This window comes from Delphinus delphis, chromosome 19, assembly GCF_949987515.2.
Source record: "Delphinus delphis chromosome 19, mDelDel1.2, whole genome shotgun sequence".
Taxonomy (NCBI): domain Eukaryota; kingdom Metazoa; phylum Chordata; class Mammalia; order Artiodactyla; family Delphinidae; genus Delphinus; species Delphinus delphis.
In genome coordinates this window covers 15,315,115-15,834,328 of record NC_082701.1, presented here as the reverse complement: position 1 = coordinate 15,834,328, position 519,214 = coordinate 15,315,115, and the positions used below count along the sequence as shown (strand labels likewise).

At 39.4% G+C, this 519,214-nt stretch overlaps 3 protein-coding genes and 1 long non-coding RNA gene across 10 annotated transcripts; 3 read left to right on the top strand and 1 right to left on the bottom strand.

Annotated features, from left to right (window-relative positions):
- Positions 1–140,063: 140,063 nt before the first annotated feature.
- On the top strand, positions 140,064–492,670 carry TANC2 (tetratricopeptide repeat, ankyrin repeat and coiled-coil containing 2). The gene is made up of 27 exons (XM_059997849.1): positions 140,064–140,561; positions 172,943–173,036; positions 228,455–228,526; positions 255,191–255,373; positions 312,014–312,124; positions 341,627–341,775; positions 350,167–350,353; positions 360,654–360,917; positions 374,554–374,679; positions 401,126–401,407; positions 406,157–406,290; positions 418,350–418,581; positions 427,232–427,398; positions 430,854–431,461; positions 455,004–455,112; positions 462,055–462,177; positions 462,733–462,969; positions 467,333–467,518; positions 469,578–469,671; positions 476,019–476,152; positions 477,867–477,990; positions 481,924–482,099; positions 482,396–482,528; positions 483,939–484,030; positions 485,921–486,067; positions 488,480–488,580; positions 490,165–492,670. The coding sequence occupies exons 2-27, from the start codon at positions 172,970–172,972 to the stop codon at positions 492,116–492,118; spliced, it is 6,192 nt and encodes a 2,063-aa protein (XP_059853832.1). The 5' UTR covers positions 140,064–140,561; positions 172,943–172,969; the 3' UTR covers positions 492,119–492,670.
- LOC132414320 (large ribosomal subunit protein P1-like) lies at positions 338,565–338,973 on the top strand. Of its 2 annotated transcripts, XM_059996720.1 has the most exons (2): positions 338,601–338,671; positions 338,747–338,973. In XM_059996720.1, exons 1-2 carry the CDS (start codon positions 338,601–338,603, stop codon positions 338,943–338,945), a joined length of 270 nt encoding a protein of 89 aa, XP_059852703.1. In that variant the 3' UTR covers positions 338,946–338,973. The 2 variants fall into 2 exon arrangements, with proteins under 2 accessions (XP_059852702.1, XP_059852703.1); XM_059996719.1 differs by having other exon boundaries at positions 338,565–338,973.
- An 8,552-nt stretch (positions 492,671–501,222) lies between the features above and the next one.
- On the bottom strand, positions 501,223–514,758 carry CYB561 (cytochrome b561). Of its 6 annotated transcripts, none has more exons than XM_059997740.1 (7): positions 514,021–514,145; positions 509,636–509,738; positions 507,794–507,912; positions 505,326–505,559; positions 504,269–504,367; positions 503,925–504,028; positions 501,223–503,192 (listed from the first exon to the last, which is right to left on the bottom strand). In XM_059997740.1, the coding sequence occupies exons 4-7, from the start codon at positions 505,528–505,530 to the stop codon at positions 502,683–502,685; spliced, it is 918 nt and encodes a 305-aa protein (XP_059853723.1). In that variant the 5' UTR covers positions 505,531–505,559; positions 507,794–507,912; positions 509,636–509,738; positions 514,021–514,145; the 3' UTR covers positions 501,223–502,682. The 6 variants fall into 6 exon arrangements, with proteins under 6 accessions (XP_059853723.1, XP_059853724.1, XP_059853721.1 ...); XM_059997741.1 differs by having other exon boundaries at positions 505,326–505,556; XM_059997743.1 differs by lacking the exon at positions 507,794–507,912 and adding an exon at positions 503,377–503,534 and having other exon boundaries at positions 502,873–503,192.
- On the top strand, positions 505,845–506,720 carry LOC132414819 (uncharacterized). The gene is made up of 3 exons (XR_009517030.1): positions 505,845–505,899; positions 505,987–506,201; positions 506,445–506,720. It is a non-coding gene; the product is annotated as an uncharacterized lncRNA (long non-coding RNA).
- Positions 514,759–519,214: the final 4,456 nt, after the last annotated feature.

Sequence of the window (519,214 nt, the reverse complement as noted above, 5' to 3'; positions counted from 1 at the left end):
GTGACATATGTCTTCCTCTCTAGTGTACACTTCCCATGAATTCAAACTGAATTTCCCTAAGGAGAACAAAATCTGATTGCAGAGTATATTTCTTTCAGTTCTCTAAAAAGCAATCATATGCGCTGTCTTTCTGTTCTATGGCTACGTTTGTCAAACGAATTGATTGGAAGGGAGTTCATTTTGTTAACAATCAAGCGATTTCACTGTTTTCTTACCGTGTTCTCATATTAGAAATGTCGTTAAAGTGAATATTTTGTTGGTTCAGTTATAAAGAAAAATGTAAATGTAAGCCCCTCTTTCGGCTGAGGGTTCCTTTGAACCAAAATCTAAATGGCTATATTTATACCTGACCATCAGGTTTATAAATTACCCCCCCCTTTCCATAACTGGGTGCTGGGAAGAAGCATTGCAGGAGACCTTATTCATCCTTTTACACAATTAATATTAATTAATATGTAATGACAAAGATTACAGAATTTGTTTAGCTTTCAAAAATCTTAGAACTTTGAAAATCTGAACAAAAAATAAAGTCTGAAGAGTTTTTAAATCTTAACTTATAAAAATATTTTGAGTTATAAGCCACAAAGATGAGTGATCTGGGCTCCATCTTCCTAACACCGCACTCCCGAGAGAATACTGTGACCAAAGAAAAAGACGGGGTAGATGGTAGATTGGTTCCATGCAATTTGCTTAGGAAATCAGGGGGCGGGGTGGGAGGTGCTGTGCTATAAAGGGCTTATGAGAAAAGCTCTTTGGCGGTGACTCTTCATTTTATTGTGTAACCGTGAAAGAGCTGGGCGGGCATACACTGACCATCAAGTCCATTGGAGAGACTCAACGTGTAATTCGTTAACTTTGGGACTGGGCCGGGATGTCACAGGCTGGACAAGCAATTCGATGCTCTCAACAATATCAATAATTTCGCACTCAGGAGCTGGAAAGGCCGTGATCCGTATACCTTTCCTGGACCTGCAGAAAAGGGTAGTCTGCGGGGAAGTTATGTACGTGAGGGGCCGCTGCCAGGGTGCAAATAAATGATCATAGAGCCCCCCCAAACCTGTCTCTTTGAGGCAGAAAAATACGGAGGCTCTGGTCAGCCGGAAGGAGGGAGCGGCCAGGCTCCCAGGCTTCAGGCCCGATTTCCCTCCAGAATCGTAGAAGTCGCAAGGAGAGGTGGTCCCCCCGCTACTGCCCCGACTTTCTCGGAGGATCAGGCGGGGACAGGGTTGGGGAGGGCCGGGCCGAGCCGGGCCATTACCTTTTGGGTCAGTCTTTTCCCCCTGCGAGGGGCTAAAGGGGCCGAGGGGCGGGGCAGGCGGACTGGTCCAGGGCGGAGGAGCAGCCCATCAATCGTGCGGGGGCCGTCCCTGTGCTCCTTTTCCTTCTCCTCGCTCTTCTCCCTTCCCTCTACCGGCCCCTCTTCCTCCTCCTCCCCGGAGGCAGCTTTTAGCGGCAGCGGCCGGGCTTTCTAGGGGCGGAGGCGGTGGGGGCGGCTGCCTGGCGTCCTCCCGTTTCCTTGGCAACCCGGTCCTCCTCCCTCGCGCGGGAGCTGGGCGCGGCGAGAGCGCGGCCGTGGGGGCGGGGTTGGGCTGCAGCCAGGCGGTCCCGAAACCGGACGTGGGCGCTGCGCCGGTTGCCTTGGGAACTAGTCGGGATGCGGTCGGGAAGGCAAAGCGGTGATGGCGGCGAGCAGGAGGAGGCGGAATGGCTTTGTCTTGAAGTCCAAAGCCCAGTCGAAAGCCCAGATATCGAGGCCTTCACTCCTGCCTCGACTCAGTGCTGTGCTCTACAAAAAATGAGATTAGAAAACGTGAGGGGAAAGTATTTTTAACTGAATAAAATAATATTAAAGGCAATACACGGATAGAGGAGGGAAAGAGTGCAGCCCTGCAGTTTGAGCTGTGCAGGGGATCTCTGAACTATCTGATCCAACATTAAAAGGAAGAAATAAATAATTAAGGGAGGCACCCCATCAGTGGCAGAAACGAGACAGGAACCCAGTTATATCTTGGTTATCAGTAATCTTGGCTGCTTTTCCCAAGGTAGGAGGTTCTTAGAGGCTTAGACTAGTGCCCACAGGTTTAGAAAGCAGGCACTGGAACCTGTGCTAGACACACCCTCTGCCAGGTTTATTTCTGTCTGTGGTTTTCACAGGCAAAGATGACTCTCTTTCATTTATTGTGCACATTTAGGTACTTGATAACTTGCCAACTGGTGTCAAGTTAGGGCATTTTTGACTGGGTAGAGAATAGGGAAAAAGGAGAATAGAAATTCTTGGACCTTTCATCAGTGCCCAGAATCCCCAGGTGTCTGTGGTTTGGGTGTCTTCTCAGCAACCCACAAACCCAGTTGACGTCCATGTCTCCTGCAGCATCACACCCTTCTTTCTATTCTTATCACCACCGCTCTAGTTTTGGGCTGCATGACCTTTTAACTGGATTATTAGAAGGGCCTCCTATCCACACCCTGGGCCCCGGTCTTCCACACCCTATCGCCACCATTTTCCCTGTTCCATAATGGGCATAGATCCAATGTCCTTGGCCCCATGTTATGAAGCTCTCAAAATTCCTTGCTCCCTGGGGAGTGAAATCCCTTCCCCAGGGCTCACATTCTTGGTTTTCCTCATTCAGCACTTCTTCAATCGTACTTCAGCCAGATGAGACTCTATTACACACTGAATATTACTCCCTGACTTTATATCAACTTCTAAGGCATATCCTGAGCCAAGCAGAGCCCAGATCAAATGTACTTAGGTGAAGTCTTTGTTTTGGGCACTTTGTCGTCCAAACTTTATTAGTCCTTCCGTAACCCCTAGTACCTTTCCGTCTCCAGTAGCCCAACCCACATTCTGTTCTTGTTCTCAGCTAGCTATCGAGTAATCCTTATTAAAGCATCAACTGATAATTGAAGCATTAACTGGTAAGTACTAACCTAAGACCTCTCCCCATGGTTTGTGCTTTTCAAAAGGAAATGCTTAAAAACGCAAAATCTTTAAGGCACACTGCATTGAAACTATAATAGTGAAATGGTAGGTAGAGAGTTTGTTCTGTTGGAGCTAGGCCCCCCTCAAATAAAAATAATTATAATGATTAATGATTAACAGAGAAGGAAGTTGAAACGCAGGTGAGATAGTCGAAGAGAAGTGACCTGCCCTAGGACACATGGTAAGTGGCAGACCAGGGCTCAAAAGCAGGGCTTCTAGACTTCCCTGGTGGTGCAGTGGTTAAGAATCCACCTGCCAGTGCAGGGGACATGGGTTCGAGCCCTGGTCCGGGAAGATCCCACATGCTACAGAGCAACTAAGACCATGCACCACAACTACTGAGCCTGCGCTCTAGAGCCTGTGAGCCACAACTACTGAGCCCACGTGCCACAACTACTGAAGCCCGTGCGCCTAGAGCCCATGCTCCGCAACAAGAGAAGCCATCGCAATGAGAAGCCCGCGCACCGCAACAAAGAGTAGCCCCTGCTCGCCGCAACTAGAGAACGCCCGCACGCAGCAATGAAGACCCAACACAGCCAAAAATAAATAAATTTATATATATATAAAAAAGCAGGGCTTCCCATTCCCAAATCCCTGATGTTACCTACCTAGTAAGAAAAACATCTTGGTACATATTGGACCCAGATTTTTCTCCTTCTACTTCAACATCTATATAAAATAATAGTTTCTACCTCAAAAGGTTGCCGTGGGGATTCAATGAGACAGGACAAGTGAAGCACTTACCATCATACTTGGTGTACAGGAAGCACTCAGTAATCAGTAGCTCTACTTTCTGAGGCATATTTTAAGATTTTATTTAATGCGCATTGTGTCAATCATACATTTTTTAAGATTTTTAAATAACAAAGTTTGGAGACATCACTTCATGTCTCAGTTTTAAACTCTTCTACATTTCAAGTGTTTCTGAAAATTAAGTTCTATGAAAAGCACCATGGTGCCCTTGAAAGAGGGTGAGAGTGCCAGAGGTCAGCCTGTAAAAAGTTACTGAGCAACTCCTGGTTCAGTGTTTAGTGAGTGAACTTGAGCTTGGCATGTAAATTGCCAATAAGATTCGTTCTAGCTTTAAAGAGCAAAATGCCAAGAAAGTGAAATATTAAAGTGAGGAAGAAACACAATTCCTGGTTGGGGAAAGGATCCTACTCTTCATTGGTCTTTGCACGGTGTCCCTAATAGGTGATAAATAAATTAAGGAAAAAACCCAACTTAAGTAGATAATAGATTCTAATGACTGAGGTATTTGGTGTTTGCAAATAAGTGTCAAGAAATTTTTCAGTTTAATCTAAGAGTTCTGCAAAGGGCAACTTCAAGTATATAATTTCAGAAGTAGACTCTGTATTGGGTTTTGGAAATCACATTTTTTTTAAATTTATATTTTTGGCTGCGTTGGGTCTTCGTTGCTGCACGCACGCTTTCTCTAGTTGCAGTGAGCTGGGGTTACTCTTTGTTGCGGTGCGCGGGCTTCTCGTTGCTGTGGCTTCTCTTGTTGCAGAGCATGGGCTCTAGGTGCATGGGCTCAGTAGTTGTAGCTTGCAGGCTCTAGGGCGCAGGCTCAGTAGTTGTGGCGCACAGGCTTAGTTGCTCCACAGCATGTGGGATCTTCCTGGACCAGGGCTCGAACCCGTGTCCCCTGCATTGGCAGGAGGATTCTTAACCACTGTGCCACCAGGGAAGCCCTGGAAATCACATTTTTGAGGGCAATGTTGAACTCATTGCAAAGAGGAAGCTGTGCAGAGGGGTAGCTATGCTTTCTAAGCCTCCCAAGTGTTAGGCACCTCATGAGACCTGGCCCAGCTACTCACTTGATCTGGAACAACCCATGCTCTCTTTGTCCACTGAGTATTTCCTCTTCCTAAGAGAGAGTCTAACTAGGTCGCTTTGTCATTATCCAGTCAGGAGCTCCCCTGATGGGCATAGAGCTTCAGGCCAAGTGGCCCCAGAAGGAGATGGGCTCCGTCATAAACAACGTGGTGGTTTTTTTACCTGGGCCTCATTGTGACTAACAGGCTTCTGTTCTCATCAGCTGAGGCCAACGAGGTGACGTTGCCTTCATTCAATGCACAAGCTATGTGCCATGGCAGATTGTTTACAGATAGAATCGCTAGGAGTGGCTTTCCTGAGAAGGGGACTGTGGGCATGTCGTTCTTGAAAGCTTCATGGATTCTCCTCCAGAACCCCTCTGGGTAGGGGATTCATCTGATTAATTTAAAAAAAATTTTTTATGAATGTTTAGTAAATTTACAATGTTGTGTTAGTTTCAAGGGTACAACAAAGTGATTCCGTTTTTTATATATATATATATATATAAATATAAAATATATTCATATATAATATATATATTCTTTTTCAGGTTCTTTTCCATTATAGGTTCTTACAAGATACTGAGTATAGTTCCCTGTGCTATATAGTAGGTCCTTGTTGTTTACCTATTTTATATTCAGTAGTGTGTATATGTTAACCCCAAACTCCTAATATCTCTCTCCCCCACGGCCCTCCTATCCCCTTTGGTAACCGTAAGTCTGTTTCATCTGATTAATTTTTAAAACTAGCTAACGGCTTATTGAATATGGCATGGGCTGTGGTGACATTCTGCATTCATCCCATAGAGATAATTTGGCCAGACTGTGGGTATGCAATGTGATCATCTCAACGTCACTCATTAAAAGTGCTCCTTTATTGATGTCATTAAGGTGGCTAGAGAGCCTAGTAGGCTGTTTCAAGGTGAACCCTCTAGGCTATGTATACATTTTGATGGAAGTCACTGAAGACCCAGGATTGGGTCCTTGGTCTTTTAAGATCAGAAATGCCATTTTAGTTAATTCAGCGCTGATCTTTATAGGAACTGATTCCCAGTAATTCCACTCAGCAGAGACTAAATGTCCTCCACCTGACTAAGCTGATGCTTTATCCCAGAGACTAAAGCTGGCAGCTGACCAGCCCTGGTCATATGCACAAGGTACTTCCTCCTGGTGGAAAGGCATCCCCGGGAGATCAAATTAAAGATCTGAAGGTTCGGTGAATATTGAATTAAATCAAAGGGGATTGAGTGTTCTTGAGTGATATATCTAGCAGGCCGAGGAGGCTTTAAGGAATAACCTTCCTTCCCTCCAGAGCTGTTTCAGTCCGGATAACTGATTTGGACTATTCACCTCAAAGCTTTAGATTTTTTTTTTTTTTTTTTACCCCATCTTTGTTTCAGTTAACTGCCTTTTTACTCAACTTTACGGGACCATTTCTCTTCCACTTACGCCATTGACGGCATAGTTTGGAGTCGAGAAGCCCTGGGTTTGAATCTCATCGATGGCCCTTGCTGTATGCTAGTGAACAACTTTTATCCCTCTTCACACCTTGAGGTCCTCATTGTTACAATGGGAATAGTCAGAGCCTCCTCACCAGCTTGGTGTGAGGATTAATGAAACAGCAAGTGCAAAGTTTCTGGCCTTGAACCTGCCACCTGATAGTTTCTTCAGCAAGTGGTAGCTGTCATGGTTATTTGTATTATGTAGACTTAATTCTCCTTGTTGAAGTCTGAGGATACATCAAGGTACATCACCCCATGAATTTATAAAACATCTCCAAAAGCTTGTTATTTTTTAAAAATGTTAATCTTATGTTGCTAATATCATGGTGGTTAATTTTAGATTGATATTTTTTTTATCCTGAATTTCAGAGAGTGACATTTTGTGACCTCATACCTAATCGTGAGGGTGTGTCCAATTTGGGGCTTGCAGCCATCCGTGAACTATTTGAAATTTAGTAATGCCTGCTGGGCTTTCATAGGTCAAATATTTGAGATATGATTCTCTTGTAGAATAAAGTAGACTCTACTAGAGATTGGCAAACTCTCTACAATTAAGTTTAAAACAGCATGTCCTTTGGGGGATCCCTTAGAATTTTCCTCATTTGGAATTGTAGCCAGTCTGTTGTGCTGTTTTACAAAGAGAGAGCAAACTCATTAAAGTTTGCTGGGATATTTCTCAAGAGTTCAAACAGGCTGTGATTTCTTTATCCATTTTGGAAGCTTCAGACTTTTTGAAACCCTTCATTATGGCAACTGATGCAGCTGATACAGGATTGGATGTGATTATAAGAACTTTGAGAACATAAAACATACTGCTTTTCTGAATTTCTGAGAAATTATTACCAAAGGAAAGAACTTGACTTTTGTCCAGAAGGGGTATCTGATTTGTTTGGACTTTGGATAAACTCAAGCCATATATGTTTGGCCAAGAGTTTAATCTGTGGACCGATCACCAAGCTCTGAACAAGACTCGGGCTTCAGACAAGCTACATCAGGGATCTCATGTGATTATTAAACATGCTTCTGGACAGATGAATATTCAGGCCAAATACAACAACAACAAAAATCCTTCTCATCAACAGGGCGCTGAGCAACTTGTGGACCTTCATGAAATGGATGTTACTTGGTGATGTTTTGTTTGGATAAAAATGCTGAGCAAGTGAGAGAGAGCGCAGAGCAACGACCCGAAGGCAGCTTGCTGGAGGAGCAGGGGCAGCGAGGGGCGGGGGGAGCTCCTTTCTAATCATCTGTTTCCTGATCCTGGCAGCCATGGAGGTTTTTCTCTGTGAAGTGTCCTCAGTAATCACAGGGATGGAGGAGTGATCCATCAGATGACCATGCCACACAGAGGAGCATTCATCCCTGACACAGAATATTTCTTTTTTTTTTTTTAATATTTATTTATTTATTTATTTTGGCTGTGCCGGGTCTTAGTTGTGGCAGGTGGCATGCAGGCTCTTTAGTTGCGGCATTTGGGCTCTTAGTTGTGTCATGCGGGATCTAGTTCCCTGACCAGGGATCGAACCCGGGCCCCCTGCATTGGGAGCGCGGAGTCTTAATTTACTGGACCACCAGGGAAGTCCCTGACATAGAATATTTCTAATGCCTGCACACTCTTCTCTTCAGGACTACTTTTTTTAAATTAATTAATTTATTTATTTATGGCCATGCTGCGGGGCTTGCAGGATCTTAGTTCCCCAACCAGGGATTTGAACCTGGGGCCACAGCAATGAAAGCGCCGAGTCCTAACAACTGGACCACCAGGGAGTCCCAGGACTCTTTCTTTTATGATTCACTTTCTGTTTTTCTAATTATATGGAAGTAGCATCAGATTAGTGGCTAACTAATTTATTTCTTTAACCCTTTGTGGCCTCTCATTGCCTCTCCCACCAAGGACAGATGCTTCCCTTCCCTCTAGCGAGGGCTGGGTGGGGGGAAGCCCTCTCAGAGTTTCCGCAGGCAGTGGGAATGGCTTCAAGACTTAGGTGGGTACTAGGTGAGGTGCAGCGGGGAGGAGGAGGGGACACTGAAGGTGGATTACTTGGGACTGCTGCCAGTGTTCCAAGCTGTGCACCCCAAACAAATAAATCTAGAACATTCTGTCTGTTCACTTAACAAATCTTTGAGTGGTAGGTGTCAAGCACAATTTACATGTAGACAAATCAGTAAATACATGCTGACAATGGTAATTAGCACCAGGACACGAATAGGGTGCAGTGAGAGAGAATATTGGGGGTGGCAAAGGGGAGGGTGGGAACCTATTTAGAGAAAGTGGTCAAAGATGGCCTCTCTGGTGAGACCCAAAGGATGGAGAGGAGCCAGCTCTCGGAGGGTGGAGAAGGGGCACAGGTGGGGCAAACAACGTTGGGAAAGTCTTGAGGTGAGAGAGAGCTCAGGGGATTCGAGGAGCTGAAAAGAAGCCAGTATGGCTGGAAAACTGTTGAGAGGGAAGGCTGGTGAGGTTGCAAGATCTAGGGTTGGATTTTATTCTAAGTACAGTGGAAAGCCATGGGGTGGTTTTTAAAGCACGTGTGCCTGTGTACACGGGTGTGTGCAAGTGTGTGCATGTGTTTGTGTGTGTGTGTGCATGTGCGTGTGTGTGTGTGCATGTGCGTGTCTGCCATATCATGTGGACACCTGTGAGGAGGTTCCCTCGCCAGAACTGGTAAATGTGACCACTTGATGCCTATTCCAGCCGTTGAGGAAACTTCAAAATGTCATTCAAGCATGTGCTTGGCCAGTGGCACACGATGATTAAAGATGAATTATTAGAGCTATTTCTCCTATTTCCAGGACACTGACAAGACCAGAGTTCCCATATTGGGTAGTATATCCTGATTTTCAGCTTCCAATCTCATTTCAGTGCATTTCTTCACGATGTCCCTTAGAGATGCATTTCTGTCCCACACTGAGTCATGCTCCTTTTCCTCCTGCCTCTTTCTTCCTGTCTTGCTTTCCTCCTCCTCTCCTTCCTCATCTTCCCCCTGCCCACCTCATCCCATTTTCCCTCTCTTCTCCCTCTGCCTTTCTCATTAAGAGTCAGAGTACCTTGCCAAACTGCAGCTCTTAGATTTCTATTTTCCCAAACAAATTTCTTGGCTGGTCATTTTGGTCCCTGGTTCTCTCCTCTCCTTCCAGGCTAGAGACTTCTCTGGTTCCCCTCACCTCTCCCCTCCCTCAGCCAGCCCAACCCGAGGTCACTCAGTTTTAGACACATCAACAGGAAAAAGCTCTCTTGCTCGAGCCCTGTGAAAAGAACATGTGAAGGAATGAACCTCGGTGACATCAGTCCATGGGCATCAGGACCACGGAAGGCAGTTCTTGAAAACCAGATGGAACAGAAGGTATCACTGGGCGGCCTCCCTTCTTGGCTCGCTGCACCCTCTGAGTCAGGATAATGAGAGAACATTCTTAAAACATGACTAAACCACGCTCAGTCCTCAAACAAATTCCTGGATGTGTGTGGAATATGCTCCACCAGCAAGCCCGAGCACAAACGTGCAGGGCGGGCTTGTCAGCACTCTTCTCAAAGTTGCTACCTTTACAAAACCACCTTCCGAGCCAGTTAGTGTGTGTTCGGTTTTTAAAACGTGAAAAAAAAAAAAAAGCCAGAGACACAGTGGGGTCTCTTACGGCTGCATTTTCATAGTTTTGTATTATGCTGACTGGGTCTCTATCTTGGGGGATTGGGGGCCCTTGACGTCACACATTAGCAGGAAGAAGTTATGGAAAATTCTTTCAGATAGAGAAAAAAGGAACAGGATATTGTCCATTACCAAAATCAAGCAGAGGGAGAGAGTCACAACTAGGGTGCGGTTTGTCCTTTATTTCACCTACACCTGGAGGGGTGTGTGTGTGTGTTTAACACAGGCAGCTTATCTGAGTGGATTTTAAGAAATTAATTTAACTGAAAATGATTAAATTACAAAGAGAGGAAAAAGCGTTTGGTTGGCCTCATATGGGGTCAGAGGCTGCTGCTAATGCAGTATTTCAGCAATTGGCTCATTGCTATTCTTGAATTGATGTGATTTAGCTTCTCAAATAGCTCTTATCGTGGCAGGCTTGCATTTTGGATACACTGTACAGATGCCTTATAATCATTTCAGTGTGTTTACTTTAAAACTTTAAAAGCAATTAAGCAATTTTAAATATATTCGTGTGTGTGTGTGTGTGTGTACACATCCACAGAGAGATTTTATAAATGTTCGGACAAGGGTTCTAAGTGAACACTATAGGGCAAGTGTTATATTTATACACTGTAGGGCCCTTCATGCATTTCAAAGAGTTTCGTGCAGACGAATGTTAAGCTTTTTTCATACCCATTGAATATACCATTATCTCCTTTAATACACTGAAGAAACCAGAGGACAAAGAGTCTCCCTGTGTCCCTTATCCAAGGCCACACAACTGTTACTGGAACCGTGGGCTTTCTGAGTGCCAGGCGCTCACATGCTGCACATCACAAGTGCTGGAAAACGGTGATGAGTCAGCTTGTTAAAAAGTAGAATAATCTACTATGGGGGGGTAGGGTTTTGAGATACTCTGCTTTTTATTTACTTTGATACAGGATAGAGCAAAACAAGTCATAATAATGCTTTTTTCTCATTAAAAAAACCTACTGAGGTCAGGGATAAAACAGTAACACAAGTGTCCACGGGAAAAGGCCAAGCAACGTTCTGGCAGCATCTCAATAGGTATGTGAGCACATAGTCGGCGGTATCTTCATGCCCCGACCTGTCTCAGGCCTCTTCCCCTTTGTCTTTGTTTCAGAATGTTGTGTCCAGAGTTGAGAAACACAGGCAGAGTTTGATGCAGGGGTTTGGAACCGAGTGCCACCAGCAGGATGATAGATTCTCCTGGTACCCCGGCCCCCGCCCCTCCCCCCACCATGAGGCAGGGCGGTGCCGTTACGGATTCATTCATCAAACATTTATTAAGCACTTAAGTGCCAAGTGCCGTGCTAGGTTCCACGGACTTAGAGGAATAAGACGCAGTCTTTGTGCTTGCGCGGGAGGAAGGAAAGTAAGACGATGGAGCAAGCCCCACAGCAGAGGAGTGTGTGGGCCTGGGAGACTGGGAGGGGGAGATGGAAAGACGGAAGGCTCTCACTGCGAGGAACGAAGTACCTCCAAGTGTTGCTAGAGGTCCCACTCAGTGCTGCCTGCCGGTGCGCCAGTCCTTTCTGGCGGAAGAATTTCTCACAGCGCCGGCAGAGCTAGAGGACGTCCGTCAGCTCTCCCTGCCTTCCGTCTCTGCCCTTTTCCTCCCTCCCCCACGTTCCTTTCCCTCCCTGTCTTACCAAATTCTGCTTAGGGCAGCTGCACGTGGTGGTCCATCAATATTTATCAAATCGAGCTCACCTAAAAGGTATTCACGTTAAGGTAGGAATGAATAATATGGGGGACACCTGGGAGCACGTGCATTTACCAGGCTTCAAAGCCTTAAGGGTAAAGAGCTTCGGCCAGCTACGGAACAAAATTTTCCTGAGTGTGCTGGAGCGCTCCTGGCACCTCTGAATTCCCAGATTCTGGATAGTTGCCTGCTCTTTCTGCACTTAAAGCTGGCCTTGTTTTTCCATTCAGTCTTACATGTTTTTCCCTCCCTGCCCTCTATTGTGGCTGCATGATAAGGCAAGGGTGGGAGCCAGATTACTGCTAATCTGAGACCTTTTGGCTGGAAATCCCACAAGGCTGCAGAAACAACTGCTTTGAAGCGTTTGAGACACCAGTGATGAAAAACAAAGTTGCTGTGAGTGGGACCTACAGATGCTGTCCCCTCCAAATGCACTCACTTGTTTAATTCATTCTTTATGGTTTGCATTTTTCCGGCTTCAGGACAGAACTCACGTGAGTGCATGAACGGGGAAAGCATCGTGGACCGGTACATATAGTGAAATTATATTCCTAATGTTGGGTGGAAGGAAGGAGGAAGTGACCACTAACCTCCACATCATTCTCCCTTGAAGTTTTCCACTAGGATTCTCCCAAGGGCCCTGTTTGTACAAGAGTGTCCTGTTGCCAGAGCACTGCTTTTGAGTTTATTTGTGTATCCCCATCCAGATGAAGTTGTGTAGGTTCTATTAAGAATCGTCCCCTTGTAGGAGCCTGGGCAGTAAAGACTGGAAATAAAATGTTTTTCAGACCCCAACTTAGTTCATTCTGAGGAGTTCATTCTTCTTTTAAACACTATAAGCTTCAATGGAAGTTTCAGAAAGTGGACACCTCTTAATCGGCACTGTCCAGTAGAAATATAATGGGAGCAGCCTAAGTAATTTAAAATCTTCTAGTAATCATATTTAGAAAGGTAAAAGCAAACAGGGGAATTTAATTTTAATAATATATTTTATTAAACTCACTATATTAAAACATTGTCATTTCAACATGTGATGGACATAAAAATTATTAATGAGATATTTTACTTTTTTGGTACTAAATACACAAAGTTCAATGTATATTTTTCAATTCCAGTGCAACTCAATCGGGACTCGTCACATTCCAGGTGTTCATGCAGAGGGTGTGGCTGGCAGTTACCTTATTATACTGTGAAGCTCTTGGTATCTTTTTTTTATTGAATATAGTTTTACAATGTTGTGTTAGTTTCAGGTGTACAGAAAAGTGATCCATATATAAATACAGATTCTTTTCCATTATAGATACTACAAGGCATTGAATAAAGTTCCCTGTTCTATACAGTAGGTCCTTGTTGGTTATCTATTTTATATATAGTAGTGTGTATCTGTTAATTCCAAACTCCTAATTTATCCCCCCCCCCCGCTTTCCCCTTTGGTAACCATAAATTTGTTCTCTATGTCTGTGAGTCTGTTTCTGTTTTGGAAATAAGTTCATTTGTATCATTTTTTTAGATTGCACATATAAGTGACATCATATACTTGTCTTTCTCTGGCTTACTTAGTGTGAGAATCTCTAGGTCCATCCATGTTGCTGCAAATGGCATTATTGCATTCTTTTTTATGGCTGAGTAATATTTCACTGTATATATGTACCACATCTTCTTTATCCATTCATCTGTCGATGGACATTTAGGTTGCTTCCGTGTCTTGGCTATTGTAAGTAGTACTGTTATGAACACTGGGGCACATGTGTCTTTTTGAATTAGAGTTTTCATCTTTTCTGGATATATGCCCAGGAGGGGGACTGCTGGATCATATAGTAGTTCTATTTTTAGTTTTTTAAGGAACCTCCATACTGTTCTCCATAGTGGCTGCATCTTGGTATCTTTAAATGGCAACAATTTCAATACCTTCTCCAGGATAAAAATATTTACAATATGAGAATCAGTGCCCCTTGAACAAGTGATCCCTGAATAGGTTGTGGAGAGTGAATTTAAGGGAGTGGGTGTTAGAATTGGGGCTTCTAGTCCGGGCTTCTTTTAGTGATTTAATGAAAAAAAAAATTTTTTTAAGGGTGGAATGGATAGCCTTTGCCAGCAATCCGACATAAAGGAGAAATTAACAGAACAAAGGCTATTCTCCTAGCACCCACACCCAATGCCTGAGACCACAAAATTGGAGAATGGGAAGGAAAATTGGAGATCCGGTGGAATCATGTCTCCCCTTGGAGACAATGTTGCACCGTTTCCCTATCTGTACCTCAGAATCACAGAGGGGAGTGTCAGGAAAATACTGATTCCTGGACCCCCATCGCAGAGAATCAGACTCAGGTGATCTGGACCATCAGTATTAAAAAAAAAACCTCCAGGTGATTCTAATGTATGGCCTGGGCTCTGAACCGCAGAAACATCCCCTTCATTTTTTAGGTGAAGAAACAGAGGCTAAGGATGAAGTGACTCACCTCAGGTCACACAGGTTGTTAGAGGCAGCGTGGGGTCCAGAATCCAGGAATTCTTCTCTTCCCCACCTCGTATACAGAGAGACGTTTCAATGATACCTCCATCACCAGTCTTTTTCCTGTTTGGTCCCAGAATTACTCTTGCTCTGAATCGAGATACATTACCCAGCTCAACCTAGATTAGACAAACACTTCCAGTAAAGGCTCTGAGTCCTTATTTCCCAGAAAATCTCCAGATCAGTGATAACTTGGAAGTGATTCTGATCTGGAGCAATGGCCCTAAATGCCTCTCCTTTTAGATTCAATCAGGATCTGAAACTCTACAGTGAATACTGGATTTTATTGGAAAGGATAGGGAGGAACCCAGGAGAAGCTAACACCGGAGTCTGATCAGGCGTCTTCACTGACTCACAGGTGGAGCAAGTTTCATCCAAAGGGGCCTCACATGCAAATATAGCCAAACGCCAAGCAGGAAGTGCACGTGCACATGCGCAAAGTGGGCTGGGGGAACTCTTGAGCCCCTGGGAGGAGAACCGCCAAGGCCCAGCTCCTGTCCCTCTGCCAGGGTGCAGCAACGTTGGTGCTGTGTTGCCAGAACTGCTGATTGCTCAGTTGCTCCGAAGACAGAAATGTAGGTCTTTGTTTATTTCTGTTTTTGTGAAATATCCTGATTTGTGAATGTCGGCAACCAATTCAGTTTTTGGAAAAACACTGTAAAGGTCAGATAAAGTCCATTCATGAGGTCTCTTCTACCTGTAAGCGTTCCGAGTGCAAACTTGTAGTTAAATCTAGGACTTCTTAATACTCAATATTGAGTCTTATTGGTTTACAAAGTGTTGGTCTCATGCCATCATGCTTACTTTTGCCCTGACCCTGTGAAGCTGTTGAAAGCAAGCATCAGCACCAGAACGAAAACTAGTAGAAAAGTAGTACCGTTACCAAAAGTGGGGTCCGGCTGCTCACGGCTCTGAAGACAGTAAAGAGTCAAGCTTGGTGGAAACGAAAGTTTGCTTTATTTCAGAGGCCGGCAAGGGGCTGGGGTGCTCGGACTCCTGTCCAAAGGCCGACTCCCCGTGCCCTCTTCCCCCCCACCCCCGACAACCAGTGGGCAAGAGCCTTTGGAGGAGGGAGGGGGCTACATGCAGAGACAGCACAGCCAGCTCTGACAGTCATTTTGAAATTGGTCACGTGTTGGTCTGATCAACATCACCTTGATTGTTTTAAGGACAGTTCGTCTTCAGTTCCACAGTCGGTTTGTTCCTGTTTCCTTGAGGCCAGTTCTCGGAATGGTGGCAGCTCCTGTCATGGCTGCAGTCTGGTCATCATGTAGTTAACTTCTTCCACCTGGTGGGAGTTTCAGTAGCTACAAAACAGCTCAAAGGGTATGGCTCCGAATATTATCTATAGCCCTTGAGGAGGAACTAAAGGTCCTTGACTTTGCTTAATGACTAAACTATTATTTTGTCCAGTTTGCTTTCCTTTGCTTCTGTATTTTCTCATTTCTCTGATTAAACTTATTCTTTGGCTAAAGTTCTTCTACAGACAAAAGGCAGGAGGAAGACGGGGGTTGCGGGGTGGGTGTGGGGAAGGACAATAGGGTCTTGCGCCGTTTCAGTACCTCAGTTTCTTTTTAAATTTTATTCATTTTCTCACCGTCCACATTACTTCTTTTGGGTTTGGCACCTGTGACATGTCATACATTTTCATAAGAAATTGAAAGTAGAGATCATTACGGTTCCTAAGATCTAGCATTATTTATTTTTAAATTCTTTTTGAACATATAACAAGTCAGGCTATTATTAGCATTGCCATGGGATAAGCTAGTTCTGCTATGCAGGGCTGTGTAAGGAAAAATGTTTTCATTCACTGTGAAATGAAATGGAAGTTTCCATTGAAGTCCTGGGGCAACCTCTTAGCCAATGAAATGATAATCCAAATAAAAATTAGAATGACTCTTACCCTTATTCTTTATTTCAAGAAGAAAACATCCCGGCTAAAAACACAGTGTGACTTCAAGAGCTCTTGATTTCAAATAATCGAAGATATTAATAACACCTGAAGGCTTTCTCGTTAACAACTTAAGAATTGATGCTAAATTACCCTTTAATCCAAAGTATATAGCAAAGATAAATGTAAGTTATTTGTGAAGCACATTGGAGATTAACGTAGAATATGCATGGCATTTGTATCTTGGCTATCCTCCTTACACATAACCTTGAATTTTGCCATGGTTCTTTTTTTAAATGTAAAAGGCTTAAAATTAGAATTTCTACTTGTGAGACTGTGTTTCAGGTATATTTCTGTGAACAGTTCCCCTGTCCTCAAATAACCAGAGGTGGGTAAGAGTTTCTGACAAAATCTGAAGGCAACAAGATTAAACAAGAATTAGAGCGATGGTATTTTCTTTATCTAAAACCTTCGAGTCTTTGGAAAGCTGCTTCGTTTCTATTTTGAGCCAGGCTGCCCACAAATCTTAACGACAGAATTTTCGCATAATTTTGCTCTTCCTCTTTTTATCTCTGTTTGGGTGTATTTATTATTTCATATGTGATGATGCAAAGCTCGTTAAAAGGTCCATTTATATTCTTGTTATCTGTATGGGGATCTAGCTGTTTTTCTCTTACTGTTTATAGAACCGTCACTGTAATATTCAGATTTGCTGGTAACAAGCCCTTTCTAACACCATATACATTCCATTCCCCTCTGTGACTCTATTTATGGGAGCCTCTGTGATTTACTCAAGACTAATAAAGACAGTGCAAAAGGATGGGCCATGGATTTATCCATCCGTGGAATTTTAGCACTTTCAGAGGGAGGTTTATCTTATGTTCTTTTTTTCCAATTTAATTAAAACAACCACCAAAAAAAGCATTAGTCCAAGTGAGTGACAGTTGGCAGATCTACATTATTCAGCTGGAGGGACTCCAGAGCTTCTGATGCTTGGAGATGGACAAGTAATTACCTCCTGTCTGTGACTATTTTCTACCAGGCTAAGCCCAATGTTTATTGTAAACTATCTGCCATTAAAAGCTGTAATAGCAAAGCCTTATGTTCCCACACCATAAATTTGACTTGCACTGTTTTTTTATTTATCTTCATGTTTTATTATATTCTTTGCAATGTTTCATTATAAAGGAAGATAACAGAAGAATGAAAATTGAACAAATTCCAAATTCACACTTGAAAAAAGATACGCTTAGCATACATATCTTTTTTGCATATGCCCGGACAGCCCTGATGGCCACTTTCTGGAGATTGGCAGCTTCCGCTTAACTAACTATTAGATGCAGTTGCTATTAGTACATCACTTGTTAAATGGTCCAGAAAATAGCCTAAAAATTAAAGTTTAGTCAGACCACATAGGCCCGAAGCCTCAGTTCCCAAACTTTTTGTTCTCAGGACCACCCCTCCCTTTTTTTTCACATCTTTATTGGAGTATAATTGCTTTACAATGTTGTGTTAGTTTCTGCTGTACAACAAAGTGAAGCAGCTACATGTATACATATATCCCCATATCCCCTTCCTCTTGCATCTCCCTCCCACCCTCCCTATCCCACCCCTCTCGGTGGACACAAAGCACCGAGCTGATCTCCCTGTGCGATGCGGCTGCTTCCCACTAGTTATCTGTTTTACATTTAGTAGTGTATATAGGTCAATGCTACTCTCTCACTTCATCAGGACCCCTTTATACTCTCAAAATGTTTTTGAAGACCCCAAAGAGCTTTCATTTGTGTGGACTATATCTATCAGTATTTACTGTATAAGAAATGCAAACTGAGACCATTTAAAAATATATATAAAAATATTTATTTGTTTTAAAATAACTTAAACATTGCATGTAACATTCATAACATTTCAAGAGAAAAATTACTATTTTCTTAAAAAAATTTAGTGAGAAGAGGGATTATTTTTAGATTTTGTGTGATTTAATAGAAAGAAGATTCTCATATCTGCTTCTTCATTCAATCTGTTGTGATATGTTGCTTTGGTTAAAGCAGATGAAGAAAATCTGGCCCAACACAGATATGTAATTGGAAAAGAGTATTTTAACAGCCTTTTCAAATAATTATGAATATTCTTCTTTGAACACCAAAACCAGACTCAACAAGTGGTAGCTTCTTAAAGGTTAGTTTAATGAGGAATCTGAAATCCTATCAGTGGACGTTTATTATTTTTTAGACGAACAGACATTTTTAGAGAAGTTCTAGGTTTACAAAACATTGAGCAAGTAGTAGAGAGTTCCCGTAAACCCTTTTCCCTCTCAGTTTCTTCTGTTATAACGTCTTGCATTAGTGTGGTATATTTGTTACAATTGATGAGCCAGTAATGGTATGTTATAATTAGCTAAAGTCCATGGTTTACAATAGAGTTTACTCTTTGTGGCATATAGGTCTATGGGTTTTGACAAATTCATGTCATGTATCCACCATGACAGTATCATACAGAATAGTTTCCCTGACCTAAAAATCGTGTGCTCTACCTACTCATCCCTTCTCTTCTCCCCCCGAACCTCTGGTAACTATTAATCTTTTTATGATCTCTATGGTATTGCCTTTTCCAGAACATCTTACAGTTGGAATCATACAGTATACACCCCTTTCAGATTGTCTTCTTTCACTAAGCAATATGCATTTGATATTCCTTTATGTCTTTTCATGCCTTGAGAGTTCAATTCTTTTTATAGCTGGGTAATATTCCATTGATGAATGTATTACAGTTTGTTATCTATTCACCTTTTGAGGACATCTTGGTTGCTTTCAGCTTGGGGAAATTATGAACAGAGCTGCTATAAACATTTGTGTGCAGGTTTTTGTGTGGACATAAGTTTTCAGCTCATTTGGGTAGATACCAAGGAGTTTGATCGCTAGGTGCTCTGGTAAGACTATGTTCATTTTAGGCTTGTAAGAAACTGCCAGGCTCTCTTCCAAAGTGGCTGTACCATTACACATTCCTACCGGCAATGAACGAGATTTCCTGTTGTTCCACATCCCTGCCACCATTAGGTATTATCAGTTTTGTTTTTTTCAAAAAAGTTTAGCCATCTAATAGGTATATCGTAGTATCTCATTGTTTTCATTTGCAATTACCTAATGACATGTGATGTTGAGCATCTTTCCACGTACTCATTTGCTATCTGTATTTTCTTTGGTGAGGTGTCTGAGATCTTTTACTCATTTTTTAATTGGGTTATTGTTGTTGAGTTTTAAGAGTTCTTTGTATATTTTGGATACTAGTCTCTAATCAGATATGCATTTTGTAAATATTTTCTCCCAGTCTGTGGCTTGTCTTTCCATTCTCTAAAATCAATGAACCTTTCATACTGGTACAGTCTGGTGCCACTGCCTTGATTTATGCTAAGACACCAGAAGTTTCACCCACCGTTGTTTAATATCAGTGCAAATTTCAACACAGAGGAAAGGCAAATAGCATCTTGGTATTATTATAAAGAGTTTTAATTTTGTGGGCGTCCCTGGAAGGGTCTCAGAGATCCCCGAGGCCCATGGATGACACTTTGAGAGCCACTGGCTAGAGCAAACAAATACAACCCCATACTGTTTAGCTCAGGCCTTGGAAACACCAGATAGAAATAGAAATCTCTGCTTCCCAAATGTGAAATATGAACTTAGTTTTCTGCAAAAATGATTTAGAAGGCACAGAAGAAATATTACGCACTGAAGTCAGTGTTCTAATTCATTGGGCAGAGTCAATTTTGTTTAGATTTTTTCCCGCAGTGGTTCTTGGCAGGATATCATTCTTATTTTTCAAGAAATATATATATAGTGTGTGTGTGTGTGTGTGTGTATAAATATATCACCTAAAGTTTGTGAGCCACTGAATGTCTCTTAATGGCCAAAAAACTGGTAGATGATGCCCAGTAATGGGCTTGCAGTATATTTGTATATATAGACAGTACATGGAGTCCTCAACTTTTTACTTCCTTTTCCCAATCCTCCACCCCCGTGTACAAGCACAGAAATGGGGGAAGAACTCTAGTTTTGCAAACCAGACAGACCTGGATTTGAGTCTCGCCTATATAATCTTATTTAACTTCTCTGAGCCTTTTGTTCTCCATCTGTAAAAGGGAACTATCATTGCCAAGGCTGTGAAGATTATAGAAGACAATACATGTGAAGGGTCTAGAACCTCACAGGTATCACTCAAGTAACCAACATCATCATCAAAATCATCCCTTCCATTTTTAACAGATTCATAGCCTCTTATTTTCTGGCCCAGGTAATTATGCCTTAGCGTGAGTTTACTGGAGAAAATACTAATGAGACTTGGTGCATCTCGCTAGGAATACTATGTTTTCACAGGGACCAAAACCAGAGAAATAAATCCAATATTGTCAACCCCTAGCAGAGGGACTAAATATGTGAATGAATATGAGAAGCAGCTAGACCAGAACCTAAGGATGGGACCCGAGGAGGTGTGATGTGCAGCTGATGAGGTGGCCGGGACCCATTCCAAAGGCAAAGGTCTAGTAATGGTCAAAAGCTAAGAGTGAAGGCAAATCATGGGGTGTGTTCCAGAAACAGTGGGAGTGGCAAGTCGGTAGTGAGCCAGCAGGGAAATGCCATGGGGATGTGCGTGCCCACACAGAACTCCCATGGACAAGATTCGTCGCATCTACCCTTCTTTCAGAAGCACTTTAATGCTGCTTTTGGCAAGTGTGACAAATCAAGAAACAGCTGGAGGAGGAGATATTTTTAGAGCAGAGGAGATCTTGACACCCTTGAAATTCAGAGTTTGGGTTCTGAAGCCATGCTTCCTGTGCTTTGAATCCTAGCTCCTCTGCTTGCATTGTGTGACTTAGGGCAATCACATAAGGCAGTTCTGCCTCCACCTTCTCATCTCAGAATAGGTGTTGTTTTGAGGCCATCGCTTCATGTACAGCACCCAGGACAGTACCTGGCATGAGGTAAGGGCTCAACAAATCTCAGCTTTTATCATTCATCTGCCACCCAAGTTGCTCACTCATCTGACCGACACCGGGTACAGCTGTGTGAACCTTCTGTGCGTTTACCTGTAGGCCTGTCTCCCTTACATGCCATGATGCTTTTGGTGAAGTGATACATTTCACTTATGCTCCCATATCTATTTCCAAGTTAATGCAGGGCCAGGATGACCAGTAAATATACCCACAGCATGATGTTATTTATGGAGACTCCAGACCCTCCACCGATGACCACAGCTTCAGGCCATTGGGTTTTAAAAGCTTTTCACTCTAAGAATAACTTACTGTTTTACTCTTTTCAGATATAAAGTGTGATCATTGTAGAAAACTTAGAAGGTAAGGAAACGTAAATCACCCGTAATCCCAGAGTTCACATTGGGATTTTGTTTTGATGAATTTCCTTCTAATCATATTTGCTCCCATACCTAGAAAGCTAAGTTCTTTCAGTCATAAAGTGCAACAACTGATGGAGAAGGCATAGATCAAGTCTTTATCAATTAATAAGCTAATTTTTAGTCAGCTCAGTTCGAATTGTTGAGGTTTTTAAGTGGTAAGAATCTTCGATGCATTTAAGGGCACACGAGGTAAAGAATGAAGCCGTTCAGTCAATGCAGTTATTCATTCAATAAACATTACTTACCTGCTATGTGGCTTGGCACTACTGAGCCCTGGTGATAGAGGAATGAAAAGCAAGCAAAACTCCAACAGTCGACTCCCTTGTTTATTGCAGCATTGTTTTCAGTAGGAAAAAATGACATTTATTACCAACCCTGAATGGTCATCAGTAAACTGGCACAGCCCTCCAATAGAGCTCTTTCAAAAAAATTATTTATTTAGTTATTTATTTTTGGCTGCATCCGGTCTTCATTGCTGCACACGGGCTTTCTCTAGTTGTGGCGAGTGGGGGGCTACTCTTCATTGTGGTGCACAGGCTTCTCATTGTGGTGGCTTGTTGCAGAGCACGGGCTCTGGGTGCTCAGGCTTCAGTAGTTGCGACACGTGGGCTCAGTAGTTGTAGCTCGCGGGCTTAGTTGCTCTGTGGCATGTGGGATCTTCCCCAACCAGGGCACGAACCTGTGTCCCCTGCATTGGCAGGTGGATTCTTAACCACTGTGCCACCAGGGAAGTCCCTAGTAGAGTTCTTTAAAAGAATAACAGGGAAGGTAGAGTAGATATACTTCTCCTTATTCTTTCCACTAAGTATAACTGAAAACACTGGACACTATAAAGAAAACAAAAGAAGACTCTGAAAGGTGGAGAAAAGGCAGAATGGCTAGGGACTTCGGGACCTGAAAAACAATATGGCGGTGAGTTTCTTGGATTTTCTTTTTTTCCTCATACACCCCAGACTTGGAGCTGAAGAAAGCCTGCAAACTGGAAATGCCAATAGGAGCAGACAAGGAAACCTCAACAAAAGCCTGCTGTCTCTACCCAAAGGATTGGAAAAGGAGCAGCCCAGCAAGACAGAAAAATTTTAGACAATGCTGTGAGCTGTATTCATATGTTGAAACCCTAACCCCCAATGTGTTAATATTTGGAGATGAGGCCTTTGGTAGGGAATTAAGGTTAGATGAAGTCATGAAGGTGGGGCCCTCATGATGGGATTACTGGTTTTATAAGAAGAAGAGTGAATGAGAGATTGCTTGCTCTTTGCCATGTGAGGACATAGCAAGAGATGGCCTTCTGCAACACAGGGAGAGAGCCCTCACCAGACACTGACCCTGTTGTATTTAGACCTTGGACTTCCAGTCTCCAGAACTGTGGGAAAATAAATTTTGGTTAAGTCACGCAGTCTATGTTATAGCAGCCCAATCTGACTAAAGCAGATTTTGGTACGGAGAAGTGGGGTGCTGCTGGAACAAACACCTGTGTGTGTAGAAGCAGCTTTGGAACTGGGTAATGGGTAAAGGCTAGAGTTTTGAGGTGCACGCTAGAAATATGTTACAATTGATTTTGGTGAGATCTGGGACAGAAATGAGAAACAGGTGTTTGGAAACTTGAGGAAAGGTGATCCTTGTTATAATTTGGCAGAGAACTTAGCTGAACTGTGTTCTAGTGTTTTGTGGAAGGTAGGACTTGTGAATGATAAAATTGGATGCTTAGCTGAGATTTCTATGGAAACTATTGAAGGAAGAGCTTGGTTCCTCCTGAATACTTATAGTGAAATGTGGAAGGGGAGAGATGAATTGAATAAGGAATTATTAAGCAAAAAGGAACCAGATGGGGCTTCCCTGGTGGCGCAGTGGTTGAGAATCCGCCTGCCAATGCAGGGGACATGAGTTCGTGCCCCAGTCCGGGAAGATCCCGCATGCCGCGGAGCGGCTGGGTCCGTGAGCCATGGCCGCTGAGCCTGTGCGTCCGGAGCCTGTGCTCCACAATGGGAGAGGCCACAACAGTGAGAGGCCTGTGTACCGCAAAAAAAAAGGAACCAGATGGGACTCCCCTGGTGTCGCAGTGGTTAAGAATCTGCCTGCCAGTGCAGGGGACATGGGTTCGAGCTGTGGTCCAGGAAGATCTCACATGTCGTGGAACAACTAAGCCCATGTGCCACAACTATTGAGCCTGAGCTCTAGAGCCCGTGAGCCACACTACTGAGCCCACGTGCAACAACTACGGAAGCCCGCATGCCTACTGCCTGTGCTCTGCAACAAGAGAAGCCTCCGCAATGAGAAGCCCACATACCACAACGAAGAGTAGCCCCTGCTCGCCGCAACTAGAGAAAGACTGTGTGCAGCAACAAAGACCCAATGCAGCCAAAAATGAAAAATAAATTAAAATATATTAAAAAAAAAAAAAGACTGAGGGTCCCCAGAATTATGGTTTGTGATCTCACAGAGCTCAACAGTGGAGGGTGGGAGAGGAGAATGGAGAGGTTGGCAGGGGCCAACTACACACTGTAATCACCTGGAGGGAAGGGGGGTTAAAAGTACCAACTAGCATCATTCTTAGAGATCCAGAATTCAGCTCATCTATAGCAAGGGCACCCCTGTGCTTCCAGATGGTGGGGGCTGGTACACAGGCTCTGCTTGGGTCTCTGATAGCTCCCACATCCAGCCCTGGCTGAAATTATGGCTACATTAACAACAACAAGAAAGTCATTGCTTAGAGATACATACCGAAGTATTTACAGATGGGACAGGTTACGGAGAGTATTGAATTCCATGCTAACAGGTTTGCTTTATGTTTTGAAGGCAAAGGACATCTATCGAAGGATTTCAAGTAGAAGTGGTTGCAAGATCAGATTTGTAATTTTGGAATGCCATTGAGATTTGTCCCAGTAATGTCCTTTATAGCAAAAGAAAGTCCTGAATCACAGGTTGCATTCTGTTGTTACATCTCTTTAGCTACCCTAAATCTGAAATGCTTCCTTAGTGCTTTCATTGTCTCTCATGAACTTGACATTTTTGAAGGATCTGGCCTGTTATTTTGCAGAATGTCTCTTGAGTTGGTATTCATGATGATATTCAGGTTTTATATTTTGACAGAACTACCCCAGAAGTAATGCTGTGTCCTTCTTAGTGCTTGATATCAGATGATGTGCACATTAATTGTGCTGCTAATTTAGATCACTTGGTTAGGGTGGTGCCTGTCAATATCTTCATTGGAAAGTTCTTATTTTTCCTTTTGTAATTTGTAAATTCATTCTTTCTTGTGGAGAGAGATTTTGAGACAATTGTAAATAAGCTGTTATTCCTCAAATGTTTACCCTTTAGTAAAAATTAATGATTCTTGCTTGAATCAGTTATTACTATGATGGTTGCCAAATGGCAATTTTCTACTTCCAACATTCCTCCCATACTTACTGGTTAGTTTTTTTCTGTAAGGCAGAAATTTCCCTTCTCCTCCATTTATTTATTTAAACACACACACACACACACACACACACACACACACACACACACACAGATTCATGTATTCTTTTATTCAATGAATCTCTCGACTTTTTTTTAAACGGCTCTCTAGAACATTGTTTTGTTTTGTTTCGCCTTTTATTGGTCTTTTTCCCCCCTTTTTTGTGCTTTTTTCTATTGAAGTATAGTTTATTTACAATGTTGTGTTAGTTTCAGTTTTACAGCAAAGCGATTCAGTTATACACACACACATATATATTCTTTTTCAGATTCTTTTTCCTTGTAGGTTATTATGAAATACTGAGTATAGTTCTCTGTACTATACAGTAGGTCCTTGGTGATTATCTATTTCATATATAGTAGTGTGTATATGTTAATCCCAAACTCCTAATTTATCCTTCCCCTCCTTTCCCCTTTGGCAACCATAAGTTTATTTTCTATGTCTCTGTGTATATTTCTGTTTTGTAGACAAGTTAATTTGCATCTTTTTTTTTTAGATTCCACATATAAGCAATATCATATGATATTTGTCTTTCTCTGACTTACTCCTCTTAGCATGATAATCTCTAGGTCCATCCATGTTGCTGCAAATGGCATTATTTCATTCTTTTTTATGGCTGAGTAGTATTCCATTGTGTATATGTATACGACATCTTCTTTGTTGTTTTTTTTACTTTATTTAACTTTTTTTTAACATCTTTATTGGAGTATAATTGCTTTACAACGGTGTGTTAGTTTCTGCTTTATAACAGAGTGAATCAGTTATACATATGTCCCCATATCTCTCCCCTCTTGCATATCCCTCCCTCCCACCCTCCCTATCCCATCCCTCTAGGTGGTCAAAAGCACCAAGCTGATCTCCCTGTGCCATGCAGCTGCTTCCCACTAGCTATCTATTTTACGTTTGGTAGTGTATATATGTCCATGCCACTGTTTCACTTTGTCCCAGATTACCCTTCCCCCTCCCCGTACCCTCAAGTCCATTCTCTAGTAGGTCTGTGTGTTTATTCCTGTCTTGCCCCTAGGTTCTTCTGATAAATTTTTTTTCTTTTTTTTTAAAGATTCCATATATATGTGTTAGCATACGGTATTTGTTTTTCTCTTTCTGACTTACTTCACTCTGTATGACAGTCTCTAGTCCATCCACCTACTACAAATAACTCGCTTTTATTCCTTTTTATGGCTGAGTAATATTCCACTGTATGTATGTGCCACATCTTCTTTATCCATTCATCTGTTGATGGACACTTAGGTTGCTTCCATGTCCTGGCTATTGTAAAAAGAGCTGCAGTGAACATTTTGGTACATGACTCTTTTTGAATTATGGTTTTCTCAGGGTATATGCCCAGTAGTGGGATTGCTGGGTCATACTGTAGTTCTGTTTTTAGTTTTTTAAGGAACCTCCATACTGTTCTCCATAGTGGCTGTATCAATTTACATTCCCACCAACAGTGCAAGAGGGTTCCCTTTTCTCCACACCCTCTCCAGCATTTATTGTTTGTAGATTTTTTGATGATGGCCATTCTGACCGGTGTGAGATGATATCTCATTGTAGTTTTGATTTGCATTTCTCTAATGATTAATGATGTTGAGCATTCTTTCATGTGTTTGTTGGCAATCTGTATATCTTCTTTGGAGAAATGTCTATTTAGGTCTTCTGCCCATTTTTGGATTGGGTTGTTTGTTCTTTTGATGTTGAGCTGCGTGAGTTGCTTGTATGTTTTGGAGATTAATCCTTTGTCAGTTGCTTCATTTGCAAATATTTTCTCCCATTCTGAGGGTTGTCTTTTCATCTTGTTTATGGTTTCCTTTGCTGTGCAAAAGCTTTTAAGTTTCATTAGGTCCTATTTGTTTGTTTTTATTTCCATTTCTCTAGGAGGTGGGTCAAAAAGGATCTTGCTGTGATTTATGTCACAGAGTGTTCTGCCTATGTTTTCCTCTAAGAGTTTGATGGTGTCTGGCCTTACATTTAGGTCTTTAATCCATTTTGAGTTTTTTTTTTATGGTATTAGGGAGTGTTCTAATTTCATTCTTTTACATGTAGTTGTCCAGTTTTCCCAGCACCACTTATTGAAGAGGCTGTCTTTTCTCCACTGTATATTATTGCCTCCTTCATCAAAGATAAGGTGACCATATGTGCGTGGGTTTATCTCTGGGCTTTCTGTCCTGTTCCATGGATCTATATTTCTGTTTTTGTGCCAGGACCATACTGTCTTGCTGACTGTAGCTTTGTAGTATAGTCTGAAGTCAGGGAGCCTGATTCCTCCAGCTCTGTTTTTCTTTCTCAAGATTGCTTTGGCTATTCGGGGTCTTTTGTGTTTCCATACGAATTGTGAAATTTTTTGTTCTAGTTCTGTACCACGTCTTCTTTATCCATTCATCTATCAATGGACATTTAGGTTGCTTCCATGTCTTGGCTATTGTAAATAGTGCTGCAATGAACATTGGGGTGCATGTATCTTTTTGAACTATGGTTTTCTCTGGATATATGCCCAGGAGTGGGATTGCAGGATCATATGGTAGCTCTATTTTTAGTTTTTTACGGAACCTCCTTATTGCTCTCCATAGTGGCTGCACGAATTTACATTCCCACCAACGGTGTAGGAGTGAATCCCTTGACTTTTAATCTTTCTGCCTCATGTTTTAGGTGTTTCTCTTGTAAACAGCACATTGCTAGACTTATTTTTCTTTTCCACACTGACTTTATAACCTTTCAACAGTGAGTTTTATTCCTTTATATGAATTGTGAAAGTAGTATACATGAATTTATTTCTATAAAAAAAGATGTAGATCTACACATACTGATGTAGAAAAATGTCTAAGGTGTAGGTTTAAGGAAAAAAAACAAATTGCAGAGAAGTATATACAGTATGAGCCATCTGTGGGTGGAAAGAGTATTTGTACATATATTTCCATAGTCATGAACATTTCTGGAAGGTTATACAAGAAGGAGGTTAACATTGGTTACTTGTAAGAAGCTGGACTGGGGGTGGGGGGGGTGGGTCTACTCATAGTCTGATATATTAGTTAAATTTTAGCTTCTGTGAACAGGTATTCTTTTCTAATTGAAAGGCCCAACTTCTGCCAACTAGAAGCTCACAACATAGGACTGAGACTCAGGAACACTTGCACTGCATATTACTGAGGCAGTTAGAGGAAAGCCCAGGTGGGGCGCTATAAGAACAGGCCAGATGTGGGGCGGGGGGGGGGGGGGGTGCGGCTGTAGAAGACATCTGAGTGCAGCTCTGAAGTGGGGCATCTTGGCTTCATGGAAAGATTGTATGCAGTGGAATCAAGCAGCCCTGGCTCTGAATCTTTGTTTAGCTACTCATTAGCTGTGTGACTTTCAGCAAATTCTGCAAGTCCCAGGGGATTGTTGGGAGGATTAGAAATGATAAAATGTGCATTCAACAGCAACATAGTGCCAGTGTCAACATTCCATGCATTTTTGAAGAACGCATAGGTGTTAAGCAAGAGGAAAGATGGCCTTTCCCTCTTGATCACCCTTTCCTATTCAGAGGAATAGCACGTGGTTGACTGGGTCCAAGCTTTGGGTGCTGGCCTCGGGGAGTGAAGGGTAGCTTGGGTACAGCCTTGAATTCCATGCTAAAGAGTCTGGTTTGTATTTTGAAGGCAAGGGGAATCTACTGAAGGATTTTAAGTAGAAATGGTTCCAAGATCAGATTTGTAATTTTGAAAGGTCATTGGCAACATCTTGAGGGGAGAGGGGCTAAAAGTCCGATGGGATTGCTGCAGTAATCCAGAAGGAGGATGGAGACCTGAATGAAAGCGCTTGGCTATGGAGGTGGATTCCTTAAGACCTTATCACCTACTGGATGTGAGAGCGGAGAAGAAGGAAGAAGTCCAAGTAACTTTGTCTTAAGCATGGTTTATATGGTGGTAGGTGCAAGTTGACAGGTGGAGAAGTCAATCTGGAGGAAAGAAGAGCCCAGCTTTAAGCATGTTGAGTTTAAGGTGTCTGGGACATATAAGCCACTGGATATGTGAGTCTGGAACTCAGAAGGAAAAGTCTGTGCTGGAATTAAACCCTGCTCTGTTAGTGCAAGAGAGGACGGATGGCCAGAAACGCAGTGATTATTTTGGGTAATGATCAAGCACGATAGGGTAACGACTCGGTGGATTACTTGGTCTTAGGGTTCTAAAGAGAAGGTGGATTAAAAGTTTCAGTAACAACCACCGAGGCCTAAGGATGACACCAGGAGGCTAGTGCCGTTAAAGTAACCAAGTAATAGTAGATGTCTCCAGCAAAAACCTCAATTGTTTATGTTTCTAAGGGGAGCTATTGATATGACGTGTTGAAACACATTTGGCAAGTGGCAGACTTCACCTGAAGCTGACAGGTTATGTTATTTCTTTTGATTAGAGATCTGTAGATATGGATTGGACAGTAGCTGATAAAGCCTATTAAATCAGATGAATCCTGAGCGAAATATTTGAAAGCCCATGTCCACAATTTTGGGTATGGTTCATCCACATGAGGATAATCAGGAAAAATGATCAGAGTGGCATTAAAGAGAATGAAGAATCCAGAATTTTGCCTTCACAGCAGATACACTGTGTAACTGATAGGGTAACTGAAGGTTGTTGCTGTGGGTGAGGCCTCCCATGGAGATTTTCAACCTGGGCCCTAGGTGAGGGACTCCACCGTCCGCAGAACCTGACGGATGGTTTGCAAAGTATTATGTGAATATGTGTAAGGGTGCATTTTCCGGGGAGAAAGGCCCCAAACCACTACTCCAGCAATTAATCCTTTTCTTTCTCTGACTTTCCTCTTCTTTTATTGATTTCCCATGTTTTTTTCTTTCTTGTCCGTGCCTTGGGTTTAACAGACTACAGAAGGAATTTGCTTACCCCATTGTCTAGCCCTGTTCATCCCATATATGGTTGAAATGACTGCTGACTCTTGGTCTAGAATAGCTATTTCAAGCACCCCACCTTTTTTTCTTTAAATATGTATAATAGAAACTCCTCCGAATTTTTTGTTTTATCTAACAAAATCTTGCATGGAGACCAGTTTAAGAAACTGATTTTTTTTTTTTTTTTTTTTTTTTTTTTTGTGGTACGCGGGCCTCTCACTGTTGTGGCCTCTCCCGTTGCGGAGCACAGGCTCCGGACGTGCAGGCTCAGCGGCCACGGCTCACGGGCCCAGCCGCTCCGCGGCATGTGGGATCCTCCTGGACCGGGGCACGAACCCGTGTGCCCTGCATCGGCAGGCGGACTCTCAACCACTGCGCCATCAGGGAAGCCCAAGAAACTGGTTTAAAAAAAAAAAAAAAAAACCAGCTCTAGGGACTTCCCTGGTGGCGCAATCGTTAAGAATCCACCTGCCAATGCGGGCGACACGGGTTCAAGCCCTGGTCCGGGAAGATCACACATGCTGCAGAGCAACTAAGCCCATACACCACAACTACTGAGCCTGAGCTCTAGAGCCCGTGCTCTGCAACAAGAGAAGCCACCGCAATGAGAAGGCAGTGCACTGCAATGAAGAGTAGCCCCCTCTCGCCACTAGAGAAAGCCCGTGCACAGCAACGAAGACCCAACGCAGCCATAAATAAATAAATAAATAAATAGCAGCTCTGTATATACCCAAGTGGGAAAGTCTGGTCCTACCCACCAGGCCATCCCATAGATGTATATTTGAGGTATATTTTATTTTTCCCATAGATGTATATTTGAGGTATATTTTTTTTTTTTTAACATCTTTATTGGAGTATAATTGCTTTACTTGAGGTATACTTTAAAACCACCCGTGTAAAGCAGGGCATTGGGGTGGAGATCAAGAGATCAAGAGATCAACTCCATTAGAGTCCCTACAGGGGAACAGCATCACCCAAGCACACAATAAGTATATTTCTGGCTTAAAACATTATCCCAGTGGGGTGGCTCTTGAGGAGGGAAAGGAAGCCAGCTCTGGCCTGTCCTGGTTAGTTGAGCTGTAGAGGGTAATGTGAGTGAAACTGATGTCGCAGGCCTGATATCTTCAACGGCTCGATTTCATGCCTACGAGGCACACCCCAGGTTGCAGCTGTTCTCTGCAGAGTGGGCTACTCGCGAGAGACTTGGAGCAGGAGAGTTTAGAGGGCTACATGCAAATCCATCTCTAATACCAGAAAATGAAAACCACTTAAACTGCAAAATGGAGCATATGATTTGTCAGTTATAAAGAGAGGATTTTTTCATATGTATGCAACCTCACATAGCTACTGGATATTTAAGAAATCATTAGAAAGTCATGTCAGATAAAGTCATTAGTCCCTGTTCCATCTTCACCTTTTATTGACTGTCCATAATGAGGACATAGTTATCCTTAGGTGGCTTCATCCTCTTCTTGGGACAATGGTGGGGCCAATCGGACAGTCTTGAAGATTTTAAGGTAGTTGTGGCCACTCCTACCAAGAGCAGAAGTGCCTGACACGCCCGTGGCCCCATGAAGCTACTTCCTTCCCCGGCCCTAGGTGAGGCCAGTTCCTGCGCTTCCCCATCTAGTTGTTTTGATGGATTCCATTACACACTTGGCCAAGGTTTTTTAAGCAGCTGGGTTCAGCTCTGAAGCTCCCCTCATTTATTGCTTTTATCCCCCAATGAAAGCTGTACTCCCTCCTCTATCCAGGGATTCTTTACCTGCCTTACTTGCTCCACCTTCCTCCTTGCTGCTGCTTCCTCCCTGCCACCTTGCTGCTGTCCTCAGGCAGATGTCCTCACTCCCTTGTAGGAGCAGAAACAGCAGAGAGAATCACTTGGAGAGGCCATGCCTTTATTCCAGTGATGATGCCACTGCCCAGTGATTTGTTTGTAACTCTTATTTTAAAGCCAATATCATGTTAAACATGATATTGTTTAAACATCTTCAGTGACTGTATTTCAGGGGTTGACTTTTCAAATGGCCAGACGTTATTCAGGGTCACGCACAATAGCAAAGACCATGATCTAACACGGCACCACTGTTTGTGTCAGCGAAGTAATAAGATTTGATTTTCTCTTGTAACTTGTAATCTGGGCCAAAAGAAATTCCACTAGACTATAACCATGATGGCAGGGGCTGTGTTTGTTCTGCTCATCACTTCATGCTCAGCTTGAAGACTGTAGGCACTTAAATAATATTTGTTGGGGGAATTCCCTGGCGGTCCAGTGACTGGGACTCTGAGCTTCCATGGCAGTGGGCATGGGTTCGATCCCTGGTCAGGGAATTAAGATCCTGAAAGCCACACAGTGAGGTCAAAAAAAAAAAAAAGAGGTCATTTAAATAATACTTGTTGAGTGAATGAGTCGGACGTCCAAAAATGTCTGGAGCAGAAGCAGCATCCTTTGAACAAGCAGATGATCTCTCATGACACCCGCCACGTGAGGACCCCACTGGCTGAGCACAGAAATCCTGATTCGTGTGTTCTTCTCCCCCTATTCCTTTCTGCTCTTGTGGAGAGCAGAATGAGTTGCAAGCCCGGAGAGTTAGTAACAATTAAATCAGGAATGTAAACCTTGGGATTATCTACATGTTGAAGCCATGTGTGCAGATGTTGTTCCCAAGGGAACTGCTGCAGAGGCTGCCGGTCAGTACCATGTGTCTAAGCCTTTCCATGATAAATCGTTATTACCAGAAATCTTTACAAAATGTTTTCAAGTACAGCTCAGTGCTTTAGATAGATTCATTTTTCTCTTCATGTGGTAGAACCACATCTGGACATTAGTTAGATATATTTCATCTAAAAATAGCATTTATCCAATTTACTGTCACTTGAGAGAAACCTTCTTTTTTCCCTTTTTTAAGGCAGACTCCACTTATAATTCTCTGCAGTCTAACGTGGCTCGCTGCCATTTAATATATTAAAAAAAAATAAAGGTATCAGGTTGTGTGTGTGTAAGTGTATAAATGGAAGTACAATGAAATCATGGTTTTTATAGACTGAAAAAATATAACTGCCTTCTCATTGCCCTTTTCTTCATTTTTTCTTTAAAGTCATCAGTGATCTTCCTGGTTATGTTGTTAAGCCCTAAACTCAGCATTGGTATGAACTCCATCAGACTCTCCTGAGTACTTATGTCAGGGCCACAGGACGTGACTTGGGGGCTTTTTGCTCGTTTCCTCTTTGACTGTCTTCTTATCAGTGATCGTGTCCTCTCGTCAGTCAACCATTTGGGTTTTAGAAAGAAAGGTGGAGAGAAATGAGAAAGTGCAGAATAAGAGATGAAGGAAAAAGGAGTAGCGGGGTTCAAGCACCAGGCTCGGGGCACCCTTTGGAGCAGTTTGCGCACCTTTGAAGGCAGAAACTGGAATTAAATCTGACTAAAGAAAAATCGGCACACTGCTCCTTCTACCTGAGGCATTGATGTTAAGTAAATCAGAGTTGGCTCTGGAAGGGACTTGTTGTAAATAAGGAAGCACTGTGGTTCTGTAAGTGTTTATCTTCAGGGACAGTTCTTAGACCTTTCTTGCCTTGTGACACTTGTCTTGTCCCCCTAAAGAGAACTCTGGCTTTTGCCCTTTTTCTCTAAAGGCACATCCCCCGCACCCACACCCCTTACCAATGGGATCATTATTGTTGTCAGTGTGATGGGATGATTCCTGTTTTCCTTTTCAGTTCACCTTCCAACCAGAGTTAATGGGTCTGACCCATCACTGTTATGCTGTGTTGTCCCTCGAATGTCAGGGTGGCTTCCTTGGCCCTCGTTAGTAGGACCTGAGCTTGGAAGGGAAGGGTTTGACTGACTCCTTCCACATCCCCTACCCTTCTCATTTGTGACCTCCCACAGGGGTGTGTGAAATGGCAGGGAGGTGTCAGGGCCACAGCCTGAGCTGTGGAATTGAGTGACGTTGGCTGAGCTGAGTGGCGATTTAACCCAGGACCTTGATATTGTTGGTACCATGCAAGTGTGGAAATGACTTGCCCACTGGGATGAGCTTAAATACATCTGCTCAGATTTTCTTCCAGTGCATTAACACAGGGGCCTTCTAATTCCTAAGCATATCCAGGCTGGAAAGCTTCTGCAGCGTCCGCCCTGAGATTGGAACTGCTGAGCCATTTTCATTCTGTGAAGTATTTTTATAGATTTTTTCCTTCGGATACATCTTGGCATAAATGAAACAACAGACTTAACATTTTAAGAGGAGACTCTCATTTGCCTTCAGTTAGTTGCAACCTTCATTTCTCAGCTATAAAAATTGAACAGATATGTGAGTATCATGGGTGGAATGAAATTAATTTTTACCACCCACAATAGTTCGTTAGTGAAATAAGGAATGTATTTAATGGATCTGTGCTTGGTGCGCCTAAAATTATTTCACCATAATGAAAGGTCTTGAAAGACTAAGAAAAAGTATGATGACAATTAAATTGCCTATCTGAACAGTATTACTGTAGAGAAGGAAAACAGAGTCTTAAAATAGCTCATTGTAGAGTTGAAAAAGATGGAGCAATCCACAAAGGAAGCACAGAGATGTTGCAAATAAAATGAGAATCTTTTAAAAAAAAAATACCAACACGGTTCTTGTTCTTTCCTTGCATGGCGTCCCAGATTTTCAGGACCTTTCATGCTTCCATTTCATTTTCATGGGGGGTGTGACTTCAGTTTGATTTCCTAAGCGAGCTCTATTTCTCTGCTTTCAAAGGTAAACCTCCATTCTCCCCAAATGTACAAAAACAAATAAGCAAAAAACCGAAACCAGATGTACAGTAAAGCTTTGTATTCTTCATGGTTGGAAACCTACTAATTAAGAATTTGACACTCCCGAAGAAAAAAGGCCAACGGGGCAGAAAGACAACAGGAGGGAATATTTAACAAACAAACTTTCCCTCAGCCCTTGAATAGCGCCCCTCCTATATAATATCAGAGGTAGAAGGGGATCTTAGCAGCTGGACCAAATAGTCCAACACCTTCTTTTACAGATAAAGAAAATGAAGTATAGAGAGGGCAAGCGATTTGCTCAAGGGCACACAGCCAATTAGTGGTCAAATAAGTAGAGAATACAGTCCAGTGCCTTCCCTCACAATAGCACCCAAACGCCAATTGTCACTTATTTACTTTGATAAAGGCGTGCCAGCACTTCAGCACGTATCCATTTTTATAGCTATTAGTCTTTATTAATGCATCTAATTAAAAGAAATAAAATTCCTCTGGAATGTCCTCTAATGCAGACATTTCACAGATCCTATTGCAATACTAAGTCCTTTGCGCTCCATCCCAAGCCCCGGTGAGTGCGGTTAGAAGGTTTTCCCGCACATCCTACCTCAAGCCAGTGGTTAACAGGCATTCTTTGGTTTGTTAGGTCAAAGAATGGTAACCCTCCTCAGAGTGAGCACGTTCTGGAATCATCTCAGTCCCATGAGGCTTGTTTGTCTAGGTCTTACCTCCCTCTGCTCCTCTTGACTCTGCAAGAAAAAATCGAGGAATAAAACCCAAATTTCTTTCTCGTTATCTGATAACATTGCGCCAACGCCACTGTTTTACGTTTCTGGTTTTCCAGCTGCTTGTGTTTTTATTGTCTGAACTTAAAACTAATTTTAATGACAGATAGTCGTATTCTGGAAGATCAAGAGAAGGGTGGGTGTGAAGTCTAGAATTCAGTGTGTGTCTTGTCATTTTGCTCCAATAATTCAGTGCTTAACTCTGTGCTGGGCATTTGGTATGCAGGGGGCAGGAATAAAAAAAAATAGATATGAGGGTCCCCGTACTCAAAGAATTGTTAGTCTGGGGTAAACAAAATAAACAACTGGAAATTATAGGTGGGTTACCGATCATAAAATAACCCTTACCGCTGGCCCTGGTAACTCCATAGAGCGAGCTGAATTAGTCTCTTCTTTCTGCCTGTCTGTGGCAGTCCCTCTTCCCTCATCACCCAGGGGGAGAGAGGGGCTAACATGGCTGGAACTAGGGTGAAGCAAGTGAGGCCTTGCCTTGGGCACACAATTTAAGGGGGTACCAAAAATCCAACAGCTAAGATTTTATTTTATTTTATTTTATTTATTTTTAAATGATCTGTCATGACCATTAGTTTCCCTATGGTGATGACTTAAAAAAATTTTTTTTTATTATTTTTATTTTTGGCTGCATTGGGTCTTCATTGATGCTCCTGGGCTTTCTCTGGTTGCGGTGAGCAGGGGCTACTCTTCGTTGTGTATGGGCTTCTCATTGCGGTGGCTTCTCTTGTTACGGAGCATGGGCTCTAGGTGTGTGGGCTCCAGTAGTTGCAGTACGGGGGCTCAGCAGATGCAGCACGCGGGCCCTAGAGCATGCAGGCTTCAGTAGTTATGGTGCATGGGCTCAGTAGTTGCGGCCTGCGGGCTCTAGGGAGTGTGGGCTTCAGTAGTTGTGGTACACGGGCTTAGTTCCACGGCATGTGGTATCTTCCTGGACCAGGGATTGAACCCATGTCCCCTGTGTTGGCAGGCGGATTCTTAACCACTGCCTGAAGTCCCAAGCAGTCAAGATTTTAAATTGTGCATTAAAATCCAAATTAATGCAAAAACACCCATGAACAACGTATCAGTATTTAAATAGAGAACAAGTACTACTGATTTTTCCTTTTTACCTCAGGCTCTAATATAGTTTGGCATGGCTTTTGGAGTTAACATCCAGAAATGATGCAGAGTAAGTGTGTGTGTGTGTGTGTGTGTGTGTGTGTGTGTGTGTGTGTGAGAGAGAGAGAGAGAGAGAGAGAGAGAGAGAGAGAGAGAGGTGAATCACAAAGCCGGAAGAAACCTTAGTACCCAAAATTTAGTCCAATTTTATAGGCAAGGAAACTGAGAAGTTCAGTGTCTCACCTTAAGCCAGTCACAGATATCTTTAAAAATACTAAAGCTCGGGGCTCTTAGCCACCAGTCCTGTGAATACTTACACAATAATGGTTTCCAAAGCAGAGGAAAACTCATCTCCCCCTGCAAAGGAGGCAAGCTCAACAAATTGGTCAAATCAGAGCATTTTAATGGGCCACAGACATAGAGATAGAGCTTTAAAAATAGCTAAAGATCCCAGAGCACATGCATAGTCTCTCTTTGGATCCTGTGCCTATAAGGATTCCAGAAAAATAAGGCATGGCCTGGAGACCCAGTCGCTATCTGATTTTGGATGGCAGTGCTTGCAGGGGGTTGAGGGGTCGAAGAGGTCCTGGTGTCAGGCTCAACTGGTTCTCCCCTGGCCCTGGCCATGAGACCCGCCCGGTTTTGGCATTGGGGCAAATACGCTTTTTCTCACGTACCCCTGCCTCCTTCTTTGGCTCTGTTCACAGGTGACTTTGCTGGCACGGCTCTTCCTCACGTTGGCGTGGTTTGACCTGAGGTTTGGGCTTGTGCTTTCGTTCTGATTCAGCCAGAGGAAGCCCTATCAGTGACTCAAGCCAGTTCACTGGAGTTTGACGATAGGGTTTGGGGCCAAAATGCCAGCCAGAGTAAGTGTCCCTTTGCCTCACTTCATCCTCAGTGAGTATAGCTTCCCTTATGACCTTGTAGGAAGGAGTGGATGGTGGAGGGAAGTTTGGTTGTTCCAGACTGGTTCAGACTGGCCCAATTGGACCAGTCATACAGTCCTCAACCTACAAATAACTGTCAAAATCCCACTTTGACAAGACTTAAAATACAGTCCAGGTACATGGTGATCATGAAAATTCCTGGTCCTCCTTGCTCCTTCCCCATCCAAGTCTCGGGGGACAAACTATCCTGTACCTACAAGGGTTCTGAATACAGCAAGAGTTCTGAAGAACTGATCAACTTGTCCCTGGCTGCTTGGGACTTTCCTGGTTTTAGCACTGAATATCCCAAGTCCCAGGAAACCAGCGTAGTTGGTCAGCCTCAGTGACCAGCAGCCAGTGGTCACCAGGCCACACGGTGATCTCAAGAGTCATTAAAGAGGTAGAGCATTTGACCCTTTCTCAAGAACAGGATGGAACCCCAAGTGAGTGGAGTAAGGGGCAGCTGAACTTGCTTTTCAAGTTTGGGCATGGGAACTCTGGTAAAACCTGTCCTTCAGCCTCTGATAAGAATCACCTGCTTTTGGTCAGGGTCTGAGCTGAGGGCTGCACTTCCAAAGCAGTAAGAGTTTATTACTACCCCCATGGAACTTGGGCTGCGGGTCAGAGGTGTCCTGTGAGGATCCTTGAGTGATCGGCAAGCACTGATGCCAGCAATACATTTGATCCCTATCACCATCAGAATCAGGGCAGAGGGAACAAAGGCAGGAGCTACAAGACCCAAATCTCCAAGGACAGGGTTTCCAGCATGATACACCCTCCTGTAAGGTCAATCACAGAGTACCTCCACAGGCACCAGGCTCATCCTGTCCTTGGCCAAGCCTCTCTCCAGGGGCAGGGCTGATGGAGGTGTGTGAGCCCCTCAACACCTGCAGTCCCGCACCTGAATTTTTAAGAGGCAGCTGAGGACAAGAAGGCAAGAGAAGAAATGAAGGCAAACCCATCAGTTATCGTTTCCCCTTTGGTGCACTTGTGTGTGCACATACACACTCTCTCTCCAGCCTGATCAAAGCATGGAGAACTCTTACGGGAGGAATCAGAAATGTGAAGTCCCAAATGAAACCAGAAACGAGAGCAGAGTAAGTGTCTGAGTAGCAAAAGTGGTGTGGGCGCCCAGCAGCTCAGGCAGATTTCCAGTGTTCAGGGTCTCCCTGGGGCATGTTCAGAGTCCGTTGACTCAGCGTATCTTAAAGGCACCACTTAACCTCCAGTGATAACTTCCATCACACTGGAATACACAAAGGCTGCAGAGGTTCCAAAGAGATCACATGCTACGGGAGGATCTCACAAGAGGGTATGGTTATGGAATGAGTAGCAGGAAAGGATGGGTAAGATGTAGATAGAAAGATTGGGAGGTATAACAGATGAGGGGCTGACAAAGGCTCCGATCAGAGAGCTGGAAGAGGTTTAAAGAATGTGGGTTGAAGCAGGTAATAGTCTTGTCTACTCTTTTTTTTTTTTTTTTAATTAGAGTATAGTTGACTCACAATGTTGTATTTCTGCTGTACAGCAAAGTGAATCAGTTACACATATACATATATCCCTTCTTCTTTAGATTCTTTTCCCATATAGGTCATTACAGAGTATTGAGTACAGTTCCCTGTGCTATACAGTAGGTCCTTATTAGTTATCTATTTTATATATAATAGTGTATATATGTCAATCCCAATCTCCCAATTTATCCCTCCATCCTCCCCTTTCCACCCTGGTAATCATAAGATTGTTTTCTACATCTGTGACTCTATTTCTGTTTTGTATATAAGTTCATTTGTACCATTTTTGTAGATTCCACATATAAGTGATATCATATGATATCTTTCTCTTTCTGACTTACTTCACTCAGCATGACAATCTCTAGGTCCATCCATGTTGCTGCAAACAGTATTATTTTGTTCTATTTTATGGCTGAGTAATACTCCATTGTATATATGTACCACATCTTTTTTATTTAATTAAAATTAATTAATTTATTATTTATTTTTAGCTGCGTTGGGTCTTCATTGCAGCGCACGGGCTTTTTCTCTAGTTGCGGGGAGCGGGGGCTACTCTTTGTTGCGGTGCGCGGGCTTCTTATTGCAGCGGCTTCTCTTGCTGTGGCTCGTGGGCTCTAGAACACAGGCTCAGTAGTTGTGGCACATGGGCTTAGTTGCTCCGCGGCATGTGGGATCTTCCCGGACCAGGGCTTGAACCCGTGTCCCCTGCATTGGCAGGTGGATTCTTAACCACTGCACCACCACGGAAGTCCTGTACCACATCTGCTTTATCCGTTCCCCTCTCGATGGACATTTAGGTTGCTTCCATGTCCTGGCTATTGTAAAAAGAGCTGCAATGAACACTGGGGAGCATGTATCCTTTTGAATTATGGTTTTCACTGGATATATGCCCAGGAGTGGAATTGCTAGATCACATGGTAGCTCTATTTCTATTAGTTTTTTAAGGAACCTCCATACTGTTCTCCATAGTGGCTGTACCAATTTACATTCCCACCAACAGTGTAGAAGGGTTCCCTTTTCTCCACACCCTCTCCAGCGTTTATTGTTTGTAGATTTTTTTGATGATGGCCATTCTGACTGGTGTGAGGTGATACCTCGTTGTAGTTTGATTTGCATTTCTCTAATAATTAGTAATGTTGAACATCTTTTCATGTGCTTTTTGGCCATCTGTATGTCTTTTTTGGAGAAATGTCTATTTAGATCTTCTGCCTGTTTTTTTGACTGGGTTGTTTGTTTTTTTGATATTGAGCTGCATGAGCTGTTTGTATATCTTGGAGATTAATTCCTTGTTGGTTGCTTCATTTGCAAATATTTTCTCCCATTCTGTGGGTTGTCTTTTCGTTTTGTTTATGGTTTCCTTTGCTGTGCAAGAGCTTTTGAGTTTAATTAGGTCCCATTTATTTTTGTTTTTATTTTCATTACTCTAGGAGGTGGATCAAAAAAGATCTTGCTGGGCTTCCCTGATGGCGCAGTGGTTGAGAGTCCGCCTGCCGATGCAGGGGACATGGTTCATGCCCCGGTCTGGGAGGATCCCACATGCCGTGGAGCAGCTGGGCCCATGAGCCATGGCCGCTGAGCCTGCGCGTCCGGAGGCTGTGCTCCGCAATGGGAGACGCCACGGCAGTGAGAGGTCCACATACCGCAAAAAAAAAAAAAAAAAAAAAAATCTTGCTGCGATTTATGTCGGAGAGTGTTCTGCCTATGTTTTCCTCCAGGAGTTTTATAGTACCCAGACTTACATTTAACTCTTTAATCCATTTTGAGTTTATTTTTGTGTACGGTGTTAGGGAGTGTTCTAATTTCATTCTTTTACATGTAGCTGTCCAGTTTTCCCAGCACCACTTATTGAAGAGACTGTCTTTTCTCCATTGTATATTCTTGCCTCCTTTGTCATAGATTAGGTGACCACAGGTGCATGGGTTTATCTCTGGACATTCTATCCTGTTCCATTGATCTATATTTCTTTTTTTGTGCCAGTACCATATTGTTTTGAAGACTGTAGCTTTGTAGTATGGTCTGAAGTCAGGGCACCTGATTCCTTCACGTACATTTTTCTTTCTCAAGATTGCTTTGGCTACTTGGGTCTTTTGTGTTTCCGTACAAATTGTAAAAATTTTTGCTCTAATTCTGAGAATAATGCTGTTGGTAATTTGACAGGGATTGCATTGAAGCTGTAGATTGCTTTGGGTAGTATAGTCATTTTGATAGTATTGGTTCTTCCAATCCAAGAACTGGTATATCTCTCCATCTGTTTGTGTCATCTTTGATTTCTTTCATCAGTATCTTATAGTTTTCTAAGTACAGGTCCTTTGCCTCCTTAGGTAGGTTTATTCCTAGGTATTTTATTCTTTTTGATGCAGTGGTAAATGGGATTATTTCCTTAATTTCTCCTTTTGATCTTTCATTGTTAGTGTATAGGAATGCAAGAGATTTCTGTGTATTAATTTTGTATCCTGCAACTTTACCAAATTCATTGATAAGCTCTAGTAGTTTTCTGATGGCATCTTTAGGATTATCTATGTATAGTATCATGTCATCTGCAAACAGTGACAGTTTTACTTCTTCTTTTCTAATTTGGATTCCTTTTATTTCTTTTTCTTCTCTGATAGCTGTGGCCAGGACTTCCAAAATTATGTTGAATAAAAGTGGCAAGAGTGGACATCCGTGTCTTGTTCCTGATCTTAGAGGAAATGCTTTCAGTTTTTCACCATTGAGAATGATGTTTGCTGTGGGTTTGTCGTATATGGCCTTTATGATGTTGAGGTAGTTTCCCTCTATGCCCATTTTCTGGATAGTTTTTATCATAAATGGGTGTTGAACTTTGTCAAAAGGTTTTTTCTGCATCTATTGAGATGATCATATGGTTTTTATTCTTCAATTTGTTAATGTGTTGTATCACATTGATTGATTTGCAAATAATGAAGAATCCTTGCATCCCTGGGATAAATCCCACTTGATCACAGTGTATGCTCCTTCTAATGTGTTGTTGGATTCAGTTTGCTAGTATTTTGTTGAGGATTTTTGTGTCTGTGTTCATCAGTGATATTGGCCTGTAATTTTATTTTTTTGTGGTATCTTTGTCTGGTTTTGGTATCAGGGTGATAGTGGCCTCATAAAATGAACTTGGGAGTGTTCCTTCCTCTGCAATTTTTTTGGAAGAGTTTCAGAAGGATAGGTGTTAACTCTTCTCTAAATGTTTGATAGAATTCACCTGTGAAGTCATCTGGTACTGGACTTTTGTTTGTTGGAAGTTTTTAAATAACAGTTTCAATTTCAGTACTTGTGATTGGTCTGTTTCTATTTTCTATTCCTGGCTCAGTCTTGGAATGTTGTACCTTTCTAAGAATTTGTTCATTTCTTCTAGGTTATCCATTTTATTGGCATATAGTGCTTATACTAGTCTCTTATGATCCTTTGTATTTCTGTGGTGGCCATTGTAACTTCTTTTTCATTTGTAAATGTGTTTTTCTTTTCTTTTTTTTGGCTGCATTGTGTGTTCATTGTTGCGTGCGGGCTTTTACTAGTTGCAGCAAGTGGGGGCTACTCTTCGTTGTAGTGCGTGGGCTTCTCCTTGTGGTGGATTCTCTTGTTGTAGAGCACAGGCCCTAGGCACGCAGGCTTCAGTAGTTGCAGCACACAGGCTCCGTAGTTGTGGCTCATGGGCTTAGTTGCTCCACGGCATGCGAGATCTTCCCGGACCAGGGATTGAACTCCTGTTCCCTGCATGAGCAGGTGGATTTTTAACCACTACACCACCAGGGAAGCCCCTTCATTTCTAATTTTATTGATTTGAGCCATCACCCTCACCCTCTTTTTCTTGATGAGTCTGGCTGAAGGTTTATCAATTTTGTTTATCTTTTCAAAGAAACAGCTTTTAGTTTCATTGATTTTTTCTATTGTTTTCTTTGTCTCTATTTCATTTATTTCTGCTCTGATCTTTATGATTTCTTTCCTTCTACTAACTTTGGGTTTTGTTTGTTCTTCTTTCTCTAGTTGCTTTAGGTGTAAAGTTAAGTTGTTTGAGATTTTTCTTGTTTTCTGAGGTAAGACTGTATTGCTATATACTTCCCTCTTAGAACTGTTTTTGCTGCATCTCATAGGTTTTGGATCATCGTGTTTTTGTTGTCATTTGTCTCTAGGTATTTTTTTGTTTGTTTGTTTTGGGTTTTTTTTGCGATACGCGGGCCCCCCCACCACTGCGGCCTCTCCCGCTACAGAGCAAAGGCTGCGGACGCGCAGGCTCAGTGGCCACGGCCCATGGGCCCAGCTGCCTCACGGCACGTGGGATCCTCCCAGACCAGGGCCCTAACCCGTGTCCCCTGCATTGGCAGGTGGACTCCCAACCACTGTGCCACCAGGGAAGCCCCTGTCTCTAGGTATTTTTTTTTCTCTTTGATTTCTTCAGTGATCCATTGGTTGTTTAGTAACATTGTTTAGCCTCCATGTTTTGTGTTTTTTACAGTTTTCCTATAATTTATTTCTAATCTCATAGCATTGTGGTCAGAACAGAAAGATGCTTGATATGATTTCAAGTTTTAAAATCTACCGAGGCTTGATTTGTGGCCCAAGATGTGATCTGTCCTGTAGAATGTTCCATGTGCACTTGAGAAGAAAGTGTATTCTGCTGCTTTCAGATGGAGTGTCCTATAAATATCAGTTAAGTCTATCTGGTCTCATGTGTCATTTTTTTTTTTTTTTTGCTGTACGCGGGCCTCTCACTGTTGTGGCCTCTCCGGTTGCGGAGCACAGGCTCCAGACGCGCAGGCTCAGCGGCCATGGCTCACGGGCCCAGCCACTCCACAGCATGTGGGATCTTCCCGGACCGGGGCACGAACCTGTGTCCCCTGCATCGGCAGGCGGACTCTCAACCACTGCGCCACCAGGGAAGCCCTCATGTGTCATTTAAGGCTTGTGTTTCCTTAATAGTTTTCTGTCTGGATGATCTGTTCATTGGTGTAAGTGGGGTGTTAAAGTCCCTCACTATTGTGTTACTATTTCCCCTTTTGTGGCTGTTGGCGTTTGGCTTATATATTGAGGTGCTCCTATGTTGGGTGCATGTATATTTACAATTGTTATATCTTCTTGGGTTGATCCCTTGATCATTATGCAGTGTCCTTCCATGTCTCTTGTAACAGTCTTTATTTTAAAGTCTATTTTTTCTGATATAAGTATTGCTACTCCAGCTTTCTTTTGATTTCCATTTGCATGTAATATCTTTTTCCACTTGCAGTCTGTATGTGTCCCTAGGTCTGAAGTGAGTCTCTAGTTGATAGCATATATATGGGTCTTGTTTTTGTATCTATTCAGCCAGTCTGTCTTTTGGTTGGTGCATTTAATCTATTTACATTTAGGTAATTATCAATATATATGTTCCTATTGACATTTTCTTAATTGCTTTAGGTTTTTGTAGCTCTTTTTTCTTCCCTTCCTCTTTTGTTCTCTTGTGGATTGATGACCATCTTTAGCGTTGTGTTTGGGTTGCTTTCTCTGTTTTGTTTGTGTACCTATTGTAGTTTTCTGGTTTGCATTTCCCATGAGGTTTTTGATACAGTAGCCTGTATATATACAATGTTGTTTTAAGTTGCTGGTCTCTTAATTTCAAATGCAATTCCCATTTCCTGCATTTGTACTCTCCTCACAGTTGCTGGTTTTGATATCATATTTGTGTGGGGGTGATTTCCTACTATTACTTTATGTTTGCCTTTACTGGTGAGCTTTCCCATTTGTCATTTTGTTGTTTCTAGTTGTGGCCTCCCCTCCACTGCCCCCCAACCCTGAGAAGTTCCTTTAGCATTTGTTGTAAGGCTGGTTTGGTGGTGCTGAATTCTTTTAGCTTTTGCTTGTCTGTAAAGCTTTTGATTTCTCTGCTGAATCTGAACGTGAGCCTTGCTGGGTAGAGTAGTATAGACATAGTCTTGTCTTACAGTCACTTGTGTATAGGTCTAATTTATAGACATAAATTAGGGGATTTATGTCTATAGGAGATTGTGCCTAATTCCCCTTCCACTCACTTCCTCCACTTTCAAATGACAAGATCCATAAAGACAGGGCTATGTTTTATTCGACTTTGTAACAACATAAGTGCTTAAAACAGTGCTTTTAACATCATAGGTGTTCAGGAAACGTTTCTGATAAAGTTGAAGTGGAATGGAAACAACGATTTATTGAAGTTTAGGGCATACACCTTGGGACAAAGAATTGATGCCATATATGTAAAGATAAACCTAGTGAAGTAAACTGATGTTCACATCAGTTGTAGCAAGAAACATCAGTGTGCCCCCAATACATTATGGATGTTTCTTGTATGTATAAGCCAAGTTTTTAAAACTGAAGCGTGAAAAGTACGTGGACTTCTTCGAGATCATACACATCCTTTCAATGAATACAACTCTCTCTCTACACAGTTAGTCGGTAAAATCAGAATATAAATCATGTAAATCAGAATGACCAACGTGGGTAAATTAGAAGGGCTTTGTATTTGCAGTACTACACAGGCTGGTTCTACATTAGGGACAGCTGATCCCCCCACCCCCGCCCCGGGAGAATGAAGGGTTTATTATTACTTGCAGCAAATAAGAACACTGGGGTTGTTTCCCAAAGAAGTGTCTCTCCAAACAACAAAATTAGGGGACTCTTAAGCTGTGGGTACATGCATGTCCATGAAGGGGCTCGGACAGTAGGCAGAGTCTAAGCTTTAGTTGATTGATTGAAGGGGACGGGCTGACCTTCAGCACCAGGGAGCTGCTGACTGCTGGCTGAAACTTTTGTTGATGACATTTCTTCACTCCTCAGTTAATGCTTATCTTCCTTTTCACTTTGGTTCCTATTATTTTACTTCATCCCCCACCTTCTGTTCTTCTTTCTTTTCCTTTCTGTCTTCCTGTATTAAAGGGACTAATTACCCACATGCCCAGTCCCTTCTAGGGGCCTCTGTCCCTGTACACGGCCCTGCCTGTCCTTTCCCTGCCACTTCACTCCCCCACCAAAATTGCTGCTGGTTCCCGCTCTCCCCGAGGCCCGACTGCTCAGCTTTTCCTCGGGGTCCATGAGAGGATATAACCATCGCCCTCTTACTTGTCTAAGTAGGTTTCTGTTCTTACAACCAAAGGTGTATCTCAAGCCCCTACCCCTTCCTTCCTCTGTTGTAGGTACACCTGCCAGCGGTGCCCGGAGGAGTTGCTCAGCCTCCCTCGTGTCAGCCAGGATGTAAAAGGGAGACCACCTGGCCTGCGTGCTCAGAAGCATCAGAATATTTAGAAATGGGCAGACGGTTGGTTGAATTTTCTACCTTTTGGGGAACGTTTCAGTACCTTGTGGACAAGGCTCTTGGACTCCATTTAAGCACCTTGTTAAGACCACTGAATGAATTTTGTTGTGCAAAACAAGAAGTAGTCACATGGATACTGCCCCTGAGCCCTGCCTAGGTGGTAGGCTTAGCTGGATAGAGGTGGTTAGGGATTTAACTTTTTTTTAAGAATGAAAAGCATTTAAAATTGGGAAAGAAAGTGGACTTTATCTCCTTAAATGGAATGACTGTAGAACAGCAAAACCTTTTTCTGTCTCCAGCAGGGAACTGTGGCAGGAGACTATGAGCTTTATGGGGAATTACTGGTATTGTCAAAGGCTTTTCAAAATAGACTTGAAATGAATAGTTGTGTGCCTGTTTTATTACTGCCTTGTGAGTTTACATTTTGTTTTTTGTACAGTATTTTTCTCCCCCTTATGAGATGGTTGCTAGGGCTTGCGAGCGAATAACGTTTATTGTGTTGAATTTGGGACTGAACATAATTACCTTACAATTGGGGTTCATAGTGCCATTTTTGACAGTCATATTATGAGCTTTTTGAGGAAAATTGAGCCCACATGCTGTAAGCTGCTTCCTATTCAGCTGCCCTTCAAGCTTTGGTGTCTCGGCTCTCCCTGCCCCCACTCCTCTGCCGCGGGGCAGCCTCGGGACCAAATGCTGCTGGAGGAAAACCAGACAATCCAGTGTGGGTACCGCCAAGCTCCAGCACTGTCTCCTCTGAAAAGCCCCTTGTCCCCAGTGTGTTTTTCCGGATGACTCCGTGGACATGCGTCTCTAGGGATGCTGCAGTTGGCTATCACTACAGGCATCCTGCCTTTCTCCTACCGGGAAAGTCGTGAGTAAACAGAAGTTTTGTAAACAGAAGTTTTGTAAATCGAGTCAATACTCCTAGCAACCTCCTTGACCATTTCAGAGATGCTTCATCTTCATTTCTGGCCGGTCTTTCGCTGGTAGCACTTCTTACCTAATCTGTCCCATAGCGTTTCTGTAAAGGAAGGTAATGAGCGGTAAACAAACTCTTAAATGCACCAGGGGAGCACAGTGCTTACAGAAATCCTTCTTAAATAAGTCTTTTTTTTTTTTTTTTTTTTTTTTTTCCTGTTCCTTCCTATTGCCCTAGCAGAAATTTGGGTTCACCTAGAAGCAGACCTTGAGATAAGGGTTTAAGTGCAAATGGTGTATTAGGGAGTTCATGCCAGGGAACACCAGTAGGAGAGGGAATTGATAGTGGGAAGGGAAGGAAAGTCAACACAAGGTATGTCATGGAGCAGGTTACTACTTAGGCAAGGGCTGCTCAGTCCTGCGGGGGGTCTCTAGGAAACAGTGGAAAGACACACCTCAGATCTGTGCCACCTGAGGGCGAAGAACCTGGGGCGTTTATATACTGGCTCCCTCAGTCGCTGTTGGAGGGCTGCTTCTGGGGAGCGGGTGGGTAATAATATCCTAGCGCTCTACCTTCTACTTGGGGAGGGGCTATCGAAATCCAAGAAAGCTCTTGGATGGTAAATGCTGGCAGTTGGAAGCCAAGACAAATGTAAGTGGCTGAAACGTAAACGGCTGTGGGCAGGACACCAGCACATCTGCTACACTTGGATTCTCAGAATGTGTGTGAGGAGGTGGCTTCTCCATTGCTCCTGAGTGTCACTGCAACAACTCTTCTTTATCGGTAAGTGTCTTCTAGATGCATTTTCTGCAAATCAGAAAAGGTTCCGAGAGACTTATTATTAGGAACATGAAGTCTTTCCTTCAAAATATTTTCTTTATACAGAAATACTAGGAAATGGAACCAGTGGCCACGACCAATAGATTAATATCAAGCCTTTTCAAAATGCTCCCATCCGTCATCTTCAGTGGATGGAGGATATAGAAGCAAATATATACAGCCTTTATTCTCGAGATTGTTTTTATTCCACCATCAGTGGATTGCCATGATGAGCAAAGGCTAATCTTAGATGCTTTTTCAAAGTGCCTGTATATCCTTTGTTACCTCATGGACCATGGTGTGGCAGGCAGACCACTTGTAACTTGCCCAAGAGGGCAGGGGTCAAACAGAGGTATGGGGTGCTGTCCTTTATTCATAGGTACCAGCTCCAAACACTGACAACTGAAAAGAGTGATTAAATCCAGGCATCCTAGCTCCCATATCTTGGAGGCCCTGGACCCTCGTGTTCCTGGTGACTCCTGCTACTGTCTTTATTCCTAATGGCACTCCGGCAGCTGAACCAATCATGCCCTGGTTGGTTTCCTACTGTTTTGAGGGTTGATGAGTCTAAGTTCCTAACACAGCATCAGAGGGGGATCTTGGTGCTGAGGAGAATTAAGCTCATGGAGTCTCTATGGCACACAGATGCCACAAAAGAGTGGAGCTGAACTTCCCTTGAGAGGCATATTGATGGCCTACCATCTTGGTAAAATGGAATTCAGCTCAGTGTTGTGTCAGACCTAAGTGGCAGCCTGTATCTGTAACAGATCCATGGACTTTTTCTACTCTGACTCCTAATTCTAGGCCCTGATATGTAATTTGTGAGGTTTCAGAGCTAGAAAAAGCTTTAAAGATCATCCAGCCAACCTGTCTATTTTGCTGATAAGGATCCTACATTCCAGAATGGTTAAGTCACTGACCCAGAGTCAAACAGGGAGTCAAGAGCTGGGCTGAGAGAGAGCCAGTCTTTTCTCACTTTGCATGAAGTTAGTTAAGAAAGCAGCAGAATTTCTCACTGGATTCAGGAGAAGTAAATGTTTGGTGCCACAAAGTTTTCTGAATACCTGCTGAAGATAGTGCAAGGCTCTGTGGGGATCTGAGGAACGAGACCCTGTGCCCTCAGGGCTCTTACACTGTCTGCTTGAGCTCTTTGCTCCTTGCTTCCCAGCTCTCTTCCCCTGTTGCCACTCCCAATTCATCCTCCATCCTATTTTCACTTCTCTTGTTTGTTTTTGGTGCCAAAACCTAGGAACTATTTTCTCTTTTCTTACAGCTTATGTCCCTCATTCCAACTCCCTGATTCCCTTCCTCCACCATTTCTCTGTTCCCATTCTACCAGGTTCTCTTTCTCTTCTCTGCTACTATATATTTCTTTTCCTCGTATTTATCTATCACCTCCCTTGAGCTGCCCCTTCCTAGGCCCCCTTGCTCTCCCCTCTGCCACCTTGGATCCTGGAAGCATACTTGGTTATTGTGGTCAGCGGCCTCTGCAATGGCCAGTGGTCCCCACCTACTGGTCTCCATGCCCTCGTGGAATCCCTTCCCTTTTGGTACAGGATGGACCTTGTAAGTCAATTCTAATGAATAAAATATGACCAAAATGATAGGACATCACTTCTACGCTTAGGTTAAAAAAAGCTTTGGCTTCCACCTTAGGTGCTCTTTGACTATAAGGAAGCTGGCTGCCATGTTGTAAACTGACCTACGGAGAGGCCCATGTAACGAGGAACTGAAATCTCCAGCCAACAGCCAGCAAGTACCTGAGGTCTGCTAACCACCACGTGAGTAATCCTCCCCCCGTGGAGCCTGGAAACAACTGCAGCCCCTCCGATATCTTGACTGTAGCCGGTGAGAGACCCCAAGTCTGAGGCACCCAGCTAAGATGCTCCTGGATTCCTGAACCACAGAAACTGTAAGATAACTTTTATTTTCCAATTGGAGTACAGTTGATTTACAATATTGTGTTAGTTTCAGGTGTACCGCAAAGTGATTCAGTTATACATATATATTTTTTTCAGATTCTTTTCCCTTACAGGTTATTACAAAATATTGAGTGTAGTTCCCTGTGCTATAGAGTAGGTCCTTATTGGTTATTTTATATATAGTAGTGAAATGTTTGTGTTGTTTTCAGCTGCTAAGTTTGGGGGTAATTTTTTATGCAGCAATACTAAAAATGCAGAGTTGTCCTGTACAGACCCCCACTCAGAAATGTGTGTCTTCTATGACCTTGAGCAAATCGCTGCTACTGTTTGGGCTTCAGTCTCCTCATCTGGGAGGCTTTGGGCTTAGAGTCTAGTGTCTCAAGTCTTCTGTCCGTGAAGATGTAGCCTGTGAGGTTACAACAAGGCCCATCTCTTCTACTGTTTAGTGTATGAAGCCCGGTTAAACCCGCACATCTTTGTATGTTAAGCTCCACGTCTTTAAATTTGCCTCACGTTTTTCACTCCTATTATCTGAAGTCTGTTTCTAATTTCTGACAGAATTGCAGCGGCCCATTGTGTGCCTCGCTCTGCATGACATGCCAATTTCATTTTGGAGTCACAGCTATTGTCTTTTTCCCCACTAATCTCGTTTTGCAAAATTCCAATAGAACCTGTGAACAGAGAGAGTTGCCCTTGTGCTTGATCTGGGCGCTGTGTGGCCCCCAAACAGGGGTGGATGATAGACAGCCTGTCTGCCACCCGAGGCATCTTTTCTTGCTTAAAAATTTGTTCTCCAGATTGCAGACTCCCTTCCAACGCTAGCAAAGACTGGAACATATTAAATAAGAGCAGAGCTGAAATTGGATGGAATGTCTCAGCCACTTAGATTCAGACCTCTCTTTAGGGGGAGCACGTGGGGAAGAGGCCGGGAAGTGCCCACGTGGATAATGTGGAGGAAGACAGGTTCCATCCCTTTCTTATACCATTCAAGCCTTAAACAGGGGTAACATTTTTTCTTAAGCAGGGCCTATAACCCAGGATCCATCACTTATATGTGGTGTCCATGGCAACCAGGCAATGGTATGGGATCCCTTCTCACTGGGGAATTCCTTTTATGGCTCATTTCCGAAACCAGCATGGCCAGTACAGGAGCCTGCAGTTTCCCAGTTGCTTAGCAACCAGCTCCTATGCTCTAGTCACTAGGAAAAGCAGACAGTTAAAAAAAAAAAAAAGTGTAGTCAGAATCATATGTTACATTCTTTCTACTTTGTCTCTTTAGAATAAAATAGTGTGCGATAAGGATGCGGGAAAGGGCAACCGCTCCCTGTTAATGCCTTCACTGCTCCTGGCGGGCTTGCAGGCAGAGAGAGGGAGGAAAATATTAGCACGCTTTCGGCTGGAAATTAAGCAGCGCGAGCCATCTGCATGTTGAAAGCTCTACATTTTTCACGTCTTGTGGGGGCATCAAGTAAGTGCAGGGCCAGCAATCTGTGTGCTGCATTCCCTCCCCCAAACCAGAAAAGCCAGGCTCCACCCACAGGTGTCACTGGACCACTTCTCCTTGGCTGACATTCCTGGGAGGAGCGAATTGGTTTGTTGGGTTTTTGGTAGAAAGGCAAGGAGACCATGTAGCCCCCTTGAGTTACAGCTGTGGTTTTCAACCAGGGATGATTTTGCCCCCCAGGTGACATCTGGCAAGGTCTGTAGACATTTTGGGTTGTCATAGTGGTGGGGGAGGGGGATGTTGTTGCTAACCATCCTACGATGTTTAGGCAAAGGACAGCCCCCAACACCAAAGAAGTATCCTGCCCACAGTGCCAGTATGCCGAGCTTGAGAAACCCTGCGTTAGAGAGTCAGAAGAACCATCTGTCTTGTTAAAGACAAGCACTACAGCCATTTGGAAAAAACGGCACAGCCCCTGTCACCCTGGCCTCAAACAGAAGCCTGTCTAGTTTGGACCACTTCAAATGCCTTGTCACCTCCATTCTTTCTTTCTTATAATGCATCAACCGGAGCTATACGTTCCCTATAAAGGTAATATTTTCTGTGTGTTTTTGTTCCTCATTCTTCCTAATAATTTTGCAAAACTGGTAGGACTTTGCTGCACACTCTTGCACTGAACCCCAAGTCCTTTTTCTGGGTCACAACAGCTGGTTTGTAGTGGGCAGCGTCTCACCTTCTATAGTTCGTACTTTTCCTCCCTGTCATGCCCTTATTCTCAGCAAAGTTTATCTGCCAAGGTTTTGCCCACTCACCCAGCCTCATTTGATCTCACCCCCGTTGGCTTCTTGTTCAACACCCAGAAGGGCCGGATGAGCTCTAAACACTTAGAGGTTTCACTGCCCCTTCTAGATTGTCGGGGGATCCCACCTGACTCAAGCCTCTCAGGGTTGCAGCTCTAATGTGTCACTGCTAGAATTTTTCTCTTCCGCAGGGGATAATTAAATGATACACTTAGAGGTTGCTTGCTCATCCCTCCCAAGCAGAATGATGGAATCTCACCTGGAAGCAGTGACAACCAGGAAAGGCGGAAGAAGGATGTTTACCAGACACACATGAACTCAGCTCCCCCAGAAGGTAGCACACAGGTACCTCATTTCTGAACAGGTAGCAGAAGCCAGATCCACAGTCACCCCAGGGCTGTGACTGGCTGGAGACGGGATATCTCGAGGTTTACCAGGAGGACCGGAAGCACTCCAAGTATGTGGACGTCAGAGCAGTGGCTAAGAAAGAGTCCAGGCGGGCTGGGACATCAGGCAGCTGAGGGCAAGGCAGGCAGCACGTCTGGGCTCCAGGATGACAGATAGGCGATTTAAAACAGGGCACCCTCAGAGCCCTGAAACAAGGCAAGGCTTTATCAGGAAGGGGATCTGAGCCTCAGGAGTGAGAGTAGTACAACTGAGCCTGGCTGAAGACAGATCCTTATGACAATAAAGCAGAAGGGATAACAGAGAGGGAGGGAGGGGGTTGATGCCTCCTCCGGGGCAAATAATTTTCTCTGTATCCCTGTAACCCTCGTACAGGTTCCTAGAAGATCAGTCAGTTGGTCAATTAGCAGGTAATGTTGAATATGTACTCCGTGGGTATCATTCCTTGCATAAAGCTCCCGCAGAACCCTAACCTCATGAGGTGCTCCAAGAAAAACATTCTGTGATCACTATGATTTTTGCAAACTGCAAGTCCCTCTTGGAAATTCATAGTGTACATAAGCATTTTAGAAGCTCAAACTCCTGTGATATAGAAACCTGTTTTTAATCCAGTAACAGTTGACAACAGGATCCTTTTATTACGTGAAAACTATGAACATCCTGTGGACACACCTTGAGAGATATTGTTCTAAAGCATTCCTAATCTGGTGTTCCCAGGCCCTTCGCAACCTGGGCCTGCCCTTGTTTCCCGACTTTACCTTCCTTTATTTTCCTACATTCCAGGCACACTGAATTCTTCCCTTGTACATGCCCCTGTTTCACATTTCCTTCTTTTCTCTACAGCAGGTGATTCATCATCTGCCCAAAAAAGGGAAAAAACGCTGAGCCTTCCTCACTTCAGCCCCCGCCCATTGCTACCTATCCTGTAAGGCTCACCCCAAAGGGGGGACACTTGATCCATCTCTGCCCCAGCCTCCCTGTTACTATAAACAATGCATTTTCTCCTCTGATCCCTTGTGTCACACTATCTATTGCTTTTAGAGCACTTAGTACCTTTTAATTTGTGTATGGCCATCTATGCCTTTCTTATTAGGAGACAGTCCATGTCTGGTTCATTTTGATACTCCTAGCCCAGAACACAGCTTACTCGTAGGATTGTCCAAGGGAGCAGGAAGTAAGAAGCTATGACCTCCAAGGCGGAAGTAAGTTTCCCAACACTCAGGCCAGAGATGGCAGATCTCTGGCTCACAGGCTGTGAACTCACACTCACCTGTGGTGAACAGACTCATCTAGCACCACGCAATGCCCCTGGGGCCCAGATGCCGCGCCCCCTCCAAAGCTTCTCAACACAGTGCTCGCAGTAGTCATAATCAACGGGTTAGAGTTGGCATGACAGAGGAAATCTAGTTGTCATCCTTGATTTGGACTTTTCCACGAAGTGAAAGTTAGGAGAATTTAGCAAGCTGAATATTGGAGCTGTTAATACTTCAGATCAAGGACTGTCCATAACAGAAAAGAGCAATTAGCAAAACTGTTCATTATACTTTCATGTTCAAGTCTAGTCTCAAGGCTAATTATCTGTATAATTAACATGTTACCAAATGCAAATAATTGATGAGCCTGATCTCTTGGAATGGAACACAAGTCTTGTGAAATGTAAATAGCTGTGAATTACTAACAGCTTTCCTTTACATGGCCTGTCTAAATAGGGCAGTGCCTGTAAAATTAAACAATTTAAGTATAATCCCAGGTATGCTAAAAGACTGACAAAACAATATGATGTGTGGTTCAATGCACAGAAAATGCACAGGTTTTTAAATTCTCACTCTACTACTTTCTAGCTGTGTGACCTTGGGCAAGTTAATCTCAGTTTACTCATTTATAAATCTATATTTATAATTTATATTAAATTATAACTTACAAATTGTTATTTATACATCTGTTTCCACATTTATAAAATGGGTGTAACAGCAGCCCCTAGTTCACAGGATTGTTGAGAATTAAATGAGGGTTGACTCATTTGGAAAGAGTACACAATAAATGTGAGCCATTGTTTTCATTATTACATTTTGTATTGCTTAGATTTTGTTCAGAAATAAACATTAGAGGGAAAGGGAACGTATACAGATGTCCCTGCTATAACACCACCTATGTGTTCCTGAAAAGCTCCGTGGTCTACAAAATAGCCCACTGAAAAAAACTGGGCTGCTGGAAAAAAAATAGGGCTGGGCAGACCACTCAAAAAAACCTATGCAATTTTGTAACCCAAGCACTAACAAACAAAAACAATGTCAACATTAGCAAAATATTAGCCCCCACTAAACCTTAGCTTGAATATTTGCAGGCTGCATTCTGCCCTTGAGCCCTGGGGCTTCTTGTGAGATATAAGAAGTCCTGGAGGACATTCATTTCTAATAGGGATCAGTTTCATCAAAATTAAACGTGATTTAAGGAGTAGTGTTCTTCACTAATCTCTCCTAGTTTAAAGGGAAATGTCTTCACAGACTCATCATCAGTACCCTCAGCTTCTCCAGAAAGCACAACATGAGGATAATAGTGATTCTGAAAGTCACTGAATCAGTTGCTTTCTGCAGCTAAAAAAGGCAGCTTTTCCTTAAGGCCTTCACAGAGTGCTAAGGTTTTCTCTTATTAAAGAGATAGTTACTGGGACTTCCTTGGTGGCGCAGTGGTTAAGAATCTGCCTGCCAATGCAGGGGACATGGGTTCGAGCCCTGGTCCAGGAAGATCCCACATGCTGTGGAGCAACTAAGCCAATGCACCGTAACTACTAAGCCTGTGCTCTACAGCCCGCGAGCCACAAGTACTGAGCCCACGTGCCACAACTACTGGGGCCTGCGTGCCTAGAGTCCATGCTCTGCAACAAGAGAAGCCACCCCAATGGGAAACCTGCACACTGCAACGAAGAGTAGCCCCCGCTCGCCACAACTAGAGAAAGCCTGCATGCAGCAACAAGACCCAACACAGCCAAAAATTTAAAAAAAAAAAAAAAAGGTAATTATTATGAGAAAGCTTGCCTCTGGTTGCTTCAGAATATTAACATGCTAGAAAAAAAATTGCATAGGAACCAAAATGACTTCCATGTTATACCAATTCCCCATTTACCTACGGCATGTAAGGTCATTCACATTTAAGAAGCACGTGCTGTAGCAATACAGTTTGCATTGACTATATCCTACCAGTTGCTGTGGTGGGAGCTAAATATAACCATATGAATGAATCTGCACATTAATCTAAGTGTGGTGGGTATCCTTATCTCTGATGAGGCTCAGGGACATTAACTTGCCTGAGATCACAAGTTTTTAAGAAGCAAAGCCAGGACTCCTAGCTGGAATTGAACTGACTCCAAAACTCATGCTCTTTGAGACCACATTACCCCCTTAAGAGTGGTTGGAGGCAGGAAAGCAGACAGACATCCCTGGCTGTGGTGATGAGTGAAAGCCTGATTCCTAACCATAAGTCCCTAACGTTTAGTCTCATTTAATCCTCATGACACCTCTGCTACTTAGGTATTCTTACCACCACTTTATGGGTAAGAAAACTGAAGCTCAGAGGAGTTATAATTGGTTGGTAGTGGAGCTGGGATTCAAAATTAGGCCTACCCAGTTCCTAAAACTGAGGTGTTTCTCCCTATGTCCTTATGTCCTATGTATGTCTTTATGTTTAAGGACACGGTTCCTAAATATCTTAGTGTGTCTGTTTACTAGTTTTTTAAAAAGCTGTGTTACACATCCCCATTCTCTCAGGCAGTGGATTTCACTGTGCACCCATGTGCACACATATACAACCGGAAATCCTCACAGGTGCAGTTTATCAAGCATGTTTCATAGCACACACATAAAACACTAGCCTCTTCTTTCAGTGTTTTAGAATTTTTTCTTTGTGCTATTTAAATTTGCCTTTTAAACAGGTCAGAAGAGAGTTTATAACTAGAAAAATATTACCTACTGAGGATCCAAGAAAAGGAATTTGTTAGGTAGAACATCGTTTATTGATTCTGTTAATGTATTTTTCACTTTGTAATTATTAAAAATTAACCAAAAAGGAAATAGTAGTTTATTTTTAAAGAAGTGTATTTGGTCATTAACAAATTATGATTTATTTGCCATAATAATGCTGCTGTTCATATGGAAACGTGATACCAATCTACTGATTAGAAAACTACATAGAAAGAATGAAGTAATGCCATTTGGAGCGACGCAGATTGTCATACTGAGTGAAGAGGGTCAGACAGAGAAAGACAAATATCATATGATATCGCTTATTTGTGAAACCTAAAAAAATGGTACAAATGAATCTGTTAACAAAACAGAAATTGAGTCACAAATGTAGAAAACAAACTTACAGTTACCAAGGGGGAAAAGGGGGGGACAAATTGGGAGACTGGGATTGACATACACACTACTATATATAAAATAGATAACTAATAAGAATCTACTGTATAGCACAGGGAACTCTATTCAATACTCTGTAATGACCTATATGGGAATAGAATCTAAAAAAGAGTGGATATATGTATATGTATAACTGACTCACTTTTTGCTCTACAGCAGAAACTAACACATTATAAATCAACTATGTTCCAATTAAAAAAAAATTAACTAAAAGAATCACCCAGACAGCAAAAAAACCCAAACTTTTGTTTTAACTGATTAGAAAACTAAATGAAATTAGGAAAACAATGCATGAACAAAATCAGAAGTTCAGAGAAATAGAAACCATCAAAAACCAAACAAATCCTAAAGCTGAAAAATACAATGACTGAAGAATTCAATAGAGTTTCAGAAGCAGACTCAACCACACAGAAAAAAGAAACAGTGAAGTAGAAGACAGGACATTTGAAAGGTGCAAAAGGAAAACAAGAACAGTGAAGAAAGCCTACAGGACCTATGGGACACAACAGAAGCAATATTCACATTATAAGAATTCCAGAAAGAGGAGAGAAAAGGGAACAAAGTATATTTAAGACAATAGTGGCTGAAAACTTTCCAAACCTGGGGAAAGAAATGGACATCCAGACCCATGAGGGCCAAAGGACCTCAAATAGGTTGAGCCTGAATAGGGTTACACCGAGACACATTATCATTAAATTGTCAGAAGTGAAAGAAAGAATTTTGAAAGCTGCAAGAGAAAAGAGAGAAGTTACATACAAGGGTACCTCATAAGTTTATCCGTAGGTTTCTCAACAGAAACTTTTTAGGCCAGAAGAGAATGGAATGATATTTTCAAAATATTTTGAATGTGTTTTGATATCAGTATGCTTTGACTTCTTTATCTTATTCTTCTGTGTAATTACTACAGGTTTCCCCCTTGCGGGCACCATGAGGCTTACATAAAATATCTTAAAATTATAACACCCTATTATAAAGTGATAACTTCAATAGAATTCTCAAACTTTACACTTGTTATTCTCCTCCCCCTAACATTTTAAGTTATGTTATTACAGTTTATGTACAATTTACAGAGACAGAAAAAAAAACCCTCTCAACCAAGAATTCTATACTAGGCAAAGCTGTCCTTGAGAAATGAAAGAGAAATAGAGACTTTCTGAAACAAACAAAAGTTGAGGGAGTTCATCATCATTAGACCAGCCTTACTAGAAATGCTAAAGGGAGTGCTCTGAGTGGAAGTAAAAGGATACCACTTAACTTCATAAAAATGTAAGAAGGTAACGTATAACTCACTGGTAATGGTAAATAGTCAAAGTTAGATTCTGTAACATGGTGATGGCAGTGTGTAATTCACTTACAACTCTAGTTTCAAAGTTAAAAAACTGCCACTGCCTCCTCTGCCCCTGCTGCCCCCGCGGGCTTGTGCGCCCTGCCTATCACTGCCTCAGCCTCCACCGACCTGGGCAGGCATGCATGTGTGCTCTGGGGCAGCCTCGGGGAGCAGATGCTGGTGGGAGGCCCACACGCAAAGGTGCGGCTGAAACCATAGCTGAGCCTCGGGGCCGTGCTACTGAGGAAGACGAGCTGAGATCTCTCCACGCAGCTGCAGGGACCACAGATTTCCACCCCGCCCCCCCAGCTTTGTAAACTCAGCACCTGTAGAACATCCAAATGGATGAGTGCTCCTATAGCTGAGATGGGTCTAGCTTTAGCAGGTGTGTGGGCTTTGTGGGCATGTAAATGCAGGGATTGGAGCAGGCCAGAATCTGAGCTGCCTCCATAGCCCCCAGGGCAGGTCCAGGTGCATGACTACTGCAGTTCTGGGACCTGACATTGGTGGATCTGCACAGGTGGCCTGGTGAAAATAATGCCTGAGAGACACCAGAGCCAATTGCCCACATACCCATGGTTAAGGTGGGACTGAGAGCAGTTCCAACAGCAGAGTAATTTGTGAGCCAGTAAAACAGGTGAGACGTGACACAACAGAGTGCACTCACAGGTGAACAGCTCCAGTGGAGGAATACTCAGTGGCTTCTCTCCCAGTGGGAGTGCTCCAATCCTGCTCACCTCACACCGCAGATCAGAAACACAGCTCAGAAACAGATTTGGGGGCCTCTACTCCAAAAACTAGGGAGCAGACCCTGCCCCTGACAGGGCAGTAACAACCACAGAGCAAAGGCGAGGCCCCACTCAATATCCAGTGCAGGCTCAGGTCACCACAACATCAGTCACACCTCCTATCAAGGGGATAATGGCCAGCTTACACTGAGGAAAGAAGTGGCAGACATCCATACTAAAAACAGCCCTCGCACCAAAAATTATTAACCCACACAGGCTATGCAGGGACGTTCCCACATAAAAATAGCCCTCGAAGACAGTCTGAGGGTCAGGCATCAGGAGGAAGAACCCCCAGAGCATTTGGCTTTGATGGGCAGCAGAGCCTGAGTGCATGAGCTCCATAGGGCTGGGATAAGCAGAGACTCCACTCCTGGAGGGTGCACGCAAGACCTCTCACGCACTGGGACCCAGCACAAAGCAATACCTCCATAGGAACCAGGGCTAGGCCTAATTGGGGATCTTGGAGGGTCTCCTGGGGAGGCAGGGGTTGGCTATAGCTCACTGTGGGGGCAAGGACAGTGGTGGCGGAGGCCCCACGGAATACTGATCATCATGACCTCTTCTGGAGGTCCCCATTTTGGCACCAAGACCCAGCCCCACCCAACTGCCTACAGGCTCCAGAGCTGGAACACCTCAGGCCAAATAACCAGCAAGACAGGAACAGAGCCCCATCCATTAACAGACAGGCTGCCCAAAGTTGTACTGAGCTCACAGTTACCTCAAAACACACTCCTTGGCATGGCCCTGCCCACAAGAGGGACAAGCCCCAGCTCCATCCACCAGAGGACAGGCACCAGTCCCTCCCACCAGGGAGCATGCACAAGCCCCTGGACCAACCTCACCCACCAGGGGGCAGACACCAGAAGAGGAACTATGATCCTGCAGCCTGCAGAAAGGAGACCACAAACACAGAAAGTTAGACAAAATGAGATGGCAGAGAAATATGTTGGAAACGAAGGAACAAGATAAAAACCCACAAGAACAACTAAATGAAGAAGAGATAAGCAATCTACCTGAAAAAGAATTCAGAGTAAAGGTAAGTAAAGATGATCCAAAATCTCAGAAAAAGAATGGAGGCACAGGTTGAGAAGACACAAGAAATGTTTAACAAGGAGCGAGAAGATTTAAAGAACAAAGACATGAACAATACAATAACAATGAAAAATACACTAGAAGGCATCAATAGCAGAATAACTGAGGCAGAAGAACAAATAAGTGAGCTGGAAGACAGAGTGGTGGAAATCAGTGCCACAGAACAGAATAAAGAAAAAAGAATGCAAAGAAATGAGGACAGTCTCAGAGATCTCTGAGACAACATTAAATGCACCAACATTAACATTACAGAGGTCACAGGAGAACAGAAAGCGCCTGAGAAAATATTTGAAGATACTATAGCTGAAAACTTCTCTAGCATGAGAAAGGAAGCAATCAAGTCCAAGAAGTGCAGAGAGTCCCATGCAGGATGAACTCAAGGAGTAACATGCCAAGACACATTAATCAAACTGACAAAAATTAAAGACAAGGAAAAAATATTAAAAGCAACAAGGGAAAAGCAACAAATAACATACAAGGGAATCCTCATAAGGTTATCAGCTGATTTTTCAGCAGAAACTGCAGGCCAGAAAGGAGTGGCAGGATATATTTAAAGTGATGAAAGGGAAAAACCTACAACCAAGAATACTCTACCCAGCAAGGCTCTCATTTAGATTTGATGCAGAAATCAAAAGCTTTACATACAAGCAAAAGCTAAGAGAATTCAGCACCACCAAACCAGATTTACAACAAATGCTAAAGGAAACTCTCTAGGCGTGAAAGAAACCATCAACTTAAAACAACCTTGTAAAAACAAACAAACAAAAAAACAACAAAACAACCTTGTGTGTGTGTGTCTATTGCTATATCAAAAACCTCATGGGAACAGCAACCCAAAAACTACAATAAATACACACAAAAAAAGAGGAAAAGCAAACCAAACACAACACTACAGATAGTGGTCAGATCACAAGAGAACAAAAGAGGAAGGGAAGAAAAAAGAACTACAAAAGCAAACCCAAAACAATGAAAAATGTCAGTAGGAATACACATATCAATAATTACCTTAAATGTAAATGGATTAAATGCACCAACCAAAAGACACAGACTGGCTGAATGGATACAAAAATGAGACCCATATATATGCTGTCTACAAGAGACCCATTTCAGATCTATGGACACATACAGACTGAAAGTGAGGGGATGGAAAAAGATATCCCATACAAATGGAAACCTGAAGAAAGCTGGAGTAGCAATACTCATATCAGACAAAATAGACTTTAAAACAAAGACTTTTACAAGAGACAAGGAAGGACACTATATAATGATCAAGGGATCAATCCAAGAAGAAGATATAACAATTGTAAATATATATTCACCCAACATAGGAGGACCTCAATATGTAAGCCAAATGCTAACAGCCATAAAAGGGGAAATCAACAGTAACACAATAATGGTGGGGGACTTTAACACCCAACTTACACCAATGGACAGATCTAGACAGAAAATTAATAAGGAAACACAAACCTTAAATGACACATTGGATGAGATGGACTTAATTGGTATTTATAGAATATTCCATCTGAAAGCAGAATACACTTTCTTCTCAAATGCACATGGAACATTCTCTACAATAGATCACATCTTGGGCCACAAATCAAACCTCAGTAAGTTTAAGAAAATTGAAATCATATCAAGCATCTTTTCTGACCACAATGCTATGAAATAAGAAATAAATTAGAGGAAAAAAACTGTAAAAAACACAAACACATGGAGACTAAACAATATATTATTAAACAACCAATGGATCACCAAAGAAATCAAAGAGGAAATCAAAAAATACCTAGAGACAAATGACAACAAAAACACGATGATTCAAAACCTATGGGATGCAGCAAAAGCAGTTCTAAGAGGGAAGTTTATAGCAGTACAATTTTACCTCAGGAAACCAGAAAAATCTCCAATAAACAGCTTAACCAGGCTTCCCTGGTGGTGCAGTGGTTAAGAATCTGCCTGCCAATGCAGGGGACATGGGTTCAAGCCCTGGTCTGGGAAGATCCCACATGCCGCAGAGCAACTAAGCCTGTGTGTCACAACTACTGAGTCTGCGCTCCGCAACAAGAGAAGCCACCACAATGAGAAGCCCATGCACTGCAACAAAGAGTAGCCCCTGCTCGCTGCAACTAGAGAAAGCCTGTGTGTGGCAATAAAGACCCAACACAGCCATAAATTAATTAATTAAAAAAAACCAAAAACAAAAAACAGCTTAAACTTACACCTAAAGCAACTAGAGAAAGAAGAACAAACAAAACCCAAAGTTAGTAGAAGGAAAGAAATCACAAAGATCAGAGCAGAAATAAATGAAATATAGATGAAGAAAACAGTAGAAAAGATCAATGAAACTAAAAGCTGGTTCTTTGAAAAGATAAACAAAATTGATAAACCTTTAGCCAGACTCATCAAGAAACAAAGGAGAGGACTCAAATCAATAATATTAGAAATGAAAAAGGAGGGAATTCCCTGGCAGTTAGGACTCTGCACTTCCACTGCAGAGGGCACAGGTTCGATCCTGGTCAGGGAACTAAGATTCCCACATGCCGTGCAGTGCGGCCAAATAAATAAATAAATCATAAAAGACTACTACAAGCAACTATATACCAATAAAATGGACAACTTAGAAGAAGTGGACAAATTCTTGGAAAGCTACAACATTCTAAGACTGAACCAAGAGGAAATAGGAAACAGGAACAGAATAATCACAAGTACTGAAATTGAAACTGTGATTTAAAAACTTCCAACAAACAAAAGTCCAGGACCAGATGGTTTCACAGAAGAATTCTATCAAATATTTAGAGAGGAGTTAACACCTATGCTTCTGAAAATCTTCCAAAAAATGGCAGAAGAAAAAACACTCCCAAGCTCATTCTACAAGGCCACCATCACCCTGATACTAAGATACCACATAGAAAAAATTACAGGCCATTATCACTGATGAACATACATGCAAAAATCCTCAACAAAATACTAGCAAACCAAATCCAACAGCACATACACCGTGATCAAGTGGGATTTATCCGAGGGATGCAAGGATTCTTCAATATTCGCAAATCAATCAATGTGATACACCACATTAACAAACTGAAGAAAAAAAGCATATGATCATCTCAATAGATGCAGAAAAAGCTTTTGACAAAATTTACCATTCATTTATGATATAAACTCTCCAGAAAGTGGGCATAGAGGGAATATACCTCAACATAATAAGGGCATATATGACAAACCCACAGCAAACATCATTCTCAATGGTGAAAAATTGAAAGCATTTCCTCTAAGATCAGGAACAAGACAAGGATGTCCAGTCTGGCCACTTTTATTCAACATAGTTTTGGAAGTCCTAGGCATGGCAATCAGAGAAGAAAAAGAAATAAAAGGAATCCAAACTGGAAAAGAAGTAAAACTGTCACTGTTTGCAGATGACATGATACTATACATAGAAAATTCTGAAGATGTTAACAGAAAACTACTAGAGCCCATCAATGAATTTGGTAAAGTTGCAGGATACAAAATTAATACATAGAAATATTTTGCATTCATACACACTAACAACTAAAGATCATAAAGGGAAAGGAAACAATCCCATTTACCATCGCATCAAAAAGAATAAAATACCTAGGAATAAACCTACCTAAGGAGGCAAAAGACCTGTACTCAGAAAACTATAAGATACTGATGAAAGAAATCAAAGACGATATAAACAAATGGCGAGATATACCAGTTCTTGGATTGGAAGAATCAATATTATCAAAATGACTATACTACCTACAGCAAGCTACAGATTCAATGTAATCCCTATTAAATTACCAATAGAATTTTCATAGAATTAAAAGATTTTACAATGTGTATGGAAACACAAAAGACCCTGAATAGCCAAAGCAATCTTGAGAAAGAAAAACACAGCTGGAGGAATCAGGCTCCCTGACTTCAGACTATACTACAAAGCTACAGTTATCAAAACAGTATGGTACTGGCACAAAGAAATATAGATCAATGGAACAGGACAAAATGTCCAGAGATAAACCCACACACCTGTCGTCACCTAATCTATGACAAAGGTGGCAAGAATATACAGTGGAGAAAAGACAGTCTCTTCAATAAGTGGTGCTGCAAAAACTGGACAGCTACATGTAAAAGAATGAATTAGAACACTCCCTAACACCATACACAAAAATAAAGTCAAAGTGGGTTAAAGACCTAAATTTAAGGCTGGATACTGTAAAACTCTTAGAAGAAAACATAAGTAGAACACTCTGACACAAATCGCAGCAAGATCTTTCTTGATCCACCTCCTAGAGTATGAAAATAAAAATAAATGGGACATAATTAAACTCAAAAGCTTTTGCACAGCAAAGGAACCATAGACAAAATGAAAAGACAATCCACAGAATGGGAGAAAATATTTGCAGATGAAGAGACCAAAAAGGGATTAATCTCCAAAATATACAAACAGCTCATGCAGCTCAATATATAAAAAAAAAAAAAAAGATCAAAAAATGAGTGGAAGACCTAAATAGACATTTCTCCAAAGAAGACATACAGATGGCCAAAAAGTACATGAAAAGATGCTCAGCATCACTAGTTATTAGAGAAATGCAAATCAAAACTACAATGAGGTATCACGTCACACCAGTCAGAATGGGCATCACCAAAAAAATCTACCAACAATAAATGCTGGAGAGGGTGTGGAGAAAAGGGAACCCTCCTACACTGTTGTTGGGAATGTAAACTGGTACAGCGACTATGGAGAACAGTATGGAGGTTCCTTAATAACCTAAAAATAGAGCTATCATATGATCCAGCAATCCCACTCTTGGGCATAAATGTGGAGAAAACCATAATTCAAAGAGATACATGCACCCTGATGTTCATTGCAGCACTATTTACAATAGCTAGGACATGGAAGCAACATAAATGTCCATCAAAATAAGAATGGATAAAGAAGATGTGGTACATATATACAATGGAATATTACTAAGCCATAAAAAGAATGAAATCATGCCATTTGTAGCAACATGGATGGACCTAGAGATTGTCATGCTGAGTGAAGTAAGTCAGAAAGCAAAGGACAAATATCATATGATATCACTTATATGTGGAATCTTAAAAAATGGTACAAATGAACTTATTTACAAAACAGAAACAGACTCACAGATTAGAAAACAATCTTATGGTTACCAGGGGGAATGGGGGATAAATTGGGAGATTGGATTGACATATACACAGTATTATATATAAAATAATTAATAAGGATCTATTGTATAGTACAAGGAACTCTACTCAATACTCTATAATGACCTATGTGAGAAAAGAATCTAAAAAAGAGAGAATATATATGTATCTATAACTGATTCACTTTGCTGTACAGCAGAAACACAATATTATAAATCAACTATACTCCAATAAAAATTTAAAAAGTAAAAGTAAAGTAAAAAAACATAGTAGGGCTTCCTTGGTGGCGCAGTGGTTGAGAGTCCGCCTGCTGATGCAGGGCACACGGGTTCGTGCCCCAGTCCAGGAAGATCCCATATGCCGTGGAGCAGCTGGGCCCGTGAGCCATGGCCGCTGAGCCTGTGCGTCCGGAGCCTGTGCCTGGCAACGGGAGAGGCCACAGCAGTGAGAGGCCCGCATACCGCAAAACAAACAAAAAACCATAGTAAAAAAGCATAACTACAATAATCTTATTGGTTACATGATATAAAAGTATGTAAACTATAACATCATAATCTAAAACGTGAGGGGGAAGAGAAGGAAAAGTGTAAAGTTTAGGAATGCTATTGAAGCTGTTATCACTTTAAAATAGGGTGTTATAATTTTAAGATATTTTATGTAAGTGTCAGGGTACCCACAAGGGAGATTTACCTGTAATAATTATGCAAAAGAACATGATAAAGAAGTCGAAGCATACTGAAACCAAAAAACATCAAAACACACACACACACAAAGACAGCAGTATAAGAATAATGGATCTACAAAAGTCAGAAAACAACAAAATGGCAGTTGTAAGTCCTGACCTATCAAAAATTACTTTAATAATTAGATTCTCCTATCAAAAGACACAGAATGGCTGAATAATTATAAAAACAAGATCCAATGATATGCTGCCTACATGAGACTCACTTTAGCCTTAAAGCACACAGACTGAGAGTGAAAGGATGGAGATAGATACTTCAAGCAAATGGTAACAACAACAACAACAAAAGAGGTAGCTATCAGACTTATCAGACAATGGTATAGCAGTAGCTATCAGTTACTTAGACAAAACAGACTTGAAATAAAAAATGGTAAAAAGAGAAAAAGGTCATTAATGATAAAGCGATCAGTACAACAAGAGGACATAACAGTTGTAAATATTTGCACACCCAACACTGAAGCACCTAAATATGTAAAGCAAAAACTAACAGAGCTAACAGGAGAGGTAAACAGCAATACAATAGTAGTTGGGGACTTTAATACCCCACTCTCAACAATGGAGAGATCACCCACACAGAGACTCAATAAGGAAACAGTGGATTTGAACAACACAATAGAGCAAATGGACCTGACAGACATACAGAACACCATAGATAACAGCAGAATTCACATTCTTCTCAAGCACTCATGGAATACTTTCTAGGACAGACCATATTTTAGGCCACAAAAGAAGTCTTGGAAAATTTAAGAAGACTGAAATCATACCAAGTATCTTCTCTGACTACAATGATATGAAAGTAGAAATCAGTAACAGAAGGAAAACTGGAAAACTCACAAACACATGGAAATTAAGCACGCTCCTGAACAACCAATGGATCAAAGCATAAATTAAAAGGGAAGTAAAAAAATGTGTTGAGACAAATGAAATTGGAAACACACATACTAAAACTTACGGGATGCAACAAAAGCCACTGTAAGAGGGAAGTTCATAGCAATAAATGCCTACATTAAGAAACAAGAAAGACTGTAAACAACCTAACTCTATGCCTTAAGCAACTAGAAAAAGCAAATTGAGCCAAAAGTTAGCAGAAGGAAGGAAATAATAAAGATTAGAGCATAAATAAATGAAATAGAGAACAGGAAAATAATAGAAATAATTAACAAAACTAGGAGTTATTTCTTTGAAAAGATAAAATTGATAAACTTTTAGCTAAGTTAACCAAGGAAAGAAGAGGACACAAATCAACAAAATTATAACTGAAAAAGGAGATGTTACAATGGATACCACAGAAATACAAAGGATCATGAGGCTTCTATGTAAAACTATATGCCAACAAACTGGATAACCTAAGAGAAATGGACAAAATCTTAGAAACATACAACTTACCAAGACTGAATCAGAAAGAAACAGAAAATCTGAACAGGCCAGTTACTAGTAAAGAGATTGAATAAATAATGAAGAAAAAATCTCTCAATGAAGAAAAGGTCTGGATCAGATGACTTTACGGGTGAATTTTACCAAACATTTAAAGAAGAATTAACACCAATCCTTCTCAGACTCTTCCAAAAAATTGAAGAGGAGGGAACATTCCCAAACTCATTTTACGAGGCCAGCATTACCTGCTACCAAAGTCAGAAAAGGACACTACGAGAAAAGAAAACTACTGGCCATTATCTTCATGACAATAGATGCAAAAATTCTCAATAAAGTACTAGCAAATGAAATTCAGTAGCATTTTTTTAAAAATAAATTTGTTTGTTTTAATTTTGGCCACATTGGGTCTTTGTTGCTGCACATGGGCTTTCTCTAGTTGCGCCGAGCGGAGGCTACTCTTTGTTGCAGTGCGTGGGTTTCTCATTGTGGTGGCTTCTCTTGTTGCAGAGCACAGGCTCTAGGCACGCAGGCTTCAGTAGTTGTGGTACATGGGCTCAGTAGTTGTGGCTCGCGGGCTCTAGAGCACAAGCTCAGTAGTTGTGGCACATGGGCTTAGTTGCTCCATAGCATGTGGGATCTTCCCGGACCAGGGTTCAAACCCGTGTCCCCTGCATTGGCAGGCAGATTCTTAACCACTGCGCCACAAGGGAAGTCCCTCAGTAGCATTTTTAAAGGGATCATTCACCATGATCAAGTGGGAATCATCCCTGGGATACAGGGATGGCAAATCAATATGATACGTCATATTAATAGAATGAAACAAAAATATGATGCAGGAAATGCAGGAAAACAATTGAAAAAATTCAACATCCATCCATGATTAAAAAAAAACTTTTAACAAATTAGGTTTAGAAGGAATGTAATTTGACATAATAAAGGCCATATATCACAAGCCTATAGCTAACATCATACTCAACAGTGAAAGGTTGAAAGTTTTTCCTCTATGGTCAGGAACAAGACAAGGGTGCCTATTCTCACTCCTATTCAACATAATACTGGAAATCCTAGCTAGGGAAGTTAGCGAGGAGGAAAAAAAAAGTGGAAAAGGCATCTGAATTGGAAAGGATGAAGTAAAGTTGTCTCTATCTGAAAATGACATGATTTTATATATAGAAAATCCTAAGGACTCCACCAAAAAACAGATCTAATCAACAAATTCAGTAAAGTTGCAAGATACAAAATTAACATACAAAAATCAGTAGTGTTTCTATATACTAACAATAAATTATCTGAAAAATAAATTATCCCAATAGCATCAAGAGCAATAAAATACATAGGAATAAATTTAACCAAGGAGGTGAAAGATCTCTACATTGAAAACCACAAGACATTAATGAGAGAAATTGAAGAAGCCAGAAATAAATGGAAAGGTATCCCAAGTTCATGGATTGGAAGAGTATTGTTAAAATGCCCATACTGCCCAAAGCCATCAATAAGTTAAATGTAATCCCTATCAAGAGTCCAACAGCATTTTTTTAAACAAAAGTAGAAAAAAGCATTCCTAAAATTTATGTGGAACCACAAAAGACCCTGAAGAGCCAAAGCAATCCTGAGAAAAGAAGAACAAATTGGGAGGCATCACACTTCCTGATTTCAAGCTATATTATAAAGCTATAGTAATCAAAACAGTGTGGTATTGGTGTAAAAACAGATACATAGACCAATGGCACAGAATCAAGAGCCTAGAAATAAACCCATGCATATATTGGCAAATAATATTTGATGAGAGCCGAGAATACTCAATGGAGAAAATACAGTTTCTTCAATAAATGGTTCTGGGGAAATAGGATATACCCATGTAAAAGAAAGAAACTAGACCCCTATCTTCCCCCACAAAATTAACTTGAAATGGGCTAAAGACTTAAATGTAAGACCAAAGACCATAAAACTAGAAGAAAATATACTGAAAAAACTCCCTGACATGGGTCTTAGTAGTGATTTTTTTGGACATGACATCTAAACTACAAGCAACAAAATTAAAAACAAACAAGTGGGGCTTCATCAAACTGAAAAGCTTCTGCACAGCAAACCATCAACAAAATGAAAAGACAGTTTATGCGTTGGGAAAAAAAAATTTGCAAACCATATATCTGATAAAGGGTTAATATTCAAAATATAAAAAGAATTCATACAACTCAGTAGCAAAATAACCCAAATAATCCAATTAAAAATGGGCAGGAATAGACAATCCAAAGAAGGCCAACAGTTACATGAAAGAGTCTCAACATCACTAATCGTTAGCAGAATGAGTTATCACCTCATGCCTGTTAGAATGGCTATCATCAAAAAGACAAGCAGGGCTTCCCTGGTGGCGCAGTGCTTGAGGGTCCGCCTGCCGGTGCAGGGGACGCGGGTTTGTGCCCCGGTCTGGGAAGATCCCACATGCCGCGGAGTGGCTGGGCCCGTGAGCCATGGCCTCTGAGCCTGCGCATCCCGAGCCTGTGCTCCGCAACGGGAGAGGCCGCGGTGGTGAGAGGCCCGCGTACCACAAAAAAAAAAAAAAAAAAGACAAGCAATAGGGCTTCCCTGGTGGCGCAGTGGTTGAGAGTCTCCCTGTCGATGCAGGGGACATGGGTTCGTGCCCTGGTCCGGGAAGATCCCACATGCCGTGGAGCCATGGCCGCTGAGCCTGCGCGTCCGGAGCCTGTGCTCCGCAGCGGGATAGGCCACAACAGTGAAAGGCCCGCATAGCACAAAAAAAAAAAAAAAAAAAAAAAACAAGCAATAAATGCTGGCTTGGATGGGGAGAAAAATAAATCCCTGTGCATTACTGATGGGATTGTAAACTGGTACAGCCACTATGGAAAAGAGTATGAAGTCTCCTCTAAAAAAGTTAAAAATAGAGTTACCGTAGGATCCAGCAATTCCACTTCTGGGAATATACCCAAAGGGAAAAAACCACTGTCAAAAAGATATCTGCACCTCCATGTTCACAGCATTATTTACAATAACCAAGACATGGAAACAACCTAAGTGTCCACTGATGGATCAATGGACAAAGAAGACGTGATCTCTCTCTCTCTCTCTCACACACACACACACACACACACAGGAATATTATTCAGCCATAAAAAAGAAGAAAATCCTGCCATTTGCAACAACATGGATGGATCTTGAGGGCATAATGCTAAGTAAAATAAATCAGACAGAGAAAGTCAAATACTGTATGATGATGACATCACTTAGAATCTTTTTTAAAATGGGAAGGAGAAAAAAACTTATAGAAAAAGAGATCAGATTTGTGGTTACCAATAGGTGGGGGTTAGGGGGATGCGGAACTGGATAAACGTGGTCAAAAGGTGCATACTTCCAGTTATAAGAGAAGTCAGTCCTGGGGATGTAATGTACAGTATTGTAACTATAGTTAACAAAAGTATATTGTATATTTGAAAGTTGCTAAGAGTGGATTTTAAAAGTTTTCATCTTTTATTTTTTCAAGAAAAAACTTATAACTGTGGTGATGAATGTTAACTAAACTCGTGGTAATCATTTCTCAATATATACATATATCAGGTTATTATGTTGTACCCCTAAAATTAATACAATGTTACATGTTAATTATATCTCAATAAAGAAAAAGAGTTGGTTTGGAATTCGAGATATGAGTATTAACTTATGATTTTGTGTGTGTGTGTGTGTGTGCGTGTGTGTGTGTGAGAGAGAGAGAGAGAGACTGCTTGCTGTGAGAGCCCAGAAACAACATCACATCAGTAGCAATGAGCACATTAAGAGCTAAGATCTTGATTTCAAAATACTGAAAGCAACCACTGGAAAAAAGAGTAATTCCACGTCTGAAATGGGAAAAGTATAAGATGAGCCTAGAAGATCTTGTTGTACTAGAGAGGGCTTGAAGACACCCCTAGTTGCCAAATATGAGACAATTTGAGCATCATAATAAATAATGATAGTGATAGATTATAACCTGTTTAGCAAAATAGGAATCTATGAGCCCAAACAGACATAAATAAATTAAAAAATTAATGCGGGAGAGGAGAAAGCTCTTCTTTATAGTAGCAAGGCAATAAGAATATAGAAGAAATGATGAAGTTTGGTGGTCATCAATGGATGCTAAAACCAGTGGGTAAATTTTTTATGGGGAACAGCATATTTACCTAGTCTCAAAGTATTTCCCAATAAACTACTAATTACAAAGGGAAAAGGAATAACTTTACAGTAGAAGAATTGGGCAGACATTATCTAACCTAAGGATCAAATTTAACATCACCAACATTGGGACAAACCTCCACCCTGTGGCAAGATGTTTTCAACTTATTGTCAAGTTGCTCAGAAAATGCATGTGTGCACTCATGCACACACACAGATTGATAAAGCAAATGTGACAACATGTAATTAGCAAACAGTGGTATAAGGGCTTTCCTTGAACTATTCTTGCTTGCAACTTAAGTTTGAAATTGTATCAAAATAAAAAGTTGCCAAAAAATGTTGGAAAAGATGCTGAGAGAAAATTTTCCATGGGTCTTGCATGTTTCTCTCTATCTTGTGAGCAGAGGCACTGATAGCTTTTGTCCCAGTCTAACTTTTCAAGGATATTTGTAAAGTTAAAGAGCCTTAGAAGATAGAGATTGTATCCCCTTCTGATGCAAAGGACAAGTTTGTTTACTGTCAAGTATAATAATATAATGTCTCCCTCCAGGGCAAAGTTTGGGCAGGATTGCTTGTAGTCCATTTAAAGATTCAGATCCCCTAAACTTAAGGTTCCTCAGCTTTGAGGCACATCCACTGCGTGCACAGCACCCACCTAGACCCCTTTGTGTCACTCTTTGAGACTTTGGGGGCAAGAGGAACCAATGGAATCATGAAGCTCCATGCTGCCAGATGTCCCATGAATAATAAAATCCTTTGTCTCTGACCTTGGAGTGTTACATCTTCTGCCAGCAACCAGGAAACTGTGACAGGCTAACTTCTTGATTTGCAAGTGGGGGGAAATCTCAGAACCATAACAGTTCTTAGCAAAAAGAAATGTAAAAATAAGAACTGTCAACCAATTTGACAAATGTTGATACGTGTTGTTCTATATTAGCAGACACTTAATGGAAGGCATGGGGGAAAAAGATCAATATATGTGGGGGAAGTGTGGCTAGAGAGGAGTCTGGAAGAAGTAGAGAACTGGTGTCAATCAACAGGGAAAGGAGGAGGGAACAAAGGGGGCAGAACAGTCAGCAGGGAGCAATGATTAAGATCAGAATTCTGAGATTCACAGTAATAGAAGTGTCCTGAATCAGTAAGAGTAGTGAAAATTCGTGTCTTGAATCAGTAACATCAGTGAAAATTCGTTTTGGGGGTTATTTTTGGGCACTGTTTGCTTGTTTATTTCTCATCACATATGTACACCTAAAATACACACTGGAGAGAATGTCTCCACTTGGGATTTTAAGATAACTGAGGCCAGAGAAAGTGACTATTTCTTTATTTTGCCCCTAGTAGCATATAACTCAGTGGTTGGTCCAATAAATATCTTTTAATTGATTGATTCTATAAGAAATAGCCCTCTTTTTGCACTGGTAGTAATGGTAAAAAATGAGTTTTCATGAATCCCCTTCTTACTATTTTACTAAAAAGTACTTTTTAAAATCCACATTATCAAAGTAATAAATGTTTATTGTTAAAGAGAAAATAATAAAGAGAAAATTTAGATCACCCTCATTATACTATTCAGAGAAAAATCACCTTTAATATTTTAGCTTATTTTCACTTTGTACAAAATTTAAATTCTATGGTATATAACTTTCTATCTTGCCTTTTTAAACCCAACATTATATTAAGCTATTTTTACATCATTAAATTCTTTGAAAGCATGACTTTGATGGCTGCATAATATTATAGCTAATGAATCTACTATCATGTATCTATAATTATTTTTCTGAGTTTTGTCATTTAAACTGTTTTTAATTTTTTGCTTTTATGGGATAAACTCTGATTATTTGGTTAGGATCTCCATGGGTGGGATTACTGGATGAAGTCATTATCAACTAGCTTTCTAGAAAAGTTCTGCTACTTTGCCATTCCATATAGAAACTTTCTGGTATGTATGTGTTACCTGGCAAAATCTTAACCAAATTTAAATAACCAAATTTAAGTAAAAACATGTGTTTTAATTTGTGTTTATTATTAGTGGTTTATATTTTAGAATATAATTATTAATCAAAACAGTATGGTATTGTCACAAAAACAGACACATAGATCAATGGAGCAGAATAGAGAGCCCAGAAATAAACCCATGCATATATTATCAAGTAATTTATGACAAAGGAGCCAAGAATATACAATGGAAAAAGGACAGTCTCTTCAATAAATGGTGTTGCAAAAACTGGACAGCCACATGCAAAAGAATGAAACTGGACCCCTATCTTACACCATACAAAAGAATTAACTTCAAAATGGATTAAAGACTTGAATGAAAGACCTGAAACCATAAAACTTTTAGAAGAAAACATAGGCGATAAGCTCCTTGACATTGGTCTTGGTGATGAAAAATTTTTGGATTTGACACCAAAAGCAAAGGCAACAAAGGCAAAAATCAAGTGGGACTACATCAGACTAAAAAGTTCCTGGTACAACGAGGGAACCATCAGCAAAATGAAAAGGCAACCTACCAAACGGGAGAAAATATTTGCAAGTCATATATCTGGTAAGAGATTAATATCCAAACTGTATAAAGAACTCATACAACTCAAAAGCAAACAAGCAACCTGATTAAAAAATGGGCAGAAGATCTGCACAGACCTTTTTCCAAAGAAGACATACAGGTGGACAACAGGTACATGAAAAGGTGTTCAGCATCACTAATCATCAAGGAAATGCAAATCAAAACCACAGTGAGATACCACCTCATCATTGTTAGAATGGCTGTTACAAGAAAAAAAAAAAGATAAATGACAAGTGTTGGCGAGGATGTGGAGAAAAGGGAACCCTTGGTGCACTGTTGGTAGAAATGCAAATTGGTGTAGTCCCTGTGGAAAACAGTATAGAGGTTCCTCACAAAATTAAACATAGAACTAGTGTACGATCCAGCAATTTCACTTCTGGGCATTTATCCAAAGAAAAGGAAAACACTGACTTGAAAAGATACATGCACCCCCTCCATATTCACTGCAGCATTACTTACAATAGCCAAGATATGGAAGCAACCTAAGTGTCCATCGATGGATGGATGGATAAAGAAAATGTGATATATATATGGTAGGATATATTCAGCTATAAAAAAAGAAGGAAATTTTGCCATTTGCAACAAAATGGATGGACCTTGAGGGCATTATGCTAAGTGAAATAAACTGGACAGAGAAAGACAAATACTGTATGATCTCACTTATACATGGAATCTAAAACAAAACAAAATAAAACAAAAAGTGAACTCATAGATACAGAGAAGAGATTGGTGGTTGCCAGATGTGGAGGGTGGGAATGGGTGAAATGAGTGAAGGAGGTCAAAAGGTATAAACTTCCCGTTATAAAATAAATTAGTACTGAGGATGTAATGTATAGCATGATGATTATGTTTAATAATACTCTATTGCATATTTGCAAGTTGCTAAGAAAATAGATCTTAACGGTTCTCATCACAAGAAAAAAATTGTAACTATGTATAGTGTTAACAAGACTTATTGTGGTGATTGTTTTACAATATATAAAACTATCAAATCATTGTGTTGCATACCTTAAGTTAATATATATTATATAATGTTATGTCAGTTATATGGCAATGAAAACAAATATTTAAATATGACATAGTAAGGAATACAATTCACATTGAGCATTTTTCTGTGAAAAGAAATTTTTAAGGGAAACATGACATCCTTCTTTCTAATCTTTGTTATCAAAACAGCTTACTCTAACCCTGTTCTTATTTTTAAAAATTACAATTATTGACATTTGTATTCTTTCACAACTTATCTGTTCGTGTCCTTTGCCTCTAACTTTTTTTTACTGAGACATTGATTATGTCATTGATTTGTAAGAATGCTTTAAATATTAAGATTGTTAACCTTTTCTCCATAATTGTCACAAACTGTGTCATTACTGCCTTTTAAATTTTTTGTGGCTTTTTTTTTGATATGCAGAAGTTTGAATTTTTATGTAACCAAATCTATCTTTTATGTTGTGTGTTTTTAAACTATTTTAAAACCTGGAATATATGTGGTACAAATTCTGATGGGAAGCTCTAACTTATTTTTTTCCCCCAATAATTAACCATTTCCCTCAGTATGAATTATTGAATAGACTTTCCCCTGTTAATTTGAGATACACTTTTAATCATATATAAAATTCTTATTATGGAGAAGTGGCTCTTAGTATTTTTTCTGTCTCCACAAAATTCAAACTCACAACATGCAGTGATTTACAAGGAGGGTTGTAAATGGAGGCATACTAGAATTTCCAATGAATGGCATGCATTGTTGGAAAAAGCCCCGCTTTTTGAAAATCACTACATTGGGAGTCACATAAACTATTTCATTGATCTAGTTATAAATTCTTGTGTTTTATTTATTGTAGCCTTATAGCATGCTTTCATTTCTGCTAGAATTAGCCTTTTTCTTCCAAAAATTTATTGGTTATTTTTGCTTGTTTATTCTTTTATATGAAGTTTAAAATTCCTTTGTTAAGCATCTTCTTACTAGGATAGTAATTCTAATTATATTAAATGGGAATGTTAATCTGTAAAGCATTGGCATTTCCTCCATATTTAGACTTAATAACTTTTTATGTTTTCCAGTAATATTTTATGCTTTTCTTCATATAGGTTATTACTTGAAACTTTATCCTACCAGGTCTTAGTTTATTTTTGGATCCTACTCACCATCCAAGTTTCACTCACTTTTGCCTTTTACTCACTCTCCTAACTAGACAGGTTCCGTGATTTTCAGTAATTTAATATGAGGCAGCGTGGTATCAACCGGTGGCTCTCAAACTTTAGTGTGCATCAAATCACCTAAAGAGCTTGTCAAAACACAGATGCTCTGATTTAATAGTTCTAGAATTGGGTCCAAGAATTTGCATCTCTACCAAGTCCTCAGGTGATACTGATGCTGCTGGTCCAGAGATTACACTTTGAGAACCACTGGTAGAGACCAATGCTTCTCAAAGCATTTGTATGCTTCAATGTGCATACAAACTTCCCAAGCACCTTGTCAAATGCAGATTCTGGTTTAGTAGGTCTTCACCAGGACCTGCGATTCACTTCTAACAAGCTCCCAGATAATTCTCCTGCTGCTGGTTCACACCCCATATTTTGAGTATCAAGGGAATAGAATGAAGAGTCTGGACTCTGAATTCTGGCAGAACTGAGTTTGAATCCTGGTCTATGCTTAGTAATTGATGACCTTGAACACAGAAGTTCTTTTTCTTAGCTCAACTTTCTTATTAGTAAAATACTTTATATTAAACCAAGAACAATAAAACTTATTTTATGAAATGATACTGCCTGGCACATAACAAGCACTTAATACAAAGTTGTTCTCTGCCCCATATCTCAGAATTATATCTGCCCTACAGAATACTGATTCAGTACCAGAGTCAAACCAAAGCCCTAAAGCTTTGTTTACAGTCGAATCACAGACACCTTAACTTGAATGTCTAAGGTAGTATTATTCAAACTGTGTTCTATTGTGTTCTTTACAGTTCTGTGATGAAATTTGGGCAACAGTTCCATAGTTCATTTCCCTCATGATGCACATGAACACATTTTTAAAATGTGCATTAAAGAAATCTGTGTCATTTTAAGATATATTTTTCAGTTCTAGAATTTCTATTTTTCTGCTGAGGTTTCATATCTTTTCATTCATTGTGAGCTTACTTTCTTTTATAATCCTTGGACATTGAGAATAATACACTGTAGATACTCTGAATTCTATCATGTTCCTTTAAAGAGTTTTCAGTTTTTGTTTTAGCAGAAAGATAACGTGGCTGAAATCAAATTGCAAACTATCTTCCTTGAGAAGGGCATCAACTAAAATCTCAGTTTATTTATTTTAGTCTTAGCTGGGCTGCTTGGAGTCTGCCCCATGCATGCATGGTACAAATATCAGACAGAGATTTGGGCAGAGTTTATATAAAGAATGTGGGCCTCCCCCTTTCTGGTTCTCTCCTTTCTGAAATGCCTTCCGTTTTCTAGCTGCTGTGGTCACCCAGAACTCTGTCTTCTAGTTCTTCAACTCAGTAATACTGAGTTTCTATTTGAATCTTAGCCACTCTGCTTGGCACAGCTGTCTGTAGGGGCCTGCTGTACACCAAGGCCAACAGCTATAAAAATGGGAAGTTCATCCCATGCCATCCCCTTCTTCATAGTGTTGGCCACGTTCAGTATCTGCTTGCATTCAGTTTTTCCAGTTTTTGTTTATAGTTTTCAAGAATTATATTTTCTCAAGAATTTAGCTTTTCTCTGCAGAAGCGTTGTTCTAACATGAGCTCCTGGGCCATCACTGGAAGTGGAACCTGTATAATTTTCTTTAATCTAGGATTCCCGAAAGAGATTCCTCATTTGGTAGAACCTTATGACTATATCACAGGCCTTAGTATTTCACAGAACTCATTTTGGGAGATGCTATTCTAAGATTTTTATCCTGGGAGACTTAAAAAGTGATGATAAAATTAACAGATTAGATAGTTAAGAAGCAAAATGGGTTTTGAGGGAAAGATGATGGAAATTAACTTGAGAAATGCATTAAAAATGCAATCTTTCTCTTAATATTCTCTGAGGGAAGAGTGGTGGTTTTCCATGATAATGCTCTCAGAAATTAGGGATGTACCCCCAAATTACTTAATTCCTCTTAATCTATTAGGCAGCTGAGATCCACAAATTTTTCTCAACTCTTCTTGAACCTGTTTATATTTTCGACTATTATTTAAGGTCATAGTTAACTCGAAAACAAAACATTTGTTTGGGAGAATTAAGGCCCGTAATATTGTTTTGCTTAAAGTTCTTATGGCCAAATGTTGAGAGCAGGCCATAATGGATCTACACAAAGAGGTATATAATAGCAAATACTATATGGAATCCACACAACCAAAATTCTCAAATAACTACCTTTTTTTCTTTCTGGCCTCTCATTTTATTAGAAAAAGCAATTAATTAAATAATTTGATATTAGAATATGACATAGAATAGTATAGTTGCAGCCTTACCTACTCCTGTTTTATTTTTAACTATGATGTATGTGAAAGTAATAAGATAAAGCTGGGCTTCCCTGGTGGCACAGTGGTTGGGGGTCCGCCTGCCGGTGCAGGGGACATAGGTTCGTGCCCCGGGCCGGGAGGATCCCACATGCCGCGGAGCGGCTGGGCCCGTGAGCAATGGCCGCTGGGCCTGTGCGTCCGGAGCCTGTGCTCCGCAACGGGAGAGGCCACGGCAGTGAGAGGCCCACGTACCGCCAAAAATAAATAAATAAATAAATAAATAAATAAGATAAAGCTAAGCCATGATAGTTGCTGTTTAGAGAAATCAAACTTGAGATAAAGTGCCTTTTTGATCACAATAGAAGATCAAGTTTTTTTCATTATGATTTTACTGTCAAGTAAATTTTGTTATATTCTCTTTCTCTGAAAATTGGCAAACCGTGTGCCATATGGAATACAGAGGGAGGCTCTCAAGCGTAGGAACCAGACACTCTGGGGTTTAATAATTCTTCAGTGTTGTAAAAATTAAATTAGATAACATTTATGAAATATATACTGTATGTAAAGTACCTAAATAATGCCTGACATTCAGTAAATGTTGGTTTTCTTCTCCTATCTGGTTTTCTGGGACTGCAAAAAGGAAATTCTTTGATACCAAACATGGATAGGAACATTTTACTATTATTTATTTTAACTTTGGACATGGAAAGGAATGAAAGAAATGTGCCTTTCTATTGATAGATCGACAGCCCAGATCCTAAACTGAACCAAAAGTTCCAAAAGGTGAACCTGATCTTGTAATATTTTTAATCCAAATTTTAATGTACTTCATGAGAATTGTTTCCCATCATTTATACCTTTATTCCCAAACTGTCAAAATAGCAACTTCCGACTTAAGTTATATTTATACAAACACATAAAGGGCTTCTTATTAAATTTGCTTTTGGTTGAATTAGATGGAATCTTTTAGAGGAAATAAATCATTCTTATAATAGTGAGGAAGTTGACCTTATGGGCACCTTCCTGAGTATAATGTTTCATTAGTCTTGGATCAGCTTTTGGTGACTGCAAGACAAATCTGAGGTCTGGAAACTCTGAGCAGTTTCTCTCACATGCATACTCCACAGGCTCTCTACCTGGGTCCTAATTTACCTTGACAGTAGCTTACTTTTGTCTTCATTCTTTGTCCCTGTAACATAGACTGGCGTATTTGAGACAAAACAATTAAGAAGGCAGGAGCTGGGAGCTGTCTCCAATCTGAGCATCCTACACAGGTTGAACCTTTAAAGATGAAGATGAAAAAGAAGCTGTCCACTATGGTCCACTGTGAAAGAGGTCCTTTGGCTCTCATCTCACAAATGGAGCAGAATAAAAAATGGGAGGAATGGAGTGAGATGGGGGAGGGTAGGCAGAAATTATGAGACAGGAGGTTAGGCCCTTGGTTTCTCAGCCCACAAATCCTGGCTATGATTAGATATGGGTGCATGAACTTTCCAAAGATGGCTGGAGAAGAAATCACCTGCGAACTGCATTCTGCTGGTTGGATTTGGAAGGAGTAGGTTTTACCCAAGACCTCAATTTTTTACTGCAGATACATGTGCCAGCACCAGAGGAGACTGATGGTAACCAATTGTCTATGTGCTGTTGTTAGTGCCTCTTTCCTGCTGTGCTGGGCTATGTAATTACTGGAGCCCTTGAGAATGCTGATTGTCAATGTGAGTAATTTCACATCCCATCCATTTAGTGAAAAGATGTGAAAGTTGATCTTGCTTCTGCGGTAAGACTGGAACCAGAACGCAGGCTACAAATGCCTTGGAAATAAATATGTGCCCATCATTGTTTTCATTAGGTGTTGCTGTAGCCCAGCCTCCAGGGAAATGAACTCTAGTCTGGCTGTCTTTCTGGAGAAGTCCAGATGTATTCTCAATCTTGTGAAGTAGGCCGTCAGTTTCACTTACTGTTAAATTTTTGTAGTGGTTGTCAAGTTAGATGTTGGCAGCCTCCAAGAGCACAGTTCTCCGTTTTATCCTCAGACAGGGGACATTGTAATTTGACACTTACTGCCAAAGAGGAACTCACCCTTCCAATTCAGCTTATTGTTTTGTTTTCCCTTACAGGCTTTTTATGGTTTCAAAATTCTTCTTAAAAGGGCAGCAAAATTAACCTTAAATAGTATTTCTTGGATTGCTTTTTAACAATGGCAAGAAGGCCAAAACTTCTAGTCTTGACGGAAGTGGTTTCTTTACAACTTGTTTTTATCTTGCCAGAATAAGAAACTTAAAAATGTGTTTTCATTATAAAAACATTTTAGCTGTTTCAGCTTATATCTCCTGCAAGGAGAGAACAACCTGCAAACCTCGACGATTATGTCTCTCTTTAGCTTTCTGCTCCTAAGGCAAAAAGTAGGTTTGTTTGTGTTTTATAGAGGACTTCTGCTTCAATTAGCACATTTAACATATCAAAAAGAATTTGTATGGCCATAAGTTCTGCATTTCACTGCAAGGAATCAGACTTTTAAAATGACATCTATTTACCAAGAGCTGTAATCAAGATGAAAATCTTTATCTTAAAATTTAACTTTGGAGGGACTTCCCTGGTGCGCTCTAGAGCCCTTGAGCCACAACTACTGAGCCTGTGCACCTAGAGCCTGAGCTCCACAAGAGAAGCCACCGCAATGAGAAGCCCACTCACCACAACGAAGAGTAGCCCCCCGCTCACCGCAACTAGAGAAAGCCCGCGCACAGCAATGAAGACCCAAAGCGGCCAAAAAAAATAAATTAAATAAAATAATTTAACTTTGGAAACAGAAGGCAAAAAAACAAAACAAAACAAAAAACCCCCACCCATAACAGAAACTATTTTTCAACTCTTTTCCTTGCAGGTGACACTAGCCCGACTTTGACCTACAGACATGATATCATCTACAGGGTGCGCCCAGTGCCAAACTACTGAATTCTTTTGACCAAAACAGTGGTTTTGTGCAGCCTTACAGATGCAGGCTAAATAGCTGCAGAGTTGGCCTGCCTCTTCACAAACAGGTCAGAGCAGATTTGAGTTACACAACCCCTGCAGAAAGAGCCTCTTCCCCTGTGGCCAGCTGGAGAATTTACATTTGTCAATTACTTCCTTCAGGGCCTGGCTCAAGATTCATTTCCTCCAAGACTCCCTCTTTCAGGAACTTCCAGGCCCTCAGCCATTCCCTTATACCACATATGCTGATTACTAGTCTGATGCTCTCTGTTCTGCTCCGCCATGCACTGTGATGTTTTACCTCGTGACCATTCTCTAAATTTTACTTTATCCTTCAGCTAAATTAAAACTGCCTTGAAATTAGGACCTGTCTACTACCTCTTTTGTGTACTTCTATAGCATTTAAGTATAGTGCTATAGGTACCTAGTTTCTTTCTTTCTTTCTTTCTTTTTTTTTTTTTTTTTGCTGTGTGCGGGCCTCTCACTGTTGTGGCCTCTCCCGCTGCGGAGCACAGGCTCTGGACACGTAGGCCCAGCGGCCATGGCTCACGGGCCCAGCCACTCTGCGGCATGTGGGATCTTCCCGGACCGGGCCACGAACCCGCATCCCCTTTATCGGCAGGCGGACTCTCAACCACTGCGCCACCAGGGAAGCCCCTAGTTTCTTAATAAAAGAGGAAGGTTTCATGGTGGTTGTGTTGGAGTTGGGATCCTGCCTTTGCCTTCTGTTCCTGAAAACCAGCCTCACCGCTTCCACTTCATGGGATTTTCCCAGACTGCTCTGGTGACGGCATGCCACTCTGGCATATTCCTCTCTGCTCTGACCCCAGAAATCTGTCACACGTTTCTCTCCTAACATCTCATGAATTTGATTTTTCCAAAGGTTAGACTGTCCGTAATCAAGATGGCAAGGGTAGGGAGGCAGGGAAGAGTGAGATCTGCAAAGAGTGATATTAAGTAGATAGCAGAGGACCCAAGAAGGCATGGGAGCAAACCTGTAAGTGTTGGGAGAATCGTGGGGGGAACAGGTAGTTGGGATATGACACGGCAAAGAGCTTAAACTCTTCACAGGCAGCTCAGGTTGAGGAGGGGCTGGGGGAAATTTAGAGCAAAAGTGTTCCAAATCAATGCCGATTTGAAGAATAGTTAGAGATGCAGTTAAAGCATCTCTGAAATAAAGGTTATAAGGCCTCACACATTCCTAAGGGATACATGACAATGTGCCGGGGGAAATATGAAGCCACAGGATAAACAAGGCACTTTTTCTGGAATGTCTATTTTACTAAACAATTTTGGAATCTTTCAGTTAGTTGCACATGAACTAGCTTAAGCAAACCTACCGCCCTTTTCTTGGAGGGGCTCACTTGTCTGGGAAGCCCATGAAGCTTCAGATATGGCTGGATATACAGGGGCTCCAATGATGTCAGAACTCTAGCTCTCTTTCCATCTTTTTGCTCTGCTTGGCCTCGTTCTATATGCAGGCTCTCTCCAGCTTACACTTAAGCTGATTGCTGGCAACTCGGGATCCTTATTTACCTTACTTAGCCAACCACAAGAAGGAAAAGAACTTCTTTCTCCTTATATCCATACACCTATGAAAAGACACTGCAGTTGTGCCTTGCTTGAGATATGTGCCAGTGGGGTGCCATGACTGGTAGGAAGTTGGTGCCTTCCCTAGTCCATGTCAGCATCTTAGCCCTGTGACAAGGGATCAAAGCCATTATGAATAACAGCCCCCTGGCAATGATGCAATAGGTGGACAGTGATTTCCCCCAAGGAAAGGATGCTGGCACAGAAAGCCATCAGGTCCACTACACTCAGTGTCCAATAATTTAAAACATTTTATATTCAAATAAACCCACTTTGGTCTACCAGCAGGGTTAGGGGTAGGCGGTTTAACGTCTTCTGCTGGTACTGGAACTTTCATGAAAACGTTTGGGGGGCACTGATCAATACACATTGCTTTTTCAAGCCACAGCTACTGTGTTAGTTGTGACTGTCCTTATCACACAGATGTTATACTTTTCAGATGGAAGTCTTGACACTGTAGATGTTGTAAAATTGCAGGGCCTGTGTTTCCAATTTCATAGACAGCACCCATCTCCTTGCCCCCCAGACCGAACAGACCTGACTTGTGGGCAGCTACAATAAAAGCCAGTCATGGGTGTTGCCACCCTCTTCACCCCAGTGGAATGGACACCCTAGAAAATGATAGAAGGGATGAGAAAGGACTGGAAAAGCCACAGGAAAATGTACATAAGTATTAAAAAAAAATACTGGCATGGAGGAGAACATGGGGTCCCTGTGCTCCAATCTGACCAGCACAGGCTTGACCTGCCTAGCACTCAACCTACCATGGTTTCACGCTCCCCAAATTGAGGCAGAACCCGAACGGAGGAGCAGCAGACACATCAGTGCCCCCCACCCTTATCCCTTTGCCTATCACTTCCAGTAGACGATGACCAGACTTCTGATCGCCAGCATCTGCATTTCCTTGTCTGAGGGTGTTCTCTGGCTGCTAGTGTGGCTGGCTGGAAGTACCCAGATATTATTCCCCCAGTGACTGACTGGCCAGAGCTGAAGCAGCACCCCACCTCCCCATCCCTTGGATGGGATTGCTCCGAGGCATGGTCTGCACTGGCTCTCAGCTCTCCCGATGGGATTAAGCTCCAGTTGCTCGTAGTAGCTGGCTTAGTAACACATCCTTTATTGTCAAGTTTTCCTCCCTTGCATTACCCACTCCCACACTTACACCACTTATACTTGCACTTGAGTCCTTATCTCAATGTCAACTTGTGGAGGTCCCCAGGCAAGATGAAGATTTAAGGTAAAGATTCAGGAGTTTTCTTTAGGCTAAGGAAGGCTTTCTGTGGTTCTGGATAGGAATGGTGGGCCTATTATGCAACTATCCTTTACTGTCTCTGTTGATTCATTTGGTTATTAACCCTTATGATATTAGGGCTATTCTGAGGTTATAGAACTACCTGGGGGGCCAATATGACCCCATAACACCTCTATTGGTTAGTTGCTGTTGCACAACAATAGTAACCGACCATAGTAATAATAATCCTTTATTATTACAGTTCATGCATCTAGGGATTGGTTGGGGTTGGCTGATCTAGACTGGGCTTGCTCATTCATGGGCAGTCAGCTAGGGGCTCTCTTGCAGGCTGAGTTTAGCAGGGCAACTCTGCTCCATGTGTCTTTCCATCCCCCCTCCTGGGACCAGCCAGCCAGCCTGGGCACATTCTTCTCTTGGCAATGGCAGAGGTAGAAGAGTAACATGTCCAATGGAGCAAGTGCTTTTTTAAGCCTCTATTTGTACCATCTATGTGACTATTCCTTTGGCCCAAGTAAATTAGATGACAAAACTCAAAGGGTAGGAAAATCTCTTCCTCTCTTGGGGAGGATCTGCAAAATCCCATGGCAAGGGGCATGGAGAGAGTGAGGGATGAGGAACTGAGGCCAAATCTACTCAACACCTATACATTTGTCCTCATATGTCTTTAACCTTTCTACTTGTCTGTCTCCTGGGAGAGTCCTGCAGGAAACACTTGGCTGTCATCAATTTTTGTAACTTTTGTAAATTACATTCTGACTTGCTTAGGAAGGACTTTTATCTTTTCTCTTATACAGTAAACAACCTGTTTTTACACTTTAAAATGGATCCAATAAAGGTGTCCATCTGAACTTGTCTTAGTACTGAACTAATGAATTTGAAGTGAAGTGTCTAGTTCAATAGCTGAAGCATGATAGAAAAACCAATTAGCAACCAGAGACACTGCTTCAAGACAACACACAAATTTCCAGAAGTGTTTAATTGGAGGATTCCTTCTCATGATGATTCAGAGGCATTATTTCTTAACCTTGACATAGATGGTCCTCATGCCTTCCCCAGACATGCTGAAATAGCAGTGAAATGGAAACACACATCATCAGTATTCACTGCTGCCCTTTTTTGTATTCTCTGCCCATCAGAGGAGTTAAAAAAAAAAGAAAAAAAGATTTATGACTCATTGTTTTCAAGGATGCTGCTCCCTCTGCAGTTTTCCAAGTTGTTTCTGGATAAGATTTTCTCCTTGTTTATTTTCTCCTTGTTTAAAAGCCCAGTGTTTTTACACTGTCCACTGAAGTTCTTTTTATATCCTAGGTTTGTATGTTTATGGGCCCATTAGCAAACTTCATAATACTCTTTTCTGCCCCTCAGTTGTGTTTGGTGCTTTGAAAGAGACCATACACAAAAGAGAAAGAAAATGTACCTAGGTTCAGCCAGTGCCATTAAAAACAATCATATTGTTTGACTCTCTGATGATAACCTTTTATAATAGTTCTGTTTCCTCAGATCTGCCTTTTGGGATTGCCTTTGGGCCATTTCTGAAGTGGTAGGCTCCCGGGGGTTCTCTAGGGAATTGTCCCATTATCTGTGGGAGCACAGGAAGGAATTTTACAGTAATTCTGCTACAGTGAAACATTTGCCTTGAGGCCAGAATCGAAAATAGCAGCTGGAAGGACATTTGGAAAAGGCGGGGGAGAAGAGGGTGTGGGAGTGCAAGAGAGGTGGAGAGGCAGAGTTTTTCACATTTGGATAAAAAAACTAGCTCCAAGGCAAAACTGAGACAGGGCTGGCATCTCCCACCCTTGAAACTATCCCAAACTCAATTTCTCCTCGGGCTTGGCTCTCAAAGCCAGTGATTTCAGTGTCGAGTCGAGCGTGCTGGCTGGGGTCAGCACACTGCTCTTGGCGATGAACAGTGAGCACCAAGATTCCTGGATGTCAACCAGCAGCACCGGCCTCTCTTCCACCCGCACCAAGAGGTGCAGAAATACTGTTGCTCCTCCCACAGCAAGTTAGCCTCCAAAACGTACAGCAGTTTCCTGGAGTAACTTGAAATTGAAGAACTAGTGTCAGTCCTCTGAAAACTTGCAGAAGAGATGCTCAACCTTTACCAATAAGTGTCCTTGCAATAAAGGACACAAATTACAGAAGGTGAGGGCAAGGGCCTAAGAGAAATAAACAAAGGAAAGTAAACTAGGAACAGAGGCACCTACATAATCATGATAGAAGAGATCGTAGCAGCTACTCTGCCAAGATGGCCCCCAGTGAACCATACTTCTCAGCACCAGCCCTTTATGCCATTGTAAAATTTCCTCCCTTGAATCTGGGTTGCCTTGGGACTTACTCACCACTACTAGAATACGGCTTAAATGACACTGTGGGTCTTCTGAAGCTAGGTCATAAGCAGCCTTGCAGCTTCTGCTTTGGTCTCCTAGACAAAAGGAGACACTCCCTTGGGACCTTCCTTCTTGAACCCAGCCACCAAGCTGTGAGCAGCCCAAGCCACATGGGGAATCCAGGTGTAGACATTCTAGTTGACAACCCAGCTTTGCTCCTGGGTGACAGCCTGTATTGACTGTCACTTCAGATGACTCCAGCAGCAGCTGCCACTGGACTGCAACCACATGAGATACAAGAAAAACCGCCCAGTTGAGACCACTGAACACACGGAACATGAGATAAGAAGTTGTTGTGTTAAGCCATTAAATTCAGTGGTGTGTAATTCAGCAATAGGTAACCAGAAGTTATACATTTACACGCATGGACAGATACACTTATGGATGGATCCATCCATTGATGGATCAACTGAATGGCTTTTTATTTACTGACATTAATTTCTCCACAAGTATCTATGGAGCATGCATGTGCCAGGCACTGTGCTAGTCTCTGGGAATACAGTGGTGAATAAATTAATTATGGTGCCTGCCTCCAAGGAGCTTACCGTCTACTGGGCGGGAGTGGGGGGCGCGGAGATGACAATAAATAAGCAAACATATAAATCATTGTAAAATTATAAATTATGGCAAGTTTTATGATTTAAAAAAAAAAAGACCATAGTGCAATGCTAGATAGAATAAGAGAGGGAGGCCTGGGTGGTCAGGGAAAGTCCCTCTGAGGTGTGATTTTTCTTCTTTTTTTTTTTTTTTGGCCTTGCCACGCGGCATGCAGGGATCTCAGTTCCCCAACCAGGGATCGAACCCATGCCCCCTGCAGTAGAAGCGTGGAGTCTTAACCACTGGACCACCAGGGAAGGCCTGAGGTGTGATTGTTAAGTGGATATCTGAAATATGAGAAGGAGCCAGCCACATTAGGGGTGGGAGTGGGTGCAAAGAACTTTCTAGAATAAGGGAATATAAGGACCCTAAAGTGGGAAGGACCTTGGGGTATTGGAAGAACCGAGAGAAAGCCAGTGTAGTTGAGTTGGAGGAATTCTAGGGGAGAAACCCTGGAGAGGGAGACCTGGGCCGCACTGGGCAGACTTGCAGGCCATGATGAAGAGTCTGGATTGTCTTCTAAATGCAATGGGAAAGCGTTAAAGGTTTTTAAACAGAGGAGTGACAAGATCCAATTTACATTTTAAAAAGGTCACTCAGGCAGCCTGATTGGAAGAGGGCAAGAGGGGAACCAGGGAGGCCGTCATCCAGGTGAGATGATGGAGGCCTACAACACTCCAGCTGGAGCCCTGAGAGACATCCCACAGCACCTGCTTCCCACTGTGTCATCTGGGTCACCGCTCCTCAAACAGCCCCAGCAGCATTCGTTCTAAGGCAGGTGTTCTATGCATGTGCTTCTGATTGATGACAAATGCCACAGGTCCATCAATTCACATCCAGAGAATCTCTAAATTGTTTCAGTGATGAAAATGCTACCCTTGTTCTGGCCTGATGAGCAAGGCTTACAGCTAGCCCACCCTGGTGAGAGTATGTGTCAGGAGTGCTCAGCAAGCCTGTTTCCCTCACCCACCTCTCCCCATGCACCCTCATTTCACACAGGACACCACCCCAGGCTGGCTGTGCGCCAGGGACTGTAGCAATGCCACCCCCCACACACAAGCCAGCAGCAAATCCTGCATCTTGAGGCACGTGATGTTCCAAGTGCCAATCCATCTGGTTGACCAGATTTACTGCCTGGGTGAAGCTGTCTTTCCTGACCAAGTTGGCTATTGTTACTAGCAGATACTGGGTCCTTGTGCTGTTGTTAAATTAGCTGTGAATAAAGGGAACCAAAGTAACTAAAGCCTACAATCCTCATAGGCTAGAGAAAAACCTGTCAATAGTAATTATTCCCCAGGATTGTCATTACAAAGGTATTTAGCTCTACAGGCTCAGCTTCTCTCCGATTTTCGCAGGATTTATAGATTGTATTTTCATAGAAACTGCCAGCCACATTTCTGACAAAAAAAATTATGCGTGTGTGTGTGTGTGTGTGTATGGCAAGCACTAAACTGAGCCCTCAGGGGAATAGATCCCATCACCTATCCCCAACCCACCCCTCAAATCTGCTTCCCCCAGGTCTCCCACTTCCCCCCAGCATTATCCACCCACTGCCTGTCTGGGAGTTGGCCTTGACCCTCCCTCTCCCTATGACCACTCAATGAATCTCTCCCTAAACCATTCACTTTTCTCCCTCCGCCCACTACTACCCTAGTCCAGGATGCCTAGGCAGCAACCTCTCTGGTCTCTGCATCCAGACTCCACCCATCCACTTTCTGCAGCTTTGTTTTTAACTCCCCAGACTCCTCCCTCCCTGCTTCCCCGTCATCCCCTCTGCAGCAGCCATACTGATTGACTGTCAGTGCCTCAAATAAGCTTTCTCTGAACACTGGGCCTTCCCATATACTAAGGAGATGGCAAACTAGGATCTGCGGGCCTGCTGCCTGTTTTGTAAATAAAGTTCTACTGGAACATATCCACACCCATTCATTTATGTTTTGTCTACAATACACATAACAACGTATTATTACATACAACAGTGGAAGTGAGTCGTTGCAACAGAGACTTTGTGGCTTGCAAAGCCTCAAATATTTACTATCTGGTCCTTTATAGAAAAACTTTGCTGTCCCTGCCATGCACGATTCCTTCCTGCCTGGAACTCTCCTCATCTTATGTCCCTTTTCCACTTCTAATCCTTCCCTCCCTTCACTTGGTTACATCTAATTATCCTTCAGCTCTTAGCCTAGAAATAACTTCCTCCAGGAAGTCCTCCCTGACTACATCCCATCCTCTGTATATGTTTCCCTAGCACTCTATTGTTGTATCACAACAATAATTACAAGGGCCTACTAGTCTCTCCCTTTAGACTGTAAGCTCCTTAAGGACAAAGACTGGGTCTGCCTTGCAGACCTGCTTCTCCATTATAGAGGGCCCTGGGGCAAGGGTATAAAGTCCTGCGTATCATTTGTCTAAATTTTTAAGCATTATAAACTACAAGCTAGCAAACCGTTAAATAAAATAACTTTATACTCTTACCCTGACAAGTATTCCTTCATATATGGTGAAAAATACATATCAAGCTATTATTTTGATATGATTAAAAGCTGGCAAAATATTAAAGACAATTTAATTATTATTGTGAATGTCTGAGTATTCCACTGATAGACCAATGTTTAGATGAGTAACAAAAATGACACAAAATTTAAGAACTACTGTATTATTTATTTTGTAAAATTTATTTTTGTTTTCGTTTTGGCAAAACCACCAATCGTTGTATAATCTAGATTTTCACATAATATGTGTTCAATTGCTTGTAATAATCTAAAGGATTAAAAATAAAATTGTATTAAAAGTAACAAAAAATTTGGATTACTTACATCAAAAAAGTAAATTAACAAATACCGTATGCTAACACATATATATGGAATCTAAGGAAAAAAAAATGTCATGAAGAACCTAGGGGTAAGATGGGAATAAAGACACAGACCTACTAGAGAATGGACTTGAGGATATGGGGAGGGGGAAGGGTAAGCTGTGACAAAGTGAGAGAGTGGCATGGATATATATACACTACCAAATGTAAAATAGATAGCTAGTGGGAAGCAGCTGCATAGCACAGGGAGGTCAGCTCGGTGCTTTGTGACCACCTAGAGGGGTGGGATAGGGAGGGTGGGAGGGTGGGAGATGCAAACGGGAAGAGATACGGGAACATATGTATATGTATAACTGATTCACTTTGTTATAAAGCAGAAACTAACACATCATTGTAAAGCAATTATACTCCAATAAAGATGTTTAAAAAAAGTAAAGTAAAAATAAGGAAAACGTGATTTTATATGTTATTTTTCTTCTAAGTTATTCAAAACCATGCATTAAAAAGGCAAAATCAGGGACTTCCCTGGTGGTCCAGTGGTTAAGACACTGCACTTCCAATGCAGGGGGTGTGGGTTTGATTCCTGGTCGGGGAACTAAGATCCCACGTGCCTCGTGGTACAGCCAAAACATTAAAAAAAAAAAAAAAAAAAAGCTAAATTTAAAATTTAATTTTGTGAAAAATTAACGAAATCTTATTATATACATAAAGGATTTCAATTCTAGTGTGTAATGCCTATTAGTTGACAATGTAAAGAATTGGTATCACTCTTCATATAGTATATCTAGACCTACAAATGCACAAATATAATGTAAATTATTTAACATAGTTAATATCATGCTATTTGATAAGTACCCTGAGAACTGTAAATTGGAAGAATACTAAAAAGAAAATGGACTCTCAGCCCCCCTGGGAAATCATACTTCACTCTGCACCAATCTATTGCATTCATGCTGAAAGGAGGATTTGAGAACATATTTGTCTTGTCTCTTACTTAAGACCTTCCACTGCTCAAATCCTCCTTGCGTGCCAAAGAAGTGTGTTGCTCCAACATTAGCAGTGGCACGACACACAAACCTCTGTGGCCCTGACACAGTCAGCTATAGTTTTGAGGACATACTGCCAGGGATGTAATGAAGCATCTTCCTGGGGCCTGAATGAGCTGCAAAGGGTAGTTGCTTAGAGTTACAGGTCATGCTCTGCCAATGCTGAGCACAAGGGCTCAAGTGACAGAAGCAACATGTATTCTTTAATAAATTTGTGTCTGTGTGTATTTGTAATATGCATAGCCTTCTAAAGTGAGGACTCCCTGGTAGGGCTCCCTCTTGCTGGAGTATAAGGGCAATGGCAATATGGGTCTCTTGTCCACGGTTGTATCCCTACTTCTTACCATAGAGTCTGGCACGTCGTAGGTGCTCAGTAAATGCCAAACTGGGCACATTGTGAAGGATTTTTATTCTTTTGGACCAGTGAGACACTAATATATAAATGACTGGTCTCTGGCCTAACGACCATTAGGGTGTAGTCATCTACTAAAGCAGGGGTTGGTAAACCTTCTCTGTAAAGGGCCAGATAGTAAATAGTTTAGGCTTTGTAGGCTACTATGGTCTTTGTTGCAAATACTCTGTTGTAGTGCAAAAGCAGCCATAGACCATACATAAACAAGTGTGACTGTCCTCCAAAAAGACTTTATGAAAACAGGTGGCTGACCATCACCCTGATACCAAAACCAGACAAAGACACCACCAAAAAAGAAAATTACAGGCCAATATCTTTGATGAATATAGATGCAAATATTCTCAAAATATTAGCAAACCAAATCCAACAACACATAAAAAAGATCATACAACCACAACCAAGTTGGATTCATCCCAGGGTTATAAGGATGGTTCAACATGTGCAAAATCAATATGATACACCACAACAACAAAAGAAAAGACAAAAACCACATGATCATCTCAATAGATGCAGAAAAAGCATTTGATAAATTTTAACATCCATTCATGATAAAAACTCTCATGAAAGTGGGTATAGAGGGAACATATGTCAACATAATAAAAACTATCTACGACAAACCCACAGCCAATATAATATTCAACAGTGAAAAGCTGAAAGACTTCCCACTAAAAACTGGAACAAGACAAGGATGCCCACTCTCACCACTTCTCTTCAACATAGTATTGGAACTCCTAGCCATAGCAATCGGACAAGAATTAAAAGGTATTCAAATTAGTAGGGAAGAGGTAAAATTGCCATTATATGTAGATGACATAGTATACGTAGAAAACCCTAAAGACTTCACACAAAAACTACTAGGAATGATAAACAAATTCAGCAAGGTGGCAGGATACAAGATTAACATACAGAAATGGTTTCATTTCTTTACACTAACAATGAAATATCAGAAAGGCAATGTAAACAAACAATCCCTTTTAAAATCACGTCAAGAAAAATAAAATACTTAGGAATAAACCTCACTGAGGAGGTGAAAGACATACGCTGAAAACTACAAAACATTAATAAAGGAAATTAAAGACGATTCAAAGACATGGAAAGATATCCCATGCTCTTGGATTGGAAGAATATTATTAAAATGGCCATACTACCCAAAGCAATCTACAGGTTTAATGTGATCCCTATCAAAATACCCATGACATTTTTTTTTTTAACAGAACTAGAACAAATAATCCTAAAGTTTATATGGGACCATAAAGGACCCAAAATTGCCAAAGCAGTCCTGAGGAAAAAGTACAAAGCAGAAGGCATAACCTTCCCAGACAATACTACAAAGCTATAGTAATCAAAATATCAATAGCATGGTATTGGCACAAAACAGACATATAGATCAATGGAACAGAATAGACAGACCAGAAATAAACCCACACACCTTTGGACAATTAATCTCCTCAAGGAGGCAAGAATATATACAATGGAGAAAAGACAGTCCTTCAGCAACTGGTGTTGGGACAGTTGGACAGCCACATGTAAATCAATGAAGTTAGAACACACCCTCACACCATACACAAAAATAAACTAAAAATGGCTTAAAGACTTAAATATAAGACACCATAAAACTCCTAGAACATAGGCAAAACATTCTCTGACATAAATCATACCAATGTTTTCTTAGGTCAGTCTCCCAAGGCAATAGACATAAAAGCAAAAATAAACAAATGGGACTTAATCAAGCTTATAAGCTTTTGCACAACAAAGAAAACTGTAAACAAAATGAGAAGACAAACTGTGAACCAGGAGAAAATTTGCAAATGATGTGACTGATAAGGGCTTGATTTTCAAAATATACAAACAGCTCATACAATTCAAAAAAAAACCAAACACACATACACCCCAGTCGAAAACGGGCAGAAGACTGAAATAGACATTTCTCCAAAGAAGACATACAGATGGCAAACAGGCACATGAAAAGATGCTCATCATTGCTAATTATTAGAGAAATGCAAATCAAAACTACAATGAGGTACCACCTCACACCAGTCAGAATGGCAACCATTAAAAAGTCTACAAATAATAAATGCTGGAACAGGTGTGGGGAAAAAGGAACCCTCTTACACTGTTGTTGGGAATGTAAATTGGTACAGCCACTATGGAAGACAGTATGGAGGTTCCTCAAAATACTAAAAATAGAGTTGCCATATGATCCAGCAATTCCACTCTTGGGCACATACCCAGACAAAAACTGTAATTTGAAAAGATACATGCACTCCTATGTTAACAGCAGCACTATTTACAATAGCCAAGACATAGAAACAACCTAAATGTCCATTAACAGATGGATGGATAAAGAAGATATGGTGTGTGGTGTGTGGAATGTGTGTGTGTATATACACACACATACCACACACACACACAATGGAATATTACTCAGCCATGAAAAAGAATGAAATAATGCCATTTGCAGCAACATGGATGGACATAGACATTATCATACTAAGTGAAGTCAGAAAGAGAAAGACAAATACCATATGATATCCCTTATATGTGGAATCTAAAATATGACACAAATGAACATATCTATGAAACAGACTCACAGACATAGGGAACAGACTTGTGGTTGCTGAGGGGGAATGGGGGAGGGAAGTACTGGTAGTTTGGGATTAGCAGATGCAAACTATTATATATAGAATGGATAAACAACAAGGTCCTACTGTATAGCACAGGGAACTATATTCAATATCTTGTGATAAACCATAAGGTAAAGAATATGAAAAAGAATATATACATGTATAACTGAGTAACTGCTGTACAGCAGAAACAACATTGTTAATCAGGTATACTTCAATAAAATTAAAAAAATCTAAAACAGGGCTTTGCTGGTGGCGCAGTGGTTGAGAGTCCACCTGCCGACGCAGGGGACGTGGGTTCATGCCCTGGTCCGGGAAGATCCCACATGCCGCGGAGCAGCTGGGCCCGTGAGCCATGGCCACTGAGCCTGTGTGTCCGGAGCCTGTGCTCCACAACGGGAGAGGCCACAACAGTGAGAGGCCCGCGTACCGCCAAAAAAAAAAAAAAAAATTAAAACAAAACCCAAAAAACAGTTGGCTGGCCAGATTTGGCCCATGGGTCATAGTTTGCCAACCCCCATACTAGAGGATAGAAGGAAAGGGACAGTGCTGATGGAGAGAGGGAGGCAGAATTGGGAAATAGGAGGTGGAATTATCAGGAGCTGATGACTGCTAAGGGCATGGCCACCCTACTTGGATCCCCTTAATTACCGTGAGGTGCCAGTGGAAGCCCGAGCTGAAACTGTGCTGAGATGTTAAAGGCATCCTGGAGGCTGGCTTTCCTTTAACTGGGCTGCTCCTCCTCCTTGGCTTCCCTGGTTAGTCACGGTGTTTGTCTTTTTATAGATATCTCGTTTTCTGTCTGGCTCAATGCTTCTCCAACCTGGCTGTACGTTAGAATCACCCGGGGAGTTTATGAGAAAGATCCCTGTCTGGACTTTCTACCAGGTGTATTAGTTTGCATGGGCTGCCAAACAAAATACCACAGACTGGGTGGCTTAAACAAAAATTTAATTTACTCGGTTCTGGAGGCTCGAAGTCCAAAATCAAGGTGCTGTCAGGGTTAGTTTCTGGTGCAGCCTCTCCCAGGTTTCCAAATGGCCCCCTTCTTGCCGTGTCCTCACTTGGCCTCTCCTCTGCGCATGCACCAGGAGAGAGCTTGAGGGAGTTCTGGCATCTCTTTTTCTCATAAGGACACCAGTCCTATCAGACTGGGGCTCTACTCTTGTGACCTCATTTAACCTTAATCCCTCCTTAAAGGCTTTATCTCCAAATATAGTCACATCGCAGGTTAGGGCTTCAACATATGAATTTGGCAAGGGGGTGGGGGGAGACACAGTTCAGTCCTGTGACACTGTGATTTATAATAAGAAATATATATTAGGTCTTCGTCCTAGCACATAGTTCCTAAAAGCCTCGTGAAGAACCATAGCGGCATCTTTTGTTACAATATTTCATTTTGTCCTCCTCAGTTCTTGAGATAGCTTCAGAGCATAAAGGTGAAATGCGTGTCTTTTGTTATTCATGACAAGCACCCTTCAACCACACTAAGTTTATGCTAACGAGGTAATTTTTGGAAAGCTCCGAAGGACAGGGCAGACTGCCAGGGGAACCAACCACATTTAGAGGGTTGCAACCTATAGTCCCACATCCCAGGCCCCCACCCCCATTTCTGGGGAGGGGAGAGCCGCTGGAGATTGAGTCCAGTTGTTAGAGGAAACACTGACCAACACCGCCTGCCCTGGCCAGGCCTGATAGTAATCACTTGCATGAATTATCTTACAACAGGAGGTCTTGGTAAGGAATGCGGAACTAACAAGCTACTACCAACCAGAAGAACTCGGGAAAGGTCAAAAGGAGAGAGAAGACACCAGTCCATATGTCCTAACCAACCTCCCAAAATCCTTCTCACTGGAATCCATCTTGGCTTAGAGATGTATGCGACACCAGGAAGGACCCTGTGTCAGAATGATTGGCCAGAGACAACCTGGAAAATTAACCCAATTACCATAAAACTTGGGACTGGGAGCCGCGTGGCAGAACAGGTCTTCTGAGTTCCCTTACCCTGCTGCTCTCCACCTGGGCACCCCTTCCCAATAAAGTCTCCTGCTTTGTCAGCACATGTGTCTCCTCAGACAATTCATTTCCGAGTGTTTGACAAGAGCCCACTCTCGGGCCCTGGAAGGGGTCCCCCTTCCTGCAAGATGAGCACCAATGACCTATAATCTAATTATAGCTATGTTATGAGCCTCCTATAAAACCCCAAAAGGACAGGATTTGGAGAGCTTCCAGGCTGATGAATGTTAGAGTTGGGTTAAATTGCAGGACACTCAGCTGGTGTCACAGAATTGCTTGCAGTGTGGAAAACCTACACATCTGGTTTCAGAAGTGATGTACTGGAGTATCAAAAATAGAGGAGACACACAGGAGGTGTGCTTTTCCTTTCTAAGTCCATAACACCAGATTCTTGGATTCATTGGTTTTAGGTGGGTTCCAGGTACCCAGAAAGATCTAATACTCAGCACAGTTGAGAAGCCACTTAGATTGGATATCCTGGCTCTGGTCTTATTTTCCCAGCTCTGTCACCTCTCCAGGACAAATCCAGTTAATAGCTCACCATTTCTGCGCTTGAGCTCTCCTTTGACCAGTCCCCATTTCAAGGGAAAGAGAAGTAGACAGTATGTGGAAGGCAAGGAATTAGAGGAAGATTTCAGGGTAGTGGCAGGGCCATTCACTTGGTGGGAACCATAAGGAAAGGAACAGGTTTATCGGGGAAGTTGATGTGTTTGGCTTTGCTATGCTGACTTTGAGAAGCCAGTGAGACAGTCCCATGTTGCTATCAATAAGTCAGTCTGGAATTGAGATGAGAGGTCTTGGCTAGAAATAAAGAATTTGGTCTTTATCAGCAAAGAGTTGGGAGTTACATGCATGGGAGTGACTGAATGAGGAAAGAGGATCAGAAATGGAAACCTGGAGAATTCTAACACTTAAGAGAGGGGCAGTCTTGTTTCCAGTGAACAAGACTAGCAAGGAGCCATTTGAGTTAGCTGGAAAACTAGAGGAGGGAGTATAAAGGAGGAGAAAAGTCAATTGTAAGTTATAACCAAGAAGCTAAGTTTAAAAACATCCGAAGCATCTCCTGGATTTGACATTTAGCCGGAAGTGGCAAACTTTGTGAGACATGGTGAAGCCTATGGATACTTTCAGTTTGTCCCTGCTCTGAGTCCTGGGAAGCTGACCTGTATGGGCAGCATCAGTGGATTTCTTGGCCCAATGGTTTCGGGCTGGGCTTGGTCAAAGGAGGATATTGACAGGAAATCAGAGGGAGGGAGGACAGGAAAGTGGAGGTACCCATTCTCTCCAGTTCCCTTGAGGAGGGTCACCATAGGCTGGCTGCATTCCTTGATAAAGGCCACTACTCCTGTTGGGTGGTTCTTTCCGCATAGCACTCTCTCAGGCTTTGCTCCTTCCCCTTTTCCTGCAGGCCCCCGGACAGTGACAGCTTCCTGCTGTTACCAGCCCCTGGGGTGCCACACTTTTCTGTTGGCTTCCCTGTATCCTGTCAGTATCTTTGTAAATAGTGCTTATATTAAACTCCCCTAAAGTTAGCCAGTTTGAGAGTGCCCTTTGTTTCCTGCTGGGATCCTGAGTGATGCAGGACACAGTCCAGACTGTAGTGGGTGGGGGAATGAGTGGGAGATTAGGGAATAGAAAGTATTATTTTGAGAAGTACCATAGAAAAGTACAGATAATATAAAACTGTATATCTACTACCGGAATGAAAAAAAGAGGATATTGGATCATTTTGCTTCATATTTTTAAAAAAGAAATAAAATGAAAATGAAGTTTCTTTTGTTTTCCATCCCAACCCCTATCTCTTCTCTTAATGGAGACCATTGCTCTCATGAATTAGGTATGAACCCTTACAGCCCCCCCTTTTTATCCTTTTAGTATGTATTTTAGAATTTACCTAAATGCTGCCATACTCTATATGTCACTCAGCAGTTCCTTTATTTTCTCAAGAATACACTTTTGAGAACTATCCATGTTGACATTTATAGGGCTAGGCCATTTAATTGTTCCATAGCATTTTTTTTTTTAATTGGGGCATAGTTGATTTACAATGTTGTGTTAGTTTCAGGTATACAACAAAGTGAATCCGTTATACATATACATATATCCACTCTTTTTTAGATTCTTTCCCCATATAGGCCATTACAGAGTACTGAGTAGAGTTCCCTGTACTATACAGTAGGTCCCCATTAGCTATCTATTTTATACATAGTAGTGTGTATGTGTCAATCCCAATCTTCCAGTTTATTCCTCCTCCTCCCCCTTAGCCCCCGCAAAGTTTTTTTTTTTTTTAACAACAATTTAATTAGCTTATGATACTGTGTGTAGCCTGGGTGGCCCCTTTGGGGGTTTTTTGGTTTGTTTTTTTAAGTATAGTTGATTTACAATGTTGTGTTAGTTTCTGGTGTACAGCAAAGTGATTCGGTTATACATATATATTCTTTTTCATATTCTTTTCCATTATGGTTTATTACAGGATATTGAATATAGTTCCCTGTGATATATAACAGGACCTTGTTATTCATCTATCCTATATATGATAGTTTGCATCTGCTAATCCCAAACTCCCAATCCTTCCCTTCCTCACCCGCCCTCCGCCTTGGCAACCAAAAGTCTATTCTCTATGTCTGTGAGTCTGTTTCTGTTTCGTAAATAAGTTCATTTGTGTCATATTTTAGATTCCACAAAATGGTATTTTATTTTTTATATCAATTTATTTATTTCCTAATAATGGACATTTTTATGATTCCAGTTCTTCTACTATTATAAACAATACCGTAATGAACATCTTTGTACCTTTCTCCTGATGTATGAGCCTTTCTCCAGGGTAGGTACGTAAAAGAGGAATTGATGATGATCGGGTTTGTGCATTTTTGATCTTACTAGACATTACCGAATTGACATCCTTAGGAAGTAGTTCTATAAACTTCCATAAACAGTGGATACAAGCTCTCGTTTTTTCATTTCATGGTCAACATTTTATGTTGTTAGAGTTTACGATTTTTAAAAAATCTGATGGTTGTAAAATCAGTATATAAAAAACAATATACAACTATTGCTATTAAAGATAAATGTATGTTTTTGGAATAGATAATATATGCACATGGCATAAAATTCAGAAGGTACAAGAGCATATACAGTAGAAAATAAGTCTTCCCCCAACCCCTGTCTCTTAGCCACCTAGCTCTCTGCCCTGTAATCTGTTTCTTGTGTGTTCTTCAGATACATGTAACTGCATAGGATGTATGTAGTAAAACACTAAGACAATTCATTCTATTGCACTTCTTTTGTCTCAGTAGGTTCTATACAGTTTTATAGACTCAGTGTTAATTATTTCATTTTACCATAAACCCTGTTTCTGTAGATCCCACAAGCATAGGTTTGGGTGACAACTTGAAGAACTCCTAATTCCAAAGTCAAGGACCCATCAATTCTAAAGGTCCCATCACTACTGCTCTGAGGGGCTTAGGGAACATCTATATGAAGTTCTACTCTCCTAGACTTTCCAATGGAAGATTGTGGACTAGGTCCTATTATCTGTCATGGTACCATCAGGAAAACAGTCAGCACTGTAGGTATTTCAAATAGGAAGGGATTTAACACAGGGAATTAGAGACTTTCACAACTCTGGGGAACTGGCAGGAAGGATGGCAGTTAAGATCTGTTTCAGGAAATCTGGAAGTGCAGGGATCACAAGGAAGCTACTGCCATTGATCTCAGCTGCCTGTAAAAGCAACGGGAAATTCTCAGACCACCCACCCAAAAGCTGTAGGCAAAAATCCCACGTCAGCCATCCCATCTGCTGCTGCCTATACTTCTGCCCATAACTGCCTCTAGAAGACAATGGCTTCTCTTTCTCTTCCCTACCAGATCTCATGCAAGTGCCTCTCATTAGTGGAGTCTAAGAGGACATGTTCTCCTGTGGAAAAATACAGATATTATACTGAATATCCACATATGGCAACTAGAAGGATTCTCAATAAACCCTCCTTCCCTTATACATAGGTGATTTTATTACTCACATTTGTAGTATTACATTCTGCTCCTATTAGAGACAGACAGCATGAGAATTGGTAGAATACGTAGGATTTATTTCATAAATTTTATATAAGGCAACAGTAATTAAGCACCTATTTTATCCTCCAAAATCACCCAGTAGGTGAGAAAGACTTTGGGAAGAGTAACAGAAAAGGAAGGAAAAGATCCATTTCCTATTCAAGCAAGCAAACATTATTCATTTAACAAACTTTGAGATCCTACTATGTGTTCACATCAGAAACCGGAGGAAAGCAGAACTTGATATGGACTCATACATATTCAATCAAGGGAAAAAAATCTGCATAGGAAACAAGCTTATGGTTACCAAAGGGGAAAGGTGGGGAGCAGGGATAAATTGGGAGTTTGGGATTGACATATACACACTACTATATTTAAAATAGATAACCAACAAGGATCTAGTGTATAGCACAGGAAACTCTGCTCAATATTCTGTAATAACCTAAATGGGAAAAGAATTTGAAAAAGAATAGATATATGTATAACTGAATCACTTTGCTATATACCTGAAACTAACACAACACTGTAAATCAACTACAGTCCAGGCTTCCCTGGTGGTGCAGTGATTAAGAATCTGCCTGCCAGTACAGGGGACACAGGTTTAAGCCCTGGTCCAGGAAAAATCCCACATGCTGCAGAGCAACTAAGCCCATGCGCCACAACTACTGAACCGACGCTCTAGAGCCTGCGAGCCACAACTACTGAGCCCGTGCACCACAACTACTGAAGCCCATGCACCTTAGAGCCCGTGCTCCGCAACAAGGGAAGCCACCACAATGAGAAGCCCGCATACTGCAATGAAGGGTAGCCCCCACTCTCCGTAACTAGAGAAAGCCCGCACGCAGCAACGAAGACCCAATGCAGCCAAAAGTAAAAAAAAAAATTTAAAAAATCAAATTCTTAAAAAAAAAAATCAACTACAGTCCAATATAAAATAAAAATTTTTTAAAAAAGAAAAAACATACTATCTCAAAAAAAAGAAAAACAACGATAAGTACAAACCAATCTTTGTGGAGTTAATCAACTAGATCAAGAAGAGAAATTACGTATGAACTCTGCAACAAAAGATAAATTCAGTGGTGGTATAAAATTTCTTTTTTTTTTTAAACTTTCATTTTTAAATCAAGGTGTTCAACTTAAAATCCTTCTTGTTCTGGGAGGGAACACAGAATAAAGCTAAAGTCCCACCTCATGTTTTCTGTGATTCTACATCCGACAGAACACTCTATAGATCAAAAATGCAAGTGTAAAGAGATACGAGGTAAGGTGGCGAGCAGCACGAGATGGGGTTTCGCACAGCAGAAGGAGAGGGAAAGAAAAGGAGGGGAAAAAAAGGCAAGCATTCAAAATTCACTTATACTTAGGGCTATATGTTAGATGCCATGGAAAATTAAAAGATAAGACATGTTCCCTGGCCTCAAAGAACTTAAGGCAGGATTTGCCCAAAGGCTCTAAGGTGCCTAGAAGAAGGCTGTTTGCCGTGTGCCTTACAAGAATGGTCTCATTTAATTCACATACTAACCCCACGAGGCAAGCACTTCTGAGCCTATGTTTCAGGTAAGGAAACTGAGGCACAAATAAGTTCCATAACTTGCTCCCCTCCAGCAAGAAGTGGAGCCAGGAGTTTATGTCAGCACGATTCCTAACCGCTACCCTCTCCAGGGCAGAAAGACTCTAGTGGACAATGGAACATGTCTCCTAGAAAAAATTGTCTCTAGGAGGTAGAAGCATAACTCATTCATTCCTCAGCCCCCCTCCCCAGGTCCCATAGATATATTTTCTAACTCTGTACTATTTTAAAAATATTTCTTTCTTCTCTTGCCTTCCCCAATTCCCATTTCTCCAATGCTTATCTTCTCTTTCTGTCCCACTTCTCTCCCAAAGTCTGCAACACATACATAACGAATGTAAGCTGTGCTTTTAGTTTTTCCAAATTGTCATCTTTCTTTGGGTCTACACTTGGAGGAGATGGAATAGGTAACCCCTCAGACTAATTTTTCCCTCTGTCCTGCATCATTCCCATCAGCTTACATAGTTTAGTACTCTCATCTTAAAAAAGTATATAGTCACTATTTTAAAGAAAATAGTCCTTGGCCCCTCATGCTCCTGCAACTGTATTTCTCTATGCCCTGTTTGCAGCGTCAGCTTATAAAAAGTTGTTTGTAGCTACTGTCTTCATTTCTTACCTTTTCATTCTCTCTTCAGCCCACTTCACGGGCTTTTGTCCTACTCTCTACGCTGACATCTCCCAAATTTGTATTTCCAGCCCCAACCTTCTTAACCAGCTGTCTCCTTCACTGTGATGTGGATGTTTAATTTCGAAATTAACGTGCTGCCAAGGCAAACCCTTGTTTCCCCAGCCTGATCTATGCCTCTCCCAGCTTTCCTTATCTGGCAAATAGCTCCAACAGGAGCCCAGAGAGTCTGAGGATCATCCATTGCCTCATTCCCCCACCTTGAACCCACCAACAAGAGCTATCTACTCTACCTCAGACACATCCAAAATCTGTCTGCTTCTCTCCATCTTGATCCTCATCCAAGCCACCATTCTCTCTTACTGAGATTGTTATAGACACTTTATGTAACCCATGCTCCATGTGGTAGCCAGAGTAATGTTTTAAAAGGCAGATCAGGTAATATCACTCCTCTGCTCAAAACCCTTCGATGTCGTTCCATCACGTTTAGCATAAATTCTGGCTTTCAAGGCTCTGCATTGTTAGGTTTCTGGTCCTCTCTCTGACTAGATCCCCCCCTCCCCTCCTCTCCAAGCCCCAGCCGTACCTGCTCTCTTTCTGCTCCTCGTGCAGGTTAAGGTTTGGAGCTTCTGCATTATTTACCTCCTCCCTAGATTATCAACTCCTTTGATCTTCATTGCTGGCTTCTTCCCAATATTTGGGTCTCAATTCAAATGTCACCTTCTCAGAATGGCCTTCCTGCATCACCCAATTTAAAACATTCACTCATCTACTCTCTATCACCCTGTCCTGTTTTATTTGATATTAGCACTTATTACTACCTAGTGTTCCATTGCTTTGTGTGAGTCTATCCACATTAGAATGCAAGCTCTGTGAGGACCAGAACCTTGTCTTTCTTGTGTTTTGCCACGTGCCCAGCACCTAGAATGGTGCCTAGCACATAGCAGGGGCTCAAATATTTAATAAATTAGCGAAAGATAAGATCCTTGAAATCTAGGACCATTATGACTCATAAATTGCTACATAATTTTCCCAATTGTCTAATGACATTGCTACATAACTTATGAGCTCTCAAAATGTGATTCATGATGATGAAAGCACAGAAAATAACTTTCCCTTAAAAATTCTGGAGAGACAAAGGAAAAGAGAAGATCTTAATGTATGCTTTCATCTTAATGAATATTTGGTTTTTTTAGTTTTTAGTTTTTTAGTTTTTAGTTTTTTTTTTAAGGGGGGATGAGGCACTTCCAAATTAAGTTTCACATTGCATTAATTATTTCTATCACTCAATGAAAATTTCTGATGAAAATCTGTTATGATATACTAACTGCAATCCCCCAAATATGGGAATCTTTTCTAGGTTTGGGGTTCAAACCTTTGAACCAATAAGTGGTTAACAAGTCCCAAGGGCAAAGCATTCCTCCTGCCGTCTGTCACACTTACCCTCCTTTCCCCTTCTACCCTGTGAACTATAGGAGCAGCGAGTATTTAATTGAGAATTCTTTTCTTCCATCAAGAAACAGTGTCAAGAATTCCATGCCCTGAAGAATTTTCTAAGGTTTTCAAGTCTATATTATGAAACACTTTTAAATAAGTGGGTTATAGGCACTTTTCTATCCACTCTGTATAACTCGAATAGATTGTGTAATGCCTTATGAAGGGCCTGGATACTCACCACCCACATCTCCAGTCTAAAACTAGGTTATGAGTAAAATGAAAACTCTGCAAAAAAAAAAAAAAAAAAAATCCTTCTGCTTCTCATAAAGTCCTCGGCTCAATTCATATCTCACAGGCATGAAAATCCAGATCGTGTAAAGAGGTCAGGAACCTAAATAATGATTCAGCTCATAATGAACAGTAACAGACACTCCCTTTAAAACTGTGGAAATTCTCATTTCCACACTATAGCCAAGGGAACACAGGCATGCCGTCAGCAGGCAAGAAACTGAAAGGGTACTTTCCTTATTTACCTGATAGCTCTTGCCCTACTTCATCCTGAACAAAAGCAAGCCTGCCACACCTAGGGTTCAGGGCATTTTAGGGTGGAGGAGGGGTAGGAGGGAATGGGGAGGCTTTATCTAGTCTGGGAAAGTGCCCAAGTGAAAACAATTGAATACCAAATCATTTTCCCACGAGCCTGACAGAGTTCTCCATAGACTGTTAAGCTTCAACCACTCTGCAAACTCTATGAAGACATCTTTAAGGCCCTACTTTTTTCCCCTCTGGGGAAATGTCTTCACTCCAAGAGGTTAGTCTGGGAAGATAACGTTATCTTCAAACCACAACAACAAAGCCCTTAGTCCCCCCATAGTGAAATTCCTGTGCTCCACCCGAATTGAGTTTAGGAAACTGATAAGACAGCTGTGAAAATAAAGCGGAAAACCATTCCCTCTCATTCAAATCAGCTGGCACAGTTTGCACTTTTTAAGAAGAAACCAGGAGGTTGTTTTTTTCCATTTTTTAAAATGGTTATGGACCAACACACAACTAAGCAACCACACATCTTGCAAAGTGAATCTGTCCACCCATTAGCTCATATGTGTATATTCATTTAAAACTCTGTATCATCAATATTTTGAAACATCCACAAAGGTAGAGAGAATAGTACAATGAACCCCACGTACTCGATACCCAACTTCAACGATTATCCACATAAATCCATTCCATTTTAATGTTCTTGCAATAAAACACACCATTCTGCTGTGAGAAATATGCCCATGTGTCTTATAGGCTATAACATGTGTTATGATACATAATAACTGCTTTAGAGTTTTGGGGCAAAAGAATAAAACTTCACAAATTCTGACTAGCTGGCTACAACTCTGTCAAACTATTGAAAAAGCTGCCCTATGCTATTTTTTAAAGGGCACTTTTATCACTTCCAAGTTAAAGAGTATCATAAAAGCGTTGCCATGGAGAGGTCCTATCTCTCCTCTAATGAACGTACACACAAATGGTAACTGTAAAATGATTATCTTTGCATGCAAATAGGTGCTTCTAAAGTAATGACTGATGTGTTTATCAGCTCAGGCTACCAAAACAAAACACCATAAACTGGGCGGCTTAACCAACAGAAATTAATTTTCTCACGGTTCTGGAGGCTGCAAGTCCAAAATCAGGGAGCCAACATGGTCAGGTTCTCTTCCTGGTTTGCAGACGACCCCGTCTAGCTGGGTGCTCAAGGCAGAGTGAGAGCAGGCAAGTTCTCTGGCGCCCATTAATCCCTTCATGGATCCCACCCTCATGACCTCACCTAAACCTAATTATCTCTTAAAGGCCCTACTTCACAATACGTCACGCTGGGCGTTAGAGCTTCAACATACAAATTTTGGGGAAACACAATACAGTTCATAGCAAAAGACATGTTTATTTCCCTTCAGTTTAAGATCTTTTCTTTACAAGTTACAATTATGTAGACATTATTTATTTGCCTAGCAAATCCTTTCAATTCAGGGTGCAAATACAAACTTTGGACAAGTTCATAACAAACATCACAAATTCCACAATAGATAAATTTTATGGAAGAGGTTTTATAGCATAGGAGATAACTATCTAGTCAGTACCTGCCAGACTGTTACTGTTCTCTTTGGGATACATTTTCCCCTAAATAAACTGATAAGGGGCAAGAAATAATAAGGAGTAGGTAGGCTTTCTGAGTCTGCCCCTAAGCCTGAAGTTGGGGGCAGGGTGGGGGGGAGGGTCTAGCTGATTTTACAACAAACAGGCTAGTTTAGGGTTTATAGAGTTAATTATCAAAGCTTACCTAATAATACTTAAAATAAATACTAAGATCTTCGAAAAGTAACCTGAATTTAAACCTTGTTTGTGTTTTTCTAAAGATCAGTAATTTTTTATTAACTGAAATTAGGTTGCTTACCAAGAACCTGGAAAAAATCCACGCCCTCAAAATTCCCCTTGAATCTTCAAGTAGGCAATTCATTATTCTGCTCCTGTCCCGTGGATGCCCAGCTGTTGGTAGCTGAACTCTCCCGCAAAGGCGACCCCCACTTGGAGAAGTGAAGTCCTGATTGCAGAGCACTGTTGAGAGCTCACCTTAGGATGAAAAGGGGAATCAATTCTCTTCATAAAAGGGCTCTCTGACTACAGATGAAAGTGCTTTGGGGATTTGGGGCCAAACCTCGTGAACCGAGCAGGAAAAAAAAAGGTACTTTGTGAAGGGTATTTGAGTTGCCAATACCCTGAGATACCCTTAAGAATGATCTGCAACTGACTGTAGTGAAACTTATTTTGACATTTTCCCGAAAATGGGAAGTAAATATTGGAAATCAGAATGCTTCGGTTGAGGAGTAACAACAAATTAACTCAAATATGGCTCATTATTACATAAAGCCTTATTATATTGTATTATTGTTTGTGACGCTAAGAGTGTGGGCTTGGCAACACCTCTGAAGCTTCAGAGAGGACCCCAAGTTCCAGATGAGAATCCAACTGCCAACACTTTGATTGTAACCTTGTGAGACTCTGACCAGAAAACCCAGCCACTCCATGCCAGACTTCTAACCCACAGAAAGCTAATAAATGTGTATTGTTTTAAGATAAAAAAAAAAAAAAAGAGTGTGGGCTTGGGATTTCAGGAAGTTCTGAATTCAAATCTTGATGCCAACATTTAGTACCTATGTGACCTCAGACTAATATCTAACTTCCCCGTTTCTTGTTTGGTTTTTTAAATCTATAAAATAGAGGTAATACTACTTACCTTCACTAAGTAAGGAATAAATAAGATAATATATGTAAATAGCTTGGCAGAGTATCTGGTACAGAGTAAGAACCAAATAAATGGTGACGACTATCATTAGCTTAGCATAATTGAACGTCAACAATTATAATTAACTACACTTGCAAAAATCTGAGGACAAGATGGCTTTACTTACTTAACAACCAGAAACACCTTCCCAAGGGGAGGGGAGTGGATTTTTAAAACTCTTCTCAGTGTTAGTTTGCATGTCTTTGGGGTATATTCAAAGGTGGTAAGCAGCGCTTTGAAGTATCCTTCTGGTTCATGGGTTTGGGGAGCTTATTTGCCACTTACATAAGAAGCTGTGTCTTCTTTTCTCACTTTGCAGAAAATAGTGGGAATATTTACCAAGCATTTTTCAGAAATGAGAGGTAAGAAATTCAGTCAAGGTTCTGGGGATACATAAACAGTGCAACAACATAAATAAGGGGTCTCAATGTAATATACAATACTACTAAAAAGAATAGTTTACTTCCCCAGTGATGAAGAAGTTGCCTGAATGGGCTTCTCTGACTATTGCAATCACAGTGAAAAGACCAGCTTGAGCTGACCATAGCCCTGGGGTGCACCCAGTGAGATAGCTCGGCCTAGATAACGCCTGTTTCTCATTTATGGCAAGAAAAGCAGTGTTTGCCTCAGACAGTGTGAAATTCATCTGCAGATTTCAAGGGGAAAGCTGGAGGCCAAGGATTAAGTGAGAAGACACGAAATCTTTCAGTAAAACATTGGGAAGTGGTAATATGAAAATGACGCTCTTGAGTCCTATTTCCCATCAGTGAGATGCCTGAGAATAGTTGGTCTGATTAAGACAGGGAAAAAAATATTCATGAGCCAGAAAATGAGAAGTGGAAGTCTTGCTTTGTGGTCTTCCTCACTACAAACATCTTCTGCATATTAAGAGCTAGGAAGGGGTGGTGGTGGTGGAAATTTTGGTATTTATGAAGAGTGTAAATCAAGTTTTACTAACGGGATTCTAAAACAGGGGAGTGATTAGAAAATCGTGGAGTAAAATGCTTCATCAGTGTGAAGTTTTGCCAGCTGCTGCAGTTATAGCCTAATATATCCCTGGGTAGAATTATGGCATACTGGTGCCAAGAGGGCTCTAGTTCATCTGGATTTGATAGGATACTGACAATTACACAGCTCCGTGGGCCTGGGACTGTGTGTTACAGGTAAAGTGTTCAGGTTCCTTCACCCTAAAGGCTTTCATAGTGTTTCTCAATCTTGGGTAATACAACGAACTCTTCTAAGACGAATGAAAATTCTCCAGGGATCCTTACATTTACTTAAATTATCCTTAGTATAATGTTATCTTAAAATGTACACAAATAAAACTAGGTGCAAACTCCTAATAGTTATAGTTCTTATAAACCAAAGGCTTTTTTTTTCAGACTAAATTTAAATAAAACTATGGAGCCAATGATATTTAAATTGACAATACTAATTTAATGAGATGAATAATGTTATTTTGCTGCAACTACATAACTGATTACAAAGTAAACATGCTACTGATTGCCACAGGGCAGGCTCTTTTGATGTTGGTGCATTTATAAAGTGATCTCTCAATTTTTCTTTATTTGAACTATTAGGTTACCTTCATTAATACAGTGGTAGTGTATCATTCACATACTAAGGCCAGCTCTAGTCTTTTCTTATTTGCCCGGGGCCAATTGGAGAATGCTAGATCGTGTCAATATGATCACAAACACAAAGCAAACAAGAACAAAATCATGAGGCTGTACTCAGTGATAAAGTATTTATCTTATTCTTAGTGAAAATGTTCTATATCTGCTCTGTCCAATATGGTAGCCCCTGGCCACATGTGGCTATTCAGCAAAGGGGACTAGTGTAACCCAGGAACAGAATTTTTAATGAATTTCCATTTAAAAAGCCGTATGTGGCTAGCGGCTACTGTGTTGGACAGTGTAGAATTCTAGTTCATGCATTTATTATAGTTTTTTAGATTATCATTAAAATGAAATCACTAGCTGTTTGAGTAGGGCAATGTATTTAACCTCTCTAAATCTCACTGCCTGCATCTATAAATTGGAGATAATGAGATATAATGCATGTAATCACTTAGCACAGTGTCTGGAACAGAAACAACACTCAATCACTAGGAATGTGAATGGGTGACAGGCCAGGAGGAGGGTTTGCCCCTTTTCATAGTCTCCATCACTGCCCCTTCAAGCCACCCCTGGGTGTGCTTGTTCTTTGAAATATGCAATTGACATTTTCTCCATTTTATGTGAACTGCCAGTGAAGGCATCTTTAGACAACATTGCTATCTTTATTAGTCTCTAACAGGCAAACTAAGTAAAACTAATAAAACTAATGTGTTTATCATGCAAAGGTAGCTTTGATAAGTCACCCACCTTCCAATTAGATTATCTCCCTGTGCCCCTCCTACACTGAAAATTTTTTTTTATATATCTTTACTGTAGTATAATGGCTTTACAATGTTGTGTTAGTTTCTGTTGTACAACAAAGTGTATATTGAAATTTTGAAGCTGCCTGAATAACTGGCACAGGGGCATCACTAGCCAAAGTGTTTAGACCTCATTTTTATTTCTCTGGAAAACAGGAAGCCTAAGCCCCTTCTGAGTTGTAGTGGAACACTGTGAAACTGGTTATGTCACAGTCCTTACTGACTGTTGCTGCTCGGACAGGGGATGCTCTTTCATTCCCCAGGCCCAACTCACACCCCATTTGCACCTGGCAAGCATTCAACATCATTTTCCAAAATCTGCTCAAGCTTCACCTCATCCATTACAACCTTTTTTTTTTTTTTTTTTTGCGGTACGCGGGCCTCTCACTGTCGCGGCCTCTCCCGTTGCGGAGCACAGGCTCTGGAAGCGCAGGCTCAGCGGCCATGGCTCACGGGCCCAGCCGCTCCGCGGCATGTGGGATCTTTCGGGACCGGGGCACGAACCCACGTCTCCTGCATCGGCAGGCGGACTCTCAACCACTGCGCCACCAGGGAAGCCCATACAACCTTTTCTGACTCTCCCAGGTAAAACTCATCCCCTCTCTCCCTGGCCTCACCATGTACTTGACACAGACTTCCATCATAGCAACTGTTAAGTTTTCACATTTATTTCACATTTATTCTTGCCTTGTGTTATGGACTGAATTGTGTCTCCCTTAAAAAGATAGGTTGAAGTCCTAACTCCCGGTACCTCAGAATATGAACTTATTTGGAAATAGGGTTGTTGCAGATATAATTAGTTCAAAGAAGATGAGGTCATACTGGAGTAGGGTGCGCTCTGAATCTATTATGACAGGGGTCCTTAATGGAAGAGGAAGGAGACAGAGACACAGACACACAAGGGGAGAATGCCATGTGATGACAGAGGCAGAAATTGAAGAGCTGTAGTTATAAGGATTGCAGGCAAACCACCAGGTGCTAAGAAGAGGCTAGCAAGGACTGTCCCCAACAGGTTTCAGAGGGAGCGTGGCTCAGCTAACACCTCGATTTCAGACTTCTAGCCTCCAGAACTCTGAGACATTAAATTTCTGTTTTTTTAAAGCCACTTAGTTTGCGGTACTTTGTTATGGCAGTCCTAGCAAACACCTTACTAAACCACAAGCTCCTTGAGGACAAGGACCTTGTTTGATATATTTATTGGCAGTTGTCACAGTGTCTGAACTAATACGTGGGACGGATAAATGAATGAACACACTACCTATTCCTTTGCCTTAATCTGGTCTCAGATTGCAACAGCAGAAAAATCACTTTAAATACATTCAGTGCAGCTGCATTTGGCCACACAGGCTAGGCACTGCATGACTCCAGAGTTGTGTGATGTGGTGACCTTCAATTATTTATTATTGAATAACTTAATCAACGTAAGGAAAGTCAATAGAACAGTGAACCTCCAGGCCATGTGTTAGAAAAACCACTACTATTGGGAGGTTCAGCTCTTACCCAGCCAAACAGAAGAAACCATAAATAATTCTCCTCTAGACTGGGAATTGGTAAACTACAGCTTTGGGCCAAGTCCAGCCTGCTGTCTGCTTTTGTAAATAAAGTTTTACTGGAACACAGCCATACTCATTGATTTACATATTGTCTACAGCTGCTTTAGTCCTACAATGAGAGAGTTGAGTGGTTGTGATGGATAGTGTTTGTGATATAAAACCTAAAATAGTTACTATCTGGTCCTTTACAGAAAGAGTTTGCAGAACCCTGCTCTAGAGAGTATAAATTGAGAGACATTGCCAAAATGTTTTATATTAAGTGGTAAAAAAAAATCTCACCTTGAAACTGAAACCATTCGTTTTATCATACTTTGGAAGATTCTACGTTACTATTGTTAACGTCAGCATGCCAGGAAGACAACTATGTGTAGAAAATAATTTATTTCTATCTCAAAAATGGGAGCCATGGGTGTTTTATATATATATATATATATATATGTATGTATGTATTTTATATTATATATGTATTTTATATATATATATATATATATATATATGAGCTAATTTATGTGTGTGTGAATAGGGGGTGTGGGTGGAGTAAATTCCAAGCAGATACAACATACGCAACTTACAAAATGAGGTGCTCTATATAGGGAATTTTTTGAACTGTGTCCAGCTCCCCAAATTGGAGAGAAGAAATGGATGGAGATCTGTCATGAAGTCCAGGAGGCGAAATGCTATTCCAATGTTTATGAGAACAGTTCTGCCTGCAGTTTTATTCCTTCTGGAAAGTATTGTGGAAAGTCTTTGACCTTTCTGAGAGGTCCCTTATGCATCAAGTACAGGCCTGCCAATTGACCGCATCACCCTGGCCTCAGCTGACTGGGTCAAGGCTGGATACCTGATCCAAAGGTCAAAGGCCTATATAATGGCCTGGTACAAGGGCTCTGCCCAATAGGGGTGAATGAGGGCCACACCAACCTCATGCTCACTCTTGGGGAGCTTAAAGACTTCTGGAGACAGTGAATCTATGTGTCAAGATTAGCAAAAGCAAAAACAGAGCGTACTTGTCACCACAATGACAGGGCAGTTGTTACCTAAGGGATAGGAAGAAAACCTGTTCACAGGAGCAACACTGCATCCTGAGTGATGCTTCCATTTCTAGAGGTCTCACTGTGCCACTGGGGCACTGTCACTAATCATGGTCCAGTGTGTTCCATTTTCGTGTTATCATTTGAGGATGGGTTTAGTTCATGGTCAGCTCAACTTCTGTATTTCATCACTTCATCCACTTGCTTCCCATCCTCTGTACCCTTCCCTGATTGTTCTTTATTTGTAACTGCCTTGCAAACTCTAACCCTCTACCAACCCAACCGTGTACTTCTCTACTCCTATACATGGGCAGTTTAGGGTTTAACCAGCCCTAAATACGTTACCTAGCCACTGTATTGGTGGCATTATAAATGCACGGTTTCCAACCTCAGTGTGTCTATTGAGAATTCCACTGTATATACATATTTGACTCACTCTCCTACTCCTCACAGCTGATACTGCGAAGCTTCAATGCTCCCCAGGCTTCCATCTCCATTGCTCACCTTACATCCAACCTCAGAGAAAGGAGAGGTATCTGGCCCCAATTTCCAGACTCTCTCCAAGCACGTAAATAAACCTGCACCCTTTGTTTCCTGCTTTCCTGTTCCTAAGGAAGAGGTGAAGCTACTCTTGTTCAAAGTTAATCCCTCTGCCTGTGGTCCAAATCCTAAGATCTTCCATTCTTGATTCTAGCCTTGTTCCTACACAATTATTCCCTCTCATTCCCATATCTTCCATTTCTCCCTTGCCCGTGGTCTCTTTCCTTGTGCACATGTATATATGCTCATGTCTCTCCTCTTTAAAAAAAATCTTTCTTGACTCTTCATAACCTACTAGCTATCATCTTATTGAACTCATTCATTTAAAGGCTATTCATCTTAAAAGGTATAGGAAATTCTGCTCAATATGGAGAATGGAGGTAATTTAAAAGAGCCCCAGGGACTTCCCTGGCAGTCCAGTGGTTGGGTCTCTGCGCTTCCACTGCAGGGGGCATGGGTTCAATCCCTGGTCAGGGAACTAAGATCGTGCCAGCCGCGAGGTGTGGCCACAAAAATAAAATAAAATAAAATAGCCCCATTCCCAAGTCCCTGCACATAGAAATGCTGCTTAAAATATAATAAACTACATTTTTCTTAAAAGAATAACTAAGCTCAGATTGTGTAAGAGGTCAGGGGTGAGGTCATACTGAAGTAGAGTGGACCTCTAATCCAGTTTGCTGTGTGTCCTTCTAAAACACCACACCATGTGAAGAGACACAGGGAGACCTCTACACGATAATGCTGGATTGGAGTGATATATCTGCAAGCCAAGGAATACCAAGGATTGCAGGCAAACCACCAGAAGCTAAGACCAGGCAAGGAAGGATTCGCCAACAGGTTTCAGAGGAAGTAGGATTTTGGACTTCCAGCCTCCAGAACTGTGAGAGAATAAATTTCTGTTGTTCTAAGTTACCCAGTTTGTGTTTTTTTGTTATGGCAACTAACTAGGAAACTAATGCAAACAGCAAAGCCATCTTTCCTCTCTGCCACACCATTTTAATATATTTAGGACAGGATTGGCTTATATGGGATGAGCAGAGAAAGAATGTGTGCGTAAAGGGTCTGGAGACTTCATGTGAAATCCCTAGGTTCGGAAAGTACCTCAACCATTTGACTTGCATTATGATATTCATGAATGTGAAGAAGTAAGTCCCCCAGTTGACCAAGTACAAGTTATTTCACCAGGAAGAGTACACCAGGGAAAATTAAATGCCCCCCTGGGCACCCTCCCCAACATGTGTTTCTCATTGCCCACCTCTCCACCCCCAAATTCAGGGTGATACCTAGGGACCTCCCTAATTATACCCAAGATGCTTCTCTTTTCTGTGCTTTGTTTTTTCTCCCCAATCTCTACCCCCAGCAACCTTTTTTTTCTTTAGCTTATCCTGATTTTGCTTTAAAGCTGTCAGTGGCATCCAAAGTAATTTAATCCCTGTGGAACAAAACAGACTACCAAAATATCTAATCCCTACTCTAGCACTTTAACCCACATATATTCCTTCGAATAATATTATAACTCTCCCTGGTGCTGCTGTCAAGACAGGGAGTTGGGGGTGGGGAAGGCAGAGAGAGACAGGATCTGTGTTGCCAGGAGAAGAATAGAGAGGGTAAAAAGGAACATGAAAGTAGACATGGAGGTGGGTGACTAAAGGTCACCAGCCTTTCCTCCTGGAATGGATGTTCTGAAACCTCCTGACCCTTGGGAAAGAAGTGTTTTCCAATGCTTCCTTGCCTTCTGCTCTGAATCTCTGGTATTCTGATTTTTAGAAGTGAAAAAAATATTTTGATTTAAGCCATATGGCCTTTTTCTCCTTACGCTGGAGCTGTAGAAAACTCAGAGGGGCAGGTGTGGAAAGCAGTGGCAGCAGAGTGGGTGGGTACACAGGGTCTGCGTGTCTATAGCTTGTGCAGCTCTGTAGCTATGGCAACCATGCGCAATGCCACTTGCATAGCATCGTAACATGGCCCTAGAGTTACCCCTGGCTATTCAACTATTCCTTGTCACTGCACTATCTGTGCTGCTGTTTCCTAACTACTATAGCTCTATCATAATTTTTTGAAGTCATGCTTAAGTATTGTTTCTGTTGGTTATGCTAGTTGTCAGAACACCTTAGTTCATCTGGTAGAAAAACTAGATAGCAAAACCAAAAACCTATTTCTTACAGATATTGTTAATAGTTAAAAATTGTCTGTACTAGATATAGAAAACAAACTTATGGTTACCAAAGGGGTAAGGTGGAGGGAGAAAGGGATAAATTAGGTGTCTGGGATGAACAGATATATACTACTATATATAAAATAGATAAACAACAAGGGCCTACTGTATAGCACAGGGAACTATATTCAATATCTTGTAATAACCTGTAATGGAAAAGAATATGAAAAAGAATATATATAAAACTGAATCACTTTGCTGTACACCTGAAAATAACACAACATTGTAAATCAACTATACTTCAATAAAAAAAAAATTGTTTGTACTTAAACATGTTGCGTTGGAAAGATTCTTGAGGCTGTGGTCTGGACAAGATGACCACTTGGGACTTTTTTTAGTTCTAAAGGTCCATATGCTAGATTCTGTTTAGAGCTAATGATAGTATTGATTGACTGCCTGCCTACTGAAAATCAATTTTTTTTGCCAGTTGTTACAATTTCCTAACTACGAGAGTAATAAAATTTAAATAAAATTCACAACAATATATGCAAATATATTATTTCCTATGGAGCTTTATGCAAGTTATTTATGCATATGTACCCCACAAAAGAAAGCTGCATTGTGTTAATTCTGAGTATATATACACAAATGGTTTCTTTTATTTGTTGTTAAAAGCAATCCCCAAATCCTCAGAAATATTTCTGCTGTAATTAAATATAAATGTTGTGTTGTTGTTTTTTTTTTTTAAATTCATGTGAGTTGGCAATTTACTATGTTCATATTTTTAGCTTCCTTATGTTTGGTCATTAATTGTGGTATCATAAACAGCTAAGATTTAAAGCCCTTAACCTTCCCAGACCCAAGTAGAAGCAAAATGTCAACACCCATAAGTTATGAGCAGTCTCCCACAGGAACTGTAATACAAAATACACTTATAATTGAATTAACTCAGGAGAGGATTCTGGGAAGATGACAGCATCAGTAGCATAGATTTTCATTCTCTCTGAATCCTTACATAGAAACAGAGAGAACAAATGGATAGCAAAACCTAAAACCCATGAACAACATTTACAACAAAACCAAGAACAAAGTATCCTCATGAACTCCAAAATACAAGTAGGAGGGTACAAACCATCAATAGCCCCAAGATCTGCATGGTATCAGTGTCTGTGTGAGAGAAAGGATAAGGAAGTTGCGCCTAGATCTGAGAACAGGACTCCAAAATAGCCAATAGGTATCGACTGAGAAGAGGCCAAGGCAATTTGAGAACATCAGCTGAAACTGGGAGAGGTTTGACCAAAACCAGTATAAAGCCCATGGGAAAAAAGATCTGATGAAGCTGGAGCAGCCTAGCTCCTATGAACTCTGAAAAACAACTGCTTTGCAGGATAGAACCCCAAACCAAAGAGAAACTACTTGGAGTAGAATAAAAGTTGAATGGGACATGGACAAGAGAGAAGGGAAAGAAAAGCTCCAGACCAAAGTGGTATAATATTATAAAGCAAGTTGCCTTATCTTTTGACAGTCCTCAAAATCAAGAGAGGAAGTTCTGTGAAGTAAGGAAAGGTTTCTTGTAAATAAAAAATATATATATTATTTATTTTTGGCTGCGTTGGGTCTTTGTTACTGTGTGGGGCTTTCTCCAGCTATGGCAAGCAGGGGCTACTCTTTGTTGCTGTGAACAGGCTTCTCATTGCAGTGGCTTCTCTTGTTGCAGAGCACGGGCTCTAGGCCCACAGGCTTCAGTAGTTGTGGCATGCAGGCTCAGTAGTTGTGGTGCATGGGCTTAGTTGCCCCATGGCATGTGGGATCTTAATTCCCTGACCAGGGGTTGAACCCAAGTCCCCTGCATTGGCAGGCAGATTCTTAACCACTGTGCCACCAGGGATGTCCCCAAGGAAAGCTTTCTTGGACACCACCTTATAACAAAAATTCAGGAAAACTAATTTCACATTAAAGAAGCAACAGAAAAAAATCAAGGCTGCATAGATTTTATAAAGAAAAAGAAGGGGAGACAAAGCTGAGTAACATCCCTACAGACAATGAAAGCACTCCAGAAAGACATACCCACAAAACAGATACCGAGAGTTAACCTAGTAGTTCCAAATGAGCTAAAAGACATTAAGAAAATAATAAAAGATATGAAATAACAGAAATAAGAATTTGAAACTCAGAGAAGAAGTGATTGGATTCAGGAAATAATAAGAAATAAAGAAACAATAATTTAAGAAATAAAGAGTATTCTAGAAAGGAAATAAGAGCAAATAAATCGAACAGTAGTGCCTGAAGAGAAATCAGTGAAATAGAAGAAAATATTTTAAAAAAATTTTAGATGAAGAGACAAAAAAGGATTTGAAAGAAAGTGACAGATATTGAAGAGTAACCAAGAAGATCCAAAATATAGATGATAAGAAGATCCAAAATACGATGACACAAGTCCCTAAAGAAGAAAACAAAAGTAAGGGAACAGAACTAATACTAAAACTATATTTAGAAAATCTTTCTGGAAAAAAAAAATTGAAATGATACACTGATAGAATATACCACAAACACAGAATGACAAATTCTAGTAAAATTACTGGATATTTATGAACTCAACATCTATGAACTCAAGAAATATTATTCCCATGAGCCTTTCCTGAGAAATATACTGGCAAATGAGCTTCAGACAAACAAAATGACTGGGGAGACATCAACATAAGGATTGGCGGCGAGCATTAAATACAGTTTCTGGTATAACTAAGACCAAGTGAGGGTTAAAGGAGAGAGAGTATGATATACAATGGCTATATGCTCCGACAATGTAGATGTAGTCCAACTATAAAACAGGGAAGCAGAACATTAGTAAAAAATGTTTAAATGTTTTTATTATCCATAACGGTGGTAGTATTAGTACTAGTAGTATTATTTTAAGATTGTCCTGGGAGACAAAGGTTGGAGTTCATAGTCTGTAGTAGTCAGGGTTCTCCAGAGAAACAGAACCAATAGGATGGATGAATAGATAGATAGATAGATAGATAAAAGAACAGATTTATTATAGCAATTCCTTTTTTTTTCTTTTTGGCTGTGTGGCTTGTGGGATCTTAGTTTCCCAACCAGGGATCAAACCTGTGCCCTCTGCAGTGGAAGTGCAGAGTCCTAACCACTGGACTGCCAGGGAATTCCCAAGATTTATTATAGAAATTGGCTCAAGGAGTTATGGAGGCCAAGAAGTTCCATGATCTTCCATCTGCAAGCTGGAGACCCAGGAAAGATGGTGGTATAATTTAGTTCAAGTCTGAAGGCCTGACAACCAGAGGAACCGATGATTAGCTCCTAGTCCAAGGCTGAAGGCCTGAGAGTGGGGATCCACTGGTATAAGCCTTGGAATCTGAAGGCCCAAGAACCTGAAGCACCAATGTCGGAGGGCAGGAGAAGATGAACCTTCTAGCTCAAGAAGAGAGAGAGAGAGAGAGAGAGAGAATTCACCCCTCCTCCACTTTTTTATTCTATTCAGACCCTCAACAGATTGGATGATGCCTGCCCATTTTGGTGAGGGCAATCTTCATTACCCAGTCTACTGATTCAAATGCTAACGTCTCCAGGAAACACCCTTACAGACACCCCCAGAAATAATGTTTTATCAGCTATTTGGGCACCCCTTAGCCCAGTCAAATTGCCACATAAAATTAACCATTACAGGGTCTGTCAAGGAGAAAGGACTCTGATAAACAAAGAAGGTTTTTAAGTAAAGGTCCTGAAAGGGCTATGCCCTTGAATTAGGGCAAGCCAGTCTTACCTGGATAAAGGCGATATGCCTGAAGTGTATCTCACTGCCAGAAGGTGAATTCTTCTTTGGAGGAGAGTACCATCATCCAGAGTCTTAAAATTTTATAAAGTCTAGCATTCAAAAAAAAAAAAAGAAAAATCAATAATGCCAGGAAGCAGGACCAAATGACTGAAAATCAAGAGACAAAACAGACCATGGAAGTAAACCTATAGGGGACAAACATACTTGTATTATTTATTTAGTCACAGTTGTAAAAAAAAAAAAAAAGTAGTTAGTATGTTTAAGGAATTAGATGAAAATATGGAGAATTTCAGTAGAGAACTGGTATTAATAAAAAAGAATTAATTGTGAATCCTAGAATTAAAAAGTATAAAAACTAAATTAAGAATCCAATGGATGGGTTTAACAGTATTAGACCTAGCAGCAGAGATTACTGAACAGGAAAATAGAGCAGTACAAAATATCCAGGTTGAAGCACAGAGAAAAAAAGTATGGAATATAGAGAAAAGAATGTAAGAGACATATGGGACACGATGAAAGATATTATTATGATTATCACTGGAGTCTCAGAAGGAACACAGACAAGGAATGCAGCAAGAGCCACATTTGAAGAGATATTAGCCAAGAATTTCCCCAAACTAACAGAAGACATTAAGGTACAGAATCAAAAAACTCTATGAATCTGAAGCAGGATTAATACAAGGAAAACCACACTTAGTCAAACCACTGAAAACTAAATGCTAATATAAAAATGTTAAAATTAGCCAGAGTGAAAAAAGGTACATTATCTTCAAATGAGCTACAGTAAAACAGACAGCTAACTTTTCCAAAATAAATGATGGAAACCAGAAGACAGTGATATTACATCTTTAGAGTGGAAAGGATTACAGCAAACGTAGAATCCTAACAAAAAATATTCGTCAAAAATTAAGGTAAAACAGTGACATCTTCATAAAAATAAGAACCTACAGAGTTCACAGTCAGCGGATATACACTAAAAGAAATAGTATAAAGAATTCTTCAAGTAGAAGTCCAAAGAATCTGAGCTAGAATCCCAGAAATGCAGGAAGGAACGAACAGCACCAGAAAGAAGATATCTAAATTAGTATTTATTGTTCAAAACAATAATAATAAAGATGTCTTGTGATGTTCATTTTCGATTTTTATTTTTTTAACATCTTTATTGGAGTATAATTGCTTTACAATTGTATGTTAGTTTCTGCTTTATAACAAAGTGAATCAGCTATACATATACATATATCCCCATATCCCCTCCCTCTTGCATCTCCTTCCCACCCTCCCTATCCCAGCCCTCTAGCTGGTCACAAAGCACCGAGCTGATCTCCCTGTGCTATGCAGCTGCTTCCCACTAGCTATCTATTTTACATTTGGTAGTGTATATATGTCCATGCCACTCTCTGACTTCATCCCAGCTTACCCTTCCCCCTTCCCGTGTCCTCAAGCCCATTCTCTACGTTTGTATTCCTAACCTGCCCCTAGGTTCTTCAGAACCATTTTTTTTTTTTTTTTAGATTCCATATATATGTGTTAGCATACGGTATTTGTTTTTCTCTTTCTGACTTACTTCACTCTGTATGACAGACTCTAGGTCCATCCACCTCACTACAAATAACTCAATTTCGTTCCTTTTTATGGCTGAGTAATATTTCATTGTATATATGTGCCACATCTTCTTTATCCATTCATCTGTTGATGGACACTTAGGTTGCTTCCACGTCCTGGCTATTGTAAATAGAGCTGCGATGAACATTGTGGTACATGACTCCTTTATTTATTTTTTTTATTTATTTTTTTTTTTGTGGTACACGGGCCTCTCACTGTTGTGGCCTCTCCCGTTGCAGAGAACAGGCTCCAGACGCGCAGGCTCAACGGCCATGGCTCACGGGCCCAGCCACTCCGCAGCATGTGGGATCTTCCAGGTCTGGGGCACAAACCCGTGTCCCCTGCATTGGCAGGCAGATTCTCAACCACTGCGCCACCAGGGAAGCCCACATGACTCTTTTTGAATTATGGTTTTCTCAGGGTATATGCCCAGTAGTGGGATTGCTGGGTCGTATGGTAGTTCTATTTTTAGTTTTTTAAGGAACCTCCATACTGTTCTCCATTGTGGCTGTATCAGTTTACATTCCCATCAACAGTGCAAGAGGGTTCCCTTTTCTCCACACCCTCTCCCGCAGTTATTGTTTGTAGATATTTTGATGATGGCCATTCCGACTGGTGTGAGGTGATACCTCATTGTAGTTTTGATTTGCATTTCTCTAATGATTAGTGATGTTGAGCATCCTTTCATGTGTTTGTTGGCAACCTGTATATCTTCTTTGGAGAAATGTCTATTTAGGTCTTCTGCCCATTTTTGGATTGGGTTGTTTGTTTTTTGGATATTGAGCTGCATGAGCTACTTGTAAATTTTGCAGAATAATTCTGTCAGTTGCTTCATTTGCAAATATTTTCTCCCATTCTAAGGGTTGTCTTTTCGTCCTGTTTATGGTTTCCTTTGCTGTGCAAAAGCTTTTAAGTTTCATTAGGTCCTATTTGTTTGTTTTTATTTCCATTTCTCTAGGAGGTGGGTCAAAAAGGATCTTGCTGTGATTTATGTCATAGAGTGTTCTGCCTATGTTTTCCTCTAAGAGTTTGATGGTGTCTGGCCTTACATTTAGGTCTTTAATCCATTTTGAGTTTATTTTTGTGTATGGTGTTAGGGAGTGTTCTAATTTCATTCTTTCACATGTAGCCGTCCAGTTTTCCCAGCACCACTTATTGAAGAGGCTGTCTTTTCTCCATTGTATATTCTTGCCTCCTTTATCAAAGATAAGGTGACCATATGTGCGTGGGTTTATCTCTGGGCTTTCTACCCTGTTCCGTGGATCTATCTTTCTGTTTTTGTGCCAGTACCATACTGTCTTGATGACTGTAGCTTTGTAGTATAGTCTAAAGTCTGGGAGCCTGATTCCCCCAGCTCCATTTTTCTTTCTCAAGATTGCTTTAGCTCTTCGGGGTCTTTTGTGTTTCCATACAAATTGTGAAATTTTTTGTTCTAGTTCTGTGAAAAATGCCATTGGTAGTTTGATAGGGACTGCATTGAATCTGTAGATTGCTTTGGGTAGTATAGTCATTTTCACAATGTTGATTCTTCCAATCCAAGAACATGGTATATCTCTCCATCTGTTTGTGTCATCTTTAATTTCTTTCATCAGTGCCTTATAGTTTCCTGCTTACAGGTCTTTTGTCTCCTTAGGTAGGTTTATTCCTAGGTATTTTATTCTTTTTGTTGCAATGGTAAATGGGAGTGTTTCCTTAATTTCTCTTTCAGATTTCTCATCATAGTGTATAGGAATGCAAGAGATTTCTGTGCATTAATTTTGTATCCTGCTACTTTACCAAATGCATTGATTAGCTCTAGTAGTTTTCTGGTAGCATCTTTAGGATTCTCTATATATAGTATCATGTCATCTGCAAAGAGTGACAGCTTTACTTCTTTTCCGATTTGGATTCCTTTTATTTCTTTTTCTTCTCTGATTTCTGTGGCTAAAACTTCCAAAACTATGTTGAATAATAGTGTCTTGTGATGTTTAAGAAGGTTTTCTATACCCTTTCATAGAGATAGACCAAACACCATCAATCAAACATGGCATTTACTTTCTTGTCTCTGGGTCTATTGTCTCTCCCTTGCCCATCCTTTGAGGCTAAATTTATATTATAACATCTTCAGAAGAGTTCGCTGACTATTCATTTATATCTCTTCTCCCACCCCTCTAACTCATCACCACGTTGTATGGCTCACTTATTCAGAACTTAAACTGACAACTTTTTGTGTTATTTTTTGTTTTTATTTTGCTTTGTGGTTCTTGGTTTCTCAAACAGAGTGCAAATTTAATGTCCTTTCTAAGTGTCTCCTATATGTTATCTATATAGTATGTGCTCAATAAATGTTGAATAAATTTGTTGAAGAATCAATTGGTAATGAGTGAGATGACCTTGCTGTTTTCTAGAACAGAACCTGCCATCTATTAGCTAATAAATTGTTACACTGAGATTTGATAAAGGCAATTACTATAAACATACATAAGAAATGTTTTAATAACTTCTTAGATGAAACAATCACGAGGGACAGATTAGATGTTCATATTACATCTTTAATCTTTTGAAATTGATTTGATACCTGTTTAATAAAATCTTTCTTGTTATCACTGTCAAACGTATAAGGCTGGTTCGAGTGTATCACAGGTATGGTATTTATTTTATGTTAATGTGAGTCTTTGTACTATTCCTGGATGTTAAGAAATAAAAGGCACAGCTCTTGAACTCTCCAAAAAATGTAAAATCGAACTGGAGGCTAAAGCATACACACAATTTGAGATGAAATCCAAAGAAATATTTTAATAACTGCAAGAAAATATGGTATAGTGTAGAGTAAAGCTGCAATAGATAAGGAAACTAGAAATAATAAATGATCACACTTGCTATGTGATTATTAGGGAAGACATGAAAAGAGGTATCTTCTGGTTTTGAAGGTTAGATGGGAATACATGGAAGAGAAAGGGCATAGATTTTTCTAAGCAGGGAGAAGAACACGCAAAGCACAGAGTGAAAATAGTAAGTCATGTTCAGGCAACTACGTACAGACAGGCTTGAGAAATGGAGGGAATATGTGAGGCTAAAGAGAGGCAGGGGGTAGTTGATAGAAGACATCAAATATGTTTATTTTTGAAATAGTGTGGAATTCTCCTCTTTTCAACAGAAATAATCTTCACTGTCAACAGCCCAGTCAGACCCCTTAGCTGATACAGTGAGGATCTCAGTTCCTAGGCTATTATTTTCAATAATTTCTGCCATATGAGTGTAATGGGGAAAACACACTGCAAAGTAAATTACTTTTATTTATTTATTTATTTATGTCTGTGCTGGGTCTTCATTGCTGCGCACGAGCTTTCTCTAGTTGCCGTGAGTGGGGGCTAGTCTTTGTTGTGGTGCGCAGGTTTCTCATTGCAGTGGCTTATCTTGTGGAGCACGGGCTCTAGGCGCACGGGTTTCAGTAATTGTGGCACATGGGCTCAGTAGTTGTGGCTCATGGGCTCTAGAGCACAGGCTCAGTAGTTGTGGCGAACGGGCTTAGTTGCTTCGTGGCATGTGGGATCTTCCTGGACCAGGGCTCGAACCTGTGTCCCCTGCATTGGCAGGCAGATTCTTAACCACTGTGCCACCAGGGTAGTCCCAAGTGAATTACTTTTGAAATGAATAGCATGCTGACATTTGGGAAATTAGATTCTGAACACAATGCATCCTGATTATTTGAAGTACCGTGCCATTATGAAAAGATAATTTCAGTCCAATAATTTAAAAAAATCTGCATGTTAAATTAATTTAAAGTTCTATCATTTGGCGAGGTTCTTCTCAAAACTTTCGGTCACTATTCAGATGAATAACCGTGGACAGGGATTGTTCCTTGCCTAAACAATCTACATGGGTCTGAGGAGTCCAGAAATGCCCTCATTCAAACATACTTTAGGCTAGCCCCTGGCAGTGACTGCCAGCCTAGTTCCATTTGTGAAGAATTCTCTTGTGCCCATTCTCTATGTCCCCAAATGTGTCACTGCTAGAGATGACCCTGCTCAGCTTTTTTTTGGAAAAAGCACAGCCACGCTCTCTTATGAAGAACAAACAGCTCTTCACTTCTCCATCCCCACTCAGCAAATTCCTCTGGCACCACTGGTCCATCTTGTCATGAATATACATTTGCTTTGGCCCTTCCTCCTCCTCCAATAAGTTTCTGTGTTGATGGGCTTCCAGGCTGAGCCACAGTAAGTCCTGAATCCGGGAGCACAGCTAGGGAATGAGTTTCACAAAGGGCCTTCTGAGAACTGCCATAAATGTTGCTATTTCAAGGCAGAAGCCTTCCTTGTTTACTGAACATTTCCAATTTGTGTGCTGAATAGAACAATGTGATTAGAGTATGGGAAGATGGACAGAGAGAAAATGAGACCTCCCATGAAGACTAGAGAGTAAATCTGGAAATTAACTAGGAATGCTGAAGAGGAATAAGGATATGAATGCAATAGTGGAGGGTCAATAATTTCCACATAAGTGAGATTAGATTGTTATTTTGATCATTAAATTGATCTAAGCATGGATATAACCATGACTTTACATATAAAATAATAGCTCTTGGTCATGAACCTGTGCTTTGGAGTTGAGAGACCTGAGTTTGAATCCTGGCTTTATTGCTTACTAGATTAATGACCTTGGTTCTATTATTTAATCTCTCTAAACCTTCGTTTATTTCTTTATAAAATGAGAATGCTAGTAGTATCTACCTCAGTAGGGTTATTGTGAGGATAAAAAAGTTAATACTTACAAAGAGCTTAGCACTTTGCCTAGCATGCAGCAAGCACACAATAAATGTTAGCTTTTATTATTTTTGAAATTTATGTAAGTCTAATTTCTCTAAGGCAAATTGGTTTATATTCACTAGGAGGAATGCCTAATTAAAAGAATCTTATATTGAGTCTTTGGGGGCAGCAAATTATCAATCTCTGACTGATCTTTTTGTATTTTCATTGAGTTGGCTTAAAAGAAGTTGCACCTGTAAATATAAACACGCCTCTGATACCACTGAGCAAGGTTTTTTGTTTCTTTTAGAAAGCTAGGCAAATATTTAATAGTTAATACAGTTTGCAGTTTCCCCAAAGCAGATTTGGTGAATATCCCTAATACCAAATTCTGATATATATATCATATACGGATATATGATATATATATCATATATATGGTTAGTTCATTTTTATTACTATACTGCCGTTTTATAGATCAGGAAACTGCATCAGAGAGAGATTAAAGTTATTGCCTGCTGGACACATTTGCTTGACCATTTTCCAGGTGTCTTCTACCTAAGTATTGTCCAAAACTAAACTTATAATTTAAGCCTACAAATTTCCTCTTTTTATATTTCTTTTCTCAGTTAATGGTACCATCATCCACCCAGTGACCCAAGCCAGAAATCTGTGAGTCATCCCAGACTTCTCCCTCCCCATCATTTATCATCACACCAAGCTTTATAGAGTTTTACCTATTAAACATTAGTTTGAATCTGACCTCCTCTTCTCCATCCTTACCACCACTGTTTTCATTCACGCTTCCACCACTTCTCACTCAAACTACTTCAACTGTCTCCTAACTGACCTCTCTGATGCTAGCCATGCTGCCTTCATATCAGTCTTCTACACAGCTGCCAGGATGATAAATCTAAAACACAAAACTGATCATGTCAATCCCCAGCCTAAAAACTTTCAATGGTTCCCTACTGCCTCTGGAACAAAGCCCAGGTTTCTTGGTTTGGCCTTCATGATCCCAAAGCACACCTCTATCTTAGTCCTAACCAAGTTCGATTAAAGTGAAGTATGCATATGATGTTCTCCCCTTTTAGACTCTGGGCTCTTTAAAGGTAGAGACAAAGTCTTTTCATCTTTGTATCTGAGCATCTAGCAGCACCAGTAAAAAACTGTTAAACTCAAATGAAATGGTGATGTTAGGTTTGAAGTCAGGTGGATCAGCTGATACTTTTAAAAGCGATTTTTATACTTAAAAAATTAAGATATAATTCAGGTACCATGAAATCCACCATTTTAATGTATTATATATATACTATAACATTACTAATATATAATACATATTACTACATTCACAGTTGTACAGCCATCATAACTAATTCCATAATACTTTTGTCACCTGAAAAAGAAACTATTTACCCATTAATGGCCTCTTTCTACTATTCCCTCTTCTTCATCATCAAGAAAGTGAAAAGAATGGGAGAAAATATTTGCAAACCATATATCTGGTAAAGGGCTATTATCCAGAATATATAAAGAACCCTTACAATTTAACAATAAAAAGATAAATAACCCAATTAAAGAATAGGGAAAGGATTTGAACAGCTATTTCTCCAAAGGAAATATACAAATGGCCAATAAGCACATGAAAATATGTTCAACATCATTAGTCATTGGGGAAATGCAAATCAAAACCACAATGAAATACCACTTTATACCCACCAAAATAGCTATAATCAAAAGAATGGACAACATCAAGTGTTGGAAAGGATATGGACAAATTGGAACCTACATACATTGCTGGTGGGAATGTAAAATGGTGCAGTTGCTTTGGAAAACAGTTTGGCAGTTTCTCAAAAATTTAAAAATGTTACATATATACAATGGGATATTACTCAGCCATTAAAAAGAATGAAATAATGCCACTTGCAGCAACATGGATGGACCTGGAGATTAGCATACTAAGTGAAGTAAGTCAGACAAAGACAAATATATGATATCGCTTATATGCGGAATCTAAAAAAATGATACAAATGAACTTATTTACAAAACAGAAACAGATTCAGAGAATGAACTGATGGTTACTGGGGGGAGGGATAGGTTGGGAGTTTGGGATTGACATGTACACACTGCTATATTTAAAATAGATAACCAACAAGGACCTACTGTACAGCACAGGGAACTCTGCTCAGTATTCTGTAATAACCTAAATGGCAAAAGAATTTGAAAAAGAATTGATACTTGTATAACTGAATCACTTTGCTGTATACCCGAAAGTAACACAACACTGTTAATCAACTATATTACAATATAAAATAAAAATTCAAAAAAAAAAAAAAGAAATGAAAACCAGAGAACCTCTTCTTCCCCCCAAAAAAGTTAAAAATGGAGTTACCGTATGACCCAGCAATTCTACTCCTAGGTATACACCTAAGAAAACTGAAAATGTATATCCACACAAAAACAGGTACATGAATATTCATAGCAGCATCATTCATAATAGCCCCAAAGTGGAAACAACCCAAATATGCATAAAATGATGAATTGATAAATAAAATGTGATAGAGCCAAACAATGGAATATTGTTCAGCCTCAAAAAGGAATGGAGGGCTTCCCTGGTGGTGCAATGGTTAAGAATCCACCTGCCAATGCAGGGGACACGGGTTCGATCCCTGATCCGGGAAGATCCCACATGCCACAGAGCAACTAAGCCTGTGCGCCACAACTGCTGAGCCTGCGCTCTAGAGCCTGTGAGCCACAACTTCTGAGCCCACGAGCCAGAACTACTGAAGCCCGCACACCTAGAGCCCATGCTCTGCAACAAGAGAAGCCACTGCAATGAGAAGCCCACGCACCACAACGAAGAGCAGCCCCCGCTTGCCGCAACTAGAGAAAGCCTGCGCAGCAACCAAGACCCAACGCAGCCAAAAAAAAAGGAATGGAATATTGACATATGCTACACCATAGATGACCCTCAAAAACATTACGCTGTGTAAAAGAAGCCACATATTGAATGAATTCATTTATATGAAATGTCCAGAATAAGCAAATCTATAGAGAAAGAAATGGATTAGTGGTTGCCTAGAGATGGAAGGATTGAGAGGAAATGGGGAGTGACGGCTAACGGGTAAAAGGTTTCTTTTTGGGGTGATGAAATATTCTAAAATCTATGGTGGTGATGGTTGCTCAACTCTGTGAATATGCTAAAAACCACTGAATTATCCACTTTGAATGATGAATCTGGTGGTATGTGAATTACAACTCAATAAAACACTGTATATGAAAAAGAGCTCCCCCCCACAAAAAAAAGCAACTTAAATACAAAACTGGCCATTTACACTTAAAAAAGAAAAAGAAAAATGAAAAAGATGGCTAGTCTGTCTTTCCTGCTTAAGAATTGCAGAATCTGATCAGGTTGGCAGGAATTATCACTATGATAAATTGCTTGGAGCAAGAGAAAAGAAAGGGAATTTAAATATCCTTTAAATAAGAGATAATAGGGGTTAAGGAGGCAGAGGAGGAATTTTACATTTTCAAGTTCACCCCCAAACTCTGGTTTGAACAGTTGTTTCCAATTTGAGCTGCTAAGCCACTCTTGAAAATAGCTATCTAGTCCTGCATATTCTGACTGAGGTCTTGAAAGCGTAACTGAAAAGCACTGGCACAGTTTATCCCAGTCCAGGGCTTGGCTTGCATGCCAAATTTAGCCTTTGGCAACTTCTTTCTGTTGAGAGTCCCTGGGGACTTGTTTGACCTCCTTTTGGAGAGCTGCAAGAGAATTCACTTCTGGACGGTGGCCTGGCAAGCAGGGAGTGGCTCAGCCGGCTGCCTAATCCTCTATTAAATTAATGATAAAGTGTTCCTGGGCACAGTCCACTGGAAGGTCAATTCCCTATATGCAGCCTTTGGACTAGGAGTTTTCCAGATAACCCAAGGTAATTCCCAGCAGTAAATATTATAATCACCTTGAGAGGAAATCTTTCAGAATGTATCATATACATTCCTGCCTTTTTGTACTTAGGCTTTTTTTCAACTGATAATAAAGTATTACATGCCACTATGGAAAACCTGGAAAGTATAATACTATTCTCCTTCCCTAGAGTTAACTATTGTTAATGGCTTGGTGTGTATTCTTTCAGACCATTTTTAAAATTTGTTTATAAACATAGCTATGCACAGATACACACAACTCACACCCATAGCAGATTTTTAAAAAACTTTTTTAAAAAAACACAAATGGGATCATACTCTACCTCTTGGTCTGTCACTTGCTTTTCCATTTAACACAACCTGGAGATCTCTCCATGTCAGTGCATTGTCAGTACATACAGATCTACCTTATTCTTTTCTATGCCTGCACACCATTCCATGGATGGATATACTATAATTTATTTAACCATTCCCTATTGATGCATATGTCCTACATTTTTAATTATTATTTCTAAATATGAACTCGTACATATACATCTTTGTGTATATGTGAGAAATTTGGGGGATAGATTCCAGGAAGTAGAATTATTTAGATTTTTGATACATCTGGAAATTATTTTTATGACTTTTTATTCTGAAATAATTTCAAACTCACTGAAAAGTTGCAAGAGTAGCATAATGAACTCCCATAACCTATGTGCTTGATTCCCCAATTATTATCATTTCATTACATTTGCTTCATCTCTTCTCTCTGTCCCCCACCTTACATATATGTTATATACATGTAGTATTTTTTTTCTGAACCATTTGAGACATCTGATCCATTGTGGACATGAAGCCCTTACCTCTAAATACTTCACTGTATATTTCCGAAAAACAAGGGCATGCTCCTATATAACCTTAGCACAAGCATCCAAATTAGAACACAGATATATAAAACGTTGAGTTCACACCAATTCCTCCAATCCAAAATTATACAGTTCATTTTAGGCTTCTCACTTTCCATACTTGCAACTCCCTTCTCCAAAAGAGAAACCTGCTCTCACCATCTTCCTTTATTTCCCCGTTTGCCCAAGAGCCCTGGACATAACAGATCTCCCTGCCATGTCGTTTCCTCTGCCCCACACTGTGGCCTGCTGTCTGCTTGGCTTCAGCTCTGCCCATCCCAGCCATGCTGGCCTTCAACCTTGCTCTTCAGGCCTTGACCCTGACCAGGCCAGTTTCTGGGAAGGGGAAGTTAATTAATTTATTTTTGAATGGTGTGATGTAAGAGATATATCTTTTTTTTTTTAATGGATAACCAATAGATGTCCTGACATCTATTTTCAATTATTTGAAATGCTCCCACATATATTTGTGTCAGTAGTTGATGATCTATTCTCTTTCATTAATCTATTTTTTTAATTTGTGACCCAATATCACACTTTAATCACTGTGATTATATATTTTGATATCTGGTAGGAATAGGCCCCTCATTATACTTCAAAAAATACCTAGCTATTCTTAAGTATGTACTCTTCCAGATGAATTTTAGAATTAGCATGTCAATTTTGTTAAAAATCCTATTATAATTTTGATTGGAATTACATTGAATTTGTAAATTATTTGGGCAAAATGGCTTCTTTACAATATTGTGAGTCTTCCCATCAGGGAACATGGTATGCATTTTCGTTTATGCAGTTTTTATTTTCCTTCAGTGAATATTTGTAGTTTTCTTTGTGTGGGTATTGCATATATAGTTTTTTCCTAGGTTTAAAATTTTTTTTGGTGGCCATCATTAATGAGAGCTTTTCATCTTCTATGTATTCTGTACATTGTAGAGATTATGTTGCATATACAATTCTGTATCCTGTATTTTTTTAAATAAATTTATTTATTTTATTTATTTATTTTTGGCTGCGTTGGGTCTTCGTTGCTGCACGTGGGCTTTCTCTAGTTGCGGTGAGCAGGAGCTACTCTTCGTTGTGGTGCGCAGGCTTCTCATTGTGGTGGCTTCTCTTGTTGCAGAGCACTGGCTCTAGAGCACAGGCTCAGTAGCTGTGGACAGGCTTAGTTGCTCCATGGCATGTGGGATCTTCCCCGATCAGGGCTCGAACCCATGTCCCCTGCATTAGCAGGAGGATTCTTAACCACTGCACCACCAGGGAAGCCCTGTATCCTGTTTTTTAACTTAAAATTATGTCATACAAATTTCCTGACTACCAAAATATAATTTTTATGGTTGCATAATTGTCCATCAAATTTTTATGTACTATATTTTATTTAACCATTCTTTAAGGTTGGTAAATTGGATTGCTTCCAATTTTTAAAATGCTAAATACTGCCATAATGAACATCTTTGTGCATAAATCTTTGTTCTATTTTGGATTGTTCCTTAAAATATATTCCTATTAGTGATATTCTCTATCTTATGCATAATACAGATATCCCCTGAAAGGTCCTGGATAACACAAAATCAGGGTAGGGTGAAAATATCTTCAGACTTGTTTAAAGTTTTAATATTTTGCTCTCATTCATTTTACCTACTCTTATAAACCGGTCCTGCCTTCTTCCCATCACTTAGCCACTTTTTGGACATGATTAGAAAGTAACAAAATGGGGAACAAACAAACAGTAGTGTCATAACATGAGCTGATGCAGCGAGAATCTGCATGGGGACAAAAGCCATGCAAGACTGACCATGGAAGGCCATTATCTCCTTGAACCGGCAACCTCTGGCCTTGTACACTTATTTTGCAGTGTTCATTTACACACTTGACTTCTTTGCATTTCTCAATGTGATATGAAATCTCTCATATCTTGGGGACTTGGCGGTCCAGTGGTTAAGGCTCTGCACTTTCAATGCAGAGGGCACGGGTTCGATCCCTGATTGGGGAACTAAGATCCCACATGCCGTGTGGCCAAAAAAAATAAAATAAAATCTCTCATATCTTCAAAATTTCATTATGTGCCTTATGGAACTACTTACATAACGTTGAGTGCTGCAAAACTCTGAGAATGTCTGTATATTGAATATAATTTTCTTGATTTACTCAGGGTTAATATAGACTCAGACTTAAAAATTTCTTCCCCAAGCTCTATGGAGGTACATAGAACTGTTTTTCCCTTGCTAAAGGCACTAAATTCCTGTGCTTTTTTGATCATTAAGTCAATTTTTATGCCTCTTTTCCTCTCTGCCCTGCTTACAGACTTGCAGTGTTCTCTTCTCACTGCTATCTGCATGCCTACATGGGATAGTTTCTCCTTCCTCTTCTAGTTTACCGCTTCTAATTTTTTATGAGTTTGGAAGCCACGTTGCCAGGTCTTTTAAAATCGAATCCAAGTAAAAATTAATAGCCTCTGAGAAAGGGCTTCGATAAATCTCTAGGAGTAATGGGCGTGATCTTTAGGGCATGGACTTTGGTGAGCTCTATTTTGTTTCTGCAGAGGTCTTTTTCCATCTCCTTTGTTTCCTTGGTTCCTTGCTGTACTTCAGATAGATAAGATTGTCAGATAGCAGAGTTTCACACAAATGAAGTTTTATTACAATTATCAGGTTGATAATGTAATATTAAAATGCCTCCTTTCCTTTTCCTCTACTGAATTCTGATTCTTTACTTCCTTTTGTTCCTTTCACATTGTGTGCCAGGTTGACTAAATCTAGAGAAATTGTTAGTTGGGCTTCGGAACCAATCGAAACCTTCATTTCCCTTTTCTTTCTCCCACCTCTTTTTAATAACTAAAACATCTCTACATTTCACATCAACAAAGCTATAATTCCCTTATATTAAAAAATCATTTCCTTGGTACAAATGAACTTATTTACAAAACAGAAATAGAGTCACAGATGTAGAAAACAAAGTTATGGTTACCAAGGGGGAAAGGCAGGGGAGGGATAAATTGGGAGATTGGGATTGACATATACACACTACTATATATAAAATAGATAACTAATAAGAACCTACTGTATAGCAGAGGAAACTCTACTCAATACTCTGTAATGGCCTATATGGGAAAAGAACCTAAAAAAAGAGTGGATATATGTATATGTATAACTTATTCACTTTGCTGTACAGCAGAAACTAACACAACATTGTAAATCAACTATACTCCAATAAAAATTAATTAAAAAATTATCTAAGGCCTCTTTTTATTAAAAAGAAATTAATTCATAATTCCATTATGTGACGAAAACAAAGACAATTTACACAACTCTACTGCATTCTTACCTTTACTCTTACTCATGGCTAATTGATAAGGGCTGTGGTACTAAACCATGATTGTGTGGTCATTCTCTGTAATGGCCAATCATTCTCCCTTTGCTGCTGATTGCTTCTCTTAATATTTAACTACATTGCAACTACTTAGGTGCTTTGAGTGAGGGGATATGGCAGGTTCAATAAAACCCACACAATGCTGGAGAGTCAACTCAATCTTCACGTCTTATTAGTGGTGGGTCAGTGGCATCATCTTTGTATTAGGGCACAATAAATACCCTTGATGATGACAGTGTTGTGATTCCTTTAGTATGTTGTCCTTGAAGAAAAAATGTTTCAAGTACGAGTGCAAAATAGGTGGTCATCAATGTTTATAGTTTCAACTTTGGAACAACTCAAACTTTCTTATACAATGCCACTCCTCAGTTATTTTAAAATACATTGAATTATAATATTCATGCATTTGCAGATGAATGAACGTTTTATGCTCTTACACAGTGGTGTAGCCTACCAGTCAAGAGTTTATTTTCAGCATCATCACCATTTTCAGTATTTGTTTATGCAATTATTTGAATATTTTATTACATTTTTTTACCACTATTTATAAATGAGTAGAAAATGGAAGTGCTGATACTAGTAATAAGAAGCATAGGTTTCCTAAACATAACCCAGTTGAGCAAAGGTGGAGTCATTAGCTATATACAAAGCAGGGACTCTATCGTCAGTCAGGTAGATGTTAGGACAAAATTAGGAAATATAATACACGCTGGAAATACTTTATCAAAGATCATATCTTAAATGTGAGTTGCAAATAGCAACTGAATACTGCTTTCAGCTCTTTGGGGGAAATGCTCTTGTATTATGTGTGCATTTAACTTTTTCATAGTCAACTTTTGTATATGTTACCAGGATTGTACTGAGAAATTGCATGGGGATGGGTAGGGAATAAACTAGGGGTCCACCTATAGGGAGTTCCAAATGGAACTTTATTTACCCTCCTTTTCCCTTCCAAGCATCTTTTATAGAATTTACATGATCAATACTAAGTACCTTCAAACTCTGTAGAGAAGCGAGGGAGAAGTCTGTGCCTAAAACAGTACCAGACATACAAATGTGCTTTCTGCCTATTGCTTCTCTGTATCCTTTGTTGACTTCCCTTTCCCCAAGTAAAGGTGTTTCTCAAGGTTCAGCCATAACCTAGGGTGTCTGAGTTTTAATGGTAAATGTACTTTCACAGTTTCAAGTCGTTACGAATTGAAAGGGCATGGCAAGAAGGTGAGGGTTCTTTGAGGAAGTTTGGTTGAAAGGTCAACTAGGTCCAGAGCCTTGTCCTCAGTTTTATAGGTCCACAAATTCTAGCTTGTCCATAACATAGAGTGGACTAGACTCTGAAAGTGTGGTTTAGGCTAACTAAAATCATGAGAAATGATTATATCTTCCAGAGGGCCAGTATTTAATTTTAATATGCAAAATTGTACATGGATTAGAATGGTTATGTTGGTATGAACACTCTTTCCATCCCCTTTTTTACAGATCTGGATGATTTAATAAATTTAATTCACAAATATATATCCAGCATCTATATGTGATAGACGCTATATGAGATAGATGCCGAATAAATATATATATACATAATTAGTATATACACATATATACACATTAATTCTTAGGATAGGTAGTATGCTCTATTAATTGTAATGAAAATCTTCCTCTTCATTTTCTATTCAAATATTCTGTATTTTAATTTGGATTTTGTCTCTTACTGTGGGATCTGGGGCAAGTTATTTTGAGCCACAATGTTTTCATCTAGTAAAATGGGAATAATTCCAATCCTGTAAAGTTTTTATGAGGATTAGATTAAATAATATAACATATGTGAAATGCCTAGGTACAGGCCTGTTACACTGAATGATAATAGTCCATAGAGACTTGCTATGGACCAGGTACTTGCACCTGTACCAACCTAAGCCTCACATCCACCCTATAAGGTAGGTATAGTTTTTAATCCCCAATCCACAGATGAGTATCCTGAAATCTAGGAATGCAGAGTAACTTGCTTGTGGTCACGCATTTAGTAAACAGTTAAGTTAGGATTTGAGTGCAGTCTGGGTCCAGGGTCCTTGCTCTTATATACCTGTGCTATATTCCCTCTCCTTGAGTATTCACTATGTTCCCTTTCTCACCTAAATCCCATCTTTCTACCAGCTATTTCCAAGTTACTTTAAATTAGGAGTTCTTACCTGGAGCCCATGGGTGGGTTTCAATTAACACCTTTAACCTGTGAATTAATCAGACCTCTCATATAAATGGCAGAAATGTGGCTCAAACAAGCTGAACCATGGAGGAATTTCAACAAAGGACTAGGAAACGTCCTGGAATCCAAGAATAGGAATGTGAAGGATCCATGGACTCAAATGCATTTGAGCATTCTTCGTTTCTCGGGCTCATGTGTTAGGAACCACATCAGCTAACAGCATCCATTGCTTCAGTTATTAGGGACAGATTGACTTGATCCTTTGGATATAAAGTACAAAAATTCCAGAAAGGGCTTTAATGTGCCCAGCTGGGGTCAAGAGCTCTCCAGCAGCCAAATCCATGGGTGTCCATTACAAATCATATAACATGTATAAGTATGAATCCATTTTTTTTTTCCTGAGAAAAGGATCCATTGATTCTGTCAGATTCTCAAAAGAAGTGATTTGTAACTCAAAAGCAGTAAAGAACTACAACACAAAATATGCCAAAACCATCTCTTTCTTCTCCTTAACACCAATCCTCTGACTCCCCTGCTTCTGTCACAGGCACCACAGTCTTCTAGGCAGTTAGTCTTGTCATCTTGCTGTATTTTCATTTCTCACTGTTCTTTACCCTCTGCATTCAGTTATTCAGAAAGTTCTGTTAATTCTTCCTCTGCAATGGCTGTTGGGACTATTCCTTTCTATCTCTACTGTCACAGTTCTTGACTAAAGCTGTCCTCTTCTTTAGCTCCTTAAATAGTAATAGTAGTATCTTACCCATATCATTATTACTTGTGCCTCCATGCTCAAATCTACCCTATGAGATGAATATTTTAAACACTGTCTTCTTGTCACTCTTCTGCTCAGAGATTCCAGGGTGTTTCCCTTCCTGGGCAGTGCCCACTTCAGTTCAGTCCTGTCCCACCTTTCCAACCTCTTACCAACTGATGTTTTCTCCCCTGATTAGTAAATACTCTTCTGTTCATTCACACCTGTTGCTTTCTGGTCTGTTTTTTTGACTTGCAACATGTCTATTTAGAGTTCCCGCCATTGCTTGTCTTTGTTAAGAAATAAAATAGCAACTCAGACTTCCCTGGTGGCGCAGTGGTTAAGAATCCACCTGCCAACGCAGGGGACACGGGTTCGAGCCCTGGTCCGGGAAGATCCCACATGCCGTGGAGCAACTAAGCCTGTGCACCACAACTACTGAGCCTGTGCTCTAGGGCCCGCGAGCCACAACTACTTAAGTCCGTGTGCCACAACTATTGAAGCCTGCGTGCCTAGAGCCCGTGCTCTGCAACAAGAGAAGCCACTGCAATGAGAAGCCTGCGTACCGCAACAAAGGGTAGCCCCCGCTCGCTGCAACTAAAGAAAGCCCACGTGCAGCAGCGAAGATCCAATGCAGCCAAAAATTAAACAAATGAATAAAATAAAAAAAGCAAAACCAAAAACTTACCTGATAGGATGTTGTGAGAATTAAATGAAGTAGTATATACAAGGCATTTAGTAAAGTATTTGCAGCCAGTAGGCAATCCATCAATGGTAGATGTTATGACTCTTTATTCAGTAGGGAGAGAGAGGTGGCCCTGATGCTTTACTTAAGAGACTTGGAGGTGCCAGGGAAGACATATGCCATATGCAGAGGTGAGTGATTGTGCAGAGTTGACAAAGCAAGGAAGGTAATTTTGAATGGTATAGATGGCACTGAAAAGTTGGGAGGTATAGAGTATGGTTGGGCCACTTTATGGACAATTACTTACAGCTTCCTCTTACATGGCATAAATTATGTTTCCAAGTTTAAGTTATAGACTAAATTATCATCTTGACTAGAATGGAGTTTTAGTAGGTTAAAAAAAAAAAAAAAAGCATTCTCAGGATTTCAGGTATTAGTGACCGAAAAGGAAATCAGGGTGAGGAGTTGAGAACAGAGGTGGCTTCTCTCTACATTGTTGCTTTCCATCCCTACCGTACCCCACCCTTACCTCTGTCAGGGACAGACTGTTTCCTCCACAAAGTTAAGAGTGTGGCAGCAAATAGCAAGACTTAACAGCAGAACTATGTGGAAGAGAACTGGCTGAGTAGCATCATGTTAGATGATTGAAACAGAGAAGCAATAAGTTCATTCCAGTGGGCACTGGCACTGCTCAGTGTGAACATGGGATCTTGGAAAGGTCGGCTGAAAGAAATGGAGACGGATCTTTGGAAGTATGATGAGGATAGTGAGTCAGAGTTACTCACTTCATCAGAGCAAGAGACCCTGTGGGTCACAGCTATTAGAGTTTACTGTGGGAAAATACAATAAAGAGCTCTGCTGCTAAGACTGAACAGTTACAGTATTTTTCCCATTTCCAGGAAGAAGGGATTTAAAGGTTTTCATTTTGTGAATTGTTATTAAACTTTTGGTACTTTCTAGTGAAAAGTTGCAAACAAATTTTAGAGGAAAAACGCAGATGTATTATTTCTTAAAAATACATTTTTTTAATATGTGGGAGATCTGCATAAACATAATGTAGCCAGATTTAGTGCTAGTAAAATTGTGTCAAGTCCATATGGCAGAATTCAATCTAACAATATTTCATGGTGTTCCACAATGAGCACCATAATTTCTAAGTATCACCACCTGAACCAGTTTGAAAACCAATACATTACACCCCAACCGCCTTTTGTTATTTCTTAGGGAAAGGAATATTAGCTCAGTGAAACTCACAGGCAAAGGCTCAGAATCCAAGTAATCTTTAAAATAAATAAAAAGACCAAAAGAGAATTAAATAAGGTAAATTTGAGTGCAACAAGAATAGCATAACAATAGCTAATGTTTCCTGAGCGTTTATTATATACCAGGCTCTGTGATAAGTACTTCTCAAATATAATTTCACTTAATCTTCACAACCATCCTGTGAGGTAACATCACCCATATTAGATAAAGAAAAAGAAGGCTCAGACCTGCTCAAGGTCTCATAGGCTGGTAAGTGGTGGGTGACACTGACATTCAAATCTAGGTTTCCAGACTCCCATCTTGATGACGCTGTAATGCCTCTTTTGTGTATACAATTTTTAAAAATCTCTAAAAATTGAGATAGAGTAAAGCACACCAATTGTTTTGCACATATGTTAACCCTTGTAATCATTAACAAGATCTAGGTATTGAGCATTTCCAGCAACCCAGAAGGCTCCCTCCTGCCCCCCCCACTCATTCAATTCCTCCAAAGTAATCACTACTCTGACTCTATCACCATAGATAAATAGGTTTTAGTTGGAGTGATCTAACTTTTTGGAGTTATCACCAAAAGATTCCATAGACCAATCCTTCATCTTGCCATTTTAGCTGTAGTATTCAAAGCTGCTCTAGCTCTGACTTTTCAAGAATTCACTGTAGAGACTAGCTGTTGCAAAATGGCTTCATATTCAATTTCCTGCATTATTCTGAAATTAATACTAATTTTGAAAAAAACACAAAGAAAATCCTGGATGCAGCAGATTAAAGGACTGTTATCAAATCTCTCCATCTTAGAAACACCACAGACACAGGTTGCTTGACTGAAGTAATCTGGTGTATCTATTTCCAATCATGGTGTCTCATTAAGGAACGGATGACCACGAAAGGTCATCTCAGTTTACGGAAGAAAGGCTAACCAGGCAGAATAGGTAAGTGATTGCTTTGCATCATCTTAAAGCACACGAACAAATTTATGTGCCGATATCTTCCACAGTTGACTTGTTGTTCTACGATGCAAGGGAAAGGAAGAGTAAAGGGGAAGAAGATCTAGGTGGAGGAAAGTGAGGGAAATATGACCTTCAAGGAGGCTTTGCTGTGGTGGCTTTCCGTGCCTTAACAACTAGCCCTTAAAATCACATTACTTCTTGTCCAACCTGGCAGCAACAGAAGCAGCGTCACAACTTCACCTCAGGCACTCAAGCTGTGGTTGGTGAATTTCAGCAATGATTCTAGATAATAGCTCTCCCTTCTCTCTCTCCCCTCCCCACTATCCCCCCATTCCTGGTTTTGCACTTCATTGTTTCCTACACCAGCCAACTATGGCATTTTGAAGCAGTCTACAGATTACAATTGAGCATCAGGGAAAGAATAACTGACATTTGTAGGGTTCAACGACTTCTAGGAGTGATATGTGTATGAGGTGACTTAAGTGGGGAAAATCTAGAGGAACGTTCTGGCCATCAAAGCATCAGGACAGGCCCAGAAGTGGGCGCACGTGACAGCAGCAGCACCTCGAGAGTGACATCACCCTGGGGGCGGAGCCGAATCATCCAGGGCCTTGTCTGCTATTGAGCTCCCCTCCCCTCTTCCCCACTGAATGCCCACGACCCCACCAGTCAAAGCCCCTTGAGGAAAGAGAAATGCCCAGACCTCACAGAGAGGCAGAGCCAGGGCCAAACCTCTTCGCGGAGAAAACGGTTCGGTCTTCTCTCTCTCTCCCCGCCACTCCCCACCCCCAAACGGTGGAGGGGGCGGGGGCGCGCGCTCCACCACGCACGCGCTCCCACGCACGCGCTCTCCCTCCGCGCTCGCGCTCCTCCCCACCCCGGCCCGGAGGGGGCGGGGCTGCGGGCGGCCTCTGAGGGTGCGACGCCCCCGGCGCGGCGGCGGCGCTAGCGAGCGGCCGGCCGGGCGCGGGTTGCTGGGTACGCTGCTCCGGCGGGGCCCGCTTGCACAGCTGCCTCGTGCGAGCCGCCCGCCCGGCGGGTGAAGCTACGAGCGCTCCGAGTGCCGGGCCCGGGGCCGCCAGCGCTGCCCTCCAGCCGCCGCCCTCCGTGCCTCCTTCGGGCGGCCCCGCCCCCGTTCCCATCCCCCTCGCGCTCACCTCCTGGCTGTGCAGCGTGCGAGGCGGAGCAAGTTGCCCGCCGCCGCCGCCGCCGCCGCGCTGGGCGAGAGCCTGCACCCGCGCCGCCGCTGACAGGAGGACCGCCGAGGGCTGCGCTAGCCGCCGGGCCGCGCCTTTCCCGGACGCAGACCCACAGCGGGCGTCGGAGCGCAGCGAGGTGCTCTGGGATCGCGGGCGGCGCCGGCGGGCGGCGCGGTTCTCACAGGAGACCCCGGGGACGCGGGCTTGACCCCGAGGTGCAGCGAACCCCTCTCAGAGCGGCAGGTGAGGGAGCCCGGGAAGGGAAGGTTGCTTCAGTGACAGCGGCGTTCGCCTCCGACGCCTGGGCTCCAGGGAGAGGGGCGGGGGCGAGCGGGGAGGCAGCGAAATGGGCAGTGGAGTGCCTCCGGTGTCCAGGGCGTGGGGAAGGTTGGCTCCAAATGTGGCACTCGGGGTGGCTTCGGATGGGTCCGGGATCGGCCACTTCGGTGTCACCGAAGGTGTCATGGAATTTGGTACCGAGAGAGTCTCCGGATGACGGGGACCCCGGAGGAGATGCGAGGCAGATTGCTGAACGTGGCAGGGAATGTGGTGCAGAACGAGTTGTAAAATGTGCCCCCTGAATGCAGCATGAAAGTAGTTGTGAAATGTGCCAGGTAAGGCACAGGGTGGGTTGGCCTGTGTGGCGTTGAAATTCACGGTAGAAGTGTTATTAGTGATATTATTAATTTCTCTGGGAAAGGAGGCGTAGTCTGAGAAGAGATTAATAAGGCTCATGGCTAGATATTTTAACACAGGGAATCGAGAGGAGCTATGATACGCTATTTTTTGAGATAGAGATAGTGCCCACGTGAAAGAAACAAGCAAATTGTGTCTGGTTGTGAGATGGGAAAGAAAAAATAGGGCTAAATAATTCCAGGGTTTGCCGTCAGCGTGTAGAGCACTGATATAATTGTATCCTGTGTTGTGTTCCAGGTGTGGAATGTTTAAAATGGTTTTCACCAAACATAAACAATGGTAATTAATATTAGGAAGAAGATTTGGTGTTTTGGGTGTCTTGCACTGTCTTCTCTGCTCCTCTCCAGGAAAAGGAAAAAAACAAACCAAAAAAAAAACCACACAAAAAACCCACCCCACATCTTGACCATAATTCTGAGTTCAAGATCATTAGGCAAAGGGACCTTTTTTCATAGGTGCCCCTTTCTTCAGTTTTATACAGGTGAAAATTTCTGGAATGAGGAAAACAAAACAATATGGTGAACAAAAGGGATAAATTTTCAGGCATTTTGAGGGTTTGAAGCCAAAAGCTGTTGCAGTGGCTAATTATGGTGAATGACAGTAGTGAAATATTCTTGATGTTGGGGTGGCAAAATAGGAAAAAAATTGAATACAATAAAGGTGGCATAAAAAGCAACAACATGGATACTGTCAGTGGAACGCTTCTTGCAGCATTTCCCAGGTAGATCATCTCAGGAATGTGAGCACAGAAATGAAATATTAAATATTCTCATTCTCTCTCTCTTTCTCTCTCTGTGTGTGTGTGTGTGTGTGTGTATATATATATATATATCATTACCCACATGCTGCAAAACATTGTGACTTCCATTTAAGAAGAACATCTGTGTTTTGAGAGGATTGTCAGAACATAGCTGGAATTTCAGAAGTAACAAAAGACAGCTCCATGAGCTATTTAATATAACTTATATACATTCAGTGAGTGTATGTCTGTATAGTATGAAACAAGCAGAAATATCGGCATGTGTTCATTAGGGTATAGTTAATTATTGATGAGATTTTAGTGTCTTATGTTACAATTCTTGCAGAGAAACGGAGTTACTTGCCTGAATGTTGTTCTTATAAGAAGAACAGTAAGTAATTTGCCAGATAATTAAAATTCATACTGATTGGCTTCCTCCTGGATCCAGATTTAGCCATTGAGGGATTATTTGCTTCAAAGGCAAAACTGGATTTTCTTTGGTGATTAATTTTGGGTTTTAGTCTTTTCTGTTGATATGTCTCTCACCTTGAGGCTGTGTTGGGCCTAAAACATAGAGGAGAGGGCCTGAGGAGAATAAAGAGCAATTCTGTTGGGTCTTCCTGTTTTGTTCTGACTGTAAGCCATATGTACTGCCACCCCCTACTGTCTGTAGGAGGAGGTGTCACAGAGCCCAGTTCTTTTCTTGTTATCACTGCCCCCTTGTGTAAGGGAAGAAATTGATAGTTGCACTTTGGAAAGCCGCTCTCCCCAGATTGTTCTTGATAGAGTGGTTATGTAGATTTATAATCACCTATTCAGAGTTGCAGGGCTTTAAACTTACTGTCAGTCAGGCTTCAGGTTTAATGTCTATTTTTAATAGTATCTGATTTTAGCCAGTAATTCGAATTGCTAAGAATGTTTTCAGTATGTTTGGGAAGATGGTACTACTAGTAGTGCTAGTAGTAATGGCTCACCCTTACATAGCACCTACTTCGTGCCAGTCCCGTTACACAGGTTTTATTCAGTTCCAACACCCTACGAGGTATGTACTGTTATTTCCATTTTACAGATGAGAAACTGAAACACTGAGATGTGAAATAGATTAGTTAGTTAGCAAGTGGAAGAGCTGAGTTCCAATTCAGGAACTCTGGCTCCACACTCTGTGCTCTTCATAAATATACTATATTGCCCTCAATCAAATTAGTATTGACACACATCATTAAAATGCAGGTGCCCATCATAAAAAAGCAAATACTGTAGATGTGGATACGCCCAAGTAGGTAGTAAGACTCATAAATGCTAAGCCTACACATACACCAAAAATACAGTTACTTACAGTATGAACATTTCTCTTTAGGAATTTATTTTTGTAATTTATTTCTGGGATTATGAGTAGAGGAGTATCAGTATTTTTTATGGGGTTAAGGTAATATTTGTGATGGAGGTTGGTTTTGGGGGGATCTTTGGAGGTAGAAAGTTTTACTTTAAAGTAATTTGGTGTGTATGTCTGTGTGTATATGTGTGTACACGTAGTGTGCAGGAAAGGTTTAGTGGTGCTTTTAAAGAAATAGTATATAGATCTCTGTGTAGAGCTATAGAAATTGTTTTCTACAGGAAACTTATTTTCCTACCTACTTACGTTTTTACGATCTCTATTTTAAAAATTTTAATTAATTATTTACTGGCCACACCTGTGCCCCCTGCAGTGGAAGTGCAGTCTTTTTTCTTAAATTCTAACCTCCTAGTAAACTTTTTTAAAAAACTTATTTAATTAATTTATCTTTGGCTGCGTTGGGTCTTCGTTGTTGTGCACTGGCTCTCCCTAGTTGCAGCCAGTGGGGGCTACTCTTCATTGTGGTGGAAGCGCAGAGTCTTAACCACTGGACCGCCAGGGAAGTCCCTATGATCTCTATTTATTTAAAAAAATAATTAGCAAAAACTGATTAGATGTATATGTACTTTTTACCTCTTTTTTCCAACAAATATTTGCTCAGATTTTTCTTGCACTTAAACATTGTTTTACAGATGTCGACTACATCTGAAATAATATTTATAAAAATGTGTAAAGTGTAGAAGACTAGTAATGCAGCCAACACTTATATACCTTCTACCCAGTTTAAGAAATGGAATATCTCCTCCTGTACTTAACAATTATTTTCTTCTCTTAATCCAACTTTGTGCCATTCTGTGAATCACATATGTCATGTAATCAAACACTTCCTTCATTTTTATATACATTGGTTGATAAGGCAATTTACTGATTATGGCTAAGACTTATTCTTGTATGTTTATATATTTTAGTTTATTTAATAAACCATCACAGACTCAGATCGTGCTCTGTATTTATATTGATTGATGGTTCATTTTAGCATACTTATAAAACCTAATTTGTTGTTTGCATCTTTATCATAAAGTTTTACTAACATGGTTAAACGGTAGTAGATTTATTTCCCTCTTCTGTCATTGATTCTTGACTGTCTCATGCTAGCTCTCTAGCTTCCCCCGCCCTTCCTCATAAAGGCCTTTGTTCTTTTAGTATTTTCTGAATGACTGTGTGCATTGTTTTGAATGGAGAAGGAAGTAGGCCTAGAAAAGAGTATACTAAACCAGTAGTTCCCAAAGGGGAATTGTAAGGTAGTTGATGCTAATTAGATATAAGAAAGAATAAGTATGATTAAAGGAATGCATCAAAATTCTCTCCTTGTCGTATTACTTCCTCTTACAACAGAATTAAAATTGAATCTCTGAGATGTACGGATTGGGCACACTAGTTGAATTATGTTGGATTGTACTTACACATGATCACCAATGTTAGCTGTAATATTTTTCCTGATGGTACCCAGATTTTATTTCAAGGAGCTAGAACAAGCGGTTGCAGATGGTTGTTTACTTTTCTAGTACGAGTCTGATCGAGGTAACAAATGTTATAAAATAGTTTGGAAGTTAGTTTAATTATTTGGATTTTTTTTTCTCGGCATTGTATCTGTTGAGTGCCTGTAGTCATCAAATACTATTGTCATTTGGAGAGAAGGCACTGTGTAAATAAATAGTTTAGTCTTTGTTATAATACCATGAAAACTACCACTTGGTTTATTTGAATAGCATCTTTTGTAATAACTTGTATTAGATGAAGATTGTTTACAATTTAAAAAAAAATGAGTCAAGGAGATGTCTGTATGGTGATTGAGAGACTACATCACGACCTTGATGAATCTCTAAAAGTCTGTGGAGAGAAATAGGTTACAAGAAGAGCTTAAAGACTTACAGCTATATTTCCCCACCCAATGTCCTTTTTCTTTCTTTTAGAGGATATTTTTACCTTGAGTATTTACGATTCAAGATAATATTAGATGGGGCTTCCCTGGTGGTGCAGTGTTTAAGAGTCTGCCTGCCAATGCAGGGGACATGGGTTCGAGCCCTGGTCCGGGAAGATCCCACATGCCACGGAGCAACTGAGACCGTGCACCACAACTACTGAGCCTGTGCTCAAGAGCCCGAGAGCCACAACTACTGAGCTCGTGTGCCAGAACTACTGAGCCCATGAGCCTAGAGCCCGTACTCCGCAACAGGAGAAGCCACTGCAGTGAGAAGCCAGCACACCACAACAAAGAGTAGCCCCTGCTCTTCGCAACTAGAGAAAGCCCATGTGCGGCAACGTAGACCCAACGCAGCCAAAAATAAATAAATAAATAAATTTTAAAAAGAGATAATATTAGATGGAGAACAAGCTGTTTGGGCCTGGGTTTTAGGAGGCTAAAGCAGGTTGAGGATGCAATCAGTGAAAAAAGTTTCTGGTAGGGATCTTTCATATTCTAGAAAGCTCTAAGTAAATAATTGTAATACCATAATTTTTTTCGGGAAACAAATTTCTTTTATTAGGTCAAATTATTTTATTTACAGAATGTTTATAAATCATTTGAAAGCTATGTTTGTGGATGTTATAAGTATCAGGTAAGTTGCTTTTTTATGGGCCACACATTACAACAGTATCTTGTTATGTTCAACTTCTGTTTGTTCTTGAGTAGTTAAGGGTAAACATGACTAAGTTTAAGAGGCAAAAGAATTAAGTTGGTGTTAGTCGTAATCACACCCTTTCTTTACCCTTTCCTTCCCCATAATATTAACTTCTGCCTTTATTCAGTGAATGGTATATCTTACTTCTCAAATGCCTTTCTTTTGATCGGAACTTGAGAGATTCTGGTGTCAGTTATTTAAACCAAGTAGTTGCGTTATAGTGAATAATGTTGTTGGTATGTTTTAAAAAAATCTAATTGCCTTAGTAATGATTTATCTGACAGGCTCATCTTATGCCTCCTTATGACACCCATATTATGTCTACCTGAAGAAGTTTCTGCCAAAATACATTATTCGATTCTACTTTTTTTTCTCAGAAGAGGTATCCCAAGTGGAGAGATTTTGGAGCACAGCATGTAAGAGAACATTTTTCTTTGTTTGCTCCGGTTTTAGTCTCTCATATACTTATTTTGTATAGAAAAGGTCGTATGAAAAAAACATTGATTTTTGTATATTAGTTTATTGTACAGACACGTTATGTTTAAGGTATATGAGTTGAGTTAGATTTGTTATGTTGGAAAAATTGGAGTTTTATGCAGTATATTAATATATTAAATCCTTCACTTAAATATTTATTGACTACTATGTGTAAGTAGTTACCTTTTAACTACTGTAATCTTTCAGTTGAAGGTAGACATATCATATTCTTCCTTAAATAACTAAATTTGCAGTTCAGAATTGTGTCCTGGGTATTCACTCTACCTCCAGGAAAAATATAGTTGAAAAAATATTTTAAAGTTTGTCACTTTCCTAAAGTTTCACTGGCCAATGTTGATAAATTTTACTGTCTTCTTTAGATGGCAAAGGTATCATGAAAAGAAAAACAGTGACTTATATATTTCTTTTTGTAAATATTAGCAAGTACTACAGACATAAAATTCACAATGAAAAGTATGTGAGCAATAATAATGGAAAACTTTTGTTATTCCAAGCAGATGTCTTTGGACCAGGTAGCCATGCTTGTCTGTAACACCATGCTTGCATTATCATATATGATTATATCAGATGACATATCTGATCATAGAGATGAACAACATGAAGAGATACGGCACCAGTTTTTTATTGCCATGGAAATTCCCTTTCCCCACCAATGGATCTATCCTTATAAGTCGATTCGTTAGTTACTAAGTTTGGAAATGGGAGTGGGTATGTAGATACTGTGATTTAATCATTTAGACAGGAGACTCTGCCTCACATCTCAGTAAATTCCCTCTGCCTAAATGAAGGAAGTCTCTTTGTAGCCCTTTGTTCCTAATCTTGTGTTGTGAGGTCCCACAATTTCTAGCTCTAATTGCTGAAATTTGATAATGCAAAACTAAGGAAGCTTGATGGGTATTTGTACTCTAGAATTCTGTTTCTGTTCAAATTCCATGGAATCCTGTAGAGCTCCCAAAGATTGTGAATTAGGGTGAATGAAGGTAATTAGCTTTAGTAGACACGTGGGATGTAGACTTACTGCACACTCAAATGCTGCTTCAGCGTCAGAAAATCTTAGCTCTTCCTTTTTAGGGATTTAAAGAGGAAGAGAGACTTCCTTTGGAAGCTATTATTCAGATGTTGCTATATTGTAGGATGTGACAATACTGTTGTTTGGTTGTAAGTAGCTTTTGAAATTTTACAATCATGAGACCCTTTGTATAGTAGAGAGAACATGAATTTGTGAGCTTTTGAATCATGAAAACAGGTTGAGATTATCACTCTGTCACTTACTAGCTGTGTGAGGGGCTAAAACCTCTCTTGCAGGGTTTTGATGATGATGAAATGAAATAATGCCAGTGAAAAATCCTTAGGACAATGTCTAGATCTTAATGAATGGTAAGTTTTATTAGGTTTTGGAAAGTGTCCTGGATTTCTGTTTTTGTTTTTTTTTTTGCGGTACGCGGGCCTCTCACTGTTGCGGCCTCTCCCATTGCGGAGCACAGGCTCCCGACACGCAGGCTCAGCGGCCATGGCTCACGGGCCTAGCCACTCCGCGGCATGTGGGATCTTCCTGGACCGGAGCACGAACGCGTGTCCCCTGCATCGGCAGGCAGACTCTAAACCACTGCGCCACCAGGGAAGCCCTGGATTTCTGTTTTTTTGATGTGTGCTTCACATAGCTCCGCCCCACAGTGTTTTACTAGCATTGTCTGTCCAGCTTTTCCTTGTTATTTTGTCTTTTCAGCCTAGCAAGGTATTTAAAACAAAACAAAACAAAAAAACCTGTGGTAATTCGGCTACTCATTAATTTTGTGCTTTGAAATTTTCTTTTATGAAGGATTTGATGAGAGCTGAGAAAAAGTTCTTGAATAACTGTAAACTTAAAAATATAAACTCTTAGGCAGACTCCTAGTATGCATTTCTTTTTGCACTATTTCCCTTTAAGTACCACAAACTTGCGAAAAATTAATTTTTAATTTCCTCTATAAAATAGCAAACCTCAGCACTTCTTGAGACATTGAGCCCTTTGACAATTTTTTTTTTCAGTTTGATCATGTGAATATTTTCTACTTTTACAGACATTTCTCATTTTTGTGAATAACTGAAGTGTTCTCTGTTTGATACCTTTATCCCCCACTCACCCACCACCATGCGCCATGTTGTTAGCTTTTTGTAATTTTTCTTTTTAAAAAATTTGTGACAGTCGTGGTGGTTGATTGTCTTTTGTGATCTACTTAATAAAAAGGACTTGTCTATTTACAGTGTAAAATTATACATCAAAAGAAGTTTGCCCCTCTTTCTTTAGTATAACAAGCTATCAAAATCTCACTTTCTTCCCAAGCTTCAAGGATTTCTGTAACATTTTGCCCATTTCTGCTAATCTGTTTACATATCATGCGAACAGTAATCCACCGACTATTTTTCTTTAAATGGACGTGACTCACTTTATCTTAGTTTTATTCTTGGTCGTTGTAATATCCATGAACTGATCAGTTTGTGCTAGTTGTAAGATAAAAACTAGTTCATCCTGAAGACATCTTGCTTAATGCCTTTAGAAAGACCACTTATATGCGACTTTGGTTCCAGATTGGATTGTTTTGTATTTTTAATCATTCTTTTTTTTTTTTACCTTTTTAAAAAAAATTATTTATTTATATTTATTTTTGGCTGCGTTGGGTCTTCGTTGCTGCGTGTGGGCTTTCTCTAGTTGCGGCGAGCGGGGGCTACTCTTCCTTGCAGTGCGTGGGCTTCTCATTTCGGTGGCTTCTCTTGTTGCGGGGCACGAGCTCTAGGTGTGCAGGCTTCAGTAGTTGTGGCACGTGGGCTCAGTAGTTGTGGCTCACGGGCTCTAGAGAGCAGGCTCAGTAGTTGTGGTGTACGGGCTTAGTTGCTCCCCGGATGTGGGATCTTCCTGGACCAGGGCTTGAACCCGTGTCCCCTGCATTGACAGGGGGATTCTTAACTTCTGAGCTACCAGGGAAACCCCAGGATTGTTTTGTATTTTTAAGTAAATGAACTTCATAATGATTCCTCTCCTTGTTTTAGATAATATAATTCTATCTTGTCTTTGGATGTATTAAAGGTAGCCATTTATTAGTTGTTAACAAATGTTAATTTGTCATTAATTATAGTAGATAATTGGTATCTCTCCCCTTCCCCCCCACGCTTCTGCTTTTTTTAAAAAATTACAAAAGTATTTCTCCGCTTGCAACCACTAAAGTAACCAAACCGGGGTGAATAAAGAAAAAAATAATATTTTCCTTTCCTTCTCCACTTTGACCTTGTTGGTTTAGCCAGCATTAACCAACACTTTGTTTTTTACCATCTTTCTCTTTGCTCAAAAACCTTTAAGCATACACACACACACACACACACACACACACACACACAGGCTTTTTGTAACTTGCTTTATTTATTTAAGAATATGTCATGGCTGTCTCCAGTTTAGTAAATGGAGCTTTAATTAATTAAAAAGCTGAATAACATTCCATAGCATACTACACCATAGTTTAGTCTGTTGTTCTCCAACAGATGGATACTACGATTGTTTTCATTTTTTTTCTATTAAAAACATCAGTCCAGTCTTACTCATAAGTAGACAAGCAAACATTCTAAATAAAATATTAGCAAAATAAATCCAGCAGTGTATATAAAAGACAGTATATTCCAGGAAGGCAAGGACAGTTAAATATTAACGTAATTTGTTATGTTAACAGATTTTGAGATTAAAAACTGTATGGTTCTCTCTCTCTTTTGGGGTGAGTTGGGGGACTTTGTATTGTATTTATATAAAACAGCAAAAGGAGATGCCTGCAGACAGTAGTCTAAGTTTTGTAGAATCCTTTGATCCTCAGAGTTGATAGACAAAAACCTTTTTTTCTGGACTCTTTGGGAGGACTCTGTGGGACCTGGGCTTTGGCTCTCACCGTTTGGTTGCTAAACCTGGTACTCTTGACAGTATGAAAATAAGCATACTTCTAGAAGCTGGGATGGATGTTATGGGTGAGCCTGTCCGATTTAGGGCTGGCACTTTTTAAGATCTTGTATTTGATTACTTTGGGCTTAATGAGCACCTCTTTGGCCTCTGTACAGGTGCTCAGTGTCTTGAAAATGTTGGCCTGAATCTTTTTGAGGCCTTTCTTGTTGTGCTTGTTGGCAAAATATACATTCCTTAGGATCTACGTTTCCTGAAGTCATTTCTAGGACTGGTCATATATGATATTGTTATTGGGTTTGGCCACATCTCTACTGCTAGCCACAACTCTGGGAGTGGTGGAGACTGGAAAAAAGAGACTATCTTAATAGTCTATCTTAATAGGTGCTAGAAAAACATTTGATAACATTTTGGAGTCATTTCCTCAGAGTGTATGTGGCATAATTTCTGAATCCTTGCTTAAGTGAAGATGCCTTTCTTTTCTCTTGATCAGTAAAGGGTATCTTGGCTGGATATAGTGTTCTTGGATCATAATCCTTTTTTTTCCTACATAGCGTAGGCACCTTATACCACTGTCTTTAAGCTTCTTGTGCAATAGGTAAGTCTGATGCCAGTCTGATTCTCCTTTCTTTTTAAGTATCAATAACTCGTTCTTTATCTTCTACACAAAAAGTCTTGCCACCTTTTATGCCTTGAGATTATCAGGTCTAACCTCATTATGCACCTTATCCTTTTTATATCATGAGAAACTCAGTATTGCCAGTTCATCCCTCATTTATTGGAGTCTAATTCCTATCTGTATAGTTCTGTATTTCTTCCTTACTGACTGCAGTCCCCCCCCCCCTTTTTTTTACTTCTTATTCTTTAATGTTTAGTGATAGTAAAGTCATTTTGGTCATTCTGAGTTGATATTCTCAGGTACACATTGTGCACTTTCAAAAGGTAGTCTGAAATATTTTTTTATTTCATAAAAGTGTTTTTGAATTATTGTTTTGACTGCGTTCTGTTCCTTGCTTTGATTTTCTTCTTCAGGAGTTCCTATCAGCTGTATGTTCAATCTTCTTTGCCTGTCTTCAGTATTTGTCACTTTTTCTCAAATCCTTTTTATCTCTATTTTTGAGTTTAAATTTTTTTTCTCTTTTTTACCTTCTATTTTTCTTAAGGGACTGTTTTTATTTACTCTTGTCTTCATTTCTGGAATGTGTCTTTCCTTTTATTTTTAATTCTTACCTGAGTTATGAGTTTTTATAGTTCTTATATTTGTTATTCTTTCATGTTATGTCATTTTCTTAAGGTCTTTTAGCTCATTCTGAAATAGCATGTTTTAATTTTGATCTGTTATGTGGGCATGTCTTTCTGGCATACTTTCATTGTCTGCAGGGATGTCATTCCACTTCATGTTCTCTCTTTTCTTGTAACAACTTTATATGGGATTGACCTTGATACGTTTCCGTGACTCAGTTTTCCTTGAACTTAGTTAAATGAATCTTTTAGAATGTGGCTGGGTTCAGGAAAGCTGCTTCTTTCACTGAGCTTTTTCTTCTGTTGTTTTTGTGTAGTGTTAAAAAATACGGCAGCTTGCTTTCCGAGATTTCCTGGCTTTTTTCTCCTCCAGTAGTTTCATCTGGACCTTCTCTTTCCTTCATCTCTCTTGCCTGATCTCAATTTTCATCCCTTTATGATTGTGAAACGCTTCTCTGTGCCTTCTGGGTCTCATTGTCAGTCATCTGCAAAACTCCCTTTTATCTTTAACCTCTTCTCTAAACATTACTACCTTCTTGCTCTGACTGAAACTTAGCTCTCCGCTGAGGGCACTTACTTATCCTGGAGAGTTCTTAAGTGGTGGTTCCTCCTGGTGAGGTGGGTTAAATATTCTCTTTGCTTTTTCATATTTGCTTCTAGACTTCTTCTGGACTCACTGCTAGTTTCCTACTACTCCAGCTGTAATTATTGACGATTTCAGTATTCACGCACATGATCCTTCTGATATTCTGGTCTCTTGACTTCCTCTCCTCCACTCAGCCATTCACTTCTATGGCATGTCCTGTGCAGATGTTTTTAAACTCTCAGTGCATCTGCATTAACTGGAAAGCTTTGACAAACTACAGATGCCTAGAACTTACTCCCAGAGAGTCTGTTTTGCCTGGTCTGAGGTGTGGCCTGGGATAATATTTTTAACAGTTTTCCAGGGTGACTTTAATGTGCAGCCAGGATTGAGAGACACTGCCCTAGAACTTGTTATTACCCCAAAACTACAAGTTTCTATAATATCAATTTCTGGCATTTTACTCTCCAATTACCACCTACATTTTTTCAGGCTTATTTCTTCTAGTACCCAACAACCTTAATTCCTTGATCTCACGGGGACCTTTTAATTTACCACCTTTTCAGCTGTTCTTCAATGCATTCATGTCCTCACTTTTTTTTTTTTTTTAAAACTAGCTGAATTCCCGTAGTCCATCATTACAATTGCTCTCCTGCCTCTACCTCAACCCCCTTGATTTGACCTTTTTTCCTTGGTTGTTATTGCCTGGTTAAAACTAAGTCTACTTATGTTACACCTGTATACTTGTAGCTGAATGTGGCTGGAACAGAACAACTGTGTTGACTTTAAATTCTTGGCCAGTACCAAATGACTTTAAATTCCTTGCTTAGTGCTGCCAAGCTGTCCTACTGTATTATTCTAGTTCTTCCATACTCCTGTTCACTTAGATGATCCTGTCCTTCCCCTGCACCCAAATTTTCCACATTTCTCTCTTTCAGCTTGTGACTTTGCTTTCTATTTTACTAAGAAAACAGAAATAATCTTCTTACCACCTGCATACCAGTGTTATTGTGAATTGTCTTTTCTTCTCTTGAAGGCCATTCCCACCAATTGTCCATTAGAGCTCACCCCTTCTTGCCTTCTCAAGGACATTCTTCCTGTAATTCTTCTCTATCTCTCCTTTTCTGGATTGCTGTCAACCGAATAAAAACATTGTATTGATAATTCTTTCATCTTAAAGGAACTCCCTCTTAACCTTACTTCTCCTTCCAGCTACCGCCCCATTTCTTATCTCATTTATACCAGACTCCACAAAAACAGTTGTCTTTGTTCACCTTATCCAACTCTCTTTTTTACAGCTTTATTGAGGTATTATTTACATTTAACAAAATTCAGCTATTGTAACAGCATAATTCAGTGATTATTGGTAAATTTATAGAGTTGTGCAGTCATCACCACAATCCAGTTTTACAGTTTTTCCATCACCCCCCAAAATTCTCTTGAGCCCATTTGCATTCAGTCTCCATTCCCAGCCCCATCCCTAGGCAACAGAAAGATCTGCTTTCTGTTTCTATAAATTGGCCTTTGGGCATTCATATAAATGGAATCATGCAATACGTAGTTTTGTTTTATACTGTGCAGTCTTTTGCTTTTGTCTTTTCAGTTAGCGTAATGTTTTTGAGGTTAATCCGTGTTGCGCATGTATCAGTACTTGATTTTTATTGCTGAATATTATTCTATTGTATAGACATACTGCGTTTTGTTTATCCATTCACCAAATAATGGACATTTGGATTGTTTCTGGTTTTTGTTTCTTATGAATAGTGCTGCTGTAAACATTCAGGTACAAGCTTTGAGTGTGGATATATGTTTTAATTTCTGTTGGATAGATTCCTAGGAGTAGTCCCCATTTTGTTTTATATCCTTTTAATTTGCAAATGCTGGTACTTCATATACCTGTTTGGGCTGCATTGTTTCTTCTTTGTAGTAACTACTTATTAGAATGTGTTTGTGTACCTTACTTATATAAACACGTCAAAGAGCTTATAATAAGATATGTATAGGTGGGGATATTACAACAAGGAGAAATTATTATTTACACTGGGAGAAAAGCCTAAGTTCTCTTCTCCTCTTCCCTTCCCCACTGCCAGGATTCAAATCCCGTGGACCCCAGTGATTATAATTTGGTTGGGGAAGAAGGTTTGTCTTAAGGAATAGTGGGAATTTCCTTCTCTCTCCCAGTGGGAAACTTTGAATGTCAGAATAATTAAACTAAACGTATCCTTTCAGAAAATATTTATTGAATTTTACATGCCAGACAATGAGCTACATACTAAAAAATTTTTAAAACATTTTCTCATAGTATACAGGGAGGAAGTGATTACAAGCACAGGTTTTGGAGTTTGACAGATTTGAGATCACATTCTGACTTGTTTTAGTTGCTAGGTGTATGATTTGTGGCAAGTTATTTGACCCATGGAAGCCTCAGTTTTCTCATCCTGTAAAAGACTCGTTTCATAGGATTTTGGATTAAATTAATGCACCTAAAGTGCTTAGCCCAGTTTCTAGCATATAGTAAGCATTTCAATAATTATTATCTGCTGATGTGATGATGATGAAGGTCGTCATCGACCTTTAGTAGGGAGTAAATACAGTGGAGGGAAAGTGAGGTTTTTTTGAGGGGTGCGGTAGGGACAGGAGACTAAAATGTAGAAACAAGAGAAGTAACACGATTAGAAAAGCATGTTAGGAAGATTGATATTCTCCATGGTTTTTATAGTCAATATAGTAAATCTTTACTAAACACAATCTTTTTGATTCACCTGTGGTATTTTTGCTTGGTGAGAGCAGTAATTTTTCTTGCAAGATAAGGGACAACTATCTGGGAAATCAGATTATTTTGGTCTCAGGATGTCTTAGATGGGACCTACTTTCTTGCTCTAATTACTTTTTTGTAGATTTTCTTCAGCTTTCCTCATATTATACTAACATTTAAGCTTTCCTCATACTATAATGAGGTTTTTTTCTGACTGTATGTTGAGAACAGCAATGGTGTTCAGGTGTAAGAATAATTTTTGAAGTTTAAATGCAGTTGATGTACAGTGAGATTTTGTATTAAGGCATGGTAACAACTTCTTTGGGTTGTAGCCCCAAATAGTCAAATCAGGAGTTTGGAGGAAAATAAGGAAGGGAAATTTATTTTAATGGTATGTAATTTGGGCTACATAATTAGGGCAAATATAATAAGGTGATTCTCAGTATGATTTGGATACCCCAGATTTACATATGCAGCACACAGGCGCAGCTCTGAAGTTCCTTTCAGAAGACAGAACCAGTGCCAGCTCCACTTCTTCAGCGTGCCCAGGAACCGAGCATAGAGACAGAAGGAGGCAAGGTTAATTGTCTACCTCCTTCAGGATGGAGAAAAGGAGTCGTGGTTTCTCTGTAAACTTTCCCTTGAACTTTATTTCAGAGAAGCTGTGAAAAATTATTTTACTTGTGCAAAAGTCTAGTCTGGGAAGATGACTTTTTTTTTTTTTTTGTGGTACACGGGCCTCTCACTGTTGTGGCCTCTCCCGTTGCAGAGAACAGGCTCCAGACGCGCAGGCTCAACGGCCATGGCTCACGGGCCCAGCCGCTTTGCAGCACGTGGGATCTTCCCAGACCAGGGCACGAGCCCATGTCCCCTGCATCGGCAGGTGGACTCTTAACCACTGTGCCACCAGGGAAGCCCGAAGGTGACATTTTTAAAAAGAAGAAATAGGCAGCCAGTGTAAGAGGCATATTATAAATCAGGAATTAAGGGGTTTACTAAGTGTCCATCATCGGATGAATGGATAAAGAAGATGTGGCACATATATACAATGGAATATTACTCAGCCATAAAAAGAAATGAAATTGAGCTATTGGTAATGAGGTGGATGGACCTAGAGTCTCTCATACAGAGTGAAGTAAGTCAGAAAGAGAAAGACAAATACCGTATGCTAACACATATATATGGAATTTAAGAAAAAAAATGTCATGAAGAACCTAGGGGTAAAACAGGAATAAAGACACAGACCTGCTAGAGAATGGACTTGAGGATATGGGGAGGGGGAAGGGTAAGCTGTGACAAAGCGAGAGAGTGGCATGGACATATATACACTACCAAATGTAAAATAGATAGCTAGTGGGAAGCAGCCGCATAGCACAGGGAGATCAGCTCGGTGCTTTGTGACCACCTGGATGGGTGGGATAGGGAGGGTGGGAGGGAGGACGCAAGAGGGAGGAGATATGGGAACATATGTATATGTATAACTGATTCACTTTGTTATAAAGCAGAAACTAACACACCATTGTAAAGAAATTATACTCCAATAAAGATGTAAAAAAAAAAAGAATTAAGGGGTTTAGAAGTGATGATCAGAAAATTTGGGAAAAATTGATGATGGTTTATATCCTCAATTAATACTGATTTTCATTGAACACTTTAATGTTTATTGATCGCTTAGTAGGTGCCAGACTGTGCTAAGTGCTTTACTTGCTTTAGTTCCCTTAATTTTCACAAGTGATTGGAAAGGTACTTTTCTGTTATTAGCCTCAATTTATAGATGGGAAGCTGAGGCTTTGAAAAGCTAATTAGTTTGCTCTTGCGCACAAAACTAGTAACTGGTGATGGGGACTGTCCCCCAAACCCCAATTCTTACAATTACACTATTGTAATTATGTCTCTTATTTGTTTTGTATGAGGATTCCAGGACAGATATTGGGAAACTTGATTTCTATTACTGGTTCTGACTTGGTGAAAATTCTGGGAAAATTAAGCAATCTGCTCTGCATCTTCTTCTGAGCCTTCCTCTCATCAAACTTGGCCTCCCTTCTGGTATCTTCTGCTTCCTATGTCTGTCAATTTCAGAAACCAGAGGCTGGTACTGGCATTATCCATAAATGTTCAAAACAGACAGCTGGAAATAGGATGGAAGCCAAGTAAAGATGTATATAGCATTTTTGGAATTTTGAAGATGATTTGATCAGTTGATTTAACTATGTCCATATTTCATGATGAAATCATGGAAAAACTTGCCTTGGAAGACAGATACCTGGTAAAAGTAGTTAATTTCTTACTATACCTAGTCATCATTATTGTCATCCCTGGCATTAACTGTTTTGGTCAACAAACGTTAGCGTTCTTGTGGGTAACTTATTTTGATCTCCTTAATGATAATGACGCTATTGTATTAATAGCTTACAAATTATGAGTTTATTGACAGGTTTTTGGTTTAGGTTATTGCAGTGTCTGAGTCACTGCTTGCTAAGGATGTTCATTAGGAAACAGTAAATTGTTTCCCATCCTCAATACCCTAAAAATTGAGATTTGAGTATTTTCTTTCTTCCTTCCTTCTTTCCTCCCTGCCTTCCTTCCTTCCTTCCTTCCTTTTTGTATTTGGTGAACAGAAGCACTTATTTAGTCAGTTCTGCTATACTGCTTGTTTTGAGAATGTGAATTCTAATGTGATTGATAGACATTTACCAACTACCTCAGTTTACCTTGTGTGTTGAGTTATACCCATCCACATTTGGTGTTAAAACTTTATACTTGGTATCTGATAACCCTCCTTCTGTCACTTTACAACTCACAAGTTGCAACCCTCTGACATTCACTTCCACAAGCAAATCTTAGGTGTTTCTCAAGGTAAAGTACCATATTTATTGTGGTATTTATTACTTAGCCATTTGGTATGTGTAAAATTGTGTTTGTTTTTTTCCCATAAGTGCTCTGGTTTTTATTGCATAATTGTGCGTAGAATTGTAGGATGGGTTTTCTTATTATGCAAGTCTATTCTTTTTATAGTTAAATATTTTGTAGTTACATTTTTATTATGTCTAGAATTTATTTTTGTATATGGGTAAAAGTAGGAATCCATCCATCCCTCCCACCCCCTTTTTTTTCCTTTAATGGCCAGCCATTTGACCCAGCATCTACTGAACCTCTTCCTCTTTTGCTCTTCCCTTAGTCTGACATTTTATCTTTATCCTATACTTAATTTTGGGGGGGTTCTCTCTGTACCTATAACAATAAATTATTATTTTAATTATTAATGCTTTATGTCAACTGAAGCTTTATCTCTGGGTATCTATTGGGAATTAAAATAAATTAATGTATTGGTATAGATGGATTCTTGTTCTTAAAAGTCCTATTAGTGTTTTGACACTAATAAGAATGTTTAACTTTGTTTGACAATTAGTGTCTATAAACTGCCCTAGAAACCATCCTTAGGTCTAAAAACCATGCTTATAAAGATAATGATTTTTGTGATTGTATTTTTAAGATAGGGGATATGATGAGAGGATGTTACTTACACTTTTTTCTTTAAGTATTTTTTAACCCCTAAAAAATTATGTCAGTAAACCAGCAGGATAGTTTTAATTCATTAGGATTATTTTCACACACTATCTAAAGGTGGGTAGATAAGCATGTGAAGTTTTTTGTACTACCAGGCATTTTGTGAATACCTCTGTCACTGAATTTTATAATAAGCCATTTATAAGGTTTCTTGTTCACCTATTGGCTCTACGTTTCTTGAGGGCAGGACAGTGTTGCTATCCTAGTATCTAGCATGGTGCTAGGCACACAGCAGACACTTAAGAAATGTTTGTTTACTTAATCCTCTAAGTAATCTCTCCCTCTTGTAAATTCCCATTACATTTTGTATTTCTCTTGTGATACCTTTAGCACCTTCTCTCTTGAATTGTGCGTGGGTTCACTTTTCCTTAATTCTCATTACCTGCCTGGATGCTCCTTTTAGGCAGGAACTGTTATTAACCTTTTAAAAATTTCCTCCAGTATCTGTTCAAGGCCTTATCTTAGCTCGTTCATAATAAAGATTGAATAAATAGTAGATCAAAAGACACTTTATTTAAAAAATTTATTTCTAGGTTACTACTAGAAAAAGATTAGAGGTAGCTTTGCCATCTGTATTTTACGTGTTTTAGAAGTAGAGAAGTATTCCTAAGCCCAAGAATATAATTTGTAAAGAATTTTAGCTAATGTATGTTATTAAAATAAAGTTTCTGCTGTGTGTGTATATGTTTTGGTTGTTTCTTGATGTTATTTATAAGAATGCTTAGTGCCTGGACTTAGCCTCTAAAATAGTTTAATTTTAACTTCACAGGCATGCTGGACCGGTTCATTATATGGTTTGGAGAAACCAAGGGAAAGCAAATGATGCAGGGAGTGGTAGTGACAGTTCTGTAAATACTCTTCTTTTCATTTGACCTTTTACTGAACTGGTAACAAAACAGTTCTCTAATGTAACTTTAATTTTTTTTGTTAGAAAATGAGTATATTAAGAAGGATCTAAACTTTTAAACTTAAAAAAATGATTTTTAATTTTGGGGGTATATATGTCACTGGGTATGCATTGAAACAATGTAGGTTGGTGGGATAACTGAGGAGGCAGCCAACTTGAAAGGCAAAGGTTTTCTAGAGTGCTCTCTCATCCTTCACCCTGTGAGATCTTATCTGCTTTTTGGGGGAGTCAAAGAAAATTTATGTCAACTTAATAATTTAAAAATTTATACTGACATCAATAATGAATAAATACTTTCGAGATGATAAAAATGTTTTGGAACTAGACAGAGATGGTGAATGTACTATGGGTCAACTGATTTTTATTTATTATTATTATTATTATTATTATTTTTTTTTTTGCGGTACTCGGGCCTCTCACTGTTGTGGTCTCTCCCGTTGCGGAGCACAGGCTCCGGACGCACAGGCTCAGCAGCCATGGCTCACGGGCCCAGCCACTCCGTGGCATGTGGGATCTTCCTGGACCAGGGCACGAACCCACCTCCCCTGCATCGGCAGGCAGACTCTCAACCACTGCGCCACCAGGGAAGCCCTATTATTTTTTAACATTAATACAAATACATTTAATTAAAAATTCACATTTATCTTCCTTTCAACATTGTATTCATCTCCTACGGAAACCACTGAGAAGTTTTGTGTATCTTCTCTCACAAGTTTTACTCCACAGTTTTAAGTACATATGTGTATCTAGTACAGGTCAACAAACTCACAGTTTTTAAAATTATAAGACTGTACTGCACACACTGCTCTGTTACTTGCTTTTTTTCACTTAAGGATAAAGCTTGGAGAATTTTTAATCTTAGAAGAGATGTGCTGCATACTGTTTAAACCATACACAGTGTTCCATAGTTCATAGTATTTCCTATGCCAAAATTTAATCATTTCCATATTAATGGGTCCTCTCTTCCTCTCTACCTCCCTCATTCTGTGCCTTCTTTCATTCTCTTTTTTTAAAAAATTAAGAAGCTTTATATTTTAGAGCAGTTTTAGATTCACAGCAAAGTTAAGTAGAACGTACAGAGTTCTTATGTACCCCCTGTCCCCACAGATACACAACCTTCCCCACAGTCAGCATCCCACATTTCAGTGGTACATCTGTTAAAATTGACGAACCTACATTGACACATCATTATCACCCAAAGTCCATAGTTTACATTAGGGTTCGCTCTTGGTGGTATACATTCTGTGGGTTTTGACAAATGTATAATGACATATATCTACAATTGTAATATCATACAGAATATTTTTGCTGCCCTAAACATCCTCTGCGCTGCCTAATCATCACTCCCCCCAACCCTTAGCAGCCACTAATCTTTTTAGTATTCATAGTTTTGCCTTTTGTAGAATGTCACATAGGTGGAATCTTACAGTCTTTTCAGATTGGTTTCTTTCACTTAATATGCATTTAAGTTTCCTCCATGGTTTTTCATGGCTTGATAGCTCATCTCTTTTTAGTGCTGAATAATATTCCATAATCTGGATACCACAGTTTATTTATCTACTCACCTGCTTAAGGACATCTTGGTTGCTTCCAAGTTTGGGCACTTATAAATAAAGCTGCTATACATACCCATGTCTTCCTTTATTTTTCATACGCTGCTAGAGTGAGCATCCTTGTGTGGACATTACAGTGAGATGATTGAGAGTAAGATGGAGCCCATCATCAATTTCTCCCCTTACTTGAGAAATTAATTGCCCTACATTCCTTCCTGTGCCCTCAAATCTTGAATGAGATTGCATGATTTGATGCTATTCAGTGCAGTTCAGAATTTCTCAGAGAAATTACCATTGTTTATCTGTGGACAGAGCTCAGCTAATTTTGTTCAGTCCAAAGACTTCTCTGGATATAACTTGTTCAAAAAAGTTAAAGTATGAGCAGACATTTTATGATTATTGTATATTATACTGGATACTCTGGATTTTCCCTTAGTCCTTCCGTCTTTATATTGTCACCATCTCTTATCTTTGATTAATTGTAGGTACTTCTGGAGTTATTTAATGGAATGTATCTGACACATCTAGCAATTTACCTCAGTCAACATTCAGTGGAAAGTCATTCTTGATAATATACTGGTCATTCAACATGCCTTTCACAGATGGAAAAACATGCAATTTCCAGATAGTGGACAGATGATTCTTCATTCTTGTATTGATTTTGTCCTATCATTGTTTATCCTTTTTTTTTTTTTTAACGTAGAGTTTTAACCATTTTTCAAAAACCCCAGTTTATGCTGCTGGATTTATTTTTTTTTATTATTATTTTTTTTTTGCGGTACGCGGGCCTCTCACTGTTGTGCCCTCTCCCATTGCGGAGCACAGGCTCCGGACGCTCAGGCTCAGCGGCCATGGCTCACGGGCCCAGCCACTCCGCGGCATGTGGGATTCTCCTGGACCGGGGCACGAACCCGTGTCCCCTGCATCGGCAAGAGGACTATCAACCACTGCACCACCAGGGAAGCCCTGGATTTATTTTTTAACTAATATTCTCATGGTTCACATTATTGCATTTGTCATTGGTTATTTACTTCTCCTGTTATAGTTATGTGCATACTTTTTTGAGATCTTCTTTTCTTCTCTATTTCTCTCTTAGATTATTTGTGAGTCCATTTTTTGGAACCCCCTCATGCCTTTAACAAATACTCACTAAATGCGTTTTATGTACCAGCTTCTGTGTCTGGTGCAAGGTTTTCAGTGGTAACCTCGCTTTTACAGTCTAGTGAGATAAACATATACTAAATAAACACTAAACAACTTTATAGTCATTAATTACATTCTTGTGCCATGTTTTCTTTAAGGTTTTCTGTATGAGGAGTATGCTATCTTTTAGATATTTTAAAATCAAGGATATGTACTTAAGTGCTTAGCATCTTCCATTAAAACCATGTATTATAAAATGATATTATCATATTTTCCAACATTTCCATCATATCTGCATCATTAAGCACTGCATCTTTCCCTGTAATGTTTAAAATTTTTCTTTGAAATGTTTAGTAAGCATGGGTGTGTGTGTGTGTTTTTTTCCCTTGCGAAACTTTCTCTGAAGGGAAGGGTAATGCTCAAAAATGAGTGGCATCTACTTTAAAGATCTATAGTTTACTTTTCACAGTTATACCAACAGATTTGTTTTCAAGGGGACTCTGATAAAGGCAGTATCCAAATATTGTGGAGAGAATTCTAGAAGGAGATTTTGTTGGTTTTCTGGATAGGGAAAGGTGATAATTCATCATTTGGATCAGTATGTATTTTTGTTTTTGTAAATAAAATTCTACAGACAATATCTTAGTTTATTACTTTTCCTTGTTTTTTATTTTCTTACTGTTGAAAACATTTTCTTCAGATCCTGTAGAACTTTAACAGCATGTTAATAGTATAATTTATCTACTAGGTATAGTTCCAATGTCAAGCAACTTGTTTCTAGAATGAGAAAACAAAAAAAAGTAAGAATAAATCAATCTACCACAAAACCAGAAATAAGAATAAAAATGATACCAAACCACTGATAATGGAAGACAATTTAGGAGCACAGATTATTTTTTTTTGAAGCTGGCTAACAGAACGCAAAATGTCTGATATGGAAAAGTTAAAGGGAATTCTGCGATTATTTAGCCTGAATGGTGCAGAAGTGCTTAAGAGTTAATTTGATTACATTATTATTACATAAATGTTTGAATGAAGGGGATATTGTGCTCCTTTTTTGAATAACAGGATAAGAAAAGGGCTTTCTATGTGCAGGAGGGATGAACATTGAAAATGAAAATTGATTATCCACTAATAAAATAGTGCAAGAAGGTATTGAGATAGGACATTGAATTTCCAGCCTTGGTGGACCATTAGGGCCAGAATAGCCAATACTTTTCCTGAATGGTTTAAGCCGTGTGTCACAAACATAGAAGCTTCGGGGTCATGTAGATAACGTAAGGTTTGAATCAGTTAAGTACAAGACACTTAGAAATGATTGGGGGTCTGTGAATGTTGTTCATTATTCTCCTGCCAGAGATTCACTTGCCAGGACTTTAGATTATTTCTCCTAGAGAGTTAACATTTAAAAAAATTTGGATCTGAAACTTGGAAAAGTAGGGTGAAACTTAGCCAGATATTACTGTCATAAATCCAGTTAGATCAAACTGTCATTTTCCACTTAGCTTCAGGTTTGTAGAGTTTCTGTATTAATATTTTATTACAATAAATTTTCTAGTGGTGGGTTAACTTGAATAAGAAAGTCATTTTATCAAAATGTAGCAATGAGATGGATAATTAGCCTTAAATAAGTATTTTATGTTTCATTTCATTCTTTATACATTTTAGTCAATTTTAATAAAATGTTTTAGGACTACCAAAGACCAAAAAAACCCCTCTATACTTCAAAAAGTGATTATCATTATAATTAATTTATTTCACCTGTCATCATTTTTACTTAAATTAACTGTAGAATGTTATCTTGGCTTATTTTTAGATATAAAATTTTTATTCTTTTTTACTCCTAGTTTTAGTAAATTTTAAGCAATAATTCATTTTTCTTCTAATAAAAATCTGTGCCTATACTTTTTTTCCTTTTGAAACTTTGAAGAACTATACATATATAGCAGTAAGGTCTGAGTTAGGCAGAAGTTTGAAGTATGTCTAGAATTTTCTTGATTTTTCCTCAGATAAAAATTTGGACTTGACTAAAATTTCTGTACCCTTCTCTGACGCACAATCATTTTAGTCTTCATTATTCTAGTTAGTTCATAACCTGTTTTTGTCTGTTGAAGCTTACTTATATTATATCTGTTTACCTCTTTACCAAGTTAATACTCTGATTAATCAAGTCTTTGCTCAATTATTCATTGATTTATTTACTAATTTAAGAAGTGTTGAGAACCTCCTATGAGCTAGGCATCGAGGATAAAAAGAGTAAGATCAGATTTCTCTACAAGAGATTCGATTTGGACAGTGATATACAAACTAAAGAAATTAATTGATTAATTTAGTAAATATTTATTTGGTACCTGCTGTTTACCAGGCATTATTCTCCAGTTATGGGCTTGCAGCAGTGAGTTAAATAAGCAGCTTTCATACCCTTGTGAAGCTTATATTCTAGTGGGGGAACTGACAGTAAAAAAAAAACAGGTATATAATACATCATTTAGAGATCAGTATTTGAAGAAAAATAAAGAATAGAAAGAGATGGGTGAGGGCTTTGGAGCATAAATCACAGAGTTGCCCTCCTTGAATTAAAAGGAGCTGGTCTTTTGTACTCCTGCACTAATGAGTCATTGGTGGCTCTAGTCAGTCTAGAGCAGTTGTCTGGTGAAGGGGGACCAGCTCTCAGCCAATAGTAACACCTGGAGGGACGGATGCACTGATCCTGTAATGAGGATCTGGGTGGGACATCATAGTGTCCACTAAAGCAGGATATCTTTTCTCCCCCCACCCCCAAATGAGTTTTGTCATAATTTTTCTTGATGCATTTGCAAAGACTAATGCCAACCTGTAGCAGTACTTTAAAAAAAAAATTTACTAGAGTAAGGTAAAATAAGTATGTGGTAGTGCCACAAAAAGATAAATAAACGTATTTTAAAAACAAGAACCAAATGGAATACTGCTTCTGGGAGTTTTAATTTGGAAAGCTAGATTTAGAAATTTCATAGTTTCAGCTCTTTTAAATAGATTTATTAAGCGTTTCTTATTTAAGAAGAGACACTGAGGAGGAGGACAAAGAGCATGGGTTCAAATATGACCTTAAGCATTTATTAGCTGTATAACTGTGGACATGCTATTTTGCTTTTCTTTAATTCAGCTTCCTTTTCTTTAAAATGAAGCAAATACTACCTGTCTTAAGGAGGTTTTGATGAGGACTAAATGAAATCATATGTGTATAATATTTTACATAATATGTATTTTTCTCACTTGTACACACGCAGAGAATCTGATATATAAGAAAATAGTTGTTCATTCTCTTCTAAGAAAATATAAATTTAAGAATTCTAAAGTTTGCTATTTAAATTTCATGGTATGTTTTAAAGCATGAAATATATTTTTTTATATATCCCTACATATAAAACAAATTTTTTAAGTCTTTCAAATATTAGTGAAGTAAGTACTTATCAAGCTTGGAACTTTTACTTCTCAGATAGTCTCTTAAAGTAAGATTAGGGGGCAGAAACCCTAAAAATGGCTCTCAAGTGCATATATAAAAGGAATATTTCATAAATGCTTGAAATATTTTTAGGATTCATCACCATATTTATCTTCACTGGAAAAAGAATAAGTTTATTTATTTTTTTTTGCGATACACGGGCCTCTCACTGTTGTGGCCTCTCCCGTTGCGGAGCACAGGCTCAGGACACGCAGGCTCAGCGGCCATGGCTCACGGGCCCAGCCGCTCCGCGGCATGTGGGATCTTCCCAGACCGGGGCACGAACCCATGTCCCCTGCATCGGCAGGTGGACTCTCAACCACTGCTCCACCAGGGAAGACCAGAATAAGTTATTTTTTGATGTTCACCTTAAATCTTGTTTTACACTGTATCTAATGACCTTGCTAGATTCACTTATTAATTCTAACGGTTTATAAATTCTTTTAGGTTTTCTAAGTAATCATACTGTTTGTGAAAGTGGCATTTTTGTTCTCATTCTTTATACTTTCTATTTCATGTTCTTAGCTATTTGTACTGGCTAAGACCTTCAGGGCCATGTTAAGTGCAAGTAGTGATAATAGGTGGTCACATTCTTCAGTCTCGGGGAATGTTTGCAGTCATTCACCATTTAGTATGATGTTTGCTATAGGCTTTTTATTTTTTTAAATAAATTTATTTATTTTTGGCTGCGTTGTGTCTTCATTGCTGCGCACGGGCTTTCTCTGGTTGCAGCGAGCGGGGGCTGCTCTCTGTTGCAGTGCGGTGGCTTCTTTTGTTGCGGAGCATGTGCTGTAGGTGCGCAGGCTTCAGTAGTTGGGGCTCGTGGGCTCAGTAGTTGGGGCTCACCGGGTCTAGAGCGCAGGCTCAGTAGTTGTGGTGCGCGTGCTTAGCTGCTCTGTGGCATGTGGGGTCTTCCCGGACCAGGAATCGAACCTGCGTCCCCTGCATTGGCAGGCAGATTCTTAACCACTGCGTCACCAGGGAGTTCCTCTATAGGCTTTTTAAAAGATACACTTTATGATATTAAAGAGCTTCTCTTTTACTGTTTTGTGTAAGTTTTTAAAAAAATAATGAATGAATGTTGAATTTTATCAATTGGTTTTGTTTCATCTATTGATAATATGATTTATTTTGTTACATGGTAAATTATATTGATTTTCATGTGTTAAATCATTTTTCATTTCTGAATTAAACCACCACTTGGTCCTGATCTATATATTGGTAGATTTGATTTTGCGAATATTTTGTTTAGAATTTTTGTACTTGTGGCAAAAGAGGTCTGTAACATTTCTTTCCTGTAACAACCTTGTTGACTTTTGTTATCAAGCTTATGCTGTCTTTAGAAAACATGTTTGGAAATGCTTCCTGTTCTTCTGCGGTCTGGAACAATTTGTGTAAGATTGATATTATTTTTTCCTTAAATTTTTGAAATCATCTGGGCCTAGAGTTTCTTTTGTGGCAGTGTGTTTTTACCTCATATAAAAAAATTCAAACATATAGATATTTAACATAATTTTACATTTAACACATGTATATCTACTACTTAGAATCTTGTGTTAGCATTTTGCTATAATTGCTTTATTACATGTGTGCCTTCACTTCCCTCTATCCATCCATCATTTTGTCTTATTTTTTTAATGCATTTCAAAGTAATTGGATATGTCAGTATGCTTTTCTCTAAATATTTAAGCATGAATATCATTAAGTAAAGTTGAATATTTTCTTACTTTTTTCTTCTGAAGTAAAATTTATATGCAATGTGATGCATAAATCTGGTGTGAACATTGGCTGAGTTTTGACAAATGTATGCATATGTGTATCCCAAGCTCCCTCAAGATACGGAATATTGCCATCATACTGGAAAATTTACTCATGCCTTTTCTCAGTTAATTCTCATATCTATTCCTAAGAGACAACAATTATTCTGATTTTTTTCTTACCATATATTAATGCATACATTTTATTAATTAATTTATTTTTGCTGTGTTGGGTCTTCGTTTCTGTGCGAGGGCTTTCTCTAGTTGTGGCAAGCGGGGGCCACTCTTCATCGCGGTGCGCGCGGGCCTCTCACTATCGCGGCCTCTGTTGTTGCAGAGCACAGGCTCAAGACGCGCAGGCTCAGTAGTCGTGGCTCACGGGCCTAGTTGCTCCGCGGCATGTGGGATCCTCCTAGACCAGGGCTCGAACCCATGTCCCCTGCATTAGCAGGCAGATTCTCAACCATTGCACCACCAGGGAAGCCCAACTGCATACATTTTAATGTAAGTTTCTTTCACTCAACATACTATATTTTGAGATTTATCTGTGTTGTTGAACATATTAATAGTTCATACCTTTTTATTGCTGAGTAGTATTCCACTGTAAGAAGATCCCACAGTTTATCCATCTTCCTGTTGATGGGCACCTGTGCTAGTTTTTGGCTGTTATGAATAAAGCTGCTATGAAAATTGTTGTACTAGTCTTTTTAAGTACATATGTTTTCATTTCTCCTGGGTAAATATGTAAGGGGTGGAGTCATATGTTAGGTATATGCTTAGTTTTATAATAAACTCTCCAAAGCAATTGTATCATTATACTCCTAAAACAATGTATTAAGAATTTCAGTTGCTCTCCATCCTGGTCAATATTTGATATTGTCAGGCTTTAAAAAATTAGCTCTTCTGGTGGGAATATAGAGGTAGCTCGTTGTAATTTGTATTTACCCAATGACAGAATGTTGAGCTCCTTTTATATGTGTGTTAAAAAAGAAGATATATCTTTTTTTTTAAAGTGTCTATTCAAATCTTTTACCCATTTAAAAATTGAATTGTCTCTTTATTATTGAGTTGTAGGTGTTTTTTATATATCTTGGATGTTTATTTGTGTTAGATATATGTTTTGTGCATAATTTCTCCCAGTTTGTGATTTGTCTATTCATTTACTTAATGTTATTTTTGATGAGCAGATGTTTTTTTTACATTTTAATGAATTTTTATGGTTATTACTTGCTGTGTCTAAGAATCCTTTGCCTGCTCTAAATAATAAAGATATTCTCCTGTGTTTTCTTCTGAAAGCTTTATGAGTTTAGCATTTATGTGATGTTTGATGTTTGATTTACTTTGAATTAATTTTCATGTATAGTGTGAGACACAGATCAAGGTTAAGTTTTAAGAAATGGATATATATTTGTTCCACCACCATTTGTTGAAAAGACTTTCCTTTACCCGTTAATGACTTTGTTGAAAACAAATGATGGTATTAAGTATAGGTCTTTTTCTACACTAGCTATTCTGTTCCATTGATCTATTTGATGAATCTTACGACAGTACTGTACTGTCACAGTTACTGGAGCTTTATAGAGTTAAGTCTTGATTTCAGGTCTTATAAGTGCTTTAGCTTTTTTTGGTAGTTTCCAAGATTGCTTTGGATGTTCTAGGCTCTTTGCAGTGCCATATGCATTTTAGAATCAGCTTCTCAATTTACACACACAAAAAATGCCTGCTGGAATTTGGTTGAGATTGTATTGTTTCTTTAGAGCAATATAGGGAGAATTGACAGTTTAACGATATTGAACCTTCCGATCTGTGAACATAGTATATAGGCATACCTTGTTTTACTATGCTTCACTTTACTGTGCCTTGCAGATATTGTGTTTTTTACATATTGAAGATTTGTGGCAACCCTGAGTTGAGCAAGTCTATTGGCACCATTTTTCCAACAGTATTTGTTCACTTCATGTCTCTGACACAATTTGGTAGTTCTTGCAATATTTCAGACATTTTCATTTTTTATTATATTTGTTATGGTGATCTGTGATCAATGATCTTTTTTAAAATTGAGGTATGATTTATACAATATTATATTGGTTTCAGATATACAGCATAGTGATTCAATATTTTTACAGATTGTACTCCATTAAAAGTTACTACAAGAAATGGCTGTAATTCCCTGTGCTATACAATATATCCTTGTTGCTTATCTATTTTATGCACAGTAGTTTGTATGTCTTAGTCCCATACCCCTAATTTGCCTGTCCCCTTTGGTAACCACTAGTTTATTTTCTGTATGTGATCAGTGATCTTTGATGTTATCACTATAACTTGCTGAAGGCTTGGGTGATGGTTAGCATTAAAGTATTTTAAAATTAAGGTATATATAATGCATTGTTTTCTCAGACATAATGATATTGCATACTTAATAGACTACAGTATAGAGTAAATATAACTTTCATATGCACTGGGAAACCAAAATTCGTGTGACTCACTTTATTGTAGTATTTACTTTTTTGCAGTGGTCTGGAACCAAACCCACAATATCTCCGAGGTGTGCCTCTGTCTCTACTTATTTAGGTCTTCTTTAATTCTTTTTAAAGCAACCTTTTGTAGTTTTCAGTGTCTTTCGTTAAGGATTTTTGAGTCGATGTTCATGAGGTATGTAATCTGTAATTGTCTTTTCTTATAATCAGTTAGATTTTGTGATTAAGATCATGTTGCCCTCTTAAAATGTGTTGGGAAGTATTATTTTTATTTTCTTAAAGAATTTTTATAAGATTGGTGTTACTCTTAAATGTTTGCCAGACTTCACCAGTGAAATAGTCTGGCCCGGTACTTTTCTTTGTGGGAAAAGTTTTGATAAATTCAGTTTCTTTAATAGAGATAGAGCTAGTTGAGATTTTCTGCTCAACTTTGTGTTTCATTAAGTTGTATTTTTCAAAGAATTTGTTTCATGTAAAATGTTAAATTTGGTGTAAAGTTGTTCGTATATCTTCCTATTTAGAAAAAGGCTTTAGTATCTGAAATGATGTCCCCTATTTCATTCCTGATATTGGTAATTTCCATCTGTTTTTCTTGATCAGCCCTGCTACTAGGTTTTTCAATTTTGCTGCTTTTCAGAAATCCAGTGTTTGACTTTGTTGATTTTATCCATTTTGGATTTGTTTTCTGCTTCACTCATTTTTACTCTTTACTGTTTCTTTCCATTTACTTCCTTTGGATTTGGTTTGCTGTTAGTTTTTGAACTTCTTGAGATAGAAGTTTAGCTATTGATTTTGACCCTTCTGTTCTAATACTGCATTTAAGGTATACATTTATTTATAAGCATTGCTTTAGTAACATCCCATATGTTTCCCTAAGTCATTTTTTCATTATCATTCATTGCAAATTGTTTAAAATTTCCATTGTGATTTATTTATGTTTTTTGACTCATGGGTTATTTAGAAGTGCATCACTTAATTTTCAAGCAGTAGGGGATTTTCTCAATTTTTAAAAATTATTCACTTGTAATAATTTGCGTTGTAGTCAGAGAATATACTCCTAAAGAGTTCAGTGCTTTGAAATTTATTGAGACTTGCTTTATAACCCAGCATATGGTCCATTTTGGTATATGTTTTGTGTATAGTTTGTGTATTCTCTTTTTATTTGGAAGAGCGTACTATACATATACCTTGTAAGTCTAGTTGGTTAATTATGTAGTTCAAATCGTCTATCAATATATCTTAAGTGAATTTTTTGTCTGCTTGATCTTGTAGCTATTGACAAATGTGTGTTAGTCTCCCACGTGATTACGGATTTGTCTGTATCATCTATTAGTCTTGGATATTTTTGCTTTATATATTTTTAAGCTTTGTTGTTGGGTCCATTGAGGTTTAGAATTAGGGTATCTTCTTGTTGGTATGACTTTTTAATTATTAAGAAATATCTTGCCTTGTCTACTTTGATATTGGCATAGCTATGCTAGCTTCTTTTTAATTGATTTTTTTGTGGTATATCTTTTCTCATCATTTTATATTTACTGTTTCTGTGTCCATAAATAGTCTTTTAGTAGAGTATTTAACATAATAACAGATATAATTTAAGTTTAAAGCTACCAACATACTATTTATTTTATATTTTATCCGCAGGTACCGTGCTTTTTCTCTCACTTCTTACCTTCTTTGGTTCAGTCAGATATTTTAATCATTCTTTTTCTCACCTCAGTTAGCTTTTAATGGCTATCCTAGAAATTACTACATGAATTTTGAGTTGTTGCAGTCTAGTGTAAATTATTACTTCTGCCACTTCCTGCACAATGTAGACAGATATCTTGGACACTTTAACTTCGTTTACCCCACTCCTCACTTTTCTGTCATTGTCGTTATGCATTTAAAATCTCTATATATTTTAAACTTAACAAATTAGTAATGTTATATTTTTTTACAATTATAGTTCATTCATATTTGCCAATATACTTACTTTTCTATGGCTCTTCCTTTTTGCATTTCTATGTTTTTTTCTAGTATTATTTTCCTTCTGTTGGAAGAACTCCCTTTTAGTATTTCTTTTACTGATAAATTCCTGTTTTTGTTCTGAAATCACCTTTATTTCATTTTCATTTTTCAAAACATTTAAAACTGTGAATAGATTTCTTGATTAGCACCTCTTTTCTTTCAAAAATTTTAAGCAGTCATTCCATTGTCTTGTGCCATTCAGCATTTCTATTCAAAGTTATCGCTCAGTCTGTTGATTGTTGCTTCTTTCAGTGTGGTTATTTTTTCCCTAGCTGCTTAAAGATGTGGCTTTATGTCTCATCAGTGTTAGGAAATTCTTGATTGTTGTCACTTCATATAACGTTTCTTTCTTATTTTTTCTTTCTTTTTTTCTGGGATTTCAATGATATGTATGTGAGAACCTTTCAGAGGATTCCATATGCCTCTCATACACTTCTGTAGTTTTCAACCTTTAATTTCTCTGTGCTTTGGTTTGGAGATTTTCTGTTAACCTCTGTTCTAATTCACATTTGCTCTGTTCAGTCTGCTGCAGGTGCCGAGTACTGACACTTGGGAAATTTTGCTGTGCATAGCAAGGATATAGGAGCAGTAATTGGTCCTTGTGGGAGTACAGAGAGGGGCTTACTTATTTGTTTTTGGTTAGGACGTACTAGCATGTTTATGTTATGACTGGAATGATTCAGTAGAGAGAAAAAAATTAAAGCTGCGTGAGAGAGAAAAGGATGACTTTTAGATAAAAGTTCTTGAGGTGAGAGAGGACATAATCCAAAGCACAGTCAGCAGGATTTTCCTTTGATAGGAGCGGGACATAAAGAGGTTAGTAGTATATCTGTATACTGATGTACTCATGTATATTAGTAGTCTCATGAGATGGAATTCTGGCTTGACCAATGGGAACTAGGCATCCGTTCTTAAGTTCTGAACTCTTAAACTTTGGGTGTGTGTATTGAGCATATGGGACAATTGTCCAAGAAATGGAGAGCTTGGTGGAAGGGTAAACTGTATTTATAGCAACCTAATTGTTTTCTATTTCTGTGTACCCTCAGTGATGTCTACCTTTGTCTCTTAGGGTACTCAAAGTATTATAGTATATTTTTAAGAAACAACATAAATGTTTAATTAAATTAAATTATTTAAATAAATGTTTCTCTCATGTAGTTAAAATTTCTGTACTATATATTTAAACAGAGTAGTTAATTCCTTATAGCACATTTAAAATTAATTCTTAATAGTATTTTGAATAGAAAACCAAGTTTTCTAACGTTTTCCCACATTTTCTTTTACAGTTTTGTGAATACTAGAATAGCACAACCATGTTTCGGAATAGTCTCAAGATGCTTCTTACTGGAGGGAAATCAAGTCGTAAGAATAGATCAAGTGGTGAGTGACTCTGCTACATTTATTCTGTGTGATGTTTTAGAAAAGAAAGTTTTCTTAGGGATCTGAATTAGTGCTACAACACTTTATATATTTATTAAATAGCTTATTTAATTTAGAAAAAAAGAAAGTGTACATTCCTATAGGCTGTCAGACTCTTTATTAAGAGGAACACTTGATGAACACTCATCAGGAATAGTCAGGTAAAGGAAGAGTTAATGAAAGAAAAATATTTATTTCTGATATATGAGGGTATAATGCTTCTGTGAACTATGTGTTAAAGACTTTCTAGACCTAAATTTACTTTTGAATTAACATGTAAAATTATTTCAGTCCTAGATACTCTTTGGGGAATGAGACTAAAAATAATAGAAACTGTCCTCAAAGGGTTATACAGAAAGTGAAATATAAGTTGAACATTTTTCTAGTCATTAAAATAAAGATTTTTTAAAAATAACAAGAGTGTAATTCTTAGGCTTTTAAGGTAAAAACAAACCAAAACTGTATAGATACTTTTTTGGGAGAAATGTTGAAGATTAATGTACTAAATGTTTGTTTTCTGCAAATGCATTGTTGGTATTTATCATATTCTTTTCTTTAATTGAAGTATAGTTGATTTACAATATTGTGTTAGTTTCAGGTGTGCATCATAGTGATTCAGTATTTTTTCAGGTTATATTCCATTATAGGTTATTATAAGATAATGGGTATAATCCCCTGGGCTATACAGTATGTCCTTGTTGCTATTATATCCTTTTAATCTTTTCAATTTCCTAATTTTTATGTATTTTACAAGTTTTCATAAGTAGTATGTTCATTATCATTCTCTTCAAATGTTTTTTAGCTCTCTTTGTGATTTCTTCTTGATCCATAGGTATTTAAAGTATAATTAATTTCCAAACAGTTGATGATTTCCTGGTTATCTTATTATTAACTTACCTTATTTGTACTCTTATCAGAGAACCTATCCTGTATTTTATTCTTTTCATATTTATTGAGATTTCCCTTACAGCTCAGCATATGATCAATTTAGTCTAATGTTCTAGATGCACCAAATAATGTGGATTCTGCAGTTGTTGGGTGTAGTGTGGGTCAGTTTTTGTTAATGGTAGTCCTCAAACGTTTTATATTCTAACTTATTTTTTTTAAATTATTTACTGAGAAAGGTGTGATTAAATCTCACACTATGATTGTAGAATTGTCTGTATTTGAAAGATATCTTATTAGATGCATTGAAATTTAGACTTACTATATCTTCCTGGTGAATTAACTGTTTTACCATAACAAAATGTCCCTCTATATATATATATATTTTTTGGCCGTACGCGGGCCTCTCACTGTTGTGGCCTCTCCCATTGCGGAGCATAGGCTCTGGACACGCAGGCTCAGCGGCCATGGCTCATGGGCCCAGCTGCTCTGTGGCATGTGGGATCTTCCCAGACCAGCGCACGAACCCGTGTTCCCTGCATCGGCAGGCGGACTCTCAATCACTGCGCCACCAGGGAAGCCCTGGATTTTTAATAATGCCTTTTGTTTGAAAGTTGATTTTGTCTAATGTTAGTATAGCTGTACTAGCTTTCTTTTGATTAGTATTTATAAGGTATAATTTGTTCCATTCTTTTATTTTCAACATATATATATGTTTATACTGTTAATAGCACATAGTTGAATTTTCCTTTTTTATTCATTCAGACAAGTTTTTCTCTTAAGGGAGATGTTGGTTCGTCTATAGTAATTCAACCAGTGATATATTTGGGTTTAAATATAACATATTGCTGTGTGTTTTGTGCTTGTCCTTACTGTTCTGTGCTTTTTCTCTCTCCTGTATTGCTTTATTTTGGATTGATCAAAAGATTTTTTATATTCCATATCTCTCCTTATTGACTTGGAGATTATATACTCTTATAATTCATTCAGTGGTTAGCTTAAAGATTAAAACATCAATCAAAGTTTGGTATCAATTTGTACTTTTACCCACTTCCTGGACAATGGAAGAGCCTTAGAATCTTTTCACCTATATTTATTTAAATGCCACAAGACATTATTATTGTTTTATGTAGTCACTGTTGTTTGGGTTTATTCATGTATTTGACATTTTTATTGATATTTGTTCCCTCCTGCTTCCTTCACTTTCTAGATGGGATCACCAAATTTCTTTTTGTTTGTAGAACACCCTTTAAAATTTCCTTTAGTTGGGATCTTGATGTGGTGATTTTACTTTGCGTTTAGTTATCTGAAAGTGTCTTTATTTTGCCTTTATTTTTTGTAGGATGTTTTTGCTGGGAGTGGAATTATAGGTTGGCAGTTATTTTCTTTCAGCACTTTGAAATATTGTTCATTGTCTTCTGGCTTCTTGAATTATTTCTGGTGAAAAGTCAACTGTCTAATTGCTCCCTCTTTAAAGGCAATCTGATGTTTTTCTTTTTTGTTTTTAGTTTTCTACATTTACATTGATGTGCCTAGGAGTGGTTTTCTTTTTAATCTGTCTTTGTTTCTCTTCTATTTATTTATGTTTGTAGGGTTTTTTGAATCTGTGGCTTGATGAGTTTCATCCGTTTTGGAAAGCTATTACTCATTATCTCTTCAAATTTTATTTTTTTCCCCTTTTTCTCTTTCTCCTTTCTTTCTAGGACTCCAGTTATGCATTTGATAGACTACATGCATGTCATCTATGTCTCTTACACTCTCTTTCTATCCTTTTGTCTCTATATACTTTATGCTGGATATTTTCTTTTTATCTATCTTATAGTTCACTGATTCACTTTCCATTGGTATATAATCTGTTCTTAACCACATTCAGTTCTTAATTTTAGTTTTTGTATATTTCAGTTCTAGAACTTCCATTTGCTTTTTAAATTTTTTTTTAATTTGGAAATAATTTTTTTTAATTAATTTTTTTTGGCTACGCCGTGTGGCTTGTGGGATCCTTGTTCCCCGAACAGGGATTGAACCCAGGCCCTTGGCAGTGAAAGCACAGAGTGCTAACCACTGGACCTCCAGGGAATTCCCAAAATTTGGAAATAATTTTGAGCTTACTGAAAGGTTGCAGCAGTAGTACAAAGAACTCCATATACCCTTGCACAGATTCATGAACTTTTCACCGCACTTGTTTCATCATTCTCTCTCTATAAGTACACATGCACAGTGTCTCCATTTCTCCCCTACTTCACCCTTTCTCTCTCACTCACTCTTTTTTAAATCACTTGAGGGTGGGTTAAATACATCATGCCCCTTTACTCCTAAAAATTTCAACGGGTATTTCTTAAGGAAATTCTTTTTTATACCACAGTCCAGTTATCAACCTCAGGCAGTTTAAGATTGATATAATACTTTTATCCAATCTACCATCTATTCTCCAAATTTTGTCAGTTTACCTAGTAACTTTTAAAAAAAGAATTTTCCCTCTTCCTTTCCAAGATCCAGTCTAGAATAAGGTATTATATTACTTGTTATGTCTTTTTACTCTCATTTAATTCAAAACAGTTTCTCAGCCTTTCTTGACATGCTTGATGAATAACTAGAATGCTCCTAATTTTATATTTGTTCTGATTTTTTTTAATGATTAGATTCAGGGTATGTTTCTGTGGTCTGAATGTTACATACGTTCTTTTCTTTTTGGGTTATCACAGCTGGAGGCACATAATGTCCATCTGTCACTCATTAGTGATTTTGATGACCAAATCAGTGTACTGTCCAGTTTCTCTGCTATGTAGATACTAATTTTCCCCTTTCAACTTAAAAACAGTCTGCAGGTAGACACCATTAGGTTTTTATTTTTTTCTGTTCTTTGTCAGTACTATTCTCAATCTTGTCTTTTATCTTTTATAAATATAGACCTACTATATTTATATCTATATTTTTTTGTCTAACTCTAAATGTGTCTGTTTCTGTTGATTTTTACTAATATAATTTTATTTCCTCCTATTCCTCTTTTTTTTTTCCATGAACTTTTCATTTTGGGTTAATTTTAGTTTTACAGAAAAGTTGCAAAGATAGTACAGAGAATTCCTGTATATCCTTTACCTAATTTTCCCAACTGTTACATCTTATATTACCATGGTGCATTTGTCAAAACTAAGAAACCAACATTGGTATATTGCTGTTAACTAAACTCCACACTTTTATTTGGATTTCATTAGCTTTTTCATTAAACTCCTCATTGTGTTCCAGAATTGAATCCAGAGAACTACATTGCATTTAGGTATTGCATCTCCCCAGACATTAACTGGATTTAGCAGAAGACGAATAATAGTTGATGTCACCCCACTGGTCACTTTTCGAAAGACACACACGCAGAGTAACTCATACATGTCAGAGATCCAAGCTGCCTCCACATTTGTCACTTAAAGAAATGGTTTATCCAAAATTTATTTTCTGGTCAAGAACTATGATTTCCTTAGACACCTACAGTTGTTTACTTTTGACACCAGGAGTAGGATTTTCTGTCACTTCACAACAACTAATCCATATAAAATAACTAGTAGAAAACAGTAAAGCCATATTAAGATGCAGATGCTGGGTAGACTTTTTGCCCTGAGTACCAGGTGTGATTTATTTCCACATACTACCCTTATTAGAGGTAGGCACCAAATTTGTGCTTTAGCAAAATTACAAATTATTGTATCCTAGACTTCTGAGTAACTACTGCTTTAGTAGCAATCATATTATTAAATCCATATATGTCAAGGTTCTACTGTATTATTAAAGCTTATTATTTTGATTTACTAGGTATTTAATTATGTCAGTAATGATTTCGGGGGGTCTTATTCTAGTGTTTATTCTTCTCCATGGCTTTTCATGTAAAATGTTTATAATTTAGAGTAGTTGTAAGTTAGAGTAGTTATAAAAATAGTGATTTGTATTCTATATGGCAAGAATTTATAGAGAAGCAGTATTTTTTTTCAAATGTTCTCTAGGACAAGAATTCCAAAGCAAGAATAAATTTGATATTAAAAGAAAGAGTGTGTTTATGGGATGATATCATTAATGTTTTCATCATTACAGTTTTTTTCTTTAATCATTAATGAATAATTGGGTGGGTACTTTATTCTTTATATTAACTTTTGACCCATGGCTTATTTTTAAAATTAGTAAGGTAAGTTTTCTCATGGCATAATCATTTGTTTTGTTTTGTTTTAGGGAACCAATTTAGTTTTTAGTTTGAAAAGCACTTGTAATAAAGGATATTGACTGTTCTAATTTGTCCTTTAAATAGTTGATCTCAACTCTTGTGTGGGGCACTACATAAATATTTAACAGAAATAGATTTTATATCAAGTAATAACAAATGAATTTTCTCAGGCAAAGTTTTCCCTCTAAGGATATGTGAATATCAGCTTTGAATTTTATAGCTTAATTCAGTTTTATGATGTGAAAATTGTTTCTGAGGTACGTAGGACTTGGAACTCTTGCTTTGTGAAAAGACAACTGTGTGGCTCTTTTGAATTATGAGTTATAAAGAAATCATGTGTGTTTTTATGTTTCCTAAAAATTAAATGTTTATTTATATTTTTCTTAACTGTTGTTTTTATTATTTAAAATCATGCAAGTAATTAGTAAAAGTTCCAATATGTTTCTTTGATATAACTAATGCCACTATTTGGTATCATTGTATCATTGTTTTGGTAAACCATCATTCAAGTATGAGGGGGGCAAAATACTGTCAATTTCAGATATTCAAGAACTCAGGAAGTATGGTACCCTTAATATAATGCAGCCATTGGGAGAAAAAAAATATCTTGAGGCTGTCTTCTACCAAAATAAAAAATAAATGTGAGGAAAGAAGGAGATGCAGAGAGAAAAGTGAGCAAAGTAAGTAAAACTTATAGTTAAATATAAATAATTCCTGATTGTGTACTACAACAGTAGAATTTGTTCCAGGAATGCAAAGACGTTTCTATATCAGAAAATCAATGTAAGTTTTTTACTTAGAAAAAAAATTTAAAACCACATTATCATATCATTATATTCTGAAAAAGCATTTTATATATCTGAGCAGCCATTAAAAGCATTAAAATAGAAAAAGGATACTTTAAATGTAATAAAGAGTATTCACCAAATCCAACAGCCAGCATCATTCTAAACAAAGAAATGGATCAGCCATTCTCATTAAAACAGAAACATGATAGAGATTTCTCCTGTTACCACTCTTTTCCAAAATTGTTTGGAAGGTTCTAGTATACAATAAAGACAAGAAAATAAAGTGACTAATATAAATATTGGAAAAGACAAGACAGTGTCATTTTTATTTTTAAGCTAGGTAAAAACCCCAGAGAATCCAGTAAATATTTACTAGAAATAATAATGTAATTTGGCAAGGTGGTTAGCACTTTTATCCCTACCAATATTTCCTGATTAGAAATGTAAATGAGAAAAAAATTACATTCACAATGATAACAGCCATTAAATTCTCAGGAATAGATTTGACAGGAAACCTTATTGAAGTGTGTAAGACTTGGACAAATGGAAAAACATATCGTGCTTCTGGATTTACACATAAATTTGTTTCTTCCATTCAGGAAACAGCAGGTTCATTTTCAGTTGGGTAAAATAACTTTAAAATTCTGTGGAAGGGCTTCCCTGGTGGCGCAGTGGTTGAGTCCACCTGCCGATGCAGGGGACAAGGGTTCGTGCCCCGGTCCGGGAAGATCCCACACGCCGCAGAGCAGCTAGGCCTGTGAGCCATGGCCGCTGAGCCTGCGCATCTGGAGCCTGTGCTCCGCAACGGGAGAGGCCACAACAGTGAGAGGCCCGCGTACCGCAAAAAAAAACACAAAAACAATTCTATGGAAGAATAAATGAAAATAAGTATGAAAAGGAATAATTGATTTTGGTCAGGGTATGACTTAACAAGATATTAAAACTAGCTATAAATACTTGGTTACATAGGCACTTAGGCTAGACATATGTCTAGGAAAGAGAGCAAAGAAAACCATGGCATTACTGAGGCAAGAGCATTATTGCCACTTCATTTTGTGGCGCTGTCCAGCACATTGTAGGACACAAATGCCATTATGACCAAAAGATACATTCTAAATTTGAGAACAGCCAGAGGTTGCCTTTGATTTAGACTTAAACTAGGGATAGAATGGAGGTGTTAGAGCTTATGTTTTCTGGCATCATTGTATTACCTTTAATGCTTGGGGCACTGATTCTTCTGTGATGTTTTGTGACTTGTTCATGGTGGATCATTTCCGATGTGTTTTCTAAGTTTGTTTGTAAGCTCATCTCAGGCAGGAATTGTTTTCTGTGAGGATCCTGTGCTGTTAGTTATTGTAATGGTCTCTTGCTAGGCACTGCACTGGTATCATAGGCCACGGACTGATTTTTTTTAAGTTTTTTATTGTGGTAAATATATATAACATAAAGTTCACTATTTTAACCTTTTTTTTTTTTTTGTGCGGTATGCGGGCCTCTCACCGTTGCGGCCTCTCCCGCCGCGGAGCACAGGCTCCGGACGCGCAGGCTCAGCGGCCATGGCCCACGGGCCCAGCCGCCCCGCAGCACGTGGGATCCTCCCGGACTGGGGCATGATCCCGTGTCCCCTGCATCAGCAGGCGGACTCCCAACCGCTGCGCCACCAGGGAAGCTCTATTTTAACCATTTTTAATTGTACAATTTATTGGCATTAATTACATTCACCATGTTATGTAACCACCACCACTATTTCCCCAAATTTTTCACTACCCCAAGCACGAACTCTGTACCCATTAGGCAGTAACTCCCCATTTCCTCTTCCCAGCCCCAATAACCTCGAATCTTTCTGTCTCTGTGAATTTGCCTTTTCTAGATATTTCACGTAAGTGTAATCATACTATTTTGTCCTTTTGTATGTAGCTTATTTCACCTAGCATAATGTTTTCAAGGTTCATTCCTGTTGTAGCATGTATCAGAAGTTCATTCCTTTTTATGACTGAATACTATTCCTTTGTATGTGTATGCCACATTTTGTTTATCCGTTCATCTGTTGATAGACACTGGGTTATTTCCATTGGAATAATGCTGCTCTGAGCATTGTCATACAAGTATCTGTTTGAGTCTCTGTTTTCAGTTTTGGGGGGGAATATATCTAGGAGTGGAATTGCTGGTCATATGGGGAAATGTACAGGGTTTTGTGTGAAGATGTGCTTTCATTTCTTTGGCGTAAATGTCCAGGGGTACAGTTGCCAGGACATACTTTAGTTGCATGTTTAGTTTTTAAAGAAAGTGCCATCTCTTTCAGAGTGCCTGTACCATTTTACATTCACACCAGCAGTGTGTAAGTAATCCAGTTTCTCCTCATCCTTGCCAGCATTTGGTGTTGTCACTATTTTAATTTTAATTATTTTGATAAGTGTGTATTGGTACCTCATTGTGGTTTAATTTTCATTTCCCTAGTGGCTAAATGATACTGATCATCTTTTCATGTGCTTATTTGCCTTCTGTATGTCTTCTTTGGTGAAACATCTCTTCATGTCTTTTGGCTGTCTTCTAACTGGGCTGTGTGTGTGTTTGCGTGTGTGTGTGTGTGTGTGTGTGTGTGTGTGTGTGTATTAAGTTTTGAGAGCTCTTTATATATTCTAGCCTTTGTCAGATATGTTGTTTGCCAGTATTTTCTCCCAGCCTGTTGATTGTCTTTCTATCCCCTTAGCAGGGTCTTTTGTAAAGTTTTTAATATTTATGAAGTCCAGTTTATTGTTTTACTTTTATAGATCATGATTTCATTTCTGTCAACAGATGTTTATTCATTAATCACTAAGTACTGGGTAGTGTACTGGTTGCTTGATATTTGAGTTTGAGTTAATTTCTCTTTAACCACTTCATGAGCAAAAATCAGTCCGTCTGTGAAAATAGGGCACTTTGTTAGAAGCATTTGTTATTGGCGTTCCCTCCGCCCTCCTCACCACCACCAACTGGGCATTGAAATTAATTAAAATCTTCATTGCTGTCTGAATAGTGAATGTTCATAATAAAATGTTCAAAGAAATATGTACCATAGCATTCATGTAAATATATTTTGCTATAAAAATATCTTTTTCCTTCCAGGGACATTAAGTTTTATTTCATTAGTAAACCATGAAATTACAGCATAAGCTTTTCAAGGGTTTTTACCTTTTCTGTACCCTGTTCTAACAAATTTGGTTAGAAAACATACTCCTGTTTAATATGAGGAAAGGATTTTACTTATTTAATTGTAGAGCTGTAGCATCTTCTGTAATAAAACCCAAACCTGTCATTATTGACTGCTGTTTCCCTTTCTGTTCTCTGCCCATCTATTTGCCCAATTTGTGTTTGTCAGTTGAGATATTTACTCTTTATGAAATTCGTTTGTCCTTGCCAATTAAGATAGGCTGTCATAGAACTTGAGGGGAAAAGTCATTAGAGGAAGTGACAGAGTGTGACTGTGTTAAAAAGAGGAAGGATTCTTATTCGGTGGTGGGCTATGAAAATGAACATGACTGGAGAGTGAAAAAAGTGGTGAGAGCCTTGAAATTGCATTTTGAAACATATCTGATTTGACTGGTTTTATTTATATTTCAGGTATTTGTAGTGGTTTAGCAATTAAACTAATAGCACTTCTCATCAGATAGACACATACACTTGCACTCATGTTTTCACCTCTATTTCCAGTTTTATTTTTATCCTATTTATTCAGAGTTGTTTGAGTTTTGCTAACTTTACTAGATGAATTGTCATGGTTTCATCTTTTACAGTGCTTCATGTATCATATAAATTATTTATTCCTTGAAAGTTTAGTGGAACTCAGACATAAAAATGGCTAGCCTGAGCTTTTTGGGGGTTTTTTAGGTAGTTTTTTGACAGTATTTTCTATTTTATTTTCATCAGTGTAATTAAGTTTCCTTTAGGCAATTTGGATAATTTATTGTTTCCTAGAAAATGTCCATTTCATTGAGATTTTAGAATTTATTTGTATAAAGTTATAAATATTGTATTCATTTGAGTTTAATTCAGTTTCTCCTAATATTGAATGTTTTTATATTTTCTGTCTCTTAGCTTTGAGGCTTATCTATTTTATTAGCTTTTTCAAAAGATTCAACTCTTGATTTTACTAATTTTATTTTTCTTCTCATTTACATTATGAATTTTCTATGATATAGCTTATGCTGTATTCCATAAATTTTGATATATAGTGTTCTCAATATTAACTTTTTACATAGTATGATTTTACTGGAACATAGTCACACCCATTTGTGATAGAGACTGTGTAGCCCACACTCTCGAAATACTTATGATTTGACCCTGTGAGAAAAAGTTTGCCAACTTTTGCTTTAAAACATTGAGGGTTTTGCTTTTTTGTTTTTGGGGGTCTTTTTGGCTGTATTTTGATCAGATCTTATAACTATCTAATGGATGCTAGAAAACAAAATGTATTTTCTTTTTATAGGACAAAGTTTGCTATATTTATTAAGTAAACTTTACTGCTTTTTTAAACTACTGTATGTTAATGTTTTGCTTAGTTGAGCTTCTGATACTTTGGCTTTAAGTCTATCTAGATTTTGTATTTAAGGTGTATCTCTTGTTGTAAATATGTAGTTTTGTCTTGTTGTTGAATCCAATCTGATTTTCTATTTTTAAGTGGTATATTCAGTCCATTTACATTGACTATATAACTATTGATGTGATTTGGTTTAAGTTTTTCATCTTGCTCTTTGTTTCTTTTGCATTCATGTGTTCCTCGTTCTTTTTTTCCCCCTGTTCCCCGTCATTTTTAGAATTTATGAAATATTTTAAATTCTGTTTTCTTGGCCTTTTAGCTATGCCTTCTTGGATTTTCTAAAAAAGAGACTGTGCAAAGGATTACCATATGCATCTTTAACTTTTTATGGTTTAACTTCAAATTTTATTCTACTACTCTGTGAGCACTGTAAGGACTTTAGGATATTTAATTCTATTTATATCCCACTTTTTGTTGTCTGTATTTTACTTCCACTGTAGTATTGATATATATCCCATGATACATTTGTTACTTTAAGTAGTCATTAGTCTTTAAGGTGCTTTTTAAATGTCTTAAAAAAATTAACCCATATATTTCCTTCTTCTAGTATTCTTCATTCCTTCTTATAAAATGGTGTTTTATCTGGGATATTTTTTTTTCACCCTGCAGAACTTCCTTTGCATTTCTTGAGGTGTAGGTCACTGGCAGTGAATTACCTCAGCTTTCATTTTCTCATAATGTTTTAATTTTACCTTCATTTTTGAAGGATATTTTCCCTGGGTATAAAATCTTAGATTGGCAGTTCTTTCAACACTTTAAAGATGTTATTCTGTTATTTTTTCTTTCTGATAAGAAGTTGGCAGTCGTTCTCATTGTTTTTGCCTTTGAATGAAATGTGATTTATTTATTTATTTTATTTAGTATGGCTGCTTAAAAAATTGCTTTATCTTGGCTGTTAGCATTTGGCTATGATATACCTAGGTGTATGCTTTTCTTTCTGTTATATTGTTTGGATTTTGGTGAGCTTCTTGAGTCTAAGTGTTGATGTCTTTCATCAGTTGTGGAAAACCTTAGTCATTATTTCTTAAGGCATTTCTTCTATCCTTTTTTCATCTGTGTTTTGGAACTTTAGTTTGTACGTTAAATTGTTTGATATTACCTAATGCATCTCAAACTGTTCTTTTTCTTTGTTTTTTTTGGTAATTTTCCCCCTTTGGTTAATTTATGTTGGCCTGACTTCAGGTTTATTAATATTTTTCTGCTGAGTCCAGTCAGCTTTTAAGCCCAGTCAGTTAATTCTTAATTTAGATAGTGTTTTTCAGTTATAGAATGTTCATTTGGTTCTTTTAAAGATAGTTCATTTCTCTGTTGAAATTTTTAATCTTTTCATCTGTTTTTTCTGTTTTTAACCTCCTTTTTTTACTTTTACATAATAGCCAAAAATAATAGTTTAATAGCTGATGTGTCTGCTAAGTCCTGCATTTAGGTCAGATGTGTATCTGCTTCTGTTAATTCTTTTGCTGCTTCACACATCTCATTTTTCAGTTGTTTATCAGACATTGTGTTTAAAAGATCTGTAGAGGCTAGAGTAAATAATATTTTTCCCTTGATGAAATAAAATTCATATTTTAAGGCAGGACAAGAAAAAATAAACATAAAATTCCCTCTCTGTGTTTGTTTGGGCCTTCTCCCTCCCTAATGCGCAGTGTGCATCTGCATTACACATTAACCAGAGCTCCTCAAGGGTGGGAGTGCCTGCTCAACTGTAAAGGTAAATTTTTTTTTCTTCCTTCTGACACTAGCAATGTAATTTTTTAAAAGAATAGTGTTCTTTCCCAGCTCTGTAGGGGTCATGGTGCCTTGCTGTTCGCTTTGTACATGTTTACCTGCACCGTGTATCCTTGGTGAACTTTATGTAAAATCAGTATATCATTTTGATGTATGATCCTTTGTCTCAGAAATGTATATGACTATGCCTTCAACTTCTAACAGGTGGAACAGTTCTCAGAGCTTCTGAGCATCTGCTTCCTGGGTTATAATCCTCAGTTTGGCTTGAAGAAAATTCTCTTTTTTCTTCTTAACTTGATAGTTAATTCAATTTTCATCAACATGTAGAGAGGGAAAGCTTTTTCCTATGTAAGACAGCTGTGGTGAAGGTCTGCTCTCTTGGATCTGATGGAGGGTTGAGGTGGATAAGGGCTAGGTTGCAGTTTAGTTTGTCTCAGTTCACATGTGTTTCAGATGTCTAGGTTGAGGCCTGTTCTGTGTGTATGTCAGTCCTCTCCCTTTAGCAGGACTCTGGGATCTAAGTATCATCTCATTATGAGATCTTGCTCAACATTATTGTCAAGCTTCCCGTCTCCCGGATTGTTGCCTCCCTGAATTTGGTAGAAGTCTTGTGTGGAGTATCAGTGGACAGGGAGAACTAGCTTTGAATTTGGGGTTCCTTCACTTTTTATACCAGGAGTTGACAAACCATGGCCTCCAGGCTACATCTGGCCTACCACCTGCTTTTATAAGTAGAATTTTATGTGGCCATAGCCATAATCATTTGTTTATGTGTTGTCTTTGTCTGCTTTCATTCTATAAAAGCAGCATTCTATAGTTGGGAAAGAGACTAAAATATTTACTGTTTGGCCCATTCTGGACAAATTTGATGGTCCCCGTTCTATACTGTCAAGCCAGTTCACACAGTCGTTAAAAAAATTCACTGATTTCTCTTTTTTCCCATATTTTTGTTCTTTCTATTTTTTAATTTATTTCTTTAATTTATTTTTATTGAAGTATAGTTGATTTATAATATTGTGTTATTTCAGGTGTACTTGCCTATGGTAGACCAGTCTTCCTCTTACTGCCCATGCTTTGACTTAGTAAATGGCTTTAGTGATCTTAAATCAACTTCATCATATTATATCAGTCCTAATCTTAGAACCCTGCAATAGATTTCAGTAGGTTTTAGAATAAAGTTTGAAGTCTTTCACTAAGCTTATAGAGCCCTTGGGACTTCCTGGCAGTCCAGTGGTTAAGACTCCGCACTCCCAATGCAGGGGGCCCCGGTTCGATCCCTGGTCGGGGAACTCGATCCCACATGTTGCAACGAAGAGCCTGCATGCCGCAACTAAAGGATCCTGCATGTCACAACTAAGACCCAGTGCAGCCAAATAAATAAATGTTAAAAAAAAAAAAAAGCTTATAGAGCCCTTGATAATATAAACACTGCCTGCCTCCCCACTCTCCTCCTTTTTTTTTTTTAATAGATTTTTTTTTTAGACCACTAAGGTGCATAGCAATATTGAGGGACAGATACAGAGATTTCCCGTGTACCATCTGCCCCTCACGTGCATACAGCTTTCTTTTTTTAATAGTCATTGGTCTTTCTTTTCAGTCTCCTCACCAGTCTTCCTTCTCAGTCCCCACCACATTCAAACTCCATCCAGTTACCCTTTCTATCTTTTTCGCACATATCACTCTTTGAGGTATTTTACTTTGTTTGCATGGTTTTGTTCATTGTTTGCATTCCTTCATAAAAGTAAGTCTTACAGATTCATTGACTGTATTATTCCCAGAATCAGGAATAGTGCCTGGAAATTAGTAGATCAATAAATATTTGTTGAACGAATGAATAAATATACTGTTTTCTCTGACTCACCAGCACTTGCCCTACTCTCATCCTGCTGCCATATTAATTTTCTTAATTAGAAAATTCTTAGCTTGGCACCTGACCTTACCTAACTTCTCTAGCCTTATTCCCTATAACTCTTACTCAGAAACTTTCTACTTTATCCAAGTCGATCTTCTTAATGCTTTGTATTTTCTGTGACCCTTTGATCATGACATTCACCCTGTCTGGAATAAACTTGCCATTTATACTTAAGTCACCTCTTTAAATACTACCCAGTCAATCATTAAAGTCCAGCTTATATCTTATTCAGGTTCACAGTGATCACTCTTGTGTCTCATGTACTGTAGTGTTTATCCCTAATGTGAAACTTAATAATGTAATGCCTTTTATTGCATATAAACTTTCTAGAAAGGCTTCCCTAATACAGTTTAACTATCCTAAGGGTAAGAAATGCTCACTGCCTTTTTACTCTCCATCAGTTCATACTGTCATTATATTTACATTTATATATCTATATTTCATTGAAAGAGAATGTAAGAGGTTATTTGGTTAAATATCTTGTCTTCGATAAAAATGTATTGAGTAACAGTTACCTTACATTTACATGTGTTCTGTGGTTCACAAAAGGAAAAGACTTTAACGTGTTACTACCTCATTTAATCTGTATAGCAAACACCACTCCATTTTACTGATGAGAGATAAAAAGACTTGCCCAAGATAAAAAGACTTTCCCAAGTATCTATAGCTAGTAGACAGCCATAGGAGTAGAAGCAATTGAATTCTCACTCTTCATATGTTGCTGTCTCTGAGTAAATGAGACAATTAGTAACGGAATTAAGTCTAAATTGAGATCTGAACACTACTAAATGTATTTTCTTTGAAGTAGCAGGTCAGTTTTTAACAGATCTTAAGTTGCTAATGGTTGTATCAAAGCAGAAAGTAGCCAAGAGTTTGGTGACTTCTTTTGGTAGTTGAGAGAGATTTTATTTTAAATTGCATGCATTTTTGCTCTCTGATTTTTTTTTTTGCTCTCTCATTTTTTCTGATTGATTGTCATGAAAACATTTTAAATATGGGTACCAATTATACATTGTGAGTTGATAATTTATAACTATGATACTAATTTTATTTCTGTAACAAATATGGTTTTACTTTCCTCAGATGAATCTGTGGTATATGTACATAAAGATATAAAACTTAGAAAAATACTTTGTTCATCTCTGCATAAAGTTGATTCAGATTTAGCATGCATTTATCGAATATTACGTTTTTTGCACTATATTAAACACTTTAATGAAACACTCATACATTAGTCTACATTAATGTGAAATATGTGTAATATGTGAAAATTGTGGGATGATTTCCTTTTTGCTCACTGAAGATTTTATTTTAGGGCGCCTATAGTTTTGATTAGGAATGGTAAATATCATTTATGGCTATTGTAAAGCATTTAGGTAATAGTCTGATCAGACCACGAATGTTATTGGGAACAGAGACATCTCTTATCCATTTTATTATCCTTGGTCATTGTTTCATAATAAATGTTTGTCACATAGCATGAATTTTCTTAAAAAGTTATGACATTATTTTGTCTTATGTTTTGTTATTCTTTTAAAAGTCAGATAAAACTGGTTTTGAGTCATTTTAAAACAAATTAACCCTTTAAAATAGTGCTGTTTGATAGAACTTGATGTGATGATGGATATATTTTATAAATCTGCATCATCCAGTACTGCAATGGAAGGAACTTATGACTGCCCCCAAATGTGGTTCATTAAATCATTCCACAAAGATATTTTTAGTGTTTACTGTGTATCAGTCATTGTGATACATGTTGGAAACAGTTGCTACTCCCAGGGAACTCAAAGTCTAATAGAGGAGAGAGCTTGCTAAACCAACAGTGACAGCAGTTGGGCGAGAGGCAGGGAGGAGAAGAGAATGCAAGTTGAACTTTAAGGATAAGTATGCGTTAGGGGTCTACATAGAGAAAGTCTCATTTGCCAGTAGACGAAGATAGGAGACTATATGGTGCATTCTAGCAACTACAAGAATTCTCGATTCCTGGAACCTAGGGTGAGTTAGAAAATTGCTTAAAAAAAAATGGACAGTTAATCACACATCAGTTAATGCAGTGTCTTGTATGCCCAGCTAAAGAGTTCAGATTATATCCTTAAAGCCTCAAGTGAGCCATTGCAGGATTTTAAACTGGTAAGTAAAGAAAGATTTTAACATCTAAACTCAGTACCTCTGCTCCATATTTATTAAATTTGAGATTTCTAGAGGAAATAATAATTTTATGTTAAAATTTAAATTTGATTAGATTCTATAGTCATTTCCCTGGTCATTTTTATTTGCTCTTGTAACAGAGTGGTTAGAATTACCAAAGATCCAATTTACAATGACTGAGATATGAAGGGGATTTATTAGTTCACATAATAAAGAATTTCAGAGGTGTGGTGATTATAGATAAATTAATTCTGAAACTCGATAACATCATCAAGGACCCAATTTCTTTCCAGCTTTCTGCCCTGCCATTTTTAGAATTTTGGTTATTCTTCTCAGGCTTATCCTTGCATAGCTGTGCGAGGACTGCTGTACTTTCAACTTGTATATCCACACGCAGCATTGTTCAAAGACTTGTAGAACAGCTGCCCCTTTCTTGGGTCCATCTTTAAGATTGAGAAAAACTTTCCTGAAAGCTACCTCTCTCTCTCTCTCTCTCTCTCTCTCTCTCTCGCAGTCCCACTGGCCAAATTTTAACACATAACCTTTCTTATACCAATTAATGGAATTGCAGCTGATGTTCTTAAGATTCATTTACTAATTAAAGTTTGGCTCTGAGGCTAGGGAGAGAACCAGCCTCCCTTGAAGCAAATACCAAAAATAAAATTGGGATTCTGTTAGTGTGAAAGAAGGGGTTGGGTAGGCAACCAGAGGAGTCCACCACTTTGTTTTACTAACCTAGTTATGGGTTTTGTTTATTTTAAAAATTAGTGGTGTTTCCTATGCCAAGAGTCAGAAGGACAAGCCCATACTTGCCTCAAAATAGGAAAGACAGGACCTTCTTACATTTGTCAATAATACTAATATTTTGCTATGAAGTTTGCAGATGGTATAGAGCTGTTATGGTGTGACTCAATCTTTGAGTTTTATCCACTTTGAAAATCTTTAAAGACTTGGTTTCTGACCTACAAGGTTGAGGACTGGGCCTTGAACCATAGGATTTTACTGTATGAGAGGCTTTGCCTGGGAAATAAACCCACTGATCGTCTCAGAAGACAGATTTCTGTGATTGTTCTTGGCCAGGGGAATTCTTTTCTAGTCTAGAGTAAGAGTGGATGGGAGATTTGCTCTAAATTTTTTTCCTGAATATATATTTTTTAATGATAGGAAGGCTTTTTTAAAAAAATAATTTATTTGATGGCATGGGATTTTAGTTGCAGCAGGTGGGCTCCTTAGTTGTGGCACGCAGGCTCCTTAGTTGAGGCATGCGAACTCTTACTTGTGGCATGCATGTGGGATCTAGTTCCCTGACCAGGGATCAAACCAAGGCTCCCTGCATTGGGAGCGCGGAGTCTTACCCACTACGCCACCAGGGAAGTCCTGATTGGAAGCCTTTTTGTGTCTGTAAGGGGCCAGGTCAAATATTTGGAACAGATTTGTCTGCTTTCTTGCTGTCACCTAACCACAAAAAACTTGCCTGCTTGAAAAAGGGGATGTTTACTGGGAGAAGGACAATATTGAATAAAAAATTAATTTTTTCAAAATAATGCCTAGCTTTACTTTTTTGCTCTAAAAATTTACCTCAAGCCTCATTCCATTACCTCTGATATTTTTCATATCAGCCATTTCTTTACTCAGAGTATTGTGTTACTTTGCCATTCTTCTTTGTTCCTATCTTAGAGACTGATCGCCATACTGCTAGTAAATCTCCACTCCGTTAACCTTCCAGTCACTTCATACTCTGAGGCTACAGTACTATTAGATACTATTTAGATGCTTCTTTCCTTCCTCCCTCTCTGTGTTCTGTCTTTTCAACCCTGATTATGTAGTGAGTGCCTGCTGTGGGCCAGGTAAAGTCCTGAGGGATACAGTTTGCTTAGAGCTATAAAACATCGTCCCTATTAGATTTGACTATATGGCACAAGTAATCCAGTACTATTAAAATAGTGTGAGAAGTATTAGGATAAAGTTCTGCACAGGATACTATTGGAGTACAGAGGAAGGACTCCATCTCAGACTGGGAAATAGAACAATTCCTGGAGGAGGTAGTGGCTATTGTGGGACCTAATTAGTAGTTAGCCACTTTGATAAATGGAGAAAAGTAAGTTTCAGGCAGAGGATACAGCAAATATAAAGGCATGAAGTTGTGAGAGAGTTTGAGAATTAGCAGATGGAATGAGGATTGGTAAAGGGCAGTTTGCAGAAAGGGTGTGTGTGTGATGGTGGGCAGGCAACACGTCATCCTTAGGAGTGATTGCAACAGCAACCAGGGGGGAGTGATGAGAGCCTAAAATAAGAGGGTGGCAGTGGGGATGGAGGGATGTCAAGAAAGAATCAGCTGAACTTGATAGGTTGGGTGTGGGTCCAATGAAGAAAGAGCCCTGGTCTTATATTTATTCATTCACTCAACAAAACTATTGACTGAGCACTTGCTATGTGCTGGATACAGTTAGAGTTACTGGAGATACAGTAGTGCTATAGATCAAGTTACTGTCCTAGTTACGTAGTAACTCACAGAACTTATACAAGGACGACACCCATGTTCTGGCTTAGGTGACTGGGTGAATTGTGGTTGCCATTCATTTGAGGTTTGTGGGGAAATGTAATGAAATCAGTTTTAGAGATATTAAGTTTGAGGTGATGATGGGATAACCAGGAGAAGTTAGACACATGAGTTAGGTTCCTGGAGAAGAGGACAGAGTAAGAGATCTTAGAACCTCTGTAGTAGTGGGTAAAGTTTTAAAAACTTATCATAAGGTAAAATTTACTTTGTGTGTGTGTACCATTTAGTGAATTTTAACACGTATAGATGTGTGTAGCTGCCACTACAATTAGTATACATGATGGTACAGGTTGTATTATGATATCCTTTTCTAGTCATACCCTTACCCTACCCCGGATCCTGGAAACCAATGAGCTATTTATTCTCTATCTTTGTTGTTTTTTTTGTTTGTTTTTTTTAAAGAATGTCATTTAATGGAAAATGGAATAATAAAGCCTTTTAAGACTGGCTTTGTTCATTCAGCATAATGCCTTTGAGATTCATCCAAGTTGGTCCAAGAATAGTTTTCTTTTTTTTTTTTTATTGCTGAGTAGAATGCCATTGTATAGATGTATCACAGTTTGTTTATTCATTCACCCACTGAAGACCATTGGGGTTGTTACCCATTTTTTGGCAGTTACGAATAGAGCCACTATAAACATTCATGGACAGGTATTGTGTGAACATAAGTTTTCATTTCTCTAGGGTCAGTGCCTAGGAGTGAGATTGTTGGATTTTATGGTAAGGTTATGTTTAACTTTATGAGAAACTGCCACGCTATTTTTTTTTAACATCTTTATTGGAGTATAACTGCTTTACAATGTTGTGTTAGTTTCTGCTGTATAACAAAGAGAATCAGCTATATGTATCATATATCCCCAAATCCCCTCCCTCTTGTGTCTCCTTCCCACCCTCCCTATCCCACTCCTCTAGGCGGTCACAAAGCACCGAGCTGATCTCCCTTTGCTATGCGGCTGCTTCCCACTAGCTATGTATTTTACATTTGGTAGTGTATATATGTCAATGCCACTCTCTCACTTCATCCCAACTTACCCTTCCCCCTCCCTGTGTCCTCAAGTCCATTCTCTACGTATCTTTATTCCTGTCCTGCCCCTAGGTTCTTCAGAACCTTTTTTTTTTTTTTAGATTCCATATATATGTGTTAGCATACGGTATTTGTTTTTCTCTTTTTGACTTACTTCATTCTGTATGACAGATTTCTAGGTCCATCCACCTCACTACAAATAACTCAATTTCGTTCCTTTTTATGGCTGAGTAATATTCCATTGTAAATATGTGCCACATCTTCTTTATCCACTCATTTGTTGATGGACACTTAGGTTGCTACCATGTCCTGGCTATTGTAAATAGTGCTGCAATGAACAGTGTGGTACATGATGCTTTGAATTATGGTTTTCTCAGAGTATGTGCCCAGTAGGATTGCTAGGCTGTATGGTAGTTCTATTTTAAGTTTTTTAAGGAACCTCCATACTGTTCTCCATAGTGGCTGTATCAATTTACATTCCCACCAGCAGTGCAAGAGGGTTCCCTTTTCTCCACACCCTCTCCAGCATTTATTGTTTGTAGATTTTTTGATGATGGCCATTCTGAGTGGTGTGAGGTGATAACCTCATTGGAGTTTTGAATTGCATTTCTCTGATGGTTAGTGATGTTGAGCATCCTTTCATGTGTTTGTTGGCAATCTGTATATCTTCTTTGGAGAAATGTCTGTTTAGGTCTTCTGCCCATTTTTGATTGGGTTGTTTGTTTTTTGATATTGAGCTGCATGAGCTGTTTGTATATTTTGGAGATTAATCTTTTGTCAGTTGCTTTGTTTGCAAATATTTTCTCCCATTCTGAGGGTTGTCTTTTTGTGTTGTTTATATTTTCCTTTGCTATGGAAAAGCTTTTATGTTTCATTAGGTCCCATTTGTTTTTTGTTTTTATTTCCATTTCTCTAGGAGGTGGGTCAAAAAGGATTTTGCTGTGATTTATGTCATAGAGTCTTCTGCCTATGTTTTCCTCTAAGAGTTTGATAGTGTCTAGCCTTATATTTAGATCTTTAATCCATTTTGAGTTTATTTTTGTGTATGGTGTGTTAAGGAGTGTTCTAATTTCATTCTTTTACATGTAGCTGTCCAGTTTTCCCAGCACCACTTACTGAAGAGGCTGTCTTTTCTCCATTGTATGTTGTTGCCTCCTTTATCAAAGATAAGGTGACCAGATGTGTGTGTGTTTATCTCCGGGCTTTCTATCCTGTTCCATTGATCTATATTTCTGTTTTTGTGCCAGTACCATACTGTCTTGCTGACTGTAGCTTTGTAGTATAGTCTGAAGTCAGGGAGCCTGATTCCTCCAGATCTGTTTTTCTTTCTCAAGATTGCTCTGGCTCTTAGGGGTCTTTTGTGTTTCCATACAAATTGTGAAATTTTTTATTCTAGTTCTGTGAAAAATGCCAGTAGTAGTTTGATAGGGATTGCATTGAATCTGTAGATTGCTTTGGGTAGTATAGTCATTTTCACAATGCTGGTTCTTCCAGTCCAGAACATGAAATCTCTCTCCATCTGTTTGTATCGTCTTTAAATTTTCCATCAGTGTCTTAATAGTTTTTGCATACAGGTCTTTTGTCTCCTTAGGTAGGTGTATTCCTAAGTTTTTTATTCTTTCTACTGCAATGGTAATTGGGAGTGTTTCCTTAATTTCTCTTTCAGATTTTTCATCATTAGTGTATAGGAATGCAAGAGATTTCTGTGCATTAATTTTGTATCCTGCTACTTTACCAAATTCATTCATTAGCTCTAGTAGTTTTCTGGTAGCATCTTTGGGATTCTCTATGTATAGTATCATGTCATGTGCAAACAGTAACAGCTTTACTTCTTTTCCTATTTGGATTCCTTTTATTTCTTTTTCTTCTCTGATTGCTGTGGTTAAAACTTCTAAAACTATGTGGAATATTCAACTATGTTGAATAATAGTGGTGAGAGTGGGCAACCTTGTCTTGTTCCTGATCTTAGTGGAAATGGTTTCAGTTTTTCACCATTGAGAACGATGTTGGCTGTGGGTTTGCCATATATGGCCTTCATTATGTTGAGGTAAGTTCCCTCTATGCCTACTTTCTGGAGGGTTTTTATCATAAATGGGTGTTGAATTTTGTCAAAAGCTTTTTCTGCATCTATTGAGATTATCCTATGGTTTTTATCCTTCAGTTTGTTAATATGGTGTATCACCATACACATTGATTGATTTGCATATATTGAAGAATCCTTGTATTCCTGGTATAAACCTCAGTTGATCATGGTGTATGATCCTTTTAATGTGGTGTTGGATTCTGTTTGCTAATATTTTGTTGAAGACTTTTGCATCTGTGTTCATCAGTGATACTGGCTTGTAGTTTTCTTTTTTTGTGACATCTTTGTCTGGTTTTGGTATCAGGGTGATGGTGGCCTTGTAGAATGAGTTTGGGAGTGTTCCTCCCTCTGCTGTATTTTGGAAGAGTTTGAGAAGGATAGGTGTTAGCTCTTCTCTATATGTTTGATAGAATTCGTCTGTGAAGCTATCTGGTCCTGGGCTTTTGTTTGTTGGAAGATTTTTGTTTTTCTTTTTTTTTTTTGTGGTACACGGGCCTCTCACTTTTGTGGCCTCTCCCGTTGCAGAGCACAAGCTCCGGATGCGCAGGCTCAGTGGCCATGGCTCACGGGCCCAGCCGCTCCGCAGCACACGGGATCTTCCTGGACCGGGGCACGAACCCGTATCCCCTGCATCGGCAGGCGGACTCACAACCACTGCGCCACCAGGGAAACCCTGTTGGAAGATTTTTAATCGCAGTTTCAATTTCAGTGCTTGTGATTGGTCTGTTTATATTTTCTGTTTCTTCCTAGTTCGGTCTCAGAGGTTGTGCTTTTCTAAGAATTTGTACATTTCTTCCGGGTTGTCCATTTTATTGACAAATAACTGCTTGTAATAATCTCTCATGATCCTTTGTATTTCTGCAGTGGCAGTTGTTACATCTCCTTTTTCATTTCTAATTCTATTGTTTTGAGTCTTCTCCCTTTTTTTCTTGATGAGTCTGGCTAATGGTTTATCAATTTTGTTTATCATCTCAAAGAACCAGCTTTTAGTTTTATTGATCTTTGCTATTGTTCCTTTATTTCTTTTTCATTTATTTCTGATCTGATCTTTATGATTTCTTTCCTTCTGCTAACTTTGGGTTTTATTTGTTCTTCTTTCTCTAACTGCTTTAGGTGTAAGGTTAGGTTGTTAATTTGAGCTGTTTCTTGTTTCTTGAGGTAGGAGTGTATTGCTATAGACTTCCCTCTTAGAACTTCTTTTGCTGCATCCCATAGGTTTTGGGTCGTTGTGTTTTCGTTGTCATTTGTTTTAGGTATTTTTTGATTTCCTCTTTGATTTCTTCAGCGATCTCTTGATTATTTAGTAGCATATTGTTTAGCCTCCATATGTTTGTATTTTTTACAGTTTTTTTTTCCTGTAATGGGTATCTAGTCTCATAGCATTGTGGTCGGAAAAGATACTTGATACAATTTCAGTTTTCTTAAATTTACCAAGGCTTGATTTGTGACCCAAGGTATGATCTACTCTGGAGAGTGTTCCATGAGCACTTGAGAAGAAAGTGTATTCTGTTCTTTTTGGATGGAATGTCCTATAAATATCAGTTAGGTCCATCTTGTCTAATGTATCATTTAAAGCTTATGTTTCCTTATTTATTTTCACTTTCGATGATCTGTCCATTGGTTAAAGTGGGGTGTTAAAGTCCCCTACTATTATTGTGTTACTGTCAATTTCCCCTTTTATGGCTGTTAGCATTTGCCTTATGTATTGAGGTGCTCTTATGTTGGGTGCATAAATATTTACAATTGTTATATCTTCTTGGATTGATCCCTTGATTGTTATGTAGTGTCCTTCTTTGTCTGTTGTAATAGTCTTTTTTTTAAAGTCTATTTTGTCTGATGTGAGAATTGCTACTCCAGCTTTCTTTTGATTTCCATTTCCATCCCTTCACTTTCAGTCTGTATGTGTCCCTAGGTCTGAAGTGGGTCTCTTGTATACAGCATATGTAAGGGCTTTGTTTTTATATCCATTCAGCCAGTCTTTGGGTTGGAGCATTTAATCCATTTACATTTAAGGTAATTACCGATATGTATGTTCCTATCACCATTTTCTTAATTGTTTTGGGTTTGTTTTTGTAGGTCTTTTCCTTCTCTTGTGTTTCCTGCCTGGAGAAGTTCCTTTAGCATTTGTTGTAAAGCTGGTTTGGTGGTGCTGAATTCTCTTAGCTTTTGCTTGTCTGTAAAGGTTTTAATTTCTCCATCGAATCTGAATGAGATCCTTGCTGGGTAGAGTAATCTTGGTTGGAGGTTTTTCCCTTTCATCACTTTAAATATGTTCTGGCACTCCCTTCTGGCTTGCAGAGTTTCTGCTGAAAGATCAGCTGTTAACCTTATGGGGATTCCCTTGTGTGTTATTTTTCCCTTGCTGCTTTTAATATGTTTTCTTTGTATTTAATTTTTGATAGTTTGATTAATATGTGTCTTGGCATTTTTCTCCTTGGATTTATCCTGTATGGGACTCTCTGTACTTCCTGGACTTGATTAACTATTTCCTTTCCCATAATAGGGAAATTTTCAACTATAATCTCTTCAAATATTTTCTCAGTCCCTTTCTTTTTCTCTTCTTCTTCTGGGACCCGTATAATTTGAATGTTGGTGCGTTTAATGTTGTCCCAGAGATCTCTGACACTCTCCTTAATTCTTTTCATTCTTTTTTCTTTATTCTGCTCTGCGGTAGTTATTTCCACTGTTTTATCTTCCAGGTCACTGATCCGTTCTTCTGCCTCAGTTATTCTGCTATTGATTCCTTCTAGAGAACTTTTAATTTCATTTATTGTGTTGTTCATCATTGTTTGTTTGCTGTTTAGTTCTTCGAGGTCGCTGTTAAACGTTGCTTGTATTTTCTCCATTCTGTTTCCAAGATTTTGGATCATCTTTACTATCATTACTCTGAATTGTTTTTCAGGTAGACTGCCTATTTCCTCTTCATTTGTTTGGTGTGGTGGGTTTTTACGTTGCTCCTTTCTCTGCTGTGTATTTCTCTGTCTTCTTATTTTGGTTAACTTACTGTGTTTGGGGTCTACTTTTCACAGATTGCCAGTTTGTACTTCCCGTTGTTTTTGGTGTCTGTCCCCAGTGGCTAAAGTTGATTCAGTGGGTTGTGTAGGCTTCCTGGTGGAGGGGACTAGTGCCTGTGTTCTGGTGGATGAGGCTGGATCTTGTCTTTCTGGTGGGCAGGACTGCATCTTGTGGTATGTTTTGGGGTGTCTGTGAAGTTAGTATGATTTTAGGCAGCCTCTCTGCTAACGGGTCGGGTTGTGTTCCTGTCTTGCTAGTTGTTTGGCGTGGGTTGTCCAGCACTGGAGCTTGCTGGTCAATGAGTGGAGCTACGTCTTAGCGTTGAGACAGAGATCTTTGGGAGAGCTCTCACCAATTGATATTATGTGTGGCTGGGAGGTCTCTTGTGGACCAGTGTCCTGAACTCGGCTCTCCCACCTCAGAGGCTCAGGCCTGACACCCGGCCAGAGCACCAAGACCCTGTCATCCACATGGCAGTTTTGCCATTCAACCAAGTGTTACCAAACTAGGTTGCTCTTGCCTGACATCCCACAAACCAAGATACTGAGATGTAGAGGTTTGCAGCGAAGAGAGGGTTTATTCACAAGGCAGGCAGGGGATGAAATGGGAGAACGAATGTCGAATCTGCCTCCCTGAAGGCAGGGTATTTGTGGCATAAAGAAGCAGCATGGTGTGAGGGTCTCAGGAAATGTCTTCCGAGCTATTTTTCAGAGTGGCTGTATCATGTTGATTCCCAGCAGCTATGTATGAGAGTTCCAGTTGCTCCACATGCTTGCTAGCACTTGATATTGTCAATATATAAATTTTTTATTTTAGCCACTGTATTAAATGTGTACCGGTATCTCATTGTGGTTTTAATTTGCAATTCTCTAATGGTGAATGACGTAGAACATCTTTTCCTGTGCATATTTTTCCTTTTGTATATCCCCTATGGTGAAGTGTCTGTTTAGATCTTTTGTTCAGTTTTTAATTAGGTTGTTCGTTTTCTTACTCTTGAGTTTTGAGAGTTCATTGTATATTCTAGATACAGGTCCTTTGCTGGATATGTGATTTGCTTGTTTTGTTTATTCTCGTAACGGTGATTTTTGCAGAACAAAGTTTTAAATTTTGATGAAGTTCAATTTATCTTTTTTTTTAAAGTGGATCATGCTTTTGGTATATATCTAAAAATTCTGCTTAACTTGGTCATAAAGATTTCTCCTATTTTTTCCTTAAGTTTTATAGTTTTATATTTAGATTTATGATCCTTTTTGAGTTTTTTAAAAATTATTTTATTTTTGGCTGCGTTGGGTCTTTGTTGTTGTGCGTGGGCTTTCTCTAGTTGCAGCAAGCGGGGGCTACTCTTCCTTGTGGTGCACGGGCTTCTCATTGCAGTAGCTTCTCTTGTTGCAAAGCATGGGCTCTAGGCACACGAGCTTCAATAGTTGTGGCACATGGGCTCAGTAGTTGTGGATTGCGGGCTCTAAAGTGCAGGCTCAGTAGTTCTGGTGCACGGGCTTAGTTGTTCCACGGCATGTGGAATCTTCCCAGACCAGGGATTGAACCCATGTCCCCTGCATTGGCAGACGGATTCTTAACCACTGCACCACCAGAGAAGTCCCTTGAGTTTTTTTTAATATCATGTCTGAGGTTAAAGTTGATGTGTATGTTTGTTTTTTTACATCTGCATAATGCAGTTGTTCCAACAACATTGTTGAAGAGGCTATCCCTTCTCCTTTGAATTGCTTTTCCACCATTGTCACAAATCAGTTGACCATATTTGTCGAACAGGTCTGTTTCTCCACCGTCTGTTCTGTTCCACTGGTCTGTTTCTATCAATTTGCCAATACCACACTGTTTTGATTACTGTAGCTTTATAGTAAGTCTTAAAAACAGGGTCGTGTGATTCCTACAACTTCGTTGTTTTTCAAACGTGTTTTAGATATTTTAGGTCCTTTACCTTTCTGTATATATTTTAGAATCTTTATCTATAAAAACATCCTTTTGGGATATTGGTTAGAATTGCATTAAGAGTCTGTGGACCAGTTGGAGTAGAATTGAAATCTTTCCATGTGGGATCTTCCAGTTCATGAACATATGTTTTTCATTTATTTAGGTCTTATTTGATGTCTTTCATCAGCACTTTTTAGTACTGCCATACAGATCTTGTATTTGTTTTGTTAGATTTATAACTATTTCTTTTCTTTTCCTTTTTTTTAGCTATTGTGTGTTTAACATGTTTGTTTCTAATTGTACATTGCTAATATATAAAAGTCTAAATAAATAATTTAATTAAAAACGATTTTTTTTTTGACTTCGTACTGTGACCTTGTTAAACTCACTTAGTTTTAAGAGGTTTTTGGAGGGGTTTGTTTGCTTTTGGTAGATTTCTTTGAATTTTTTAAGTGTAAAATAATGTCTTCTGAGAACAGGGACAGTTTTATTTTTTCTTTTCCAGTCTGTATACACTGATGCGTGCTTCTAGTATGATGGTGGCTAGGAGTGGTGAGAGTGGGTGTTCTTGCCTTGGTCCTGATCTTTGGGGTTTGTGGGTAAGCATTCAGTCTTTGACTGCTAAGTATGATGTTGGCTGTAGGTTTTTTGTAGATGTTCTTTATCAAGCTGAGGAAATTTCCCTCTCTTCCTAGTTTTCTAGTTTTTATCATGAATGGATGTTGGAATTTATTAAATGCATTTTAATAAATGCGTCAAGTGATTTTTCTTCTTTGAATCACTAATATAATGGATTACGTTATAGTCAAGTGATTTTTCTTCTTTGAATCACTAATATAATGGATTACGTTAAGTGATTTTTCTTCTTTGAATCACTAATATAATGGATTACGTTAGTGATTTCCAAATGTTGACTAGCTTAGCATTCCCAGGATAAATCCCTGTTGGTCATGGTGTATGTGGGTCTTTTAAAAGTACACTACTGGGGCTTCCTTGGTGGTGCAGTGGTTGAGAGTCCGCCTGCTGATGCAGGGGACATGGGTTTGTGCCCAGGTCTGGGAGAACCCCACATGCTGTGGAGCGGCTGGGCCTGTGAGCCATGGCCGCTGAGCCTGGGCGTCCGGAGCCTGTGCTCCGCAACGGGAGAGGCCACAGCAGTGAGAGGCCCATGTACCGCAAAAAAAAAAAAAAAATTACTGGATTTGATTTGCTAATATTTTGTTGAGGATTTCTGTTTCTGTGTTCATGACGGATATTGGTCTATACTTTTCTGTGGTGTTTTTGTCTGCTTTGATATCAGAGTGATTTTGTCCTCATAAAATGAGTTGGGAGTGTTTCCCTCTATTCTGTTATCTGGAGGAGATTGTGTAGAATTGTTATTTCTTTAAATGTTTGGTAGAATTTACCTGTGAAGCCATCTGGGCCTGGAGATTTCTTTTTATAAAGGTTTTTTAGCGCCAAACTTTATTTAATAGTTAATAGGAATATTCAGCTTACTATTTAATCTTTGGTGAGTTTCAGTAGTTATTAATTATTTATTAAAAGATGTGGGTAGAAATCCAGGTTTTGCTACTGACTGGCTGTGTGACCTTGGGAAAGGTACTTTAGCATTAACCTCTCTGTTTCTTAATTTGTTCATCTGAAAAATTAAAGAGTTAGATTTATTTGTCTTCTTTAAGGTTTCTCTCAGTTTTTAAATTCTATAATCCTGGTAGAACAAAAGTGTATATGTTTGAAGTTTATGTGAAAGGATTATGAGCTTCTGTTTTTTGTTTCATCCGTCAGTGTTTGAACAATGGTTTACTTAGGTTCACTTTGCCTTTTAACAGATAAGTTCTGTATTTTCTTCTTATCAATGGATTATTTGTTGTTGAAAAGATATGGTTAATGGTAGGCCTATTTATACATTTATTCATGATATACTTAAATGGTATGTGAAAAATTACTTGCAAAGCCATTCACGTAAGACGATGTAAGACATGTCACTTGTTACTTTTTAATGTTACACTTTCTTGAAAAAATTATCAATTTAAAATTTTTAAAATGTTAGAAATGTATTTCTTTTTTGGTGATTATTCCTCTGAATCTTCATAATTTGGTAATTATCCTCCTGATTTAAAAAGTCAGTCATTTTTGGCTACTTAATAGAGATAATATCAATATAAATATTTTGTGTAAAATGCATTTTTAAAAGATGCATACCGTTGTGTATCCTGTCCATTTATTGGGTTAAAACAAAGTGAAGGTAGCATACAGATCTGCTGCTGAAGGAAACACTAAGTTACAGGCTGCAGCTGGAGGATTTTACGTAGGCACCTGTGGGTTTGAGTGCGTTCAATATACAGACTGCAGTAGGAGGCTGGCACTGCCTCTGCTGACTTCAGTACACTCCTTCACTGCTGTTCTGCCGAGTTCTCCACTGTCCAGAAGACAAACAAAATGGTGCAGCACGTAGAGGGCATGGGAAAAAAATAACCGACAATATGATCCAAAGGTGGGTTTGCTACACTGAATAGCAGAGAAAATTGTCTAACAAGATTAAAAGCTTAGCTATAGTTCAGTATGTCAGATATCCTTAGCTGTTTTAATATTTGATTATGGCCACTTAAGAGTGAAAATGTATAGTTCTGAAATCTGCATGCCCTCTATATATAGAAGTTTCAGGTATATTGCATGTGTAGCTTTAATAAATGCATGCATGGTAGCTTATAAACAGATTTATACTTGTACTAAATATGTGTAATGTGTATATATAAAAATAGATACACATATACATATACATGAAGGGTTTTTTTTCCTATTAATAGTAGATTTTTTTAAAAGTAAGCACTTACAGGTTTTATATTTTCTGTTGCATATCTGTCGCAGCTCCTAGCAATGTCTCTTTCCTAATAGTGTTCATTTTATAATAGTAGAGAGTGTTAGTAGAGCATTCTCTGGTGAGATGGAGAATAAGGAGAATGAACACTGGAGTTGGCACTTCATATTTTATTGATGACTGTAATGCAGTGTGAGTTCGCATTGCACATAGTCATGATTTAAATGACTACCTCTTTTATGAAAGCAAAATGTTAGTAAGAACGGCCATGTTGTACACAGTGAGTATAAAATAAGGAGAGGAAATAGGACAAGTAAAATTTCTCTGTCCTTGGTTTCTTGAGCAATGCTCCGTATTGACTCAAGGCACTGTCATTTTAGAAGTACAGTAAAGAAACAATTGAACATCAAGCTTAGAAAAACATGGGGGTTTAGTTTCTCACCCTCTCCTGGGAGCACTTATGTACTCTATATTTTGGGTGTCGGTGGCTGCATGGTACTGGGGAGCTGTCCAGTTGAGACAAGATGTATTTACTTAAGCCACACCCAACAGATTCAGCTTTTTAATGCATTCAGGCACTATTTTAATCCTGTGCTGATTTGTAAGCATCAAATGTGGGATGCCTTTGAGTTGTAAAAAGAAAGAAAAGACTAGATTCACAGGTTCCAGCTGGCTTTATTCTTGAATATCTGAGTTGTTATATTAATAGCACAGAAGAGCAGTATTTAAGTTATGCAGCATTATCTCTAGCAGAGAGAGAGAGAGAACATGAATATTTGCGTGGTTCCAGTAGAAGTGTACTGCAAGTATTCTGATCATATAGGTAACAGTGCTGCTGGTATACTGTTTTTTTGGTTGGTATTGTGGGTGTTTATTTGGGCTACGACATACAGAGTTCAGATTTTCTTGTTTGAGGAAATATTTGTTTAAATATTAAATACTTAATTTTTCTGTGCTTTAAAAAAATTAGCAAAAGTTTAAGCCTGAGTTTAAAATCTATTTATAATGTTTTATTCTATACTAATGACATGTTTTATGTGATAAGAATTAACAAACTACATGGCTGTTTGCTACTGTGTTGGATTACCTCACCCACTTTACTGTAGACAGAAATAAGAAGAATCAGCATTAATCTTACTAGTCTGCAGAGTGCTTATATTTTATATTTTCAAAAACTCTTTCTTTTAGACAAAGCAAATTCATTCTATCTTCTCCCCAAAAAGAAAATATAACCTTTTCATCTATACTGTATTCCTTGATTTATCGAATGACACAGAAGAATAATAGGGATTTTCATGTGCCAAATTTAGTGACAATAGATAACTAACTATAGATCGAAATACACTGTATTATTAGAATGTTTCATGTATCTAAAAGGTTATATAACCCTGATGGAATGTTGCAGATGAAACAAAGAAATCTGATTGGTTCCTCACAAGACACAGCAGCCTTGAAATCCATTCTAACCAGAGGCTTCTACAGCAGCCTGGATGGTTAGTTAACATCACAGTAAAAACAGAAGAATGCCTTGGAGGGTTTTGGAAGAGAAAATGAAGTTGTTAAAGCACTTTGATAATCCTTATTCTTGAGCATTTTATGTCCTTGTGGGTTTTTATCCCCTTCAGACTCTGTTGTTGTTCATTGTTATTTCAAGGAAGTGTTATTAAGTTAACAAACTTTCTAAATAGTATTATTTAATGAGCTAGAAGAGTCTCTCTAAAAGGAGTTTTATGTTAAGTGGAGTGGGTTAATGAATAATATAATTTCAGAACATTTATTAAATATGGATGAGTGGAACTTATTGGGGGAGGGGGAAGGATGGGATGGAAAGAGTTCTGAAGAACAACAGGACACTAATAGAAACTCTGGCCCTACGCTTTCCCATCATATTAAAATTGCATTAGATAGTTTGTCATCTAAGACTTTAGTGATGCTTGGGGGGGCACATTGTTATTGACATTCAAACAGCAGGCTATCGCAAGTCAAAACAGGTGAAGACTTGTTTGCTGTCCGCTGGTTACTAGAAACACCCTTGAGATGTGAGAACAATATATGTTAGCTTTTAAGTATTTATTATTCTTGGCTAGGTGGCCTGCTGGAATATAGGTGTAAATTACAGTACCAAATATCCAACCCTTTTATCCTTTTACAGAACATATTTAAAATACACTTGTAGTTTATCCTATTAAAATTGGAAAAGTCTTATATTTAAACAGTAATAGGTCAACATCATTTATAGGACTTGGGGGAAGAAAAAATTACTGTGAGCAGGAATGAGCATTTATATTAAAAAATAATTATTAATTTCAATTATTATATTGAAAAGAAGTAGAGAAGCATCATTTTAAAAGCATATTTAAAGAGTATATCTATGTATTGTTATATTCTGATACAAACCAACTATATCTTTTAGTTCCATTTCTGTGCTTCTTTCGTAAATTATCCGATATGCTAATAGAGTCAGGCTGAAGGCAGCTGGCGGCTAGTGTTACAAACTGAAAACAAAATGGCTGGCAAGGATTAGTACTGTAAATTTGCAGTAGAGAGCTGGATGCAATTAAGATATCTTTTGTTGAAGGAGAATGTTGCAAAGTAAGTTGACGACTGAATGACTGTTGTATTAGGTGCTTTGACAATAAAGAAACATCATTTTATTAAAGAAAACGTACAAATACTCTTACAGAATAAAAACAAAAGATTTTACTCTATAGAGAATAATTCATTTTCAACTAAGCAATAAAAAAACGATTGCTAATATTCGTTTAACCATCTTTGTATTTATAATTCTAAGATCCAGGTAGTTTCTTAGGGTATTATTTATGATTTCACAGTAACAGTGTAGTTAAGAATAAAAGGGATAAAAAATGAAAACATTCTTAGAATGGGGTGAAATTTAGAGATAAGTTTCTGGGAGTTTTATTTATTCTGGGAGTTCATTTTAGTATTTGCTTTGTGTTACTACAAATAATGCTGCAGTGAATATCCTTACATAGTATCTGGGGGCTCTACCTAGAAGTGGAATTAACCAGATGTAGATTATTTGCATTTTCAGTTTTATTAGATAATTTCTCTCCTGTGTCACTATATCAGTTTACACTCTTCTCAGAAGTGTTTGAGACTTCCTGTTTTGCCATATCCTTTCCAACATTCACATGGTCAGACTTCTCCATTTTCCCCAATCTGGTAGATGAAAGGTAATACCCTACTGCTTTAATTTCTCTTTCCCTAATTTTTAGCAAGGCTGAATATCCTTTCATGTGGTTATTGGCCTTTCACATTTCCTCTTTTGTTAACAGCCTTCTCATATCCTTTATGCATTTTCTCATGGATTATTTATCTTTTTCTTATTGAGTTGTGAATATTCTTCATATATTCTAGGCAGGGTTCAGCAAACTATATAGCCCATGGGTCAGATCCAGCCCACCACCTGTTTTTGTGCAGATAGTTTTTACATTTATTTTAAATGATTCAGAAAAAAATAAAATAAGAATAAAATGTCATAATGTGAAAATTTATGAAATTTAGATTTCAGTGTCCATAAATAAAGTTTTATTGGAACAGAGCTTTAGCACTACAGTGGCAGAGTTGAGTAGTTGCAACAGAGAACATGTGATCTGCAAAGCCTAGAATATTTGTTCTCTTTACAGAAGTTTGTATACCCTTACATTGATCCTTAGTCTGTGATGTTTAGGGCAGATATCATCTCTCAGTCTCTATCTGGTCTTAAAACTTTGCTTTTGGTTATGAGACTAAAACTCGAAACTCCTGTTGAATAGAAGTTAAAATTTTTAATTTATTCATATTTGACATTCTTTTCCCCCATTTTGTTTCACAAATCTTTCCTTAAAAGATTGCCAATATATACTCCTGTATTTTCTTAAAATGGTTAAAGTTGTGTTTTTCAGTTTCAGATTTTTAGAACATTTTGGTTTTCTTTTTTTCTTTTTTTCCATTTAATATTTGGTGATGAGATTATGGTGAGAGAAGAGGATATAATTATTTTTTCTTATATGGAGAAAGACAATTTTCCCACCTTATTTGTTGTTGAGTAACCTTTCCTTACTCCAGTGTTTTATAATACTATTTTCTCATATACACAGTTTCTTTATTTTTATGCAAGTCTGTTTTCTGGTTTTTTATTCAGTTCCTTGCTTATTCTTTGATTAAATGTTTCTATATTCTACTCGATCCTCAAGATCTCTGTTATTCAACCACTTCATCATTGTATTCACGTTTCCAAAGTTCCTTGGGAGAAAAATACAAATTGGTAATACTCTAGTCTTACCTTACCAGTGGCATGTTTAGGGAAAGGAATATTGTTTTTGAGTTTTGTATATTATGTATATCAAGGTCATATTGTTAGCTTTAATAGCATTTTTTCCTTAAAGCATTTTGATCTTTTTTTTAAACATCTTTATTGGAGTATAATTGCTTAACAATGGTATGCTAGTTTCTGCTTTATAACAAAGTGAATCAGTTATACATATACATATGTTCCCATATCTTTTCCCTCTTGCATCTCCCTCCCGCCCACCCTCCCTATCCCACCCCCCACCATCCCACCCCTTTAGTTGGTCACAAAGAACCGAGCTGATCTCCCTGTGCTATGCAGCTGCTTCCCACTAGCTATCTATTTTACATTTGGTAGTGTATATATGTCCATGCCACTCTCTCACTTTGTCACAGCTTACCCTTTCTCCTCCCTATATCCTCAAGTCCATTCTCTAGTAGGTCTGTGTGTTTATTCCCATCTTGCCCCTAGGTTCTTCATTACCTTTTTTTATTTTTCTTAGATTCCATATATATGTGTTAGCATACAGTATTTGTTTTTCTCTTTCTGACTTACTTCACTATATATGACAGACTCTGGGTCCATCCACCTCACTACAAATAACTCAATTTCATTTCTTTTTATGTCTGAGTAATATTCCATTGTATATATGTGCTACATCTTCTTTATCCATTCATCTGTTGATGGACACTTAGGTTGCTTCCATTTCCTGGCTATTGTAAATAGTGCTGCAGTGAACATTTTGGTACATGTCTCTTTTTGAATTATGGTTTTCTCAGGGTATATGCCCAGTAGTGGGATTGCTGGGTGGTATGGTAGTTCTATTTTTAGTTTTTTAAGGAACCTCGGTACTGTTCTCCATAGTGGCTGTATCAGTTTACATTCCCACCAACAGTGCAAGAGGGTTCCCTTTTCTCCACATCCTCTCCAGCATTTATTGTTTGTAGATTTTTTGATGATGGCCATTCTGACTGGTGTGAGATGATATCTCATTGTAGTTTTGATTTGCATTTCTCTAATGATTAATGATGTTGACCATTCTTGCATGTGTTTGTTGGCAATCTGTATATCTTTGAAGAAATGTCTATTTAGGTCTTCTGCCCATTTTTGGATTGGGTTGTTTGTCTTTTTTGATATTGAGCTGCATGAGCTGCTTGTAAATTTTGGAGATTAATCCTTTGTCAGTTGCCTCAATTGCAAATATTTTCTCCCATTCTGAGGGTTGCCCTTTTGTCTTGTTTATGGTTTCCTTTGCTGTGCATAAGCTTTTAAGTTTCATTAGCTCCCATTTGTTTATTTTTGTTTTTATTCCCATTTCTCTAGGAGGTGGGTCAAAAAGGATCTTGCTGTGATTTATGTCATAGAGTGTTCTGCCTATGTTTTCCTCTAAGCGTTTGATAGTGTCTGACCTTACATTTAGGTCTTTAATCCATTTTGAGTTTATTTTTGTATATGGTGTTAGAGAGTGTTCTAATTTCATTCTTTCACAGGTAGCTGTCCAGTTTTCCCAGCACCACTTACTGAAGAGGCTGTCTTTTCTCCATTGTATATTTTTGCCTCCTTTATCAAAGATAAGGTGACCATATGTGCGTGGGTTTATCTCTGGGCTATCTATCCTGTTCCATTGATCTATATTTCTTTTTCCGTGCCAATTCTATACTGTCTTGATTACTGTAGCTTTGTAGTATAGTCTGAAGTCAGGGAGCCTGATTCCTCCAGCTCCATTTTTCTTTCTCAAGATTGCCTTGGCTACTCGGGGTTTTTTGTGTTTCCATACAAATTGTGAAATTTTTTGTTCTAGTTCTGTGAAAAACGCCAGTGGTAGTTTGATAGGGATTGCATTGAATCTGTAGATTGCTTTGGGTAGTGGAGTCATTTTCACAATGTTAATTCTTCCAATCCAAGAACATGGTTTATCTCTCCATGTATTTGTATCATCTTTAATTTCTTTCATCAGTTTCTTACAATTTTTTGCATACAGTTCTTTTGTCTGCTTAGGTAGGTTTATTCCTAAATATTTTATTCTTTTTGTTGCAGTGGTAAATGGGAGTGTTTTCTTAATTTCACTTTCAGATTTTTCATCATTAGGTTATATGAATGCAAGAGATTTCTGTGCATTAATTTTGTATCCTGCTACTTTACCAAATTCATTGATTAACTCTAGTAGTTTTCTGGTAGCATCTTTAGCATTCTCTATGTATAATATCACGTCATCTGCAAACAATGACAGCTTTACTTCTTCTTTTCCGATTTGGATTCCTTTTTCTTCACTGATTGCTGTGGCTAAAACTTCCAAAGCTATGTTGAATAATAGCGGTGAGAGAGGGCAACCTTGTCTTGTTCCTGATCTTAGTGGAAATGGTTTCAGTTTTTCACCATTGAGGATGATGTTGGCTGTGGGTTTGTCACATACAGCCTTTATTATGTTGAGGAAAGTTCCCTCTATGCCTACTTTCTGGAGGGTTTTTATCATAAATGGTTGTTGAATTTTGTTGAAAGCTTTCTCTGCATCTATTGAGATGATCATATGGTTTTCCTCCTTCAATTTGTTAATATGGTGTATCACATTGATTGATTTGCATATATTGAAGAATCCTTGCATCCTGGGATAAACCCCACTTGATCATGGTTTATGATCCTTTTAATTCTGTTGGCTAGTATTTTGTTGAGGATTTTTACATCTATGTTCATCAGTGATATTGGCCTGTAGTTTTCTTTCTTTGTGACATCTTTGTCTGGTTTTGGTATCAGGGTGATGGTGGCCTTGTAGAATGAGTTTGGGAGTGTTCCTCCCTCTGCTATATTTTGCAAGAGTTTCAGAAGTATAGGTGTTAGCTCTTCTCTAAATGTTTGATAGAATTCGCCTATGAAGCCATCTGGTCCTGGGCTTTTGTTTGTTGGAAGATTTTTAATCACAGTTTCAATTTCAGTGCTTGTGATTGGCCTGTTCATATTTTCTATTTCTTCCTTGTTCAGTCTTGGAAGGTTGTGCATTTCCAAGAATTTGTCCATTTCTTCCAGATTGTCCATTTTATTGGCATAGAGTTGCTTGTAGTAATCTCTCATGATCCTTTGTATTTCTGCAGTGTCAGTTGTTACTTCTCCTTTTTATTTTCTAATTCTGTTGATTTGGGTCTTCTCCCTTTTTTTCTTGATGAGTCTGGCTAATACCAGGTTTTAGTTTATTGATATTTGCTATCATTTCCTTCATTTCTTTTTCATTTATTTCTGATCTGATCTTTATGATTTCTTTCATTTGCTAACTTTGGGGTTTTTTTTTTCTTCTTTCTGTAATTGCTTTAGGTGTAAGATTAGTTTGTTTACTTGAGCTGTTTCTTGTTTCTTGAGGTAGGATTGTATTGCTATAAACCTCCCTCTTAGAACTGCTTTTGCTGCATCCCATAGGTTTTGGGTCGTCGTGTTTTCATTGTCATTTGTTTCTAGGTTTTTTTATTTCCTCTTTGATTTTTTAGGTGATCTCTTGGTTATTAAGTAGTGTATTGTTTAGCCTCCATGTGTTTGTATTTTTTACGTTTTTTTCCTGTAATGGATATCTAGTCTCATAGCATTGTGCGGAAAAGATACTTGATACGATTTCAGTTTTCTTAAATTTACCAAGGCTTGATTTGTGACCCAAGATATTATCTATCCTGGAGAATGTTCCATGAGCACTTGAGAAGAATGCGTATTCTGTTGTCTTTGGATGGAATGTCCTATAAATATGAAGTCCATCTTGTTTAATGTATCATTTAAAGCTTGTGTTTCCTTATTTATTTTCATTTTGGATGATCTGTCCATTGGTGAAAGTGGAGTGTTAAAGTCCCCTACTATCATTGTGTTACTGTCGATTTCCCCTTTTATGGCTGTTAGTATTTGCCTTATGTATTGAGGTGCTCCTATGTTGGGTGCATAAATATTTACAATTGTTATATCTTCGTCTTGGATTGATCCCTTGATCATTATGTAGTGTCCTTTGTCTCTTGTAATAGTCTTTATTTTAAAGTCTATTTTGTCTGATATGAGAATTGCTACTCCTGCTTCCTTTTGATTTCCGTTTGCATGGAATATGTTTTTCCATCCCCTCACTTTCAGTCTGTATGTGTCCCTAGGTCTGAAGTCGGTCTCTTGTAGACAGCATATATATGGGTCTTGTTTTTGTATCCATTCAGCCCATCTGTGTCTTTTGATTGGAGCATTTAATTCATTTACATTTAAGGTAATTACCGATATGTATGTTCCTGTTACCATTTTCTTAATTGTTTTGGGTTTGTTTTTGTAGGTCTTTTCCTTCTCTTGTGTTTCCTGCCTGGAGAAGTTCCTTTAACATTTGTTGTAAAGCTGGTTTGGTGGTGCTGAATTCTCTTAGCTTTTGCTTGTCTGTACAGCTTTTCATTTTTCCATCAAATCTGAATGAGATCCTTGCTGGGTAGAGTAATCTTGGTTGGAGGTTTTTCCCTTTCATCACTTTAAATATGTCCTGCCACTCCCTTCTGGCTTGCAGAGTTTCTGCTGAAAGATCAGCTGTTAACCTTATGGGGATTCCCTTGTGTGTTATTGGTTGTTTTTCCCTTGCTGCTTTTAATATGTTTTCTTTGTATTTAATTTTTGATAGTTTGATTAATATGTGTCTTGGAGTGTTTCTCCTTGGATTTGTCCTGTATGGGACTCTCTGTGCTTCCTGGACTTGATTAACTATTTCCTTTCCCATATTAGGGAAGTTTTGAACTATAATCTCTTCAAATATTTTCTCAGTCCCTTTCTTTTTCTCTTCTTCTTCTGGGACTCCTATAATTCGAATGTTGGTGTGTTTAATGTTGTCCCAGAGGTCTCTGAGACTGTCCTCAGTTCTTTTCATTCTTTTTTCTTTATTTTGCTCTGCAGTAGTTATGTCCACTGTTTTATCTTCCAGGTCACTTATCCGTTCTTCTGCCTCAGTTATTCTGCTATTGATCCCTTCTAGAGAATTTTTAATTTCTTTTATTGTATCGTTCATCACTGTTTGTTTGTTATTCAGTTCTTCTAGGTCCTTGTTAAATGTTCCGTGTATTTCCTCCATTTTATTTCCAAGATTTTGGATCATCTTTACTATCATTATTCTGAATTCTTTTTCAGGTAGACTGCCTATTTCCTCTTCATTTGTTAGGTCTGGTGGGTTTTTACCTTGCTCCTTCATCTGCTGTGTGTTTCTCTGTCTTCTCATTTTGCTTCACTTACTGTATTTGGGGTCTCCTTTTCGCAGGCTGCAGGTTCGTAGTTCCCGTTGTTTTTGGTGTCTGTCCCCAGTGGCTAAGGTTGGTTTAGTGGGTTGTGTAGGCTTCCTGGTGGAGGGTACTAGTGCGTGTGTTCTGGTGGATGAGGCTGGATCTTGTCTTTTTGGTGGGCTGGTCCGCATCTGGTGGTGTGTTTTGGGGTGTCTGTGGCCTTATTATGATTTTAGGCAGCCTCTGTGCTGATGGATGGGGTTGTGTTCCTGTCTTGCTAGTTGTTTGGCATAGGGTGTCCAGCACTGTAGCTTGCTGGTCGTTGAGTGAAGCTGGCTCTTGGCATTGAGATGGAGTTCTCTGGGAGATTTTTGCCATTTGATATTACGTGGAGCTGGGAGGTCTTTGTTGACCAGTGCCCTGAACTTGGTTCTCCCACCTCTGAGGCACAGCCCTGATGCCTGGCTGGAGCACCAAGAGTCTTTCATCAACATGGCTCAGAATAAAAGGGAGAAAAAATAGAAAGAGAGAAGACAAAGTAAAATGAAATAAAGTATTTAAAATAAAAAATAATTATTAAGAAATAATTTTTAAAAAGTAAAACAAAACAAAACACACAATAAACGGACAGACAGAACCCTAGGACAAATGATAAAAGCAAAGCTGTACAGACAAAATCACACACAGAAGCATACACATACACACTCACAAAAAGAGAAAAAGGTAAAAAAAATATACATGTCTTTGCTCCCAAAGTCCACCTCCTCAATTTGGGATGATTCGTTGTCTATTCAGGCATTCCACAGATGCAGGGTACATCAGGTTGATTGTGGAGATTTAATCCACTGCTCCTGAGGCTGCTGGGAGAGATTTCCCTTCCTCTTCTTTGTTCGCACAGCTCCTGGGGTTCAGCTTTGGATTTGGACCCACGCTGCCTGTAGGTCGCCTGAGGGCATCTGTTCTTTGCTCAGACAGGATGGGGTAAAAGGAACAGCTGGTTCGGTGGCTCTGGCTCACTCAGGCGGGGGGTGGCGGGGGAGTGAGATGAATGCGGGGCAAGCCTGCGGCGGCAGAGGCCAGCATGACGTTGCAACAGCCTGAGGCGCTCCGTGTGTTCTCCCGGGGAAGTTGTCCCTGGATCACAGGTTCCTGGCAGTGGCGGGCTGCACAGGCTCCTGGGAGGGGAGGTGTGGAGAGTGACCTGTGCTTGCATGCAGGCTTCTTGGTGGCTGCAGCAGCAGCCTTAGCGTCCCATGCCCGTCTCTGGAGCTCCTTTAAGCGGTGCTGTTAATCTCCTCTCCTCGTGCACCAGGAAACAAAGAGGCAAGAAAAACCCTCTTGCCTCTCGGCAGCTCCAGACTTTAACATTTTGGTCTTGAATTTTTATTTTCATTGTCATCACTATCAAAATCGAATAATATGATAAAGATTAGGTACTCACAAGTGCATGGTACTGTGCTGAGTACTTGAAAAAAAGTATGTATATATAAATATAAACCAGTAGCAACAAAGTATTATTTACGGATATAGGATAAATAAAGAATAATTTATTTGAAAAAGAATTGAAGAATTTTTAGATAATGTATGATCTGGGGGCTTTTTAATTACTTTGGGTTTTCAGTGTGAATACATTTTTTTTTTCATTTTACAATTTTATTTATACTGGGCTTTTACTTAAATCATCTCTAGCTGATAACCATGGCTCCCTGTATCTATAATCCCCTTGTATGTTAACACTACTTTTAAATTTATGATGCTGTTTGCAACCCACAGATGACGAAGAGAAGTGGGTGGTACTCAGTGAGTTAGGGAATTTGTTCATAGGAAGTTCCTGCTGAGGAGTAACAGGCTGGGGTGAAGCCAGGCCTTTGTGCCCTCCCCCAGTTGATTCCCTATCTGCTCCTGTAGTAGTACTGATGTTCTACACTCATCGACCGAGGTTGCATTGCAGCTGGGCTAACGTGGCCATGTCAGTGTCAATACATTTAAACATACTTATCAGTCAAAGCAGAAAGATGCTGTGCCTTGGGGATGAAGTGGGGAAGGGGAGATTTGAGTTTTAGTCTGTCAGTAGCTATCTTTCTTTTTAGGGAGTAGGAGGAATAAATATAAAGGTTTATTTTATTGTGAGCTATATGACATAAAATTCTCTATTACTAGTGCATTTGAAACTTATCCTCATATATGAAGGCAGGAATTTTGGATGAAAACCATTTTATCCTGACTCCACAAGTATATAGTAGTTGTTTCTTAGGTTTCTGCTCTAGGTATCCTGAGAGTAGAGATCAGAAAATGAAAGAAAGCCAGTATTAGGAAAACAAAGGAAGAACTAATTAGAAATGAAGCTGGAAAAGTAGAACCTTATAGATCATGTTAAGAATTTTTATCTATTCTGATGGGAGATCGTTTAAACATTTTAAACATTAAATGGGGTAACTACTAGATTTGCATTTCTAAATGATTACTCAGATGCTTTGTGGATAAACATTTAGAAGAGAATCAATATAGGAATGGATACAGGTTGGATATGGAGTCGGGAGGATGGATTCAAGAGACATTTAAGAAGGAAAATCAATAGTATTTGGTGATGAATTCATTGAGATGGGGAACTCTGATAGAGAGTATCAGGTCTGAAGGGTGAGGGGAAGGTCAGAATTTCACGTTTGGATATTTCGAGTTTGAAGTATATTTAAGACATTCAAATACACGTTGCAAAGAACAGTTGTCATGTAGATGGAGCTTTCCAGTTTTCACGCAGATAGATGAATGAGGAGCTCCCTAATAGAATAATGGATTTTAAAGTAGAACATAAATATTTGGGTTGAGAATTGAGAATCAGTACAGAACTCTTATTTGAGAGTGACTAATTTGGTTTTCAAGGGATTAAATAATTTCATTTCTGGCTGTTCATGTTTTCCTCCACCTGGTTCTAGATCTAGAAATTGATGAGGCTCTAAATAGAGGTGAAGATCAAATCAGATTTTAATTGACTCCTTGGTTACAGTGGCTTATTTTTTCTTCTTCCCAATCTCCCATCGTCTATTCTCTGTCTTGGTTAATGACATTATAATCAGTGCAGTGGAATTCTCAAATCAATAATTCTAAGGCATCCTTAGAATTTCTTCCTTTTACTCATTTCACTCATGCAAATTAATTCATTCAAGAGCTGTTTTTTGAGCACCTATTATGTGTCAGATACTGTTATAGGCATGAGGGATGAGGGATAGAACAGTGAATACAAAATTATTTACCCTCATGGAACTTAAATTCTAGTGGAGAACATGGCCAAAATTAAGATAAATAAGCAAAATGTAGAATACGTTAGTGATAACTACTAAGAAAAATTAAGCAGGGAAGGGAGAAAAAAGTCTATTTGTGTAAATATGGTGTGTGTGTGGGGGTACAGTTTTAGATAGGGGTGGTGAGGGAAGGCATTACTGAGGGGACATTTAGGTGTCTCCCTGAAGGAGATGAAGCAACAAGCCATACTGATATCTGAGAGAAAAGTATTCCAGGCAGAGGTCTTGATATGGGTATATTCTTGGAGTGTTTAAAGCATGGTGAGGGGAACCAGTATGCTTCCAGAAGCAAGAGAGAAGCCAGAGAGGCAAGAGTAGTAGGAGGTGAAGTCAGAGAGGGGATGGGGGGCAGATCATATAACGCCTTGACCTAAGGACTTTGACTTTTACTCTTATTAAGGTGGGAAATCTTTGAAGGGTTTTCAGGAGAGGAATGTCATGGTCTGATTTGTGTTTTCACAGAACCATTCTGCTTGCTCTGTTGAGACTAGATTGAAGCCAGGCTGGGGCAGAAGCTGAGAAACCAGGTTGTAGATGAAGGTGGCTTGGACCAGTAGCAAAGGGTGAGAGATAGTTTTGATATGTTATGAATGTATGGCTGACAGGTTTTACTGTTGGTTTGTCTGTGCAGTGTGAGAGGAAAAGACGGGTTAAGGATGACTCCAAGGTTTTTGACTTGAGCAGCAACTGAAAGAGTGGAGTTGCTGTTTACAGAGATGAAGAAGATTGTGAGAGGAGCAGGTTTATGGAGGAATATTAAGACATTAAATCTTGAGATGTTTATTTGATATTCAAAGTAGAGAGGTAGGGTAGGTAACTCTATAAATACGGAATTAGTTCATGGATGAGGTCCAGATAGAGATATAAATTTGGAAATCATCAGCATATAGATGAAACATAAAACCCTGGATCTGTTTGAGATAACCAGGGGAATGTACACAGCAAAGAGTACAGATTAGAAAACTGAGCCCTGGGGCAGTACAACATTTAGAGATGGGGGAGATGAAAAAGAACAAGCCAGGGAGACTGAGAAGGAGGAGACACAGAGGTAGGAAAGTGTGGTGTCTTGGAAGTTAAGTGAAGACAAAGCTTCAGGGAAAAAAGAATGATTAACTGCATCAAATGTTGTTGATAAGTCAAAAAATAAGAAAACTGAGAAATGACCATTGGATTTAGCAATGGACTTTATAGGCGATGCTGGTAAGTGTGAATATTCTGCAGTGGTGTGGGCAAATGCCCGATGGGAGTGGATTCAAGGAAGAAAAGGGAAAGAAAATTGATGATAGTTATTAGAAACAGCTCTTTTAACCGGCTACAAAGTCTTTGTACTTCTAAGTCCCAAATAGTCCGTGAACCTACCTTTTCCTCTTTATTCTTAATGTTAATGCATTTACTCAGGCTTTCCTTTCCTGCGGACTTACTTCAGCGATCTCTTTCCCTTTAGCCTGTGACCCCGTAGAGCCAACTTGTATACACATGCCAAGTTTATGTTCTCAGAACACTAGTCAGATCATGCTCCTTCCCTGTTAACGCCCTTCATTTTCTTCCCCACACTTAACAGGATAAAGGTCAAATTGATCATCGTAATTATGCCGTTTGATTTTGCCTCTTGATTTTTATGATTTTGCCTCTGCCAACTTTTCTACTTTTATGTTCTGCCTCTTCCCCATACTTTTCTGTTCTCTAGCCATACCAGACTCTTTGAATTTCCCTAAATGCACTATGTTCTTTTACTCCTGTCTTTGCAAATAAAATATGGTACTGTTTCTGAACAACCCTTCTCATACTTTAGAAGCTGTGGCTTCCCTGAGACTCAGGTTAATAGGAAGAAGCAGAGGCTATTCTAGATTTTAGAATCTTAGGGAACTTTACATTTAGATGAAATAATCATCTCAGTAATGTAACTTATCAAGCCCAGTACAGAGATGTACATTCAGACTAGTTAACTGTAGGTTAAACTCTTCTCCACTTTACTATCCCAGTTTAATCTACAACCCTCTGTGCAAGTCACCAAAGTAAATTATAATAAAAAATAAACAGAAGAGATCAGAGAGTGAACCTGTGAATATAATCTTTGTCCTCAATTGAGAGATCGTATCCTTCTCTGTAGTTAGTATCTTTGACTTACAGCATCTGTCTGTTAGCACTGGAAAGTTTCAGGTGGATTCAGTTCATCACTGTATCACAGCACCACTTAATCTCTACTAACGTTTCCCAACTTCGGCTGCAATTTGTAATCATCCAGGGAGCTCTAAAGAAATATTCATGCCTGGGTCTCTCTCTCAGTGATTCTTGATTAATTGATCTGGGGGAGTAGCTTGAGCACTGAGGATTTTTCACAATCCCTGGATTCCTAGATCATTCAAATGTGCAGCCAAGATTGAGACCCATATGTATGCTCTTCAGCATCCAGTGTCAACAGATAAGAACACTAAATATAAATAAAGTGTGTGTGTGTATATATACAGTTATTGTTGACATTCAGTTATATTTTTAACTATTATAAATTGCTGTGCTGGACTTTTTTTTAAAGCTTCAACTTCACAGAATGTTAAAAAAAAATAATAAATTGACAAAAACAAAGAAACCCCAGATTCCTTCTGGCCCTGTCATTCTATGAATCTAAGAACTACTTATGTGTAGAGATATCTGTCTTACTAGGAAACTCCATGTGGAGAAAACTGTTAGATCAAGCTCAAGAATTTAAGTGAGCTATACTGAGTACCCAGTTTGAGGGGAAGAAGTTTGAAATCAGAGATTATTTCAAATTCACCTTGGAATTTTTTCATCTTTTTTTTTATATCCTACAACCATATTGTTAGAGCTCCTTAACATGTCATGGTATGTTTGTATATAGATGTGAATAAACTGTATTCCCTTTTGCAAGGAGGTGACCTAGAATTGAGAAGAAAACAGGCCTTAGAATCAGGCCATTTCAGATCCTGGGTCCTGCACTTACTAACTCTACAATTGTGACCATTTTTGCTTAAAGTCTCGACTCCTGTTTCCCGATGTAGTAAAAAGAAAACTAATATTTATCTCATAAGGTTTTTTTTGTTTTTTGTTTTCTTTTAATTTTTGGCTGCATTGGGTCTTCATTGCTACATGCGGGCTTTCTCTATTGCGGCGAATGGGGTCTCCTCTTCGTTGCGGTGCATGAGCTTCACATTGTGGTGGCTTCTCTTGTTGCGGAGCACGGGCTCTAGGTGCATGGGCTTCAGTAGTTGTGGCTCGCGGGCTCTAGAGGGCAGGCTCAGTAGTTGTAGTGCATGGGCTTAGTTGCTCCACGGCATGTGGGATCTTCGCAGACCAGGGATCGAACCCCTGTCCCCTGCATTGGCAGGCGGATTCTTAACCACTGTGCCACCAGGGAAGTCCCATCTCATAAGATTTTACTGAGAATTGAACTACATAAATTCGTAAAACATTTATCATAGTGCCTGACATAGTAAAGACCAAGTAGGTAACGACTTTTTTCATTAATGTTGTCACAGTCTAAGAAGGCTTGAGCTTCACTTTTTCCTTTTCAGTTACGTAGGATATTTATTTAACTAGTTTCATGCTATTAATAGTATGTATTCTTGAAATGATATGGTGAGGATGGCAATTTGCCTGTGTCTTCCTCCCCGAAACCTATAATCTCAGTCTAATCCCAATCTAATCATGGGAAAAACATTAAACAAACCCAGCTGAGGGACATTCTACAAAATTCCTGACCATTACTCCTCAAAACTGTCAAGGTCACCCAAAACAAGGAAAGTCTGATAAACTGTTATAGTCTGAGGAGACTTAGGAGACAGGATGACTAAATGTAATACGGTATCATGGAATGGAAAAAACATTAGATAAAAACTGAGGAAATCTAAATAAGTATGGACTTTAAAATAATAATGTCAATATTGTTTGATTAGTTTGGACAAATGACGAGACTCATCTAAGATGGGAAGCCAGGTTTAGGGTTTATAAGATCTCCCTGTACTATCTTAGCAACTTTTCTGTAAATCTAAAACTATTCTAAGATAAAAAGTTTACTTTTAAAAAAAGGCAAAAAATATATAATTGTAGACACCTTTGTTTTTAACAGAGTTACTCTATTAATTTAACTCAGTGTTAGGCTTGATATTTTGTATATTCATTGTGCACCTTGAAAGCATAGTAATCAACTTTTAAACTACTGACATTATTACTGGTGATTGCTCCATTTACAATTAGCAAGTCTGCTTTGTTTCCCTGTTATTAGTCATCATCATCATTGATGCATTAGCTACATCATGAGAATCAGAACATTCTGTGTTTAGCAGAACTTTTCTTGAGCTACAGATCAGACTTTCTAGGACATTTTGGATGCCTTAGGCAAATACAAATTAATAACTTATCATAGAGAAGTTATTATTTTTTTAATTTAGAGTATACAAGCTAGGTCTATGAAAACCTGTGAACTTGGCAGTTTTATATTCTGGCAAACTTTGAAAATATTTTATAGTATACTTTTGAAAAGTGTTAGCTGTAGTACTGATGGCATGTTAATCAGTGTATTTTATTTGGTGTAGAATGCTTCCTTTTCTCTTTAAAGAAACTCTGTATATGTTTTCTTAAGAACTAAATAAACTTTTAGGTGGGTCTGGGATTCCCTATGAAAATTTTTATTGATAAATAAAGATCATGGAGATAGATGTGATGGATAAGGTCATAGTGCTTTCGAATGATGCCGCTCATCTTTTCTTTTCATAGAAATAGTTTGGATAAGAAAAGAGGAACACTGAACTCCTAAAACTGTATCTCAAACCATATCAATACCACTTTTTGGTTTTTTCCTTGAACTTAATTTGATGAATACATTAATTTTAGAGCTGGCTCTTGACAAAATTAATTCAACTGTTGTTTTTCTTTTCAAGGAATACCTTTTGACTCCCAAGTTGGCACTGAAAATACCAATATGAAACAGGCTTTCAAAGGCACACTTAGAACATTTTACAGTCCAGAGATAGTCGTATAAATAATTATTATACAGTGTGGCAGTGCTATAAAACAGATATGTATAATGTGCTTTGGAAGCACAGAAGAGGGAACATTTAATTCTTTCTGATAGGCCTCCAGAAAGTCTTTATAGAGAAGATTGGAAATGACATTTAAGCCATCTTTTGGTGAAAGGATGTTGTTGATCATGATGGTGATAGATAAAGAGTACAGTTATCATTTAATAAGTGTTTACTTAGTGCCAGATGGCATGCTGTGTTTTATATTACTACATTTGTTTCTCCCCACAACTCAGTAGGGTATTACTGTATCAATTTCACAGAAGTATGTAGATGAGTGATCATGACTGTGTTCTAATAAAACTTTATGGGCACTAAAATTTCAATTTTATACAGTTTTTATTTGTCACAGAATACTATTTTTTAAACTGTTTTTCAGTTATTTAAAAATGTAAAAACCATTCTTAGCTCACTGGCTGTCCAAAAAAAGGCGTCAGGGTAGATTTGGCTTATGGACTAGTTTACTGACCTCTGGTTTATATGATGAAGGGGATTTATTGGATTATATAACTGCAGTCCAGAGATAGAGTAGCTTTCGTCAGTAATTCAGTGTCAACAAGGATCTTAGTGTCTTCTGTCTCTCTGCCATAATTTTCATAGTGTTAGCTTTATCCCATAGTTTATTCCCCTTGTGTTTACAAGATGGCAGTCAGAATATCCAGGGTCTCCATGTGTAATCTTCCATGTCTAGGGAGAGACAAGACCTTTTTCAGAAGCTCTTTCTAATCTCTCTTGAACTTAATCCCATCAGGTTTTACCCCTACCACTCCACAGGAACCATACTAAATCATCTACATTGACAAATTCAGTGATCAATTCTCACTCTTCATATTACTTGACCTGTCAACATCTGATCTTTTCCCTTCCATGAAACTCTTTAGTTGACTTCTCTACTCTTCTAGTTTTGTTCCTATTCTCTGGCCACTACTTCTTATTGTCTGCTGGTCTCTCCTCATACCTGCAGCCTCGACATGTTGAATTCAGCCCCAAGGCTTACACCTCTGACCTCTTTTCTCTCTCTCTGTCTCTCTCCTATCTGTACTCCCTTCCTTGGGAATGTCATACACTTTATTTATTTATTTATTTATTTAATAGGCTATAGTTTATTACAGCAAAGGGATAAAAAGCAGGATCAGTAAAGGAAAAAGGTACATCAGGCAGAAGCTGAAGGATACCAGGTATAAGCTTCCAAGAATCCTCTCCCAGTGGAGTCACACAGGACATACTAAATCCCCCAGCAATGAACTGGAGAAACACATGCAAAATGTTTTCTGCCAGGGAAGTTTGCTTGAGCCTAAAAGTCCAAGGTTTTTATTGGGGTAACTTCAGTGCTGATTGCAGTTACTGAAACTTCAGACCCCCCAGAAGGAAAGCAAGTGTTCATCATAAATCACATTTTTTACACACACTGTCCACACAAGCTGGTATAATGTGGTTCAAGACCTCAAGCATGCACAGTGCCCTAATCAGTTAGTAGCATAGGGAACATTCTAAGACCTCAGTTCCTAGGAGCCAGCCAAAGGCTAGTTATACAAGTAAGCCCTTCTGAGAATGTACAAGATTTGAGTAACTCAAGGCTGCTGGGTTAATTCTTTACTTCACAGATAGGTATCAAATTATCATGAACTTAATGTACTATATATACATACCTGATAAAGCAGTACATTATAAAATACATATGTCAAATTATTAAATTATAATTAAATGTAAATAAATATATCATAAATGTTTTATGACATATCATATATATGATAAGCAGCACATTAAGTGCAAGGTATTATTTTTATTACAAATGAGTAATGAGGGCTGGAGCTGTCCTAGGGTGTGACTGAGCAGAGCAATAATGGACATTTGCAAGGCAACTCCTCAGAGCAGTGAATGGCAGGCTGTAAAAAAAATCCCACTGAGGAGTTTTTCTCTCTGATGGAGATAATTTTGTCACTAGAACCATTTTGTCCCTCTCCAGTTTGTGGGAATGTCATACACTTTAAATGTGATTTATGTAATGATGGCATATGTATGTCCATCTCTGCTTATTTGTCTGTTAGGCATCTCAGACTTAGTATGTCCAAAACTGAGCTCCATATACTCTTCTCATCCCCAAACCTCTTCTCTCTCAGTCTTTCCTGTCTCAGTAAGTTGCAGATCCATTGTTTGGGCCCCAAATAGCAGAATTACCCCTGACTTCTTTCTGTATCTTTCTCTTCTGACAGCAGATTCTCTCCACTGTTCCTTCAGAATATATCCAGAATCTGACCTCTCCTCACCACCTCTACTACTCACTTAGTCCAGGTGTTTATCCTTGTCCGGTTTTTTCAGCAGCCTCTTAATTGGTCTCTACTTCTGTCCTCTTCTGTTCACTTCAGTTCCAAACCACTACCACCACCATCTTAATGATTTGTTTGTTATAGTAAAAAGACAGTGGAGGGTCTGGAAATGAAGACAGATTTTTGAAACCAGACACTTTAAATTTTAGGATTGCTACTTACTAGCAGTGTGATTTGGGGAAAGTCACTTTTCTTCTCTGAATGTGTCTTACATTTAAATGGGCATAGGGCTTCCCTGGTGGCGCAGTGGTTGAGAATCCGCCTGCCAAGGCAGGGGACACGGGTTCAATCCCTGGTCTGGGAAGATCCCACATGCCGTGGAGCAACTAAGCCCGTGTGCCACAACTACTGAGCGTGTGCTCTGGAGCCTGTGAGCGACAACTACTGAGTCCGCCTGCGGCAACTACTGAAGACCGCATGCCTAGAGCCTGTGCTCCGCAACGAGAGAAGCCACCGCAATGAGAAGCCCACACACCGCAACGAAGAGTAGCCCCTGCTCGCCGCAACTAGAGAAAGCCTGCACGCAGCAACGAAGACCCAACACAGCCAAAAATAAACAAACAAAATAAATAAATTTATTTTTAAAAATGGGCATACTACTTGTTTCATTGAATTATTATTAGTATTAAATGAGATAATGTTGTAAAGACCTTACTGACCCCATAGCCAGCAGAGAATAGATACTGAACAAATTGTAGTTCTTTTCTCTTTTCTACACCAAACAGATGAGCTGCTTTTCATCTTTTCTGGTTATCATCGTGCATACGTAGCCAAGGAACATCTTCTGTATGTACCCCTTCATAAGTGGACCTTGGCTAATAAACAAATCTAGCTTATGTTCTTGGTCCATACTTTTGCATTTTCATTACATTCCATATATGTCCTCCAATTCATGTCTCCCTTTGTTGGCATTAAGTGTATACAGTTCTTACAGATTCATACCTGAATAGTAAAAGAGACCAGAGTTCATATCTGAATAGTAAAACTTTAATCTATATGTATAATAGATTATATGTATATAGTTTTAATACTTCCCACTCCTTCTATTAAGGTCATATATTTACACTTCTAAAGGAGGATTGAAGACAGTCAACTTCAAAATCTTAATTCATAAAATCTAATATTTATTCTGGCACATTATTTAACTGAGAATACTAAAGATGGGCTGGGGCTACCAAATTCAAGGTCACTTAAGTTGTTTATTTTTCAACTGTAATATTTTGATCCTGGACTGAGAAGAATAATCATTTGAAGTATCTTCTACTTGCAGGAAAGAAAACATTTGTTTTGGAATTAGGCACTTTCTTATAAGCCTTTCTCTAACTTAAATTTCTTCATAGGAGAACACTAAATATGGAATATCCCTATGTAGTTGGTATTTTTTTTACTTAGACTATTTTAGTGCATTTATGACCTGAGTTGAAAGCTGTTCACACTATGAAGTAAATATTCCTATGACATTTTTCCCTTTGAAATAATGGGATGAGGAAGTCTATTAAAGGTGTGTTGTTTTATATTATTTGCTGGATTTAATTTAGTATGCTGATTAAAAAAAATGTTCTCTGATGAGAACAAATCTAGGAAACCTAAGCTCTAATTTTAAAAGCTAGCACTTAAATTGGACATCAGGTCTTTTAAAATTTTGTACCCGTTACATTGAAGAAAGTCTTTAACTCAGCTTGATGAGTAAATTCTAACTTCACAGACACAGCCCCTTTCTCCCCCGTCTGCACTTCAGGGTGAGGTAATGAGTCTTATGCAAGTAACTTGACTTGCTTGATGACTGAAGGTCTTCTGTTTTGTCCATAAATGTAGATGTATGTATTATGTGTGGGAGGTCTTATCTGTACTGAAGGAATTGTGTTTTAAGCAAAGCAAAAATAGGCAAAGTACTGTACATCATTGCAGTCTTGCTGTTTTGGTTAATGGAGCAATTGATTGCATAGCATACCACAAGACACTTTTAAAGAGCTTGAACTTCCTTTCTATACCATCTTGGGTCAATGGTGAGTTTATTATTTAAAAGAAAATCTTTAGCTGTTTACTTTTACCTGAGAGTTAATCTCAACTCTTATGACTAACCTCCACTAGAGTAAGACATGGTTAAGATTTCAGTTGTAGAGGAGTGAATTGCTCAAATTTACTGCAATGTAGTTCTAATTTAATTTTTTTAATTCAGGCAATTAAAACATTTTAGATTATGATGGTATCAGAATTGGTGACTTTTTGTCTTGCCATTGGCTGGCTGACTCAAAACTGTCTTAAACCATTTCTTGTCTGTAGTTTTCCTGTAGGTTGTTTTATTGATACGCTGACATACTGCAGATCGTGCAAATTTAATTTGTTTGAAGCCTTGTTTTTTTATTTCTTTTTCTCCTTTTATTATTTAGAAAGACATCCTGGTGAGGGGAAATGTCTGTATTTTATTCGTATTACTTCTCACATACTTCAAGGGCATGTTTTGATGTTAAAACAGAGAATGTGATGCATGTATGTAATTTTATCCATGTGGAAAATGAAAATTTAAGACAGGCCTGAATACAAGTGTTGCTCATTGTAATTTATTCCCAAGTAAAAGAGAAGAAAGAAATTTGCCTTAAAAAATTAGATGATCAGTAGGAAGGGAAATTGACCAGGACTGTATTTACACATCCTGATCCCTGATATAAGATGCCACAGATTTCTGGTATAGTTTTATCTTTTCATAAAATGAATTTTTGTTTCACAATAATTTAGGACCTCATAATACTTTATTTTTTTTCTTTACCTGTTGAGAGACCTGGATTGTTTGACCTGTAGAATTTCCCACAATCAGTATTTTGTTGATTATACACTCAGGAACAATTCAGCATTTTCTTCTGTCCTTTGTTTTTCCTGGAAACTGACAGCTAGTTTCAGAGGTTTGACTAGACTCAGGTTTGATTGCTTTGGCAAAACTGTAGTGGTGTTCCTATCATTAGGAGGCATATAATGTCCAGTTTTTTCTCTTTTTTGAAATTATTAGCCATTGATGCTCGATGGCTGCAGAGATACTAATTACTTGCAGTTTGTGAAATGGTGATATTTTATCTTTTGTTTCCCATTTATTTGGAATAATTTTATAGAGAGAGCTCTCATATACTTTTTGGCTACTAGTACAGTTTATATAGGGAATGTAGGATGAATTGCTGATTCTTTCTCTTCCACAGTTTTCAAGATAATGAACTGGGCCCCTCTCAACCTCAGAAGATGATCAGTTAGTGTAGTAGTGCTGTGGTTGGTTGGTTTGTTTTTTTTTTTTAAAAAACCATTACGATCTATAGTCAATTGTACACTTAGTTAGTTAGTTCTCTGGTAGAGCTAGGAAGAGGCCCATGGGACAGTATTCCCTGAGTTCTTGAATGTTGATGAGCTTCTTCACTGTGCTTTTTTTTGACATGACCTCAATTTTACATTGTCTTTAATAGCTTCTTTACTGTTGCATATGTCAGGGTGTTCCAAGTTCATCTAGTACTTTTCCTTTGCTAAACCAGCTGGTTCTTTAAGAACTTCTGATTTCTTTTAATGGAGAATGGCATTTCAGGATAACAGTCTGGGCCCTAGGAGTGGTTAGTACTACTTGATTAGTCAAGGTGTTAGGTGTTTTAAGTGGACAGAGCTAGGACATACATGTGACTTGTAAGACTGTACTGATGTTTCCAATATAGATTCAATACTAAAGAGTTTTTACTTAACTTCTTCTGTATTCTTATATCTATAGTTCCTTTCTTCCACCCAGAGAATGCTGTTTCTCAAGGAGATGATACCATTAGAGTATCCCATAATTTTTCATTTGCTTTATCAATAATTTTATAATTATTCATTTGCTTTTTAAGTACAGTGGTCTCACAACATTCCAATTACCAATTTTGATTTCTGAAATCAGTTACTTTTTGTTTATTCTTTCTTCGTTTGTTTTGGCTGTACTGTATCTTCATTGTCAGATCTTATAGCCATTACATATTATAATCTCTCCATTTAAAACTCTCATTTAGTCTTTTTTTTTTGAACTTTTATTTTTTTTACACAGCAGATTCTTGTTAGTTATCTATTTTATACATATTAGTGTATATATGTCAATCACAATCTCCCAATTCATCCCCCCTGCCCCCACTTTCCCCCCTTGGTGTCCATACTTTTGTTCTCTACATCTCATTTAGTCTTAATTCTACAGTCAGTTGTATATGTATGCTCACCACCAGTCCTTATTTAATGTCCCTCTAGTCACTTTGGTTGCCTAAAGTTAGTTTTCTGGTAGAGCTAGGAAGAGGCCCATGGGAGCAATATTCCTTGAGTTCTTGCATGTTAGTAATAGTTTTTCTTTACTCTTTATACTTAAAGGTAAGTTTTACTGGTTGTAAAGCCTTTGGTTCAATTTTTTTTCCTTGTGTGTTTTAAATATATTATTTTGTTTTCTTCTGTTGTTTTCCCTTATTAATCTTGTGATGTATTTGCCTAAATGCCCAAAGGATTCTTTTTCCCTTTAAAGTCCATTAGTTTTAGTAGAAAATGTCTTGGTGCATTGATCTGAGTTGATTAAGTAGGACACAGGATGCTCTTGAAATATGTAGTTTCAAATATAGATGTGTATATATATATATATATATGTGTGTGTGTGTGTGTGTGTGTGTGTGTGTGTGTGCATGTATAAATGTATTTATACACACGTATAACTATATATATTACACATACATAGCCGCTTTTTTTCCTCTGGAAAGCTTTCTTGAATTATTGTCTTTCAGTATTTGTTCTATTCTCTCACTTTGGTTTTCTTCTTCAGGGACTCCTATGTTTATCCTTATGCTGGATCTTCTTTGCCTATCTCCAATATTTATCCCCTTCTTACAGATCCTTTTTAATCTATTTCTTCTTTTTAAAAAATTTGTTAAAGATTTTCTTCCATCTTACCTTCTATTTCTTTTAAGACCTTTTGTGTTTGTTTGCTCTTGTATTTCTTATAGTCTTCATTACTGAAATGATTTTTGTTTGATTTCTCAGTATTTCTTGGTTTCTGCCTCCTCATTTCTGAGTTTTTCTGATTCTGATTTATATTACTCTTTCATGTATTATGTAATTTTCCCATTATCTCTCATAAAACATGTAAATGTAAATTTTATTAGAGTAAAATATATAGCCCTAAGGATTATTTGACATACTTTAGATTAAATAAGCAGCTGTAATTAATTTAGACATTGCTTTAAATCAAGGCTTTTAAATTGAAGTTCTGTTAATGAACTTCAGAGTAGATAACATTGCTTTATTATATGCAAAGTAGGGTGTATATGTATGGGGGTAGGGAAAGAACACCTTCACTTTCTTTAGACTTCCAGAGAGGAGTGTAAACCATCCCCACAAAAGTAAGGGTAAGGACCTTTGCTTTGTGTATGAAAAATCCTCACATGTTTTAATGATTGAGCTTATAAGAAATGAAAACAGATGATAGATATAGTAGTGTTAAGGTATAGATGTCGCCAGGGATGATATTACATCAATTTCATTATCTATTCGCTTATGATCGCTCTAATTTTATGCAGATGGAGGGAACGAGGAAGCACCGGATCGAAGACAGTCAAGTGTAGACTCTCGCCAAAGCCGCTCTGGGCAAGGTAAATTTTCCTCAAATTTATTATTAAATTAAAAAGAACAGATACCAGCTATTCCTTTCCAGTACTTAATCTGAGGACTGGGGTTTTCACTGGGTCAAGTTTAGATATTCTCATTTCTCATTTAGGAGTTCAGATGTTACAATCTAATTAGTTCCATATGATAGTCATCTATTCAGGATAAAAGAAAATGAGAAATGGTCTCTTTTTTAATGATATTAAGGTTTTAAGTAATTTTGGAGCATTGTGGTGTATGTCCGGATATCACTTTTGGAATATAACCAAAAGTAAATTTTTAGCAGTAACGTTTGTTGCAAGTATCATCACACTGGCTTTTAAAAGTTCATCAATGCAATATTTGTTGTCTTAGCTGTCTCAGAAGAAATGGGTTTTGTTTATAATGATTACCTAAAATTAAGATCTTCTTACTTATTTTCCTTTTCTGTTTAAAATTTATTACCATAGGCTTTTGACTGGTTTTTTTGAAGTGACCACTTCAAAACTAGGTTAAAGTATTCTCTACCAGTGGGTTTTCAGATAGGCCTTCCCTAAGGAACATTTAAATTTGCAGGACTAGCACCTCCACATTTTTCTTTATAGTACTTATCACCTTTATATTTGTTTTCTCTATCCAAAACTAGAATGAATGTTTCATGATTGCAGAGATTTTTGGTTTTCTTTGTTCACTGCTGTATTTCCAGTGCCAAGAATAAGTACCTGGTATATACAATAATAGTTACTGAGTAAATACTGTTGGATGAATGAAGTCATCTCTAAGAGAATGAGAGTTAGGAACCCAGACTGATTAAAATACTGCAAAATTTCAAGCAGTCATTACTGAGTTTAGTTTTTTGAGAGTATTTACAAATAAAATAAAGCCTTAGATATACAAATGTGTGATGTTTTAATCCTGTAAAAGCTCCTGGTTCATTTATTCTGTAATTCTGTTCCCTTTTTTCTCCAACTTTGCTCTTCCCAAGTATCAGAGTTGTACTATTTTTAATACAGTGGTTTGTCGCAGAATAAAAAGTAGAATAATATATGCAGGTTGATTTGGAAATTTAAATTTACACCAGTACTTTTAATCATTTTTAAATAATATGCACGTATTATAAATGTCAGGAATTTGTATAAGTTTTTACTTTTTCATGTTACATGTATTTTGATATAAAAAAAGAAATTAAGAGAAAAACTGAATTGTAATATATAACTATATCAAATCAACACATTGTACACCTTAAACTTATATAATGTTTTATGTCAGTTATATCTCAGTAAACCTTGGTGGCGAGGAAAGAAAGAAAATGAGTTTATGTGTTTAAAATCCTTGTTGGGCTACACCCCGCAAGCCTGCATGCCCTGTACTTGCCCAACCTCAAGACAGAAGAAAGAGCCCAGAGTCAGCAACAGAGACATCGGTGGTTTAATGGATATGAGAATCCTACATGTCTGAAGCAAGGTCCTGTGTGCAGCAGACAGTGGGCAGGATATGGCAGCAGTCTTCACTCCCGGGAGCGGGGATGGGTGGAGGTGTTTACCAGTTATAGGGGGAATTGATGTCGGGTTGGCTCATCGGTTACCAGGGAAACCAGCAGAGGAGCACACCCCTCACTGCCCCTTTGATACTTATCGTGGTGGAGATGTTCTGATCTGAAGATTAGACCAGGCATTTACTGATTAGGCTCTATGATTAAGAGGGAAGGTCAGTCATGTGAGTAGGGTGTAGGTGAAGCAGGGACTGGTGAACAGGGCATGTAGAGAGAGCAAGAGAACAGCCACCTTGGGTGCCCTCATCATATAACCCTAAAAACAAAATTAGTACAAATTAATAGAAAAATAATTATACTAATTTTTATTAAAGTTTAATTTTATTTAATGTCACAGATATAGATGTGGGAGATTATTAATTTACCTTGTGCCCTCTGAATTATGTCAGTTGAAATATTTTTCAAATCAATGAGTATAATTGAATTTTAGTAACGAAAGCTGAACTTAACAACAAAATCAGTGATTTTCATGATCTGAGCACAGCTGCCTGATCTCAGAACTCATCAGGACTGATCTCAATTAGAAGTCATCAGGAACTGTATCATTATGAGAGTTAACTGATATAAAAGCATGTTTCTCACCTTCTTAGAGAGTTTATTTGTAATACAGTAAGTCCCCTACATACGAATAACTTCAAGTTGCAAACTTTCAAAGATGCGAACATGTGTTCGCATGTCCACTCACGTAAGTTAGTTCACGTCTGACGTATATTGTCACGTACGTGCATCCTCTACAAGTGGTTGTGCTTTTATGTACTTTACTGTATAGAGTACAGTTGTACAGTATCTTTATTTCTTTATTTCAAGCCCAGGATGTCTGGAAGCAAGCATAAAAGCAGCAGTGTATAGCCAACTGTGTTAGTTGTGTTGGACTTTCGAACAAATTGGACTTCCAAACGCACTCTTGTAACAGAACTCGTTCGTATGTAGGGGACTTACTGTATCTTTTTATTCAAAAGACAGAAATAAAAATACAAAGCCATCTATAATGAGTTGGAATGAATGAGAATCCATATTATCAGGAATGAAGAGATAGGATGAACACATACTTCTACTTTTTCTCCTTTCAGAAACCTGCTAAAAGATCAGCAAAGGGGAATTAGAGAGGAGACAAAATCAACACAATTTTAGAAACTAGGGAGTATATGAATAATTGTAGACTGGATGCTAAACTCAGTAGCAGAGAAAATCAAGAAAATAATCTGATTTACCCTCCAAAAGACTAAAAAAACTCAAGAATGGCAGCATGTGGAAGTGGAAGTGAAAGGAGGATTGGTTGAAAGTCAGTCAAAGAAGCCCTTGGTTCCTGGGACCTCCTTCTCAAAATTAGCTAACCAGTTAGCTTGACAAGTGCCCAGCTCTTCACCCCTAACTTTGGCAAAGGCCAGAAATTTATTCTTTGGAGAGAGCAAAAGTAGAGACTCTCTCTAGAGCAGAAGACACCAGGCATAGTGGAGGGCAGGAGTCCCATACTGAAAATAATCAACCTTTTAGTCTTTTCTCCTAACTGTGAGCAGCTGACCAAGGATTACTAGATATTTGAGGAAACCCTGTAAAGTATGAAAGGTAGAGATTAAAATAAACAGGATAGAGCAACTGAGAACAGATCTTTTGCAGAGGAAAATAACAACCATTATAAACAACTTCAGGGAAATAAGAGAAAATAATACAGCCATGAAATAAGAAGGAGTTACTGTAAAAGAGTTATAATTCTGATTTTTAAAAGAGGCTCTTAGACATTAAAATTCTGATAGAGATCAAAAAAGCTTTGTAGAAGTACTTAGAAAATTAATGTTGAAGAAATCTGTGAAAAAGTCGAGCAAAAGAACAAATGTTACAGAAGAGAAGTGAGGAGTATTAAGAAACTTACAGGGGCAGTCCAGGAATTTCAGTATTCAAATAATAGTAGTTGGGACTTCCCTGGTGGCACAGTGGTTAAGAATCTGCCTGCCAGTGCAGGGGACACGGGTTCAAGCCCTGGTCTGGGAGGATCCCACATGCTGTGGAGCAGCTGAGCCCGTGCACCACAGCTACTAAGCCTGCACTCTAGAGCCTGTGTGCCACAGCTACTGAAGCCTGCGTGCCTAGATCCCGTGCTCCGCAACAAGAGAAACCACACAACGAGAAGCCCACACTCTGCAACAAAGAGTAGTCCCCGCTCACCACAACTAGAGAAAGCCCGCGTGCAGCAACAAAGACCCAATGCAGCCAAAAATAAATAAATTAATTAATTAAAAAAAGAAAAACAACACCAGTAGCTCCCAGAAGAAACAGAGAAAATGGGGAAGAAATCATCAACAAAATGATTCAAGAAAACTTTCTTGGACTAAAGAACATGAGTTTCTGGTTCAAAAGGCTTACTGAGTACTCATTACAATGGATGAATATAAACACAAACTAAGACACATCATGGTGAAATTTCAAATCACTGGGTGAAACAGAAGGTCTTTTCATGCTTTCAGAGAGGGAAAAAAATGTGTCAAAGTAACAGGAATCAGTTAGGTTGGACTTCTTAATGGTAGCATTAGATACTAAATGAGAAATGGAGCATCACCTTCAAAATTCTGAGGGAAAATAATTTCAACCCCTTTGTATTTCATATGCATTGAAACTATTAATCAGATGTAAGAGTTAAATTAAGATGTTTTAAGACATGTAAGGTTTTTTGTTTGTTTTTTTGTTTTGTTTATTTGTTTGCCTACCTTGTACCCTTTCTTAGAAATCTGTTGCAGGATGTGATCCATCAAAATGAGAAAGGCAGCCAAATAATAAAGGGAAAGGTTACAAGAAATAGGAAATTTAACAAAAGAGAAGCGTAAAGAAATCTTCAGCATACAATGAAAAGACAGGGTTGGAGGGTAAACAGACCAGATTGGAGTAGCTTAGAAGCTTCCAGAAGAGCCATTCTCAGGAAAATGAAATTGGTAGAAATCTGATGCATTTAATTATCTTTAGAAAAGTTTTAAGTAATTGATGAAAGCCTTAGGGTTGAATTGGTGATAAATACATAAAGTAGTAAGTGAAAAAAGATCTAAACTCAAATAAAAGCAAGTAATGTGTGAAAGGAGATGTTAGAATAAGTTCTCTGTCCTTGGGGTAGTGTCTGGAGTAGCTGAAGTTCATGTCAGTCACCTCCAGTGGTAAACCATATCAGTTTTTTCCCGTGTGGTACAAATATTTTTATTGTTTGATTTGGACCATTATGGTTGAGCAGTAGTACTCTAAAGCAGGGTGAGCAAATCTGGCCTGTGTGGCCTGCTTTTGTACAGTTGATAGATTTGATTTGCTAAGACAGTTTTAATTATTTTTGTATCTGTGTTCATGTGGGATATTGGCCTTTAATTTTCCTGTCTTAGGATGTCTTTGTCTGATTTTTGTATCAAGGTACTCCTGGTCTCATAGAATCAGTTGAAAGTTGAGAGATATTTCTCCCTCTTCAATTTCCTGGAGTATTCTTTATAGAATTGGTATTATTTCATTCATAAATGTTTGATAGAATTTCCCAGGGAGGCATCTGAGCCTGGAATTTTCATTGTGGGAAAGTTTTAAAATATAAATTAAATTTCTTTAGTAAATATAGGACTATTCAAATTAACTCCTCCTTCTTGGACTATTCAAATTAACTCCTCAAGAAAAACCTTTTTTTTTTTGTTTTTGTTTTTTTGTGGTACGTGAGCCTCTCACTGTTGTGGCCTCTCCCGTTGCGGAGCACAGGCTCCAGACGCGCAGGCTCAGAGGCCGTGGCTCACGGGCCTACCCACTCCGCGGCATGTGGGATCTTCCCGGACCGGGGCACGAACCCATGTCCCCTGCATCAGCAGGCGGACTCTAAACCACTGCGCCACCAGGGAAGCCCGAGTAACCTTTTTAAATCTATAGAATCTGTAATGGTGTCACCTCTCCTCATTCCTAATATGGTTAATTTGAGTATTCCTTCTCCTTGTCTTGATCATTCTGGATAGAGATATATCAATTTTATTGATCTTAAAGAATTAGTTTCAGTTTTCATTCATTTTCTGTATTGCTTTCCTGTTTTCTATTTTATCAGTTTATTCTTTGCTCTTTATTATTTCCTTACTTCTGCCTGCTTTGGGTTGAATTTTCTATTTCTAGCTTCTTAAGGTAGAAGCTAAGATCACCGATATTGGAACTTTCTTTTCTAATACAGGAATTTTAGTGCTATAAATTTCCCTCTATGTACTGACTTAGCTGCATTTCACAGACTTTGATGAGTAATGCTTTTCATTTATTTCAAAATACTGCCTAATTCCCCTTTTGGTTTCTTCTTTAACCCATGTGTTATTTAGAAGTGTGTTGATGTAGTTTTCAAACATTTGAGAATTTTCCAGATACCTCCTCATATTAATTTCTAGTTTAATTTTGCTGCGGCCAAAGAATACATATTCTGAGTTAGATCACGTTTTATTGAGATATGTTTTATGGCCCAGGAAATTATCTATCTTAAATGTTCTGTGTGCACTTAAAATATGTGTATTAGGCTCTTTGGGGGTGGAAGGTTCTATGAATATTAGTCTGGTTGAGTTAATTGATAGTGTTGTTCAAGTCTTCTATATCTTTGCTGATTTTATGTCTGCTCATTCTGTCAGTTATTAAAAGAGGAATATTGAAATCTCAGACCGTAAGTGTGGATTTATCTATTTCCCCTTGCAGTTCTACCACATTGCTCATACCACTGATCCTCTGGTCAGAAAGGATTCCCCTTCCTCAGAGATTTAAGTATCCCCTACAGCTGCCATTACTGAAATAGTCTTACCTATAGGCGGGGCTGGAAGAGGAAGGTAAAAAGAGAAAAAAAACAGATCTTCCCACTCTCACAGTCCTATATGGACTGTCCCCCCACCACTGCCCCATTTATACTCTCTAATCAGAAAGAGAAGACTTGTATCTGTTTGACTCTGGTGTGCCAATCCAGGATTTGGATTTCCTTTGAGTTCAGGCTGGGAGTTCGGTGACATTAAAAAACAACAGGAAATGCATCACTGAATTGGTTGTCTTTCAAGTTCTGGTTTCCTTCCACAATTTGCCTGCTACTGTTTAGTTTTCAGAGTCCTCAGATTGCTGCTCCATCATTCTTTCCAGGGTTTTCAGTTACATTCATGGGTTTTAGTTATATTCAGTTAACACAGAGTGTGCTTACTCCACTTTAAACCAGAACCAGAGCCCTTCCATTTTTTTAAAAAAATAGATTGATTTATTTTGGCCACGTTGGGTCTTCGTGGCTGCGCGTGGGCTTTCTCTAGTTGCGGCAAGCAGGGGCTACCCTTCGTGGCGGTGTGCAGGCTTTTCATTGTGGTGGTTTCTCTTGTTGCAGAGCAGGGGCTCTAGGTGCATGGGCTTCAGTAGTTGCGGCACGTGGGCTCGGTGGTTGTGGCTTGTGGGCTGTAGAGTGCAGGCTCAGTAGTTGTGGCACACTGGCTTAGTTGCTCCATGGCATGTGGGATCTTCCCAGACAAGGGATCGAACCCATGTCCCCTGCACTGGCAGGAAGATTCTTTTTTTTTTGGCGGTACGTGGGCTTCTCACTGCTGTGGCCTCTCCCGTTGCGGAGCACAGGCTCTGGACATGCAGGCTCAGTGGCCATGGCTCACGGGCCTACCCGCTCCGTGGCACGTGGGATCCTCCCGGACCAGGGCACGAACCTGTGTACCCTGCATCGGCAGGCGGACTCTCAACCACTGTGCCACCAGGGAAGCCCCTGGCAGGTGGATTCTTAACCACTGTGCCACCAGGGAAGTCCCTTTCCATTTTATTATATTTTGTGTTGGCCTGTCTGGAGGGTAACATTCAAAATATTTAATAATTAATATGCCAAAAATATCAACCAACCAGAACAGATGCCAGTCTGTTCAGAACAAACATTGTCTTTAAACAACTGATATGCCTGTAGAGGGCCATAATGCTTGATAATCTGCCCTGCCTGATTGTGGATATAGTTGCTATTTAATGTCTCTTCTCAGTAATAATGGCAGACACGTAAGGCAAGGTGTCTGGTGAGGTGTGTTAATCTTTGGGCATGAGGGCTCTCTCCTGTGTGTTAACTAACTAGTTTGGCCTCTGATCTGTCTTTCAGATGCAGTGGATTCTGAGTCACACATACCCACACTCATTGCTCTGGTTTAGGGGCAAAGACCTCTGATGTCATCTGCTTATCAAATGTAGGAGATGGGAGATGGCCTGACTACTTGGACTGAAACAGATCCCATGCCACTCACTAAGATTGCTGCCCTGAGAACTTCCTGTTCCTTGCATCTCTTGCTTTTGTGGTTAAAACAGACCTGGAAACACTCTCATCTTTTACAGTTATCCTCCTACACATGCTGTGGGCTATAATTTCCTCCCTCCAGTTGCATCTAGTTTCTGTCTTCCATGGATTTCTTAACATTCCTCCTCCATTATTGGCTTTTTGTTTTGTTTTATAATGCTTTAAGAATTTGTTCTTTTTAAGATATATTTTCTATCATTTCCCCACCACCTATATTGTTGTCATTTTAGTCTGAACTACCATCGTTTCTTTCCTTTACTACTATTATAGTGTCCTAACTTATTATTTCCATTCTTGCCAATATATAATCTATTGTCCATTTGATAGCTATACTGCTCTAGTTAAAACAAATCAAATCGTATATTTCCCCAAACTTGAAAAAAAAATTCTCCAGTGGCTTCCTATCACATTCAGAATAAATTCCAAAGTCTTTATCATTCCCTATATGACCCTGCCTAAGCTACCCTTTTCCTAATACTTTATGTCCTTCCACTCCCTTCATTACCCACTTTGTTTCATCTATGCTGGCCTTTTTGCTTAAACATGTTAAAGAGTGTTTTCTTTGAAGGGCTTGTACATTTGTTCTTTCTTGATTAAAGGACTGTAGATTTCTTCTTAAGTGAGAGAGGCCTTCTCTCTGACCACCTAAACACCCAGCTCTAACCTTCATAATTGCCACTACTTTACTTGTTCATTGTTGTCTCAACTACCAGAAAACTGGTTTCATTTGAGCAGAGACTTCGTCTTATTCACCACTCTAGCCTTAGAACACTTGCATATAAAATTTTTTCAGTATTTGCTGAATGAAGGAATGAACAAATATCTGGCACTTAGTGTGCGTGGGAAAGTATGTGGATGTGCCCAGGTCACATATTGATCCAATATTCACTTCTGTTATTTACGTAACTGAAAAAGTAAAGCCGCAGTGTGAGGAATTTGTTGGATGTATGTAGTTTGTCAGACTATCAACTATCTATTGATTTGTGAATTGAGGCTCTTGAAATAAGACTGTAAAACTGATTGTGACAGTTTAACCTAGTATAGCCTTTTAAGGTTGGCTGGTTATTTTCTGCTTTCCAGCGTAGCATTTTGTGCATTATTGGGTTATATTACATACCACATCTGGTCTTATTTGTCGGTTGGATCTCTGTTTTTCTTAGTAATCTAGGAGTTCATTAATGGTAGGATCTTAGCATCTAGCACAGTACCAGTGTCTTGCATTTAGGCCATCGAATTGATGAAGGAAGCTTATCAATTCTAGGAATTCTGGTTCTGTATTTCAGGAATCATGGGGTACTTCATCAGAATTGTTTTTTTTTATTGTACTAGCTCCATTTTCTGAATCAAATGATTTTTTCATTAGAGGTCATCTGTACATAAGCCGACTTACTGCTTCTAGATACTAAATAGGTGCATGAACTAATGTAATATGGCTGAAACCCAGTTTTGATTTACTCCTGCAAAGATAACATTATGCAGGCATTAGACTCTGATATATACGATATGTATTGGTATAATAATGCCTATGATCAGTTCATGCTGGAAGACTGGGAAATTGCACAGTATTTGACTTCGTGTGATTCCCATTATTTGTAGCTGGTTTCATTTGATTATTGCATGCTGGTGTATCTATAGTAATAATGTACTAAATTTTCAAATATGCTATCTCCTGGTTCTTTTTCTTTCCTTATAAACATATGAAATATTTCGTAGAAATGAGATGTTCGTGTGCTTGAAACGTATACAAATTATCTTTAGTCTGGTGACGATGATTTCTTTATTAAACCCAGAGTGTTTTATTATATAGAATGATAAGGAAAATTATTTCAATATTCAGTATATCATTTCTTTATCTCAGTGTAAGAGTATATCTGGCATAGTGGCATCACTAATGTACAGGATTATTTTGTTGTTTTAGTACTTTCTCCTTCTGATAAAAATTATTTAGCTTTCAACATAGATTGCTTTAGGAATAAAGAAAAAAAATTTAATAATACATATGTGCCAGGCTCTGAGCTAGGTGCTTTCACAAAATCCTCATTTAATTCTCAGAGTAATGCTGTGAAGTATTATTTTCAGTCAGAAAATATTTCAGGCTTTACACTAATCTATGCCAAAAGTTTCAAATCAGCCTTGTTGGTAGCACATATTTAGAATCTTTCCATTCTTATATTTAAAACACAAATTTGTTTGTTGGTGGTTGGACCAACAGAGTTGAAAAGATCTGACCTTAAATGACAAATCCCTCTGAAGTGTCTTTATTTCTTGTCATATGTTTCTTCTGAGATTTAACTTCTTGTTGATAATTCTTTGTGTAACACTCTTTTTTCCAAAAAATTAAACTTGAAATTGGCCCTCTAGCCAACAATTTCTTACTATCTTAGGGTGCTAGGGGTATGTCAGAATGTGTTTATATATTTCAGTTACACTTTATATTTTTTAATGTGAGATATAATAATTGTATTAAGTAAAAAATTACTTTTACCAAACAATGTAGACATTTAAAAAGGATATGTTAGGGCTTCTTCCTCTTGCACTCCCCTAAAGTAACTAGCATTAATTGTATTCAGTCTGTATCCTTCCATGTTTTCCGCTAAAGTCATACTGGCACATGCATGGATATGTGTGTGTGTGTGTGTGTGTGTGTGTGTGTGTGTGTATGTGTATGTATTACTTTGAAGATTTAAAAAAATAAAATGCATTTTTTTGTTTTTGTTTTTGTTTTTCTGCGGTACGCGGGCCTCTCACTGTTGTGGCCTCTCCCATTGCGGAGCACAGGCTCCAGACACGCAGGTTCAGCGGCCATGGCTCACGGGCCTAGCCGCTCTGCAGCATGCAGGATCTTCCCGGACCGGGGCACGAACCCGTGTCCCCTGCATTGGCAGGCGGACTCTCAACCACTGCGCCACCAGGGAAAACCTAAAATGCAGTTTTAATTCTCTTCTCCCTCAGTTAACAGTGTAGCATGGCCATCCCTCCAGGAACATACTTAAATTCTAATTTCTTAAAATCTGTATAATCCTCCTTAGCTAAGTAATCCATAATTTATTCCACCATTTCCTCATCAATGAGTGTTCAGATTTTCAAAGTGATTCATAATAATTTACTTAGTAATATCTTAAACTCTAGGAATATGCAACCCTAATCACGTTTTGTGTCAGAACATATTAAGTATCCTACTTAGTATTATGATAATTGGACTAGTTAACACTAGAAGGCTTGTAGAAGCCACTCCTTGCTTATCCATATTTATGAATGAAACGGAATAAAAGCATGGGAACTAAAAAGGTTGGAAAAGGTATGTTGGACATTTAGAAAGATTCTGATTTAAAATATTTTTATCTGAATTCTTCTCGCAAGAGATAAAAATGACAAAAACCTCTTTGAAAAACTTCATAAGTTTTATTGAAGGGTCATAAAGAGTTGGATAACAAAGGATGAGGAAGGAACCTATTAGTGAAGCCTAGGGTAAAATTATTATCTAATAAATACATTTTGTGTTTTGTTTTGTTTGAGGCCAGGCTGGATTTAATAAATTTTATTCCTAGTGAAAGATTGAAGAGCTGGTTCCCACAAGGGGGCAGACTAAGACAGTCTGAAATCCTTGACACTATAAACAATATTTATTTTACATTCATAATTGATTTACTAAGAAGGAAGGGGAAGTCACCAGGGACTAGAAATGAGTAGAGAGACAACTGACCAACCATCGCATGAATGGTACCGTGTATTGGGGGCATCCACCTGCCTCTTCCCCAGTGCATGCGTGAACTTTTGGCAGGTTGGACACTCAGCTGTGGCTGTAGTCAGGTTGGCCTCGGTGAGCAGAAGCCCATATTGCTGAGCCCATGTATAAATTGCATCCTGCTACCATGGCCTCTTTGTTAATGAGCCCACTGGGCAAAGATAGAATGGCTGGGTAAAGAGACTGGCTTAGTCCTCCAAACTGGTCGTCTTATCTACGGGGTTATTAAGCACCTTCTCTGTAGAGTTTGCCCTTTGGTAAGCATTCACATGGGACATAAATTGCTTCATATTCTGTGCCCTTTCAAAGAGGTCTGTCCATATACCTTATCCCCAGATTTCCTTGTCACCAGTTCTCTAATTATTCCTTCCAAATCTCTGAATATCCAGTCGTACCATTAAACACTGTCCTTGAGTCAGTATAGAACAGTATCTCTGTCATCTCTCCTCCCAGGCAAAATGAACAACTAGGTACCCTGTTCATACTTCTGGCCCTGGAAGGGTTTCCCTTCACCACTGTCCTTCAGGACCCCAGAATGGGGCTCTAGTATTGTTGTCATCTGCATGTTATCATGCAGAGATATCAGTAAACAAGATTAATTTTTTTTCCCCCTCAGTGAGATGGTCATAGAGAATTCTCCATGAGATAAAATATATCCAGATTGAGAGAAAAGAAGCAATATAGCAGGAATTAGGAACCTTGGGCATCTGGGCCACTTGCTTATGCAAATTATTTATGCCTTCAGGACCTGCTCAAGCCTGATCTCATGTACATCCCTTCCTTCTGATGATGAAGTGCTTCAGTACACACCCAACCATATTGCTTTGTTGGTCCAACAAAACTTAGTTCATGATGGACTGCCCAGGTCACATGGTAACATGGTGGCCCATGATCAGGCATTCATTCTAAGGCCCTGTGGTAAGCCAAAAGCTGTTTTTCGAAAAAGGGTGATAGTTATTTGTACCGGATGACATAGCTTTTTTACAGAATACTGGAGATCTGGCCTGAGATTCACCTAAAGTTGTGCAATAACCGTTCAAGATCCCTATCTAGCACAGATATGTCAAGCAACACTGGATCCTAGTGGGTTATATAACCCAAGTGCAAAGCAGCTTTCACAGCAGCCCGTATGTGTTGCAGAGCCTTCAATTGTTGTGGGCCTCTCTCACATCCAGCAGTCTTGGTAAATGGTTCATAGCTGCATACCCAAATGAGGAACAGATTGCTTCAAAAATCCAAGGAGGTCTACTGGGCATTGCACTTCTTTCTCAGTATTAAGAGAGAGTAGGTGCAGCAACTTCATCACCTTGGAAGGGATATCTTGAATTGCTCAAGACCATAGGGCTCACAGAAATTTTACCAGTGTGGAAGACCTGTGAATTTTTGTGGAATTGATTTCCCACCTTCTGGAGTGCATATATTTTACCACAGTATTTAGATCAGTTGCTGCTTCTTGTTCACCAAGTCTAATCAGCATGAAATTATTAGTGTAGTAGACCAGCATGGTGCCCTTAGAATGGAAAGGCAGTTAAGGTCCCTGTGGATTAGATTATTCCTAAGACCAGGAGAATTAATAGCAGGTAGGCCAGTGAAAATGTATAGCTAACCCTGACAGCTGAATGCTTACCACTTACGATGATCTCATTCTCAGGTCTGTAGCTGCAGACCTGGTACCAGGGATATGTTGATTTGCTTTAGCAAGAAAACCACATCTAAAGCAGCAGCAGCAGTGGGATACACAACCTGAATAAGTTACAAAAATCCATTGGCATTCTCTAAGGTTTGTCTTTCTTCTGCTTAGGCCGTATCGATGAGTTGAATGGGAATGTGGTAAGAGTCATCACTCTAGGATCTTTCCAGTATTTCGTGATTGGATCATACTTTTTGCCTTATATTCTAGAAACTAAATGAACTTGATTCTGGACATAGGTGTAAAGCTTTACTGTGCAATACAGTAGTTATTGACCACTTGAAAAGTGACTGGTCCAAAAGGAGATGTGTTGTATGTGTAAACTACACACTAGATTTTGAAATTTTCTGTCTTCCCATTCATTCAATAATGTTTGCCTTTACTTATTATTTCTTTTAATTTTTAAAATTTTTTGTTTTTTGCAGTACGCGGGCCTCTCACTGTTGTGGCCTCTCCCATTGAGGAGCACAGGCTCCGGACGCGCAGGCTCAGCAGCCATGGCTCACGGGCCCAGCTGCTCCGCGGCATGTGGGATCTTCCCTGACTGGGGCACAAACCCGTGTCCCCTGCATCGGCAGGCGGACTCTCAACCACTGTGCCACCAGGGAAGCCCGCCTTTACTTATTGAAGCATTGTTGTAATAGTTGCTTTAAGGTCTTTGGTGTTTAATTCTAATATCTGTATAATCTTGGGAGTAACATCTGTTGACTTTTCCTTCTCATGTTGAGATTTCCCTGTTTCTTCATATGCCATATTATTTTGGATTATATCTTGGACATTTTGAATATTATGATATGAGACCCTAGGTTTTATTTAAGTTCTAAGGAGAAGGTTGATTTGTGTGTGTGTGTGTGTGTGTGTGTGTGTGCGCGCGCGCGTGCGCGCGTGTGTGTGTATGTCAGTGGCTAGTCAACCAGATTATGTTCAGGAAACAGATTCCTACCTGCATTCTCGGGGCTCTAGTTGCAACGTCAGTTCGGTTTTCTGAGCATTTCTATTTAGATCATTTCCACGTGTGGGACCCAGTATCCATTCTGGGACCAGAGTGGTAGTAAGTATGTCTTGTTGCTCTGTTCTTAAAGCCTATGGTATGGATGTTTAGGGTCACGTCCATGCACGCAGAGCTCAGAGGTGAGCCCTGAAGTTCATATACAACTCTATGGGATTGTTTGCTTGATACACCTCCACACCCCAATCTTACCAACATTTTCCAGCTCTCAGACTCTCCCTTGCCAGTAGTCTGGCTAAAAAACAGGGACTCTAGTTTCCCTGTTCCACTGTTCAATTCCTACAACTGTGTCTGTATCCAAGCCAAGTGATAAGAGGACAGAGAAATAAAAAGCAGTGAGGATTTGCCTCACACTCCTGGGATTACAATTCCTGGGGTCAGAAAAAAGGGTTCACTTCTCCCAGGGTTTTAGGTTCCTGCCCAGTCACCACTACCATCTCTCTGCTGCTACTGCCATAGAATTGGCTGGAGACCAGGATAGAAGAGAAGGGAAAAAGGAGGGATTTCCCCTAGTTTCTCAGACTAGCAAGGGCCCCCTTCCCTGTTCCTCACTAGAAAGGGAGGGATTTTCTTGGAGCTTTTTCTTACCCGGTGTACACGTCTCAGTTTTGGGCTGCCTTTGAGTCCAGGTGAGGCAATACCTGAGAAAAAAACATGGCAAACTCACCACCACTTCAATGGAACTTCACATTCTGTGCTGCTTTTCCAATCTGCCTGCTACTGTTTATTTTCATAGTCTTCAGATATGTATTCTACCCATTCTTTTTGGTTGGTTTTTGGTTATAGATTTATTTGTTTTAAAAAATAGATTTTCGGGCTTCCCTGGTGGCACAGTGGTTGAGAGTCCGCCTGCCGATGCAGGGGACACGGGTTCGTGCCCCGGTCGGGGAGGATCCCACATGCCGCGGAGCGGCTGGGCCCATGAGCCGTGGCTGCTGGGCCTGTGCGTCCGGGGCCTGTGCGTCCGTAGCCTGTGCTCCGCAATGGGAGAGGCCACAACAGTGAGAGGCCCGCGTACCGCAAAAAAAAAAAAAAAAAAAAAAAAAAAAAAATAGATTTTCTATTTTAGAGTAGTTTTAGGTTCACAGCAAAATTGAGTGGAAAGTACAGAGTTTCTATATATGCCTCTTGCACCCACACACCCACAGCCTCCTCCACTGTTAACATCCCAGCACCACAGTGGTACATTTGTTAAAATAGATGAAGCGACATTGACACATCATTATCACTCAAAGTTCATAGTTTACATTAGGGTTCACTCTTTTTCATTAGCGTTCACTCTTTTTTTTTTTAAGGAAGCCTTTCATTTTTATTTAAAAATATATATTTTTTAAATTAATTTTATTTTTTGGCTGCATTGGGTCTTCATTGCTGCACGCGGGCTTTCTCTAGTTGCGGCAAGGGGAGGCTACTCTTCATTGCGGTGCCCGGGCTTCTCATTGTGGTGGCTTCTCTTGTTGTGGAGCACAGGCTCTAGACGCGTGGGCTTCAGTAGTTGTGGAACGTGGGCTCAGTAGTTGTGGCTTGCGGGCTCTAGAGCGCAGGCTCACTAGTTGTAGCACACGGGCTTAGTTGTTCCGCAGCAGGTGGGATCTTCCTGGACCAGGGCTCAAACCCGTGTCCCCTGCATTGACAGGTGGATTCTTAACCACTGTGCCACCAGGAAAGTCCCTAGGGTTCACTCTTGATGTTGTACATTCTATGATTTTGACAAATGTATAATGACATATACCTACTATTATAGTATCATGTAGAATAGCTTCACTGCCCTAAAAATCCTCTATACTCTAAATGTTGATCCTTCCCTCCCTACAATCCCTGGAAACCACTGATCTTTTTACTGTTTCCATTGTTTTGCCTGTTTCAGAATGTCATATAGTTGGAATCATACAGTATGTACCCTTTTCCGATTGGCTTCTTTCACTTAGTAATACACATTTAAGGTTCCTCCATGACGTCTCATGACTTGATAGCTCATTTCTTTTTAGTGCTGAATAATATTCTATTGTTTGGATGTACCAGTTTATCCATTCACTGAAGCACATCTTGGTTGCTTCCAGGTTTTGACAGTTGTGAATAAAGCTGCCGTTAATATCCATGTGCAGGTTTTTGTATGGATATAAGTTTTCAACTCATTTGGGTAAATGCCAAGGAGCATGACTGCTGGATTGTAAGGTAAGAGTATGTTTAGTTTTGTAAGAAACTGCCAAACTGTCTTCCGAAGTGGCTGCACCATTTTTCATTCCCACCAGCAATGAACGAGAGATCCGGTTGCTCCACATCCTTACCAGCATTTGGTGTTGTCAGTGCTTTGGATTTTGGCCATTCTAATAGGTGTGCAGTGGTACCTTGAGTTGTTTTAATTTGCAGTTCTCTAATGACATATATTGAATGTCTTTTTCGTATACTTATTTGCCTCTTTAGTGAGGTGTCCAGGTCTTTTCCCATGTTTTAATTTTTTTTCTTATCATTGAGTTTGTATACTTTGGATATATTTTAAAACATTTTCTCTCAGTATGAGGCTTGTGTTCTCATATTCTTGACAGTGTCTTTCGTAGAGCAGACATTTTAAATTTTAATGAAGTCTAGATCATCAGTTATTGCTTTCGTGGATCATGTCTTCAAGGTTATCCAGATTTTCCATGTGATGTTCTAGGAGTTTTATACTTTTGCATATTACATTTAAGTGTGTGATCCATTTTGAGTTAATTTTTTATGAAGGGTGTAAGGTCTGTGTCTAGATTTATTGTTTTGGAGGTGGATGTCCAGTTGTCTAAGGATCATTTGTTGAAAAGACTATCTTTTCTCCAGTGTACTGTGTTTGCTCCTTTGGCTATATTTATGTAGGTCTATTTCTGGGCTTTCTGTTCTGTTCCATTGATTTGTCTGTCTGTTCTTTCATCAGTACCACACTGCCTTGATTACTGTAGCTTTATAGTACATCTTGAAGTTCAGCAGTGTCAGTCCTCCATCTTTGTTCTTCCCCTTCAAATATTGAGTTGGGTATTCTGGGTCTTTTGCCTCTCCATATAAATTTTAGAATCAGTTTTTCTTTCTTATTTATTTAATTTTTATGTCTGCATCTGGTCATAGTTGTGGCACATGGGATCTTCGTCGAGGCATGCAGGATCATTCGTTGTGGCACATGGGCTCTTTGTTGCTGTGCACGGGCTTCTCTCTAGTTGTGGCGCGTGGGTTTTCTGTCTCTACTTGCGGCACGCAGGCTTCAGAGCACGTGGCCTCTGTAGTTTGCAGCACGTGGGCTCTCTAGTTGAGGCGTACAAGCTCAGTAGTTGTGGCGCATGGAACTAGTTGCCCCTCAGCGTCGTGTGTGGGATCTTAGTTCCCCGACCTGGGATCATACCTGCGTCCCCTGCATTGTAAGGTGGATTCTTTACCACTGGACCACCAGGGAAGTCTCTAGAATCAGTTTTTCAATATCAACAAATATTGATTGGGTTTGCATTAAGTCTGCTAGATCAGTTTGGGGAGAATTGACATTTTGACAGTATTGATGCTTTGTATCCATGAACATGGGAGTTTCTCTCCATTTATTTAGATTTTCTTTGACTTCTTTCATCAGAGTTTTGTAGTCTTCCTCATATAGATCTTCTATATATTTTGTTAGAATTATACCTAAGTATTTCATTTTTTTAATTCACAGTTTTATAATTCCAACATCTTTGCCATATCTGAGGCTGGTTCTGATGCGTGCACTGTCTCTTCATACTGTTTTTTGTTTATTTGTTTTTTTAACTTTTAGTATGCCATGTAAGTTTCTGCTGAAAGGTGAATATGGTGTACTGGATAAAATGAACTGCGGCAAATAGTAATGTAATTTTAAGGTGGGAGTGGGGTGGGAAGCATTCTGTAGTCCTATGATTAGGTCTCAGTCTTTTGGTGAGCCTGTGCCCCTGGACTGTGAACTTTACCAGTGCCTCTGAGTTGTTGTGTTCCGTTGATTTTGTGTCCATTCTTTTACCAATACCACATACTGTCTGGATTACAGTAACTTCACATTAGTCTTGAAATGAGGTGCTGTGAGACTCCAAACTTTGATTTTACTGTTCAAAATTATTTTATCTATCCTAGTCCCTTTGTTTTTACATGAGTTTAAAATCAGCTTTTTGATTTCTACCAGAATAATTGACTGCTGGATTTTCATTAGGATCGCTTTAAACCCGTAGATCACTTTGAGACCTAGCATCCTAAAATCTTCAGATCCATGAACAGGTCAATAGTATATCTCTCCATTTAGGTCTTTGATGTCTTTCATCAGTGTTTTGTAGTTTTCAGCATACAAATATTGTACATATATTGTTAGATTTCTTCCTAATTATTTCATGTTTTTAATGGTGCTGTTTTGGTGTTACTGGTTTAAATTTTTTTAAATTTTCTGCATATTCATTGCTGGAAATTTGCTTCTTGTATACGGACTCTGTAATCTTTGAGTTTGTCTAACTCACTTGTTTTTTTCTAGTGGAATTTTTTCTAGATTACTTAAAATTTTCTGCATAGGCAGGCGTGCTGTCTGATTACATGACCCCGTACTAGCTATTACACTTCTCTTGGCCTGTTTCCTGCCCGATATTATGGGCACGTTATGAGACTATTAATGAGTCACCGAGTGCTGTAAGTTAAAATGATATTTGGAATAATTTCAGGCAAAACCCCTTTGTTTCTGAAATATGTAAAAGCCCTTTGACTTTAGGGACTAGTTTACCACCATGCTCTGTTTTGTTTTGTTTCTCTGTGTACTTTTTAAAATAACTTTTAATAACATATAAACTGGAAAATTCATAAGTAATGTATACAGTTTAATGAATTATCATGCTAGAGGCTTTTGATTTATAAGTTTTATTTGTGGTTATTTATGTAACTTGAAAAATTAGAAGGCAGTTCTGTAGAATAGGTACGGCCTTCAGCTAAAGAATTTCTTTATTAACTTGAACTTTAATATCTCGTAATCATCTGTACTAAATATAAGACTTAGGACTGAAATTTTTTTGAGTCATAATTACTCCTAACATTTCTTTAGTGTCCATATACTTGATATCCCTGTGCTATCTTTATTTTTTTTTAAAACAAATTTATTTATTTTATTTATTTATTTTTGGCTTCGTTGGGTCTTCGTTGCTGCATGCAGGCTTTCTCTAGTTTCAGGGAGTGGGGGCTACTCTTCATTGCTGTGCACAGGCTTCTCATTGTGGTGGCTTCTCTTGTTGCGGAGCATGGGCTTTACGTGTGTGGGCTCAGTAGTTGTGGCTCTCAGGCTCTAGAGTACAGGCTTAGTAGTTGTGGCGTACGGGCTTAGTTGCTCCGTAGCAACTAATGGGATCTTCCTGGACCAGGGCTCAAACCCGTGTCCCCTGCATTGGCAGGCGGATTCTTAACCACTGTGCCACCACGGAAGCCCTCCCTGTGCTATCTTAATTCAACTTTTGAATATCTAATCTCCGGGTATCCAGCAAAACTGAATTTTTCTGTCACATTAGCAGTTTATTTTATTCTGCCATATCTCTATCACATTATTTCAGTAACTTTTATTCAGTTGATTATAGCAGGAAAAGTGAGTGGTAGGAAAATGAAGATTGAGTAATTTGGAGTACCAGTAAATATCATCTTACATGCTTGGTAAATTGGATTTCTTTTTTTTTTTTTTAACGTTTATTTTTTTACTTGGCTGTGCTGGGTCTTAGTTGCTGCACGGGGGTCTTCATTGCTGCATGCGGGATCTTTGTTGCGGCATGCGAACTCTATATTTGCGGCAAGTGGGATCTAGTTCCCTGACCAGGGATTGAACCCGGACCCCCTGCATTGGGAGTGTGGAGTCTTAGCCACTGGACCACCAGGGAAGTCCTGGTAAATTGGATTTCAAATTTTTTACTTCCTTCCTGTTATAAAATTATACATCCATTTCTTTTGCTATGCAGCTTTTCAGTGGTTCCCACTGAAATGCACCAGGTGTATTTCCATGCCCCATTGATGTTGTTCTTGGACTTGCTTGGGCCAGTAAAATATTAGTGAACAGATGTCTTAAATATGCTCCTCTGATTTAACTTGGTCTCCTGCAGCCCTGTGATCTACCATGACAAGAGTGTGCCCCACATATTCACTGCCCCTTCAGTGACTAGGCCCAATATGAATGACACATTGGAATAGTTCTGAACTTGATAACCCAACCAAGATCAGCTGACCCACAGTCAATCTACAGATTCATGAGCATAAAAGTGAATGTTGTAGACTACAGAGATTTTGAGGTTGTTAGTTACCCAAGAAAAAATGACTAATGCAGTCCAATTCTGTTCATGCATACCAGTACTTTTCTTTACTTGAAACATATATTTTTAGTTTTTTCTCTGTATTTATAGGGCAGAGAAGATAGAGGAAAATATTTTTAAGCAAAAAAGTAAATTAGGACATCCATACTGGACTAATTGCAGTATTATTCCTTAAGGAGTATTATTAGATTCTAAAATTATCAGCTAAGTTTTAACATTAGAACATTTCAAATGAAAAGAGATACTTCACTAAATCAAATGCATTCTTCTAGGTATATTGTCTTTAAACAATCTAGTGCTGATTTTTCTTTAATTAGGGAATTATTACACTAATGACATACCTCTTTGTAAACCTGTAAAATACTATAATTCCATATAAATCAGTCTCATGTCTATTCATGAAAGCCCAAAGATTAGAAATCTATTAATAAAGAGACTTGTGAAATAGGTCTAGGAGATTTCATCTGATCACAGTTCCAGAGAGAAAGAGAAAAGAACGGTTGGAAGAAAATAATTGGTCAATATAGTAAAGGAAAGGACCCAGTGACTAATGAGAAATAAAAAGTTAAGACCTATTCTGGTAAAAGTTTTGAAATCCAAAGATAAGGAATAAGTCCTAGATTTCCACCAACAGAAGTTTGGGGGAAAGATAGTAGTGATCTGGACTATGGTAGTGATAGGAGAAATGAAGAGAACATGGTAGATTTGAACTCTATATGAGGTTGATACTCTGCAGAATAGCTATTGCATTTGTTGCAAAGGGATGTGATGGGAAGAAATGAATGATTACTAGTCTTCTGGTTTGAATAAATATGTGAGTGGGTGGTAAATATCTACGTAATATTTTTTAATTGCGGTAACTTACCATTTTAACCATTTTAATGTGTACAATTCAGTGGTTTTAGTACATTTACAGTGTTGTGCAACCATCACTGCTATATAATCCATCACCCCAAAAGGAAACCCTGTACCTATTAAGCAGTCACTCCTCATTCCTGTAGTCATCCCTGGCAACCACTAATCTACTTTCTGTCTGGATTTGCTTATTCTGAACATTTCATATAAATGGACTCATACAACATGTGGCATTGTTTTTGTCTGGCTTCTTACACTTAGTAGAATGTTTTCAAAGTTTATCAGTGTTGTGGCATGAATCAAGCCTTCATTATTTTTATTGCTAAATAATATTTCATTTTATAGATATACCACATTTTGTTTATTGATTCATCAATTAATGACATTTGAGTTGTTTCTGCTTTTTGGCTATTATGAATAATGCTTCTGTGAACATTCATGTTCAGGTTTTTGCTTGAAAACCTGTTTTCATTGCCTTTGGGTATATACATAGAAGAGGGATAGCTGGGTTGTATGGTAATTCTGTGTCTAACTTTTTGAGGAACTGCCAAACTGTTTTACACAGCAGCTGTACCATCTTATATTCCCACCAGCAATGTATGAAGGTTCTAATTTCTCCACATCCTTACCAACACTTCTTTGTTGTTGTTGTTTTAATAGCCATTCTACTGGGTGTGAAATGGTATTTCATTGTGGCTCTGATGTGTATTTCTTTAATGAATGATGATATGAGTATCTTTTTATGAGCTTATTGTCCATTTGTATTGTACATTTCTCTTTGGAGAAATGTCTGCTCAAGTTTTTTGCCTACTTTTAAATTGCATTGTGTCTCTTTTTGTGGTTGAGTACTAGGAGTTCTTTTTATGTTCTTGATTCTAGACTCTTTTTTTTTTAAGTTTTTTATTTTAAAAACTTTTTTTGGCTGTGCCACTCTGGCATGTGGGATCTTAGTTCCCCAACCAGGGATTGAACCTGTGCCCCCTTCAGTGGAAGCACGGAGTCTTAACCACTGGGCTGCCAGGGAAGTCCCCTCAATTCTAGACTCTTATCAGATAAATGATTTTCAAATATTTTCTACCATTCTGAGGGTTGTCTTTTCACTCTCTTGATAGTGTCCTTTGATGCACAAATGTTTTATCTTCCAGTTTGCTAATTCTCTCTTCATCTGTGTCTAATCTGTTTTTTCAATCCACCTATTGAGTTTTTATTTTCATAATTCATTGCTGAAATTCTAAACTTTTACTTTCTTTAAATATTAAGCATGTTGGGCTTCCCTGGTGGCGCAGTGGTTGAGAGTCCGCCTGCCAATGCTGGGGACACGGGTTCGTGCCCCGGTCCGGGAGGATCCCACGTGCCACGGAGCAGCTGGGTCCATGGGCCATGGCCGCTGAGCCTGCGCGTCCAGAGCCTGTGCTCCACGACGGGAGAGGCCACAGCAGTGAGAGGCCCGCGTACCGCAAAAAAAAATATATATATTAAGCATGTTAATTTTTTTCTTTTTACATAACATGACACAATTTTAATACAGCATTTGGTCAGTATTTCTCAATAGAAACTCTCAGCACTTTTGTCTCAGTAATTGACTGTGTCTAAGAGCCATGATGTATATTAGGTCTCCAGAACTTATTCATCTAATAACTGAAAGTTTTTACCCTTTGACCAACATCTCCTTTTGCCACCACCATTCTCCTCTCTACTACTATGATTTTGACCTTATTTTTTAGATTCCACATATAAGTGAGATTACATAGAGATTATTTCTTTCTGTGTCTGGTGGCTTATTTCACTTAGCATAATGTCCTCCAGGTTCATCCCTGTTGTTGCAAGTGGAAGGAGTTCCTTCTTTTTTAAGGCTGAATAATATTCCTCAGAGAGAGAGGGAGGGAGGGAGGGAGGGAGAGAGAGAGGGAGAGAGTGTGTATGTGTGTGTGTGTGTGTTTGTAAAATCACATTTTCTTCATCCATCCATCCATTGACAGACACTGAAATTGTTTCTATATTGTGGCTACTTTGAATAATGCTGCAGTGAACATGGGAGTGCAAGTATCTCTTTGAAATAGTAATTTTACTTCCTTTTGATATATGCTCAGAAGTAGGTTTGCTGGTTCATATGGTAGTTCTAGTTTTAATTTTTTGAGGAATCTCCATACTGTTTTTTGTAATGGTTGTACCAATTCACATTCCCACCAACAGTGTATAGGGGTTCCTTTTTCTCTGCATCATTGCCAATACTTATTATCTTTTGACTTTTTGGTAATAGCTGTCCTAACAGGTATGAGGTAGTATCTCATTGTGATTTTGATTTTTGTGATTGATGATTGTTGATGTTGAGTACATTCTCATGTGCCTGTTGGCCATTCGTATGTCTTCTTTGGAAAATATTTATTCAGGTCCTTTGCCCATTTTTTTAAAAAATTTATTTATTTATTTATAATTATTTTTTTGGCTGTGTTGGGTCTTCGTTGCTGTGCGTGGGCTTTCTCTAGTTGCGGTGAGTGGGGGCTACTCTTTGTAGTGGAGCGTGGGCTTCTCCTTGCAGTGGCTTCTCTTGTTGAGGAGCACGGGCTCTAGGCACGCAGGCTTCAGTAGTTCTGGCTCACGGGCTCTAGAGTGCAGGCTCAGTAGTTGTGGCGCATGGGCTTTGCTGCTCTGCGGCTTGTGGGATCTTCCTGGACCAGAGCTCGAACCCATGTCCCCTGCGTTGGCAGGCAGATTCTTAACCACTGCACCACCAGGGAAATCCTGCCCATTTTTTAATTAGGTTTTTTTGTTTGTTTGTTTTATTTTGCTATTGAGTATGAGTTCTTTACATATTTTTAGTATTAACCCCTTATCAGATACATGGTTTGCAAACATTTTCTCCCATTCTGTAGGTTACCTTTTCATTTTGTTGATGGTTTCCTTTGCTGTGCAGAAACTTTTTAGTTTGATATAGTCTCACTTGCTTTACTTTTGTTTTTGTTGCTTGTGCTTTTGATGTCAAATCCAAAAAAATCATTTTCAAGATGAATTTCATGTTCTTTTCCCCCTGTGTTTTCTTCTAAGAGCTTTATGGTTTCAGGTCTTAGGTTTAAGTTTTAACCCATTTTCAGTTGATTTTTGTGTATGGTGTAGGATAAGGATCCAGTTTCATTCTTTTGCATGTGGATATTCAGTTTTTCCAATGCTAGTTATTGAAGAGACTATCCTTTCCCCATTGTATATTCTTGGTGCCTTTGTCAAAGATTAGTTGACCGTATATGCATGGGTTTATTTCTAAGTTCCCTGTTCTGTTCCATTGATCTATGTGTCTGTTTTTGTGCTAGTACCAAATTGTCTTCCTACTGTTTTGTAATATAACTTGAAATTAGGAAGTGTGTTATGCCACCAGTTTTGTTCTTCTTGCTCAAGATTACTTGATTACGTTAGCTATTCAGAGTCTGTTGTGGATCCATGCAAATTTTAGAGTTGCTTTTTCTATTTCTGTGAAAAAATGCCATTGGAATTTTGATAGGGATTACATTGGATCTGTAGATTACTTTGCGTAGTATGGACATTTTAACAATATTAATTCTTACAGTCCATGAATACAGGATATCTTTCCATATATTTGTGTCTTCAGTTTCTTCATCAGTGTCTTATAGTTCTCAATGTACAGATCTTTCACCTCCTTGGTTAAATTCATTCCTAAGTATTTTAATCTTTTTGGTGTTAAGCATACTAGTTTAAATTCTGTGTCTTATTGTTCCATAGTCTGTATTCCCTCTAAGACTTTATTTTGCATGATCTTTCTGATTTGCTTTTTTCATGTTCTCTTTTTGTTATTGTTAGTTAAGGACCAGATATTGTATATGAAAAATTGTGGAAGTATTTTGAGATCTGTGGTGATGTTATCTTCTTCTAAGAAGATTTATGTTTGTTTTTGTCAGGGACTAGCAATCCAAGATTGCCTTAATTAAATTTTGTGGTAGACATTTGGAGCTGAGCTTCAGTCCTGTAAAGGCCAGTCTAGTTTTTTTGTTGTTGTTTTTTTTAAAATAAATAAATTAATTTATTTTTGGCTGTGTTGGGACTTTCTTGCCGCATGTGGGCTTTCTCTAGTTGCAGAGAGCAGGGGCTACTCTTTGTTGTGGTGTGCAGGCTTCTCATTGCGGTGGCTTCTCTTGTTGAGGAGCATAGGCTCTAGGGTGTGTGGGCTTCAGTAGTTGTGGCATGCAGGCTCCGTAGTTGTGGCATGTGGGCTCTAGAGCACAGACTCAGTAGTTGTGGCACATGGGCTTAGTTGCTCCGTGGCATCTGGGATCTTCCCGGACCAGGGCTCGAACCCGTGTTCCCTGCATTGACAGGCAGATTCTTAACCACTCGCCACCAGGGAAGTCCCTAGTTTTGGTTTATACACACTCCTAGAATGTAGCCCTTTGGGGTTCCAAACAAAAGTGTTGGAGTTACACCAGCTCCCCCTTCGCAACTTGGTTCTCCAGCCATTCCAGTACTTGTCTTCCCAGCTCTGTAAAACTGTCAATGGCTTCTTAGCCTTTCAGATGCCACAAAGTAAAAAGTGGCCCCAAATACCAGGTCTCAGTCTTCTTGTAATTCTTCATCATGCTATTAACTCTCCAGTGCCTTCAGGAAGATTTTTAAAATGTATATAGTTGTAGTTTTCTTAGGGAAAGGTTGGTCTGAAGTATATAATCTGCCATTGCTGGAAGTAGAAGTCAACAGTACGTAAGTGGAAGTAAACAGCATATCATTTACTCTTTTTTTAAATGTTTGAGCAGATTCAAAAATCACCATATAATGTTAGTCTTACCCATTTATATTTTCAGGTACATTCTTGGAGAAAGAGAATAAGAAATAGGGTTACAGTGATCCTACTAGGAATTGCACAGATTGGATTGTCAAGCAGGGGAATATCTTCTTCCATGTTTGTCTTCTCAGGGACAACTGAAGACCATTGCTGTAATCGTAACACTTGTTGCATTGTACTGTAATTACTTTTTATATGACTACGTTGTTCATGAGACAGTGAGCCCCTTACGAGGAGGAATCCTGTCTTATTCATGTTCAGTTTCCTAGTGCTGGACCTGAAGTTAAGTACCCAGTTACGTAGAAATGAATCTGTGTGTTGGGAATTCCTTATTTTCTTTTCACAGTGAAAAATCAATATCAGTGTACACTGTGCTGAGTCATCCAAAAAGATAACTTTTAATAGAGAAGAATTTTAGTAGAAGAGTATTTTCTCACCAGCTCTTTTCTCCCATTCTCTTCTATGTAACAGGTGGCATCTCCACAGAAAGCGACTGTGCTTTTGAGCCAGACTACGCCGTCCCACCACTTCCAGTGAGTGAAGGTATGCAGCACATTCGGATTATGGAGGGCATGTCTCGCTCTCTTCCATCCTCCCCCTTACTCACACATCAGTCTATCAGTGTTCGGCTCCAACCTGTGAAGAAGTTAACTGGTAAGGACTTTACCTAAATTTAGTATATTTAACAGGAAACCTAACAGTGTGGCACTCTCGGTCATATCAGATATGTTTATGTGCAGCTCTAGGTTTTTCCTCTTTGGCCTTACTAATGTCACAGACTCTTGGAAAGTGGAGCTCCTACTGATTTTAGTTTAGGGAATTAGAATAGTGCTCCATTTGACAGAGTGTTGTATTTATTTCCTAAATGATCCATCTGTTGTAGACATATTTTTCTAGGCTTTCAGGAAATTTTCAGCTTTGCCAGAATATACTGTTGTTCTGATTGCCTTTATCAGCTTGTTCGTGTCAGATTACCAAATGGAGATATTGTAATTCTAGAATAAGAAACGCTTCATAGTTTAGCAAAGGTACGTCAGTTTGAAATCCTGATGTGTATATTTCATACCTGTTTTTAAAAGCTGATCTAGATAGTTACCTCTCCATGGTACAGTCCAACTTGTTAGGATATTTACCATAATTGATAAGTTGTGGATTAACTTTAATATGATCTCACAGTATGTATTGTGCAGTCAGGTCTAGTTGTTAGGTGTGAAACTGTGTCTTGATTAAATGAACTTTTATCCCTTAAAGCGTTTTCAGGGAAGAAATGTTAATATATTAAATGATACTTATGTGCGAAAATACATACACCTGGATCACTTTGTCAGGTTTCTTTTAACATTATTGGTTTATATCAACATCAGGAAGTTGACTGGTGTTGAATGGATTATGAGTGTATGGAGGCAAGAAATGAAGTCATTCCCAAAGCCTATATTGACTTCCTCCTATGCGTCTGGCATTGAGTTAGACAGTAGTGTTGATTATCGAATGACAATTCAAAAGAAAATAAGATGATAGAGGGGGAAATGAGATTTTTCACTCTTCCATCTATTTTGAATGGAACTTTTACAATGTTTATAATTTTCATTAAAATAATAGTATTTCTTTATTGTGTAGTTCCACAGAGCATAACTTACACTTCTTTACAACCTGCACAAAGCATAAGTTATGCCTCTTATATTTTTTATTGTTTTTTTAGGCATCTTCAAATGACTGAGTCAAAGTCTACTTTGATTCTTGGGTCATTAGGTAAAAATCAGTAAAGTAGCTTAATAACATTTTACTAAAATACTTATTCCTTCTGTTATCTAAAAACAGGGTAAGTTTTATGTGATTGGGCTTGAATAAAAATTTCAATGCTTTGAAATCCCTGCTTTTTTTTTTATAGTTTAAGGTATTATTGATTACTGAAAATACAAATAATCAAATCTGATGGCTGTCAAGTGATGTGCTTCTTTTTACTACACATATTGGAAGAAATAGTAAGAAAAATTCAGTTTCCTTATAGACGTTAGCTGAATTGCCTGAGGTTTTAGAGATAGCACTTTCCTACCCCATTAGCCTATCTCAGTTTGAACTTTAACTTAAGTAGACAACCTTTAGATGACCTAAAAGATAAATACATATACTAACAAAGTCAACAACATGCCTGATATCACAGAGATAGTACAGGGAAGCAGTAATAGGAAGTGCACTTGGTTAATTACAGGTATGAACTATTCAGTTTTAATTTTACAGTGCTCGAAGTATAAGCATCCTCTCAAATAATTTTATTTACTGAAGAGGTTGTCAGAGGCCTAAGAATTTGAAGTTTGAGAATGCATTTTTAAATATCTGAATGAAAGAAATCTCTCTCCTGAAAGAGGATGCCATGAAAATTTTTCTGTGGCCAATTTTCTGCCAAGTGAATTAGATGATAAGAATTTTCTGGTTTAACCTGGAATTAAATTACTTTGAAATTTAAATTAAAAATATTATTTAGGGGCTTCCCTGGTGGCACAGTTGTTGAGAGTCCGCCTGCCGATGCAGGGGACACGGGTTCGTGCCCCGGTCCAGGAAGATCCCACATGCCGCAGAGCGGCTAGGCCTGTGAGCCATGGCCGCTGAGCCTGCACGTCTGGAGCCTGTGCTCCACAACAGGAGAGGCCACAACAGTGAGAGGCCCGCGTACCTCAAGAAAAAGAAAAAAAATTATTTAGTAGATTATTCATCAGTTATCTTTCCTTTCCTAATTATATTTTGTTATAAATAAGTAAAAAGAACTTTGTATGGGAAAAGATTAACTGACCATAAGGAAATGTCCTTCAGAGAATGGTTCTTAACAAAATACATTAATATGGCCATTAGGGCTACAGTAACTAATTTATGCATTTCCATTCATTTAAACTTCCAACTACCTTATCTTTCTTGTATTCGTATTACAACCAAACCGAATAAGTAGGGCCAGAATAGTTATTTTCTTCTGTTTTCTTTCTGACTTTCTAATATTTAGTCCCCTGTCTCTGCTATGGTCAGGGTAGTTTGCTCATTATTCTTCTGTGCTTTTCACTTAATCACTAAACAAATATTTGTTTAGGACCTACTATATGCCAGGCACTGCTCTAGATACAGTAAATAGAGTTGAATCTCCTGCCTTCAAGGTATTTATATTCCATTTGGGAGGGAGACTGATAATAAACATATAACCAATAAATAAATAATTTTAGATAGTAACTAGTACTGTGAAGGTGATAAAGTAGGCAAAGGGATAGAGAAAGACTGGGGTAGAGGTAGGTTCTTTCTATGAAGTGATCAGGGAGAGTCAGAGAAGGAGGTATTTGAACTGAGGTCTGAATAACAAAAAGAAGCCAGCCATGGGAAGATCTGGGATCAGAGCCTTCCAGGCAGAGGGAACAGCGAGAACAAAAGTCCTAAAGCAGAAAGCAGCGTTGGCATGTTCAAGGATTAGAGAGAAGGCAGGTGTGTTGTCAGCAAAATAAGTCAGAGGGGAGGGGAGTATGAAATAATTGAAGAGGTAGGCAGAAGCCAGAGTTTTTAGAATCATGGTAAGGAATCTACTCTGTAGGATTCTAAGCAGAGCTGGAATGGGATATAATATGATCTGATTTAGCTTTTAATCAGATCTTGGTGACATATGTGCTCAGAGTAGAGAGTATGGGGGTCTGGAGTGTCCCATTAACCTTGGGTGTGTTTTCCTGATCTTTAATAGATCTTTAACTTCTAACAAGTTAGTAGAGGTTGAAAAGACAATTAATCTTTTTTTTTGTTTTATCTCGTAAAACATAATGGAGCAACTTTTCCTATTACTATATAACCTTTGTACTCTCAACGTATTTGTTTTATACACAGAGGTGTATATGAAGATCCATTTCCAAATACTTTGATTCTCTTTAGTCTCGAGGGAGTGAGAATGGGGAAAGGTTTGCTCAAGAATAAAGACATGTAATTTGAAGCTGGAAAAATAATTTTATATATATATAGAGAATATATATAGCTCTACCCTGTACAAAAACAAGTTACTGTAAAAGTGATCAAGAGAAAAACAGGCTCTGTGGTCATACTGCTTGAGTTTGTATCCCAGCTCTGAGAAAGTCACTTTACTACCTGCTTCTGTTTCTTCATCTGCAAAATGGGGTTAACAATACCTCCTACCTCATGGATAGTCAGGTCTATAACCCATTGATGGTTATCACATTGCTTAATACTTGATTAAAACTGTGTTTGGCAAATAATAAATGCTCAGAATGTGTTCGCTGTTATTGTTAACAAAATTGTTAAATTTGGTGAGAAGTTTTTAAAAATTTCTTTTAGCACTAGACACCAATTCGGAACTTTAAGACTTTGCACGTTTTAAAAATTATACTTTTTAATGAGTAATAGTAATAATGATAATAATTCTCATTTGAGTGCCTGTTGTGTTGACATACACATGTCAACTCACGTATTCTTCACATGTATCTCAATTTTACACATGAATAAATTAAATCTTAGAGAGGTAAAATGTCTTGCTCAAAATGATACAACTAGGAAACGGTCAGAGCCAAGATTAAATACCTAGGCCTTTAAACCCTAAATGTGTCTCATTTTACCAATGAAAAAATTGAGGTTTAGAGAACTTAACCAACTCACCCAAGGCATCTGGTATATCGCTTAAGACTTTTTTGTTAAAAAAAGTAACATAGCCAAATGGTTTAAGCCAATATAGGGAAACTAGAAGACCTAGAGGTTAGTCAGGCCTCAAGGTTCACTTGCTCAGTGGATGTTGCTCTGCACTGGGGGAGGCGTGGAAGAGAGTATGCAGAGACACACCGTTGGCCCCAGTAACTGTGGTCGTGGGATTGCCCCGTTCTCTGGATTCTTACTCAGTGACCTTTTCCAGATGCTTTTGTTCATAATATCATAAAGCCCCTCAGCATACTTCTTAAAATATAGATAATTGCGAGTGCCAGTAGTTCGCTCATTCAACACTTAATGAATTTACACTGTCTGCCTACTATGTACACTGTAGGTTTAGTAAAAGCTAAATTTTGAGTATTCATACTGTTAGTAGGGCTGTAAATTGGTACACCCTTTTTTTATTAAAGTTTTTTAAAATTTATTTATTTATTTATGGCTGCGTTGGGTTGCTGTGCACGGGCTTTCTCCAGTTGTGTCAAGCAGGGGCTACGCTTTGTTGCAGTGGGCGGGCTTCTCATTGTGGTGGCTTCTCTTGTTGTGGAGCACGGGCTCTAGGCATGTGGGCTTCAGTAGTTGCGACGTGCGGGCTTCAGTAGTTGTGGCTTGCAGGCTCTAGAGCGCAGGCTCAGTAGTTGTGGCCATGGGCTTAGTTGCTCCACGGCATGTGGGATCTTTCCGGACCAGGGATCGAACCCATGTCCCCTGCATTGGCAGGTGGATTCTTAACCACTGCGCTACCAGGGAAGTTCCAGTACACCCTTTTTGTAGAACAGTTTGAAATATGTATCAAAATTGTAATGCACATAATCTTTGACACAATAGTTTTATTGCTAAGATTGTATTTTATAAATAAATTGGAACAAATTTGAAATGTATATGTGTGTATGTGTATGTATATATAATATTGTTTATGTAGTAAAAATGAAAATCTAAATATCAATAATAGTAATCCACTTGTGTTTTAAAATGATATGCAAACATACACACATCACAGGTGTGTTCATTTGGTGGTGGAGTGGAGATACGATAGCTCTAACTCAAAAGCAGGAGGAGAATGACATGAATTTCGTTGTATATCCTTCTATCATGTTTGTATTTTTATGTGTAAAACCCAATGTATCTCATGAGGCAATATAACGAGATGGACCCTGAGTGCCCTTTTCTAATTGTGTCAACTTGCGCAAAGTTGCTTAGTCTCTGTACTTCAGTTTTCTTGTTTCTAAAATAAGGATAATAATAGTATTTACCTCATAGGACTATAAGAGAATTGGATGAGTTGGTTTGTGTAAAAGCTCATAAAACAGCATCTGGCGTAGAATAAGTAGTCCAATAAATGTTAGCAATGGTCATTATTATAATTTTAAAATAGATTTGGGTGACTTTGTGTCAGCTGTCAAATATGAATTCTGAGCCTTTGGAAGATGACCTTCAAGTACTTTATTTAATAGCCTGAAGTAAGTCCCTCTCCTATTCTGAGGAGTAACCGTAAAATACTGATATCAAAAGGATTAGTATCTGGGAATACTAATTAGTGTTAGCCTCTGGGAAAAGATTTTTTGGCCTGATTTTTAAAGTATTTGCTACCAATAGATTGTAATGACCAAGTGGCAATCCAATTTAGATGGTAAATAAGTTACAATAACCAGTCTGATCATGCTACAGCCTAGTTATTTTAGATGCTAGCTAAGGCCAAAATATTATTTTAAAATACATTATTAATAAAATGGAATCATTGACTTCTTTCTGAGACATCCTGGGAAAATTGCTTACAGCTATTTTGACATTAAAAAGAACCTATACATAGTTAGTCTACATAGTCTGGTATATTATAGTGTACTTATGATACGTTCTTCACATAAGAATAATTATCTTGCAATTGTTAGAAACACTGGAATTCAAGGTGTACTTTAGTAAATTTTATTAGAAAAAATACAGGGTTGCTATGAAGATTAAATAAGATTTCTTAAACATACAACCTAGCATGTAATAAACATTGATAAATGTTACTTTTTTAAACTTAATTTTTTATACAGCAGGTTCTTATTAGTTATGATAAATGTTAGTTTTCATTTTGTATCTTGGATAAAGTGGAAATATAGTCTTGAGAAAATTATTGAAAAGCCAGTTTGGAAATATAAAGAGCCTAGAGATCATGTTAGTCTTCGCAGTTTGATTTATCTTAGTGTACTCATGCTACTGTAGGATAGGAGTAAATACAGCTAGGGATTTATAACCAGGGAGGAAGATGGCAAGGGTGGTAGTGGATAGAAAATTACTAAGTGGAGACATCAAGGGTAGGGGAAGGGTTTGCTGAAGGCAAACCAGGGAATTAGATAAAGTGTGTGGGGTTCTTGCTGAACTGACTTTGCAGGATTCTTGATACAACTGGTCTAAGCTGGGTGTAAGATAGGCTACAAGGATGTACTGTACGACATGGGGAATAGAGCCAATATTTTGTAATAACTGTAAGTGGAGTGTAACTTTTAAAAATTGTGTAGATAGGTAGGTAGGTAGGTAGGTAGGTAGATAGATAGATAGACAGATAGATAGGGGGCTCAGAGCAGCCTAACTAAATTTTAGTTAAGGAGAGAGTCTTTGTCATTATGTATATTTTGAACACCTAAATGGCAACATACATTATCAAATAAAGAGTTCTTTATTTGATGTTTGCATGTGCTGAATTTGCAACATAATTAAATCTGCTCTTTTTGGATTTTTATAGGAACTCAAGAGTTTGTATAGAGCAAATAATTTTCTCTTCTACTATTTTTTTTATATTTAAATGGAAGTCACTCATACAGAGTAAAAGCATTATTTATACCATTGTGGTATTTATAGTGGGATTATTTAAGGCACCTATAGTGTTGCTGTGTATATTCCACTGAAATACAGTAGTTCTGTCTTCCTACCTCTATTCAACCACTACTGGGTAAAGGTTGAAAAAAAATGCCAAAATGTCCCTTAACGGAGAAAGGGCCAAAATCCTCTGGTGAGGATCAACAGTGCCTAGGAACCTCTGGAGTCAAATACTCACATTTTAGGGTCTGAGTTGACTTAGCCAAGTGTATGCAAGATTGTAAGACACCATGACAGTATTTTTCAACAGAACTCTTATCAGTACCTACCTATGAGAAGTTGTTCTTTATAAACTTGTGCTCAGTTTCCCATTTCCTTGTATCTCTCTAAATGGTCATTACCTCCTACAATGTATTCTTTTTTATTTGTAGACTAATATTTTCTAGAAGAAAATAGTGTCTTTCTAGGAAAACTATAGCATATAGTACAAATGAGGGTAATTCCCAACACGATGTTTTTATAATTTTCCTGTGAAACTGTTATTTTTAGTCTTCATCTGTGTTTTTAAAAAAAAAGTTCCTGAGAGGTGTTCTTTTCTTTGATGTAGAATTCAACTGGTAAGCAAATGAGCTGATCCCCTACTTTCTTTTTCTATCTTAGTAGTTGGTTGGTTAGGATCTCAGTTGTAGAAAACTGAGTTGCCTTGGCTAGTCTAAACGAAAGACATTTAGTGAAGTGTTATGATAGCTTTCAGAATCTCCAGGAAGACCTGACTGCAGCCAGAAACTCCACCACCCTACAATCCTAAAGGAACAACACAACTACCTCTATCACAGTTGCCCTGGAGGAACCAGATGTACCCTCACCTTAGTGTTTATCATATGCTAATTGATTTCTTTTTTTCCAGTGTGCATATATATATGGTATATGTATGTTCAGGTGCTTTTATTAGAAAACAAGAAATACCGAAAGTAAATTTACTATTAATTTAACTCAAGGAGATAGAAGAATAAGTAAACATAAAAGAAGTAATCAAAAAATTAAAAGCAAAAATGAGTAAAACTAAAAAACAAAATAAAAATTCTTGATCAGTGAAGCCACAAACAAGTTCACTGAAAAGATTAAGGGAGTGGAACAATCTTTGACAGGTATGATTTTTCCACCAAAGAGGAAAAGAGGAGAGAGAAAAGATAACATATGCGATACATAGAACAAGGAATGAAATAGCTGCTGATAATAATGTTCTTTATTGTAACAGAATATAGTATACAGGCTTATAGCAGAACAACCTAAAAACTAGATAAATGGAAGAAACTAAACTGTAAAATTGACTCAAGTAAACTTAAAAATATGACTAGCCCAGTAACCATAGAAATCAAAGAACCCTAAGACTCAGCAGGTCCAGATGATTTTACAGTCAAGTTTTATTAAACTTTTAGGTGATAATAATAGTATAGTAATAATAGATAATGTATATTGAGCTGTTTCTCTGTTCCAGACGGTATGAAATGCTTTACGTAGTGAGCAGATTTAATTTTCATGGCAATCTAAGTGGATAGTCAGTGGCTTCTATGTGAAAAATTTCAGTGATGGCAAACTTTCAACTTTGTACTTAGCCTATTTTGTTGAATAGTTTTAACCATCAATTTTCTCTTTACACATATGCAAATGTCCTCTATTGTTCCCACCTGCTAGTTCTAGTTCTTTTTATTTATGACATAAATGAACCTCCGCTTTCACATGGCAGTCCTTTATATCCTGGGAAGCCATTTTCATATCTGCTTTCTCTAGCTTAAGAGACTTCATTAAGACCTGTCCAGTATCAAGATGGTCCTAGGTCTGTTATTTCCTTTATCTTCTAGTCTAGTAACTATATCAAAATGAACACGAGATTATTTCGGAATTACTTTTCTTTGTGACCCTTTATTGACTCTTAGTGAGCATTTTACCTTTTATGAAGGTTTTTTATAAACTATTTAAAATGCATATTTTCCCACTTTCTAGTCCTGTAGCCCTCCTAATTTCTTACGTGGGTTTACAGAGAATGCTATTAGTAGTTTCATGTTCCTGTCTTCATGTTCTTTTAGAACTCAAGTGTAAATTGTGTGGGCCTGGATTTCAAGTATATGTTTTTAAACTCATAACTTGGACTTCAGTGACTTCTTGACAATGTTTATTCTACGCTTTTTAGTTTAAATGTAATTAATGGAAAAGACTAAAGCAAAAAAAGGGAGTAATTGTTCTATGTCTCTTGCTTGGAGGCAGGTTGTTGTTAACCTTGGCAAACTTTGGAGGCAGTTATACTTGTTATGCAAGGTTCAAGCCCTTACTCTGCCACTTATTAGCTGTATGACCTTGGTCAAGCCACTTAAGTCCTCTGAGCATGTTTTCTAATCTGTATTATAATATTATTATTATCATTGTTCAAGGCTACTTAGTAAGATACAATCTGGTAACAATCACTAAGAGGAGGTCTAAACAGACCCTAAACATTAGGGTGATCAGCTGTATGTAACTGGTTGTGTGAACAGGAAAAGGGTGAAACCTGTTAATCCAAGGGAATCTTGGGACAGACAGCAGGCACAGTTCCAGGGGGGACAAGTGGTTAATATTAAGGAAAATGTTTAACAATGAGAACCCATCATAAAGCAATGTTTTGTTGTCAGCAGATCTTTATGGAAGAATGATACTGATATATCTATAATGTGGCAGAGTTAAGGCTCAGAACTCTAGGCCCAAAAGAACCAATAGTGCCATACTGGTCAAGAGCCCAGCCTTTCCAGTTGGACAGAGAACCAGGTTAAAATTCTACACTCATTCATTTGTAAGCTGTATGTCTGGACAGGTGAATACTTTTTGAGCTTCTCTTTCCTCTATAATATGTATAGTAGGAAAAATAATACCTTAGGGCTGAGAGGAATACAGAAATGTTTGTATAGAGTTTCTCTATGTTCCTAGCATTTACTGTGTCAAACATTTAAGTATGATTTGACAGTTACTACCATGAAGCTCTGTTACATTCAATACTACACCCTGGATGTAATTCTCAATATTTGAAAGAGCCTAAAAGAAAACATACATTTACTTGTCATAAAATTGTACAGGCTAGCTTATTTTGTTTTGGGTGAAATTATATCACCTTTCTGTGATCAACTTATATTTATTCAAAACTCCATTTAATAGTTTATTATATCTCTGTTTAAATTAATAAATAAAATTTTTGACAGGTAAAACCTTTTAAAATTTAAGTCTATATGGGAGGAAATAATAAAAGGAATCCTAACAGGTGAAAAAGTTGGCAATTACTTGGTTGATAATCTCTGATAACCTTTTGAGCTAGTGTGTGATGTTTCTAAGAGTTGAATATCACTTTTAAAGATGGCAGTGAAGTTTATAGAAAAAAAATTCTTCATTGTCGATTCTTCCTTTGTGATTTCCCCAGAAAACTCACCATGATTTTCTGGCACAGTTCCTAGGAAGTCTATTTTTAAAGTTAACTGTCCCTGTTTTCCCTACTTATCTACCCACTTGCTATGGAATATGAGCAGTTCAAAAAGTGTCAGATACTGAATGTAGGTACTAAATAACGTTGGTCATCAGTAATACTCTTCAGTCACAAAGCATCATAAAAGGCAAATAAGTAAATATCCATGATTCAAAGTAAATCCTCTTAGTGACTCTCCAAACAGAAGTAAATTATAGTATGGGATTATTTAAAGCTTAGCATAGAATATATATTCACATTATTAACAGTGCTTATTATAATGCTAAACCATGTTTTTTTTTCTCATTATAGAAAATTATGTGCCCTAAATGATGTATTCAGCTTGTAAGAGTAATAAATACACGGCATGACAGAATACTCCCTCTTTGATGAACATTTTAAACACCAGAGGGCAGAGTGTTCCAGAGGACATTTTCTATTATCCCATTATTCATTCTTTCATGTCATTGGCTGCATTTTAAAAAAGTAAGAAATACGGCCATTTGAGAATCACCTATGTATCTGAGTGATCTGTTTTGTTTAGACAACATAATGAGCAGTGTTCTGATACATGCTAGAGTTGGTTAATCCACATGTTCCCTCCTTTTCTAGTTAAAGTCTATATTTCTGGCTTCTGAAAGTGACTTTTTTTAAGTCATATGTACATCTGTATCATTTAGTGAGTTTCATAAATTGAAGATTTATTTAGTGAATTAAGTAAAGTGAGAGAAAGGTGATCAATATGTATGTCTTGTAGTTCAGTATGCCCTTTTATGTTCTACTTATCCATAAAAACATTCTGAAAGAGCCACCTGCCAGCTAATGATCTTTTTCAAATATTGGGATTGTAATGTACAGATAGCATCACACACATTTGAGGAAATTTTATTCAGGGCTTAGGTAATAAAGTCAACATATCAAGTAAAAACTCTATATAATAAAAATTATCCTCTGAAATCCCTTAAGAGGATAATTCATAGCATTCATTAAACAGAAATACTGCTTTTCAATATGTCCAACCCTGCCAGTTTTTTAAACTCATTTATTGACCACCAGATGAATAGTTGGCTCATGTATAGAGGCTACATTATATGATTTTTAAGAATATATTTCTTTCTCTTCTCTGTTAGTCATCACTCTTCTCTTGGAAGTTGAAGTCCTGATCTGGAACAGTAGCCATTCCTGGGAAAGGAAGAAACCAAAATTAGAAATTTGGCCAAAGCTTGAATTGCTATAATAAGTAGGATGGGTACTTTCTTACTTCTGTGCCAATAGAGATTTCATATATTCACCTCTTCATAAGTATTACCCTGCCTTTAAGCACTATAGAGTTTAACACTGATAATTACTCCTTAGAGAAAGCTTATAAAGGGAGAAGATTGGAAAAAGAATAAAAAGAATATAAAACTCTGCATAAGGTTTAGAATGACTTACCTAAATTAATCGTAAGGGAGTTAAAAATTAGTAGTCAGGGGAATAGCTTAGTCTCTTAAATCTCTTTCTACCCTTACCTTAAGTGAAATCCAATTTTTAAAGAAACAAAAACACCTATGTACTTTGTCTTTTAAAGTATCTTAACCATATCCTCATCTCAGTCAGCTCCTACAGAGCATAAGCAACATTAAAATGAAAGCCAGTGGAAAAATGATTTGTTGTCCAAGTTTGCATTTTTTCCAGAATTATTCTGGAATCCATCTAATGCATGGATCAGCTCAACTTGATTTGGGGGAGAAGGGAACTTGCCCTCTTTTTCCTGAAGTATTGAGTTATTGGTATTCTTAAAGACACAAAGAGAATTTCCCTGAAAAATAACCATTGGGGCAAGAAAATATTTGATTTAAAAAAAAAACACTAGATAGATTAGACTATCAGGGAAACAGAACAGAGCCGTGCTGTCCATAGAATTTTCAAACCTAACGGAAATGCTCATTTTTAGGTTTGCCTTACAGTTTTCTGGTTAGGTGAGAGAAAAAGTAATTGAAGATCATTTGAAACAAGTTTCTTACTTTGCATGATCTTTAGTATTACCATTCTATAGAAATTGCTTATACTTCTGTATCTCCAAGTTATCATTTTCTAAAGATGTTTATAAGTCATGTTGGGGTAGTAAAATTACTTTTGCATGATTATCTTAAATACTTCTTTAACACTAGTCCACAGAATCTCTGTTTACTATAATTCTAAAATGAAGTGTTTCCTTGCAACAAATACGTGCAATATGTTGACACCAAATATTCAGTCAAACATAAAACTAGCTGAAAAAATATTTACTCTTTTAGGCTATTTTCCATGTCTACTGAGTTCTATTGAAATCCATTTTTCCTTTTCATCTTTGCTATTTTGCTTAATTAGATATTTTTAAATAAGATGACATAGATTTTTAGAATGTCAAGCCTTTGCATTACATTATTTTATTTCCACACTAGCTTTAGGAAGAAAGTAGAAAATATGTTATTATCCATACTTTACTCATGAAGAATTTGAGGGTTGGAGTTAAGTGACTTACCCAGGGTTATGTCTAATAAGCAACTGAGCCATTATCACACCTACAATCAAAAGTCTAGCCAAGTGCATGTCCTTCCTACTACATTGCAGTCCTTTTAATTCACGTTTTACTGAATTACGCAACATAATTAATTATGTTAATTAACATAATTATGTTAATTAATTAACATAATGCAGGAGAGTTATGCAACATAAATCTATGACTAACAAATATATAATTATACCAGAATTATTATTACAGTGGTAATGCTGCCCACATAAGAGAACAATATAGGGCTTCCCTGATGGTGCAGTGGTTGAGAGTCTGCCTGTCGATGCAGGGGACACGGGTTCATGCCCCAGTCCAGGAAGATCCCACATGCCGCAGAGCGGCTAGGCCCGTGAGCCATGGCTGCTGAGCCTGCGCGTCCGGAGCCTGTGCTCCTCAACGGGAGAGGCCACAACAGTGAGAGGCCTGCGTACCAAAAAGAAAAAAAGAACAATATAATAAAAAAAATTACCTTTTTTGCTTTACTTTGTTTCTGAGCATTTCATTAAATATGTGGTGATGGGAAAGAAACCCACACTGATTGATATAGAACAATTCCATATAGAATTGCCCTATCTAAATAGGTGAATATTTCCAGTGACCCATGCTTCAGAAGCCTAGTGAAAGATTTTTTTCTCAAGTCAGTTCAGAACCATGTCTACAATACTGCAGAGAGAGTGCCGTTACCACTGCTAGATCCATGCATTGACACTTTCCCTAGCTCCCCCTTCTCCCATGGTTCTTTTTTGAAGCTATTCTGCTGTCCACTGAAAGAGAAGGGACTCTTCTGGATTCCAGGGAGGTGAGGAGAAGCTATGACAAGAGAAAAGTTCTCCAGGCCCTGAAGGGAAAGTTCATCAGAAGCATGGAGTGGGCTAGTAACCCTTTCTCACCAGTGACCGACACGAAGAATTTCCTTGATCACACGTGAAGACTGTGAGCGTTTTCAGGGCAGTTAGTGTCTTTTGTACCTTTCTGCATCTGTAAGGAATATAGGAGGTAGTGTACCTCTCTTTGAAATTGAAACCATTGCTACTATGCTAGTCAACTGATGGTTCTGCAGTTTTGGTCTATCTGATGATCCATCTGATGAATGAAAGGCATTTAATCAAGTTTTTAACATCTCTATTTAAAAATAAATTTTCTGCTGTCTCACATTTTAGACAGTTTCCTTATTTCTCAGTGTCTAATTTTACCATTTAACCCAATAAACTGTGATGATATTACAGGCACATATTAGCTTGCTAAAGTATTATTAATCTTTTTAGAAACCTCAATATTGCAATTTTTTGTGTCTTATTTAGTTCCTTTTTTTTTTTGATTTAGGAATTCAGAAGAGTAAAATCTTAGGAGAAATCAGTAAGAAAGGAGTTAACAGCTTTAAGGCATGAGGAGCTTACAGCTTTTTAATATAAATCGTTCCCAGAATCCATGTCACAGCTCCTTATATGGTGCTGCTTTTTTCCCTTTGGTTGCTATGACAACAGCAGCACTGCACCATTCATCAGCTCTGGACCTGGGCTGCACTGCTAGCCTTCCGTGTTACTCCTGAATGTTAAGAACATCCGTGAATCATTCACTATGTTAACGCTGCGCCATTAGAAACCTAAGAACCAGTTCTTCCAGCATTTTGCTGTAACAGAAGGGTAAACTAAACTGCGCCACAGAGGAAAATTGTACAAATATTCCTTTTTTCCTAAGGGAATCTTACAATCTATATTTGCTGCAGTATTCTGAAAGGATAAGCTCATGTCAAGCAGTCTAATGAAAAGAACTCGTCTGTGTAATCTTTCTTGAAATCATTAACTGTTCAAAACAAATACCACATTGCATCTCTGGATACAGAAAGCAGCAGGTGATGTTGTTAGGGGTTCTAAGGTCCTTTGGGAGCATCACTTGTGCTTTGGGACCATAATCAGCATCTGCTATGAGAAGTATCACCTGTAACACACAGTAAGTTCTGAGCAGTGTGAATTGCTGGCTGGGGAAGATTAAAGTGTGGATCGTTACTGACGTGTCAGCTCTGATAACAGCACGACCGGTGAATAAAAAGAAGCCTTTCAGGTTTTCAGGAGAAAAGACCATATAGTATTGACTAATGAGGAAGAAAAACTAAAGCCTGTGAGTATGAGTAGAGTATTTGTGTATTAGATGGATTTCTGAGCTATGAGGCCTACTTTGAGCTTTGTAGAAAAGCAAACGCCACCTAAGAGGATTTTACACCTAGTTTTCAGGGAAGCCATTAAGAAATGTCATTAGGTACATTTATTTAATTTTTAATTGTGTTCGTTTACTTGTGTGTGTGTCTATATGAATCTTTTAAAGTGATATATTTTTAAAAATAATATTTCATTGTAAAGAATGCTGTTTAACTCAATGTTTTAATGAAATGTGAAGGTCAGATTGCTTTTTTTGTTAGATTGTGATTCCAGAATAGATTTCTACTTCCTATTGCAATATCCTTATAAGTAAAATACATTAAAAAAAATAACAGTATGGAAAACTAGAATTTTGTAAGCACATTTCCTTAATACATCAAATCTTTCGTATTAACTGGAGTACTTGCAGATGGATGTTCTTGCATAGTTTAAGGACTTTTTTTTAACTTAACATTATTTGCTAGTTGTGTTAATTTATATTATCTGTTTTCCCAAGTGAGAAAGGTGAATTAGAGATTTACCATTCTTACTTGTATTTTTAGACCATTTGGTAATTATCAATTTAAGAGAAATTGAATTTATAGATTACATTTTCTCAAAAGACTCTGTCCATTTTCTGGCTTCTAATTATTTTTTCTTTTTAGTTCTTCAGCTAACCATGGTAACTTAGAAATGTACTAAAAGTAGGAACTTGATTTTTCAAAATTAGAATATTTAGACTGATCTTCAGCCACCTCACAAAAGAAAAAGGCATTTCATCTGCACTTATTCTTGTAGTTATTCACCTTCTTAAATTGTTCTTCTTAAATACATGTTGTTCAGAGTAGATAGACTTCAGGGACATAAGTGGGTTCCTTTAATTTAGATTAAATTACTATCAGTTTACTTGTAAATTGATAGTGTTTGCCAGTACCATATTTTGATTTGTATTCCTTCCGTTTTTGAGATTTTTGCCTATAGAGCTAAACATAAGACTTTGCGCAATGTTTAAGAAACCTTTAAATAGGGAGAATTAATATATTAAAGGATAATGAAAGTACTAATCACTTATACTTACTGTCATTTCTGTCATTAGTAGTAATATTTTACTTTTATTTGAAAGCCTATAATTAATAGATTAAATAAATTGGTTCACATTTTAACCATTGCCATGCAAGAAAATACGAATTTAAAAATTTATGTATATTTAATAACTGTGTACATTGTAAGTTAACACTCCTTTTTGACTAGTCTATCCTCATAAGTATTCAAAGGATTTTGTATTCCATTATCTCTGAAACTATAATTCTTATTAATAGTAACAAAGACTGATTTGGATTTTTATTTTGTCTGCGTTGGGTCTTCGTTGCAGGGGCTACTCTTCGTTGCGGTGCGTGGACTTCTCATTGGTGGCTTCTCTTGTTGTGGAGCACGGGCTCTAGGTGCACAGGCTTCAGTAGTTGCAGCACATGAGTTCAGTAGTTGTGGCTCTCGGGCTCTAGAGCGCAGGCTTAGTGGTTGTGGCGCATGAGCTTAGTTGCTCCACGGCATGTGGGATCTTCCCAGACCAGGGATTGAACCCGTATCCCCTACATTGGCAGGTGGATTCTTAACCACTGCACTGCCAGGAAGTCCCTGATTTGGATATTTTAAATAAGGATAGTATTTTTAATATCAGATTTATTCATTTTAAAATAATTTTTCTTGGCACATCCTGTGATTTTTTTTTTTTTTTAATGTTTGGGTCCTTGCCTAACGTATGTATTCCTAAAAGGTTGTATATAAGTATATTTGTTTGTAAATTGTCTAATTTAAAATCCACTAGTGAAGCTTCCTGTTTTGACAGATTCTGCCGTTAAGTTGATTTGGTGAATCTATATCATATCCTAGGTTTTATTAAAGAGCCATCCAGTTTATTTCAGTATCTAGGGATTCAAGTTGCAGATTTAACTGGCAGCATTCTGTGAAGAAATTAAACCTCATGCTTCGGACTAAAGTTTAACCTCTCAATTTCAAATTAGTTTGACATCTTCAGGTTTACTTTCTGAAATCCTTTAGTGTCTTTACAATATTTTTCATATAACAGATAACTGGGTAAAATCTTACTTGAAAGTAGGCATTGCTTTCATTTGGGGGGAAATGTGCTAGTGAGTAAATAATATATAAAATTTATAAATATAAAAGGCTTAGGGGGCTTCCCTGGTGGCGCAGTGGTTGAGAGTCTGCCTGCCGATGCAGGGGACACGGGTTCGTGCCCCAGTCCGGGAAGATCCCACATGCCGCGGAGCGGCTGGGCCCGTGAGCCATGGCCGCTGAGCCTGCGCGTCCAGAGCCTGTGCTCCGCAACGGGAGAGGCCACAACAGTGAGAGGCCCGCGTACCGCAAAAAAAAAAAAAGGCTTAGGTTTCTTCCCTAGTTTCCATTAACTAAAACTTAAATTTGTCATCCTAATACCACTTCTGAATATCTGGAAAATTGTTAGTACCACTAATAAGCTTTTACTAGGAAATAGGTGCCTAATTTCTCTCAGGATCTGCATTAAGATTGAAAGTCTCATATTGGTGATAAATTACTTTAAAAGAGTGATTCCTAGTTATTGTTTTCTCATGGACATCAGTCATAATATATCTATGATAAATGTGTCTTCTTTACACTCCAACATTATATAGTAAGACATTCTAACCACTTTTATAAGCTCTGCAGCTTGGGACATGTTTATCTCTCTGAAGTTTCTCTTTTATAAAATTAATGAAATAATGCGTTTTGTAGTGTCATTGTAGGCATTAAGGAAGATAATATATGTGTGAAATATCTAGTATAGTACTTAGCACAAAGGAAACATTTTCTAAGTAATAATTCTCCACCCTTCCTCTCCATTGTCCAAAAGTTCTTGGACTTTTCCCTCGGAGTACCTTAGGACATAGGAATTTGAATGCATACCAAAAGAGTATGCGATGTAGCCTAAAGGGGCATCTAAAAGCAAATCTGGAAATTTCTTGGAAGTCTCATATTTCCCCTTTTAAAATAGTCTACGTTCTATATTTTTTTAAAATCATAAAAATGTTTTCCCAAAAAAATCTTTGAGTAAAACTCAACTTTTTAGGAAAATATGCCACATTTTCTCCTGTAAATTTGCACCAACATACTACTACCTATCCTTATGAATTCCCAAGTTTAAGACATACTACTCAGATCTCTTGGTCTGGGTATCATTTTTTTTTTTAAGATTTAACTTTTATTTATTTTTGGCTGTGTTGGGTCTTCATTGCTGCACACGGGCTTTCTGTAGTTGTGGCGAGCAGGGGCTACTCTTCATTGTGGTGCACGGGCTTCTCATTACAGTGGCTTCTCTTTTTGAGGAGCACGGGCTCTAGGCGCACAGGCTTCCATAATTGTGGCACGCAGGCTCAGTAGTTGTGGTGCGCAAGCTCTAGAGCACAGGCTCAGTAGTTGTGGCGCATGGGCTTAGTTGCTCCACAGCATGTGGGATCTTCCCGGACCAGGGCTCGAACCCATGTCCCCTGCACTGGCAGGTGGACTCCCAACCGCTGTGCCACCAGGGAAGTCCCTGGGTATCACTTTTTAAGAAATAAAGATCCTTTATTAAAAGACACGTGTTTCTCTGGAGAAACAGATTGAGAATCAAGAGGCAGGGACGAAAAATGAATCTGGTAAAAGCTGAAAGGCTTATTACTCAGTTCAAAAGAGCGAGCAGTGGTATGGAGCTGGGTCAAGCTGTAGTGGGATGAGAAAGGAATACCTTCATGTCAGAAATGAAGAACGGTGATGGAGGAACAGTTTTAGCATTTTTAAAACTGCGAGAAGTCCTGAAATAAAGCAACCTATTTTAACTGCTTAACCTAGCATCTCTAAAACTTACATCAGGCCCCCTTACACAACTCCTGCAAACTCATGTGCAATAAGTAAGTGTTCTAAGGAGTACGTCTAAGGAAATAAGTGGCCAAAGGAAGTTATGTCATTCAGAAGGAAAGAAGAATGGATAACCGTACAGAACAAAGTATGAAAGCAATCACCTGGGCATTCCAGACAATTATGGGAAAGTTACACTTTACTCAAATTCCCCAGATAAGTTGTGCTTTAATATTTTAAAGAATAGTATGTTTTGTTTTGTTTTTTAATGAGAGAAAAGGTTGTATTTATCATGTGGATTAGAAAGTGAAATGATAAATAAAGTGACTTGAATTAAAACTTGAAACAAGAGTGTACAGGACGCATTCAAATGGTAAATCAGTTAGTGTGGACAGAGGTTTCGCAAAGGATGATGTGGAAGAGAAAACTGCGACTAGATCGAGGAGGCCTTTGGTTTGGGGCAATGGTAAACTAAGATGGTAGCAGTGGAAAAGGTACAAAGAGATGAAGATTTTGAGGAATAAGCAAACTGGTGACTGACCAGTTACAGAATCCAGGAATATGGAAGATCTGTCCAAGATGAGTCCGAGACTTTAAGAATGGGAATTGGTGGCTTCATTAATAGGAACAGAGAGATTAGGACAGCTGTTTCTGAGAGAATGAAACACATGGAGTTCAAGGTGATAGCAGAATATTAGAGTGGCAGTGCAGTTTCAACACTTAACAAGAGTAAGATTTTAGGACATAAATTTGGAATTTATATTCCAAATTTATATCTATATCCATAGAGAGTACTTAGAACACTAAGAATAGGTAAAAAAAATCTCTTAATGAGAATAGAACAAATAAACAGAAAAAGGTGGGAAATGAATATTTTATGAGCATTTACCAGGCATTATCACTTTAAGTCATTTGAGCTTTTCAGTAGCAGTTTGAATTATTATGGCCATGATATTTTAGATGAAGAAAACAAGACCTAATCAGGTTAACCATTAAGCAATTTAGGCGTAAGAGATCAGGATTCCAACTTAGGTCTTTCTCTAACTGTAGTTCCTATTCTCGGGAGTCAAGAAGTAAACCTTAACACGGCAGTTTCGGATCATAATTGCTCAGTCTTTGTTAATTTGTTATTAGTTAGTATGTGTGTAGTTTATCTCTTATCTCCTTACAAGGCAGAAACAGTATTTATCCTCTTTATTATTATATCCCCAGTCTTGAGTGCAATGCCTGGTATATAGTAGATATTCACAGTAGATTTTCAATACACATTTGTTGATCAGTAAAACATTGAGCTTACATAGTAGGGCTTCAATAATATTCTTAGCTTGAATACTTTCAGCCAAGCAGACCAAAGCAGATAACCCTCGCATAGTGTTAAGAGGTTTGCTTTGCTCACTGAGGTTTTTTTTAAGTGAAATCTTGAGCATGCTCTACTCACCATTTTGTTTATTGATCGCAGTTGTGATGGTAAACATTTTTAAACTGAGGCTAGAAGTAGGTATGACAAATGAGTGAGGCTCCTCCTCTCCTCCCTCATTCTTAGGATTCTTTGTAGACCTTGTAATGCCTAGAAAAGGAAGAAATAGCTTTCTTCATGCCAATTTTGACCTGGTTTAAGAACTTCTTACTGAAAAGTTGCCCCAACATATGAAGTCAGTTTACCAAGGCCCAAGGTTGGGAACATACTGCAGGTATGACAAAGTTTCTCATTTTTAAGTACCTAAAAAGGTCAGATTTAACTTGGCAAAACTGAAATTAAAATTTGCTGTTACTTTCTTACTCTCACCACTAGGTCTTCTCTATTGTATTTTGGAATTCTCTTCATTGTACCAGATGCCTAGTATTTGCTACTCTCCCCCATTCTGAGGATAAATCATTGCTTTAATGAACAGTTTTTTTAGACATGTCAATATCTAATCTATTTAGCTTAGATTATTTTTTTTTTTTTGCGGTACGCGAGTCTCTCACTGTTGTTGCCTCTCCCGTCGCGGAGCACAGGCTCCGGACTCGCAGACTCAGCGGCCATGGCTCACGGGCCCAGCTGCTCCGCGGCATGTGGGATCTTCCCGGACCGGGGCACGAACCCGTGTCCCCTGCATTGGCAGGCGGATTCTCAACCACCGCGCCACCAGGGAAGCCCTAGCTTAGATTATTTTAAACAATATTTCATTTGTCTGTGCAATGTGACATTGAACCGTGGGCTACCTCTTCTACTTCAGACTTAATTTTAATTTAAATTCTAATTAATATTTCCTAGATTATTTATGCCTTGGATTTTGAAAAGGAATATTTTTGGTCAACATTTATCTGTCTGAAATGGCTTTGTTTTATGTTTGTAGTGTTGCTTTTGACCCTTTACTTCTCAAATAGTTTCTTGGTAAGAGTATAGCTAGTAGAATGTCACAAAAATAGTATAGTTTTAGAGGATGAAACATGACAAAGTATAAACAGCTCCCTCTGGGGAAATCTATTCATGCTTTAATTTCCCACTCCGTCACTGTTTAGGTCATCACTGTCCTTTTAATTATGGACACTGGCTCTCATTAATCACCATAGGGGACTGGCAGAATTTTATACTCTGTGTTTTATTTCCAAATCTCAGTCTTAATAATTGGTGCCTTACAGGCATGGTGACATCTGAAGATGTTCAGTTAGGCATCTGAGTCCAATCTTACGTTTTCATCTGCATTCTGCATGTAATCATGCCCCAGGCAGGGTAGATTAGCTCTACCAGTTACAGGAGATGCTTTCTTAACTGACCTTCACCTAACCACTTGCAGGATTAATGCTCTCCATCCTCTTTTTGACACCTACTGATGGTTGCCAGGACAAGGTGGATTTTATAGGCCAGTAGGCTACCTTCTGATATACCCAGGTACTTCTGTTATCCCTGTAGTGGCATGTGCTTACTTACTGAGAGGCAGTTAAATTAATGCCCATTTTATGTCCTATTATGATAATATAGTTAAATATATATACATTAACTAATGAAATACCAATGCAAGTAGGAGAGCATTTGTAAAGTTATTGTTCTTAGAAAACTATGTTAAAAGCTTGGAAAAAATCAATTAAAATGTCAGTAAAGGTAATTTGCTAACAAAAAAAATGCTATAATGAATTAGTGTGAAAACACTACATGGGGGATAAGGTTGTTAGTATTTAAGGGTAAAAACTTATAATGAGTAATAAATAAGCCATAGAGATCTAATGCACAGTATAATGAATATAGACAAAAATCCTGTACTGTAATTACATAATGTGATAAATAACACTACATCAGCAGTCATATTACAGTATATCAGTATATCAAAATAACATGCTGTGCATCTTAAATTTACACAGTGTTACATGTCAAATTTATTCGGTTAAAAAAAAGCACTTTAAAAATCCACCTATACTTAGGTTGTCTATGTTTTTGTTTTATTTTAAATGAAATGAATAGAATACATTTTAGTGCAGTTTATGCCAGAAAGAAAAATTGGAACTGATATGCAAACAAGAAGGTCTTGGCTTTACATTAAAAGTTTGATGAATAAATGTACTTACATATTAAGTTAAAGAGCTTCATACATACATCATTTTTGTCTCTTCCCACTTCTTCCAAGATTTTTGATAGATTGATCAACTGCTAGTCCCTATCAGGGTAGGAAGAGAGAACTTCTAGTATATATATAGCGCCATCATATTTTTTGATAGCCCTGATCAAGTTTGGGGGAATCATGAGACAAGCTATAGAATAGCATGGAACAGGCCTTTGAATTCTGGTTTTACCTCATGTGAGTTAGGTCCAGGTTTAACTGTAAGTGGAGATTTGTGTTTAGTCGCATGTCACCCCCCTATCCGTTGAGCATATATGCCCTCTAGCAAACCAGGGCTGTGTATAAAGCACTCTTGCACTGCTGGTGGGAATGTGAATTGGTTCAGCCACTATGGAGAACAGTATGGAGGTTCCTTAAAAAACTACAAATAGAACTACCATATGACCCAGCAATCCCACTACTGGGTATATACCCTGAGAAAACCATAAGTCAGAAAGAGTCATGTACCAAAATGTTCATTGCAGCTCTATTCACAGTAGCCAGGAGATGGAAACAACCTAAGTGCCCATCATCAGATGAATGGATAAAGAAGATGTGGCACATATATACAATGGAATATTACTCAGCCATAAAAAGAAACGAAATTGAGTTATTTGTAGTGAGGTGGATGGACCTAGAGTCTGTCATACAGAGTGAAGTAAGTCAGAAAGAGAAAGACAAATACCGTATGCTAACACATATATATGGAATCTAAGAAAAAAAAATTGTCATGAAGAACCTAGGGGTAAGACAGGAATAAAGACACAAACCTACTAGAGAATGGACTTGAGGATATGGGGAGAGGGAAGGGTGAGCTGTGACAAACTGAGAGAGTGGCATGGACATATATATACACTACCAAATGTAAAATAGATAGCTAGTGGGAAGCAGCCACATAGCACAGGGAGATCAGCTCGGTGCTTTGTGACCACCTGGATAGGTGGGATAGGGAGGGTGGGAGGGAGGACGCAAGAGGGAGGAGATATGGGAACATATGTATATGTATAACTGATTCACTTTGTTATAAAGCAGAAACTAACACACCATTGTAAAGAAATTATACTCCAATAAAGATGTAAAATAATAATAATTAAAAAAAAGAATCTTCTGTTCCTTTGGGTAGAAGTGTATACTTTAAGGCAGTTTATAAAAGTAGTTAAGTTCCTGGATTTTGTAGTCTGACATACAGAGTTCAGGTTCCAGCACTACCACTCACCAGCTGTGTGACTTTTTACAAGTTATTCCTACTCTGTCGGTTTCAATTTCCTCATTGACCAAATGTGCATAATGAGCAACTGCCTTGCAAGAATGTTGAGGGTAAGCAAACAATGTATGTCGAGTATCTAGCAGTGCATAGCCCATAGTAAGCACTTATGCCATTAGTATACTTTTAAGTGGTCTTTATTACTAACAGTTAAATCATTTTGAAAGTTGTACAGAAATATGTGATAGAACTACTAAGTCTAAAGTACACCTGTGCACGGAAACACATAGCAACAACTAAGAGCAAGAGTCTTGGTATCGTATCTACAGTATTCTACCTGTTGTTATAAGTCCAATTAAATTGGAAAAGTAAATTATACTCACCACTTCCTATTTCCCTGTAGTAATCTTCTGTTATATGTCTACACGATTATAAAACAGGAAATAAAATTGGGAAAGCTATTTTTTTCCTTCAGTATTTAAATTAATTATTTTTCTCATCTTAACCAAATTTTTTTCTTATTTAGGTAGCACAGTAAAAGATATACTGTCTTTTGTTAGCTATTTGTTAATTATTTTCTTAAAAGGAGTCAGTATTGACAGTGACTTTATAAATCTGTTAATTTGCTGTCTGTTTACGTTTCAGGGGACGTGGTCTAACCTAACTTGTTTATAATTGAATCTATACAATAGTAAAATGTTTTATTATGGTTATTATTACTAGACGATTCTACATATTCTTTATTAAGAGCAAAGTAGTTTATTCCTGCCTTGAGATTCCCCTAAGAATTTAAAGCTCTGATTTAGTACAGTTGCAATTGTATATAAAACACTAAATTCAGAAATAGCTATTGTAATATACATAACTCATTGAAGCTTACATTGATATGTAAGAACACCACTAAAATCTATGGATAATTGATAATCAGTTTATTTTTCAGGAATCTAAAACCAAAATACATTAACTCTTTGTTCCTTCAAAGCTGTGGAAAAATGAATTTAGCAAAGTTTACAAGAGTCAGACAGCATCAATGAAGAGTAAGCTTCAGGGAGTTCAAATTGAGAAACATGGAGCAGATCAGAAACGCCAAAATACTGACTAGAATTTAGAAACCCAGGAAGGGTTTTTCTAGAATTGTGACTAAATAGAATTTAATTAAAAGAAAATAGCTCTAATCACATTGCTGTGGAATATGTTGTATTAGAGCTGTAGGAATATAGGCCTGATTCTCCACCCTGTTTTTTCAAGCTCATAGCACAGTTTGATAAAGTAAAATGTTTAAAAGTGAGAAGGAATACCAAATGATTTCACTCATATGTGGAATATAAAAAACAAACAAAAAAACAAAATAAATGAACAAACCAAACCAAAACAAACACGTAGATACAGAGAACAGAGTGATGGTTTCCAAAGGGGAAGGGGTGGAGGGAGAGGAAAATGGGTGAAGGGGATCAACTGTAGTGATGAATGGAAACTGCATTTTTGATGGTGAGCATGCTGTAGCATATACAGAAATAGAAATACACTGTTGTACACATGAAACTTATACAATGTTATAAATCAGTTACTGGAATGAAAAATAAACATTTCTTAATTTTAAAAAATTAAAAAAAAAGAATGCAGTTACTGCTACATCAATGTGCAGACTAAAATAAAATTGTAATAGAAATCTAGACTAAAATTTTGCCCTGTAGAAAGTCTGTGGCTGTAATGGCTAAGGATATAAAAATGACTGGGGAAAGGAAAAGGTCTAGATCACTTGCTGATTAGTTGTATGTTCATACTTTTTGGAAGTACAGATTCTTGGGCCCACCCCACCAAAACATACAACTAATCAACAAATTCTTTTCTTCCTGAACAATCCCTTCCTCATCCCATGAACAAAAGGGAAGGAGAAGATTAAGCATGTGTATCTTACCAAATGTCACATCATTATTACTTTTTCAACAAAACTTCTTTAGTTTTTCCTGGTTTGCACCAATTACATGGGTTTGTATGAAAATTTGCTTTCATCACAGGGCTGATAAAACCATCTGGTATTAATGGATATTCAAATCAAATGGAAACAACTTAACTTTCAAGACATTTTTTATGATATTGTTTCAGAGTGTTCAGATTTTGAATGAACTTTGGAGATCACCTAGATTCGTGAGTCTTAACATGTGGTCTACGGACCAGCAACAAGGGCATCAGCATCCCCTAGAAACCTTTTGGAAGTACATATTCTTGGGCCCGCCACACCAAAACTACTGAATCAGAAACTGTGAGGGTGGGGCCCGCCAATCTGTGTTTTAACAAGCTCTCTAAGTGATTCTGATGCATGCTAAAGTTTGAGATTCATTTTTCTAGACAACACAACCTCTAAGGAAGGTATTTTCACCATAGTGCTTCAAGTAGAATTATACACTACTTGCTTTTGAGGTCAGCTGGAAAGGGAACTCTACTTCCCAGGCAATAGGTACCTTGTATTATATCTAGAACAAAATGGCTATCCTTTGTGTGTTAGGCTGCCTGGCTATTCTCTCTGTAGTTGAACAGACTGGATATAAAGTTTTGGGGACAGCAAACAAACTAGTCTTTGGCCAGGGTTACCCATCAAGTTGGCTGTAAGATAGACTTGCCTTGTAGGGAAAAACTGCAGAGTTCTTAATTGCTTGAACTGCTTTACTTTAGAATTGGTGGGAAATAGCTGCGTTGCCCAGACTTCACAATGAAAAGAAAAAAATAGACATACCAGTATTCCCGTAGGAGTAGTGGAGACTTAGGTGACATTACCACCACTACTTATTAGACTCTAATAAGCGCCCTAAAGCAGAAGGTTTGGCACTTCTTTCTTGGTGAATGCTTCATGATGGCCTGTTATCAGTGTAGCTGATTCTGTTCTTTCTTGTGTGAAGGAAAGAAAGAGAACATTAGAAACAAAAAAAGAAGTCAAGACTGTTGGTTGAAAGTGACATGTTTATTTTTCTTTTTCATTCTCTCTGTGCCCTACATATTTTTTGAGTTATCCAGGGATTAATAAAACTTTTAAATGGATATTTATTCCATTTTAGTATACCTAGTAATATAGATTGTGCTATGAAAACATGTCTCTAACTTGCTATATAAAGGTTCTGCTACTTTAATAAGTGAGAATGAGATAAAATTGACTTTCTGGTAATGTTGTTATTAATAGTTACACTCAAACTAGACTGATCATTTATGACAGAGATCAGTAGACTTTTTCTTTCTTCCAGCTTTTGTACATTACAGGTTTGGTGTACAGCATAATGATTTGACTTACGTTCATCATGAAATGATTATCACCATCAAGTTTAGTGAACACCCATCATCTCAGATACAAAATTAAAGAAATAGAAAAAAAATTTTTTTCCTTGTGATGGGAACTCAAGGTTTACTCTTTTAACAGCTTTCATAGATAACATAGAGCAGTGTTCATTATATTTACCGTGTTGTACATTACATCTCTAGTGCTTATTTATTTTATAACTGGAAGTTTGTACCTTTTGACTGCCCTCATCCAGTCCCCCCTCTCCCCACCCCCTGCCTCTGGTAACCACAGATCGAGATCAGTAAACTTTTTTTAAAGGAACAGATAGTAAATAATTTAGGCTTTGTTGGCTAACAGGCAAAATCAAGGGTGTTATGTAGGTATTTATATAACCATTTAAAATGTAACTATTTGAAACAGTAAAATCCATTCTTAGCTTACAGGTCATAAAAAGATAGCCAGATGGCCAGATTTGGCCCTCAAGCCATAGTCTACCAATCTTTGGTTTATGATATAGAGAGGATTCTTAGATATTTACCCTTCATATTTTGAGATGGTGTAAGTCAATGATTATATTATAGATTAATTATGTATTTCTACATAATATTGTGACACTATAAATTTGATAATTTTTCCAGAATACTTTAAAAACTACAAACATTAGTCCCTCTTCAGATAAATTAACAAGCATTCCAAATTGTAGAGTTTAATTTCATGATACCTTACATTAATGGGAAATCAGGAAGATGGGTTCTTTTTTTTTTTTAGAAGCCCTTCAAGATAACTTTTGAATACTGTGAAAGTATTATAGATAGAGATATGAAAATTTACATCAATTCATGAATAAGAAACCCTTAAGAAACTTATTAGTGACAGAAAAGGGGGAAAATGCATGATAATAAGAGAAACTAGTCATGTTTTTTTTTTTAATATCGAATATTTTTATTTTCCCAAGTTCAACTGACTTAAGTTAATTTCAATTTTTTGAATGAAGAGAACCTCTACGATCTTACAAAAAGTCAACCAAGATTCCTGCTTTATATTTGGTTTTCATTTAAAATGAACATTTAACGCAATGTTCCCCAAATTTAGTCGGAGTGAAGTAATCACTTGGGGTACTTCTTAAACTTAGGGATTCCAGAAAAATCTGGAAATCCATATTTTTAACAATGGCCGCAGTTTATTTTTATCATCAGCAAGTTTGGGAATCACTAATTTAGCCCAGGGCCACTTGAAATTTAACCTTTGATTTCTTTTTTTTTTTTTTAACATCTTTATTGGGGTATAATTGCTTTACAATGGTGTGTTAGTTTCTGCTTTATAACAAAGTGAATCAGTCATACATAAACATATGTTCCCATATGTCTTCCCTCTTGCGTCTCCCTCCCTCCCACCCTCCCTATCCCACCCCTCCAGGCTGTCACAAAGCACCGAGCCAATATCCCTGTGCCATGCGGCTGCTTCCCACTAGCTATCTACCTTACTACGTTTGTTAGTGTGTATATGCCCATGACTCTCTCTCGCCCTGTCACCGCTCACCCTTCCCCCTCCCCATAACCTCAAGTCCGTTCTCTAGGAGGTCTGCGTCTTTATTCCTGCCTTACCCCTAGGTTCTTCATGACATTTTTTTCCCTTAAATTCCATATATATGTGTTAGCATACGGTATTTGTCTTTTTCTTTTTGACTTACTTCACTCTGTATGACAGACTCTAGGTCTATCCACCTCATTACAAATAGCTCAATTTCGTTTCTTTTTATGGCTGAGTAATATTCCATTGTATATATGTGTCACATCTTCTTTATCCATTCATCTGATGATGGGCACTTAGGTTGTTTCCATCTCCGGGCTATTGTAAATAGAGCTGCAATGAACATTTTGGTACATGACTCTTTTTGAATTTTGGTTTTCTCAGGGTATATGCCCAGTAGTGGGATTGCTGGGTCATATGGTAGTTCTATTTGTAGTTTTTTAAGGAACCTCCATACTGTTCTCCATAGTGGCTGAACCAATTCACATTCCCACCAGCAGTGCAAGAGTGTTCCCTTTTCTCCACATCCTCTCCAGCGTTTATTGTTTCTAGATTTTTTGATGATGGCCATTCTGACTGGTGTGAGATGATATCTCATTGTAGTTTTGATTTGCATTTCTCTAATGATTAATGATGTTGAGCATTCTTTCATGTGTTTGTTGGCAGTCTGTATATCTTCTTTGGAGAAATGTCTGTTTAGGTCTTCTGCCCATTTTTGGATTGGGTTGTTTGTTTTTTTGTTATTGAGCTGCATGAGCTGCTTGTAAATTTTGGAGATTAATCCTTTGTCAGTTGCTTCCTTTGCAAATATTTTCTCCCATTCTGAGGGTTGTCTTTTCGTCTTATTTATGGTTTCCTTTGCTGTGCAAAAGCTTTGAAGTTTCATTAGGTCCCATTTGTTTATTTTTGTTTTTATTTCCATTTCTCTAGGAGGTGGGTCAAAAAGGATCTTGCTGTGATTTATGTCATAGAGTGTTCTGCCTATGTTTTCCTGTAAGAGTTTGATGAGGCTGTCTTTTCTCCACTGTATATTCTTGCCTCCTTTATCAAAGATAAGGTGACCATATGTGCGTGGGTTTATCTCTGGGCTTTCTATCCTGTTCCGTTGATCTATATTTCTGTTTTTGTGCCAGTACCATACTTTCTTGATTACTGTAGCTTTGTAGTATATAGTCTGAAGTCAGGGAGCCTGATTCCTGCAGCTCTCTTTTTCTTTCTTAAGATTGCTTTGGCTGTTTGGGGTCTTTTGTGTTTCCATACAAATTGTGAAAACTTTTGTTCTAGTTCTGTGAAAAATGCCATTGGTAGTTTGATAGGGATTGCATTGAATCTGTAGATTGCTTTGGGTAGTAGAGTCATTTTCACAATGTTGATTCTTCCAATCCAAGAGCATGGTATATCTCTCCATCTATTGTATCACCTTTAATTTCTTTCATCAGTGTCTTATAATTTTCTGCATACAGGTCTTTTGTCTCCTTAGGTAGGTTTATTCCTAGATATTTTATTCTTTTTGTTGCAGTGGTAAATGGGAGTGTTTTCTTAATTTCACTTTCAGATTTTTCATCATTAGTGTATAGGAATGCAAGAGATTTCTATGCATTAATTTTGTATCCTGCTACTTTACCACATTCATTGATTAGCTCTAGTAGTTTTCTGGTAGCATCTTTAGCGTTCTCTACATATAGTATCATGTCATCTGCAAACAGTGACAGCTTTACTTTTTCTTTTCCAATTTTGATTCCTTTTATTTCTTTTTCTTCTCTGATTGCTGTAGCTAAAACTTCCAAAACTGTGTTGAATAATAGCGGTGAGAGTGGGCGACCTTGTCTTGTTACTGATCTTAGTGGAAATGGTTTCAGTTTTTCACCATTGAGGACGATGTTGACTGTGGGTTTGTCACATATGGCCTTTATTATGTTGAGGAAAGTTCCCTCTATGCCTACTTTCTGGAGGATTGTTTTATCATAAATCGATGTTGAATTTTGTCGAAAGCTTTCTCTGCATCTATTGAGATGATCATATGATTTTTCTCCTTGTTAATATGGTGTATCATGTTAATTGATTTGTGTATATTGAAGAATCCTTGCATTCCTGGGATGAACCCCACTTGATCATAATGTATGATCCTTTTAATGTGCTGTTGGATTCTGTTTGCTAGTATTTTGTTGAGGATTTTTGCATCTATGTTCATCAATTATATTGGCCTGTAGTTTTCTTTCTTTGTGACATCTTTGTATGGTTTTGGTATTAGAGTGATGGTGGCCTTGTAGAATGAGTTTGGGAGTGTTCCTCCCTCTGCTATATTTTGGAAGAGTTTGAGAAGGATACGTGTTAACTCTTCTCTAAATGTTTGATAGAATTCGCCTGTGAAGCCATCTGGTCCTGGGCTTGATTTGTTTGAAGATTTTTAATCACCGTTTCAATTTTAGTGCTTGTGATTGTTCTGTTCATAGTTTCTATTTCTTCCTGGTTCAGACTTGGAAGGTTGTGAATTTCTAAGAATTTGTCCATTTCTTCCAGGTTGGCCATTTTATTGGCATACAGTTGCTTGTAGTAATCTCTCATGATCCTTTGCATTTCTGCAGAGTCAGTTGTTACTTCTCCTTTTTCATTTCTAATTCTGTTGATTTGAGTCTTCTCCCTTTTTTTCTTGATAAGTCTGGCTAATGGTTTATCAATTTTGTTTATTTCCTCAAAGAACCAGTTTTTAGTTTTATCGATCTTAGCTCTTGTTTCCTTCATTTCTTTTTCATTTATTTCTGATCTGATCTTTATGATTTCTTTCCTTCTGCTAACTTTGGGGTTTTTTTGTTCTTCTTTCTCTAATTGTTTTAGGTGTAAGGTTAGGTTGTTTATTTGAGATGTTTCTTGTTTCTTAAGGTAGGATTGTATTGCTATAAACTTCCCTCTTAGAACTGCTTTTGCTGCATCCCATAGGTTTTGGGTCATCGTGTCTTCATTGTCATTTGTTTCCAGGTATTTTTTGATTTCTCCAGTGATCTCTTGGTTATTAAGTAGTGTGTTGTTTAGCCTCCATGTGTTTGTATTTCATACAGATTTTTTCCTGTAATTGATATCTAGTCTCATAGCGTTGTGGTCAGAAAAGATACTTGATACGTTTTCAGTTTGCTTAAATTTACCAAGTCTTGATTTTTTACCCAAGATATGATCTATCCTGGAGAATGTTCCATGAGCACTTGAGAAGAATGTGTATTCTGTTGTTTTTGTATGTAATGTCCTATAAATATCAAGTCCATCTTGTTTAAAGTATCATTTAAAGCTTGTGTTTCCTTTTTTATTTTCATTTTGGATGATCTGTCCATTGGTTAAAGTGGGGTGTTAAAGTCCCCTACTAAGATTGTGTTACTGTCGATTTCCTCTTTTATGGCTGTTAGGATTTGCCTTATGTATTGAGGTGCTCCTATGTTGGGTGCATAAATATTTACAATTGTTATATCTTCTTCTTGGATTGATCCCTTGATCATTATGTAGTGTTCTTCCTTGTCTGTTGTAATAGTCTTTATTTTAAAGTCTATTTTGTCTGATATGAGAATTGCTACTCCAGCTTTTTTTGATTTCCATTTGCATGGAATATCTTTTTCCATCCCCTCACTTTCAGCCTGTATGTGTCCCTAGGTCTGAAGTCGGTCTCTTGTAGACAGCATATATACGGGTCTTGTTTTTGTATCCATTCAGCCAATCTATGTCTTTTGGTTGGAGCATTTAATCCATTTACATTTAAGGTAATTATCAATATGTATGTTCCTATTACCATTTTCTTAATTGTTTTGGATTTATTATTGTAGGTCTTTTCCTTCTCTTGTGTTTCCTGCCTAGAGAAGTTCCTTTAGCATTTGTTGTAAAGCTGGTTTGGTGGTGTTGAATTTTCTTAGCTTTTGCTTGTCTGTAAAGGTTTTAATTTTTTCATCAAATCTGAATGAGATCCTTGCTGGGTAGAGTAATCTTGGTTGTAGGTTTTTCTCCTTCATCACTTTAAATATGTCCTGCCACTCCCTTCTGGCTTGCAGAGTTTCTGCTGAAAGATCAGCTGTTAACCTTATGGGGATTCCCTTGTGTGTTATTGGTTGTTTTTCCCTTGCTGCTTTTAATATGTTTTCTTTGTATTTAAGTATTGATAGTTTGATTAATATGTGTCTTGGTGTGTTTCACCTTGGATTTATCCTGTATGGGACTCTCTGTGCTTCCTGGACTTGATTAACTATTTCCTTTCCCATATTAGGGAAGTTTTGAACTATAATCTCTTCAAATATTTTCTCAGTCCCTTTCTTTTTCTTTTCTTCTTCTGGGACTCCTATAATTCGAATGTTGGTGTGTTTAATGTTGTCCCAGAGGTCTCTGAGACTGTCCTCAGTTCTTTTCATTCTTTTTTCTTTATTTTGCTCTGCAGTAGTTATGTCCACTGTTTTATCTTCCAGGTCACTTATCCGTTCTTCTGCCTCAGTTATTCTGCTATTGATCCCTTTTAGAGAATTTTTAATTTCATTTATTGTATCGTTCATCACTGTTTGTTTGTTATTCAGTTCTTCTAGGTCCTTGTTAAATGTTCCGTGTATTTCCTCCATTTTATTTCCAAGATTTTGGATCATCTTTACTATCATTATTCTGAATTCTTTTTCAGGTAGACTGCCTATTTCCTCTTTATTTATTAGGTCTGGTGGGTTTTTACCTTGCTCCTTTATCTGCTGTGTGTTTCTCTGTCTTCTCATTTTGTTTAACTTACTGTATTTGGGGTCTCCTTTTTGCAGGCTGCAGGTTCGTAGTTCCTGTTGTTTTTGGTATCTGTCCCCAGTGGCTAAGGTTGTTTCAGTTGCTTGTGTAGGCTTCCTGATGGAGAGACTAGTGCGTGTGTTCTGGTGGATGAGGCTGGATCTTGTCTTTCTGGTGGGCAGGGTCCACGTCTGGTGGTGTGTTTTGGGGTGTCTGGGGCCTTATTATGATTTTAGGCAGCCTCTGTGGTAATGGATGGGGTTGTGTTACTGTCTTCCTAGTTGTTTGGCATAGGGTGTACAGCACTGTAGTTTGCTGGTCATTGAGTGGAGCTGGGTCTTGGCGTTGAGATGGAGATCTCTGGGAGATTTTCACCATTTGATATTACGTGGAGCTGGGAGGTCTCTTGTGGACCAGTGTCCTGACCTTGGCTCTCCCACCTCAGAGTCACAGCCCTGACGCCTGGCTGGAGCACCAAGAGCCTTTCATTCACATGGCTCAGAATAAAAGGGAGAAAAAAAAGAAAGAAAGAAGATAAAATAAAATAAAGTTATTTAAAAAAATAAAGGATAATTATTAAGAAAACAATGTTTTAAACTAAAAAATACAAAACAAAATAAAACGGGCAGACAGAACCTAGGACAGGACAAATGATAAAAGCAAAGCTATACAGACAAAATCACACACAGAATCGTACACATACATACTCACAAAAAGAGGAAAAGGGAAAAAAATATATGTATCTTTGCTCCCAAAGTCCACCTTCTCAATTTCGGATGATTTGTTGTCTATTCAGGCATTCCACAGATGCAGGGTACATCAGGTTGATTGTGGAGATTTAATCCTCTGCTCCTGAGGCTGCTGGGAGAGATTTCCCTTTCTCTTTGTTCACACAGCTCTTAGGGTTCAGCTTTGGATTTGGACCTGCCTCTGCGTGTAGGTCGCCTGAGGGTGTCTGTTCTTCGCTCAGACAGGATGGGGTTAAAGGAGCAGCTGATTCGGGGGCTCTGGCTCACTCAGGCCGGGCGGAGGGAGGGGTACAGAGTGTGGGGCGAGCCTGCGGCGGGAGAGACCAGCATGACATTGCACCAGCCTGTGGCGTGCCGTGCGTTCTCCCGGGGAAGTTGTCCCTGGATCACGGGACCCTGGCAGTGGCCGGCTGCACAGGCTCCCGGGCGGGGAGGTGTGGATAGTAACCTGTGCTTGCACACAGGCTCCTTGGTGGCTGCAGGAGCAGCCTTAGCATCTCATGCCCGTCTCTGGGGTCCGCGCTGGTAGCTGCGGCTCGCGACCATCTCTGGAGCTTCTTTAAGCGGAGCTCTTAATCTCCTCGTGCACCAGGAAACAAAGAGGCAAGAAAAAGTCTCTTGCCTCTTCGGCAGCCCCAGACTTTTTCCGGGACTCCCTCCCGGATAGCCGTGGCGCACTAGCCCCTTCAGGCTGTGTTCACGCAGCCAGTCCTCTCCCTGGGATCCAACCGGAGCCCGAGCCTCAGCTCCCAGACCCCACCCTCCCTGGCGGGTGAGCAGACAAGCCTCTCGGGCTGGTCGGCACCGATCCTCTGTGCGGGAATCCCTCTGTTTTGCCTTCAGCACCCCTGTTTCTGCGCTCTCCTCTGTGGCTCCGAAGCCTCCCCCCCTCCGCCCCCCGCAGTCTCCGCCCGCAAAGGGCCCTCCTAGTGTGTGGAAACCTTTCCTCCTTCACAGCTCCCTTGCAGACGTGTAGGTCCTGTCCCTATTCTTTTGTCTCTGTTTTTTCTTTTGCCCTACCCAGGTACGTGGGGGAGTTTCTTGCCTTTTGGGAGGTCTGAGGTCTTCTGCCAGCGTTCAGTAGGTGTTCTATAGGAGTTGTTCCACATCTAGATGTATTTATGATGTATTTGTGGGGAGGAAGGTGAGCTCTGCGTCTTGCTCTTCCGCCATCTTGAAGCTCCTCCTGGTTCTTTTTTATAGTTTCTGCTTCTCTGCTAAGATTTCCTCCCTTTGTAAATTAAGAGAATATATTTTTTTACCATACTGAAACTACTTATAATAGCTGCTTTTAATTCCTCATCTGCTAATTACAATATCTGGAGTGTTTTAGGGTTGGTCTCCATCTTTCTCTTGATAATGGGTCACATTTTCCTGGTTCTTCATGTATTGATTAATTTTCTTGTATTGTATCATGGACATTTTATTTAGTGGATACTCTGGATTTTGTCATATTCCTTCAAAGAGTGTTAATATCTTTCTTTTAGCAGGCAATTAACTTAGTTTGACTCAATGGAAAATTCTGTCTCTTGGGCATCAGTTCAGTTCAGTTTAATTGTTTTATCATTAGCCAACCTGCTCCATGTATGCATGGGTCAGAATCAGCCAGAGATCTGAGTGGAGTTTATACACAGAATCTGGGCCACCTCCTCTAGCTCTCTCTCTCTTTTCTGGAAATCCTCCTTCCCTCACTTTTCAGAGACTGTTGTTGCCACAGGCTCTGTCTTTAAATACTTAAGACTAGAAAAACTGTAGGTATTCTATCGGAGTTTTAATGACCCCATGCAGTGCTGACTGTGGTCTGCTTGTAGTCTAAAAGCCGGAGGAGAAAAAGAGAGAGAGAGAAATCCCAATCTGGTTTTATCTTGCAATTGTCAGCTCTCCTCCAAGAATCTCTTTATTGTATTCAATCCTCAGAGCCTTGAGGTGGTTGTGTTTTGTCCAGAGTTTATGGTTATTATCCGTGAGAGGGTCCATCAGATAGAGAAGCTTACTGTACAGAAACAGAACCTCCCCAAATAGGATTTTGAGATTTTTGTCTTTCATTAACACTGACACTTTCTCAAGTTATTTATTTCTAACCGTAGAAACATTTATGCATTGTGGAGCTTACATGTACCAAATTTTATAGAGACTCTGATTTTAGTGTTCTTTTCTTTACCATGATTTGTTACATACTTACATGTTTTCGCTTTTCCATACATCCAGTGAGATACATTATTAAAATGACAGAAATCATAAGAAAAATTTATAAACTTTTTAATTTGAGATTTACTTTTTGGCTTCCACTTCTCTTTACTGTATTATGTAACATTGCTTCTTACTAACATACAACCAAGAAGAGTAATAAAGCAAACAGTATTTCATGCCTTTGTATATTTAAGGAAAGCCAGAATAAAAATCTTGCTTCTACTTCTAAATCAGAGCCTTGCCTGGTAGAACAATAGTTCTGTTCCTCCAGTTAACTCTCTTTTTTCATGGTTTCATTTGCATTAGAGGCTACAATTCATCTTTCCATACCCTGTTCTTCTTAGGAGCTTATCTTATTTTCCTCTCTGTTCCTTCCTAGTCAGAGATGATCTCAAGGTTTCTGAGTGATGTGGAGCAACTTGTATTGTTACAAAGACTGGGAGTTGCTGACAGATATTCTAAGATTAGAGAAATGTTGTGATTCTCTACCCACAGTTAGTGGATAATAAAGTATTCTCTGTTGTAAGTTCTTTATTATAAGATCAATAGCAACTGTACACTCCAAAAACAAGCCAGAAGGTATTGGTCCTTCACACTTAATCTTTGAAAATGTCTCAGTAGTCATTTTTGTCCATAGGACAAAGGTTTCATTTGTTGTTATCTATCCTTGTAGAATTTTATCACAGCCTGGCGCAATGTTTCCTTTTACGGCAGATTGCAGCAGTTCTCTGCCTCCCACCTTGACTGCTTAGGATGTTCTTCAGCATACTTTCCTGAAGTTTCGTAAAAGAAAAAAAGGGTTTAATTTCCTTCCTTAATTGTTAACTTTCTGTTTTCTTTTTAACCCTAGTCCTTTTGGAGAAATCGATTTGGAGTTGTCAGGAATTGATGGCTGACCATTATTTACATGCTAACTAACTATCCACATCTATTTCTCTTCACTTCCTAAGTATATGTAAAACTATTTTTTCCAAGGAATTTTATGTTATTGCACCTAGTCAGCATATTTTCAGCCATTATTGATGGCTGATGCAAAATGGAAAGCAGCAGTGTGATGGCATTATACATCATTCTCAAAACACGGTTCTGAGATGATTATTCTACAGTCCCTGCCTTAAAAGAGTTTATAATCTAGTAGGGTTTGACAGTTCAGGCACAAATAATAGAGGGATGGAATTTGTACTTCAAATTTATAATTCCTGGATCCAATAACTTAACACACTTTTAAATTATACTTTGTAAAATGTTCAAAAAGGAGGTAACCACTAGATTTCTCATATTCTATATACCACTTTTCCAACATACTGTACCTTTCCCCATCATATATGTAAGAGGACCTATACTAGTACTCTTGTTATAATACATATTCCAGTAAAGAGAATAACTTCATCTCTGTCCTTTTGGGTACAGAGAGATAGACAGAACTGAGGCAAGAAGCACGAGTAGATTAATTCTTGCACTTTGACGTCATAAATCATCCCCTCTAGCTACCAAATTCTGATCAGCCTCTTAAATTTACTTTATGGGGCTTCCCTGGTGGCGCAGTGGTTGAGAGTCCACCTGCCGATTCAGGGGACACGGGTTCGTGCTGTGGTCCGGGAAGATCCCACATGCCGCGGAGAGGCTGGGCCTGTGAGCCGTGGCCACTGAGCCTGCGCGTCTGGAGCCTGTGCTCCGCAACGGGAGAGGCCACACCAGTGAGAGGCCCGCGTACCGCAAAAAAAAAAAAAATTTATGTATCTCCATGTTCCTCTATTACCTGTGACATCCCCCTCCTCCTCCTCCTCCATCATCACCATCACCATCACCATCACATACTATTAACAACAACAACAGCTAGTATTGAGCGCATTCTGTGTGCAAGGCAGTATGCTAATTGCTTTACAAAGATGAGTTTGTTTAAACCTTTACAATAACCTTGAGGGGTAAGTGGCATATCATTACTATGATTTTGTAGGCCACTTAGTTTAGAGATGTACAGAGCATCTATTGTGGCATTATGGTTGATCCATGAATCCAAGATCACATTTTAGTTTCTATTCCAGGGGTAGCTCAGTCTGTGGCCTTGAGTAGCACATTATGCTTCAGCTGCCTATTTCCAAAGAATGATAAACACTAATATCTTCTTTTTTAGCTTTATCTGTACTTTATTCTTTAAATTTAATCCTTATAACAACTCTGAGAGAGAGATTATGGCTCACATTTTAAAGATGTGGAATCCAAGCTTGGAAAAGTTAAATAATTTGTTGAACCACATACATAGGCCATGTAACATAAGTCTCACTTTAATGTTCTTTCTTTTAATCACCGTGTTCTTTTCTTTATCCTGTTTCTTTCTTCCTACTTTCTCATAGGTGTATGATGAGAAAATATGAATTATACAGATGTAATATTTCTGTCATAAAGGTGCTAGAAAAGATGTATTTTTCCTCTAATAGGGGAGAGATGGTGACTAATTTTTAGAACTCATTTTTAGAACATTTACAAGTACATCTAGCCTCATGCCTTCCAGTCATATCACATGTCTGTTCTGTATTATTGCATAAATTACATATATAAAGTACATATAAAAACATATATTTATAAGTTACATATGTAAATTTGTTTGAGGCATTTTATATTTTGAGAAGGTAAGAGGCATTTAACAAGGAAAAACCTTTGGCTAAATATTCAGGTTTATATTAGTGATGCAGCTCTTCTCAGGCATCATACTGTCTCACTTCATGTAAAATGTTGCTCAGTGAATTCACTTGCCACTTTTAGGGTCTTAAGTATTCCTTTCTTTTAGCTGCTTTAGTTGGCATTAATATTTTATATAAAATAATAGGAAAGGCCATATGCTCTGAAACTTTAACAGAGGTAGGATTCTGATCATTTTTAGTTGCATTATTTTTGCCTCTTATATTTTCTAGTTTTCCTATGATGAAACATGTTTATGTACTATTTTAAATTTTCATGTAGTTATATAACGTAGGTACTTTAGAACTCAGAAGCTGGCCTTACAAATATATAGAATTGCTTATATCAATAAATCAGTAATCATACATAAGCCAACATACCCAAAATTTTGAAATTTGGAACTCTTTTTTTTTTAAACTATCAAAAACCCAGTACTTCTTCAGATGTATGGAAATGAAACCTAATACCATTAAACTACCTGGCATTTGACTATTGTATAAGCATATTTAAAAGGTTTTTCTAAACTCTGATTATTGATTTGTGTATGCAAAGATATTAAAATGGGTAATTGAAATCTATGCTGCCTTATTTTATCTCAGACACCCCAAGTTTTGCCATTCACTGCTGTAAAGAGATGGCATTTACAGCAGTGAGTTTGTAGGCTATAATAATTTGTCTTTTTCTTTGTAGTAATGTGTATGGTAAACAAAGATTTAAATCTCAATTTCTTATTGAAATGAGAATTTCTATTTAATTTTATTAAAAATTCCATTGAAGTAATGTCTTGTGGGAATGTCCTAAAAGTTATTGCCCTCATTTTTGGAGTAACTGTTTCTTTGGAGCACCATGTTGTCTCCATACTTATTGCTTGTATAGTCTATCTATATATCAATTTGTCTAGCATATCCCTTTGTGTAGCACAACATAATTGCATGAAAATAGAACTTACGTGGGAGACTTACTCTTGAGTTACCTTGGATACAGCTTAGAATCACCAGTTTCTTAGGCTATAATCACTAAATGGATGAAAGACATAAACAGATCATTTATACCTTCAAAAATATATAGGTAAACATAAATAGTTAATTCATTTAACAAATAATAGTACTTGCTCTGTGCCCTGCACTGTTGTAAGCATTATTAAGGCTGCAGTAGTATATAAAACAGGCAGAGGTTCTGCCTTTTGTCAGCCACATTATGAATACTAAACATCTGGAAAATGCAAATTAAAACACCATGAGAGACTTCTTCCCATCATGATGGATTAACCAGTACTGGACTTGCCCTTCCACTAGAGACAACTTTTTTCAGACATTGGACAGTTGACAGCATAGTAATGTGATCTCTGGGAGAAAGTGTGGTGGAGGAAACTAGGTGAATCCTGGCTTTTTGCCTGAAGGTATTCAAGGTATTGTCCTGATGATGGAGAATTTAGAGAATGACAGTCTTGCCGAACTGAGGAAACAGATTAGAAATTGGTGTTGGTAGATGCAAACTGTTACATTTAAAACAGATAAACAGCAGGGTCTTACTGTGTAGTACAGGGAACTATGTCCAGTCTCCTGGGATAAACCATAATGGAAAAGAACATAAAAAAAGAATGTCTCTGTGTATAACTGAGTCACTTTGCTGTACAGCAGAGATTGCCACGTTGTAAGTCAACTATACTTCAATTAAAAAAAAAAAAGGAAAGAAATTGGGAAAGCCAAGGCAACTGGAATTTACAGAGTACTGAAGAATGGGGAGCTAAATAGAAACATAACTACAAAATTCTGCATAGGGGCCCTTTTGAGTCTTTAACTTAATACTGAATGGCACATAGGTGGGGTGAGACTCCATGAGGCTGAAGAAAGAATAAATACCTATAAACAAAACAATTCTTAGAGTTCTCCCAGCAGTGGGAGATTTTTTTCATTCTGACCAGCCAGAGTGTAGAGTTCTTGTTAAAAACTTGGAGCATTCAGTAGAGATCCAAGAAAGGACACACTTTCGTAGTAGGGCTAAACGTCTTCTGAGTAAAAGGTTACTGCAGACCTGCCTAAACAAAGCTTTTAAAATAAGGCTCAAAAAGATCAGACTGATCAGCCAGTGACTGATATGCCTTGGAGGGTCAGAAAGCAGCTGCTTAGCTTTCCTGGTGAAAGTCAAGAATAAAGAGGATGTTGACTTCCTTTGTTGATGCATCCTTCAAATATCCCTGAATGTGGAAGAGCTTGGACACAGCCAAAGTTTCTTTTGTAGTGTTTCCCTTTTAACTCGACTATGTTCTCAGCATATTTCGTTGGATAATTTTTATGGAAAATAAAGCCGAAGTTAAATAATTATAGTCTAATTATAATGATGATTTATACAATGTTTGTTTTCTGGAAGTCTAAGTCTCTCAGTGAGATGATTCATTCATCCATTCATTCATTCATTTATTTTTGGCTGCGTTGGGTCTTCCTTGCTGCGTGCGGGCTTTTCTCTAGTTTCGGTGAACAGGGGCTACTCTTCATTGCGGTGCACGGGCTTCTCATGCGGTGGCTTCTTTTGTTTCGGAGCACGGGCTCTAGGCGTGCGGGCTTCAGTAGTTGTGGCTCGCGAGCTCTAGAGTGCAGGCTCGGTAGTTGTGGCGCACAGGCTTAGTTGCTCCGCGGCATGTGGGATCTTCCTGGACCAGGGCTCGAACCCGTGTCCCCTGCATTGGCAGGCGGATTCTTAACCGCTGCGCCACCAGGGAAGCCCTCAGTGAGATGATTTATAGTGTGATTAACATTTATATTATCCACGAGTGCTTTTTTTTAATGCACATTATTTACAAAATTTAACTTTATTTATTTATTTATTTTTACATTTTTATTGGCGTATAATTGCTTTACAGTGTTGTGTTAGCTTCTGCTATATAACAAAGTGAATCAGCTATATGTATACATATATTCCCATATCCCCTCCCTCTTGCATCTCCCTCCCACCCTCCCTATCCCAACCCTCTAGGTGGTCACAGAGCACGGAGCTGATCTCCCTGGCTATGCAACTGCTTCCCACTAGCTATCTATTTTACATTTGGTAGTGTATATATGTCAGTGCAACTCTCTCACTTCATCCCAGCTTACTCTTCCCCTTCCCCATGTCCTCAAGTCCATTCTCTACATCTGCGTCTTTATTCCTATCCTGCCCCTAGGTTCATCAGAACCTTTTTTTTTTTAAACATCTTTATTGGAGTATAATTGCTTTACAATGGTGTGTTAGTTTCTGCTTTATAACCAAGTGAATCAGCTATACATATACACATATCCCCATATCTCCTCCCTATTGCGTCTCCCTGCCACCCTCCCTATCCCACCCCTCTAGGTGGTCACAAAGCACTGAGCTGATCTCCCTGTGCTGTGCAGCTGCTTCCCACCAACTGTCTATTTTAGATTTGGTAGTATATATAAGTCCTGGCACTCTCTCACTTCGTCCCAGCTTACCCTTCCCCCTCCCCGTGTCCTCAAGTCCATTCTCTACGTCTGGGTCTTTATTCCTATCCTGCCCCTAGGTTCTTCAGAACCTTTTCTTTTTTTTTTTAAGATTCCATATATATGTGTTAGCATATGGTATTTGTTTTTCTCTTTCTGACTTACGTCACTCTGTATGACAGACTCTAGGTCCATCTACCTCATTACAAATAACTCAGTTTCGTTTCTTTTTATGGCTGAGTAATATTCCATTGTAAATATGTGCCACATCTTCTTTATCCATTCATCTGTTGATGGACACTTAGATTGCTTCCATGTCCTGGCTATTGTAAATAGTGCTACAATAAACATTTCCACAAGTGCTTTTTAAAGCTCACTTTTTAAGACATTCCTTTATTAAAACTATTATTTTTAATGCCTGGCTTTGCTTTGATTTTCTACTATATGCTCTTCATTAGCAAATAGTTACTAACCAGGTACCACATGCGGACGCTGTTCTAGGCACCGTAGTCTAAAGCATTACACTTGGATAAAAATAATCGTGTAGATTTAGGCTGCTCCTAATTCTCGGTGATGTATGTTCAGCCCATTTAAAAGAAAGGGGGTGGGTGGGATGAATTGGGAGATTGGGATTGACATATGTACACTATTGATACTATGTATAAAACAGATAACTAATGAGAACCTACTGTATAGCACAGGGAACTGTACTCAATGCTCTGTGGTGACCTAAATGGGAAGGAAATCCCAAAAAGAGGGGATATATATATATGTAGAGCTGATTCACTATAGCTGATTCTGTAAAGTGGAAACTAACACAACATTGTAAAGCCATATACTCCAGCAAAAATTAATTTAAAAAAAATAAAAAAAGAAAGGGGCTGTTTATATAGAATTTGCTGCTTTGTTCATTGGTTCCACTAATGAACAAAGTTCCATCTAACTTGTATGAATTTCAAAGCTGCTTTGTAGAATGTGGCAAAGAATACTATGCGTTCTCCAAAACCTATTCTCCTTTCCTCCTGTGCACACAGATAAACTATATATCCCAGCCTTCTTTGCAGATCAGTGTGTCATGTGACTGAATTTTGAATAATATGAGTGGAAATAATATATACCAATTCCAGACTGGGCTGTAAAAACTTCACATATGCAGTTCTTCCCTTTTCCCCCTGGTCTTTAGCTTGATGAATAGAATACACCAGAAAACTCTGAGCCTCTAAAATAAGACGCTTCTTACTGAGCATCCACATTGAATGAGAACTCTATTCTGTTGTCTCAAGCCACTGAGATTTTAGGGTTGTTTGTTTGGGCTCTTGGTTTACCCTAATACAAAGAAGAACCGTGATTGTCCTGTAACTGTGGTTATATGTCTATGGGAGAGGACCATAATTTTTATGAATACATAAGTCTAAAAGTGGGCTTGAGAGACTTAAGTCTTTACCAGCCAGTTTGCATGTACACCAGTTGATTAAGATGAAAACCCTGCCTTCCTTTGGGCTCTGGTGCTGGCTCTTAGTCTGCTTGAACTATGGGAAGGGCTGCTTTAATCTATGTACTTCCCATATCCTGTCCCATTTTCCCTGTCAATCTGTATCCTTCCTACTATCTCCCTGAAATAAAATACTTTTCTCTTCTCCATCTTCTCTATATTTCCTTTTCTCTTTCTTCATGACAAGAGGCAAATTTTTCAAGGGTTTTTCTTTCTGTGGCAAGTATGGTGAGTGAGCATATGAGACCCTTTACATATTATGAAGTGCAGTAACACAATTTTGAAACTATAGTGTTAGAACCCTCTAATCACCTGTTTACCTCTAAGAACAACCTGATGGTTTATTCTCAGTTTAATAAAGTCATTAATGCTTTTTCTATATTGACAGACCACACTTGTCTAAGAATGCCACAATATAACCCTGTATGTAGGTTCTTCAGAGTTTGTGTATTGTATGTACAGCTGATTCACTCTGTGCTTCCTCTTTCCCCACTTTTGACCTCTGACGGTGCCATCAGTGGCTATTACAAGTATGTGGAATTGGATTGGCCCTCCTGAAAAGATGGCAAAAAACTTAAAGAGGCAACTGCTCTGATTATTTAATCAAATGACTAGATTGCTCAAATGACCATAAATCTATTCATATAAGTCTTTTTTTAAGTTATTAATTTATTCTCACCATTTACAACTGTTGTCTCCTGATTCTTTTATCTTTAATGCCTAACCAATATCCCAGTCATGACTGTTATAGATTGTTCATATTACCAAAATATTTTATCAGTTCTATTCATCCCTTCATGCTGGATACCAATTTAAATGTAGCTGCCTAAATAGTTTGCTAACAACTCAGCGTAGAATGAATTGAAAACAGATCAAGAGCTACGCTGCTGAGCTACAGTTTGGTACAATGCACTGTCTGAAGTTTCATTCACTGGCAGAGCATCTTCATGTTCTTGCCACATCTCCTCTTAACCTTTTTTAATCTAATGTTTTCTTCGAATTTCATGTTTTTATTTAAATAAATTTACTTTAAAAGAAACTATATTACTAGTCAAACTGGAAACTCAGTATCACATGCTATAACTATAAGATTAACTAGAACATTAATTCTAGCTAAATACTTTCACATGGCTCTGAAACTAAACTCTTCTCCCTCTTTGTTAAAAAGGAGGATTAGCTAGTATTAACACTACATTACATTTTTCTTCTTGACATATTCAGAAGAATTGAAAGATAATTGAAAAGGGAATAACATTGTAGCTATTTCATTAGTCAGAATAGGCTAGACTATACTGTCATAACAAAGAACCTTAAAAATCTCAGTGGCTGGGCTTCCCTGGTGGCACAGTGGTTGAGAGTCCACCTGCCGATGCAGGGGACACGGGTTCCTGCCCCGGTCCGGGAAGATCCCACATGCCGCGGAGTGGCTGGGACCGTGAGCCATGGCTGCTGAGCCTGTGCGTCCGGAGCCTGTGCTCCGCAACAGGAGAGGCCACAACAGTGAGAGGCTCCGTACCGCAAAAAAATCTCAGTGGCTTAATACAACAAAGGTCTATTTCTAGTTTATCCAGCAAGCCCGGGCAACTTTCCAGGACAGCTGTCCTTTATGCAATAACACAGCAACCCAGGCTGCTTCAATCTTGTGTCCCCACCATCTCAACATGATACCTGTCTGTGGTTTGTGTGCCAGAGGAAGAAACAGACTGTAAAATCATTCAGGGACTGTGTCACCTCTGCTCTTATTTCCTAAGCCAGAACTAGGCACATAGTCCTTCCTAAACGTCACAGGAGCTGGCAGTTGTAGTCATCCCTGTGCCTAGAAAGGAATGGAGGCTGCAGGATGCTGGTAGGCACTTGTAAAGTCTACCATACTGTGTAATTCAGTGTACTGCCACTTTTATAGATTGTGTAAAATCATCTCTTCCTAAAATGAGTGCCACCTTTTGAAGAACTGTATTGTGAATGAAATAATATTCTGAATCAGAAGTCTGTAATCTACCACTTGAATACTGTGATCTTGGGCAAGAGATCTTTTGATTCTATTTTCCCATCTGCAAAACAAGGTTAATGTGTTCATCATGAAGTATGAACGTTGAATGAGTTAGGTAAACTGCTATACAGATGTTAGCTGTTGTTCTGTTGGTTGTTGCATATCTTTTTGAAAGTGAGATATTTTGTTTTTAGAGCTATGTACCCAGCATTAGAATTAGGCTCCAGCAAGAAGTTAGTTTCACTAACAGAAGAGGCTAATCAAGTCTCAAGCAGAATTACCCTTCCCACTGATCTTTCTAAAACAAAGTTTAAGCATATTTTTCTACTATTGGAATGCTCTTTCTACAAGATTTTTTTGTACTTAATTTTGCTTTGAACTACCAAATAAGATCAGAGCAAAATTATAATTTTTTATAACGCTTTATAAGAAAACTATTATCAATAGATGTAATATTGGAAAAAGCTTAGTTTTTAAACTTTTTTATTTGATAAAACTTAAAATGGTGTCATATTAACTAATTTTTAAAACAAGGCAAAAATGTGATGATATTTATTTAAGTGCTTAAGCTAAATATGAATAAACTAAATTCATAAATTAAATAAATATCACTACAGATTTCTTGTAGACTGTTGATACAAAATCTAGCCACATGTACCTAAACTAACCTGTTTTTCTAGGTCTCTGGCTCCTGTCCCAACTTCTTTCCTAATTTTCTGATAGAGTTTGCTCTTATTTCTTCTTTAAATATTTGGTAGAATTCACCAGCGAGGCCAACTAGGATTGGGTTTTTCTTTATGGGAAGATGTTAAATTACTAATTCAATTTCCTTACATGTAATAGTCTATTCAGATTTTCCATTTTTTAATGCATTAATTTTGATCATTTGTGTCAGGAATTTGTCCATTTCATCTAAACCGTCTAATTTGTTGGCACAAAGTTGTTCATAACATTCTCTTATAATCTGTTTCATTTCTGTAGAGTTGATAGCAATGTCCTCTCTTTCATTCGTAAGTTTTGTGTCTTTGCTGTATTTTCTTGGTCAGTCTGGTTTAAGATTTAAAAAAAATTTTTTTTAGGTATAAATCCTTTTATTTTTGTAAAATCTGAAAATGTATGTAACTTTAAAATACAGTGCATCTTTTTTGTTTGTTTTTTGAAGTATAGTTGCTGTACAATATTATATAAGTTAACAGGTATATAATAGAGTAATTCACAATTTTTAAAGGTTATACTCCATTTATAGTTATTATAAAATAATGGCTGTATTCCCTGTCTTGTACAATATACCCTTGTAGCTTATTTTATACCTAATAGTTTGTACTTCTTAGTCCCCTACCCCTTTTTTGCCCCTCCCTCCTTCCCTCTCCCCACTGGTAACCAGTAGTTCTCTATATTTGTGAGTCTGCTTCTTTTTCATTATATTCACTAGTTTGTTGTATTTTTTAGATTCCGCATATAAGTGATATCATGCAGTATTTTTCTTTCTCTCTCTGACTTATATCACTTAGCATATTGCCCTCCAAGTCTATCCATGTTGCTGCTAGTGGCAAAATTTCATTCTTTTTTACGGCTGAGTAGTATTCTGGGGTGTGTGTGTGTGTGTGTGTGTGTGTGTGCGCGCGCGCCTGCGCCACATCCTTATCCATTCATCTGTCAATGGATATATAGTTTGCTTCCATATCTTGGCAATTGTAAATAATGCTGCTAGGACCATTGGGATGCATGTATCTTTTCAAATTAGTTTTTTCGGGGTTTTTTTTGATATATACCTAGGAGTAAGTCGCTGGGGCATATGGTAGTTCTATTTTTAGCTTTTTGAGAAACCTCCATACTGTTCTCCACAGTGGCTGCACCAATTTACATTCCTACCAACAGAGTACAAAGGTTCCCTTTTCTCCACATCCTCACCAACATTTGTTATTTGTGTTCTTTTTTTTTTTTTTTTTTTTTTTTTTTTTTGCGGTACGCGGGCCTCTCACTGCTGTGGCCTCTCCCGTTGTGGAGCACACGCTCCGGACGCGCAGGCCCAGCAGCCATGGCTCACGGGCCCAGCCGCTCTGCGGCATGTGGGATCTTCCCGGACCGGGGCATGAACCCGTGTCCCCTGCATCGGCAGGCGGACTCTCAACCACTGCGCCACCAGGGAAGCCCTATTTGTGTTCTTTTTGTTGATAGCCATTCTGACAGGTACAAGGTGATACCTCTTTATGGTTCTGATTTACATTTCCCTGATGATTAGCAGTGTTGAGCATCTTTTTCATGTGTCTGTTGGCCATCTGCATTTCCTCTTTGGAAAAATGTCTATTCAGTTCTTCTGCCCATTTTTAAAGACTTTTTCATTTTGTTCATCTTTTCAAAGAATTAAATTCTGATTTCATTACCGTCCTCAATCCTCAGTTTTTTAATTTACTATTTAATGCTTCTGCTCTAATCTTTATTATTTCCTTTCTCTGCTTGATTTTAGGTTTAGTTTGTTCTTTTTCAACTTTTTAAAAACACATACTGAGCATTTTTTCCCCTAGTACCTTTTCAACTATTGTAACCATAAAACTCTTCATTGAAACTTTAAAAAAGGTGATAACAAGATTAGTAATTCTCTCAAAATTAGCTTCTTAAATTAACCTTGTAATTTTGATTTTAATAGAAAATTAATTATATTTATTAAACTTCATACTGAATTGGGAGACATTCTGAAGTAGAGATGCTCCCCTGATTTATGATGGTTTTATTTAAGATTTTTCAGCTTTATAATGATGCAAAAGCAATATACATTTAATAGAAACCATACCCTGAACGTTGAATTTTGATATTTTCTTGGGCTAGCAATATGTAGTATGATATGCTTTTGCCATGCTGGGCAGCAGCAGCCAAAGCTCCCAGTAGCCAGGCAATCATGAGGGTAAACTACTGGTGCACTTAGGACCATTCTCTACTCAAACATCCATTCTGCTTTTCACTTTCAGTATGGTATTCAATAAATACATGAGGTACTCAACACGGTATTATAAAATAGGCTTTGTGTTAGATGATTTTGCCCAGCGTATGCTAATGTAAGTGTTCTGAGCAAATTCAAGGTAGGCTAGGCTAAGTTATGATGTTTGGTAGGTTAGGTGTATTAAATGCATTTACAACTTTGGATATTTTCAGCTTACAGTGCGTTTATCAAGATACAACCCCATCATAAGTTGAGGAAGATATGTACATTTTTCTCTTCTTTAAACCCTATAGCTTCAGTTTTGTACTTTTTTCATGGCACTTTCTCTGCTTCTTATCATAGCTGTTCTTGTTCTGTCTTATCCCATTGTTGCATTCCTTCAGGTCAGAGACTGCCTTAATCATGTTTGAATCCCCTGAAGTGTCTAGTACTGTGCTTTGCACATGGTAGGAACACAATAGCATTTATTGAATTGAATGGAAGAGCTCTTATGGAATTTTTTGTATGGAATTGGTTTACAAATGGTTGTATGCAGTTTTTTAAGAAAAAGAATTCTCACTTTAAAAGTATCAGTATTTATATGTAAAACTTTCATTTAGGATTAAATTTACGTTTTGAGTAAATATGAATTTTCATGTTAGTGAAGTATCCTAATCCTGTCAAATGATGATGATAATCCCTAAAATGTATTCTGATGCCTCCATTTTTATTACCTATTAGCATCTCTAGTAGAGGAGGTGCCTTTGTTATGTTCTATTTTTTTTACAAGATTATTTAAGTAAGGGGTACCTTAAAGATGAAAAAATTAAATAGGAAGAAATTAGATTCATGTTAGAGTTTTCAGCTATATGTGTTTATATATAAATTTATACCTCACAGCTATAACTTCTGAAGAAGAAAGTACTAAAAAAAAATTTAGCACTGATCTCGCAACCTCTATATTTTGGTGGATAGACAGCTTTATGAATGTATTTGAGGCATCCTATTGCTTTGAAGTTGTTACTTGTAAATAAATAAATATACCAATGTACTATCTCAAGTTCCATTTACTGTTATTTGTAGCAGTTTGCTGTGTCACTGTTAGTGAATAGTTGTTCCATACTTTATTGAATTCTTTATAAATTTAAAATTTTTAATGTCATTTCAGTTATTTGGGTTTTGTTTCTTCAGAGTTTTTTGTTTTGTTTTCATTATTAGGAAGTTAGTGTTAAAGTTTTTAGGTGATAGGTACTTTAAAAGAACTTATTTTGATATTCAGATTGCTAAATTTCTCTGTACTTGGATAGCTTCTGTATTCTTTGTGTTATGTTCAAGTGGGACCTTCTTTTCAGTCCTTACTTTCAGTGGGACCATAATGCTGTAAGTTGATGCTGATCAGCTACCTTTCAATTAAAAAAAAAAAGTAGATGTAGTTGCTGTTAGTTTTGGAAACGGTAAAACTATGCAATGTTGCTTTTTTGCTCAAATAAAATGAATTCTGGATTCCTTCTTTATAAAGCTGTTCACTGTGATCAGCGGAGATAGGAAATGTTCACAGGCGAGCCCACCCACTAGTTATCCAGGTGACCACACACTAACTGATATTTGTATTGGTAAACATAGTTGACTTTGTCACACTGCACACATTTCATATTTCACTTATATTTGTATAGGTTTCAAAGACATCAGATCTCTAATAGTCTGTTGTCAAGAATAAATATTGTATTTCTAGCTATACTAATATATATTTAGATTTAAAATAAATGCATTCTAATTATTTGATACTTCACTGCATAGTCTGGGTGTAAAACAACATGCAACAATTTTCATTTGTAGCTTAGAGTCTGGAAAGTGGGGAGACTAAAGAAGGTAACACATGGTATTTGGGGAAGAAGCAGGGTAAAGAGAAATGTGTAAAACATATACTTCATTTTTTAATACTTTTATAGAAGAAAAGAGAACCAGAAAAATACTTTGCCAGCATTATGTTAATTTTGTCATTGGTTAGAGCAGCAAAGTTTTATTTTTCATTATAATGAGTCGGAAACTCTTTCTGTAGTAGACTAGCCATTATTTGATAAAGACTGTCGTGTCACGTTTTAATTTCCTCTTTCTGGGTTGCCTCTGAGGGTGTTCATTTGTTTTATATGTATTTTCTTTTCTATAGACGGATACTTTCTCCTTGCAAAAAATGGGGAACTATATGAATTATAGTTTTCTCTTTATCTGTGTTTCACTTACATCTAGCATGTGTCAAATTGTCAAATTCTGTTGGTTTTTCTTTCTCAGTTTTTTTTAGTTTTTGTTCCCTCTATTTTGGGGGATTCATTTGTTTATTGGTGCATAACTAAAAAAGAAAAGCTCCTTGGCATTCTTTCTTTCTTCAAGGTGTGGTTTATGTCACCATTGAAGCACAATTATGACAAGCAATCAGGATATTAGATAAATTGGAAGGATGCTGTTACCACCTATTTCCCGATTTTAAACTCACCATAGATTGGGGGTTAAGAAGGAGGAAATAAAGAATTTCTCAAATCTCTTTCCTTTTACCCCTTTTTCCCACCCCCACTCCAGGAAATCCATTTTTACTGAAAGGTTTATTTTCTAATAAACGTTTAGGAACGAAAATTTTATGAATGTCCTAAGATTCTGCCTATGAAAGCTCTGTTAAAAACTTTTAAAAATACAGTTTTCTCTTTCCAGATAAATTTTCCACTGTTTCTCTCTACTTTGTTAACAATTCTATAGTTCAGATCTTTTTCTCTTATGTTTTCTTCTAAGGATTTTATAACTTTAATTTACATTCAGGTTTTTGACCCATTTTGAGTTAATTTTTGTATATGGTATAAGATAAGGGTCCAACTTCATTCTTTTGCATACACATATCCAAGTTTCCCAATGACATTTATTGAAAAGACTATCCTTTCCTCATTAAACGGTCTTGGTACATTTGTCAAATCATTTGACCATAGGTTTTATTTCTGGAATCTCTATTCTGTTCCACTGTCTATATGTCTGTCCTTATGCCAGTACCACACTGTTTAATTCTGTAGCTTTATAGTAAGTTTTGAAATCATGAAGTTTAAGATCTCCAACTTCATTCTTTTTAAGATTATTCTGGCTATTCAGGGTTCCTTGAGACCCATATGAATTTTAGGATGAGTTTTTCTATTTATGCAAAAAGTGTCATTGGGATTTTGATAGGGATTGCATTGAATCTATGGATCACTTTGGGTAGTATTGCCATCTTAACAACATTAAGTCTTCCAATTCGTGAACAAGGGTTATCCTTCCATTTATTTGTGTCTTTAATTTCTTTCAGCAACATTTTGTAGTTTCAGTGTTCCAAGTCTTTAGCTTCCTTGATTAAATGTATTCCTACGTATTCTTTTTGTTATTTTAAATTGAATTGTTTTCTTAATTTCTTTTTCAGATTGTTCATTGTTAGTGTATTTTTGTGTATTGATTTTGTATCCTACAACTTTGCTGAGTTCATTTATTAGTGGAATCTTTAGGATTTTCTACATTTAAGATTGTGTCATCTGTGAACAAAGATAATTTTACTTCTTCCTTTCTAACTTGGGTGCCTTGTATTTCTTTTCCTTGCCTATAGCTAAAATCATTTTACCCTCCTTTCACATTTAGTAGATACCATATTCATTTGACAGTGAATTTGTTTTTAGATGAAGCTTACTGAATATGCTTTTAATCTCAAAACCAACTTTGTGAAAGTACTTTCTTGGTACTTTATGTTCTGCACATCTTTATATTTATCCTTCAGTTCTCATTTTCCTGGTCCTTGCTTTATTTTATCTGCCCCCATACCATTCTTCCATGAGTATCTGAGTCTTGTGACAGTTTATCCCTAAAAATTCCCCTTTGCTATGAAACTTTTATCAAAGACAAATATTTCAATAGTTATTAAAATTTATATTTTAATGCCTTTGTAATTGCTTGAATTAGGTGTGCTTCAGCATCATCTATAGCATCTCAGTTTACAGAGGATCTCCATAGGTGGATTTTCTCTTTCACCATTAACATTTCTTTGTGATATATCTGAGTGTTCTTATTACCCTGTCCTCCACCCCTCAATGATCTTGGTAAGAATCAGTGAGTACAGACATATTTGGTCTCTCTTCAAAATAGGCCCCAAATAATGGATACTTTATTACTTGGAACTGTTTAAAAAAAAAAAAAAAAACCATAACACAAGAGTTATATTGCTAAAAGAGTGACTGAGAAGAAATCCTAACTTTCACGATAGACGTTAATTCTTTCAGAGATGAGGCCTTGATTTCTGTTTTCTTTCAACTTTTTTCTTAGAAAAGGCCTTTTAATGATCTGTTTTCATGAGGTATTTATAGATCTCTCTCTCTCTCTAATTCAGTGTCTACAAACTTCAGTGTGCTTCAGAATCACTTGGAGGGCTTGCTAAGCACAGATTGCTGGGACTGTACCCTCTTGAGTTTCTGATCATCAGCTGATTTGACATGGGGTCTGATCATCTGCATTTTTAACCAGCTCCCAGATGATGCTATGCTGCTGGTCCAGGCACCACAGTTTGAGAACCAGTGGTCTAAATTGTAGTGTTTAACTTTCTTTATGTACCCACATATTTCTCATTGTCTAGCCTAGACCACTTTGATTTGGGTATTCTACCACCTTCTAAGGTATAACATGTTTTCTTCAACATTATTCCCTTCTCAATTTTAAAAACAAAATTGGTAATATCACCATTTTTGTCATTCCACCATGCCATCTTAAAGGTCTTTGTTTTACCCCCCTCACACACACATTCAGACTTTCCAAATAGTGCTGCATCTGTGACGGTGATAATGATGACAACAACAGCAGAAACAATGATAAAAACAGCTAACATTTATAGAGGAGTGATTCTGTTCTAGGCGCTGTTCTGAGCATTTTATTTGAATTAATTAGTGTAATCCTTAACAACTCCCCCATGGTGTAGCTGCTGTTATTAGCTCCAAGTAACTGATGAAGAAACTTAGGCACAGAAAAATTCTCACAGATGGGAAAAAGTGGAAGAGATGGGAGCTAACTTAGGCTTTCTGGTTTCAGGGCTCAGACCCTTCATTCCTGTCTTATCCAACCCCTCGTTACTATATTACCGTGTTATACTGCCTCTCCATGCTATGTCTTGGAACCCCATGCTTACTCTGTTTTCCATAGCCATTGCCCTCCCTGCTCCATGTCTTAATAAACTCCTAGATGAACTATATCATCATATCCAAGCACTATGCTAAGTACTTTACAAGCTTGGAATTATTTAAGCCTCATAATAATCCTGTGACTTTTTGAGAAAACTGAGCCTTAGTAACGTTAACTAACTTGCCCAGTTTCTTATTACTTATAAGTACTAGAGCTACAACCTCAATCTTTGAAATGACTAAACCCATATTCTTAACCAGCATGCATCCTCCTCTCAACTCTGCCAGATTCCCAAACTCAAGTCTCTTACAGCATAAAAATCATATTCCCATTGTTGGTAGTAGTTTCCTGCTCTCTCTCATATCATAATAAAATACCTGGTTTGGTTTTAGAGTCCCCTACCCATCTCATTTCAACCACTTTTTAAAAAAACTATCTGGTAAACCCTTTTGACAAAGATTTCTTTTACCCATCTGATTAATCTTATATACCATTTATTTTACAATAAAATATATTGGAATTCTAGGCTTCCACATGAACTACTGTGTCCCATCTTCCATGTTGACCTGTTATGTTCTCCACCAAGTAGTGTTAAGACTATTGGACAATCTGTCATGCCTGTGATTGTACCTCCTCTGTGTGATTGACTTACAGGTAGCACTAGTTTTCTGTAATTTGACTGAGAGTGACATTATTATCTACCTTATAGAATAATGAAAATTCATTATTAGACATGTACAGTGTCCCATGGATCACAGTTAGAGATGAAGGTAGAAAAACAGAATTAAATGTCCAGTATGAGCTATAAAGGTAACAGTTGGGATTCCCTGAGAAGGGAAAAGAGAGAAAAGTCTGCATGGTGTTGAGTTTCACAGATGTCTAGGATCCTGATTTTCCCCCTTGACTCCATCTCATAATTCTTAATACGTTCTTCATACCTCCCTCAATTTCTCCTGCCATCTTTCAATTTCTTTCTTACATATCTACCCTAAGTTGCTGATTTCTGTCTGTCTACTAGCCCCAAATTTCATTATAGAAATTGTTATTAAGATTTTTAGATGTATAGAGTCCCTTGAACAGGGACCAGGGCTGTCTTTGTCAGAACTCAGCAGGTAAAATAATTATTCTACTGCCATGATAAAATAGAATAATAAAATTCTAGTAAAGGACTTAAGAGATTTAAGAATTAAATTATAATAATTTCTCCTATACAAAGCAATATTGGATAAATAAAATGTTTCATTATTTTCGAATTGGTGAGATTAGAGTGAAAGAGATTCTAATATTGGCTATAAGTAGCCTGCAGATTTGCGTATAAATCATTTGAGATCTTCGTTTGTGATAGTGATTTTTAAAAATAGGCTCAAGTTTTACCTCTCATCAGAGGTGAGGGTTCTGCTATTCCAGAGCTTGCTTTTGGCAGAGAACCATACTGTTAGCACCCTTAGCCTTTGTTGCCATGGAGACAGTAAGGCTTTAATTTGTTTTTTTTAACATACACTTAAAATATACATACATACCTTAAGATTTAAAATGTGGTTTAGTTGACTGCAGGTTTTGAGTATTGGCACATATCAAAAATATTTTCTATTTTTTAAAAACTTTATATTTTTGTTCTCCAAAGAAAATAGAGGAGAATTCTGGTCATTGTAATGACAAAGTTTTATATTACTTTTTACAGGGTGTTTTAGGAATAACTTAAAATCCCCCTGTGAATCAGTAATGGATGAGGATTTTGAAGAACATGCAGAAACTTTTGAAAAAAGTAATGTGATCTTAAGCACTCACATGTCTGGGACACCTATAGTTATGATATGTGTAATGCATATAAGTCAGTTTCAGATTCAACCGTTACTTTTGCACCAGTATTATGCTAAGCACTTTCACCCTATTACAGTTTATTTAATAGAACTCAGTTTAAAAGTACCAAAGCAGTCTTCATAATTATAACTTTTAATATATTTAACTGATTACTTAAATGTATATCAATAATGTTCCTTAACTTTTCCCCCTAAAACCATTAAATAAAATTTATAGGAGCTTTCAATATGAAAACTTTCAATTCATGAATTATACTTTTTTCATTCATTCATTTCTTACAAGAATGAATGTTTTCCATGGCATGCAATATTACTGTTCCATAGACCTCATGATTATATTTGTAACTAAATCACATCTCTTTATCTTTAGCATCCAGTTGTAAACTGGCATGGCCTAGTTAATATTTTAGTCCACTAGCAGTTTTGACTTCTTACCTAACAGCTGAGCGGTTAGATAATTGATTTCCTTGTTAAGCTAAATATCAATAGATTAATCTTACTTAAGGTATTTATCACAACCCGGTATTATATAACAGTTATTTCTAGATAAAGAAGACTTTTGATTACAATTATTGTAAACAAAATCTTAAAACTTAGTCCTATACTTTACTCAGTCAATACCTGTATTTAACGGCAAAGGAAGACAAAATAAGAAAGCTCTTGCTTTATAAGGAGAGAGAAAATAGCTAAAGGTGATAGACAGTTACAGCTTATGCTCATAGTTTTGATTATTAGATTTTAGCTTTTCCAGTGTGCAGTGACTTTTTAACAAGACCCATCTCCTCTATGTAGAATGCAGTTAATTTTTTTTCTGGCACAAAAAAAATAGGGTAACCTGATCTGAGTCTGACAGAGTGTGTCGTTCATTTAAGTGCTTCCATCTGTTGCCTGCTGTTCCCCTTACTCATGACCCCTCTATGTTTCTCTTTCCTTTCTCTTTCCCTCTGTTTCTCTTTCCTTTTTCTTTCTTCCTTCCTTTCTATTTTCCTCTCTCTTTTTTTTTTTCTCTCGCTCTCTCTCTCTGTCTCTCTTTTGTCCTTAGCCCCTCTGAGGAAGGCAAAGTTTGTTGAGAGCCCACGAATTCCAGAATCCGAGCTTGGCTCACCAACCCTCACTTCAGCTCAGAAACTGGACGTGGATGCATACTGCCCTGGTAAGCATGCATGCAAAGTATCTGCTTTGAAAGAGGGAGGTTTGGATCAGGCCCATCAAGCGGAGCAGTGTTTTGCACGTATATTATTCATAAAAACATAGCCGCTACCTCTTTTGCAACTGTGATTGCATATTCTCCTCACTAGAGCACTGTTTTTACTGAACATCCTTTTTGATTATTGATATAATTATGTAAGTATTGAAAACAGCTTCAAAGATAATTTTCAAAAGAATTAAAATAATTCTGTAGATATGTTTTCAGGGTGATTTTTGTGATCTGAGATACTTGAAATTTTGCTTTGGCCATGTGTAGTCAGGAACGTTCAAGTGTGAATAAAAATATTCATTCAACACTGGCCCTTTGCATATGACCTTTTTTGCCTAATCCCTGTTGGTTTTCTGGACAGTTACAGAAAATAGTTGTGATGTTGGAAACATTATACTTGAATTAAAAAAGAAACATTATAGGTTCCTGATTTGGACTCCTGGACGCTCACTGTTAGAAATACCTCTTCTCATGAATGGCCTGTAAGCACATGTGGGAGTTCACTAAAACCCTTCTTGTGTGGGAGCAAACCTGAGACAGACTCATTATCAAGGCTTAGATTCTTCCAAACTTAGACGAGTTGCCTGGCAACATCCTTTACACTCACTCTACAGTGAGTCTGTAGAGCTGTGTCAGAAATGTTCACAGCTCTAGTTGAGTATACAGATCAGAGCTTCAGTAAAAAACTTTACAAGACTTGGTTTTAGGTCTTTTGTTTATTCCTGCTCATTAAAATTGCCCAGTGGATGCAACTACTACATATTTAGAGCATTACAGATCAGCAGAATAAGGTGATTTCTAGTTCTAGGGAAGTTATCAGTAGCTGTAATCTGAAATAGCAGGATACTATACCTCTGAAGCCAAATAAGACATGTTTTAAAAAAAGACAGTAGGCAAAAACTTGAGCCAAACCTAATCAGAGACATTTGATTCTATGAATCAGTTTTGAATATTGAAAGACCTAGGGGATTTCGCTTGCAGGTTGCGGAAACTTGGGCTTCATTCACTGTTGTAAATGACTATTCAATTTAAATCACTCGCAGATATGTGTTAGGAATAGCTTTTCTATTTCTAAAAGGAACAAAATTTTTTCATGTTTTGAGGTACTGTCACATTTCTTGGGCAATGGAATATTATGCTCTGCATTTCCTTATGCAAATTTTAGTGTAATAAAGTAAAATAAATAAATGCACTAATTCTCTATCCCTGCATTGAGTTTTGGAAGAGAAACCCTATCAGAGGCCTTTTCTTTTCCAGATTTGCAAATCAGAATGATTGTAGGGAGACTAATCTTTCACTTCCTGATTGCCCATCTGACATCCTTAATCTAATCTAGCTTTTGTTATTGTCAAGAAGCAAGGTAGCTGCTGTTGGTTAGATTGCCAGTGCTGAATCACTGTGAAAAATCTTGTCCGTGTTATTACTTACGTATATTTTCCACAAGCAGGAATCTTTGCTGAACTGGAATTGAACCAAACTAAACCTCAGTTAAGATTTTCAGAAAACCGGGAAGAAACTAAAACATATTGCCAAAATGTTAATTGCCATACACTGCAGTCTCTCCTTTTCTTATCTGAAATAGATTTAAGGCACAGAAACTTTTTAATGATTTGTTCTTTTATAGTAAAGTTATTAAGCTCTGTGGAAATAAGTTTCTACTGAGATAAGATTAGTGACTTGAGGGTTGAAGCTATTATCTTCTACATAGTACCAAAAATTAACAATAAACAAATGAATTTAGTAGACTCATAAAGCAAACAAATAATCCATCCTCTTTGAATTTCTCTTGCATAGGATATATTAACCAAATAATGATCATATTTTATTGTATACTCATGCATAATAGTGCAGTTAAAGCTAGTGATCTGAAATCTTCCTGTCCACCTGCTTTATTCATTATCACATGCAGATTTAGGAAAATAGTATATCAGACAGAGGCAACAGTCCTAAGCTAAAGGTTAAACGAGCAATAGTTCTCAAATTTTAGCATGCTTCAAGAATTACCTGGAGGACTTGTTCAAATACAGATTGCAAGACCCACCCCCAGAATTTCTGATTCAGTAAGCCTGGGTGGGTTGAGAATTCAATTCTCTAACCAATTCTCAGTTAATGGTGAAGCTGCTGGTTGAGGTGCCACACTTGGAGAACCAACTGGGTTACGGGGCTGCTGGAGGCTGCTTACAAACCTATAGGGTTCATTCTGCTGTTGACTTCTGAGGAGTAATTGGGGATGTTTCCTTATTATCTTAACTTAAACCTTTTGGTACCTGTATTTTAGGTGGGAAGAATAAAGCTTTTGTGTCTGAGAAATTGACATATATTTTTCCTGATCTGTCTTTTTGTACATGGTATCTGTGTACCCATGACTAGTTTTCAGTGTTGTCCTACAAGAAAAAGGAAACTGTGGATCAAACCAGAGCAAGTTGTTGATATTTGGTCTGCAAAGTTTAGGGAGAGCTGCAATGGGATATAGCTGTTGATCCAGAATATTTGTCTAATAAACTGAAGGATTCAGTCTACATAGCATTAGATTCTAGAATACTTAATTTGTTTTACTCTTCCTCAAATCAGATTTGTTATACGCAGAAAACCTGAGGAAAAGTTACAAGTTAACAGTATGTTTTGGTTCTGCAGCTGAACCATGGAGATGATTGATGATGTTATATAACTGAACTACCAGCGTAGGCGAGGTCAAGTGAATTGTGTTTGATAATCGTCTTACAGTGGGGAAATTAGGCCTAGAGAATTTAAGTGATTTGTGGAAGGTCACAAGCAGGATTTATTGTTGAACTCTTGAAGTGGACACAGTATAGTCCAGAAATACATTGTCCCTAATTCTATTGCTGTGGAAATTCTATAAGCACCCCTTGACTGACCCTTAAATTAAAAAGTAGAAAATTCAGTTTTTTCATATGAGACAGGGCTGTATTCTCTTTTTAGGGTAACCAACTGATATCAGTGATTTCAATAAAACAATTCCCAAAATAAAGGAACATGCTCGCCCTACACTCTGACTTTTCTACCTACAGCATTAGGTATTAGCTGTGTGATTTTAGGCAAGTCACTTAACCTGTCTAAGCCTGTTTCCTCAGTTGTAAAAATGGAAATGGTAACCTTAGATTAATAAATCTAGAGCACTTAGCACAATGCTTGTTTTATAGTAAATGCTTATAAATGTTATCTAATTCTGTTATTATCATAGTGATGATCCTGAGGTGTATGACACAAGATTTTAAAGTTTTTCTAAACAATCAGGAAAAACAAGGTGTAAAGGTTTAGGGTCATTTTTAATTAAATGTGTCTTATTGTGTTTCAATTATGATTTTCCCCTAACTAGTTCTGTGATCTTAAGCATGTCATGTAACGTCTCTGTGCCTCAGTTTCCTATCACAGCAGCGTTACATATAACATGATGTTACTTATATAATTTAACAAATTAAGTATATATTTGTATAGATACATGAGTACACATTCAAAGGGGAAAATGTCCAGAAGAATACCCCAAACTAACATCGGTTGCCTGAAGAGGGAGAGAATTGGGATTGTTTGGGTGTCAGAGGAGAAAGTAGCATTGGTGAGATAATGATCACGTTAGCAGTGGTTGTATCTGGCTGGTGGGATTACAGATGATTTTACTTTTCTTTATTGGGCAATATATGTTAGTGAATGAGAGCTCTGGTTCTGAAATCAGATGTGAGTTTAATTCCTGACTCTGTCGCCTACTAGCTATGTGAATACATGTAACATTCATAGTCTTAAATTCCTTGTCTATAAGATTGTGATAAAAGTAGGTCTTTTTTTATTTTTTACAATAAATCTATCTCGTAGAGTTGTTAAGATTAAGTAAAATAATGTATATGACAAATGATTAGCTCAGGCAAAACAAACGAGATATGTAGCACCCTTCCTGTTATTGTTGTTCATCATCATCATCATCATAATTTTCTTCATTTTCTAAAATTTCTGCAATGAATTTGTATCGAAATTTTTCAGTAATCAGGTGCTGCTAAAGGATAGCAACATTCCTTATGTCTTAGTTTTTTAAGTTTTTAGTTTGCATGTTATAACACATAATTTCAAGTGTAGAAATGACCCTTGATGCAGATGGCAGGCCATGTTGACAGTTTTATGGGACTTTTGACTACATGTGCAAGGTTAAGGGCCAAAGTCCAGACCAGTGTTCTGAAAATAGACAGGCTTTTATCCACAGCAGATACTTTCAGAGGAATTTGAGATTAATCGTTTTGTAATAGATTCTTTTAAATCTCTTTAAAAATGGCACTGTCCTTCAAAGGACAGTGTTATTTAAGGTGACAACAAAATTAAGATGTATTTGCAACTCAAGAATGGAAGAGAGTTTTATGATACTTATTTGAAAGTACGTACTCATATTTATATAGTTTTGAATTTGTAAAGGATTTTTCATTTGGATTTCTTATCAGCATGGTACTCTATAGCACAAGTACAAACCACTGTTGATAGATGAAATATTTTACATAAAGTGAGTAGTTCCTTGAATCCTCTTTTTCCAACTCCTGTATAGTCATGGTCATTCCACTTAGAAGAAAAGGATGATTTGTTTTCTCATTTTCTTCCTTCCATGTTTTTCCTGAAAACATTATCAAATGTTATCTTTATCCTAAATAGTTAGGCATGCTGCTTTTTTTTTTTCTTTTGGCTATGAATTTTATACTTTAGACATAAAACCCTCTGATTTTTGATTGGTATATGGATACCAGAAGCCTTTTTCTTGTAATTCACGTCTTCTGTTATGTTGTATTTGTATTCCTTAAGTCTACTATGTTGTAAACACAATAAGTATACAGCAAGATTTTTAACCTGAATTAAACAGGTGAGCTTTAGGGAGGCGGGTTCTAAACTCCTTAAAATTACATACAAACACCATTCTATATGCATATATGTACTTCTTCCTATAACCTGTAACCTTCCTATAACCTTCCTATAACCTGTAACCTGGTTACAGACCAGGTTCTCAAAATGGTCTGTAACACATACTTCCCCCCACCCCCAAGAAAAAGGAAAAAAGAAATGCTGTTACAAAGGTTGACATGAAATGAAGGTTGTTAATGGTACAACTGTTAGAACAACAACAACAAAAAGCACCTAAAAGTTGGATAGTGGACAGACTTGTAAATCGGATGAAGGGTATAAATGAACTTCAGTGCTGCCCTGATCGGGATATGAAAGTCAGTATAGCAACTAGAGATAGGAAGCAGAGAGATAAACAGGAATAATTTCAGTATATTTTAAGTATGAGAGATACTGCCTGAAAACTGATTATGAACATAAACACACCAAAGAGCTAGAATATGAAAATAAATAGCTTTTCATCTGCACACTCCCTTATCCAGTAGTAAGTTCTTAACATGTTAGAAAGTTCTTTCCATGGACAGATGCTTTGTTGAATAGAACTTTTCACTTTGAACATTTCCAGTTGTTTTATTGATTCATATTTTATCATTATTTAAAAGGTTAACCATCTTTTAACTAACTTTTAGATTAACTTGTTTCAAGGTGTTTTGCATCACAAATCGTAAAGACTTGGGCTGTGAGTATGGTGCTTAGATCCGTAATTTAGTTAGATATCCAAATGGACAGTTTTTTCATTAACTCTGAAAACCCTTTTAACTTTTGGTTTTTTGAGGCAGTAAAATGCACTAGTTTAGACAACAGACCCTGGAGCCAGACTGCCTGTGTTCAGATACTGACTCTACCACTTAGTGCTCGTGTGACCTTGGGCAAATTACTTAACCATAAGAATGATTACTTTCCTTATCTGTAAAATGGGGATTATAATATTACCTGTATCATAGGAATGCTATGAAGATGTAATAAAATATGTAAAATAATAAGGACAACTATGTGGTCCATAGTTAGTGCTAGATAACTCTTAGCTACAATTTTTAAAGTGTTTCAGAGCCTTTACTACCCTTTATCTAAGAATGTTATGGGTAAGGTTATATCCTTTTTATGAGCGCTTTGCAAAGAGGATAAAATTACACGTATAACCTGTTGTCACTGGCCTGTTTTCATAAGCAGTCCATGTATAGATACTAAGTTTTGTGGGTTTTGGTTGTTTTTTTAGTGGAGGCAGCTTTTCATAATGGTAAATAGCCCTGGGGTCAAATGAGCTTGGTTAAGCTCTAATTATGCCACTTACTAGCTGTATAACTTTTATTACTTAATCTTTCTAATTTTCTGGTTCCTCATCTGTAAAATAACCCTACTCCATAGGGTGTGATGATTAAATAAGATAATACACATAATGTGCTTAGCACAATGTCTGGAACATCAGTTATTATGACTAACAACATCTCTCACATTTATATATTATTATACATTTATTTCTAAAAAAAAATGTTTTGTGTTTTTCTTTTCCTAAACAGTATATACATTCCGGCAGCCCAATGTTCATGAAAAATTCAGTGGGAACAAGGAAGAGACAGAAAGCTATTCTTGACTTGTGTGTTTTGTTTTTGTTTTTGTTTTGTTTTGTTTTGTTTTGTTTTTACTGTGGGCGGGCCTCTCACTGTTGTGGCCTCTCCCGTTGCGGAGCACGGGCTCCAGATGCGCAGGCTCAGCGGCCATGGCTCACGGGCCCAGCCGCTCCGCGGCACGTGGGATCTTCCCGGACCGGGGCACGAACCCGTGTCCCCTGCATCGGCAGGCGGACTCTCAACCACTGCGCCACCAGGGAAGCCCCTTGACTTGTGTTTTGATACCTAAGAAACTAGAGATTTATGAATTTTGTATCTGATATCACCACTGCCATCCTTCATCTCTAAGTCACTTAAAATCCTCTTTGTCATTTTGTTTTTTCCTTATCTGGAAGTTATTCATTATAACATTTTTTTTAACATCTTTATTGGGGTATAATTGCTTTACAATGGTGTGTTAGTTTCTGCTTTATAACAAAGTGAATCAGTCATACATATACATATGTTCCCATATCTCCTCCCTCTTGCGTCTCCCTCCCTCCCACCCTCCCTATCCCACCCCTCCAGGCGGTCACAAAGCACCGAGCAGATATCCCTGTGCCATGCGGCTGCTTCCCACTAGCTATCTACCTTACGTTTGTTAGTGTGTATATGCCCATGACTCTCTCTCGCCCTGTCACATTTCACCCTTCCCCCTCCCCATATCCTCAAGCCCATTCTCCAGTAGGTCTGTGTCTTTATTCCTGTCTTACCCCTAGGTTCTTCATGACATTTTTTTTTTCTTCTTAAATTCCATATATATGTGTTAGCATACGGTATTTGTCTTTTTCTTTCTGACTTACTTCACTCTGTATGACAGACTCTAGGTCTATCCACCTCATTACAAATAGCTCAATTTTGTTCCTTTTTATGGCTGAGTAATATTCCATTGTATATATGTGCCACATCTTCTTTATCCATTCATGGGCACTTAGGTTGTTTCCATCTCTGGGCTATTGTAAATAGAGCTGCAATAAACATTTTGGTACATGACTCTTTTTGAATTTTGGTTTTCTCAGGGTATATGCCCAGTAGTGGGATTGCTGGGTCATATGGTAGTTCTATTGGTAGTTTTTTAAGGAACCTCCATACTGTTCTCCATAGTGGCTGAACCAATTCACATTCCCACCAGCAGTGCAAGAGTGTTCCCTTTTCTCCACACCCTCTCCAGCATTTATTGTTTCTAGATTTTTTGATGATGGCCATTCTGACTGGTGTGAGATGATATCTCATTGTAGTTTTGATTTGCATTTCTCTAATGATTAATGATGTTGAGCATTCTTTCATGTATTTGTTGGCAGTCTGTATATCTTCTTTGGAGAAATGTCTATTTAGGTCTTCTGCCCATTTTTGGATTGGGTTGTTGGTTTTTTTGTTATTGAGCTGCATGAGCTGCTTGTAAATTTTGGAGATTAATCCTTTGTCAGTTGTTTCATTTGCAAATATTTTCTCCCATTCTGAGGGTTGTCTTTTGGTCTTGTTTATGGTTTCCTTTGCTATGCAAAAGCTTTGAAGTTTCATTAGGTCCCATTTGTTTATTTTTGTTTTTATTTCCATTACTCTAGGAGGTGGGTCAGAAAGGATCTTGCTGTGATTTATGTCATAGAGTGTTCTGCCTATGTTTTCCTCTAAGAGTTTGATAGTTTCTGGCCTTACATTTAGGTCTTTAATCCATTTTGAGCTTATTTTTGTGTATGGTGTTAGGGAGTGATTCATTATAACATTTAAAGTTAGGGAATTCCCTGGCAGTGCGGTGGTTAGAACTCTGCGCTTTCACTGCCAAGGGCCTGGGTTCGATCCCTGGTTGGGGAACTAAGATCCCACAAGCCTTGTGGCCACCAAAAAAAAAAAAATAATATATATATATATATATATATATATATAAGATATGGGAAGTGTTGGTTATATTCTGTTTATCATTATTGGGTACCCTTGTGAATACAGGTCCTTGTATTGGTTATCTATTGCTATATAACCAATTACCATAAAACTTGGTAGCTTAAAACAGCAACATTTACTGTCTGACAGTTTCTGTGGGTCAGGAATCTAGATGCTACTTAGCTGCATTCTGTGGGTCAGGGTCTCTCACAGGCTGCAGTCAAGATGCAGCCTGGGGAGTGTCCTGGCGGTCCAGTGGTTAGGACTCTGCACTTTCACTGCCAAGGGCCCAGGTTCAATCCCTGGTCAGGGAACTAAGATCCTGCAAGCTGTAAGGAGCAGCAAAAAAAAAAAAAAAAAAAAAAATGACAGCCTGGGCTGTAGTCATCTCAGGGCTCAACTGGAAAAGGCTCCCCTTTCAGGTTTATGCACGTGGTTGTTGGAAGGATTCAGTTCCTATGGGCTGTTGAACTGAGGGCCTCAGTTCCTTGCTGGCCTTTACCAGAGGACACCCGCAGCTCCTCACCACGTGGGCTTCTCCACAGGGCACCTCACACATGACAACTTGCTTCATGAGAGCAAGCAAGCAAGAGGCAGAGAGAGTGCAAGCAATATGAGAGTAACAGTTTTTTATAACTTAGTCTCAAAAGTGACATCCTGTCACTTCTTGTTATATTCTTTTCATGAGAAGCAAGTCACCAGGTCCAGCCCACACTCAAAGGAGTAAATTGAAATTTTAAAGAAAGTTGTTTAAATGAAGCAGTGAGTTTTCCTTGCTTTTTCTACGTATTTGATATGTACCTTTCTGTGTCTGGAAGCATGAATCCTTCTCATCCTTGTCTTCCAATAGAAGAGTTCCATAGTATTCCTGGTATCCTACCCTTTTATATTCAGAATTCCCCTGCTGCCCTTCTAATAACTGTCTGTAGTTCTTTCTTCTTGCCTAACCTATACTATTATGGTCCAGTGAAATACTTGTTCCTAGAATGGTGTTTTTCTCTTTAAGTCTGGGTAACTACATCATGTCATTTTAACGTGCAGGTTCTAGAATAAATTCCAGATTTGGAAGCCAACAGAGAATACATTTGCCATTTAGACAAAGGTGACTTTTGAGGATAATACTTTTCTTACTGTGAGCAATATATAAATGCCTTGCTTTCCACATTAGAATACATTGTACGATGGGTAAGGAAATCCAGGTCAGTAGGGGAATAATATGGAAATACTGTATTACACAAGTAACACATTTTTACCATATTTTGTATCTCAAACATATGTCTGTTCAAAGCAGTTGTTAGAAACCTCAGTTTAAAATCCAAAGGAACATTCAATGATAAACGTCAGTCTTACAGATTTCAGTGAAGCGTTTAAGGTTCTTGAGCTTGTCAAATACTGCTTTTCATTTCAGCCAAATAGTCCTCATCATACATTGACGTGCACATAGTAGTACTTCTTGTACATTGGGGCAATTATGTAGGCAAGGAAACTAGTGTAAGTTTTGCCAAGCAATGAGTACTTTCTATCTCTAGGTGTCCTGCCTCTACAGTGATTCCCACTTCCAATGGGAGAGAATCAGAATAGTGGGATGTTGTAATGGAAGATTATAAGCATTTAAAAGCCTGTTCTCTTAGCTAAGTGCTAAAGTAATGAATTTTTTAAAATGCAAAGAGTCCCTAATCTTATAAAAATTTTATTCCTAAATAGCACAAGAGAGAACCACCGTCTGTGTGTGTGTATATGTGTGTGTGTGGTGTGTGTGTGTGTGTGTGTGTGTGTGTAGGACTTTTTTCCCCCATTTATTTGTGTATGTCTAAGTTATTAATAAAAAGTATAGGGGCTTCCCTGGTGGCGCAGTGGTTAAGAATCCACCTGCCAGTGCAGCGGACACATGTTCGAGCCCTGGTCTGGGAAGATCCCACATGCCGTGGAGCAACTAAGCCCGTGTGCCATAACTACTGAGCCTGCGTTCTAGAGCCCGCGAGCCACAACTACTAAGCCCATATGCCACAACTACTGAAGCCTGCGCACCTAGAGCCCATGCTCTGCAACAAAGAGAAGCCACCGCAATGAGAAGCCCGCGCACCACAACGAAGAGTAGCACCTGCTCACCACATCTAGAGAAAGCCCGCACACAGCAGTGAAGACCCAACACAGCCATAAATAAATTAATTAATTTTAAAAAAAAGAGTATAGGGTTATTAGGAGATAAATTTACTTTCTAGGGAGCATTTTTTTCCTTTTCCAGCTTTATTGAGATATAACTGACATATAACATTGCGTAAGTTCATTGTGTACAACACTATCATTTTATATATATATGGATTACTGATGACGTTTATGGACAGCCTCTCCAGAAAATTGCACCCACGTGCAAAATTTTGCATATTGTCTGAGTTTTGAAGAAATTAATAAAACATTTAGGTTTGTTTTCCCTGTGTAATAGTTTTATCTGAAAACTTGTCTAAGCAAACCAAAATTAATAAGAATCAGACTAGAGTCTTCTAAGGAAGTTACATTATTGCTAACTTCCACTCCATACCCTAAAGCTAGGTATCTAAATAATGCAACTGTAGAGATTCCATAAAAGTTGGTTCTTTAACTTAGGCTCTAGGTGAGTTAATTTAAAGAAGGCAGTTATTTAGGAAGGAAGTAGGGAAAGGAAGGGTAAGTAGGAGAAATTCAAACACTTCTGTTTTAAAGAGGTGGGGTCCTGTGATTAAAGGTTCCTTAGATTTCTCTGCACCTGCCCCAACTAAGGCACTTTTTTTCCCTCAGTTGAGATTGACAGTGACCTGTGTCACTGGTACCCTGACATGAATCTAGTTTTCCCATCTACATCCAGGGACCATTCTTCCCTATTTTCTGCCCTCCTGATCCTCCATATTGAGAGGTGGCTCTCACTTAGAACTATGGAAAGCATCTCAGACCAAGACCACCATCTTAACCTCCAACTTATATTTAATTTTAAAACAGTAGACACATTTTTTGAGATAAGGTATTCAAAAACTGTTTAGCAAGCACATTGAAAAGAAATAGAGTGCCTTCAGCCTGGCTGTATATTCTGCAGCTCAACATACACTTTATCATTTCCTGCTACCATCACCCCTAGCCATGCCAGCTATATTAAAATTTCTTATATCCTGAAGGTATTTGAGTTTGCAACCTCTGCTGTGGGTTACAGGAAGTCGTTAACTTTTTTTAGGAGGTGGCAAAGAAGAACTGGAAGATGAAAGAATGAAAATTTCCCTTACTCTCTCCCTATTAAAACATGCAAGTTCAGGAGATTCATAGACTTCCAAAAGTGTATCATAGGATCTCACATCAAGAGTTCTTGATTCAGATCATTCATTAGCTGACATAAGCTACTATTTAGAATATCATTTGTTATTAGCTGCTGTGGTTTAGCTCTGCTAGGAGGAAGCATTATGCATGATTGAACAATTGAAATGTAATGTTACTTTAAAAAGAGAAGAACTAAAGGAGAATTTCCTCAACCAATAACCTCTAGTGGTGTTAGGGAAATATTCACCTTTTCCAACACGGTGTTCATCAAATGACTCTTATTCTTGTAACTCTCCCACTGCTCTCTCCTTCCTCCATCTCCACCACTCATCTTCCCACACACTCTAGCTCTTTTCTACCACATTTTTACAATATTATATTAAGAATAATCTTAAAAGATTGACTGTACTACTCTAACCCTATGACCTTTATCATTATTTCTTTTGCCTATTATTCTGCTAATTCTCTTGCCTTTTCATACCCCTAATTATTTTTGTGTGCTGGATTTAATATTTGAAAATATGTGTAGAAATAATCTGAAAGTAGGATGATTTCTTTTTTTTCCAGAGAGGGTTTTCATTTGCTTCCGCCACCTGTGACCAGTTCAATCCAAGTTCAGGGTGTGAAGTTTTCCAAGCCAATGAAATGACACAAATCAGTACTGCAGGACCTAGTTTACTTCTGGTTCATCTTTACCCTTAGGTTGTAGCTCTTAAGGGTCTCAGCCTAAAGTATGGGGTGTTTTACTAGATTTCCCACTCCTGGAAGATCCTAGACTCCATTTTTGTTCCCCTGACCTTGTGAGACAGCTAAACACACAGCTCAGCTGCTCAGTCATTTCTTCCCTGTTAAGAAAGAAATGCCCCCAGTGCTAAAGTGGCTCTCCGTGCTGGGCAAGATCTCCATTTCTGATTTCCATCTTCTCCCTGTTCTTATAATGATGACTTACCACCATCTTGTTGGATCTTTAATGCTTTCCAAAAGATTTTTAAAATATATTTTGTCCAGTTTTTAATAATTGTCATCAGCTGGAAGGTTTCCAATTACTAAAAGGTCCCTACCATCATTATTTCCTTTGGGGGAAAAAAATTCTAGCATTTGTATTTGTAGATCATGTATACATCTGAAGGTATGTATACATTTTTATTTTTCTGTTCTATGCTCCCCATGAAGCTACATGGGAACAGACTGTATGCTAAAACAGTCTTAGAACACTACCTCTTTGGACAAACCAGTCCCCATAAATTCTGGGAGCTATCTACTAAGAAATTGAACTGATAGTATTAGCCGGTTGATTAAATACCAATATAAAAAACTTCTCTTTTCAAACAGGCCTTTAAAAATTATTTATTTATTTATTTATTTTAATTTATTTTTGGCTGCGTTGGGTCTTCATTGCTGCACATGGGCTTTCTCTAGTTGCTGCGAGCAGGGGCTACTCTTCGTTGCAATGCGCGGGTTTCTCATTGCAGTGGCTTCTCTTGTTGCGGAGCACGGGCTGTAGGCACGTGGGCTTCAGCAGTTGTGGCACGTGGGCTCAGTAGTTGTGGCTCACGGGCTCTAGAGCTCAGGCTCAGTAGTTGTGGCGCACGGGTTTAGTTGCTCCACAGCATGCGGGATCTTCCCAGACCAGGGCTCGAATCCGTGTCCCCTACGTTGGCATGCGGATTCTTAACCACTGTGCCACCAGGGAAGCCCTGAAACAGGTTCTCAGAGTTGGTTCATGGTCCATCTCTTTGAGCAAGTTGTCTCCTGTTTGGACTTGGAACTTAATCTCAAAGAAATTAGTATTTTGCATCAAAATTTTGGCAAGTTTTGCCAAGTGTGATTATGATATTACCCATGATACTGAATTGTTGAAAAACTTGCCTTTCTGTGCCTGATGTCTTTCTGGTGTTATTTGGTCTATTACTATTAGATTGGGGAGGAAAATGTCTGTTTCATCCAGTCACAAATCCCAAATGTATTTCATAGATTACTGAGGTAAGTTAAACATTATTATGTTTTCAGCTTTCATCTTACCTTCTACAATAGCCGTAATAGTTAAATTATAATTGTGAGTGGATGAAGCTGATGTTTATATTGCTGCCAGACAAAAAATTTTAAATAGGGAATAGGAGTCATCATGCAAAATGATTGGAGAGTTTCTTTAGTGTTTGAAGAGGATCATGAGACACAAGCTTACTACAGTCTGGCTTTCTATTGCTTGGCTCTGTTGCAAACCAATTTTAAAAGGAATGTTCTAATCTGCTGGTTAATGTTTCATTAAAACATTGAATATCAAAAGCCATGTAATCTATTTTTTGTATTTACCACAAAATTCCTAGTACATATATTAAAGACTCAATTTTCTATTAATCTATGTAAATCATCTTTGATACTATAGAACAGAATGCTACCCTTAAAATGTAAAGGTATTATTTGTTTCATATAAATAATTTTTCTGTTTATAAGTCTTTTTTTTTTTTTTGCTGTACACGGGCCTCTCACTGTTGTGGCCTCCCCGTTGTGGAGCACAGGCTCCGGACGCGCAGGCTGAGCGGCCATGGCTCATGGGCCCAGCCGCTCCGGGGCATGTGGGATCTTCCCGGACCAGGGCACGAACCCGTGTCCCCTGCATCGGCAGGCGGACTCTCAACCACTGCGCGACCAGGGAAGCCCTGTTTATAAGTCTTAAAGTGAAAGAACTCTGGTTAGAATTCATTTGTATACAAGTAAAACTTCCATTACAGTCAAGGACATAAAATATGGATGCTGTTTTCTGGTACCTTACCAGAGCAACGATGCTTATTTTCTGAGTTAAAATTTATTCTATACAATGAATTCTCTAGTACAACACATGCCTTATCTGGTCCCTAATCAAGTAACATTTTTTATAATGACCCAGATTATATGCTCTCTACCTTAGAGAGAAGAAAGAATTAAACTATAGGTGAATCATCACAGCATTTCTCTAATGAAAGCTTTTGAATAACAGTTATCCCTAAATCATTTCTTCTTAAATATTCAAACAAGAAGAAAAGAAGGAAAAAAAAAACACACTAAAATGACCAAAAACACTCATCTGGACAATTTACACATTTTCTCCTTTATGCTTACCACTGTATCCACAGTGCCTAGTGCAGTGACTGACTAATACATAGTAGGTCTTCATTCAGTGTGTGTTGAATGAATGAAATGAACCTAAAAAGTCAGAGGAAGGCAAAATGAAAAAAAATTTAGTATGTTATAAATATGTGTAAATTACATGGTTTTCTCTCTACTTAGGAATATGTCTTTTTCTAATTTACTACAGAGGGGGGCCTGTGAGTGTGAACAGCTGGAACCATGATTTCTTAATCTGTGCTTATAATGTAATTTCACTATGGTGTTGAGAAAGGGGAAGTAGTATTTCTTTCAGTGGTTTTTTAATTTGTGGTATCTCATTTGCTTTAAATTCCTAAACTTTCTCCTTCCATTGATAGACGTCTACCTACAAGGCCAATGTGACTAGCATATGGGAAGGGGCTTCAAGCTTCACTAGATAAGAATTTGGCCATGGCAGCCAACTGAGATCAGTCAGCTACGAGTGAATTGTAATAAATGTAATTAGAGAACATAATCAATGAGTATAAAACAAAGAATGAGGATTTCAGGAAAATATCTGCCAGCCAAATGTGACACATTTATCCTTAGAGGTGAGGAAAAAGAAAATAAATACATGAATAGGCTTAACACTATCCTTTGAGAAACTGAATATATATAACAATGACCAGACCATGTATAAAAATAGAGTTCTGACACCCAATTTGCAGCAGATAGCCTAGGAACCCAACTTACTATCTACAAGTCAGACTTGTAGGAAGTAAGACTACTATCTCTAATAACCAGTCCAGGAAGCCAAAAGTAACCCCTGTAACTATTGGAACTAAATGACCAGGGCTTGATTTTTAACTGACAGCTTCCCTAGTATTTGCCCTCACTTCCAGCTTAGGAGTAACCAGAGAAGGCTAAATACACACACCTAGCCGGTCATGTAGGACGCTTCTAGCTAGCCCACCTTCAGCTCTTCTGTGCCAGGTGCCTCCGATCAGGGCATGACCTGAAGCCTCTCCTTTTTTTCCCACTATAAAGCTTTTGAACTCCTCTGCCTGCCTTTAAGTCTCCTCCAGGTGCAAGTGATAGTAGCTGATTCCCTTGCTATAGCAAGCTCTGAATAAATAGCCTTTTCTTGTTCTTATTTGGGTGGTCTTCATTTATTTCCATACCGTTTTTTCACATAACATCATTCCCAGTGACAAAGGCAGATCTTGACATGACCTTGGAATCTATTAATGCCTTGGTGGTGTATCACTTTCCACATTAACTGATTTTGATTTAGTCTTCTCATGGCACTGAAGCTGTGCTGTGTGAGGTAAGCGCTTTTTTAGTATACCAGTATTACAGCTCTTGTCAGACTTCTAAATTAGAATTAACTTACTCTTTCGGTTCTGTACAGTACCCCTGGTTTTACAGCTCTTTTATTAGCCTCATTTTCTTACACCCTTACACCACCTCTATTCCCCTTACCTTTATCCCCAGCTGGAAGAACTCAGAACCAGGTTCCTGCAGTTAAGTTCGAAGGTACTGGAAGTGGCATCTCGTCTTCCACCCCAAATTGTTTCCCCTAGGAGCACTAAAAAAAAGTTTCCATATATGTCAGTATTTATGGACTTGCCTGAGAATTTAGAAGATAGTCTGTGACTATCTTCCTTTCCTGTTTAAGAATCCTAATGCCAGAACTAGGTAACACCTGAGTGTCTCATCATTGTTTCTCCCAAATTTGGTGTAAAGCAAGCCTCTGATAAGCTGCCTCGATATGTCAGTGTTCTATGTGGACATGGAGATTCCCACCCCAACTCTAACTACCTTTATATTATATAAATATGTTTATACACTAGCAGAGCAATACACAAACACAGACTAATACTTGCAAGATACATTTCCAATAACATTTATATAAATGCATTTATGTAAGTATAAAAGAAGGACAGTGAGGTCAGTATATAAAAATCAGGAGTGTTTCTATATTCTAGCAAAGAACAATTGGAAAATTAAATCTAAAAACAACTTCATTTACAGTAACATCCAAAATCATGAAATATTTAGGGATAAATTTAACAAAACATGTACACTAAAAATTATAAATAAAACAGTGCTGAGATAAAGATCCAAATAAATGAAGATATCATTTATGGATTAGAAGATTCAGTATTGCTAAAGTAGCAATTTTGATTTACTACAATTCCAAGAAAAAAATGTTTGTAGAAATTTATAAGATTTACATGATTATAAATTTAGAAATTTACATGATTTTAAAATTTTTATAGGAATGCAAATGACCTAGAGTGGCCCCAGTGCTTTTTCAAAAGAACAGCAAAGTTAAAGGACTTCCATTATTCTTCAATAAAGGTGTCAGGGAAATTCAGTGGGGAAGTGAACATCAGTCCTTACATCATACCATGCACAAAAGTTAACTTAAAGTACCATAGACCTAAATGTAAGATCTAGGAGCAAATCTTTGCAATCTTAAGGTAGGCAGAGTTTTCTTGGATAGGACAAAAGAAGTGTGAGCTATAAAAGAAAAAATTTAAAAGTTGGGCTTTATCTAAATTTAAAACTTTTGTTCTTCAAAAGAGACTTTTGAGAAAAGGAAAAGGCAAGCCATAGAACAGGAAAAATATTAGCATACATATGTCTGACAGATTTGTATCCAATATAAAGAACTCTTACAAATAATAAGAAGAGAACCTAATTTTTTAAAGTACAGAAGATTTGGAGAAACATTCACAAAAGAAGATATAAGAATGGCCAGTAAATACATGAAAAGGTGTTCAGTATCTTTAGTCATCAGAGAAATGCAAAGTGAAACCGTGAGATACCTCTCTGCACCCATTGGTATGGCTAAAATCAAAATGGCTCACAATACGAAGCATTAGCGAGGATATGGAGCAACTAAAACTCTTACACACTACTTGGGAGTGTGAACAATCTCTTTGGAAACCGGCAGTTTCTTACAAAGTTAAATGTTTAAACTTTATAACCCAGCCATTACACAACTTTGTATTTGTCCAAGAGAAGTTAAAATATATATCCACACAAAGACTTTTATAAGAATATTCGTAGTTTCTTCATATATAAAAGCCAAAAAACTATTGTATATGAAATAACCCAGTGTTCATCAGCAGGAAGAAAAAAAAGGTGGTATAGCAATACGAAGGAATACTACTCAGCTATAAAAAGAAACAAACTGTTGAAACATGGATAGATTTCAAAAACCGAACGAAAGAAGCCAGACAAAAGAGAAAATACACTATTTAATTCCAGTTATATAAAATTATAGAAGATATAAACTAAGATAACAGAAAGCAGTGGTTTCTGTTTCTGATAATAGAAAAAGTGGTTGCCTGTGGCTAGGGTTTGAGAGAGGGTTTGACTTCAAAGGGACCTAAGGAAACTTCTGGGGATGATAGAAATGTTCTATATCTCAATTTTGGTGGTAGTTTCACAGATGTATATATCTGTCAAAATTCATTGAATTGCACACTTTATTGGAATATAATTTATTGTATGTAAATTACATCTTTAAAAAGACAAGATCAATAGGTGAGTAAGAAATAGAATAGAGTCCTGGAATAAGATGACAGCTAGAAGTGAGTGGGTATGAAGGTGAGTGGTTGAGAATGAGAGAATGGTTATACTGAACAGAAAATACATGGTAAGAGAAATCACCAGGGTTTCATTTTGGTCTACTAATAAGTTATGGTTGCATTTGAATCAAATTAAGTACCTAAAAAGTAAATGCTCATAATAATGCTGTGTAACAAACCACCCTAAAATTTAGAGCAACCAAAAAATAAGCAGTCATGGATTTTTTTTAGTCATGGATTTGCAAGTGTGGGTTGGGATGGCTCTGTCTCAGGCTGCAGGTTGGCTGAGCGGCTCTGGGGTTCAAGTTGGGCTCAGGCCTGTGGGTGTTCATTCTGCGGCCCAGGATGAAGGGGCATCCACTGGAGAGAAGCTCTTTCTCCTGGCGGATCACCAGAGCACAAGAACACAAGCCCAGCTGCTCAGGCACATTTCAAGCCTCTGCTCATAACATTCCAAGGTCCAAATAAAGTCGCATGGCCAAGCCAAAACCATCTTTCATCGTGTGAAGTTTTAAACCTACCCAAAGAACCTCCCATATACCAACCCCACAGTATCAACAGTCATTTCATGTATTTTCTCCCCCGCTTCTTCAGTTATGCCCAAGGGAACTAAGAAGTGTAGGGATATGCTCTCAGGTCAGCCTCTATGAGTAGAGATGGGCTAGTGGTGTTGCTTTGATTCTTGATCACTGGATCACTGGCAGTGACTCTCACGATCAGGAGCTCAGTGTGGGGAGGATGTGGTAGAGCTCCACTTTAGCACTTCCTGCAGCAAACTGCAGAAGCACTGCTTTTGTCGGTCACCCATTTCCAATGTTCATCAGAAAAGGAGAAATTTAGGTTGCCATTTAAGAACTAAGAAATGAAAATATAACCAGGTTTGCTTTGGCAGTTGGGCCAAGCTAATCACAGGTTTTGTAACTCTGTTGGAGAGAAAGCATGGGTTTCTTTATTTGATTAAATGTAGTACGAAGTTCTGAGTCTTGAAATAGATGAGAACAAGCAGTTTATAATGAACAGATCATAAAGGAAAATGTAAACAGCCCGATGAGAAAATACTAAGAGAATGCTGAGAATTAAGAGTCTGTGGAACTGTTCTATGTGTAGCCTGCCATGTTAGGAATACAGATTAGGGATTTGGATACATTAGCTAATTGTATCCAAGAAATGAATTCATTTCTTGGCACAGTTTTAATCATTGTTTAATCCCTCTGCAGTTTGGCTACTTAGAGTAAAAAATACTTTTTGCAAATGTTGTAAAGTATAAACCATCTCTGAAAAGAAAATTGATGTCATCAAAACACCAAAATATTCTGAAATATTCAGCATTTGCTTTTTTACAGCATCCTATTTCTTGCCTGCATTATATTTCTCAGAGTTTAATTTGCTATGATTCAAATTATTTATTTTCCATTTTTCCCCACGAGACTATAAGCTCCTTAAGGGATAGGGACTGCGCCCATTGTTCACAAATGTGATCTAATACCTCACACAGTGCTGGACACACAGAAAGTACTTAGTAAATATTTATTGAATTAATTCATGCTTTCTTGTATTGTCCATGGAGGTTATTCTGCTGGATCCCATTAATAAATAAAGTAACCATTTAAACAATTTGTCCTTAATAATCACATATTTCCTGGCAAAATAATGAGTTCAGCAGCCAGGCAGCCTGGACTTCAACATTGACTCTGTCACTTGCCTAACCGTGTAACTGTGGGCGAGCAAAAGCTTGATCTGTGTGTGCCTCACTTTTACTATCTGTACGATAAGGAAGGTGTTGTGAAGATTGAATGATTTAATACATGTAAAGCACTTAGAAAAGTACCAGACGGTAATGCCTCAATAAGTTATTATTACTACTAGTACAGCTATCAATATTATTATTCCAGAAATAAACTTAAAACACTCTTTTAAAACAATACTGAATATGCTATATTACTCAGTTTTGATCTCAGAATTCTGTCTTTGTGTTGAACTGGTAAGTCTTACAGAATTTGAATCTGAAAATTGCTCCTCCCTCTGCTCTTTTTCCTTAACTCTACTGTTAAAAAATCAAACAAGTATGGCCTCCTGCAAAAACTCTTCTTTCCTCCTTTTCTTCCTCCATCTTTCCAGAACAAGTTTGTTTCTTTCTCTGTGCTCTGTACTACTTCCTTTAATTTACAAAATACTTCTTGTATATATACTGGCTTCTCTCTATCCTTAGGTCATTGCTCCACTTTAAGTTAACGGATGTAAGAGGGGAGTGGTCAGATAATTTTTTATTTTACACTCAATTTTTAATTATATATAGCATTAGTTAATTTTTCATAGCTGTAGACTCCTTTCTTGGAGGAAAAAAAGTATTGTGAATATTGTTTCATTCTCAAACCCAGTGTCCTATGTCCTTAATACATTTTCTGTAAGTTTTGAAAATTAAAATATAACATAATTACAGAAAGGTATACAAATAATAATTATGCAGCTCTATGAAATTTTCAGAAGTGAACACACTTGTATAACCACTACCTAAATCAAGGCATAGAACATTACCGGCACCTCATAACCTTTTCTCATGTTTCCTCTGCATCATAATCCATTCCCTCTAAGCTTGACCACTGTTCCGACTGCATCATCAATGATTTCTTTTACCAGTTTTCAAACTTTATATAAACGAAGTCATTTAGTATGTACTCCTTTGAGTCTGTCTTCTTTTGTTTAGTAGTATGTTTGTGAGATTCTCTTTCATTGCTGTCATATTTCATTGTATGTCTACTGTTGATGGACACTTTCAACTTTGGCTATTATGAACAATTCTGTGAATGCTTGTTACATCTATTTTGATGCCCCTACATATACTTTTCCTTTCGGTATATACCTAGTAGTAGACTTGCTGGGTCATGGGGTTTCAGTCCCCAGTCTAAATTTTTTTCCAGATTTGATGCTACCAGTTTACATTCACACCAGTACAACAGGATTTAACTGTCCTTTTACCCCATATTATCAGGTGTTTTTGGTTTGTTTCTTTTGTGTGCTATCCTGCACTACACATACGTAGTGGTATCTCATTGTGGTTTTGATTTTCATTTCCGTACAATGTTGACATTTTGTATAAAACAGGAGTTTTGTAAATTCCCGTGTGGAATTTCTTTTGTTCATCTTTTAATCGTATTGTCTTTATTTTTCTTATTGATTTGTACGAGTTCTTTGTATATTCTAAATACAAGTCCTTTGTTGGATGTATGAACTAAAGATATTTTTCCCACTCTATGGCTTGCCTTTTTACTGTTTTGTTTTGTTTTGTTTTTTTGCGGTATGCGGGCCTCTCACTGTTGTGGCCTCTCCCATTGCGGAGCACAGGCTCCGGACGCGCAGGCTCAGCGGCCATGGCTCACGGGCCCAGCCGCTCCGCGGCATGTGGGATCTTCCCAGACCGGGGCACGAACCCGTATCCCCTGCATCGGCAGGCGGACTCTCAACCACTGCGCCACCAGGGAAGCCCCTTTTTACTGTTTTAATGGAGTCTTTGGTGAACAGAAGTTTTTCTCATTAATAAACTTACCCATCTTTTCTTTTTTGTGTTCTGTTTAAGAAATCTTTGCCTAGTCCTAGTTCATGAAGTTATTCTATTAGGCTATCTTCCAGAAAATGTATTATCTTTCGTATTTGGGTCTTTTATCCACCTGGAATTGATTTTTGTGTATGGGATGAGGTTGGGACAGGTTTCATTTTTATTCATACATACTGATCCGTCACCAATGATTGAAAACACCATTTGATTACTAAAATATTGCAATGGTATCTCTGTCCAAATAAGGTGATTATACATGTATAGATATGTTTCTGGATTCTTTATTCTGTCCTCCTGGTCATTTTATCTATGCTTGTACCAATCATACTCTGTCTTAATTACTTTAGCATTAGATTAAACCTTGATATTAAGTAATAGCAGTCATTCTTCTTCACATTTTCTTTACTATTCCTAGACCTTTCCATTCCCATGTAAATTTTAAATCCTTTATTTTTTTTAATGTTTAATAATAATTCCTATTAACTTTAATGAAAGCTTTTCAAAATTACAAAATCCATTAAAATAGTTCATCATACTAATAGCTGTAAGAGAAATAAAAACAACTAGTTTTCTTCATAGAGGCTAAAAAAGGCATTTGATAAACATTCAATAACCACTTCTGCTGTGGAAAAATATCCAAGCATAAGAATCCTTTAGTTTTACGGTGCTGTATTCCTCATTCAGTATTCTGGGAGCAAAGCCTATTGCATAAACACACTGCTCCCAAATAGCCAAGATAAATTTCAAGAGTTTTAATCAACATAATGTATGAATGATATGATTTATTTTGTGTATAATAGTGTCACGGTGATTATTTTCCAACAACCTACCAGCCATCTTGTTTTGTTGTGTATCATACTCCAAATTCATCATTATTATAAGGAGTCACAGTAGAATTCCACTCAAGAAAAGTACTGTCTTTGTTTAGGGACATACCTTAATTGGGCGTGTTTGGTTATGAAGATGACACCTTCTTCACATCGCCTGGATGGTCATGGATGAGACAGAAAGATAGGTAAAATATTTGGTATGAGGATTTAAGAGGAATTTTGAGAGTTTTGAACAAATACCCTGGGCAGAGGGGAGGTAGGAAGTGATGCCCAACAAAATGGTGAGAGACTGGAATCAAGGATGTCAGTAGAGCTTAGGGGTTAAGAGCCTGAGTTCTAGATCCAGATTTCCTGGATCAGCTACTTATTAGCTTATGAATTTGGGTAAGTTACTCATCCCTCTGTGCTTCACTTTCTTTATTCATAAGAAGGGGATATATGTGCCTACCTCATAGGGTGGTTATGATCATTAAAAGAGTTAATGTATATAAAGTACTTAGAAACAGTACCTGGCATATAATTAATCCCCATATGTGCTAGCTGTTATTATAATTAATAAAAGATAATCTGAAAATTTGAGATATATCATATTTTTTAGTTTCATTTAATTGTTCTGTGTCATGATATAATCCCCCACCCCTAACAAGCTCACTGTAACCCCAGTAAAGTCCTGTCCACACATCACCATAAGACTAAGGTTCGTTGAAGACTGAAAAGATTACAGCAGAATCTAGTAGTGCAGAAAACAGACCCTACACTCAGGAAAGAAATAGCCCAAAGACTAAAAATTCATTGTAAGTTAGAAATTGAAGTAATTTTAAGAATCCATGGAAATAACAGGTTGGACACTGGTTTTCCTACTGACTGTGTGTTAAGAGTTCATCCAATTTGACAGATTTTAAAGGATAAGGTGATTCTAGCTGTTTCAGGGTTTCTCAACCTCAATACGATTTAATGACTTTAGGGGCTAGATAATCCTTTATTGTGGAGAGCTGTCTTGTGTATTGTAGGATGTTTGGCAGAGTCCCTGGCCTCTACCTACTAGATGCCAGTAGCAGCACCGCTCCCTGCAGTGTGACAACGAGAAATATCTCCACTCATTGCCAAACATTCCCCGGGGGGCAAAATTGTCACCAGTTGAGAACTGCTAAGTTATTTAAAAGAAACTTCCCTGCATAGAGTTTTTTCCTCAAGTTCCAAACATTCACAAACAGAGAATAAAATAAGGCCCTACTATGTAGTCATTTCCTAGCTTCAATAATTTTGACAACTTTGTTTTATCTATATCTTCTCCATTTTTTTCTGTAGTAATTTCAGCAAAACCTGGTCATTATATCATTTCTCCCATAAATAATGTATATAAAGTATATGAGCTTGTGGACTTCTTAAAAATAATAAATATTAGTATCTTTTTAAGAAACTAATATTTAGGGAAAAAAAGCACTTAAGAGAAATAGAGTGATATAATAAGACTAAGAGTAACATGAGTATAAGAGCCTAGAAGAAAAAGGAAGAGTTTGGTTTCTTTTCCCCTAGCCTCTTTCTTAAGTGAGTAACATTTGGACTTTTGCAAATAATGCATGAAATAATAATATAATTATCACCTCTTGCCTGCCATTTGTGTATAGTGTAGTAGTGTGTTGTGAAATTTAAAGAGGTCAGGGACTTCTACATTTTATTATAGATGTCTTCATAATCACATTTAGCATTTTAACCTGAAACTGTTTACTTCAAATTTCATATGCTATAAATATTCTTGTTATCATAGTAGACTTTGATAAATTTTAATAATATTAAATAGTTGACTCAGTAGTTTAGAAATTCTACACACTGTGGTAACGAAATGAAAAATTCTTCATAGCAAGGGTTTAAAGGTGGAAATTTGCTTGAATGACGGATAGGGGATTTGTTTGTTTTTAATTGAAGTATAGTTGATTTACAGTCTTGTGTAAGCTTCAGGTGTACAGCATAATGGTTCAGTATTTTTGCAGATTATATTCCATTATAGATTATTACAAGATAATGGATATAATTCCCTGTGCTATATAGTATACCCTTGGTGCTCATCTACTTATATGTAGTAGTTTGTATCTGTTAATCTCATACCCCTAATTTGTCCCTCCACCCTTCCCGCTCCCCTTTGGTAACCACAGGTTTGTTTTCTATCTCTGTAACTCTGTTTCTGTTTTGTATATACATTCATTTGTATTATTTTTTAGATTTAGGGTACTTGTTTTGAAGATGCATTTGCATGCATTTGTAACACAGCTTTTTCCTGAGATTTTATGTTAGAGTATCATAGTTGGGCAGAGGTAGAGAGATAAGGAACTGTCTATAATGTTGGACATTATAGAGGTAATAAAGCCCCTGGGATATCTTTCTGGTCTGTGGCAGAGAAATCCGTTTTTGTTGCCTCTTGCAGAGAAGTAGGGAAGGGAATATAGATCCTGTTTTTCTACTCTGGCGTAATTTCAATGCGAATTCTTTTTTTTTTTTTTAATGGGACTTTAACGCTGGTAGAATTAGGTTTGAATGCCAGTCTAGGCACTTTCTTTTTTAATTAATTAATTAATTTATTATTTATTTTGTCTGCATTGGGCCTTCGTTGCTGTGCATGGGCTTTCTCTAGTTGTGGCGAGCGGGGGCTACTCTTCATTGTGGTGCACGGGCTTCTCATTGTGGTGGCTTCTCTTGTTGCGGAGCACAGGCTCTAGGCGCGAGGGCTTCAGTAGTTGTGGCACGTGGGCTCAGTAATTGTGGCTCATGGGCTGAGTAGTTGTGGCTCTCAGGTTCTAGAGCGCAGGCTCAGCAGTTGTGGTGCGCAAGCCTAGTTACTCCATGGCATCTGGGATCTTCCCAGACCAGGACTTGAACCCATATCCCCTGCAGTGGCAGGCGGATTCTTAACCACTGTGCCACCAGGGAAGTCCTCAGTGAGAATTCTATATAGATTTTCCACAGATGGAGCACTTGAGTTCAATAATACTATACAAGGATACACCTGTAGTCCCTTCCTCTGACCTGCAACTTGTGACTTTAGTAGAGAAGTTAAGATAAATGTTAAATTGAATAATAAGAACATAAACCTCACTTTCTTGCCATTAGGAGTGATTTAATGTGCAACGCTGAATATCCTAAAAAATTAAGCTATTATATTTTAGCATCAAACCATATGATACTCTAGTTAATGCTTGCTATGGTGGAAGGACATATCTGACTCCAAAAAAAAAAAAAAGATTTTTGTAATATCCTATATAGGATATGTGCTACTGTGGATTGTTAGCAGGTTAGACTGAATGCATCTGAACATAAAACAAAATCTGAAAAAATGTTGACAATGAATCAAGTTAATGTAAAGGGATATTCAGTTTAGGTAAATTAGTTCTGCCTCACATTTAAAATAGATCATCTTGAGTTCCCTGGCTATTTTTTATGTCTATAAATTTCTGTAAATTCTCTATTTGGAAATAAATTGAGCCCAAGGAAAAACCTTACACTGACATTATTCAGCATCCCTCAGTGAAAAAGTTTGAAAAAGAATAATTCCTGTAGTTGGTAACCACTGAAAAATAGCCTAAATAGAAAGAAAATTACGCTTTCCTCAGCTGCCGCTAGGGTGCTCGGTCCTTCTGAGGAAGCTAAGGCCGCGTTGGGGTGTAGGCCCTCACTTCATCTGGCGACTGCACCATGCCCGGGAGCCCCTGCCTAGCACTCGCCCGCACCATGGCCTCCGACTCAGCGTTCACCTGCATCTACTCGGGCCTCATCCTGTCCGACAATGAGGTGACAGTCACCGAGGATAAGATCAATGCCCTCATTAAAGCAGCCAGTGTAAATGTTGAACTTTTCTGGCCAGGCTTGTTTGCAAAGGCTTTGGCCAGTGTCAACATCGGGAGCCTCATCTGCAATGTGGGGGCAGGTGGACCTGCCCCAGCATCTGGGGCTGCACCGGCAGGAGGTCCTCGCCCCTCCACCACTGCTGCCCCAGCTGAGGAGAAGAAAGTGGAAGCAAAGAAAGAAGAATCTGAAGAGTCTGATGATGACATGGGCTTTGGTCTTTTTGACTAAACCTCTTTAGTAACACGTTCAATAAAAAGCTGAGCTCTTAAAAAAGAAAAAAGAAAATTGCGTTAAAAGCTAATTGTATGGGAAGAGTGTAGCAGTCAGGAAGCACAGGATTAAAATGAATGCCAGAGATCAGGAATTTTAGGGGTCTAAATTCCAGGGCAAAAAAATGAACCTGAATGGGGTTTCTTTTTGGAGTGATGAAAGTATTCTGGAATTAGAAAGTGGTGATGGTTCCATAAACTTATGAAGAGACTAAAGCCATTGAGCTGTATACTTTAAGAGGACAGAGTTTATGGTATATGAATTATTTTGAAAAAATGACCCTGACTGTGGGGGAAATGATAGCTCAGGGCCATCTGGCATAGGGTAGGAACCCAACCAGGGTGAGTAGTGCACCTGTGTGCAGGGTGGCAATGAGCAGCGGTGAGATTTGTTACGTGTAGGGGGATAGATTAAATAAGTATAGTATTAAATAAGGAAAACAAGAACCAGATTGTTTACTATTGGAGAACAGAGTTATAACTTTGGAAAGGAAGAAATCTAGAATTAACCCTATGGTATTGAATTGGAATTGGAGCATCTTTGTGAGCATTTAGAGTGTATGTTTGTATATGGATTTACAAATAAAAATGAATATAGAGTTGTGTGTATGTATATAAGTGTATGAGCATACTGCCTAACTCTGTTGACGGAGTGGACCTGGGGGGCAGTGACATCCTGATCGCAATGAGCATACCTGATATTCTAAATATCTTTCCCCACTAAAAAAAAAAAAAAACCAACTCTTCTTGGGAAAAGGACTGATTCTAGGGCTAGGGCAGGGAAAGTACAAGATGAGCCCGGAAAATCTGATGCCAGAAAGCAAAGAAGTGCTCAGAAAATGACAGGGATATATCAGAAGGTTACAGGAGCCAAATCGAAAGGGCTTACGTGGCCAACTTTGGGACAATTTGGGCATCAAAATTAATAATAATAGTAACAGGTTATAACTCATTGAGTAAGATAGGAGTCTTTGAGTTCAGATAGGTAGGTAGATAGGTAAAGGAAAAGAAACTAAACTATAGAAGAGTGATGGATTTAGAAAATATCACTATTTGGCAAGCATAATAGTAATTCTACCAAGAAACATTAATGGATGCTAAAAATAGTGGGCAAAATTTTATTGAGGAGAGATTCAGACTGCTACTTGTAAACCCATGTTCATACTACCATTATTCATAATATCTGATAGATGGAAACAGCTCAAGTGTCCAACCTGATGGACAGATGAATGGATAAACTAAATGTGGTATGTACATAAAATGGAGTCAGTCATAAAAAGGAGTGAAATTCGGACACATGATCTAACATGGGATGAACCTTGAAAATTTGCAAAGTGAGATAAGTTAGACATAAAAGGACAAATACTGTGTGATTCCACTTATATGGGGTACCTAGAATAAGTAAATTCATAGACATAGAAAGTAGAATAGAGGTTACTAGGGCTAGTAAGAGGGGAGATTGGGGAGTTTTATTTAGTGGATACAGAGTTTCTCTGGGGGATGATTAAAAAGTTCTGAAAATGGAGATGGTTGCACAACATTGTGAACGTACTTAATGCCACTGAATCGTACACTTAAAAATGGTTAAAATGGCAAATTTTGTTACGTGTATTTTTATCACAAAAATTTTTTTTAATTTAAAAGTTTGTTGAAGAATGGTATACTTACATACTTTCAAAGTATCCCCCCATTACATACGTATTAATTACAAAGAGAAAGAGTATAATTTTAGAGTGGAAATATCTGGCAAACACTGCCATAACCAAGTGATCAAAGTTAACACAGCATTGCTTCTGCAATAGTCCTGCCAAAAATGCATAACCTGAATTAAGTCATGAGATAACTTCAAATTGAGGGACACTGTGCAAAATAGCTGGCCTGTAAGCTTCAAAAGTGTCAAGATCATGAAAGTTAAGATGAGACTGAGGAACTGTTCGAGATTAAAGGAGTCAAAGAGAACTAAGAACTCAGTGCAATTGCTTAATCCTGAATTGGATCTTTTTGCTAGAAATGACATTACTGGATAAATATCAAAACTTAAATGGGGTCTGTGGATGAGATCATAATAATGTAAAATGTTAGGTTCCTGATTTCTCTGCTAGTACTGTGGTTATGTAAGAGAATTGCTTGTTTATAGGAAATGCATACTGTCTGGGCATGATGGGATATCATGTCTATATTTTCAAATGGTTAAGGAAAAAAATGTTCTTTGTACTATTCTTGAAACTTTTTTGTAAGTTTGAACTGATTTTAAAATAAAAAAGGATATTTACACGAACTGTAAGGAAAAAAAAAGGTAAAAGAACCTGAATGAAGGTGGTGATTATGGCCAGGACTAGATCCCAAGACTAGGACTTGTATTGGAAGGCTAACTGCCAAAGAAATGGGAAACTTCTATTCAGTGAGTTACAAAAACATTCTCTCAAATTCAAGGGTTTCAAGTAAATATATTGAGGATTCTGAGTAGACTATCAATTATAATATGTAACAGTGGAAAAATCAGCTTCTAGTCAAGGACCTAGTAATTTTGCATTTAGAATGTGAAAACAAAGGAAATGACCAAACTGAATGTAAAAATAGTTGCAAAACTGGCCATTTTATTTTGATAGATTCAGGTGTTTCAATGTCTTCCTGTTATAGGTGATGCTGAACAAGAACTTGGTCCCCCTCCATCTGTAGATGAGGCAGCAAACACACTCATGACTCGTCTGGGTTTCCTCCTTGGAGAGAAAGTCACGGAAGTTCAGCCAGGTGACCAATACAACATGGAAGTACAGGATGAAAATCAGGTAAACTGCTTCCTGTCAACTTAGTGAAACATGGGATGAAACAGCCTATTGTAACCAGGAAAGGAAAAATGTTGCAGGGTGTCAGTGTTCTGAGAAGAATAATCCCAAGTATAGAGTGCCTTTTGAGGCCTGGAGATATAACTTAATTTTCCATAATCACTATATTTCTTCAGTTTATAGAACGTCTTTTAGTTTCCTTCTTAAGTTTAAAAAGCCACTTTAAGATTTTGACTTATTTATTGAATGAATGAGGAAATAAATAAGTAAATAAGCCAACAAACAAAATAGACATATATATGAGCACCGCACCCCCAAATTGCAGAATACATATTGTTTTCAGGTACACATGGATTATTTGCCAAATTGACAATATGCTGATCCATTGAACAGATCTCAACAAATGTCAAAAGATTTCAACTACTGTGACCATAGTAGAATTAATCAATTATAAAATAACGTAGAAAATGATAGCTAAAAGATAACTCAGAAAATCAAAATCCCCAAGTGTTGGGATATTGATATACTCCTAAGTAGTCTTTAAGTCAGAAAATCACAAGAAATTGGAAAATATTTTAAACGGAAATGATAAAAAAAGAAATATAATAAAACTTGTAGTATATAAAATATGCTTTAAAAAACTTTAGTTTTGGATACATATATTAGAAAAGCAGAAAATCCAAAAAATTATGATCTAGATATTTATCTCAGAAAGTTAAAAATACTAGCAATTTGAAAAAATTATTATTTCATAGACTTTTTTCTTTTGTCTATTCCATTCTTTTCAGTTAAAATGTAGCAAAAGAAGTATTAGACTCAGATTCATTTATGCGGTCTTAATCTTTAAAATGAACGTCCGGTAGTGAACCATTTTACTCAGAAGATGACAAATTAAATTCAAATTGCGTATTCTCAGTAATGTTGGTGAAGATTCTATGTCATATGTTAGCTTCACCATAAAGTGTACAAGGATTATTTGAATATATTTGTCGATCATGTGGTTAATGCTCAGATGTTCCAGAGCTCTCTCCTCAGACTTTTCCTTTCTTTATATTCTCACTCCTAAGGTCATTGGTTTTGCTGGCTGCACATTCTGATCACGTGGGCAGTTTCTGTAAAATTCAAATACCTGGAGATTCTAATCAGATTGAAACTCTTCCATTCTTATGTCTTCAAATACTGTCTTAACTCCTAAACTATCTCTAGCCCTGCCTTTCCCCTTAACTCTAGATCTGTATTTTTAGCTGCCTGCACTACCTTTTCTACCTATGTGTCCAAGATACATCTCAAATTTAACATGTCAAAAAACTGAACTCTTGCATTTTTCCCCAGAACCTGCTCCTTCTACTGAGTTTCCTGTCTGAATAGGTGGCATCACCTACAGGCATAAGACAAAAGCACTGGAGTCATTCTTGGCTTTACTCTGTCACACTCTACATTCACTCTTTCAGCAAATCATGTAGGCTTTGTCTTCAGAATTTATGCTAAATCTGATCCCTTTTCATTACTTCCACTGGTACACCTAAATCCAGGTCACTGTCATCTCTTGCCTGGGCTAGTGCAATAGCTCCTAGAATGTAAGGTTAGAAGGCTGGAACGTTTGCCTGTTCTATTTACGGCTGTATCCTCTGCACCTAGAACAATGTCTACTATTAGTAGGTGCTCAATAAATATTTACTGTCTGAATAAATGGCCTCCTAATAGGGCTCTGCTTCCACTCTTGCCCCCTGTAGTCTGTTTACACAGAAGCCAGCGTGATCCTTGAAAATGTGAGCCTGGTCCTTTGACTTCTCTTCTCTCAATCTCCCACTGTATTCCCCCACATTTAACATTAAATCTGAAATCTCTACCATGACCAGCAAGGGGCTACCTGATCTGACCCCTCGCTGCCTCTCCTACATCATTTCCTACCCCTCTCCCTTTCACCTGCAGCTCGCCAGCAACACTGGCCTTCCTGTCATTCCTCAAACACATAAAACATTCATTTATACTGGAATATTCTTCCCACATAACTCACTTCCTTACTTTATCCAGTGCTCTGCTCAAATGTTACCTCCTCCGAGAGGCCTCTTCCTTAATTACTTTATCTAATAGCATCTGCCCATCACTGTATCCCCTTATCCTGGTACTTTATTTTTTTTATAGCTCTTATTAATTTATTACATTATATATTTAGTTGTGGAGGGGGTTGTGTATATCATACAAGAATGTAAGCTGCATGGTGATAGGGATTTTTTTTTAACTAATTTACATTGTAACTATGTCAGTATGCTGTGATCTGTGAATAAAAAATAGAAATGATACATGTTGAGAGCTTCATTTAAATTGGTATAAATAAAACATCTATTTTACTTTTTATCTCTTTATATTCACAGCAGGTTAAAATATGACTGTTCTAATAATGACCAAGAAACATGACATTACAATCTGAGAATTTGCCAAGGACCCTGTGTTTCTAAAAAGCTACATTTCTTGAGGTGCTAAAATTTATATTTGGTTGCTTTTGAGATGCTTCATGTCACAGCCTGTTGCAGTAATTTCTAAATGAAGTCACATGACTTGTGACTTCATTTAGAAATCAGGTAGCCCCTTCCTGGTCATGGTAAATAAAGATTTCAGATTAGAGCGTGCTTTGTGCGTTTACTGAATAAATTCGTCATAAAATAAGTAAATGAGTAGTATCATTGATTTAATGTAATTAAAGTGATATAGTATAACAGAAAAGTCACTGAACCAGGAGGTAGAAGATGTGTAGGGTTCATTTATATTTCAATTTTCGGGTAAAGAAAAATGGAAGCACACTGCCAGAAAGTGATGGACTAGTATTCAAATCCAGGCAGTCTGCTTTTACAACTTATGTTCTTCATAGCTACACCATACTGGTCCAGTATAGCATGAAATAATGACAGGATTGTTGTGAAGATCAAGTTAAATCATGAATATGAAATCACTTTGTAAGCTGTAAAGTGTCATATAAACAAAAGATATATATGCAATATAATTAGTATGTAAATGTATGCAGGAGCTGTATGATTTGGGGGAAATTGCTTCATAGCTTGCATACTTAGGGTAGTTTCATTTTCACATTTGTCAAATGGGGAAATAATATTTATTATGCCTCATACTTGGTTGATAAGGAGATAATGAAGTATCAATTATAACATTTAAAAAATTTTAACTACGAAACATTGAACAAATGTAAAATATTAATAATGAAGCTACATGATAGCCCTCTTGGAATATAATATACCATGAAACTATCTTGGAACCACAGAAGAAAGTGGCTGAATTGACCATTGGAATTTCTAGTCTTAGGAAAATTATTAAGAACTAGGAGGTCATGTTCACTTAGTGACTTTCTTCTGTACTAAACAACATACTGACAAAGATAGATTGCTTTGTTTAGAAAGACCCTATATAGTAATGGTGTCCTCAGAATAGTGCTAGTAATGACAAAATCCAGCAAGGCAAGTCAGCATATATCATTTTTTTGCAAAGGACAACATATTGAAAGTGATATTCAACTGATCACTATATTTTCTTCTCTCAGTAGTTTCTGGTGTATTAGGATGTACCTTATAAATTCCATCATTAGATTCTTGCCTTGGGTATTTGTAGAACCTTGAAGAGATCCGATTGGGAGTTTGGGATCCTTCTGGAGACCACTAAAAGATCAATGGGAAAACCACTGAAAGGTTTTAGAAGCGGAGCGGCTTAATTAGATGTCCATTTTAGCCTGCAATGTGGAGAGTAGATAATGTTGTCTTTCTGTGCCCAGAAGAGATTTCTATGTGTCATTAACTAGCCTCCTTAAATAAATATAAGGCTTGCCTTTTAATTCACAAGCCGTGAACAATTTTCTGCCTTCTGAATGGCTTGATCTTTAAGCTTTGCTTTTACAGTTAAAGCTTTTAAAGCATAGTCTGTGATAAATGCTTTATTTTCCAGAAAATAACTTGTAGTAAAAATTATGTGTCATTTGAGCCTAACCTCCACATTGGCTATATTATGCATATAATACAGTTTCCTTTCTCAAAGAACCGACTGAGAATCTTGTCTAAAAGTGGAAATCAGTTGCTATAGAGGTAATAGATTTATACCCAAATTAAACTTTTTCAACATGGAATGACTATAGTGTAGATGTATCTAATGTAGAAGACTCTAATACAGTTCTATTACAGCACCCACATATTTCTTAAACTGAGAATGAGGCCGTTAAAAATTGCCATGCCAAATTCTAACTAGGGAGGATTCTAAGTCAGTAAGACTGGGGTGGGGTTCAGTATCTGTCAGTTTTGTAGGGGAACTTGTTTTTTACATTCCACAGGAAATTCTACTGCAAGCCCAGTTTTTAAAAAATTCATTGCTCTGGTAGACCAACATCATTTTATAGAAATAGCGGAAATTACAAAGAAATTGAAACTCCTCCCTCTTCTGGAGAAAAATTATATAGAAGAGAAATGGCATAGATTTGAGGGCTTATTGTGTTGTTAAGAAAAATCAGTTTCTAATATTATTCATATGATTGAAAAGATTTACTTGGTTGCAGGGTTCTGAGAATGTCACTTATGCTTGGTTGAGTTGAATGTATCTTTTATGACCTGGTTATAGCATTTAAATTAAAATCAAAACCTGGATTCAACACAGATAATTAAATATAAGAGATTGCATCTGGAAATCATTTGGGGACGAGTCAAAGAGCCTTAATATTCTCATATTCAGTGATCAGCATATTTTCCAGTCAAGTTATAAAATATAAATCTTCAATTTTAGCAGAGAGATTATGAATAGACTATGTAAAGTTGAAATGCTTTTTTTTTAATTTAACATTTAAAGATGTTAAATTTATCATTAGTACTCCAAGTAATTTTGCCACTGATCAGGTACTGTTTTGAAAAGGATAACATTTTTTTTTAAACATCATTATTGGAGTATAATTGCTTTACAGTGGTGTGTTAGTTTCTGCTTTATAACAAAGTGAATCAGCTATACATGTACATATATCCCCATATCCCCTCCCTCTTGTGTCTCCCTCCCACCCTCCCTATCCCACCCCTTTAGGGGGTCACAAAGCACTGAGCTGATCTCCCTGTGCTGTGCAGCTGCTTCCCACTAGCCATCTATTTTACATTTGGTAGTATATATATGTCCATGCCACTCTGTCACTTCATCCCAGTTTACCCTTCCCCCTCCCCGTGTCCTCAAGTCCATTCTCTACATCTGCGTCTTTATTCCCGTCCTGCCCCTAGGTTTTTCAGAACCTTTCTTTTTTTATTATTCCATATATGTGTGTTAGCATACGGTATTTGTTTCTCTCTTTCTGACTTACTTCACTGGGTATGACAGACTCTAGGTCTATCCACCTCATTACAAATAGCTCAATTTCATTTCTTTTTATGGCTGAGTAATATTCCATTGTATATATGTGCCACATCTTCTTTATCCATTCATCCGATGATGGACACTTAGGTTGTTTCCATCTCCGGGCTATTGTAAATAGAGCTGCAATGAACATTTTGGTACATGACTGTTTTTGAATTATGGTTTTCTCAGGGTATATACCCAGTAGTGGGATTGCTGGGTCATATGGTAGTTCTATTTGTAGTTTTTTAAGGTACCTCCATACTGTTCTCCACAGTGGCTGTATCAATTTACATTCCCACCAACAGTGCAAGAGGGTTCCCTTTTCTCCACACCCTCTCCAGCATTTATTGTTTCTAGATTTTTTGATGATGGCCATTCTGACTGGTGTGAGATGATATCTCATGTAGTTTTGATTTGCATTTCTCTAATGATTAGTGTTGTTGAGCATCCTTTCATGTGTTTGTTGGCACTCTGTATATCTTCTTTGGAGAAATGTCTATTAGGTCTTCTGCCCATTTTTGGATTGGGTTGTTTGTTTTTGGATATTAAGCTGCATGAGCTGCTTGCATATTTTGGAGATTAATCCTTTGTCAGTTGCTTCATTTGCAAATATTTTCTCCCATTCTGAGGGTTGTCTTTTCGTCTTGTTTATGGTTTCCTTTGCTGTGCAACAGCTTTTAAGTTTCATTAGGTCCCATTTGTTTATTTTTGTTTTTATTTCGCTTGCTCTAGGAGGTGGGTCAAAAAGGATCTTGCTGTGATTTATGTCATAGAGTGTTCTGCCTATGTTTTCCTCTAAGAGTTTGATGGTGTCTGGTCTTAACATTTAGGTCTTTAATCCATTTTGAGTTTATTTTTGTGTATGGTGTTAGGGAGTGTTCTAATTTCATTCCTTTGCATGGAGCTGTCCAGTTTTCCCAGCACCACTTATTGAAGAGGCTGTCTTTTCTCCACTGTATATTCTTGCCTCCTTTATGAAAAATAAAGTGACCAAATGTGTGTGGGTTTATCTCTGGGCTTTCTATCCTGTTGCATTGATCTATATTTCTGTTTTTGTGCCAGTACCATTACTGTCTTGCTGACTGTAGCTTTGTAGTATAGTCTGAAGTCAGGGAGCCTGATTCCTCCACCTCCATTTTTCTTTCTCAAGATTGCTTTGGCTCTTTGGGGTCTTTGGTGTTTCCACACAAATTGTGAATTTTTTTATTCTAGCTCTGTGAAAAATATCATTGGTAGTTTGATAGGGATTGTACTGAATCTGTAGATTGCTTTGGGTAGTAGAATCATTTTCACAGTGTTGATTCTTCCAATCCAAGAACATGGTATATCTCTCCATCTGTTTGTATCATCTTTAATTTCTTTCATCAGTGTCTTACAGCTTTCTGCATACAGCTCTTTTGTCTCCTTAGGTAGGTTTATTCCTAGGTATTTTATTCTTTTTGTTGCAATGGTAAATGGGAGTGTTTCTTTAATATCTCTTTCAGATTGTTCATCATTAGTATATAGGAATGCAAGAGATTTCTGTGCATTAATTTTGTATCCTGGCACTCTACGAAATTCATTGATTAGCTGTAGTAGTTTTCTGGTAGCATCTTTAGGATTCTCTACGTATAGTATCGTGTTATCTGCAAACAGTGACAGCTTTACTTCTTCTTTTCCGATTTGGATTCCTTTTATTTCCTTTTCTTCTCTGATCGCTGTGGCTAAAACTTCCAAAACTATGTTGAATAAGAGTGGTGAGAGTGGACAACCTTGTCTTGTTCCTGATCTTAGTGGAAATAGTTTCAGTTTTTCACCATTGAGAACGATGTTGGCTGTGGGTTTGTCATATATGGCCTTTATTATGTTGAGGTAAGTTCCCTCTATGCCTACTTTCTGGAGGTTTTTTTTTATCATAAATGGTGTTCAATTTTGTCGAACGCTTTTTTCGCATCTATTCAGATGATCATATGGTTTTTCTCCTGCAATTTGTTAATATGGTTTATCACATTGATTGATTTGCATATATTGAAGAATCCTTGCATTCCTGGGATACACCCCACTTGATCATGGTATATGATCCTTTTAATGTGCTGTTGGATTCTGTTTGCTAGTATTTTGTTGAGGGTTTTTGCATCTATGTTCATCAGTGATATTGGCCTGTAGTTTTCTTTCTTTGTGACATCTTTGTCTGGTTTTGGTATCAGGGTAGGATAACATTTCTTGAGTGTTTGAAAAAACATAGACTTTCATTCATTATTTCATTAATTTATTTGGGTAGAAAGAGCTAAAGAAAAGCGAATTTAATTAAATTAGGTAAACCAGAATATATTAGCATCAGTCTTTTTGGTGATTATTCATTACTTCCCATCAAAAATGTGAAAAGGAGGTAACTTTAGGAGTAAGAATCACTCAGTGATCTCAGCCTGTAATCAGTTTCTACAGAGAAATTATTTCATTTTGTATTAATTAATATTGTTTGATCTATTTTATTTGACAAACTTTTAGATAAGGCATTTTCCCTGCATTCATTTATTGCCTCTGAGCAACCACCTGTGTATCAAAAAAAACCCATTTATTTGCATTAAGAACTTTATTTTTATTTCTCTTTGGCTGCAGAGATTTTTTTTTCTATCCAAAGAAAATTATTAGCAAGAAAAAGTTCCAAGCCTTCAGAAAAATTTCGATTGAAAATAGCAAGAAAATTTTGTGACTAATAAATTCCTCTGTTAGTTCATAGCAGTGATAAAGACTACTGGTCACTGTGAGTTTCCTAGGCAGAAAAACAGGCCAGTCTCTGCTCATGTTAAATTTATCAAGTTTCACCTTAATTATAGAACACAGAATGCTTTATCCCGGAAGGCAAAAACAAACAGAACCTAATAGATGTAAAAGTTGTGCATGTGAATTTTTTTTTTTCTTATCAAAGCATAAGAATTTTTTTTTGTTTTACCATAAGATATATTGTTTTACCATAAATTGTTTTACCATAAGATATATTTTACTTTAACAGCTGATCAGTTTATCTCATTTTTCATTTAAATTTTTCAGACCTCAGCAATCACCCAGAGGATAAGTCCCTGTTCCACCTTGACTAGCAGCACTGCCTCTCCACCAGCCAGTAGCCCCTGCTCTACTCTCCCGCAAGTCAGTACAAATGCAACTGCCAAGGATAGCAGCTATGGGGCTGTCACTAGTCCAACCTCCACCCTTGAAAGCAGAGATAGCGGTATCATTGGTAAGTTGGTTTTTATATTAATCATTAAAAAAGAAAGGATTTTGTGTCTTTTTTTCTTTTTAAAATAATTACACAAGCTCAAGGTTTTCAGAAATTCTGCTTTTGAGTTACTGAGTTGTATATATAAAATGTGTCCTTTTCTTTTTAATGGTACAGGAGAGAGACATAAAGGGTAAACAAAATGAGAGGTATCTCTCCCTGCTTAACCAGTCCTTTAAAGATATTATCTGATAAAAGAATGGATGAATAGAAAAAGTTCTTTCTACTTCTTCTTGTAAATTCACATGCGTCATCTGTCTACCAACAGAAGTGGTTCAGAAAAAGTTTATCCCTCGCTGAACTAGTAGTTTCTTGGTGGTTCTCAGTTCTTCGTATTATTGCCTGTTGTATACTTGTTAAGGGGAGTCAGTCACATGTGAGCAAAGTTTTGGGAAAAGAAGACTCTGAAGACAAAGAAATGCAAAGAGAAGAAAAGAAGACTGAGCACAGAATCTTAGGGCATGTTCAAATTGAGCAGGGGGTGAGCGGTGTGAGAATGAGCCAGTAGATACAGAAAAAGGGTAGTCAGACAGATAGGAGAAAAACTGGGGCAGTATAATGTTACCAGTGCCAAGGAAGATAAAAGTTTCAAGGAAGGGGTGAGGAGAGGCTGTTCAACAAATGACAGAAGCTGAAGAGACTAGGAAAGTGAAAACGATAAAGGAATAAAGACAATGAAATATTTTTTCCTCATTTGGCTTCCTTCTAAAGGTTATCAAATCAAAATATTTATTTGTTTAGATATTATTGCAAATATTTTAATGCCATGTCAACTAAGCATATCTCTAGTACTTAAATGAATATACATCGACGTGAATTTATTCACTTTAAATAAATAATGAGTTGATAAAAAGAATATTTTTACAGCAAAGTTACAGGATACAAAATCAACATACAAAAACCAGTTGCATTTCTATACCCTAACAATGGATAACCAAAAAAAATAAAATTAAGAAAGCAATTCCATTACAGTAGCATCAAAAAGAATAAAATACTTAGGAATAAATTTAACTAAGGAGGCAAAAGGCATTTACACTAAACACCACAAAACATTGCTAAAGAAATTTTAAAAGACTTAAATAATTGGAAATATATCCTGTGTTCATGGATTGGAAGACTGATATTGTTAAAATAATATTCCTCAAAGCAATCTGCAGAATCAGTGAAATCCCTGTCATAATCCCAACAATGTTCTTTGCAGAAATAGAAACACCCATTCTAAAATTCCTGTGAAATCTCAAAGGACCCCAAATAATCAAAACAATTTTGAAAAAGGAGAACAGAGTTGGAGGACTCACATTTCCTGATTTTAAAACTTACTATATAGCTCCTAAAAGGCAGGATTCATGTCTAATAATTTAATGTACCCTCAGTATGTAACATAATAATTTCTGACTTGTGCTTACTTTATATGAGAAGTCATTATGAAGGTATTATCATTAAATAGCTAAATATTTTAACTAAATAAAATACATAGATAAAATATGATGAAAATTGACCTCTTTTCCTAACCTCTGAAATAGTTTATAGAAAATTGGAATTACCTGTTTCTGGACTATTTAGTAGGACCTGCCATTAAAATATTTCAGACCTGTTATTTTCTTTATGTCAATCTTTTAAACTACTATTTCAGTGTATTTAATACTATAGGACTTAAATTTTTTTCTTTTTCTTTCTGAATCTCTTTTCCTTAGTAATGGTTTTTCTTTCAAATTTATTTGCAAAAACTTGTCCAAAATATCCTCTTACAATGACATCACTACCTACCCAGGAACCCAAGCTAGAAAGCCAAGAGGAGAGTCCTTCCCACCTTCCTTCCCCCTGTATTTCTCATCCCTGTATGTTTTTTCATCTTTCCTAGCATTGCCTTGATAGTCCGCATTATCTTAGACCTAGATTAATACAAATCTAACTGTTCTCTCTGCGTTTTTTGCCTTGTCCTAAGTCTGTTTTTCACACAGCCACCAAAGTGAATTAACTGAAAAACAATTACTGTTTTGATTCTGTTATCTATAAGATGTAGTGAACTACCTGAAAATCAAATCTGATCAGATCACTCCTTTGACTCCCATTTACCTAGCAGATAAAGGCCAGGCTCTCCTGATCTGACCGCAGCCAATTTCTCCAGCCTTCAAGCCCACTACTTTCGGCCTTGTATATATTATTCTGGCAACTTTCGATTTTGTTGTTACCTGACACATTCATTTTTTCATCTCTGTGCTTTTGCTCATATTGATCATTCTGCCTTGTAATCTCCTCTCTCCCTCTTAAATTTGACTAACTCCTACATATTTTTTAAGATTCACCCTGAGTATTCTGTCACCACTACTACCACCACCTCTCTTCGCTTCTCCACTCCACCTCCTATCCAATACATATTATTATTCCGTGTTCCCAGTAATACCTGTGCATATCTGTACCATTACATTTAACACATGGTATTATAATTACTTTTGGAGCCTGCTTTTCACCATTAGACTGTTTCTTGTTAGGCAAAATTGTGTCTTATTCATCCGTATCTGTAGCACCTAGTCCAGTGACTGACATATGGTAGCATAGTAGGTGCTCAAAGGAAAGAAAGCTTAAGTGTGGAAGGATAGGGGATAAAGGACTGACCTGGCACTTTACTTTTTGACAGGTGTTTAGAGTGTTTAGAGTGACCATTGGGTACAAGATGGAACTTTATTAAATTTTTAATAAATAATAGAGATTAGAATTCTCCATCGACTAATCTTATTCTCTTAAATTCTCTTTATGATTCATTTTGGCCCAGTGACTTTTATAATCCCAGCCACACCTCTTCCTGGGTTCTTCTGTTGATCTTATTAGAGTGTCTGTAACTGCATATCATCTATTCTGCCATACATTAAAAAATAGCTTTAGAAATACATTCATCCAAGCAGAAGGCATGGTACTGACAGATTGGATAAAATCCGTTTACAAGTAGTTACCTTTCAAAGTGGAAGCTTAACATGTCAGTGAGTGTTCAGAATAAATGTTCATAATGTTCGGAAAATTAAAAATGAGATCCTGCTTTGACTTATGGCAGACAGTGTTCCTCATTTTTTTTTTCTGATAAATTTCCAAAATTGTGTTCCTTGTAAATATAAGTGCCTTTGTGGATAAGAGAGCTAATTTGAAGAATAATGAACTTCCATTCTTTAATGTGTATAAATACTGAAACAGATTTACTTGCAAAATAATGAGAGAAGAAAGAGAATAATGTCTGTTCCTAAAATTACATAAGACTATAGAGTAGTTATCGAATTATATGTGAGCAGCTTATCTTGAGAAATGACTTGTTTCCCTTTAGTTTTTTTTCACTTCAGTCTGATTTGGAAGAAAATTGTATATGGCATAAGTAATAATAGTCAAAGATATTGTTATTACCTTGGAAATCTCAAGGCTAGCCTGCCTTAACTGTTAAATATGTTTCAAGTATTTTCCCCGCTGATTATAGAAACATCTGCTTTTCCAAATTAAATATTGCTTAATTATTTCAAACAAAAACTTCCAAGATGGTCTGTGGTTTATTAGTGTTCCATATTTAAATCTTGCCCTGTCAGCGAAAAGCACAAAAGTTATTAAATGTATTAATTTAAATTATCTATTTTTGATTTCTTTATATATCAGTCAGTTCAGTGTGAATTCCTTATGATTACATTTTGTAATTATAGCAATCAGAATTTCAGTGATGCCTGCTGTATCACTCTTACAGCATGCCAAAATATGTAGAATTCTAGTTATAAGAATCAGAATACTAGAAATGCAGAGTTCCTGAATTTTTAAGTATTGTTAATGTAAAAAGTTCCTCTCTCAGATTCTAAAAGGTTGTAAATAACTGTAACTTCTTAGATTCTATGTGGTCTAGATTCACCCCAGATGTAATTTAATTTTTACCACAGAAAGCATTCTCTGTTCCAGTCATAGCTTCCCTTTCCTCAAACTCACAACGTTTCTTAAATATGTGGTAAAATGTCACTGACATGATTGTCAGGTGTTTACAATGTAATTTCATATTTGTTACTTTTTTCTTTTTTTTTTTTTTGTGGTACGCGGGCCTCTCACTGTTGTGGCCTCTCCCGTTGGCGGAGCACAGGCTCCGGACGCACAGGCACAGCGGCCATGGCTCACAGACCCAGCCGCTCCGCGGCATGTGGGATCTTCCCGGACCGGGGCATGAACCCACGTCCCCTGCATCAGCAGGCGGACTCTCAACCACTGCGCCACCAGGGAAGCCCCCATATTTGTTACTCTTTTATTTTATTGGTATAACTTTAATGGTATAATGGTCTTATATATGTGGCTAGTTAAATACCACCAACTACATATAATCTCCTATTAGCTTATATATAAGCTCCTATATAGCTTCGAGCAAAAATCTTGATAATCATAAACTCTGTGAGATATACATCATTTTTATATCCTATTCCTTTTTCATGTTAAGTTTTAATAATGGGCTGTTTTGGTATGGTGTTACGTAGCAAAATGAATTTAAGCATGGATCCATTTAGGCATGTTTCTTGCCTTTTGTTTATCTGGAGATCACAGTTCCTTCCAGAAGGGTATAATTCTTTTTAAATTTCTTTTTTTTTAATTTATTTGTTTATTTTTTATTTTTGGCTGCACTGGGTCTTCATTGCTGCACGCGGGCTTTCTCTAGTTGCGGTGAGCGGGAGCTACTCTTCATTGCAGTGCATGGGCTTCGTATTGCTGTGGCTTCTCTTGTTGCACAGAATGGCCTCTAGGCACACAGACTTCAGTAGTTGTGGCACTCAGGCTCAGTAGTTGTGGCTCGCGGGCTCTAGAGCACAGGCTCAGTAGTTGTGGTGCACAGGCTTAGTTGCTCCACGGCATGTGGGATCTTCCTGGACCAGGGATCAAACCTGTGTCCCCTGCATTGGCAGGCAGATTCTTAACCACTGTGCCTCCAGGGAAGTCCCAGAAAGGTATAATTCTTGAATTCCCTCTTTTAATTAAATCTCAGAATTTTTTTTCTTTAGGTTCTGATTTATTGCCAAATTTGTTCTTATATCCTTTAGCCTTATATCACTTAACACCTAGGAAGATGAAACATCTACAGCTTTGCTCATTGTTCAGTGATTATGTTTTCCTAGTATTTCACATTAGTAACTAAAGAGCAAAATCAGAAACTCCTAATCAAAGACCTTTGTTCGTTTAGTAACATATATTCCAGTAGGATGTTGTATGTTCTTTTTTTGATCCAAATTTTCACGTTTAAAAAATCACCTCCCTGAGTCATAAACTTGAACATTAGATAACTTGAGTTATTTTTTTATATTTTCTCCAACCTGTTTTCAGAAATGTGCAATTGTATCTTCACTGCTAAGTTTCTCCAGTTATTGTGCCAGTGACTCTGTCATCCTTCCCACCTTCTACTTACTTAGCACTAATAAATTTTTGGTAGCTGTAGCGTTATATTTACATGGCATGGCATATATGTTAAAGAAGTCTAGATACTGCCTATTAAATTGATCAAGGAGACCAAACAGAGCATTTCTCTTGCATAATTGACCTAACTAAAATAACAATAATAATAATAGTAGTAACAACAACCATTGATTGAGTACAAAGTACGAGGCAGGTACCATTACTTATTCCTTACAATCATCTTATAAGAAAATAGTTGTAAAGGTTTCACAGGATCAGATAATTGAAAGCGTACATAAGACTCCGCAGAAAAATGCTTACAAAAAGGTTTTAGTAAAGATACAGTACAGCAGGCGAAAGAGAATGCCGGCGAGCACCGAGGATCCATTCCCAAGTGCAGTTCTCCACGTTCTTTTTTTCTTTTTAACATCTTTATTGGAGTATAATTGCTTTACATTGTTGTTAGTTGCTGCTGTATAACAAAGTGAATCAGCTATACATATACGTGTATCCCCATATCTCCTCCCTCTTGCGTCCCTCCCACCCCCACATCCCACCACTCTAGGTGGACACAAAGCACCGAGCTGATCTCCCTGAGCTATGCGGCTGCTTCCCACTAGCTATCTGTTTTACATTTAGTAGTATATATATGTCCATGCCACTTGCTCTCTTCGTCCCAGCTTACCCTTCCCCCTCCCCGTGTCCTTAAGTCCATTCTCTACATCTGCGTCTTTATTCCTGTCCTGCCCCTAGGTTATTCAGAACCATTTTTGTTTTTTTAGATTCCATATATATCCAGGTTCCTTCTTAATCAAATAGGATGTGCCTGTCCCCAGAGTATAAATCACCGAGATTTGTATAAGGAATCTTGGTTTCAGGAGAGCTCCCCAGAAGTTTACAGTGAAGCTTTTTATGCCCCTCTGGTCACATAGCTAAGCCAGGCTGTCTAAGTAGTCCAGGTGTAAGCTGTCAATAAACAACTAGACCTGGTTGCTACCAGGGGAGTTTCAAACTTTAAACAGCAAATTATAAATCATTAGTTATCCCTGTTGACCTTATCTTGGCTAAGAGTCAGTACCAGAGTTCCAGGCATCCCCAGAGATAAGTGTAGGGCTGGCCCAGTCTAGCTGTAAATTAATTCTGTCTTACATAATACTATAACAATCTTTCTTAGACTTAGAAAACTGAGATTCAAAAATAATTGGTCCCAGATCACATAGATATTAAGAGGCAAAGCTAAGATTCAAGTTCAGGTCTGTATAACTTCAAAACCCATGGTCCTAATTATTACAAAACAGTGCATGGTTCTAAAATAATTCTCTCTCAGAACAGATGACCTAAGACTATTATCCAGCATTAAAAATTTAGTTTTTATCAGCAAAAGCAAAGTAGTGAATCAAGATAAAAATTATTACTATCAGTTATTTTTAATATTTATTTGTTTGTTTATTTGGTTGTGTCGGGTCTTGGTTGCAGCAGGCAGGCTCCTTACTTGTGGCTCACGGACTCCTTAGTTGTGGCTCGAGTGCTTCTTAGTTGCAGCACATGGGCTCCTTAGTTGTGGCAGGTGGGCTCCTTAGTTGAGACATGCCTGTGGGATCTAGTTCCTGGATCAGGGATCAAACCCAGGCCCCCTACATTGGGAGCGTGGAATCTTAATGACAGTGCCACCAAGGAAGTCCCTACTATCAGTTTTTAATTATTATAGATGACAAGCAAATGTGCTTGTACCCATGTACACTTACAATGGGTGCATTTTATGGTATATAAATTGTACCTCAATAAAACTTAAATATATGGAGCTAATTTTATTCACAATGAGCCTGTTTATAAGCCTGTAATTCCTACTTCCTCACACTATCTTCCTGGCCTATATGGCAATATAAACAGAAATGCCATGTAAGCAGTTCTTTGTACTGAGGTAGCAATTTATTTTTCTATATCAAGGAAGGAAAATGGAGAAATTCTGAGAAAAATCTCCTTAATTACTTACAACTCAATATTTCCCACTATTCTTTGTTCCACATGGGAATGACTAGGTCTAGAGAATTAAAATGGAGATAGAATAGGTCTAGTGGAAAACAAATATATATAATTTTCAATGCGAGGCCATGTCTTCCTCTTCAACTCCACTCATAGAAACTTTGCACATGGGGGTGCTTAATTTATGTAGGCCAGTGTCTGACATATAGACTGCTTGGGCTTTAGACTTCTGAAACTTGTAGTAGCCACAGGAATCAAAATATCATTGCATTCTCTGGAGCTTCATTCACCTTGTTGACTTTAAGTGATATGATAAGTTCTCACTCTAGAGTGGTTGAGTAAAATAGGAGCATCCGTAAAATTGACTAATATGCAGACATTAGCATGTTGTTATTAAAAATAGCATTTCAGGGCTTCCCTGGTGGCGCAGTGGTTGAGAGTCCGCCTGCCGATGCAGGGGACACGGGTTCGTGCCCTGGTCCAGGAAGATCCCACATGCCGCGGAGCGGCTGGGCCCGTGAGCCATGGCCGCTGAGCCTGGGCGTCCAGAGCCTGTGCTCCGCAGCGGGAGAGGCCACGGCAGTGAGAGGCCCGCGTACCTCAAGAAAAAAAAAATAGCATTTCAGTTTGTGATTCTTCATTTTTTCTGTGTGTGGCCTCTTTTGCCACAGGATTGTCCTTTTTCTGGGATTAAAGATTTAGGACCTATCTTGTTCGCCACTGTAGTCTGACACATACTAGTTGCTCAATAAAATTTTATTGGCTAGATAAGTGAATGAAATAAACTAAAAGTCACCATATTCTGTGAAAAGCATCAATGAAGCAAAAATGTACAAAATTCCTAAATGGGAATGGTTAACCAGAGGATTTTACTTCTGGTATTTTATGTGAGTTGTCTGTTTTCACTCTTTCTGTGCCCCAGTGGTTCTGGACCATTGAGCATCCAATAAAACTAATTTATTCATCCTCTCAACAAATATTTGTTGATCATATACTGTGTGCCAGGGACTAGATACATTTCTCTCTAGTGAAAAAGGGCAAGGGATACTTTGGGTTTGAAAAACAAGTGAACTATGTAATAACAGGTTTGGTTCATGCAGATAGTACAGTTGTAGTGCAAAATGACATCACTGCTCTTCTCACACTGGTAAACTGGATGTCTTCCTTGTCTTTACTTTTAAATACCATGACCATAGAAGCCCTTCCTTATTATAAACTTTATCATTTAAATGATAAAATAGGGTCCATAGGCCAATGAATAATTCTTTGTACCATGAACTAATTCAAAGTTTCTCAAATCTTTTCACCACCAATGAGGACTTTCATAATTTTTATTGACAGGCCCTGTATTTTTGAAAAACTTTTCAGCATCACTCTATTCATTATCCAATAGCTTCTATCTCATTTTTTATTTATCAAATGTTATATATGTTTATATATATATATGTTATATATATTATATATATATATGTATGATATATATATATACATATGATATGTATACATATATATATATGCCAAAATTTCTGTTCAACGTGAGATAACTAATGTTATCACCCTTGATATAATTGCAGCTATGTTTATAGAAGCTTGATGTTTTAGGTAACTAGTCAACATATTATTACTTATAAATTATTTGAAAACATATTATTACTTACAAATTATTTGAAATATTGAAAATAGTGAAACCCATTACTACCTTCTCAGACCTTTAAAGGTGTCGTGTTCCAGTGTTTGGAGCCTACTGAATGTGCTCAGGGTTTATCTGGAGAAAAGGGGTATATTTTTGGAATATATACCAGGGTGAGACCACACAGATACAAGTGAATCTTAGCCAGCTCTGATTTGGGACCTAAGGATTAAAAACTTCTGCTGGGACACACCACCAAAAAAAACCATGAAAGGCAAAGGGTTAACTAACAGACACTTTACATGTAGACAAGTCCTCCGGGAAACAAGTTTTACATTCTCCAGCTTTCATCATACTGACCCTAGCAGCTGTGTGAACTCCAAGCCTCTAGCTAAGAATTAAAAGCCAGCTGAATCACCACATCTTTACACCAAATGAAATTATACTTCAGTCAAATTTTACAGAAAGAAAAATGTTTAAATATATTTTAAAGTAATAATACAATTTCCAGAAATTAGGAAAAGACGCATGCATCTGTTTAAAAAGAACGCACACAGACACATACACACATAATATAAATTTACACCTATATATTATCACTGAACATATTTAGAAATTATACAGTATGCTATAGAACCCATAAAATCTCATTGGGGAAGGTGTAACATTGTGTTTGGTGGCAAAAAGGTTAGGATCCGTTGGGCTATTTATGACTGAAAGATAAATATATGAACTGAATTTTTAATTAAAAACAGAGGCCTTGTAGTGTTTCCTTACTTAGACAGACTCTTTCTCCTATATTAGCATCTACTTAGGGAATGTTTCTATTTTCTCTAATTCTTTGTTTCATATAAAGGGCCAGGAAGGAAAAATATAGGGTAAAAAGACTATAAAGATCTTTTTGACACCTCTGGGGCTCTCCAGCAATCCATGAAAAGTATGTACATTCCCTTTTGATGAAATTCCACAGTTTTTACCATTGATGGGCCCTATTTGTAGGCGCTTTGGCACTGATATATGAATTTAATTCATTCAAATAGAGTTGTTAAAAGTAAATCTTTGAGAGAGAACCTGTGTGAGAGAGTTATATTTTGGTTTCAGTTGTTTAAACTTCATGATGGAGATGAGATCATCAGTAACTTTTTAAAAATAATGTTTCTGATATTGTCATTATCTAGTCATGTATTTGGAGAGTAGTAAACAGATTAACCTCTAGGTTTGGTTTTCTTTTTTAATTCACTTTACTCTTTTCTTCAGCTACCTTGACAAGCTATTCTGAAAACATGGAACGCACAAAATACGTTGGAGAAAGCAGTAAAGAATTAGGATCTGGAGGAAACATAAAGCCTTGGCAGTCTCAAAAATCCAGCATGGATTCCTGTTTATATCGAGTAGATGAAAACATGACGGCTTCCACCTATAGTCTGAATAAGATCCCAGAGAGGAATTTGGAAACAGTTTTATCACAGTCAGTACAGTCTATTCCTCTTTATCTTATGCCACGGCCAAATTCAGTAGCAGGTAAGTTTTATTTGTTTTAAATCACCATTTTATTGGCATATATATTGAAATGAAGATAAATTGTGCTCTCACAGTATTTAAATTTTCCATTCATCTTCTTCAACTAAGCTATTCTTTTATGTTTGGGTAATATACATGTGTATATCTTTTTGAACCTGGGGGAAGGTTTGTGTTCTTTAAGTGATTGTTTAGTTCTGCTTCCAAAATATAAATATAAAATAGGGACTTCCCTTGCAGTCCAGTGGTTAAGACTTCACCTACCAAAGCAGGGGCTGCGGGTTTGATCCCTGCTCAGGGAGCTAAGATCCCACATGCCTCCGGCCAAAAAACCAAAACATAGAACAGAAGCAGTGTTGTAACAAATTCAATAAAGACTTTAAAAAAAAAAAAGGTCCACATCAAAAAAAATCTTAAAAGAAAAGCAAAATATAAATATAAAATAAAAACACATAAAATCAAAAAGAGAACCTATATATTGTCAAGCTGTTAAAAGTCTTTTCTCACGTCAGAAGTCTTTCAGATGATTTCACTTCGAGATTTTAGGTTTTAAAAACTTTCGTTTTAAAAAACATTATTTGAGAATTCCCTGGCAGGCCAGTGGTTAGGATTCTGAGCTTTCACTGCCAAGGGCCTGGGTTCGACCCCTGGTCAGGGAGCTAAGATCCCACAAGCTGCGCTGTGCAGCCAAAATAAAATTTTAAAAACATTATTAAATTGAAGTATATTTCAGTAGAATTTATATTACCAGAAACATCACCTATAGTTTGAGAGAGTGACAAGCAGGCAAGAATTCAACTTCCCCATTCGAAGAGCTCAGTATTTTCACAGTACACTGGCTATCTTATCATAGTAGAATCATCAGGTACCTACATTGCTAAAGAATAACTCAAACACCACTAGCAGTCTCAGTCATAAGGGGATGATACAGATAATAGGTGGCTGGAATATGGAGCCATTATTCTTTAGCAGCTGTTCAGAACTACGTCAAGGGATATTTTTAATACAGCTAAGTTGCTGTTTAATAATTCAGACCAAGACTTTTGCAGAACGGTTGGGCATTCTGACATTTTCAAAATGCATCATCATCTGGACTTTGTCCATGCTACAAAATCAAAGTTATGTTTGTCTTTCTTACTTGCCTGATGAGTGTCAGGATGGGTTTATCTCACTGACACAAGATAATAAAATACTTATTGTAGTCAAGAGCTCTTTCCAGATGTAATTATTTATGTTACGCAGATGATGGTGTGATGCTTCTTGCCTTTCCCGTCTCCCTTCTGTACCTTTTCTAAACCATTACTCTTTGTTCCGTCCTCTGGAGACCATCAGCATCTGTCATCAGATGTGATTACGAGGAGCATGGCTCATCTGGAAGATCAGTAACTGCAGAAGATTTTAATATTAATTTTTCAAGATTATTCACTTTTATATAATGACAGAAAACTTTCTCTCCTGGGTTCTTTAAAATATGATGATCCCCCACCATGACATCATTTTTAGAATCCTAGACTGCTATAACTTATGAGAAATTGCTAGGCAAATTCAATCTATCCAAAAGAGAAGCATTTAAGTCCTTGCTTACATAAAAACAGAAAATATAGCTACCAGCCTTAATGGTACATCCCAATTTACTTCTTAACCAAGCTGCAGTGATTTCTAAGAGAATTCTGGCTCTGTTATTTGAGAAGAACACTGAGCACTTAGTAGGAAACAGAGGTATAAGCTTCTTTTGTTCTCTTTTTAGTTCACTAAAGAGATTATAAAATACTTTTCCCTTCTTGAGAGTAAGTGTCTGTAAAGATTCATTATTTTACCCTATGCAAAAACTAACTTTAGGTTTTACAAAAAGTTGTACAGAACTAATTAGACAGATATGATTCATCCCTCACTGTCTCTAAAGGTTTCTAACACTGTTGCTTTCCAGAAATTGGCATAAGGCAGCTGTCAGAAGCATCAATAAGTTATCAGACATTTCTCTAACTAATAGATATTGAAGAAATTGACTGTATAGAACCCAGGTTTCTATACCAGGTATTTTAATCACCGGGTAAAAGTATAATTTGAAATATGTTTTTTAAAAAACTTTAAAAAGCAAGCAGTATTTTATCAGGTGAAGAGTACATTCTTCCATTATATGGATTGTAAGATTTTTGTCTATTTAGAATTTTATCTTGTAAGCACTGTTATTCTAGTTACTTAATAAAATCTTTTAAATTGTGGTCAACTTTTAGGGAATTATTCAATTTGTGAATTTTTCAGACTTCTTAACTGCCTCTCATGGTATATTTTTGCAAACTGCCATTTAGCAACTTCACTGTTTGTAGTCGTCAACATACTTGTGGCTACAATTGTACTTCGGTAACTTTTTGCATATCCATTGGAACAGTGACTGAAGCAAATATTAAGATTTTTTGGGAGAATTACAGGAGGGAATTCTAACTGACATCCATTGTTGTTTTGGTAACCTACTTGGCTACAGTGTGATAAATGCTATAATACAGTAATTTATGAAGTACCATAGGAACACAGAGAAGGAAGCATCTAAGTGCAAAGGGGAGAGTAGGGTAGAGAAGAACAGAAAACATCACAGAGAAGGACAAATAAGAATTCACTAGAAGGACTAAGAGAAGAAAGAGGAAGGAGGCACCAAGAAGTTAAAAAACTTGGCATATAATTGGTATTTCTCCATGACTAGGACCTGGGGTATATGGAAGGAATGGTAGAAAATGAGGTTGAAAGGGATGCCAAAGACCTTATGCACTCTGATGTTATGTTGGGTTTACTTTGTTGATAGTGAGTTTAAACAGGAGCCATATTATCACGTTTGCAGTTCAAAAGAATGACTGTACGTATCCATCCCTTATAAGATAGACTGAAGGGCAAAAGCCTGGAGTTAGAGAAAATAGTTAAAAGCTTCTGGTATTGTGCAAAATTATAGTGAATTGAATTGCCAGGTTATATCAATAGAGTTGAGAGAGTGGCTTGAGAGATCTTCTTCTTTTTTACCTTAAAAAATAACATTTATTAGATTTTTTAATACAGAGAGATATAAAGAAGAAAACAAAACAAGAAATGAGCTATAATCTCCTTGCCCAGTGGTTCCTGCTGACATATTCTAGAAATTAAAGATTCATATATATTATATATGTAAAATAAAAATTCAGATTCAAACACAAAAGGAAAAGCCACTTTCCCCTCTCTTCTTAGTAAAACGTTAATATTATGATTCTTTAAAAAATATATATTATACATACAATATTCATATTATATACATAATATAATATATATTATATAGCTACATGTGATTATAATATATGTAAGAGACATGTGAGGTCAAAAATCAATAAGATTTATACAAGAGAAATGAAAGCATATGTTCTTACCCAGATTTACACAAATCACAGCAGCTTTATTTGTAATGGCCACAAATTGTCAGTATCCCAAATGCCCATCAACAGGTGAATGGATAAACAAATTAAGCATATCTTTACAGTGAATACTACCCAGCAGTAAAAAGAATGAACTGATACTGCAACAACATGTATGAATCTCAAAATAGTTAATGCTGAGTGAAAGAAGCCAGAGTTTTAAAAAGTACATACTGTATTACATTTATATAAAATCCTAGAAAATGCAAGCTAGTCTATAGGCACAGAGGGTCTCTCTTGCAATACAACCATCTGCATGTGCGAGTTTCACCGAGCCCTCTTTGTATGACCCTGTGGGAATTGGGGCTCATAACTGACACAATGTCGATACTCTGGCTACTGTTACTCCTCTGAGTAATAAACTGTCTTTCATTTATGACCTAGATGTCTCATGTCTTCTTCCTCAAGCATCCAGGCTTGTTAGCTTACAAGTAGGATAAAATATCAGATCCTTCACAGTTCTTGACAATGAAATACCATTATACCCATACCTAAAAAAATTAAAAGGAACGGCAATGACAAGTGTTCGTGAGGATGTGATGCAATTGGAATTGTCATACATCGCTGATGGGGGTATATTAATAAATTGGCATTACCACTTTGTAAAGCTGCTTGGCAAGATCTGTTAAAGGTGTATAAAGCTATATGTGCATGTTATCTAAGACCTAGCGATTCCACTCCTGCATAGACTAGCCATCAAAAATAAGTCCTTATATTCACCAAAAGACAGATATAAGAATGTTCATATCAGTTTTAGTTATAATACCCCAAAGCTGAAGTTAATCCACATGTCCATCAACAGTCTTGATGAATTGTGTACAACAATGAAAAAGAATGTACTACCGCTATAGACAACATCGTGGGGAGTGCACACTATATGAAGTATGTATATTTATATAAAGTTCAGAAAGACAGACAAAACTATGGCACTTCTGTGGTGAAGAACTAAAGTAGTGGTTACCTTTGGTGGGAGTATCAGTTAAGGGAGCCTTCTATATCTTGATCTGAATGGTGGTTGCATGGGTGTATACACAGATAAAAATTTATTGAGCCAAATACTTAAGATTTATGTACACTATGTATATAAATTATACCTCAACTTAAAATACATATAAAGTATATATTTAAGCTCTTGTCTTTCTAGAAGGGTTTTCCTTTGTCTTTGGTTTAGAAATAGCAGTCCTAGGTGACATCACTAGATCTTTGAAGAAATACCTATTTTTAGTGTTGATTAAAAATATCCCAATAACTTCAAGAACTGGATGATTTACTTAAGGTGTATCAGAAGTTTGTTCCTTTTTCTTGCAAATAGTATTCCATTGTACGTCTCTACCTCATTTTATCTGTCCATTCACCAAGTTGATGGACATTGAGGTTTTTTCCATTTTTTAGCTATTGTGAATACTGCTGCTATGAACATTCTTGTGCCAGTCTTTGAATGGATATATATTTTCATTTCTCTTGAATAGATACCTAGGATTGGAATTGCTGGATCATAGGGTAAATCTATGTTTAACTTTTTAAGAAACTGCGAAACTGTTTTCCAAAGCGACTGCACCACCCACAGTGTGTGGAGACTCCTGTTTCTCCACCTCCCGTCTACCATTTGTTATTATCTTACCTCTTATTATGGTTATTCTAGCAGATGTGAAATGCTGTCTTGTGGTTTTAATTTGCATTTTCCTAGTGACTAATGATGTTGAGTTTATTTTGTGTGCTTATTAGCTATTCACATATCTTCTCTGGTGAAATAACTATTTTTTATGGGCTGTCTGTCTTCCTATTAGTGAGTTGTTAGAATTTGTTGTATATTCTGCATACGAATCCTTATCAGAGATGTGTTTGTAAAATATTTTCTCCCACTCTGTTGCTTATCTTTTTGTTTTCTTATTGATGTATTTTGAAACACAAAATTTTTTTAAATTTTTATTCCTTTATTGAAGTATACTTGATTTACAATGTTTCAGGTGTACAGCAAGGTGTTTCAGTTATACATATATATTTGTATGCTCTTTCAGATTCTTTTCCATTATAGGTTATTACAAGATACTGAATACAGTACCCTGTAGGTCCTTGTTGGTTATCTATTTTATATATAGTAGCGTGTATCTGTTTATCCCAAATTCCAAATTTTTCCCTCCCCCCTCCCTTTCCCCTTTGGTAACCATAAGTTTGTTTTCTATGTCTGTAAGTCTGTTTCTGTTTTGTAAATGAGTTCATTTGTATCGTTTTTTAGATTCCACATACAAGTGGTATCATATGATATTTGTCTTTCTCTGTCTGGCTTGCTTCACTTAGTATGATAATCTCTAGGTCCTTCCATGTTGCTGCAAATGGCACTATTTCATTCTTTTTTATGGCTAAGTAATACTCCATTGTATGTATATACCACATCTTCTTTATCCATTCATCTGAAACACAAAAAATTTGATGACATCAATTTATCAGATTTTTCTTCTGTGGACCATGCTTTTGGTGCCATTTTTTTTAAATCATTTTAACAGAAAGTAAAACTGTTTATATCAAGTATTATAAAACACTGATTTTTCTTTGTTATTGAAGTTTATTTTAACTCAAGTACTGAAAAATACTTCCTTACATAGTTAAATGCTTTCTTCCTTCTTTTTTTCCTTCTACCCTCCCTCATGTTAAAACATAAATAAAAGGGATAATATTAGTCTAAATTGTTATTCTGATAAACCTTAATTATTGATTAGTTTTTCATCTATCACAGTGGTCATCTCATAACACTGGCCTTTCTGGCTAGCAGAGATTTTTCAGATTCCTAAGCAGTACTGATCATGCTTCTTCAATAGATCTGTCCTGGAGAATAGGATTTTATACTGTTGGAGGAGCACTTACTGACTATGTTGAACAAAATACTTCATCAGAGAATTATTTCTTGTCAATGTTGAATGTAATACAAACAGACCTGCTATTGCCTACAGGGCAAGTCATAGGTCAAGGAGTAGTTTGTATGGGAAACCATGTATCTGTATCTGTGACCATGTTCTGTATCTGGAAACCATGGTTTCAGATCCTCACACAGAGGCAGGAAAGTAAACCAAACGACTCAATTATTTTCAAAATTTAATAGATTATAGGTTGAAAGTGTTTCCAGAATGTAGAAGGACAAAATTACTTTCACCTGCTGACTGTATAATGTGTGTAAATATATGATAAGACCACAATCTCTAGTAGCTTAAGTGATTAGATACCTAAATCAGTTTTTACAGTAAATTGTATTAGCTCAGGAGGGTCCTCTCTTCTCATTTTAGCTCTAGATATATATGTTTTCCTTTACTTTCTAATGTACGTAGAAGTGGTTCCCCAAGCTGGGGGAAGATCAAATACTCACATCTCCTTGGTGAACAGGAATGATTGATGATTTCAAATATGAGATGAGTTTGAAATAGGGAAAAGAGTCAGTATATTTTATTTATTAAATTGTTCTAAGTATATGAATGGGGTTGGGGAGTGATGAATGCCAGTAATAAAAGGCTTTGTTCAAACTCAGCTTTTAAATTTCCTTCTTTTTTAAACTTTATCTCAGTATGAGTGATATAATTATTTATTTTAGAGACCAATTAATGTTGAATAATGATATGAAAATACCATTTTCATCACATTTTTAAAAACCTAGGGAATTAGTTGTTTAATTGGTCCTTGCTGTGTTCTAGACTTCTCCCCACCTGGGGAAGAGAAGCATCCTCTTTAGCTTGAGCTTTGTGGCATCTTTACAGGACCACATTTGTCACGACCAGGAAATTGTCAAGGAATTATATGAGGCTGATGCTGGATTGAACTCTGAAGAGTAAAACTGTCTGTGTTATTCCATAATTCTTGATTTTAAAGAGAATTGGAAAGGATATGTGGCTTTTATAACACTTTTATTTTCAGGGAATGGAGTCAGCACATATAAAATGTTTATGGTGATTTATTTTTTTAATATTTTCTGAGATTTTAACTCACTACAGTGTATTGAAGTAACATATGTAATGAAATTTTTTAAACAATCATGTACTTTTTATTGATTACGAAAGTAGGTCTGATTGAATAAATATATTGGTCAGTTAGATTTAGCTATATACCTTTAGCAACATAAAGATTCTTAAACAAGTGAAGTCTAAAGTTAATGTACCAATTAAAAGCTCCATATACCACAAATGAAAATAGTACTATTTACTGAAAACATAAAAACTTTTATCTTGAATGATGAAGTGATTAAAGGTGAGTTTTGGCAGCCTAGCATTAAAGGTTGGGTTTTTCCTGGAGCAGCTCAGTTTTCTGAATATAAATTTAGAAGTTTATGCACCTTTAAATTAAAATCGTAAAATATGAAAAAATCAAAACTGTCTTTTATTGTTTTCAAAATGTAAATCACTATTGCATATTTTTAAGCCTGTTGTGTTGGAAGGAAGCAGAGAACCCTTGTGGACTTGCGGTTGCATGGCAGAAATTATCAGAGTAGGCTGTCTGTGGTCATCCTTGATGTCTTAAAATGAGATTGGCAATGAATTGGAGGGATATGAGAAGCAGGAAATGTTCACTTACAACAGCTGTCCTCAGTGCTTTGTGTGAAAATGAAGAGTCTATCAGGGAAACATGCAAACAACAGAAGTCAGTTAAAATATAAACTCTCACCATCTGCTTCTTAATGTTTGATGCTGCACATTTTCCTAAGAGAAGGATCTTAAGAATCAGGTAAATGCAAAATGGGAATCCTGGGGGATTTAAATGAATCCAATCGGAAACTGTAATAAAGATTTTACCAAAAAGAGTAAAATCAGAAATGGGCTTTTCTGCAGTCAGAATGTTGGCTTTATGAATCAAGGGTGTAAGAACAGCAGAGTGGCTTCTTGCCCAGGCTGTAGCAAACATAAAGTGTCATTCCAGGCTCCCTGCTCAGGTCAGCCAGAATGGCAATTGTGCTACTAAAATCTGTTTGCATTAGTGGCAACTGATATAAGAAGAAACAATTTAAACTGATTCCAAACTCTGTAATACAGAGTTGCCTCTGGAATGTTTTGTACCAAATGTCATCTGCTGGATTTCTTCCTGCCCACTTGTGTATTAAATTCAAAAAGTATGTCAGTTAAATGTTCTGTAAATGAGTCAGCTGTTCCAATCTGATGAAGTCTCAGAAAAATATATGCTCCCTTTTTCCACTTCCCTCTTCCTTCTCTGAAAACAAGGATTTTTAATGACATAGATTTTATGGGCTTACTTTTTTAAAGCATTTTCTTTTTACATAAAACTTTTTATTGTTGACTTGTTTTTCCTATTTCATCAGTTCACTTCAACTTATCTGATTAATTCTTATATTTGTATCTAGAAAGTGTTCATTAAATATTACAGTATTGATTTAATTTGACAGAATTATCTCAAAAAAATTGCCAGGACAATTTCACAGTAAGAGTAGCACTACAAGGTGGGAATATATGTGTCCCTATAGATCTATCACTGGTGTTTTTATGGGATGATGATGTACAAGGCATTGTTGTTATAGCCACCTCCTTCATCCTTAGCTTTCAGATAACCCAATGAGACAAAACCTAATTTGTTATTCATTGATTGTTTAAATATAGGCAAAACACAACGTGTATGTTAAATACAATTATTTAGTCATTAGAATAGCACTTATTGAGCATATGCTATATATGCCAGGCACTCTTCTAAGCACTTGAGAATCATCAAGAAACAAAACAAAGATTCTCACCCTCGTGGAACTTACATTCTCACCAGGGAAAGTAAAATAAACAGAATAAATAAGTAATTTATATAGTATTCAATACAGTAGAAAGTGATATGTGTTATAGAAAAAAGTAAAGGATCAGCAGTACCTGAAGGAAGATTTTATGAATATCATTGGAGCCAAGCATATTACCATAGTGATGTCTGTTAAACATTAAGCAGAGCAATAAGGAAGGTGAGGATAGAGCCAGACAGATTTCTAAATCTAAGTAGGACTAGCCTGGAATTTAGTTCTGTATTGAGCATTACGTGCAGGGCACTCTGATTTACTCTAAAGGAATGTAGTTATCAAAGAAGAATCAGACATTTCCTAGTTGCCCTCAAGAACCTACCATAATCTAGTGAGGGAAGACAGACATGTAAACAATTAGCTGAATAACACAAGTTCTAATTAGCCATATATGTATATGGTTGCTGAAAGGGAGAAGCAATTAATTCTGCCTGGGGGATCTATCAGGGAAGCAGAAAAAGTGTAGCCTGAGCAAATTTTGACAATGAGATGTTTGGCAAAGTATGACAAAGACTTTTTCTCAGAAATTGGCTTGCAAATAGAAAAGATTCATGTGACTACGCCGGAGAGTACAACTACGTACAATTAGTGAAACAAAGGCCACAGCGCATAGAATTTCAGATCTCTTGGCTGATCTTTCCAGTATTTGTCTGCTAAGTCTTTAAATACTATATTTGAAGGGACAAGAATTTTGAAAATGATGAAGCAGAAAGAAACTGAAAATAAGACTAAGGAAAACAACTTAATAAGGAAAAGAGGCAGTAAAGAAATTATTTTGGATTATTTGATAAAATAGTGATAGATTCAGAGATCAGAGAAAAAGATATTATTGCCAAAATAAGAAAAAGAATGAATGTTTTAAGAGACTTAGGTAACACTAACCATAACTCAGTTGCAGTCTAGAATAAAGCAGTAGTTCCCCATTGGCTGGTTCAGAGCTATAGTGCTTGATACTGAATATCTCTGCTTTTCCTTAGTTCAGTTTGCCTGTGAGTATTTGGACTTGTAAAGGAATGACCTGTTTTTCAGTTCGGTTATTGCAATATTTTTTCTTTTTCTTCTAATGTCATTTATCTGAACTGAGAAATGTGCTGATTCCAAAATATATTTTACTACATTTCTTGGTTTTGTGAAAAAAAGCAATAGAACAACTGATGTTCATTTTTCTAGGAATTACTATAGTAAAGCTTAGTTTAGTAAAACTTGTTAAGTTCACAGTAAACATTTACATTTTATAAAAGCTGTCAGTAGCTCTTCATTTAATATAAGAAGTTGAACCTGTGAAATGAAGGCTGTGCCAGAAGATTTTTTTAATACAAAGAAATTAAAATGGATTATGTAACTGCTATTTAACTTAAATCTGTACTCCAAGTATAGATCTCCCATAGTTTAATCTTTAAAAGAGTCATGGATGGATATAACGTATAAAAAGGAAAGACTTTAGGCTTCTTTTTTTAACAAAGCTTTTTGCTCCACTTCATGTTGTGTATTTCTATATCATTCTGCCTACTGTTAATGAAATATATATTCTCTTTTTATTAAAACATATCAAACCATCTTAGTGTGTTAGCATATAGAACCATTTTAGTAAAAGTACCCTGCTAGAACCTTGCTTTAAAGTCATATAATGTACCATTAATATTGCCATAATGATAACCAGAAATTTCTGTCACTCATCCAGCTGTTACAGTTTTTATTTGAATTTTGTTTTAATGTGAATAAAAGAAAATAAAAAATTCTCATTGTCATTGGTCTTTTCATATTACTCTTTAGTTTATCAGCTTAAAAAGTACCTTATAAGTATTTTTCTTACTAAAAAAATAACAAATTTGGACTTTTGTTCTTTTGTTTCTTCTGCAGAAAATTTTGAAGTGCAGAGATGTATTGGTCTGTGACATGCAGGGCACCTTACTGTGCATTGGCAAGGCCTTTATTGCCAAGTTTGATCACTGCTCTTTGAAACCATAAAAAACAGAGAATTGAGGGAAAGTGACAAAGATGAAGAAGGAATGAAAAATAAGCTTTTTAAGAAAGAATTAGATTTGTTTAGGTTTAAAAGGAGAGGAGGGTACAATGCAAATAGTGCTCACTGGAGTGAGAGTTAAGATAGCTGGTTTCCAGGCCTGGCTGTCCAGTGAATAAGTGAGTCACTGTAGATAAATGACTTCACTGTCTCCTAAACTGTGAAAGGAGGGGATCTGACTAGATTGGGGTCAGCAAGTATTTTAGGCTTTGCAGGCCATATGGTCTGTGTCGAAACTATTCAACTCTATGGTAAACAGCTATTTAAACAAAGAGGCAAGGCTGTGTTCCAGTAAAACTTTATGCGACAGGCCAGATTTCATCCACAGGCCATAGTTTGCTGACCTCTAGTCTAGATGGCCTTTAAAACATCTTTTACATCTGCGTTCTGTGATATTGCTTTATTATCAACATCACATAGTAAAAGAATTGCTGTTCTGTTATTTTCTATGCTATCTCAGCCAGGGGCTAGCCAGGAGACAGAAACCACAGAGATATTTTAACAGAAGATGTTATATATAAAGAATTGTTAACTAGGTTTTAAAGAACTGAAAAGGTAAAAGAGAACACTGAGATATCATGGACTTAGCAACTTCAGGAAGCAGCTACCACTTCTGAGCCTGTAAACGAGAAGAGGTTGGGATGATTAAACCATAGAAGCTTGGGGGAGAGGCCCCACAAAGCTGAAACAAACATCTCTGTGAAGGGGCCATGCTCAGCTGATGCTAATATTTCTGAGTTCCAAGGAGGGCTCTGTGGGGACAGGACTTCTGGGGGCTGCCCACCCCCCACCTTTTTTTTTTTTTTTTTTTTTGGTAGCTACACACATATGGATAAAGAACCTAGCAAAAGAAAATAGACTTTGGTTAAAACAGGAGGGATTGTATGAAACATAAGAAAGAACTAATTCACAGAACCAAATTAGAACCAGTGGGGATGGTGTAATTGTCTCCAGTGTTTTTAAATAAGAGATTAGAAAGTTATCTATTCTGGATAGTTTTAATTTCAGAATGCAGAAATCGAGATTATCTTTTATTCTTCTGATATTTATTCTCTTTCTGTCTCTGGTGTGTCATGTGTCATTTGGCTTCCCTTTCTTGGTTTAAGTTCCCTGGACTAGCTTTCAAAGACTTTTATTTCCTTATAGAAACTATATGTATAATTTGGATAAATTCCTTTTGTGTGGGTTTCCAGTAGATCCAGGTAAATAAGACAGTTGAGGTAATTGAAGGGTGAGGGGAATATATGTCTCTTGCACTTGTTCTTATTCTTTTCTCTCTCCCTCTCCCTCTCTTCGATTTTCTCCATCTTTTCTCTCTCTTTTTCAGCTCATGGAGCTCTTTGTAACTGACTTTGTGCCATTCATCATAGCCCTCTTTATGTTATTGTTATGTCTTACCTTGACTGAGGATGTGGACGTTGCTTCACTGGAGCTCAGCAGCCAAGAGTGATCTCAGTTTGCTTCCTTTCACCCACTCCAAAATGTCCCAGAGGTAGACTAGCAATGGAGCCAGCAAGGGCACCAAGAACAGAGCCTGGCGCACAGGAGTCTCTCAGTAAATAATTGTCATGGAATTACTGAACTAACCCCCAGCACAGTATCTTACATAGTTGGCAACAGATTGAATTAACGGTTTAATTAATCACGTATGAGCTCTAAATAACCATTTTCTGATGGAAGTTTGGGGGTTTTTTCTTTCTTGTTAAAAGCTTTTTGTCTTCAGCACTTCCTGATTCTTGGACTCAATAGCTCTCAGTATGTAGCAGTGCCGTTTTACCCCCATCTTCTGCCATTTTCTCTTTCTCTTTCGTGGCTAGGTTAGGGGTTAAAGGATTTATAGACGCAGTGGGAAGCCACTGTTACTTGACCTTCATCTTCAGAGAGCAACAACACGTTCTTTGGAATTCATGGACATTGGCATTTCCCTAAATGCTATTTGGCAATTCTCTGTCCGTTGTCCCAGGTGCCCACCTTTCCATTATATACATATATATACACACATGTGAAAATTGTTTTTAGGATGTTTTCATATTTCATTCTTTACCGTGAATGGGAAATGTTGAAAATAGAGCTTCATGGTTCTTTTCTAGCTTAATATAATTTGGAACAGATTTCTCCACTGATGTTTATACAGATGGGATTTGTGACCCAAAAGAAGCAAAAACTAATAATCTTTGTTGTCAGGTACTAATGTGTTTGCCAACTTGTTGCTAGTATTCTCTGTAAGCTCAGGCATTTGATAGTGAAGGAGCCACAGACAACTCTTGACATGTTTTCCTGGCACATGTTCCAGACACTGATGAGGACTTTGAGTTGAGCAAATTCTCAGTAAATGTATCTGCTCTGATTCTGAAGTCTGGAGATACAGACTGACAGTTTTCTAAACTTAGGTATTCTGACTAAACTCTTCTGTCTTATCAGCCACAAGCTCCACCCACTTGGAGGACCTCGCTTACCTGGATGAGCAGAGACATACACCTTTGAGAACTTCTCTTCGTATGCCAAGACAGAGCATGGCCGGTGCTCGCACACAACAGGATTTAAGAGGTTAGAACCACAAGAGGGCTTTGCATGGGGATGCCCAGGGGAAAATGGAAATGGGCAGTAGGCAAAAAGTTCCTTTGTTTCCAATTTCCACACCTATTTAAGCCTCCCTTAAGTGAGGATGTAACCAGTTCATTTCTGCTGAATCTAGAGAGAAAGGTGAACACAAATACATTGTATTCATCATCATAGAAAGGCAGTGTAATTACCAACAGTTGGAAGCATTGATTCCTTGAAATTCTGAAAGAAAACAAGTGGAAAGAGCTAGGGTTGATGGGGGAAATAACCTTTTTAAGGTCCTGGATTTTAGAAGTAATTGTTGACCAATTTCAGCCCTAGCCCTATTGCAGGTGAACTTGATGCTGCTAATTTGTTTCACTAGAGAATGCATTTCATTTACATTCTAGTGGCCATTTCTAGTGACATACAGTACTTTTATTTTCTTAGAATTTTAGTGCATCTAAACAACTTATCCTTTTCCCATTCAGACACCTGTTTTTTGTGCATGCTACATGCTTCTGCAGTCAGGAACCTGATGTTTTTGAAGACTTTTCATTTTGTTATAACCACAGTCCAGTTGAGAGGCCTGTTATTGGTGTCTCTGCTTGTGCCTCTTGTTTGTTCAAGTGAACCAAACTGTCTGTGATAGTCTTAACAGATGGTCTGCTTTCTCTAGTATCTAGTAATCCATAGCTCTACTACCTCAGGTGCATTATTTATTTTATCTTATAGATTATTTGCATCTTTGCTCTTCTCCTCACCCCTTTTCCTGTGCCCTACTCTAATCTGTATAGTGCCACATGCATAACTCACACAGGAAGGGACTCAAACATGCCTGCTGTCCATTCTGGAAGTCATTATGCTGACCGTTTTTCACTGATGGCTCAGAAACTAGGAGCATAAAATAATTAGTTGTATTGCTACAATTACCATACCTCCCATCAACAGTGGTGAGTTGATGGCCTCAGTCATGGTTTTAGTTCCCAATCCTATCCATCCTGCTTGCCGTTTCTTCAGTTAGCCACATCTTAGTTGCTTATCCCAGAAAGTGGAATTATGTGAAGTATTACTTTAGTGCTGCTATACTGATCATGTCCAAAGCCTGAATAAATTTATTCAAAGGCCAACTAAATTATTTGTGCCATGACCAGAAGGCATAATAAAGAAGATGGGATATAACTATTGATCTATATAGACCTTCAGATTTGATTGAAAATCTGCCACATTGGCATCACCTTGCATTGCATTACTGAAAAACATACTGACATTGTTGATTTTATTTTCTGCTTTGCTAGTCATTGAATAATGGATTTTATACCACATCAAAAACAAAATAAATGAAGATTCCAGCTATGTATTTTTGAGAACTCTTCATGTTGGGTTTTATTGATACTTGATGACACATGTCTACTTCCAGTATCTAAAGATTTTAGTAAGGTCTTCGGCAGATACGTTCTGGTGAGCTTGATGTTTACACATAGATATCAGCTGTGTATAGAATACAATGAAAATCCTTTCCATTTCACTGAGCTTCAGCCTAAACATTCAGCAAAACCAAAGTGCCTCCAAAGATTTTTCCAAAGCATACCTAAATCTTTAGGAAGCTCTCCACCTGAATAATGCATTCCTAACAAAACTAATTTCATATCCCTTGCAGGTAGGGTTTCAACTTACTGCTTACATTAATACTTAAAGATGGAATTCGTCCGTTGATGAGTGTGCTATGGTATTAGTGTTTCAGTTCCTTAAAGCTGTCTTTTCTTTCAATAAGTTTTCTTTTAGCAGTCCAAAGGGTTGGAACATGCCATCCAGTTGAGTGTATTAATCCATAAGAGACAGGGTGTTTACTAAGTATTTTATCTTCTAAAATTAGCATACTTTTATTTAGAACTTTGAAGCCCTAGACAATAACCTTCCCTCAAAAACATATTATCTTGATTACTATTTACAAATGAACTCTGTAGCTTAGACATTAACAAGAAAGGAAAGCAAACTTGGACAGATTTTCCTTGTGTTTCTGTAGACCTGTTTGGCAAGCCTTTATAATTTGTGGTTATTATATCCAAAACAGTACACTTTACTATAGAAACAGAATCATATTGTTTTCCTGGTATAATTTTAAAAAATCATGTCACATCATGTTTTCTACTTTCATTTTAAGGAACATACAAATTGCAGTCATATTTCAGTTTTATATCTTCTGCTAACTCTGGTTATGATTGAAGTAAAACAACTTTACCCCAGAAAAGTAATAAAGTGATTGAAAACTTTTTTAGTGTACATTAAGGTATCTCTTTCTACATTAGAGGTATATCTTTCTGTATTTTAAAGTATAACTCAAACAAGTCCTATGAAATAGTTTTTAAATCACAATTCCGGTTTTAAATGACCCTGGATCTTCAGAAGAAGGTAGTTAATGGTCATGTACACTGTAGTATATCCAGTGGGTACTAAATTAACTGACTGATTTCAAGTGCAGAGATTATCTGAAGTAAAATCACTGTGATATATGAAGAGATGGCAAGCATTTATTGGGCCCTTCATACAGGCAGTCCTGCACTATTTTGTTCAGAGCTGTGGTTCTCAAACTTTTTGGTCCCAGGACCTCTTTCCACCTTAAAAAATTATTGAGGACCCTAAAAAGCTTGTGTTATATGAGTTGTATTGATTGATATTTACCATATTAAATTAGAACTGATAAATTGTTAAAATACCTATTTTTTTTTTTTTTTAATAGTAGACACATTAAGTGTTAATGTAAGCTCTGGAAAATTCCACCCTACCCTTGTGAGAGAATAAGAGTGGAAAAAGACAAATAATCTCTTAATATTATGAACATAGTTTTGCCTTTGTGGACCCGCGAAAGTGTCTTGAGAAGCCCCAGGGGTCCCAATATCACACTAAGAAAGACTGGTTTAGAGGATACCATTGTAACTGAAGATAAGTTTTATGCCTTTAAGGATCACGCAGCCTGTTTACAGAAATGTGGAAAAGTGTAGTTTGAGAGTTGGTTAGAAGTTATTCATGAACATGGTTTAATAGTACAGGCATAGTTCATTTAACAGTTATCTTAATAATAACTGCAGTTGTTTGATCATAATAATAGTCTTTTGACTGCTGAAGCAGAAGTTGCTGAGGTAACCCATGAGCTACAGTTTGGATCTTCAAGTTCAGTATTAACATTTGCTTCATTAGTAAAAAGTCTTTTTTTTTTTTTTTTTACTTCTCAAGACAGCTGTTTTGAACAACTGTTCTCCCAAAATTGATGTTTCCAGAGACCCAGCCCAACAGTGGGGAGGAGGTCACATAAGTGCACTGTCCAGGATTTTAGTGCAGCAAGTCAGTAGATTTCTAGCTGTCAACCATCCAAGAGCTTGAGCTCTAATGACAAAATAGTTACAGTAGATTGTGTCCTAATGCAGAGTATACAGCTAGTTAACCTACTACATGTGCCTTTTAAGTCCCAAAGCCTAATGTCCTTGACAGATATTAATTTGAAATCTTAAAGTTTTTAAGTCAAGTTTTTAAAATTATTTTCAGGGTCCATTTTTAATTTAATCACCTTGTGTAAATGTGGAGTCATGCTAGACCTGAAACCTCTCACTCTCTCTGACCACCTTAATGGAATCTCTTTTTACCCAGATAAAGAAAGAAACTGTTTACTGTCCAGTAAAAGGGAAGAAGAGGATGTTGGTTTTTATGGATAAATGTAATAAATCTGAAGAAAGAATACATAAATGCAACCAGGGGAAGTTAAAATACACAAAGCAGGGCTTCCCTGGCGGCGCAGTGGTTGAGAGTCTGCCTGCCGATGCAGGGGACACAGGTTCGTGCCCCGGTTCGGGAAGATCCCACATGCCGCGGAGCGGCTAGGCCCGTGAGCCATGGCCGCTGGGCCTGCGCGTCCGGAGCCTGTGCTCCGCAACGGGAGAGGCCACAACAGTGAGAGGCCCGCCTACCGCAAAAAAAAAAAAAAAAAAAATACACAAAGCAAATCATAGCATAATGACTTTGAATAGTAGCTACTTGGGGTAAATTAACAACAGATCATTATTGCTAAGACTCTGGAACCTGCCTGATGTGAAATCATCATCACAGTATTCTGCTTAAAGAGATTATACATTCCTAATTAAAACTTCATTTCTCAATATGTGTTGGTTTCCTTAGGACTTTTACTAAATCCCATTACATAAATGGCCATTTGCAGGCATTGGATTTAATTAATAGCTGCTTTAATAGATACTAGGTTGGGGCGTATGTGCAAATGATGGTCTGACTCATTGGCAGAACTGATGTGAAATTGACCCTGACAAAGTTCACTTGGCTTTGTCAAAGCAAAAAATTGAATTTTTATCAAATCAAATCAGTGTTTCATGCCATTTGTGAGTCCCCTACTTTTCCAAAACAATGAATCCTTTCTGAAGATGGCTAAGTTGTATGTCATGAAGCTAATAATCTTGCATTAGCCTACTGAGTCATACATCCCCGAGGTTGCTTAGTCATCTTGATCATTGCCTGGCTAGCTCTCACATTTACAAGGGAATATTTCCATCAGTCTTTTCTGTCTCACTGGTCATTGTTTTATTTTTCCAAGATAAAATTTCTTTCTTTTTAGGTAAATTGAAAATCCAGAAATAAAGTTGCATGCACATAACTGCCTATATATAAATATTAGGATAGATTGTAAGCTTTAGTTGTAGGAGGTGATCCTCTCACCTCCAGCCAGCTCTTTTGCAAAGTACCCTAAAATTTTAAAATGCAGTACTCAAACTGGATGTCTTTGTCTGCTAGAAAACTGATTTATACATTTTGGAGTAGTCTAGCTGTAGTTTTTTAAAGCAGATCACTACTTGTTAAAGTAGCTCCAGATCAGTACACAGATCTGGTTTTTATATAAACCAGCTTTAGTTGGTAAATCTGTCTTAAAATTTGAAGGCACAAACAGTGGCTAATATACAACCAAGTTCCTCCACAAGACCTGAAAGGGAAAATTAGCCTTTGGGAAAGAGAAGAGTCTATAAACCATTTAATCTTCTAACAGGGCACGTATTGACCTCTCGCATTAAATAACACACTACTTAAAGAAAGGCTGTGGAGTAACATGAAAGAAATTCTAATCGTGATATCTAGTTCTGCAAGAATAAATCACTGAAAATATTTTTAAATGCCTTAAGTGCAATAAAGAAAAATAACTGTTAAGCCATTTTTATGTTTTGATCTAAATTAGATTTAAAGAATAGCTTCCCAGTTAATCTTTCTATCATTATATTCTCCAAAAGTGACTAAATCTTATTAAACTAACCATAATGCCAGTAAATTTATTTAGGTAACACTTTGTAAAACATTTTTGATTCAGTAAAATGATCTAAGTGTTCCAATCTTGCAGTATGTAATAAAAGACTTTTTATGTAATAACTTCCCCAGATACTAACAAAATATAGCACGGGAGAATTTCCTTTGTAGGGCCATAGCTGTTTCATCACTGAGTGTTCACTTTAAAAATGTTGAATCTGGGTTTCCCTGATGGTGCAGCGGTTAAGAATCCGCCTGCAAATGCAGGTGATACGGGTTCGATCCCTGGTCCAGGAAGATCCCACATGCCGCGGAGCAACTAAGCCCATGCGCCACAACTACTGAGCCTGCTCTCTAGAGCTCGTGAGCCACAACTGCTGAGCCTGTGTGCCACAACTACTGAAGCCCGCATGCCTAGAGCCCATGCTCCGCAGTAAGAGAAACCACCACAATGAGAAGCCTGCACACCGCAACACAGAGTAGCCCCCTGCTCACCACAGCTAGAGAAAGCCTGCGTGCAGCAACAAAGACCCAATACAGCCAATTAATTAATTAATTTTTTTAAGTTTAATCTTAAATTTCAAGTAATTAGCCAGTTCTGATTCCCCAATAAAAATCTCACCTTCAAGACCAACAATCTAATAGCACAAAACTATGTTGACATAGTTATATAATTCTTTTATCAGATGTTTCACATTTTAAAAGGTTTACCATTTTTATACTTTCCCCACATTTTGAGATATTAAGTGTGAGGAAACATGTGAAAAGTAGCAACATTTAGGAGAGTTGGATTTTCCCTATTTCTTCCACTATTTTTCAAGGATCATTGTTCCCTTCCTGAAAATTCCACTCAGCAATGATTCCAGGTTTTTCTCAACAAATGTTTTTCTATAAGACGGATGTCAGAAAGCTGAAATTTAATATACAAGTTTTTCAGAGACTCAAAGTGTTATTTTCAAGAGGCAAATAAGCCTTTTCCCTTTTTTATCCCCACATTAGTAGAATACAATAGACTTCTTAAAACACTAAGACAAATGCTGAGAATGGGGCACTTTTAAACAGATAAAAATGATAGCTTACATTTATTGGAGTTCTTATTCTTTATAGACCCAGTGTTAAGAGCTTTAAACATGTTATTTAATCCTCACAACGCTTTGATGAAGTGGGGCAGTAAGGAAACTGGGACTTAGAGAGATTAAGTAACTTGCTTAGAGTTACAGGTCTAGTAGTTGGCAGTGCAAGGATTCATTTCATATGTGGAAGACTCTGGAGCCTGTGCTCTTAACCACCATGCTATCCTATGTCATAGACAATATAATATAAAAAGCTTTAAGTAATATAATAATAGCAATACGATGGCTTATTGTACATAGTTCAGTACACCGGGGTGTTAGGGATGGGAAACAGTTGCATATAAACACTAATTGCCGGATGGTGGTTGCTAAGCCCTGCAGGAAGTGGAAAATGGGGAGTTGCTGTTGATTGGGCATATAAAGTTTGAGTCATGCAAGATGAAAAAGTTCTAGGGATCTGCTGTACAACATTGTGCTTATTGTTAATCATCTCATATGATTATTTGCCATCAGATATCTTTTTTAGTGAAGTGTCTATTCAGATATTTTGTCCCCTTTTATTGGATGGTTTCTTTTCTTATTAATGAGCTTCAAGGGTTTGTTATATAATTTGGATACAAGTCCTTTATCAGATGGGTACTTTGCAAATATGTTTTCCCAGTTTTGGGCTTGTCTTTTCGTTTTCTTAACAGTATCTTTTAAAGAGCAGAAGTTCTTAGAAGTCCAGTTTATGAATTTTTGCCTTTGATGGATTGTTCTTCTGGGGTTGTATCTAAGATTTCTTTGACAAACCCAAAGTCACAAATATTTTCTCCTGTATTTTCTTCTAGACGTTTTACAGTTTTAGGTTTTACGTTTAGGTCTGTGATTGATTTGGGGTTAATTTTTGTATGTGGTGCAGTGTGTGATATGTATCAAAGTTTTCTGGGTTTTTGTTTTTGGCATGTAGATATACAACTGTTCTAACATCATTTGTTGCAAATACTGTTCTTCCTCTACGGAATTCCTTTTGCACCTTTGCACTGTCAAAAATCAGTCATCCATATATGTATGGATCTGTTTCTGGACTGCTTCTGTTCCATTCATCTGTTTGTCTTATCTTGATGCTAATACCACCCCTTCTTGATTACTGTAGCTTTATAATAAAGCTTAAAATCAGGTATTGTTAACCCTCCAATGTTGTTGTTCATTTTCAGAATTGTTATGGCTATTCCAGGTTCTTTGTATTTCCATATGAAACCTTGTAAATTTCTACCCATAAAGCCTGCTGGAATTTCGATGGGGATTGCATTGGATCTGTAAATCAATTTGAGGAAAATTGACTTCTTATCAATGTTGAATCTTCCAATCCATGAACATAATATATCTCTCCATTCATTTAGGTCTTCCTTAACTTCTCTCAGCAATGTTTTGTAGATGTACAGAGGTTGAACATATTTTGTCATATTTACCCTTCAGTATTTCATATTTCTTATGCTATTATAAATAGTATTGCTTTCTGTTTCTAATTGTTCATTGCTAGTGAACAATTACATAGAAGTACTATTGATTTTTATATATTGCTTCTGAATATCCTGAAACCTTGCTATTGCTTCTGTATCCTGAAACCTTGCTAAACTCATTTATTATTTCTAATGACTTTTTTTTTTTTTTTTTGCGGTATGCGGGCCTCTCACTGTTGTGACCTCTCCCATTGCGGAGCACAGGCTCCAGACGTGCAGGCTCAGCGGCCATGGCTCACAGGCCTAGCTGCTCCGCGGCATGTGGGATCTTCCCGGACCAGGGCACGAACCTGTGTCCCCTGCATCGGCAGGTGGACTCTCAACCACTGCGCCACCAGGGAAGCCCCCTCTAATGACTTTTTAATAGATTCCATAGGATTTTCTACATTAAGATAATCATATAGTCTGCAAACATAGTTTTACTTCTTCCTTTTTCTTTTTCTTATCTTGTGACTCTGACTAGAACTAGTACATTGTTGAATAGAAGCAAAGAGAGCAGAAATCCTTACCTTATTCTGATCTTTGAGAGAAAGCATTCAGTCTTTCACCATGAGATACATTAGTGATAGGTTTTCAGTAGATGCACTTTATCAGGTTGAGGTTGTTCCCCTACTATTGTTAGTTTGTAAGAGTTGTTTGATTTTTTATTTTTTAATCAGGAGTTTATGTTGGATTTTGTCAAGTGGTTTTTCTGTATCTGTGGAAATAATCATATGGTTTTTTTCTTGCTTTGTTAATATGATGAATTACATTGATTTTTCAAATGTTAAGCCAACTTTGAATTCCTAGTATAAAATCCACTTGATCATGGTGTATTTTTTTATATTGGCTTCAATTTACTATAATTTTTATATTTTTTTGCATCTGTGTTCATGAGATATATTGGGTTATAGTTTTCTTGCAATGTCTTTGTCTGGTTTTAATACCATAGTAATGAGAAAGTATTCTCTCCTCTTTAGTTTTATAAAGAGTTTGTGTAAAATAGATGTTATTTCTTCCTTAAATGATTGGTTTTTGCTCATGAAGCCATCAGGGTCTGCAGTTTTAATTATGGGAAGGTTTTAACTATCAATTCAGTTACTTTAGTAGATATAGGCTATTCAGGTCATGTGTGGGTTTTTTTAGTGGGCTTCATTAGTTTGTGTCTTTCAAGATATTTGTCTATTTTATATAACCTGTTGAATTTATTGGTATAAAATTGTTCATAGTTATCCCTTAACCCTTTTAATCTGTAGTCATGTTACCCCTCATTCTTGATTCTATCCTTATTGATATGTCTTCTCTTTCTTTCCTTATTAGTCTGCTTAGAGATTTATCAGTTTTATTGAGCTTATTAAATCTTTTATTTTCATTAATTTTTCTATTGTTTTTCTGTTTACTATTTTATTTCCACTCCGATTTTTATATTTCCTTTCTTCTGCTTACTTTGGGATTTTTTTCTTTATTTGCTAATTTGCTGAGGTAAACGGTGAGGTCATTGACATAGACCTTTCTTCTATTCTAATATAAGCATTTTAATGCTATAAATTTCCCTGTTAAGTACTGCTTTAGCTGTATTTCACAGATTTTTGTATTTTCACTTTCATCCAGTTCAAAATACTAATTTGCTTTTTGATTTCTTCTTCATCTGAGGGATATTTCTGGGGAATTTCCAGATATATATCTGCTGTTGATTCCTAACTTAGTTCTGTTATGGTCAAAGAACACACTTTGAACAGCATGAATTCTTTTACATTTATCCAGAATTTTTCATGAGCCAAAATATGGTCTGTCTTGGTAAATTTTTCAAGGCCTTTATAATACTTGTGTCTGGGGTGTCCCTCAGGTTCACTGATTCACTAGGAGGACTCACAGTACTCAGCATATAGTCATTCCCATAGCTATGCTTTATTACAGTAGAATGATACAAAACAAAATCAGCAAAGGGAAAGGTAGATGGGCGAAAGTCCAGAGGAAAGTGGACACAAGCTTCCAAGTGTTCTCTCTCAGTGAAGTCACACAACATGCACTTAATTCCTCCAGCAATAAGTTGTGACCTGTGTGAAATGTCTACCAGGAGATCTCATTAGAGATTCAGTGCCCAAGATTTTTATGGGGGTCTGGTCACATAGACCTCCTTGCCTAAAAAAAAATACCAAAATTCCAGATTTCCAGAAGAAAAGCAAGTATTCAGCATAAACAATATTGTTTGTACAAACAAATTAGGCACAGTGAGCCATTCTTCTTAGTTCTTGGAATGGTGTGAATCCTCTTGAAATCTACGTTCCCAAACTTCAGTAAGGGCCAATCTTGTAAGCAGGCTTTCTAAGGGTTAGTAGTCTTAGGCCTGTTATGTTAACTCTTTTCTGCACAATAGTATATTTCTGTTTCTCTCCTCTGAGCCTTTATGTTATTGTTGTGAGACAGTTTATTTATCTAAATGTTATAAACCCCACCATATAAAAGTCAGTTATCTTTTAAAGAGTTGAGAAAAAAATCTTATATGTTAATCCACATAGTTCCCATTTCTGGTGCTCTTCATTTCTTTTGTCGTATTTTTGTATCTGATGTCATTTTTCTTCTGCCTAAAGGACTTCTTTTAACATTTCTTATGTTATGGGTCTGCTGGTAACTAATTATTAATTTTTTCAGCTTTTATATGTCTGAAAATCTTTATTTCATCGTTATTTTTGAAAGATATTTTTGGTGGGTATAGAATTCCAGATTGACATGTTTTTTCTTCTCATAATTTAAAGCTTTAGGTCTACTGCCTTCTCATTTGCATTGTTTTTGACAAGAGATCTGCTGTCATCCTTATCTTTGTTCCTCTGTACTTAATGTGTCTTTTTATTCTGTGGCTGCATTTTTTTCCTCTTTATCACTGGTTTTGAGCAAGTTGACTGTGATGTGCCTTGGTGTCATTTTCTTCATGTTTCTTGCCTTGGGGCTCATTGAGTTTCCTGGATCAGTAAGTTTATAGTTTTTGTCATATTTGGAAATTTCATAGCCATTATTTACTTAAATATGTTTTTTTGTCCTCCACCTTTAAGGACTCCAGTTACACCTATACTTAACCACTTGGAGTTGTCCCACAGTTCACAGATGCTCTTTTTATTTTTTTAATAGTTTTTTTATGTTTATCTCTTTTTTCTCTGTGTATTTCATTTTGCATTGTTTTTTTGTGGGTTTTTTTTTTTTTGCGGTACGTGGGCCTCTCACTGTTGGGGCCTCTCCCGTTGCGGAGCACAGGCTCCGGACGCGCAGGCTCAGCAGCTATGGCTCAAGGGCCCAGCCGCTCCGCAGCATGTGGGATCCTCCCGGACCGGGGCACAAACCCGCGTCCCCTGCATCGGCAGGTGGACTCTCAACCACTGCGCCGCCAGGGAAGCCCTTGCATTGTTTTTATTACTGTGTCTTCAAGGTTACTCATCTTTTCTTTTGTAATGTCAGATTTGTCCCAAATCCCATCTAGTGTATTTTTCATTTCTGATGTTTTTTTCTGTAGAATCACAATGTGGGTCTTTTGTATCTTCCATGTCCCTTTTGAACAGATAGAATATAGTCGTGGTTTTAATACTTTTCTCTGCTAATTCTAACATCTGGGTCAGTTCTGGGTCAGTTTCGGTTGATTGGTTTTTCTCCTACTTATGGCTCATATTTTCCTGCTTCTTTCTGCTTGCCTGACAATCTTCATTTGGATGCCAGACATTGGGAGTTTTACCTTATCGGGTGTTGGATATTTTTGTATTCCTATAAATATTCTTCAGCTTTTTTCTGGAATGTGACTTACTTATTTGGAAACAGTATGATCAATTTTGGGTCTTGCCTTTAAAATTTGTTGAGTAGAACCAGGACAATATTTACAGATCTCATTATTCCATACGACTGAGTCAAGGTCTTCCTGGATTTATCCAATGTCCTGTGCATTGTGAGGTTTTCCATGCTGGCTGGTAGGAGCAGGCACTATTCCTGGCCCAGTGTAAGCTGCAGATACTCTTGTCTCCAATCCTCATACTTGCGCTAATCACTATCCTGCTGATTACTCAAGGGTTACTCCCCACAGGTCTCCAGAATTACTTCTGTACAGCTCTCTCCTTTCCAGTACTCTGTTCTTTGAACAGTGGCTGCCTTGGTCTCCCTGGATTCTCAGCTCAGTCTACTCAACTAAGGGAGTCTGCCAGAATCTGACTGGGCTCTCTGTCCCTCCATAGTGGTCTGAAAATTTTCTCAATGTTGTGAGTGGGCATAGGGTTTACCTCATTTGTTTTTCATCTCTCAGGGATTACTGTTTTTCATTGCCTGTGTCTAGTGTCTTGAAAACCGTCATTTCATATACTTTGTCTAGAGCTTTATATGTTTGTTCTGGAGTTGTTTTAGGGGGGAGGGCAAATCTAGTCCTTGTTTCTCCTTCACCAGAAGGGGAAATTCATGTCAGATTTTTAAAAAGAAAATTATAGATGAAATGAACCAGAGCATCAACCCATCTCTCCTTAGAAAATGACTGGCTTGAGAGTTAGACTTGGGTTTTCTGTAAGCTAAAATACATATTTACTTATAATGATGAAGAAAAATATGGTTATTATTTGCACAGAATAAATCCCACATGTCACATTAGCAAGACTTTAGTTACTAAGTGGATATGTGTGACTTCAGCCTTCTCAGTAACTTTTCTAAAAGAAAGGAAAACTAGTCTTTAAAAAAATATATCCTGTCCTCTCTGGACACTAGCTCTAAGGCACATTTTCTCCCTTCCCCCAGCTTCCTGTAGGAATATGATTGTTTGTGTCTTGGCCAGCATCCAGGCCTTGCCTGTGATGTGTACAGAGCTTCGAAAATAAGTTTTTCTTCCCTGAATGTTTTGTTACTTAATGGCCCTCTTGTTTATGACAGAAGCCTTTAAACAGGAATTTATCCTTGAAAGGTGTCAAACAAATGATTCATTTCTTTTTGTTATAATATGGTTCAAGTGATTTTCAAAGACTTTGGTTTGCATCCTATAACTGTCTTCCTGTAGCTCTGCTGTCCTACCAAAGCCAAGTCTATAAACATTTCCCTGCCGTTAAGAATGGAAAATTCATATTCACTGTTTTCATTCACTAATTCATTTATTAAATGTTATTAAATGTACATACCCTGTGACAAGAACTGTTCTAGTTAATAAGGACTTACTAGGTTGGGTGATTGTGGTAGGGTAAGTTGATGATATATGAGGGTAGAAGTGTAGGGGCTGAAATGATTATATCAGATACATATCATTGATGACTATACAGGAGGGCTGTGTGGAATGCAAAGTTATTCATTAAAAGCTTGTTTAAGTACATGGTAAAAAGCAAGAGACGTTGAGAATCTGAACTATATGACTGTCATTCATTGAGGATTAACTAGGTTCTGAACTACGAACTTAATGGACATTTTCTTGTTTAGCCTTATGAGATAGATGTTCTTATTATCCTCATTTTACAGATAACAAAACTGAGGCTTAGAGTAATCTGGCAACACCTCCAAAGATTATATCATTATGAGCAACAGTGGAATGGGAAAAGAAAACAGAAATTATATCTGGGAGATATTCCTCAAGAATAATTGATAGGACCTGTGACAAATTAGATGTAAAGGTCAAGAAAGAAGAAATCCTGGTGAGTCCCAAGTTACTATCTTGGGAGACCAGGCAGATGGTGATATTTCATTAACTGAGATAATGAATGGAAAATAAAGAATAGGTTAAGGTGAGTGAGAAAATAACTTTAGTTCTGAACATTTTAAGTTTGAGATATCTATTGGAAATCCACATAGGTAACTCTTGTAAATTGCTGGAAATGCTATACAGGAGTTTAGGAATGGGATCTGGAACAGATATGTAAACCATCACCACTTAGATGGTTATAAAAGCCATCAGTCTGTTCCTTTGAGATTACCCAGGGAGATCATGAAGAAGAAAAAAATAATAAAATATAGAACCTAAGATTGGCAATATTTTAGGGATGGGCAGAAGAGGAGGACTCATTAAAGATATATCAGAAAGAGAGGACCAAAAAAAGAACTAGAAGAAAGTATTATTATGTAAAGCCCAAGAACAGAATGTATTTCAAAAAGTGGGGATTTATTAGAAGTGTTAAACACTAAATCATGGTTAAGTATAAAGACTGAAAATAATTCATTGAACTTAAAATTTAGAAAGTCTTTAGTGTTATTACCTAAAACAATTTCAACAGAGTAACATGGGGGGAAGCCAGGCTAGGATGAGTTACTGCTGTGGAAGTGAAGATGGCAAGCATGGCCCTTTCAAAATGTTGCAGGGGGGTGGGGTGAAAGGGAGAAGGGACATAAGTCAGAAACTCAAAGGGATGAGGGCTCCAAGAGAGCCAGTATGTTCTCAATATCCTTTTCATTATGTTTGTTTTAAATAAATGTGTGTGGGAGGGAGGTGATTAGGTTACACTGGACTCTTTTTTGGCTTGATCATGTGGATAGTAGTAGCAGCTACCAGAGTTAACCAGCAGACTCTGTCCTAGGCACACTACATGTATTAACTCATTTTAATCCTCACATGTCATGGTTATCCCTGTTTTAAAGATAAGGAGAACTGAGATCCCAAGAACATAAGTCACTATCTTAAGGTCGCACAGCCCATAAGTAACAGAGACTAGATACAAGCTGAAGCATCCTGGCTCTGAGTCCGCAGTTTTACCCACCCTGCTCTCTATGTTTCCCTGCTCACCCAAAAAGTGACTCTGCTTTATTTAATCTTTTTTTTTTTTAAACAAGTTATCTGGAATGAACATTTCTCAAGCTATTATTTTTAGATTGTTTTCTAGGACCTGCTTCAAATTGCTTTACATTCTTCCAAAACTCATTTCCTGGGGTAGGAGTACCTGCCAATTGTAGTCCTATTCCTTAGTGCCATAAATAAGGAACAGATCCTAAAGAGATTTGACTCTTGTAAATGGAATAATGAGTCTTCTAGAAACTCAGTAGACAAATGAGCCCTGCCTTGGTTTAATAAATATACTTGAGAAAAAAATAAGCATGTTTTTTGACTTACGTTTGGCACTAAAGTGATACCAGGTTTTGTCTGAAGAACATGTTTTTATCCTCTGCTCCGTGTAGGGAATAGCATACATGGCCTGAACCCTAAGAATAAGCCTGAAATTATCTTTTGTTCTGAGGAACAGAGGTACTTCCAGGCTAGGCTGTGCAGCCATAATGGAAGAATGTGAGGAAATACAGCTCTGCTCCTGTTTGCACGAGACCTTTGTCTGTATTACATACACCCTTTCTTCTGCCAGTCCTGTGACTGACTTCTTTTAAGATGATTCATAGTTGTTTTCCATGAGTAAATAAGCTTTAGTCTAAATCCAGTTAGAGCTCTTTTGCCCCCACTTCCCCTTCCCCTTTTCCTCTTGCTGCAGCTGTTTATATTTGCATTTGGACGAGCTGGTCTGTTAGCCTTAATGCACTTTTGTTTGTTTTTTAAATGTTTACTCTTTGCCATAGTTAAAGAAAGGTCAGTTTTCTCTATAAGCCTAGATATATAATTATTTGTATTGATGGTCTCACAGAGACTGTTTCCTAGAGAGTATTCATTTGTCTGTCACAAGCCTAATTTGCATTGAAGAGATGCACACACAGATCTGAGTCTTGAGTGGTTATTAAATTTCTTTAAAAAACTGCCTTCCAAAGCTTGTCTTATTTGTATACCCTGTTGGAATGTTTTTCCTCTTTGTGTATTTTTCTTCAACATTTTATTAGGAAAATTTTCGGATATACCCCAAAAAAGGACAATTTTACAGTAAACCCTCGTTTACTTGCCTTGATTATATCATTAATATTTTATTATTTTTATCACATATCTATCTATCCGTCCATCTCTTTAACCACGCATCATTTTTTACAAATTTCAAAGTAAATTCCAGATGTCAGTATACTTTGGAATATTTTGAGAAGGATGGGATGGTGTTCCCGTTCTGTTGCCACCCTGGGACTGCCACTTCTTGGGTGCCAGGGGTAAGAAGACCACATCTGTTACTAAATATATGGATTAGCTCATCTTTTATCCCTTGGCTCAGCTATAGTTGCAGTGGTCATTTCTCACTGGATTATTTCAGTGGTTTCTGCCTTAGAAAATCTCTTGGAAGCCAGTGGATATCCTAAACAAAGAAGCATTTATTTAGGAATATGAACTCCACAGAGGGTATTCATTACCTCCGTGTTTCACAGTGCAGGCCAAAGTGCCTTCTTGTTCGTATGCCCTAAATTTATTGTTGGTGCATAGGAGGTATGGCTTTCTTTTATCATATTGATCTGACAAAAGCATTAGATTCTGAGGTACAGAAATTGTTTCTAGGCTGTTCTTGGTGTCTACAGTTGTTTTACCATATGGTGCTGGGCTAATTTTATCTGTTCTTCCCTTGAGGCTTTTGTAAATTGATTACATTTTTAGAAAAATTTTAAAATAACTTTTTAAAATGTCAAAGCTTTCTCAGTAGAATAAAATATGATGAGAGATTACATCAACATGAGAACAAGTTATCTTAATAGAGTTTTTCTCAAAAACTTCAGCATTTAAGTTGAATCTTTACTTATCCCATGTTATAAATTGGCACCGGTCATATTCATGAAACACCCTTTTGATGCAAAATGTTAAGTAATCTTGGACCTGAAGAGACAGGTCTGTTAGTTTAGAAAGCAACTGAGTGTCTCAGAAGCTCTTCTCTCTCTGGAAGGTCAAGCATGTAATTCCTAAAGGGGAGCACAGGAGAGATGAAGGAGAAAGAAGCCAGCCTAGCCAAGCAGCTAAAGTCTACTCAATTCTGGTCATCAGTAGTATAACTCATGACCAGATTTCAGACTTAATAGTGACATCCTATAGAGCAGCAACATAAAATAATAGAAAAAAAAACTGAATTTTGGAGTCAAAACTAGGTTTTGATTCTAGTTCTGAAACCAGCTGTGTGACCTTAGATCTCTCTAGGCCTAATTACACTTATCTCAAACCAACTGATCTATTTTCTCCTTCCTCGCTGTGAGTCCTGTGACTGCTCAGCCAGAGCTCAGCATGTCTGTCTGAGTGGCTGCCCACGAAGGGCACTCGGATACCCAGGAACCCCCCTGCATGGTTAGCAGCCCCCTACTATCAAGTGACATTATGGAAAATGGAGTAAGGAGCTGCAAGAATCAGTCCCTCCACTGAAGCAAGTCTGACAGAACTCTAGAATTGCTAAGCAAAGCAAGAAAAGCAGATTATGAAACAGTACCTATAGTATGATTTTTGTCTTAAAAATAAGTATATATAATACAGACAAAACTCGGGAAAAAAAAAAAGTGAATTGTGCAGGGCTTCCATGGTGGCGCAGTAGTTAAGAGTCCGCCTGCCAATTCAGGAGACACAGGTTTGAGCCCTGGTCCGGGAAGATCCTGCATGCCGCAGAGCAAAAAAGCCCGTGCATCAAAACTGCTGAGCCTGCGCTCTAGAGCCCACAAGCCACAGCTACTGAGCCCATGCACCACAACTGCTGAGCCCATGTGCCATGATTACTGAAGCCCACATGCATAGAGCTCGTGCTCCCAACAAGAGAAGCCACCACAATGAGAAGCCTGCGCACCACAATGAAGAGTAGCCCCCGCTCGCCACAACCAGAGAAAGCCCGCATGCAGCAATGAAGACCCAGTGCAGCCAAAAATTAAATAAATAAAATAAACTAATTAAAATAATTTATTTTAACTAAATAAATTGTTTTTAAAGTGAATTGTGTTTCTCTCTAGCCAATGGGAGTAAAATTATCATTTTGTTTATCGGCTATTCCTAAATTTTCTGTAGTGAGTATGTATTACTTCCATATAAAAAAGCAAAAGTAAAATAGAACAGTTTGGAAGTTTCTCAAAAAGCTGAAACATAGAGTTTCCATATGACCCAGCAATACCTCTCATAGACATATACCCAAGAGAACTAAAAACATCTGTACATAAAAACTTGTACATGGGAGGACCTTCAAGATGGCGGAGGAGTAAGACATGGAGATCACCTTCCTCCCCACAAATACATCAAAAATACATCTACATGTGGAACAACACTTACAGAACACCTACTGAACGCTGGCAGAAGACCTCAGACTTCCCAAAAGCCATGTGACTGACTGGGTCTTGGTACTCCGGCCGCGTGCCGGGCCTGAGCCTCTGAGGTTGGAAAGCCGAGTTCAGGACATTGGTCCACCAGAAACCTCCTGGCCCCTCATAATATCAATTGGCAAGAGCTCTCCCAGAGATCTTGATCTCAATGCTAAGACCCAGCTCCACACAACGACCAGCAAGCTACAGTACTGGACATCCTATGCCAAACAACTAGCAAGACAGGAACACAACCCCACCCATTAGCAGAGAGGCTGCCTAAAATCATAGTAAGTTCATAGATACCCCAAAACACACCACCAGACGTGGTCCTGCCCACCAGAAAGACAAGATCCAGCCTCATCCACCAGAACATAGGCACTAGTCCCCTCCACCAGGAAACCTACACAACCCACTGAACCAACCTTACCCACTGGGGGCAGACATCAAAAACAACAGGAACTACGAACCTGCAGCCTGTGAAAAGGAGACCCCAAATGCAGTAAGTTAAGCAAAATGAGAAGACAGAGAAATACACAGCAGATGAAGGAGAAAGGTAAAAACCCAGCAGATCAAACAAAAGAAATAGGCAGTCTACCAGAAAACGAATTCAGATTAATGATAGTAAAGATGATCCAAAATCTTGGAAATAGAATGGAGAAAATACAAGAAACGTTTAACAAGGACCTAGAAGAACTAAAGAGCAAACAAACAATGATGAACAACACAATAAATAGAATTTAAAATTCTCTAGAAGGAATCAATAGAATAACTGAGGCAGAGGAACAGATAGTGACCTGGAAGATAAAATAGTGGAAATAACTACTGCAGAGCAGAATAAAGAAAAAAGAATGAAAAGAATTAAGGACAGCCTCAGAGACCTCTGGGACAACATTAAACACACCAACATTCAAATTATAGGGTCCCAGAGGGACTGAGAAAATATTTGAAGAGATTATAGTTGAAAACTTCCCTAATATGGGAAAGGAAATAGACAATCAAGTCCAAGAAGTGCAGAGAGTCCCCTACAGGATAAATCCAAGGAGAAACAAGCCAAGACATATTAATCAAACTATCAAAAATTAAATACAAAGAAAAATATTAAAAGCAGCAAGGGAAAAGCTACAAATAACATACAAGGGAATCCCCATAAGGTTAACAGCTGATCTTTAAGCAGAAACTCTGCAAGCCAGGAGGGAGTGGCAGGACATATTTAAAGTCATGAAAGGGAATAACCTACAACCAAGATTACTCTACCCAACAAGGATCTTGTTCAGATTTGACGGAGAAATTAAAACCTTTACAGACAAGCAAAAACTAAGAGATTTCAGCACCACCAAACCAGCTTTACAACAAATGCTAAAGGAACTTCTCTAGGCAGGAAACACAAGAGAAGGAAAAGACCTACAATAACAAACCCAAAACAATTAAGAAAATGGTAATAGGAACAAACATATCAATAATTACCTTAAATGTAAATGGATTAAATGCTCCAACCAAAAGACATAGACTGGCTGAATGGATACAAAAACAAGATCCATATATATGTTTTCTACAGGAGACCCACTTCAGACCTAGTGGCACATACAGACTGAAAGTGAGGGGATGGAAAAAGATATTCCATACAAATGGAAATCAAAGGAAAGCTTGAGTAGCAATTCTCATATCAGACAAAATAGACTTTAAAGACTGTTACAAGAGACAAAGAAGGGCACATAATGATCAAGGGATCAATCCAAGAAGAAGGTATAACAATTGTAAATATTTATGCACGCAACATAGGAGCACCTCAATACATAAGGAAAATGCTAACAGCCATGAAAGGGGAAATCGACAGTAGCACAGTCATAATAGGGGACTTTAACACCCCACTTTCACCAATAGATCATCCAAAAAGAAATTAAATAAGGAAACACAAGCTTTAAATGACACATTCAACAACATGGATGTAATTGACATTTAGAGGACACTCCATCCAAAAACAACAGAATACACTTTCTTCTCAAGTGCTCATGGACCATTCTCCAGGATAGATCATATCTTGGGTCACAAATCAAGCCTTGGTAAATTTAAGGAAATTGAAATTGTATCAAGTATCTTTTCTGACCACAACACTGTAAGACTAGATATCAATTGCAGGGGGAAAAAACTGTAAAAAATACAAACACATGGAGGCTAAACAATACACTACTAAATAACCAAGAGTTCACTGAAGAAACCCAAGAGGAAATCAAAAAATACCTAGAGACAAATGACAACAAAAACACGATGATCCAAAACCTGTGAGATGCAGTAAAAGCAGTTCTAGGAAGGAAGTTTATAGCAATACAATCCTACCTCAAGAAACATCTCAAATAAACACCCTAACCTTACACCTAAAGCAATTAGAGAATGAAGAACAACAACAAAAAAAAACCCCATGTTAGCAGGAGGAAAGAAATCATAAAGATCAGATGAGAAATAAATGAAAAAGAAATGAAGGAAATGATAGCAAAGATCAATAAACTAAAAGCTGGTTCTTTGAGAAGATAAACATAATTGATACACCATTAGCCAGACTCATCAAGAAAAAAAGGGAAAAGAGTCAAATCAATAGAATTAGAAATGAAAAAGGACAATTAACAACTGCCACTGCAGAAATACAAAGGATCATGAGAGATTACTACAAGCAACTATATGCCAATAAAATGGACAACCTGGAAAAACTGGACAAATTCTTAGTAAAGTACAACCTTCTGAGACTGAACCAGGAAGAAATAGAAAATATAAACAGACCAATCACAAGCAGTGAAATTGAAACTGTGGTTAAAAATCTTTGTCAGGGGGCTTCCCTGGTGGCGCAGTGGTTGAGAGTCCGCCTGCCGATGCAGGGGACACGGGTTCGTGCCCCGGTCCGGGAAGGTCCCACATTCCGCAGAGCAGCTGGGCCCGTGAGCCGTGGCCGCCAAGCCTGCGCGTCCGGAGCCTGTGCTCCGCAACGGGAGAGGCCACAACACTGAGAGGCCCACGTACCGCAAAAAAAAAAAAAAAAATCTTCATCAGGGCTTCCCTGGTGGTGCAGTGGTTGAGAGTCCGCCTGCCGTGCAGGGGACACGGGTTCATTCCCCGGTCCAGGAAGATTCCACATGCCACGGAGTGGCTGGTCCCATGAGCCATGGCCACTGAGCCTGCGTGTCCGGAGCCTGTGCTCTGCAATGGGAGAAGCCACAACAGTGAGAGGCCCGCCTACCACAAAAGAAAAAAAAAAATCTTCCGCCAACCAAAGCCCAAGCCCAATGGCTTCACAGGCGAATTCTATCAAACATTTAGAGAATAGCTAACACCTATCCTTCTCAAACTCTTCCAAAATATAGCAGAGGGAGGAACACTCCCAAACTCATTCTACGAGCCCACCATCACCCTGATACCAAAACCAGACAAAGATGTCACAAAAAAAGAAAACTACAAGCCAATATCACTGATGAACATAGATGCAAAAATCCTCAGCAAAATATTAGCAAACAGAATCCAACAGCACATTAAAAGGATCATACACCATGATCAAATGGGGTTTATCCTGGGAATGCAAGGATTCTTGAATATATGCAAATCAATCAATATGATACACCATATTAACAAATTGAAGGATGAAAACCATATGATCATCTGAATAGATGCAGAAAAAGCTTTCGACAAAATTCAACACCCATTTATGATAAAAACCCTCCAGAAAGTAGGCCTAGAGGGAACTTATCTCAACATAATAAAGGCCATATATGACAAACCCATAGCCAACATCATCCTCAATGGTGAAAAACTGAAACCATTTCCACTAAGATCAGGAACAAGACAAGGTTGCCCACTCTCACCACTACTATTCAGCATAGTTTTGGAAGTTTTAGCCACAGCAATCAGAGACATAAAGAAATTAAAGGAATCCAAATCGGAAAAGAAGAAGTAAAACTGTCACTGTTTGCAGATGACATGATACTATACATAGGGAATCCTAAAGATGGTACCAGAAAACTACTAGAGCTAATCAATGAATTTGGTAGAGTAGCAGGATACAAAATTAATGTACAGAAATCTCTTGCATTCCTATACACTAATGACGAAAAGTCTGAAAGAGAAATTAAGGAAACACTCCCATTTACTATTGCAACAAGAAGACTAAAATACCTAGGAATAATCCTACCTAAGGAGACTAAAGACATGTATGCAGAAAACTTTAAGATACTGATGAAAGAAATTAAAGATAATAGAAACAGATGGTGAGATATACCATGTTCTTGGATTGGAAGAATCAACACTGTGAAAATGACTATACTACCCAAAGCAATCTACAGATTCAGTACAATTCCTATCAAACTACCATTGCCATTTTTCACAGAACTAGAACAAAAAAATTCACAATTTATATGGAAACACAAAAGACCCCGAATAGCCAAAGCAATCTTGAGAAAGAAAAACAGAACTGGAGGAATCAGGCTCCCTGACTTCAGACTATACTACAAAGCTACAGTCAGCAAGACAGTATGGTACTGGCACAAAAACAGGAATATAGATCAATGGAACAGGATAGAAAGCCCAGAGATAAACCCACACACATATGGTCACCTTATCTTTGATAAAGGAGGCAAGAATATACAATGGAGAAAAGACAGCCTCTTCAGTAAGTGATGCTGGGAAAACTGGACAGCTACATGTAAAAGAATGAAATTAGAACACTCCCTAACACTGTATACAACAAACTCAGAATGGACTAAAGACCTAAATGTAAAGTCAGACACTATAAAACTCTTCGAGGAAAACATAGGCAGAACACTCTGTGACATAAATCACAGCAAGATCCTTTTTGACCCACCTCCTAGAGAAATGGAAATAAAAACAAAAATAAACAAATGGGACCTAATGAAACTTAAAAGCTTTTGCACAGCAAAGGAAACCATAAACAAGACGAAAAGACAACCCTCAGAATGGGAGAAAGTATTTGCAAATGAAGCAGCCGACAAAGGATTAATCTCCAAAATATACAAACAGCTCATGCAGCTCAATATCCGAAAAACAAACAACCCAATCCAAACATGGGCTGAAGACCTAAACAGACATTTCTCCAAAGAAGATATACAGATTGCCAACAAGCACATGAAAGGATGCTCAACATCACTAATCATTAGAGAAATGCAAATCAAAACTGCAATGAGGTATCACCTCACACTTGTCAGAATAGCCATCATCAAAAAATCTACAAACAATAAATGCTGGAGAGGGTGTGGAAAAAAGGGAACGCTCTTGCACTGTTGGTGGGTATGTAAATTGACACAGCCACTATGGAGAACAGTATGGAGGTTCCTTATAAAACTAAAAATAAAACTACCATATGACCCAGCAATCCCACTACTGGGCATATACCCTGAGAAAACCATAAGTCAAAAAGAGTCATGTACCACAATGTTCATTGCAGCACTATTTACAATAGCCAGGACATGGAAGCAACCTAAGTGTCCATCAACAGATGAATGGATAAAGAAGATGTGGCACATATATACAATGGAATATTACTCAGCCATAAAAAGAAATGAAATTGAGTTATTTGTAGTTAGGTGGAAGGACCTAGAGTCTGTCATACAGAGTGAAGTAAGTCAATAAGAGAAAAACAAATACCGTATGCTAACACATATATATGGAATCTAAAAAAAAAAAAGTGGTTCTGAAGAACCTAGGGTAAAATAGATAGCTAGTGGGAAGCAGCCACATAGCACAGGGAGATCAGCTCGGTGCTTTGTGACCCCCTAGGGGGGTGGGATAGAGAGGATGGGAGGGAGACGCAAGAGGGAGGGGATATGGGGATATATGTATATGTATAGCTGATTCACTTTGTTTTACAGCAGAAACTAACACACCATTGTAAAGCACTTATACTCCAATAAAGGTGTTTAAAAAATTTAGTCATTAATTTTAAAAAAGAAAAAGAAGCAAAGAAACTTGTACATGAATGTTCATAGTAGCATGATTCATAATAGACAAAAAGTGGAAACAACCCAAATTTTTGTCAGCTGATAAATGGGATAAACAAAATGTGATATATCCATATAATGGAATATTGTTCAGCAGTAAAAAGGATGAAGTAATGATACATGCTACAACATGGATGAACCTGAAAAACATGCTAAATGAAAGAAGCCAGACACAAAAGGCCCCATATCATATGATAATATATATGTGAACTGTCTCGAATAGGCAAATCTGTAAAGACAGAAATTCTCTGGTTGCCAGGGGCTGGGGGAAACGGAGACTAGAGAGTGACAGCTAATGGGTGTGTGGTTTTTTGGAGGGCAATGATGGAAATGTTCCGGAATTAAATAGTGATGTTTGCAACTTCGTGAATATACTAAAAATCACCAAATTGTATGCTTTAAAAGGGTGAATTTTATGGCATGTGAGGCTCAATAAAATAATGTTTAAGAAAAATAAAATAGAATCTGTTTAGCTAAGATACTAGAATTAATATTTTTAGCAAATTAAAGTCTAATTTTTCACTTAATTCTGTAATTATATGTGTATTTTAAAAGAGTACGTTCTGATAAGGAGATGTGAATCAGGAAATTATAAGTAACCATGTAGGTGTATCTCCACAGCCTTTTTTTTTTTAGTGAAAATTTGGGACATTTTAAAACTTACATAGGAAACAGTTTGCTTCTATTATTAGAGTTTGGCTTTATATTTTTAATTTTTGTACTACTTTTGGAATTGTTACCTTTTTTGTTTTTTTTTTTTTTGCGGTACGTGGGCCTCTCACTGTGGTGGCCTCTCCCGTTGCGGAGCACAGGCTCCGGACACGCAGGCTCAGTGGCCATGGCTCACGGGCCTAGGCGCTCTGCGGCATGTGGGATCTTCCCGGACCAGGGCACGAACCCGTGTCCCCTGCATCGGCAGGCGGACTCTCAACCACTGCGCCACCAGGGAAGCCCTGGAATTGTTACCTTTTTGAAAATGCTCAGCTATCATTCTAATGGCTTTCAGACGGTTTTAAATGAGTGTTTACATGAAGTGTGCTTGTGTGTGTTTTTTGAGTAAGCTGCCATCTCCAGGTCCCAATTTATGATGTATAAGTGGTTTAAGTATGTTCTAGAGTAATATAAGCCATACTAATAGATCTGATTTCCCCCTTTATGATTTCCCTTTCTCCTATCCTCGTTCCCTTCCCACCCCTGGACTTTATTCTTCAAAATATAAAATGGGGTGAGAGTGTAATACCTTGTTTTTAATTAATTCTTTCAGTAAGCATTTATTTAGCATCTACTGTGTGTCAAGGTACTGTGCTCTACTGTGTGTCAGGGTACTGTGCTAAGGTAAATGATACAGAAAATGAACTTTTAAAAAATAATAAAATGAAAAAAAAAGATACATGTAGAACTGCTCTTGAAACAGTTAAAAAGGGAATTCCCTGGCGGTCCAGTGGTTAGGATTCCGGGCTTTCATTGCTGGGGGCCCAGGATCGTTCCCTGGTCGGGGAACTAAGATCCCACAGGCCACACGGTGTGGCCCAAAAAAAAAGAAAGAGTTATGAAGGCATTTAACGCAGATGAGGGAGGTCAGGCAGGACTTGTTTTTACCGTCAATGTAATTAGAAGGTTGATCATTGAAACCAGGTTATATCTGTTATGCGTTTTTAGAGAGCAGGTAGAGCTCATGCTTGGTTGGCCCTTAGCGCATCTCACAACTACATAAGCACAGAAAAAAATCTCGAGAAAAGCAATAGGGATTTGTCCCCAAGACGTGTGTGTGTAAACCAGAAATCTTTTTTTTTCTTCAGTTGGCATGAATACAAGCATTACAGGTGCAGAGACATTAAATGAAAATTTGGTTTCTGCTTCCTTGACTGCTTAACATAGTGAAAACCTTTTAACCATCACAGTTTTTAGGGGTTTGCTTCCCTTAATATACTTACTAGATTTTTAAAAACTACCATTGTGAACTTAAAGGAATTACTGTTTTTATTGGTATTTTTAAAGACACAAGTTCTCTTTACATTGCTTTCTACAGGACTGACACTGTAAGCCGTCCCGATTCCCTGCCACACCCCAGCCTCTCCCCCAGAAACTCCAACCCTACATCTCCCCACAATCCAACATTTTGAAGGTTATCCCCAGGCATAGAAGGAGGCCTTAAGAACCCTGCATTTTGTTACTTTTGCATCCATCCTGATTGCCGGTGCCTGGGCCATCTCCATTGCTTAATAATTTTGAATATCACCCTGACTTTCTGCCTATAACGTAAATTATTACTGTTTTAACTATGCTTGTGTTCTGCCAGCTACAGTATCAAATAGCTCTAGCTCATGTGCCATTGCTTATCTGTGTAGAACCAAAATTCAGAGTTTTATTATTTTCTGAATAACCCAGAATACCATCATACTGTAACTCCCAGTGGTCTCCTAGACCATACTGGTTTTTTTGTTTATTTCTTCAATGTTGATGGTTTGGCCTAAGTTCTGTGTTCTCTTATTGTTCCTTCCAGTTCGCTTTGCACCTTACAGGCCTCCCGATATCTCCCTGAAGCCGCTGCTCTTTGAAGTGCCCAGCATCACTACAGAGTCAGTGTTTGTTGGCCGGGATTGGGTTTTCCATGAAATAGATGCTCAACTTCAGAGTTCAAATGCCAGCGTGAACCAAGGAGTAGTGATCGTGGGGAACATTGGGTTCGGCAAAACCGCCATCGTCTCCAGACTGGTGGCCCTCAGCTGCCACGGAACACGGATGAGACAGATCGCCTCAGACAGCCCACATGCCTCCCCGAAACGTATGTATCCCTTTTTAAAGAACTCCATGTGGTGGGATAGGGAGGGTGGGAGGGAGACACAAGAGGGAGGAGATATGGGGATATATGTAAATGTATAGCTGATTTACTGTGTTATAAAGCAGAAACTAACACACCATTGTAAAGCAATTATACTCCAATAAAGATGTTAAAAAAAAAAAACACTAAAAAAAATTTTTTTTTAAATAACTCCATGCTTCATTGCTCTGAAATTTTTTCCGGCATCTTTGTATTAAGTCTTATATCCTTTCATTTTCTGATCTGCAAAACCTGACTGGCACGTGAGGACCATTAACTCAGAGAGTCGAGGGAAAGAATGTAATACTCTGTTGACATTTAACCCACATATCCAACAGTCACCTGAGAGTGACTGAAAAAACCTTTCTCTCAGAATAAATGTATGCCTCTTCCCTCCTGACTGTCTGGCTGGTCTGTCCTTTGGATGATGACTACAGCAATTGCCCATAAGAGCTTGTTTGCATCCATCACTGTCAGCTTTTGCTCAGCCTGTGTGCAGGCTTCCTGTTCACACCGGCACAATCTGTTTGCGGCCTTCATTTCCTTGCGATCGATGTCAGTGTTGCACTGCTTGGGCTTGAACTTCATTGTGTCCTTGAAGGGTTTCTCCTGCTTCTATGTGAAAAGATGCTGAGATCTCATATATATTTATGCTTCTTTCATCACAGGCAGGTGCAGCTTAATGATCGCCATCAGGATCCTGTTTATTTGTTTCTAAAATACTTATATGGTCCTTAGTACCAGGCACTCTCTAAGAGCTTAACAAACATTCATTCATCCAACCCTCTTATCTCTTTCAGAGAGGTAGTTCCTGTTATCTTCCTTTCACAGATAAGTGGTTTAAGGCTCAGAGAGGTTAAGTAAGCCTCCCAGGTTTCGTAGCCAGTAAATAGTGAAACTAGAATTTGAGCCTAAGCAGTCTGGTTTCAGAGGCCAGTGTCATGCATTTTGCTGTGCTCCCTCTCCTTATTGATGGAACTCCCTTGAGTAAAGGAGATAAAAAGAAATGTATAGGGGTTCTTCCTATACACACTATATGTATCGAACCAGTCTACCTGGCTTCTGCTAGTTATAAGAAAACAAAAAGAAACTCTTGCCCTGCTAGTCCAAATCAATAATCTAGCTCACCACAGATTTCCAGACAGCAACCACTAGAAATGGTTTGTTTGGGATCATAGTATTGTAGTTACAGAGTCTAGAACGGTGCTGTGGGAAGTCAACAGGAACTCACTGGACACCCTCCAAACATCCTGGCTTCCTGTTGAAATTAATTCCTGTTTCATGTTGTTAAGTAGTCAGATTGCCTCTGGTAAACTTATGGATATCTGACACGTAGAAGAACTAGTGTCTAGAAAGAAAACTTGTTGGATCAAGAGTCCCATTTGCCAGGGTATGGTAAGAATTGGTATGGAAGAATTCATGTCTTAAGAGCAGTATCATGCTTAGTTTCTGGATTAAGTTTATCTGAGGTAGATTGGCATAATGTCATGGGAGTCAAGAGCCCATAGTTTGGCTCCAGCGCTCAAACTTACTATACTTTGTAACCTTGAGAATTTTACTTTAATTCTTTAGACCTTGGTTTTTGTCATCTGTAAAATAAGTCAGTGGGATTAGGTGATCTTTAAGATTCATTCCTATGCTAAAATTCTGTGATTCTAAGATGTCTGCATGGTTGAAAGTAACTTTCCATACCTATTCCAGTATTTTCGTTAGAGTGCTTAGCTTAAATATCACGCCAGACTACTTCTTATCTGCGTAATCCAAGAGGTTAACTATTTGAGTGTGTCAGAAAGAAAACCAGCTAGGTAATAGTCTCTCTGACTCCTCTATATATCCATCACTGTTGCAGATAACAGATGGTAGAATCATGGCTCAAGGGCAAGAAGAACTGCTTTCTCTGAAAGCAAAGGTGCCTGGAAGTGCCCCCTCTAAGCCTGGGAGAGCAGGAGTTAATAGAAAACAGCCCATGTGCTCCCCAAAGCAGAGGTCCTTTAAAGATAGTTCATTAAGTTATTCTCTAACATCCGTTGCCTTTTACCTCCAGAGAAACTCTAAAAATACCCCATTCATGTGATAAATGTCCACATGTCAAGACTATAGATTTGACCTGATAGTTAACGTAGAAAACTTGAAAAGGTGTTAAAGGGGATCGAGTATGTGGTTATATATTTATCAGAACTACACAGAACCAGCATTGCCTTGTCGTAATTTGATGTAATAATTTTTGTTGTCCGCTTTGATGTCCAAACTACATTCCACCTCTGCCATCTTAACCGAACCACTTAAGAATGGTCAAGAATAAGTGGTTGATGTCATTTACTGGTATTTAAATATTAACTCTGAAAAACAAAATCAACTCTTGAAATTACCCCAGTAGCTACACACATCTGTAAAATTTTCATTTTCTGTTATGCAAATGATTAATAATAAAATCTAACTTCAGTTTGTTTTAGAGCTGGCTCTCATTAAATTTTCTAGTTTTGAGGACAAATGTTTTGTCTTTCTTGTATTATCCTTACGAGGTTTTGGTTAAAGCTTTTCAAGTATTAGCGCTCAAAAATGTTACTTTTTTAAAAAAAAAATCAGTGATCTGTATGTTTCTGTTTTATATTTGTTATTTCTGTAAACAAATATGAACTGAATATATCTTAACCAATTTAAAGATATTTCTTTGAGGGAAAAAAAAAAAAAGAATAAGTGGTTGATAAAGAACAAGCTGTTTTTCGGCATTGATCTGTTACTTTATGAGCCGGCACTGAAAATGTTACTGGCAGTAGCAGAATTTTTTTCATTAGTGAATAAGAATGATGTCTTAGCGAGAGAGAGTTGGCTTAATGTTTTACAGTTTAATTTACATTCAGCTTTGATAGGTGTATTTGGGATCCCACTGGCCTTCCCAACCCTAAGTCAGTGATGCAGTTGTAGTAGTAATGAAAATAGGTGGAAGATTATTGGAGCTCCCCACCTCCGTTTCTGCATCCTGTGTCATTCTTTCTTCTGTCCCTCACTCCTCCACGCTGAGCAGCGCTGCTGTGGAAGACATGAGCAGTCGAGCCTGCAGCACTGCATTGCCTGGCTCTGTCCTTCCCCCACAGACACCCAGCCCCCAGCCGCCCCCTCCTTGTCATTTCCCTGGGAAGGCACAGAGAAGCTGTCAAGGCAGGCACTAGCCTGTCATCTTGCTGTCCACCTACACCCCGTCCCAAACCCAACTCCCCCATCAATCTCTACCGTCACCACCCACCCCGCAACACACACGTACAGAGAACGGAAACATTTTGTGAAAATGGACCTGTTGTGTAATCCAGGCATTGTTACATTAACTACAAGTGTACTCAGTACAGTAGTTAGGGAAGTTCGGTCTAATTACAAGACTGTATTTTCCTATCACTGAAAGTCTGAGGGTAGTTACTGTTTGGATTTGACATTTGCCAACAGCTGCCATGTCCCCAAATAGCTGTTCAGTGAGTAACCCCTCCCCTCCCCACTCTGCTCATTCCAGAAGTCTGTGTTGCCAGTTCGCTGTGCACGCTGACTGCTCCTCCCTATTAACTTTTATTTCTACTGTTCTCTGAATACCAAGCGGAAAGTAAAGACACCCAGACAAAAAGGAGGGCCTCTCCAAAAGGGAACAGCTAGAAGACAGAAGGTACTCAGACACTAATTACCCACAAAACCAGATAAGGGGGAATGGGGTGGACAGAGGGAGTGAACAACAGGCATGATACAGTGACAGTCACTGAACTTTACTGCGCACATTTCTTCAGTCTTTTTCACTGCCATCTCCCACACCTACCCCCCTACAGTTTATTCAGAACTCTATGCAGTGGCCAGGGAATTTACTTTGCCAGTTGGATGGAAGAAGTCTCAATTAAGTCCTACTGGTAGGGAGTTAAATGAGAACTATTTTCCCCTATTTCTTCTCCTTTTCAGTAGTTATTGACCATCAAATAACAGTCTACTTATTGTGTACCCATTTTTAAAATATGGTCTGTATTTATAAATAGAGTCTATAATTTCTAGTAGTAGTTAAGATGTTACCTAAATAATGTGAACGAATGGAATTTTTAAAAAACAGCTTTATTAAGCTACAATTCACGTACCGTATAATTCACCCATTTAAATGGTTCAATTCACTGCTTTTTACTGTAGTCACTCAGTTGTGCAGCAATCACCATAATCTTAGAACTTTGTCATTCCCCGCTAAAAGAAATCCCATGCCCATTAGCAGTCAGTCTTCATTTCCCCCCTAAATCCCTATCTCTACCCCTAGGTAACCACTAATCTGCCTTTTGTCCCTATGGATTTCCGTATTCTGGGCATTTCAAATAAATAGAATCGTATGCTGTATGGTCTTTTGTAACTGACTTCTTTGAGTGAGTGTAACGTTTCAAGGGTTATCCATGTTGTAACATATATTGGTATTTCATTTCTTTTTATTATTGTTGAGTAATGTTCGACTGTGAGGCTGTACCATCTTTTATCCATTCATCAGTTGATGGACATTTGGGTTGTTTCCGTTTTGGGGCTATTATGAATCTTGCTTCTTTGAACATTTGTGTACAAGTTTTTGCATGGACATATGTTTTTAATTCTCTTGGGTACATACCCCTAAGAGTAGAATTGCTGGATCAAAGAACAAATGGGATTTAACCAGTCTTTCTTTAGAGTTTTATGATTATCTGATGCAAACATCTCATCTTTATAATACAGATATGGATGCCAACAGAGAGCTGCCACTCACACAGCCACCTTCAGCCCACTCATCCATCACCAGTGGAAGCTGCCCAGGAACTCCAGAAATGCGGAGGCGGCAGGAGGAGGCCATGCGGAGACTAGCCTCGCAGGTACAATAGGATTCTCAGGTTGCGGGCATGCTAGTTCCATTTTAACATCAAGGGGGCAATGGTAGGGAGACCCCTGGCAAAGTGAACAAAAGTATGTACAGGTGGACCATGAGAACATGGATAAAAGTTTCTCTCTCTTTGCTGTTCCTAGAAAAATACTTCGTTATTATGGAATCAGAACCTTATTGTTGGAAAGGCCCTTAGAAATAACCAAAGTCCCACAATGAATAGATAAGGAAATTGAGACTCAAAGAAGTTGTATGATTTACCCAAGATCACAGTATAAGTAATCAATAGCTTTGTATTTTCATTCCTAGCTCAAAACTCTTCCTGCTATACCACACTATCCATAACTTCTTTATATGTTTGCATTTTAATTTTCTGTTTTTATCAAAGTAACATATATACATAGTTTAGGAAATCAAGTAATGTTCAAAGACTTATAATAAAAACCAGAAATTCTTTTCCCCTCCTGAGCCCACCCTCTCCCCAAAGGCAGCTACTTTCAACATTTGGAGATGTTTCTCTGATGTTTACCTCCATGTTTCTAAATAATATTCATATACTGCTATAACTTTTTTGATCAGTTTTGTACATTATCTATTCCTTCTTATTATGGATGTTGAGAATGTTAGCTCTTTCACCTTCCTTCCTCCCTCTACCATCTCAGTACAGTTATATCATGATTTTAGTCTGAATCCATGTTACAGTATTTTCAGTATTAATACTACACAAATATGGTTCACTGTGGAACCAAGGATAACATTTTCTTCTTGAGCAGTTTTGTTTTTCCTGGGTTATGAAATACCTCATTGTAAAGTTTGCTTATTTTCCTTCAAAACTATGGCTGTCATTCCATAAGCCTTAATGCTTTGTAAAATGCCTCTCAATACAGTTTTCCACATCAGTTACATTTCCCCCCCCCCCCCAACCCTGGAAATCCTAGAGCTCTCCATCGAGCTAATCTGGACCTAGGATGCTCTCAAGTCTTACCACCTACTTGTTATCCTGGAAATTCCTGTTACTTCCCTTTTGTGTTTGATCCCATGTCATCGTCTTTCTTGATTGTATTCCTTATTTTGACGGAGCACGTCCTCTGGTAGCTTCCTAAGAAAGAATGCATAGGAGGTAAGTTTTTTGAGACTTAATGTTCCTAAAAGCATCTTTATTCCATTCTCATACATTACTCTTTGTTTGACATAATTCTAGGTTAAAAATTATTTTCCCTCAGAATTTTGAAGGCATCCATCTTGAACTTCCAGTATTACTATTAAATAATATGGTACTATTCTTATTCCTAATTCTTTATATATACCTTTTTTCTCTCCAGAAGCTTTTAGAATCTTCTTTTTTTTTTTTTTGCGGTACGCGGGCCTCTCACTGTTGTGGCCTCTGCCATTGCAGAGCACAGGCTCCGGACGCGCAGGCTCAGCGGCCATGGCTCACGGGCCCAGCCGCTCCGTGGCATGTGGGATCTTACCAGACCGGGGCACAAACTCATGTCCCCTGCATCGGCAGGCAGACTCTCAACCACTGCGCCACCAGGGAAGCCCAGAATCTTCTTTTTATCACCACTGTTCTTGGGTCTTTTTTTCATATTCTGTTGGTACCTAGTGAGCCCTGGAGATATTTTTTGATTCAGGGAAATGCTTTTGTAGTATTTATTGAAAATTTTCTCACCACCACTTCCTCTGTTCTCTCCTTCTACAACTCCTTTTAGTCAAAAATTAGATTGCCTGTATTGTTACTCTTCTTAACTTTTCTGTTTCCTATTTGTTTATCCACTTTTAGGAGATTTCTTCAACATTACCTTTCAATCCTTTCACAAAAAATTTTTTGGCTATCATAGTTTTAATTTCCAATAGGTCTTTATTTCCCCCAGTTGTTCCCTTCTTTTTTTTGTAATTGAGGTTTTTTTTTTTTGGCTGCATTAGGTCTTCATTGCTGCACGCAGGCTTTCTCTAGTTGCAGCAAGCAGGGGCTACTCTTCGTTGCGGTGCACGGGCTCCTCATTGCGGTGGCTTCTCTTGTTGCAGAACACGGGCTGTAGGCGCACGGGTTTCAGTAGTTGTGGCGTGCAGACTCACTAGTTGTGGCTCACGGGCTCTGGAGCACAGGCTCAGTAGTTGTGGCGCATGGGCTTAGGTGCTCCGTGGCATGTGGGATCTTCCCAGACCAGGGATCAAACCCGTGTCCCCTGCATTGACAGGTGGATTCTTAACCACTGTGCCACAAGGGAAGCTGAGATTTTTTTTTTTTTTTTAGTTTAGTTTTTGGCAGCACCGCTTGGCATGTGGTATCTTAGTTCCCTGACCAGGGATTGAACCCAAGCCCCCTGCATTGGAAGCACAGAGTCTTAACCACTGGACCACCAGGGAAGTCCCTGTACCCCTCTTTTTTATAGCATACTGTTTTTGTTTTATAGATGCAGTATGTTCTCTTATCTCTTCCTTAATAGTTAGGCACCAAAAAACTGATGGAAGCTTGTATATATGGAGAGCTTAACTATAGAGCATTAAGATGACCCACCAGCCTTTATGGGAAAACCCAAAAGTCAGTGTCCATAAGTTTTTTCCTTGCACTGTTCTAGCAAAGAATCCACCAATTTCCTGGAGGGTGTATAACCTGGTCGCCAACATTCTGGAGCTAGTAGGAGGTGGCGGAGTTTCATCATTTAGGCTGCAGCCTTTTACCTAAGCCCCTTGTTTTCAGTCCTGCACCTGATTCTCACCTACTCTATGTGTCCTAAGCCTAGATTCTCTGCTTTAGTTTCTCTAGTGATTTTAATTTCTCTTTCCTGTGGGTTTTGGGGAATGTAGTCACCTGGCTGGGCAGGATAGGGATGGATATCTGGGAATCTAACTGCTCTTTATATAAACTTCATATAATAGTTTCTGTGTTTGCAACTTCCTTCCTCACCCCCATCTTCCATAGTACCTGGTGCTTCTAACTCCTATGCTTTTCTGAGGTTTGACAGATGATTTGGCTCATTCCTGTTGTTAACCCCAGCAGGCATTTGTTTCACCTTCTTCTGTCTGTTAGGTTGTTTAATCCTACATCCACTTTCCATCTTTATATATTATAATCTAAGATTAGAGATAGATATTCCTAATCAATGGAGTTTGTATTTCTGTTTCTTATTCTCCTTATTTTTGAGGATTTTAAGGAGAAGTATAGAGTGCAGAGTGCCTGTCTCCAGTATTTAAAGAAATCTCTTGGCATGATTAATTAGTAATGAGGAACAGGGAGCCATCTTCAATGTCATAAGGTTCTAATTTCCTCATAGAAATCCTGTCCAGCTTATAGCCAGAAACAGCACATTTCCCCCAAATACGTTTTCAGTTGTCCCCACTTATTGGTACACATCCATTTATAAATGGGCTTCTGAAAACGGTCTGAGATTTCCCTTATATTCATTGCTAAGTCAGTGCAACTTTAAAAGACATATTTGGAGGACTTCCCTGGTGGCCCAGTGGTTAAGAATCCGCCTGCCACTGCAGGGGATACAGGTTCGATCCCTGGTCCAGGAAGATCCCACATGCCGCAGAGCATCTAAGCCCGTGTGCCACAACTACTGAGCCTCTGCTCTAGAGCCCGCGAGCCACAACTACTGAGCCTGCGCACCACAACTACTGAAGCCCACATGCCTTAGAGCCAGTGCACCACAAGTACTGAGCCCATGCACTGTAACTACTGAAACCTGCACGCTCTAGGGCCTGCGTGCTGCAACTACTGAAGCCCACACACCTAGAGCCCATGCTCTGCAACAAGAGAAGCCACCACAATGAGAAACCCGCACACCGCAACGAAGAGTAGCCCCCACTCGCTGCAGCTAAAGAAAGCCCGTGCATAGCAACGAAGGCCCAGTGGAGCCAAAAAAAAAAAGAAAAAAAAGACATCTTTGTTTTACTTTTCTAAATATTCCATTTAAGCTGACTCCTGCCTCTTCTTTAGAACAATCAGAATAACTGTCATCTTAGAAATACACAAATGCTAAAAAAAAAAAAAGAAAGAAATACACAAATGCTGAAGAGCTTTCATCATCACAGTCATTTATTTATTCATTTAGAATATATGCTTGGAATGCCTATAACACAAGATTGAAGTTAAAGCAGTGAACAAGACAGGCACAATCCCTGCTGTTACGTAGCCCACATTTTTGTGATGGGAAAAGGCCAATTAACAAACAAATATGTAATATGTCAGATGGTGATGAGTGCTAAAAAGGAAGTCTCCCCATGCTGTCACTTCTTAGCCTCTCTCTCATCAAGAGAAAAAGTCCCAAGATGTTTATGTTCAGTATTTGGAAAATGTTATTTATTTTTAGTAGGTAATTAGTGACTGTACTTACTTGAAAAGTGATCACATTTTAAATTCCATGGTTATACCTTCCTTAAGCAAAATATAAATAAATGTCTTTTGTACCTAGAAATGGGATATTTTTAAATTTATATTAAACATTATATAAGAAATGGCCCTTTAGATTAAAATTGATGTTTAGTTCAATATTTGGAAAATGTTAAATATTATAAGTGAGAAATTAGTGATTATTTACACTTACTCAAGGAACATATTTAAAATTTCACACTTATTCCTTCCTTAAACAAAATATAAATACATCTGTTCACACCTAGAGATGGGATATTGTGAAGTTTACACTAAAAAAAAAAATCTAAAACAAATGGCCCCTTAGATTAAAATTGAATATTATCCCAGTCATTGTGCCACAGGTTGCAGTTCAGGTGTAAGTTTGTGCTGTAGGAGCATAGAGCAGAAGCCAGCAACCTTGCTTCTCATCTGTAACAAACTGGTAAGCAGAAATTATCTTTTCAAACCAGTTAGTATTTTGATAAAGTAAGCTAATATACGAGAACTAAAAGTGTCCTTGAAAAACTTCTTGATTTGCTAGCCAGAGTTCTTAGGGTTGGTGCTTGTATATCATCAATTATCATTGGTATTTCGTGGTATGCCTGCCGCTTCTTATGCTTCTTCGTAATTGAGAACATTGAAGAGTTCTTGTCACAACTTTCAAGCAATTTTATTTATTGAAGAAACACTTCCCACTTGAAGTAACAGGTTTTGCTAGGTGTACATCTCTTAAATGTGTTTCCAGTTAATCTTACGTGTTCTGAAGTATAATCACAGTAGAGCGGTGCAGAGATCTCATCTGGGGCCTCTCCTGGGTGTGTGACTTTATAACAACCAAAGATTTTCCAGGCTTTCAGTCTGTTGCCACCCAGTGACCATACATGCAGACTTCCCCAGACAAGGGGAGGCTGACTTCCATTTACTGAGGGCTTAATGCGTGTTGAGCTTAGTACTTTTTACATTATAGTTGTTATTTCACTTCTTCATTCTTAAGCCTGCGAGGTGGTCATTATCATCCCCATTTTACAGATGAGGAAACTGTGCTTCAGTGATAGTTCATTTTCCCAAGGTCTTACTATTAGTAAATGGCAGAGCTAGGATACAGAGCCAGTATTCACCCCAATGAAGTGAGTCTTCTTCTTCTCTCCATTTCACAGGTAAACAGAGGCTCTGAGGTTACACAACTTGCTGAGATAACTAGTACATGACTTGAGACCAGATTTAAACTGAGGCAGGCAGGCTCCAGAGTCCATGCTTTTAACCACTGTGCTGCCTCTGTAGTGTGACAGGAAGGATTTTTGTTTAGTGTTCTTTTGGAAAATCTGTCGATAATTGAGTGGCTTTAAAGTAAGGAAGTCATAATGAAGGGGCACCTTTCAGAAATTTTGCTGACCTAAAATTCTTCTTCAAAAAGTTTTTATGCAGGACTTCCCTGGTGGTCCAGTGGTCAAGACTTCACCTTCCAATGCAGGGGGTGCGGGTTTGCTTAGCTTAGCTTCCCTGGTTGAGGAGCTAAGATCCCACACACCTTGCGGCCAAAAAACCAAAATATGAAACAGAAGCAATATTGTAACAAATTCAATAAAGACTTTAAAAACAGTCCACATCCAAAAAAAAGTCTTTAAAAAAAGTTTTTATGCATCTAGAAGCTCTTGTCACATTAGGTAAATTGTCACTAGCTTAGTCCTTATATTAAGAAGCTAATACATCTGAAATAAAGCTAATTAGAGAAGCCAGCTAATTTTAAGAAGTGTCACAGTGATACAAAAAGCAAAGGTTTTTTTCACCGAAGGAAATCTATGAAAGAAAGAAAACTGAAATGTCATCCTTGCCAAGAGACTAGTTCTGTACTAAATCAGGAGGATGTCAAGTGATACGGTTCCTGAGATTGTTGCTGGTACTGTTAAAGCTATCAGCCAAGGAAGTGATCATTTCAGCAGTTCACACATGTGTGTTGAGCATAATACAGAGACTTAAGCCACACATACACACATGGAGAGAGAAAAACAAAAAATGACAACAGTGAAGTATAAGATTTGGTTTGTGTTCCAGTTGGGTATTTTTTAAAAGATTTACATTTTAGGAGAAATGTGATCAGAACTAAACAAGTAACCTATAGATGATGTTTTATAAAATGTGTCTAGGGCTTTTTTCCTCTAAAAATTAACACTGAAATTTTATAGTGAGACCCAGATTACATCTACATTCAGGATACTGGATATGGGAAACAACCTTATGTATCCCTTTGTCAACCTTGTGTTTTTATCTGTCTCCTTCACCAGAATGGTCAGTATTTAAATTATTGTTCACCACTCTGTCCCCAGCTCCTAGCACAATGCCTCGCACAGAAATATGTGTTAAATGAGTGACTAAATTGTAGTCTGTTCTCTATACTGAAGCCTGAGTAATCTTTCTAAAACGTATTTTTCTTCTTGCTACATAAAACCTGTCAATGGCTCCTCCTTGCCCTTAAATGGAATCCACACTCCCTTCTTGAAACACCACATGTATTAGCATAAAGGGCTTTTACCTTTTATATCTAGCTCAGGTTTTCTCAGCCTCAGCACCATTGACATTGTGGGCCAGAGGATTCTTTGTTTGGGGCCTTCCTGTTTATTGTAGTGTGTGTAGGAGTGTCCTTGGTCTCTACCCACTATCCAGTAGCATCCTCCCACCCCCGGTTGTGATGACCAAAGCTGTCTCCAGACGTTGCCAAGTGTCCCGTGGGGAGCAAAGCCACCCCAGATGAAAACCTCTGCTCTGTCTTATCTCCTACTACCCCCAGCTCACTTCCACTGTAGCCACACTAAAACTGATTTCCTGAAAGTGTAAAGCTGTGTCTTGCCTGAGGGCCTTTGCACGTATTGCTTTCCTCTGCCTGGGACACTCCTGTGCCTGTTCACTCCACCTCATCCTTTAGATCTCAGCTTAAGTTTTACTTTCAAGAAGACTTCTCTGGCTCTCCTATTTACTTAGATGTGTTGTACCAACATCTTATATTTCCTCTCTCATAGTGCTTTTCCCCCAGTTTTACTGAGATAGAATTGACATATAGCATTGTATTAGTTAAAGATGTACAGCATAATGATTTGATATGTGTATATATTGTGAAACGATTACCACACTAAGTTTAGTTAATACCCATCAGCTCCTGTAGTTACAGAATTTTTTCTTGTGATGAGAACTTTTAAGATCTACTCTCTTAGCCACTTTCAACTATACAGCATAGTATTGTTAACTATAGTCACCGTGTTGTACAGCATCACAATAATAATAATGTTGCAGACAGCAGCCACCGATGGATACTAAAAGTAATGGGCAAAAATTTGTGGAGAAACAGGATTTGCATTCTCTCAAACTATCTCCCCCAAGATATTTATTAACTACAAAGGGTAAGACAGTAACTTTACAATAGAGAAACATAGAAGAAACCTTCATCTTAGCCAAGCGATCAAGGTCAGCATCACCAGTAACAAGACATGTCAACATCATGAACCCCATGACATGATTCACTGAGAGTGACACAACATTGTTTTTGTGGTATTCTTGCCAAAAAGTCTCAGTTGGAATATGAGGAAAACATTAGGCAAACCCACGTTGACTGATATTCAACAAAATAACAGATCAGGATTCTTCAAAAGTGTCAAGGTATGAAAGACAAAGACTAAGGAGCTCTTCCAGACTACAGGAGTTTAAGGAGAAATGACAACTAAATGCAACACAGGGTCCTGGACAGAATGCTGGAACAGAAAAAGCTCATTAGTGGAAAACTGACAAAATTCGAATACTGCCTTTAGTTAATAGTGTTGTGCCAGTGTTATTTCCTGGTTTTGATAATTATGCTACGGTTATATAAAATGTTAAGGGAAGCTGGGTAAGGGATATACGGAAACTCACATCTTTTTGCAACATTTAAGTCTAAAATTAGCTCAAAATAAAAAGTTTTAAAAAATAAATAAAAGTCCTACTGACAAAAAAAAAAGTTAGAGCTCCAAGCTGGAAAATTACTGAGGCCGAACCCAAGTCTGGAATTATTCTTAGCTTCCAGTCCCAGGATGGGGATTAGAGTCAGAGTTGAGGGACAGGAGAAAAGGCAGAGAAAGTAGTTTTTGACACTGAGCCTTCAGGTCCCTAGAAACACAAAAAGCCAAAGTAACCCGGAGTGTTGGAAGGGATGCGCTGAGTCAGAAATCAATCAGGTGGTGGTGAGGGCATTCAAGAAGTGATGAGAAGGAGACAGGGAATAAGAATATGAGAGCAGACCTGAAGGAAGGTCAATGACAACATTAGAATTTAAGTAATGCAAATGCCAGTCATGATGTAAATTAAATTTTTATGTCCAAATGAGTTCCAGATATTCAAAGCTGCCTTTTCTTTATGTGAGATTAGCTTAATCCTGTCACAGATTATTCATTTGAAGTAGAAAAGACTCTTTAAAGAGTGAAGGCCTGGGACTTTTAACACAAGCCTGACAGGTTTGCTGCCATTCAATCATTTGATTAAGGCCTTTGATGAGGATTTTGCTTAGTTGTATCATTTCTTGTGTATAGCTTTAAATCAAAACCTTTTTATACCCAAGGCGATACTGACCTCCAGTCTTCTTTTTTTTTTTTTTTTTTTGGTCTGTATAGTCTACAAACCTGGCCTTTTTTTTCCTCCCTCACAGCATTAATCTAAAAGTTACTCACTGTCCTCTTCAAAGAATTACTACAGTTTTGGTTATATTAGATATATTTTGGATAGAATTGTTTTAATCAAAAGTATAGAGATTTAACATAAGGAAAATGTGAGATGGAAAAAAAGTAATAACATAAGAAAAACATAGCTGAAAATGAAATTTCAACAGGTCATTGTGAGAGACAAGAGTTCACCAAGCAGAAAGGTTTTACCTGCTGATTTATTGAGGGTGGACTAATTCTGAACCATTTCCAAGAAGTTGTAATAATAGTGACTGAGTATGGGTGGCTGTGATGACTTCCTCAGAGCTGTAGGGAGTGATCTATTATCCATCACTGAACACTAGTACAATGAGAGAATGCAGGAGAAAACTACATTCCCAGACTTGTTTCCTATTTGCATATGTAGGAAAAGTTGTAGATAATGTCAATAGACAATTTAAGGGGAAGTACCAAGTGTTTTTGACAGATTGTGTGTACATTTACATACTATGTAGCTGCTTTGAAATGTCTAGTAGATGATCAGTTCTGAGTCAAACTACAAATTTCATGAAGATGTTGAATGGTCTTTCTGCCTGAATTCTTCAGAGGAATCGAGATTTTATATTTAGAATGCCTAAAAATTTTTTTAATTAAAAGAAAGAAAGGCAGCCACAGAAGGGGCAACTTTAGCAATGATCTTTGTTAGATAAAACCTCATACAGCCAAGAGCGCAGATGATTTTTAATGAAATCAGTAAAAGAACCCTCTTCCTAAATTTTAGAATTTTTATCTTCAAACTCCTATCCCGTTACTTTAGGTAAAGGGTAAGTTACAGCTGATTTGCTCAGCTGTGCTTTGCCTCGACATGTGAAATCAATTGAGGTAGAATATGATGAAAGTTCATATTGATTCAGAGGTTTGCTGTTTGCTTTTTATAAAGTGGAGATCTGTGTCCTTGTGGGCATAACCATTGACATTCACTGTTCATTGAGAGCACAGATGGATTGCTGCCAAGTTTTCTCTTTGGGTTCCTTATGTTGTGCTTAAGGTCGGTAATCAATCTGTCTACAGAAAGGAGTGGAGATTTCTAAGTACACCTCCTCATTTCCAGTTCCACACTGTGCTCAGACATCATTGCTTCACTCACAAGCAATTCCTATCCTCAGCTTAACATGTGTAGTAACATTTCCTGTATTGTTCAGTTTTCTTAATGCTTAATGAGAACAATTTCAGGTGTTTTTTAAAAAGTGACATTTCCAGCATTTGGGTTTTTGTTTTGTTTTAATTTATTTACTTATTTATTTATTTTTGGCTGCGTTGGGTCTTTGTTGCTGCGCGTGGGCTTTCTCTAGTTGCGGCGAGCTGGGGCTACTCTTTGGTGTGGTGCACGGGCTTCTCCCTGTGGTGGCTTCTCTTGTTGCGGAGAACGGGCTCTAGGCACATGGGCTTCAGTCATTGTGGCACATGGGCTCAGTAGTTGCGGTTCATGGGCTCTAGAGCACAGGTTCAGTAGTTGTGGTGCATGAGCTTAGTTGCTCCCCAGCATGTGGGATCTTCGCAGACCAGGGCTTGACCAGTGTCCCCTGCATTGGCAGGCGGACTCCTAACCACTGCGCCACCAGAGAAACCCCAGCATTTGTTAAAGAGCTAGATTAAGTCTTTTCAAAGCAGAACACTTTCGTGGATGACTGTTCTCTGAGAGATGGTTGAGGAGCTGGGGTCCCAGTGGTATATCTATGCATGCTCCTAGGGCAAATTTCAAATGCCTGTAGTTACAAAGCCAGTAGCTGAAAAGGAGAGGGTATACAGAACCTTGGTGATGACCGTGATGTTGATGGAGATGATGTGATGAAAGAGGAGAAGGAAGGCAATGATGATGGTGGTGGCAGCATCAGCTAACATTACTGTGCGCTTGTATGTTCTGAGCACCATGTCAATGCTTTCCATACATTCAGGCTGAATCTCTCCTGCAGTTTCTTGTCATCTGCACAATCCCATCACTTTTGTAGGTAGTACTGAGCCAACAGAGTGGTCTAGATTAAAATCACCCTCTGCACTTGACCTTGAGGCAGAGGGAACAACCAGAAGGTATAGAGCGAATCCTGTGCAAATTCAAACAAACAAAAAAAAGAAAACAGGGCTTCCCTGGTGGCGCAGTGGTTGAGAGTCCGCCTGCCGATTCAGGGGACGCGGGTTCGTGCCCCGGTCCGGGAGGATCCCACATGCTGCGGAGCGACTGGGCCTGTGAGCCATGCCACTGAGCCTGCGCATCCAGAGCCTGTGCTCCACAACGGGAGAGGCCGCAACAGTGAGAGGCCCGCGTACGGCAAAAAAAACACACAAAAAAACCAGAACTTAAAACTGCAGGTTCCAGCCTGACAGGCCAGACCGTGAACGGTATTAAGATGCATACATTTTCTAAGTTCTTTGAATTTAACACCTGCATCTGACAAAAATCTCACTCCTTTTCTGCTTCCTGTTATCTAATTCTGATTCTCTCTGGGTGCTCAGGAAATACTTAGTGAGAATTCTTAAGTCAGAGTCATTTTATTTTTTATAAGATGTTTATAATGAAATTGTAATTTTTTAATAATTTTTAAAATATGCCTGAGGAGCATATGTTTGTTGAGTCTAACATATGGTATTTCTCTGGTTATTTTATCCCTAATGTTTTGTTACAATATCAGACTCTTTCCTCTACTACTCTATGCTGAATAAATATTAGAGAGATTAATATAAATCTTTATTCTCAGGCCTGCTTCCTATTTCTTAAAATCCAGAGGGAAAACTCAATTTGTATTTATAAATTTTAATTATGAATTATGATACCATACATATACAAGAGAAATATTGGGTCAAATTTCTGATCTTAGATAAATCAGGCAGTTTCAAAGTTTAGCAGCTTTTATTTTTACTTGAAGAAGTTGAGGAGTGGGGAGACAGAAGACAGTGTTAGAGAATGATTGTACAGTAACCATGACTGTTGCTCTTGCTACTGATAAACCTGTCTGTGTTCTCATCTTTCTTTTTTAGGTGGTTGCCTATCACTATTGCCAAGCAGATAATGCCTACACCTGCCTGGTGCCGGAATTCGTCCACAATGTTGCTGCCCTGCTCTGCCGCTCACCGCAGCTGGCGGCCTATCGGGAGCAGCTTCTCCGGGAGCCTCACCTACAGAGCATGCTGAGCCTTCGGTCCTGTGTTCAAGATCCCATGGCCTCCTTCCGGAGGGGAGTGCTGGAGCCCCTGGAGAATCTCCACAAAGGTACAGATGAGGTGCAAAGCAGGTGGAAGGTGGAGGCTCTGAAGCCCAAGTTCACCTGGGGTCATGCTATAAAAATGATCATTTTTATCACACTGCAAAAACTAAATGTTCCTACAGGATACAGTTAACAAATAAGAGGTTTTACCTGAAAAAATAAAAATTCCTCCAGGAATTGCTACTTCCTCCTTTATTTGTAAAAATTCTCATTCTTATTTCCAAATATAAAGCATTTCTCTTGAACTAAAGGTAGTAGAGCTACCAGTCCTTCCGTGGAGTTCAAATAAATCAGTAAAGCCATGACTCCAACCCAGTAACCCAGTGCTGTGGAGTTTCTATGGTTAGAAACATCCTCAGTTTTTATATTTGCTATTTTTTTTTATTACTCCACAGTCAGGTAAAATGAAATGGCATGTAGAGTTGCATAACTGTATATGCTAAAAATTACTTAATTGTCCACTAAAAGGTGTTAAGATATTTTTAAAAAGTGGGGGAAAATGAAATGGGATCCATCCCCCTCTCACGCCTCGTGCCTTTCCTCCGTTTTAACTCTGTAGCTCAAGTGTCGGCTGTGACCTAAATGTAACCATCTCCTCCTTCACCCGTCTCTCTGCCTCACCCCCTTCCTAATGTTCTGTCAGTGCTGGAAGCCGAAGAAAAGGACCTGAGTAAGCATGAGATTGCTGAGCAATCCTGTTTATTCCTGAGAGACTTACATACTTTTCTCGAGCATTTCAGAGATACTTATAAGAATTTACATTCTTCCGGCCTCTATCTTCAGTTATGTGAACTTCCATGCCAATTACTTGGATATCAGAGTTTCTCTTCTCAATGCTAATGACGTCTATCTGTACTTCTACGACCTACCTATTAGCTTTACCATACCCTAGACTTTTTTAAACATTAGAATTTCTCTGCAAGTATTTTGAGCAAACTTAAAAAGAAATTTCTGTACATTCAGTCAATCTTTAAATCCTGTTAATTCTGCCCTCCTGATGTCTCTCACATCCGTTAATCTCAGAGTCATTCCTACCACTGTTACCTTGAAGGCTGCTCAGCTGCCCATGATATCACATGTGTGTTGCTACCCTTCCTGGTCTTCTCTGGTTTTCTGGTCTAGTGCTTCTTTCACATCATAACACACTTGGAAAATTATTAAAATTTGTTTAGCACATTGAGATAAAAAATCATGCCTCCTCGTGGCTGGACATGGCTGGCCCTGAGGCTACAGCTGCACAAATGCCCCGAAGCCCTGAGGGCTGAAGGGATTCATCTTTAGGCACACCTCTAACCCATTAATGGCATACCTGGTGGGTAGTCTCTGACCAGTCTCTCCAGTCTTCTAGACTTTATGTACTGCTTCCAGATAAAGCTTCGTAAAGCATTGCTCTGATCGCTAAATTTCCCTGTTCAGAAACCTCCAGTCCTTCCCTATTACCTCACTGAATTAACTTCCAGCTCCTTGACCTATCATTTAAGGTACTTAATGGCCCGGATCCAGCCTACTTTCCAGCCTTATTATCTACCTTTACCCTTATGAACCCTGTATTTACATGTAAACCAAAGTATCCATTAATCCTTAAATACTCTCCTCCATTTTCCTGCCTCCATACATTTGTTCATTGTTTCCTCTTCTTGATATACCTTCTCCTCATATCTCGACCTGTCAGAATTCTACCCATCTTTCAAGGACCACCTTAAATACCACCTCATTCATGAAATACCTGCTGATCCACCTGCCCCCTCCAGTAAGTTACAGTATCCTTCCAAATTGACAACAGGTTTTTCTTTTTTAAATCTCACTTGTGGTACTTCATACATTACTGTTGTATGTATAGTAAGAACTTAAATTTTTATTACTAACATTTATTGAACATTTATTATACGTCAGATATTATACTTTGTGCTTTATAAGAATTAGTTATTTCTGTACTTATTCCTTTGACTAAATTGCATGCTTTTGAAGTTAGGAACCTTTTCTTGTTCAACTTTTATCCTTCATAGTGGTTACCTCACCTTGGACATAGGCATTTCAGGAAATAAATTTTGAACAAATAAGTGAACATAGAAATTGCTCACATGTAGGGGTACCTTGAAGGAAAGTCAGTGATACAAGGATCTACATCTTAAGGCTAATTCAAGGAGAATATCCAGATGCATGCAGACTCAGCTCTGGATTCTCAACCATAATTCATGTGTTTTTTAATTTTGCTACTAGATATATTTGCTTCTCATTTAGGTCTCCATAACCAGCTTTAGATATCCCCATTGGTAAATGTTGTTCTGAGTGAATTTAATTATTCTGTCAAATTCCCATGTTCTTACCCTTAAAAGAAAATCACCATCATGAGCAATAACTGGAAACACAATTTATAAAATTAATGAAATACTAAAACTTGTTTGATTAATCCAAAAGAAGCCTGGAAAGAAAGAACAGAATAATTTTTTTTAGTATGGAACAAGATGAGAGATTAAAATCAACCATATCAATAATTACATTAAATTTAAATTGACCAAATACTTGTATCAAAAGGCAGAAACCGTCAGACTGGATAAAAAACAAGACCCAGGGCTTCCCTGGTGGCGCAGTGGTTGAGAGTCCGCCTGCCGATGCAGGGGACACGGGTTCGTGCCCCGGTCCACCAAGATCCCACATGCCGTGGAGCAGCTGGGTCCATGGGCCATGGCCGCTGAGCCTGCGTGTCCGGAGCCTGTGCTCCGCAACGGGAGAGACCACAACAGTGAGAGGCCCACGTACGGCAAAAAAAACAAAAACAAAAAAAAAAAACAAGACCCAACCATATGCTGTCTGCAGGAGAGGTTATTTAAAGACACAGATTTGAAAGTGAAAGGATAGAAGAATATATACTCTATAAACATGGAGCATAAGAAGGCTGGAGTGGGTCTATTAATGTGAGGCAGAGTAGACCTCAAGACAAGGAGTATTATCAGAGGGGCATTTGATAAACATAAAGGGACCAATTTATCAGAAGATAAAGTAATCCTAAATGTGTATGAACCTAATAATGGAGGTTCAAAATGCATGAATCAAAAACTAATAGAACCAAAGAGCTAAATAGACAAATACCCAGTCATAGCTGGAAATTTTAACACCTCTCTCTCAGTAGCTGTTAGAACAAGTAGACAAAAATTAGTAAATATATAGAAGATTTTAACAACACTGTCAACCAGTTTGATCCAACTGACATTTATAGAACACTACCCAATAACTGCACAATATACATTCTTTTCAAGTGCATATGGACCTTATTCTGGACCATAAAATCAGTCTGAAATTTTCAAGAAATTAAAATCTTACAGAAAATGTTCTCTGAGATAATGGAATTAAATTAGAAATCAATACACATAAAATCCCCAAATATTTAGGAATTTAGCAGTGTACTTCTAAACAACCCATTAGAGAAAGAAGAAATCACAAAGCGAATTATAGAATATTTCAAACTGAGTAATACATAAAATCAGTGGTTAAGTTTATGACTTAATAAACTAGAAAAAAATGAGGAAAATAAAACCAGAGGTAGCAGAAAGAAGGAAATAATAAAAAGCAAGAGCAGCAGTCAGTGAAATAGACAAAAATTAATAGTTAAAATGAATAAACCCCTAGGAAGACTGATCAAGAAAATGAGAGGAAAACACATCAGGCATGAAAGAGGAGCTAGCACTGCAGTTCCTACAGACATTAAAAGAAAAATAAGGGATTATTATGAAGAACTATATAACAAATTCAACAGCTTAAATTGGGCAAATTCTATAAAAAACACAACTTACCAAAAGTGACTCAAGAGGAAAGAGAAAATCTGACTAGCTCTTATCTATTTAATTTGTAAGTTAAAAGAAAACTCCAGGCTCAGATGGCTTTACTAATGAATTGTATCCAACATATAAAGAAGAAATAATATGAATCTTACACAAATGTTTTCAGAAAATAAAGGAAAAGAGAACATTTCTCAGTTTGTTTTATTAGACAAGCATTAATGCTGAAACCAAAATATGATAAGGACTTTATAAGAAAAGAAAATTACAGACATGTATTCCTCATAACCATAATAGCAAAATCCTGAAACACACTAATAGCAAAATGATTAGTTTTACTTGACCAGGAATGCAATGTTAGTTTAACATTTGAAAGTTAATCACTGTAATTCATAATATTAACAGAATAAATGAGAAAATCTATATGTCTTTATATAAATATGTATCTGTAATCTCAACAAATGCAGAAAAACATTTAACAAAATATTACAATTAACAATAAAAACTTTCTGCAAACTAAGAATAGAAGAAAACTTAGTCTCCTAAAGGACATGCAGGTAACGATGAAATATTAAATACATTTCCCCTACTATCAGGAGCAAGGCGACTTAACATTCGACATTCCATGTGTGGTCCAAGCTAGCACAATAAGAAAACAAACAAGCAAATAGTATAAAGATTGGAAAGGAAGAAGTAAAACTGCCTTTATTTGCAGATGTGATTGTTTACCTAGAACAGTCTAAGGAATCTACAAAAGAAAACAAAAAAGCCTACGAGAATTAACATAGGTGGAGCTACAGTCTATATGGTTCATAGGCAGTATCTGTTGTATTTATATACTAGCAGCAAACAACTGAAAACTGAAATTTAAAAAGTAGTGTGGCAGTTTTAAAACGTGGCTGCAAAATCTTTGACATTCCTCCCATCCAGATTTAGGGTCTGTGTCTCCTTCCCTTGCATCTTAGCAGACTTGTGGCTGCTTCAACCAATAAAATACTACAAAATGATGCTATGTGATATCTGAGGCTAGGTCATAAATGGTCATGCTGCTTCCATCTTGTTCACTGAAACACTTGCTTTTGGGGGTATGCATTGCCATGTCAAAAGACTGACTACTTTGAGTTTACCCTGCTGTGAGGAAGTACAAACCACATGGAGCAGCCGTATGTTAGTGTTCCAGTTGACTGTTCTAGTCATCAAGTCGTTCTGGCCGTGACACCAAACATGTGAGTTTTTGTTGCAGATGATTCCGTTTCCCAGCCATTTGAGTAACTCTTAGCTGTTTGATGCAGCAGTAGATAACTGGAGCAAATACGGTTTTCTCTAGAATCAAAATGCTTAAGAATAAATTTAACAAAAGATGTGTAAGACTTCCACAGTGACAGCTACAAAACATGCAGAGTGAAATTAAAGAACTTAGTAAATGGAAGAGAGATGCCATGTTTGTAGATCGGAGTTTTTCCCCAAACTGATCTGTAGATTCCACATAATCCCAATCAAAATCCCAGCAGGACTTTTTTTTTAATTGACAACTTTCAGAAATTCAAAGGACTGTGAATAGCCAAAGCAATCTTAAAAAAGAAAAAAAATTGGAAGACCAACAGTACTGGAAGACCAACAGTACCTGGTTTCAAGATTTAGTATAAAGCTACAGAAATCATGACAGGCAGTAATATGTTAGTAAATGTTTAACAATCAGTCCAGGGGTGGGGCCTGATTTGACCATAAGAAATTTAGCAATTCAGCTCCCATGAACCAGCTTGAGCTGGCTCTGCACTCCCCTGACAGGGTGGTATTCCCACAAGGATAGATAAATAGGTCAGTGGAACAGAATGGAAAATCTAAAAGGAAATCCACACATATGGAGTCAGTTGACCTTCCTCAAAGATGCCAAGATAATTTGGAAAAGAGAATTTTTGTCATCAAATGATGCTACAACAACTGGATACATGTATGGAGAAAAAAATGAATCTTAATCCTTACCTCACACCATAGGTGCACAAAAATAAATTCAAGATAGATCATGGTCCAAAATATAAAAGCTAAATCTCTAAAGCTAATAGAAAAAACTTAGAATATCTTCACAACCTTGGGGTAGGTAAAGATTTCTTAGGTCCTAAAAATCATTAACCATGTAGGAAAAAATTAATAAATTGGACTTCATCAAAATGTTAAATGCTCAACGTAAGATACACTAAGAAAAAGGAAAAGCAAATCATAAAAGGGGAGAAAATAATTCACTCTGTGTACGTGTGTCACAAAGCACTTGTATCCATAGTATCTAAAGAATTTCTATAAATCATTGCTGAAAAGATAAATAACCCGATTCTTAAATGGACAAAAAATTTAGATGCTTCACAAAAGAAGATATTCAAATAGGCTGCCAGCACATAGAAAGGTGTTTGCCATCGTTAGTCGTCAGGGAAATGCCAATTAAAATCACAATGAGACACCACTTTACTCCCACTACAGTGGTTAACATTTTTAAAGTTGAACATCAAATGTTGGTGAGGATGGTAAGCAGCTGGAACCCTCACACGTTGCTGGTGGGAGTTTAAAATGGTACAACTACTTTGGAAAACTATTTGACAGTTCCTTATAAAGTTAAAGATAAATCTGCCTTATGACCAAGCAATTCTATCCCTGTGTATTTACCCAAAAGAAATGAAAACATATGTCTACAAAAAGACTCATACAAAAATGTTTATATTGACTTTATTCATAGTAGTTAAAAACTGGAAACAACCGAAGCTCCTTCAACAAAAGAGTACATAAACAAATTGTATATTCATTCGATGGATATTAAATGAAATCTTAGTATTAAATTCTCAGTATTCTTCTTAGTAGTAAAAAGGAAGAAACTAATAATACCCTCAACAACATAAATGAATCTCAGAAACATTATATCAAGCATAAGAAGCAAGTATAGTCTATGGTGATATGAATCAAAACAGTGGTTGCCTATTGAGAACTGGGAAGGAACCTCAGGGAACTCTCTGGAATGATGGAGATCTTCTCTACTTTGATCAGGATGTTAGTTACATGAGTATACATGTTTGTCAAAACTCACCAAAGTGTACAGTTAAGATCTTCACAATTAATTGTATTAATTATATATAAATTTTATCACAGTAGTTTTTAAAATACGGAGTTTTTTAAAGGCAGCTGGAGTTTTCTTTCCAGGAAAGTTCAGTTGAAAACACTTTCAATTTCGATTCAAGAGCTAGATTTCAAATTATATATTTTTCTTTAAAAAATGAGAGTCAGCGTTTTGCACGATACTTTAAGGTTCTACTCAGTAACAAAGGATAGCTCTAGTATATCAGCAAGCAGAATCAATTAGAAAATTCCTCTATGGGAATTAAAGACACAAGTATGCTAAAGGGAGCCAAGGTCCTCAAAATCAAGAACTTAAGAGCCCCCATTTGTGTGGGTAAATCGCAATTAGTTCCAAGCAACTCCTCTCTCTTCCGGAATTCTTTGGACTCCCTAAAGGAGTAATGTGTTTTCTTAGCCCTACATCATCTAGAATGCCATTTCATTAATAATCATTGTTAACAGTTAGAGAGCTGAAATCCATAGTTCATTTCTCTTCCGAAAGTCACCAGATGAAAGTAATAGTTGAAACTCTTTATAATTTGAGAACTAATTTATAGTACTTAGGCTATTGAAATTGAACTCCTTTATGTAAAGCTTGTACTTTAGAGGGGAAATATAAAGATTTATTAATCATGCAAAAAATCTGCATATTTTCAAATGTGAAACAAAAATATGTAGAGTTTCGATTAGCCTTGACGCTTTCAAAAGCTAAAAGAGCCAACGTGGTACAGAGTTCCTCAGAGTTTTCCTTCTGTCCCCAGCTTCACTTCCTTTTTCCTCCTCAGATATAACCTATTTCCTGTTTCAGGCATCCAGTGACTTCTTTCTCTCTTCCCCTGCTTTCCTCTCTTCAGAACCTGTAAGGTCCTACCAACTGGGAACTTTTACTTGTTATTTGCAATTCATTTATACTGAAATATTCATTCAGCCAGGGGATTTTTTTAATCTCTAATTGTTCAGTATTGTTTAAGAATCAGTAAGCATTTAATGGGAGTGGAAACCTGAAATCTTACCAAGTCTTCTGCAGCCTAGCCCTAACGATAAACTGATTTTGTCAGTTTAGGATAGTATAGACTCCAGGCGGGAAAGGGAAACAAAAGATATTTGTCTTTCCTACATGGCTCCTGCTCCCCTGGAAAGATCACGTAAGGGTCTGGTCTCCTTGAAGCTGCTTTAGGTATAGTCTAGGAAGCTGCTGGTTCTGTAAGATCTTGGAATCCAGCCTGCCTAGTGTAGATCTATCTGTTGGTTGGGATTCCTTTTCTCTGTTCCTCCATCCCTTCCTTCCTACTATGTATTCACATACAGTCTTATATACTGCTGTGGACTCCAAATTAGACCTTTTTTTTGGAAATTCCCCAAAGAACATGTGATACTGTTCTCTTTAATGCTGTCAGATTCCGGGGGGCTGAGGGGGAGAAAAACATTCTTTCCAGCTTTTTCAGGTATGAGAGAAAAATAAATTTACATGTGCAAATTCTCATAAATGCATTGCTCAGGCTGTCTCACAACTGATAACATGGGGGAAATGATGATGATGATACATATGCCTTATATATTATTTATGTGACAAACACATTCATACCTGGTGAAAAGCAAAATGAACCCACTAAATGAATTATTCCACGTGTTTATAATAAATTACGTACCCTTAGCATTCACTAAACACACAACAGACCTTTTCTGATTTTTTCTTCCAAGAAGATATGTGATCAAAGACCCAGAAAGAACTCACTTATCCACTTGTAATTATTAAGTAATTTGTTTCTTTCTATCTCAGAGAGAAAAATCCCAGATGGAGATTTCATCATCTTAATTGATGGATTAAATGAAGCAGAATTTCACAAACCGGATTATGGGGATACAATTGTGTCATTTCTGAGTAAAATGATTGGAAAATTTCCTTCCTGGCTGAAACTAATTGTAACAGTTAGGACCAGTTTACAGGTATGTGTTTGTTTGCTTTTGGACCATAAATTATTTCCCTTGGAGAGTTCTTAAACTGAAAAAATTCTAGGTCCTTGTACCCTTAGTTCCAAATCTCTACCATGTCCTAGAGCGCTAGCAAGAGTAATTCCCAACGAGCATATTTTGAGAGTAAGAGATACAATCTAGAGAGAGCATTCTCTGTATACTACTCTCTTAGCTCAAATTCCCATTTCCATTGCTCTGGGTAAGTTTTGATAAAGTGTCCCTCTAAAAAGCATGAAAAGAAAGTCCACTTTTCTAGACTTTGTCATGAGTATAGCAAAGCAAATAGATGGTGTAACACTCTAATTCACTGTTTGACTTTTGTTTTATGTTTTTTATCATTTAATGCCAGGCAAAATTCAGTTCAATATACAGTGTAGAGTCAGATTTTCTAGTTCTTCCCTCTGTTTCTCAACTTTCTATAGCATGAAGATGGACTTTCTTCTATATATTTCTTTTTCTAAGAAATATTGGCAATATTAAGGCTTTATATTAAATTTACTGCAACTGGGAGATAAGAGTTTTTTTTAATTACCATCCCTGCTCACTCACTGATCACTCAGTTTATGGCCTAGAAGAATGACTAGGAATGTTGGAACTGTGCCTGTAAAAGACATACAGGCTGAGGAGAAATGACTCCACCTTCTCTACCACTCACAGTATAGCTGAGCTGGTTTTTTCCATTCTTTACATATTCACACTTGGTTTGAAACAGGGTTTCTCAACCTTTTTTCCCCTAACCATAGCCTCTTTTAAAGAACATTAAAATTTTGCATATTATACACCCATCCCACTATTTTGATGCAACTCCCTTAAAACAGTTGTTAATATACAGAAAATAGTCTCGGTGCCCTCCTTTTCCCCTCTCCCAGGCATTTAGTATTTTTCCTATAGATTGACCAATTTAGGTCAGTCTGCCTTCTTTGATCAAAGACTGTACTTCTGATCCTGACCACCAACTTGCAGATGTTTGTTATTAAAATCTCAAAGTAATTTGAGGAATGTGAATGAATCAACGTAAATGCATCTTTACAACTGAAAATTATGTAATCCGCCATTATTGGTCAGTAGCTTGTGAAAGATGAAAGATGAATAAAAGAAACTTCCAGGAACACAGTCTCTGACTAGTTTTACTAAGTACGTACTTAGGAGATATCTTCGTTTATATAATTTTTGTTTGTTTGGTTTTGGTTTTTTTCTTCATTTATATTTTTATATAATGCCGTGTGCAAGCTCAAAAGACGTTTTAAGTATGACTTGGTAGACCACGTAACTTTAATTTTTCAGCTGTGCCAAAGAACAGGAAAAGTACTATACACTCAAAGTCCAAATGTCAATGTCTTCATAGATCAAGACCTGCAACAACTTCCCAGATACTTCATTCACTTCAACCAATAACTTTTTAAAATTATTTAGCTGACAATGAAACAATTCCTAGGTCTTTAAAAGTGAACCCTCATAATCGATCATTCATTATTTCCACAAACATTTTTTACATACTTCAAGTATAAAAGGCTCTTTCTAAGAGCTGAGGATACGATGGTGAACAAGACAGACAATATCCCTGCCCTCATAAAGCTTGTATTCTAGTGAGGAACACAAATAATAAAGTAAAAAATGAACATATATTAAAAATTTAGGTAGTGTTAGTGCTATGAAGACAAACATAACAGAGTAAAGGGATAAATGAGGATGACAGATATTTTAGAAAGGGCAGATAGGAAAGGCCTCTCCAAGGAACCTTGTAAAGTGATAACATCTGACTTACTTTCTCTGGCTGCTGGCTGTGTAGATAATAATATGTAGGGGATCAAGAATGGAAGCAGAAGTACAGGTGAAAGGTGATGGTGGCTTAGACTAGAGTGGGAACAGTGGAGACCCTCTGAAGTGGTCATATTTGGAGTATATTTTGAAGAAGAATCAAAAGGACTTGATGATGGGCTGGATGTGGGAATGAGCAAGAGAGAAGATTCAAGGATGAATTGTGGGGTTTTGGTGAGCAACTGGGTAGATGCTGGTTTGAGGAAAAGAGAAGGATCATATATAGTTCCTACGATTTGGTGGTAGGGTTAGTGGTAATACCATTTATTGACATGTGGAGGTTTTGTGGTGGGGGGAGATTTTAGTAGTTCTGATTTGATCACACATTAAGTTTGTCTATGAAACATCCAGGTGTCATTGTTGAGTAGACGGAGATATAAGATGAGAGCTCAGAAGAAATGACTAAGCTGGAAATATGAAATTAGACATCATCCATGTATAGATGATATTTAGAACCATGGGACCCAACTATTCCAGGGAGTGAGGGTGGCCAGATAAGAGGAAAGAATGGAGACGTGAGCCCTGGGTGGACTGAGAAATGAGAGAGGAGCCAGCCAAAAAGGCTGGGTAGGAGTAGCCAGTGTGCTAAGAGGAAGACGAGGGGAGCATGCTGTGGAAGCAAAAGCTGCAGGAGGGGACTCGAGAAGAAAGATGTGTTCACCTGTGTCAGATACTGCTGAGAGGTTGAGGGGGAAGAGAAATGAAACTTGGTTATTGGATTTGGCAAGATGAAGATTGCTGATCATCTTGGCAAGGACCATTTCAGTGAAGTGACGAGATTGAAGCCTGATTGCAACAAATGGAGGAGAGAATGGGAAGGGAGGAATGAAATACAGTAAGTAGAGAAAACTTTTCTGTTAGGTTTTGCTAAACATGGGAACAGAGATATAGTAGTTGGAGGGAGGAATATGGAGTCACATGTCTGTGTGGAGACAAGACAGAAAGAGAAGAGAAGAGGAAATTAATGCAGGAGAGGGAATAGATACTTACAGGAGCAAAGTCTATAAGCAGATAAGAAAAGATGGATTCCAGAGCATGAGAGCCACCACAAAGCCCTGTCACCTTCCCCCAATGTAATTTCCAAGCAGATCACCAAGGTACCAAGCTTCCCACTATTAGAAGTGTTCCTTTGGGCTAAGGCATCTCCAAAAAACCTACATTAAAATAAAGTCATTTTATCAAGTGGGATAGAAGGTCACATTTTTATATGACATTCTTTAAGTCCTTTTACATTTATCTTAGTGAGTTGTACTTTGACATTAGGCTATGGTTTACGCTGAGAAAAATTACAACAGAAGTTAGATGGCATTCTCTTTTCTATTTTAGGAGTGAGTGTTATTTAGGATAGTGACCATTAAATCACTCCTAAAGTGCCCTTTATGAAGACCCATAAAAGTTATTTTAAGTCTCAATATTAGGAAAAGTGTCCCTCCTGTGCAACTAATATGTCTTAATCTATGGACACTAATACTCGATCGTATTTCCCTCTTTTCTTTGACCACTCAGAAGTTCAGAATAAATTTGTGGACCTCGTAGTTTATCACAAGAGTTAGGGGAAACTGAAGGTCTTTCTCTCTCTCTCTCTCTCCCTCTCTCTCCATCTGTTTTAGGAAATTACCAAGCTGCTGCCTTTCCATAGGATTTTTTTGGATCGACTAGAAGAGAATGAAGCCATAGACCAGGACCTGCAGGCTTACATCCTGCACCGGATACACAGCAGCTCAGAGATCCAGAATAACATTTCACTTAATGGCAAAATGGACAATACTACATTTGGCAAACTCAGTTCTCATCTCAAGACACTCAGTCAAGGGTCCTATCTATACCTGAAACTCACATTTGACCTCATAGAGAAAGGCTATCTAGTGTTAAAGAGCTCTAGCTACAAAGTAGTTCCTGTTTCGCTCTCTGAGGTTTACTTACTCCAGTGCAATATGAAGTTCCCAACCCAGTCTTCCTTTGACCGGGTGATGCCTCTCCTGAATGTGGCAGTGGCCTCTCTCCACCCACTGACTGATGAACATATCTTCCAAGCCATCAATGCTGGCAGCATTGAAGGCACGCTAGAATGGGAGGATTTTCAGCAGAGAATGGAGAACCTCTCCATGTTCCTAATCAAGCGCAGAGACATGACTCGTATGTTTGTACATCCTTCTTTTCGAGAATGGCTTATCTGGAGAGAAGAAGGAGAGAAAACCAAATTTCTCTGTGATCCCAGGTAAGCCATAGATCTGTAATAAGCAATTTGTGAGCCTATTTTGTATTTATTGCATGGAGCATGGGTATTGAAAACAGTGAGAAGTGTTCTTCATTGAACATTTCACATAAAGGAAGCATCATCTCTGTTTCTTCTTAAGACAAGGCTATGATGAAGTTTATTTTCTCACAATATTATTTCCTTAAGACTCAAAATCTGCATAGATGTTTAGAATGCTCCTTACATTCCTGTATTTTTCTAAACAACTTTCTCTGATTCCACTAGGGTTCACAGGCTATAATTAATTTTTTTTAATTAATTTATTTATTTTGGCTGCGTTGGGTCTTCGTTGCTGCATGCGGGCTTTCTCTAGTTGCGGCGAGTAGGGGCTACTCTTCGTTGCGGTGAGCAGGCTTCTCATTGCGGTGGCTTCTTTTGTTGCGGAGCACGGGCTCAGTAGTTGTGACTTGCAGGCTCTAGAGTACAGGCTCAGTAGTTGCGGCGCATGGGCTTAGTTGGTCTGCAGCATGTGGGATCTTCCCGGACCAGGGCTTGAACCCTACTTTGGCAGGCGATTTCTTAACCACTGCGCCACCAGGGCAGTCCCCAGGCGGTAATTAATTTAACCATTTAACAGACTTCCTCAGTATTCTTCAGAAAGAATTGATACATTGTTCACCTCTTTGACTTAGAGCAGAATTGTTTTAAAATTGTGAGTGCCCTTTTAAAAGCCATGCCATTGTTAAAGTCACCAATGACTGACCCCATTAGAGCCCAGCTGATGCTAAGATTTACAGTGGAAAATGGAATCTTACACCTTATAGCTGAAAAAGACTTGAGGAGATCAGCTGATTTAGCCACTCTTACCTTTAGATAAATAAAGTGTCATTATCCCTATTTTACTATAAAGGCCTTAAAATGCTGAATCACTTGTGAAAAGCCATAAGGTTAACAGGTGGGAGAGAGGAAGAGGAGTTAAAAGAAGAATGGCAAATGCGCTGTGTGTACCACCGCTCCCCTATCCTGCACCCATGGCAGACGTCACTGATTTACCCCAGCACTCTCTCCTGATGAGCTTGACCCTGGCTTAATCTCTCTCAGCTCAACAAACCAGACTCGATATGAAACTGTTTCCCATTCTCTTGGGTAGAACCTAGATCTCTAGCATCCTAGTGAGGTGTGCTTTCTACTCCTTCACACTCCTTTTTGAAAGAACTGTTCCTTTAATAAAGTTGATGTTTTCAAAAGCAGGTATAGTCCTGATTTCCTGGAAACAGAGAAGATACCAACAACATAGCTGACAAACGCAGAGCTTATTGTGACTCAAAAAGAAGATAGGCCAGGTTTGCCTCTGCCTTCCGCTGTGAGTCGTCAGAGGCTGACCGTCTCTGACCGTGCTGGGATTTTATTATTACTCGTGAGGCATGTTCTTCACCAGGTCCTGTTAGAGACACCTGTGCTTGTGGGCATGCTGCTCAGCCTACGTCATGCTGACTCATTAGAAAATCAGTTCCAGACTCTGATGACGATATTAAGCCAGGCAGTAGATTTTGTGCTGTCTTCCCTAAGAGGGAAACTTTTTAAAGAAACATGCTGTAGTGGAAAGAACATAAACGTTAGAGTCAGATGACCTGCTTAATAAATCCTACCTCTTCGAGGAACTGTGGCCTTTGGAAAATTACACAATGTTTCTGAGACAGTTTTCTCATCTACATAAAAGGAATAATAATTCCTAGAGCTGCTGAGAATTGAGGTCATGTAGTGTAGTGCCTAGACTAGCACAGAGTACGGAGAAGGTGGTCAGGGGATGTTCCTTGTCCTCCTCTCTCTTCGCAGTAATAGACCTTTCAGGGGCACCTTAGCTAAATCCTGTGGCTGATTGGATAGGCAGCAGGAGTCTTCTGCTATCCGCATCTGGGGGCACAAGATTTTTTTTAAAAACCCTGGGTCTGAGTCTCTTCTATGAGTTGTATGCCATTCCCAAGAGGATTTTATTGTAAATCCCACTAGTACTGCTGCTGATGTTGGTACACAGAGTTGGCAACGACATAGTTAAGAAAAAGAGACCAATCTAGAATTGCCTAATGAACACTGAAATCAGTTTCCAGAGGAACTTTGCTGGCTGATCTGCTCTCTTATCCTGGAACGTCTCAGAGGATTGAGAACTGAGGTGCAAGGGAGCCAGACGAACGCCGAATTAACAGTATCCTTACAACAGATAAAACCCTCAGGCTTTCAAAGGGAAAAAGATGGTATTTATGCAGCCATATCATGGCTCTACAGGCTTACCTTCTCAACATTGTTTATTAACTAGAATCATTTTGGCAAGAGGCTGATGCGCTGGGACAAGGAGAGCAAACACTTCTAACTTCAAATGCTGTGTAGTCTGTTCCCTGGTGATTGAATAACACTCAGGGCTGCTGAGGGATCATCGTATATCACTTAATGGCAGAGAGTAAACAGGACCAGGCATTATCAAAAAAGCTTTCTTACACGTTTCATCTCAGTTGGAATTCAGCCTTCTTCCCAGCACTGTCTGGCACCAGCTTTGTTACTAAGGTATTGATCTCAGAGCTCGAGGCCCCCTGGGTCAATGAGATGGAAATTCACTAAGAATTTAATGTCACTGGCAAAGCCCAGGCTGGCCTTTCAAAGAAACTGGCTGTAATTGCTTTCCATTGTAGGCGAGTCTGATTAGCAGGACTCCCTCCAGGCAGGGTTTGCCATTATGGCTTCAGCCTCTATTTCCTGTACATTGTTTCCCACTCTGTTCTCCACTTCATCTCCAGCTTCTCTCTAGAACATCTAATGTGGTTCAGTAGACCAGGGAAGACTAACTCAGTGCCTCTGAAGTCACATTATGTAGGCCAGTGCCTGACATGCATAACCTTGTGTAAGGAGAACTTTCAGAAGCTACAGAACATCTCTTCTAGTCCGTTTTCCTGGGCTTTCAACACTCACGTCTTCACCCTGAACTTATTGACCTTATTAGGGAATTAGACACCGATGAGAATATTCTACTGAAGCCAAAAAGTAGTTGACCTTCATCAGAAATAGGCCACCCAGGGAGGTACTTCTGCTAAGTGAAGAGAGTCAGTAATCTGAGGATGGCGCTAGAAAGAGGAAAAAGCAGAGCTGGAGGTCAGTGCAGCAGCTGAGATAGAGTTTTCCTTATTTTAAATATCAGATTTCCTGTTGTCCCAGAAATCAGGGCAGACAATTGACATCCCAGAAAGAGTGACCTAAGGTTGCATACACGTCTGTCACAGAAAGAAATGAGTTATAGATACCTTTTCTTGGCTTGGTATTTGTATATATATGCATGTTGGTGTTTATCAAACTGTAAGCAAAGTATCACTGCAAAATCTTTTATTACATCAAAACTTCTAAGATTTTAGATTTACATTCTAGATGAAAGTTTGCCCCTTGAAGCACTCATAAGCCTTAGACCTCACCACCTTATTCTGCCTTGTGTTTCCCACTATTCATCACTGTCATATTCTGTCATACTCTGAAACTAATCTTTCTTATATGTTATTCCCTCGGCCACTGAGCTATCAAATTAACTCACTAATCTAATAAACTGATCTCTGTTGTTATGCTCATAACAGGGAAGTAGAAAACATTAAATGCAACTTGCGTATTTTAAGTAAGGCATTTAAGAGAAGTCACCAGCCTTTATAATCCAACCTATTAATGACTTTGATAGTTGAAATGTGAGGCTGGTAGAGTAGACAGTTGGGGCCACCAGCCTTGTGGTGCTGTCCAATTACTGCCTAATATTTCTACATAGCTTTAGGCTACCCCTGAATGAATCCCCACTCTTTTTTTTCCTGTTTCTTTCCTGTTATCTCTGTTTTCATGGTATTAGCCTCCCCTTCCCTAAGAACAGCTCTCAGATCAACATTTTGATGTGTATATACATGTAAGATTTTGACATAGAGATTCAAAGACTCAGCTGCCTTATTTTTAACTGTTTGAATAAAACGCAGGAAGCCTGTTGTAAACTTTAACGAGTCTTAAGCTGTAGAACCAATGAGGTTTGATTTGGAAGCCTAATTTGAGCTGGCCTGATTTCCTCAAACTAAGAGTAGCAGATTTATAGTGGGTGGAAAAGGGAAAAGGCTACACAAGTCCTAACTGTACCTGTGAGGACAGTTGAGGACTTACTCAATTCCTTGTGGCCAGAGTTGATATCTTACAATAAATGTTCTTTAAGATTTTTCTTAATTATTTTGGCCATGTTAGCAAATTACACATTGGAGACTGGGTGCTCCAAAATCCATGTCACAAAGCATAGTGTCAGAGTAGAAGCAGTTTGTCAAAGGGAAAAAAAAAAAAAGAGGCCATTCTCCCTATAAAGGAAAACTAATTCTGTGTCAGGAACTTGTACAGCCTGGCTTCTTAAAGAATACGTAAGGCTGAAATGACCACAAAATGGTGAGTTGCAGGGTTGTGGTGGTTTTATTTGTTTTTGTTTTGTTTTGTTTTGTTTTGGCGGTACGCGGGCCTCTCACTGCTGTGACCTCTCCCGCTGCGGAGCACAGGCTCCAGACGCGCAGGCTTAGCGGCCATGGCTCACAGGCCCAGCCGCTCCGCGGCATGTGGGATCTTCCCGGACCGGGGCACGAACCCGTGTCCCTTGCATCGGCAGGCGGACTCTCAACCACCGCGCCACCAGCGAAGCCCTGTTTGTTTTTTTAATCCAAACAGGAGCCTCCAGGCAGAACGACACTTAACCTTACCCTCACTGAAGCACGAACTTGAGGTTACTGCTCCTCAGCCGTTGCAGGCTCCCACAACAACCCCTTGAACTGGCAGATGGATTTTGCTTTCTAAAAGCATTAGGAAAGAATTCAGCAAAGTGATAGATCATGCTAAGAAAAAAAAGGCTTCTGGAACTAAGTCAGCCTTTAGGAGGTTTGGAAGAGTTAATGCAGAGAGAGGAGAGGTGTACCAAACACCTTTTGCTAGTACATATCCCTTAGTAGATGACCTTACCTGCCTAGAAATATTAGCTCTCTAATCACTGTTCTGGGTCCAGATCTGCTTCACTCCTAATTCTTTTCTACCACTAAGGGGAAGTCAGTCTTCTGGTGTCATGATTTCGATATGTGATTTTCATGGAGAGATTTCACTAATCTATAATAATTGGGGGGATTTGTCTAATTTGCAATAAATATTTTGTCCTTATTATCTAAACCATTTTCTAACTCCCTATTGGCATCAAGAATAAATTTGAGACTCAAAATAATAATGGAATATCTATTATTCTAGTGACCCAGGGTCATGGTTTTGTAATATAATGCAAGGAAGATATTACATGAAATCTAATATATATCTGGGAATATGTCCAGTTTCCCCAGGCATGATGTCCTTAAACTTTACAAATTTGTTTCTCTCAGCATGAATCATGGAACCCACATCTATCAGTCAAATAGGTAAATTGTCCCCATTGTTAAAACTCTCATGTCTTCACAGATGTACAGCTATAACATATTTTTTTTCCTTTTCCAAGTCCAAAATTAAGTTTGGGGAAAGCTGGTAATCAGAATTTTTCTCCACACCTATCTAAAACTGAGAACTACTTATTTTTACTGTCATAAAAACTCATGTGAAGTTTGCTAAGTTAATAAATATACAGAGAAGTAGTTCTGCTTAGAAGATGGAGAGAGAGCATCATTTTATGACTTGGCAGGCATGCAGAAGAGTCAGCTAACGAAAACACAGAAGGCACTTGTACTCTCCCATATTTGATTTTGCTACAAACATAATATTGCTTTATATATTTAAATTTTATATATATATTGCTTTTTTAAGGTGTAGCAAATACGGGTTAAAGCAACTTCACATAAGAAGTAGAGCAGGGAGGGCTTCCCTGGTGGCGCAGTGGTTGAGAGTCTGCTTGCCAATGCAGGGGACACGGGTTCGTGCCCGGGTCCGGGAAGATCCCACGTGCCGCGGAGTGGCTGGGCCCGTGAGCCATGGCCGCTGAGCCTGCGTGTCCAGAGCCTGTGCTCCGCAGCGGGAGAGGCCACAACAGTGAAAGGCCCGCGTACCGCAAAAAAAAAAAAAAGAAGTAGTAGAGCAGGGAAATTTTAAGGGAAATTTTTGGTACTGAAAGTAGCCTAGGAAATAGAGCCTAATTTGTCCTGTTAATGAGTCTCTGAAGCAACACTGGCTGAATGAAAAGATGGGAATCCCACAGGCTTTCCTAGATTGTCAAACCAAGATTCATGGCACAGCAATCAGAATGAGTTACTGCCAGCTTAGTGGGATATGACAGCACATTTTCTTTTTTTGTGAGCGGAGCAACTTACTCGGCTGTCTCTAGACTTTCAAAAGCAGCTGATTCTCCACATTTGGTAAAATCAACACTAATAGCCTTCTAGTCACTCAACCATAAGGACCCACAGCTGTGAGACATGTATCCACTGTAGCCATCAGCATACTCACTTGGTTCTACCACCCAAATTTTACTTGTAAGTATCCACTTATTTCCACCTCTACTGACCACACCCTATGTAACCTCCTCCTGAAAATCCTGCAGTGGCTTCTTGTTGTGATTAGAATAAAATCAAAGCCCGATCCTTCAAAGCCCTGTATTACAAAGATAGCTTCTGCCGACCCTCTCTAATTAAGTTCATTTGTTCTCCCTCTTACTCACAATTTTCTGGTCATAAATGGTCATCTACCAGTTCCTAGAATTTGCTAAGCTCTTTTCCACCCCTGGCTCTTTGCACTTAAGAGTTCGCTCCATCCGGAGCTCACTTTCCCTCATCACATGGCAAGATCCCTCACTCCTTCAGGTCGCAGCCTAATGGCCACCTCCTAAGACTTCCACGTGTCACCTTATCTAAGAAAGTCCTTCCTGGCTTTAACATAGCAACCTTTTTACTTTCTAGTCTTTTATTAATTTATTGTCTGTGAATACTTGTTTATTGTCCACTTGCCCGTCTAGAATGTGAGTGAGCTCCATGAGGATAGGAACCTTCCTATCACGCTCACCTTGGTCTTCCTAATGATTAATAGAGTGGCTGGCACACAGTCAGCACTCAGCAAATATTTTGTTAAATAATGAATTAATGAATGAACAAAGAAGTGGTAAGTGGTACTAACTTTAAGCTTGCAACTGGAAGTATTTGAGAAACTCTTCCCACAGTTAAGTAGTTCCGTTTTTCTGCTCCTGCACGTCAGTAGAAAGTGAAGGCATGCATTTCGGCACACACCCAGTTTGTTAGGTAACATATTCAAGGCTCTGTGTTAAGCACTACAGCGGATACAAATACAAGTAAGACAGATCTGTGTACCACAACTTACAGGATAGCAGTTTTAACAGACATATTTATAACCAGCTATAATTTAAGGCCGAGTGCTGTGCTGGAGGTACAAAGGAAGAGCTGAGGAACGTGAAGGAAGAAGAAGTGATCCATCTTCCTGTGCCTGTTGTTGGCGTTTCAAACTGTGGCAGTTCAATGGCGTCACAGCTCTGCCGCCTCATGAAGCCCTGCCAGCTGCCTAAAGGCTTCACTGGCACAGCAGAGGCAGACAGCGTCCGTTTTCCTAGGGCCAGTGATGCATTAACAGAACAGAAGCACAGGAGGAGACTGTGAGGCATAGCGGGAGAAAGCAGCAAATTTCTATCCAAGTCCTATGTTTAAAAAGAAATCATGCTGTTGCACCCATTTCTACAAAGGTACATCTTGGGCACGCTTTACTTATAGCCTCCTTATCGTTAGCGCTTCCATCTCCGCGTTGAATATGAAACAGTAAGACAAGCTGACTAGAGATGTATTTTGTATTCCGATTCCACGAGAAAGCCACAAAAAGAACATGCCAAAGCAGTTACTAACTGAAAAGCTGAAGATAGAGGCGAGCATTTTTGTAAAGATGTGGGTGTCATTTGCAATAAGCAGACTATAAGTTTAACTGCAGGCAGCATTTTAAGATGAGAGATGAAAAAGATCAGGATTGTCAGTGTACGGTCAGTATTCGAGTCGTGGTCACACTCATTTCACAGTTGATCCGTGGCAACAGAGATGCCTGCCAATTCAAGGTTGAATTGGGTAGTGCATTAGACAGTGGGTCTGGAAGGCCCTGTGTTGCTTTTCCATGAACGCATCTGCGTGGCATTTATTCATTCATGAAACATTTATTGAACTTTTACTCTACACCAAGGACTCTGCTAGGTACTAGAGAAACTTAGGTGACTGAGACACCCCCACACTAGAGCCATGACCTTCTAGAGGAACGCCAAACACATAGCAACCAATGACAGTGCCATAGTACTGAGTACCATAGGGACCTAGACAAAGAGAAAATACTTTGCAGAGTAAGTGACAGGTTCAGCCTTGAAGGATGAGTTGATTCCGTTTAGCAGCATTGGCACAGGAGAGCACTGTAAGCAGGCTAGAAAACATAATGGCAGGGACAAAAACAAGTGTGAAGACGTGAAGTGCCCTTGGGGAATTGTGAGAAGCCATAATTAGAAAGTAAGACACATGGTCAGAGAGAATGATAGCAAGTGTCACTAGGAAAAAAGTCTTGAATGCCAGGTTTAAGACTTTACAGTTTATTCTCTAGATAACAGGGAGTCTATAATTTTGTGAGAAGGAGGAGACAATGATCATATAACTCTGATAATGTGCAAAATAGCTCTGACAAGTAGCATATAGAAGATGGGTTGAAGAAGAGGAGCGACTGCAGGTCAGGATACTAGTTATGAGGTTTAGAGCAGTAGTCTAGGTGAGAAACACTAAGGCCTGTAATGTGAGAACAGAGAGCAAGGTAGACATTTTGGAGATACTCAAAAGCACTTGGTCTTTTTTTGTGTGTATGGGAGGTAAGGGTGGAGGGATCAAAAATGACTTCAGAACTTATCTTCAATGATGGAAAATAGTGAAGCTACTGACCAGCATAGAACATTCTGAAAGGAGGAAGGGTTTTAGCATGAACAAAGGCAGGAGGAAGAACAGGCTTATGGGGAGAGGTGACATCCTATTTTTGGCATGTTTATAATGTATTGCCTCCAAGGGAAGATGAACAAATATATGTAGAAATGTGACCTTGGAAAACAGGAAAAGAGAAAGTTGAAGGCATGAGGTTATGGACTGCAGAGTTATCAGCAAATAACTGACAGTAGAAGCCATAGAACTTAACAAGATCACCCAGGTTAAGAGCATAAAGCAGGAAGTTTGGAAGCATGAAAACAGAATAGATATATTTTTTTATTGACATATATTTGTTTTACAATGTTGTGTTAGTTTCTGCTGTACAGCAAAGTGATTTATATATATATTTTTATATATATATATATACGCGCACACACTCACACACACATTCTTTTTTTTTGTATTCTTTTCCATTATGGTTTATCATAGGATATTGAATATAGTTCCCTGTGCTATAACAGTAATACCTTGTTGTTCATCCATTCTATACATAATAGCTTACATCTGCGAACCCCAGCCTCCCACTCCATCCCTCCCTCAACCCCCTCCCCCTTGGCAACCACAAGTCTGTTCTCTATGTCTGTGAGTCTATTTCTGTTTCGTAAATAGGTTCATATCAGAGTAGGTGTATTTAAATGCTAGAAGAAAATGGTGAGCCAAATAATAATTTAAAAGAATAATATTAGAGAAACAAGAGAAAGTAAGGTCATGGAAATCAAAGGAGAAGATTTTTCCGGGTTAGGTCTGAAGTAATGAATATAATTTCTGCCTGTATTCCATTAGCCAGAACTGTCAAGTGACCCCACTTGAATGTGAACGCAAGGTCCCTGGCAAAGTAACTGCTTCCCAACAACTCTCGACTGTGGATGGGAGCGCAGACCTTTTGCAGACAGATATCCTTCTCTGCCCCATAATTCTAATCTCACTAGGTCTCCCTAAATAATTCCCCACAAGTACCTCTATAATATAAAGACATTCCGCAGCAGCACATGTTATTTCAGCCCACATTGTAAGATAGCTAGGATAGGCTTTAGGTTGTAAGCAGTTCCTCGCCAGCTGGCTGTCCCTGTACCACTTTATCACATCTGAGCACCACATAGAAGAATATCAGAACACTTAAGTGTTATTTCTCTGAAACACTATAGTGTTGTATATCAAGTTTGTCATCACCAGAGCTGATGAAATCTATGTGACTACACATTAGTGACTCTGGCTAGAACAATGGAGAAAACATCCATGCTGGAAATATTTGAGTCCATTTGTTAGTGTGTTTCAGTACTACAAATAGAAACTTTAAGATTAACTATCTCCCTTGTGTGCTAAGTGAAAATCTATTAGAAAAACATAGTGCCATTGTACATTTTATGTATAACAACTGTTATGAAACTTCCAAACCGGTAAATGGGCAGAGGGTAGGGATGCCCTAGAGGGTAGTCTTGCCTTAGAAAGAGATTTTGTCTGAAAAGATTCCATAGTTCTGAACTCTTGTGGTACAGGGGCATCAGGTAAGGGCAGTTCCTCACTGTCTTATAACCTATAGTTGTCCAAGGGTGAGTATCACTTGTCTCCCATTATCCTTATCGAGGGGCTGCTGATGCCTACAGATGGAATGGAGGTTGGATCTACCCTCTGTTATTCTGGATACGCCCTTCCCTGCCTTTTGTCAGGAGAGGGGAGAGGAGACAATTCTGGGGGGAAGAATCTTTAACTCTGATACGTGATTGATTCTCTCCTAAAATATTGCAAAGCAAATATATCTTGAATGTAAGGTTTATATCCTCCTGAAAACCTCTGATCTACATGAGAGGTTAATATTCCTCCTGTTAGCTTAACTTTTACCTTATTTCTTAGGGACTGGTTAGCTCTGTCCTTATCCCCACTCTCTGCCTGAAGTTACACTACCAAGTTTTCCTGCAGTGACTAACAGTGAATGACATCCATCCCCAGTCATTTTTCCCTGATCCATGGATTTCCTTTCTGGCTGTAAAGGTAGTGGGGTTAGGTGTGGAGGGGCAAAGATTGGAGTTAAGGATAGGGTACTGCATTTCACCCTGCTGCATAACGTTAAAGATTAAAGTTCTGTTTGAGCACACAGTCATCTTTTAATATGTTTAAAGTCTTTTATGGTTAACGTTCATTCCTTTAGTCCAGCAGTGTGCTAGTTACTATGGAGGATATAAAAGAAATATAAAATACATTTTACTTAATATCTCTCACTTAATTCTCACCACAGTCCTGAGAGACAGGTGTTACTACCCCTGTCTTACAGAGAGGTTAGAAAGCTTATTCAAGGCTATAAAGCTTGTAAATGACAGAACTGGGATTTGACTTTCTTTCAGGGATGGAGTCCGCAGGGTGACTGAATCACAAGGTGACCTCATTATATAAGCTATGTGGAAATACTTCTTCTGCCCTCACCACTGCCACCCCCCCATTGGTCTTTATAACCACATATGAACCCACATTAATGTTTATTTTGATCACCATCATCTTTAATTATAGGGGAAAACATAGTTGTGTTCAGTCATGCGTAAAATGTCACAGTGACTAGGGCTGTCTCTATTTCTTAACTACTCTCTCCCAAAATGCTAATCGAAAAATGTCAAAATTAACAGTTGCTGATTTTAATTGTAAGAATTCAGATTGTACACTGTAAAAATGAACGTGTTGTTCTTTACATTGGTCAACTTTTTCATACAAATTTGCCCAGAAATAAAAACCAGTTCCTAATCTTGTCAGTGTGGCAGTGGAACAAGGTTTCAGAAGACCTTGGGTTCTCATCTCATCTCTTTTACATCTGAGCAACGTGAGCTAGGATCTGTCCTTCAATCTTCCTGAGTTTCAGTCAATTTTCTACCGTATTAGGAGAAATAATGTAGTATAGGTGTACAGGAGAATATAAGTGTTGTAGTATTTGTAGTATTTCAAAAATCATGAAGTAGGTTATAAATGTAAGGGATTATTATTCATTCTGCAGCTATTCACTCCTATTAGCAGGTTGTACATATGTGAAAAAACGTAGCTTCCGTCCTCAGTACAGTCTAGTGGGAAGACCGACGTGCAGACAGAGAGGGAGTGCTGCAGTTGGTGCAGTGATGGGGATGTGTACCAGGTACAACAGCGTCTAAAGGAAAGAATCCCTGAGTCCATCTGGGGGCACCAGGGAAGGCTGCACAGAGGAGATGGTGTGGACTGAGACTTGAAGAATGAGAAGTAGTTTGCCTGATGAACTAAACGGAGAAGAGAATTCCAGGCAGAGGGAAAGCATGTTTGAAACTCTAGAATGAGTTACTCTGTCTGGAATTAGAAGTACAAGGTAAGGAGGGAAAGACAGAGACAGATAGATGAGGGACAAATTGTGGAGCGCCTTTGAATACCATGCTAAGGAGTTTATTAGATTATGTACAGAAGGAAATACAAAGCCATTGAAGAATTTTGAGGTGAATTTTGATCAGGTTTCTGTGTGGGCCAGGAAGGAGGCAGTGGAGAGAATGAGTGGATTGCAAGTATCCAAGAGAGACAATGCAAAGGGGGGAGAAAAACAGCAGCTGACGTTATGCCTGAGTGACTGGAAGTATTTTTTAAAAATAAAGAACTCTTAAGGGGATTTGGTTTTAAGGGAAGACTTCAGCTTCAAACAGCATCGTTTGACAGGTCATTTGGAGGTAGAGGGATCAGCAGGCAGCTAGAGAAGCAAAGGAAATCTCAGTGCTAGAGATGCTGTTGCAGTGAGAGCTGAAGCCAGGAGTCGAGGGGAGGGCTACCTGTGAAAGAAGAGTGAATGGGGAATAGAGCAAAGAAGTTAATGTAACCGAAGGAAAGGAAAAGTGCCAAGGTAGTGTCACAGATGTCAAGAAAAGAGACAGTTTCAAGGAAAATAGTCCATAAGACCTAAAGCTGGAGGGAGAAAATAGAAAGAAAAAGATCAAAGGCTAAAAGAAAACCAATTAAGAGGCTCCTGGTGATCTTAGAGAATGGTGAGCCTCGGAGTCAAAAGGAATAAGGTTTGGCTTCAGTGCCTCCCTGTTGCCTGTGGTGTTGAATACCGACTCCTCAGCCCAGAATCTTAACTTTCCTGGGAAGCCAAAGCAGTTGACTTGTTTCTCCCCATACATCCTCTGGGATTGTAAAAATTCGCCTTTATATGTTCATTCATTCTGTTCCCTCCATCTTCTACGCCTTTCCCCACTTTCCTATTTTCCTACCTATCAGCATCACACTCAAACTTCCAGGACCCAGAGACAAAGGATTTCTCTTGCAGGAAGACTTTCAATTCCCTCTCTCTCCTCAGAATCACTGTTACATTTAATTTCAGGAACTCAGTAGCAGTCAAGAGGTTCAGAGCACAAGCTTGGTAATCAGATAGACCTGGGATGGAATCTGGGTTCTGTCACTTACTGTGCTGTCTTAGTGGAGTCACTTCCCCTCTCTGATTTTTATATCTAATATCTGTAAAATGGGGATAATGATATTTACTTATTTGTGGTGTTGTGGGAAGTAAATGAAATGATGTATATGAAACAGCATATTGCCTGGTTCATGTTTATTTTCAGAAATGGACTCATAGTAATGTATTTTATATTTGTACTTCTTTGTAGCACATACCACAATCAGTGCCCACTCTGCTCCATCCACCACTCCAGCCAGAATGCTAGCTTCTTGCAAACTCATCTCTGTATCATTGTCTGGTAAATTGCATCATGGACTTTAATCTTTGTTCTTTCTTGTAGCCAAGCCCTTGGTCATGTGACTTTGCAGGGACTTGTTTTGGTTAACACTTGCCATCTTCAATGAGAGGGATGTAAACAAAAAATTAGAAGTGTTATATTTGAAATTTATAGCCCTAAATAAGTATAAAAGAAAGTTAAATAAATGTTCAAATGTTGTATTCTTAAAAAAAAAAGGTTTGGGAGTGAGCAAATAATAAGAAAAATAGACATAAATGTAGACAACCCCAGATATAGGCACATTCAGACTATGGATTAGCCAGTGACATCATATTTTGTCAGAACAGTAAGGTACAGGGGAGGGACCTTCAAGGTGGCGGACGAGTAAGATATGGAGATTGCCTTCCTCCTCACAAATACATCAAAAATACATCTACATGTGGAACAACTCCTACAGAACACCTACTGAACGCTGGCAGAAGACCTCAGACTTCCAAAAAGACACCTTCAGACGACCTACACGCAGAGGCGGGGCCAAATCCAAAGCTGAACCCCAGGAACTGTGTGAACAAAGAAGAGAAAGGGAAATCTCTCTATGCAGCCTCAGGAGCAGCAGATTACATCTCCACAATCAACTTGATGTACCCTGCATCTGTAGAATACCTGAATAGACAATGAATCATCCCAAAATTGAGGCAGTGGACTTTGGGAGCAACTGTAGACTTGGCGTTTGCTTTCTGCATCTAATTCATTTCTAGTTTTATGTTTATCTTAGTTTAGTATTTACAGCTGATTATCATTGGCAGATTTGTTTATTGATTTGGTTGCTTTCTTCCTTTATATATATTTTTTTTTTCCTTTTTCTCTTTTTGTGTGTATGTGTATGCTTCTTTGTGTGATTTTGTCTGTATAGCTTTCTTTTACCATTTGTGCTAGGGTTCTGTCTGTCCATGTTTTTTTGTTTTTATAAGTATAGTTTTTAGCACTTGTTATCATTGGTGGATTTGTTTTTTGGTTTCGTTGCTCTCTTCTTTCTTTTCTTTTTTATTACTTTTTAATTTTTTTTATTTTTAATAATTTTTTTATTTTAATAACTTTATTTTATTTTTTTTTCTTTTTTTTCTTCTGAGCCAAGTGGCTGACAGGGTCTTGGTTCTCCGGCCAGGTGTCAGACCTGAGCCTCTGAGATGGGAGAGCTGAGTTCAGGACATTGGTCCACCAGAAGCCTCCTGTCCCCTCGTAATATCAGTGAGCGAGAGCTCTCCCAGAGATCTCGATCTCAACACTTAGACCCAGCTACACACAACAACCAGCAAGCTACAGTACTGGACACCCCATGCCAAACAATTAGCAAGACAGGAACACAACCCCACCCATTAGCAGAGAGGCTGCCTAAAATCATAGTAAGTTCACAGATACCCCAAAACACACCACCAGATGTGGTCCTGCCCACCAGAAAGACAAGATCCAGCCTCATCCACCAGAACACAGGCGCTAGTCCACTCCACCAGGAAGCCTACACAACCCACTGAACCAACATTACCCACTGGGGGCAGACACCAAAAACAACAGGAACTATGAACCTGCAGCCTCTGAAAAGGAGACACCAAACACAGTACATTAAGCAAAGTGAGAAGACAAAGAAATACGCAGCAGATGAAGGAGCAAAGTAAAAACCCACCAGACCAAACAAATGAAGAGGAAATAGGCAGTCTACCTGAAAAAGAATTCAGAGTAATGATAGTAAAGATGATCCAAAATCTCGGAAATAGAATGGAGAAAATACAAGAAACATTTAACAAGGACCTAGCAGAACTAAAGAGGAAACAAACAATGATGAACAACACAATAAATGAAATTAAAAGTTCTCTAGAAGGAATCAATAGCAGAATAACTGAGGCAGAAGAATGGATAAGTAACCTGGAAGATAAAATAGTGGAAATAACTACTGCAGAGCAGAATAAAGAAAAAAGAATGAAAAGAATTGAGCACCATCTCAGAGACCTTTGGGACAACATTAAACGAACCAATATTTGAATTATAGGGGTCCCAGAAGAAGAAGAGAAAAGAAAGGGACTGAGAAAATATTTGAAAAGTTTATAGTTGAAAACTTCCCTAATATGGGAAAGGAGATTGTCAATCAAGTCCAGGAAGTGCAGAGAGTGCCATACAGGATAAATCCACGGAGAAGCATGCCAAGACACATAGTAATCAAACTATCAAAAATTAAATGCAAAGAAAACATATTAAAAGCAGCAAGGGAAAAGCAACAAATAACATACAAGGGAATCCCCATAAAGTTAACAGCTGATCTTTCAGCAGAAACTCTGCAAGCCAGAAGGGAGTGGCAGGACATATTTAAAGTGATGAAAGGGAAAAACCTACAACCAAGATTACTCTACCCAGCAAGGATCTCGTTCAGAATCGACGGAGAAATTAAAACCTTTACAGACAAGCAAAAACTAAGAGAATTCAGCACCACCAAACCCACTTTACAACAAATGCTAAAGGAACTTCTCTAGGCAGGAAACACAAGAGAAGGAAAAGACCTACAATAACAAACCCAAGACAATTAAGAAAATGGTAATAGGAACATACATATCGATAACTACCTTAAATGTAAATGGATTAAATGCTCCAACCAAAAGGTATAGACTGGCTGAATGGATACAAAAACAAGACCCATATATATGCTGTCTACAAGAGACCGGCTTCAGACCTGCGGGCATATACAGACTGAAAGTGAGGGGATTAAAAAAGATATTCCATGCAAATGGACATCAAAAGAAAGCTGGAGCAGCAGTTCTCATATCAGACAAAATAGACTTTAAAATAAAGAGTATTACAAGAGACAAAGAAGGCCACTACAGAATGATCAAGGGATCAATCCAAGAAGAAGATATAACAATTGTAAATATTTATGCACCCAACATAGGAGCACCTCAATACATAAGGCAAATCCTAACAACCATAAAAGGGGAAATGGACAGTAGCACAGTCATAATAGGGGACTTTAACACCCCACTTTCACCAGTGGACAGATCATCCAAAAAGAAAATAAATAAGGAAACACAGGCTTTAAATGACACATTCAACAAGATGGACTTAATTGATATTTAGAGGACATTCCATCCAAAAACAACAGAATACACTTTCTTGTCAAGTGCTCATGGACCATTCTCCAGGATCATATCTTGGGTCACAAATCAAGCCTTGGTAACCTTAAGAAATTTGAAATTATATCAAGTATCTTTTCTGACCACAACACTATAAGACTGGATATCAATTACAGGGAAAAAAACCTGTAAAAAATACAAACACATGGAGGCTAAACAATACACTACTAAATAACCAAGAGATCACTGAAGAAATCAAAGAGAAAATCAAAAAATACCTAGAGACAAAAGACAACAAAAACACGACGACCCACAACCTATGGGACGCAGCAAAAGCAGTTTTAAGAGGGAAGTTTATAGCAATAAAATCCTACCTCAAGAAACAAGAAACATCTCAAATAAACAACCTAACCTTACACCTAAAGCAATTAGAGAAAGAAGGACAAAAACACGTCAAACTTAGCAGAAGGAAAGAAATCATAAAGATCAGATCAGAAATAAATGAAAAAGAAATGAAGGAAACGATAGCAAAGATCAGTAAAACTAAAACCTGGCTCTTTGAGAAGATAAACTATTAGCCAGACTCATCAAGAAAAAAAGGGAAAAGACTCAAATAGAATTAGAAATGAAAAAGGAGAAGTAACAACTGACACTTCAGAAATACAAAGGATCATGAGAAATTACTACAAGCAACTATATGCCAATAAAATGGACAACCTGGAAGACATGGACAAATTCTTAGAAAAGCACAACCTTCTGAGACTGAACCAGGAAGAAATAGAAAATAGAAACAGACCAATCAGAAGCACTGAAATTGAGACTGTGATTAAAAAAATTTAAAAAAGATGGCTTCACAGGCGAATTCTCTCAAACATTTAGAGAATAGCTAACACATATCCTTCTCAAACTCTTCCAAAATATAGCAGAGGGAGGAATACTCCCAAACTCATTCTATGAGACCACCATCACCCTGATACCAAAACCAGACAGAGATGTCACTAAAAGAGAAAACTACAGGCCAATATCACTGATGAACATAGATGCAAAAATCCTCAAGAAAATACTAGCAAACGGAATCCAACAGCACATTAAAAGGATCATACACCTTGATCACGTGGGGTTTATCACAGGAATGCAAGGATTCTTCAATATATGCAAATTAATCGGTGTGATACACAATATTAACAAATTGAAGGAGAACCATATGATCATCTCAATAGATGCAGAAAAAGCTTTTGACAAAATTCAACACCCATTTATGATAAAAACCCTCCAGAAAATAGGCATATAGGGAACTTACCTCAATATAATGAAGGCCATATATGACAAACCTACAGCCAGCATCATTTTCAATGGTGAAAAACTGAAACCATTTCCACTAAGATCAGGAACAAGACAAGGTTGCCTACTCTCACCACTATTATTCAACATAGTTTTAGAAGTTTTAGCCACAGCAATCAGAGACAGCAAAGAAATAAAAGGAATCCAAATAGGAAAAGAAGAAGTAAAACTGTCAGTGTTTGCAGATGACATGATACTATACATAGAGAATCCTAAAGATGGTACCAGAAAACTACTAGAGCTAATCAATGAATTTGGTAGAGTAGCAGGATACAAAATTAATGCACAGAAATCTCTTGCATTCCTATACACTAATGATGAACAATCTGAAAGAGATATTAAAGAAACACTCCCATTTACCATTGCAACAAAAAGAATAAAATACCTAGGAATAAACCTACCTAAGGAGACAAAACCTGTATGCAGAAAACTATAAGACACTGATGAAAGGAATTAAAGATGATAGAAACAGATGGTGAGATATACCATGTTCTTGGTTGGAAGAATCAACATTCTGAAAATGACTGTACTACCCAAAGCAATCTACAGATTCAGTACAATCCCTATCAAACTACCAATGGCATTTTTCACAGAACTAGAACAAAAAATTTCACAATTTGTATGGAAACACAAAAGACCCCAAATAGCCAAAGCAATCTTGAGAAAGAAAAATGGATCTGGAGGAACCAGGCTCCCTGACTTCAGACTATACTACAAAGCTACAGTCAGCAAGACAGTATGGTACTGGCACAGAAACAGAAATATAGATCAATGGAACAGGATAGAAAGCCCAGAGATAAACCCACGCACATATGGTCACCTTATCTTTGATAAAGGAGGCAAGAATATACAATGGAGAAAAGACAGCCTCTTCAATAAGTGGTGCTGGGAAAACTGGACAGCTACATGTGAAAGAATGAAATTAGAACACTCCCTAACACCATACACAAAAATAAACTCAAAATGGATTAAAGACGTAAATGTAAGGCCAGACACTATAAAACTCTTAGAGGAAAACATAGGCAGAACACTCCATGACATAAATCACAGCAAGATCCTTTTTGACCCACCTGCTAGAGAAATGGAAATAAAAATAAACAAATGGGACCTAAGGAAACTTAAAAGCTTTTGCACAGCAAAGGAAACCATAAACAAGACAAAAAGACAACCCTCAGAATGGGAGAAAATATTTGCAAAGGAAGCAACTGACAAAGGATTAATCCCCAAAATATACAAACAGCTCATGCAGCTCAATATCAAAAAAACAAACAACCCGGGCTTCCCTGGTGGCGCAGTGGTTGAGAGTCTGCCTGCCGATGCAGGGGACGCGGGTTTGTGCCCCGGTCTGGGAAGATCCCACATGCCGCGGAGCGGCTGTGCCCGTGAGCCATGGCCGCTGAGCCTGCGCGTCCGGAGCCTGTTCTCCACAACGGGAGAGGCCACAACAGTGAGGGGCCCGCATACCGCAAATAAATAAAAAACAAAACAAAACCAAAAAACAACCCAATCCAAAAATGGGCAGAGAACCTAAGACATTTCTCCAAAGAAGATACACAGATTGCCAACAAACTTATGACAGGTTGGTCAACATCACTAATCATTAGAGAAATGCAAGTCAAAACTACAATGAGGTATCACCTCACACCTGTCAGAATGGCCATCATCAAAAAATCTACAAACAATAAATGCTGGAGAGGGTGTGGAGAAGAGGGAACCCTCTTGCACTGTTGGTGGGAATGTAAATTGATACAGCCACTATGGAGAACAGTATAGAGGTTCCTTAAAAAACTAAAAATAGAACTACCATACGACCCAGCAATCCCAGTACTGGGCATATACCCTGAGAAAACCATAATTCAGAAAGAGTCATGTACCACATTGTTCATTGCAGCTCTATCTGCAATAGCCAGGACATGGAAGCAACCTAAGTGTCCATCGACAGATAAATGCATAAAGAAGATGTGGCACATATATACAATGGAATATTACTCAGCCATAAAAAGAAACGAAATTGAGTTATTTGTAATGAGGTGGATGGACCTAGAGACTGTCATACAGAGTGAAGTAAGTCAGAAAGAGAAAAACAAATAGCGTATGCTAACACATATATATGGAATCTTAAAAAAAAAAAAAAAAAAAGGTTCTGCTGAGCCTAAGTGCAGGACAGGAATAAAGACACAGACGTAGAGAATAGACTTGAGGACACAGGGAGGGTGAAGAGTAAGCTGAGACGAAGTGGGAGAATGGCATGGATATATATATACTACCAAATGTAAAACAGATAGCTAGTGGGAAGCAGCCGCATAGCACAGGGAGATCAGCTCGGTGCTTGTGTCCACCTCGAGGGGTGGGATGGCGAGGGTGGGAGGGAGACACAAGAGGGAGGAGAAATGGGGATATATGTATATGTATAGCTGATTCACTTTATTATACAACAGAAACTGACACATCATTGTAAGGCAATTATATTCCAATAAAGGTGTTAAAAAAAAATAGTAAGGTACAAATGGAAATGCCAGCATGTAATGGAAATTGCTGTTTTACCTTTTGTGTCTTAAACACCATAAGCTTTGAGTCCAGTGAACTGATCAGAATCATTCTTTTATGAATAATGTAATATGCTTGTATAAAAAGAAATAAACTAGTGTTGTCACCTTCATCTTTTCCTTGACCCATATGGCTTGCTGTTTCTCCTCAATGCCTGATCAATAATAACAAAAGCAAAAGCACTGTCCTCTATAGCTGGCTGAAATGCACACTAGAGAGATGGAAGCATCTTCCCAGGGTGCCCTAGTCACGGTAGTAAAGTAAATGCACTAGGGCAAGTCAGTTCTGTGTCTAACTGACAATTCATATCCTTGTCAGCCATGAGCTTTATCCTTATTTCTCACCGGCGTGGATACTCATTAATGGCCTGAAGCATAAGTGGTGGATCGTATTCAGGAGTTCTAGTCACTATGTACAGCCATGGATGAGACGCTTAATGTAATAATTCTTACACCAGGGAGGCTACAATAATTTCATTGTTAATAACTGGTTAGGATTTTGAGAACTTGAGACAGGGAACTTTTAGAAATGGTTCTCATTAACTTCTGTTAAAATAGCCTACCAACTACATTGGGCTTTCAAGGGATATATAAAAGTTCAGTAGCAATTTCTAGATTTTGTGAGTGTGAAACAACCCTGGGCTCATATCTTCAGATGACACTGATGATTCCATACAAGATACAGTTGTCTGAGACATTCTCTCAATTAAATAACTTTCTTTCCTTTATGGTTAGTCTTGTCTGATCAAGTAAGATGACCTGGTATCCACTAGAATTCAGAAATTCTATGAAGCCGAAGGTTAGAACATGGTAGAAATTCTTTTTAAAGTTTTATAGGATGATTCCTACCTAAGATGGGAACTGTCCCATCCTCTGTTCTCCAAGTTCTTTACTGAAGCTTAAAAAAAATGGAGGGAGGAAGGGAAGAAGGAAGGAAGGATATGTTTGTTTTTCAGACTTCAGTATTAGACATCTTCACATGTTAAACCTGGCAGAGTAGCCAGTGTTAAATATGAGAGAAAATCGTCCAGTAGACATTTGGGCCTCTTCTCAGCAAAGAGTCACCAACAAAAATTCATTTGCTGTTTTTCCTTCTGTTTGATTAATTCATTAGGCTTGAAACTGAGATAATAGTTTGATTTTCCTCCTCTATGACACTTCAAGTGAAAGGAGTAAAAGAGCTGTGTTGTCAGTAGCATAGAGAACTCCGCTGACACTAACCTGGTTGGGGAGTAGAGAGACAGTTCTAAGTGTCACAGTTCCTACAGACTACAGCAAATGTGGTAAGAAGGCACAGCCCAAAGGTGACCCAGTATCCTTTCTTGAATGTCTGATCTTGCTTCCAAAAAAAATTTTTTTTAATAAATTTATCTATTTATTTGTTTTATTTTTGGCTGTGTTGGGTCTTCGTTGCTGTGCGCGGGCTTTCTCTAGTTGCAGCGAGCGGGGGCTACTCTTCATTGCGGTGCGTAGGCTTCTCACTGCAGTGGCTTCTCTTGTTGCGGAGCACAGGCTCTAGGCGTGCGGGCTTCAGTAGTTGTGGCATGTGAGCTCTAGAGCACGGGCTCACTATTTGTAGTACACTGGCTTAGTTACTCTGTGGCATGTGGGATCTTTCCGGACCAGGGCTCAAACCTGTGTCTCCTGCATTGACAGGCGTATTCTTAACCACTGCACCACCAGGGAAGCCCCCCAGAAAATTTTATTGAGAATTTTTATGTGCAATACACAATGTTTGGCACTGTGGAGAGTATAAACAACTCGGGATTTCTGTCATAAATGTAAATAAACATACAGAATCCTGCATGCATACACATACCTTACATACATACACATATACACATATACATTCACACTTAAAGGCATATATCATTAGTATGCTTTGAGCTGGAAGAAGTAGGAAACATCAACTCAAATGGATTAAACAATAAAGAAATTTATCACTTCATATAACAAGCAGTCCAAAATTAGGGCCGCTTCTGATGCTGTACAGTCAGGACTCAGGCTCTATTTTTCAGCAGTTTTCTCAGCTTAGCCTTTTTGTTGGCTTTGTCATCAGGCCAGCTGACCACGTGATTACAGGAGGGCTGTGGCAGTACTGAGCATCCTGGGCAGATAAGACAACATGAAGAGGCAGAGAAAAGGGTTTTCTCTTTCATGAGCAGATTGGGGATCTGTTGACGAGGAGATGGGGGGTGAGAATGATGCCATCAGGAAACCTACAGTCTAGTAGAGGAGAGAGCATGTAATAGTGTGGTAGACACTGTACTAAAGGCATATACAACCGATGATGATTGCACCAAAGACAGAGTGCTGTGTTCTCGGCTGGGAGAAAATGTTAGAAAGGATAGAGGCTTGGTAGAGGCTGATCAGAGAAGACTTCACTTGGGGAAGAGGTTGTTAATCCAGTTTGGCACATGTTGAGTTTAAGGTACTATAGGACCTCTAGGTAGAGAAATCCAGTAGACAGTTGATGTATATTGATCTAAAGCTGAAACATCTAGATAGAGAAAAAGATAATAGGGTTTAGGTGGTGGCGAAGGCTCTGAGGATGGATGAGCTAAATCCAGAAGACACACTAGGACCAAAACTGAGATCCTGAGGAAGCAGGATCCTGACTTTTAAAGCATGGGTGAAATAAGAGGAGTTGACAGAGACAGAAAATAAAAGTGGATCTTTTAATGCCATCTATGTGTGGGATGGGTGTAAGCCAACTAGAAATGACATTCTGTGATATTCACACATGTGATTTGGGTAAAGGACCGGTAAAAGCTAGGAACCGTTCACTGCCCGTTACTTGCCCAATAGCAGGTGCCCTTCCCTAAGAAACTGGTTGAATGAGACAGAGTTTCAGTGGAGGTATGGCTAGACCTGAACAGTCGTCCACCCAAAGGAGAAATGGAGCATTAAATTTTCTAAAATGGGTCTTTTTTTTTTGGCAGGAGTGGTCACACATTACTTGCCTTCTGGTTTTCCCGCCAAGAGGGAAAACTAAACCGACAGCAGACAATTGAACTGGGACATCACATCCTCAAAGCACACATTTTTAAGGTAATTAAAGAAGTTGGAGGTGTTTTTCTTTCCATTTCCATCAGGCTTTCCTTAACACTGTGTGTATGAAGCTACTGTTATGTCAGTGTGGCCCCTGCTTTCTGAAATCAGTTTGTTGCAAAATTGGTCCATCTCCTAAAATTTCTGACCCGTTCCTCCCTAGGACTTTGAAAGAAAGCCACATTTGTCATCTCCCAGTGTAGTGGATTGCTAGGCTTTCCAGGAAAGGTACATATATAATCATTTAGGTAAGAAACGTATACACATACACATGTGTACTCCATATATGACCCACCATCTCCTGAGAAGAGTCACGTTGTAGCATTAGTTGCAGGTTTTCACAATGTCTAAAAAAAATCGCTGAGAGCAGTTTACTCTCTCAGTGTTCTCATAATTGTTTTAGTGAAGATTTTAATATTCCTGGTGCTGTGATTTTCAAACTCTTTGTCTAGAACCAACTATAACCTTCCTTTAAGCTACTTCCCCCATTCCCTCTTCAAATTATAATCCCAGTTTTTCGCAGTAGTTTCAAAACATTTAAGGACTCCAAGCATCAGCCTCCCTGTCCCAACATCCACACGGCTGGAGTGGAGGACCCAGAGAAGGGCACGTAATTCATCTGTTTGTGCTTGTATGCATTCATTTGTTTATTCAGTGCTTACTGAGGCATTGTACTAGGTACTAGGGATACACAAACCAAAAATATACAGCCCCTAATCTCAAGGAATTTATTGTCTAGATATCAGTTGTGGGGCAAAGGACAGAAGTCAAGGAAAAAATTTGTTTTCCTGATTTTCCTAGCCCACAGCTTGCTATTTCATCTGCCACCTACAATCCCTACAATCTCTTTAGACCACTTTTGCTGCTCCCAGATTGAGAAATACAGAGATCTTAAATAGTCCTCTGGCTTGGACTTCCCCCAAGAGATACTGTTGAAGATAAAACAGTTCTGTTCTCTTCAGAGAGAAAAATGGCATTAAGGGCAACTTCAGGAGCCTAGCAAATTCTTCCCAGTATATAAGTACACAGCTAGAGAAGCCTTTTCATCAGATGGACAGAAGTAAAACCCACAGTGACAAGTCCTTTATTTGAATCATAATTGTCTTATTAATAAATCACTCTACCAAAAATGACCTTACCTAATGAGAGCAGAATGAGACTCTTTTAACAGGAAAGGTGTTTCATTCCAATTTCAAGTGGACCAGAAAGTATCTGCTACTTCTACAAACTGTAAGATGAGTATCCTTCAATTAGACGGGAAAGTAACTTACATATTAAGCATCACTGCTTTAAGCGCTTGAACATTTGTCATCACCCTCTGCCTAGGATCAGATGCAATGAAGATGATGTCTGTCTTTATGCCCTGCACCATAAAATAAATACCACATGAAACAGATAAATGATATGAAGTCTCATTTGATCCCCTGTGACTTTATCCACTACAGGGAGATCTACATTTATTTTTTTTTTTTATATCCCCATGGCTTAATTTATTTTATAACCAGACGTTTGTACCTCTTGATCCCTTCACCTACTTCATCCTCCCCACAACCCCCTCCTCTCTGGCAACCACCAGCCTGTCATAGAGACCTACACTTAAACCATACACTCCTGTCACTGACACAGTTTTATCTTATGTTGCTGCAGACAACATGGTTGCCTGAGATAAGACTGGCTCCGTGTGTGATTCAGGCCATAAATACTTGGGTGTATAGCATGTGGTGATGACATGACTGCAAGCTGAAGAATGTGGACTCGGACCATGGTTTTCCTGATGCTGCACTTTTCAGGGTCCTCTAAATGCAGTGTGCTCCCTGTTGATAGACTTAAGCTTCTCTCAGACTGCCAGAATTCTCACTTCCTATCAGCTGAGGGTCATGAAAAGGCAAAGACAGACTCAATGCTTAGACTCAGCGCCACTTAGAACTGCCAGTCAGCAATGACATATAGTCCAATTCATATTTCTTTCCAATTAGTTTTAAATTTCCCTTATTTTATCTTTGTTCATGAAAAGTTACATATGATGTCATTAATCACCTTAAAAATATGAGGTTGAGTGTCTGTAATTCTGGATATTTGGTATATTTACAGAGTTGTGTAATTATTACCACTATTAGTACATTTCCATCACCTTAAAAATAAACCTTGTGTCCATTTGTAGTCACTCCCCATGAGCTTCCCCCAACTCCTGGCAACCACTAATCTACTGTCTATAAGTTTCACTCTTCTGGACATCTAGTATAAATGGAATCATACAATCCCTGGTTGTCTATGTCTGGCTTCTTTCACTTAGCATGATGATTTTAGGGTTCATCCATTTTGTAGCATGTATCAGTACTTGATTCCTTCTTATTGCCAAATAATACTCCTTTTTGTTTATCCATCCGCTAGTTGCACATTTCAGTTGTTTCCACTTTTTGGCTGTTGTGAATAATGCTGCTATGAACATAGCATACAGGTTTTTTTTTCCTCTTTCTATTTTTTAAAAATAAAATTAGACATATTAAAGTGAATAACTCATTGGCATTTAGTACACTTACAATGTTAGTGTTCAGGTTTTTGTGTGGACATGTCTTCAGTTCTCCCAAAGGAGTGAGAGGTCTGAGTCCCTCATCGGGCTCCCCAGCCTGGGTGTCCTGCACCGGGAAGATGAGTCCCCAGAGCATTTGGCTTTGAAGGCCAGTGGCGATTACTTTTGGGAGTCCCAAAGAGCTGCAGGAATAGAGTGGCTAAATGGACTGAAAAAAAAAAAAAAGGCCTGTATATATGCTGCCTACAAGAGACTCACTTCAGTTCAAAGATACACAGACTGAAAGTAAGGGGATAGAAAAAGGTATTTCATGCAAATGGAAACAAAAAGAAAGTTGGGCTGGCATTACTTATACAAAATAGACTTTAAAACAAGGACTAGCGAAGAAGGGTAAAGGGATCAATGATAATGATAAAGGGATCAATGATACATAATGATAAAGGAGTAAAGGGATCAATCCAACAAGAAGATGTAACAATTGTAAATGTGGATGCATAGTAGCACATAAATACATAAAGCAAATTTTAACAAACATAAAGGGAGAAATTGACAGTAATATAATAATAGTAGGGGACTTAATACCCCACTCATATCAATGGACAGATCATCCAGACAGAAAATCAACAAAGAAACACTAGGCTTAAATGACAATTATGGAATTAATAGATATGTACAGAACGTTTCATCCAAAAACAGCAGAACACACACTTCCTTCAAGTGCACATGGAACATTCTCTAGAATAGAGCACATGCTATTCCATGAACAGTTCTCGATAAATTTAAGAAGATTGAATTATATCAAGCATCTTTTTTGACCACAGTGGTATGAGAGTACAAATCAACTATAAGGAAAAAAACTACAAAAAACACAAACAAGGGGCCTTCCCTGGTGGCACAGTGGTTGAGAGTCCACCTGCCAATGCAGGGGACACGGGTTCGTGCCCCGGTCCGGGAGGATCCCACATGCCGTGGAGTGGCTGGGCCTGTGAGCCATGGCCGCTGAGCCTGTATGTCTGGAGCCTGTGCTCCACAACGGGAGAGGCCACAACAGTGAGAGGCCCACATACCGCCAAAAAAAAAAACACAAACACGTGAACTCCAAACAACACACTACTAAACAACCAGTGAGTCACTGAGGAAATCAAAGAGGAAATCAAAAAATATCTAGAGATAAATGAAAATGGAAACACAATGATCCAGAGTCTATGGGATGCAGCAAAAGCAAGTCTAAGAAAGAAGTTTATAGTGATAGAAGCCTACCTCGGGAAACAGGAAAAATCTCAAACAATCTAACCTTACACGTAAAGGAACTGGGAAAAACAAACAAACAAAACCCAAAGTTAGTAGAAGAAAAGAAATCTTAAAGATCAGAGCAGAAATAAATGAATAGACAAAATAGAAAAGATCGATGAAATCAAGAGCTGCTTCTTTGAAAAAACAAACAAAATTGATAAATGTTTAGCCAGACTCATGAAGAAAAAGAGAGGGCCCAAATAAATAAAATCAAAAATGAAAGAGAAGTTATAACAAATAACCACAGAAATACAAAGGAGCATAAGAGATTACTACAAACAATTGTACACCAATAAAACGGACAACCTGAGGAAACAGATAAGTTCCTAGGAACTTACAATCTCCCAAGACTAAATAAGGAAGAAATAGAAAATATGAACAAATTGATTACCAGTAATGAAATTGAAAATTGAATCAATAATTTAAAAAAAAAACTCCCAACAAACAAAAGTCCAGGACCAGACAGCGTCACAGGTGAATTCTACCAAACATTTAAAGAGTTAATGCCTGTCCTTCTCAAGCTGTTCCAAAAACTTGAAGAGGAAGGAGCACTTCCAAATTCATTCTGTGTGGCCAGCATCACCCTGATACCAAAACCAGACAAAGACACCGCAAAGAAAGAAACTGACAAGCCCAGATCACTGATAAACATAGATACAAAAGTTCTCAACAAAATATTAGTAACCCGAATTCAATAATACATAATATAAAAAGGATCATACACCATGATCAAGTGGGATTTATCCTAGGGATGCAAGGATGGTTCAATATCTGCAAATCAATCAACATCTTACACCACATTAACAAAATGAAGGATAAAAATCATATGATTATCTCAGTAGATGCAGAAAAAGCTTTTGCCAAAATTCAACATCGATTTATAATAAAAAGTCTCAACAGAGTATGCAGAGGGAACATACTTCAACATAATAAAAGTCGTATATGGCAAATCCATAGCCAACATCATCCTCAGTGATGAAAAGCTGAAAGCATTTCCTCTAAGATCAGGAACAAGACGAGGATACCCACTCTCACCACTTTTATTCAACATAGATTGGAAGTCCTAGCCACAAGAATCAGAGAAGGAAAAGAAATAAAAGGCATCCAAATTGGAAAGGAAGATGTAAAATTGTCACTGTTTGCAGGTGACATGATACTATATATAGAAAATCCTAAAGATGCTACCAAAAACCGTTGGAACTAATCAGTTAATTCAGTAAAGTTGCAGGACACAAAATTAATGAACAGATACCTGTTGTGTTTCTATACACTGATAACAAACTATTGGAAAGAGAACTTAAGAAAACAATCCCATTTACAATTGCATCAAAAAAAATAAAATACCTAGGAATATATCTAACTAAAGCAGTAAAACACTTCTACCCAGAAAACTATAAGACACTGATGAAAGAAATCAAAAACTACACAAACAAATGGAAAGATATACCATACTCATGGATTGGAAGAATTAATATTGTTAAAATGACCATACTACCCAAGGTAATCTACAGATTCAGTGCAATCTCTGTCAAAACATGAAAGGCATTTTTCACAGAATTAGAACAAATAATTCTAAAATTTGTGTGGAAATGCAAAAGACCCTGAATAACAAAAGCAATCTTGAGAAAGAAGAACAAAGCTGGAGGTATCATGCTCCCTGGTTTCAAACTATACTACAAAGCTACAGTAATCAAAACAGTATGGTACTGGCACAAAAACAGACACATAGATCAATGGAACAGAACAGAGAACCCAAAAATGAACCCACACTTATATAGTCAATTAATCCATGACAAAAGAGGCAAGAATATACAATGGGGAAAAGACAGCCTCTTCAATAAATGGTATTGGGAAAACTGGACAGTTACACACAAAAGAATCAAACTGCACTACTTTCTCACAAAGCAAACAGAGCAGATTAAATTTTTTAAAAAAATACCTCCTCAGATCTACTTTGTGGTTCCCAAACTTCATTGTTAATATCTTGTGGCCCTCAGGATTTCCTGCTTTAACTCACTTGACCCAGATATTGGCAGAATAATAAGAAGATTGCTGTGAATTCCCTGGTGGTCCAGTGGTTAGGACTCCACACTTCCACTGCAGGGGCCCCAGGTTCAATCCCTGGTCAGGGAGCAAAGATCCTGCAAGCCACGCTGCACAGCCTTAAGAAAGAAGAAGAAGAAGATTGCCAGAGAATCTTGCCATCACAGCAGGAGATTTTAAAAAACAATTTATTCTAACTTCCTTTTGGAGAAGTCCAAGTAAAAGGGCAAGCATTAGTACATACAGTGGGACTTAGGCCAGTCATACTAGAGAAAATTTGTTGCTGATGGCAATCAAACCTATGTTGTTTCCCTGAGGATGAACAGATGTGATTATTTTAGGCTATGTTAGGGTGAGCAATGCTAGCTACTCTAACAAACCTGCACAATCTCAGTGACTTAACAAAGGCTTATTTTTCACTTTCGTTGCAGTCCAGTACAGATCATTGGGCAGGCTTCTTCCACATAGTAGTTCCAAAATCTCCTAGGGCCTCAGGATCCTCCATTGGATCATCTGACCTGCAATCAAGAGGAATAATAGAAAGTGTGGAGAAGCACACAGGGAATTTGGGGCCAAGGCTGGACATGACATATTACTTCTGCCCACATTTTATTAGCCAGGAGTCAGTCCCATGGCCCACATAACTGTAAAGGAGGCTGGGAGATACCGTTTTCACAAATGCCCAGGACGGAAATGAGATGGAGATCAGTGATCACACTGCATTATCTCTGTTACCGTGTATACTTTACTAACTTGAATTTAAGAGATTGATTCAAGAAGGCTAGTAGAAAAGATCTGGGGGGAGGGGGGATTATATCCAGATAGAGCAGAAAAGAGAGGTATTAAGTAGATTTGTTTCCGCAGACTGCCAAGGTGGAGACAGTTTAAGTTAGCCTGTTCCTGCAGGACTAGTCTTCGTCTGCATCAGTGGGTTGGCTTTGTTATGCCTGGGTATTGTTTGAGCAAGACTCTCTTCTCATTTGTTAGTACCACAAACCTAGAGGCTCCTAACTTAACTACTGATGGTACTTTTTAGCTGGGCTAATGATTTAATTGTCTCTATATTTCTTTTTCAGGGTTTGAGTAAAAAAGTTGGAGTATCATCCTCCATCCTCCAAGGTCTCTGGATCTCCTATAGCACAGAGGGTCTTTCCATGGCATTGGCATCTTTACGAAATCTCTATACTCCAAATATAAAGGTAAGTGATAAATTACAGTCAGATTAAAGAATTAACTATGAAAACCTAAAACTAGGAGGACATTTAAGTAGCTATTTAATCGATCTTTGACTTGCCTTAGACTGTCTCCTATTAACCTTTTACTGATAATTTGATATATTTTACATTTTGTTCTGTGAGTTGAAGACCAAGCCTATTGACCTTGTACCTTGTATAAGATGACTCTGATTTGTAGAATAAGTCCTGCTGCTTCTAGGGAGTAAGTCATTCTTGGACCACCTTTGTTCTGATAGGGTTTTTTCTGACTGACAGCTCACTTCGTGGAGACTCTGACAGCACTACAGTATGGGTGGTGTTGACTTTAGTTACTGGGCAGTTTATATAAAGGAGATATTTCACATCCCTTTCCAAAGGCAAGGTATTGAAAAAGGAACAAATGAAGATTTTAAAATAAAGCCGTCACTAAATGCTTCTGGGCACTTATTGTGGGGTCCCAGAGGACTTAATACAAGATGACTAATAGGATATAACTGATATTTATGTGAGTATTATTTCTGTTTATTCACTTATTTCTAGGTCAGCCGACTGCTGATTTTGGGAGGTGCCAACATTAATTACCGGACAGAGGTTTTAAATAATGCTCCAATTCTATGCGTCCAGTGTCATCTTGGTTACACAGAAATGGTGGCCCTACTGTTGGAGTTTGGGGCCAACGTGGATGCCTCCTCGGAAAGCGGCCTGACTCCTCTGGGCTATGCTGCAGCCGCAGGCTTCCTAAGCATTGTCGTGCTGCTGTGCAAGAAACGGGCCAAGGTAGTGGCTGTCCGGCTCTGCTGCCTTTTCTTCTTCCCTTTTCTTTCTTCCTGCTATAGACTCTTCCTTATCTCCTGCGTTACCTCCTGAGTGTAGGTAAAATACATCAGATCCTATTAGGGAGCAGATCAAAGGGAGAACTAGCTCTGATTTACATCCTACTGTTGCCCACTTGCCATGGCCAGTTCCATGCTGAATTTGCACAGTTCTAAAACTTCTGAGAGTCACTTAGGAAACTGCATTTATCAGCAGCCACAAAAAGTCCCTAACAGCCAAGAAATTCTCTCCTGAGCTCAGAGTGAGGAAAGAGAAGTGGGGGAGCAAGGAGATGGCCCTGTGAAGTCTGAACTGAATGGTGCCTCTAGACTCTAAGCCTTTCATGTTAGAGTCTTGAAGATACCCCTGAAGAGGTATGGGGAGAAGATGATTCTCTCTGACCAGAGGAACTCAGAAGTGTTTCTGTTAGTGTATTTTAATTCTCTCAAAACATTTCTCAGAAATATATTTGCTTTATAGTATCTCAAAGGCCACTGATAGAACTCAATTTGAAAATATTGGTGAAAAGAAAAATGCTGGTCTCAAAAATGTAGGCCTCTGGGGAACATTGTAGCCCAATGGTATTTTGTTTCCATCCTGAAAACAAACTGAGGAATTTGGTGGGTTTGCAGTGAAATATAAGTAATATGTATGCCCTCGTTCTGAGGTGTCCAGTGTCCTTACCAGGGAAGAACTGTGTCTCCTGAGACTCCTTTGGGAGCTGGGACCTGGGAACCTCAGTGAAATCTCAGAGCTGTAGATGTTAACTGTGACACAGGAATGGTCCTAGTCATTTGAATGAACACCTCTAGAAACAGAGTGAAAATTGGGCCTTATTATGACTGCTGTGAATTCATATTCTAATCTCAGCTGGGTCTTTCCTGTTGCTCAGGTATCATTTTATTCATCTCTTGTTTTCCCCAGAGCAGATAAATAAATAATTTGTGATCTTTTCAAGACCCTATCAAACCTTTTTTGCCCTCCTATGACTACCAAGATTGATTTTAATCTCACTGTGCCTTGATCTCAAAACTCTATTAATCCTTACATACACTCACCTTTACTTCTGCCTCAGAGAAGGAAGTGTTTACCTTCCTTTCCAGAATGCTTGCCTCCATTTTTTATATATATATATATATATATATTTTTTTTTTTTTTTTTTTCCGGCAATGCTGCACAGCTTGTGGGATCTTAGTTCCCGACCAAGGATGGAACCCATGCCCCCTGCAGTGGGAGTGTGGAGTCCTAACCACTGGACTGCCAGGGAATTCCCCACCTATATTTTTTAATCTCAGTATGTTGCTCTTTCTCTCACATCATTTCATTCTTTTTCTAAATTCACACTACCTTTCTTCTCCGTTTCTACAACCTATGATTGTCTTCTCTAACCCAAAAGAGAAACTCCCCTCTCTCTCCTAACCAGAAGCCACCATCCCATCTCTTCCCACCCATGTCCCCCAAGCCTGTCCTAAGAGTCATCTCTACTTGCTACCACTGCTTCCTTACTACTCCTGAACCATTTGTGGTCTGGGTTCCGTGACAGAAAGAGGAGGCAAGTCATTAAAATCATAAACTTCGGCTTCAAGCACGACCTGGTCAAAGCCTGCATTCACACTCGCTTTCTCTGAGGGCTTGAACGAGTCATTTGACCTCTCTCAGCCTCACTTGTTTAACCTAGAAACAGGATTAAGAGGGGCATTGTGACAATTAAAAGTGATCGAGCCTTTTTAAAAAGAGATGAAGTCTCTTTTAGTTTCATGCAGTGCCTAATAAATAATATCCTTAAAAAAAGAAAAACCCCAACCTCTTGGCATTCAACTGAAGCTGCTCTCAAAAGTCACTAACAACTGTCAGTCGCCAAATAAAGTAACTATTTCTCATTTCTCACCCCTCTAAACCACTTAAGTATTTAGCCAGTTATTTTGTTGCATAACTGAATTGAATGTTCTTCAATTATAGCTGGTCTGGTATTTTCTCTTCATTAGATTGAGTTTGTATGTTTTTGGCAAGCACACCACAGACATGATGCTCTGCCCTTATTCATGCAGCACTGCAGGAGGTGCGTGATGTTGAGATCTCATTACAGGGGATGTTAACCTCTATCACTTGGATAAGGTGGTATCTTCCAGGTTTCTCAACCTGAAGTCACTGTTTCTCCCATTTGGAATTAAGAAGTATCTTTTAGAGAGATGCTTTCAGACTAGGCAGATACCTTGTATCTTTTTTTTGTCCACTAATTTTTTTGTCCACTAATTTAGGATCCATCCATTGATGGGTCCATTCTTGCTGCAGTAATTATTGCTATGATATTTGCATTATAGCGATTTTCTATTTCCCTCTTCCTTCTACATTTATTAATTGGAATTCTACTGTAAGGAAGAGTTGTCCCTTCTCCTCAATGGGTTCATTTACTTATAGCACCATGGATTCCTGGATATTTATTTTATTCTGTGATCTATAACTCATTGCCGGTATTTTCTTTTTTTGCTCAAATTGCCCCAGATTTGGCCACTGGGAGCTTCTTCACGTTGGTTCCTGTGTCCTTTCAAGCCCCCCCCCCCATTATTTCATGAGTGCTTCTGTACTTTCTGGCACCACAAGATGTTCCAAACTCATCTTTTGCTATTACTGTCCCAGCCCTGGAATCAACCATTTCCCCAAGAAGCCAAGGGTTCTTTTAATTCATTCCTTTAGTTTTAAAAAATACAGTTCTGAACATGAAAATTCTCAGTGACTCTCCATTACTTATGAAAATTCAGACCACTAGCCTGGCATTCAAAATATCCATGCTCTTGTCCCAAAAGACCCTCTCAACGTTGTAGTTTGAACCCCCCCTTAATGTATTTTACCCTTCAAAAACTAGAATTAATCATTTCCTATCCCAGCCAGTTGAGATAGCCCTTTTCTTAGTCCATTTGGGCTGCTGTAATAAAATACCATAGACTGAGTATCTTTAAACATTTCCTTCTTACAGTTCTGGAAGCTAAGTCCCCACAGCATGGCGCCAGCAGATTCGGTATCTGGTGAGAGCTTCCTGGTTTACAGACAGTGCCTTCTCGCTGTGCCGTCACACGGTGGAAGGGGGCAAGCAAGCTCTCTGGGGCCTCTGTATAAGGATACTAATCCCATTCATGAGGGCTCTGCCCTCATGACCCAATCACTTTCCAAAGGCACCACCTCCTAATTACCTCAGGGGTTAGAATTCCAACGAATAATGGTGGGAGAACACAAACATTCAGACCATTGCACCTTTCCCTCTGAATCTGTTCCTGCTTCTGGCTGGAAATTCTCTGAAATTTTATTGCACTTTTGCTTTCCGGCTGACATTTATTATATTACACCTTCGTTGGACACGTTTTTGTTGTATTGGTCGCATCGCCCCTATCTTGTTCAAAACTTTGAGAGCAGAATCTATATTTTACTCTCTTATTTACCTTTTTATCCTATCGTGTACCTTGTACATGGTAGGCATTCAGTAAACATTTGTTATATGGATGGCCGGGTGAAACTAAAGCTGGAGAGAACCAGATACAGAACTTAGGCTTCAAGTGCTCTAACTACCACTGGAAAATAACCTGCCCACCTGCCAGAAAAGGCTGTTCATCTATTGAGACTTGTAGCTGGGGACCTTCTGGTACATTGACCTTAGTCAGCCTTCTCTTTCAGCCTAAACTTGTAACCAGCACTGCAACTGTAAAAACTGCTGTTGGAACATAGTCTAGCATTAAGTTCCAAGTACCTCCAGCCATTTTGGCCAGATGGTTGAGATTCCGCCCTCCCACGGGAAGAGAGCAGTGGCCTTTGCCAAAGCATGGTGGTCAGATGTGTGAGTCATGAGATGAGATGTTTTGCCTCCTTGGAAGACCAAAAAATTTGAGCTTCAAAATTTTTTTCTTCCCTTTCATGATTTCAAAGACAGTTTTTTGTGCCAACGCAGCTTACAAGTCTTTCAAATTTGGGTCTAAAAAGAACTATTTGAGGACAAGGGAGAGTGTACCTCAGGAAAACAAAGCTGGAGCTGGAAGTTTTGGTGTTTTGTTTTTGGGTTTTGTTTTTTTTTTTTTTTTTTTTTGGTTTCTTTTGATGTGAAAACAAAAGCCTGACGTTATGCAAAGAGGTTCTCCCCAGAGGGGCATCTACCAGAGTTGTAGCTCAGTAAAGATCTAGCCTGAGTAGGAGAGTATCTTCTAAATTTTCTCAGGGATTGGTCCAAGGAATAGGAGAGGATGAATCTTAGTAGTCCCGACCTGTGCAGTGGGCTGATGTGACTAGATTGGGAATACAGCCACAGTCTTTTTCACATAGGTTTCTCTGTCCCCTCCCGTAGGTGGATCACTTGGATAAGAATGGGCAGTGTGCCTTGGTCCACGCTGCACTCCGAGGTCATCTGGAGGTTGTCAAGTTTTTGATTCAGTGTGACTGGACAATGGCGGGCCAGCAGCAAGGGGTGTTTAAGAAGAGCCATGCCATCCAGCAGGCCCTCATCGCTGCAGCCAGCATGGGTTATACTGAGGTAAGAAAGCGGATAAGGTTTGGGGGGTTTTTTCAAGCTATGTATTGAAGGACATAGGAAACCAGGAAAAAGAGGTTGCATTATTATAAAATTGCCAGCCTAGGGCTTCCCTGGTGGCGCAGTGGTTAGGAATCCACCTGCCAATGCAGGGGACACGGGTTCAAGCCCTGGTCCGGGAAGATTCCACATGCCGCGGAGCAACTAAGCCCGTGTGCCACAGCTACTGAGCCTGCACTCTAGAGCCTGCGAGCCACAACTACTGAGCCCGCATGCTGCAACTACTGAAGCCCACGCTCCTGGAGCCTGTGCTCCGCAACAAGAGAAGCCACCACAATGAGAAGCCCGCTCGCTGCAACTAGAGAAAGCCCGCGCACAGCAACAAAGACCCAACGCAGCCAAAAATAAATTAAAAAAAAAAATTTGTTAGCCTAATTAATGTGAATTAGGTTTTTGGTCATTGATCTGAGGAGTAGGGAGATTCCAGGGTACCTAGAATTATGTTGGAAAGGACCTCGGGAATTATCTAATCTGATTCCTCCCCATCTTTCCACCCCTACTTAACAGACAATGACACTAGGCTCAGGTGGATTATTTTTTGACCTGTGTTCACATGGGTAGACAGAGTGGCATGGAAAGGGCACAACAGTTGGAATCTCAGAAGGACCAGGTTTGAGGCCCAGCTTTCCTACTCATTAGCTCTGGACCTTGGGCAATATACCTAATCTCTTAGAACCTTAGTTTCCCACCAGTAAAGCGAGGCTAATAAATTCTTTTTTGCAAGGTTGATATGAGATGTAAACTGTTAATCACTGTGCAAATGGTATTTTTGCTAATGAATTGTGTAATACTCTTAACTGAATGCTTTTGTTGATTTTTGATAAACGTATATCCGTACCCAACCTGTGGTTACAACTCAACCATGATTTGATAAATGAAGTTGCACCCCTATTTGCTCTTTTCCCAATAATTTTGTCATTAAATCTGATGTGCGATCTACTGTTAAATTACTTCTCATTCTCATACAAATGATATTCATTAAACTGGAACCCCTTTTAGCTTTAGCAGTAAATCAAATCCTCATTTACAAAGTTTGCCAATTTCCAGGGTATAAGTACCCCCACCGTGGCTGATTTCAAGCTGCCAATGTTACATCACCGAACACAAAGTTTCAAAGAGATGCACAGGAGCACACCATTATATAAAATGTCCACCATACACATACAGTAAATATAAATAACCTGAAGAGCATAGATAATAGTAAAATGTAATTAAATAATTAAGAAGTTATAACATTTGATATTTTAACCTTTTTTAATTTAATTTCTTTAATTGTTATTTAATTTTTAATAAACATCTTTGTTTACTGACTGGCTTGCAAAATTCCGAAAATTTAACAGTCCGCTTTCATGGGCCAGTACACGTTGGCTCGCCACTGCTTGAGATGCTTCAGTGACACAGCTACCCCATCAGCTGACCTGACGTATCACCAAGGGAATATTAAGTAAAATTGGAATTTTTATTATCTACAGAAGGTTTTTTAGCTCTCTCTACAGTGAAATTCCTGGAAACAGAGCTGTCACTTTCCTTTGTTGTTAGCAGCCATTCTCCTTTTATTATCCGCAAACAGTCCTTGTAATTCCAAGAGGAAAAAAGAAGATAATAGCTCCGCTCTGAAAAACTACAGGCCCTCCGTTTTCTCCATATTTATTTTCTGGGTTTTGTTTATTGATTTTTTTCCTGTTTATTTCTTGGTAGCATTTTTATTAGGAGGACGAGGGTTTGCTTTTTTAACTCAAATGTGATAAATATGTGATTTTTAAAAGTCACATGCTATGTAAGTTAATTGTGTTCAAGGGAAACATGTAAACTGTACCTGGTAGAACAAATGCTCATCATGGCAGCTTTGGGTTTTTAGGCGAGGACAGTCAGTTCTGATGCCTTTTGTGTGCAAGAGAGAGCGTGACCCTTGGGTATCCGGGTATCTTCCAAACCTCACAGGCTAGTATCAGTAGTACAGTTTTCCACCTGACCTTTGAGCTGACACAGCTTCTTGTTTCAGATTGTCTCCTACCTACTTGATCTTCCAGAAAAAGATGAGGAAGAGGTGGAACGAGCACAGATCAACAGCTTTGACAGTCTCTGGGGAGAGACAGGTACCTCCTGTGGACATCTCTCTCTTCTCTGTGAACGTGTCATGTCTGTGTGGAGATATTCTCTGCATCTCACACCCTGATTTTTTTCTCTGCCAGACCAAAGGTGGCCGTCTCTGTCTTATGGCTATTGTGTTGGAGACTGATTCAGCCAAAGGAAAAGTCACAAGTTTCCTCCTTTCAATCCTCTTTCCCTTTGGGTGCTCCATGCCGTTAGCCCCAGAGTCTTCTTTCAGACAAACCTTCCCCCGCTCTTGTTTCCAAATATTTTAAACAACTGGAAGTTTCCTTACAATGTGCCAAACCATAGCAGAAAAGAGTTGTGAACTTTTTTTCCCTGTGATCCTTATAGCAGTTAGGAGTAAATATTTCTCCCGTAGCTATAAACCAAGAAGTTAAATTTTTATCGACACCTCTGGCTTACTGAACCAAGTGTTAGCGTGGTGGAGTGGTCCTGACATGATTAAACTGATACGTCATGAGTACAATTGCTATCAGGATGCAAAATGTAGGTCCCCCCTGTAGGGCACAGCCCTGCGTAGTCTCTCACGATCTGCAGCAAAGCCATTTCTATATTGCTTGGTACTTACTCCACAAACAGAAGCCTCTTCCTTGTGGCCTTTGCAGGAAATGATTGTTGTCTTTCCCCCAAGTCTAAACTGGAACATCTGGAAAAACATTAGTAACCTTTTATGTGTTTATGAAACCAGGGCAGTAAAAACTGTAGAGTCGCCACAGATATGTGTCGTGTTTGCCAGGATAAGTAGACCAACATTGATGGCCGATTTTAGGGCGAGCGTTTTACTAAACAAGAAGGGGGTATGCTTTGGTTAGGGTCAGAATGTTATTAAAAATGAGAAGAGGCTTGAATTCACTTAAAATGTATAATTACCTATTGAACTGTGATGTCTCCACACATGGCAGTAATCTTACATAGGTTTCATGGCTTCTTTAACATCATGTAGAATGGTCCAGAGCTCAGGAATTTGCTTCTCAAACAATCCCTCCCTCTGTCAGAGCCAAAGGGAGCAGATGCCGGGCAGCTGCAGCTTAAGAGCCCATGACAGATTAAAGGAAAATGTGCAGCTGGCAACAGCTGCTGTCTCTGGGGCCCCACCCTGAGGGAAGCCAGAGGGCAGACCGAGGGGAAGGGGCTGGCCAGGTCGCCAGCGGTTGTGGAGTGTGCGTCCTGAGACCTGGAGCTGCAGGAGAGACATGAGGGTTCACATCCCGTCAGCACAGCCTCCCCGGCACAGCCCCTCCGTCCCTCCCAGAGTCTCCTGTTGCCAGGCCACCCGCGTGCAACCCTAACCCTGACTGGGGAGCGCAACAAAAAGTAGTGGCCCGATGGCGACAGTGGACAGAAATTACAAGACCAACCATCATAGTGATGACTATCACACACGTCCTAGTGCTGTCCTTGAAAGAATTCCTTAAAAATGTTGAAGAAGGGTGTGAACTAAGTGGAAGACTTACTTTTATTGAGATGAATTTCTTATTAGAATAAAACTTTACAGCCTCAGGACTTTTAAAAGATTTCCTGCTTTAAAGTGTGCAATAAAGTTCGTTACATTCATTTTCTTACCTACATACCGTATCTCAAGATTGTAAAAGAAAATCAAAGTTTCATGTCAGTTTGCTTGTAGTCAGAATTGTGTTGTGTTTAATTTTATATTTATATGAACTCATTTCAGCACTATGAACATAAGACATTATTTAAATATGAGTTAGAATGAAATACATTTGTAATATAATTTATAGAGCTATAAAAAGTTATTTGACTTCAGAAAAATTTCTGGGAAATCATGTCTTTGCTATGTTAAAAAATGTCCCTACCACTCACCACTAGTGTAGAGTAGACTCTGAGTTGCTTTTCTGTCTATAGTGATGGACTTACCAAGTACACGTTTCTTTTTAACTTACAGCACATAATCATTTAAAATTTATAATGACTCATTGAATTGTGATGTTTCCTCCAATGGCAGCATCTTATACAGGTTTCCCTTGCATAGAGAATGAAGGTCTGTGACCTGCAGCCAGCTGGTTAGGGTCTCGTATCTGCAACCCTGGCCTAAACAACCCAATTTTTACTTAGGGAAAATACGATGGTAATGATGTTTCCAACAATTTGTATCATTTACTGTATTAAATCCAAAACACCAGTAACTATAAGAAACGATAGAACCATTATCTTATGTGCCATTCCAAAAAAAACCAGAAAGAAAAACCCTCTGCCTATAAAACTGACACAGTTCTTTATTATCACATCGATTATAAGATGCAGCCTGACTTTGAGATGTTAAAAATGCGGAGGGAAGAAAGTACATCTTAGAATCAATGAAATGCATCTTAGCATATAGTGAAATATTTATGGAGATGTAATTTTTACATATCAGATTTTCTAAAAGCAGGTCACTGGAATATCCTGGTTGTCTTCGTCCTCCTTTTATGGCCTTTTTGTCCTTCCAAAGAGCACCTTCCTACATCGAGCTTTCACCGTCTGGCTGACCCCCTCCCATCCTGCAGGGTTTTCACAGATTTCTCATGGAACACAGAAATCTGTATTCCAACACAGAAGAAAGGCAATTAAGATGACAAGATTCACCAATCCCTCCTCTCCTTTGTCTTACAGCTGTAGAACAGAACCAGCATTAAAAGCTTCTGGCAACTCTGGAGAGCCTGAGCCATCCATGGCCCAAAAGTAGCGAAAATTCAGAACATAAACAAGATACCATTAATTCATGCCTTCATCATCTTTTGTCTAGATTATTGCAACTACTTCCTAGCTGATCTTCTTGTCTCTGGCCTCACCCTTTTGTGATTTATCTCCCAGACTTCAGCCAAAGTGATCTCTCTAAGCCACAATCTGTCCATGTCACTTTCCTGCTTACCACCCTTCATTGACCACCTGTAACATTAATGTAGCATAAAAAGGGACTTCCCTGGTGGTGCAGTGGTTACGACTCCACGCTCCCAATGCAGGGGGCACAGGTTCGATCCCTGGTCGGGGAACTAAGATCCCACATGCTGTGTGATGCGGCCAAAAAAAAAAAAAGGTAGCATAAAAAGATGTGTCGTGATCTCTAGCATCATCTGTTGCCTGTCTTCTCCAGTAGGAGTAAACGTGCCGTTCCCCACCTCAGTGCCTTTATACGTGCTCTCCCTGTGCCTAGAATGCCTCCCTGTCGTCGTTGCCTATAAGTCTCCTATTTCTCTTTCAGCATCTTGTTTAGATTGTCATCTCTTCCTGGAGACCTTCTCAGACACTTCTTCCTCTGTGCCACCTCCAGACAACCCCCGTGGACTTATCTCTGTTGTGCTTATCACACTGTATAGTAATGTATTTGTCTGTTATCCTTATTCAACCCTGAGTTCCTTGAGAGCTGACAGTATCTGACAAAATAGCTCTATAAATGTGTAACTAAATGAATGTTGTTTTGGATAGCAGTGATCAGTATAAGTCTTCCCCACCCACCTCCATCCCATCGGTCTTCATGACCTGTCTGTGCTGTACACTGTCAAGGTTGAGAAGAGATCAAAGAACCATTTGCTTCTCTGCATTCTATTCAGCATCAGCATCCCATCGAAGCCGACTTTGGCTATTCCATCAACTCTGAGCTGTATCCTATCTGTTTCTTCAAACTCCTTAGCTGTTTCCCTTTGAAAAAGGACCATTTATTTCAAATAATCTCATCAGATGCTGACACGCTAGGGAACGAATTCTGTTACTGGTCTCTTAGGAAGAGAGATTTGGCTCCAAACTGTTAACATTTGCTCTAAGAATCAGGTTGTTGTTTTACAGAACTGGCTTTGCCTTATTCGTCTCACTTTCAAAAAGTTTTAACGGTTTTTGATAAGAACTATATAAAATCCAGCCAAAGCAACTCCTTGCTCTTGGATTTTGAAAAGTACAGACCCAATTTTCCATAGTTGTGTTGTTCTGAGATGAAGTTGGCCAGCTGTGTTAATGACCGTGTCCAGATATCAGCTGGAGATTCCTGCCAAATTACGTCATAACCTAAGTAACAGAGATGATACAACAAAGAAAAAGGCCAAATGGAACATTCCCTCTCATATAAACATGTTGTCCAGTGGGTTGAGATGGGCCAGCCCCTAGCAACATGACTCCAGGTTAGAGCAGACAGTATATAAGTTCAGCTTTCAGGATGGGCACTGCTTGTGAATTTTTATCTGTGTTCTGTGAACTAGCATCATTGACGAGAGGCTTGATTCTGAAATACTGTCTGTATTTTCTCCAGAGTGCTATAAATTCTTGCGTGAAAAAGAATGTATCTGCACACACACACACACACACACACACACACACACACACACACACCACGCCATACACAAGACATTGAAAGGGAGGCTTGCTGCGTCCCTGCCCCCTGGTAGCTACTTTAAACTTGGGAGAGCTAGAAATTTTCCAAACCCTTTGTTTTATGTACCAACGAGGTGATTCTTATGGTTCCTAACAAGTGTCTAACCCAGTCAAGTTCTTTCTTTTTCCCCAGCTTGACCAAGATATAACTGACATACAACATTGTGTAAGTTTAATGTATACAATGTGATGATTGCCAGTCAAATTCTTAAGCTACTCTTGTGTTCTGACCCAAGAACTAAAGTTGTTTTTTTTTTTCCTGAACTATTAGAAATGTGAACTTGGAAAAGAGGGAACATCACTTTGATTTAAAGAACAAGAGACAAACTTCTCAGTCAAGTAAACAATCAAACCCATCAATACTTGTAACTTATCCATTCGGAACTTGGAAATGACCCTCACCTCAGATAGGATGAAGCCTCTGCCCTTCTGTGAGAACAGGATGGAAATGCCTATGTTAAGAATTCCAAAAAATAAAATGAAAAATACACATAAGACAAGGCCTAGATACATCTAGTTTAAGATCTTCTAAAATTGCCACATTTTCCTTCATAAGCCCTTTCTATCCTTGAAGAAGGAAAAGATTACTTTGAAGGTTTATCTCAGTGGAAATTACAGGTAGTTTTAGTTTTGCATATGAGTCAGTCGTGGGTAAATTTGGCCAAGCTCAAAGACAAAATGCCTTAATTTGCACTTAAATGAAAAAAATCACAAGTGACCATTTGATTTGATTTTCAGTTGCTTCCCTGATTAGATACCAACACTTGCAAACTGAAATATCTGCACCTGCCGTGTATTATCTTCCTCTGATTTGTCATTGGAGTAGGTGGCCACAGCAAAGGAAGGACCTGCTGACTACCACATCTGTTTTTCAAGTCTGTGTGGGGAAAAAGGTCTCCATACTCTTTCTTTAAAAGCATAACTCCTGCCATTTTCTAACAGTGTTTACCATCTTCCCTACCCTCATCCATTTAAAACACTGAGTGTACACACTTGAGATCCCTGGTTAAGAAACAAATACATATTTGTTCAAATATGAACTTAGTAGAAAGTATATTGACAAATTCCTCTTACTGCTATTGAAACAGTACTCAAAGGATGAAATAAGCACTCTTAGTATCCTCTGTATCAGAGACCATAAACAATGGACAGTAGCACAGAAGGAAGAATGTTTATGTTTCTTCCTGCTGTGTGTCCTTTATCCTCGCTATAGCTGTGCTTTATCTGTGACTCCATTATCCTGTATTCAGAAGAAAAGAGCCTTTGTCACACTCCTCTCATCTTTAAGACTATTACTTTGAACAGTTTTGACCCTCCTATGAAAATGGTCACACATGTACTAGAAACTTCTGTCCCAACTGATGAAAAAAAAGAAAACTGGCCCAAGGCTCTTAGACTGCAATTTCTTTTTTTCTTTTTTTTTTTTTTTTTACATTTTTTAATATATTTTTATTGTAAATACTCCCTTAAAAGCAATCCAGGAAACTGTCATTTAAGAAATCAACAAAATTAAGACTGCAGTTTCTGACTGGTTCTCTGAGTTTAAGGGCCCAGGAGTAGAAATTGGCCAGAGGTGGTTCCTAGCTAACTCTAAAAGACCGTAGTCTGCAAAGACCCTTCTCTCTGCATTCTTACCCATGCACATACCAGTAAAAGGTTTGTAGCTGGGACGAGGTACCAAAAAAGAGAGGGATTAAAAGCAGAGAAGATAGTCTGGGTAGGAAACATGAAACCAAGTAAGTTTGGTCAAAAGTGATTTTTTCAATAAAATTATTATAACTGTCTCCGTATATGTAAGCCCTTTTATTTTTCTTTGAAAATTTCCTTCATGGCAGAAGTAGCCAGAATCATCATTCTTGGAGGTAAAGTAGCAATTACATTCATCAAACACAGGTGTGCTGCCCTGCTTACCCTCGAGGGCTGGAGAAGGCAAGACCCCCTGTGCTCATTCTGTGCTCTCTGCCCTTAGCCCTGACAGCTGCAGCCGGAAGGGGCAAACTGGAGGTGTGTCGTCTACTCCTGGAACAGGGGGCAGCAGTGGCCCAGCCAAACCGCCGAGGGGCAGTGCCCTTATTCAGCACCGTTCGCCAAGGCCACTGGCAGGTAAGCACGTAGCTACTTCCAGTGCCCCAGGCAGGGGTGAGTTCTGGGTGGGAACTTTTCTTTTTTTTTTAACATCTTTATTGGAGTATAATTGCTTTACAATGGTGTGTTAGTTTCTGCTTTATAACAAAGTGAATCAGTTATACATATACATATATCCCCATATCTCCTCCCTCTTGCATCTCCCTCCCTCCCACCCTCCCTATCCCACCCCTCTAGGTGGTCACAAACGACCTAGCTGATCTCCCTGTGCTGTGCGCCTGCTTCCCACTAGCTATCTATTTTACGTTTGGTAGTGTATATATGTCCATGCCACTCTCTCACTTTGTCACAGCTTACCCTTCCCCCTCCCCATATCCTCAAGTCCATGCTCTAGTAGGTCTGTGTCTTTATTCCCATCTTACCCCTAGGTTCTTCATGACCTTCTTGTTTTTTTCCTTAGATTCCATATATATGTGTTAGCATACAGTATTTGTTTTTCTCTTTCTGACTTACTTCACTCTGTATGACAGACTCTAGGTCCATCTACCTCACTACAAATAACTCAATTTTGTTCCTTTTTATGGCTGAGTAATATTCCATTGTATATATATGCCACATCATCTTTATCCATTCATCTGTTGATGGACACTTAGGTTGCTTCCATGTCCTGGCTATTGTAAATAGAGCTGCAATGAACATTTTGGTACATGACTCTTTTTGAATTATGGTTTTCTCAGGGTATATGCCCAGTACTGGGATTGCTGGGTCATATGGTAGTTCTATTTTTAGTTTTTTAAGGAACCTCCATACTGTTCTCCATAGTGGCTGTATCAGTTTACATTCCTGGGTGGGAACTTCTCAAGCAGAAAGCAAAAAAATCACAAAATTTGGGTTATCCAGCAGTCACTGGGTTTGAAGACTTGGGCCTCTGTTATTAATGTTCTGGTTAATTGAAAATACATCCGAAAATTAACATTCATACATTCTATATAATACAGGTCATACCTGATGATCTGTATCACATAGAAGGACTAGCTACTTTTGGCCTGGTGGTGCAGCGACCTCCTTCTCACACTTCACAACATCCCCAGGGTCTCTGGAAGGTTCAAACCTCAGCAGATCCCTGCTAGCCACTTACAGCAGGTGTGCCTCAGACTTGCAAAAAGAAAATGTGGTATTTGTAAATTCTAGTTATGTGATCTTTCCAGATGTTTGGATTCTGGATAAACGCTAATTTATATATTTAGGATGGAAAAAAAAAGTCTATTGGTTATAATCTTTGAAAATGTTTAAGTAGGAAAGAAGTCCTAGGAGCCAAACAGTGCTGAAGAGTTATCGGAGGCTGTATTCTGTAGTTACTGTATTCTGTTCAGTTGTAAATATTCACTGCAGGCAGGTTTGCAACCCCTGGAGGCCAGTAAAATGGCACTGACATAGGTGTTGGCGCTTCCACCATGGGGTTGTTTAGTCTACATCTTGGCCTTTGTCATCTTGAATTCTTTTTTACTGAGTGGCTGAGTCGGACGTTTAGAGTTGAGTTCTTCTCATTTGGCTGTCCCTGAGACAGTCAGAGATCGAATCCCATGGTACTAGACCACGCAGGGGGTTCTTGCAGTGGAAAGTTTCTTTAGGGGTGACTAGCGGGGAGTTCTCACGGTGTGGGGGAGGGCGTGCGTGTGTCTGCTCAGCAGCGCTTCCTGGCTGATTGGGCCCTGCTTCTCTGCACCTGCAGATTGTTGATCTTTTACTCACCCACGGAGCTGATGTCAACATGGCGGACAAGCAGGGCCGCACTCCCCTGATGATGGCAGCCTCCGAAGGCCACCTGGGAACTGTGGACTTTCTCCTTGCTCAAGGTCAGTCCTGCAGTGCCAGAGCTTGATGACCAGTGCCCATAACAACCCCAGGAACTCATGATTTCCAGGGATGGATTCCAAGAGGAGTTGAGAACGGATATTCTTAAGCCAGTTGGTGAGAAAATGAAAGTCCGTCTCCTCTCTTCTCATATACAGTGGGACCCTTCTAATTCTGACATTCTCTATTTCTTTATGGCTTGAGGGGTTTTTGGTATCCTAATCAAATTTACATAATCTAAGCTCTTTAATCTCCCAACTTTGATTTTTTTTAACGTACACTCAATAAATGTTCATCTTCCAGGGATCGTATTTTGACTTGATCAATTGTTTTGTAAGCCTGCACAACTAATATTTTTCTTGTATCCTAAGGAGGCAAATGGAAGTTGAAATGATTGTTGACCATGGGACCCTATTTGAGGAATCAGGGTATTATTACCCTCCTATTGTAATAAATTCCTTTTGACATTTACCAACATTCATATATTCCTGGTGAATGGGAAATAAGTTAAAGGAGTTTGTGGTCATACTATCCAAAGCATTCCCTTCAATGGCTCCGACCTCAGTCATCTATACAGAATAGTAGTGAGTGACAGGGGAACGAACCTCTGTAGTAGAAAAGCTCCAGTCACTGGTGACTCTGCAGTACCATCTAGTGGAGCTCGAGCATTTGCATCAAGCAGGAGGTGGTGTGACTGTGACCAGCTTTTACTCCATTCCAGCAAGCCTCCCCTATGAGTAAACGGGATCTTCTCATCGATAATTAATACCCACAGGTGCACACACTTCAAGAAAAACAAGCCCCTGCAAATCGTGCCCAGGCTGGAGCAGCTGAAGGGTAGTTGATTTAGGAAGAAGACAAGGTTTCTTCTTCTAAGATTTCAAACTACAACTCAGTCAGAGACTTACTGGATCTTTAGCTCTCTCCTGCAAAGATTTGTTTCCACAACCTTAGACTCACAAAACTGGGTCAGAATCAGAGAACTGTTTTCCCCGTGTACAGAGTGGTTCTTGCTTCCCCAATACAAGCCACCAAACAAACCTGTTTTCATGGTTTCTATCCTTCTGCTAAGAGGGGGCTGGAGGAGCAAGGGAGATACGCCTAGCTCCTCAGGATAAAACGTGGCAGGAGTAAATGTCCCAGAACAACCTGAGTCTACTGGAAAAGGCAGGACCCCTTCACCACAGATAAGCGGTAGATGACTGCACACAGTCTGCCGTGAGCCCGTGGAAGCTCATCAGACACAGATCCCAGACATGTGTTCCCTTTACGCTGCAGGCAGTCTGGTCTCCGGTCTTCTTACCGTTTCATTCTTTCACACGTAAATCAGAGAGTTTCTCTCAGTCAACAAATCCTACCCAAGTTTATTTAGCCTACGTTATCCGCAAAACACTATGCTAGGAACTGAGTGATTTTTTAAAATAAATACACTACAATCCATGTCTTCAAAGGGTCTAGAATCTGGCAAGGAGGGGATAAAACAAAGATAAGGAACTACCTTAAAAAGCAGAGAATCCTAAGTACTCTGATGATAAAGGTATTTGAGTTAGAACAGGACAGACTTTGAAATTTGAATGGGAAAAATGTTCTATATTCAGGGAGAGGACGTAATGTAAATGAAAGGTCAGAGAGGAGAAACAGTACACAACAGGTTTGGGGAAATAATGCAAGTTGTCCAGTGACGTACATGAGGACTGTTGGGAAATAAAATTGGAAATGTATGTGGAAAGGAATTGAAAAGGAGCAGATTAAAAGAGTTTGGACTTATCTGAAGGCAGTAGGGAGCCTTTCAAGATTTTTAAAAAGGAAATCAGTGCCAGAGTTGCGCTTTAAAAAAAAAAAAAGAAAAATCACTTTGGCAGTAGTGTGAACAGTAGAGTTGATGAAGGGATTATAGTGGACCTGGGGATCAATTAGGAAGCCATTGTCATTGAGTAGATGAGAGGTAATGCCGAATCCAGGTGCAGTAGCTGTTAGAACAGGAGGGCCAAGTGCAAAAAAGATTTTGGATATAAGGGTTGATTACATGCAGGTCGTAAGGACAGATGAGTTGACGGTAACTCCAAAGTTCTAAAATGGATGTTTGGGACAACTGTGATTCTGTTAACTGCCCGGAGAAGAAAAGAGAGAAGAGGAAGATTTCAAATTGAATTTTCAGAGGAAATTGAATACCTGGTTTTTTTTCATATGTATCTCCTTTTAATTTCTTAAATTCCGGCTTCCCTTATCTTTGTAAAATCAATTTATCTGTAACATACATCCAGAACCTTCTTATCCTGCTTTTTCCACCCCTGAAGACTCTGTCCAGGAAATTTATAGATGTTGCATCTGAGAAAACTCCTTAGATTCTGTCCCATATTCAGATTCATTCCATGTTAGAGTCAGTGTTTTAGTTGCAAACGACACCATTGTGAAAAGATAACCCACTACATGGATGGCTCTCCTCAGGGTTAGAAGTATCGTACTTTCCAACCTTCCATCCTGTTACGGGAAGCCACAAAGTCTGGTGGTCTGACCTCTAGGGATACAGAGGTGATAGGCCACATATCTGCTGAGTAGCCCCAGAGCCTGGCTGTGGCAGGTCCTGAGCTTGATCTGACATCTGAATCCTGTCCAGCTGAGGACGCAGCCTGGAAAACGTACTGTGTGTGCAGTAAGTTGATCTCTAATTTAGTTAGTGTGCATGTCATGCCAACTGTGTGGAAAGAGTCATCTTAGGTACTCTTCCAAACTAGCAAGGGAACGACAGGCTCTTTGCCATCCAAGAGCTTACAGTCTAGGCTGAGAACCAAACCTATATTGAAGTTTAGACTAATTACAAAAACAGTATGTCAAGTGTGCTTGCTCCTCACAGGTGAAAATAGAAATGTTGAAGGGAAGAAGATGCAGAATATAAAATAGGCTAAAAGAGTGGGGATGGGGTTGTTGAAGGCTGACTAGTTTAATTAAACTCCTGATTTCTTTCCTGGCCTGGGCTCAGTCTCTTCCCATGAGTCCGTTTCCCTCCCATTCTAAGGCGGGAGAAGGCGGCCTGGTACTATCATCAATGATAAACGTGTTCTGAGCTCCTTATTTTATGAGAACCTCTCAAGGAGTTTATACCATTAGAAATCGAAGATTTTTGCCAAGTTCAGAAAACATGCACTGAGAATTTATTACAAATAAGTGGGATACATTAAAAAAAAGATTAATAACAGAATAAGGTGACATGTCAAGCAGGTTCAAGATGAGGTAACAGTGAATGCGAGAAGCTTTTTGGAGACAGGGAGGGTTTTTTTTTGTTTTTTGGGGGGTTTTTTTTGCGGTATGCGGGCCTCTCACTGTTGTGGCCTCTCCCGTTGCGGAGCACAGGCTCCGGATGTGCAGGCTCAGCGGCCATGGCTCGCGGGCCCAGCCGCTCCGTGGCATGTGGGATCCTCCCGGACCAGGGCACGAACCCGTGTCCCCTGCGTCGGGAGGCGGACTCAACCACTGTGCCACCAGGGAAGCCCCGACAGGGAGGTTTGAGATGGTTCCTAGAGAACAGGTAGAAGTGAGGTAAGTCATGGGGAGATAAAAGGTATCCACACATGGGGCAGCATGACCGCAAGTGTGGATACAGGAGTACTTGTGGGAGATTCTAGAGGCGGTGAGCACATCCATTTTGGGCAAAGTTGAGGATTCTCACAGAGGAGTAATGAAACTTAAGGATAAACAGTAAGCTTGGGGAGAGATTATGCATAACCCAGGACAGGCTGCCCTGTCAAAGAACTGGACTCTTGTACTGACAGCTTGTGGAGCAATTTTGTTAACAGTTTTATCCAAAGACAACTCACATCCCAGAAACATAGCTGTGCTTTGGCCGAGTGTACACCTTAAATACCGGCTTTCCCTCCTGCTGTGAATTCTCATGTTTTTCATGTTTCCTCAGCCCTGTATTATGCCTGCTCTTGTAGGTGCCTCCATTGCACTAATGGACAAAGAAGGATTGACAGCCCTCAGCTGGGCTTGTTTGAAGGGTCACCTCTCAGTAGTACGTTCTCTGGTGGATAATGGAGCCGCCACAGACCATGCTGACAAGAATGGCCGCACCCCACTGGATCTGGCGGCTTTCTATGGTGATGCTGAGGTGGTGAGTGCCTTTAACCAAGCCTCAGGGTGGTAAGAATAGGGAAGGTTCTCTGTCCACAGTGTTATCTGGGGTTGATGATTCCTGATATAAAGTTCTCAGATCTGTACTTGCTCCAGGGCGGGAACATTGAAAACACCATTAAAGACCGGGAGCGTAGGTCTGGCCTGGAATACCATGACTGTCCAGCCTGGCTCAAACCAGTAGCTGAATAAAGGGCAGGCAGCAGCCGGAGCCCTGAGTGGAGCAGTGTGAGCCGTCACACCTGCGTTAACTGCGCTGCTTCGTCCGTGTCCTAGGTCCAGTTCCTGGTGGATCACGGGGCCATGATTGAGCACGTTGACTACAGCGGAATGCGCCCTTTGGACAGGGCAGTGGGGTGCCGGAACACTTCTGTTGTTGTCACTCTTCTGAAGAAAGGAGCCAAGATAGGTAGGAAAAAGGAAGAAGGTGCTGGCCATCTGTGCCCAGGGGCCAGACTGGTCCGGCGGTCTGGCTGCCCTGGGTGTGTGGTGTGCGTGTATGTAGTTTCCCCTCTGCCCTGGCCCAGTTATTGTCCAAGTGAACAGAAGGCTCTTGGCCCAGAGAAAGCACCATCTGAGCCATGGTCTACGCTACCCTGTGTCCAAAATCACACGGTTATCTGCAGTGCCCCGAGTAGCCTTAGCCAGGAGGCTGCTCCGACCTTAAGCACATCTCAGCGCTGACACCTCGGTAGCAGCCCCGCCCTGTGAGCATCCTGGATCCCTGCACCGCCACAGCCTTCGCTTTCCCTTGCTCTGTGTGTGCTTTGGACTCTCGAGTCCCTGCGGCTGCCGTCCCATCCACTCCCCGTCCCTCAGGCCTGTAGACAAGGGTTGGCTGATATGCTGGCTTTTTTGCTGCCTGCCTCTCACCGCTGCTTTTTCCTTCTTTTTTTTTTTTTTTTTTTTCACCTTCATCCATTTTTTTTTCCTCTCCTACAACTTTTTGTTTTCTCCTTTCTTTGAAGGTTGTCAGACGTTACCGAGTCGCCCACGAGGTATATTTCACCGCTGTCAGCATCAGGCGTGGTCTGATGGCTTGATCAGCTTTGCCTTCTCCTCTTTGATTTAGCCTGCATGAGTTCCCTACACCTCTAATCTTTTAATTTACTTCACCTTAAAAGAAGATTTTTTTTAATGACTGTTGTAGAGAATAACTTGAACTTTTGATAACTAACCCTGAAAAGCCTAGTTGGTAAATAATTCAGGCATCCGTAAACTAATCGAGTTAACCTTTTCTTTCTCTTTGTGGGTAAAGTGGTCCTCGGTCATGTTGGCTTGTTTCACATTGGAACCGTGCTCCTGGTTCAGCATGAATCCCAGGAGTCCTATTCAGTACTTACAGATTAGGGGAACCTTTAGAGTCTTTCATGGTTTCCCTTCTGCAAAGAACGTATTTAAAAATTGAGACTAAACAGCTGGGGCTCTTGAGTCCCAGATTCTGAAATAAATTACCCTTTTTAGATTTTTAAAATCTTATGGTGACATTTAATGTAAACCCTTTCTCCCAATTTCCTTATTTAAAATAACTCCAAAATAAGCCATCGCCTGCCCAAATACAACACGCAGGCTTTGCTGCCCTCCAGTGGTGCAAACTCAGACAGTTCAAACATTCTTATTTTAAGGTGAATACAAATCCAACGCAGCTTCTTGGCAGTGGGAGTTACTAAGACACTCCCAGTTCTAAAAGATGAGGCCATTGTTGTGGAGCAAGTTGTTCTCTCAGCAGAAATTCCCCAAGGGTGTTTTTTTCACCTAGCTTCCTGCCACCCTTACATTGTATGAGTTTTTTACCCATCATGCATCCTGTACACTACAGGTCCAGCCACATGGGCGATGGCCACCTCCAAACCAGACATCATGATCATCCTGCTGAGCAAGCTGATGGAAGAGGGAGACATGTTTTATAAGGTGAGCGGAGGAAGGAACCGTGTCCTCCAGACAGCCCTGACTGTTCTCTCCTTGTAGAATCTCCCGAAGTCTCGGCAGGTCTCACCCTTGGTTCTAGAGGCAGTGCCATCCCTCGGTGGTGGGCTCGTAAGCTGAGGACCCCAGGTTTTTGCTTTCTCAACAAGAGAGCAAGAGTAGCCTGCACATGCCTGCAGCTGACGGACCTAAAGACCTGGTCTTACCTGGTCACTAATAGGCAGATGCGTAGATTCTACATGGAATCTGTTCATTGGAGCCTGGAAACCATGGGACAAGTAAAAGAAACGTTATATAGTGCAGATATTTCCAGTCTGTGGGAAAGAGGCATCAATCTTAGCTTTTATATTTAATATATATGTAGATTTAAAATTCTGTAGTAATAATGGCTTATCAGCATCCCTGAGGAAGGAAAGGAAACCAAGACAAATAGCAATTACAAGATTTACTTGAAATGACAACAAAAAAGGTATGAAGTCTTCTTGTACTCACAGTTCAAGCTGAAGGCTGCATATCCCTAACACACACAAACTCCCATGGGCTGCAGGAAGTCCCTTAAGAACTTCCCATGTCAGAGTTATCTCATTGTGTTAAGATTAGCTGAATCTTCTTTTCCTAAAGTGAATACAAATCCGGCCCAACTTTTGGCAGCGGGTGTCACTGAGACATGCCCAGGCCCAAAGATGAGGAAATGCTTGTGATGCACGTTACTTCCGCCTTGTGTAAGGAGTATACAGAGCTCCTGGGAGTACCGTTGTATTTCCCAAAGACCCTTTGAGTGAGAGTTACTGTAATCTAGGACTCTTAGGCTTCTAGGAAACTTGAGTTCTGACCCAGCCATGATTTTACATGACTTCAAAGAAGGGCCTCTCAGGGTGTCATGTTTATGGACTGGAGAGTGGCACTGCTGTCAAGAATCTCAGCCCTGTTCATGACATAACTTGTGGCACCCTAAGACAAGGAGTCCTACCTCCTAAACAGGCAGAGCTACTCCTGCTCCTACCCAGAATTCTGCCTTGGAAGACTCCCAAGTCTATCCTCAGTGAAAGGGTCTAAAGAGAAAATAAAAGATCAGGATCCCTGGTTGGAGTTGCAACTATACAGACAGAATGGAGTGGATGAAGGGCAGCTAACAGTGTGAGATGCCTCCTGCATCATTCTGGGCTCAGCTTATAGATTTTCAGATGCAAAATGTAAGAAAAGTTCAAGGCCCCTGTGACCAGTTCCCTAGGTGGGTCACAGATTTACCTCATCTTGGAAAATCCCTCTGACACAGATGGAATCACAAATTCTAAATTTCACTTGTCTACCACCACCCTACCCCATGCCTTTTTGAAAAACAGGGCAAGACTCATTGATATTCTTTTATGCCATGAGATTAGGGGAGCAACAGCTAGACTGCTTTAGCTCCCACATCCTTTGTGAGGAGGAGAATGGCCTCTTGTAGAGGACTGGCAAGGTGGAACAAAAAGAATTTCCAGATAAAACAGATGTAAAGAAGTAGTAATAACCTTGGAGTGATTGGGACTGGGGAATGCTATGTGTCCTATAGGGAGATCAGGTCGGGGAAAAACCTCCTTTGAAATGAACAAGGTCAGTTCCTTGGGAGTCCAGTTGGGAAGCTGGGGTCCCAGGCCTTTCATACGCCAAGACTTTGTTTCTCTGGCTTGTATCTTGGGAATCCCCTTCGTCACCCCTCACCTGCCAGGTGAGCTTCCAGTAGAAAAGACTGGACCCTGCTGCTCTCACCGTCAGGGCTGGTGTTGGGAGGGCCTAACCCTTAGTAGTAACTGCGGAGAGAGGAAGGGAGTGGGGGCAAACCTCCTCAGCTGCTCAGCAGACCAACTGTGTTTTGCTCTCTTGTGCTCCCACTAGAAAGGGAAAGTAAAGGAAGCTGCCCAGCGCTACCAGTACGCTCTGAAGAAATTCCCTAGAGAAGGGTTTGGTGAGGACTTGAAAACCTTCCGGGAACTAAAAGTGTCTCTCCTCCTCAACCTCTCTCGATGTCGCAGGAAAATGAACGTAAGTCCCTCTCATCCCGGCTCCTTTCTGCAGTACTGGAAGTTGACGGTCCGTGTCATGCACTGGCTTTTACCAGGCCCCTGAAATCCTTGTCTGCCCCATTTGGAACTTGGTTGTCCTTCACAGAGCACTGACATTTGCAATTTGAAAGAAATCAAGTCTAAGTACAATCCGTACCTCAAACGATAAAAAAGTTAATCCTGTGGGCACTTTGTAGCTTTCTGAATTTTCCTAATTCCTGCTGAAAGTGATTGGAGTGCCATCATCATCCTGCCCTGCCCCCAGGTCAGTTTTCTGGTCTTTGGGAAAATGTGAGAGCAGTGGTCACTGGAATTCCAGATGCAATTAGATACAAATTTTAGTCATTCCCTTCTTTACTGGTAGACCCCCTAGTCATTTAAGGAAGGGCTGGAAAGAGGGCCCAGGACCATGAACTTCAAGGTTTAATTTCTAAGGCTAATCTTCAACTCTTCACTTCTTTCTTCGTCCTTTTATTCTAACATGACGTGTCCCTTCTTGTCACAGAGGGAGTCTTAGAACTCCTCCTGGTCCTTTATTATCCCCTAAATAGTCCTTGGTCCTTCTTGCCTGCCTTGCAGATACAGCCTCTGATGGCCTCAGGCACTGCTCCCTTGACCTGCAGACACTCCTGGGCCAAGAACCCTCTCTCAGATCCTGGGAATAGCCAGGATCATGTCAGGCATCTCTGACGTCCACTAGCCTGAGGTCTCATGGTTCCTCAGGAGATAAAAATAATCCAGGCCAAACAGGAATGTTTGAATAAAGGGATAGAGAACTCAGGCGTACAGAAGTGAGCTTTCAGCCTCAGTAGCAACAGATCTGCTGTCGGTTCTGGAAAAGTGACCTTTATATCATCCATCTTTAGATGGCAATGAAAAGAGCACCCTGATAAATAGACTTGGGTATCTCAGAGGGCACCGTGATGCCCTAAGAGGCAGCGTTTTCCCAGGTGCCGAGGAGAGCGGGGATGTGGGAGAGGTTCTCCGGGAAAGGTGGTGAGGTTCTTACGTGAAGCAGAAGAAACAGCAGCAAGGGTCTCCTCCAGTTAGTAAGAGTTAGACAAAGCTCCGAAGCTGCTGCCAACCTGCTGGCTGCCTTTTTGCCTCACAAATAGTCTGCTTCTTAAAAATACTCTGTAATCTTCCCAGAAATAACAATTGTCCCAAAAGAAAAAATGAAGGGGAAAGGTTGAAACAGTAGAGCTGGAAGCTGATGCTATGAAATAGAACACTTCCTCTGTAGCTCCACGTTGGATCAGAAACAGTTAATCACCTCCCAGGACCACCTGAAGTCTGTCGTCCTATGTCGAAAGTTGCCCATTAATTTTTTTTTTTTCAACTTTACCTCCACCCCAGGACCTTTGTTCTGCCTTAGGATTCACAAGTGTAACCAGAGGCTACTGTGCTGTACTATGGCTTTGATAGTAAAAGAGGAGAAAACCTTCCCCTTTAGTTTAGTATGTAAGGGTGTCTTGAAGACTATGGCTTCGTTTCCCTGGTTCCTGTTCCCCGGGCTTCTCAGAATGAGGACAGATGGGACCGTGTTCCTCCAGGCAGCCTCAGTGATTAAGAGATGAGGTGACAGCACAGGCCCCAGTGACAGCCAGTCTTCTCTCTTGTCTTATTATTATTATTTAAATTTTAAATGTTTCCTAAGTAAGGAACAAGTTAAGAGAAGGAGCAGGCCAGAGAAGCCTCTATGAAACAGAATGGAAACTACCGTTCATTGAGCATCTCCTGTGTGCCAGGGACTGTGTATGGAGCTTTCAAATGCTTTATTGCTCTTAATCCTACCTGGGAGGTCCGTATGGATAAGAAAACACACAACACACCCCGAGGGCTTACAAAGCGGAGCAGAGAATCGAACGCAAGCCTGTCTGACGTCCCTCCTCCATCCCGTCTCCATAGCCAGTCATTTCTTTTTTACACAAATCCCATCTTCCTAGACTTACTTCTCATCCCTTTAAAGCCAAGGAATAGTGGGTGCGGCAGGAAGGTGGGGGGTAGGATGAGGGCACACACGAGGCGTCGACGTGTGTGTTTGCCTCATATACGCATGTGCAGCGAGAGTTTGGGTTTCCAACTTCAAGAGCTTCAGTGGGTTGACATTTGGCTTCTGGACCAGAAAGAACTATGTTGCAAAGGCAGAAAGAGGACAAATTAAAAATATTTTCATACTTTTGGGCAGATGAATTCCTGTGAGCCATTGCAGGGCCACACAGGGCAAAAGGCAGAAGGAACTTTGTGGCTAGAGCCATGCCAGGCATGTCAAGAATCCCAGGTGTTCCGTCCATAAATGTCAAAGAAATGTACATATAATCTGTTTTATTCCCAAGATGTCTATTTTTCATATCTCTTCAATGACTCATTTGCACACCTATTGTAATGACAGGATTTTGGAATGGCGGAGGAATTTGCTACTAAGGCCCTGGAGCTGAAACCGAAATCTTATGAAGCTTACTATGCAAGAGCAAGGGCAAAACGCAGCAGCAGGTGAGGAGAGAGAGAGAGAGGGTGAGAAGCAAGAGCTCTCTTTTCTGAAAATCTGGCCAAGGCAACGTAGACCATCCTGGGGCATATCGGACAGACCCCCATGTCTGTCCCTGAGGACTCGCAGGACCAAGCTTTGGGGACGGCTCCCATCGCACAGAACGCATCGTACAGCTGGCAGCTCTTTGGGGCTGTGGAGATCTAGAGCATTTTCCTTTGGGAGAAAACTGCCTTTTCATTGTTGGAGAATGGCACCTTCTTCCCAGAAGCCTCTGCCGTATCTCAGTCGCTCTTTAACCCCCAAAGCAGATAGCGTAGAGACACTGGTGGCTTAAGAAGAGGTCACTTGAGCAAAATATCCTCCCAGCCCTTTAGAGGGGAAAGTAGGACGGGCATATATCACAGGCCCCTCTTTCTTTTCTTACAGGCCTTTGGGAGTTTCCCTGGATCATTTAGTCTTCCTCCTGGGGCTCTCCTCAAGTCTGGTGGGATCAAGCCTCCTTCTCCCATACCCACCCCTCCCAGCACCACACCACACATGCATGGAGACAGGAGGTCCTGCTGCCAGGACTGAGAGGGCCCAAGAGAAACCCCATCTCTCATGCCCCATCTGCTGTGGTTTGGCCAGTGGGCAGGAAAGCCTCCAGAAAGATCTAGAAACTGCCATCAGTGATCTTTAGATAACTTGTCACTGTCCTTAATGCCTCCTGCCCGGCGCCCTGCCCTTCTCCCCAACTCTGCCTGTAAAAGAACTGCTTCAGGTTCACAGCTATGACCAGGGAGCATGTGGTCCTGAAAATCAAACCCAGGTTAAGTCTAGTGATGACGGTGGCAGTGATCTTAGTCTTAATTAGCTGGGGCAACAGAGTTCTTACAGAAGCTTGACTGTCAAATTCTCTTTCCCCTTGGATTATTCCTTCCCCACAAGGCCAATTGCCCCTTTTCTGGGCAAGGTTAATAGAGAGGACGGGAGTATCTCTGACCGTTTGTGTCCTTATCTGTAGACTAGAATCTGAGTTTCCTCGTCAGCAAGCCTAACGCCTGCCCAGCTTGGATGTAGCAGAATGGAGGAGCCGCAGTGCTGTGGGGCGAGGGGTAGAAAGGGCAGAGGACAGGGTTCTTGCCTAGGATGGAACAGGCCTGGAAATTGGAGCTAAAATATAAAGAAAAAATTCTGCTGGATCAGCAAGATTTTAAATATTGTAGTTACTGTTTTGTTCCTAAGCTAATTGACAGTGGCCCTGTAAATGACAACCCCACCCAACCCTCATACTACCTGGTGTGCATTTGGACACTGAGAGAAACTTCCTGAAGGGCCTCGCTGGACTGACAAAATGGGGACATTTCTCCACTGATCCCAGAGAGGCCAGAGGGAAGATGGAGGCTGAACTGGCTAGGGAATCATTCTGGACTCTTCTGGAATGACAGCCTACCTATTTCCTTCCTTACAAATCAGACGAAACCAAAGCCCCCCAGATGCCCCCAGACGCTAACAGTTCTCTGAAACAGTGACCGTGTTCTCAGCTCTTGGTGGTTCCTGTTGATTCAGAATAACTCCAGTTCCTGTGTTTACATTTTGTCAAGCAGACAGTTTGCAGCAGCCTTAGAGGACCTGAACGAGGCCATCAAGCTGTGTCCAAACAACCGTGAGATCCAGAGGCTTCTGCTGAGAGTGGAGGAGGAGTGTCGGCAGATGCAGCAGCAGCCGCCGGCGGCACAGCAGCAGCCTCAGCAGCAGTTACCGGAAGAGACAGAACCCGAACCCCAGCATGAAGATATCTACTCCGTGCAGGACATACTCGAGGAGGAGTTCTTGGAACAGGATGTTGAGAATGTGTCCATCGGCCTCCAAACGGAGGCTCGGCCCAGCCAGGGGCCCCCGATAATCCAGAGCCCGCCCCCCTCCCCGGCCCACCGTGACGCGGCCTACGTCTCCAGCTCGCCTCTCGGCTCTCACCAGGTTTTTGACTTCCGGTCCAGTAGTTCTGTAGGTTCTCCCACTAGGCAGAGCTATCAGTCCACCTCACCTGCTCTTTCTCCGACTCACCAGAACTCGCATTACAGGCCTAGTCCCCCGCACACTTCCCCAGCTCATCAGGGAGGATCTTACCGCTTCAGCCCCCCTCCTGTGGGAGGGCAGGGCAAGGAATACCCGAGCCCTCCCCCGTCCCCTCTCCGCAGAGGCCCTCAGTATCGGGCCAGCCCTCCCGCGGAAAGCATGAGTGTGTATAGATCCCAGTCAGGCTCCCCTGTGCGCTATCAGCAAGAAACAAATGTTAGTCAGCTTCCTGGAAGACCGAAATCTCCATTATCCAAGATGGCCCAGCGGCCCTACCAGATGCCCCAGCTTCCCGTGGCAGTGCCCCAGCAAGGGCTCAGGCTCCAGCCGGCCAAAGCGCAGATCGTGAGAAGCAACCAGCCCAGCTCAGCAGTTCATTCGAGCACTGTCATCTCCACAGGGGCCTATGGCCAAGTGGCCCATTCAATGGCTGGTAAATACCAGTCTTCACAAGGAGACATAGGAGTAAGTCAGAGCCGGTTGGTTTATCAAGGGTCAATCGGGGGGATTGTAGGGGATGGGAGACCCGTGCAGCATGTGCAGGCCAGCCTGAGTGCAGGCGCCATCTGTCAGCACGGAGGGTTGACCAAAGAAGACCTTCCCCAGCGACCTTCCTCCGCCTATCGAGGTGGCATGAGATACAGCCAGACACCACAGATTGGGCGTAGCCAGTCCGCATCCTATTACCCAGTCTGTCACTCAAAACTAGACCTGGAGCGTTCCTCCAGCCAACTAGGTTCCCCCGATGTGTCACATTTAATCAGAAGACCTATTAGTGTCAACCCTAATGAAATCAAACCCCACCCACCAACTCCCAGGCCATTGCTGCACTCCCAAAGCGTAGGCCTTCGTTTCTCTCCATCTAGCAATAGTATCTCATCTGCCTCCAACCTAACTCCTACCTTCCGGCCATCTTCCTCGATCCAACAAATGGAGATCCCACTGAAACCCGCATACGATAGGTCATGTGACGAGCTGTCGCCAGTGTCTCCCACTCAGGGAGGTTACCCTAGTGAGCCCACCCGATCCAGGACCACACCATTCATGGGGATCATAGATAAAACAGCCCGGACTCAACAGTACCCCCACCTTCACCAGCAGAATCGGACCTGGGCAGTGTCATCAGTGGATACCGTTCTCAGTCCTACGTCTCCAGGCAACCTGCCTCAGCCTGAGTCCTTCAGCCCACCGTCATCCATCAGCAACATTGCCTTTTATAACAAAACCAACAATGCACAGAACGGCCACTTGCTGGAGGACGATTACTACAGCCCCCATGGGATGCTGGCGAACGGGTCGCGCGGAGACCTGCTGGAGAGAGTTAGCCAGGCCTCCTCGTACCCCGACGTGAAGGTGGCTCGGACCCTCCCTGTGGCTCAGGCGTACCAGGACAACCTGCACAGGCAGCTGTCCCGGGACTCTCGACACGGGCAGACGTCCCCTATCAAACCAAAGAGACCATTTGTGGAGTCTAATGTTTAAAAGACGTGTGTTGGAGTGAGACCCCTATGTGTTCACTGCACATTTTCAGGCTTGGTTTCCACATTCGAGGTAGTTCTCTGGCTTAATTTCTCATGTAGTTTCCGCGTGGTGTTCAGAGGTGGCAGCCCACATGCCGAAATCCTTTGCATGCAGCCAACTGGGAAGCTGGCCTCCGGGGAGCCAGGACTTGGGTTTCTTTTGTCTGTACCCTAGCCACACGCTCTCTCCCTCTCTTCAGATGCCAACGAGGAGATTGTTGTGCCGTGTGCTTTAACCCAGGGAGATCAGACACACTGGTCAGCTTTTTCCAGGAGACAATCGCTTTCACTGATGTTCTTGTTGTGTAAAACGTCTTTCTCCTTTTTTTACAAAAATAAGATGTTCTTGTTCGTTTTCTTCTAGGAACTTTAGAAAGAGTGTGATGCCCCTTTGCCTTTGCATTCTTATCCAGTGTTATCCAAATAGCAGCCCCAGTGCATTCTTGTGCCATGGTCTCCTCCCCTGGACCGCCAGCTCCCTGCAGCCATCCGGTCTAGAATGTTCGTTTAGATTATCGCTGGTCTTCCTCTGGGGGTAAAGGATCAAGGAGAAAGAGAAGAAATAAGAAAGCACCAATGCAGTTATTTGAAATGTCACTACATGGATTTCCCAAGAGGCATTTTAGGAACATTGAGAAAACAACCAGCCCTTTAAATATTCCAGTCAGCCGAGGAAATTGGATGAGAATCATGCATACTTTTAAATAATTCACTGAGTTATTCTTTACGTTTTTAGCCAAATTAACCATTAAAAGCTACCGATTTTCCATGGGTGGGGGAGAGAATAAATAAATACATAGAGAGAGAGACTGTTCTGGATTCTCAGTGAAAGGCTGTAGAAAATCTGTCTTGGAGAAATCTACTTTTTGGGTTCTGATACGTCACTGAGCATCGTATTCCTCAAAAAGCATTCTCTTCCCGGAGGTTGCCTGGTGTAGTAATCCTGTTAAGTTGGATCTTTGCCTAGAGCCAGATTTTGTTCTACTGGCCCTCTTTTTGTTTTTTTTTTAAAACCCAGATGGTATAGTGAAGAATTGGTTTTGGGGGAAGGAAGTTGAATTCTCTGGGGACGGTAAGACTTATTCCCAGAGCTTGCACCCAGGGCCATTGCATTCCATGGCAAATGCTGTCTAACTCCATTTCAAGATCTATTGTTTCATTATCTGTTATTACAGGAATTGTTTACTCTTTTCTTTTTCTAGGTAGGAGTGTTTGGGGATTGATATTTAAAAGCCAGGCACAGCAAAGTGTTTCCGGGTGAAGAAAGACCCCTTTCAGCCCTGGGTAGGAGCACATAAGGTAGACAGCAAGTCTTCTGATCCAGTCACCCTCCAGACATCTCCTGTGTCTGGTGGCCCTTTGCTAACCAGTCCTTTGAGTGACTGAGGCCAGCATGAGAGGGATGGCAAGAACACTGAAATCGAAGCCTTAGCACAGGCCTGGTAGCGACTGCACATCAGCTCTTAAAGTTAACAAACTAAACAACTAAAAGTAAACAAAAGAGAATTCGGTCACTGTTACCAGGAATCATTCTGCTCTTGTTAGTAAAGGGCTACAGGAAGGGAGGTTTCCTGAATAAAAATCCAGATGTGACCAGACCTGTTTGTAATAGTAAGTGTCCTCTGAAAGAATCGTTAAGACATGGGGAGCATGAAGCTGAAATCAGAAACACTTCTTTACTAACTTAGATTCTGCCAAATAGATGAACCCCTCCACCCCCAAGCCTGGAACAGGCCGGGATGTGTGTCCTGTGCTAGAAGTCAACAGCAAGGCTAACTCAAGACCCAGCCTCTGTCCACTCTCTCTGATGCTTAAGGACTGTCTCCCACTCACCTAGCCCAGAGTGGACATCAGTGTCTCTCTCTCTCTCATCAAGAAGGTGAAATGTACAGCTATAGCATCAGCCTACAGCCAGGAGCCCAGCAGCCTCTCAGCTTTTTTTGTCCAGATCTCAGCCCTGTTGGGCTCTTTGCATCTTACCCTTTTTAACTACTACTCACTGAGGAGCTGCTGCTACATTTTGAAAATTTCTCAGTGTTTATTAGAAAAGTGCCCCTTGTTTATTTGGAACACCACACGTACCACCTGCACTCACGTGAGTGGGCAAGCAGGTGCTGTAGTTTTACAAATACACCACTGATGCCACTTCTCCCGAGCGTGTCTCTTAGAATTTTCTAGGACAGACAGATTTAGGGTCCATGCCTTACTGGACAAAACACTAAACTGTCAACAGTCAAGATGCAATTCTTTTTTAGCCATCGTAAGAGGGAGTGAATATCACTACTGGGCGCCCGTTGTTTTTGACTAAAAATTGCCAACTGGACCTTATTGGAGCAGGAGACAAAGCTCTTCCTTGTAAGCAGACTGCCTGTGCCCTGTTTTGCTACTTCACTGCCACGGGACGATCTCAGTGCTGTACCTTAGAGATGCCTCCTCCCCAGGCAGCACTTGCTCAGTCAATGTCTGGCTTCAGGTGGGGGGGGGGGGGAATTTTTCACATGAAACCGGTAAGTTCCACTCAGCCAATTCACATCACCCTGAAATGGAGACAGTGGTGACAGACTTCAGCTTATAGGTTTCTCACCAAATCCTACCTTCCGTTCACCCAGAATTCTTGCACTAATGGGTTTCCATCACATCATGTCTTTAAATGGGTGCACTTTATTGTTTGAATTTGTAACTGATAAATACTGGATATTTAAGTGTGAGTAATGTCTTCATTAGAAAATAGCAAAACCGCCCTTGTCTTTTAGTGTATTTTTCAAGGGAAAAAAAAAAAAAAAGGAAAGAAAGCAAGCAGTGGATCACAACATTTATAGCACAAGAAATAACTGTTGTATATAAGCATCAAAAAGATTAAGAGTTTTTAAATACAAAAAAATATTTGCCGTGATTTTAAAGTGCTTTTCCAGCAATTTTCTTAGGGACTCCTGAGACATGGTTACTTTATTTACTGGATCAGTAAGGCACACAATTAACAATTAAAAATTAATGTTTATTTACAAAGTAAAGGGAAAACCTGTGTAACATGAGAATTTGGCATGGACAAAATGGAGACCATTTTGTATCTGCTGTTGTATCTTGTCCGGGTTGCAGACGTGCGCTATTAAAAGTCCCAAGTTAATAGAGCACAAACCCTTCTTGTTCCTCTCCCATGTGCCCTTCTTTCTAGATGTGTTTAACTTAAACTCGAAGGCTCAGGAAAATTCCACTAATTAGAATCATGTACAGTACCCCAGGTCGTTGTCCAGAGATAACAAGTTTGCTAATTTAGTTAAGCCTGGATTATTGTAAACAGAACAGCTTAGAGAAAGGTATTCTCGGCCCTTATATTGTATAGTAGTTTATGAACCCCCTCTCTAAATATTGGTATTTTTATATTCCAGAGATGTACCCAACAGAAAAATTAATCAGTATCTAATTTAATATCCATAAGTATTTTCCTTAGATTTTAGTCATAGACAGTGGGTTTTTGTGGATGTCACCTTGCTTCACCATACTTTACCACTAGGTGTCACTGTGGCTCTGCACCAGGCTTGTCTGGTAGCAGAGAATGGCAGCATCTCTGGAGGAGCAACATCCAGGCCAACAACAGACAGGCTCATAGGCTCAAGAGGGTTCGAGAAGGAGGGAACAAAGGCCTGGAAAGGGCTCTTCATACATCTGTGCCAGATGTGGCGAGATAAGCTCTTTGAACACTTCCTGCTTTGGACCTTCAGCCAGGCAGAGGCTGGGGGAAGGCTGACCAGAGCTCCTTTTCTCTGGTGGATGAATGGGTGTGCAGAAGACCCATTTCTTCCCCAGGAGCATCCCTCTCAGTTCCTCTCGGCCTCCAACTTTTATAACTCCAGAGGTGTCACGGTTGGATGGTTTGATTCAAAGATAGTTATTTTTCTCCTGCAGAATTGCCTTGGACAAAACCAGTTGCTTGCTGAATCTTTGCCACAAAATGGAACAGGCTCCCCAGGGGGCAGGATGTACCCACCCCATCCCAGCCTCGCCCGCCCTGCCTGTCTGTCCCGGGGCTGCCCCCTTCTCGAGAAGCTACCCTGCAGAGGCAGCCTGCAGCTGCTCCCACACCAGGCCTGTGCCACCCGGTTGCGTGTGCACGGGGGGTGTGTGTGGCTTTCTCTCCTTCTCCTCTAGGAATTCCAGACTGACCAGCAGCTACCATGACTGACAACAGTGAACAAAGGGCTTAGGGGTAGGAGCTACCTACAAAGACGTGTCATGGAAACCTTCACCATGCAATGCCTTGAACTCAGCTCTGGCTGCTCCCAAGAAGAGGTGGCTGGCTGGGGGCCTGGACACAAGCACAATGGGGCTGGTGGAGCCACTGTGCAGAGCTACTTGAATAATCACTGGGACTTCATCAACTTTTATAACACAGACCACTCAAGGGCTGAAGTGTTGGTAACCTGCATTTCGGTGTCCAATGCCTCACAGCAGCTGAACCACCCTGAGATGCTTGTGGCCAGCTGATGGCCACAGTCAGAGCTTTGAAAGTCAGTACCAAATGAATGCGTAATTGGACACCAAAAATCAAGTGTTACTTTCGTGTTTCCTCACCCATATCCTCTCATTTCTTCCTGCTGACTCTGTGATATCTCCACTAAGCTGACCTGTCAGGTTTTAGCTGGATGCATATAGGTGCAGGCCGGCATTGCTCTCGTTTTTTCCACCTAGTCTGTGGAAAGGAAGGAGCTTAGCGGGCTGTGTTGTAGCACTTGCTGGCTGGATTTTTCTTTTGCCTAATGGCTAACCAGAACACCTGGTTAGGGGGACTCAACTCAATCCCTTTGGTCCCCAGGACCAGACAGAGAGTCAATTCTGGAAAATTCAGTACTTGAATGTACCTGCCTTATTGTGAACCAACTTACTGGAAAAGTGTTAGAAATGCTGGCTCCAGATCTCTACTTCATTCACAGGTTATTTTGGAAGTTCTGTAAGTTACACTTCCTGTTCTGGTTTGGTTTTTTTGGTTTGTTTTTGTTTCTGTTTTTTTTTTCCTCTTTGGCTGATTCCTGCTGAGTGGGACCAGTTCCTCGTCAGGCTCAGGGCAGGTGCCATTCTCAGGCATGGCCTCCTTTCCATCCAGCATAGCATCTTTGTCTCTGTTCTGTCTCCTCCAAATCCAAGATGATTTTAATTAGTACAGACATGTACAGTCTACAATTAAAGAGTGATTTGTACTAATATGATTTTGATTCTTCCTCCTCTTTGCTGTCCTTTCAAGACACTTGCTGGAAAAAGCTTTAATGCACTTAGTTTTCCTTTAGGTTTTCTATAACTCAGATGTAAAGGACTTTCTCTGTACAGTATATTATCCAATGCATGTTTGTTCTCTATCCTGATATATTGAACACCACACAGTTGTGAACTCGTGCAGTGGGGATGTCCCACACCCAACAGAGGCATCTAGGCCCCTGTGTATAAGGAAAGACGTTTTCCTTTGCTGTACTTGCTTGAGCAGTTTTATTGTCTGTACATGTGAGCTGTGTGAGATAGATGTGAAAAGTTAAATGAATGCAGTTTCCTGCCCATGTATACAGATCGCCATCTGTACAATGAACTGTATGTATGAAAGCAAATGTACTTATTTATAAATGGGTAACACTTGGAAAAACATGGCGTTGTGGTGCACTCTCCTTTCATTACAGTACCTCTCAGGGGAGCTGACTTGCGCTCAGCTACACTAAGGCCTGCAGTGTGAGGAAGCCTCCCCCAAGAACAACTGGCAGAGGCCAAATTCCTAATGATTTGGCTGGTCTCTTAAGGGATATTAAGAGTCACCCCTTCAGGCTCTGGTTCATCAGAGAAGTTACTGAGCACCTCTCTCGGGAGTTGGACACTGCGGCGGGCACGCAAGAACCATGCACAAGACGGTCCTGAGGGCCCATCAGCCAAGGCTCACTGCATTCATTGAGAAAGGGAGGCTTTTTCTTCCGTGGAAGAGCCTTTCTCCAGCCATGCCAAGGGAGCACTGAGTTCCTCTCCTTTGATTTTAATAGCTGAGGCTACACCCCAATCCAGCTACCGTACCAAAATCCAAGGCTGCCAGTTAGAACTGTTAGGGTTAGAGACCGCAGGCCCGAGGCAGGGGGACAGCACCAGCTCCCAAGGCTAACTTGGTTAAAGTTGGAAGCCTAGTGCTTCCAGTGACTTTATTTTTTCTTCAGAAATCCGGCCGGAATTACCAATCCTTGCCATATAGAGAGCTAGGCAGCTGCCCTGGGAACGGAGAGGTTGCAGGTTTTCTGAAATTGGCTGGAGACTCCATACCCTTCGTTAAGGACAGAGTCCTGTGGTCTTTCCTGCCTGGCTTCGACCTCTCTGTCTACTTCAGGCACAAGCAAGGAAGGAGACCACCTCCTCTAGACGCCAGACTTTGTTGAACAAACGCCCCTGCTGTGTAACTACATCCATTTCCCCCAAAGCACCAAAGCTGGGGAAGCAGGAAAACTCCAGGCATGCAGTCATCCCAGCCTGGACGCCACAACTGCCTTTAAAGAGGAGAGGACTCTGGAAGGAACTACCTGCTCAGTCTGAAAAGCATTCCTGGGCTGTTCCAGTTATTTCATTATAAGTTAAAAATGGATAAGTGGTTGAAAGAAAAACCGGGTTTATTTTTTGGTTTGGTTTGTTTTTTTATAAACTTATTTTTGGCTGCGTTGGGTCTTCGTTGCTGTGTGCGGGCTTTCTCTAGTTGTGGCGAGCAGGGGCTACTCTTCGTTGCAGTGCTCAGGCTTCTCATCGCAGTGGCTTCTCTTGTTGCGGAGCACGGGCTCTAGGTGTGCAGGCTTCAGTAGTTGTGGCCCGCGGGCTCTAGAGCGCAGGCTCAGTAGTTGTGGCACAAAGGCTTAGTTGCTCCGCGGCATGTGGGATCTTCCCGGACCAGGGCTCGAACCCGTCTCCCCTGCATTGGCAGGCGGATTCTTAACCACTGTGCCACCAGGGAAGCCCAGGGAAACAGTTATTTAAGAATTCCTGAGGCACTGAATGATTCCTAAAAAGCTAATTTTTTTAAAAAAATAAATTTATTTATTTTTGGCCGCTTTGGGTCTTCGTTGCTGTACGCGGGCTTTCTCTAGTTGTGGTGAGCAGAGGCTACTCTTCGTTGCGGTGCGCAGGCTTCTCATTGCGGTGCCTTGTTGCGGAGCACGGGCTCTAGGTGTGCGGGCTTCAGTAGTTGTGGTTCACGGGCTCTAGAGCACAGGCTCAGTAGTTGTGGCCACAGGCTTAGTTGCTCCTCAACATGTGGGATCTTCGCGGACCAGGGCTCGAACCTGTGTCCCCTGCATTGGTAGGCAAATTCTTAACCACTGCACCACCAGGGAAGTCCCAGAAAGCTAATTTTTAAAAACTGTTTGCCCTGAACCTAACTAAAGAGCCACTCAGAGCAGCAGGAAACAGTGCACTCAGCACATTCTGGTAGGTCTTCCCCTAGTCATTTTCATTCCCTGGTAGGTGCCCTTTAGTTGCTCTTTATATAGCTCGACACACCGCTGTGCACACATGCACGTGGGCAGTCAGACTCCCCTTCCACAGGCCAAGGCTGAGGGGGGAACATAGCATCATCTTCTTTCACCTTTAAAAATGAAAGCTGGAGGAGCTTGAAGAAACTTGGAGACTGAGTCTTCCCATTGCCAGGAATAAGGATAGGACATTCATACTAAGGACATCATGTCTGGAAGGCCCTATGATAAAAAGGGCCTCATAGAAGAGACAGAGCTGAGTCCATTGTAAAGGGCCGTTCTCTTGAGATACCCCTTATGTCCCAGACACTGTGATGGGGACTTCCCACATGTTCTCTAACGTATTCCTCATCCAATTTCTGACAGACATTGCCGTCTCCAGAACACAAATGAGGAAGCAGATCCTGAGAGTTTAAGTTGCTCAAGGTCATGGAGTCAAAGGTAGGACTCTGAATCAGATCTTCCCAGAAAGCATTTTCCCTGTACCATGCTGCCTGCCCGCTTCCTCAGAAGGGGGTATTCCAAGACAAGCAATCTGGATGACCCCGGAAGCAGCACAGGCAGTCGTCCAGAAGGAAGCTTAGAGAAAGCTATTCTGTGCTCCTTTAGAGAAACAACTCTGTGCCACGGGCAAGAGGAATAACTCTGGGACCTCTCGAGGTTCCAAACCCAGTGAGAAGGTAAGTGGGTTAAGGAGTAGCTCCCTGGAGGGAGAGGCAGCATCTGGGATTATGTGAATATTCAAACACAAAGAGACCCTTAAGATTCAGAGGCTGGCACAGAAGCCGCAAGGGAGATGTCACCCTCCCAGGGTCAGGATGCCTCTGCCCTGGCGCGGAGAGCCAGCCCTGACCCTGACCGAGAGATCACCTCGTGACATGAACCAGGCCATGCTTTGCAGGCCTTTAAAGCAAATGAAGGTCCACGTAGACGCCTTGATCAGGAGACTCTACAGATGCATCAAGCAAAGACCTCTCAAGCTCTGGCTGAGACACGCCAGAGACCAGATTCCATACGGAAACTAAAGTGCATGCTAGGAAGTGCGAATCCACGGCCCCTTTCAATAGTGAGCCCTTAGTAAGTTTTTCAGCCGAGTGACAGTGCTTTTCAGGAGCACACGGTAGATCCCGGTGGGATCTGAGTCGCACCCAGCGTTACTGTAAACACATCTGCCTGAGCCTCAGGAATTGACCTGAGTGGAATCTCAGCTTGTTCTCAAAACTTTGCTCCTCTTCTTAAGGAATGAAGAGACACGTTTTTAAAGGGAAAAAGGTTAATTGACTACCGGGGAGACTTCTTGCCAAGGCCCTTGTCAGGCTCTTACGGCTCCACCCTCCAGACCACTCTGTCTGGGTTGAGAAGAGAATCTCTCTAACCGTGTGGAAGAGCCTCCCTCGCTGGGTCCAGAGTCAGGACAGCCACTGGGCTGTTTCAGAGCCTGTGTCATCATAAATATCATTAATCACTTTACCTTCTGTGCCCAGCCTGGGGATATGCAAATTCTTTCAACCCTAGTAGACTAACTTCATGCATCTGCTAAAAGCACTGGCTCCTTTTATTGCCACAGTAAATGAAGATAACAGACAAGAGACCTGCTGTAGACATTTATTGAATCATCTGTTGTACCAACACTACATTGTACTTCATAGAAGACTGGCCACAGGCAAAATAAAATAAACCACCACAGAACAGCTTGGGGGTGGGGGGGAGGCTTTTTGGCTCATGAATCGTCCAGCATACGCTTTGGCAAACAGGCCAGTTTATAGACTTTTCTTGCAAGTCCAAGGTTCCATTTCTCTCTGTGCCTTTCTGGCAACGGAGATACACAACTGTACTCTTGTAGTTTGTCTAAGGTGGAGTTTTCCCACGTGTAAACAATGACCATACCAGGTGATCAAAGAGTTGCCGGAGCTCGTGCCCTTGCGGAGCGTATGATATAAAGAGGGTGCGGAGACACCCTGGTGCTGGGGCTGTAGCAGAGCCCGGAATGCCCACGGAAGGGAGCAGGGAGCCCTGCTGGTAAGGCGCCCAACACAGCCACCTGCTCTGAGAAGCAGCATCGCCTGAGGCAGGACCCACCACAAAAGCTGTTTTAGAAATCTGGGCAATAGGGGAGACAAGCTCCCTTTCTCGAAGGCAGCATTTAGGTGTGAGAAAGGCAGCCGTTAAAAAAAAAAATAGTAGTCAGATTTGGAAATTCTATTAATGTCTTCATTTAAGTAAACTGTGTCTTGTCTCAAACAGTGTCATGCTCCTCAAAGCCCAGAAAACGAGGAAAACAAGGAGAGAGCATGCACCAAGTCCAAGAAGCACAAGATCGATGCTGTAATCACGTTATTTCTAGACAGAAGCCAAACGGTGACTCAGCTAACAGCATTATACACTCATGGGGTTGGGGGAATTAATCCGATTCTGACTTGGTCCCAACTTCCTGCAAAGATGGGCCCCAGGTAGGAGAGGATGAGGCTTTCCTCCTGATTAGGCAGCCCCTACCCCCGCTATGGAAAGGGAAAGGGGGCAACAGCGGCAGCTTTTTGTTTAAAGCAAAAAGGCTTGTGTCCTGGGCCTCTTGTCAGAGCAGCGCCTGAGTGAGCTCCGAGGGTGGGCAGCTGGCTCGCGAGGCCGGCCCCCGCGGGGAGGGGAGCCCCTGCAGGCGCCATACGGGCCCGCAGCGCCCGCCGAGGCCCACCTCCTGTCTCTTCTTCGGGCTGCTGGGCCCCAAAGGCAAAGAAAGCCGCCCTGGGGCTAAGGGGTTAAAGAAAGAGAAGGCTGCAGAGCGCAGCTGGGCCCAAGCCACGCGTCCAGAGCTTCCCAAGGGCCAGTCCCTCCCCTCTCCTGGGGAACCCTGCCCTGACACCAGCATATTTTACACATAATATCACTTGCTCCGCTGCCAAAGGCTGGGCCCGCAAGACTCCTGGTTGGAGTTCGGCGTTACACAAAGCAAGTCTTGGCCTCGCCGGGCCCGGCGCTGAGCCCCGCCTTCTCCGCGGACACAGCCCAGGCCCCCGCTGCCCCGAGCGGGGAGCCGCCTCCCCCTCCCCAACCCCTTTAAGGATCTGTGCTTCTGCGACCAGGCCCAGCCGCCCAGAACCCTACCCAAAGCTGCTCCATCTGAGGGGGTGGCAGAGGCAAGGGGGGCGGGGGTCTGTGCAGGACTAACACGACGGCAGCGGCGGCGGCAGCAGCAGCGAGGAGGGGAAAGCGGAGGGGGCCTGAACCCCGGAAATCAGCGCTCAGGGAGGAGGGCTGCCCCACCCCCGCTCCCCACCCCCGGAGCCTCGGCGGGTGCGGGACAGACACCTGTCGGGGCCCCGAAACGGCGGACACCGCCTCGGGGGACAGGACGGGATGGCACGGGGCGCGCGTCACTGGGAGCTGGGGCTGTCGCCCTCCGTCAGCGTCTTGAAGTCCATGGAGAGCGCTTGCTCTTCCGCCTGGAGGGGCCGCTTCCAGTCGGCGCGGGTCAGGATGTAGAGCACGACCGCGCCGAAGGCGGCCAGCAGCAGGCCCAGCACGTTGGCCAGGACGCCCTCGGGCTCGAACTTGCTGTACTTGGTCCTGCGGGATTGGGGCGGAGGGCGAGGCCACCCGAGGCGTCGCCGTTAGGCCGAGTGCCATTCGCCCCGGCCCACAAGATGCAATGCGATCCCAAGCCCAACCCCGGCCCCCCACCCCCACCCCCACTGGGAGAAAAGCCGCTGTTCGGCGGCCCCACACAGAGCCGCCGGGAGGGGGCGCTCACCCGAGCTTGAACAGCAGCGCCTCCTTCAGGCCCAGCAGGGCGGTGCCCACCGAGAGGAGGAAGATGGCGCCGCCAAGGAAGACGTGCTGCGGCCGGTAGCGGCTCCGCAGAGAAAACGACGCGCCGGGGAACAGGAAGAAGCTAAAGCCCATGAGCCACTGGGAGGAAAGGCGAGGTGCTGCCGGAGGCTGAGCTGCGCTGGAGACTGGAGCCCGAGGACGCCCCAGGTGGGCCGCCGCCCGCGAGGACCAAAGGCCCCGCCACCCCCGCGCGGTGGCCTACGGTCCGGAGACGCAGCGGGAACGCTGAGCACGTGGGGAACGTGGGCCGGCGCTCTAGGCCGGTCTCAGCCCCACACTGTGCGCCCCGAGGCGGGGCCTGGGACCAAATCCACGTGCCTGTCGGCCGGAAGGGCGCCGGAAGGACGCCGGTCGGAGGCAGCGCTCGGCGGGCTGGAGCGCCTTTCGCCTGTGCGCACACCTGGCCCCGGCCCTGTTTGGGCCCTGCTCCCCGCCTCTCCCCAGCGCCGTGGAGCCGCAAGGACTCACCTGCACAAAGAAGAGGACGAAGACCAGAATGCCACACCAGCTGTGCAGGCTGTACAGGTCGGCGTAGCCTTCCTTCCTGTGGTAGTCGAACACCGCCACCAGGCCTAGCCGGAGGGGGTCGCGTGAGGACTGGGCTGATGGCGACGGAGGGGGTGCGGTGACCCAAGGGAAACCCGACCCGCCGGGACTTCTGGGCTCCAGTCCCAGCTCGGTAGCTGCCAGCACCAGTGTCCCTGCCCGGAAGGGGGAGGAGGGGTGGGGAGGGGGGACTGGACAGTAAAGCAGCTCCTTCCCCAAGTCAGCAGAGGTGGGGGAAGGAGGGCGGGCCCGTGCCTGGAACTCACCCACCAGGGCGATGACGAAGGCGAAGACGTGCAGCAGCCCGTGCAGAACTTTGGTGGTGCGTTTGGCCTCATTCCTGAAGACGCGGTAAACCAGCAGGGCTGGTGGGCCGTGAGAAAGGGAATGTCAGGGCGCTAAGCCGAGCACGAGGCCTTCCTGCCAGGGCAGCGAGGAGACACCCCCGGCTGGAGAGGGGAGGGCTTGTCCAGGTACCCCAGCCACAGGAAGTGGGGGAGGAAACAAGGATCCGTATGCCCCCGCACCGCCCACCCCCTTCTTAGCTGTCCTGTATCCCAGGCTTTGTTTTAGGCTCATCGTGCAGTCACATCAAGGTGCCACCAGGCTTCTGAGTTCACCTCTTAGCTATGATGGTCCTCAGGTTGTATAGCACTGAAGCCAGATCAGCCTTTCACTACTCTTAGCCAGCAGGCTCCCTGGTTGGGAAACCCCAGGTTCTCAAAGAACTTTGCAGCCCCAAGCTAACTCCCCCTCTTCGGGCTGAAGCAGTCAGGGCCAGGGGTCCTGCGGAATGCCTCTCAGGAGTGTGCTGCTGAGGAGGTGGCTGTCACCAGGACCACATCTAGGAAGAATGCATAGATCCAGCTTGCTTGTTACCAAAAGGAGAAGGCCAAGGCCCCCTGGCCTTGAGGCAGGGTGGGGGCCAGCCACGGCCTGAATCCTACCCCAGAGAGAGGAGCTCTAGCTCCTCCAAGTCCAGCGTCTACACACACACACACGCACGTACCCTCACGCTCACACTCACGCTCACTTTCTCTCCCTCAATTTCAAGCCGCCTCTGCAGAAGATGGGCTTTGCTCACAGCCCAGCCCCTGGGCCTCTGTGTGCAGCACACACACCTTCGGATGCTCCTTGTTGAAGCACGAGGTGAAAGCTCTGGGATAAGTCAGAAAGGAGTTGCCACCCACCAGCCGTGGGGCCCTGGATCTGGATTCCCAGTGTCCCCAAGGTCCAGGCCAGCTTCCTTCTCTTACTGGGCAGATTCAGGTTTGAAAGGGTCCCTGCACATCTCCTCTCAGGTGGCATCGCCCAGGGACTCACCATCTCCCTGCAAGAAGACCAGGCCTATGACCATGCAGAGAGGATGCACGTTGAACTGCAGGGCGCTCTCCCAGGCGATGCCTCCTCGGTACACACCGAGCCAGGTGCCAGTCATGGCCACCACGGCCAGGCCCAGCAGCTGGGAGAAGGCCACATAGTAAAGCAGGGCCGCAGGGGCAGGTGCTGGGCGGGCAGGGCTGTCCATGCTGAGGCGGCTCTATGCCGAGGCGACTGCTGCAGGGAAGATGGTGGAGATTAGAGGAGCGGCCCACAGCCTCCAAAAAGACATCGCAGGCCTCCCTTGCCCACCTCTGCCTCCTCCCTCGGCCCACAACCCCAGGCCTCCGTGAGAGTGCTCCCGGAGCACCCGGCGGGGATGGGGCGCCTTCCTGCAGAGACTGACCCACACCTGGCTGCACTTCCACCTGCAATGAGGGAGCAAGTCAAAGTCCTCCAAGCTCTGGCCGGAGCAGGAGGGCCCAGTGCCAGTGCTTTACTTTCTGTTTCAGGAGGCCCTGGGTTTTCTCAGGTGGGGTTCACAGGTGAAACAGAGAAGTGAGCAAATTCCTTGAAGGTGCTGGAATTTTTCCTCCAGATGAATCATAAAGGACATCTAGGGTGAGAAATGAGGAACCTGACTCCCCCGTGCCTGCTTTTTCAGCTCCCAGCTGGAGATGAAAGAAGTCCTGCCCACAGAGAGCTGCAGGGCAGCTGCCGGTAGAAGGAATGTTCTCTGAGCCGCTTCAGTAGAAAGGACCAGGCGACAGGAGCCTCCGAGCTGCCCGTTTCCCTTCCTGCCTCGTCTTCCCCTCCACACCTGGGGCGTGGGCCTGCGCCCCTCCCTCAGGCCAGGCTTCCTGAACTGAGATCTACAAGGTGAGAACTCCTGGGGTCACTTAGCGCACAGGGATCCTGTGAGAAAAGGTGTGTCACTGCTCCCGTTGTGCAGACAGGGAACCGGGGGCTCAATGGGGTTTGGGGAAGCGAGGCTCAGGGCCAGTGGGAGGCATTTCCTGGCTCCTCTGCCCAGTCCCCAGTGTCTCCACAGCCTCGCCCGGGCTCAGGGTGGCCTGTGTGCCAGCTCTTCCCGCTGAACCTGCTGGTTCTCCCCACACCCAGGCGGGAGAGGCACTGGAAGATGGGAGGAGAGGAGGCGGTTGATGAACAAGTATGGTGTCCATTTGCTGGGCCTCGGTGCTGGCGGCCTGGGGCCACAGAAAGACGCTGCTGCAGCTCCCAGAGGGCCGAGCACTGCATCCCATCTTGCCTCTCCCACTGCCCCAGCCTCTCCCAGCAGCTCTGGAGACACCCTCCTTCTCCTTCATTACCAGCAGAGAACAGCAGCTGAGCAGAGATGTTTAACTAACAAATTTTGGGGTCCCCCCAAAAGCGAGCACACACCCTGTACCCTGTGCTGCTCAAGAACTAGTTTCCAGCTGGCCTGGCCTTGTCCTCCTGGGGACTGGGCTGTCTTTACCCCCAGTTCTCTCTGCCACCTTTGACAACTGTTGGCAATTCCATCATTTTTTAAAAAGGGGGGCAGGCCGTGTAACACACCTCCCTGCAGTAAAATACAGATAAGCAAAAAAAGAGAAAAATTACAAGTAATCAACATTTTGATTTATATCCTTTTCTTCTGGAAATACATGTACCTTCTTTCATAGAAACGTGACCATACCAATTTCTAACCTGCTTTTTTCACTTCATTATAGATCATGCACATCTTTTCATGTCAGTACATGACAGGCTATTTCATATTTTAACCAATCCCCTAATCTCTTGTTGTTAAATATTTAGCCAGCTTTCACTAAATAAACAACACTGTGATCATTTTTGTACAACACTCGTCTAATTCCTAAATGAAGAAATAGAATCCTGAGCAAGGGCTAGGTTCTTTTTTAGGTTTTGGATACATTCTGTCAAATCATCTTCCAGAAAACACTCCCAAGGCAGGTGGGAACACCTGTTTCCAGAAGCCGTGGGCAACAGTGAAGCCATATTGCTGGAACTCTTGCCCTCGTGCTTATCTGTCACCTCTACACTGATGACTTCTAAATCTAGTGCCAGTCTGTCCTCTCCCCCAAATTTAAACCCCATTTCTAACTGTCCACTAACATCTCTACCTGGACATCCCTCCAACACTTCAAACTCAGCACATCCAAAGTTACACTCCTCCCCTGACCTCCCAGGTCGCCCTTCGAGTCCCAGTGCCGAGTCCTCCTGCTTCTCCCCCACGTCTCGCCATCGCTTCCCTCTTGGCCATCTTCATTTCCACCACCCAGCAGGGCCTGGAGCTTCTGCCCCCGTCTCCCTACCCTCCTCAATCTGCCTGACCGACAGGGACAAAGCCAGATCCCAGTCATGTTGCCCCACCAGGCACAAAGAGCCACCAGCGTGTGGTGGTCAAATGCCAGCTCCATAACTGACCCTAACCCAGAGCCCACCGGCAGCCCCCACTGTTCTCCTACCACGTCCACTCGGAAGAGATGCTCCCAGTTCCCCAGCTCTGGCAGCACGGCCTGTTGTTATCCCCTCCACCTCACACCCCGGCTCCTCCTCTTCCGCCTCTGTCGATTTGCTCCACGACCTGAAATGGGCCTTTTGTTCACCACTCTGTCCCCCTCCTCTCTGTTCCCAAGGCTGGCCTGGCACGCACTTACCCTCGGTGTCCTGCCTCACGTTAAGCCCTGTGAGCCTCTCTGCTGCAGGGCCCTGTGAGCTCCCAGAAGGCGGGGAACGCATCTACCTCCCCCTCGGGAATCTCATCCCTGGGCCGACTCTGACAGGAAGAGTGTACTGAACTGAGAAATGCTGTCCTCCTCTGCTTTATTAGATTCCTCCCCGAGAGCCTGGGGCGCAGTCAGAATCCGATTAGCCCTGAATTAGGAAGACTGGAAGGAACGTGCTCTGCCCCGGCAGACCTGCCACAGCGTCCCCGCCGAGTAGCCACTGAGTACAGAGGGGGAGCTCAGGGCTGCAAAGACTGCCCCTCCTGGGTCCCGAGCCGCTCTGTGGTGACGCAGGCCAGAGCCAGATGCCCCCCACCCCCAGCCAACCTCCTCGTGAGTCGGGCAGAAATCAGACTTCTCTTCGCAGCCATGATAGTGTGATATTAATAAGAAATATATGGGACTGAGCCTGTAAAACCCTAGGAATTTTCCAGGTGACAAAGCAGTCGTTTCTTTTGTTATGTTAATATTACATCTTGTTACTGAAGCCCCTCGGAAACCTGAGGGTGGGGCTGGTTACCAGGGGAACCAACCACGTGACTGGAGGGTTGGAACGTTCAGTCCCACCCTTGACCTCCAGGGAGGGAGAAGGGCTGGAGACTGAGTGCAGCCACCAGTGGCCAATGATTTAATCAATCGGGCCTGTGTAATGAGCCCTCCATAAACCCCCTAAAGGACGGGGTTTGGAGAGCTCCCAGGTTGGTGAACACATCCACATGCCGGGAGGGTGGTGCACCCCAGTTCCCCGGGGACAGAGGCTCCTGTGCTCCGGACCCTTCCAGACCTTGCCCTACATACCTCTTCATCTGGCTGTCCCTGAGTTACATCCTTTTATAACAAACCAGCAATCTAGCAAGTTTCTCTGGGTTCTGTGAGCTGCTGTAGCAAATTAATTGAACCTGAGGAAAAGGCCGTGGGAAGCTCTGATCTATAGCCTGTTGTTCAGCAGCACAGGTGACAACCTGGACTTGCAATTAGCATCTGAAGTGGGTGGGGGCAGTGTTGTGGGACTGAGCCCTGTGGGATCTGACGCCGTCTCCGGGGAGGTAGTGTCAATGTTGAGTTAAATTGTAGGACACCCAGGAGCATCTGCTGAGAAATGGAGACTCGCTTGGTGGTGTTGAAAAGAAAACACGTGGGAACAGCACAGTGACTGAATACATGGCTTTAATGTCCTCACTGAAAACTCACAACCTGAATTCCCTTCAGAGTCCAAACCCTAGTGCTGTCTGCACCCCAGGGTGGTGGAGTTGCGAGCCTCAGGGGTAAGGAGCCCCGCTCTGTACTCAGTTCAATCTTCGCAATAACCTATGGTGATAACAGGAGTATTACCCCAATTTGACAGATGAGGAAATTGGGACTCAAAAGAGGATAAATGACTTGCCCCAAATCAGCTGCAGCAAAGAAGTGCTCAACTCAGTTGTTTATCAAGCGCCTGCGATATGGGGGTGACACTGCTGGATACAGATGAGCCATGGCCCCGCCTTCCAGGACCTTGCAGACAAGGTGCAGAGCAGATGCCGATTCTAGAGTAAAGGCCGCAACAGCTCAGGCTATGAGTTAAACTCCCAGAGCACTTACCACAGTCCACGCTGGCTTCACCACACTGGGGTGGCCACTCCTTTGGATTTCCTACAGGGGTTGCCTGCTCGGGGTGTGGCTCTGCACTTTCTCAGGCCAGTAACTAGGGAAGAAAGGAAAACTTCCTGAATACTGAAGCCAGTATTCAGAGGATCTGAATCTGCTTGGAGGCAGGGTTCCAGGAAGGCCTCTCCCCTCACACGCCAGTCCTCCTGGGCCCTCCCCACCCCTTGGGGAACCATGCTTCTAAGGCAGTTTACACCCACCATAGCATCAAGCATTGGTGTCCCCCATGGGCTCTCCTGGGAGAAAAGGCTGCAGGATGGAAACAGGTGGGTTAGAGAGAAGAGGTGATGGGGACAAACTAGCTGCAAGATCTTCATGCCAGCTGCTCCAAAGGCATCTCTCCTGGTCCCTGTGCCCTGGTAACTAGGCATCCCAGAGGAAGCCAGAGATAAAGAATGACCTTTGGACTCATGGAGGCCTAAGCAGTCTCCCCTGTGGCCCCTTCCAATTTGAAGGTGATTCTAAATCCAGGTATGAGGGATGACAGGAAAACGCACACAGAAAGACCAGTCCTCCTCGGGCAGGCCTGTAGCTTCCCCATAGGTGACATCACAGCCAATAAGATCTAAGTGAAAAATCCAGATTTACAGAAAAGACAAAGCCTCAAGTGGTTCTGTGCTTCACAGAAGATGAAAGACCCCTTCAGCAATGCCGTTGCCCTATTGCTTATTCGGTTCAACATAATTGACGACGTACCTTTGTACACAGAGGGGCTGCTTCCGATGATGGGGGATACAAAGAAGACATTTCAAGGACTCTGGTTGGAATCTGACTCACCCACAAACACATTTGCAAACCTTGAAATCAGTTGAGATTCACTCCCTAGTAAGCAGATTTTTTTTTTTTTTTTTTTTTTTTTGTGCGGTTCGCGGGCCTCTCACTGTTGTGGCCTCTCCCGTTGCGGAGCACAGGCTCCGGACACACAGGCTCAGCAGCCATGGCTCACAGGCTCAGCCACTCCGCGGCATGTGGGATTTTCCCGGACCGGGGCACGAACCTGTGTCCCCTGCATCAGCAGGCGGACTCTCAACCACTGCGCCACCAGGGAAGCCCAGCAAATATCTTTTATTCTGCTCCCTCATTTCCCAGTCTAGACAGTGGGAACATTCTCTTGCCCTCCCTCCCTCCCTCCCTCCCTCCCTTCCTCCTTTCCTTCCTCCTTTCCTTCCTCCTTGCCTCCTTTCCTCCTTTCCTGTGGAACACCAGAACACTGGCTGCTTTGGGATCTCCTGTGTTCCCAGCGCAGCAGTACAGGCAGCAATGTCAACAGTCTGGAAGCAGCCCATCTACACCCCCAAAGGCTTCCTCAGCCCAGTAGACCAGAGTCTCAGAACCAGGGCGAGCTCTTGTGGATCCTTACCCGGCCACCCTCCTTCCTGTCAGAGCACAGGATGGGGATGTCAGATCTCTGGCAGCTTTTGGGACCTTGGGCTGTGACAGTCACCCCTCCCCTCCCACACACACCTGCAGCCAGACTCCACTTAATGTGATCAACCAGGGCCAGGAGCTGCCGCAGGGCTTGAACGTGCTTACGAGCATCCCTCTCCCTCCCTGAGCCCAGCGGCTTTCACTGAAAGGCCACCAGGCCTAATCTCATTATGGGGACCAGACACCGCAGAAGTGCCACAGCCTGGAAGCAGGGAGCCTGGCCTGACCACAGCCTCCTTATCCGAAGCAGGGTTTTAATTGGGTTAGAAAAGATTGTGTTGGGGGCTAGATCTTTTCTTGATGGGTGAGGGGGAGAAATGACTCAATTGTCCTAGAATGTCCTCGAATGTGATCAAAGAAAAGGCAAAATGAGGGCTGAGCTGTTAGGTGGGGCACTTTCTTACTACCCACACCCAAGTAACCCCTGGGTAGAAAGCGTGAAGTCAGACACTGAGCCCAGTTCTCCACTGGGCCCAGGGACTCAGTGTTGGGGCTCCCAGTACTTGTGGGGACTCACAAAAAATGTTTTGATTTCTGTTAAAATCATAAGAAAAAACAGACTTCTAGGGTTGAAAAAAATATTTTAATTTTTAATCCAGCTTGGATTATATTCATCTTTATACCAATATGGTTGTAAAATATAATTCTCTTTTTTTTTTTAATTTTTTTTTTTTTTGTGGTACACGAGCCTCTCACTGTTGTGGCCTCTCTCATTGCGGAGCACAGGCTCTGGACGCACAGGCTCAGCAGCCATGGCTCACGGGCCCAGCCGCTCCGCGGCATGTGGGATCTTCCCGGACCGGGGCACGAACCCGTGTCCCCTGCATCGGCAGGTGGACTCTCAACCACTGCGCCACCAGGGAAGCCCTCTCTTTATTTTTTTATGGAGGAAGGGGAAAGTCACAATGCAGCCCTGGTCAGACGGATATGATTTCAAAGCCAGCCCCACTGTTCATGACTGTGTGCGCCCGGGGTGGGGGGTGGCGGGCAAGCACCCTCTCTGAGCCTGCTTCCTCTTCCATAAGGTAGGGGGATGTTGAGAGCCACCTAACTGGCCTGTAGCAAAGATTAAACAGGATACATATGTACCAGTGCCTAGCACACTGCCTGCCACATAGGTATTCATTCAGTTAAATAGCAATCTAACAAAAACTAAACCTGTTCCTAATAGCACCTTAGGAAGAGTCATGCATCCGAAGCTGCTGACACATGAGGTTTGGGGCCACAGAGAGCCAGATGGCAGCAGACAGCACGACCCCTTCTAATAAATCCATACCCCGCCTTCTGTCTACCATGAATCCCCCCACTGGGCAGAAACCCCTGGATCTGGCGTGAATTGCTCCACCAAATTCTTCCAGTGCTGCTGAACCCCTTTGTATTAGAAGCCACCCAAGCTCTGCCTGCCAAGGGAAGGTGGCGCAGGCAGGGAAGAAGTGGGACAAGCAGGGCATCCACTCGGGTCCAGGAGGCTCCTCCTGCCCTGGGGGCGGGGTTGTAGCAGCCCTTCTCTGTATGGGGCTCCCCTCGGCATTTACAAGTTGCCTATATTTTCTGCCTCAATCCAGTTTCACAGGAGAAATCAAGATACGTATGAGAAGGTAGCACGGCTCTGTAGGGTGGTGTTGTTTGTTTTGTTTTCCATTTGCTATGAAAAGGAAGGAACTGGGCTTCCGTGGTGGAGCAGTGGTTAAGAATCCGCCTGCCAATGCAGGGCACACAGGTTCGAGCCCTGGTCCTGGAAGATCCGACATGCTGTGGAGCAACTAAGCCCGTGAGCCACAGCTACTTAGCCCACGTGCCTAGAGCCCGTGCTCCACCACAAGAGAAGCCACTGCAATGAGAAGCCTGCACACCGCCATGAAGAGTAGCCCCCGCTCGCTGCAACCAGAGAAAGACTGCGCGCAGCAACGAAGACTCAACACAGCCAAAAATAAAATAAATGAATTTATATTAAAAAAAGAAAGAAAACGAAGGAACAGAATCCAGATAAGATAGAGCTTCATTTAATGAGTCTTAGAAAATCCTCAAAGCCAAGGTAGGGTGAGAGTGGAGAGGGGCGACCAGAAGGGAGAAAGACTTGGGAGGGGTGCCAGCTCCTAAAGACATGTCTGGGACTCCAGGGTCCACCTGGATCCTCCTCTCTGTGGTGCCCTGGGGGGAAGGGCAGACAGAGAGGGGAGGTACCCCCCCACCATTCCCAGGTGTCTAAGGCAGCAGCAGATCCCTTCCTCAGCTCAGTTCTGCATCCCCTGTACCCACAGTTCAGGGGCTACCAAGGCTAACCCAAGGAGTAAGGATTTCCCAAACGGGAAACTCCTTGCACCCAAGAGGCTGGAGATTTTGGAGGAGAACAAGGAAGGGCTCTACTAGCTAGACATCTCACGCCGAGAGGAAAGAGGCAGAGGGAGGGAGGCCGCTCCACTAGCGAAGCAGTTTGGCAGCTCGGTCTCAGGTTTCAAAAGAACAGTCGTGGCAAATGCTGGTTGATCCACTTCTATGCCACCTAGTTTCTAGAGTAGGGCAAAACATTACGCCGTACATAAACTTGGGATCACCTGCCGCTCCGTGCTAACTTCCGCGGAGACTGGGCACAGAGGCTGACCCGGGGCCGACGGCTGACAGCTCCAGGCAGGAGTGGGATGAGCTCCTAACCTCGGGCCTTGCTCGGTGGCCCCGAGCCGGGGGAAGCAGGTGAGGTGAGTCAGGTGTGGAGGCAGGAGAGGGAAAGAGAAAGACTGGCTGCGGCGCCGGGATCCCGGCCTGTCCCGGCGCGGGCGCGGTCCCGTCCCAGGCCGAGCACACCTCAGCTCGCCGTCCCCCCGCACACACCCGGGGCCCCTCCCGACTCCGCGCCGAGCCTCGACTCTCCCCCACCCGCCCCGGCCACCTACCTGGCTGGACGTCGAGCCCGGACCTTGTCCTCGCTGCGCAGCGTCGGGCTGCCGACTGGCCCGCGAGCTGCCCGCGCCACGCCCGGGCTGTTCTGCCGGTTCGGCCAGCCGCGCGGACTTCGGAGCTACCGCGTCTCCATGGCGACCGGGCGGCTGCAGCGGGTTGGCAGCCCGGCGGACTACGCGACGGGCGGGGGGCGGGGGCGCGGGGACCGGAAGTGCCCCCGGCGGGTCCGCGCACCTGGGACAGGGCCCGGCCCCCCAAGGTCCCGGGTCTAGGGACAGGGTCCCGCCAGCCTCCGGGCCCGAGCCTTGACGCCCGCGTGCTGGGGCCTGCGGCGCGAGAACGGCGGCCACCGTGACCCGGCCTCCGGACCCGAGCGCGGGTAACCTTCGAATCCGGGCCTCACGACCTGGCTTCCCGGGTCCGCCACGTTCGGGGGCGTATGGGGTTCTGCGACCCACCCGTGGGTGTGGGAGGCCTCCAAGTCCAGGCCTGACTCGGAGGCCGAGGGCGAGGCTGAGGGGGAATGGGCTGCTGGGGCTGCCAGGGCCGGGCCCCGGGCAGAGGGAAGGGGGATGCTGGCCGGGAGAACGGGAGAACAGGCCCCCTGCTCTTCCCGCGCCCTGCCCCGGGCTCAGGTGACCACTAGGTGTCAGGCGTGGCCGGACCTTGGCCTACCTTGCCGCTCCCTGAGGGACTCACGCCTTCCTTGCAGCCGATGGTGGAGGTGTCCGCAGCACCCGCGCGCTCGCGCTCTCTCTCTCTCTCTCTCTCTCTCTCTCTCTCTCTCTCTCTCTCTCTCTCTCTCTCTCTCTCACACACACACACACACACACACACACACACACACACACACACTCTCTCTCTCTCTCTCTCTCTCTCTCACTCACACACACACACACACACACACACACACACACACACACACACACACACGGCGCGCGCGCACTAGGTGATGTTTCTTGCCCCCTTTCCCCAAGCCAGGGACCTTTGCCAGGCTATAGCGCCCACCCCACACACACCCCCTCCAGCAGCCTAAAGATAAATACCAGTTCTCACCAGCCTTTCGTGAAGGCCTAGACCTTGCCATGGGCAGCCTCCCCGGCCCCAGACGCTAAGAGAGGAAGGAACCAAGGCCACGGCTGGGAGCCAGCCCCTAGTGCTGTCCCGTCCAGGCCCCTATCCAGGAAGTGCTGTGGGTAGATAACAAGTCCAGCTCAGACTTCCTACAAGCTCAGAACAAAAGGTTCTTTCCTGTCGGCAGGACTCACCGAGGGCCTGGTGGTAGTAGGGAAATGGGGTTTCCTCCCCTGGAGACATAAAAGAACCTCGGCAAAGGGACATCACCCCCACCCCCTGCCCCAGCACTGTGGGCTTCCCAAGGGCCCTGGCCAAGGTGGGCCTTGGGGATCCAATACCTCCTGACAGAGAGAACATACTCTCAAGCCAAGGTAAGACACCTAAGGGTGCCCCCTGCCCTGGGCACACCTTCCGATGGGGCAAACCCAGCTGGGCCCCCGCCCTCAGAGTGACCAAGCTTAAACCCGCCACAAACAGAAGTTTTGTTGGGGTAGCTTTCCAGCTGGAGGGAGTTAATGGACATTTTAAATTAAGAAACAGCTTCCTTCACAGGCCGGTAGGCAAACAGCAGGCAACAAGTGTCTTGTGAGTTGAGTCCTTGGAAAGGAGCCATTTCCTGTTCTTTGGCCTGCGTATTTGAGGAGGACTGGGGTGGGCTGGGCTGCACAAAGGAGCAGAGCCTCACTGGGGACCTGATTTGAGTTTCCTGGTGTAGGGCTTTCAACCCGTTCCAAAGCCAGGAGAGAGACTCCTGCTGCGGTGAGATGGAGCCCTTTGCGTCCTCCCCACCCCGTGGCCCTGTGGCCCTGGGCTGCAGCATTTTCCAAGAAAAAGGAGCGCACACCTGGCTCCCAGCAGTGCTCTCGGGAGGGCATGGAGGTGGCTCTCCACAGGGACCAGTCACATGGGGTCTTAGCTCTAAGCACTCATGGCTCCATGCCATTTTTAAGAGCTGGAGACCCCACCAAACTGCAGTCAAGAAGCAGGCCCCGTGGCTTTGCCGCTGCTGCCAGAATCCCTAACCCCAGACGGCAGACACTCACTCCCTTCCTCCCCCATCTTTGCCGCTGAGACTCAGCCTTGGAGGCCAGAGAAGCATCCACCCTACAGCTGGGGGCGGTGACCAGCAAGGAGTGCAGCCTTAAGTCCCCTTCCTGGAGACCACGGATGTGGCCCAAGGTCTTCCATGTAAACCCCTCCCTTCCTGCACTCACTCCACTCCACTAGCCTTTATGTTCCTCAGACTCACCAAGTTCACACCCACTCTCCTTTGGAACGTTCTTCCCCAGTCATCACTTGGCTCATTCCTTCAAATCTCAGCTCAAACATCCCCTCCTCAGAGAGGCCTTCCCTAACCGTCCAGTCCAATAGCCTGGGTCAGGGGTTGAGATGCAGGGAGATACAGTGGATTAAGTGTGCCAGTGACAGCCCTGGGAAACCACGTCTTGAGCTCACCTTGTTCTTTGCCCAAAAGCATTTAAAGAGCAGGAAGGACCCAGACAGTGAACAGAATGTACCTTGTAGAAGGACCTCAGACCCCCTAGCACCTGGCGCATCATGTCTGCCTTGCTAGGGTTCCCAGGCTTAAAAAGAAGGAAAATACCCCAGGATGCCCCATTCCATCTGAAATTAATATTTTTTTGGCATAAGTATGTCCCACGTATGACATGCAATATACTAAAAATGTATTTGCTGTTTATCCAAAATTCAAATCTAACGGGGCGCCCTGTATTTTGTCTGGCAATCCTACCCTTGCTCCTGTGTGGGAAGGACAGAGGGCCTCCCAGCAGTTCCGGCCCCTCCCAGCAAAGCGTCCCTACCCCAGCAGGCGGAAACACCCAGTTAACTCCTGTTCAGCACACACTTTAGCCAGAGGCTTTAATCTTGGGCTGCAGTGAATACCAAAGGCATTGGAGATGGGGCTCCCCAGTCCTAACGCACTGTAAGATGCAAACACACACAATTCATTCACTCTTTACAACAGTTTTTATCTAGTCCCTTCAGTGTGCCAGGCGCTGGGTGACACTGGGTATAACAGTGAACAGGACAGGCACAGCCCTGTTCTCTTCAGGCCCTAACAGTGCATAGAAAGGGCGCCTAACCCAGATGTGAGGGTCAGGGAAGGCTTCTGGGGCATGGCATAGAATCGTAGAGCTGCAGGGCGAGCAGGGGTAACCTGGCGAAGGGACAGCAGGGTGAGAGCAGGAGTGTTGGCTGGAAGGCAGGTGAGGAGGCCCAACCAGTACTGCTGGACTAGGAATCAGGAATCCATACGCCTGAACCAAACCCTGTGCCAGCTCTGGGAGGTGGGCATGGCCACTCGGGTGGCAAATACTCGAAGGACACATCTGCTAACCTGTATTCTGAGGGTGAGAGCATCCTTCAGCGGGGGTGGCATCGTCAGGTCCGCTTCCTGGGGGACTTGCCCCAACTTGCTGGAAAAGAAAACTGATTTGAATCTGAAAGTACATGGCTACTTTGATGAGTTTAAAATGGAACAATAATCACTCAGGGGGAAAATCCTATCTTCCAGCCTCAGGGGCAGCAAAGGAGGCCAGAAAATCATCGGCAGCCTGAGCAGAAGCAGCAGCGATGGTGGCGGGAGCGGCAGCACGCGGGGGACTGACCACAAAGCTCCCAGTGAAGACGGTGAGTCACCTGCGACCTCCAGCATGCGTGGGGATGGGGCTGAGGGGTGTCACAGGCTGTGGGTTCCCGGCTGACCCACAAAGTTGGTCCAAGTCTGGGAAAACAAGACTTAGATAAACAAGAGTCCACAAGCCAAGAGAACACTGCAGGTTGGATGGAGAAGCGATGAGAACGAAACAGTCAGGCCAGCTTTCACTGCTGCTGGCCCTGAGCGAACGGACGTGGGAGGCATAAGCGGCCAGGGTGGTGCAGGGGACTGGCCCAGTGCAGGAGGTGGCAAAACAGCACTGGGCACCTGAAGTGGGTGGCAGTGGAAGGGGTGGGCTTTCCCAGCCTCTCAGGGAGCTCTGTGCAGCCCCCTGGGGGAGGGAGGGATCAGGAGGAAGTCCATTTTTCCTCCCTTCCTCCCTCCCTCCCTCCCTTCCTCCCTCCCTCCCTCCCTCCCTCCCTTCCTCCCTCCCTCCCTCCCTTCCTCCCTCCCTTCCTTTCTTCCTTTCAACAAAGGTCTATTGGGCATCTACCTATGCCAGACATTGTTCCAGGCCCTGGAGAGACAGTAATCCGTAAGACAGACAAGGTCCCCGCTTTCATGTAACTTACATGAAGTGGGGGAGACAGATAATTAAAAGGTAAACAAACAAACAACACACACAAACACACAAACCTAATCGCATGTAGTAACAGACGATGCAAAGAAAATTAAGCAGGGGAAGGGGATGGAGTGTCCCGGGAGGGAGGGCTGTTGTTGAGGGGTGCCAGTAAAGGCTGTCTGAGGAGAGAGAAGTGAGGGTGCAGCCACGTGAAGGTCCAGGGGAAGGTAATTCCAGCCGATGAAAGAGGAGGGAAGAAGGACAAAGGTCCCAGGACAGGAATGTGCATGGCCATCTCCATTCCACCCTGTCCTCCAACACTCCTCTTCCCCCAACACAGGAGAAATCAGCCACCTGTGCAGACAAGAGAGCAGGGATGTAGACGGGTCGTTAGAGAGGGCAGAGGTTGAAGATGTGAGGTGTGCAGCAGGGACCCCACCAGAGGCTCCTGGGGCGTCGGAGAAGTGTCTCTAGGCACGTAGCTGTGGTTGTGTCTGAGCACTGACCACGTCTATCACCCACTGGAGAATCCAGACATCAGTCCCGGTCAGTAGGGCACCACCAGGCTCCCCTGGTCCAGCCCAGGTTTACCTGTGGCTGGTGGTACGGCCCGAGAAGGAGGCATTGGAGCCCAGCCCCGGCATGACATCCACCCAGGCCAGCGCTCCCCTCCAGACAAGAAACCATGAGGAGGCGTGTTTCCCAGTCGTGTCCTCAATCCCACCTCCCCACTCTTCTCCGAGTCCATCAGTCATTGAGTCTCAGTCAAGAAACATTGAAGACCTGCTGTGTGAGTGCTAGACACGTTGTGGAGAGCAAGAAAGGCCCAGGAGGGCAAGGGTGTGAGGCCGGGGGTGAGGACTGGCTAAAG

What these genes read in the sequence shown, in the direction of transcription:
- LOC132414320 (XM_059996719.1), top strand. Translation starts at nt 338,565, where the DNA reads ATGCCCGGGAGCCCCTGCCTAGCACTCGCCCGCACCATGGCCTCCGAC.
- CYB561 (XM_059997738.1), bottom strand. Translation starts at nt 505,530, where the DNA reads ATGGACAGCCCTGCCCGCCCAGCACCTGCCCCTGCGGCCCTGCTTTAC. An exon ending in GGTCTTCTTGCAGGGAGATG is followed by an intron (nt 504,368 to 505,325) that starts GTGAGTCCCTGG and finishes ACGGCCCACCAG; the next exon opens with CCCTGCTGGTTTACCGCGTC. An exon ending in TCGTCCTCTTCTTTGTGCAG is followed by an intron (nt 503,193 to 503,924) that starts GTGAGTCCTTGC and finishes CCAATCCCGCAG; the next exon opens with GACCAAGTACAGCAAGTTCG.
- TANC2 (XM_059997849.1), top strand. Translation starts at nt 172,970, where the DNA reads ATGTTTCGGAATAGTCTCAAGATGCTTCTTACTGGAGGGAAATCAAGT. An exon ending in TGTGCAAGAAACGGGCCAAG is followed by an intron (nt 462,970 to 467,332) that starts GTAGTGGCTGTC and finishes CCCCTCCCGTAG; the next exon opens with GTGGATCACTTGGATAAGAA. An exon ending in GGACTTTCTCCTTGCTCAAG is followed by an intron (nt 477,991 to 481,923) that starts GTCAGTCCTGCA and finishes CTGCTCTTGTAG; the next exon opens with GTGCCTCCATTGCACTAATG.